The sequence below is a fragment of the Gambusia affinis genome, linkage group LG05 (genome assembly GCF_019740435.1).
Source record: "Gambusia affinis linkage group LG05, SWU_Gaff_1.0, whole genome shotgun sequence".
Lineage (NCBI taxonomy): Eukaryota > Metazoa > Chordata > Actinopteri > Cyprinodontiformes > Poeciliidae > Gambusia > Gambusia affinis.
Genome location: NC_057872.1, coordinates 20,578,312 through 21,155,027, shown reverse-complemented (window position 1 = coordinate 21,155,027; position 576,716 = coordinate 20,578,312). Strand labels below are relative to the sequence as shown.

Below are 576,716 nucleotides of genomic sequence, written 5' to 3'. Positions count from 1 at the left end.
CAGATGTGATGTGTATGTGCGGGTGCGTGTGTGTGTGTTATCTCCATGTTGCTGTTTCATTTGGTGACTCATTGCACGTTTCCGCTATTTACTGGAAGATAGCTGGAATGTGTTTATGTCCGTAGCTTTTTAATGGCTACCTGAGAGTGAGTGCGGGAAGCCTCAGAGTCCTATTTTCTCCTACTAAAGTGCTTTATAAAAACTTGATTTATTTTTGTTTCTTAGTGGCGTTCTTCAGATTATCTCAGGACTGAGGCTCATTGTTGACTGAAAGTGACGCATGATGTACCAAGACAGACGCACACAGCCAGACTGCTCTGTAATTAGCCTGTAATAAATAAACAAAACATAGTCAGCATCTCCACGTTTTGTGAACATTCTAAAGTTATGGCTCGGCTTTTCTATTTGTGCTTATCTTTATTTTTTATGTTATTGACAAGAACCAAAGATATTTCTTCCAGATGTTCATTGCCTGACTTTAAGGGAAGACTACTTCGGCAAGGCAAAGTGAAGAACAAAGGTTCATAAATTTAAAAGTAGCAGTTAATTACTCTAAAGGTTTGTAAAGTCACCAAGACATCTTTGATCCAGCTAGCTAATTTAAACAGCTGCCATGTCTAACACAGGTTACCCACAAACAATACAACGATCCATGTTTCAAGCTTTGTCAGAGCAGCTGGCACAAAGCTTACAGGAAAAGGGTATAATTTACATCCTCTTTGCAAGGATGAGATCATTTGCTCTACTATGACTGTTGGGGGATTATTTACAATGATGAGGTGATTAGCCCAGTTTACCAAAAACGACAAAAGCAGCAAAAATTACCCTCATAGTGACAACACTCTAAAAACTCACAGAATGATAAGTCAAAACAGGTACAAATAATGTGGTCTTGTCAACAGTGACTACTTATTTTTCCTGATATTGCAGTTCTACAATAGTAGAATGGAATGGGTAGAAGACTTAAGTAAATTGTGTGACTTAAGGAAACTAAGGCCAGTCCAAAACACAGGTGCTTTATAGGCATTAAATGTAAGCAAAAAAAAAAGTTTTATCATTGATGAATGTTATGATGTTTTTCTTAAAATAAGTCACACATTATTTCTTTACATTCCTATCCAGGCAAAATTACAAGTGTAATCCTTGATGGGATAATCTGAGATATTAAACTTCAGAAATACTACTTATTTACTGATGTGAATAAATTGCAATATCTTATGTGTGCATGTATAAATGTAATGTTGTGAGACTGTCCAATTTGCTTGAGATACTAGGTTGTATATTCCTGAATTAAGCAATTATTTCTGGTACACAGTAGGTCAGTGGTGTACAGTTATGCCAGTAAGGGTGGCTAATACTTCCAATTTCTCTTCTTCAGCCTACAGATTCATTTTATTGCACACAATGAAATGTGTAATACTCAAAGCATTGGGAAAGCCACAGGTATTCAATGAATACCTAAGAAGGCGAACTGTAGAGTTGCAAAAGTTGGAAAAATCTTTTGGAGCCATTTCTAAGCAATTGTTTATCACTTCGAAGAACTGTAGATGAGTACAAGTTATACACATGTGTCGCCACTTTGTCATGGTTTGAACATAAACTGTTACCTTCAGATGGAAGGGAATTGGTTAGTTATGCTCACGAACAATCCCAGATGCTTGATACACATCTTCAGCATATAGCTAAGTTCTTCAGAGTCCTAATAATGACATAATTATTTGATTCACGTGCACGTGTACATTGAAAATTTGATGAGTGCCAGACGTTTAGGACTATAGTTTGACACGTGCCTTCAAGCTTGACAGAATTTAGATTCTACCCAAATGGACAAGTCAAGTGCTTTAAAACTGGGGTATGTAACTTTTATTTAAAAAATGAGTTGTTGTTTTTTTTTTTTTACACATTTGTTAAAACTATCACCATGTTGTGACAGTATAATATCTGAATAAATCAAGCTCCCCAACCTCCTCTCAGTGCTAATATTGCTAGACTGCTCCTGGTCAAAAACAACTTACCGGAGCCAGGAGGAGTGTCTTACCGCTGTCAATCATGCATGTGTAGGCACTGCTTAATATGCTAATTTCAGAGAAACAACTTACATTTCCAGGAAAACTGTTTCTCCACCATCATCAGTGCCCATGCTATACAAAGCAACTTGTTTTATCAGCAAGACTTGTCAAATATTGAGCCAGGATATTAGGTAAAGGCCACATGACGTTTTGGGTTAAAATGCAACTGGCTAAAAGACAACTACCCCAAATATTATTCAGTGATTGTGTTTTAGACCTGAATGTCAAATGTGACCCAGTGTGAGTTGGAAAATCAACAATTTCATCGTGTGCATCCAATTTTTTTATTTAAAATTGGGTAGGTCAATCATTGGTTTATGATTTCACTAATGTCCTTCATATCAATAATGAGTATGAAAATATCCTACTTTAAAATGCCATACATTTGCAGAGTGTTTAATCACATGTCAATTGGCTCCATAAAAATAATTATAGAGATTGGTGTATGAACTGAAGTTGTAACTTAAGTCAAATACAGGGCAAGATTCCACACTAGTATAACATCTAAACATTGTTAACAAGGACGGACTACTTGCCACTTAATTAAGAGTCCTGCTTGCGTGCCAAGGACAAAGTGATTAGCTATAGACAAAGAGGAGGGGCTTTCATTTGGAGGGTGCTTGTCTGGTTTAGGCATTGCAAAAGTTTACCCCTGGCCTTTCTGCTACAGCCATCTGTTGAGAGTGTCAAGATGAGCCTATTTGTGTACGTGTGTGTGGGACACAGCACAAGCAGATTGGTAAGATTACGGGAACTGATGACCACATATGCTATCCCACGCCCACCTCTTACTTACCTGATGCTCCTCTACCCCTTCTTTTTAAAGGCCTTGACCTGACACATGCCATACGTAGATGCCGTTGCTCACACTGAAACCCACAGACACACGCACAGCAGAGGGGATCATGGCTATGTCTAAACTGCCTAATTCTCCCTAATGGCTTCTCTATTCAGGGATTAACTCCCTAAATCCACACACAGAGAGGGTCCAACATGCACAGGCTCATGGTGTAACCGTCACAGTAACACACAGTGACACACAGTGACACACACTAACACAAAGGAAATGGACAATGGCTGATCTCTTCACTGAGGCTTCAAATGGCCTGTGGGCTGCAATTAAAATGTTTGGGACTCAGGAGGAGACTGGAGGAAAGAGGACGGGGGAAGATGGGAAAGCTTGAAAGAAGAAAGAGAAAAAAAAAAAGAGAGGAAAGTGTTTACCAGTCAGGAGAGTTTCATCAAGATGTACTCTCTCTTTGAAAGTGTGGTTCTTCTGAGCATGCTCATTTAAATCAGAAGCATGTCAAGCTCTTTGGTAAATTGACCACACCTCTTTCACAAAACTTGCAATGGAGGCATGGAGTGTAGCTACCGAGTTCAGATGGTGCATTTTGCAGAAAATGTGTGTTGAGAAACTCTCATTCTAAAGGTTAGCATGTGATGCCCTATCAATTTTACTAGAAAAAACTCCTCATCTCTTGTTTGGAATCATTATTACCACAAAATAAACTTGTGTTAGCTGAAGTCCAGTGATTTGCTTTGTCTAAGCACACCTGAGCATTACCTGTGCTTCGTGTTAGTGGAATGAAAAGAGATTTGTGTGAATTCTTTCTGAAGTTCTGGTGTGTTTGCCTCAACATGTCCAGCTGGACAACAACTTCTCATCCACCATCATCATCATCCACCGGAGTGCCACAAGGGTGTGTGATGAGTCCCTTCCTCTACTCCCTCTTCACCTATGACTGCAGACCTGTCCATGGCTCTAACGCCATCATCAAGTTTGCAGACGACACCACGGTGATCGGCCTCATCAGAGATAATGATGAGGCCGCTTACAGGGAGGAGGTAGACCGTCTGGCTGAGTGGTGCAACAAAAACAACCTGCAGCTGAACACCGAGAAGACCAAGGAGCTTATCGTGGACTTCAGGAGGAATGCTGACCTACATCCATCCATCCACATTAAGGGGACAGTGGTGGAGCATCTGGACACCTTTAAGTTCCTGGGAGTCCACATCTCCGAGGACCTGACTTGGACAACCAGCTGCTCCAAACTCATCAAGAAGGCGCATCAGCGCCTCTTCTTCATGAGGACCCTGAGGAAGAACCACCTTTCCTCAGAGATCCTCACGAACTTCTACCGCTGCACCATTGAGAGCATCCTCACCAACTGTATTACAGCTTGGTACGGGAATTGCTCTGTCTCCAACCTGAAGGTGCTGCAGAGGATGGTGAAAACTGCCCAGTATATCACCGGGGCACCGCTCCCTGCCATCAAGGACATCTACAGGAAGCGGTGTTTGAAAAGGGCCGGGAAAATCTCAAAGGACTTCACTCACCCAGCACACACACTCTTTTCCCTCCTGCCCTCTGGGAGGCGTTACAGAAGCCTACGGACCAGAACCACCAGGCACCGGAACAGCTTCTTTCCCACAGCTGTCACGCTTTTGAACGCCTCCTGACATAAAACATAAACTATAAGGACTGTACTCCTCTATCCTCTCATACAACAATAACACATGGACTATCCTCACACACACACACACACACACACACACACACACACACCACGGACTGTTTTCCTCACACACATATGCAATCTATAAATCTTATCTGCCATTATTTATATTGTATTATAAACCCACTAATACATACATAATCAATTTCCTAACATTCTTGTATATTCTGTATAATCTGTATCATCCTATGTAAAATGGATGGCTTTTTGAAGTTCTGTATTCCTTACAGATGCAAAAACACACAAAAAATGTACTTTTTTTCTCCAAACCGAACAGTTTCATTTGTGGGATGTTGGCTTGGGTCCTCAAATGAACTCCTGCCATTCTATTTGTTCTTTACTTGACTGACATGTTTTTGTCTAATTTTGCGCTACAATTTCATTCAAAAACAGATATTTTTTTGCTTCCCTGCTTATTGGTATATTTTATATACTAATAAAATATACCAATATTGGTATATTTTATTATGTCTCCATCCTTAAAAGGGGGGTTAGATTTCTTTAGGGTTGTGATCAGTGATGGTCTTTTCCAGGATTTACTGAATTTTCTTACAAATATTCTAGTGAGTATATATATATATATATATATATATATATATATATATATATATATATATATATATATATATATATATATATATATATATATATATATATATATATATATATATATATATTTTATAAAGGAGAGATGTTTGTGACATCTATGTTTTTACTTACAGACTATGAAACAAAATTGTCACTGTTCTTAAATGTATAATGCAGTGTTAATACTACCAGCAGTAAGTCCCTTAACTTATCTGACTTTCAGCTCACCCTAAGAGTCTTCATTGTTTGTGTTTTAAGAGTCTTTACAAATTGAAAATTTCGAGGAACTCCTAAATTTTAACTTGCAAGTGGAGTTTATGTAAGATGAAGTTGTGTGTGGGTGTGTGTATGTGTGTGTATCCCCAAGTTGTTGTGTGTGTGATAGTGGCCCACTGTAAAACTAACAGAGACCCAGGAGGACTTTGCTTCCTTTTTGTCCCCTGATTCTGTCTCCTGAAGGCATGCAGGTAGGACCTCTGGGACACAAAAAGGGACATTTCACATTAACTTGAGTTGATTGTGTGCACTGAGGTGAAGCCCACCTTAAAGACACTCCACCTTTCTAAATGCAGTTACCCTGCAGCTATGCAGATTCTCACAAAGAAAGGGAAAAAGGAAATGACATGGGTAAGGTATAACAAATGCCAAGCACAATTATTATATCATCTAGCTCTTGTCAGTTCCGTTGCCAGTTCCCAACACAGAGGCAGCTGAGTATCACATCAGTGTGAGTTGATATGCTTTCCTGACAACAGCTTCATTGCTTTGATTGGCGAGGATGAGAAGTAAGGACAACCTCACATTTGACATCTCAAACTCAACTCTAACTACCTCATGCACCAGCACATGAACTTTGACCTACCGCTGTCGTTTCAATAAAGGCTTGTACACCAAAGGTGTGATGTACAAGTGCCATCAAAAGGTGTATTTTGTTTGAGAGGTGATGAGTAAAATTGACTCTGTTTTGGGATAAATCTCTGAAAACTGGATACTATCTCAGCAGTTCTGTTCAGTGATGAAAATGTTTAAGCCTCCCTGCACTTTTTTTTCCACATGCAGAATGGAGATTTACATTGGAAAAGCCAGATTCTACAGCAGCATGGTCTTCCCCAGACCATTCTGACCATGGCTAATACCAGAAACGGCCCCACCAGCTCCAGCAAACACCTCTCTCCAAAGGAAAGTTCTTGATCCAGGTGATGTTGCAGTTTTTCATACAATGATCAACTCTTCTGGTTTTCTGAGAATTTCTGTCACTTTTGGCTCTCATATCTGCCTTGATCTGGCCTCAGATTTCACCAACTTCTTGGCATCAACAAGTTCTGCTCTGGCAATGTTTCATCATCCAGATTACCTGAAGGTATTTCACTGGTCTTTTAGAGTGCAAGATAGGGCCATCTAGGAGTGTCTGCTTCTAAGGAAAGTGATGGTTGTTCAGTTTTAGTTAATGACTGTATAATGAGAAAGTGGGGCAACTGTTTTGTGGGCAATCTTCCCAGAAGTGGATAACTCAGTGGATACCCTAAAAATAGGCCACTGCATCAGAGAATTAATACAAATGTTTAGTTTAACTAGAGTGTAGTGTGTTTTTTTATGCACCACTGGAGTGTTCTTCAAAAATGTTAATTTTTAATAAACTCTTAGCTAATCCAGAAAGTTTTATGTTTGTTTGTTCTTTAGTCCAGTACACTTTTACTTCAGCACATATGCTCATAATAACTGATGTTGGAAGAAAAGATATAATGATGAAAAACGTTAAGTAGATTTCCAATCTCTGGACTCTGTAAAGCTGTTGAAGTTCTGCTAAATATATGTGTGTACCGCAAATATGTATATATACATATATACATATAATTTTCTTTTTCTTTTTTTGCATTGTTGAGAGAATGTAGACCATGAATTTATCTTTCCAAAGGATTTCCAAGATGTCCAGAATGTTTTGTGAAAGAGTCAATTTGGTTTACTCCATATATTCTTTTTGCTATCTGTTAAAAGTCTTTGAGGTAGCTTATGACATGTCTGTTTTCTTTTTTTTCCCCTCTCTTTTTAAATATCTCACAGACAGAAAATAGCTAACACTGAGCTTTCTTTTAAAGTAACAGTTTTCCCTTCAAATAAAGCACACAAACTGGTGATACTTAGTTTGGTGTATTCACAAGCCATATGGAGACAGAATTTTTGAATTCATCACTAATTACTGAAAATTAAGCTAAAAATCTTGAAATTCTCATAACCCTTATTACAGAGAGCATTGCTGTAAAATGTCATAAAGCTTCCAAGAACTTCATGGAAGTTTTGAGAAGCTGCACACATACGACTGCATGTTTTAATGTATTTCTCAGCTTTCTGGTCCTCTTCTGCATCTGGTTGTTTTGCACAAAGAGAGAACACTGAGCATCAACATGTCCGACAGCTGTGGGACAGATCTTCAGCTCTGTGTCTGTGTGTTTGCATGTGTTTATGCGCGCGCATGTGTGTGTGTAGGGGTCGTCCGTTGGCAGGAAGCAGTAGGCAGCGAGTGATGTGGTCAGACCCTCTGTCACCATTGAGAGGGAGTGAAAGAGTCCGGTGTCTCTTGTCTTTTTGTCGTCTTCCTGTTGGTTGTTTTCTTTTCCTGATAATCTTTCTTTTATATATAAAAGAAGAAAAAAAAAGGACTCAAAGAAACTAAGGCCCATTTCACTAACACTGATGATTGCTTGAATATACAATTAGGAAATTACACAGCAAAGTTGTGCCTAAGGTGTTTGTTTCAAACAAATGCAGCTTGACTTATTAGTTTAAATACAGAAAAAGAATTGACATTTTAAGATAATTGTATGCAAGAAAAGAAAGAAATGATATAAGTATAAATTCCCACTTAAATGAATGAAAACACCAAATAAATAAAAAAAAAATCAACAAATTCAAATTGGGTTTTTTTTTCCAGCATTTTCTTTCTCAGTGTTAGTGGAACATTATTTATGATCTTAATGTCACATTTCCCACAGATTTATTTTGTTGTTTCTGTCCAACAAACTGTGCTTGCCACAGCAGTTTCTTTTCTTTTATGGCTGCACGATTAAAATCCTTGCGAGCAAACATCAAAATCCTTAAAGACAAACAAATGACTTTTTCTGAAGTGATTTATTTTCTTCAAAAAGACAAAAAATAAAATGGTTGAGAGAAAAGTCATGGAAAAAAGCAGGGTGAGGGGTGAGTGTGGAAAATCATTTTTGTAAATACAATGTGCAAAATCAAAGGAAAGATGGAAAGAAAAGGGGGATGGAGGGAGTTGGGTGAGTGGGAGTTAAATTAAGGGAAACAGGGCGAACAATTAGATGGGAATTTCCAGTGTTAGTAAGAGACTGAGCTTTTGTTGTGAGTGAGTGAGTGAGTGAGTGAGTGAGTGAGTGAGTGAGTGAGTGAGTGAGTGAGTGAGTGAGTGAGTGAGTGAGTGAGTGAGTGAGTGAGTGAGTGAGTGAGACCGTGAACTGAAATAAAAAAGGAATAGATGTATATTAAAGCATAAAATGCATTTTGTTCAATATTACTTACTCCATAAGTAATATTGTAATTTACTCCATAAATTATGAAAAACTAAGTGAAGAAACACTATTTGAGAGAATTAATTATTTTAGAGCAAGTCTGAGCCGATTGGGATTGTACTAAAATCAGCAGCAGTTCATGATTACATGCGTTACAAACTGTAACAGAGTCAATACGACAAAACTAATTGTGGTTCTCTGCATCATCAGGAATTATTGCCTCCAAATCCGGCATCATTAATCACAATGATCACTCGAAAAAAACTAAAGTTTAGAGTTTCTTTTTCATTTCTTATTTCCAGAGTTGTAATAGTAAATAAATCTCTGTCAACACAACCATTTAATTGAAGATGAGGTTATGAAAGTATTTACGCTTGCAAAATGAAGCATATTAAGACTGACATCAACAGAGTCGTAAAGACAAATTTTCAAGAATGGATTTGACTTGAACTAAATAGCAGATGTTTATAATTTTAACCAGACTGTATTGTTTGTAACCTTGTATCTCGCAATGCATGCATTCAAGGCCAGAGTTTGCTAACAATAAAAAGCATCAGAAGTTGTGAAATATTCTGATTTCAAAGCACTTTGGCCCAGTATATATTTATGTGAGGGGACACTTGGAGGAATTTTAAAAGTCTGTGTTTTTCTTTTGCTTTTAAGTCCTGCTGAGGATTTTGCGTCAGTGCTTCCCTCTTTTTCTCTCCTGATGAGCCTCCATATTTATTTCACACATTCGGGTCAAATCAATTACATTTAAAAAAAAAAAAAAAAAAAAAGTATAATTTTATTGTGCAACACTTAAAAGTTAAATACTGTTATTTTCCTTCAAAGGACGCACAATGGACATTGTTAATGCAGCCCAGAGAGAGAAGCACAGTTGTTAAAAGCAAACGAAGCCTAAAAAAATATATCTGTTGCTCACATGTAGTAACCTGGTTTAGACGAAAGAGAAAAACCTAGTAAGGCGTGCAGAAATTCTTTAGATCATTGATTGCGATAACTGCTTACAGCAGCTAGTATTAGCTATGATTGTAGAGTAGAAGTGGAAGCAGAAGGCTGTTTATAGGATCAGGAGAAGGTATTTCTACCCCCATGCTCCCGTCCCAAAAGCTCTTTTAGTCAGTTTTAAAATAGCCACACACTAAAATCACAAGCATATGGAAATTGTTTGAATGACATTTTAATACGCTTGCGAAAATTTTAAGTGCTTTTCTTAAACATTTTCTTCAGAAAGTCTTTAACCTATGTGTTGTAACAGTCTTGGAGTAAGTCGGAGACACTTCCTTTACCAATTTTCTCAGTGGTCATACTTGTTTTCATTCTTATGTTTTAATACAATAAGACAAAAATAAGTTTGACTTTTCTCAGTCTTAATTAATTTACCCAAAAAGGACTTCATAATTTGAGGGGATGAAAGGAAGAATATTAATGTAAAAAAAAAATGCAAGAAAGAAAGAAAAAGACAAACTCAAAGGCAGAAAACGCTTTTTAAGGGAGTGACGGAGAAAGGGCAAAGAATCACACATGAGAGTGAGTGAGTGTACCTTAAATTTCATTTTGCAAAAGAAACCAAAGCAGATCAGTTCTGCCCCCTAGAGTGCAATTTTGTGTGTGTGTGTGTTATCTTGTGGAAGAGAGGGACATCCTGTGACGGTGACTCAACACTTCCCTTATACAAGCACAGAAACACGCCAACACACACACACACACACACTAGACACAATCATGCACAAGTATGCGCATACATGTTTACATTTTCCACACATGAATACAACCAATCACACAATAACTTTGTGATTATCATGTAGAAAAATCTTTATTTTAGTTACATTTTTAGCTATGTGTGTGCGTGTTTGCATGTGTATGGCTCATGGCCTCAGGTGAAAGCCGTGTGAGAAGTGCTTTGTGGGTGTGGCTTCAAGTGAGCGAGCAAGAGAGAGAGAGAGAAGGAGAGGGAGAGAGCTTAGTCTGAGAGATGTTGATGTTGTCAGGCATTTAATATCAGGTCTCCAAGTGGATCACACACACTCCTGCCCAAAGAAACTTGAGAGCTCGGTGTGGAGTATTAGCACTCGGAGTGGGAAGGCAGAAGGGGAGAACTACACCTGTCCCGCATAAACTCTCTATCCTCACAGGCAGACTTCCAGAGAGGATCCCAGTGCTCGTCCCTATGTGTGGATGGGACCAAAGTTACACGGTGAGTACAGAGCAGCTCTCAACACCCTCGGCTTCTCTGTCATTTTACTAACAACTGATTTAGAGTGCAACATAGAAAATTGTACAGGGTTTTATCTAACTTTTTGGACTTTTTTGACACTTTGTATACACTTCATGATTTGTACTAAAAGTTGTGAACTCCAAAAACAGACTGTCAATTAAATCTAATTTATTTATTTTTTTTTTAAACTTAACTTTTACTACTTTTAGAGTTACTACAAACTTTAAGATTTGTATTATTACATTAAAATGAGTATTTGGACAAATTTCTTAAACTTCTTTTGTTTTTTTAGCTGGTGCTTTTGGGGTATTTTATAAATCTATTCCTGGGATTATGTTAAAATTTAGGCACTTTTTGCTTACTGTAATACATTTTATTCACTAATTTATGTAAAAACAAGTTTTGTTTTTCCAGTAAAATTTCTAATTTTATAGGCATATTCATTGATAACAAAATAATTTAAGTATTTTCCATTTTTCTGATTAAAGATAATCCATCTCTGCTTGTCAACGTTTAAGTTTGAAATCCCTCTGACTTTGTGCAGGCTCAGCTTTTAAATGTTTTCAGTTGGTCTAAATACACGAGAGATGAATTGTTTCTTAGTTCTTAGTTTCACTATTAGTTTTCGATGCTGCAGCTGTTATGCAAAGGCAGGATTCGCAGTTTTGCTGAAAGCAAAGATATTAAGAGACATTTTAATATGTGATCACTGTTTTGATTTGATTCATTTCAATGGCAAATAAAGCGGACGCTTCTGGTTATGCAAGTTTTCAGCTGCTGTCTGGGAAAAAGAAGGACTTTTCACTGGGAATTTTGTTGTTTTACAAAGCAAATCATGGATACTGTGGCTTTTGCTGGTTTTTAATGTATTTTGGGTATTTGCTCTGTTTGTGTTTAATGTTTAGAGCAACTTAAATTAACTTTAACATGCTTTTTTATGTGACTCTTAAGCCAACAAAGAAAATTATCTGAATCCAGGATGCTTTTGCTTTTTTGTGGCTTTTAATTGAATCTTAATTAAAGCAAACTTAAGTTTTATAATCACTTTTCAATCAGAAACTTGTTTTACTCTTGGGGATCAAAACCCTATTTGCTTTAGCCGAAGTCACTTGGATGTGAAACAATTTTCTTTCTTGTGGCTTCAGATAATTTCACAGAGTGAAATGTGGTCAACAAAGATCTGCTGCTTTCCGCTCTTCAGCGTGGGACAAGCAGCATGTTGTCCCCTGTGTGGATTTCTGCTCCTGTGTGTGTGTGGGATTGTCTTGGGTGGGATCGTGTTTGAAGTTTTGTTTGTGCTGCCGTGGCCCCCCAAATGGAAAAGTTTTTTTGACGCTCCCTTCCTCATCACTTCCCCCTTGTCCATTACCAACAGACATACACACACCCAGACAAGAACACACACGCCGGGATTTGGGATGATTTGCCGGTTCCGCTGCTTTGCCACTCTGCTTCCAATTTTAGACATTCAGACACAGACAGTATTTCCTTCCTCTGTCTTCAATCCATGGGAGATGTGGGTGAACTGGGCGGGGGTGGGGGTGGGGGGGGTCGAAGAGTGCAGAAACATGGGAAATATTTCATTTGCAATATCTGAGTAAATTCAGCATGCTTTCAAGAAATATTCGTTATATAAAGAATAACTGATGAAAAAGAAATGTGACAATTTCTTTGTAAAGTCAGAAAAAGAATGAGTCATAATATAGAGAAGTGAAAAAACAGAAAAATTGCTGATAAAGAAATTTGTTTGAGCCATATTTTGACTGGTCTTGGAAACCGTTAGACAAAGCGACAGTGAAAGTGTTCAAAGTGGAAAATATCAAGCCTGATTTCCAAAATTTATTTTATTTTACTTAATGTGAATGTACAAAAACTAAATAGAACTTGAAAATTAACTAAAAAGTTGTGAGTTGTTTACTGATTTTTTTTTTTGGTTTTTTACTGCATTGTTATTTTATCTTGCTTGAGAGCAGTGGTCATCTAATCTGGTAGTTTTATGGCATAGAGGGATTTAAAAGTGGAATAAGTTTCCTAAAAAAAAATGTCAAACAATCATCAGATTCCAAAAGCAGAGAAAAAGACAAATCTAACAAATCAGGTTATGCAACTGAAACATGAATGAATCGTTTCCCAAATTAGTTACCATTTAGTCGAAACGGCAGACAACACATTTACCGCCTGATCCTTTGTGTGCTTTTGCGCTTGTGTGTGTGCGCGTGCACGTGTGTTTGTGTGTGACTGAGGCATTACTCAAACCCCCCTCTTCCCACTGAGTCACTACATATAATAATCACGGATCTTCCTCTCCCGTCTTTGTCTCTACTCATCACAGTGTTTTATCATCTTTTATTTTGATCTTTGTCTCCTTTTTATTCCTAATCAGTTCTTTCCTCCCACCTCCTTTCATATTCTTATCTTATTTTTTCAACCATTTGCTGTTTTTGTACTTGTCGTATTCTTAGGATTTTTGTTGTATGTTCGGTATTTTTCCGCTTGCCATGGTTGTCTTTCTTTTTCTTTGACTTTGCATTTAATCTCTCTCCTACCTCACTGTTCACTTCCAGATGGAAGTTTTAAGAACTTTTATGAAGAAGAGACGATGAAAGGTATTTTTCTCTCTTTCTCACCCCGTCCAGGCGACCTCTCATAGCTCGGCCATGTTGACCAGTGAGGGGGCGCACACTATGGAGCAGGACGGCACAAACCACAAGATGGCCTCCACAGCTACCAGCATGGGTTCGGACGGAGCAGAGACAATGACCGACACCGACGTGGACATGGACATGGAGATGGAGGAGGCAGACATGACACATTGGGCAGAGGCAGAGTTTGAGGAGAAGTGTACATACATCGTCAAAGACACACCATGGGAGGCGGGGCCAGATGCTGACTTTGCAATGACGACTACAAGAGCAGAGGCATCGCTGCCCAGAAACCTGGTCCTCAAACACCTGGCAGGCACAAAGGAGGTCAGACTCCCACACAGTCACTCACAAAGTCCTTTGCCAGCAGACAGGAAAACTTTCTCCCCCGTCTCAACTTTTCACATGCGTCCAAGCAGAGAAAGCCATCTGTACGTTAACAGGGGCGTGAGTCAGTTGTTGGTCATGAAACGGAAAGCAGGGGGTTGCCGTGTCTACCTTGTAAACACTCACATACACACACAAACACAAAGGAATGTGTGTGAGTTGGATAAAAACTGACGGAAGCAAATTTTACACAAAAACATATTTCTTCAGCTTGAATCTTTCGTTTGAAACTCATATGTCAGCTTAGAAGATTACAGTGATTTAGCCTTGAAGGTTGTGTGTCATACCATAAAGCTCTCACCGCACTGAAGTATTCATGCCAGCAGCCAGGGGGCACTGTACAGCACCTCAACGAACACCTTAGACTTTTAATATCACCTTTTAAGTTTAGTGACTAAGTTGCAGCAAATTAATTAAAACCTTTTGATCTGGAGTTGGAGTAGGACAAGTTACTAACATAATTCATCTTTTAATCTTCCTCAACTCCCAATCAGCCATCATGACCTCCTTCTAACACTCTTGTACTTTGTTAAAATAAAGCATACAAAAACTCACGGCGGCTGGCACCTGAAAATTCACGTTTTTCATTAAAATGTTCATTATATGTAGATTTAAGAAGCTGCATTCATTTTCATCTTAATTTTGCTTCAGAATTTGCGTCAGATTGAAATAAAAGTATATATTTTTTCTTTTCTTTTTAAAGCATCTTTGATGCATTTTGTGTTTTTTTCCAGGGCGTTTACACCAATAAAATGTGTATGACTGCAGGTCAAAAGTTTCCAGCTTTGTCAATTTTGTTACTGTGAGTTTATCAGTGAAACGGTGTGATCGCATAGATTTTCTCATCAGTGGCTTATCAAAAGGGAACTGAGGTAAGAAGGGGAAGGAGAGCAGTGAAGAGGAGTGTATTTTGCTTACGAGTTGATACTCTATCAGCTAATATTTAGTTTGACCAGGAGAGGAAGAAGGAAGCAGGGCTGATGAAAGAAAACTGCGTTTTGCTCTAAGGACATCAGGAAAGACCTACAATGGTTTAACAAGTAAGAAAAGAAAGCTTGTATGCAAACAGCACAAGCTTGAATCTGGTCCTGCGAAGGGAAAAGAGGAAAAGGGGATTTCCCACGTCACCAGGAGAACAAGGGGTTTGGGAAAGACTCATGTTTGCGTGGGTTTAGCTAGAGAGAAAAAAATGTGAGCGCGTGTTTCTCGTCCATCCATAGCTGGAGTCTAGGCAGAACATTTCTTGCAATCCTCCTCTTTCTCTTCTTTATCTCAATTTCTTCTGTGATTCAATCAGCCCATAAAGCCAAAAAAAGGATTTTTTTCGTTTGAGTATCATAGTGTTTGATGTGGCGATTATTGGAGGTGTGACAAGAAAAAGAGATTTGAAAGAGAAAGAGATTTTTTTTTGTTATTCTTCAACCAAACACTCAAGCTCGAAGTCACACGAAGCGTGCTCATATTTCATTAATCACCGCCTCTACTGACAGCTGGTTGATTGGGTGTTTTTGGATCTAAAATAAAGCCTAATGAGCCTTGTCACTGATGGATGTGCACAACAGTTTCCAAAAGCAGACGCAAACTTTGCTGTATCTTGCATACAACATTTTTTTTTACCTGCTTGTGTCTGTGTATGTCACCATGCAGGTGGTCGGAGTGTGTAGCCGGGAGTACATCCCCAAAGGAACCCGGTTCGGTCCCCTGGTGGGCGAGATCTACACGGCCGACAGTGTACCGAAAGACGCAAACCGGAAGTACTTCTGGAGGGTGAGCATGCCGGTTGAAAACACACACATTTCCTCAGAAGCCCGAGAGACCCCTTCCTGTGACGTCTCTCACTTCAAAAGGCAGTCAGTTGAACAGGAAACAGGGGTTTCTGTTTGGTGTGTGTGGGGATGTGATGTCACCTTCACACAAATAACATGCCACACTAAGGTTCCTGTAAATCCACACATACTGGTACATGGTTAAAACACGCTCCATCACTACCGGTAACTGACAATGAGACAACACACGCTCACGAACCACCTACATGGTTGTTCTACCTACACACTCCAAGAATGTGAGTGCGTGCGTGTGCGTGCGTGTGTACGTGTGTGTGTAGTGGGTTTGACTCGCTTGAAAAGAAAAAGTGTAACCACAAGCAGAAACTTAACTCATTAAGGTTCCATTCATGCTCATATCTCACTTTCTCACACACAGCGAGACGCAGAGATAGGGAGAGAATGAAAAAGAAACACAACGGTATGGGGGAGGGCTGTAGGTTAAAAATGACTTGATCCTTCCTTTCCCTTTTCAATATAAAAGAGGATCTCCTCCTCCGTGATAGACTTTCTGTCTGTCTTTTTTTGCCTCGCAGAAGGTGATGAAGACAGAGAGAGATGGTAAGAGGTGATAGATAAAGAGAAAGGGTTAAGAAATGTGGGTTAGATGACATTTATTGCAGATGGACTAATTATGTTTGATTTGTTAATTTGATGCTTTGAACTGAGATAAAACATGTCTTTCTAGACATTTACAATTGTCTCATTTAACGATTTACAGTAGGTTACTTGTTCTTTTGATGACATAATCAATTTCTTGCCTTTGTGCTCCATTTTCTTTTGTTGTTGTTTGATGCAGGGAAATGGTGGTAAATTTTGCAAGTTTAAAAGTAAAACCTTTACTTTATAAAAGAAAGATAAAACTCTTGTTCTTGTGAAATTGATCAAAGCAAATGTTATTTTCTGTCATTCCAGATCTTTGCGGATGGTGAGTTTCACCACTTTGTGGACGGTCTGGATGAGACCCGCTCCAACTGGATGCGGTACGTCAACCCGGCCAAATCGGTGGCAGAGCAGAACCTGGCAGCATGCCAGAACGGCATGGAGATTTACTTCTACACTGTGAAGCCCGTCCCAGCCGGCGCCGAGCTGCTCGTCTGGTACTGTCATGACTTCGCCCGCCGCCTGAGATACCCTCCATCAGGGGAGCTGATGATGCAAAAACTCAGTAAGTTCAACAACTCTTTGTTTGCCATCCTTTCATGAGACATGAGGCTGATGAGAAGTGCTGTGGAAATTTCTTTCAGATTCTTTTGCGCAATAAAATCAGTGGTTTTATTAGAAGCCTAAAGGAGTGACCGGCTTGCATTACAAACATTAAATCAATCGGCGGTGCATGTCCATGTGTCTTGAATGTGTCCTGTCGCCGCTATTAAAGCCTGTTTTTGAGTGTAGCAATGTCTCCTTCCTCTCTTAGCGTTAGTCTGTCATTATCTCTCTCTCTCTCTCTCTGTCTCTCTCTCTCTTAAACACACACACTTACAAAAGTACAAGACCAACATCCTTTCATCTCTGTCAGTGCCATCGCTAAACTCTTGTGTGTGTGCGCGCGTGTGCGTGTGTGTGCCAGTGACAGTGTAATTACACGCAGGGCTGTATGGCCCCTAATGCCATAGTCTTACACACTTAAAGACCCACTTTAATGTAAAAGTTCTCAAACACACACACACACACACGCAGCCTTCCTCGACCTCAATAAACACAGCAGAGACAGAGTGTGTTTGCATTACTCAGTCTACATTGGCAATTTTTATTAGAAAGTGAGCTAAAAGTTTGTTTGTATTCACAAAATGATAAAAATATGATGTACAACAGCTACTTTTAGTCATTATTCTAAGATTTTACCTGACATATCAACAGAAAAATTCACCTCTCACAACCAGATTTGTACCACGGCAGACTCACTGCAGTCATCTACTTTGGCTGAGCTGATCAAAGAGTGAGGGGGCTCAGAGGGAAACAAAGCCTGAGAGCTGGAGTTGAGTGGTTTCCAGGTGTGACTGCAAGCTAATAGCAGTCTTAAGGTGGCAGAGGAACCAGCACACCCAGCCAGAGTGGCTCCACTACCAAGGGAAAAATGCGCATGACCTGGGGACAGAAACAGAAGGGATCCCCTGATCCCCCTCCTCCTTTATCTCAACACATTGTGAACTTACTATATGAGTCGTCTTTAATTAGCCTCATCTGTCATTTGAGCCCCCGCAGGCCTATGCTGACCTGCAGCTGACTTTAAAACGGATTTGTACCTGGATTTTTGTTGACTGCACTTGTCTCAGGGCTTGAGCTTTAAGTTTCAAGGGCTTTCGTTCGTTTTTTTTTCTCTCAACTATCTGAATTTACATTCCTCAAATGAGTAAAGCAATTGTCTGTTACGGTGGCTCATAAGAGGTTAGCTCTACAAGCGAAGTAAGAAATAATGTTACTGACTGACTGAGTAAAACCAAGAAAACCACAGTCTTTCTGACTAAGTAACGTTAGACCGAAACTAAGTTAAAGGGCAAAAGGTAAAAGAGGAGGAAGTTGGCAAGACCTTGTCATTGCAAATACTAAATATGTATAATGTGCAAACCAATAATTAATGCTGGAAGCCTACTGCAATGAATCTTTCATGTTCAAATATCAGCAGCAGGAGGGATTGAAAGTAATTTCAAACAGCATGCATACATTAAGATTATAACCCGCACATGAACATTAGGGTTACAATTTGGGATAGCCACAAACTCAAATATATTCCAGAGGGATTGTTTGTGAAATCCCGACATAATTTTGCAAAGTGGCTGAAAATGACACATTTTTGAAAATGATTTATTTGCTCTGTAAATAAAATCAAGTGCCACAAAAATGCTGTGAGAAGTCACCAAAAAGAAAAATAAATCCTACTAGCATTTAAATTATAAATAAGTTGTACTGAGGTTCAAAGTAGGATTTGGTGATAAAACAATATTCTCAACATATCCTTCATCAGAAGACCAAGAAAAATCCACAACACAAATACAAATCTATCAAGGCAACTTTAACTTTTTGACTGAAAATTCATGGTGGAGAAAGAATCCTGCTATATTATTGACAGATGGATAGAGTTAAATTCAAAGCAATCCTGGAAGAAACTTTTGACAAGGCCACTGGTTACATTTTCAGTAGAACAGCTTAGTAAAAACTTGGACACAAATCCAATTGAGAATCTGTTGCAATACTACAAACACTTGACCTAATTTGAGTAACCTTTTGCAAAGACGAATGGACAACAATGTAAATCTTTACATGTGCAAAACTGGTAGAAACATTCCCCATCTGATTCGTAACTGTTCTGCAAAAATATTGGCTTAGTGGGGAATATCACAAATGTGTTATTCAGCCATAAAAATCTGTATAAAACACATTCAACATCTCCATTCAGATGTTGAATGGAGATTAATACATTTCTATAGTTCATAGTTCTAGTCTTTTCCAGTCTGCAATAGTGCCTTTGCACATATCGATCACGTAGCTCCTCACAAGATGACATTATTATTTGCACAAATTGGGCCTATGGAGGGCACCAGAGAGGGGCACCAGAGTTTCTGGCCAAAATTATTTGACATCCTGTATCACATTCCTAAATGGTGGGAGGAGACAACTGTTGCCTGTATCATTTCTCTTTGCATCGCCTCTTTCCAGTACAGTCATTACAAAACCAGACGTGTGTGTATGTGTGAGCAAAATGACTGAGCATGCATCGCTGTCTCACTCCCTCACTTTCTCTTCTCCCTACTTCTCTTGCTCTTATTGCTGCCGTCATCTTGCATTCTTCAAGTTTTAGCACTCGAGAGCACCTGTCATCCATGTGTGTGTGTGTGTGTCTTCAAAGATACTCAAAGAACAGCCTCTCTTCCCACACTCATGCTGATATAAGGGCGCCATGCCGACACATTTACACCCTGCTTTTCATCTCGAACACATGCAAACTCACACATAGTAGCCTTGTGTGTGCGTTGGCCAATAACCCTGATATATACGTCACTTAAAGAGACCAGAGAGGAGACAGAGGAGGGTTTGGTTGAGCCGCACCTCCGACCCACTCGGCTGACTACTTGAACTTCCTGGCAGAAGGGCCGTGTTGACAGATTGATATCTCCAAGATGGCCGACCTGTTTGTTTTCTGAAAGAGGGATGGAGGAGGAGGAAAAAGAGGAGGAGGAAGGCTAACTGATAACCCCAATGTTTACACACTGCCGTTATTACTGGTGAAAGGGTCACTGGTTGTGTGGTTGGGCGTGTGTGTGACTGGGAAGGTGAATCGTATGGGGAAAGAGAGGTAAATTTCACCAGTGCTGCATTTGGGATTTTCTTTGACAGCCTCCATTACTCTCACACATTTTCTGACAGCCACACACACACACACAGAGTCCCCTCTGGGTGACCTCAAGGTAAAGAGTTACTTGGGCTGTAAAGGAGCTTTAAGATAATGGGTTGCTGTTTTTTAAGGCTCGTCTGTGGCAATTTAGCAGCCGAGATGTGCCACTAACTGACATCCCAGAGCTTTTAGGATGTGTGTTAGGGAGCTCCCCTCCCTAATCCACTCTTTCATCATTGGGAGGCGACTGTAGGTGTGAGTGACTAAAGGGAGGAAGCTCTCTAATTTACCCTTCGACCTCGAAACAATAGCAAATGGCCAGAAAAAGCTGGGGAGTAAGCGCTTGATCAGAAGTGTGTGCAAGTTGTTCAGAAGAGGAAGAGTCAACAAATCAGACAGAGGCCTTTGTCCACAGGCGCCTCCGTGTGTGTGTGTACCTTGTCACATGGGGTGGGGCGTGTTTGTGTGTGCTCTGAGGAGGGCAGGTGGAGGCCAAGCTTTTTCTGAGGATATCTTCAGCAGGAAACCCTCCATCAGTCCTGTCTGTCTGTCTGCCACCATTCTGATTTTATCTTGATTTTATAGGCAAACACACATCGCATGCCCCACACACACACACACACACACACACAAGCCCTGGAGGCAGATGTCATGCCTCACTTCCTGTGGATTGGTCCTTACCTTGCCCCTCACCCTCATTCATCATTTCTGTCAACCTAATTAGTCTACTGAGTTAGTTATGGTGTTTCTTCATTCAATTCAGTTCATCTATATAACTCCAAATCATATCAAATGTCATCTTGAGACACTTTAAAACCTGGTCCAATTCATGTCAGGTTACATAGAATCCAAATAGATTTAGATCAAATCAAAATCAATTTCATTCAGTCATTCAGTCAGATACGTTTTGGAATTTATTCTATGTATTTAGACCTTCTCACTTTAACATTGATGTGTTCAATAATCTCAATGATCCCAGCAAAACATTTTACCATGTGAATGTAAACAGCGAGTTGGGGGCGTGGCCAGCAGCAGCTTATTTAGACTTAAAGTGACAAAAAGCCGTAAAGCAGCTGCTTCTGAAAGGAGCTCAAAATAGGCAGAACTGACCAGACAAAAATCTCAATATCAAAGAATAATTTTGTGTAAAAAAATATAAGGAACATGTTTTGTCTAGCCCATAAATCCATCCTAATCTTTTCAAGGAAATATAACAGATTGCTTTTAAAACACCCTGTTAGATTTAACATATCTTAAATGTGGGCTGCCATGTGGATCTATTTGATGACTAATATTGTCTTGGTTTGTCTTTACAGAGGAGTCGCTCATGGAGGTTAAGCAGCAGCATGTGGACAGAGACGACAGCACAGTTGAAATGTCCAGTATGTCTCCAGTGTCAATGACTCCCAGTCCTCCCAAGAGGGAGCACAGTGTCCTGTCCATTCTCCGTGGCACCAACAGCACCTCGTCCTCCTCAGCTCCCAAGAGGGAGCCCACCCGCCCTCTTCCCACCCGCCCACATTGTGCTGACTACCCCTTTCTCAGACCACGTTTCCCCCTCTCTGAAGACTTGCTCAAACCCAGCCACCCTGGTTACCCCTTAACTCATTCCCCTGGCAAACAGTTATCTGCCACACCAAGCCCTTCTGCAAGAAGCAGCCCAGAAACCAGCCCTCACAGTAGCCCTTCTGGTCCAGCATTATCACCAGCTTCTGTTTACCCTTACCCTGTTTACTCCCCTCCATCTGCCCCACTCCCCACATTCTACCAGGGTCACCAGTACCCCCGTTACCTCCTACCACAATATCCTCTCCCTGGCGGTGGTGTCCCAACTGTAGGAGGGATAATCCCTAGGATCTATTCAGTGTATGGCAGCCTAATGCCCCCTCACCTGCCCCTCCTGCCTTCTGACCCTGCTGCAAGGCGCCTTGTAATACCTGAACCTGTGCACCCCTCCTCAATCTCTGCCCACAGAGACTATTTCCTGCCCGGGCCAAGAAGTGCCTTCTCAACTGCTACTTTGAGAGACAAAGCAGGAGTTCACAGCTCTTATCCAGGGCACCCTAACCCACATGGACCAGCTCACGCTCCCTCCAGCGGCTCCCCAACCGCCGCCACAGCACCTCCCAGCGAGCAGGTGCCAACCAAGCCTACCTCAGCCCATATGGGAAACACTAGTGAACGTCACTTAGATGAAGAGGCTATAAATCTGACCAAAGTGAAGCGTGGTGCAGGGTCAGCAGGATACAAGGCGTTGCCTTACCCTCTGAAGAAGCAGAATGGCAAAATCAAGTATGAGTGCAACGTGTGCAGTAAGACCTTTGGGCAGCTGTCAAACCTGAAGGTAAGACTTGGGATTTGCTCTGTTATTGCTTTTTAACATCATGCCTGCTGATCTGATTTGCTACCTTGTAATCATTCCTGCACTCTGAAAGGCGTGCAGTGTAATCAGCTGGGAGTACAACAGGCTATGGCACTTAAATGAACAAAGAGATGTTTCTACTTTATGATAATCAAAGTTATGACCTGAAGTGACCTAAGCGAAAATGTTTTTTTTTCCCCTCATAGGTTCATCTTCGGGTGCACAGCGGAGAAAGGCCATTCAAATGTCAAACCTGTAGCAAAGGCTTCACTCAACTCGCTCATCTGCAAAAACACTACCTGGTTCACACTGGGGAGAAACCACATGAATGTCAGGTGAGACAAATTGTTCAAGAAGAGCTGATTCCCTAGAAAGTTTATTTGTAATAACTCACAAGCTGCTTCAATTATGTTTTAATGTGATCTCCTGTTTCAGGTTTGTCACAAGCGCTTCAGCAGCACCAGCAACCTGAAGACTCACCTACGCCTACACTCAGGGGAGAAGCCTTATCACTGCAAGCTCTGCCCTGCTAAGTTCACCCAGTTTGTCCACCTCAAGCTGCACAAGCGCTTACACTCCCGCGAACGTCCACATAAATGCCCCCACTGCCACCGCCACTATATCCACCTGGTTAGCCTGCGGCTACACCTAAAGGGCTACTGCCTGGCTGCAACCTCTGGTCCTGCCAGTCCTAATGTCTCAAGTCAAGCTGCCTTGGAAGAGGTGCACCGCGCCAACGAAGAGATTGAGCGCTTTGATGTCAGTGAGCATGCTGAGCGACTGGAGCAGCTGCAGGGGTCAGTGGAGATGGACGCCATGTTGGAGAAACAAGTGTTGGGGATGCTGTGGAGGGAGTCTGACCTTAAGTCCCCCAACTTCCATCCCACTTACAATGGCACTGCCACCGAGCTTCTGTCTGCAGGTTATGGTGCATTCGAGTCCCCGAAAGAGACGTCGGTTATCAAGATCCGCCGCAGCACCCCCATCTCACCAGTTGCTGCTAGCATTACCGTCAAGCAGGAGTCAGAGGATCATGCTTAATAGACTTTTTTATGTGCAAGTCACATGAAAAATTGATTTTGAACTGCATGGTGGACTTGTTGCCAGGAGCAACAGCTGTAAATAAATAATTATCTATTGTCATCCCCATGAACACGCCATGCTTTCAACCTATCAGGGACTCACACACTCAGGGCTGCAAGAGACAATGTCCCATGACTACTTAGTGGTTTTAGCATTTATTACTCCTAGACAATCACCTAAAAAGGATTTTTTTTTTCTTTAATGTAATTAATATAATTCTGTTATCATTTTTCGATGATTTTTTCTTTTTTCGAACATTCTTGTTTTTGATAAATTACTTGTTATATAATCTAACTTATTATGCATTTTATTTTGTGTCTTCAAAAGCAATAAGTGAATGGATTGCTGACTAATAGGGTGAAAACAATTATTTCTGTTGATGTTAATTTGCTTTACCTTGTGTCAATTTCTCTGTAAATAGCCACTCTGTTGTTGCCCTTATTAGTCTCCTCTGTGTCCATTCTTCAGGGCTTATCTATTTAAATACCAAAAATGAAAGTAGCCAGAGGAAAAGTAGAAAACCTTGCCTACTTATGGCACATACAGTAAATTAGTTCATTTCCAAAGAAAAGCGTAATTTCAACCTGTCTGAATCGCTTTCCTGAAGTGTCTATGTCCTTTTCTGATGCATCCTTAATTTAAATGAAACAAAAAAGGGCATTCAGTTTTTGTATATTTTTTCACAACAGTTACCTCAGTGTGGATGTGATGATGTGTGTGTTTGTGTGTTCAAAGAGACAGCTGAAGGTGGGAGTTTTTTATTTATTCCTTTTTTTTTCTACTTGAAGAAGAATAAACCAAACTGAACTGGAGAGCAGATCTTCATGCGGTCCAAAGGAGTGGCATAGCCTGCTTAAAATGTAGCACATAACGGACTCAGGAGGCTGATTAGCCATCATTTCCCGTTCTTACCTTTTGTTTTCTATCTTTATGTTTTTTATTAAATCATGTTAGTACCCAGCAGGGATTTTAAATGTTTTCGGGGAGCTACACTAGATGCTAAAACCCAAAGTTCGTTTGGCTTCAGTTTCCAAAATAATCTAAACAGGGGAAGAAGGACTAAAAGAATGAAAATGCTGAAGAAGGGAAGATGTACGTTGTGTTGATGATGAAGTGTTTGCTCCTTTTTTTTTGTATATATTTTTCATGTTTTTGTTGCTGTTATTTGTTGTTTTATTTTTGAAAAACAGCCCCATCCATCTGCTGCCTTGTTAAGAACACCTAAGCACCTCGGCCCTCTTTTATGCACTGGCCCCCCCCTCCTCCTACTTTACTCCTTCAGTGCCGATGCTTATATAATTTACACTGTGTACAGTATCTGTAAACCTGGTCAAAACTGCATTAAGAACCAGCTTAATGTTACTACAGCAGCTGTGATTTTCTGTAGCAGGTGCACTTCAATAACCTGAAGTTATTTTTACTTTTTCTGTTTCATTATGTTTCAAATGTTCGACCAAAGCTTTCCTCTTTCTCTGGTCAGAGTTAGGAGAATCCCCTAAAATACCTGTCTCTGTTTACATGCTGGTTTACAAAATTATTTATGTGCAAAATGTCAAAAAATGTAAATTATGATATAAATGTCACTGCTCTAATCTAAACTCAAAAGACTCTATGACTCTATTTCTTCTTTTGTTGTTGTTTTTATTTAATTTTTTTATCATGAAAATTAAACACGCAAACAGAAAAAAAACGAAAGTTTATCCTTGGTTTGATATATTCTGCTGTAAAAACTAAACAAAATTTTCACAATATTTACCCTCTAACTTCAAGAACTTATAACCTGATCAATTACTTTTATTTTGAACAGATAAGCAATAAATATTTCCACTGATCCCTAGCATAATGTAATATTTTAATTATTATGACTGAAGTAGACATAACATTATTTTTATTTATTTATTTTTACTTTAATTCATAGACCTACAACTGGACAATAAATTAAAAACTATATATCGCAACAGATGTGACTACTGTCAATAGATATGTCTGATAGAATATTCAATATATAAAATACATAGTTCCAATTTGACGTCACACTTTCAGGAGCTTTCTAGCTGACAGCCATCTTGGCAGGCATCTGTAACTAACTGTAATGACAGTTACTATGGAGTTGCCATGACAACAATAAACAAGCCACATGTTTAGAAATAGCTTGCTTCTTTTTTCCTGTCTGACTTATAAACAATATAAGTACATTCCAAGTATTAAGTCTTAAACTCTTTTTTCCATGCTTTCTTTTTGTTGTTCTCAAAGCCATGTTTCATTTGTACTTTGCTCTTCGGTTGCCAACCAAGATGGCAGTAAATTGAGCAGATCACTTCTGGCTCACACTTGTGGGAATTATGCATAATCACTGAAATCTGATCAAGAGCTGCACAGCATTTTGGGGAATGTAGACAGAGGAAAGTTGCTCAATCTCTTACGACCCAGCTAAGCAAGGTGAGTAGAATCAACTAACTCACTCACATTGTGGTTACCTAGCAATTTGCTGCGCGAGTTACCAGAGTAACCTGCAGTTTGAGGTTTCAGCAACATGCCTCGTAACTGCTTAAAAATAGCAGTGTGGGGGGGAAAACTGGAAGGGCCACCAATTTGGTAGTATTTCTGATATTTACAAGAACTAATAAATAATTATTGATATTGATTGATAAATGTTTATATAATGACATATTTTTCCGTCATATCATCCAGGGAAAGACTTTTCCTTTACATGTCATCCATAGCCGCGCTGAGGTAGCACAATTCCGTTCACTCAATGAAACTTGAAAATGAAGGTATTAATTTCGTGATATGCTCCACAGTCAAGAGAAAAACCGAAATACAACTGGAAAACACTTCTTTCTCGCCCTCTGCATCGATCACGCTACGCATCCTCGTTGCCATAGCAACTGGCAACAATTTTGCACAAGAGCAGAACATTCAGTCTGTTGCAGTAGTATGTTTTTAGTTCTAATGTTTTATTAATAAGAGATCGCTGTTTTTTAAATGTATTCCTGTCTTACCTTTACTTATGAAAGAAGTCCATGCACTGCACAAAAATGTCAGTTCATCTGAAGCCAAGTTTATCTTCAACGTCCCAAACGTTTTTAGTGCGACCTGGTTTTGAATATGAGGTTGATCGCTCACGTTTGGTTTAAAAAAACCATCCGAGTCCACACAGTGCAACAAGTGGAGAATAGAAAGCCAGGAAAGCAGAAAAGGCAGTTTCTAGCAGGACATTCACAAAGCCTGTCTTTATACCACTTCGTTTGAGAAGAGCGGGTATCCTTCTGTTTCGAAACAAACGTTTTAGCTCCGGTGTTGGTCTTTAGTATGTAGTATTACGTCCTGCTTCAATTGAAAATCCACTTTAGAAATCTATTTAAGTGTAGAAATGCAATCATCCATGTTGACGTCGGCAGAGATGACAAAACAATAAATATATTGCTGCACTTCACTTATTTACTGTACTGCTAGCGCTCTGTCACTTATTCTGCAGTTGTGGAGTCACAATGTCTGGGATCATGAGCGCCCCCTGCCATGAGGCAAGAGAACTGCCTGCCTCACCTCGAATCTGTTCTCTGCTGTTTCTTATCGCTCCTCGGCGCACGAAACATGTTACTCGCACAGTTGGTGACAAAAAACACTGTACATCTCATGAATAAGCTAAATTATGGAAAATCAGTTCATATATTAAATGTTTTTTAACCATTTTATTAGCGACGTACAGACAGGAGGAGCATGCTCCCATAGAATGACAGCCAGTGAGGTTCAACTCACTGCTGAGCATTTGAATGAGAAATTGTGAAAATTTAGCTACTTTGAAGATAAAAATAATCAAAATTAGTTAAGCTAAATGAAAAATAAATACTTGATAGTACAAACCACAGGGTAAAATAGCAATATAAATTATTTCATCATTATGTATTATTCTCTGCCTCACCTGCCTCCCCTGACCTCACCACTGGTGAATGAGTTAACTTTCTTGTTGCCTCTCCGGAGGACAAACAAGTTAAAAACAAGGTTTTGTTTTTAATTCAAAATAAGGCTCCTCACTCGTTGCTAACTGGGTAATCAGACAAAAAAAGGCAGTCAAGATCACAAAGTGGGATGAATGGAATTATCAAGACACTGAAGGTGTAGATTTGACAAAATAGAAAGGAAGGATGCCTTCATCTGCTCTTATTGTTTCATATTACATTATTTTACCATTTTGTTAGTGCCATATTTCGTAAAGGAAGAATGGTTTATTGTCTAAAGATTTATGCATAATCATAAATCTTTATAATTTGTTCTTGATCAGTCGTATTGATTATTGTAACGGCGTCTTCACAGGTCTGTCCAACAAATCAATCAAACAGCTACAGCTGATCCAGAATGCTGCTGCTCGTGTTCTCACTAAAACCAGGAAGATAGAACACATAACACCAGTTTTAAAGTCTCTCCACTGGCTCCCTGTAGCTCAAAGAATAGACTTTAAAATACTGTTGTTAGTTTATAAATCACTGAATGGTTTAGCACCACAATACATTAAAGATCTGCTGCTGTTGTATCAACCTTCCAGAACTCTCAGGTCTTCTGGTTCTGGTCTGCTCTGCATCCCCAGAACTAGAACCAAACGAGGAGAAGCGGCATTTAGCATCTATGCACCAAAAATCTGGAACAAATTTCCAGAAAACTGTAAAACAGCTGAAACACTGACTTCCTTTAAATCTCAACTAAAAACCCACTTGTTTAGAGTTGTATTTGAAACGTAATCAATTGCAAATTTATTGATGTTGTTTTTATTGTTGATCCTATGTTGCATTGTATTTCGTGTTTGATTTGATGTAAAGCACTTTGAAATGCCTTGCTGCTGAAAAGTTTGATTTGATTTTGATTTGATCCCAGGGCTACAAGAACAAAATGACTTTATTCTGGTCTTGCAGCCCTGGTTTGGGAGTTATGACTGCTTGTCCTTGACAACATCTGAGCAGGAATCAGATGATGTCTGGTTTAAATGCTTGTGTGGTTTAAATGCTTTAGTAGGAGGGACCTTTGAGGAATTCCCAGCAGTTCTTTATCTGAGTTCTTGTGAAGAATAAATGTCCTGGCAAAAAAGAACTGGTTCTGCATGCCTGAAGCAATAAGGCATGTTTCTTTGCAATACATACATTTTACAGCGGAGAGCTGCTTGTCTACTTTCAAAACTGAAACAGCTTGAAGGCAATGTCAAAGTCACATGCACATAAATTAGACGGTGTCACTTTTATTGTCTTAGGCAGCCTGGGACATGTTCAATCTATGCTCACTGCAGTGTAGTTTTCAGAATTTTAGGTTTTCAGATTAAAAACTTCTAGCCCGAGGTGTCTTCCAACAGTCTAATGGTTGCATAAAGGTGATAACTGGAATATTTCTTACCCCACAGTTGATGATTAGATGTCAACGGTGGGCTTCAGTCAAAAGGAAGGAGTTCTCCGCATTAACGTTTTGGTGGTCTAAACCCTCATGATTCTGACTCTGGCATCTGTTATGGGTATAATTTATCGATTAAATGTCAATTTTTCTTTCAAATCAACCTGCTTTTCTTTAACAAGCAGGAGTAATCTTTAACATCATGGCTATACATCATGTTTCAAGTTCAACATTTCTTTCCAAAATATGTTTTTCCAACAGGAAATTAAATGTTTTAACTCTTAACATCCAAGTATTTTCATAGAGTCGTTGTGAAAAGAGGGGCGGATGTCAGAAAGGATCTCCAGTAGCAGCCGTCCAGTGATTTAAAAAATACTTCTGACTGAAAACTGTTTGACAGTCTCAGTGCAGTCATGACCAGTTAACAGTTCAATTTCCAGACAGCAGAGATAAAATTCAATAGTAAACGAATAACATCATCAGTCATTAATAAGCACAGCAAATCCACCACCTTTGCTTTTGCCACTCCGCTTTAAATGTTTCCCTGACTGAAGGGAATTGAGATGTAGGTGTTGGGGATATGATTCTTTTTCTTCTGGTTTCTCAAAAGTCAGTATAAGCTAATCCTTTACTGGCACACAACTTTCCAAACCAGTGCTGCTGGCATACAGATACTCAGCTTCTGGCCCTCCCTCGCCTAACAGTGACGACTTACAGTCAAATTGTGAGAGAGCAAAAGTGTTGTTAATCTGTATTTTGCCTGGAAGGCAGGGAACAGGAAAAGCAAAGGACAAGACCTTTTGCAAGCCTAAAGGCTCTGGTGCTTCATCTGAAGTGTTGAAATCAGTTCTCGTTGACATAGTCCACTGGAAAAAAATTATGTCATCTTGTTCGCAGGGAGGCGTCCTCCTCCCCTTCTCGACATCAGGCCTGGTCAAGTAATATTGCTGAGACAGCAATGATGATATTTAACTTTAACTAGTTGACTTCCAATATGTTTTTGGTTTTTTTTATCCACAGGCAACATGAATACTTTTGAGGAACTTTTACAACACATCTTGAAGACGTGCATTTGTCAAAATTTTCACAAAATAGTAAAGATTTTGCACTTCTTAAAACATTAAACATGAAACTTTTATTGATTATGTTGTTTTTATGTCAGTTCAAAGGTAGAAGAGAGTGAGGACACTTGAGTAATTTTTTTATTTATGCTATCCTCTATGTAAGCACAAATGATACAGAAGTCAGAACAATTTTCAACCTTTATTTCAGGATGTTTCCTTTCACTTGCAACGGTAAGAATACATCTGTGACTTACAAAAAAAGAAAATTCTTTTTTTTTTTTTATTGTCAAGTTGGCAAAGTTGAGCAAAGCCAGGGAGTAAATTACCCGAGTAGTATTTGGAATTATCCTGAAGGGAATATTAAGCTACAAGGGTGTTATTCATACTATATAAATAAAAATCATGACACAACACTTGAAAAGTATCAAACAGAGTGACAACTGTAACAAACTCCCATGGTTTTCTCAACACCTACATTACATCCCCTCCAGGTTGCAGGGAAAAGTGAAGTGCTGCTCTTTCCCTGCAGTTCCTCCAACCTTTTGAATTTGAGGCAGCTTCTTCAGAACATTTCTTTGTGGGAAATGTCGCATCGTCTTACATAAAAGCAGAAGTTGGTATCTCTTTGGCAGGGCTCGTGTTGATTTTTCTGAGAAATCTCTGGCACACTTTATCACCACAAATGTTACAACCAAGCCAGCGTTGCTCTTAGTTTGCGTATTCCGTTGTGTGTTACATTTTGATCGAGCTACAGTATGCTACTCCTTTATTTTCTCCTTTGATCCATCAACTGTGAGACCTTCCATGGACAAGGGTGCAATTCAAAGTATTTAATTTCCTGTCAAGTTGTAAAAACATCTCAAAGAGGATCAATAGAAATCTAATGCACTTATTTGTGTAACATATTTAAGTGTTTTAATACTTACAAAAATTAATGAAAATATATTTTCACTTTTAGGTTATGGAGATTTTAGAGCAGAATGTCTTTGACATATAAACTCTGTAGGTGTCACTTCATTATTTTGTACACTTAATCTCACATTTACATGTCAACAGAAAGGTTGTTGAATGCAATCTTGATTAAAAAATAGCCCAAAAGGAATCTTTCATCACTCATTTGTGGTATTCTAGTCTATTTGAACATGTAATAGACCCACTGTAGCACCTGCAAAACAGGCCACATAAACATGCAACAAATCCTATTTTAACCCCCAGTATAGAGTAACAAATGTGAAAGCAGCCAGAGAGGAGAAGAGCTAACGTCCTGCGGGATTCTCATTTTACATCGTAACTCTGCCTGGCTTCAACCCGAGAAGAGGTCTAATCACTCAGAATAACTAAGAACACCTGGGTGTGAAAGATGTATTCAATTCAAGCAAAGTTATCAGAGGATTAGAAATGTTAAGTAAAAAAAAAAAAAAAAAGCATTCAAAGATTTAGAGACTTATCAAAACAATATGACAATGATTTTCAAATAAGCTATTCTTTTCTTTGTTGTTACATTCAAACCTTGCAGCTAACAATTTTCTTGCTTTTATCACTGGGCCTGAAGTTAAGCAGTCTCTTTGGTGGAAAGTCGTGAATGTTTATGTCTGTTTCCTTCAAATACTAAGCTTTAAGACTAGAGCAGGAAATGGGAACACAGCTCCTGCTGCCTTTGGGCTGCAGTAACTGTCGTCTGTCTTTTATCCTACCGTACAGGAGATGGAAAACATGGCTTATTTCAGAGCTTCAGCTCATGTTAAATGTAGACATTTACGAACTGGAAGAGAAATGGTTATCCAATTACACGCTTCAACCCTGTCATTTAAAAAAAAATTAACTCTTTGTCACAAATATTTGTTTTGTTCCAATTTGGGTGTTGGGCTTTTAGGAATCTCTTTGTAGATGCATAGTTCACACCCGGTTTAAACGGTTTATCATTAACACAGGCTGTGCTCAAAACAATGCTTTAGCATACAATTAAAATTATAGATCTTTGCTACATTGGTTCTTTTGTCAAGATAAAAGTAAATGTATCATTTATTGCTGTACTGTAGCATTATTTAAAACTATTTTTCCTTTTTAAAAATCCATGTTATGATTTCATACATTAAGGAACAAATTACATATATTTAACAAAATTAGATTTTAGAAAAGACTTTCTACAAAATGAATGTAAAGTACCTGAAGTTTTACTTTTTTTAATTTACACTTTTTTGTATTTCTCAGAGTACGCAGGAAATTTTAACTTGTAAAAAAATGACTCTATTGAATATATATGATGTAACACAAAGGCCCAGTTCTTCAAACACAGAATTCAAAACATCTGATCATCACTCAGGAAATGACCACAAGGACACACAGTGTGACGTACAGTCACAAAAAGTACGAACATGTGGAAAATTCCTGTTAAGTATGGAGGAGGATTTGGGATTCTGTGGGCCTCTCCCCCACAAAGGCAATAGTGTACACATTTTTGAAGTGTATCACATTATAAATACTAAAAATCTCATGACAACGGTTAGCCAATGAAAAATGGGTAATGTTTAACTTTTTCTAACAGAATAGCTAGCCAAAATATCCAGCAAAACTAACACAGAAATATCTCAATGGACTCACATTTAACTTTCTTTCATAGTCTTCTCAGTACAAAGACCTAAATTGCTTGGACAAACCTAAGTAGTGATCTGAAGAGAGGGCCAGCAGTGATGTCCAATGTGTTTTTGTTTACATGGTTAAAACAATCTATATAAAACACACATTTCACTGCCAGGCCTCTGCAGAAACTGATGACAGACCGAGGATCTAACAGTTTTTCACAAAGCATCAGTGAAAATATGGATTTATGTTGAGTATGTAATAAAGAAATAAAATCTGCCTCCAGACTCTAGAAATGATTATGATACAGCTATAAATGCTGCGTTGTTGCAGTTAAAACTACAAAAATGGTCTCAGAATGATGAGTTGATGTTCCACATTCATGCAAATTCCAAGAAGTCGAATTGGCAGCATATTTTGACAGATGAGTTTTTCCTTTGAAACTAATCTGTGTATCAGTCAGCTGTTCAAGATAACTTTTCATCGAGAAGTGATGAAACATATTCCACCTTCACATGGTCCAGGATACCGAGGAGAGTAAAAAATGACTCTGAAAAAGCAGCACGAATCCATTACCTCATCACCCAACTAAAAACACCCGGCGCGCCCCCACCCTTTGACTCAGCATCTTTCACTTTTGCACACTACATCGCTCTTTCCTGTTTGTTCGATCTTATTATTACTATCAGGGAAACTTCTCAACTCACTCGTTGACACGGCGAGTTCCACTACCTCAGCAAGATGGCGTCGGGGTTTCACGGCACTTTTCTGACCGGGGGAGGACATCACCTTCCAGCTCTGGAGGAGGGGGGATATCCCACAGGCCGAGATGCATGTACCGAAACGACAAGTTTGCCTTCCACTTGCCTGAGTCGAGACGAGGTTTGTTTGTACGCTATCCGTTTTTAGAAGATGGTTTGATAAAGTTTCAAATCTAATCTCATCTTGCACAGCCCCCCTTTCAGACAAACAGCTCCATTCCAAAGTGAAACACCCGCAGTTTTGAAGAAAAGAGACGCCCACAATTTATAATTAAAAGGTTACATGAGTACAAAAAGGTCCTGAGAATACTGGTGACATTTAGAGTTAATATAACTCCAGCTGCAGGCATCAAAACATAATGCAATTGTTTCACAAGTGACCCTTTACAGACCCCCAGATTTCGCTTTTACTAAGATGGTAGTGATAGTGAAAATTATACTGCACCATTTCTATCTTTTAAAGACTCTGTGGAAATCTGCTCTGCACAACATGCCTATTTAAAAAATAAATAAATAAACAAAAAATTAAAGAAACCTTGGCTCTCATTTGCAGGGAAAAAAACATTTCTTCTTCCATGAAGCTAATATTCACTTCACCCAACTGTGTGGTTATCTGTTGCCCAGCACCTGCAGAGTACAGGTGGGAGGGGAAGCATATATGAGTGGGAGGTTCACTGAAACGAAACGCTGCATAGCCAGTTGTTGGTATTTGTTGGAAAACGGTGCTGAACAGAAGCTAAACAAGTTCTGATTTTACAAGACTGTTTGATAAAGTTTCAAATCTTATCTCGTTTTACCCGACACTCCATTTCCAAGTAAAACGCCCACTGTGTTGAAGAAAAAGGACGCCCACGACCGAAAGTGGGCCAAGTCCCTCTAATTTCTAACAGACGAGTTTGCTACTGTGAACTGAACTCTGCCTGAAAATGTGAAGCTGTAATGTGACGACTGCCGTTCAATAATTCTTTAAAATAGAGCTTTACTCGGATTCATTTCTTCAATCTTTGTATTTTGTTAAAAATGTTGATGTTCATTTCAAAGTGTGGGAAAACTGGTCCAGATTTGCATTATAGTTGACCATTGAAAATAACTTCATGACAACTGCAGAACACTGATTTTATTGTTCTTTAATCACTCTGTAGCTAATTTGGGGGTATGCTTAGAATCACTTTGTATTTTGAAGATCAATTTGCACCCAAGCTTTAGCTTCCTGTCTGATGCTTTAATATTTCAACACAATGTTGTTTTCTCATAATGCCATGTATTTTGTGAAGCACACCACTCTCTCTTGGAACATAACACCCCGCAACATGATGCTGCCTCCACTCTACTTTAGGTGATCTCAGGCTTCAAGCATCCAACATGGAAAAAGTGTGTATAACTAAGCCAAACAATTTTAGTTTCTTTGGGTCGCAGTATATTTGTTCTAACATGAGGCTCTCTGGAGAAATTTTATGTAATTTTAGTTATTATGTTGCTTTTCGAGCAATGGCTTCTTCATTGCAGCATGACAGTACCTTCTTAAGCTTTTTTTTTTTTTTTTTTTTTTAGTTCTGGGGTTGATATGCAAATGTCATTCAAAAACACATCCATCTCTACTGCACAGAACCAGTGTGCTTCTAGGACAGTATGATGATGCTTCACTTCCCTTCACTTTATTTTTGTCCATAAGGTAATATGAGTTATTTGCTCTAAATCTGTGGTAATATTTGCCTTGCCTTGATTTTTCACGATAGATTAGTGTCTTTCTGAACACATCCAAGTAATTTATAATAACATACAATTTAAGAAAATATTGCAAACAAATTTCTAAAACTTTACCAAAATGTCATATGACATATTCTGCTAGTGGCCACAATCTCAGGAGTATTTTTGCTGAGTCTGCTCTGCTGACTTTTCTACACTGAGTAGTTCCTGTTGAAAGCTATTAATCACTGAGTTTAAAAAAACCCCCAAACCTAACAGGTTGGGTAAAAATATGCATTTTGGTGAAGGAAAAACAAGTGTCCACTGAAAGACTTCTAAAACATAAAACCTGATATTTATTTTGACCTGAATGATGTATTATGGGTTTGTAAAGTTACACAGTCAGTTGGGTTGTTTAGTCTGTCATACTGGAAGCATTTTTCATAGTTATATTTTCACCAAGTTATTCATTCCAAACTAATTATTTAATTACCAGACAAAATATTTAGTTAAGCTAAATATTTTGTCCCAAATTAATTATTTAGTTACCAAATTAAATATTTAACTCCAAACTAAGTATTTAGTTGGAAAGCTAATAAGCTAAGAATTTAGTTTATGAAATGAATATTTAGCTCCAAACTATATCTTTAGTTAACAAGCTAAATATGTACCTTCAGATTAAATATTTACTTAGCAAGCTGCTATCTAAATAGCACACTAAATAACAAATATTTGCTAAGCATGCTAACTAAATATTTAGTTGATCTGTGAACTAAATATTACATTGGTAATTAATTATTCAGTTTGAAACGGTGACATTTTGGTTTGTGATCACGTAGCTGTTCTATTTTCTTTTCCTGTTCTTATTGAGATCTATATTCAGATATTTCCTGCCTGTGATGGAACATTGACAATTTTTTTTTCTATCTTCAGAAATAAATAGCATCCTGTGTCAATTGAACATTTTGTATCCTCTTTCATTTTGAAGTATTAAAGTGCATGCCGTATTGAGAGGCAAATGGTTAGCCAGGGTGGAATCTAAACGATCCTCATAGTCGGGCGCAAATAAACATACCACTGATATTTTTACAGGAAAACGGACACTGGTTTGAATTTCTAAAACAATAAAACGTCCTGAAGTATTCAGGAGTTTTTATTTTGTCAGTTGTGGCCACAAAATATAAACTACTTCCGAAAACTTCATGTCACATATTGTAGGACACAGCATTTTTGACACCTGCATTTTCGTCCTGAGGATACACAATATTGTTGTGTTTTTAGTCACTGGGAGTAGAAGTGAATGTGATCATTTATGATGATATGACAAACCGATGACTGATAATCCCATGACACAATTAGCAAATGCTGCCAAAATAATGAACACTGATAATGTTGATGATACTTGACTGCACATGAAACCTGCAAATCAAAAGTGACATAAAGCTGAATCTTTTTTGATTGAGATCCAAACCATCATGTACTAAGCGTACCTTGAATTTTATTTTCTTCCCAGTAGACCCAGTGTTCCCTTTATACAATGGATTGGGATTGTAAAATGGATACAAGAATAACAAAAAAAAAAAACATATTTCCCCAGTAGCAGCTGTAATGCCAAGCTACTGGACAGGTATTGAGGGACCAAGTTGAAGTGACCTCATCACAACAACCTGTGGATCTATTTTGTTTTATAAAAACTTTTACTTTTCTTCCAACTTTGGGCCTGAAGAAAAGAAGAAAAGTGACTGCTTTTCTGGTGTTGTATTCATGATTCATGTACACACACGCACACACGCACACACACACAAATATTTTCACTCATTCAAACAAACAGTCATGCCTTTAAGAAACACATAAACACACTTGAACCTGTTCCACAAATAAATGAAATTACAACGGAAAACATGTAATGTTTTTCCAATCCCCCCCCAAAAAAACTTGCACTTCAACAGCTAACACAAGAAGAAAAACATTTGTCCTTTTTCATGTCTTGATTTACTGATTAATCATTTGTCTCTCGAGAGATCTAGTCAGTTTTTCTTGACATGTTGCGATTAGCTTCTATCAAAGCAAAACCACAAGCCAAACAAGCCCTTCAGCACCCACGCAGACATATATACAGAGACGCACACACAAAAACATATCCTCCATCTCGCCTAATCGGCGCTCCAGCATGACACTACGAAAGAAACTGAGCGGTATCCCCTGCGGCTGTTTTCCTGTAAGTGCTTTGTATCATGTCATGAAGTCGCTGAGACACAGAAGTGGAAGGTCACTGGTCTGAATGGGTGACTAACCTCGCTTACTTCTCTATCCCTCTAATTTGCTTCCCAGAAATATGTTTTTTTGTCTCCAAATCTTTCTGACAGGAAGTCAAAGACTCCGTTGGTGTTGCTGCCTAACGATATGCAGTAAATATTTCTTCTGGATGTGTTCTGTTAAAGTTACAATTATGGAAGGTGTCACCCTCTGTACTTCATTAAAAGCATTCACCATAAATGAGATCCAGATGATTGAAAGCAGACATGAAAGAATTAGGTCCATATTTCTTATAAATACATTAATCTTGTTCTTTTTTGGTGTTTTTCTCTCTTTTGTCTTTAGTTAAAATGGAAAAAGCTGTTGGACAATAATTTATTTTATTTGATCTTTTGCCTATTTTCCAAAAGCAACACAATGTTTTTGTGAGCATATTAAATGCATAGCTCCATCAGTCCTAATTTTCGGCATAAGGTGAGTACAACACTATAATTAAATCAGCAATATCATCAGATCAAAAATCACCACATCCTTAGAGGATATATTAGTAACTTTTCTTGAAAGTTAAAGTCTCAAATTGACATCAGCCTGTTGCTGATTATTATCATATAATTCCACTTTTAGATGTTATTGATAAAGTAACAGGACATAACATAACATAAGAAAAAATACCAAATAGTAGGTAAATGTGTACAGTAGATGCTGAGGACTGGATGGGGTTAGAGACTACAACTGAATACATAAGACCGCTCAAGAGAATGCTTGTAGCTGCCTTTTTAAAATACCAAACATCAAATATACCTTAATATGCATCAAAACATAATGAAAGATGCAAACAATGGATATTCCGTCTGGTTATGATGCTTCTCCAGTCAGAGATCATCTCTCTTGTGTGTCAGAGGTTGACACACATGTTGTATGTCAACATCTTGTTATGAAATCAGTTTCTTCAAGAAATTTGAAAACTCAAAGCTGCGCTTGAAGCTACGTCTACTAGCACCCAGTTGATCTGAAAGATCAAGTCTGAAAGTCTGAAAGATCTTCATGACAGTTAAAATGTGCCTGGATTACATCAAAATTATTTCAAATGTGACGGTCAACATGTGATGCTCTGTTATTGTGAAGTAGGACTTTCCCTGCTGCTTTGCACAATTGGTATCACATCTGCACCAGGATGTTTTCTGACATTTTTGGGAATTTCCCAATATAAAAGAGAGATTTACGAACCTCTACCATCAGTGTCAACCTTGCTGCAGAGGAGGGAAGCCCAAAACCATTTTTAAATGGTGGTCTCTCTGCTCGTATATATATTTCAAAAATATTTATTTAAACAGAAATAAAATCAAGATCTCTCTCAGTAAGGTGACCTGTGAAAGAGGTCACCCTGGTGAAAATAAGAAATTTGACAAATGCCCAAATTAATTTCTTCTTTGATCTTTGTGAGTTGATTGCACCAAGGCTCAGAAGGCTAAAGTTTTTTGAGATGTAAATATGAAGCCAGAACTTTATATTAAGTGCACCATAAAAAGTATTCAATTGGGACCCTTGCACGTACTTGTGTGCATAGTTTTGATCATCACTCTGTATTTACTGGAGCAGATTATGAATTACTAATCTCAAGATCGTAGAAGGACATTGAACGGACAACAATTTCTTGCATCACATTACATTATTGGAGTGTGGCAGCTCAGTGTAGATATGTTGAGGCTATAATCTTGTTATGAGGTTAGCATAGCCAGTCCTACTTCAAATTCTCCAATAATCAATCCAAGCCAGTGATTCATGTGATTCATACATCATGGATAACCTGTCATTGTTGCTCTCAGACTCCTCTACACCACAACTCATTGACTCAGCAGTCAACTAGAGAGCAACAAAACCTAAAGTCATGCAAGAGTATCTGTAATCCTTGAACTTTTCAAATGTTTCCTTGTTTCAGCTACAAATTAATGGTATTTTATTGGGATTTGACATGACAGACAAACACAAAGTGGTACATAATTATGAAATGGAAGGAAAAGGATACAGTTTTCAACGCTTTTACCAGTAAAACCGAAAAAGTGTTGTGAACATTTGCATTCATAAGAGTATCTAAATAATAAACTGAATTTATTTGTGTGCAATATAATTTTATAACAAATACAGTTGTTTTTTGGAGTACACTAGAGAACTAAAAGCATAATGGATAAAGTTGTGGAAAAATTTAAAGAAGGGTTAGATTACAAAACAATTAATCTGATGTTAAAATTAAATTCATTATCTGAAAATAAAAAGAATAGGCAGTAAACCTATGATAATAGTACAGTAGCTGCAGAAGAAAATGCATGGAGCCAAAGATTTCTTCTTATCATTTAAAATAATAAAAGGTTTAAACATCAATTAATGTATAATACTTTTCACTTAGTGAACCAAGTTACTTAAAATACGGAAGGTTTTCAGTAATATTCAAATTTATTGGATATGGCTGCAGTTCAAGGGGTATAAACCCATTCACTAATTAAACAATATGTGCTTTTCTAGTGTATATAAGGGAACATGAAAGAACTCACTCATTTGCCTATTTATAGTACACATAATCATATATACTATGATTATATTGATCATTTTGAATGAGTTTCATGTTTGTCTTTGAAATGGGAAGGTTTCCACATAACTTTAATAAAATTGGTCTGTATGATGATGTAATATTTAAATTACAAATGCTTTGATCAGTTTCTACTCGAGTAGCCTTTTTACCAAATTTACTTTTGCACTCCGAGTCTCAAACAGACTCAGGTTGCAACTAATAAAATCTTGAGGTTTAGAAAAGGCTGTAATACCTTCCACGTGGCTTTTTATGAACCACTGTGATTGACAGCTGGAGCTCTGATAACTCTCCCACCTATTCACCTCACTGTTGACTTTTACAGCATGTGTTTAAACTATAAGATTTGACTTTCTCCAGACACCCAGTTCTACTGCAGCGGTCTGAAAGTTACACTAGCAAGACACTGCATGCTGTGATGCAATGCTTTGGTGGGCTTAAATGTTTCTACAATACTGCCATGTTAGCAGAATTTACCTTGGCTGGTTTATACATAGTAGGATTAAGTCTGATTGTTGTGTTTGTTGTTACTGTAGAGAGTAATCCACTGTGAGAACAAAATATGGTTCTTTAGTATGGAAGGTTTTGAGCCTGAATGGAAAATAGATGAATAACAACACTCTCATTACATAAGTTTCTTTTTCACAGCAACATGTATCATTATTAAAAACAGAGTTGAGTACTAAGTTAAATTTATTTGAGTAACTTTGTAAATGAAATGTTTACTACACTGTCCTTTTAACTTGTATGTTTATTATGAAATATTGCTACTATGATTATATTGATAATTTTGAAAGAGTTTCATTTTTGTCTTTGAAATGGGAAGGCTTCCACATCACTTCATATTTTGGTCTGTATGATGATGTAACATGTAAATAAATGTTTTGATCAGTTTCTACTCAAGTAGCCTTTTTACCAAATACTTTTACACTCTGGTAATTTCTTGGACAGTCACATTTTGCTTTTGGAGGAGTAGAAATAAGTTGAAATAAGCTACTCTTACTTGATTACAGTTTTTGGATACTCGGCACACCTCTGCTTGAAATGGGAGCTTTGTGAAAAGGTAAAACGCTGTCATCAGCTCCCAAGCTGGAAATGAGTTGGAGGCTGACAGGCTCTTAATTTTGCCACATCACAGAAGCCCCTGTATGCCGCAGGAAGTGAGTGAATGATAGCTGATGTGGTTCTTCCAAACCACAAGTTATTAAGTCAATACACATTGCAGCAGCCTTTCAACATATACACTCTGTATACATGTATATTAAACACACAATGCCCACACAGTCTAATTAAATGCAAAACGTTTCTGCGTGGTCTCAAGTTTTACTTGTGTCATCTCAGTTTAATTTTATATACATTTAAAGCCATGCATTTAGGACTAGGTTTTAAGTTTTTCCTGTCTGGAAGATATTTAAATGTTTTTGAGAGCTCTCAGCCAGGATTCTGACTTGAATTTAACTTATTTTAAGTGGGAAGCTAGGCATCATTCACATATTTGAAAAAAAAATAATAAGGCTACAAAAAATGGTAATCTGAAGAGAATTTTTGGTATGCCATTTTATGTATTTTATACAAAATGTATTCTAAAAAAAAGTGGCTCCTACCTTCCTATCAGAATCAGACTTCTTACTTTAATCACACCTTTAGTTTTTATAACATAATTCTGATGTGTCTTAATTATCAGAAAAAGTTTTAATGAACAACCATGCAGACAAGATTAGATGCACATGCAACTAACTGCGTAGTTTTTTTTTATATACATATATAAAATGCCTGGGAGATGGATGTGAATCAAGCACCACACCAAAACAATAAACAGGAAAACTAAGATCCTATGGCTTCAAATTATTTTCTGCTTTTAAATTCATTTATCCCATTTTTATGCGAACACAAAGAAGAACATGATTCAGCTCTTTTATTTTTCTCAGCTGAAATCATGGCAGCTTCAATAATCCGACTTGTTTCTCGCTCTGGACCATTTCGGATTCCACACTGCAGTTTGGCTTTATGTTTTCCATCTTTGTCTGTCTGTAGCAGGCCAGACATCTCATTAAAGATCAGCGTCTCAGGCTGTCGAACATGTGCAGAGGGTTGACGAAGTGACTCAGCAGAAAGGAGCCCGCCGACTCTTCCTGAATCTCCCACATGTGGAGCCTCTGTCTTCTTCAATTCTTCTTGAAACCGCAAACAGCCAGATTCTCTTCCTGTACACCATCCACACATTCAGATCCACTCACACGCATCTGAGCCGCTCAGCGATGAAGTGTTTTATAAGGTTACCGGAAAGCTATGGATACCCTGGAGGGTTTGATGGGATTTGAAGATGATCGCTTGCCCACAAATCCACATTTTAATGATGACGGACAACTCACTGAAAACTGAATTAACGGTTAGTGTAACATCATCACTGACTGTTGAAGCCAGACAGCTCACTACTGAACATATCCAGGTTTATGCTACGTATATTAATATGGACAAATAGCTGGACTCTATATATTTATATATATATTTCCGTTTTCAACATCAGTGGATAAGCCCTCAGAATCCAATAATCATGAAACTTCCCCTTAAAGTGTTTCCATTTTCTTAACACTAAGTTCCAATCTTTTTTCTATTACACCGGTGAACACCTTGACAAACCTAGTGGCAAAGATCTTGTCATGGTGACTGCAGATCATTTTAAACACTACAACTTAAAATGATACAGAGTCGATTCTAAACAAGTACAGCCAAAAAATAGAAGTGAGATTTTCTCTGTTGTCCTCGTCAAACCATGAATGTTTGCTTCAGAGGTCGTTACTACCAAGTCCACTTCTCAGAAAGTCCTTACTCGGCCTGTCTCGCAACACAAAATCCCATGCAACACAAAATCCCATGCAACATCAAAATAGCCTCCTTGACCAGGAAATGGATGAAGAAACCACACAAAATTACCCATAACAAAAATAAATAAATAAAAAGTAGATATAAAACAAAAAAGGGACACCATGACATTACCATGAAATTTCAAAATTGCATAATTTTATTATGTATATTTTCCCCCCCAACTTTCTCAGAGTAGGAAAAATAAGAGATAAACTATTTGTTATAACAGAATTAATGAACTACATCTAATACAAAACAGACCCCTATCATCTGGAGAAATACCGAGAAAACTATGCAGTCATATCAAAGATGGTCAAGAAGCTTTGTGGCATGGTGTGGGAACAATCATTTCATCTTGAATGGTAAAAAACAAAAGGAGAATCTTGTAGATTTGAGAAGGAACAGGTCAAGCAATATTTCTAGCATGAAGAAGTAGAAGAGAGGGTGGAGTATAAATGGGGGGGAGAACATTTCAGAAAGAAAAGACAGCCAAGAGTTATGCTTGTTTGCAAAATTGATCTGTATCAGACAGATCAAGTTTTATTTGTTTTTTGCAACACTTGCTTTTATTAATTGTCCCTGGGAGAGTTGCATTTTACAGTGGGAAAGTTTGAGTCTCATAGAGACAGGGAAATATTAATTTGAACACAGCTTTAACGCTTGTCCAGTTTGTGACAAACTATACCAGACATTCAGGAGCCACACATCAACACACAAACACACGCATGCTTGGGTAGCAAACCTGATGTCCCGACCCGAAGGCTATGAGCGGAAAGCGACACACACTGCTTATTAATGGTGTCTGAGAGTGTGTGTGTGTTGGTATCGGAAAGGCAGAGATCAAAGTGTAATGGCTTGGCTGCCCCCATCAGCCACATCCTCCTGTCATATTCTCTGTGGGTCTGTCCGTCTCCGTCTCTTCACCACCTGCCTATTAGAGGGCGACAGGGTTAATAACAGGTTGGTGTGTGTGTGTGTGTGTGTGTGTGTGTGTGTGTGTGTGTGTGTGTGTGCGTGTGTGTGTGTGTGTGTGCGTGTACGTAGGCGTGCATGCGTGTGTGTGTGTGTAAACAAATGACTGCTGAAAGGAGACAGCATTTCCAGGGAAAAGTTTTTTGGTTGTTTTCTCAGACTACTTTGACCTCATGGCAGTGAGTGTTTTTTTTCTCAACAGAAATGCAGCAACAGACATGTGAAAGTTTTAGAACTCAGATTCCAGTGTCTGCTGTTTTGCATATTTTTGAGGTTGTTAATTGTTTTGCATGCAACCATGCAACCTTGGAATCAAGGAAATTGAAAACTGCACTTCTGTAGTCGTCAGTAAAACTCAACGCACATCACAACACAAAAGGTTTGTGTTGCAAGCTTTTTGTAAGAAACAAAAACAAGACACTGAAGGTTTTGTCATATGGGATCCTAATAGGAATAGAATGTATTGTATTTTAAAATTCCAGGATAATTTAAATAAGACCAATGAAAATAAGTTATTTGTTATTTTGTTTTAGGATGATGAGCAAATCAAAACAAAAATGCTTGATCTTTTTCCATCCAGAAGCCCACAGACCAAGCGTGGTTAAACACTATTTGGGTCTGGGCTCTCGACTGCTGAGAAACAATTTCTTCCTGGAGGCGTGGACTGTGTTGAAATTTTACCCAGTTGCTAACGTTTGCCTGTGATGAATGTAATGCATCAGTTCTACGTTATAAATGTTAACATTGTCTGTGCCGTAAACAACAATTTTCCAAAGAGAGCAGTGCCAAGCTAAACGAGGGGACTATTAATGTCAATTTAATATTTGGAAGCATGGTCAACACGGACTGAATCCCTTCCTTTGCTCCCTCTGCTGTTGTTGCTAAAACTAATAATACGGAGAGGAATGTTTTGTGAAAAGACTAAAAGCTGCTGTCACAGTTGAGTAAAAAGTACTCAACTGTGACAGATTTGACTTGTGGGAAAAAAAAAAAAAACAATGGTTTATAGGAATATAAAACAGATTCATTTTAAATAACTAAAGATGAATAGTTGTTTTTCTCTGGACATAATGGCTCTGCAAAATAAAAATAACTAGCAACTAATTTGTAGTTCTTGCTGTTTTTGTTAAGCTGTAAATGAGGTAGAAATTTATACTGGAAGAACATGGAGAAAGAAAATGTAATATTTTTATGTGAAGGTGTAGAAATATCTCGTTTGTTTTAAGAGTAATTAAAAACTTACTACAGAGTTAAACATAAAAAAAAATCTACCAGTACATTGAACTCTAAAATAAAATCTAAATATTGATATAAGAGGACTTCTTAAATCACTGTCATCAGTTTATCCTTCAACACTTCCTTAACTGTTGCATTCATAGGATGTTACAGGTTGTCACGCAAATGCTGGTAACTTGGAAGTCACCATTACTGGTTGGGTTGGATTGAATACCATTAAATGAAAACAAAAATGATAAGGAATAGTTCCTCTTAAGAGAGTCAAGAGGAAATGAATTGAAAACAAAAGTGGAGGAGCAATTATGTGATTTGCATAAAAAAAAGAATATTACAACTGTCTAAAAGATAAAAGGCCCAACAAACAAGACAACAAGCTTTCAGTGCGTCATCTGAGCGCACTCTCAAGTGTGTGTTTGTGGGGGCGGGGTAAATCGTGTCCTTTGAATCATTCCGAACTTCAAAGGCCGTCGCTCTCGTTAAAAAATGGACATCCAGTCCTCTGTCTTCAGAGACACAACTGAGAGAGAGAGAACCACAGAAAGGAGGAGATGTGTGTGGGCGTGTGTGTGTGTGTGTGTGTGTGTGCGGGTGTGCATGTGTGTGTCACGCTGCCAGGAATACAGAGACAAAGAAACACACGCGTACACTTTTGGTTGTCGGCGTGTTTACCGCTTAAACTTGAGGAAACTCAATTCTTTCTTAACAGAAACCTCGTTCATCGGCTGTTGCACTGTCAGCTTAAATTACCACCACATAACAGGATTTTGTTACTTTTGATTTATGGGTGTACTGTTAAACTATATTTGACATATATCTTGGAAGACATGCATTTCAAGTTAGATCTCATTTTTAATTTACTAATCTATGCTTTCCAGTCATTTGGATCCAAATGTCTGTTCACATGCCTAAAAACTTATTGATAATGATTGATTTATTGATGTTTTCCAGCAGTGTGCGTAAAGGGACTACACACAAAAATAAAACCATGCAGACAGAAAAACAACAACTATAGGTCAATCAGAAATTGACACATAAGGGCAACTGATCTGGTTCAATTTGTTTAGGACTTGGTGATGTTCCCCATTTCCAACTAACTCTTACAGCAGCTTACAGAGTTAACGTTTTGAAATGTAAGGTTTGCTGCGACATTCTGATCTGTCACATGTCCCAGTGTGCGCTGTAACGTGTTTGTGTGGCTCAGGATGAGAAAAACACTCATGACTTCCCCTTTATCACTAATCACTCTCATCTGTTGATCTTCTTGATCTCCGTCTGATATACAGCAGAGCACAGCAGCCCCCTGAGACTCCTAAAAAAAGCAGAACAGTGTGTGTGCATGCGCGGGTGCACGTGTGTGTTATACAGTTTGTCTTTGTTTGTGGGGACCGGTTAGATTTTGGACATTAATGGAGTCATTTCAGAGCTGAGATGTCATTGTATAGTTAATATTAAGACAAACGGAGGAAAAGAAAAAACATAACTTCATCCTATTCTGCGTTGTAAGCAAGAGATTAAGATCTAAGACAGTTTGACGGTTTTAACAGTGTCTTAATGAAGGTCCTCACAAGTAAGGTATGATGTTGCACAGGAGACTGTGGTTTCACCAAATTATGCAGGACAGTAGGGGACTGAGGGGAAGTAGATGACATAGTTTGTGGTCTGAGCTGATGGTAAAACTGTGTGTATGAGAAAGACTAGTTTCACGGAATCTGGTGGAAATCAGCCATACAGTAAACTTGTTTTGGATTTTATTGGATATTCATTGGAACAGAGAGGGAAGGATTTCCAGTTTGGCTTAATAAAGACACTGGTTATTAAACACCAGCAAAACAAATTTTTGGTTGGTTTCTTAACTGTTAGCTTGTAGAGCTCAGTACAAAAGTAAATAAGAAAATAGTGGTACGTATATATATTCATATATTCTCAAATTTGTTACATAACTTTTTTTCCTACATAGTTAGGCAATTATGTTTTAAAGGATGGTCAGCATATTCTAAGAGGGTGGAGTCAGCCATTAGTCCCAGTTAAGCTGGGCTGGGTTAAAATAATTATACAGTAATTAATTAATGAAGCAGTGTATCTTTGCCAGGTTTTTTTTTTTTTGTTTCTTTTGGGGTGTTTTTTACTTAAGTTTATTTTCATTTTGCTTAAGTGTCACCTATTTAGAGTGGTTTATAACAAATCTGACAATTTTTTTAATTAACTTAGTTTCTTAACTACCTATCAATGTGTCTTCCCTGATTGAAAGTAAAATCAACATTTTGTAGAGGATGAAAGTCCTGAATGTCTTGATAATCTGTGAATGGAGCTAAAGATTAGGGTGATGGTAAAGAGGCCTTCCAAACTCAAACTCTTGAAACTCATCAAGTACCAGTGAAAATGTGCAAACAGCTGGTAAGAGTGATAAGAGTTTCTGTAATACAAATATTTTTCCAGTCTTTATTAAGTTATACATTTTTGATACATTACAATGAAAATGAAATATATATATATATTTTTAAACTCTCTTAATATAATCTTTTTTTTTTAAGAGCTCCATCTAATTTTCTATAGAATAACACTTGCAGGTTGAATAAAAAGATCATTTAAAGTATAAATCTTAAATGTATGGACTAACTATGCTAATTTAGCTAAAAGTAGAAAAAAAAAGGTCTAGTGAAAAGCTATGCTGAGCTGTGTCAAGTTACATTTATTCATTTTTATAAGCAAGGAATTGTTATGGTATGACCGATAAATGTCATTTATAATCTTTTTTTTTTGTTTAATCAGTGGTCCACATCTGTCACATGAAAGATGGCTCAAATGATACAAAAACCAGTATCAGAGGAAATTAGGTGTACGACTAAATAGAATGAAACTAAACTGTTTAAGAACTTAGTATTTCCTTATGGTTTATTTCCGTATTCCATCGAAAAACTGCTTAACCATTGATAGAGGAAAATTAAAATACATACTTTGTTTATAAGGTATAAATCAGAAGGAGGACAGGACAAAATGAGAGCATGGATATAAAATGTGGCTACGATTTAAATCTAAATAGACTGGTTGTTAATTACAACAAAAGTTTTGTAAACCTGCCTGTTTTTTGTATTTCTAAACTGCTGGAGATGGTATAATAAACTAAAGACAATAAAATGTTAAATATTATTGTTAGTTGGAAGTGTGTACGACCCATGGAATCAATCACATTTTATTCAACTTCAGAGATTGAGGCTGAATATGTTCAATTCACATTGTGTCGACTTTTAAATGGACTCAATTTATTTTGCACTTTTCTAGTCAAACCAACCAATCAAAGAACTTTACATCAGATCCACATTTACCCTATCACACTGACAAACACGTGCATTCACACAGTGATGCATAGATTGGTAGACAATTCAGGATTACGTGTTTTGCCCAAGGGGACAAAGCACATAACTCCAGGAAGGCGGAAGATAATAAAAAAACAACAAAAAAACAACACACAACTTCTGGATTCCAAGAAGCACAGCTTTATCACCCCACCATCTCAACAATGATGAAATTAAATTCTGTCAGAATTAATTAACATAATTAATTAAAATAAGCTTGATGATTTTAATTTTTATGATGAATATAGAGACTTTACCAATTTATTTTTGGTTTTGGTTGCGTGTGGTTTTTATTTCTGTTTTACCATTTCTGGTTGTAATTTACTTTGAATATTTAAAATATGTTTGAGTTCTTGTGTTAAGTGTTCTTTACAAAGTTATAGTTTACTGGTCTTACAGAGGCCAAACTTAAATAACTTAAATAATTATAAATATATTACTTGAAAACGGTCTTAAAACAGTATTACTATTGTTTACCGGAATAGTTACTGGATCAATTTATCATCCAGCAACATTTTTTATTGTGACCGGCCAAATGACGTTGAAATTAAGGTAATTTTTTCCCCAAAATAGCTATGGCATTAGTGACAGTACGAGTATCACTTTCTTGTGGGAAGTACAAACCAACTGGATCAAATATTCACAATTAAACAAAAACCATGAACCTTAGTTAAGACTTTCAGGTGTGCAATGGCTCTCAGACATTTGAAACCACCATGATGGGGGATCGTAACCCAGGTGTTGACTTACAAGGAACGTGAAACTGTGTTTTGGCTCTAATAAACTTCTACAACTGCTTCAGGTAAAGCCTTTGAGCTCTTTTTAAAAATATTTTCAACAAAACTTGGTCAAAACTTGTCTAGACGATCTGGACAGAATGAGGAGGAATGATGGCATCAGTTCTGATTCAGGTCTAAAGCATCTCAAATTGAGATGGAAATAAATTTCTGCAAGCAATTTAACTCATTCCATCTCCGCCCCTCACGAAGCAACACACTCCTGCTCGGCTTTTATTTTCAGAGCCTCTCCTGCCTCGGTGTGCCGTACAGTGTGGGGGTTGGATGACGGGCCGGGAAATCCCATTAAAGTGTGTCAGACCGTTCATCACTACGTCTCCGGCACCAGATTGCATAGTACACAAAACACATTTTCACACACAAAAACAGACACGTTACCCCACGCCGAGTGGCGGCTTTTTGACTCAACACCATAAAAACCACGGTCCAATCATTCTTGGCGGCAGAAACAGCAGTGAGGAAGCCTGAAGTGATGACATGATGTGTGACATCACTCACACAACATACACTTTAAATTAGCAGATTGGCATTGTGACAATAGACGAGCGTCTATGTGTGTGTAGACATCTGAAACTGCACTCACACACCTGCAGGGGGCTATAAATGATGTCTGTAATTATGTACACATACTCACGCTGCAGAGTTTGACTCCCTGAAAGCGCACACAGTGACAGAGCAGCCCCAGGCCTGTCTGGACAGTTTAGCGGTCTCATTAGCAGCGAGTGAATGCCAGCAGACAATTAACCAGGAGAGATGAAGAGCGAGAGGGAGGGTGAGTATCAGCAGTAAAACACATGAGAAGGGGGAGATGTGTTTTAAAAGATGAATAAAGCAAAAAGAGAAAGCAGGGGGAAAGTTTCTCTAAAATCATAATAAAAGTTCATGTTTCACTAATCATTAAGCCTCAATGTCACAGATATTTCTCTTCAAGATGTACCAGAAGGTTTTTTTTTTATGTAAATAGATTAAAAAAAATAAATCTCCACAAATAAGATTAGAACCTGAAACATAAGTGTGCAACTTTTTTAGAAAAAACAAAAACACTTAGAAAGAAGCTTGACATTTTCACATTGTATTATATTAAATGAGTCAGCAGGTAATTGAACTTTTCTTTTTAAAGGTGCAGGTTGTTTCACAGAAATAATTTAACATTATGACATTCTCAGAATAATAACTTTCCATGTTAGTGTTTATATTTAAAACAAAAATGCTTTACAAGATCTAATTGCTCTTATTTGAGAAAAGTTTGTCTACCTTCATAAAGAACTGAAAACATTGCTTGATGCAGCTCTCCAATTAATGCTCAGTAGGCTTTTTTTAAGAATAATTTCTTACCTACATCTAGGTTTTAATTTAGCTTTTGTGTAGTTTTATGTCGCTCTAAGTGATGTTTAAACGTTACAATTATTCCTTTAGCGTATTTATTGCAGTTAATGTAATTTTCTTCACCTTTGTTTATGTTTTTGTAAAGCACTTGTGAAAAAAATGGGACCAAGTAAACTGTTACAACGTTAATTAAATTTATTAGATATGTTAGAACATTTACTTTAAGCAATTTTAGATGATTTAAGATAAAATATAGAATTAATGCATGTATAATAATATAGTTTTAAAGTGCTTATTGTGCACAACAATAATTCTTTTTGATATTTTGTTTCAGGGGCCAGCTGCTTCACTAGTGTCCTCACTATTAGCTTAACAATTTTAGGATGAATGTTCTCTTGTTTTCATCTCATAGGTATATATATTCTTTGCATCAATAACATGCCCAAAAAGCCAAATTTGTCTTTCTTGTAATGAAGAAGAACATGCAGTGGCCACCTTGTTTTAAATAATTTGGCAGCCGTGTAAAGCAACAGGACTAGTGCACTGCTCTATGCTTGAATTGCAACTTTGTTTTTCATTTTCTTGTATTTGAACATTTTAGATAGGCAAGAAAAAAACCTGCAAATTTCACAGAAACAAAAACAAATCCTGAACTACAAATAAGATCCTCAAGAGCAAGATGTACGTAGTTGAAAAGGCAGAAACAAAATCAAATTGCTTTCTGTCTACACAATATGTAAAGCTAAATGCTACATTTAATACATAAAGGTATCCATGTTTGTGTCTCTATAAATGTCTGAGATTGAAAAGCTGTTCAGCAATCCAAGCCTGAAGTATTTAGGTAAAACTTGTATGAGCAATAAAAACTGTTTGATTTTCATCATGTTTTTCTAGGATGCAAAGTGTTTGGTGGACTAAACCACTGGCTTGAGCATCTTGTTTGATATTGATATAGTTGTGTGTCTACAACCTAAATATGTTAAATAAAACATGTGCATTAAATGGTCCCAGAAAGTTGTCCACCTAAAGCTAACAGTCTCATCATTCACACTCAGCTCTTTAAGTTTTAACAAAACCAGATGCCCATTTAAGCTTGGCTGTGGATCGAAGAGGTTTGGGCCAAGTCTCACGAAACAGACTATAAAACCAAGCTGAACGTTGTACTGATGGCGAGAAATCACCACCTGCAATTTAAGATGTGAGGATTGTTTTCCCAGAGACCTCCAAACATAATCATTGAAGCTCATTAACCACTTGACGACTGATGACACCATGTGAAAATGTTCCATCTCCTTGCATCTTTGTAGACATGGTAAAACACAAATCAGATTTAGCTTAACCTTTTGGTTTAATAATGAATAAATTGTATAAATTTCAAATTTGCAGCTGAACATGAAGTAAAAATTAATATATTTTTAAAAGTTAAATCAACATCTTAATGTTAAGTTAGGAACAATGCTATAGCATTAGCATAACCGTAACAATAACAATTTAGATGTTTTTTTTGTTATTTTGTTGCATCTTCACATAGCTCAGAATTAGATGTTGAACTCAGCAGTTGCAGGAAGAGTTTGGTGCAACCAAATTCCTGTGAATGCTGTTAAACTTCCAGATCCAATCACTGGTCAAGGTTATATTTTTATTTTGGTGAAATATTACAGTGTTATTAGTATTCTTAAAAAGGTGACTTTCAGACTGTGATGTAAACTCATCAACACCATCCAAGTCATGATGCATGACGGTAAATAACTAAGGCAACTTCAGCAGAACCTGACACCACATCCTCCCCCTCAATGCCCAGAACAGCATCCCTGTCTTGAAGACAGTCTTTTAAATAAGAAGGGAAATGGAAATTTAAAAAATGTTCACCTCCAGTGTATATATTTGATTATTTGGAGACTATATGAAACAGAAAAACAGGAAGAAAAAAAAAAAGAAGCAATCTCTTCTCTTAAATCAGGGCTGTCAAACTCCAGTCCTCAAGGGCCGCTGTCCTGCAGCGCCACAAGTATAAAACACTGGAATGGAAAGGCTTAATTACCTCCTTATTGTGCAGATAAGTTCTCCAGGGCCCTGCCAATGACCTAATTATTCTTCTCAGGTGTGGTGCAGCAGAGGCACATCTAAAAGTTGCAGGTCAGTGGCCCTCCAGGACTGGAGTTTGACACCTGTGTCTTAAAGAGATGCTCCTCGAACAAGAAAAGTTCCTTTCATCCTTTGTGAAATTTCTGAGAGAGGAGTAGTAGTAGCAGTGACCAGATAGAAATGTAACCAAATAAAGGAGATCTTGTTCATATCCGTGATTAATAATATGATCCTTCTCCTTTAATGTCTGTTTGCTCCAAGTTTCCACAATGAAGTTCTACCATGTCTGAGGTTATCCAGCTGGCAGGTGATTGGCTGATGAGTCTTGGGATGACAAGGTGCAGAGGCACGGCCTCAATCAGTGGGCACAGGGACGACACAGATGTGCAGGAAGTTGTCAGGATGGCTCAGGTGTTCGCTGAGCCACTGCAGAGGAGTTTCCAGTAGCGGCTCAATGCCGTGGATCAAAACTTGATAGCGCTTCCGTTCACCTGGAAGGAGAAAGGAAAGGTATTCACATTGTAGACACTCAGGCTCATTGATAGCTCCAGGGAGAAGTTCACATATTTGCAAATATTTGCATCATCCACCAAGGAACAGCATATTAATTTTCAAAAGGAAATTAAATAATTTTGAATATGAATTGAATTAAATGGTGTGGATTGACTGCAGGTGGTAGTTAATTTTTGTCAGCATAAAACATATTTGTTAGACCAAGAGAGAATAGAATATTTCTTTATTTGGACAGAAGAAAAAATTAAGATGGTTAATGGGTGTCCCATCCAACATTGACACAACTGTCAAGCATGGTTGTGGTACCATCATGCTATATGACATACTATTGACAGAATCTCCAAGAAGCATTGCTCTTAGATATTTCAGCTTTTCTCTTAAAGGTGCAGTTTCTTAGATACGTTATATATATATAAAAAAATCTGCAAAGAAGTACATTTTATGGGAATAATTTGGAGTTGGGTTCCACACAATTAGGTGAATCATAAATACTAAACTGCTAATAGACAACAGTCTGCTGGATACAGAAAGGAGAAAATGACTAAACTGAAAACACTACAAAACTGGAAGTAAGAAGAGGCAGAAAACAAATGTAAAAACTGAGGAAAAGAGGTGGAGAGAAAAAAATAAGAACGTAAAAATTAATAGTCATGGACAGCAGAGAAAATCAGTAAGTTAAGAAAATGTGAGGGAAAGAAGAGTGCAAGTCATGGAAGAAGGGAGGATTTGTAAAGGGAAAAAAATAAAAGATGATCTGATTAAAAGAAGATAAAGACAAAACTTGAGAAAAGAACTGTGCAGAGAAAAGAAATGGTGAGGTGAGAGACCACATCAGACATGACAGTAATGCCACTTCTGTGGTGGATGAGACAGAGGAAGAAGAGAGAAAGTACCAAAGTGACTATGACTGTGCTTTCAGTTATGAAGAATAGTAGAGTGACAGTTGATTGTTTTTGAATGCACTGGCAGCAGGATTTGAATTTTTACCTTTCATTCTGACAATGTGGTATTATGCAAGCACAGGTTTGTGTCAGGATGCGCTAGCCTCTTGTAACTGATACCACCCGCTGCTGGAAGGCCGCGACCGAAAACGTTTGTTGCGAGAAACGATTTTACTGAACCCACTGAAGATGTGTAATTTGCAGACACAATATTTGACTTTGTAGGGACATTTAGGTATCTGAAAACCTTTAATTGGCAACTGTTGGAAAAAAATAAAAAAATAAAAAAATCTCAAGCTTTTTTTTTTCCCCCACAGGAATTTGACCAAATCTAAGAAGATAAACCAAATGCCCTATGCTTTAACATGTTGCACTTTTACTGTGCAAGTAACAATAAGCAAATGTGAGAGGAAGAGTAAAAAACAAACAAAAAAACAAAAAATGTCCTAGGAGCAATGTTGTACGAATACTTTGAGCTTTTCCTGTGAAGCCCAATGATCTCTCACAACCTTTCAACAAATTTTATTGTTTTAGTGGCTAAAATGATGTCATTCATTGCTTGCATGTACTTTGCTTTAAAATTAAAAATGCTAAATTATTGTTACTTCCCAACAATAATTTACCTCTAGAACTGTTTGTGATTAAGACCAAATATTTTTGCAGCAAATGGGCTCACAAAAAACAGGCAAAAAATTGTTTTACACAGCTGTCAAGCAAGAAAGTTTCTCAAAATGCAAAAATACTTTTTACCTTTATGTGAGATTTTAATTTGAAAGTAATACTTTAAAGTAAGTAAGTAATTGAATGTGGAAAGTGGTGTGGCAGCATCTGGATCTCATCTCTGCACTATAGGTGAAACACTGCATGTGCGTGACAAGGACAAATAATAAAGGGCCCTTTCCCGTCAACGACGTCTGAACACTCTCACAGATGCACACACACACCAATAAATATAATAACCTATATATACATAAGCACCAGCGGTACAACCCACCAGGTACATGACATTTCAGTTCCACGTAATATCAAGAGGACGGTTGAGGCTGTGTGTTAACTGACGGTCTGAGAAATGGCTCCACCCAACACCTGCTGGGAAACTGACAAGATGAAATCTGCACAAACCTTGCATCAAATGTCCAATACAACCTCTTAGTAGATTTTCCTCTCAGAAAATGAGCTAATAAAATACATATTCTGAATAAAACTGCAATAAAAAAGCAAAAGATCCTAATAGTGTTTGCACTATTTTGGATTTTCTTTTAATTTATTACTTCTCAGTAGACACTGTAATACAAAATAGCGCTGCATTTGTAAGTTTTTCATGCAATATTATGCAATCATACTGCACAGAAAATATGGTAAATGTATTAAGGTTGCATATGCAATGGAAAGAGGGTAAATTAAGAAATACTAAACTTATGCTAATGAAATGAAACACTATGTCTTATGCAGAATTTGCTATGTTAATAACATAACATAATAAAGGTAGCTGATTTTCCCATCCTTTATCAATTTTGATAAATCAGAGGCTTAGCAGTACAAGTAAAAAAGGATTTGCTGAAAGCAGGATATGCATGAAGAAAATAATTCAATTCTTTAAATTAAAGAAATTATTTCTGCAGCATGCCTAAACAAAAAAAAAAAAAAAATCATGCAGACAAGAGTTGAGCAGTTGGTGGCAGTGGCAAGACGCTAACCACCCAGCTGCAACCATAAAGATGTTGCAAAACAAAAAGGTGGTACAGTGTGGATGGAGGAATGTGCCAACAGTAAAACTCATTGAGAACTGTAAAATCTTATTTGGAACAAATATTTTCAGCAAAATTGTAAATTACAACTAGTATGGTATAGCAAAATTATGGATTTGATTTTGTGTCTGCATGATGACAATCCTAGTGAAAACAATGGCTGCAGTAATTTCTTTCAACGACAGTCAAGTTAAAATTTTTCCCTGTCAGAACTGCTCGCTTTTTGCTCTATGAAACCCTTTGTAGCAGCAACACATAAAACTTGGATACTTGAAAATATAAAGCACTTGTGAAATCAGAATACAAGCATGAAAAATAATAAAGGATCTATTGAGTTATATTAGCTCATTTTAGGCTGCAAGGTGCCACAGCTGGTAGATTCTTTGCCTCGCAGCAAAAGGTGAATCCAAAAGGCTTTTGGGTTCAAATCTCAGCCAGAAGTCTTTCTGTATGAAGTTCTAATGTTCTCTCCATGAATGTGTACTCTGACCTCTTCCCACAGTAAATAGAAAACAAACAAAAAAAATATGACTGTTACATTAACTGAGCTATTTAATCTACCATTATGAGTGTGAGTATGGGTGTTTGTGCGCATGGTTGTTTGTACTGTGTGTTTCTGCGTTACCCTGTGATCTGACTAAAAGTGACTCGGATGAAAATACTGTTCAAATTTGATCTAAATTACAAGTGTAATTTAGATCAATTGTGTTAATAAGTATTCTACTTATTCACATATACGAGTAAAATACAGTTTTTAAGTGGGCTAATGTTACTGAAAAACTTTGTCGACTTGAAAAGAACAGGAAATAAATAAAAATTAGCTCATTAAGGGAAAGGAAAGCTTGTAAAATGAGCAAAATCCTGAGACACTGTGGAGTGAAGGAGGACAGAAAGCACAGAAAGTAAAAGGTGTGATCTGCTTCACCGATAAAAGGTGAGAAGACACTTTCTCTGGTTCACACACACACACACACCGCCTTTCTGGCAGGCGTTTCATACTCTTCACTTACATTCAGGCTTTGACTAGATGTAGGTGGGGCAGGTGTATTACAGTCTCACTATGAGAAACGGGGGGAAATCTACAGTGTGCAACACCCACAACATCTCACACAACATTTTCAGTCAAATATGTATTCCCACAGGTCATCCCAATAACCACCTCCATACTCACTCACAGTAAAACCAGTTCAGACTGTTCTTGAAACATGAGAAAAATGCCGGAAAAAAAAAAAAAAAGATTCATCTAAGTTCCAGATTGCAAAATTAATGCCTGCGCCATCAGAACAGTTGAGACGTGTTCAGTCATGAATCTAAATATTTGTAACTTTGCAACTGAAGAATGTTTTCAGTCAAGCAGCCAAGAAGGTCGCACCATTACCACTATCAAATCAAATCAAATTTTATTTGTATTGAACCTTTCAACAACAATGCATTTCAAAGTGCTTTACATAATAAAAACACAAAAATGAAGTCATAGAACACAAAGTCAACATTACATTTTGTCATCATTACACATCAGATTAATGATTGATTAATGTTTCATGATGATGTTCCAAAAGCTACTTAAACAGGTAGGTTTTTAGTCTAAATTAATGTTTTGGCTGTTTGTCAGTTTTCTGGTAGTTTGTTACAGATTTCTGGTGCATAGAAGCTGAATGCTGCTTCTCCATGTTTGGTTCTGGGGATGCAGACCAGAAGACCTAAGAGGTTTGGAAGGTTTCTATGACAGCAAACGCTTAATATATTGTGGTGCTAAGTCATTTGGTGACCTCTAAACTAGCAACAGTATTTTAGAGTTTATTCTCTGAGCTACCGGGAGCCAGTGTGGTGACTTTAAAACTGGTGTTATGTGCTCCAACTTCCTGGTTTTGGTGAAAACACAAGCAGTAGCGTTCTGGATCAGCTGCAGCTGTCTTTTTTTAGGCAGACCTGTGAAGCCGCTGTTGCAGTAATTGATGCATGGATGAGTTTCTCTTGATCTTGAGACATCAGTCCCCTAATCCTAGAAACGTTCTTCAGGTGATAGTAGGCCAACTTTGAAATTGTCTTCATGTGGCTCTGAAGGTTCAGGTCAAGTAAAAAATCTGGGCCTATGAGTTTAACTCAGCATAAAATGTGAATATTTAAATAACTGATCAACTAAATCTAAAGGAAATTTGCAAACAGCAACTTTCTCAACCCAAAAACATATTGATCTTTGCAAAAATATTTGCACCAGTTGAAAAATTTAACTTCTTATCCAACTTTTGATCCTGTAATTGTCCCAAACTCTGCAAAATCCCATTAGATCAACCTTTCAAATATGTTTAAAACAAATTACTATCAAAAGTTTTGGTGTTGCAGATGTCTTCAAAAGTGATTTTGTTGAAGCATTCAGTACAATGTCTGTCAGAAATGTACATTTCCAAAAAAACAAACAAATAAAAAAAAAGAACCTATGTCTTTCTGCATGCCTCAGGTCAATTTGTTTGATTTGAACAGTGACTGAACAGGCTATTGTGAAGACAGATACATTTTTTAATTCTTTTTGCAAGTACAAAAAACATCCTGAATGCCATTTGCTATAATTTAGTTGTTTAAGAGACACCAAGAGCAGCTAAAATGTTAGATTTTTGAAATTTAAAATCAGTCTCAAAAATCGCTGATAGTGCATTTCAAAATCTTTTATATATTGCCTGAGTTAAATATTGAGGAAATAAACACAAAACTTAGTGAAAGGATTGCATTGAATGTTGAGTATTTTTGACAAGCTTGTCAAAAATACACATTACTGCATGTTACTGTTGATGCGCAGTAAATTTCAGACTTCTGTTGTCACATTTACACAACAGTGACAAGTGACTGTAAGGAATACGATGGTCAAATTGCTTGTAATTAGTATATTTGAAACACTTCAGGAGCTACTAGTCGAATATCACCTCAGACTGTAAACAAAACATGTTGGAAAAAAAGTTGAAATTCCTTCAGAGTGACAGCTAATAACTCATGTGTAGAACTGAGATCATAACGTAAACAGGAAAACAAGTCTTACTTTGTGTTACATTAAAGGGCAGAAAAAAATTGCCTGTGATTACAGTAAATACAGAGGCTTTAATTTCCCCTCATGCTGTCAAAAAGTGCAGATGTAACCATGAGGTTAACATGACACAATACAATAGTGAGGAATGTTAAAAATCTGGTGTTTTCCCAGTTTGATAACCGTTTTCTGGGAATCTCTGAAGGGGGCATTAACAATGAGAAAAACTTTGTTTGAATCCATTTAAAAAAGTATTTCTATACTAAATATACATTTAAGTCCATATTTAAACCATTCTGCATTGTTTTGGATTATAAACCTATTTACTTGTTTTGTTTATTACAAATATCCTTACTCTTTTGAGAACAACTTTTTTTAAAAATAAGTTTTCATTATGCTATAGATAATGTATCTTCTATTACAAATAAACCAAACAGTTTACCAGGCTTATGAAACCTTGTTAAAAAAGAACACATAAGAGGAACCAATGATACACAAGGTTTCCTATTGTTTTGTGAACTACAATACACTCTTTCAAAGGTACCGTCAATTGGTTATCATCACTTGCATCACTTGCCAGGAATAAACTCTGAAAAGAAATCTTGAAAAACTTAAAACTCTGATTCTGCATGTTCAGTATTTGGACAAACAAGAAGTCCTACAAGTAAATATTACTTTCAGTCAGTCAAGTCCACCAGAACTTCAGTAAGGCAGAGCAAAATAGGCCAAAAATTAGCACAAGGTTTTAATAAAGCTGAAAAAGAAGGCTACAGCAGTTGTAATGTAATTAGTGGGCTTCCTCCAAGCCACAACATTATTGATAACAGTATTTCAATGGAAAGATGCCTATGTATAAGAAAATGGCTTTTAGCTGACACATACACACACCCTGTGGTTAAGTGGTACTCTACTGTTGGCCAAGACGACATGTTCTTTCAGCTAAGCACAGCCAAATGTCATTTACAAAGACCGCAAGTTTTCACCAAACTTTGTCTGACCGTATAACTGGCAGCAGTTCGGACTCACAGGCTGACATAAGAATCCACTAACAAATGGGTTTATAAACACACATTTATGATGCTGCAAGAAGCAAGAGCATGCTATTTTTTCCCCTTCAACGACTGAATAAGTAAACATACTATTGATGGAGTGCAATATATGAAAATGTATTTCCTCCCCAAAAGACTTTTACTGTTCTTTGCTTTGTTTTGACACACATTTTCTATATACCACAGAGTGATAATCAGAGTAACTACAAAAGCAATTTAAAATATAAGATTGCATTTATTATGTCAAAAAAAAAAAGCATAGACTTCTGACTAGGTAACTCTAAAATTTAATCTTGTGGGTTTTTTTTTCCTTTGGAGGGTGGAAAGGCAATTACAGCAAACCCTCCAGTTCTTGAAGAGCATTGCAGCCCAAGACCATCAAAGCTCCACCACCATGCTCCAGTGCAGCATGTCTTGTTCTGACATGCTGTACTAGTTTTATACCTGATGTAATATACACATTCCAAAAAGCTCCACTTTTGTCTCATCGGTCCACAGAATATCTTGACAAAAGTCATGGGAATCATAAAGACATTTCTTTGGAAGACATGAAATAGACTTTTGTGCGCCTTTTGGTCAGCAGTGGTTTTCTATTCGGGACTCACCCATAGATGGCATTTTGCTCAGTGCCTTTTTTTTGTTGAGTTATGAACCAACATCAAGTGAGGCAATGAGGCATGCAGTGCTTTAGATCCTTTTGTAACCTTATGTACAAGTCACTACTTCTCTTTCCAAGCAATTGATAAACAATTCCTGGTAAGGCTCACACTTTGGTCCCAAAGTCTCAGAAATGGTTGTGCAACCTTTTACAGACTGATGTATGTCAACGACTTTACTTCTTATCTGTTCTGGAATATTTTTAGCTCTAGGCCTAATGTTTTGCTTTACAAGATCTTTAAGACCAGTATTTTATATGTTTCCCTGCTTTAAAAACCTATGATTCAGGTTATTGCAGTTCAAAAAAAGCTTGTTAATCAGCTATCAAATGACATAAGGTAGCCTACAGCAGGGAATTACCTAAAACACACAGGGCAGTGTGCCTTAAGGGCCAGGAATGGGAAACACTGGAACTCTGGTTTAGACTACTTTACATAATTGGATCTATTTAGGTCATTACTTCTTTCTGAAGTAATGACAATAAACAGGTCTGGCAGTAAGTTGTAAAATTGAACCAAAAAAAGTAAGGTAAATTTAAAAAGGGGGGCAAATATATTTTCACATCTGGCTAAATCATTTCAAACAAATCTTTAAAAGGCAAAAAAATTCAAATTTGGCTGGCAGTGACAATAAAAACAAATCTGCAAATAATGGAGAAAATAGAGGATTCAGATCCATAACATTTTCACACGAACTTGCCACAAAAGAATATTTCTAAAAATTTCACTAAACTAATAAGTACCGGTATAGGCTATGTTCTCTCTTATACATATAGGTTATGTTTTTATGAAGGGTTTCTCAGTCTTGAAGGTATTTTGATGTCTTTCCAATAGTCTAATCGTTTTATTTTTTTAGCCACTCTGTTGTGACTAGAGTTAGAAAGCAGAAAGATTAAAGCAGAGTTCATCTCAGTCAACAATAGATAGCGTCATCGAGCAGGCTTTCGAGCCATTCTGAATTCCCCTGTCGCACATCTCAAACGCCTCCACCTACGAACCATAACCCACTATCATCTGTATCAAAACAGCCACTGAAACCTGCACTTCCCCCTGCAGCCTCTGAATTGAGACAGTGTTTGATAAGCACAGCTGTATTGGCTGCTAAGGCAGGCTCTGTGAAGGGGCATGAGATTCATGTGTGGGCAGTGCCACACATGGGAATGAGGTGGAGGAACGTGGGTGGGAAACGGTGTGGATTTGTCACCCAGCTGAAAGGGAGGGGTCAGGGTGGAGTTTTGGGGGGATTATGATAATGTGGGGGTTTCCTTTGCTTATTCACGGACAGATATCAATACAGGGTTTTTCAAGACTAGGCACAACTCAAAAAAAAAAAAAAAAAAAAAAAAAAAAAAAAACCTTTAAAGTAAACAGACACCTTGCTTACGAGAATTACCTGTCAGACATTTAACATGTGGGAAGTACTGCCCTGTAGACTGATTTTTGCAGGAAACACAAAATGTTCTGCCAAAATCTTGCTCAATAACACACCTGCATTCAGAAAAACAAAATACATGAGACAGTATGAACATACGTCAGAGCTGACCACTGCTTACAGGAACGCAATGTTTTGAGTTTGGTTCAAGCGGCGCGGGGGTAGCCTCATGGCAACACAGACTTTTGTCCATGGCTTTCAAAAGATTTGGGAATCCCCTGTCGTTTCAGCTCTTAATGCAAGCCACCCCTATTTGTTTGCTGCAACTGGTTTCTGGGTACCAGAGGGGTCAATAGAAATCCTCTCTCAGACATAACAGGGAGGGAGCATGTTTGAAAGAAAGGGTTGTTATTTCATGTTTGAAAGATCACAGAGATGGAGAGCACCCCAGATTGTTATACGTTAGGGTCACGGAGATAAAAAAAAAAAAAAAAAAAAAGTTCTCTGAACTTGTGAACAATACCTGCTAACCACTCCCTCAAAACGCCACCGCTCTACAAAGTCTCTGAACACACTTCTCTGGGTTCTCTAATCTAAACACGCCACCATAATCCTTGGCTATCATCCAACCTATCTACCACCCGAGGAAGAGGAGGAAACCAAACAAACGTCTTTAGACAAAAGGGCCACTTTCACCTTGATCAACCAGGTAGGCTGGCAGACTCCTCTGAAGGGAGGAGAGAAAAGAAAAGCTGAGATTTAAACTCAAAGACATAAAAGGCATCCACAGCAGACAGAAGATGTTGAAGACTACACCTGAGACAGAGGTGTGGGATCAAAGAAGAAAAACAAGTTAGATCGAGGTTAAAAAAAAAAAAAAACAAGTAGAAAAAAAATAGTAAGATGCTATTTTTCTTTCCAGGAAATATTCACGCTAGATAAACATTTAGCAATTCAGTACCAATTAAATGTATAAAGAGTAACAGGACTGAAACAAATCAGGGGCTGTAAAACTATCCATCACATGGTTAAAAATATCCTTCAAGAAGATCATAGTGTTCAGCAGATGTTACTGTTTAGAGACCATCTCAAGCATTGGCTGAATGGTTTGTTGCCTAAAGCCTAAACTAAACAGCTTTTACTACAGACCGGAATTTAAGCCTAAGCAATGTACAATAAAAACACTTTAGTTGCAGAAAAAAAAAACAACAACAAAAACACTTGTTTCTATGAAACCATTCAAATATGTTATGAGGAGATAAATTCTAGTGTTGTATCTGTTTCACAAAGGATCTTGAAGTAAATACTAAAAAAAACAAAACAAATTAGGATCTTTACACAACAACCTGTGTAATTTAGTCTTTTATCTAAAAATGCAAGCATCCACACTGTTCCCACAGAGCCAAACAATGACATCCATGGAAACAAATACATTAATATTGGTTGTATAATATTTAGTTTCGTCCTTAACTTAGTTTCTGTGTTTATAAACAGTGTTGCAAACAGAAATCCCCATTTGTAAATCCTTTTCGCAATGGAAACTGGGGGCTGTTAATCCGGCCTGAATTTACAAATGCCAGTGCAAGTACGGTCTATGAAACCGTCAATCAAGGCTAGGCACAGCATGCCTACCTTTCAGCATGCCACTCTGCAGATGAGTTGGTAGATAACTTCCATTTTAAAATGTCAGATTTTATTGATTCCACTGCTCCCAATAAAGTGAATGTTGTGTCTGTTAGGATGATGCCTCCGTGGAAAAGTGGTTCAATAGTAAGAAGTGAAAGTAGCAATTATCCAAATGGTGGAACACTCGACTACAGGTTTACTACAAAATCTACAAGGAAAAACTGTGAACAAATCACTTAACACAAAAACCTGCAACTGATATATTCTTCTGTGACGTCAATAACAAAATCATCAATAATCCTGATTACCAAACTCTCCGGTGACTCTAGGATCTGAACTCCACTCTAGCATGGCAAAGGATGTAACTTGATTACAAAGAAAATTGAAAAGATTATAGAGGGTTTCATCTGTACACCAATAACTTTGGGGTATTCAAAGGCTCAAGGTGCTTGGTGTCAAGCACTATGATACAACAATTGCAACATTATGCGTTCATTAATAGGTGCTGTCCCATTTAATTACAAAAATAACTAAATAAATAAAAATCAATCAAACGTAAGTGAGCAATGAACCATGAAGGTGACCATTAGATATGTAGCAACATAGGACACAATGTTTTTAGTGACACAAGCTCAAAACACATTTTCTTGCCGTTTTTAAGGAGTGCTTTTGGAACTGGTGGCCTTTCATTCAACAGTAATCTCACATGTAATCTGAGAACTGACAACAAGACGGCTTCATTGATAAGTCCAACTGCTCTACCAACTGAGCCACACACCTCTTACTTCTACAAAATCTACTGTGTAGGTATTATTGCCATATTTAACTAAATAAAATATTTTCTGGTGATGAAAAGCTGATATAACCGAGTAAAATATTTTCAATCCGGCCAAGTTTTTTAGTTCTGGATATGAAAGTGAGTGTGAAAAATGAGCAAAGAGATGCTGGATGGAGACACAAAGACAGTGGCTATTAGACAGACAGGTAGGCAGACAGACAAGAGAAGGCGGTGTTAATGGTTGTCGCCTCTGTGCAGGTGAGTCTCCTGCGGGTCTGTACTCCCAACATACTATTGTCTCTTTATCTACTTCCCCTCTCTTCTTTTGCAGACACTCTCTGTTTTGACTGCTGTTTGGCCTTTCTCTATCCCTTTCCTCTCATCTCTTCTTTCATCATTAGCTCTCCTCCCTTACAGCTGCAACTCCAAGGTACACCACAAACCCACAGAACTTAAAAGCTCCATCTGCTGTCCGAATATAATTAGAAACCAGGAAACAACAGGTACGGTTCAATTACTACCATTTGTGTGTTTTACGCAGGTCAATAAAATTACAGTAAAAACAAATGTATTCTAATCACTCAGGGTAACTGTCTACTGTTTTAATAACTAGATTTAAAACTTTTTATTTTATTTTAAAACCTGGATAGTTTATTTGGGAAAAACAAGTTGAACCAAAATTGGAAAAAAAAAGAGGGAACTTGCATTACTATTATCATAGTATTATATTTCAAAATTATTTCTCAAACAGTTAATCTTTCAGCAAAACATGTTATCATGACAAGCCTACGTGTTAGAACTTAATTTTTTTATGCTACATATTAAAAGGGTTTCATGAGATTACAAAGCATGCGACATTAATACACCACCATATTTCTTTTACAGGTTACGTCTCTCTCAGAGCAGTATCTACCCTCTGTTGTGTGACCTCATCTGGCAAAATAAATGTAAGATTGAGGTGGAAAGGAAAGTAGTTTTAGTATGACTCCCTATATTTAATGTGCTATGCAGTCGAACTCTGGTTTCCAACAACGTATTACAGCAGTTGGATGGTCTGCTTTATGTTTGCACCTGAAATAAATTGTATAAACCAGTGTGCTAAAGCTCAAAGAGAATGAGATAACGGTGAGGAAAATGTGATGCATTCATATTTGCTCAGATTATTCAATAACAATATCATGGTATCATGAAACTTGACTCTTGAACTCGTTATTGACATGCAAATTTAATATATTGGTGCACCCCAGCAGCATATCGGACAAAACAAAGCAGTCATTATGAACCAACTGAAAAGATACACACAATTCTAAAAAAAATTTCAGTTTTAGGTGGCGATAAAGAGGAATGTGTTGTACTTGACTCCACATTGCTTTCATATTTTCAGGGAAGTTATTGTCAGATTTTCATCCACATCAAACTTAACACTCTGACTCTGAATGTTGAGTGAGTTGTTTATGCATATCTAAGCTTTCCTCTCATTCCCTCCTTTCACTTTTATTACGTTTGCCCACATCTTTATTCAATCCAAACGCTATAACCCTCATCTTTGTACTCTAGCAGTTTTATCAGAAAATTTAGATCTCAAAAATTAAGTAACCTTGAGGAGAGTCCTTTCCTTTTTCTTTTCTTTAACACCGCTTATATTTATAAAAAAAAAATCAAACAAAAATTTGTCTGTACATAGCGGTTAGCTGGTAATGCTTGAAATCGCTGCTTGATTGCTTACCATCATTTGTCAAAGCATCTGGATACATCTCCTTCAGCAGGTCGCCAAGTGTGTGTGCATTGCAGTCGGGCGAAACGGGGCGAAACAGTTTCTGGATGAATGGCCTGTCGCTCAGCGTCTGCAATTAAAGCACAGCAAATTAATTTGATTTGATTGATTTTTTATGGACATGCAAAATTATTCAGATTTTTTCTTTTAAATTAGCCCACTAAGTTGCACAGTTCTTTTTAACATAATATACCATTTTTAATAACTGCGTATTTTTCTTATGTTGTAAATTTGCCATTTCTCAGTTTCTTATTCTTATTTTACATACCGGTATATCTTCTTTGTCTTTGAATATGCATACCGGTACTTTTATTTACCTTCAACTTCCGGCACACCAGAATTTCTTAGGTGTGGGATAATAAAGGATTATCTATTCTAACTTCACAATTCTGTCTGCCTCTAGTTATGTGCAAAAAAAATTAAAAAAAATAAAAAAAATATATTAATATAATATATTTAATTGTACACTATGTATGCTTTCAAAAAAATTTTTTTTGATACTTATGTGTTCACCAGTGTTTTCTCTGGTCTCTGTTGTCATCAGTTGATGAATGTTCTATTTCATCCCTACTGACCTCCAGAGGCGGTGCTACAAGCACCGCCTCTGGAGGTCATCCGGGATTCATAGAACCGTAGTTACGGTAGTAACTTTCGTTCTCTAAAAACATCTAGTCTTCAAAGAATACTAGATGTATGTGTTAGCTTGTATTGGTGTAACAATTTCAAATAAAATACAAAAAGGTTTTAGTTTGTGATTCAAGGGGCATAATTACTATGATTATGTAGCATTTAATTTCACATATTGATGCTAAAGGTCCATGTAAAAAAACTACATCTAACTAAAGCATTTTCCCCTCAGCCAACATATAAATTTGATTTAGGCAACTTTGGGGCAAAAACTAAATATCCAGTAAAAGCACTGGCTTTCTGTAAAACACTGTGGGAAATTTCTGATGTGATTAATAGAGGTTAGAAGGGCAGGGAGTGAAAGAATCCACAACAGGATGCACGCAAGATGTCGTGAATGAGAACCTGGTGAAATGGTGGTTTGATGAGCCTCAATGTTTAGAATGTAATATGAAGCAATCTACGTTGATTTCACAGATGTTACAAGTGACGCCAATATGTTTTATTTTTCAGAATCAGTCTGGATCACATTATCTGGTACTTTAGCTTGTAGGAAGAAGATAAATAGATTCCTACTGAGACTAAAAGCTCGTCTGGCACTCAAAGCTTTTTAGAAGGAAAGAACAGTATAGTGAATGTGACATTCTTAATCAGTCCATAAAAGACAAAGCCACAAATTCTCTTAAGGTTTAAACACATCTATTTACTGTCATTCACAATGTGACCTACAGGTCTAAATTCCTTGAAATCATCCGTACAGTTTAGCTCCTCTTCGATGAGTGACATAAGGAACTATTAGAAATAATTTTCTAACTGAAATATTATAAAAAGCTAAATCTTGGATCACATCTGTTCTGTCAGTGTAATCTTTCCTTCTCTGACATTGTATATACTTACAGAATGATATATGTTCTCACTATGACGACTCTTTAAACTGTGGCCATAGCCTCCCTAAGTTACTTGTCAAGTGATCCAGGAAGTAAAGCCTTTCCTACTTCTGACAACAAAACACAATGCTCTGGGAAGCAGCAACGGCTAAATGTACACAGAGTAAATCATGACAGAAAACATAAACAGCTTTGAAATATTCTCAGGAATACAGCGTTCCACTGTTTTTGACTCAACCGAGTCACCACAACATTCCATGACTTGGATGTGAAAGAAACCCTGTAAAATTACCAACAGACGCCAGATAAGCATGTCCACAGTTGTGAGAGCTTGACTCAAGAACTTATGCTTTGATAATTCTTCAAGTAAAAACTGGTATGATCTCTGAATTGAACTGGGGGAAAAAATCGTTACTACGTAAAGTCCTACTTTTATAGAGTGGAGCCTAAAAGGCTTTGGTGGAAAACTAAAAAAAACAAAATAAATTGGAAGTGGTTAATTTGTTTAGTCAACCATTTCAGAGAAGTTTAAGATCTTAAATAAATGTGTAGTAGTGAAAGTCTTCAGAACACTGGTGGTCTGTGAGATCTTTTTTTATTCTTTACTAACCAGAACTTAATTCATATTACATAGGGTTCCATAATATCCCAAAAAATATTTATTTGGAAATACTATTGTGTAAAACAATATTTAGCATTTTTGACCCACATTTTCCAGACACATTTCTTTGCCATTATACTGAGACTTCCCATCACTCCCAGAAAACTTTCGCATCTCAACTACTGAAGATGTAAAACAGATCCGATCATCACGAGAACTGGGGCCAAATATAGTATTGATATTCAGACCAAGAAAGCCTGATACCAAAGAAGACTACAAATAATGCATCCAAACAGTGCTGTGCAATTGTAACACTGCAATAAAGATTGTGATTTGGTACATTGTGCATCTCTAAAACACATTAGTAATAAAAGATCAAGATTATTGTTCAATTTGTAGAGTAAACTACAATTTCTTACAAATAATTATGCAATACATTGCCAAATAACCCCTGGTGTAATTACTTCAGAAATGATCACTGGTATCCAGTGATGCATCAGTTGTTTTTTCTGTCTCTTTCCTGGATTTCTGCTCTTAGCTGCCCCCTTACCGCAACTCGTTGTGACCCTCCAAAGACCAGGATAGCTGGTTGGCTGGCCACTTGACTGGATGGACTTGACTGGGAACAGGTTTATTTCACAAAATGGCTCCAATGGCTCAATGGCTCCAACGATAACTTTTAAGCTCTCATCTTTTTCTTTAAGCCACATTTCTGCTTTAAAAATGTGTTTTTTTTATTGATCTGTTCTGATGCTCATCTTAAATGTCATGTTTTTATTATTATTAAATGGGTTTTTAAATATATTCTAATATATTGAATGGGTCTGTAAATTTACACTTGGCGAGTTTAAATTTCTCAAAATAATCTCAGATATGTGAAATTTTTGTAAACATACTAGAAGCAAACATCACAGCAAGACAATCCGGTGAAAAGTCTTCCAGGTATGTCCTTTTTAGGCATCCTTTGAGATTTACGTCTTTCTTTAAATCGATTCCAGCACGTCAGCAGCAGAGCACTTTGTCAATGTCAGTTACTTAAAGCGCAGGTGAATGATTTAGTGGTTGTTACCGAGTGACCCACGTTCTGACATCATTAAAAAAGTGCTCATGGGCTGGAGACCATCCAAGAGCTTGTGACAGGTGGCAGGTGTGTTGATGCAAGATCAATTAGAAAGATTTTATCTCTAAACCAGATGTTACAAATTAGTCAAAACTAACATTCTAATTATTTAAAATAAAATGTTATGTTCAACCATGCCATTTTTGTACGGTGTAATACAGTTGAAGTTAAGAATTCAACATAAATAATTTATTCTTCTAAAAGGTAAAAAGTAAACATTTTAATAAATGAACCTAAAGAGATCTAGGTTTCATAAAATATTTTAAGTTAAATAAAATTTGATTGTTCAGGTTGACAATGTTTTAATATGTTCGTCATTTTAAAACGCTTTAAAACACTCTTGATCAAGGCCTTAGATTTGATTAATTCATACCTAAAGTAAGGAGCTACAGTCTTCATATAAATAAGAGTTAACAGTACATATAGATGTACTTGAATGTTTTGTCAATTACAAAACATTCTCAATCTGATCACAACTTTTGAATTTTATTATTACAAGAACTCCTGCCTCACTTTACCTACAAAGAACTACAGCAGAATAAAAGAACGGTTTTCTCCGAAACAGTCATGATGCAGACCGATACCCAACCTCAGGTGTCAAACAGGGAGTTTGACACACTATAGGGTCTAATCATGGAGCTGAGAAAAGGAAACCAGCAAAGCCTAAGATCAAATATCCAAATGGTAACCACACACCCCAGGGCCAGGCGAGAACCAGCAAGAGGAAGGTGGCAGGGGAGGCGTGAAGTCCTTGCTCAGGTTACGCAGAAAGACTGAGTCACTGACAGGAAGCAAGGCCTTTCGTGCGGGATAACAATCCAGAGGCAGAGCAGAGAGAGTGTGCTAAGTGACAGCTACTTCATTGCATTTTTAAATAGGTGGTCATGAATTATTGAGCTGGCCAACATACAAAGAAGATCTATTGATCCCCAAGGAGAGAAGCCCGATACTGTTTGGATGAAGACACTTTCTTTTCAGCTGGCCTGACACCTTAGCTGGCACAGCAGCACATGGCAATACAAAGAGAGTGAGGTGTCATTAGGATTTAGCTGAAAAGATATCACCTGCTCTCGCTGATGGAAAAGACCAGCGGAACTCAAGATGTGCCCTAATTGATGCGGGAGACATCAATCTACCTAATTGAAGGTAAAATAATGGACAGGAATAAAGCACTGTCAACCCATGTGCCATTCCAGGCAGAAAGGGGTGAGCGAAAGCATATCCACTGGAGTATGAGGTCAGCTGTTGGTAAATTAAAACCCCAGCTTAAAATACTTCTTAGAGTTTTCCAGACAACAGTGGACCACACAAATTACTCACATTTTTCTTTTTTTTTTTGTACTGTTATAACCATTAAAAAATCTCATCTTCAGTTCAACCTTATAAGTGGAGACACATTGTTGATGTTACCATTATAAAATAGCTTACAATTAAGTATTGGCAAAGCTCAATGTGATTTTCACAGCTGCTGAAAGTAACTAAAAAAGTTACTTTTAATGTAACTTAGTTACTTTCCAAATCATGTAGTCAGTAATCCGATTAAAGTTACTTTTTCAAAGTAACTATGCCATTACTGTCTGCGAATAGGTGTATTCACAGATTCACCTATTTGTGGATTTATCTGAGGAACACAAGTCACAACTATTCAAAAAAATATGTCTGTTCATGGATTTGTAGAGCATATGTAAAATATTCAAAAGAAAATGGAACTTGGAAAGCTGAATGCATTACAGAAATAGTAAGCATTTCAGCTGCTTTGCAGCCAATCCAGTAGCACTATTTATTTTCCTTATTATTGACTGGCTGTACGTCCCCTTAAATGTTCTTCAGGTGATAGAAGACCAACTTTGTAATTATCTTTATACGTCTTTGGGAGTTCAGGACTGGGCCAATTACTACATTTAGATATGTTGTGAACTTTCATAAATAAAGCTGAAAAATCAAAATAGACATCGAGAAGAACTCAGCAGGTTAGAAATGAAGTGTGACAAAGTCAGAAAGATAAACAATAATTGCTCCCCAAACACTATTCCCTTACTGACACATCTAAAAAGTCTACAAATTGTAATAACACATTTACTATATTTCCAAAATATAGCCAACTGTGTTTCTCAGCCTTCGTCCTTAGGTCCACCGTCCTACACGTTTCCTTCTGGCTTACAACCGACTTCTATATTTGACTTCTGCAGAACTTGATGGAATTGATCAGAAGCCTGTGTGCTACATATCAACCACTATTCTGATATTTCTATTTTTTAGTCATATTTATAGCTACCCAGAACAGCTGTATGCATCAGCAGTTTCCTGACAACACAGCTTAGAGTATGCGTGGTCGTTCAGCTGCTTGCCAGAGGAAACTAAATACAAAAATATTTTCCACTGACAGTCATGTTTCAACCAAAGCCATTACTGTAAACGCAGCAAAGCGCCACTTACCCAACAAAACAAGCTTATCACCTGTTGCCTTTGGCAAGTCTTCTCACAACTGTTTCCACTATTCCCATATTTTGTGCCGTCACCACAGCCCCCTCATCTGATTAAGTCATTACAAGATACCTGGGAGGCATCTTGTTGAAGTTGGCACCTTCCCGAAGAAATGGTAGCTGGAGGCTATTTGCCAACTCTTGCATTGGGGTTTGGTGAGTAACACTGAGTCAAGAAGTGGCAACTACTACACTGCAAACACAATGCAAAGCTGTCTCCTTAAAAAAAACATCTATTTTCTCACAGTAAGGGGGTTTGGACCTGCTGCTTTTTTACTGTAAATCGCAGAGTGGCATCATTGTTAGAGCAGGAAGAGAGACTGGAAAAACAAAGTAAATGCATGCATGTAAACAAGCAACAACAGGAATGAGACCAACATAATACTACTACGGTAATAGAATGAAAGTGGCAACAAATTGTGGCAATGTGTAGACCTATAGAAATGTGGGAAAGTGTTTAGGCAAAAGTAATGGAAAGGGCATGGCAATGATTTATTGAATAATTGAATTTTCTGTTTCTGAATATGTAATTCCTAGAAAATCTGGATGTTTTTCTTAAACCAATGAACTCCTTGTGTTTCCATATTTCAGAGTGATGTCTGCCTCCCCAATCCCTACCATCTTATTTTACAGTTTGTATTTATTTGAACTTTGAATTCAGGTCAAGTTCCAGAGTGGATGACTGAAATAAAAGCAGGTTCAGTAAAATAATTTGTCATTTTTAATTTTTAGTAAGTCTGAAAAAACAAAAAGATTAAGATTAATATTGATTTTTTTTTATGAAAATAATCTGATTTTATTTGTAAGCCAACGTGAGAAGTCCCAATTGTAAAAATCATATGTAAAATGTATTCAGACATTACAATAATTATCAAGAAAGAAACAATAGGTTTAAGAGTATCCATATAAAAAATTTACTGCCTGTTTTGCAATGTTAATTTTGTTCACATTGCTCTTTTTAAATTATTGTAACACACACAAAAAAAACAACACATATTTGCACACACGTTAATTGCCATCCCTGCCAGATGAGGTGCCTTCCACCCCACAGACAACAGGCCAGACGGAAATGAGCCCCTCTGTTATTTAGACTGAATGTTGTCATTAATTCTCCGAGCATCAAACGTGTCATGTTATTTACACTAAATACTACACTTAGAGTTTAAAAGAGTCCAGGTGTGTGCGAGTGTGTGTGTATTTGAGAGTAGACTTAATTTTGCTCAAGATATTTTGTCATTCTATTAATTTTTCTTTGTCTTTCATTATATTTTATGCTTTGCTGTTGAGGGACAGTGGTTGTAGGCATCCAGGTATGCTTACAATTGCAATAAATTAACTTTCTTACATAACTTTTCATACATTAACTTTCAAGTGTCAGAGTTTTATTCTCCTTTAAAAAAAAAAAAAACAACAAAAAAAAACAGACCTTGAACATCAAATTCAGTTTTAATTTGCCAGAAAATGCTCTACAGAGTTGCATCTCCATATATTTGACTAATAATAAAAAGTTAATTTATTTTAGCAATTGAACTGAAAAAGTAAAGTAATGGCTAAAGAAGCTGCTTTGTCACAGCAAGTTGTTTTCAAATGACACCTGACCCAACAATGCAGAAGAGTTAAAGACCACTATTAGAGCAAATGTGGCTTCCTTAAGCAGAACTACAGGATAATCAGCTCCATGTCACATTCAGTAATTCATGCAAAAGGAGCTCCAACTCAGTATCGAGTGCATATACCATGGACATACTTTTCAGGAGGACCAGATATCTGTATTAAAGATCCTATCCTAATTTTCAGAGACAGCAAATACTGGATATTTATTAGCATATGCAATGAAATTTATTGATAAAAATGCTTGAGATATATCATTCTGTATGTATAAATCTATTTACACAAGCTTCACTCTGAAAGGAAATGGTAAAATAAACTACTTGTTGATATTTTACTTTATTAAGATCCCTCATTTGTACCACCTCACTATGCTGCCTTTGCTGATTCATACTAACTGACGCCAACACTGATATTTTGGTCGTTAATCTAGACCAAAACAGAAGCAAAGAATTGTCATGCCACACTTTATTCTTAAGCCTCCATTAAGAAGTCATCTTCATAATGACAAGAGCAGCATGTTTCAGCATGCAAGGTCATTATTACACATGAACACACCAATTTGGTGTTGTCACTTCCTACACTTAGAACTTGTGCAAAGATGCATCAGCGATGTCAGCAATGGAGCACAATCTAAATTGCACCTTTGTACCTAAAAACAGGATGCCATTAAAGGCCCATCAGGCACATCTTGAGTTACAAGGATTTTTTTTGTGACTTTATGAAAGTGTGAATAAATGGCGGTGAGTAGAAACTGGCACGTCAACCCAAGTCTAACAGCCAAAGCTAGCAAAGCAGGACAAACCACATTGGATGTAGAAATTATCAGCAGCACCTCTGTAATGTTGCAATGTACAGATAGATGATATCCCACCAACTTTTTCAATCGAAAATCATACATGTGTGATGGCAGGTACGTTACTGTTAAGAGCTTTACAAAAATGTCCAAGTAAATCACAACAAATTTAAATAGATTTTTGATAGAATTGTTCAAATTAAAACCTATTAACCATGTGGTTAGATACTTATTGTTGGATGAAAGGGTGTGTTTACTTTGCATAATTCTGGAAAATAAAAGTGGAAAAAAAATTACTTGTGAAATACAACAATAGTACTTTATCTAGAAATCAGATTTGAACCATTGAACCACATGGTTTCTAGTGAAATATATATAATCCGTAAAAAGGTTCTGTGACTTTTTGATCTTTTAGCGGTTCTATTACTTTAAAAAGGCAAATGGTTTGGTTTTTCATTTTAAATCTCTCTCAGAAATTTAAGTAAAGGTGTTCACGAACCAATTCAAACACTGAACAGTTGCTTCGAACAAGCCAATGCAAGGATGTGTCATAACTGAAGTTATGTATTAGGCCTGAAAACTGGTTGTAGTGACGAACTCAGACCTGAACCTTCCGAGACATATAAAGACAATTGCAAAATCAGAACATTTCCAGGATTGAATGACTACTGTACCAGCAAGATCTTGAGAAACTCATCCATCATCTTTAGTCTCATTGATTACTGCAATAGTGTCTTTATAGGTCTGCCTAAAAAAAAAATTCAGACAGCTTCAGTTGAACCAGCACCTTGCCCCAAATCCTTAAACTGGCACCCTGTAGCTCAAACAACAGACCGTTTATAGATCCCTGAATGGCTTAGCACTGGGATACATTATAGACCTGGTGTCGTGTCAACCTTTTAGAACCCTCTGGTCTTCTGATTCTAGTCTACTTTGCATCCCCAGTACCAAAAATGGAGAAGCAGAATTCAGTTTTTATGCTCCACCCATCTGGAATAAACTTCCAGAAAACAACAAAACAGTCAAAACATTGAGTTCATTTGAATCAAAGCTAAAAACCTACCTTTAACCTTTGATTGATTAATAACTGGAACATTGATCAATCCATTATATGTATATCTTCTTGATTTTGATGGCATTTGGCACAATGTAATATTTATTGCTGTTTCATAATTGGCTACTGAATAAGGTTTTTATGGTGTAAAGAACTTTCAGCTGCCCTGGATGCTGACATGTACTTTGCAAATAAACTTGACGTAAATTTTAATAGCTTAAGTAGAATACAAATGTCTAAACTGGGAGCATGTGTAAACAAAGTCCAACTCCTTGTTTGTGTGAAAAGACCTGGCCAATAAAGCTGATTCCTTGTCGGAAATAGTGAATTGTGGTTTCACAATTCACCATTTCAGTGAAGTGTTCACTATTCACTGTTCAACCCATTTCCTCAGACATTATGAGTATCAAAACAGAATAAAAAGCATAATAATGTTTCTAATATAAAAATTATTAAATGTTATTTTATTATGTGACATTATAGTAGTATTATAATAGCTGTGGTCCTGTTTTTAAACAAACTGAGTAAAGAAGAACATTTTCTTTTTAAAGTTTTGTTTTAAACAATAAAAATCATGGTATTATGGTATCATTGCTCTACAAGAGCATTTATAGAGGCCTATTCTGAACCAACCAGTATTTCTTCTGATCATAATTAACTGATTTTGTTTACATTTTACTCCAGACTTTCCAGACTCTTTGCAGTTGTAAACATTTATCAGTTTGTCAGATTCAAACCACACTCTTTTCTACAACAAGCCAGACTTTTCAAGAATTATGCTTATTTTCTCCAGCGTATATGGAAATCGCATAGTGAGGCTATAAAAAGGCTTTGATGTTGCAATTGTCATGAAACCATGGCAGCTCATAAATGACCACAGAAACTTTCAATTAAGCCTGAAGCTGGGATGGTCTGGCCTCATTCTCCCCGCCAGCAGTTAGATGGCTTCACAGCAACAACAAGTGCATGCCTAAGAGGGCGTGTTGCGTTGGTTTGACTGCATGTTTCAGTCGGCCACTTTAAAGAGCTCGTTTTATGACTGAAAGCAAGAATGCTTTTCTCGTAGTGTTAAACAGTTTATGGATATTTCAAAGATGTGAAAGTTAAAAAGAAAACGCTTAATTTTTTGCAAAAAAAAAAAAAAAAAAAGTGTGAGTGACCTACAGCTGTGCATCCTTAACCCCTTCAATTGTTGTTGTGAAAAATGTAAATATAGCCATATGTAGAAGTTTTATTAAAACTTGCGCTTTAAATTAACACTTGCAAATTACCAGCTGTCAAAGTAGATATGGTGATGGAAAGACATGCTTGGTGGGAAAGTTAACACAAGTGTCTTATTACTTGGAAGTCCTGTTTTCTTCACACTCTATTTCTGTTCCATTACATGAAAACTTAGTCATTTAAGGCCAGATCTATTTTTTGATTGGTTAATTCTCCCTCTTTATTTTAGTTTAATTTAAATGGACCCTTTCGTACAGATTGCAAAAGGAGATTCCTTTGGTTTTACTTTAACCAATTTTCTGTAATCCTTTAAACATTTTTTTCATATAAGAATTCCAAACTTTTTCAGATTCAGCTTATCAGAATTTTCAATCTGATAAGAATTCTGGTACCAAAACTATCCAGAAATTTATAAGATATTTATGATTAGAAACAGAAGCGGGAAATAAGAGAAGTATAGACAAAATGAAGGACAAGAAAAAAAGGACACGAGGAAAAAAAAGAGAGGCAGGACATAAGGAAGGGATGAGCAAACAGCAAAAGAAAGAAAGAACAAAGGATACGAGACATAACAGAGGAAAGAAATAACATGAAGAAGGAAAAACAAAAATACAAAAAGAAGGGAAAGCAAAAAACAATTCAGAAAATAAAAAAAAATTAAGTGAGGAAAGGAAGGAAGGATACAAGGATGGAAAAAAAGAAGGAAACATTTAGACTACGGGGCATGAACAGTCTGAAAAAACTAAATTTTCTCCAATCTTTTTTTCCCCTCCCTTCCATGTACTTAGAGGCGTGGAAAATACTGAAATCAAATTCCAGATTAATTAAGGCTTTTCAGGAGTGCCTGGGAACCCCTTTTAATGTTACAAAAACCTGGAGTTGCACCATAACTTTCCACACTTTTCTTACCATTCCTGCTCTGCTTCACACTTGACTCAAAAAGCTTTTCTCCCTGGTGTCTGGCCTGCAGCATGCTAATGTTTTCCATCCGAGAATCAGCCTCTTATTCATGCCGCCGTCTTTTTTCTTGTCCTCTAAGGGGACTTTTTACCTGAGTCAGGATAAAGCTAATGCTTGGTGGAAACACCCGACCTTAGGCTGCCTGTCTGCTTCTGCTTTTTCTTCCCAGACTCAACCCCGAAGCTCGCCTACTGCCTCGACTCAGGGCAATAGAAGTGCAGCCAACAATGGTTGACACAGGTATCAAATATACGGAAGCAAATACATTCTTTCAAAAAAATAAAACAATAAAATACATATATACCAGTAAATGCATCCGGCCAGCAGGCTTTCCCTATTTAGATGTTGAAAATATCAAAGGTCACAAGGATAAGTAAGGACATGTAAAAACATGTTTGATTCTGTTCCCAGAAAGGGTAAAAAAAAGAGCTTTTATAATACGTAGAGCATTGTGAATCATGTCATAATTTAAAAAGAAAAGGTTAGTAAGTATTCAGAGTTACTCATAGTTATGGATTAGAAAACTGATGAAACAAAACTATTCCCATTTATTGGAAGTAAGAATCCAAGAGCGGATTTGCACCCAGTGCAAATCTTAAGACTCAGAGCTTAAGATCTATCAGTCACTATTCACTATCACTATTCAGTGACTGACAAATGGGGTCAGTTACCAAGTAATTTTGATTTTGAAACAAAAACAGATTCTAGACAACCCTCTGGCTCCATCTACAGGCACAAATGGGTACTCCTAATGTAAATCTAAATTACTCAAACTAGGTTGAAAGGTTGTTTTAGAATACATGAACAGTTCGTTTGTGAGAGTGTGCGTTACCTGATATACATACCTGGTATATCCTGAAGGGGATGTACCTAAAGCCTCCATCCTCTGTGGGATATTCCATCAGCTTCCTGTTCATTGCCCAAAACTGGTCAAACTTATCTGGAGTAACATAAATACACACAAACTGATCATCTATAAAATGACCATAACATTCAGCAATGCACAGCTACCAATGTCTGACGGAAACAACAAACCTAAAGCTGCCCAGAAGCTTATAAACTGCCTCAACTCGGGGTAAACATGTAGCAAAAGAAAAAAAGAAAAACATGTCCTATTTAATTTATTTCTTTGATTTATTAATTTAATTTATTACGAAAAGTCATCTGTTAATTTCTTTTTCTTTTTTTTTTTTTTTTTTTATAAATGAAGCTTTCATAGATCACAAAATTATCCAGCTCAGAAATTTTAGATCGCAGATGGTCAAATTCAGTCTGAAGTTCAGCAAGGGTTTCTGGCAGCAGTCAGACTTGCAAATCTAAAGAAACCTCTGACTGAAGAATGTTGCTGGATGACAGTCTTATGGCTATCATGACAGCTCGAGTTTCCATGGAGTTGAGATATTTCACAGCAACATGTCCAGTCAGTTGTTGGTAAGCACTGCTAATCCACCTCCTTTGCTTTTGCTGCTCCACTTCAAATCTCTGTAGTCATGTCTAGTTACAAATGCAGGTAGAGAGATTATTTGAACTTCCTCCTTCTCGTAGTTCAGGTATTGAGTTTTTGAGATGTTAATCAGCAGCTCCTAGTTGTAAAAATAATACCTTGTTGCCACAGATATGCATCAGAACAACTGTTCAAACGCTGAAATCTAAGAACAAAAATCCGTCCAGCTCCGCAGCATCCGAAACCAACTAGGCGGGGACTTCTCTAGTGGTAACTTAGTCAAGCAAAATCATGCTGACTCTATACATTTATTTATTAGAGAAAAGTTAAGAACTGTCCAGTTCCAATGTTTACATCTGTGCTTATGTGAAATATTGATGGTGCATTCTGAGGAAAGAACAAAACATTTTGCGGATTAAACTTTCTGTTGGAGTCATGATTTAAAACAAGAAGATACATTAAAACAAAAAGGAAAAAAAGTCTTCACAAAGCATATGCTAGTTTCAAACCGTCCATATAAACGTTCTTGGATGAAAGTTAAAGATCTCTGTTTCAATTCTCTTATAGACATGAGAGTTTTAGCTTAGATGTAGTTTCATCTCTCACTTTCTTTTGCAAGTTGACGTTTTCTTTTAGGATCATTTAAAACCTTTTGCATCTCTCAGTTTAAATAAGTTACAAAAAAAAAAATCTGAACGGTACACTGAACACCTCAGAACACAGTGGTATTAGTCAGCATTTCCTCAATATAACATTTTCTTGGACCTTCCTTGCTTTATTGAGATATGTGGCTTACTTCTTGCTCATGGTTTTAGTTTCAGGGAAAGTGGAAGAGAGAAGAGCAGCTGAAGGGTTGTCGGTTTGAGGCCCTTGGGTTTTTCACAAACACTTTTCACAACGGTTACGGGCTAAAAACACCACAATGAGAAACTTCAGAAGTTGTTTGCATAATAAAGAGCTGCTTCGGTGATGATGCAACTCATCTCTGCTCTTGCTAAACCCCTTGAATTATTTCAAGCATATGTTTGTTTCTGGATGTTCTTGCCAAATTATAGCAGGTTCCAATAAATTCTACTAGTTGGTAACAAGTTAGACAAATACGACCATTCTTGAATCCACCTCTTGTTAAATGTTGACTGAGTGAATAGAACTAGCAGGTGGAGGCCAGGGACATAAACTGTTCTTTGTGTTTGTAGTGTAGACAGAAGAACATTCATGTCTTTGAATGGGAAACAATGTGAAATGTCACCTGCACAAACATCTTCAGATCCATTTGGATGTATCCTTCAGATACATGACTGAATCTTTCTCAAACAAACTAGGTGCGTCTCCAAGATGATTTTACACAGATGTGCAAGTGTGCATGTAGGTGGATGACTTGCAGAATTACAACGTGTCGATCTGGGTGCTCGTCAGTAAATGTGTGACTGCAGGATTGAATGTCATTTCCCTTGCAGCTGTTTGTGATGTGGATCTACATGCACATCTTACCGTTCTGCAGCCCCATCCACAACTGTTTGTGGTCTTTCTTCTGCATGTCATTGACTACTTGGCTCTTGTGCTTGAGGGCGTCCGCCTCCTTGATGCTGGACATGAAGTGAGCCTCAACTATGGAATTTGATGGGCAGTGCAGCAGATCCTGGTCTGGAAAATTCTGCCAAACATTCACATACAGACTGAATTAGAACAGTATAAAAAGAAGAAACCCACACAAAAGTGGAAAGTATATTGCTAAGTAACGGTTCCCACATACTACATTGTGTTCCAAATTATTATGCAAATGATAATTTCTCAGATTTTCTTAAATGGTTAATGCAAATTATGGTCAGTATAATTTTCAAGTCATGAACTATTCCAGTATAAATCAAATTTCGCTGAACAAAGCTCCTCATCAAAACAGTATTTTTTTCAAAAATAAAAACCTCAAAATGCACTGTTCAGAATTATTATGCACAGCAGATTTTCTAAACATTTTATGGGTTAGAAAGAACTGCAAATGGCCATTCTTTGAATGTGCAGCCTTAAGTGGTCACATGTACTAAATTCAAAAGCTATTTCAATCAAAAACATCTGAATAGAGTTACATGTTAACATAGAACCCCTTCTTTGATATCACCTGCACAATTCTAGCATTCATTGAACTTGTGAGTTTGTGGAGTTTCTGCTTGAATTTCTTTGCAGGATGTCAGAATACCTTCCCAGAGCTGCTGTTTGGTATGAACTGCATTCCACCCATAGATCTTCTGCTTGAGGAAACTCCAAAGGTTCTCAATAGGGTTGAGGTCAGAGGAGGATGGTGACCACACCATGAGTTTCTCCCCTTTTATGCCCATACCAGCCAATGACACAGTGGTATTCCTTGCAGCATGAGATGGTGCATTGTCATGCATGAAGATGATTTTGCTACTGAAGGTACGGCTCTCCTTTTTGAACCATGAAAGAAAGCGATCAGTCAGAAAGTCCATATACTTTGCCGAGGTCATTTTCACACCTTTGGGGACTCTGAAGGGGCCGACCAATGATTCTCCCCCATGATTTCAGTCCAAAAAATGACTCCACCACCTCCTTGCTGACGTCAGAGCCATGTTGGGATGTGGTGGCCATCCACCACCAATCCACTACTGCGTCCATCTGGACCATCCAGGGTTGTACAGCAGTCAGCAGTGAACAAGTCTGTTTGAAAATTAATCTTCATGTACGGCTGGGCCCACTGCGACCGTTTCTGCTTGTGAGCTCTGGTTAGGGGCGGCCCAATAGTAGGTTCATACACCACAACCCTGTGGAGGATCCTCCACCTTGAGGTTCCAGAGGCACCAGCAGCTTCAAATAACTGTTTGCTACTTTGTAAGGGCATGTTAACAACTGCTCTCTAAATCTGATGAATTTGTCTAACAGAAACCTTCCTCATTATGCCTTTTTCTGTACAAACCCATCTTTGTTCTGAATAAGTCATATCTTGCCATACGGCACTAAATTATCTGATGATTTTCATCAGCAGAGAGATCCTTTTTCTTTCCAATATTGCTTGAAAGCTGTGGCCTGCTTAATAATGTGGAACATCCTTCTTATGTAGATTTACTTGAATTGAGCTCACCAGACAAACTAATCAACCCAGCTCTCTGAAGTTAATTATAGTGATTCAAAGAGTCCTGACACAATACCGTCTATAAATTTAATAGCACAACAAAAATGTAATCTTTATAACACTTAAATCCAATTTGCATAATTTGGAACACGGTGTATAAAAATAAAATACTCGAGTATATCCCAGAAAAATTCTTTATTTGTTGGTTGTTTTTTTTTTTACAGATTTACTTGTAATCTGTACTTATATATATATCCATTACCTTGATAATATTTTTGACCAATATGAGCTGTCTCAGTAGTCACAGTATACTATGAGTAATTGGTTAACTGTCTTGCAATGATGAACTTCTCATTTTCTAATAGGAAATGAAATATCAGACATTTCCTGTGTTCCGTATATGTGCTGACATTCTGATTGGCTCTTACCTTAAAGTGCACAGTGATGTTCCAGGGTAAGACTGTATTAGAGGCATGAAGGTCAAACAGAACTCCAATAGGATAGTGCCTGGAATGCAAAATATAAGTAAATAAAACCAGGATACTTTTTTTCCGGACTCTATAATCAGCTCAAAAATACAATAACTAGTTACTAGTTAGTCAAAACCAAATTTAATTTCATTATCAAACTAAAAATATTTTAACTAACCCACTGTTTATACTCGTTATATCTGTAACTCGAAATACTTTATCAAAAGTTCATTTTGGCAAAAAAATCAAAAATCAAAAATCTGTAATTTAAAAACACTAGTTTAAAAAATAACACTATTTGAATAACCTTTAGTTTGTTATGAGTTGTTGCCAAAGATTTTAGAGTTTAGAAAATCTTTAGAGTTTTTATTTTTTTTACATTAAATCTAAGAAGTAATTTGTTTCTTCACATTGGAGACTGAATCAAATTGACTTTTTGTTGTAAAGTGTCTTAATATGATAGTTGTTGTGAACTGGTGCATAAATACATAAATAAACTGAATGGAATTTCAAGTTTCAAATTTAAGGAAAAAATAGAAGATCCCCATAATAAAATTTTCAATGACCAGAGATCTTGACATTTTAACAGTACAACTGATTGTTTTACAACAGTGCCACTTTGTGGCTAAAACTGTCCTTACATTCTGTTATTCTACAGCAGGGGTGTCTTGGTCCATATCAAGATTACAAATGACTTCAAAGTGTCAATTCTGCCAGAATGCAATAATAAAACTCAAGAAACTGTCTGCATTCAGTGAGTCTAAAGAGCTACATAAAAACTGAAACTGAAAGTCCTTCTCTAACTCCATGTTTGGGAGAGCAGAATCATCAAAATATCATCAAAACTGATTCAAGAAGGTCTTTCATTAGCAATTATATGTATCATTAATAATAAAGATTATTAATTAACACCAGCTAGTGCTATATGCACTGATATGCAGAACATTTAACCCATGAGAATCTGCGCCAAAACCATTTTTCAGGAAGAGTTAGAATAAAAGTATAATATTATTTCCAGTTGCAGAACACTAGAATCAATTCATACCATTTGAGCGGTGTTCCTTCATACTCGAACCACATCTCCTCCACATCCTCTGCCCTCATCACTTTGAGGAAGTGTTTCTTCACTTTGTCTGTGACAACAGGCAGGTAGCTCACCCTGGGTAGCAGCAGCTGACAAAGTTAACACAAAAGAGGCATAAACACATTAATAACAGTCAGCATGTCAGTATATCACTTTATTATTATTAAGTGATATACTTGCAGCAAGTTGGGAGGAAAAGAAACTAAACAAAAATAAGCACACAACACTGGCGAAACAGTAACAAGTCTATGTAGAAGTATCAACAAAAAAAAAAGGCTGAACAAAATCAAACCAGATAACATTTAGAGTTTATCTGAATAACAGCCTAGCTAATACTGGTTCAGCCTAGCTAATAACTGATTCAGGCCACCCTGAATCAGTTATTATTTTGAATAACATTCATAATGCACATCCAAGACTTGAGATCCAACAATTAAACATTTTGTGGCCAAAATCAGATGGCAAGGGTTTTTGTTGTTTGTTTGTTTTGAGGACAAGGACACACAAAAACACAGAATATATTACAGGTTCCTTAATATAAATAGTATAAAAAATTGAGGGAATCATGAGATTACTCACATTCAGACATCAAAGCATGTATTAATAATTTAAATAAATAAAAACAATAAGACAAAGCACTGTTTTATGAATTTATTTTCAAAATAAACTTTTGAATATATTGCATCCTGTGAAACAAAGTGTTAGTAATGATTTGCACTTTAAAGCATGAAATATATAATAAAGGTGCTACATCCGTTGTGATGAAAGTAAATAAATTGAAGCCCTTATTGTTTGTGTATTTACAAATAAAAAGCTATCATATTCAGAATGACAAATATGTGGGCTTCAATCATGAGTGCAACTCTAAAAGATAAAGAATGCATTGCTAAAATGTAATGGGGGAAAGACTTATTTCCAAATGACATATACTGCAACTGTATGTATTATTTATGTGTCAGGTTTAATTCAATTCATTTAGACATGATCTGTATTTTTATAATCTAATTTAGATTAAACATGTTTAAGTACAATTAATTTCGTGACTTAAAAAATCTCCATACTATCACACAAGCACAGCATTGATCAGTCAAACATGCATCTAAATATTTTCACACGTTTCCCAGGAATCAAGTCTTGTATCATAAAGCGTATTAATACACATAAAAAACGTAATGATGACTTTATCAATATATACAGTTTAAGTAACAGAGAGTAACAGTTGTGCTTACATAGTATGCTTCTGCCTCTCTCTCAGTCACTTCATCCGGGTTCAGAGTGAAGCATGTGGGTATCCGACCGAACCAAACATCTCTCAATACGTCCTTGTCATCTGCCATTGTGCTGCAGCTGGTCCTCCCAGTAGGACATAAAGAATAAGCCCCCCCAAAGCAGAGATGTAGCCCTAAAACTGAACAGCTTCCTGCTGGCATAAACAGAACAGAAAACATTCTACAAATTAAACTTTCAAAACCACATAACCGTGTGATCATTGTTCCAAATCATAACTCCGCACATGGGTTCTAAGACATTGAAGTCTTAGGAGTGTTTGCCAATTCGTAGATGATTAAACTTACCTGCTGGACTTCCAAACTAACTCCACGCCTGTAAAACTACAACCGTGGTCCACCTTATTAACGTTGGCTTCAATGCTAGCTTAGCTAATTTAGCTTGAGGAAACTCAACAAAGAACGAGTTAGTGAACTAGCGCGATTGCTGTCAGGTCATTATTTTTATTTCCCCGAAACGGGTAGTCAATGTGCTCAAGAAAATACAATGTTATGTGGAAAAAAACCTTACTTTTTGGTCGATGTTTGACAGACAATCTGAATGGAAAAACGGGCCCTACAGTTTTGTCATCCCCCTGCTGTCACCCGGAAGACATCAGTTACAGCAAAACTGCGACACCTAGCGAAAGGTCTAATATACATTTTATGTATTCTTATATATTTTATGTATTTATATATTTTAATTAATTAAATTAATAATTTGCTGGTTAAATTTATTTAATATTTAACAGTCAATTCATTTTCTTAAAAAAACAACAACATAAAAACAAATTATAACTGTAGCGTTACATCATCAACATGTGACGCTACTTGTAACGTAGCTAAAGAGGTTCGGTTTCTGTTGTTTGTTATCATCTGTAGCTCAGAGATGGACAAGAAATTGGACACGGACAGCCTGGAAATGCGTCTTCAGGCGTTGGAGAACCGACTATACGGGGAGAGAAGAACCAAAAGTGGAAAACCTGTCAAGGTCTCCTCATAATATATAGAAATATACAGTAGTTAGCTATTAGCTTAGCACAGCAAGCGATGCTTCGGACTCTGAGTCCGAGGATACGCCCTTGTAGAAAATGCTAACTTTATGTTATTCGGTAACAGAAATTTCACACACATTAAGATATGTAACATGACAAAGACGATTTACGTGTGTTTTTTTTGGAATACTAACCAAATGTTATTTTCAGTTTTTATTGATAGTTAATATTAAAGTCAAACTAACGGTTGACCAATTATGAGAACGTCAGTAATAGTAACATTTAATTTATTAATTGAATAAGAATTTCTCTTTTACATATTTGCACTAAATGTGATCATCATTAAACACGTGTTGGTTATGTGGCCAGCAGTAATGGTTTTTGCCATAGGGGTTGTCTTGTAAGAGCATCTTGTGATGTGAAGAAAGAAAGAAAAAACTAACAAAGACTTACTGAATCTATCCTTGTTTTGCTGAAATGTGTAACAAAGAATGAAACGCCAAATATGCACTGATTGGAAAAACACTGTATATTATGTCTAATATATATATATATATATATATATATATATATATATATATATATATATATATATATATATATATATATATATATATATATTTTCCAGTAGAATTTGAACTTTGCTTATGTTTTCTTTTTATCCTGATGATAACACAAAGATCACAAGAAGGTCTGCGTTCTATTGTATTTTTTCTAGGTGATTTTTTTTCATTTTTTTCTTTCATTCATTTTGCTTTATTTAACCAGGTAAACCCCGTTGAGATCTAGATCTCATTTTCAAGAGGGACCTGGGCAAAAAATTTGCAATACATAACAACCTGGTTACAAAAAAAAAGAAGTAATACATATACACAAGTATAAAAACAATTTAAAAACAGTGACACTGTTTCATAGAATCTTGTTGCCTATCTTTGAGCACTGCTCAAAATAAGTCCAGTGAGATCATTTCCGACATCTTTAGTTCTGACTGCAACTGATTTCACGCTGTGGGGGCCAACACACTGATTGCCTGCTTCCCTGATATTTTAAGATGATATTGTTTGTCTTGTTTTTTCCGCAGTGTGCAGAAGCTTTGGTCAGAATTCAAGGAGGTTTGATCAACACGGCCAACAAGAGAGAGAGAGTAAAGATCCTCCACAAGAAGAGTGAGTCTCGCTTTAGTTTGACTCATCAATGAATTCAGTTAGGCTTTTTGAAACTTCTTGTGCTGTTTTATATGGAAACAGGAGGGAAACAGTGTTGTTAAATATTTATTGACTGTTATTCATCAGCAAAGTTTTTGTTTCCATGTATCAGTTTGTCCATTCTTCCAGTCATTGCATTTAAGTTTGGGAATCCTGTAAATGTAAACAATATTTCAGTGATATCCATTAAACACAAAAGCAATATTTCAGTTTGAAGACATTTCATTTTTGTAATGTTATTTCTGTAAATACATTTGGATTTTTAAATCTTACTTATGTTTGTATTATGCAGTTGAGGACCTGATGAAGTATCTGGACCCCCAGTTCACTGACCACATCACTCTCCCTGATGCCATGAAACTAGAGTTCATCCTTGCAGGTAAGAGCAAAGAGGACATTGTAGAAATGGGATTTTTAGTGTCTCGTGCCTTTTGCTTTTTGTGCCTAATGCTTTGCATGATTTGTAGTACAGTTTACTGAGTACTTCCAAAAATACTTATATAAATGTGGATGTCGCAAGGTTGTTTATGAATGTAAGGAGGAAAACGGATGTATTTTTGGTATCTTGATCTTGATAAAATTTTATGTATTAATGTTTTCTATTAAATTAATTTGAAGGTTGCAAGATTGTTTATATGAATTCAGAAAAACATATGTATTCTCACTGTATTTTGATTCATAAATCGCATGTACTTTAATGCACAGAAATGCCAAACCAGGAACTGGAGTTGCATTAGTTGTGGTTATATACTTCATTTACTCCCAGTCGAATAAACTAATAAATGAAATGTATTCCGTGTTATTCCACAGAGGAAGACTCTTTGCTCTCTGAAGCTGCTTTGTTGGAGCAAGTTAACAATTTACAGCCACTGTTGGACAGCACTCATATTAGAGGTTTGAAACATGGGAATTGTATGCAACTGTGTCAGCACTGTTATGGAATTTAATTAGGTTTTATTGTTGTTTATTATCAATTTTTTACTAACAGTTAAAGTAGACAGAAAAAAATGCATTGTATATTGACTTGATATGTGAATTTCAAGTTCATTAGCTCTGCAGTACAATCTTCATCAGTGTGTGTTGTATAAACTGAGGGGAATGCTTATTTTGATTTGACGTGATTTGTGTTCTATTTAAAGCCTGGGTCAACTGCCTGTTTTGCACTTTCCACAGATGTACCTGAGCATGCAACCAAGCTGCAGCGTCTTTCACAGATTCACATCAAGCAACAGGTAGCTATACTGCTCTGAATCATACTACCATGTGTGTTGTTAAAAACTCAGTCACAAATATGTTGCTTTCTAATGCATACTTAATTTTAACCATAATTGTACATTAAACATCATTGTTGTATATTTTAATGTGTTTTTTTTTTATTGCTTTATTTATCTGTCATTTTTTACTTTCCCTTTTCTTTTTCTCTTTTTTTGGTCATTTTTCGGTCTCTCCTTTGCCCTGTTTGTTGTGTATGATGAAATTTTACATGTATTACCATAATGAAGTTGAAAAAAAGCAACAACCCTCCCCCCCCCCCCTAAAAAAAATATGGTGATTTCTTTCTTCAGGACCAAACTGAAGCTCAGTCACTGGAAGTCAAGAAGCTTTTTGAGGAATACAACAAAATGGTACACAACACAGAATAAACTTTTAGTTTAATTACAATAAATCACAGCGCAAAACAGCCACAAAAATAAATATTTTGACACTCAAGTTCATTTCCTACTATGCCGTAAATGGAAGAATTACAGTTAAGAATTGCACAAATACAGTAACTTGGATTTTAGCAATCTTTCTCTGTTGTATAACTGATTCATATAGGAGATTGTTGTCTCTTTGTTAGATGTTCCTGCTCTCCAAGCAGTTCACCCAATGGGATGAGACCCTGAGGAAAATGGAGGAGGCCAAAGGAATCAGACCTGCAGAGTAGTTGCTCTGAGAAAAGCTGGAAAGAGAACGACCTTGAAGAACACTGCACTACAATAGGAGTTCCCGAATAGACGCGTTACATTATGTAGCTCATGCTACCCCAGTAAGTCAGAGGAAAACATAAAAACATTTCAACACATTTTCTTGTTTACTTTTCTTTTATCTCATTGAAGTATTGCTGTTGCCTAAACACTGTCAGTGACTTTTAATGCAAAGTTACAGAGTGAAATAATAAAATAATTGAACTCAGGCTTGTGGATCTTTATGCATTGTGAAGAAGAGCATGCTCCTTTTATATTACCTGCAACAACAATAAATTTAAGAGGCTACTCTTATTTATTGACAGTAGTGCTTTTTAGCGTTTCATTTTAACTTCAACTTTGTTCCCTCCTTCCAAATTAATTGTATTTTGCTTTTTCTTGTATAGAAGCACATAAACACTCCCTCAGTCACATCTGTAGGACTTTAATTTTTCCTCTTGATAGCTAAAAAATTTAAAATATTGTTTCTGAAATGTTTTTTTTTCTTTGTATGAAAGGAGATAAAGCTTGAAAATAATTAAAGTAGCTATAAGTATTATTTTCCTATTTGTCTGTTTGAAACTGCAGACCTTGTGTTCTTCAATGCAGATGGTCTCCAAGCTGCTACAGATTACCCTTCCACAGGTGCAGTGTCCGTGTTGACATCTCTGAAGCTCTGTCTCCTTAACGCAAGCGCATTCACAACAACCTTCTTAATTTTTGTGATGCGAGGACCATTGTGACTTTTTCCTCAAGTGCGCCAGCAAATGCTTCTTGTCAAACTTATCATTGCCTAATATGAGACCCTCACCAGTCATGTTGTACTGTAAATAAAACACAAGGAATTATACACATCATGGTCAGGTCATTACAAAAAAAATTGACATTAACAGAGTAGAAATAATTTAATTGGTTTGTATATATATTTTTTATATTGCTTATGGTCACTTTTGTATCTGCTAATACTTTACACTTTGGATGGAGTAGGTTGTCAACAAATAAGCAATTTCCCCTCAATTAAGTATATTCTGATCACAGGGAGAACCTCAATTGAATTAAGGTTTAACTCAACCAAAGCTTAGCAAATTAATTAAAATATCTAGCAATTAGTCCAGATAAATGATGTATGATCATTCTCAATCAGTAATGTACAGATAAACATCAAATTGCTGAATTTAAGTTTCCTAGAGGGATTATTATACAGTATATTGTGAAGACTTTATTCCATTTATCTAATCACTTAAATTCAATGGGTATGGACATATACAGTTTTCACACTAGAAATATATAGATCTGTAAGACAACCGACAGATAGCACTAGAAATACATGTTAATATTAATCCCTGTACTGTTGATAAGTGAGAAAATAGGATGCCTTTGCTGTTTGTTGATGTATTAAGCCTTTAGGAGGTAGGTATTTTGTTAGACAATCTGTTTTGATGACTGCAAGAAAATTTGTCATTTTCTTAATCTGAGTCATAGTTCCTTCTTCCTTGTTTGCGCTTCTAAACATAAGATGCTCGAAAAATGAGTGTAACCTGTTACGTACCTGCACTGCCACCCTGACTCCGTATCGGACGTAGGTAGCAATGTGTTCACAGTTGTTGTGAAGGAAGCCGTATATTGTGCTGCTCTGATACGTCTCAGTGATGCGTTTAATTATGTCCTTGTCGTCTCCTTTACCATACGTCACTCCTGTTAAAGGGTCTGTATAGTCATCAAGGAAATTGTTCACCTCCGGCTCTTCATTCATTTTCAGTTTAGCAAATTTACACGATTTACCATGATATTTCTCTGTAAACAAATAACAGATGAGAAATAAGCAGTTTATCAATATAATTTATTACTATTGGATTGTTGCTTACTAATATTTACTTGCTTGTTCATAAACGTTGTGCTCTGCATTTTTCCCACAAATATTTACATCTCCCACATAGACGGCAAAATGTTTGTATCTAATTCCAGCTTTACACTTTGTTTTGTAAGAAATTATGTCTCCAAATTGGAACTGTGGATTGAAGAGAATGCACAGTCACATTTAGAGTAAACAGAAAATGATTAAACTAACTGAAACCAAAATATTTGGACGTAATTTTTAAAAAAGTAGCAGTGATAAAGGAAATTAACTTACTCCACTCATTTCCAGAGTTGTGATTATTAGCTAAAGGATCACATCCACCAGGGTAGCTTCCTCATTTTTTAAGCAGTCAAGATCTGAGATGGACATGTGAAACAATTTTTTAAACTAAAGTCATACAACTTCAGAAAGCCATTTTTTATCATTTTAAAAAGAAAAATGTATTTCAGACAGATTGTGAAATACATTAAACCAGCAAAAGTTGTTTCAAAGGTCTTACCTTCATCTAAAAAACATGGAGTTTACTGAATCAAAGGAAACAGCCGTCTTACACTTTTGAACAATACTTCTGACTTGTTCTGCACATGTCCAGTTCTGTCCTTCAACAAACCATAAAAAGACATCTCTTATCTGCTTCTATGTTTGCAGAGTGTTTGCTTGGCTCTCATAAGACTTTCCCATGAGCAATACAAATTTCCCTCCTCAAATTTTTTTATTTTGTTCTCAACTGGCATTTGTTGCCCCTTGCAAGATAAGCAACATTTATAGCAGTTAATTCAGGAAAAGAGATTAAAGTACTTATGTTAAATGTCTCTCTTAGCTAGAACACAGTAAACCTCAAAAGCTAATTCAAACTTTTAATATAGGGAATCAGTCTTAACATAAAAAATTACTTTATGTTAAGAGCCAGTTGAGCACTTTATTATACTTCATGTATGCACACAGTGACTTTAAATGTAAATTATGTAAATTCTTACTGCTGTCTGCTGCAGTGTGTCTTATGCAGTGCCTTATGAAAGTATCAATGTCCATTAAACACACATTCTGTCGCATTGTAGCCACAAAGTCAATGTGTCTTATCAAAGTTTAATGAGACAGAAGTACGAGTAGAAAGAAAGGGATACATGATTTGTAAAAAAAAAATACTGAAAAGTGTTGTTTTCTGTCACTCCCAAATAGACTTGAATTCTTGTTCATGAATGCATCAGAAAGGTTAGTGATCAAGCTATGAAAAGGTTTGAAGCAGGGCTAAGTTATAAAGCAATATAATTAAAAACAAAAGAGATCCATTGAAACTAGAAGAGAAAAATTGCCAACAAGTAAAGAAAAAATTGTTGCGAACTTCATTAATTGTGAAGTAATGTCAAGAAAAACGGCTTTATTGAAATCAAATAAGAAGAGGTAAAGTTTCAGAAGTTGTGAGGAATGCATAGGAAACTGGGCAAGGATGCTGTGGTCAGATGAGACCAGAATTTATTTATTTGGTTTGTCTGCAATGTGCTTTGTGTTGAGAAAAACTGACAACCTGAATATCCTTGGCAATTTATTCAAGGTTTTGCTGCTGTTTTTGTAGTGAAAGGTGGCTCTACAAAGTATTGGCTCTGGGGATTTTAATGCAAACACACTGCAATGTAAATAATTTAAAAAGTTAAAGACCTGTCAATACTGCTGCAAGCCACTGTACATCCTGCTGCTGATTTTCATTAAAAAAAATTAACTGTTTAGTTTGACAGTTCAGCATTTCTAGTAAGTTTATACTTCTACCCCCAGGCCTACCTAGCAACCAGTCATGTTCATTGCTTTTTTAATTATTTATTCTTTCGAAGCTAATGTCTTAAATGAAAGAATTCCCAGAAAATAAACAGAAAAGCTTGAATTGATAAAGACATCAGCACATTTTAAATTTGACAAAAAAATTATATACTGATTCATTGTGTACCACCCTGTTCTCAGTTACTATTTAACACATTCATTTTTAATCCAATAAAGTTCTGAAGAATCTTACCTCCAGTAAAATAGTGGACATCTGCTGAGGAAGTGAGGGAGCTATAATCCACCTGAATAGTCCTGACACTGTTTCCCAGACTCATTTGAATGAGCCAGCTCTTAGAATGAGATTAACACTCATTGGTTTTTCACTTGAGAACATCGGTGGAAGATAGAAAGCGTTCATATGAGTTCCACCCTCAAGATGAGTTATTTTTCAGGTTCTACTTTTATTTAATACATTTAATTTTCAGTTTATTTTCTAGCTGTACGGAGGTGGTTCTCATTTCTGCTGCTGTGAGAATTTTATTTTGTACTGATGGTTAGAATAAAATAATACATTGGTTATATATTAACTACTCTATAATTTATTGGTGATATGGTCAAACTTCATGTATGTATAATATTTGCATGTAGTTTGTCATACTTATCTGTCTGAGGATAACCAGTGTGAGACAGCAAAGAGGGATGGATGTAATTCCCTGGCTGTTATGCAAAAACTCACTTTATTACAGGTTAATTGAAATATAGGCTTCCATACAAACTGCTTATAACTAAACTTCCCATTGCACTTTGTTTTAAAAGATACTATATCTCTAAACTGAAACTGTAAATTGAATAATAGAACACATGAGATGTGTCCAATAAACACTTTTCAGCAGCAAATGTTTTAACTAATTGTAAAATGAAATCAAAGTCAGTACTTGAAGACTTAAAAGAAAGATACTCTGTTTGCTTCTAGTGGTGTGACCACCCCCATATCACGACTACCAAGATCTCACTCCTCATTTTTCCAGCAGTTAAGAACTTTAAACAACGCTGTGATGGGCTGATGTAAATGTAAAAATTGGAGGAGTCACAGAATATATTAGAAAAATAGTTTTTTAAAAATTATTTTAACCCAAAGATTATAAAGGACAAAAGATAACGCTCATAAGCCACAATAGGGGTAACTAAACAGAATACAATTACAAATAACATAAAAACAATTAACAGTACAGCTAGGTTTGGCTAAACTAAAGACTCAAAAATGAAAATCAAATATATTAAACTTTAAATATTAATATTTACTTAAATACAAAACTTATCTAAACAAAGAAACTACATATTCCCCCAGCCAGCAGGAACTTGTGGTTCAGTCCAATCAGTATTTAAGCCTGCTGAGCCCTGGCCCTCATCTTTTGCCTGGCAACTCCAAGGCAGGTAAGTACCGGCAGGAAAACAAAGAATCAATCTTAAGCAAACAAAATTAACTTTAAGTTGATATAAATACATATGTTAACTTAATGTGTGCGCTTACAAGTAGAACAAATGTATCCAAATCAACTAATAAATGTTTTTATTGTGAGTTCATATTAAATGTAAGTGAAGAAACAATCACCCTTTTTTAACAGCTGAAAACAGTGCATGTGGACTGATTGCTACGTGATACACTGGCTGAACTGCATAAAAATCCAAGGAAGGCAACATCCTAAACATTCACCTTGGTTCAGCGCCTCCCTTCTTGTTCTCTGTTGCAGCAACAATACTGCTTACAATACTTTTATACTATTCTTCTACCAACAACAAATGATTCAAATGAAAAGTCTAACTGAGGAAAAAATTATGCCATAAAATACACTTGCAGTTTAGGGAGGCCTTAACTGCAAGTGTTGTTTAAAATTCCAAAAGATTGATGTATGACAAAAGAATTGGGCCCAACAAAACAAAATAAGCAACGGGTAGCACAATCAAGAACCTTCTTTTCTATATGTACACATACAGATGAATGGATATTTATTTTAAAACCTAAATTACTTTTAAAAAGTTTAAAGGTAAATTCATAAGGTCAAACTGTACACTTGAGCTTTTAAGAGATAGGAACATTTGCCTAATTCCATCTTCCAATTATATCTTTCCAAGCTTGAATCTGCAGCTGCTCCTTAGTCATTTTCGTATCGAAAGGAGATATTTTAGTTTCCCTTTGCATCTACTGTTTAAGCTCTTGCTGTTACTGTCCTTTCTTTAAAAGAACTTGCAGCAGGTTCGGCAGGCCTACTTATAGCAATTTTTTTTAATTAGAGAAAGACCATGACTAATGCAGTTAGTAAACATGCTATTTACTAACTGCATTAAAAATGATAACATTTCCTCCATAAAACATGGTGGATCTTCCTCATACAAGGTGTTAAGTGTTCATAAATAAATTTGCATTTTATTATAAAAGCAGGCTGTACACTTTAATACATCTTTTAGATGGGAAATTTCTTTTGCATTTCTGCACATTTAATAAAATAAAAAAAAGAATACTAGAGGGGAGAATAGCTATTTGCCTAGCTGTTATGCAAAATATGTCGTAAAACTTAGCTCAGACGATGAGTGTGCGCTCACTGGGCTAATTCATTTTCACAAACCTGTCCAGGGTGTACCCCGCCTCTCGCCCGGAACGTAGCTAGAGATAGGCACCATCAACCCTCCCGACCCCATTAGGAACAATGGTAAACAGAAAATGGATGGATGGACATAAGTGAGAGCAACCAGTCTCTTTCTGCATAGACGATCTTTGGTTCAGTGTGTGATCAGCACCAGTAGGAAGGCGCCTGTTGTTAAATCGGAGGACGGGACTTTTCGTGCGGCGGGCTGGTGAGCGGCAGCGCAGCGGACCGTCATGGACAGGACGGCCGTGGTGAAGGTCGGAGCCGCAGCCAGCGCTAGTGTCTGTGTCGTGTTCGGCGGTGTGGCGCTGGCCCAGTATATCGTAGCAAAGAAGAAGCGAGCTGGGAAGAAAACGAAGATCATAGAAATGGTGAGTTAAAGTACTCTCTAACTGCGCTGTTAAATAGCCAAACGTTGATAAGAAACAGGAAGTGGGATGTGTGGGCTTCAAAATAAAGCTCTACTACATTTAGATTGGAATATTACCCAAGCTAGATGGCGACATTTATTATAAAAATTATGAACGGAAAGAAGACCTCAAGCTTATTTTTATCTTCGCGCATTTTAACTTGGTTGATGCACTGCGCCTGCGCAGCTGGTCCCCTAAAACGGAATTTGATATTTAGAGGTCACCAGCCAGTTTTTACCGAACAGAAGGACATGCACACTTTATTACTTTTACCTCAAAGTCTCAGCAACTGAGCTCTTGGTCAGTTCCGCGCTCTACGAACCTCTCATTGGCCTGAAAACAGCTTTGTGCCGCTGTGTTCGCTTGACCAGGCTTCTTTTAGGTTATGCAAGCTTCTGCAACACAAACTTGCAATGCATTCACACGGAAACTGCATAAACTAATCCTGAAATTATTTCAAGTTCAGTTAAGCACTATTTAACTGCATACAAATATTATTCAACAGAGCCAGACTTTTTTCTGGGTCCGCACATGTGCAATAATATTAAATTAAATAAGCTCAAATAGTCACAATATAAAATAAGAGCAATAACATACACTTAGCAGTGTAGCATTTTAACTTAACAAGGCACAAAACAAACAAACAAAAAAAGAAAAAACAAACAAAAAACAGTAGCAGCAGCATCCTGTCTTATTTTGCATAAAGAGTACCAACACTTTATCAGTTAAGGTGAAGTGAAAATAAACCATAACACAATACTATGTCACAATGCTTTTTCCAGCTTTGTCAAATTTCCATTGAGAATCAAACTGGATTTCTCACATAACACTCTCTTACCTTTTCTATTCTAATAAGATTCACTTTTATTCAGAAAGCTGGAAGGTTAAAATGGACACAGAATACAAGCCAAATTACAGGCCAACAAGCTTTTCTCTGTTGGCTCTCCTCTTCTAATTGGGTCTTCTGCTAAAGAAATGGGACGTAGTAGCAACTAGCTGCCTTTCGGAGACAGTTTCCCACTGTGATCCACTGCATGGAAACTTGTAACCATCTGTTTTTAATGTTTCTGTCAGTAAGCAAAAACATCCAGACTGAAACAACACACACAAAGACCTGTCAAAGAGGATATGTTTTATGTCCGTGAATATTTTTCTTATGTTTGTCTGTTTACCCACAGATTCCACCTCTATAGCTCAAATTTACCGAAACAAATGTGCTGTAGAATTGTTTATAAAAAAGGATGTAAAAGTTATGTTTAAAAATTTATTTAAATCATAACTTTTCTCTGTTGGCTCTCCTCTTCTAATCGAGTCTTCTGGTAAGGAAATGGATTGGAGAGAAATCGTTGATAATACTGGACCTAAAGACAATTTAATAGCACCTGTTCAATGAAAGTTATTTGTAAATCTAACCTTCAGATAGATCCAAAATCTGAGTGGTTTCTGCATAAACGTTTTCCTGATAGTTTTCTTGAGATAAGTTAGTCTTGTAAAATTTGGTTTCTGCTTTTGGGTTTCTCATTATCTCAAGAAAAAGTAACTCTTTGTCTTGAGAAAACTGTATGGAAAAAGTAAATGTGGAAAAAGTCTGCTATTGGTTTCCATAGATAGATATATTATTAAACTTTTGAATATATTTACATTAATTGAGTTGGAACATTTGTACCAAGAGACTGATCTTTTTTTTTAATTGTTCATAAACCAATTTATTTATCTGAAGGAACATTATGTACTATAAACACTTTTAACTTATTTGTAATATTTTAAGGTTTATTGTACTTTTCCTGATTTTTCAGCAGTTATGATCTCCTCCAGATGAACAAAATAGATTGAAAAATGATTTATTTTGTTTAAATGGACTTACGTTTCCTCCCTTGAATTTTGGTCTGACTCACACTGTAAACTTTTTATTTGGTACAAAGATGAAAACATACAGTTTTTAAAATAAATGTTCTGTCCATTTACTAAATCCTGATCCTTGCTGGTTGATTTTATTATAAGTGACAGATAGCCATCATTATCACAAACATAGCAGCCACCAATGCAGTTACAGTGAAAGGAAGCTGTACTCAGCTTCCTTTCTTAGGAAGGAAGCTGAGTATTATGTCTTATATTAAGACATAATATAATGTCTTAATATTATCTCAACCAGGAATACAATTTTTTAATAGCTTTTAATACTTGTAACCTGGATGCAGATTCATTTAGGTTGTATCCTAAGTGTGTTTTGCTCTGTTGACCACTGGAGGGCAGAACACAGTAAAATTCCCTTCTTTACATCTTCAAGATCTTTCTGCTTGGCGCTGTTGTTCTTTAGAGATGGACAGAAACTTTCCCCTACAGTCTTACTGATTGCACTGTTGTGAATAATAGCATTATGTTTTTCACCCATACTATGTAGAGGTTATAAGAAGAAACATGCTGTTCTGGCAATAAATACTGATAAAACAGTAGCTGCAAAACTGAATGTTCTGTAGTTGTCAAAAACAGTGAAGGCTGATTTAAAGATTGGTTTGGAAAATGTTTTAAATCAGGAAACATTAAAAGAATATTTAAAAATTCAAAATCTCTTTGCTATTTTTTCTCCTATTGTAAAAATAGAAAGGTTTCAATGTTAGAAACCTTTCTAATATCGACACGCGCACAAAAGTCAGATCTAACAGAGAGAATTTGAAAAATACTTCTTGTCACTTTTGGCAAGCATGATTTAGTTTTCTATGAGTTAATAAGGATTTGAGTAATGCTGCTTGTTTTTATAATTTGAAGCTTCAAAGGGGTGGGTATAGTTTCCCTGCAGTTTCACCAACATATTTTCTCCAGAATGCTTTATCATTAGAAACATATGGGTTTCATTATCACAAACGTTGCAGCTACCAATGTGGGCACAGCTAAGCATATTTCATCTTAATTATATATTTACTGGACTACTGACATCACACATGCTTGACTGATCAGTTCTGTGGAATATTTATTTAATGTTCATTTTATAACTTAAGCAAGAGACAGAATGGGGCCAAACATCTAGTTTAGAGTGTTATGGGAACATAACTTGACTGGAGGTGGAATGCTATAGCAACTTTAGAAAGCTCCTATAGCATTACAAATAATAGCATTACATATTATTTACATTACATTAAAAAATAATACAGAATTGTGGGCTTAATAAAAAAGGTTGTTTAATACCTACATAAAAGTTTTTTATTTTCAAAACTTATCTTTAATCTGACAAACCTTATCTCATCTGAATGCATATTCAAATTTATTAAATATGACTATGTAACTGGTACGCAATGTGTGAATGCAAGTCATTTAAAATATGTTGCTATCACAAGTGTCGCTGGCCAAAATCTTTACAGACCCCACACATTCTGCACACAAACTGTTTAGACTTTTACCTTTGCAAAAAACGGCTGCCGCAGTCAGTTTCTTCACTCAGGTCATGTCTCCGAACAAGAGACTTTGTCTTCCTATTTTGTAAAAACATTGCATATATATGTTTAAAAGAAAGAAAAAAAAATGCATCTTTAATCTTAGGGTATCAATAGAATCCATTTTTAGAGTTTTAAGGTTTTTAGTGAGATCACCACTTGATACTGTGAATAGTAGTAAAATGCAGATGCTGCAGCAGCATTATTCGATGATGTAGCGCTTTTCTGAAAAAAAGTGTGAACAGCAAAATTTGCAGCCCTATCAGCAAACGGCCAGCTGTATGTCAAAGGTGGATCTGATTAAAGCCACAGTCCTGAGGTTAGTCATCCCTCAGGTTGTGTCCACAGCAGTCTGACACTGTAACCTTTGGTCCAACAGCCATTTATCAGATTTTTTTTCCACGACTGGGGTGCCAAGTTTTTTGTTTTTCACAAGAACTGATTAGTCGCCTTCAGTGCTTTCAAAGTCATTTTGATTTATTAGCACCATCCATTTTTAGGTTTCTTTCTGTGACAGCCAGATTAGTTTTCGAACAAGTTTGGAAAATCCTTTGCTCAATTAAGCATTAAACCAATACATCCATCTCCCATGGCACACAATGTTCGAACCTCATTCTATAGGCATCCTTGTCTTTTTTTATAATGATCTTGAAGTCACGTGGTTATTGACACAGTACTTCTTGATTGCCAGTGTAACCTTTAGTAATGTTTGTGATGTTGTCTTTGCCAATATTTGAAGGTATGTTTTTGCTTTAAAAGCCAAGCAGATTGAACAGAAATAATCATACAAAACACAACTAAATGATTCTTATGAATTCACTAAATTAGTTTTGCAAAGACGATAATTGGAATATTTTCTTATAGACAACTCAACTTTTTGTTAATCTCACTCTTGATTATTGATAATTCTTCAACCAGCTGACTGGCAATGTGCAGTTGGCAAGACTCCCTGATCGAGGGGTTTACCGGCCCTGCAGGCCCCTCCTTTAGTGAGAGGAAACCCTGTATGTGCTCCTTCTGGACCAGTGTATGGTCAGACCCAGTAACTTAACCCTTATGACCTCTTATGTGGCTTCAGGCTATTTATTGTGTGTGTGTGTGTGTGTGTGTGTGTGTGTGTGTGTTTAGTAGATTGTGTGTTCAAAATATGAGTATTCAGCAGGCATACTTCTGAAAGCAAGGCTTCCCCCTCTAATTGAATTTAAAGGTTAGAGGTCAAACTACTGGAAAAAGTCTGGATTACAAACAGCACCCTAACACTGCTGGCCCGTTACCACATCTGTTTGCCGTCCTCTGCATTTGTGGATTTTGTATGTGTGTGAACTAGAAGTGTTTGTGTGTTTGAGCCTGTGGGGTGGGGAGGGGTTACATTGTCTAATCAGTTTTGGTCAACATTCCCCGCCCCTCTTTTCTCCCCGCCTGTTTCTGTGGGTATATAAACCCTGTGCAGACACATAATCTTTTCTTCACTCTTGTTCCTGCGACAACAACAGACCAGAGGTAAGCTTGTGTGTGCCTGTATGCAGCTGGATTGCTTACTGAAATACCTGTGCTTGTTTCTTAGAGAACTGAGAAACAGTACTCTAGAAAGCAAAGGAGCAGCAAGAAAATTAAAGGGAGTCATTATTTTGGTAATCTACATTGCTAAAATCTGATGTTGCATAGGAGATGATATATACAAAAATGTGTATAATATCACAAACATTTTGCAAAGTCGTGGCAATTTGTCTGTAATTACTGTTGTCATGTATCTACAAGTGATGCTTTGAACTCTATCCAACAGCAAAGCCTGCCCTCTAAAGAAGTTTTTAAACGACAGTTTTTATAAGGCTGTAAACTAACATGAAATTAGACGAGTTATATTACAAATGCATTTGACTCTCAGCAAAAAATAACTATTTATAGTTGTTTTACTTCTCTATGTGATGTCTTAGTTAAAAAAAAAAAAAACAAACAAAAAAAAACTTCATGGTTATTTATAGCTTATGTTCTGAGTATCATGTGTCTGAAGGATCAGAGTGAAATATGAGGTGTTAACAAATCTAGTTCTGATTGCATAAGTTGAAGCTGTGATCAGCTCTGTGAAGCTGGTTTGGTTGTTTTGGGTGTATCTGCAGTCTTAACTAAATAATTAAGAGTTATATTGCAACTAAATGTAAGTTTGCCAACAAGCATTTATTCTTTTGAGAAATAAATTAGCTTGCAGTGGACATCTGGTCTAAACTGAGACCAGCAGGATTTCTTTTGCTCATTTCTGCATCCACAGTCACAAGATTTCTGTTAGAAAGCAAAGAACCCCATTGAACTTATTCTGGTGTCATGTCTGAAATGAGGAACATGATGTTCATTTCCTGCAGCCTATATAGAAGAATTAAAAAATTGGTATACAAAATGACAAGAGACAACATGTAGTCTTTATGCCGTCTGCCGCTTCTCTTAAAGCAAATGTAGGTCACAGTTAATGTTGGTGCAAGTCAGTCCAAGTACATTATTCCTCTGATTTCTCATCTGCATCTTAATTTTAGGTTTTCTTGTTAAAGGAATGGGTTTTTGTCCTGGTCCCAATATATTTAAATCACTACATTAATTATTTCATTTGTTTATTTTTTGTATTTTTCTCCTGTCAGGCATATTACATATAGTAGAATGTGGTTGCCTATGGATTTTATTTTACTCAATTTTTATTGTTTTTTTATTTATTTTATTTTTGGTGATTTTTTTCAACTGCTCTTTTATTTGACAAAAGTCTTTGCTCTGTTAAATTTTATTCCCATTTCTGTCTTTTTTTCTCTGTGTTTAACTCCAGATGCCTCAGTTTGAGAAACCCACGGTGCACATGAGAGACCCTGAGAAGGTGGAGCAGATAATCTGTGGCCTCATTAAAGGAGGAGCTTCCAAACTCCAGGTACATTGTCAAATCCTGACATTTGCTCCAACTTATCTACTCCTTCTTCGTCTGAAACATTGCTGAATTGTTCCTTGAGTCTTTGGATAGACTCTAGGAACTATTCTCTTCTGATGCCTGTTTTATCAAACTCCTCTCCAAACATCTAATAAGTAAAATGATTTTTGAACATTTTAGGTCATCACAGACTTCGACATGACAATAAGCAAATTTGCAGTCAATGGAAAACGCTGTCCGACTTTGCACAGTAAGTATTACATTTTGAGGTAATGCATAGAAATGCTACACCTTCATTGGAATCAGGCTGGAAACAAATATTATATTATTGATATTATCTTTTCTCTGCATAGATGTTATTGATAACTGCAAACTAGTGACAGAGGAGTGCAGGCAGAACCTGCTGCAGCTGAAGCATAAATATTATCCCATTGAGATTGACCCTCACCTGAGTATGGAAGAGAAATACCCTTTTATGGTGGAATGGTAATTCAGGCGTCTGCAAATCATGTGACCTGTGACCTTCAAAGCTCCTAGAGTTGGGCTTTCCTAAAGATGTGTTTGTTTCCAGGTATTTTAAGTCCCACTCGCTGCTTGTTGAGCAGCGGTTAGAGAAGCACAAACTGCCGGAGGTGGTGAGGGAGTCTGACCTCGTCCTCAGGTAACTTCAGAGGATCAGATGAAGTGAATGTGTGAGACCTTTATGTGGATTTGTTTACTTAGTCAGACAGCAGGATAAACTGATTGCTTGTTTTGTTGCAGAGAAGGATATGAGCAGTTCTTTGATCGCCTGCATCAGCACAACGTGCCTGTCTTCATTTTCTCTGCGGGTCTGGGGGATGTGCTGGAGGAAGTCATCAGCCAGGCTGGCGTTTACCACCCTAATATCAAGGTCGTCTCTAACTTCATGGACTTTGATGACAAAGTAAGTCATCTTTTTTCTATGTTACTGGCACATAAAATAGCTAAATATAAGAAGAAATAGACCAATCCCAGATTTATTGTCATTCCACATTTGGTAACAAAAAGTTGTTGATTGGCTGCCAAAGTATACAGAAATATCTATATGTATATCTACATATACATACACACAAGTGTTACTGGTGCAGGTAAAATAAGTATTCTGCACAAAATATATATATTGGGGTTGAGGGGAAAGCAGGCCAAGAATGGACACCCATACTTCCCTCTCCCCAGCCACCTGGATCAGCTCCTCCAGGGAAAGTGTTCCAAAGTGTTCCTGACCAGTCAAGAAACATAGTCCCTCCAATGTGTCCTGGGTCTTCCCTGTACCTCCTCCTTGTGGGATGTGCCTGGAACACCTCCTCAGGGAGACGTCCAGGAGGCATCCTAATCTGATGCTTGAGCCACCTCAACTGGCTCCTCTTAGTGTGAAGGAGCCAGTTTTGAATTCCTTTTAAAAACGGTAATTGATGTGTGAAAAATATTTCCTTTTAGGCTACTGTACACGCTCAGCAATTATTCATAGTGAGGACATAAATGATGTTTGTGATAGCAGTCGCTGTAAAACAGGGTTTCACTATTAAAAAATGAGTGATTAGTTCAATTAGCACTGTTAGCGTCACTAACAGACATCAGTCTCTGTGTGTATATCCAAGAAAATATAGACTTTTTCAGTAATGCTGGGCTTTACAAAATGCTGCCAACATTTCCAATTTCATCAATTTCCAAATTGAGAGAAGTTGAAAGTTCAAAAGGATGAAAAACAGAAACTCTACTGTCATATATTCTTTCTGGTGGTACTGACATATACTCAGAATGAGTTCATGTCCTATTATTTCAAGAAAATGTCTCCGATGTGGGGGTGAATTGATGTTTTGTGAAAGGCCTCTCCTCATTAAATACAAAACTGATTTGAGAGAAAAGGTGAAATATGCGGCACCTGCCAAAGTCTACCTCTCTGTTGCAGTCTGAATGAACAGCTGATGTACTGAAACAGCTTGGTGCATTCACCATTTAGAAATCATCTGATTTCTGTCACCTCTGAATACAAGTGATGGGTCTTTTTGTCCTGCAGGGAGTACTTAAGGGATTCAAAGGTGAGCTGATCCATGTGTACAACAAACACGACAGTGCACTGCGGAACACTGACTACTTCAAACAGCTGAGGGATTACAGTAACATCATCCTGCTGGGAGACTCGATGGGAGACCTCACCATGGCCGATGGTGTTCCCAATGTGGAGAACATGCTCAAGGTTGGCTTCCTCAATGACAAGGTAAAGCCATTAATCTTTCAAATATTCAGGTCTCCTGTTTTTTTTTTTTTTTTTTTTAAAAAGAAATTCTATTTTCCTATAATCCTGGACATGTTTTATGTGGCAAAAAGCTTGTGCTGAAACAGTATATGTCTTTCCTAGACCAGTAAATAGTTCCTGTGCACTCTTGAAAAGTGTGAAAGTCCAATATTTTACTTTTAAATTTTACAAGTCTTGTGTTGTGTAGAAAAACTGGTTGAAAAACATATGCCAGGAATTTATTCTTTTCTCCATTTTGTCAGAATAAAAAAAAAAAAAAATAAAATAGCTTTATTTCCTCCAATGCTTTACATTGAAATGACCTTATTTGTCTTTGATTGTTCACATTACAGCTTCTGTTAACCATTTTAAAATTGACACTTTGTTTTTCACCTTCTGTATGGTTTTAAATCAGGATTTTAAGTCTTATTGTTCTTATTGTTGTATTTTTGCCATTTTTTATAATGGAAGAAAGAAATCAAAGATGTACATATTTATCCCACATTACATCTGTATTTAATGTGGGATAATCCCATCCTGATCTGACAAGATTTGCTTTTGAAATAGAGCTGTCTTAAATTTACCAGAAAAGCTTTGAAATGGTTGTTTGTGCTTTGTGTTGATCAAGCAATGTGACTTATTTGCTATTTTTCTGCTATTTCTGCAGGTAGAAGAGCACCTTGACAAATACATGGACTCTTATGACATTGTCCTTGTGAAGGACGAGACACTGGAAGTGCCCAATGCTATTCTGCAGAAGGTTCTATAATTCCATTATCCAATTCTTCCCTAAATCCACAGCCCCTTTCTCTGCTTTCTCATGCCTACTGCAGCCAGACTCCTGACCTCTGTCTAGTTCCTCCACTACTCTAATTTCCGGCCCTCTTTCTTCAAACAGATCTCCTACAGCATTTAAAAAAGACGTTCCACATCATCTGATATTTATAAAATCTTCACAGCTGCAACAATTGGCCTCTGGATTTTCTTTAGCTAAAATAACTTTTCATGTTGATTCCCCAATATTTTTTCTGATAAAAAGAGATATGAGGAAAAAATACAGTTACGCCATCCTCATGGCTTACACATTATGGCTGTTATTACTATTTTTTTTTTTTTTGTATTTTTGATGTTGTAAGATTTGTCAATGATAAAGCAGTTTCAAGCAGAGGCATAATGTTACTAGGCTTTGTCATATTGACCTGTTTGTGTCCACTCATGTCTGCCAAAGTTAGTATTTTAAAAGTACAAGAAATTATTTAGTATCTAAAAGGACCTTGAAAACTATTTCCGGTTAAGCAAGTTGAAGGTCTTGCTCTCTGGCAGTAGCAACATAATGACAACAGTAGTTCTAAAGAAAAATGAAGAATTTAGGTCATACAAATGAAACTGACAGGATCACGACAACTGGGAAATGCACTTTAAATTCCTTTACAATATACAGAAAAAAATGGCTAAAGCTTTGATTTGTTGACGTTGGAAACAGTCTTGTAAAAAAAGTATGTTTACATATTTATTTAATTCTAATGTACTAATTTGATATACTTTTAATCCACAAAGGAGGAATAAAATAAAGATTTTCATTCTACAAATGAAATTTTCATGATGTTCTCAGCATAGCTCATTCACCCAAACACACTGTTGTTGAATGTTAGAGATGATGTTCAAACCTTGAAGCTGACCTCTTGTGGCTGCTACAATGAATTACAACAGCATAAACAGGTTGATGCCTTTCAGATTTGCTTGTAAATAAAGATTCTTATGCTGATTATATCTAATGTGTTTCAGGAAAAAGGGGTAAAAATAATGTTCCTTGTTCTGTAAAATCCAGTATAACACCTGTTCAAGTGTTTGTTTGGGTTTTTTAAATAATTTTTTTTAATTCAGTGGTTAAAATCGAGCACTGCCTCTGACATTTTTTGTTTTGGAGTTTCAAAGCTAAATGATCTCCGTTTGTTTCAGCAGGATGTTCCCCTATGATTTGTTTGTGTTTTAAATGTGCTGCTATCACCTGCATGTTGCCTTTTCTTATCATAGTGTTTATGTCTAAGAAATGGGAGATTAAAAACATATTTATCATTTAAATGGGGAATACTGTTACATTGTGTATGTGGGAAATTATATGGAAATGTATATTGCTTTACTGCTTATAATATATTTTCTGACTGGTGTGTTTTATTTTTATAAGCTGATGGTTTTCTTTGATGGTGTGAATAAAACATGCAATAAATTTTCTGAAGCCATGACTGGGTCACAGAACGGAACAGCAAGAGTTTATCTGTCTTATTTCAATCTACATCTATTGAATCTTTATTTATCGAATGTATTTGCGGGCAATCTGCCTTCTATTTCAAGATCTTAAAATGTATCAATACAATATAAAAAGTATAAAAATATATAAAATGCAGCATATTTTTCTGGAGTTTTGGTACAGGGGCTTTGCTACCAGTAATTTTTAATATTTATTTTAAAGAAATTTCATGCATGAGATTATTACTATGACAATAGGCAAATTTAATTAAGGACTTTTTACACATCTGTAACAATAAGTAGCATTGTGGTCGGGGGGTTTAACTTCTAAAATTTTCTTTTACATCTATTGAAAGGTTTAATAGAAAATCTTTTTTTTTAGTTTTAATAGATTTTCTTTTCTGTATAAAAACTACATATAAGCCTACAACAATAGTGTTTTACTGTTTACACAATGCATCAAGCTTTTATTCCTACCTAAATAAATGAGTTGAACACAGAATAGGGGAAAAAATGAAATAAAAAGCAAGGCTTTTGATTCAAGCCAAGAACATGGATATGGAAATCTCACAAGTCTTCAAATGTTTTAATCTAATGAAACTACCTACATTTTGTCTGTACTGCTTCCATTTAAAAATAAATAAATAAATGATCTAAAACCACTCACTAATAGTTACATAAATCTAAAGTGTTTTTTTTTATTATTATTACTTTAGAAGAACAAATGTGTCCTTTATCGACAAGCCATGTAATATGACGTCTCAAGTGGCATTTACATTCGGATATTATGCTATGTTAAAGACATGGAATAAAATATATATATTATAATATACTGTGCTGAATGTATAATTTATAAAAACGCCAAAAATCTAATTCAAATCAAAACTTACTTTCCCATGGACCCTTTGGTTTCCGTTCTTGCGCACTAAACTGTTCTCCGTTTAGCGTCACTGTCATGACAACAAGACGATGGCTCCAAGCGAGAAGATGAGAAATGTGTTGTTTGCGTGAAGCAGGAGTAACAAACGAGGAGTAACTCTTCTGTAAAGGTTAGAAAATTGCGAAACATCCCCGAATGCTTGTTTTCCATGACGGTAAATGCCGGTTATATTGAGATACTCCTCCTGACCTACGAGCTTATAGGCAGGGAACTTGGATAGAGAGCTAATTAGCAGTGGCTAAGCTAAAGTTAAATCAGTCGGCTTGACGATAGCTCTCGTTCAGTTGTTCTGTCTCATGCTTCGTATTAAAGCGAACCCTGGATGTGTGTCGTTAATTATTTTTATTGTCACAACACAAATATTATGTTTCCCAAGCAAAAAAATGTGAATGAAACCAGATACCCTCAGGTGCGTTGGGCTTCCCCAGAGAGTATTCCAGGGTTGTTCTGAATTGTTTGAAGTTGACCTTTTAACAATATTGTGCTGTTAATTTTTGTAATTTTTGCCATTAACTACACATGAAATAGTGTTGTCATGGTTCCTTGCAGTTTATTGAGACCCATATAAACAAAAGCTGATTGTTTAGGGTTATAACATTCACGACATGATATGATGTTAATGTTGCGTATATATTGTTTCCTTGGATAATAAAAATTTAGTTTTTATATCTGAAGTGCTAAATAAATAGTCTGCAGAACTAGATTTTTGTTTTCAAATACACTATAGAAAAACAAGCATTGTTATACTCCATGTAAATGGTCCTAACTTCCAGTCATTATAAAACAAATGCTCACTCATTTACTGTTTGTCTTTAAGTTGCAAGCAGTTGAAATTAAGTGTAGTTGTTAGAATTGAAATAAAAGAAAAAGGTATTTGTAGCTAATTTGCTTTAAAAGCCATTCAGGCTTTAAGGTCAGTGTGCTGAAGATAGGAGGGATTCTCTCTCTGGATTAACCGCCTGTTCCACCTGCTCAGCACTTATCAAGTAGAAAAGCTGCTTGCTCCCACCTAGTCTTCATTCTCCTCCATGCTCAATGTTTGGGTCATGTGACTAACTGCTGTTGTTACCTTAGTAGTGAGCAAAGATCCAAAGCTAAATCCTCTTCTGGGCAAAAGGGCTGACTCTGCATTACCGATTCAAAATATTCCATTTCATTTGCTTAATCCTAAATGTCATATGTCCTTGTTAATTGTGTGATTTTTTTTTTTTAAACTAGAGACATTTCTATCTGCAGTGTAAAGACAAATGTTTGTTTCTTATATGCATTGATCAAGATTGCCCCCTCTGCTTTTCCCTCTGTCCAGTTGGAGGCGCCATGTCTCTTTTCAAAGCCCGTGACTGGTGGTCAGCTGCTCTCGGTGAGGGAGAGGAATTTGACCAGGGATGCCTGTGTGTTGGAGATGTGGACAACAGTGGTACAGGACACGGTCAGTTTGTCATGATGATCTTATCTTTACAATATGCTGACCTGAATGTATACTCCTGTTGAGCTCACAAACAGTAAAATGTCTCTGGATTTTCCCCTCTCAACAAATTTTAAAAGTTACATCAGTGTACATCTTTGTATCTACAAAAGTATCTTGCAAAAGTATTCATAGCCCCTGAATTTTTTACATTTTGTAACTTTACATCCATTGACTTCTATGAATTTCATTGGAGTTTTGTGTGATGGATGTATGTGCAGATTAATGTATAATAATAAAATTTAAAAATGATACATGGTTTGTAAAATCTTTTAAAATAAAACTTTTATAAACCCTATGCTGAGTCAAGACTTGTAGAACTATGTTTTGCTCCAATAACATCTGCAAGTGGTCTGGGTTACAGCTCGACCAGCTTCACATTGTCAGAGACTGAAACTTTAAAAAAGGACAGAGACAGAGAGCATCTTTAAAAAGCAAATTATCTCATTTGTTTTTCAACTGGATTTTGGCCTGGACTCTGTCATTCTAAACCATGAATATAATTTGATGATAATCTTTCTAATGTAGCTCTGGCTTAATGTGGCCAGAGCCACATTCATGCAAGTCTTTTGCATGTTTTCTTCCAGTATTGTCATCCATTAAGCTGTCGCTGTTAAAGAAAAGTGTTTTCAAATTATGGTTCTGCCGTGTTTCAGAGTCAGAGTGGTGTGTTCAGGGGGATATTTCTGCAGTTCCTCCTCCTGCCTAAATATAGTGAATAGTAATTTATGTTTCCCTTCTGTCTTATTAACTGTCTTACAGACAAGATTGTTGTGGGCAGCTACATGGGGATGCTGCGGATTTTCTCTCCAAATGCCAATAAGCTGAGCGATGGTGGCACGGCCGATGCACAGCTCCTTGAAGTTCAACTTCAAAATGCCATTATTCAGGTGGAAGTTGGGAAGTTTGTCTCGTAAGTATTTACCTTGAACCCAGATCAAGTAGTAAAAAAAGAACATGGGGTGATGCATTGTGTAGAATGTTTGCCTCATTTGTAGTATTTTCTGGGTCATTTGAGGGCAAACTTGAGGTTTCAAGACATTTATTTCGTAACTTGCATATCCAACTTTCATACATTGTTGTGCCTAATTTGAGTGAATCACAGTGATTAACATATGCATTTGCTAACTGAATAAGTGAGAGCATTGCATCACTGAATGCTGGTCTTCTCATTCATTTCTCTCTGCAGCCCCCATTGAATCAAGTCACAGGCATGGTTGAAAAATTTTGAAACTGTCAGAAATGTTGTTTTTCACAAACTTTACTACTACAGAGTTGCTTTTGTCAAATACTTTGCTCTCTGGGGCTTTATATGTCATTGGTGTTTTAATATTAATATTTTAAATATAGTTATTTTTTGTTTTCTCTGCGTGCTTACTTTGATCATTGTGTGTCACATGTTAATGTCTGCAAAACACTTTGTGTTACACTTACCTGTATGTAAAGTGCTCAGATAAAGTTTGATTTACTGAATGATACGTATAAGTGGGCATGAGATGCATTTCCATATTTTTGTACTTTTCATACAAAAATCTCCATCGTATTTTCATCTGACTCATATATGGTCATTTCTATGCAAAATGTCTTTTATCTCCCTTGCAGTCTTGCTCAATGTGCGTAGTGGCAATATAAACTTTATCCACCCCTTTTATCAGAGTTCCAGAAGTTGTAAACTCTGACTAATATAAAAACTATTTTCTTGTTGCGGTTATGAAAATCGACTTGCATATGCTTAACAGCTTGTTGTCATGTCTTGGTAAAAATGGGCCTTTATGTCACATTGATTGTTATTTGATTCAGATACTGTGGTGCTCCTGGAATGTAAGCAGACACTTTCTAACAATATGTTTTGGCTAAAAGTAAAAATAGTTGCTGCTTGTTACACTTCAGAGTTGCATGGTGTTGTAAATACTTTGGATTTTTACAAGAAATTTATCAATATGTTGGCCTCAGACATAACTGTCAGATTTGCTTCCTTGTTTTGGCATTATTTCTGGCACTACTACCTCACACGGTGTTTTTGTGGCCTTGCATGAACAGACATTTCTTGGAAAAGCCGTAGTTTATATCGAAGGCTTCCCACATCGTCACATTGGGGGCAAAATCCAACTAAATCAGTCTGTTTGGAACATGTTATTGTTTTTCAGCATGTGGGTTTTTTTTGAGACAACACTCTTCAGAGGCTGCAGGGCGTTTTGGAGGTTGTTGTTGAGGAATGCTGTGGAAGTCAGGCCGAGGTGGGCAGATGGTAAAATGTTTTGTTTCAGCACTGACAAGGTCAATTTTCAAGGGTTGGGATCCAATTTTTACTTTCTTGTTGCCCCACATGCAAAACAAATAAAGAAAAATAAAGAGTTATTGAAAGTTAGAAAAGCTGCTCTTGCTTTGCTGAGTTCAAAAAGAGGACTTCTTTGTGGTTTTGTGGTGAACTATATAAAAAACTAGGATTAACTTCACTGGAATATCACCTACCACACAACTGTAAGCAGTGTTTAAAACAAAATGGACCAGCTGTTAGAGTAATTATTTTACAAGTGAATGTTAAAATAAGTCTGGATTCCATCCTGAGGCTGAAAACATGAGTTTTACCACAGTGGCAGGAAGCATCTGCCTTTCTGGAATATCTGAGGACAGAACTGCTGGGCCTGCATGTCTGTGCCTATTGTTAGAGACCTCTTATCCAACTTACAACTAACTGGAACTGTTTTGTTTGAATCTATCCTCTTAGACTCATGTCTTTTAAGATTTGAGCTTCTAAAGATCAACACATTGATCAATAACCACATATTTCAGTTTTTATTTTTTATTCAAAAGTCAGTATTTATGGAATTGCAATGATCTTTTTCAATAAAATTCCTTTTAGGTGTTCAGACCTCCTTCATCTGGCTGTTCTTCACCCAAGAAAGCTGTCAGTTTACTCTGTGACAGGTAACAGACACCTATACATAGCTACTGATCATATAATTTTTGCCATCCATGCTTAGTAACCATATATTATTTTGTTTTCTTTGTTGCTCAGGTACTTCAGGGAATGTAGAACATGGAGATCAGTACCAGCTGAAGTTGGTGTATGAGCATAACCTGCAAAGAACAGCCTTCAACATGACATATGGCATGTTTGGAGGAGTCACAGGTAGTCACATGATCTGCTTTGTATTCTGGGTTGTAGTTGCCTGCTGATGAAATGTCAGCACGACTTTTTTCTGTATGTGTATCCAGATTTTAACTCAAACTTTTTTCAGGTAGATGGTAACAGGGCATGTCTTTATATTTACTGAGTACTTTCTCTTAAAATTTGCACTCTTACTTTTATCAAAACCAATTTAAATTTCAAACAATTAGAGAAGGATACAGATTTTTTTTCCCCCCCCACAAATTATTATCTGCTTCCATGATTTTGAATAAAATCAGATTTAAAAATTAATCCTAGAATTTGATCTGGGTTCATAACAGGTAGTTGGATATGTTACCAGTGTTTGAATGCATTATGCAAGTTAACGTCCTTGCAAACACGGTGTCCTGTAAAAGGGTTCATACAACTTGAGTTCTTACATTTTGTTATGCCACAACCACAAACTTCAAGGTATTTTAGTGGGATTTCCTGTGAAAGACGATGCAAAGTGGTGCATAATTGTAAAGTTGAAGAGATCTTGCGTGAGAATGATTTGAGCCTTATTTAGTCAGATTCCTCTGGGTAAACTCTAGCACTGCAACCAGTTGTCTTCAGAAGTCACCTAATTAGTAAATAAAGTTGATCAGTAAGAAAAGCCGAGACAAAGTAGGGATAGAGTTGTGGAAAGCAGGACAAGATGATAAAACTAATACCAATCTTTAACATCTAACAGAACACTGTTCAGTCAATCCAAAAATGGAAAGATTATGACACAAAATGCAAATTTAGCAAGACTTAGCCTTTCTCCCAGAGAATCAACAGAGAGGCTCTTGATATTTCTGGAGAAGCTACAGCTCAGGTCAGAGAATCTGTAGACCAAACAACTGTAAGTCATACCTTCCAAAAATCCTGCCTTAGTGGAAGACTGGCAAAAGAAAACCAATGTAAATAAAAAAAAAGTAATAAGACATTCTTTTTGCAGTTTGCCAGAAGTCATATATAGGAGACATTTCAAATATAGGGGGACATTTGAAAGAAGGCACTTTGCTAAGATAAGACCAAAATTGAGTTTTTGCCTTACATGCTAAATGCTCTGTGTGTTGTAAAAGTAAGACTATAAATCACCCCCAGGATAGCACATCGTGTTGTAGGTAACATGCTGTGGAAATGCTTTTCCTCAGCCAAAACGAGGAAGCTGTTCGGAGTTGATTGGGACATGGAGGAAAATAAACACAAGGTGATATGCAGAAAACGGGAAGGGCTCAGTCAAAGTCCAGAGTAAATGCATAAAAAAAGAAAAAAGATGCAGAAAGACTGAGGGTCTCAATCCAATTTGACTGTGTTTGAGACATTTTGTCTCAAAGGGGCAAAAATTTTAGGCTATAGCTGTGCAAACTAAAGAGTCATGCTCTAATGTTTAATGTCCTGTGTACTCTCCTTTATTGGAAGGCATGTGCATGAATGTGTGATGTGTGGGTTTCTGTAAATGGGGTGGCAGCACCTGACAAATGCATGAAAGTTTGAAGCTGTGTGCAAGGAGCAAAGGAGAGTGAGAGGGCACATACAACTGCTCCATCTTTAGTTCACTGAACTCTCGGAAAAACCAAGTAGGGGAAAGCCCTCAGTTAGTCAGCGCCCAAGGAAAACACACACACAGACACACACGTGCACACAGACGCACAGGGAACCCCCTTTAAAGTACAGAAAATGACCTTTTTAAATAAAGGCTTTATTGTCGAGGTGTGTGTGTGTGTGTGTGTGAAGAGAGCTGTTGCCAGACACTGTGGCCTGGCATGATGAGCCCGTATTCACTTTGTGTTTAGTGAGCCTGGGTGTGTGCGTGTGCATGTGTGGAAGTGTGTATTTGATTGATAGAAAGAGCAGCCTGGGCTCATTAAAACCAATACCTCAGCATTTACTCAGATCACGTGCGGCCTGCATGCCACAAACCAATGAATGTGACTTTGTCTGTACAGACTTTCTGGTATTACAGCACTGTGGAACAGGTCTTGGATATGTCAACTGAGGCCTAGCACAAAATCAAGCTTTTATATGTATGGTGTGCATTTTCCTGTCCAGGCATGAAGCCCAGATCTCAAGCACTTTAAACCCAAGTAAATTCATCTAAATGGTATTTTCAGATAAACCCCATTAAAGTAATAACTTTGAGTCTGAAATTCAGGCATAAGCTCACAAACTATAAATATATTTTGATAATTATTTAAAGCAAAATCGATCAACAAAAAATACATTGCCCCTTTCAAAACTAAAACCCTCCTCTACTTTCCTGTTGTGTGTTATTTCTCCACTAGATGGCAGTGAAACGTCAAAAGTTCAGTCTAATGAACGTTGTATGACTTGAATGAATGGGATGTTGTATTGCTTCTTGAAGGGGGATTCCCTTTTTTCTCTCCACCACTGCACAGAGCTCATAGTTGAGCTGGAGAATAATCTTACATTAGCAGAAGTTTAACTTCTGTCATTTAAAATTCAAAACTCCACAAACATAATTTTACATGTCTTCTTAGCATTATTATTATTTTTTCTTCTGCTGATCATAGTAGTTTGCAAAATTCTTAGCAGAAATTCAGAAAGTGTGCGAAGACATTATATTACTATACAAGAACTGGTTGAATAACTATTTGTTGTTTCTAACATTGGTTAAATTAGGCTGCACAGTGGTACAGTTGGCAGCACTGTTGCCTTGGTTTATTTTCAACATTCATGAGTTCTCTCCGGGTACTGCAGATTCCTCCTGCTGTCCAAATTAGGTTAATATCTCTCTGATTGCAATTTTAAAGGGGAATAGGCAATGGATGGTAAAATTACAAACACACTCAGTCATTAACAGACACTGTTGGGTTTCCTTTGATAGGTTACTGAACAGGAAAAGGTGCACAGAGCAACCAGAGAAACCTGGTGCCTATAAATGTAATTTGTGTGACAGTGTGTTCTAACTGTATGCCTTAATATGTAGAAGTTGGTGTGCGTGGGAATGTTTTTACAAGACGTGTCTGCTGTTACACGTGAGTGTGTCAGTGTGTGTGTGGTAGTCTATAGTAGCAGCCATTTAGCGGTGCTGTAGGCGCTGTAATAGCAGCTCTGCACTAATACAGCTCTAATGACTGAGCTGCCTCTGGGTTTGGGTCACATTCAGGCCACACGCACACAAGCCCCAAAGTATGGACCGGTCTTTACAAGCTTAGGTGAACACACACACACATATATACACGTGCACAAACATTCATGCACAAAAATAAGAAAGCATGGGCACACACTCTGACATATAGAGACAGTGTGTTTCTCACACACTCTCATGTTCTCACACAGAGGTGAGGCACTGCCCTCTGCAGCGTGCAGCCAGCCTCTGTTCTTTGTTGGCGGCTCATTTTAACATTTCTTTTCAATCACACTAATAATACAGGCCTGTTTCCTCTACTGTGTCTGAGTTGTGGTGCCCTCATGCTAGGTACATAAGCACACTTGATATTATGGCAATGGGTTCTACCATTTCTCTTATTGATAAATAGGGCTGTGTCAAGTGGAGTACATGTTGTTCTTTCGCTGTTTTCTGTTTTTTAGTAGCAGACACCTTATAAATCAGTAAAGTTCTTGTCTTGAAGGAAGATCTAATTCTCTTCCAGCTCAAGTCCTTGTGACCCTTTCTGGTTTGTTGCTTCACATCTGGTGTTTTTTAAAAAGACCCTGATGTAATGTGGATTTTTTTTTTTTTTTAAACCCTAGTAACATTTAATTTTAAGCTTTTGGTATTTCCTCTTTTGGATATCATATTCAGCATTATATCATTATGCTCTTAGTTTATATTTAAACAAGAGCAATTAAATAAAATGTATCAGAATTAAAGCATGTACATTATCAGTCGCTAACTGTTAGGTGTACTATTTAGTAGGGTAATATATTCCAGACAGCATGAATTCAAACTCTGTTTGCCAGTAAGATATCTAGTTCGTTAGATAATTAGTCTTTTATTGTGATTTATAGACACACCTGAAATACGTGTTCGCTACCAAGATGCTAAAGCTTGTTTAATAAGCTTTGTGCTGATTGAAAAGTAAGAACAAAGCAGAAAAATATGTGGGTTAATTGTTATAGATATGATCAATATTGTTGAGTCCTAATTTAAAGAGAATATTTGATGAGAATGTACATCATGTGTCACACAATATTCTGTATTTGAGTTTGATTATTAATTTGCAAGCTTTAAAGTTTGTGTATATTGTTTGTCCTCTGCAACTAAAAAATCTATCTTAATACACATCAAACACCAAGTTTATTTTATGAAATGTTTTATTTAAATGCTTTTCTCTAGACATTCCAAAATATTAATAACTTTCAATACCCATTTAATACATTTCCAAACAAATTATACTGTACATTTTTTAATGTGCACAGTTTCATTAGACACTAAGAACGAAATAGTATAAACTGAAAATTAGCAATGCCACATAATGGAGCTTAAATATGTAATTTAGAGGTTTTATTTATGCTGTTTCTTGGTAGTAAGTGTTTTTTTATTTATTTTTTTTTCACATTTTCAATTCCAAGAATGGAATGCATAAAAACTGCAATGCTGCTATGAAAAATAGCTTTTACTGATATAAGAGGTGGGTGGCTTTTGCTTTTATTCAATTAAATCTGATTTTATGTAAGAGGCTACAATTACAGTCAGAATACGATTAGAAATAATCCAAAACCTCAGTGATGACAGACACTGTCAGCGCTACAGTTGGCTCAGGCCTGTGTGTTTTCAATATTTTTACACATTTGGAGTAGTCACCCAGCAGTTATGTGAGACAGACATTTCATGCTCTTTTCTTCATGTATTTATTTTGTAAATATTTCAAATATGCACACAGTACACCCTCTAATACACGAATATTCAAGCATGCATGCCTTCCTCCTATATCTGCTGTTGTGCTCATGTGGTGCGGTTTCAAGGCCATGTCCTTGTGTGTGTGTGTGTTAACGGCCACCCTGAAAGACAACTCATCACTAACACACTCTCACTTGTTTACATGGGATAGATGTGTAAGTGTGTGAAACTTTTTCTGTCTAAATCCTTGGTGATGGATATCAAGTGTGCATGTGTGTAGGTGTTGCGCTGTAGGAGGTTGTCTTCCTGACCTGTAGTTGATGGCAGTATGACTTTTAATAGCGCATTGAGGCCTAATTATAGTTCTGTGGCTCATGTAGCTCCACTGCTTTATGGCCATGCACATGTCGGTGTGTTTTGTGAGTTAGGGCTTTGTAAATTCAACATCCTGCCATTCCTATTGAACACACACACACACACACGCACGCACACACACACACACACATACGTGTGCACGCCTACACTTAAACTCAGGCGTGTTTGTGTGTGTGTGGGTGTGGAGGTGTTAATCGAGATATCAGATTCAGCCAAGAGGGGAAAGCACACCTTACAGAACAAAATTATAACAGGGCTGAAATAAAACAGAACAATGCCAGCCATCCAGGGTTTGTCAGCTGCTTTAATGCAGAATATAAATCTAAACATTATTGTCTCCCACCTTACAATTGTTTTTCCTGCAAAGTTGACGCCTGAAGGCAGTTGTTAGCACTGGATTTTACTGTGGTATCAGAATAAGGGAAGATAAATACTCGGGATCCACCGATTGGAGTTTTCTGACCGGTCACCAATTGCCAATCTTTTAAAAGCTTAACTTGCTGATTCCAATTTATTTATTTTTTGTCTGAAATGTTACTGTTTATTGCAAAAAAGTTGTTGAGTTAGCGACAGTGAGGGGACTATTATTAACTGCAAATGTGTAGACCTTGGCCATGTAAGTATCAGCCAAATACCGACCTCCCAAAATTAATCAGGCCCAAATGCAGATGCACCCCATATTTTTCAGACTTTCATTTGTAAAAAAAAAAAAAAAAAGAAAAATCAAGTATTGTTTCTTACAATTTATCATAACAAATATTTTGTGTTGGTCTATCTTAGTACAGTGGGATAGACTGTACTGGGATAGATCAGTACAGTCTATCCCAGTACTGGGATAGTACAGTCTGACTGTGTTACACAGTGTGAAAAGTTTAATGTTTATGAATCCTGTATCCATGATTGAAAATGCTCTCGCATTGATACATATATTTGAGATGAATTTGACAAGTTAGACTTTTTAAATTTGAAATAGGAAGTAAAAAAACAACATCTTAATTTTGTAAATCAATAAGAATCTGAATAATTCCTTTCAATGATAATGTTGGCAGTGAACGCAGAATGTTCCTTCGAGTTTAAGTGCAGGATAGAGAAAAGTGTTACTTTTGATATGTAGAAGTTATTTTCAATGAAAGCTTTGGACTAAATAGGCTTTTTGACACTTTTCAAAAGTCAGTCTTTGAATGATATGTTTCTTTTTTTCCTATAGTAGGAGTTTGAACTGTCTTCTATGTGTTGTTGCCTCCTTTCTCCATCAGGTCACCATTCCTTGTGCATCCAGTCTATGGATGGGATGCTGATGTTCTTTGAGCAGGACAGCTACTCTTTTGGCAGGTTCCTTCCTGGCTTTCTACTGCCTGGTCCGCTGGCCTACAATCCCAGAACCGACAGCTTCCTCACTGTGTCTTCTGCACGCCAGCTTGAAGGCTACAAGTAGGCTTATTTTAAGAAGCAACTGTGATGCATTTGCTGGCAACAGGTTTTTCTGGAAATCTAATTAGTGAATAAATCCACCTCTTTATATACAGGAATGACCTGTAACTGACAAATATTTGCCATCTTAAACATTGAGGTTAAACAATTTCATAACTTTTCAAATATTCTTGTAATAGAGAAAGTCGTGGCTAATATTATAAGCTTTGCCTTTCGTGAAGTCATTTATTTTTACTGTAAAACATCACTGAGCGGATCAGAGCAGAAACATACACAAACCTGTATTTGTAAGCACACAAGCTTAGTTTGTCTGCTGGTTTAAGACATAAAATTCCAAATGAAACCTGATCCCACTGAATAAAAATGCATACTGCTATAGATGAACACAGTTTTTTCTCACCACTGCATTTCAAAACTGCTTTAAAAGACTTAAACGATAAGTGAAACACTGACCAACATTTTGATATATAATGATGGCACTTTGCAAAATATGAAGTTTACTGATTTTCTAAATTGTTGAATAGGTAGTGTCTAACATGACTTTGTTATTTTGTATTTTTATGATGTAAAGCACTTTGAACTGCCTTGTTGCATATGTGCTATACAAATAAACTTGACTGATTGATTATGAAAAATAATGCCACTGTAGCGGAATAAAGCTAATTCCTATTAGATTGCAAATAAATTTGTTGAGAAATTAAATTTTCTGCTTTTTAAAGTGCATTACTTTGATTTTGAAGTCAAATTATCATTTAATAAAATCAAAGTGAACTGAGCTGAGGAAACATTACCATTACCAGTCTCCATATGTATCAAACAAATATACATGTGTAGTGTTATGCGGAATATAAATCAGCCTCTCATACAGTGGTATGCCTGTGAATTCACTAAATCTTTTTGTAAACATCTAGAACCCCTGCCCTGATACATTTTATACATTTTAGATTATTTTTTTCTCCAAGTAGTGCTCACAGCATGATGAAAATTGTTCTTTACTGGCAGTCATCCATAAATCTCATTAGTTTCCTGCTGGTCTTTGTAGAGGCTAAGCAGAAGCTGCTACTGAATGGATGAGTAGAAACAATAAATCATGTGTTTTACTTCAAAAATCTAACTTTAGGATTTCTTCTTTTATTACATTTGACCCTGGTGAAAAAGGAAGAAAGTTTTATACATGTTTCTCAATGTGTTTTTCTAAAATCCGTTCAGAAAATTTGATTATCAAGGAACTTGTGGATACTGCTGAAACGTTGATCCAATTTGGTTCGAGAGAAATACAGGTTCCTCCTGACCAGAAATACTGGTCATAAATTCAGAGTGAACCTTTGTATTTATGCTTTCAAGAGAAAACTGTGAGCATTGGAGACATACAGAATTTTGTTGTCATTTTTGTTGTATGGAAGAACCCTCAATGCTATCTTGTAATATTATAATAAAATCCTTATGATAATATTATGATATGCTCATAATAATAATGAGAATATCAGGTGTCGATGAAGAAAGATAGATTCCTCATAATAATAATGAGCATATCACTATAATAAAAAAATATATATATATCAATAAATAAAACTTGCAGAGCCCATGAGGTGATGCACCGGATGCCTTTATAGATCAAGACTGCTGTTATTCAAGATGGGTTTTAAACCTGTCTGCTTCGATTAATACTGGATTTATGGTCCAAAGACATTTTTCAGCATGATAATATAGAGTGGCTAGGTCAGCAGGTATTTAGTGTTTGGTCTGTGGTTCGGAGTCATACTGGGTTACGTTTAGAGCGCTGTTCATTCAGGTGTCGATGAAGAAAGATAGATTCCTGCCAAGCTGTTTCGTCTGCCAGCCTCTTACTGGAAAACGGCTAACACTACAAATGCCAAAGTCAACTGACCACAGATCAGCTTGACCACATACTTTTTTGCCAGGTGTATACTGTTCACTGAATAAAACTGATTGACTGTCATTTCCTGAAAAAGGTGGGTCATTACAGTGTTGACTGATTTAAGAGAGACTGTGAATAAGGGGAAAATGTTTTTAACATGCTTTATGATATTTGACTTTAACATTTGAATATTAACCAACAATGGAAAGAGAATGTTAGCTGGAATTAAAATCCAAGTTAAAAGTAGGAAAGCAAAGCTACAATTAAAGATAAAACTGAAAATTTAAATGCCGTGCTGGATAACCTGCGTTAATTTTATCATATTATGATTAAAGTTATATATTATTTTGATACAAAAGAGCACCTGAGAAAAACAAAAAATCACTCTGATACCGGTACTTGAACAGGATTTTAGAAATAGTATCACTGTTTGTGTCAGTAACTGTTTGTTTTATTTTGACTCTCAGATATGAGACTCTGGCCATTGCTACAGATGCAGAGAGTCGACAGGATTCAAATTTACTCCCTAAAACTGGGGGCAAGAGGCTGACGGTGAGTCTTAAATTCAGATACAGATTTTTTGCTATATATATATAGATTAATCTTAAATGTATTTTCTGCACATTTCATATCCAAAAAGAAAGTTTTATACACTTTACTTAACGGAGTTGTTAATTGTAATAGTCTGCATCTTACCAATGTAGAGTAAAAAGGTATTTATATCTTCTCTTATATGTCCACTGAACACGATATGTTTAGGATAAATATACCCAAGTACAATTGATCTGCTATTAAAAGTGTATGTAGTGCAGAAGTATGTGAAATTATGCTTCAGTCATATACATCCTGTATAAGTTATCTTGTTTGTGCCTTACAGTTGCAATATGTAACAAAATTGTTGCAAGTCTTTCAAGCTTTTTGAAGGCTTGTTCAAATAGTGATTATGCATAATTTACATTAATTTAAAGTTGAAGAATAGTACAATAATATTAATTACAATGGTCTGCTTTAATTTTGTGTGTCTCTCTGCAGCCTGACTGGACATTTGTCCTGGGAGAACAGGCCCTGGACATATCAGTACCCTCATTCTCCCATTCTTCTTCCTCCATCATGGTGCTGGGCGAGAGGAACCTCTTCTGTCTTCGTGATAACGCACAGATACGCTTCATGAAGAAACTGGAATTTAATCCCAGCTGTTTCCTACCCTATATCTCAGGTAAAGTGGAGAAAAATTGGCACAGAATCTACAGCTTTTCTCTTCTGACAGAAGAGACTCTTTGTTTGCTTCTACCACGCAAGATGCTCTAAACTGTTGGAAAGATTTTCACATGGCTGGAGTTTGCGTTGTCAACAATAACTCGATTTCAATATTTTCAGCAGGTGCATATTAACAGTGTGACAATTTGAGCTGCCACCAAATATTCAGTAGCAAATCCAACAGTCACACTTTCTTAAAACATTTGCTCATAGTTTTTGTGTTGTGTAACGAGTGTAGACAACACCGATCTGTTGCAGATGTTTTTTTTAATGCTTTCCTTCTCTGGCCTTACATCTGCCTCAACAGGATCAAATCTCTTACCCTTATCGACAGTCCCCCTCCATCCATCTTTCTTTATGTCTATTTGTTTCTTTTTTCCTTTCTTTCTTTTATTTTGTAATTGCTTTGGCCTCAGTTCCAATATGAGATTTCATCACCTCTATGATAAATAATGATGACTTCTAACTGTAAGAATGCAATAAACAGATGACAGATCTATTCAAATACACAGATTATTATTTGGTCATTTTATTGTTATGAAATGATGTAAGTCATATGCAGCGGCCTTCAGTTTTCATTTAAACTAAATCACTTTGGGGAAATTTGTAACTGATGTGTTTGACAAACCTTGACAGCATCAAAAATTATTTTGGAGTAATGGGTGGAGTTCCAGAGGGATTAGCTTTAATTTGTCACTAAACACTATGCGCATGCAAATATAAAAATCCCTCAAGAGCCTGTAGTCATGCCAAGGAATGTAGTGAGATCATATTTCTATCATTCAAAAAAAAAAAAAAATGTATTAGACAGAGCATTTTTATAAATCTGTTCATTCCCCTTTCTACAGCTGAACATTGTGTTTTAATGGCTTGAGCATTCTACCCTTTTCCTTATCCTTTCCTTAAATCTTTATTCTACATCAGGTTTATTGGGGTGGGGGAAAGTCTTAAAATGTCAAATAGGACTGCAACAATGAATCAGATTAATCATAATAAATCTATTATTAAAAATTTAACTAATTTAGTCATTTATTAATTGTTAACTGGAGCATATAGACCTTTTTCTAAAGAAGGACAAGTAGAAAGGGCTTCGCTTTTCACATGTTGATGTTACAAGTATTATTTGCAGATGCATCAAATAACCGAGAATGTACACTACAGGCATGCTACATTTGTACATTTCAGGCAATACAATGTTTATTTTCTTATTCAAAAAAGAAAGTGAATTTCTTATTTGCATCTTATAGTGTCTAATTGTATAAAAAAGATTTAAATGAAACATCTGCCAAATGTGCCTTTTTTTTATCTGACTGATCTTCAAACTAATTGAAAGAATAACCAAATACTAAAGAAACTGTTAGTTCCACCTCTGATGTCAAGCAGCTAATTTTCTTCTCATACAGAGTTTGAGAAGAAAATTAGCTCAGAAACATGTTGCAACAATGATAATCAAGCAGCAACAAAGGAAATCAACTGGCTTTACTATGGAGACGAAGGAGAAGACAGGAATGAACAAAAGGTTAAAAACACCATAATTCACACTCCTCCTTCTAAAATTAAACTGTCATTTTTAGGAGTCTGCTGCGATATAAGGTGTGTTTGCTTTGATGTGGCATCAACATACACTCTATCATTTTGACCCCAGCACTGTAATACCCTGCTGACCGCTGTTACTATATTATAACTTCTGTGAGCTTTGTTTTGCGTGTGGCCGTCACCTCAGATCTCACTAGGTGGTAACTCCACCATCGAGGGGTTGACTGGATGGTGCGAGTTGATGTACAGGCAGTATTTATATTTCATGTTTCTAACCTTGGTTCACAAGAGAAAGTGCCTAAGCTTTATTTACAGTACACCTATAAGAGCAGAGTTTGTGTCTGAATGAAAGATCTTGATGACAGCATCTCTTATTCAAACCATATGTGAAGCGTAAAGGGATGATTTCCCTGTTACGGAGAGTTCAAGCTGCACTCATCCTGAAGGGCAGTGCCACCCACCACAGGAATTTGTTATTTTTGTCCATGGTTGTTAGATTTGTGAATATGTGCCACTGTTTCATGTAACTAAAAATGGGAGACAAAAACCTCAAATTTGTGCTCCTATGAAACTTATGATGACTTTCTAACCACAAGACACCAATGTGAATAAATGCATCAAAGAAATATTTTTTCTTTTTTCTTTAACTTACAGAAAAATACCTACTTATCTGACTCGAGAATTTGTGTTCAAAATGTCTCTGACTTGTATATTTTCTTATTGCTCCATAATCTACAAGCCTGCTTCAAAAATGTTTAAAAGTGACAGATTTTCAGCCTAATCTGCTTTGTCTGTTATTATTGTTTAGTGAAAGATGGCACCATAAACCTGCTGCTTGGTAACCACAACAACATGCTGCTGGTTTACCAGGACATCACGCTGAAGTGGGCAGCCCAGCTTCCCTATGTCCCCGTGGCTGTTCGTGTCGCCAATCTCCTGTGAGTTCCTCCTCCAGTAAAACAGCACATCTAGGGCTGATGTGTGATGCACAAAGCAATATTCATCCATGTAGAGCGTATCTTGTATTCTAGAATTGTGCCGCTCATGGTGGCAGGATGTTGGAGTTGCTGTATGTTTGCTTAGATTTGTTCTTTTAGTAGAGTTTTGTTCATAATATTTTTGGCAAGGTATCGTGGATGCTGTGCAGGTGGTATAATTTTTGCTCTATTTTTTTTTTGGCAATTGTTATGATGTGACTGTGGCAATAAGGTATTGTTTTTTACATCTCAGAGAAGCTGATTAGGATCTCAAGAACTCAAATAATATGACCCCAAATCTCAGAACAGTTTAAAACGAAGCCAAAAAGAAGTTTAAAGAGTAGTAGCCAAAGTAAATTAGGTCAATTAGCAGTTTTTGCCAATAACTGATGGAGTCATTCAGGACTTGTTTATGGGGAATATCTTTCCTGCTAATTGGAAATTGAACTGTTAGCATGTGTTCATGAGATTGCCATACATCAACAGTCTTTAGTCAGAGAGATGTTCAGATTTGTTGCAAGACTGACTGCTACCATAGATCCTTCCTGCCCACAGCGTTGCCATCCACAACGTCTCTTTGAAGCTGTTTGGATGATATGAGTTATGACTGCATTTAATTTTACCTTGGGGATAAATTAAGTATTTTTGAATTTTAATTTGATTTAAACCTTATTGTTATCTAGTAAATAATACTGTCACATGCAGGTAAAAATCCTTGAAATGAAAGAAAAATTGGTAAAAGTTACAAGTAACTATATCATATTTTGAATTAAAGTTTAGTTCTTTAGCTGAATGTTTAGGAATTTTGAATCAACACACTACAGGAATGATACATTTTTGCATTTTAGGCAATAAAATGTTTTTTTTAAATTGTTTGAATGACAAAGGAACCCATTCCTCTGAGCCACTATTCAAAATTGGAAAGACAAGACAACCTGTCATCAAATTGCGTTTTGGGTTTTGATTTTGTGAGTCTAAAAATGGTTAATGGAAACAACTCTTTGACTAAACATTTCCACACATTTCCATTTCTACTGTCAGATAAATACAAAGAAAAAGTTGCTGTTATTTTCAGATTTACAAGACTGAATGTATAAGTTTATCTTGTCACCGTATGTAACAAAGTAGATGTCAAGGGAGGTAAAAATCAGTTTAGTTTTAAATACATGAGTGAAAAGTGGAATCTAAGGTCTACCAAATCTCCTTAAAATTGAAAGACTCAGTACAAAGTGTATGCATTTTTCTGAATATAAATTTCGTAAATATTCACATGAGCACTAATAAACATGCAACAGGTATTCTGACTCAGTTATCAACTTGTAAAATCCAGAGTTTTGGCAGGAAGTAACCCTGCAATGTGTTCCAGCTGGCCAATAATAGCATAGTGAGGAGGGACCAGTCAGAGCCAATCCTTTGTCTTTTTCCAAACAACTACAATCAAGCTGCAATTTGATACAATTACAACGTAAAGCGCAAACACAGTTGAAAAATGATGAGGTCTCTGATCCAGTGTTTGCGCATGTGTTGTTTAGATGTAGGAGATAGTGTGTGTCTGGGTAGCTGTTTGGTTTAGTTTGAGGCTGTGTTGTTTTTAAGCTTTTGATAGTCATCGGGTTGTTCGGTGTGTCTGTGGGACACGGAGGAGTGTGGGAGAGTTAGACAAATACACAGCAAACCATGCAAAACAAACATACACCCCAGCAGCTCACCGTAGATTTACTGTAGGGTTCCAAATTTTTTTCTTGCTTTGCTTCAGGGACACACTGGGTCTCACTATTAGTCTCATTTTTCCCATTCTAAACTGTCCACAGACATTTATTTTAACAAATCTAACAACATACCTAACAATTCATACATTGTCCCACAGAGAATAACAACTTATCATGATCATTAATTTCTTTGACCCTATACCTCTGGGTTAGGGTTGTTTAACTAGGAAAAGGTGACCAAACATACTATTAGGCAGGTGGTCATAATATTATGCCTGATATTTCATTTTCCATAAAGTCAAATTGCAATAGCATACAACTTTTACATCTCTGTTCTGCAAAAACCTAAAACAAAAATAAAACAGGGTCCTTTAAAAATGACAAAAAATTTTCTGAAGAGGAAATTTATCAAAGATTTCAGGTTGTCTTTTTTGTTGTGTGCATGTTTTTTAAAGGTCATGTAACATTTGTGACTCGTAAAGTTTTATTTAGCTGGGCTGAACACAAATATGGCTATTAGGATTAGAAAGGTTTCAGACCCCTGCTAGCTTATAAGAACCAATAACTATGAAACTCCTAAGAAATATGTCAAATAGGTTTTTCTCATGTTAACATTTTAATGTCCAGATTCAGGATCAGAGCAGTGAGGGTGACCACAGAGCTGGATCAATCTAGAATATTAGTGAATAGGAATTTTGGGTCGTACTAAATGCTGAGACTGTTTAATTTGCAGATAATAGTGCTGATTCTGCAAGTCTGGCACACAGTGGCTTGGCACCATGCCACCAGTCATCATGAACCATCAACATAATGAGGGCGACTTCTTTATGCCATAATCTGTAAAAATTCTCTTAATCTTTTCAGTATGAAAAATGTTCTGTAGACAGATGGCCTGTATTCTGGCAGTTGTCTTGTTTTCTTGTTCATTTGTCTGTTTATTCAGAATCCACAATTATTTTCAAACAAGTAGCAAAAACAGTGTTTTAATAAATTGTCGCGTCTACTACATTTTTCCTATTTTAGTAAAAAGGACAGCTCTTAGAGAAGTGTGTTTTTGCAAATCTATGTCCGGCCTCTGTAAACATCGATTCCTTCCCGCAGCAGTTAAAGTGAAAGCTTAGTGCTCCCTCAGACACTTTCCTGTGCAGGTGTGGAGCCGGCTGTCTCGCGTGTGTTTGTGTGTATTTGTGTGCGGATGAATGTGTTACTTCCTCACTGAACTGCAACAGAAATCACACAAACACATCTGCAACAAGTTACTTCACAGTTTAAACATTATTGGATCACTCAGCATTTCTTCATACTCTCCATCTTATCATGTATTTCCACATTAAAAGCCGGCACTGAGCTTCACCTTCTGTTATCCTTAAGGAATAGAGTTGAACTACAAAGAAAATGTAAACCACAGGTTCTCAGCAGATGTTACAGAGTTAACCCTGTCCTCTTTTTGTTTTTTTTCCTCAGGGAGCTGAAGGGTGTTGTGGTCAGTCTGAGCTCAGACGGACATCTTTTGTGCTCTTACATGGGTACAGACCCCTCCTTTTTCTCAACTCCAAAAGTAGATGCTAGAGAGGCTGATTATGAGCAGATTGATGCTGAGATGAAGAAACTGCAGAGGTTCATCAGAGAGGCTACAAGAACTCAAGGTGAGAGGATACTAGAGAAAGAGCTCTGAAATGCTCTGAATTTGAAGCTACTTCCTGACAAAACGGGACTCTCAATTTCCTGAATTGTACTGTACAATAAACAGGATTAAACTGCTTTAAAGTTTGGCCCACATAACAGTTTCATTCATTTTTGTCTTCATTCAGCTGTCTTCAATTTCATGTCTTCAGAAGTTTACTTTACTATGGCAGTGGTTTTTAAACTTTTCATGCAAAGTACCACTGGAGTAAATATAAAGATTTCCAGGTACTGCCATTCTGAAAGACATTTTTAGATCCCTACTACCTCAGGATTTGGACTTCATATATTTCTTGTGTTACGTCATAAAAGCAAAGAACAGAAAAAAAAAAAAAATTAAGCATGCTAGTTGTGCACACAGAGGTGACAATAGAATGGTTAGGTTTATTTGTGGAAACAATTAACAGAAAGTGGGATTTTAATGTGGAAATTTAAGGCTTTTCACCAATCGCAAAAGCCAACCTGCATAGTCTTGAGGCTGTCCATAATTTGTGAAAGTACTGAATAAGAGTTGCTCAGCATTTCTCTTAAGACTCCAGGTAGTCCTGTTGCTTCTGTACTACTTTCCTTACATGCGTTTGTCACTCAACATTTCTTTTGTATGCTTATTACACTCTGAACAACCAACTTTTACATTTTGTGTTTATTTTTAAACATTGTATGTATTTATCTAATTTCACCCGAAACTGCCAAAGTTTTCTCTCAAAAGTATTACTTTCTTAATTTAATACCTTGTATTTGTGAAAATGCAAAGTATTTAGTGTTTAAATAAACACTAAAACAAGTGTTTATTTACAGCACTTGATCCAGTGTTTTAAATGCATGCCTTTTTTTCATAGATATACTTCCCAAATCTGATGCTGTGGATGACCTGTCTGTCAAGGCGACTGTGTCTTCATGCCTCGACACACCATCGGTAAACACACAAGCTCAGATGTTCTTCGTGAACTGATTGGCAGATATTGGAAACATAAGGATATACATGCAGAAGCTTAAATGTTTTAATTGTTTCTTTTACAGCAAGCTCTAATCCAAGATATTGATGGTCTGCCTGTACCCTCAGTTACTGTACAGGTAAATTATTTTATTATTTCTTTGTCTACATACTGTCATAAAGACAAAGTGTCCAATTAGTCTCTGCACATATCTCCTAAGGTCCCATCACAGTGTTTTAAATTGGGCTCAGGACTTCGACTTTGACTATGCCATTGCGAAACTTTGTCAGATGATGTTTTTCTTTATCAGGTGTCCCATGGTAGATTTGCTGCTGTGTTTTGGATCATTGTATTGTTGAATATCTGAATTTCAGCCCAGCTTTAGGTGTCTGGTGATGTCAGACAAGTATACCTTAAGTAAGGAAGAGTTTATGGTTGACTCATCAACTATTTAAGGTGCACAGGCCCTGTTTCTACAGATCAAACCCTAATAATTATCCCCTTATCCCTCTGCCAACAAGTAATCTGAAATATGTATGCTGATTTGTTGTATTTGGTTTGTTGCAGCAAATAAAATACAATAAAGGAGTAGCTGCAGAGTTATTTAAGACCAGCCTTTAAAAAATCCAAACACAAAAGGAGAAAGAAAAAAGATTTTGCATACTGATTTATTTTTGTCTGGGCTTTAAGACACCGCCAGCCTGCTGGCATCAGAAAAAATAAAACATGTATTTCTAGGTTAACCTTGTGTTATTGTTTTACTGCAGGTGAAGGTGAAGACCAACTCTGTTCTACAGTCTGCTAAGCTGTCCATTTGTGTCCAGCCCCCCCTGGCTGTCACTCAAGACCAGTTTGTTTTGGAGCCAATGGGTTAGTAAACTGCTCCTCTGATTTTTGCTTGTGTGCGTATGCAGGTGTGTGTTTGTGTGTGTGTGCAGGATTTATGGCTGCCTTTGCTAGGGCTACTTGCTCAAGCAGATGTGATGAATGGTTGATTTCTGATTTATTTTCATTAATTTTCTGTGTATTTGGTCTGGCTGTTCCTTATTTCCTCAGATTTAGCTGGAGTTACAGGGTGTGATAAATAATACATGAATATTGCAGAAAAAAAGAAACTTTTAACAGATGAATGATTTTAAATAAAAGCAACACACATTTCAGCTGTTTGGATGTTTCTTGTTAATGCTGCTTGTGGAGTTCTTTGAACTGAAGAAACTTCAAATAATACTCTGTTTGGATTTAAGGATCTATATAATACAGTACTGTGTCCTTTTTTTTTTAGGGAAATAATCCACAGCTTTGTGCATCTGGTTTTGTGAAAGATCTTTCTTCATCTGTCATCAATCACTTATGCTCTTCCATGTGTCCTCTCAGGTTCTGCTTCACGTGTTTTATGTATTGAACACTTCATCCTACTTCACATTTTGCTCCACACACACACGCCTGTGTGAGTGAGAGGAGTGTGCTAACCTTTATTTGTCTGGCTCTTATCAGTGTTTACACCATGTCTTCTACTGCTGGTGTCTTCCAGGCAGCACTAATGTTGAACTGAATCACCCAGACTATTTATGCATTCAACCTTTTAACCCTAAACAACAGTACTGTCAGCTCATTAAAACATTAGGCATGTCATAACACACTGATTGGAGTCTGCTTTAACTGCGTTTCATTGCCATTTTTTTTTACTTAGTTTTTATATGTGTAATTGCTGAAGCTATCCTTTTTGTACAGTAGTCCTTATAAGAAAATCTAATTCTAAATCTTTTTGACCTTAGAAGCTACAAACATGTCCCACATCATGAAAGTCTAGGGGAGCTTTTTCTGCTCCATTGAGGTACTTAAATATGGATACAGCATACACTGGGCGCAGCTTCAGATGATGCACACATTTTAAAATTGTTGGTTTCTTTGTTGTTGCTGGTGTTTTCACATGATGTATGCTGTTATGCAAAATATTCAACACTTTTCAGAAGTCTTAATTAGCAAATTCAACATGTTCATGCAAACAGTTAATACTTACAGTGTTAATCTTTTCCTGAACCTTTATACTCTGGTCTACCATTTTATTTTATACTTAAGTTTCTGGACAAATCATGACTGATAGTAACTCATTTACATTTTATTGTACCTTGGAGCTGATCAGTTTTCTTGGTTCTCAATGAACCCTATGGATATGTTTTGGGTCAAACACGTGTTCTGATTTTTTTTTTTTTATCCACCTATTACTTTTGCCTTAAAACACACATGTTATCCATGCATGCTACCTGGATTACTGGAAGATGTTGCTCTTGGAGAATGTTTAAATATTTATTCAGTGCACAATCCTTGTCAGAATTGGTCGTAAGCCCACTCCCTTGGAAGAGACTCACACCTAACACATGGATTGCATCACAATGCTTCACTGTGTCCACAAACTTTTTTTAATGCTCACCTTTTCTTCACCAAGTGATTTTCCAGATCTCCCAAACAATCAAAAAAAAAAAAAAAAAAAAAAGATTAATAGGACAATCTTCTGCAGTTAAAACTTGGACTTCCTGCAAAATTTCTGTCTGTTCTTGATTTTTTTTTTTTTTTTTTTTTTTTTTTTTTTTTTTTTTTGTGGTCAGAAGTGAACATTATACAAAAGCATTTTCATCAATGTTAATACAAATGCACAGACACCCACCTGCTGCAAACTTTGAGCTACAATCCTGGAAAGTCCTGGTGGATTCTAACCTGTATTTCCATTGATCATATAAATGCACAAATTGGAATTGCAAAAATTAATTAGCTTGTTGAAAACACTGGAACTTTGAAAATCTTGTGGTGTTTTGATTGTATCAAAATGAGTGAAGTTAGCAAAACTGCATTGGAAATATTTTTATTACATCACATAAGTCATGTGGTCAACAACCAGATGTTACTGTTGGTGAAAAACACAGAGAAGATGACAGGAAGTGGTAGGAGCATTATGGATGTTTCTTAACATCCATAATCCTGGACGTGAAACGTGTCACGTATTCACGTTTGTTCACGTGAATACATGCCTATTTGCACAGAAGGAAACCACTTTAATTCATTTTCTGGTAGAAGATCAAAGTAGCAGCACTGATGTTAGGACTGAAATGATACGAAATAAACTGCAATTTTAGTTGCAATTCTTATTTAATGGAAACTCTGCAATTACGAAGTTGGGTTTTTTGACATTAGCAGAATATTGACAAAGTTTTGCGCACATTTGTAATGAAAACATAGCTCTAGACACTGTTGGACATCCTGAACCATTATTTGCTACAATTAAACCATTGTGTAAAGTATGTGATTATTTGGAGTACTTGGTTCAAACAATTAACTTTGATGTCTCGCCTTCATTAAAATTAACTGTTACTTTCATTTTAGTATAACAACTAACAAATGACCATTTCTTCAACTATTGTTCTAATTTAATTCATAGAGTAATGTAATTTGACTCCTTCTCGACTCATTTGTGCATTTGACTATTCTGAAATAAACTTTGTACCTGATTTCATGGTTTCACAAAAATGGTGCAGTTTCAGTAATACTTTAAACTTCTGATTGTCTTTGCACTAAATGATTATGAAGCTGGAGCTGATTGCATTTTGATGAGTCATACCCAAGCCTCGCTGCTACTAATAAACACCTCTACAAACTATAGAAAAACGCTGTAATTTGTCTACAGTCATATTCTTCAATCTTGAATTGAGTAAAACATTGTTTTCATGGCAGCACAACACCAAACCTAAATAAGAAGAATCATCTTTCCATGGAGAGAAAGATGTATCATAAGTGATGACTTACTGGTGCTCTGTGTGTCAGGAGGTTTTGTTGTCTGTTAAAACAAATTTGCACCAGTGACTCCTCCTAAGAAATAATAAACCAAATGTAGCAACTCCCTAAAGTAGGAAAAAAAGCAGCCAAGCATGAATAATCTGCTCCTTGCTTATTTGGTTTGTAGAAACGCATCCCAGCCACAGTAGATTTATCTGGACTGAAGCTTTGAATAAAATGGTGTTACCTTATCAATCTTTGCTTATTCTCTTTTAATCTGCACACTTGTCATAATGAAAGAGTAAATCCCACTCAAGATTATGAGGTCACATGTCAAGTGAACGTCCACAGGTTATACTAACACAGTGAACCAGCTATTTTCTGAAGCCATGTACTCAGGCATAAAAGCTGGATTACTAACAGAAAATTCCCCCTTTATTGTAATTCCAAAACTGCTCCTGATGTGCGCTGAAACCCTCATCCATCACAGAGGAGTAGACACCAAGCGCTTTGAGAAGGACCAGAGTGGGTTGAGAATTTATGATTTCAAGATGTGAGAAGCTTTCGCAGCCGGTTGGAGGACCATCCATTTATTCTAAGTCCTGACTCAAAGTGACCACTGCTTACCTATGATTCATGATCCATACATGCAGAAATGAAAAGCATCTTACCACAGTGGATTCTTATCTGTGCATATGCTGTACATGAGTTCTCCAGCTGTTAATGCAAGCATGATGCTCCAGCTGCCCAGCATGGTACATTCCCCATAAATGTTAGTTTTTTCTTTTTTTTTTCCATTTACATGTATTCCTTTAATAGACTTAATTTGTCATGTATTGTTTTATTTTTTAGGATTTTATTCCCATATTCTCTTTTTTACAATAGCCATATGAGAAATTAAGAATTTTAAGAGTTTTGACAATAATATTCCTTAGTACAAGGAAACTTACAGCGAAATATAGAAACGGTTACAATGTATAGAGCAAGTGGAAGATATGTTAGTAATTTATAACATCCAGCTCCCACAAAAATATAATCCGCAACAAAAAGTAAGACTTGGTTTCTTTGTTAGAATAAACAATTAAAGATCTGCCAGGAAAACTCAAAGTAAGTCAAAAATAAATTCCCCCAAAAAACATCCCATGAAGGGAAAACTGGTGGATATTTCTGGTGGGTATAGTTGCTCTAAGCTTTTCTGTTTTGGCACCAGCTCTTCAAGTTTCACTGTTTATGTGGAAGATCAGAGGGTACGAGTCATTATCCCGTCACATTTACACCACTAAAGAGATGCTTTGTTTATATGAGTTTAGGTAGCATTCAAGCTGGTCAAACCCAGAAGTCTCTGAAAGGCATACATTCAAGGAAGAACAATTACACACACAAGCACTCACAGGGATATCAAATTTTTTGCACATGCTTATCCATGGCTGCTTAAATGCATTCACATGACACGTGTCATTATAGCAAGCTAAGAATATGTCGAATATCTACAGTAAAACAGTGTTACCTGTTTTTTGTCGTTCTTTTTTATTTCTACTTACAGAAATCAACCATTGAAATGCTTCTGGCCATAGAACTTAATACACAAGCACACATTCAGGTATAACATTGAAGAACGTTTTCCATCGACTTTTATCCACTTTGGAGACTTTGTTCATCCCTAAGCAATAATTCTGCTTGTCCAACATTAATACCATCAGACAAATGAAATACGGCCCTGTTTTAATCCAGTGGTAGTCCAAATCTATCAGTGCATTAAGAATTAGTGCACCCATTTATCACATGCCTATTTGCACAGAAGGAAACCACTTTAATTCATTTTCTGGTAGAAGATCAAAGCAGCAGCACTGATGTTAGGACTGAAACACGAAATAAAATCCCAATTTCTAGTGAGTATTAACAGTTTCCAATGTTTTAGACTGTTTGTTCTTTAAAAAAGAATATCGGGATTCATAGATAATCTTTTTCGTTTAGATCTCTGACATAAAAATATTTTCCATTTCAGTGTCTTTTTTTTGTTCAGAACCAGATAGTCAAGCCCAAAATTATTCATACCCCTGACAGATTTACTTTAAAAGTAATCTTTAATTTCACCAACTTTCAATTTCAATTGGTCCACTCAGAGTCCAGGCATAAATCTAATTGAGGAAGGAGCTACATGCTAGGGTGATTGCAAGGAGGTCTTCCAACCTCAAAAATCTGCTCAGTATTACATTAGTTGTTGTTATCCCAAAGGAGATTATTATTGAGTTATGAGAACTCTGTTAAAAATGTAAATGATAAAATATCTATTTTTAAAATACAACACTGCTTACATTATTTTATATAAATGACTACCAAATTTCTCATCAGATTAAATTAAAATAATTTTTAATCTGCCAGGGATATGAATAATAGTTGTGGTTTTATTTATATAGTTTTTGTTTTTGTTAGAACCTTAGTGTATAGTATAAAACATCAGTGTGCCAATAATCGAACTAAAGGGCAACAATGATAAAAATGTTTGTCAGGGTCTTAGTGGCTCAGCTCAAAACATATGTGACAATGGCTAAAAACTATGCATAGGGTTTTTTTGTGTTTTATTGGCTGCTGGTTGCAAAATGTACAATGCAACATTGAGAACAGATTATTCATTTATTTTTTATGGTAATGTTTTTCGAGCTATAAAATACCAGTTTGTCTTTGCAAACAGACACTTTACCTTTGACTTCAGTAAATAAATCCTTAAGACTAGGGCTGCACCCGTGGGCTGTTAAGTGTCCCGGTCTACTATAGAATAATCAAATTTCTATTTACTGTTGAATCTAAAAGTGCTAGTGAAATATTATACAACAATAACTTATTCATTTTTCTCGTAATCTTTTACTTTTTTAATTCCACGTTGGATACTGTCAAACTGAATCTGTTCCAGGAGGTAAAACTGTTTCTAAGTTTTGATTCTCATTCCTCATTGGACAGCTTTTGCTGGTCACTAGTTCTCGAAGAAGTAGTTGTGACAAAGTAATGGATGTTATGTGAAAATCTGTTGGCAATTGGAAACACCAGCTAGCAACAAGCAATATTATGAGTGCTGCTGTGACACCTTCTCAGTCTGGTTTTCATTAGGTTTTTTTTCCTTTTACAGTCTCTCTTTCTCTCAGTTGACCGTTTTCCTGTTTAAAGGAATACAGTTTTTTGACAAAGATTTCCTCCAAACATATAAACACACAAGCTACATGAGTAAAATCAAGGGTCAGTGTAACTCTGTTTCTGTTCTTTTTGTAGAACTGTTGGCTGTGTGAACATACTTTGTGTTTGATTCCTCTGCTTAGAATGTGTCCACATATCTGCAAACGTTCATTATAGGTGTGAATTTGAGTTACCAAAATGAATAAAACGTAACAAAAAAAGGTAAAACCTCACTGATAAGCACAAACTTACATGCAGTGAACGATGTGTGTAAAGAGTAGGGGAAGTAGCGCCCTCTGACTTTTATTGTTATTCCAGTTTTTATTCGTCTCAGATGGCGGCTCAATCCCCTGTTCAACACACTACCTCCTTTGTTCTGCCCCCCGTTCCCACTCGTAAGAACTGCTCCCTCCTTCTCTTCACTTATTTTCTTGCCATTTCATTTTATCTTTTCCTTTTGCAGATTATTTCTTTCACTCATTCCTTCTAAAATGTCTTTAATATTTTCCTGCTCTAATGACCCTTTTGTGGTTTCTCTCATCATCTTCCTGTATTTCCATTAACAACACTGGAATTACACATACTTTAATTGTCTGAGGAAGAAAAGGTTAATTGAAACAATGAAGATAGAAGAGCATAATAAAGTTTCATTAAAGATATGTCTACAACAACCACAGCAGTTGTCAAATGTCTGAAAAGCTTCAAATAAATAAATGTTTTGTCACAGCAATGTTTTTATACAATAATTATTTTTAAAAATCCAATCTTTAGTTTAGCTTAATTTGTTCAGAAATAAGTGTTTTCAACAAAATCATTTATAATAAAGATATTTACACCATTATATTAGACAAATATATATTGTGCTTTAGCATTTTTAGTTTGATAGCAATATCTAGGTACTTTTAATTAGTAATCCATGACTTGAGTTATACATATGAATTGACAAAAAGCTATGTTTCTCCTGGCTATTGTTGAAAATAGGACTAACTAAATAACATGCTGAGTTACTTCTTGATCTTTATTAAGTTTCAGGAATATATAGCTACTCTCCTGTGATCAGTAAGGTTTAAATAGGACGTATGTGTATGTTGTTACAACACAAACCAAGAAGGATATGTGGCTCACAACCATTTCTGTAGCAACCTGTTATTTTACAGACTTTGTCCACATCTTTCCTCAAGATGCCAATAATTTTGAAGGCAACCATATTTCTCCAGTCATCCAGAACATTTCCTTGCAGTTAATTGTCACTACAAATAAAGGAATTCTGCTCTGTTATCCGGTTTAGTTTGGTACCTACATGTCAGCATGCTTGCATGATAGCAATACTAACGTTTTTATGATTTTGAACAGGCATATTTTATGTGATCTGGCCTAATCCTCGCCAACAAAGACCATGAGGTCATTGTTTAACACCTCACACATAGATCATACACACACTGTAATTCCACCGTAAGAGCCAAAATATTATCATCAATATTTGTTTTCCTGTTATTTGTTTTGGTTTTGATATTATCTGCATATGGGAAGAACTGGAAAGAGAAACACACTTATGGCTCTTGCTCCTTGTGTGGTATTGATCCCCATCTTCACCCCTCATTACCTTTAACCTGTTCATCAAAGTCAGTCATCAGTTTAACCTGAGCCGTCAAGTACTTTAACCTGAACCCTGACAGAGAGAGTGAGCTGCCCCTGGCATGTACACACAGTATGACTCTCTGAATAGTGTCAAGATCAGTCTCAGCAGTAGTGAGGCACCTTCTGTGATAAGATTTTGTCCGGATTACAAACCGCGACAGTGAACACAAATTTAGCAGAAATGCCAGGAAGTGAAGTAGACGTTCTCCGTTCCTTTATTTACTTTTATTACAAACAAACATGGTTAGAATGATTCATGTAATATTTATTTGTGTAGAAAGATTGTTGAAAGCTCCTTCGGCTTATCTTTAAGTATGACGCTTTGTATGAGATGTTAGAGGGCAATGCACAAAAAAGATAGATACAAATAATTTGACAATGGATTTCTTATATTTCAGATATAAGAAATCAGTTGTCTGATATCTTATATCAGATAACTTTCTTTTGGTATGCATATTTATATTAAGTTTTTAAATATATTAGCCTTCATTCCCTTAAGAATACATGAAGAGACAAGTATACGGTCAAATAAGACAATATAAAGGGATGAGGTGGCATAAAGCTAAGATCCCCAAGCAAACTAGTGAATAAGGAAAACGTTATAGCGGTAAAGAAATGGAAAAAGCAAATAGTTTATGAAGGTGGAAAAAAGGTGAAAGTTAGGGATTGGAAAAGGAAGAGAAAGGTACAGTAGTAAAGCAGGGGATTTCAGTCTCCTTTAGGGAGTTTGTTTTTCTTGGATGGGGTGCTAATGGCTTAATGTGCTTGAGAACACTGGGACCAGTCTGAACAGTCTCACCGGGTTAGACACAGAGGTCAATCAGACGCATTACCTGGTGCTCACAGATTTGATGCCCACAGCTCTTGTTCTGGCCTGTCTGAATGTGCTTCAATGTATAATGGAGAGCTAAAGAGAAATGAAAGAAAAGAGAAGAAGAGGGATTACTTTGTGTCTCCTTTGGTGGTGTTTGTTGGTCTTAACGGGACTGAAAACACTTAAAGCACTTAAGCCAGTCTGACCAGGGTGACCTTCAGGGCACAGAGGTTAAAAGCCTTCAGTTGACAGACTGACTGACAAGCAGGGAGGAAACTAACCTTATGCTTAAACAAGACATAAAAATAAGCTACTGGAATAAAAAAAGCAGTGTTACTGGTTTATGATACAAGATTGTATTTTCCTTTTAGGCTTATTTTTTTATTGGTTTTTCAGTTTTAGAAATAGTTTTGCATAATTACTTAAAAAGTGAAAAATCAGGTCTTTATGTTTCAATTTAGTTATTTATTATCTATCTTTTTCCCATCTGTTTAGCTTCAGGTTGATCTGTCTGTTCTCCCCAGGAGGGCCTTGCATCACTACCAGCTCGGCGTGTTTGTGTGCATGCATAATTAAACACATCAAGGTTTTTTACAGTTCCATCTTAAACCTACTAACCTCAGTGATATACAGATTCAGAAACTTTCACACACTCTTTACTCAACTTTGAGAAATTACACAGACTTTTATGCTTTTCCATTTGGACACATGCACATACACTCGGGATTCAGTCACCTGTAACAGACTGGGCCCAAAAACATTACGCCCCATTTCACCAACATACTGCCCTGTATGTGTGTGTGGGTGTGCATGTGTGTGTCTGACTGCATGGAGCCATTAGTTGTAATATATCCTTTCCTCTCCAGCCGTATTTGATCCCTGCTCTTTCTCCCCAGCTCTCTTTTTCCCTCTACTTTCTGTTGGTTTTCAGGCGTTTTAAAGGAAGCTACAAGTCATCACCCATCTCTCATGGTACATATAATTTCAGTCTTGGGTTCGCCCCCACATATACTTACACACACACACAGGGTAGAGTTCCAGTTGAAGCTTTTATTTTATGTCTTCACCTCACATAGTGATGTTGAATGTAAGCAGTGCTTAAGCAGTTCTATGTATATGTGTGTGTGTGTGGGTGCGGGCGTGTGTGTGTGTGTGTGTATACACATTAAAGGATCTGGCTAGTATTGAGCACACAGTGTCCAGTTCTGTCACCAACTTTAAAATACTGACTGCGTGTTTGTGTTTGCATGTCTGGTTGACACACCAACTTCCATTTTTATCATACAGTTTCCTTTTAGTTAAAAAGCTGAACTGATATCAGTTAAGAATATCTACTCTAACCTTATTTTCACATCCAAATGAATGTAGCATTGAGTTTTTCAAATTGACACATTGTAGATTTTAAAATAAATCCAACATCAAGGCAATACTTACTCTCACTTGATCTGGTTTCTGTAGAAGAGCCCTTACTTTAAGGAGATCATTGATTAAACTGCTTCTTCTTACTACAGGCCATTTTGTCCTTGAGTTTAGGTTTTAGTCCATGCCTAAACTCAAGTCCAGTCCAATGGAACTGGATCTGCCCCTTTACAGATATTGTGTGTTTGTTTTTGTCACATACAAGGGGGGGCAAAAATTCATTCACAGCAATGAAAATGACTTTACCTATTTTTGATACAGGGCGTTGCTGCCAAGGTTTGTAAAATCAGCTGTTTTGGGGAAATTATTTTCCGTATACTGTGAGGGCAAAGTGATTGGAATAGCTTTTTTAAATTTTGCTTATTAAATGAAATCATTTCAAAATGCGTTTTATTTTTATTCCGGTTATATTTGTCTGAGTCTGTTTTTTACTCTTTATTACTAGCCATCTCATTTCTATAAAATTTAGGGATGAAATTCAAGATAATAGTGTTTGTTGAAAAACCCACTTTTACACTGTAGTGGCAACAATGTGCAAGGAGGGATGATATACTGTCATAGATTACCTTGTTTAAGTTGCAACTCTAATAAATTTATTTTTTAGGAGCCGTAATATTTTATAGTTGTTATTCTTCCCAATAACAATTCTTATGAGCATATTAAAAGTAACTGTTTGATTATTTTGATATTTTTTGTTAGCTGGCTTATTTTTTTTATATTTCAAAATCCAGAGAAATACACTGGTGGAGCTACATAAAAATAAAGCTACTCCTTATCTGGATGTTAAAAAAATCTGTTTTTCTTTTTTCAGGTGTTGGTTCAACCAAAGAAGTGGCTTTTTCAGCTTTCCTCAATGCCCAATACCTACCTGCTGACCTGACCGGAGATATTGTCGTGTCCTATAGTTCGCCAACAGGTAAAAGGACCGTTGTGACATGTGTTTGGTTTCTATTAACACCTTCAGACGTTTACCTTAGATAGAATAAAATGTAGACATTTTGTTGTCATTCTTTTTTCTCAAATGAAGCTTCTTTGGCCAAATCAAGGAATTTGACTTTGGTTTTACTAGCATAAAAATATAATAAAAACAATAGGATGAAAAAATAAACTACAAAAAAAGGAAAGCAAGGTTTGACTGCAAATATGATTACTTTATATCACTGTAGAGTAGCTGAGGCTGTACAATGTTTTCATCAGAGAGACAGCCTGGGGGGAGAAACCGTCTCTGTGGCAGCTGGTTTTTGCACATAGCCTGCTGACCTGAAGGCAAAAGCTTAAACAGTTTGTGTCCAGGATGTGTGAGGTCTGCAGAGATGTTAGTTGCCCTTTTCCTGACCCTTGACTTGTACAAGGGGGGAAGACAAGCCCTGATGATCCTCTCTGTGGATCTAATTGTTTCATACAGTCTAGTCCTGTTTTATGGATGAGCCAAACCACACAGAGATGAATAAAAATAGCGTTGTAGTAGTAATTGTGGAAGATTTTACTTCTTGAGTTGCCGTAGGAATCACAGTTTCTGCTGGACCTTCATGCAAACAGTGTCTACGTCTGAGGACCATCTTTGATCTCGAGAAAAGGTGGCTCCTAGGAGCCATACGTGTTGCACAGCAGGCACAATGTTGTTGAGGATGGTTACTGGAGGCATTAAACCTCTTTGTAAGGCAATTACTTTTACATTGCATTAGTTTTTATTGAAGTAAAAACTCATGTGCTGAAGCTCCGTTGTGATGTTTTTATGAAAAGTTGCAGTGGCACATATGTTGTTTGAACCATCAGGCTCATCTCTGCAGCTTTTATAAAATTGTCAGTTTGGCTATCGATATGCAGTGAATGGAAGCTCCATTCTCAAAATGTTATTTCTAACTGTGCACATATTTATGAAATGTTTAATTTTGTTTATGTGTAAAGTTGTAAGGATCTAATATCAGTTACAATAGTCCTTGTGGTAAATGCACATTTGATTTTACTGCAGGATAGTTTTTATATAGTTTCATTGGAAAAAACGATATGTATAAAACTTATCTTTATAGTAGATGTAAAATGTTCCTCAATACCTGGAGCATTAGCACCAAAAACCTTGTGAAGTTAGCAGGTGTCTGGTCTGTAACATCAAAACTAGGCTTGTGTGACAGGGCTGAGCACCATCCTCCTAACAGAGAACTGGAATGGTGTAATGACATTTGGGCTCTTTCCAGATGAGCCCAGTTCATCCCCTTGCTGCCTCCAGCCATCTGTTTCCAGGTTTTGCAATATATCTGGAAGATATAACTTTCCAAAGCAACACAACCACTCTTTATTTTTAAATGTCACAGACCTCATTTAAAAGGAAAAAAAAAAAAAAAAAGATCTGCATTTGTTCGGAAATCAGGTCATGAAAAAAGGCTTATGTTTTGTGCTATTGTTTCCCTTGGATTACATTTGCTTTGGCAGACCTCTGTTGGTGGAACAGATTTTCCTCCCCAGAAGCACACTTAATGTGAAATGTCTGGAAATATTGGGAAGTGTTTCTTTCTTGTTAAGGGTTATTGTGTTGCTATAAATAGTTGAAAATAAGAAGTCTGGAGTATTTCAATGGGCCTTAAAGGCAAAGCAGCTTGACGAGAGCATGTTGGAAAGTGATTTTGAGTTTTGGAAAGCACTTGTTGGGCGTTAGGCATTAGAAAAGTCTGATTTAAGATGGAAAGCAAAGAGTCGTAGGTTAGTTTCCCAACACAACATAAGCTATACTCATGTGAAAAGATGGCTGAGTAAACAGAAAAAATAAGGGTAGAATAAGACAGCGTAATAGTCAGAAGAAGAGTTGGGGAAAGCAGAATATCACCCTAACCCTAACCCAGAATACTGGGAATGTAAAGAAACAAAACAATGGCAGTATGTTATGAGTGGAGAAAGGAAAGAATTAACAATGGGTTATAAGAGATTAAAGTTTCTTGCAGCTAATTTCTCAACTGCCTACTAAGCCTTAAAATTGGCTATGGAGCCTTTTATTACTTTAAGAAATCAGTTCAGCTGGGGCGAAGATGCCGCAACATTTGTTGTCAAAGTAAAAGCTGTCCTAGCTGCTGTATCAGCATGACTTCTGAATAATTAAAATAAATCTAAACAATTTTAAAAGCTCTGGAGAAGGTCCTGAGTGCTTTAAGCTTGGCACCCTGGACAATAGAGAAACTAATTATTGAACATATCAGTGTTTTTTTTTTTCTGTTATTTTTCTGTTTATTTTTTTTCCAGGAAATATATTTATAATTCTGCTGACATGAAATTTACAGCAGATATTTACCCAAGTGACTCACACATAGAAAGAAATCTAACCAAATTAGTTCACTTATGAAGTTGTGGAAAATAATTTGAATTATGAAGAAAATAAGTTTCGATGTTTGTGGCCATTGAAGTTATGTGGATTTCTTCGGGTTTTAGAAATGTATGATGTAAATTTACCCACTCGTTTACCCACTCTAGCTTATGAATGGTGATAAATTGAAAGGTGGCACTCTTTTAGTTTCTATGCCAGGATAATCAGTGTCTTTTGCCTCTGAAAATATTTCCACAAATCCAAATTTGCCTCAGAGAAAATGCATACATTGTAAGCTTGCAAAAAAAGCCGTAGCATAGATGCTAACAATTGCAGATAGGCAAAGTGGTATTTTATTACTTTTTTCTCACTTTATGTGCTGTGCTGTTTTTATCCTGACAATTCAACACAATTCATAATCTTTTCCCAAACCGACATGTTTTATAACCTAAACCTAATTAAACCTTTATCACATCCCTGTCGCATCATGCCACTGCTTTTTGTTTTTACTTTTTTTAACACTTGACACTAGTGTGGGTTAGCATGCCAATAGAATATTGTTTCCAGGACTAACACTGTTTTAATAAAGGGTTGGTTTTGCTCTGAAACTCTGTGTCCACTGCAGTGAATCATCTTGTGGTGAGATGCCAAGTGGTTCTCTCCAGGAGCATTCCTGTAGCAATGTGGTAGAGTTTGATTGTAATTTTCTGTTTCTTCAGTGTTAATCTGCAGTAGTGCCTCATCACTTCTTATCCCCACAATGCTGTTCTGGCTTGGAAGGAATGCAACACTTTGTATTCACTGCCATCCAGGGCTGATGATTACGCCTCCACACCACCCTACCCTGCATAACACAATCCCACCCTGAGGCTACTGTGTCCGTCTTTAAGCTCTACAAAGGCTTTGACATTTAAGAAGACTGTTGACTTCTTAAAACCTTCAAAGGAGGCTTGATGATGGCAGGAGCTGTTACAATCTAGAAAGAATTTCATTAGTGCCCCTCTGTGATTTTTCTAAAACCCTGAGAGTGGGCTTTCCACAAACGCACTTGAATGGGATCAAGTGGTCAGGCTGGCATTTACAGTGCATTGTTAGCTTGCGTACATACTGATTATTTTCATGTGAGTGACGGATAGTCTCATGCAGATGATACTTTCCATAAAACATGGCCAGCCATGATTCATTGGTTACTACAGCAACTGAAAACCAAAGATTCAAGCTAACTGTTTTTGTTTTCTCCTGTTTTACCGGGTTTTGGAGGATGACCAGCATCTCCACATATCCGTGTCTCCAGGAGCTGCATCAGTTTGTTGGAACACCATGTTTGAAACCCATTTGCAATGATTTTTTGTTGGCATATCTCATCCCCTGTGCCAAGCAGTTTATGTTTTTAGCTGTCTTTGTTAGTGAGTATGACACAAAAGCTTAGTAGCAGATTTTAGAGGTAGCATGTAACTCAGTATTGCTTCTTCATCCTTATCTTTCATTCTCTTACATTTTATATTAGAAACTTATTTGTAGCTTTTGATTTCTTTGAGAGGCTTAGCTTTCACCAAAATTAGCTTGGAAATGTTCATTATCAAAAACGTAATTCTTTGTTGCACTGACAGCCTCAAAAAGGTTGCTAAGTATGCAATACCTTTACATTATGAAGAGTAGTTGAAGTAATTCAGTCTCCTTGGATGCCTGAAGGGTTTCTAACTTTTTAACTCCACCCAGCTGATGTTTTAAATTTATTTATTTTTGTGATGCCAAAGCCTCCGTTTCCCTGCAATGACAAAACTGTAATCCATCCTTCTTTGTCCAATAAAATCATCTGATAAAACAAATGGATTAAAAAGATCAAACTATACAAATTTATCTAGCTTGTATGTGAGTCACCTAACATTTCCAAAATGTTATATTGGTAGAAATTCAATATAAATGCTATGCTGTGTATCATTCTGTAAAGCAACAGTTAAAATATTGCAGCAAAAAAATTAAGACAAATATCACAGGAATATGTAAGTTTGATATGTAAGTTTTAAATTACAATAGTTAACAGCTAGGTCTCCTCCTTATAGGTGCGGATAAACTAAATATGCAACAATAAAACTGCTTCCTGATTGTATCCAAAACTGAAGTTATAACCAGGACACTTGAATTTTGTGTTAGTGTTGTGTCATCTTCTGCCCGGCAACAGCAGAAAACAGGACATGTCCATGAGGAATCTTGGACGTAGTCACACTTAATGATTTCCTCGGCTGTGTAAAGTAGACAGATATTAATTGTTTTTTAGAGTACGATAAAGGAGGCAGTTTACCGATTTTCACTGCTAGTAACTTGGTGAAAGCCGAAGATCTTTCTGAACCAGTTAAGAAAAAAAAAAGATTTTTTTTTTCCCCATTAAGTTTAAATGAGGCTATGACACGAGAGACGGTGAGAAAGCCAGAGGTTTTACAGTAAACAGACACCCATAAGAAAGCGTGACTTTCATCAATTTTGCCAGGGGAAATTTTTCACTCTGCACCCCTTCCCATTTCTATTGGCTTACAACTCATCCATCTGCTTCCCATTCACCTTCCAAGGAAATCCTCTTTAACCAATCAAATCAGATCTTAATCTTCCTGGCTTTTATTGCTGTGGCTTAAAGGTTAGAGAAGCAGCAGACAGACTTTTCAAATCCCAGAGCAGCTGGTAAAACATAGCCCTGAGGAGCAGGGATAGAGATGCTCAGTCTTATGTGTTTTCCTTTTAAACATCTCATATGTTGTTTGGCAGGTGTCCTCATTGTGAGATGTCATACAAGGGTTTATATTTACACTCCATAGTTTGCGCTGTATACATACTTACTCATACATATTTTATTTGGCTATTTCTCTCAGTCAAGCTTGTAATACACTTCTAATTTTTGAGGATGTCTCTTCATATTCAGTGTCAGCTTGGCTCACTTGCAACATCCTCCTCTAGCCCCACTGATTGATTTTGACTTGGCAGAAAAAAAACATTTCATAAGATATCTTAAATTTTTCTATATTCACATATTGATGGGATAGGTTTGATTCAATTCCATTTATTTGCATACCATCAATTGACAACATGTCAATCCAATCATACATACATTTCGGATGATCCTAGTTATCAAACAATAAAGTTCATTATTCAGATTGCTTGAAAATTTTTTCCAAGAAAATCCAGTGAGTACCTGGCTTGCAGCATTCACTCTTCCTGGACAAACATAGAGACAGTAGACAATTTCCTGCTTTGTTGACTTTAGAGCGATTCCTCATACTGAGCATGCATGGAGCGACAGTGCAGAGGAGAACTCCCTTTTAACAGAAAGAAACATCCAGCAGAACCTGGCTGCCATGACTAACTGGGGTTTGAGGAGACAGATAAAAATAAAAACAAAAAAGTAAACTAATGCAGGAGTATTTTTATGTTAGGAAAATACTCCTGCATTAGATCCTGTATAGCTGTTGGTAGCATTATCTGGCATTGGTAGCATTATTATAAATGTGAACTATTAACTATAATCTATAATCAACAAAGGCAATCATTTTAAGGCTAGATTAAAACTAGGAGCTGGTTCCACAAGCATAGAGAGGGTCCTGAAAACAAAAAGATCTGCTTCCCATTCAACTTTTAGAGATTAGAGGAAGCACCAGTAAACTGAGAGCCGAGGAGTCTGTTAGGAACATATGGATACGTGCTGATGTATTCTTTATCATTATAGTCGTCTTCTTCTTTTATGTATTACTGGATTGCAATTGTGCAGTTTCATTTATCTGAGCTCACAGAATGTACTTTTTTATTTTTACTTCTTCTCTTCCTACTTTCTGCAGAGCTTAATCCAAAAGGTAAGTGTTTTGCTTGCAGTACTAGATAGACTAGAACAAGTAGTAGTTAAAAAAAACAAACAGATATGTCTGCTCGTTGCATACTTAGCTGCATTTTTTAATAGATTTTTTTTCTGTTAAAAATGTACTAATCATCAATGGTGCTCTAAATACTTTCCAAACATGCACACTACTATACATACAGGAAAAGACGGCTCTCGAGTGTTTATGTTCCTGTTATGTGATACTTAGAAAAAGTCTCTTATCCGAACACATATTTCCTCACTCAGGAAAATGTAAATATGCTTTTTTAATCATTTTTTTCTTTCGTACTCTTTGGAGTTTACACAGTAATATATTTCTTGCATGCATCACTTGACAGAGACTCACACGCTTTTATTTTTAAGCACACACTTTGTCAGCATCATGGCTGTGTTAGTTGTGTAAGAGAAAATGGTTTCCCTGAAATTTTGTTCTAATATTATCCTAAAAAGTAACTGACCCAAATCCATGCCTACCTTAACTCCCTTCACTACAGTAGTTTTCCCTGGACATCCCAGCTCTAGTTTTCCTGGATACTCATTAGTGTTTGTTTTAGTCATTTTTAGTTTGATGGAAACAAGTTATCTGTCATAACCTTTTGAGGTTTTGCATTATCACACTCCCACAAACGCTGATTGAACATTACATTTTTTTATAGATTATTTATATAGCATAAATTTACAATGAATATCATCCTGAGGCACATTCCATTTTGTGTGACACGCTATTCTTATTCAGTTTAGTTAAATTCCATTCAAAAATACTGTATTTGTCCAAAAGACAAATGTTGTCATAGCTCATATCATCCATGTATCTTCAAAGAGTCATTGTGGTGATGCTGTAGGGAGGAAGGAACTCTGATAGCAGTCAGTCTTACAACAAATCTGAGGAGGCCTCTGACTGAATATTGTTGCTGTATGATGGTTTCATAACTGTCATAAAATGCTAACAGCTCACTATTGAGGCAACAGAGATAATATTCCACATTAACATGTCATGCATGACACTATCAGTTGATGGCTTACATTGATAATCCACCTCATTTGCTTTTGCCACTCCTCTTTAGATCTGAGCTGGTTTGTAATTCAGGAATTATTTGAGCTTTTGAGATGAAACTCAGCTGCTCCTAGTTGTAAAAACAAGTTATTGTTGTCGTAAAAACTCTCTAAAATTAAAAACACAAGAGCAAAAATCATTCCAGTTGCATATCATCCAAAACTAGAGGGAATAATTGTCCCAAGGAGGAACAAAGGGTGACAAATCAGGTGTAATGTAACTGAGCTACTCCAACATGCAGCCAACATGAGCTGCATGTTGGCTGCATGTTGTGATTTGTCATATTTTAGTCTAGTTTAAATTATAATCCAGTGCAGTCAACTTTATGAGTTCCTTGAATACTGATCAATTTTAATCACAGAAGAAAAAGTCTGGGAGGCAAATTCTATGGAAACAAAAACGGAGAACTAATGGCAGCATGACTTGCAAATTATACATATAAGGATAGTCGTTGAATAAAATCTGAATAAATATTTAAAATTCTGTCTTATTACTATTCCTTATGGGTTTGTTTTTACAGGTATTAGGTGGAGTGAAGTATACATTGTCATTGATTAAATGACAATAGTAGTTTTACCTGGACATTCCAGCTCACAGATTAAAAGATGTGAGGCTTTACATTTTCTTATTTTAGGTCATTTAAAGAAATGACTGAATGTGGTTTTAATTGTGTCTACATCAAACTAAAACATGCAGAACTTATGGAAGTGAAGTAGGTAATGCATAACAGCTGCACGTGAACAAAGCTTTTGAGGAGAGGAATGTGAAGGGTTTGTTTCTTTTTATTGTTTTCCCTGTGGCCCACACAAAAACCCAAAGAGCATGTGCAGATTACATCCAGTTTCCACACGTATCTTTTATACCCACACGGATACATTGGAGGTGACATCACTGCAGCTGTGGATCAAACCTGATCTGGCACACGGGGTCATCTTCTCAGATTTTATTCTTGCTCTTGCTCTATTCCTCTAAGACTTGTCAGTCCCTTACCTGATGCAGAGACATGCAAATATAAGCATATTTAAGATAAATTCAATAACAAAACCTTTATTTATTGCAAAGAGAAATTAAATGTTGTAACTCATACACCCCAGTACCTTAAAAGATGTAACAAATCTGAAGACTTTTGCTGTATGACAATCTCATGACTATCATGACATGCTAATAATGCAATTTCTTGCATGTTTTTAACTTCAGTGTGCAGAAGATGTAATTTTTTTAAAAGCTAAAGCAAAAAAGAAATACTAATTTCTTTTATTAATTGAGTGGATTTTAATTAATGTCTGTCAGACATGCTAGCAAATTTTGGTCCATCATTTAGTCGGGTATTATTTAAAAGGATTTGAAGCAACTTGTGCCTCAATTAATTTTTATTATACTGATTGTTTTATCTTTCTCTTATAATAATGTAACTTTCTTTAAGTTTGAAGAAAAGTTTGAACTTTTCTCCAAACTTCTAGAAGAAAAGTTTAAACTAGTCCTGAATGCAAACCTCTATAGAGATCTGTCTCCACGTTTTCACACTCCACACACAGAAAAGTCTGTAGTTTGTCCCAATATCAACCACTTTCTCTAGCACGGAGCAGTTTATTTATACTATAAAACTGGTTTTTGAGTGTGTAGTGAAAGAAAATTGTAAACTGTTGAAAAGATGGTTCCTCTAAGACTTGTCAGTCCCCAGACAGTATGATTTATGAAGGATATATAGAAATAAATTTTAGCAAGACTTTGTAAGATGGTTGTAGTGCTCATGCTGAAATAAAGTCTCCATGCTGGTAAATTTCAGTGTTCAGAGTACATTCTGTAATGACAACTTGGGGAGTACTTTGGAGGTAGGATGGAAAAAGGACATTTTAGACTTTCCTCCAGTTACAGACATGTGAAGAGCAGTCTCTTCTTCTCTATCCAGGTGTGAACTAATTTAAAATGTAAAAGCATCCCAGTATAAATGTAAATTAGAAACTTGTAACAGTTGATTCATTTGTACAACCCTGGTGCTAAAAAGTTGCTTTGCAAGTGTTGCTCTTTCACCTCACATCTAACAGAGTTTCTCCATAATCACAGGGACTACATGTTTATGTGACCCTCCTTTGTGTTTGTCGAATGTAATTTGTTGTTTAACTATTCAGCCATCCATAACGAAGGTCAACGATTAAATGAAGCATGCAAAAACTGAGGAAACTGGACCGCAGTTCGTCTTTCTATTTTAAAATATTTTTTTTCAAGATTTGTTATTTTTGGCTTTACCACTTTCCTTTTTCTTGATGCTGTTCAGTTCTTGCATTTAAATCAAATTGAATTATTAAAATAATTACATAATAATTTCTTTTCTGGAATGAAAAGGTGCACAGTAGTTGCAGGTAATTGTTACTATTTGAAATAAGCAGGGACTTTCCACTATTAAACCTCTGTCCAAACCCAGCTGTCAATTCCAGTTATTTCTGCTTCAGTTGCCCTGATGCTGTTTTATTTCTAGTTTTTTTTTCTCAGTTCAGGTTTTCTCCTCTTGCCTGGTTACTTTACTTCATCTCTTCTTAAAACCTCTTTTCCTCCACCTTTCTTCTACTTGTTCGCTCTGTTATTTTTACTAAGTCTTGATTTCTGCCAAACTCAGCACTGCTTAAGATCACAACATAGTTGTCATTGGACATACTTATCCTTCTCTGTTTTTTTTTCTGCTGAAAACAAAACTTCTGTTTCGGATCTTCGGCAGACACACCTTCACAGTTGGTGTTGATATTAAGTCTCTGAGCACTCAGGTAATCTGAACACCAATAGTGCTTACTGTGTTAGCAGATGTTGACCTCTTGGCGGTTTGGAGAGAAAGGCTCAGAGGTGATGTAGTGACCTTGTTTAATATCACAACAATCTGCCTGAAGAGGAAGTCGGCTTCAAATTAGAGGATGTTTATAAAGAATAGAGCATCAAGGGACAAAGCCTGCAGATTAACCCAAAATTATTACAAGATAATATGTTTGTAGTAGCTGCAGTGGTAATTATAGCTTAATGGAAAATATATTTTAACTTCGAAGTATTTACTTTTCATTAGGGGTTCCCAGGGTTCTCCAGTCCAGGTTCAGTCTTCCTCTGGCTCTGGTGTGTCTACCTTCATCTCCAGCCAAAAACACCACGTTTAAGATCACTGTGGACACCAACCAGCCACCAGTTGACCTCAGCGCTATCTTCAGAGGTAATTATTAATACTTTGCATTAAAATGTTATGGTAATTTCTCTCTAAAACTGAAAGCGCTATCAGTTTTTCTTAGAAATAAAAAGAAAATTCTGCAGTAAATGTCTTTGTAGTGTTGATTGAAATTAGATTGAAACTAAGATCCCTAAAATGAAAGTTTACAGGTTCCTGTTGAAAAACAAAATATCTGAAACAAAATAAATTATATTCTTAAATTTGAGATCTATCTTTTTACCCCTTAAAAGAAATCAATCTTATTTTGTTATTAGGTAATCTGACATTGGCAGATACATTATTTAATTTGAATTAGTGCTGGGAAATAAATCAATAACAATGTATAAAGACATGATCAATATCAGTAGGTAATACCCTGTAATTTCTCTGAACTCCGATCCAGAATGCACAGCATTTTGGGAGATGTAGGCTTTAGCTGCTCAACCCCTCACACACAGCTAAGCAAATTTGATGGCATCAACTAACACACAACCTATTGAGTAAATTGCGCAGCAGCAGTTTACCATTTTATAGCTGTTTAAAAATAAAATATCAACGTGGTGTAATTAAGGGAGAAAATGAGAACAACAGCTCTTGAGGAAACTGTGAATGAAATAAGTCAGCGTGGCACTATTTCAGTGATTTTAAAACAAAACAACAAATCAGTAATTGTTGACATGGACTGCTATAAATCCCCCTGTATTGTGATATGTTTTTCAGTCATATCATCCAGCCTTAATTTTCAGTGAGGAAGTAGGAATAATTAAGAATTCCAATAATTATGCTTAGCAAATAATTATTTATTTTCCCTGCTTAATAAATATACTCATGTTGAAGGCTAAGTTTTTAAAAGATTTTAATGTGACATTTTTTGCAAAACTATTTGGGAAGAACACAAAATACTTACAATAAATCTGAAACAAAATGTTAATTTTTAAACACATGAAGGAACTTTTCTTCTTGAAAATCACATTCAATATTACAAACCATTTTACTGTCATCCATTCAGGGAGTTTGCTGTCCAAATGGACAGCAAACTGTCCAGGGTAAAAACAACAACAATCCCTGCAATCACTGGAGAGAAATTAAAGACATTTGTAGATGTCAGATTGTTTTTGCATTCATACACGTAGCCTAATGTTTGCGTGTAGTTGTGTGTTTATATGAATGTGCTATACATGAGTATTTACTACTTCACCACTGGGAACATCTAGTAGTAGGCTACATTCAGCGGTTTGCTGTCTAAACACAAACTCAGTAGTGCTACTGATTGTGTTTTTCTTTCACGAGGGATTTGTGTAAGCTTTCATTGTGTTTGGGAAGAGTGTGACTGTGTTTTGTTCACCTTTGTTGGCGTCTTGTATCATGATTAGACTGTCATATCTGTCTCAGCACGTTGTTTTCTTTCTCTCTGTTTTCCTTTGCAGAGTTTTCAACAAAAACAGAAGATAAGGATGGGAACAGTTTGGCTTTTCAGTTTCTATCAGGAGCCAAAGTCACTGTGCTGGCCTCTAAGACTTCCCGTGAGTCTTAGTCTGAAACCACATACAGGAGGTGGTGCAGGTTAACCACCATTAATGCAAGTTAGAACATGGGATTAAACTTTTCAAAAGAGTTCCCTTTCTAAATTATATCCACAGCTATTGATGCTGTTTTTAGTGTCTTTTGTAGCATTTTGCACCAAAATTAGCAAGAAGAAAATACTGATTGGCTCTTTTCTATTATTACAACCAGAAGCATTTGCAGTTCACTTTCTTCCAGGATGTGATTCAATTTATTTGTGATGAACATAATGTTGAGAAAAAACAAAAAATTGCTCATCTCCCTTCTTCATAGAGCGTTACCGCATTCAGAGCGACAGTTTTGAGGACATGTGGCTGGTGGTGAAGGAACTCGTTCAAAGGTTTGATCAACATTTCTCCAAATTGGGAACCAAAGACTTCAAGAAAAGCTTTAGTGGTCCGATGCCACTTCAAGAATACTTCCTGTCTGTAGACAATCACTTTCAGGTAGATATAACCCACATGTCATGTTTAGGAGTTATTAAAAAAAATTAAGAAGTGAATTGTTTGGTATTTTGTTTTCTTTTATCTTAGCTGCGTGTCAGTGCTCAGCAGTATCAGGATCTGCTGTCAGAGCGAGCTGTCCAGTTCAGAGCTATCCAAAGGCGACTGCTGACCCGATTCAAAGACAAGACCCCGGCACCTCTCCAGAACCTGGACAAACTCCTGGACGCCACTTACAACCAGGTCAGAGACATAAACAGGACACATGCCCACATTAATATGTAATTTCATTTTTAATTCAGGAACTGAAAGTTATGACAACAATTAGATTGGCTGACCACTGGCTACCAAACCTCAGATAAAAATAAAAAAATAAAATCATCACATGAAGGATTAAAATTCACATGGCAAATAACCCAGAGCTTACAGAGGTTTGCACACTCAACATCATAATGAGTGCCATATTACATTTTGGCTTATACTGATGCATATAAACTTTATATTTGGGAGACATGGATATACTAAAAACAACTTGAATACATTTATAAAGCAAGACTTGTGGATTCTCTGTAATCCAAACAGGTTCGAAAAGAGACACACAGGTTTAAATATAGCCATAAACACCCACTAATTTGTTGCTTAAGGCTCATAAGGAAAATGCATCATGATCGGACATGATTTACTCTGGATATCTGACCACTGTTTTTACTTTGAGAAATTATAGACCTCATTTAAGCTGTTTATTTCTTGGCATAAACTCGATGTAAAATAATTTAATATGGAAATTAAGGCAAGGCCAAGGCACAAGGAAAATAAATCTGAGTTATTCATTCTAAACCAGTTTTAATGTGTGCTTCAGTCAACAGTCTCATTGAAATATCAAATTATGTCAGACATTTCAGCCATCTAAAAACTGAATTCAGAGGAATTATAGGAACATGGAGATAATTCCTCTTCTTCATGCACCTTGTCCAATTTACCTCTAATAACCCCTTAACATGATACACCTCCATGCTTTACAGTTGGTTGATGCTCGACTCTTCCTATCACTGTTCTTGTGATTTTGCCCAAAAATTCTCAATCTTTGTCTCCTCTGCGCATAGAATGTTTTCCAGAATGCAGTCAACTTGTCAATCAACATGTGAGCAGCTGCAAATGTCAGTTTGCCTGGAGATTTTTTTTATTGGTTGAATCCGTCTCAATCCAATAGTGAATCTTAAGATATCAAAGATCCCAAACACAAATCAAAGTGGTTGGGAATAAATGGAGCTTAACATTAGAGCTTACAGCGACCCTGTTGAAAACATATGTCTAAAAGCTGGAGCCATACAGTGAAAGCAAGTAATTTAAATTTGCTAAAAAAGAAGGCGAAGAAAAATTAGCTTTTTCTGCAGATTTATATAGGTCAAGTTTTTGTGTTTTTTTGCTAATTTTGTCACCACAATTACACACAAACCATTAATAAACCATTAACAACATAGAGTGCGAAAGAGAGAGGTGTGGTAAAATTGTATCAGTAGTAAGCAGCACCTCTTTAAGCTTCTCTCTCTGCGTTTGCATGCATGTGTGTATGCATGTGGGCGTGCACGTGTGTGTGAAAGTGGGTGTGATCTCACAGCTAATCGCCTAAACAGAGGAAGTCCATAAACCACCAGACCACAAACTTCACGCTGTAAATTCACACTAACACATCATCACTTTGTGCCTTCGTGTACATCTATGATTCAAAAGACCAATTTCAGTTTCTAGGTCTTCTGAGGGCGGACGTTAGTGGAGCCCATGAGGATATCTTGGACAGTCCATACATTGTGACACCTTAAAGCCATGTCTGAGGGTCAGAAACTGAAGTAATGATGTAAATATGGGTTTGGAGTTGAATATGCCTTCTATTTATTTCAGTTTATTTATATGGCACCAAATCACAACTTTTCATTATTTGAAAAACAATTTATTCAGGCCAATCACACATATCTACACAGAGAATGGTGTATACTTTACCCAAACAATGTATGGACAGGTTGAGTTTATTATTTAGATTGTTAAAAAGTTTTCCATCTAAAGAAACCCATCAGGTCACTGACTTGCAGCATTCCCTCCTCCTGCATGATGAAGAGAAAATAAAATAACATCAAGAGCTGGAATAACAGAAGATGATGCAAAATTGGAGAGTAGTAGGAGAATTTAACAGAGTGAGGAAAGTCTTCATTATTTCTCTAGCAACCTAAGCCTATAGCAGTATAACTACAGTGACCGATATGGATAACCAAGGTCGCTCTGATTATAAGTACATTTGGGATCTGGTGTCTAATGTGATGGTTAAAGTTAGTGCAATACGCCCACTGACTGTACTGAAAAAAAAAAGAAGCAGGCATAGATCCATGTGTGTGGACAGTGAAAGTGAGGTCAATGCAAAAGAGATTTTAAATCAAAGCATCTGTCCACCTTTGTTCGCTCTCCCTGAAAAGAGGGAGACCCAGGATTGCCGAGTCTTAGAGCAGGGCGGGACCGAAAGTTTCTGAGTGAGATAAAGTGATGGTTGCTTGCCTGTGCTGTTTACTCTAGAGGATGAATTGGCGGTCATCTTTTCCACTTTTCATTAGCTTCTTGTTAACTGAGCAGGGCAGGGTGACATCATCTCTTCATTAGCTGCTGAAGTTGTCAGCATTTTGCTATTTAGCAGAGCTGTGCTGCATCCAACCCTGTTGTTCAATACCTCAGTCATTTCAGTGATTCCTGGGATTCTCAGGCTTTAGTTGGAGCCTAATGAGAGAAAATAAATGAGGTTGTTGAATTACTACTGCCATTTAAGCTAAAATAAACAGAGTTCACATTAAGTTGGCTACTTACCCCCATCTAAATAAATCCACTTTTAAGTGTTCTTATACCAACTCTGTTTGATGTCTTTGCCCTAAACACGTTAGTCAATTGTAATTGCATTTGTGGTGTTAAAATGAACAGTAAACAGGTATTTTATGTTGAAAGTCTGAATATTAGGTTTGGAAGCTGAGCTTCTGTTTTTTTTTCCCCCTTTATTTGCTATGATCCACAGTTGTAACTTTGCTTTAGCTGTTTATATGGACAATAAGCTGACTTAGCATTCCAAAAACTAAATAATCGCTAAAATAAGACTAAATCTATATAGGTGTCAAAAACAGAAAAGGGAAGTATGTCATTTTAAACCAGTGATATTATGAGTTAAACATGTGGTTGCATATTACAGACTCCAGCTTTTCTTTACACAAAGCTCAGACAAGGAAAAGCTAAGCCAAGGGCTGGACGATAGAGTTGAAAATATATCACAATATAAACGTTTCATATCAGTCAAACGTCAGTAACCTAATATTTACTGATTAGGTTTTTGTTTCAAATATCCAAAATAGTGCCAAACTGGTGACTTGAACTTTCCTCTTTTGCCCACAATATTCTCCCCAGCTGTTGTGCTCATTTTCTCTTTTCACTCTTTGTTTTTTTTATTTTTTTTTATTTTATTTTATTTTTTTTAAGCAGTTATGAGGCATGGTGGTAAAACATGCTGCACAACTTACTCAACAGGTTTGTGTTAGGTAACCTACATGCCTCAAAACGTTGTATAGTTGGGTAATTGGAGTTCAGTGAAATAATCAATATTCTACATATTTTCTGTTAGTATTGATCACGTGTCTGTTGCTAGACAGATGATTGTTGTTTTATTCTTCAGCCCTACTTATGATAACTTCTTATTAAGAATGAATGGATAACACAGAAACAGAGAAAAAGTCATCCTGAGTTGCAAGAATAAGTTATGCAACACATTTAACAACAAATTATGTAATCACAGACATTTTGCTGCAAAGATGTAGATTTCTACACAAAAACTACTATTAAAAATAAGCTGTCATTGTGTCCATTATTTCATAGTAGCCCCTGTAGTGAAATGTCCAGGTTCGTTACAAAATTTGCATCACTTGTAAAGTCTGAGCGACCTTGTAACTCACACTCCTGACCTTTTAAATCCATAAGTGTCTAACCTTTCAAAATGCCACTGTCTCACGTCGTTCAGGTTGATTTCTAGCTGCGAAATCTTGACTCTCATCCTCAAAGTACTGCTTTCTGCTGTCGCTCCTGTCCATCATTCTTACTTTCTCTCAGTCTTCCTCTCTCTGTTTCCTTCTCTTCCCGCCATCCAGCGGCTCGCATGCGGGAAGTTTCTGACACATTATACACTCTGTAATGTATACACATCGCCATAATGGAGGCTATTGATGGCTGGTCGGAAGAGTGATGAATGCGTCAAATTAATAATTCATGTCAGGATAAAGAGTCATGCTTCCGAGGACAACCTCAGCAGTTTGACTCCAGATTTTGTAAAGATATCTGAAACACAGCTTTATGGTGTTTCACTGTGGTTTAATAAGTGAAAATTAAATATGTCCTTCTTCAAGCTATTCTATTGAATGTTTTTACATTTTGATAATTATCTTTGGAGTAATTTTGTTTTAGTTCAGTGTTATTTCTGTTTTTCTCACAATCGCTTTTTTATTTATATATAACTTGAGTTGCAAGTTATATACAAATCATTTTACAATCATCAGCTAGTCTTTTTATTATTATTATTTTGAGGATTAACAATTCAAACGTCACCTCACACATTTGATTTAAAGTGAGAAGTTGATATTTTTTTTAATCTTTAGCAGAGGGGTTAAAATCTGAGTTTTTGTAGCATAAATCCTTCACCAGGTAAAACCTGGTTTGACTACTTTGAAAATGGAACTTTTATGAAAGTTTACCTCATGAAGCCGTGGCTCCATGCCTGCAATCACACCGTCGTCAGACTCGTAAAGGAATGTGTGGCCAATCAGGAATGTTGGTGAACCAGGCACCTCTTTCATTTGGATTCAGAGGAATGTCTGCCGGGTAAATTTTCTGCATCAATCTTGAATGATTGTGGGGGGAAGAATTTCCCCCACCTCGTTAGCAGTGTGTGTCTCCACATGCAGTGGCCAGTCATCACTGACGAACCATCAGAGATAAGAGGAATATGCCCCCTGTGAGAATACTCTGTGGCCGAGTATACATTTATGCAGTGGAGGATAATATTTCCATTGTTCATGCTGCCTTTGTAGGTCTATATTTTATTCATGAACCCCTGAGATCTAGCAGGCCACATCTTACTTTAAATGTGTGTATGTTTGAATGCAAAAACTTTCATCTGCCGCCTAAAGTGGCTGAAATCCAAAATATACCCAATCTGTCAAACAGCCGCTTTTGATTTATGAGTTTCAGGATAAAGAAAGACTTATGAGTGATGGCTTGTTATGTGTAGCTAACTTTCAGAAGACAAAGTAGGTATGAGTCCTAATCACCAGCTTGTTTGGAGGCTATTTCTGAATTTTCTCAATGTTGGGGGTCATTTCTCCTTTAGCTTCTATGTCACTGCTTAAAATCCACCAGTCTCAATGGCCTTTATATTGTCCACTTCAGCTGTTTTGTAAGTACTCTTCAGATGGTGCATACCATTAGTGTTCTTCTTTCTAAATACAGTGCTAACCTTTTTAACTCCAAACTAACGCAGAGCTGTCACTCAACAAAATAAAAACTAAAAGCCCTGAATGAGTCTGTGCAAGATGAATGAAGAAAAGCCCAAAGGGGGATGAAGAGGGAGAGAGTCTTTTCAGTTCCCATAAATATTTTTCTCAGCGCCGTTTCCTCTTGAGGCGAAACGCTCGTTGTTTGTTAGTATTAGCATTAGCGCAGGGCTAGCAGGAGCTGCTCTCTGGGAGGTGGTGGGGGACCTCGGGTGCCATTCCGGGCCAAACCAAGCGGAGTCTCTCTGTAATTATGAGTTCAAACGCTGGAAGAGGGTGGCTTGCTGACTGACGGGGTGACTGACAGGCCATCCAGGGGCCTCGCTGGGCCCCTAATGGAGGCTTCTGGTAGACAGCCACTTGATTTATCTGGCCCCAAATGGTGCTCTAAACACGGTTAAACACAGATCCCACTGTGGAGAGCAGGGCCACCACTTTTAACTGTCAGTTCTCTCAACTCTGAGATCTTTTTATAGAGAAAAAAATTAAATAAAATGCTTATTTGAAGCTTGTATAGGCTATAGTTTTATTTTTATCTAATCGGAGGGGATGTGAAACAGCTGGAGGGAGGGAGATTAATTAACTCAAAAGAAGCTGAGCTAAGACTCAAAGGAAACCATAAGCAAAATTGGAAATGGTCAGTAACTAACATATGAAAACAAACCCAAACATACAGAGGAAGAAACACAAGCAATAATAGAGAAAAATCTTAACAAAGGGACAATAACTGATATGGCAAGCCCTATTAGCAAAGGTAAAGAACTTAATATGGTAAAACCTTTTCTGATAATAATAAACCCAGATATAATTGCTACACTCATTTTATGTAGGAATAGCAAGGAGTCCGAACCGATGTAGCACATTTACAAAGAGAAAGACATGCACTGGTTGTACACAATTTGTTGATATATCTGAATATGATAAGAAAGCTTGAAACAGTCCACTCAGAAAAGGATAAATGTACAAGAACCTGGTCCACATACGTAGACGTAATATGAGTGTAAACCACCCAGCTCATGTTCCCATTTCACACACAAGCCATTAAGTTACAATGTTACATCAACGTTACATTACTGTTCGAACATGAGTATTAAAAGTTGTAAATAACTACATGGCATTTGTGGTTTTTGAACACAGAGTTATTACAATGACATATGTAAGATGTATATTCATCTCATCTGTTCTCTTGAGTGTATTTTATTCTCTGTGGACCGTTGAATTGTTATCACATTATCAAGTGTGCGTTTATTAAAACAGGCGGAACGTGAGGGTTTATCTGTGGTGAATGGCAGTCCCTCAGGAGCCACGTGTGTTTGATATTTGGATTAAAGGACTTATGGGAGCACAGAAACTTTCTCTCAGTCTTTTCCGCCCCAGGGGACATTTTACCCTGAGAACAAACACATTTACATTTGAGTTTTCACTGTCTCGCCATCACACACACTGAGACCCTTCTTGAGATTGAATGAAGCACAGAAAAGCGGTGGTGGTCCGGTTTGTTTCCTTTAGATGGTCTGTTTATATGACTGTCTTATCAATGAATGGCTGTCTTTCATTCAAATGGTTGACAGTCAGCATTCTTTTCATGGGGCTGTATGGAGAGTGTCCACTGTGGTTAGCTGTCTCCATGATGATAGATTTTCTCTCTTTATCTTTTAATGAGGAACCCCTGCTAAATCAAATATACTCCACTGACTGAGTCTTTCTTTATACACACACACACACACACACACACACGCACACCAACTCACATCCACACACGCATACATGCAATATCTTGCTTATGTATTCATAGAACCAGGTATCTAGATGCATGCAAATGCTTCTCTGATGATCTTTTGAAATTAGATCATCTGCTTGTAACAACCATTTTTGGTTTGGTTTGGTTTGGTTTGGTTAGGTTTGGTTTGGAAGCAGTATTTCCAAACCAATACTGGTTGGTTTGGAAATACTGTTGCAGTTTACCAAATGTAACAGCATTTGGTAAACTGTTGCATTCCAAATGACATGCTTTACGGTTTCCATACAAATAATGGATTTGGTTGTTTTGGGAGGACTTTCACTGCTTTAATAGCAACACCTGATATAGAATTTAGATGCTGAAACGCTTAAGCTGAGGGAGAACTTTGAGGACATTTTATGATGTAGCCCTGTTATCCATTGAATCACCATGCAATTAGCAGGGCAGTCTGAAAGCATGATGTGTTTTCATGTATTTTTTGATCCGCATCAAATTTTTTTTTCTATTCAGCCACGAACAAGCAAATTAGATCATGCCCGCCCTTTTAAATTGTTGTGGACTTTAATTGGTCTCCTATTTCCTTCCAAGTTGCATCAGGTCATTAATTTGCTAGAATTAAAATGTATCAAGTTTGACACTGCACTACTTTGTCATATCAGCAAGATCAGGTTCATTTATCTGCATTAGCTTTGCTTTTCAGCATAAATAAAAATCTGTATTTTTCTTTGACCACCAGATAAATTTGAGCCAAGTCTGGCTCTGATTTCTTTTAATTTTCTCAGGCTTGATCATATCAAGTGCCATCTTTTTTTCTTTTTTCCCCAGATTATAATCAGGTTGAAGAATATTGAGTGCTGGTGCAGCTGTGGGTGGAATACTTCACAATCCATACCGGTCTCTTACAGGGGCCAAGCCACATCTTCAGGGCTCAGAATGTACTTCAGTATGAACACCTTGTTAAAAAAATCTAGAGGGATGAGGAGAGAAGTGAGGATGAAGCATCTGTGCTGCTCTTTATCAGACAGGCATAGATGACCTGCCAGAGCATTTCTTTATAGATGTGGTGGAGCTGGAGGAGACTTTATTATTAACATGTGGATGTGGTCAGCAGTGGGAGGGGTTGGGAAATGTTAAGGAAGGGATCAGAGGGTAACATTCTGAGAAAGATAGAAGAGATGGAGGGATGAAAAGACAGAGACTAGAAAGACAGACATACAAAGGGTGAGCATTGTGTGTATACACTGAATGTGAGGACATGTGAAAGAAGAAAGATGAGGAGGTGGATTGAGGGAGTTTAAAGGAACTTGAAAGAGTGAAATTTGGAAAAGAAAAGATTAAAGCAATTTTTGCACATGCACTGCAGGCCTTAAATTAAAAAAAAATCTTCCAGAGGGGCTTCATACAGGAACGCAGATGTCCTCAGCATTCAATCCAGACATTCAAAGCTTATTCACCCAGGTACCAAAACATTAGCTCTTATTCATCGGCTCCTTTCCAAAGAGGTTGAATTAAGAGGAGATGTCACCTCGGAGTTCTTTCTGTTTTGCATTTCCAATTTTTTTTTTTTTCTTGTCATTTTTATGAACACGGTTAGGTACATGTGTTATAGATGCCAACATAAAAACAGTTATTAGTCAACATCATCAGCCATTCTTGACATGCACAGAATAAAGCAACGTATTTTTCACATTAGGCCCTTTGCTCTTTACCCAGATGCCACACTGTAGTATTTCCAGCTGGAATGTTTAAGTTTAAACACACATAGAGACTTAAAATCTTATTGTAAGTATATTCTTCAACATGCAAGTTTGAAAACAGTTAAACTGAACTGTTTGATGAAACAACAAACAAAAAGAGACTCATTTGCCGATATGGGGAACAATGTAATGCAGATTAGGGTATCACATGTTAACAGAAGTAGCAGAAAAAAATGCATAAAACGATACAGAAGAAAATTAATTCATGTCCATTTATCTATGGTAACTCTTCCTATTTCATCTGCTTTTATTTATTTGCTGTCTGCGCTGCATGTAACATATCTTCATTCAAACCAAAGGGACAGTAAAGGCATAAGGAAAATAACAGAAAACAGAGGAAGCTTATTGCTTGTGAAGAGAAGATAATACGCAAAGAACAAGATAGCTTAACTAAAGTCACTACAGACTGGTTTTAAAGGAGATGACCTTTTGCAAATAAAAAATAATGAAGTAATTTTTTTCAAAAGTTTCAACGGTCCATCTACAAATTGTGTAATTTAAAGCAACAATCCTTTAGACAAAGGTTTCAATAATACAATTAGTTACATTTTGTAGAGACTCATTATTAGATTACTCTGTAGAATTATTAAATTTTTACCAATTTGGATTACAATAAGAAAAAGTATCCCACCCTGCTAATGACATCATTGTTTGCTGTTGTTGCTGAGCACCAAGCAAAAGATTTAAGAAATCCTCTGTTTTGGAAAGCAATTACGCTGGAAGGAGATTAGAGGAGGAGAGATTTCAAATCCTTTTATTCTTCAGCTTTAATTAAACGTTCGAATAGATTAGTGCCAGCAGACCCGATTTGACTTTACACTTACTTTGGCTTATTAGGACGGGCAAACTTTGACTTATTAGGGCTGGCAGCAACAACTGAATGACGCTTGACTGTGTTCGGAGTCAGAGGTCAGTTTTGACTCTGTCACCGTTTAAAACCTTCCACCTCCCTGTTTTTCTGGCACACAAGTTTTAACTGAAGCACTGAAAACCACAGCAGGGTACTGTTTATATTCTGTGCTGGTTGTGGGAAGCTTTTGTTTAGCCTTGGTGTAAATGAAACCAACTTTGCAACTTACAAGATGATATGTGTAGTTTCATGCTGTTGACCAAAAACTGTAAACATATATGATTTCTTTGACGTTGTATGTCAGAGGACCACATTGAAGTGGTGATTGAAAAGCTCCTTTTCTGGTCTGGGCTTTTCCATAAAGGCTGTGAATTTCCAATACAATGAGATTATACATGAGAGTTGCCTTATTTATATATGAAAGTCAGAAATACCACAATATTTGACAAATGAAAACTAATAATCGAAAAGTAGTATAACATAACAAAAATAAAGAAAATGCAAGATGTGTCTTTATTTAGACAAATGTATCTTGAAGTCTGTGTTAAATGCACAGAGTCTAAAACAACAAACATACCCTGTAACAAAAATACACAAATACACCACAAATTAACAATGTCAAAGAAATAAGCAATACAAGTTTGTTGCAAAGAATGTTTCTGAGCAATATTGTTAAAAATGATATAAATTCACAACAATTTACAAAGTGGAATAAAAAGTAAAATACTAAAACAGAAGATTTGTATTTAAAACATCATGCTTGATGTGGTGGATGTTTATAATATTTTAGGATATTATAGCCTGACCTTTTGTCTAGTTATGTTAACACTTTCAATACATGAAAGTTAATTTTAAAGAAGATTAAAATGATTATTTTTAAATCATTCAGCTAAATTCAAACATTTTAAACCAAATAAACTGCTAATATGAGCTAATAGTGTTGTGTTTAATGTTTGATTTTGCTTAAGCTCATTTTATTCCAGTCAGGAAGTCTTTGTCTGCTGCTCTGTATATGACTCCCCCATTAAAAGAATTTACACACTCCAGTGAATATGAGCCAACTTTAATATACACCATCCCCTCATAAAAGAAATCCCACCATATGCCTGTGATTTTTGATTAAATACATTCATGTTTGTTAGAGAAGTACTGCTGCAACAATGATCCCTGTGTGTTGGGTTATTCCATTATTTAATTAGCTCTAAATATAACTGTACAAAGTATGTCATGTGGTCGGAGTGTATGGAAATCATACACATAATGATTTCCAGTATGTTGAACTATATTACACTGAAATAATGTACACATCTGCATTCCAAAATGGAGCTAATGGATGCTGAAAAGTTTCTGGAAAACATTTGCCTTCATTGTAGGTACCAAATGCTGTAACATCTATTACATAAAATTACGTTTGACATGTTTGGTATTAGTTTAGAAGTCTTGCGACATAAAAAAAAAAAGAATAAAAAAACATAAATGGACACATACATATACAAAGTTTGGTTTATTTAATGCAATTAGTTTGTACTTTTTTAGTTATTCTTCTTATGAAGCTCATCTTACAGTAGAAACTGGATTCAGCTGGATGATTAGTCAGTGTAATCAACAAATGATTTACTGATTATCTGGGGTTTATATGTGTTATTAACTTTTCCACACTTTTAGATTTCTAACTGATGTATCTTTGCATCATGCATCATGCTTAAGTAAATTAATTCAACTAAAGACTACAATTCCTCTTAAAAAAAAAATCCATTTTATTTTTTTCTTTCGGTTTGTGTGAAATTTGAACTTGGAAATAGATATTTGTAAATCTGGCTTTGTACCTTTGTTTTATTACCCTGCTCACCTTATTGTTTAGTTACGGTAGTTTTTGTGCTGTAAATGAGTTGCATTGTGCCCTGTATCTTCTTTTCTCAAGCAGGCTGTTTCTTATCAAAGCTTGGATCAGGACATGAATTGTAAAGCCAGAGATCTTCATAAGGATTTCTTTCCAAGTCCAATCCCTAAGGCTTGAAGGAAACATTCCAACTTTGGACCCTGTCTATTCTATCATTTACCTCTTTATGTTTTTATCTCTTAACAGCTTTATCTTCATTTTTATATTCCTGGACGTAGAAAAATATGGAGAAACTATAATTTTTATTATCAGTTAGTAAATTCTTAAGAATACCGTATTTCCAAAAATAAAATGAAAATGTTTATATTTTTATTGTTAACAGCTTAAAACACTTAACGACATGAGTATAGAGCATAATATTTAACTCATTGTATTTTAAACATAAAGAGGCTGTTATAAACCATTAATAGCCTAAATTCTGTTAATCTAACTGGTTTATGAATCAAGTTCACCCTTCAGCAGGAGAATATGGCCATCTTCTGATGGAGGTGTAGCTTTCGGACTAAAATATTTGCTTGATGACAGAAATAAATAAAAATAAAGCAACTTGGACTGCTGTTAACCTTGTAATTCTGGCATGTACTGTCAAGCCCATAAATACTGTATGTAAGGTTATACAACCAGGTGCCAATGTTAATATTTGGTTCATTGAGCTAATCTTTAAGAGATTTTGTTCACATCTTTAACTAAAGACTTAACATGAGACTTGCGTCCAAGTCATGTTTTGAATCTTTAGAGTGGAAATCAAGTCTGAAGTCTTAATTTTAACAGCTTTTATAATCTACTTATTAGGATAAAATACAGAATTTCTCTGAAACAACAAATTCTGCTCCTACTCATATGCCGGACAGTTTTGTAAAAACACTTTATGACCATAATTTCCAGGCTTTTAATTAGTCTGCAGTAAGCAAAAAATTTTCAGCTCTAAATTTTATACACATTTTCCAGTTCTTATGCAGTTTCATTAAAGTTTCCCCAAACTGCTTGTATAAGTGTGATAAATAGAAGTTTATTTGTGGGGATTAACGCTTGGTTAAACTACGAGTTTGTTGCTTCAGTACTCAGAATTTGAAACACAGATACATGGTTGAAGGTTTATGGTAATAAATTGTCAAAAACATTTGCGTCTTTAATCTGTATTGACACTGAAACATATGTGTATGAACCTGTATGAAGGATCACCTCCATCAGTTCACTTTCTGCAGTGTCATCGTCTCTGTCTCTGGTTGATGTCTGGCTGTTTCTTCATCTCAAAAACAATGGCTGATTCATGAGATTACGCATATTTATTCTGTAATCAGTGTCTGTGTCGGTGTGTGCATTTGTGTGTAACCGAGAGTGTGGCGGCCATGCGACGCCAAGCCAAGGATATTTATCTTGTTTTAGTGAATTCCCAGAGTTCCCCTCATTTTTTTCCTTCTCTCCCTTTTTTTCTCACTCACTAACTCACATCTCCCTCTTTTTTCCCTCTCCTGGCTCCTTCAAAGGAGACTATTGAGAGAAATGCAAACACATATGGTGGGGGCATACTTTCACACAATCATACACACACATACAGAAACACGTGTCCTGCCACAGGTATGTTTGTGGGGAAAATGTATTTAGTGTGGTCTTAAAGTTTGAGCAGTCTGCGTATGGGTGTATGTCTTTTTATGATTACTGATATTGTGTGTGCAGGTATCTATGTGTTCTTCACATATATGGAGGTCAGGTTATAAAGCTAACTGTGTGTTTGATCCCATTAGAAATGTAAGTAAACATAGAAGATTGTATCTGTGCTAGCATCAAAGTAGCTTCCACAGTGACCTCTTGTTCTTAAAATTATCATTGCTGGCATTTAGCACTCTGTTGTAAGATGATGGAATTTCGTCTCAGCTTGCCAAAGCTCCTTAGCTCTAAATTAGTGTCGTTTTCACTGGGACCACAACCAAAACCATCACCTCAGACCTGGCGGAGTGTATGCATGTGGGTGTGTGTTTGTTGGCTTCTCAGGTCTCTTTCGTCTGGACTGTGTCAAGTGTGTGGTTCAGCTTGCACCATGGAACTCTGTGTGTTTGTATAAAGAAGATCTGTGTGATTATGTGTGTCAGTCTGTAAGTACAGAAGATTTTTGACTCTTTTTTTTTTTCTGTCAGAAGGAAACAGTTATCCTTATATCAAGCTGCCTTTTATGATCAAGATAAACAACTACAAACAACTACCTGGTTACTGAGGCAGCAGTAGCTCCTCTAAAGGTCTTCATTAGGATCCTCAGATCCTCATTAGGATGTGTCAATTGCTTAATTTCATTGACAAAACACTTGTTCAAGAAGTGTGTTTTTAATAATCTTCAAACAACTGCTATTTTGTTCCTGTTCCTGTAAATATATATATATATATATATCTATATATATATATATATATATATATATATATATATATATATATATATATATATATTTATATATATAGATAGATATCTATATATATATAGATATATATATATCTATATATATAGATATATATATATATAGAGATTTAATCTACTTTAAATAGCCAGTTTATCAACTGATTATTTAAAGTAGATTTCTATTTCTACAAAACCACATATGAAGAAAATTTAGTTATGACACTCAAATTTCTTTAGATTTGAGTTTTGATTGGAAGTTCTTAAAAAAAAATTGCTGACTCAGAAATGACTCCTATTTCTGAGTCAGCAATGTAAAGCTATGTACATTTATTTGGGGGGAGAAAGAGGACTCTAAACCGGGAAGACATCATCATGATGGTGGAATGAAGAAGCACTCTGAGGAGCTGCTCAGTCCAGAAGATTAAAATCTAATTACACCATTGGGCATAGGATACTGAAGTGGTAAAAAAATCTCTGCAGCTGCAGGGCTTCAAGTGTGGACCAGGTATTTACCCTCATAAAATTGCCGACACTCATAGGAATAAGTATCTTTGGTTTGCTACATGTGTGCTTGTTTTCCCATGAGATATTTTGTGGTGGGCTCCAGGTGGCTATTAAGGAGTTTCTGATCCTTCTCTACCCAAAGTAACAGTTGTTTCCGCTTTCATGAATCCAGCTTGTTCATCTTGGACTTTGCTAGGGCTTCTCCTTGTGACTGACCAATTTTGTTTAAGGAGTTCATAGACAGGACTTCTATGCATAGTCAGGATGATGACTGGTTTGGGAACCTCTAGATCTTTTTTATTGTTGCAGATGATGTGGTTGTGTTGGCTTCTTCAGGCCATGACTTCCAGTGTGCCCTGAAACTGTTTGTGGCTGAGTTTGAAGTGGGAGAGATGTGTTTGCTTCTCTGGTCTGTTGTAGTGACAAAAGATCTAAACCACAAAGCAAAACTCTTTAATTTCTCATGCCATATCTACTGGCATGAGATATGGATCAATAGAACAGGATCTCAGACACAAGAAGCGGAAATTAGCTTCATCTATAAGGTGGCTGTACTCCGATTTAAAGATTGAGAGAGGAGCTCATGATGCCTCTGGGCACCTGACTTTGTAATATTGAGGGAAGACTCTCAGGCTGACTCAAAACTTACTGAAGGGAATATATATCTCATCTTCCCTGGGAACTCCTTGGGATCTCCTAGAATTAGCTGAAGGATGTCACCTCAAAGGCATCCTTCATGTGGCATCCTGGATTTACCACAATTATTCAGAATGAGCAAACAAAGAATTGATTGTGGACTAAAATTTAATAATTTGATGGTAAAGTGAATTCCCAGAGTTTATTTTTATTAAGTGTTTATGATATGGTCTTACACTGTAAGACTTACAGCAATGTCTGAGGATATTGAATCAAGTTTTTCTGAGTTTACATATTTATTATCTCCTCAGCACTGCCTGCAATAAAATAGCAGGACAAAAGAAAATACAAACCAGAGATGACAGGCTAACGTTCAGTGGGAAAAAGAACAAAGGGTGAAGGGAAATGACAGGTGAAAAGGAGAAAGGGACTGGGCGTGTGTGGTGTCTCTGTGTGTGGTAGTAATTTGTAGTCTCTGTCTGTTTTGTCTGCTAAGATTAGACTGCCTTGTTTTGGTCTCTGACCACAAACAGACAAAGAATAATCTACAGTCACACAGAGTTCTGTTACACTCATTTTGAAGTATGCTAAGTCCAGTATCATATGATGAACTCAAACTCTAACCCCATCTCAAGTTGACACTAATTTACTTAAATCTTAGGAATTTGCTTGTCAAATGTCATTTTTAATCTTTGACTCTAAAACATACATGTTACTGAAGTAAATACAAAGACACATTGTTCAAAACCAACATCAATAACACTGTTGATGTCCAGCCACCAGCGGTCATAATTTGTTGCTTTAGAAAGGATAGTTATATTAGAGGCTGAAACTGCATGTTTGAACAGAGAGGTATTCCCCTGTGGTATGCTAACCAATTCAGGAAAATTATCTTTAATGTTCCATCATTTACAGTCCTGTAACTGAGCCTTTTCAGGGATTCTTAGTGGGAGTCTATAAATCACAGCCTTAACAAGCAACCAAAACAACCATGTGGTTACTCCCTGTTGTGTCTCTGTTGGAGGCAGATGGTTTGGTATGTCGGCCTTAGAGTCATGGTTACATAATACATTTGTCAATGAATTCTGTGTTCTGAAAAAATGTTAAATGTATTAATGACTTTGGATTAGAGTCAGAAATCCTTCACACTCTATGGGCTGTGTGAGTTTATTTTACGACAATCTGATCTAGGATTGCTTGTGTCATTAGGCACCGCATCATAAACAGCCAAAACTGAAAACTCATATTTTATCTGGTATATAACTACATCAACAACCAGCACATAGTATTTCTGACTTCAGGAAAATTAAATAGAAACTAAATACAAAATTATTGGATTTATAGATTGGGGATAATCTTAAGAGTTTTTATATTTATAAGCAAGACAAATATCAACTATAACTATTAGGTTTTAGTATGATTATTAGGACTAGCATGACAAAGCATCAGTTTCTGTGTATTTCTCAAATAATTCAGACTGCAAACAAATATCTCAATCCAACATATGCCATAAGAGACAGTGGATAAACTCTCTGCTAAAAGTCTTGCTCTCTCTCCCTCTTTTGCAGGCTAAATGAAATGCAGATATTCCTCAACATGTAGAATATACACTTAACTTTTAAAATGTCTTCTTTCACCTCTGTGCCTTCTTTGATTTTGTGTTAAAATTATTCTTTCAGCAACACTAACACACTGAAGAGTTCTGTTGTATCCTCAACCAAGTGCTTGCTACATTGTGTGTATTGATCAGAAAATAATCAAATGTGTGAGTTTCTGGTTTGATCAAGATAACAAAAACCTGTTTCAATCCCCAACTAATTTCTCAGTGATCATAATGCTATCTTCTGTAACTTTCTTTATGAAGCTTTTTTGTGCAATATTTCTGCTGTTATTCAATGTTTAGACATGATTATTTATTATTTTTTCTTGTTTTATTCCATGTCTTGTAATGAGTCAAATAATATCAGAGACATGCTCATACATGTTCACTTCACTGCTGGACAAACAAGCTGAGTCTCACTGTTTTCTGTTGACTGTATGAATATTCTGTATCGTGTTTGCATGTGCGCACTGCATTTTTGTTCGTCCTAACAAATGCGTTTGTCCATTTTCATGCTTCCCAAATTATGTGTGTTTGCATCCAAACAACCCACCATATTTAGTTTTCAGCTATAACATTTGCACATGCACAGCTTGGGAGGTTGGTGTGAACTGTTAATGACAGGCCATGAAATGTGCGTGTGTATGCATGTGTGGGGGTGCGTGCGTGCGTATGTGTGTGTGTGTATAATGAGTAGAGAAAAAGGCCCTGTGTGATTATAGGCCTCTTCGAAGGACCAGAGAGACTAAATATGGGTTCAGACTAAACACTGTCCCCCCCACAAACACACATGCTCACACAGCACACCGCAGACCGCATACACATTGGCAACATACAGTACATATGAGAAGACTGAAAATAACTTGAAGATATTTTTATGAATAGACAAACTGAATTTATCTTCAGTTTGTCTATCACACAGTTTGTATGTGTGATAAATAAATAAAACTAAGAAGATCACAATTGAGTGTGATGAAATCAAGTCATTTAATATAGACTTGTCATCTAATCTTTCATTTCTATACAGTACAGACCAAAGGTTTGGGCACACAATTGTGTCCAAACCTTTGGTCTGTATTGTATGTATAAAAATCTATAGAACTGCATAGTCTAAGTTAGAATTGAACCCTTAGGTGAGCTTTGAGTCACACTCTGCATGTGAAAAAAAGAAGAAATGTCGGACTAATGGCAAAAATAAAACTTCACCTTTCTTATGCAAACCAAACAAAATTAATCTTAAATGTAGTGCTTTCAAATTGTCAGAAAAAAAAAAATCTATAAAAATATTTTAAAGTTCCTTTGACATGAACAAAGAGAACACTGAATAGAGATTAACCTTTTCAAGAGTGGCCAGCCTCACACAATTATTCCAAGAGTGCTTTGACTCATCCAGGAGGGCACAACTGAACCTTGCTTCACAAAAGGTCAGAACATAAAAAATGCATTTGTGTAAACTTTGCTTCAAGTAAACAAATAAATGAAACAAATATTAATAGTTTTCTGTTTGGATACATTTAATAAACTAGAAAAAAAAGAATTTTCATAATTTAATGTGCAGATCACTGCTTTAAGGCATTAAGAGGAAAATTGGCACATTTAGTTTCCCCCAAAACCCTTGAGAACAATTGCATAAGAAGATATATGTTGCAGGTGTGTCAGTGAGTTTTCTTACACCTATGAACTCTCAAGCATGCCAAAAATGTTCATGTATATTTTGACCATTAATGAAGGCATAACCCAAAACACACACATGGACACGCAGTGAACTTGCAGCTGTTGCTGTGAAAAAGGCCCTTGGGTTAAAATACATCACATGGTATTAATACTCACTTGCTAACTGTGTGAGTCGTATGTGTTCGTGCAGAGTCTCTTTGGGAGGTTGTCCGAGGGTGTTTGTGTCAAAATCATGTGTGTTTCAGCCTGATTTGATTTAAATGCCTTGCCTTGGGGCATAAGTGTGTCAGTGAATCTATTTGACCTTTGACCTGAACCACACTTCTAAACGTGTCTGTCTCTTAATGATGTGTTTATGTGTGTATTTACTTGTGTTTGTGTATATGTTTAAGACTCATACCTTCCATTTCCTCCCTTTAGTTTCCTTAGACCTCCAGATGTTTTATCTTTCCCTACGTGAGATTTTCTAATGTTAAGAATTCAAGACTTTATTTCATTAGTCAGCATTTCTTACGTATTTTGTTCTTTATCTTCTTTACTCAAACTCATAACACTGAAGCAAAATGCAGCCGGTCCCAGGCAGTTTTTTGAAAGTAGATAATTGATCAAACTATTTACTCCACTGTTTGTTACATGTAAATCTTTAGCACTCTAATCAGGAACGTTTTTGAAAACTTTGGGGAATATTTTATGAATACACCTGAACAAACTTCTGTCCTTCTAGTTCAACTGGAGTGCAAAACTTGCAAAGTCAAATGATTTCTATTTCACACATATGGTTTTCATTTCTAAACGTTTCTTAGACATGAGAACTGGTAAATTTGATATGTATTTTTGTAACAACACCCTTCTTATGTCTGGTAGGGATTTGCACTGTGTAACACATGCATACATTTCAACACATCCTTCTTTGTGCTTTTGTTTAATGAAAAATCATTTTGACACCTGTGATAATTCAAGAGCTACAGGAGCAGAAGTCAGGATGTAGGATCTTACAAAATACTGTTGCACTGTATAAGTAAATTTTAGGTAAAAAGGGAAATGCTCATGCCCTTGTAGTTCAAGTCTGCTGCCAGGTGTGAACAATAACCTATCTCAGATTTATGTTTTGAGAAAATCTGGATATTTCAGAAAACCAGATAAGTAATCTAATCATAGCTGAAATCTCCAGTTCAACCACGGTCCAGCTGGATCAGCCAAACACCCTTATTATTTCAGTCCTGGGTGGGCCCTAACTAGCACATGTACTTATGTGTTCAAGGTCACCTCTGAACCTGCTGAGGTCAGCTCACACAGCTCGGGGCTACTGGCGGCCTGGGACTCAGCCCGAGTGTTAATCCCAGGTTTGGGTGACACTGCGGTGGGTCATGCTCTGTAATTTGGTCCCCTGGTCCTTCTAGGGCCTCTGGGCCCTTGGGACCACCCAGCACATTGATGAAACTGTGCATTTGAGTTTTTGGTAGTAACTATGCATTTGTTTTCATATGTGGTGTTGAACTGTTGTGTTCATTCTATTAACCCAGGATTTCATTGAGTTTTTCTAAGGATACAAGATAATCAAGCTTTGAATAGAAAATGTCTATGGCAACTTCTTCTTGTAAGACTCTTTGATATTGTACTCAATAAATAAACTGAACTGAATTAAATTGAAACTAAAATTATGGATTACGAACCAAAAAAATAATTTAAAAAATCTTTATGTTCTTTACTGTCTTAAATAATATTTGAAATATTAAGAGGTTGACATTTCATAAAATCATTCATCTAATTTAATTAGCATTATATTGTCATATTTAGTTAAAAATAATTAAAGAAAGCCAAACATCATATTTTATATTGATATTTGTCAATTTAATTATAAAGGAATTAAATTAAATGGTAAGTGTTTTTAAAATAATTGCCAACTTATAATTGACAAGAATAAGGTAAGAGTTTAGCAAGTATTCACCTTTTTCTCAGTGATAGAAGTATCAATCGCAAACTGTTTTAAAGATTCTTTAGTCTCTCCTGTCATTCTAAGGTGAAAAAAGTATTTAATTCTTTTGTCTTTTGTTTGTTTGCAAATAGAAAAAAAGGGTCCAGAAATTTCAACCTGTGTATTAAATAATATGTTCAATATAAAATAGTCTAGATCTAGTTTAATCAAATAAGACTAAGGTTTTAACTAATGAAGATCACATGCAGTCCAGATGTATTTAAAAATTAGGAAGTAGTTATCTGTATTGTCAAAGTATGATCTGAAAAACACATTTGAATCTCAGGAAATAAAGTGGATTTTGTTCAACATTAAGAATTTACAGTATTATGCTTTATTATGACTATTGACATAACACTTCCTGTGATGTCAATGTTTTGGTTTTTAATTTTTTTTTATAAACTAAGTCACAAATAATTGATGCTGATCAATTAACTGTGACACCTTCCATCGTCTGGTTTATCACTTGTGTATTTTACTGTCTGGGAGTCTGTCATGATTACCGCTTGGTTTTCCTTAAACAAAAAGCTTTTTTACCAGTTGGCATAATAAACAAAATGTGGTTGTGTTGTTTGTACTAAAATTTAATATGTGCAATTAACTTTGAAAATAAATTAGCTAAACTGAACTGAGTAAATATGGTTTTGTATGGCGTGATGCCTTCCAGTGTCATTGCAATGAATCACTGACATGCAGACGTTTGAGCCGTCCTTATTAGGCAATTAAAGATTTACTTTTTAATATGAAAAAAATAATCTTTATATCCGGGCCTTATAATAAGTTTCAGTCCCACTTCCCCAAATGAAGCCAGTCTCTTTGAAGCACTTCCTGAGGCAGACTTTGCTTTTCCAAGAACTATTGTGGCAATCTTGTGAGATCCCTCACCACTCTTGTTTTTTTCTCAATGAAATAATATTTTCTTCAGTTACTTAGAATCCAGCTAATTGTTTCGCTACTTTCCTTCGATCTAGTGTTGTACTGGTTTGCCTGTGTGTTTTGGGGGATTTCACCCAAGCAGTGAACTAGTGTTTATGTCTGCCTATATTTTAAACTGACTGGTGAAAAAAACAACCTTTTTCATAACTGACAGAGGAAGAGGATGATGAGTGATGGCAGATTTGCACAGCCAATCTTTTACTTCAGAATAAAGCTCTTTGTGACTAAAGAAAAGCAGAGAGCCTCTGTCTCTCTTTTACTCTCCACCTTGCTGTTCAAGAAAACACAAGAGGCCTTTCGGCTCTTTGACGGAGAAGGACAGCCTCATAAATCAAACCCCAATGTTTCAGCAGCCAAAAGAAACTCATTTATTATTTCAGTTTCTTCACATTGAGATATCATTTCTGTTACAGCCATGCAGATCACCTTGAAACAAGTGGAACACTTAAAAAGTAATGGTCACTTGATCTGCAGCACTTACTCTGCTCAGGAAGTCTTTGCAGTGTGATGTAATTTAATAGCAATGTTCAATAGGCAAAATCATATTTTCTCTCTTTCTTTCTTTTTTTGACTGCTTTTGCTATAAATTATTGGAAGTGGACAGTTAGTTGCCTGATCTATGGTATTCTTTTTATAGCCTGTTCTTATTGAATCATCTCGGCTTACATCTGTACATACCATTGACCTGTTTGATGACAAATCTTTGGTGGTCACATCTAACGCCTTTCGTAACACACCTGAAATGTTCGACAGTCAGTGGTTGAGGTGCCAGATTTAATCACACGAGCCCTTTTTTTTTTCTTTACTCCAAAACAAGACAAATATTTTTTAGACAGATTCTCTGTCTTTCACTCTTTTCCTACTAATCTTTATTTGTTTTTCTCTCTCACCCTATTTCTTTTTCTTATCTCATGACATGTTATCAGTGGGAGTGTAGACAGACAGCATTGTATGCCTATCTTTGTTTTGATCTCAGACAATAGTGACTGTCTGCTCATCTGGCATAGAGACAAAAGAGATGCTGATCAGTCACCTAATTGCCTGTAAGATAGCTCTGTCTCCTTCATGTGTCTTTCTTTTTTTGTTATTCTTCTTTACTGTTTCCATTTACATTTTTAGGTCATGTCACGGTTTATTTTTACAAGAAAAAAAAATTATATAATATTTTTTAGGTTTTTGTTCAAACTGATAATAAAACTAAAAAGTTAGCTTAGCTAATGTTTCTATCCGTTTATGCTAATCATTAACCAGTAATAAAAGGAAAAGAGAATTTACTTTTCAATTTGGACATATACTGAATAAACATTTAGGACTTCCCGATATTAGCAGAAAACATGGGTAGCAAGACTAATGCTGAACATTGTAATAAGATCAGTGATGATTAACTCAAATTCTTGTGATCATTTTCCATCATCACTCCTTGAGCACCATTTTCGGTAAACATTAGCAACTTAGCCACTAAAATTATCGACATGCAAAGTTTAAAGAAATGACACTAGAAATATCAATGTTGTAGATTTTGATTTAACCTTTGTGATTCAGTGTATTGTTTAGCTCTAAAATGCAGTATTGATTTTTTTCCAACTGTGGGAAATGGCACAATTGGACTTTTTACCTTCAATAAACAATCCAATAGTTGCCACAGACTTGATAGCTGTATTGAGTTTTCTGCCCTCTGAACTCGGGATCAACGAGGGTTTGTTTAAATTTCTCCTTGTAGTTCTTGTTTTTGTACACTTTGTGTCTCCACAATGATTTCCTGCATGTCTATACAGGTGCTTAGCAGCACACATAAAACTTTAAAATAATAAATAGGCTCATATTGAACAAATTCAGATATTTGGCCCTGTGACTTCAACATTTGATTAAGTGCAACCATGAATCTGTAACTTGGCCTACATTACAAAGGGAATGTGGTCTTATGTATGTAAAAGCACTTCTGTCACTATGGGAGTTGAGCACATGTTAATGAGAGAGTGTTGGTAAGTGTCTTTAATTCCTCCAGTTTCTGTGCTTATGCCTGCATATGTAACTATATCCGTATGAGAGTGTGCATTACTCATGGTGCACAAGGAAATGGATTGTGTGTTTCCATCTGTCGTTAAACCAAGATACTAATTGGCTCTTTAATTAAGACACGGAAACAGAGCCTCAATGCACAGATGTTTACATCCAGCCATCTCTGGTACTGTCATTTGACCCTGATGTGAATTTCTCCCAATGTTTACGGTTCTTTTCTTTCTTTCTAGCAAATAAAATTAGAATCATCCTAGGTATCAGTTGATAAGTCATATTAAATGTTTTAGTATAAATAAATGATCAGTAGTGTCACCAGTAGTAGCCTGTAAAATAACAGAATACTAAACATTAATTTCAAACATTCATACATTTAAGGTAGATGAAGAACCACATAGAACTTATTGTTGATGTAATCAAGAACACAGTGGACCCCTGAAATTCTTGGTAGTTAAGGTCAGCAGCTAGCTCTCTCTGAAAACACTTATAATTACCTATTTTAATTGTTCAAATTGCAAATATATTTAAATATCTTCACTCCTTGGTGCTCTTTTGTCACAGCATTTTTTGCAAATCAAAAGAAAGGTTCCACTCAGAGTGTGAATTACTTTGACCAGCCTATCTGGCATTCGCAATCATTCCACAATAAAAGTTACTTTAATCCTCTTTTTTCCTTACTCTGATCTGCTGTTTGTGCTTCAGTAAGTCATCTTTACCACATCTACATAAATAAATGCATTGATTTGCCATGTGATTGGCTGACTTGCTATCTATGTGAACAAGCAATTGAGCAACTCTCTCTAGTAAAGTGGCCAACAAATCTTAATCTGTATATGTGTGGAGTTCATGCTGTTTGCTGCGGCTGACTGAGCAGGAAACAGTATTCAACAATATTCCAGCTCAGTGGGGGACGCACTCAAACAGGATTGTGCACTGAAAAACACTCTGCGTTGTTTTCCCTGTCATTCTGCATGTAGATAAAACTCTGGCAACAAGCAGATGTTTTATGTTCTTCCTCTTGCAGTCATGTTGACTTTTACTAACTGGCAATGATGTTTTACAGGAGCACATTTATGTTGCTGGCCTATTATTTAGAGTTGCTGATATCATGATATGCTGTGTAAGTGTTTTAGGCCTGTTATTCCTTCTCACTAAAACGTCTCTACCATCATCCTTTTATGTTTATTGAAAGAAACTAAGAAAGGATTCAGGATCCATTCTTCCAAACAATATATGCAAGACCTTAAAAGAGAAGACAATTGGTTTAAGAATTTTTTTATTATTATTTTTTTTCCCCCAATATGTTTAACTGCACTGTTGATGTGCTGAATTCTGCGAGGTATATGTTTACAAGTGTCATGGTTTCTGATCTTGCAATTGGGTAGGGCTCAGTAAAAAAATAATAACATTATATATTGAGATAGACACTTGATCAATATAAATAGAAAATGTCTATGAGAGAATGCTCTGTAATGTTACTGATCTTTGATCTAGAACCACAACGCATTCTGGTGCATGTAGGCAAAGGAAAGTCTTTTTCTGTTTAAACTCTCACAGCCAGGTATTCAAGGTCGGTGGCATCAATTAACTCATTCACTTTTTGTTTAAAATCTGAAACCTGAAATCGCTGCTGGTTACCTAGCAACAGATTGTTGCTAGGTAACCAGCAGCGTTCCTCACATTCACTTAAAAGCAAAAAACAAGGTAGAAAATGAGTTCGACAGTTTGAGAGGAAACGGTGGATAAAAGAGGAAAATTTACATTTCCAGTTTGGTAATATTTCAGATACTAAAAACAACAAAAAAACAACAACTAATCAATAATTGTTTATATTGATTAATGTGAACCCTTTAAATCAGTGGTGCATTTTTTTCTTCCGTATTGTCCAGCACTGTAAACCAGGACCATTTGCTGTGAGGCAACAGTGCACCAACTGTGCCACTGTACAGCCTTCATCTCATAGAGTCTCCCTTTTTTGGTGTTTTTTTTAACCTAGCCACATCGTTTGTATATGTTTACTTATGTTTGTGCTCTAAATCATGCATTCCCATAGATAAGGGGTACCCATGATTTTCTGTTTGTGTTTTTCACTACATTTCTTGTGGCTACAGTTACATGCGTGCGCATATCTTAGTGCAATGATGTGTGAATATACAAACATGGCTGCTTGTGTGACTTTCTGTATGTGGTTTGTTGCTCCTTAGCGTGGGAGGTTAAACAAAATGCAAGGATAGATCAAATCTGAAAGATTGAATTTTTCCATTCCCTCCTTTTTTGAGATTGCATTTAAAATTTCAGGGTTGTGTTGGTTCTGGTCCTAAAGAAAACACTCCCAAAAGTTGCACCATGTCACTGAGATTTTAACCAGGTTTAAGCACCTAAGATGAAGCAGAATGTCCCTTTTATGTGTGTTGAATAGACTCCAGACTTTTTCACAAACACATTAGAAGGTCTTGACCTCAGCAGCTTCAACTGCAGGTTGTTTAAGGTCACCAGTAGTTCAGCTGTTAACATACGTCTACTGTGTACTACTGTCTGTCCCTTTGCCTCGAAGAAAAGTGTTGAAAACATCTTGGGTGTCAGTGTTTTGTTTATATCTATGCTGTGTGTATTTAAGCAAGTATATATGTATTTGTGCCAAATCATATATAGGTTTTAGGCTCACATGTGTATTCTTTAATCTCTAGTTGTGTGTGCATGAGTGTGTTCAGGCTAAATGTACCTTTGTGTTCTCTCAGCTGGCATCAATCAGTGTGTGTGGAGCCCAGTAGCTACCAACAATGAAGTCCTTCAGCGAACCAGGAGCCTTTTATCAATACACCCACACTTTCAGAAACCCCCCTGAGCAGGGTGGTTTGGGACATATTTGTGCATGTCTTCAGATTGATGAAGATGTGTTTTTGGATGTTGAATAGAAGGAATGCAAAAAAATTTAAATAATCTTTTTGGCTCTGAATAGTAGGATTTTATAACTCTAAAGAATATTGAATGGTTACAAAAACAAGAGCATTGCCACGAAGTGATGTAAAAATAGCACGTTTAAAAAGGTGGGCTTTTGGATGTTTTCTTGTTTTGAAAAGTTGAGGTTTAACCTCAGTAGCGATTTGAGTTTAACTCCCTCACAGACTAACAAATGAAGGAATTTGTGGTGAAACCATGAAGCTGTGAAGGTATTCTGCTCCTGAGGCTGGCAGCTTTGCTAAGCTTAAACGTGGTAGTCAAAATAGTCTTATTTTATCCACTAAAAGCTCCTTCATAATGGGAGAGCTATTTGTCAAGATTTGGCTCGAGAATTTAATATTTAAAAAAATCTGCTAAAAACAAACCATTAATAACTCTTATGAGACTTACTATACTTTGTTTGAAGATGCAGAAATTTTATTTTTAAGCTGTTAAAGTAATGAACCTGCATACCAGAGTTGTATTGGTTATTAAGTAAGTAATTAGACTGTTGGTAAGTTAACTCATTGAGATTGTTTTTCATAATGCATGTATATATTAAATGTTCATAATATCCTAGATGCTCTTAGATTTTATAGCTTTAACTCTCTAAAACTTGCGGAAACTCGTTTTTGTAGCCAGTCAGTGATCCTGCTACCAGGTTCAGAAGTTTAAAGGTTTGGCTCTGACCGTTCCCAGATAGTGTCCATTGCACTGTAAAACAGACAGATTTTTAGTGAACTTATGATTCCAACTTTTTCAGTTAGGTTATATATTTTGACATCTTTTTCTGTGTTCTGTTTTGTGACTAATAGGAGGGCCTTGTTGGCCATATCTTTGCTCTGTCTGATGGTATTTTATTTTAAAAAGTTCTTTAAGGATAAAGGTAAAACCGTGTATTTGAAAGATCTTGAAGGTTTGCCTTAATAGCTCGTGACTATATACAAATTCCATTAAATACATTTCAGCCTTCTTTAGGCTTTTATATTCTTTGTTGGGTGTATTGTTATGGGTTATGTGGAAGGTGTGAGTGACACAGCACCTACAGATGACCCCGGCCACAGGTACTTTTTGAGGTTACCACAAGAATCAAGGGGAAGTGAACTGGTGTTTTAACCTGTGTTTGTAGCTTAGTATTACGTAAATAGAAAAGGCTTACTTTGGCAATTACTTCTCCATCCTGGTATACAGACACATGCATACCCACACACACATTCACACACAAGCATTACCTCTTTAAGTCTTTGCTTTCTGTTTTCCTAGGATCAAATGCCAGGTTCTGAATCCATTTGTCAAACAAACGGCTGGTGTACGTTGGCACTTTGGCCTGCACATCACTAATTTCTCTAAACACACAGTCGTCCATTAGTCCCAGATCTGCTTTCACCTCTTCTTTTTCACTCTCTGTCTGTTCATCTCTCTCATCCTCCTCCCTCATCTCCCGTTTCCCTCTTTCTCTTTGTCCAACTTGTCCTTTCTTGTTGTCTTGGTTTTCATACATCTTGCTCTGTCATCACTTGTCCTTTCCACTCCACTCATCTCCACCTCTTTGTTGTTGCAGTGATGGAGGGAAAGAGGGATTGACCCCGAGCTATAGGTCAGATTCAGCTGCTCCCACCACGCCTAATTAATGCATTCATTTGTTCACAGTTATTTACCACAGTGTTCTGTAATTTAATCAAGTCTAGAAGCTTTAGTTTTTTTTTCTGCCTTTACATCTACGGTATCTTAATCTTGCTTCTCTCCTCACTATGCAGTAGCTTCATAGAAATGTGTTTTTTCATAGCCAACTTAATGCAAACACAAATCACCATGTTTGAAAAGGTGGAAACATATTTGTGCATCTGAAAAATGAATTTACCAACATTGGAATTGGATTCTCAGTTCTGAAAAGATTGAGAGTAAAAATTGGATAGTTACATTTCTTTCAATAGATAAATCTTTTGTCATTAACCAGATGGCAACATATGCCATTATATCACTATAATGAAATTAATCATCTACCGACATCTCTAATCACATTATTATTATTATTATTATTATTATTAGTATTATTATTTATTTGAATTTCACAATTCAAATCACATTTTCAGTCAAAAACATTTCAGTAACCAGCATAAATATCTTTCAGCTAAGTATATTATTAGAATTAAGTTTGCTGATTAAGTTTTTCAGATTTCCAAAATACCCAGGTTCTTTATTCCACAAGCATACTTCAATCTATTGGTTTAGGGAAAACATTCTTCTCTGTGTAATTTACATGTATAATCAAGTGGAAACTACTAGCAGCTGTATCTAAGATTTTATATTAATCCCTACTTTGTGTTTTGATATTTATTCCAGCTTGTGAACCTCCAGAACACCCAATTTTATAGTTTTGGATTTTGAAGAGAAAAATAATTTATGAGGTTTGAAAGTTTTACCATTGAATATACTGTGTTTAATTTGGGCATGTGGTGAGTGCCTGTAAAGAAATGGAATACTGTGATGAAGTTATTTAGGATGAATTTAAGCAAACATCAACAGGAGTAAATCAGCCACCTGAGGGAGCAACCGGTGACAGTAATGAAGGAGCTGCAGCTTGATGCTCATAAATCTCTGCACAGACTGCGCAGTCAACACTTTGAGCGTTTTTGGGTAAATGTAAATGTTTTACAGAAAGTCACCTTGACTTGATTTATAGTTGTTGAGGAGAAAAAGTTGGAATTTATTTATTTATGCATTTCTCAAATTTTGGGATGATAGTTTGAAAAAAAGTTAGTGTCCATTTATCCTCCTACCTGGTGAAGAAAATCTGTAAATAAAAGTGCTAAACATTATGTTTTTTGGCATAAAAAAAACAATGTGGTCTACAAGGTTGTGTATTTTGGTAGTACACCTTAAGAAATTCAAAAAAGAAACAAATATCTAATGACCATTATTTTTAACAGCAAGTAAAATGGGCGGTAGAAGAAAATGGTTATCACAGGACAAACTGATCCGACACAACTGGATGGATATAACATTTGATGCATGGAAAATGAAGAAAACAAATAACAGCCTTTCTCAATCACAGGATCGCAAAATTTAGTTTCTGGTTGCAAAATTGGTTAGCATAAGTCAAACTCAGTAGACCCAATTTTATTTTTACAAGTTAATTGGTAAATCCACCCTGATAATCCAATCTATTTTAGTAGATACACTTTATCATTATTCAGTATTATTGATATTATGCTTTTATTTTATTTTTTTCTTATTTATTTGTATTCCTTGCAGTTTATTTAATTTTATTTTATATTAGCAAAAGTAAAAGTTTTGTTTTATAAAAATTTTGTTTTAATTATCATGACGCACAGGTCTACTTTTCTTTATGAAAATTGGCATTATGATATTGTGAGTAGGGGTCGCAAATGGGGAATAAATTTTCCCCATTTATTGGGAAAAGATTGTATTATGGTGAGAATTTTGATTTTTCATAGAAAGCCGAAATTCATAAGTAATTTCAGCCATTGAATTTCATCAATGGCTGGTTAGCCTGAGAAATAAAAAAATCAAAACTGGCAGTATGATCAGAATTTTTATTTTTTTGCTATTTTCTCCACTGTCCCACAAGAGCATCAATAAATATCAGTAAATTTAAAAACATTAATATATGCAGTTACTGTGTGCAGTTAAGCAATTTAAATCAAACTTTGTTAAGTAACAGGCCTCCTGAAGTTCCCTATTTCAAAGTACAACGTTTTTCAAGAACATTTGTGTTTGTGGCACTATAAATGCTGTGCCATACTGTTATTATGCAGTTACCTATAATATAAGTGATAGTTTATTTTCTATCATAACCTTTACCGTTCTCATAATATTACCACAAAATTTCACTATAAAATTCTGTTTCTGTATTGCCCACCCCTGATTGTATGTGATTTGTACAATTTGCTTCCTTAAGAATCAATAAAGATAAAATAAAGCTAAAAAAACCCGAAATATTTCAGGTCTTTACATGTCTTCGTCTACTCCAGGTCATTGCCTTGGCCGAGGCTGCAGAGGAGAACCGGGCGCTACTGGAACAGGCTTTTGTCCGTCTGCGGAGCGCCACTCACCTGCTGGTGCTGCTCCTGTCCCTGTGGCAGGGCCTGACCCCTGACCAGACCGCCATTCTGGAGGCCACCTTGCTGCCGCTGCTGCAGGACACACCGCAGCTGGTACACACACATACACACACACCTACAGGAGGCAATTAACATGTCAGTGTCCTTCCATCCATCTGTATCCTGCTCGGTAAACACACCCCCAGCTTAAACACACACTCAAAACTTTTAAAATATATTAAGTACCTCTGGTCTCTGAGGATTTCACACACACTCAATCACACACTAACTCGAGTTCTCTCAACACTCATCTGTCAGCTCCATACTGTGAGTGTTTTCTGCACTACCTTTTTCTGAGTTCAGCATTAAATCTGTTTGAGTGTGGTTTCAAGGCAAATATGATGGAGTTTAGCTTTTTAATAAGAGTCAGAGTCTGAGTTTTGCTGTGGTAGCTTATAGCTGCGAAGAGTGTGTATTACAGGAGACATCTTTGTTGACAGAGCTCCAGCATTTATTACAACCACACTGCAAAGGACCTGCTTTCCAATAGAAACTGTGTATGTTTTTATTTTTATTAGAATAATTTCCATTAAAATAACAGCTTTTTCAGTCCAGTAGCACTAATTGGTGCAGGGATCATTGGAATCAAAATTTTCATCCTAATGAAACGTAATATCAGGTTAAAGGTCTTGGTTTGTGTTATCGTTAAATTGTGGTTGGTTTAGAAATTAGATTAAAGGAGTTAGGGGTAGGGCTTTTTTTGTGATGTTGTGAAGTAAAGTCTGAGAAACTAAGATTTCTGTAATTGTAGAAATGATTTATATTTGTCTTTCATTTTAGTGTTCCATGTGAACATTTGAATACTCATACAAAAATAACTATATAGGCAAAACTTACAGTAACTGACTATTGACACAACATTTATGCCTCAGTATGACTCAATATTGACTAATAAAACTAGGCAGATGAGAGATTTCGTGGCTTTTTTAATCCACAGGAAATAAGGGCTCTCCTATGTGTTCTCCTGTTTAGCCTTACTTTGAGATCCATCCATCCATAAGGCCAAATTTAGATGCAGTGCGTTTTTACTTCTGTTTTCAAATTAAAAAAGGCAACTGATGGAGATAATTAAACTTATTTAGTTTGAACCTTTAACTATTTCTTTGCAGTTCAACACCACAGGAAGTATGTACTTTAGAAATTAAATGTTGTTTGTTTGTGTAACTTAAGAATTCCAATGGCTACAAACAACCGTCTGCCCTAGAATGATGTCATCAATCTGTACCTGAATTTGCTCTAAAATAATAATAATAATAATAATAATAATAATAATAATAATAATAATAATAATAATAATAATAATAATAATAATAATAATAATGATGAATAAATAATAATACATGTTGAGTTTTATTATGTTTTTTTTTTTTTTTTCGGGTACTCCAAATGCAACAACATGTTTTTTGTGTTTTCCCAGTTTAAATGGTGATTGTAAATGGTGATTGTCCAATCACCTCGCGCAGTAAAAATTATGTCATAACTTGTTAAATTAGACCTGTAATTCAAAATGTTTGTGTAGAGAGCAGCTGAGTTTCCCATGTAGTCTGCCTTCTGTAATTGGTTGTTCACAAAGTGTACAAAATTGCATAACTTAAAAATAATATTAACTATATTATATATAATATATATATTTTTGTGCCGTGTTCTAATTTTTATAACTGTCCATCTTTGGTTCGTGTCAGTGTGTTAAATTTTCCATGACTCTGATCAGATCCCTGGAGCTTTCATTACCAGTAAGTCTATTTCCAGAACTGTCTGTCTGTCCCAACATTACACAGTCACATGTGCAGCTGCATGTAAAGCATCTTACAAAACTTACAAAGGATGAAAGAGAGCGATAAACTGTAGACAAAAATAGCTTAAGAAGGACAACAGATAAGCCTTGATGGACTTTGAAAGTATGTTTGTTTTCTTAACTTGGATTATTGGCATTAAGTGAATTAACAATAATTAGGGTCATGTCAAGAACATTAAAGCAAACAGGTGGACTGATGAGCTATTTTCAGACAACACGGCACTGTCACATCACACTGTAATGTGACTGTGCATAAAAATGTGATGATGTAATCATCTGCATATATTTTAGCTTAAAATAGCTTTGAACTTTTAGCACTTTGGTTTATAACAACACGGGAAGCACCAAAATAAAAATACATCAAGTTATACACTGGAGTTAAACTAAAGGTTTCAAAACATTGAACAATGACTTTATCAATTAAGGTATTAAAATGTATCAAATGCATGTACACAAACTGTAAATGACAGGACTTTGTAGTGGAAATGTGTATTATCTAAAATTGGATGACTAAATGATTCATCTGTTATTAATACAACTATAAAAAAAATGCAGTTAATCCTTTCTTGTTAGTTTTATTAAGGAATAAAGAATCTTCTGATTTTTTAGGAAATTATTTTGGTGCCAGTTTGAATCCACCTCAAACCACTCTTGACTTTTGACCTTTTCTGTGACCCTGCAGGTGAGGTCATTGCAACTGAGTGCAAGTACGGATTTCTTTAAGAGGGATAAATCCCTGGAATGTCACAAACATGAATAAAGTCAGAGAAGAGGATAGACGGCTGTAGTGCTGGATTAACAGAAAACAAAGAGGCGTGGGAGAGATAATGAGGAGGAGGAGAGAGACAAAACATAGGAGAGTTGAAGGAAAAGAAAAGATTGAGTTTGCTTCTAGATTCCCAGATTTAAGAGCATCATTTCTTTAGTCTTAGAGCTGCACGCAGACTTTAGCATATGCTTTTTTTTTTAGAATGTTATTTATTTACTTATTTTTATGATGAATGTCCTTTCATTATACCATCTTGGACACTTTGGCATCTAAAATCCATTCAGACTGACATTGGCAAACCTTGTGGTTAGCCTTTTGTTATGCATGTTTCCATTGTTTAATTTTCAATCTCTATGATTTTAGACAAATATTGGCTGCAATGATGACTTTCCAAAGTTGTAAATTTCTTTCTGAGTGTTTAAAACTGCTATACAATGTTTTGGCATCTGTAAAGCTTTTAAATCCCTTAATCTCTCACACCGGTTTTCTGTGAATTCTTCCTTGCTGGATCAGAATGACTGTAAATTATAACAAGAATACAGCACTAAGACATATACTATAACAATAAAAACAGTTTTTAGATATCCAGTATATGATCCATAAGTGACACTTTCTCTAATTTTGTTCTACTTAATATTGGTAAGTTAGACATGTAATTCAGAACAAAGCTTATTTCTAAGCTTGTAATGTCACAATCACCTTTGCTCAAAGTCCTAATTTTCCTTGCAGCTGCCTTCAGTCCCTCGTCATTTTTTGTCCCTTGAGAGCTCCCATCACTCACTTTCTCCAGTTTCTCCTAAATTTCTACATTTATTTGTTTGGTGCAGGTTTCCCCGCCCAGTTGAAGCTATGAACTCTTCTGCTATAATTTGTAAAGAGGTTTGGATCTCAAGGTTTGACCATGCATTTATTGTTTTGCAACTCGCCATCTTGCCAGCTATGATGTTCTCACTGTAGATTGAAAATGGTGATCGAGATGTCCTTGTAAGTAAATCCACAGGGCAGTCAAACAATGCATTCTGCTGCCAATCAATTCGCTTGAAAAATACCTGGCTATGTCAGGCTTGTACTACCACATCAGGTGGTTCCAAAAAACAGGAACCACCTCCATACGCAAGATCTGCGTATGGAGGTGAATCTGACCGGGACTTACTGGGGAAAAGTTGATTAAAACCACAGTTGTGGAGAAAAGGCTTTGGTTTTAGATATTTTTCTGTAAAGCACTTTGAGCTACCTTTCTTATGAATACTGCTACATATATATAATCTTGCCTCATCCTAAAATTTTCTTTTGTTGATAATCAGTGAATCAGCTACCTAATATCAAATCCTGTTTTGGTATTACATACATAGTCAGGCTATTTGATTGTCGATAAAATTTTCTCTTATCGACAATGAATGAAGCAGTTATGCAATACCAAATCCTGTTTTTAAATATTCTTTCAGATAAAGGATTCCCCTCATTTAGTTAAAGTGAATTATGTTTCCCCCGGAAACAGACTGGATACATGGTTGTCATAGAAGCGTAACTCCGGTCTCCAAAATGACTTTCCCAGTCTTGACGGGGATGTCAGAACTGTGATATCGCTTTCTCTGAACCTTTACCTGTCACTTTGGGAGCATTTCACGGATGTTGCTATCCATGCCAGTTCAGTAACATTGCTGTCCCACCTGGGATTTTTCTCTGTGAGACGTGATGTTCTGAATGTTTTTGGAATGCTTCTAGGTTTAGCAAATGTTTTAAAAGTAGGAAGTGTCATGATCAGATGGGCAATTATTGTTTTTTGGTGCATGAAACCATTATGTCAATATTTTTGGCTTTTTTTCCTTGGTAACACAATCAATGTCTCCATTGGGCATTTCAGAGGAAAATCTGCACAAACACTGACTCCTAAAGTACAGTTTTGGTCGTAGAAAGTTACTGAACCTAACTTCAAACTTCAAATTTTATTTGTATAGCACATTTCAGCAGAAAGGCATTTCAAAGTGCTTTACATCAAATCAAACACAAAAACACAATGCAACATAGAATCAGCATCAAAAACACAACATCAAGTCAGATTCCGTCAATAAATTTGTAATTGATTACGTTTCAAATACAACTCTAAACAAGTGGGTTTTTAGTTGAGATTTAAAGGAAGTCAGTGTTTCAGCTGTTTTACAGTTTTCTGTAAAACAGGCTTAAGTATATTCAAAGCTCCCAGTAAAGTGTGCTTGCTGTGATTCAGTAACAGGAAAAAATTAAATCACAATTTTGCAGAAGTAATTAAAAATAAAATAAAATATAATGAAGAATTAGTCACAAAGTCCAACTATTTCAAATGAAATCTCAGAAGAAGTTGTTTTTGTAGCTGCTTTTATTTATAGTTTGCTCATAAAATGGTGATTTCCTATAAACATTTGATCCAATACTTGTTAAAATGAATGTGCATTACCTTTAAATCATCCTCATTAAAATACGTACTGTTGTCCACAAATATTATTTATCTTAAAAGACATTCTGTATAGTCTCCAAGTTAAGACAATTTGTCTTAATTTCTTGTCCTATCCCTCAGTCCAAACCTGTTCTGCTTTGTTTGCTTCCCCTCTCTCTCAGTGATGAATCTCAGCACTTCAGGCTTAAATATATTAAATATTGTTCAACAGTATGTGAGATGTTTGAGTCAGTGGGTGAGTGCTTCAGCCTGCCAAGTTTCCACAGAAACCTGCAGTTATTTTGTTTTAAGTATTTGATAATCTGGTGAGGTATTGTGATGCGAACAGGTCACCCAACTCCCATCTGTCCTCCTCCGCCCCTTCCTCCCCTCTCATTTCTCTCTCTCAAGATTTTTCCCCTGTCTACTGTCCTCGTTATTATCTCTGATCGTTCTTCACCTTTCCGCTCATCTTGTGCTCAGTCTCTAATATATCTTGCCATATCATCTCCTAGACCTTTTACAACCATCTCTTTATGTCTGCTGCCCTTCATTTCTTTTTTTTTCTTTCTTTCTCTCTGTCAGTATCATTCTGTCACCATTATTATGGAGCTGATTACCTGTCATTATGGCTCATTACAGGTCAATCATTGTGGCGGCAGGCAGGGGAAGGAAGGAATGGCGGGTTTAGAGGGGGGAAGGGTACCTGTCAACACACTCTTACGCCTCTAATACCTACACGCAACAAACACACATTTGCCTCTTACTTAAGTTGAAAGTGAAGTTTTGAAAGTTTTTTTCTGTTTGACTCATAATGAGTTTTTTCTAATGTTTGACAATTCAAGACTTTCCTTGAGGTCAATGGGTGCAAGGCATAGTATATAGTCAAACTTGTTTAATTTCAACTTGTTCTTCTATTGTTCTTTGCCCATCCAAATTTGTGTTGTTAAGGTAACAGCCTCATAAATTTAAACTGAGTAGTCTGTTTTCACAAAGACACTTCCAAGCTAGTTGGAGGATCCCAAGGCATTCACAAGTGAAAAGGGAATATTTAGACCTTGGAGGGAATATTGAGTGTTCATGTGCAAGGAGACCTTTAAAGGAATGTGTCCAGAGTTGAGCCTGATCAGATATCCAAACCACTTCCACTTTTTATTTTTATTTTTTATCATATCCATATCTCATGACCATAAGTGAGAGTTGGAATGTACACCAACCAATAAATTTCTTATTTTGGCTCTGCTTTTTGTTCACCAAAACAGATTGGAGCAGCACTCCCTTTACTACAGACAAAACCTCAATCCTTCTGTCCATCTCCCCTTTCCATCCTACCAACACTCATGAAAGCAACACCTGTTCCAGTGCATACTGTCTAAGGAAGCAACAGAGGCATATAATCTGCAAAAAGCAAATATTAAATCTTGATGTTTCCTAACGAGATGGAATCCTCTTCAACAAAATCTGCAGACTTTCTTCACAGAGGACATGATAACCAAATCATCCTCAAAGTTCTCCTTTTCACCAGTCTGACTTCCTTCATCACTGGAGTTTGGAAATTTATTTTACTTTATTGTGTATTTTTCTTTTATTATAATTTTTAAAACATAAACATCATAAAATCTAAGTAAAGATTACATTAGTCGCAGATAGTCATTTAGACCATCATGTTACTCTTATATTTGTTATAGTGCTAACTAGAGATCTTATCTCTCTCTGTGATCCATGTTCAATTTTTCTCTTGTTTCATCAGGGCTGGGAGGAGAGCTGTGATGCGGCAGTCTCCCACCTTCTCCGGAGCTGCTTGTCGCGAAGCCCCAAGGACCAGGCCACTTCTCTGGCGCAGGCAGGCGGTCCCGTGCTGGGCCTTCCCCAAGACACCACCCGCCTCAAGAAACACATAGCCCTGCTCTGTGATCGCATTGGGAAGGGAGGGCGGCTCACCCTGGCTTCTGAAGCTAATGTCCAGATCCCTGCACACATTCAGAATCTCGCTGCTCCAGGTGAGTAAGAAGGGGAAAAAAAAGAGGAAGATAAAAGGAAATTAGATGGGCAGCTAAAGCAGATGTAGTGACTGAAAACCTTGGTGTTGACGATAGTTAATCATGCAAGATTTTATATTGTAAAAAGTTGAATTTGTGGACTTTTTTCTTGATAGTGAAATATATTGTGGAAATTTAGGTGTACCAGCAGCAAAGTGGATGACATGCACGATTACACAATGTTAATTATGACAAGAAAGACAAAAGAGACTTTACAGTAACTGCAAATTTACAACATTAGAAAAACATTATTAGAGTTGGTATATCCAGATTCAAGAAATGCGCAACTGGGTTGGCCAGTTTTCTAGATTTTAAGTGATATAAATCCTAATTTTTTGCAACCTTAAAGCACCCTGTAATTTATTATTTAGTGGATTTATTTATGAGACATAAATCATAAATAATTAAGTTGTAATAAGAGTGCACTGTACTCTTATTACAACTCTAGCATAAATCCCTGTTTTTTCTTTTTCTTTTTTCTTTTTTTTCCCCAAAAATATTGTTAAATAATAGTTTAAAAATTACAATATTTGCATGTATGAAAGGAATGACTTGAGTGTTTGTGTTTATTTATTTTTTTAGTCATGGAGTCTCGGTCTTCATGTTGGGCTTCTACCAAAATTCACACACATGGAGGGCAGCACTAAACAGGCTTCTCAGATCTTGCCTTCTCACCCGCCCGTAAACATACACACTTGTTTGCTTTTCCAACAACACTTACGGAAATCGTTTCCCCCCTCCCAAACCACAACCACACAAAAAGAGACATGCACATGCTGGGGATACAACACATGAAGTTGCACTTCACTGGCAGGAAGTGTGTGTGTCGGTGTTAATGTGTTTTTGGTAGTTTCCTGGAAATAAAAACCGCCTGAACAGAACCGCCTCATGGAACAAAATCATCAGCAGTATGCTTAAAATGAGCTAGAAGCAGCTGGAAGCTTTAGTTCTTAAGTGCTGTAATTAACACAGATGAACAGAATTAATTCATCCAAGAAACATTCTCACTATCACAATTGTATGTTATAAATCATCTATTTATCAGTGGATTAGTACAAATCAACTTGCACAAGTTGGTTTAACTTTTTATTTACTAATGTTAAAGGAATAGGTCTTTTTTTTTATTAGTTTGACTCTATAATAGAATATGGTTAGCAAATTTGGCCAAGGTAATTATTGTTAAAAATATAATTCTTTACAGAAAACAAACTTGGTATATCATTTTAGCTGAATTGTAGATTAACTTATTTTTTTTTTGTTCTCCCTGAGCCACTAAAACTTATGCAATAGATTAGGTGTCTTATTCAGCTGTAGGGAAAAGTTCAAACTTTTAATTTCCAGAAGAGGTAGTGATGAATAAATCCCTTCAGAATTGGTTGTAAATTACACCCCAAAAATGCCACTTTATGCCTCTAATTACTTGTTACTAAGGGGCTCAAATATTTAAAAATAAAGATGGAATACATATAGCTATAATACATATTTCTCTCCTTAAATTGTTGGACAGGTAGATGTTTTCTGGGGTGATAGAATAAAGTTAGATTGATTGCTCCTTGTTTTGATGTGACTTTTTAGTCACTCAGTTTGTAACATATTTTCTTTGAGGCTCCAATTATTTGTGTGTGGACAAAAACTTGTTTTCCTGATTCACCAGGGTGTAACGAGATGCTGAAGGAGGCAGAAGGAATTGCTATAACAACCAGTGGCTGTTAGTCTAGCGGTTTGTTGAGCTACATCACAATCGCAGCGCATGCTGAGAAATCTTCTACTGTAGACCATACATACCATTCATAGTGAACCACTGTTCCTATGATGAAGAGATAAAAGGAATCAATAAAAATTGCAGGAATAAGGTAGGGCTTTTTACAGCATAAACTTGATTTAGTAACATTAAAATCCCATCTCATTCTCGTTAACTCGGTGTCGTATTTCAACTCGTCTTGTGAGTTTTAGGTATTGTCACACCCCTTACTGCTGCATACTGCTAAACAAGGCACTTTTCTTTAAAATACTATAATTATTATTGCCTGGTGTTATAGCAGCATATCGTGCTGTGATTGGTTCTTTCCCACACAACTCATGGTCCGTCTTGTGTTGACAGCATCAAAAAAAAAAAAAAAGGTAGACTGGGAGCAGCTTCACTTGCCATTCGATTCTCATTTGAATTGGAATCTGGACTTTCAGACTCTATGCTCCAGAGTGTCTTTTGCTTGAGTATTAATAACTAATATTTTCTGAAAAGCAGTAAAATAGCTCATTTATGGAGATAATCACAAAGCAACGAGCACGTAAAAAACATACTCTTTACTTCTGTGGTGCAGTAAATGCAGTTGGGAGGAGATAAAGATAGGGTGGCTTTTTATCTTTTTTTTTCTACCCGAAGCCAGAGAAGTCACACACTTTCCCCTGTCAGCCTGAATCACTGACTGAATTAAGATATTTTCCATCTCTAGGGGGCCAAAAGCAAAATGACAGGGTTGTGTTTTTTTGTCTGAGTTTTTCAGTTATTTCAGGCAGTTCTCATTTTCTTTTTCTGTCACATTTGCCCTCAAACCAAAAGCATAAAGCTTAATAATGGAATTTAAAAAATTATTAGTCAACTTATTGTCAGTATTAATTATAGCGAGCATTTTTATTCCAGCTCGATGACACATTGGCGTCCTCTGATCTTTTAAGTGTATTTTCTCATGTTGCGCCTTTTGTATGTAATACTTTTTTAACTTTATTTCGAGGGTTTTTCCCCCAGTTAATAAAGCCACAGTCCATCTGAAGCAAGCACACACATTTTCTCCTATCCACACAGGCTATTTTCACTCTGTACCACTGGTAGCTGTGGTTTGGGTCCAGCATCTATTCCAGAATTACAGAGAGGGGAGAAGATGGGCAACGCTTATACATCCTTCAGTATTTGCATACACATACATGTATCTGTCCATGGATACGCGAGGGTCAGCACAGAAAACTACATGCAATGTATTTAAGTGTAGGTCATGTTATGTGTGTAATTCTGAGCAGCTGTCTGTGTTCTGTCTGTGTGGGGTTTCCAAATTGAAGAGTTCTCCTCCACAATGCTATATATAAATCAGCAGGGTGCTATTTTAGGGGAGAATTCACCACTACCTGAGGTTCATCATTCAGAAAATCTGACCAATGTCACCGTAATGTCAGTAACCTGCTTACACAATATTCAACCCATGATATATCCATATCCTGGGTGTGAAATACAATTTTCAGCTACACACTTCCTAAATGTTGATCTTTGTCTTCAAAAGCAGGTTAGAGCGGGTGCGATACATGAGTCGAAGTAGATTCAGTGGGTGTATGAACATGTGTGCCTTGAGGGGGGACTGAAAAAGCGTAAAGCCCACAGCCAAATTGCCGGTAACCACAGCAGCACAGTGTCACCCCCATCTTCAAACCACAGCCCAGAATAAGGCTGGAATGCTCTGGTGTGTCCGCATTTCAGACCAAAACAGACCCGTCGTTTGGAAGCAGCTTAACCCCTGAAACAGCCTGTCCAGAGTTGCTCTAAAACTGTCTCAAAATGGCCCCAAGTTGTCACGCATTGGTTTATGCAGCTTGTAATGTTCCGACCGATCAAACACGGATCACAGCTTTTGATGCGACTGTAACTGTGCCACTGTGCTTTTTAAATATCATTTGAAGCAATTAAAATCTATTGGGATTGATATTATGATGGAAATAGCTACTCATAAAACATCTAATAATGTCTGATTTTCTTTTACTACCTCTCTTGCAACTTATTCAAATGTGGGAGACTTTGTGTTTTAATCAGCATTTTAATGTCACAAAGAATAAACATAAACAATTTGAATGAATTTTGGACAGCAGAACTGAATACAGACTTGAATATATCATAGGTTTACTTTGATCTATATGTTAAGTAGGGTGGAAGTCTCCAGGGAAGACATTTACATTTTACAACCCACAGGCCACATCAAGTCTTTAGAAGTTATAAGTCGTTCCACATGAAAACTGGATAGTAAATTTTGTAGTGTTAAATTTACATTCAAATATTCTACATGTAGTACTTTTAATTTAAAAATTAACAGTTTTTTCTTTTTAAGTCTTTCATTTCCTGGATTCCATATTTGTAATATATCTGTGTAAAACTGCTAATAACCTGCCTAGAGTTGAATATAGACCTTAGACCTGCCAAAAGAAATATATAAATACACTAAACTCTAACCAGATGACAAAATACCAGCTATTTACAGGAAGCAAAAGAGTCAGAGGAATGTATGTGAGGTTAGCCGTAGGATAAGGCTTGTATGCGATGTGATTTTACTTCTTTTTTTTTTCTTTTTAGCATAAGCTGCTCCAGAGGTGGCCAATTTCCTTACCTGATGTTGATGTTAAACCTTGGTTAAAACAGACACCTACATATGTACCATTGAACTGTATGACAGTGTTAAAAAAAACAACTTGCCCTGGAAAAACACCTGCCCAATTAGAAGTGAGGCCTATCCCGTTTCAAACAACTGACATTGAGTGTGTGGCTGTGTGTGTGAAGCCACAGGCTGTGGTCTGACCAAAGGGAACAAGATTGGCTTTAAAAAAGGCCAGGATAAATATTAGAGAGGGCTTACTATAATCTGAACACACACAAATGTAGACGCAGAGGGGGAGATGGAGACACACACACATTCTCAGACACCTTAAGGTAGACTTGATGGCAGACACACATGCACGCTCTGTCTCATAAAAGCACACACACAATGGCACAGTGTGTGCTGTGCACGTGAACTGAAAATACCCTGAAACTGGACACAATCCTAAGGGATCAGAGGAAATCAGGGGAAGGGTGGAATAAGATGAGAGAATGGAGGGACTGGAGAAAATGTGAGAAAAAGCACAAGAGGCAGGTTAAAAGAATAAAAGAGGATAGATGACGAGGTAGTAAGAGAGAGTTGAGGTATATATTGAGAAGTAGGTAGAGAAAAGTCTCAACGTGATGGAAGACACAAGCAGAAGAAGCAAGGATGGGACGCAGCAGGAGACAGAGAGATGAGGGGAGGAGGAGACTGTAAGATGGGGTTGAGAGAGCGAGACAAGGCGTCCAATTCATCGGCCTCAGGAGCTCCTTAAATCCAGACTGATCCAGGGGATTCTGCTGGGGATTTTTATCTCTCACATACACAAAATCACACTATCACAACGTCACACATCCTAGTTCACGCACACACACACACACACACACACACACCACATATCCAAACTCTTGTTCAGAGCTATGCTTATATTCTTCTGAAATTGAATCTAATCTTTATGTTATCTTTATGTATTCTTTTAGAAATACACAAACAGTGCAGAGAAAACATATAAGTGTTTAAAATCAGTTTTAAGGAAAAAAAAGATTCACAAAAAAGGAAGATGTCAAGTTCTGAATGAAGCTCTTCTAGGAACTTAATAAAAAATATGAAGCTTTTTTTTATGTTTCAATCGTTTGTATGTTTATTTATTTATTAAATAATCAAACTAATTTGTTATTACATGTTGTTCCCGTCATATAACCATTGCTGCTTATATGACATTGAATAAACCCAAACTTTTACAACTACTAGTTAAGACACATTGTAGAACATCAAAACAAAATAGACTATATAAAAACAAAGGGTAAATAGCAACTTGAATCATACCAATTACAGTTTAGCTCTGAACCACGGAGAAAAGAAAGATGTTGTCAGAAATTTATCTCAGGACAAAACTTTCTCCGTTGTCTCTGTAATCAGAAAGCAAACAGTCTGAATTTTACAATGTAATTGTTCTTGTCTGGAACATAAATTACTTATTTTGATAAATGACGTGTTTTGTCTGATTAGGCTATGTAAATCTTAAAGCAGGCGTTGAAAAGTTTAAAAAGGCCTTTAAAAACCTTTGGGTTTTTTTTTTTTGTATGTACCCACAATTAAAATAACTGTTTTAAGATTGCTTCTTACTTTGAGGCCGCTTTTTTCTACCAACCTAATTATTTTAGCAGCTTAGGGGATAACATTTACAGTCTAAGTGTAATTTTAGTTTTACAATATACCCACTTGAAAAGATTTTCTAAATGTTTTGCATTTTGCAATGTCAGCTTGTTGGTAGAAGGTTGATGAGCTGCTGAAAACCTGGTAAAATAAGAAAACAAAGACCCTGTGGTGCCTATCTTCTGTGAAGATGCTCGACTTCTTTCAGCTATGTCATGTACCTATTATAAATGTAGGATATAAGTATTATTGTTTATGTTTTACTCACAGGAGGTGTTGAACCAATAGCGGAGGTTTCTGGTGATGGGGAGGAGCTGGAACCTCCCCAAGAAATGACCAAATTCATCAAGAAGAAACCATCAAAGAAAGTCAAGAAAGGTAGGAACATGTAGTCCTCTGTAAGTAGATTTTCTACTTTTCTTTGCAGTTACTTAACATTTTTATCCAATTATGGGTCATCCTGTCAAACCAAGTAATATTACAATTCATCAGAACTTCATACCTAATAGATGACAATAAATCCTGACCAGAGCCTTAACGCTACCTGTTCATTGTCTGTTACTATTGTAACAGACAGTGTCATATCATGTTGCTTATTGTAACAGACAGTGTCATATCATGTTGCTTATTGTAACAGACAGTGTCATATCATGTTGCTTACTTGCACAGATTGCTTTAACTCCTAATGGCTCATAAGCTTTAGAATGGGCACAGTTGAGTTTTCAGACACAGAATGGGTTCTTGGCACATGTTACAAGAGAGATTGCCAAGAACAGCAACTAGTCAAGGGCACCCCCTTGACTAGTTGCTAAATAAATTAGCTTGTGTTGAGTGTCTGAGATTGATTACTAACATCTTCCTTAACTTTCCACCTTTTCATTTAAGCCGTTTTGGACGCTTGAGTTAAAATTTCATTATCGAGAGCACCTTGCACTGTAAAACAAATGAAAAAAGTTGCATATTTAAAATATTTAAAATCATATTTATATGGAACCATTCTTCCATATAAAGAAGAATGGAGCATGCATTTTAGACACTGTAACATTTGAAATAGTTTCAAAGAAAGGAAGGCACAAGTTTAATTTAGGTACCCTCATGTGGACATAAAGCAGAGATAACTGCTTGGATTTTTATTATTCTCTTGGGGGTTTTTTTCTCCAGTGGAACAGTTGTGTCTGCCAAAAACAAACCTGCAAATGACCACATTAGGTCAACTGTGTTTCCATGACAATAAACATCATAAAGCTGGAGAGATGCATCTGGAACATTCATTATGAAATATTACAAGTGTTGTGCCTAACACAGAGCTTTGGGGGATGCATTTTCAATAAGAGTGATTTATTTATTTTTTTCCATATGAACACGTTACTTGCCACCTGTAAGATTCTCTGCAGTTCTTGACAACGAGCCTATTTTTTTTTGTTTGTTTGTTTTTCATCATGGTCAAAGTCTGTAGATACAGAGAGGTCTTTGAAGGTATTTGTTACGCTTTTATGACAGAATTATGATACATCTGATTAAACATTAATTTACACTACTTTTTACACAAAATTTAAGAAGGCAAATATTATTATAGAATTGGTTATTAGTTAGCATCTATTGTTTGCAGTTGTACAAACCTTTTGAGTAAAATGTTAAAAAAAAAGTTTCAAAAGCACAGTTTTATGGACAGGACATTTCTGAAATCATTTGGGGAGAAGAAAAACTGTCTTCACTTTTACAGGCATACACTAAGCAGGTCTGTTCCCTCTGCCGTTTGTTTAAATTGGATCACACTCACATCCTCAGTTGGATTTCTGTGGCCTGTGATTGCCACTTGTATATTTTTATCCATACTCTTCTTTCAGTCTGCTCTTCCATCTGTAAAATTGATTGAATCACGTTAGATCAGAAAGGCAGATATCTTGGTCTGTGTTCAATTCTGAAGTGAGTTTTCTTCTCATATTTATTTCCATTTCTGTCTCTGATTTTTGTCTTCTTTTGTAAGGTTTAATCTCTTTTAGTATATTACTAGTTTATATAATCCTGAAAACAATAACCAGATGTCGTAGAAATACACATGATTCGAAAAGCATGAACAAACATAAAACAAAGTACATCTTATTTGCTGGCTTCTGCTTCTAAGACACACACACAGAAACACACTTCTACCACAAAGGGGCTTTTGGTGGGCACACATCCTTGTTTTATGATGGTTTGTCTAGCCTTAACACGAGCACAGATTCTCTTTGATGGGCTCTACTTTCATTAGTGCCTGATTTGTCTGTGTGTGCTAGATGTGCACATGTGTGTGGTTAATCCACTCAGGCGTCACCACTAATGAGAAGGGGAGGAGGGGAGGTGTGAGAGACACCGAGAAGGCGACGGGGGGATCCTTAGATACACACAAATATACAAAGTGTACGTCTAGGCAGCACATCAGTGTGCGGAGTAAGTTCTCAGATTTCACATGTATATCTTTTACTGTGCTTCCATTTGCCATGCTATTACCTTTTTAATATGTCAGCAACCACACATATGGATTTAACATTAATAATCTTAATTAATTGACTGTTTTTAGGACATAATGTATAAAAAATGCTCAAAGTTGATTTGATGTCAGTCAACATTAGCAGGGATCACTTTTGTATATTAATAAATTTATTTCTGTATCACAACCAAAATACATATACAAAAACAGCAAGACAAACATCACTTGGTTAAGATGCAACCACGGGATAAAAGCCGTCTAGAATAAACTGTGTTTTTGCTTCATCAAACGGAATCCCTCCAAATATTCAACCATCTTTTACCTTCTGTCCTTACCAGCATATTTAATACTTTTACTCATTTATTCATGCCATAGTCAATTCTAGAACAACTGATTCTGACCAAATCGGAATCAGTTGTTAGAACCGAAGCAAACATGAAATTAAGATATAGCAAAAAGAACAAAAACAAAATAACACTGTGCTGCTTTATTTGTAGATTTCTCTAAGGCATTTGTCTCAGTCAGCTATCATCAGTCTCATTTTTCCCTTCTTCATTTGAAGAAAACGACAATCAAATGTTGGACCACATACATTCTTATTAGATAGTATGATCTAATAAAAAATGGTGTTAAGCAAAGTTTAAAATGTTTACATAGTGCATCAATGAAAGATGGTCTATTCCACAGATTTAGGACAGCTGCTGAAGCAGACTGTTTTTTATTTGAGTTGTGAAACAACCATGAAAAAACCTGCTGTTGAACTGCTGTTCTCCTGCAGAGTTTTACCTAAATATTACAGAAGTACATCTCTTAAAGCCTTAAATCCGCAGCATTTGAAATAAATTCAGAAGCTAAGGGGAAGCCAGTTGTTAGATTACAAGTCTGGAGTCATTTCTTCATGGTGTTTTGGTGCCAGTTAAAAGATATATCGCTGCATTTTCAACATAGTTTAAACAATTCAGAGAGAATTGATTTCGACAGACTTAAAGAGCATTAGAGAAGTCTTGACAATACATTAGGAAAGCATGGAGAAGTTTTTCCAGGCCTTTAAGGAGGAGACATGGCTTCAACTTCACAAGGGCTTCTTCCTGGTAAAACAAACTGATTTCACAAAAGCATTTAACTGCTCTTCTAATTTATCAACTTTATGTTGTGACAGTTACCTAGAAGTAAATGAATGTATTTATTTCTGGGGGGAAAACTCATGATTGCAGTTTATTATTATGGGAAGAAATCCGAATGAAGAACACTTTAAAAAATGTTGCTACATCTAGTGGCTCAGCCTCAATCAGTAGCTACAGTAACTCACTCTGGTAATAAGGAAGTTGTGGCTTGTTTCAAGTTGAGTCAGGAGAAATAGTTATGAAATGGAAACGTAGCAGAAGAAGATTTATCAAGATTACTTTAGTTGTCACTGGAATTGGTGGGCAGGTATTTGCAGGAGATGCAAATTAAACTAGGTTTGGATTCATACAAGATTTCTACAACAAAAAATACTGGAGATTCTTACCTTTACAGTATGTCCTTAAGCACAACATTGTGTTTTCCATTGAGTGTGTCTTTTTGCAAAATGTTGTAGAAAGTACAACATTTTTTATTTTTTTCCACATAGTGTAGATACTGATGGATATTTAGCTTCTAGATTTACCTGGCTACAATAAATACTTGACATTATGCACAAGGTTTGATTTATTAATTAAGATAATGTTTCATAGAGATTGATGATGCTCTTCGGTTAAGAGCAGAACTGTCCTTGTATCGTATATTGACAATATTAAAATCAATAAATTTACACTGTACATGTTTTATTTCCTGTCACAGTGGCATTAGTCTCATAAGAATTACAGTAACTACAATGACAAAAAGAAAACACTGATAAATTATTTTAACTTCATTATGCAGTTTATCATCAGAATTGCATTGTAAAAAATTGTTTTATTGGGCCAATGTAAACTTTAAAACCTATGTCCATACATTGATACAATCTCCTCCATTACCTGCTGTAGCCATTGAACTTTGCTGTGTCCTCAGAACAGGAAAACATCAGGTAGCTCACGGGGGCATTGCATATTACAGCTGCTAGTCTGCATCTGGCTTTGAAAACACCACAAGACTGGTGATATTACTTTTTCATCTGCTCTAAGCTCAGTACAAAGACACTGCATAAGAACAGTGCTTCAGACCTAAGTTTATTCACAATGATTTGGGCTTTATGTCTGTGTTTGTGTATGGTGAACTAAGGCTTAATATCAAAACAGAGACTTAACACGTTTTTCCTTTTGTAACTGTTTTCTCTCGTTTGCTGTCCGTCTCTCTCTCTCTCTCTCTCTTTCTCACACACCTGCCTTCCCCCACCCACACCCCCCTGCCACACACACACACCAATAGATGCCACTATTACAGGGCAGAACTACAAATAAAAATCTGTAATTAGTATTGTTTGCCAGGGAAAGCTCCTGATCATGTCTGTGGTTTGTGTTTAAAAGAAAACCAGGAAGGAGTGATGAAGGTTACTGGGGAAATGATTCGGGAAGTAGCGGAATGAATGAGGATAACATCATTTCCAGACTTGTTGTGATAGAAAGACAGAAAGAAATTGAGCGTACTTGCACACACAGTTGTATGTTTATTAAGCAGATTTAAAAACAACAATTGCAGCTGACCAAAGTACTGTACAATAAAGCAACATGCAAATAAAGTTAGATAAAGCAACAAAAGAAAGTGTTGCGATAAAGGAAATCACAAGCAACTGCAATGGTGTAATAGTTAAAGAGGGTTAAATGAGAATTTAAAACACTAAGACGTGGAGCCTGCCTAACGCTCATCGGGAGCTCTTGCCACAACTTTGAACAACAACTGATAAGACTGCCCCCTCTGGTTTTGGAGGAGATTTTGGGGAGAATCAGAAATATTTGGTCTGCTGGCTTAGAGCATGATGGAATATGGCAGGCATCTGTTTGGATGATTCCCAAACATGGCAAATTGAATCAAAAGAATGCTTAGTGGCCTTTTTAAAACCCACTGACAAGCCAAGAAGGTAACTTAACCTTTGAATCAGGTGTTGCAGGAGGGATGCATAACTTTGAAGTCTGTACTTCCAGACAGACTTTATTTTGGCCAGTTGCCTCAGGTAAATAGCTGAATTGACATAAATCATGTTTGAGGCAATTTTTTGATCCTAGATAGGTGATGAGAGATCAACAGTAGTAGAGCCGAGATCATGAAGATTAAAATATATCACATCAATTTTCCTTTCGTTAACCTTTCAGCTAACTGCTGTTTAAGGTCATTTCAGCATGAATAATGAAGTTGACTGAGTTAGAACTCTGTTATTTACTATAAATCTCATCACAGTTTAACAAAAATAACTACATATTATGCAAACATTGTTGTGTTCTCTAAGCAGGGTTTAGACTCAACTCTTCTGTAGAGTACTCCTATGTTCTATTCTACCCCATCTGATGATGGAAAAGTGCCAGAAAATCTTTCAGATCCACTGGCCCGCTTACAGTTCCCATAAAAACAAGGAACAAGGTGACAGACAACAAATCAGTTCAAAGCTCATATTTTCTTACACAAAGAAATACTCACATACACCTTCCGCCTACCTGTCTAAGACTTTAAAGTAATTAGGCCCCATGCCAAATCCTGCGGACACAGATCTCTCTGTTTGGGTACATGGCAACTGGAAAGCTCATCTGGTCGACTTGAAAGGCATCAAACGATGTCTGAGAATTGGACACAGGGAGAGAGGATTGTAGAACACACTCCTTGATTTTCATTCTCTTGAAGCAGAATGCTAAAAGAAAGATGAAAGGGAGAAGGGAGAGTGTCTTCTTTCTATTTCCTGCTGCTGCATCTCTTTTTGTTGCTGTGCTCCTCCCCTGCAGCCCACCTGGGATCACAGACATGATCCAGACCACAGATTCACACATGGAAACATGTGCAGTCATAAATGCAAAAACAGGAAAGAACAGGTCCATGTCTTGGTTTTTTTTTCCCCTAGCACATTGGGATTAGACATCAATATAAATACATTTTAACAGTTTACTGTAAATTTTAAGATTATTTTTGCCTTATTTTCTTTGACGTTAATTTGAACTTGGACCTAACTTTGGTGTATTACCTTAATCTTATATTTGACTCTGTAGAGGTCATATCAAAGGCAATGTCAGATCCCTGCTTGTGGTCTCCTTTGGTTGCTTAGAAATCCTATTATAGCTATTATCCTTCAGGCCAGAGCTTTGTCCAGCTCCTGGTCAATTTACCTCTTCACTATTTCTTATCTTTGCCATTTCATCACAACTTTGTTCCATTTTACACCTAAATTAACTACAAGTACATTATTGAAAATTATAATAAATCATATATTGCAATGCTGGTACAAAGCATCTTCAAGGTGGAAATTAGTTGATTAATAGTCATTATGCAGATGACTCATTTTATCACCGAAAGAAATTGGGTATAAACGACCAAATCACAAAAAATTAGAAACAGCTAAGACTTCATATTATCGCCACACTCCGCCTCGTACATACTGTACATTTAAACATTACTCTGACAGTTTCTCTTGCTAATTTACAACAGCCTTTCAAGCACATTAGTGTTGCCCCTCAATGTTTACCATTAGCTGCTGTGCTATTCTTCACCCATTAGCAATGTTCTTCATGCATTAGCATGTTGTTAAGATCTATCCATTAAGCAATGAATCCAGATAAAAGCTGTTGCTCAATATTATCCTCTTGGAAAGCTTCTCAAAATACAGATAAGGAGAAGGACATGAGTCAGATTCTGAAAAAATAGACTGTGACACAACAGCAATTTTTTAAATATTATTTCAGAAAAATGAAACGCTCACACTCACAATCTGTTTCCACGCATTTATGATTTGATTGTGTATTTTGTAGAGTTTCTTGATGATATGCCAAGTTGTCTCCACAGCAAAAGGGACATTCAGTAGAAAAATTTGGAAATCTTCTGCCTTATCTGTAATTTAAGATTGGGTATTCTTGGTACAAACATGCACAAGTACTTGATTAATCTTTTTTAACATGATACATTTTCCTTCTGAACAGTAACTTAACTACATTAAATAGCTTGTTAGTCCTTTTGATGTCCTGTAGACATCTAAAGTAATTGGTAATTAATTCATTGCTTTTTAATCACTGCAACAAGAATCTGGAAGAATATTATACTGTGCTGTGGACACTTAAATTTATGAACTGGTACTCAGTCAACTGAGTAGGTTGATACACATCAGGTGAACCATCCATTCTTAAAGGGAATCCAGCCACATCTTCAAAAAAAAAAAAAAAGATTGAAGAAAAAGCTGGAAAAGCCTGTGCTTCATGATGATTTCAGAGGATGCTCTGCTACCCTGGAAATAATTGCATTGTGACCCTAAATCATAGTAATAATTACACAAATTTGACATCAAAATACTTATAAATTATGGGATAATACTAAATTACAGTGTGCCTACTGCCAGATTTGTGTCTTCAGTATATGCTTTTAGGAAGTTTATTATAATAACTGCTTGCTAATCATCAGTCTTGAATTTGTCTAATATGAAGCTTTTAATGTGCAGAAGGAAAACTGTGTAAATTATGCCTATTTACTGCAGCCAAATCCTCTCATGATTTGGCTGCTGACCTTATAACTAACTTGTTATAAAGCAGAGAAGCAGAGAGAAGCTTCATAGGTGAAGATACTTCTAGTAACTCATTGAGAAGCCAGTGGCGACTTGTATCAGCATGGATGAATCACATAGTCCTGCTGTGTCTTTCTGTCGAAACGGTAACACAGTGAACAGAGCTACTGATTTTACTGTTGCACACTGTGGCTGGTGGTCACATCCAACTTCTGCACTCGCACATGAACACGTCGTGCCCAGCAGGCAGGTTTTCTCATCCCTAACAGGATCATCTGGGGCTAAGGCCTTGAGTTTCTGACCCATGCGTCTCTCTTCTTTGTGTGTGTTTGTGGTTTTTGATGGGTGTGACAGATAGAGGTCTCTATTCAAGGCTCACCCCCCATGAATAAAAACACAGACAGAGAATGAGCTCTTGTTTTGCCATCCACAAACCCTCACCCACATATACACACAGACATTCTGAGGTTAAGTGTCCTTGCAGATGGAGAGTAAAATGTGGCTTATTAAACTAAGCCTGAACGCTAGATTTGTGTGCACATAATAGTGAGTGCGTAAATGTTTAATGATGTTTTGAGTCTATAAAAGTGGGTGTGAACATTACACAACTTGTAGAGTAGTCTAGCATAATAAGGTGAAGGTGTCAGCATGTTTATTTTAATATAAATGTACGAGGCTTTCTTGAAAATAAAAATAAATAAAAAATAAGGAGATATTTTCTCAATTTTCAAAATCCTAATTTGTGAATAAATTTGGAAACTTATTCAGTGCATTTAAAGAAGAAATGCTCATTTTTTTTTTTTTTGTAATTACTAGCCCAGTAGTTTGTCTTTATATATTCTCTCTACAATGTCTGTGTCTTAACAGACAGACAGATTTCTATAACAGCTATGAACATTTCCAAATCCAGTATGCTCAATGATGGGGATTAAAAGCTCAAAATGAGTTAAGGAGCAACTTTACTGTATTCTGTCAGCCTTCCTGTTATCTGCTGAATGTTTTGCTCTTTCCAGCTTTCTTAAAGGCCAACTTATCTCCACATGTAGATAAAAAGGCCTCCTTTTTAAAAGCATTTTCTTTGGCTTTATATTTTAAACACATTGTTGATATGGAAAATGGTGCACTTCGTGCCCCTTAAAATTTATTTCTCAAAAATTTAGAACATAAAAATGCAAACACAACAATACACAACCCTGCTGTGGAAATAGAAGGATTCTCAGTCAACATACAGCCCAACAAGAAGAGAACAAGTTTAGAAATAAGAGGGATAAAAAAGTGAATACTGGCCTTTCTTTAAAAAGCAGACTTAAAAATAAATTTAAGATCGTCATCATTTTAATTACCTGTCAAAGTTCAAACTCTGAGGTCTCAGCTTATCAACATCAGCAGTAGCACTTTCCTTTGTTCTTAAACTGCAAAGCTTGTGAACACCAACTGAATCCCAAGTAAATGGCTATCGCTTCATCTCACAAGCAGTCTTTTTTGGCTCTGGTTGTGTTGTCGGAGCAATGATGGGATGCTTAATGTGTGTGTAATGTTCCACTAATGTCTTTGCAGTAGTATTATCTGATCAGCTATTCTTAGTTGGAGGCTAATGCTCGCTGTGATTACAGATAGAGAAGAGAATGGCGCTCCAAATATTTGTCGACCAATCTGGTACCAAGGTAGACCACTGCATTATATAGACTTGTGAACCGCACAATGGAAAATGTAAGATTTTTAACCTTTGCAACAGCTACTCAGTCATGCCATTTTGGTATTGCTCATTTATGTAGCATTTGTCTTTGATGGATCAATTATTTGAGAATGTCTTGCAGTCTAACAGAGAAGGATTTACATAAATGACCATGTTGCTCTTATCTATTATAGGACTCAATAGTCTGGATGAGTTTATCTTGTTCCAGGATCCATGAAGAGCCACAAGGTTTCACCATCACAAATCATGTCATCACTTCTAATTTGTTTGACAAGTGATCAGTTGAAATTTCAGCCTATTACATAGGCATAAATAGAAGCAGAATAATGCAGGTGGGGTGAGCCAAGATGGGAGTAATAAAACATCTATTTTTATAAAAGGTACAATTGTGTTGACACAGAGAGATAAAAAAAAATTACAGTGTGTTGGAACATCAGGAGTGTTGTGGATTACATAGTGAACAATGCTCACATCTTCACTGAACCAGTAAGTATCCATTGTTAATCCCAGGGCTTCACAATATATATTCTGCAACATGTCCTCACTGACCTGGTCTATCCTTCTCTGGACCTCAAAAGCCACTGATGAGGTGTGTCAGGCAAATACTGTGCTTGATTCAACTGTAAGAGTTGTATAGTTTGGGAAATATGGGTATTTTTTATGATGTGCCCTCTCCTCAAAATATCATCTTTGACAGTTATCTAAAAAACAGCTCCTGAAGTGACTTTCACTGTATTTTTTCAATGTTAAAAACCTACTAAGATCAAACCATCCTCTTTAGTAGTACACAACTTAGAGGGAAAAGGAGCAAAAGAAGAGCTGTTGGTCCTCTGCATCAAAAGGAGACATTTAAGGCAGTACAGATCTGTGTAATTCCTGGATGCCTCCATTTGTAATTTTAAAGGGGATCTGTTATACCTTCTTGAACAAGTTAGGGTAGGTCTATCCTCTACAAAACCTTACATTTTTTGCACAAAATCATTCTGAGATAATGGGATTTTAGTCTGTTCAGTTCTTCTTATTTTGAACTCCTTTTGGAATGAGCTATTTTAGGGTCTCTTGACAATTAAAATCCAAATATGTTGCTGCTGTCAAATGATAACTCCCTCCCGAACTAAACTTTTACACTCACATGAAAGTGGCTGGAAACTTTTGTGCAATTATTCAAACTTATATCTTTGACCTTGAATCTGACACAAACACAGAAGTATAACCTCCTACACAACCAGCAATGATGTTGTTGGTTGTGGTTGTGTTGTTGGTTCCTGGATGTTAAGTATTCAATAAAAGACTTGTCTTTTCCAGCAGCTATTGCACAGTGGTAAAACCAGCTGACCACCGCTTGGATTGCAATGTAATGGTGCAGTGTCCGTTGATTGTGAGTTAACAATCAGGAGGTTATTGGAGTGTCTTGCTTTCGAGACACCGTAAAACATTAGCGTATTACCTGAAAAAATCTGAGTGGTTTTCTTAAGCACTTGGGCTGGCCTAATTGGAAGTATAAAAATGTGCAAAATATGAATTTTGCATAATAGGTTCCCCTTAACATGCATACCACATTTCACTTGAGAGAGGCCCTGATGAAGACTTAGAACCATTAGGAATGACTGTATATCCCTTCTGGTCTGGGAACCACTTGGGTTCCTCCAGTTTGGAGATATGGAGTGGAGCACAATTCCTAGATTGAGAAAAACTGAATTGCTACTATATAGGGCATGGTCTGTGCTATAGATTTAACTTGAAGTAAGCAGAGCAAACAAACAAAAAAATTTGAATACATGCAAAAGGGACTTTAGCTCAATTTAAAACATGAAAAACGATGGAAAACTAAACATCCATCCCTGCATCAGGAATAGGAAACAATAGATTTGCCTTGACTGGTTGACCTTAGTGACCTTAAAAAAAAGCATAAGATTTTTTATTATTTTTTTAAAGAACCCATTTTTTTTTATTCAATTTTAGTCAGATTTGTTACAACATGTACCTTTTGGATGATGTTGTTTAAATTATAAAACATGAACTGTCTACAGTCGTGAAAACTGAAAGTAACATACAGAACAGATGTTGAGACAGGAAATCTGTACTGATGTATTTACACAAACTCACTCTGTGTTTCCCTCATCTTTTCACATATGCCTCAGTGTGTTCAAACTTCAAAGATATAATTTACACAATCTTTGCACAATCAAGAATGTTGAGATCCTCTTTTTTTATCACAAAGGCTAAACAAAATATTTGAATTGAACAACGGCAACTACTTTGGGAAAAATGTATATGTTTATGTAGCCAGGATGATGCAACAGGGAGTTTCGTCCATGTAGTTTGATTTATCAAAGGCGTGTTGATAAGTTCTGTAAATTATGGATAAGAGGGAGTACGAGACAGAAGAGGGAGGGGAAAAGAAACAGATTTAGGGATGGTGAGGGGAGGTATAAAGAGGCAAAAAAGGGAGCGGCAGGAACCGTTCTCACTACGATAACCATCAACAAACCAGACAGTCTTTGAGAGCTGGAAACCCAGATGTGTATTTGTGTGTTCCCCTCAGGTCATGTAACATGTGGTAGTGAGCCAGTGTTTATGCAGTAGTGTCCATTCAGACCATGGCTCCTGAGGGAACCTTACAGAAGGAATGAAAGCTCTTCCTCTGGGAGGCCCATGTAGGAAATGCAGCTTCCATCTTGGTGAAACCAGCCTTTACACCTCCTGCTGCTTTTCACATTAGGCCCACACCAACTATTTTCAGCTGTATAGCCATTGCTCTAATGCATTTTATGGGTGCTAATAGTTCACTTTGTACATTTCATGGGTCATTTAAACCATACATGGTATGACTCCTGTAAATTTCAATAATGGAGTTAGCTTAATTTTTTTAATTTTTAAACAAGCACATAGCAAAACATGATATTTGTTGCGTTTTTATACTTTGATACACATTTTATGAAAGCAAATAACTCACTAATTACTCCTAAACACATGTTGATATGCAGTCTTTTTAACATGCTTTTGAAATGTGACTTGCACTTTTCTTTTACATGGTTATTTGCTTATTATAAAGAGTGCTTGTAATCAAAATATTGTATGTATTCTGCTAAAGGGACCCCTTTACAAATTTAGTGATCTTGAAAAATTCTGAAAATGTATTTATTTATTTATTTGGGCTGCATTTTTCTGAAAATCTCTTCTTAATCCAAATTTAACATACAGTAGAAAATAGAACAAATTTATTTGACAGTTACAATATTATTGATGATATGACGAATGATGGTAACATTTTTCTGTCACTATTATCATAGAGCTGGTGGAATTTTCTTAGCAATGTATAGGGTTGTTTACTGTTGTCTGGAAATGTATACACATTATAATTTGTAGAAATCTAATTTGGAAATTATGTTAATATTGATAGATTTAGAATTGTTTCCTATACAGCTCAGTATAGGTATAGCTAAGAATATATCAATATAGAGACCCATTATCCACTCTAGCAAACATAAAGTGATATGATTATGTTATTGGATAACCTGACTCTGATGAAATAATGTACGAATAGTAAGTAAAATATGCAACACCACATTAGAAAACACCAGAAATAAAAAAGCAGTTGCATCTTGTTTTTTTTTAATACAACAATCATTATTTTAATTTAAAAATGTGGCGTTTATTGTATGAAGGAGAAAATGTGCATAGGCGTCAAAGTTTCTAGGGTTTGACTGAACTGCGTTAAAATAGTTTTGTACATTTAAGCGAGATTACCTCAATGGATTTTATAGAAAATAGTTGAAATCCGCCACCATGTAAACTTGTGCAAATTGTGCAATCTGTTCTACATTCTTAAGCTTTTTAAGTATATCAAAAAATGTTGCATAATGTAATTTATTCTTTCTGAATTTATTCTTTCTGACTAAATTACATAATACAAAATTTTGCATAATGTAAAAATGTACATTATGCAAAATTTATTATATGATTACACACTTAAATATGTACCAAAGTCAGTAAGCTAAAAACTACTGAAAACCTCTTTAACAATGTTAAAATTATGCTCTGAGTATAAATTTGCTCCTACAGACAGAAGCATAGCAGTTTTTGTGGTGATCATAGAATGTTTTTCTTTGTAATAAAAGCTCTTTTTTGTTGCTCCTCCCCCCTTGAATTCCCTCAACCTTGCCCCTACCCCCATTTTTTTAAACAAGGGACCTTTAATTTGGCGTGAAGGAAGCAATGAATTGTAGAGTGTACTTTTCCACCGGCTGCCTGGGAAGTGTAGGCCTCTTTCTCTATCCTCTGTCCAGCGCAAAACCCAATAGGTAACATGTGTTTTATTAGAGCCCCTAGTGAACTCCTCGTCCTGTCACGTCCGCTGTATGCCTTTACCTGTTTGATTTTTCTACTTTTATTCACTTTTGTTAAATGTGTTGCTTTGCAATTTAGGCACCACATAATTTAGCACTATTTTCTTTTAACATTGATCGCTCTTGAATAACAGATTGCAGTAATGCATTGTGTTATTTCAAGGAGAGCTTCTGTGTGTGTTTTTAGAGGATGTGCGGATAGGAGGACACGTCTTCTCTCATCTTTCTCCAGAGTAGACGTGTCAATTAGCTGGGAGGTACAGGCGGTAGAGCAAGAGTTTAAGGGTCAAAGCGGGGGGGGGGGAGGATTCATCAGCTGCCACTATTTATAAAAACGTACTGTGCCCTTGTGTATATGCGTGTGTGTGCTATGCTCAGGGCTTCATTGTGGATGAGTACACACTGAGCAGACTGAGAGCAGACACATCTTTCTGTGTGTGGCGACACTTACCTCTTCAACAAGGCTAACAACACAAAATTCTAATTATTGTCGCAGAAATGTGTTGTGTTTCTTTTAATGTGTATTCTCACTTGACTTAAATTCAAAGCAAACAGACTTGCAATCTTGCATAAAGTTAACAGATATACCACACGTATATTATTACTATACACCAGGGTTTCCTCTTCTTTTTTTGAAGATTACGACCCAAAAATGCATTTTAAGGATTCCTTACTGAGGATTAAGTTGAACTCTTTATACATGTATAAAGTAAAAAGGTAAACTAGACATGGTGACAAGAGACAATGCAGCTTTGTGCAGCAAATAAGCTAAGCAATGTATGTCCTTATAAATTTGCAAACATTTTATACTTTGAAAGGTTTGAATTCATCTTTAATATACTCTATGAAGAGTAAAGATAAAATTACTGGGAATGTGTCACAACTAGCCGACAGTATCAACAAGGAGTTCTATCACAGCCATGTCGTAAATTTGATCCTAAATTATAGACAGCTATTTGATATATCTGAGAAAGTGAGTGTAATCTTCTGGAAAAACTGTTGGCTTGTTTGTATTTCCTCTAATTATAATTTTCCCGTCATCTTCCTGATGTTGATTGCACTCATTATTTTGGGGATGTTTGGTGTAATCAGTGTAAATAATGACTGAACACAAGACCCAGATTTCATTAATCTTTCATGATCCTTAAAAAAACTATATATTAGAGATGAATAAACTAAAAAAGGAAAAGTTCATTCTGACTTTGATGACTCTAAAGTAATTATGTTGTTTTCCAATTTCCCTAGAACTTCTTAAGAATCTTGAAGTCACATTTTTCTTTGAGAGTGCTAATGTTTTCCCTAGCAGAGTGAGAAGTGATCAATGTCAGTAAAAAGAGTCGGTTTGGTCCTCCTGGTCTTGGCTTTGACTCAAAACAAAATACAGGCTTTAGACCGCAGACAGAAGTATTACGGGTACATAATGGGTTCTTTCCTTTCCATTCCCTTTGGTCTAGCTCACACCCATTTGTTCTTGCCCCATCTTCTTCCTTTCCTTCACTCACACTGCAGTCACACTGCTAGTGTGTGCTCAGTCATAAAAAGTGTGTACTTGTGTGATTACAGTGGACATGATTAGTTTCCTTCATTAGGCTAAAGGCCGAGATTTTCTCCATGGCAAATATTGAGCCATGGAAATGAGACATTTGCTCGCACACTCCGAAACAACATACCTCTAAAAGCAATCTAATGCGTGCTCAGAGTCAGACAGGACATTCCTCATTTATTCAGCAAATGTTCATTTACCCACATGTTCCCACAAATACACATGCATACATTCTGCCTAAACTCTCATCTATCTCCATGAAAATGGACCCAAAATCACACACATGTGCAAGCTGGTGCAGAGTTTGGCTCTGCCCTGTTTTGGGGTTCTTAATTAATCCCAGTTATTAATAAGACATGATCAATCCCAGACTGTGCTGAGCTCACAGTCGCCACATGTGTGTGCTAATCATCTCTCAGCAACACCTACCAAAGTTTAGCTAACAGTTAGGAAATGGTGCAAAAAGAATGAATTAAGCTGTCAAAAGCAGATTTTTGGTTAAACATGATCAGCAATGGATTGATGTTCTGAAACGTGTAGGTAGATGAGCCAATTCACTGAAGAATAAAGATGGGCGAGGCACCTTACCCCTAAAGATCTGTGCATCGGTGTATGAATGTTTACAATGTGTGAACTGAGTCATACTAAGGTATATTTGTGTTTTGAACCATTACAACAAGTATTTATATATTTTCCAAGAGGCTGTCAGGCATCCGCAGATTTTAGCTATTTGTGGGCAGCTGCGGTCTTTCTATGCCATATTTCATATTTATAGATGAAAACCCTTCTTTATATCTGATGTCATTTAAATGCATTGTTAGTTTATTAACTGCAGGTAATCCACTACTAATGTTTTCAAGAGAAAACTCCAGAAAGATGCAGCTATGGAGAAGCCTGTATGTTGTGGAGTAACTATCCAGTTCAAAGTTTGGAATATTGATTGTTTTGTGTTAGTGTGCTAAACGCCGCGTGTTTGGTTTAGATGTTGCTGCGCTGCAAGTTGTTCTTTAAAGATCAGAACTTATAAAATCTAAATCTGGATCTAAATCAGGTACACATGGAGATGTATATTTATCAGACCAACAATGTCAAAATCCCAGCCTCTGTTCAAACACCTATATGATCACATTTAAAAACATACATCCACTGACAAGTGCGTAATCCAAAACCACTGATTGGCCATGGAGTCACTATCTGATTTCCCAGCACAAACAGAGGGGCAGCTATGTGCTGAGCTGGTGCTGCGCTGGCTGCTGGGTGAGGAAGAGGATTTATCTCAAACAAAAGCAGCAGAGCCCCGACCAGAGCAAGAGGTTGTTGAGTTTGATGACCTTTTCACCACATGTGTGTGTATGAAAAGAGTGTCAAGGTGATATGTGTGCATGAGGTCATTTCAACACTTAACTGTCTCCTACACTCTGCTGCATAGTGAGTGTGAAATTTTAGGGGAACTCCCTTAGATAGAGGTACTGATTAACTCTGCCTTTATACATGCTAAGAACATTTTTTTTTGTCTTTTGCGGTGTATGGAGTTATGGCCCTGTGTTTATGGCACAGTACATCTCTGCAAAGATACTGAGCGGTGTTTATGTGTATTTGTCATATTATGTGTATGGGCGTGGAAGTGTGTGAGGAGGAATGAACAGTTTTCTTGGAAGCACTGGGCTTTGACATTTGTCTGAGCTTGTGGTATATGTGTTTATATCTAGCTCAGTTTATGTGTTAGGCTGTTTATCGTTGTATCTTTTAGAGAAATGTGCAGTCAAACTGGTCTACTCTTTAAAAACACGGATTCAGATGTAGTTACTTAGAGGATCTGGCTCTGATACTCTGTTTGTCTTTTTGTTTTCCATCACCCAGCATCAATTCAAATCAGTGGATATTTACATTAAAGCAGTGCTTGGCCCTTATTTTCCCATGTTGTCTATTTCTGTCTTGGTCTTCTGTTCCGGGTTTTATTTAATTGCTTAATCTGCTTCTGATTAGACTGGTGCTGCTTCTAAAAACCATCCGTTACTCCCAAATTACCCCTTTACTCTGTCTTGTAATCATCGTAAAGGTTTCTTGGGGTAAACTGAGAATTTAAGCATAACAATCAGAATCGTTTTGCATTATTTAAGACTAGTTCATTAAAAAGAACTCAAACGTAAATCACAGGATTTGGCTTGATTTGGTGAGCAGTGTTTGTATTTGATGTTCACAGAATGTCAGAAAGTGGATCTAATTTGCACAAGAACATCTGTTTTATTTGATACCAGTTTATGTCAAAATACAGTTAAATCTGCCTTCAACTTATATTTTAATAGTGAATATACTCAGTTTTTCCTTATGTTACCTCTTGTCCCTACTCCACTTGTTGCTGTCCGCTGTTGGTCAGCTGGCTACACTTTTACCTACCTTACAAGAAAATCAAATTCAAAACTTTTTTCTTAAAGCTACAGTGGACAAATTCAGAGGAAAGTGTTTTTAGAAGATAACAGGCTGGCTGAATGAGCAGATAGCCAAACTAACAATGAGATACAAATGCTTAAAATCTGACACTAAATGTTAATTTAGACTGAATACAGTGTTTATTTGGTAAGTAAAGTAATATAAGAGTAATTAATGTTATTGTAGCTGCACTAAGAATAGTTGTAGCTGTTTTGTTTTAAGTTAGGCTACAATCAAATAGAAAGTTATTTTTTAACTGGCAGCAACTGGTTCTGTTATGCCAGAGTGTCAAGAGCAAAGTTTATGAATTGTTCTTGGAGGTTTAATATGCATATGGGTTGCCAGTTTATTGAGTCAAATGAGTAAATTAGTCTGTTTTTATGTACAGTTTGTCATTCCTAGTCTTTAGTAATACTGTTACTCTCTGTCCTCCACACATTAAAGCTGCAGTCTGTTTGAGTGGTGTCAGTATTATGTGGTCTCGGGTGTGGTTTTTCTTCACAGATTCTTCAAAGGATAAAAAACGTAATTGTTTGTGGATTTCTATAATGGCTAGATGGATTTATTTTGCAGCTGCTAAACCTCATACCAAACAACATTAGGGGAGTTTACAGAGTATCTGTTTGACTCAACTAAATGTGGAAGGATAGCCTCACTGGCCAGAAAACACAACAAAATGAAACCTACGAAAGATGTTCAAACACCCAAACCAGAGACGTTTTGCTCGCGGTGGTTCCATTTCACAGTTTCCATGTCGGTTCATGCTGCTTTGGAAGTGGCTCAGACAAATTTTTGGAATCCTTGAGGTTAAGATAGCTGAGGTATAATTATGTGTGTGGTTCTTTGTCAAATCACCAAACTGAGCCTTTCTGCACAGTATTTTGTAAGGTCAGACACTCACACAGATTTATATTCTTTGGAAAATTTTGTCACTTTTTTAGCATAATTTATGTTGGCTTGTTTTCCATCAAGAATGGACACCTCAAAGCATTTAGAGTCTCCGAGTACAAAGAAAATATAACATTTTCTTTAGTTAAACCAAATTACTGATGCAGTTTACATTTGAGACCCGGTTTAATGTGTCCATTAGGTATTCTGTCACTTAGATTTGCATAGCAAATTAGACATTGCATCTTATACCCACACTCTAACACGAATGCCAAATCACCTTACCAAATTTGTGAAGTGGTCCTATTTGAGGGCAGCATTTCTTGTAATCTGATTAATTCAGTGAATAACATTTTAACCACTAATAAATGTGTGTGTAACAATTAGCAATCATTCTCAGATGGTCAGGCGATCATTAAATATTTAAAACAAAGAAAAACTAATAAACAAATGGAGGAGATATTATATTATAGACCCTTTGTACTTCTTTTTCTCATATTTAGATTCACATTTAGTAGATGTGGCCTTTTAAATGCACCAAAACACTTGACAATTTAAAAGAACAGTGTGACAGTAGCTTGTAAGAGTATAGAGACAGACCACAAATAACTGGGTCCATCCCAGTGAGACCAGTACTGACAGAGTCGTGCAGTGAAATGCTTTTTTTCCCAACCAATTAAAGTTCCAGTTTTTTGGGCTGCTTTATGTTTTCCTATGTAATTTACTAAACTAAACTGCATACAAATCAAATTGTGAAAAACCAAGTGATTCATTCAAACTGTTTTCCATTAAAATGTTTATTTTTTGTATGTTCATGTAAAAATTACTTTATGCACACACATGTTTGTGTGAGAGAAAGAAATGGGGACAGAGGATATGAAGGAGTTAAGCAGGGAAGTGCTGGAGCCAGAGAGATTGACCCAGACATGACCTGCATATGAGAACATGGTTTAACCCTGCTCTCCCATTTGCACTCACACATGCACACACTGAGCAGCTCATCCTGAAATGAAGAGATAAAAGTGTGATTGCTTAGCTTGTTTTTATTGCTGGATTTGTAATATAATGTGCAGTAATCCCTTGTTATGTTATTTTACGGCATGAACACCCCCAACCTATTTTTGTACCCTGGAATGTTTTGGAGACAAGTGGACAAAAACAAGTAAAGAAAAAAGCTTTAAAAAACTTTTTTCAATTTTAACAATATGTATTTTTAAACCAGTTAAATTCTTTAAATCTGCGTAGGAATATAACTTCAAACTTTTTTAACCTCTCTGAAGTAATAATTATAATTTTGGCCTTTGCAACCCGTTTCTAGTCCAGTGCTGCTTTTCTCTTGACCTCTATCTCACTTCCTGGCAGTTAACCAATCAGATACAAACTCTCTGCTGGTTTAGGAGCACATTGGCCGTGAACAGGGCTTATTCATCATCATTATCATCACCAACCATTACTTGTGATTGTGTTTAAGATTGTGAGCTAGTAGCAGGGTGGGTGGCTGAGTAAAAACATGCTAGTGATTATAGACATTTGTGTTGTTATTAAATCCATTTTAATAAATTATTTCAGTAATACAGCCTTTATTTTTTGTGAAAATCATAGCGATTTGTTGGGGTTAAATAATTTTCTGCTATTTATCCTTTTAGGTTTATTTGTAGTTGTAACATTTTAACAATGCTGTGAAGTATGTTTAATAGGAGGTTTTACACCCCTTGAACTTTTAGTAATTCAGTGGAGGTAGTGCTCTACAAAAAATCTACAAATAGGCAAATTTACTGTGAATATTTTGGAGTCATGTTCCAAAGATCATCATTAATTTTTCTGATGTTCAGTAAAATACATTGTTGCTAAAAGTCATGTGCTACTCACAAACTAGTTGTTAACTTGCATCTCCTATCTCTTTGTCTTTCTGTCCACAGATTCTGTATTCTTGCTGATTTTCTGCACATTTTTTTCTTGTCTGTTTTTCACTCTAATTGCTTTTTCCATCATACAGCTGACACTAAGCAGAGAACATTTTACTGCATGCAGAACGTAAACCTGTCATCATGCAGTGTCATTACTTTGTATTCCTGAGCAGCGGCAGTCTCTCTCAAGCATGTTGTCTTTTTCTTGTCATCCATCTGTTTTCACTTCACTTCCTTCCTCTCCTTTTTTCCTCTCTTTTCCTGCATCCATTGATCTTTTTCTGGGATCTCCCTTGCCTCATTTTTTTTCTGTCTTGTTTTATAACATCATTTATTTCTAAAGGTCGATGTTCTCTTTCTCTCACGCACATACACTATCTTCTTTCTTTCACTCTCCTCCTGTTGAGTCCTTGGCCAACATTCCCAAACTGCCTTGCACATGTTAAACTTGGCGCTGAGCTCAGGAAGCTGGAACAAACCTGCTCAGTGCATGCGTGCTTGTATGAGTCCAAAAATTGATTTACATAAATAAGCACTACCGTATTTAAGGAGTTGTTCCGCGCTGTGTAAGATGTAATACTTTTATTTGGTTTTATTGGCATAAATCTAAATAAACCTTCTCATTACTTCAGAGAGAAGTCATGTTTTCTTATGTTTTTTCCTTCTCCTCTAAATTTTAGTTGATTATTTTTCCATTTTCTTTGACATATTGATTCTCTTTCACCTTTTTCACAGTGCCTTGCAAAAGGTATCAATACCCCTTTTACATTTTGCCACAGTATAACAAACTTCATTGTATCCATCAATTTGAAGAAAATAATCAATATTTTCACCCAGTTACAAGTGAAAACTCTTAATGCAGGGGTCTTCAAATCCAGGCCTCGGGGACTGGAGTCATGAAATACATTTAAATGTTTTCCTGGTTCATAAAAACATAAGCAATTTTTTCCACTTCTAATTCCAATACAGATATCTGAGGTTTAGATCAGCCAATAAATAACAAAGCGAATAAATAATAAAGAAACTGAAACTGACAAAAACAAGAGGCTGACTATCTTGGTCAAACATGTAAAAAATAAATTGCAACAAACTTTCCTTCATATGGTTCAGAAAATGCTATTATGAATTGTAAGTTTTAATGGAAAATAAACAATCATCATGAAGTCGCTAAGGGCACAAAGCATAGAATTAGACTAAATAGATGTGCCCATATGGATTGAGCACACTGTCACCGATACTCAATCTAGAATTTAATTTTCAAAATTGGGACTGATACAGTTTAATATTGGATCTTTACATCAACATACCTGTAGTTCTGTAGTTCAACATTTGCCAGCTTAACAACATTTCACTACAACTTTCAAACAAAATAAATCAGTATTCAGTCAAAATCGGAATCGGCAGTTTGGCATTCAGCCAGAAAAATCCAATCAGTGCACCACTAATGAATAACTTAGCAAGACACCATTTTTACCCCCTTCGTCTTATCTCTTCCTTTATCCAGCTCTTTGTCCAGCAGTGTGTGACCTTTGTGAATTTGGTGTCCACAGTAACTTCCTCAACAATGTGTCCTCATGACACTTTTGCCTCCACAGAAAACTTTTAATTATCCAGACAGCAGGTAGTTGTCCATCTCTCCATCCCTCTTACATCCCTCAATCTCTCCCACACAAATCATCCCTCCTTTCTGATTTTCTGGAAACACACAGAGCCCTGCTGATGTTCCCACTCCGACAGCCAAGTGTCCCGCCGTTAGAAACACTAAAACATTCACTCCACTCCAAGATTTTTAAGAGATCAGAATAACAAAGCCATCATAAGATAGTCACCCCTTTTTTATTCTTATTGAAGAAACACAGGTGATAGTTGATGTCTCTGAGAGTTTTAACCAGTAGATGAGGTCATCTAGCCTTTGTTCCTCCTCTTTTTCTCCGCTCCCTTTCCTCCATAAATAACCACAGACGTGAGCGAGTGTCCACAGAGTCGAAACAGCTGAAATGATTGTAGAGAGAAGTGGAAGACTAGAGAGCTGATAAGAGAGGGTGCGTCACTCATCTCAGCCCACATTAAACGAGTGAGGAAGAGGAGATGTGGAAAGTGGCTGAGGTCATTTTCTTGTAATTCATTTCAGGTCATCATCAGTTCTAGCCTCATTTTACGGGAGCCCAAAACTCGCTCTGCTTCTGTCGTGTTTAAAGCCCGTATTGTACTGCAAATTTCACATGAAGCCAAACTGATTATTCTTTCTTTTCTGTGAAAAGTTTTTTCCATGACAGGTCAAGAGTCAGACTCACCCACAGAACAGCACCTCTGTTCAAAGCCAATTCAGCTGGGTTCTAGGGTTAAGCCAAGGTCTCCTGAAAAACAGTCTTCATTGTCTGCCCCAGCACGGCATTTCCTTTGTTAGAAGACAGAGAGCTTTTATATTCATTTACTATCCACTTATACCGTGCTTTTCTTCACATTTAATTTTGCTCCTGTGAATGAGATTTCCAGCAGATTCTTTCCTTTTTGACCCTGAATAACATAAGAACATTGACCCTTAAAATGTAACAATAAAGTTACTTTCCCCTTGGAATAAAAACACCAGCAGTAAATAGAGTGACACTGATTCAACAGATCCAGATTTTTTTTTAGCTAGTTTTCATATTTTGCCATAATAACCATGCAAAATGATACTATGATGCCTAAACTAATATGACAGATTTTCAACACAATGAAAAGAAAACAGTTCATACAATAAAAAATAGATTTAAAAAAAGATCTACAAATACACACATGCATGTTGATGTAATAATGTGAGAAAATTGTCAATAATTATCAAATGTGTATTTATAACTAATATTTGTTACAGATGAATAAATCATCAATATTTATGCTTAACTACCTTCATTTTGTTTAGATTATTATTAATGAACAATTAAGTCTGCGGAAAAGGTGACAGTCTCTTTAGGATTTGAACAATTCTAGGGCAGCTAATATTTCTGCAGACCCCACTCATATTGGGCACAAACTGTTGAAACTTTACTTTCAGTGCTACAAAGTGCTGTTTAGAAAAAAAACTGATTTCTCTAGTATGTCTTTGGGGAACACAATAAACCTGCTGTTTTGTCTTCCTTTGTAGATGATGGCTGCAAATTCATGCACACATTGCTCTTTTATCCTTTTTTATCCCTGCTAAAGTTTGTGTATTTATGCTTATGTCTCTATGCTGTAAGCAATTAAAAACTAAGACAAATTCCTTGTTTGTGCTCAAAATATTGACCAGTAAAGTTGGTAATAATTCTGGTTTACCCACTAATATCAAATTACAGATTTATTGGCAGCATGCTTTAAATTTTTAAGAGTAGCTTACCGCTGTTTCATGTAATGAAATCCACAAATTTTTTTATGCAAATACAGTACTGCAGTGCTTTGCAAATTGGACTTCTTAGAAAAATCAGTTAATATCCCTGTTATTATTTCAGCAGTTTAAGATACCTTTATTACTGTGGGTTTTTTTATTTTATTTTTTTTAATTACACAATTAAAGTGTGATTAGTAAAACTGTTGATGTTTATTCTTGCCATCTTTTTGAGGTGGTTTGGGTTGCTTTGGTACTGGATTTTCTTAATCTGGTTATTGTGTACTAACCGTTTTAGGAAAATAAGAAATCCCAGCTTTGGAGAACTCATACACTGCCAGACGTGTGTTTGTTTGGCTCAGGTCACCGGATTAATAGTACTGGTGTACTCTAACAAATTTATGGGACGTGAGATTAAAAAAATGTCATTCGTTTTCTTGGAACATGTTTATTTTTTCTGTCTTTGAGGTTTTGTGCAAATACACTTTACCGTACTAGTCATCACCACAAAAGATAAAGCACAGTCAATAGCAAACACTCCTTTTCTTTCACATGTAAAAGATTCACCGGCATATACTGATATTCAAACAAAAATGTGTGAAGTTTGCTCACACATAAACATACCAACATCCGTTCACACAAGCCTTTAACAAACAGCGTCAAACCACAAGCACATAAATAACAAGCACTGCCTAGGTGTGTGTGGCTGCTCTGGTATTACTCATGTTGTATGGTTTTTAATCCAACTCCTTTCAACTCATGTTTATTGAAACTTGATTTAGAAGAAGACTTTTAACATCATGGCCAGGGAAAGGTTTAGTATGACTGAAGTTCCCTGTGTCTGACTTTATGGGTGTGTTTCTGCTGCATCAACATGATATGTAGTGGTAGTTGTGTTCTGGCTGGAAAACCAGTGGGTTTGTCCTATCAGGATTAGCCTGGAATGTACACACTTCCTCCCGCAATCTGTCTCCTTCTTTCTGTCTCCCTTCTCTGCTCTGCAGATGCATTCAGTAAAATATTCTCGAGAATTAGTTCACTTCTTGTTGCAATTCAATTAAGATGATTTATGCAGCACCAATTGGCAGCAAACATCATCTCAAGGCTCTATACATGAAAAACTTGTCTAATTTATATTGTACAACCACAGATATATGGTTGTACAATATCCAGGCATCCAAGCAATCCAGGCATATAAAGTTTTACATTTAATCATGTACAGACCAGCTCAGTTTGTAATAATATTGCTGTCAAATTCACTCCACATTGCTACTTTATATAAAGTAATCGGCCTAAGGAAGCCCCACAATTTACATTGTGTCCTACTGAGCAACCATGTGACAACAGTAGAGTTACAAAATAAGCCAGATATTTCTGAATCTGTTTTTGTTTTAGTTGATAAATACTCTGCATGCCCAAATATTCTTTATTTTATTTATCCAAACTCTTGAGTTGTTTTACTTTCTCAGGTGCCTGAATAAACATAAGTCTGTAACCGTTTCTGCATACTGGTTGTTGTTGGGGTTTTTTGGGGGGGACAAGGGGGGTTCAGCAAAAATAAAACAAACCTCTGACTGACGATGTGACCACAGGGAACATAACCTCTTCCTCTCAGTGTGATTTAGTTTATGTAAAGGTATGTGTCTCATGGAGAGCTCCATAAAGACTGCAGGGATGATTTCCCTTCCTCTATAAGCACAGCTTCTCTTCCCATGACCACCTATGGTAACTGAACAACTCTGCCTTTTTACTTGTTTGCAGCTCACAATTTGTTTTTCCACTTTAAAAACAAATCTTTTCTCCCTTTTCCTCTGCCATCTACCATCTGGAAATTATCTTGTCAGATACAGAGCCCATCTGTGACAAACCAATCAGTTGTCATGTCCTCTTCTCATAATGCAAGTAGAGGTCAGTAAAAATGTCATCAGAAATTATGGAGAAGACTTTTGGTTACAAATTAACACACACCCTCTACACAATGTTTAGGCATTTTAGTGTGCTTGGCTCTACCTCATGCACATGATCATGGCCATTCGTCACATTCATGAATGGAGCATTTAGAGATGGCGCTGAGAGACAGATGGACTGAGAGAGCCGGGCAAAGTGAGTGTGTAATGAAACCAACAAAAATCCTGCATGATACACACACAGAAACTGAAAGTTCTGAATAAATTTGAAAATGTAGATTCAGAATATTTTGCTGCAATCACTGAGGTAATCATGACTTTGTGCTCTGTTGATGTGATGGCTATGCATCAGCACGTTCTGTAAACCCCTGCAGCTGTATTAGTCATGTTTGAACAGTTGATAATGTACTTTTATACACACATTCCAGACAGCTATCAAGGGGAAACACATTGCTCTCATTGTCTGTAAATGCTGGGTAGTTTGATTCCTTCATAGTGGTTCTGTCCAAAAAACCTTCTGAATGTGCATAAATGACATCATCAGAAGAGAGTGAGGAAGTAAACAAAGTTTTTTGATGTTTGAGTGTTTGGCACAGCAATGGCGGAACCTAAACCTTGAAGGAAATATTTAACCTGGACAAATGTTTATTTGGGTTTTCTTTCCCCTCATTAAGAGGCTGAAAACTTTGGCTGGGCTTTCACTTTTTGCAGATTAGCAAGTTAGATTTCACATTAACAGCCTGTCAATGGTTTGCATCAGCTGTCCTGAACACATGAAAGAAACCAATCATGAAATACATCAGAAAAACATGGAAAAATACTTCTAAACCAACTGAAAATGATAGACATTTGCTACAAATATAATTTAAGGTTTTTAAGAACAAATACTCCTGCTCTGTGTTGATACAGTTTGGATGTTGATTAGTTTTTAACTCCTTAAAATCTTCCTTTATGAAGGTGCTTTAAGGCTGAGCTATAGTCATGCTTTTCGAGGCTCATATTGAGCAACTGGGATAAAGGCAATTTAGAGAGAACAGTTAACGTAACAGTCATGTTTTTGGACTGTGGGAGGAAGCCAGAGTAGATTCACTTGGTGGATCTGTGCATCTGCTGAGCTCATCATACCAACTTTCTCTCAGTGCACTGCTCCTATGAACACTGTTAAAGGCTTAATGGAGGAAAATTGTTGTTATAAAGTGCTTAAGATGGAATGTCAGATAGAGGAGCAACTTCTTAAAGAGAAACAGGCCCAATTCCAAGGCGTTAAATAGCCAAATCAAATTTCTTTGATATATATACAGCATTTTTTATAACTGAAAGTAACACAGTTACTTGGCTGTGCTAAAAAATGGCACCATGTGCCTTGAAAATACAAAAGTATTTGTATGTAAAAAGTTGTTTAACTGGGCAGCAAAGAGGAAATCACTTTTATATAAACTGACCCTTGTTCACATAAACTAAAGAGTAGTATACTGGGTGGATTAAAAGGGGGATCAGCTTCAAAGCCAAGTCAGAGCGCAAAATATATTCAGCTCAGTCTCTGAATTAGATGTTTTTATAAATACTCGGGACACCACATTCATCTGCCTGCATTTATCTGCAAATGTGATCAAACCAAACAGGAGCTTGGCCACAATCCCCTTTAAATTAAGGTGGATGATTTTATTTGATTTTGTTTTTCAGTTTTCACACATTATTACAGGAGATAAGAAAATGTCTGAGTTTTTTTTATCGGTTTTGTTGTTAATGTTACATAGTTTATAAAAGTGCTGCCAGTAAAGTACAAGAATTTGATGGAAGTGATGTTCTGTTTACATTTTGGAGTGGAGTTTCACAAACAGTGGCTCATTGCAGCAACTCTAATCATAAAATGTTTATCTTCGAGAATTTTCCTTTTCAGATTTTTTTCTTTGTTTTTAAACATTTAGAGATTTTTTTTAAGTAGGTTGGAAACTTTGCTTGACTGAGTTTTGCTGATAATACACTTTGTAACCATGCCGCTGATGGTGTGTCTAACCAGAGAAGTTGATTATGTTCATAGAAGCAAAATAAGAACCCAAATATAAACAGTTATTGTTAAATTCTCTGATTTTTAAATGTGATTTGTATATATCTATTTTGTCAGTCCCAAGTCAGATCCTGGCGCATTAGTAATCTTGCAGTCAGGGTGGCAATACTGTTTGAATAGAAATTTAAATTGATATTTCTTTGGACTAAACACAAGCAAAAATAATTAGTATTTTAAAAAAATTTTGTATTTTTCTTTTACACAGCAGTTAGAAATTTATTTCCTAATTGCTGCACAAGCTACCACTTAATGTAGATAAGTAAAAATTTGTTTTTTCTCCTGTATTTGGAGACAAGTTGTGTCTCATTTTCTCTTCCTTTTTTGATGAGCTAATGCTGTAGCATTGTGTGACTTGTGTGATAATGAGAGGAAAGGACATAAAAATAGCACCTGTCTTTATCACACACACACTTAACTGGTCCCACTGTTCCTTTGTTAATGGAAGAACAGAAAGTAACTGATGAAAAGGGTGACCTATAGATTTCTGTTCATGCAATACAGGCATCAACCATTAAGTTGCTAACACTATTATGCAGCATAATGTTTTGCAGGTGGGTTAAAATCAGTTTATTTGCTAAAGTTACTTGTATGTTGTTTTTATCTTCTTTTTTTTTTTTTTTTTATTCTACCAAATAACATAACTTTTTTTTCCCACTGGAGTAAAATATCTCTGCTTATTGTTTCAGATGCCTGTTCACTTTTTATTTTCACTGTTTCACACAGAGGCAGTGGCAGGCCTCTAAATTGATAGAGCAAGAACAAACAGAGAGCTGTTTGCTTTAGAAAAGTGTCACAACCTTCATTCATCTTAACAACCCACAATACACGCTCAGTTCATTTTTACCTCTGTTGAGCCCCTGCTTGTTTTCTTAAAGTTCCCACACAGACAAACATTCACTCCAACAACCCATAAGTCTTATTCTCTGCACACGCACACACACATGCACACCCATGCACGTATGCACACACAAAGAGTAGCATTATCTCTCTCATTCACACACAGCCATAACTTAAAATCTCCTCACACGTGTGGACATGACGGTGAACGTTTTGCTGGCGACAGTCTCATATTGGCACACATTCTCAACTCAGCACATGTGCAATAAGCTGAGTCTGTTTTATGCTTTATTACAATACCTTTAACTTCTCAGTATTCAGTAGTTTCCCTTTTTTCTTATACTCCTACAAAAATCTAGTTAATAGAGTCCATGGATGTGTAATTTATTCTCTGTATAAATGCAGCTGTTCTTTAAAGGCCTCAGAGTTTTATTTGTGAGAGAAAATGAGTGAGCAAACAGCATCATGACAAGTAAAATCAGAAATAAAGTTTTGCAAAATTTTAAAGGAGGGCATCTCGCGTAGCACTGTTCTGTCCATCTGAAAATGGGAACGGATGACTGCAAACCTGCCAAGATGTGAGGTGCACCTAAAGGATTGGCAAAAAGAGAAATAATCATAGAAGCAGCCAAAAGGCTAATGGGAGTTCTGGTGGAGTGATCCAGGTGACATAGCAACAGTGTGGAGAAATGTGCACTGATCCAAACACACCATCTACGCAAGAGTTAATCGGAGGATGAATGAGACTAAATGCAGCATAATCCCGAAAAATATTGTTAGACGGTGCAAAAGGTTTGAAACTGTTGTGGATGTTTACTTTCCAGCAGGACAATGACTCTAAACGTATAGACGTTTATCGGTCTATACAAGATCAATGCAAGATCAAAGCATTTTCATGTGTCATAATGGACCTAATCCTAGACCTTTCTTGCTAAAAAGAAATATTACCTACCTCTTCCTAAATTCAGATGCACACCACACTCTTCAGATTTTGAGAAAAAGAAAAAGAAAATCCATGTGTCCTTTTCATTTAATTATTTTGCTCTACTTTGCATATCGGTGTATTGGTCTTAAAATTAAATACAGCTTGTACCCTTACAAAAAAAGGGTATTTTACAAAAATACCCTTTTTTTGTAAGGGTAGTCATAAAGGAGAAGTTTTTTGGTTATACGTAACTTTATGAGGCACAATGCGAGTCTTTTTAAGTATAAAGTATAAAGAAAAACTATTTGATAGCAAACAGGTATGCATGTCCTATAATCAGGTGACGTAATAAAGCCTTTGCAATACAACTATCCAAATAGGTGAAATGTGAAAGTCATTGTTGTATTCTTCGCACTAAGGTAAATGATGGAGTGTTTCATCTCCAGCTTGTGTTTTACGTTGGATATAGAAAATCTCCCAGCTTTGCAGTAATTGACATAGAGGCAAGCCTGATTTACTTGCATCGTGTGGCCACGTTTGAGCTTGTCATGGATTTTTTTTTTTTTTTTCACTGCTGGTTCCACTTGTCTCAGAGCTCTGTTAGATGTACACTGGGACAATACATTTACTGGTAAACACAAGGGAAAGTTCTGGTATGGTAGCAATTTTAATCCATTCAGAAATTACTCTGAGGTTGTAGTCAACGTGCTACCAACAGAAAAGACAAACATTAGAGCTGGATTTGCTGTACATGCTACCAAAGTGGTTTTGAAAATCAATGTACTGTTTTATCCATGAAAGGTTGGGGTAAAACTGTATGTGTTAGTTCCCACAGGCCCACACATTTCCTGTTTACTGTTTAGCTCCTTGTCTTATCTCAAGCTATAAATTTAGGTTGTTTGATTGTGTGTATTTTTGGGTTTTCCTTGCCTGATTAGATAAGGTATGGCATAATAAATTAGACAGCCAAAACATCCCGAGCAATGAGGTCATTTTGGTTCTGGGTTGTTGTCTTAAAGAAATTTCTTTCCTACTTATCTTTGGTTGTGTGTGTTCATATACGTCTAAGAAAATTTTAGGGTAAAATTATAGGATGCACCACTCTTGATGATTATGATGCATATGGTCTGCCCAATAAGACACTTCCCCCTACAATTAGGCTATACTTACCACAACATGCACATACACACACACTCTAAACATACACACCCGACATATGGGATGTTGATATTTGGAAAAAAATCAAATAGCAATAGCAAAGAATCTTTTGATTCTTTGCAATCAAAAGAATAGAGGCATATCTACAGTAAGATTACTCAGAAAATAAAAGGGATTTTTATTTATTGTCAGTTTCATTTAAGGGTGAAAGTCATGAAATGACTCTTGATTTGTAGTTGGCCATAGCATACCGTATCTTACTTCCGTAATTAGAGCATTTTTTTTTTAAGATCAAAGGAAGAAAATGGGGTCAGGATTTTTAAACTTTAAACTGTCGGTTAAATAAAATAGGACTTCCTGATGTGGAACTGACAGTGTTTAGAGGAAATGGGTGTCTGCAGTGAATGGCATAATCACGTGCTGGGTAAGATTTAAGATGTGTAGGATTCCCATGAGAAGACAGAAAGGTTAGCTGGAACAGAAATGTTGCTGATGATACTCATGAGAGAGCTAGGTAATAATATTCTCGTAGTGTTTGTGTGTAAAAGGAGGTTTCATCTCTAAACATGAGTGGAGTTTGCTGTCCATGGAAAATGTGGGTTTTATGAAAATTATGTATGAGATCTTTTAAAGGTAATTTTTAAGATTGCAAATGAGCCTCATCGGAACGCATAGTCTAATTTATCGAATATGAATGTATTTAGAAATATGAGATTGCTGAAAGAATTTGGGAACAATTTAGAAAATACAAAGAGCGTTACTGTTCTAGTAAGCAATGCTAACAACACTAGTTTCTAATAAAAGTTGCTAAAAAGAAATATTACCTACCTCTTCCGACTAGGTTTTGTCATTTTCATTTGTTGCATTACAAAACAGTTGCAATGGAACTTGCAAATAAAAACTCATTTGAATACTTTTTTTTTTTTTATCTGTATTGTTCATGTTCATTTTGTCAATGTGCAGGATTGTGTTGGTGATGAGCCTGAGCCAAATTGAGACATTCATCTCTGTACTCTGCTTTATCTGTATTCTCCCCATTTTTCTGGCAGGAGACCCAACATGTTTGTCATTATGCTCTGCAACAGAGCAGGAAGTAACTATGGAACTAACGCATTTTGTTTATCTTGGTTGATGTCATTCAAATGTATGTCTCTAAGATCTGAATGTTAGAAAATTGCCTTTTCCAGTCTGGGACTGGCCCTTGCTTGAATCTGCAGAGAGGAATCAGCTGACGCACGTCTCCGTAGTCAGAAAGGAACACAACATTTTTAATACTTTAACACTATATACACTTACTCAGTTTTTGATGAGCCTGCAATATCAGCAAAATGGCTAATGGAATTGGAGAGACACTCTCTTCCAGAGCCATCAAAGAGGTATTTTTGAAGCGCAGGCAGAAACTGCAGCCTGGGGACAATGACATGAGTCCTGTTAGCATATTTAAAGGCAGAGACATGTCAGATGTCAGTTCTATTAAAAATCTGGGTGTTTGGTGATCGGGCCCATGCAAAATACGTGCATGTCTTACAGAAAGTGTGTTCTATACTTTTACTATTTCTTTCTATGGTACAATTTTACCATACAGTGCCTCCAGCAATGGTATTATATTTAATTATTTCCTCTAATATTCTCAAAATATTTTTCATGTAAAAAATAGTTTTTCCCCATACAAAATATCAGAGGTTGTATTTTATTGATTTTCCGTGTTACCTTTTTTTACTGTAGTAACCTTAGCGCATCTCTGATTAACACGTAAATCAGGTGGATGTTTGTACTTGCATTCACAGTTGCATACTTTTTATGTGCATGCATTTTTCTGTAGCTGGATGCATGTGTGGATCTGACTGTGTGAACTGTGTTAAAGATTGTCTGATTAGTGTGTACAAAGTGAGTGTATGTGTGTGTGGAATGCAGGCTGCCACCAGTCTGGATTTACTGGCGGAAACTCACTGCCAAAGAACAGGAGTGGTCAGATTAATCACTTTTTTGTGAATGTGTGTGTGTGTGTGTGTGTGCAGGGTACAGGGGTGTGTGTGTGTGTGGGTGTGTTTAAGGTTGTAAAATATAGAGGGTGTGCATAGATTGATAACTTCAATTTGATCTAAACAGTTTCTACATATCAAAAATGTTTCTTATAAATGTCCAAAGGTCAAATTAGAATCAGCTTGACTTTACCAACATGTCAAAAGAATATGTATAATGCTGACTTATGTAGAATTAGAACCTCTGTCTAAAGTTAATCTTCTATCCAGATGGTTTGGTGGTAACTTGCATGTAACATGGCTGCATGTAAACAAATAAATTGTGAATTAGGCCAAACCTTTTTTAGTCTTGGCATATCAAGACTAAAAAGTGAGATTTTTTATTTCCTTCCAATTGAAGTTTGTTGTTGTGATGTTTAGATCTGCATAATAAAAACACAGTACAGAACCCTGTCGTGAGTGTGAAATTGTTTCAGTCAAATAAAATCAATTTCTGCAGATGTTTCTAGATGTACAGTAGATGGAGGAAACACGGGACAGCAGCTCAAGAAGCCAGAGATCCAAAACTCAAAGTGTATGTCTGTGGTATGTGGGTGTGGTTCACTTGCTCTGAATGTGTAAGTAAACTCAAAGTGAGCAGTTATCCATTCAACCCAGTCCTGCCTGTATGTGTGCTGCACTCGTGAGTGTGCATGTGCGCTGATGAGCGGTATAATTTGCCAGATCTCTTAAATTTCAAATGCATGTTTATTCCGCCCGCATTCACACCTGTGTTAACATGAAATGTGATGATTCTGCTAAAGATGACCCACCCTCTCACACATGTTCAGTATTTCTCATGTGTTTTCATCTGATGTCTGTTTCCTTTTGGATTTTTTCCCTCTTCACCTCTCTGCATGAAGCTGCTGTCCATACAAAGCCTGGTGTTTGAGAGCTGAGTTTCTTGAAATCTAAACTTTTAGCAGCTGTGAACATTTCTTTTTTTTTAATGAAAAACAGACCTATGCTGGAGTTAATATCCAAGTACCAAGCACAGTTTTCAGTAAAAACTTTATTTGTACTACATCTATTTTAAGTGCAAATCAAAGTAAACCTGATAATTATCTCACATTTTAAAGTGGGTGCAGGCAAATTAAGCTTAGCATTGCTTTAAAGGGATTTTGATGTACACTTAAATGATGTGCAACTTATTTAAAACAAACCTGCTTACTACTCCATCTTGGCTCTTTGTGAGAAAGCAATCCTAACTCTCCCAAGAAAGTATATAATTACCTTCTAAAGTTCTTCATTAAAATGTTAGGTTTGTGCATGTGTTTACAGCCTGGCTTAGGCTCACAGCAGTAAGAATCTTGACGGCTTTTTGGAGCTGTGATTAAAGAACTGCAGCAATAACTTACTTGCAATTGAGACTTTACTGGTGTGTGTGTGTGTGAGGGAATGCTAGAGAAACAGAGACAGAAGAAGAAGACTGAAAATGAAGAATCTGAAGTGAAAGTATTTTTTGCAAATTATTAATTAGCACTGTTAGCACAGTTAGTAGAGATAGCTGTAAAAAAAAATCAGAATATATATAGATCTTATATGTTCCATGGCATATGAAGGTTAAACGCTTTATAACTAACTTATTCTTTGTAATGTAGATAGCTTTCCTGTTGATCCTTAGCAGCAAAACTTGATTAACGGTGCAGAATTTTGCTGCTCCTGAATTCCATCCTCAAGCATTATTTTATGTCAAACAAAAATCAAACAAAATTTCCACTGTTTTGGAATATTTGCATCAAAAATGAAACAGCTATCCCCCCGACAGCACTAAAATTTCTTCAGATATTTGTCTGGTTGGAATGGTTGATGGATTGGTGGCCTTAACCTGATCTAATATCAATATTGGATCAAATGTAGTCTATTCCTCAAGTTAGTACAGGCACGGAAGTTAGTGACGTTGTAAATTGACTTTCATACTTAATCAAATTGAGATCAGTACAGAAATATTAAATTGTGAAGAACTTGTCGACAGTCTGCCAAATCAAAGAAATCATGGAATTGTTTATGAAGCAGATTCTGTCCAGTGTTGATATTTTCTCGCTAAATTCATCAGTTTCCTGCTTTTCTTTCCACTTTATTAATTACCTACTATGTGGGAGGAATGAAACTTTTTCAGATTTTTTGATTACCAGGGAAATCCGATACCATTTAGTTGGTACAGCTGTTTTAAAATTAAATCACTTTTAAAGTACTATAATTGAAACATTTTTTTTTGTCTTCTATCAATTCCAACATCTGAGATGCCTTGCCATAGGCGCAAGCAGGAAGCAATGAAAGTAAAATGTGAATATTTGAAACAGTAAAAAGTCTCAAGAGTTAAATTGGCCTTGCTATGGACTCTGTGACGATAATATATATATTTTTCTTTTCTTTTCTCAATTGAAGCAGAAGGAAATAAGACGAGTATTTTAGTGTCTCCAGTAGCTAGTTGCTCCCTCGCCATTCTGAAGACAGCATTAATCCAACTCTCAGCAAAATGAATGCCGCTAACATCAGCATTCATTGCTTAAGTCCACTATTAGCAGAATTAATTCAGAATGGTTATGTTTTGCCTATTAACTTATCATCAGCTAAATAGATATATTTATCAAATTAATCAGATCAACATTCTATCAAAAGCTCTGCTTTACTTTGTGACTAAAAGTATAATATTCCAGTTTTTGCTTGAAGCAATTAGAAGAGCAGTCAAGGCAGTATAAAACAATAGAAACTTTCACAGTAAAAGCTTTTATAGTTCTATGAACTTTGAACAATACATTTTCTATCTATTCAAGATATCTTATAGTATCCCCAGCTTGTAAAACCACAATAGTCTGAAGTCTGTTTTCCGCCTGCAAATTGTAATTTAACAGAAGTAATATAGAAAACATCTTTGATATGTTTTTGTGAGAAAGTGACAAAATTATCAATGTTTTTCATTATTACTACTTGTTCTGAGTTGAACTTATAACTGGGCGGAATTAGCATTTGTAAATCGTGGTAAATTTTTCAATTATGTCCTTAAAATGTTTATTTATTAACTGCAAGTTAGACAAATTGCACTGATTAAAATCTATTCAGAAAGCTTCCCTTAGCTACAATGCTTTAATTTTACTGTTAACAAAATCATGAGATGAAGATGATTTTTCCATCCTTCGGACAGGAGTAGGTCTACTGTTGCAGTCTGTAAAATGTGAAAGTTTACATATTTAACATCTGTGAGAGAAGCAACTCAATATGTCTGTTAGTTGTTATTAATTCCTCAAATGCCTGCCATTAAAAAAAGAGTTTACCGTGAAGCCACTGACAGAACTGTTCTGTGAAACCACAAATAGTACTTAAGGGATTATCTTGCTGCAGAGGAAGAAAGGAGGCTAAGGAACTGTCAGTCAGTTCTAGGAAAGAAGCTGAGTTGTGTTACTGCAGCTTGCTGAAAATGTTAGATTAACGAGGAAGCTTTTCCCCCCAGGCGAACACATGTGTGTGTGTGTGTGTGCGTGCGCGTGTGTGTGTGTGTGTGTCTTAGGTAAAATCTCATTAACATAACTGAGTCATTCCAAAATCATATTAAGCATTACTTAAAGACTGTTTGTTGAATCAATTTGGTATGTTTGTGTTTGTCAAAAGGCTCCATGTGTTCCTGCTCACAGCAGTTCTGCCTGTTAATTTGGTGGAATAAAGTGTGTTTGCTGTAAATTTGCAATTTGTAAATGTGTCTCTGTGCGTGTAGGTGTGCGTGCGCGTGTGTGTGTGTGGGGTGTGGGGGGTGCGTGCGTGTGTGGCTTATTAATTGCAGGCACAGTTGATGGATTTGAATCTGGCAACCGTAGCACCACGAACAGGCGGTGTGAAGGATGGTCAGACAACCTGCACTAATATTATGTCACCATGCTGTCAGCTTGTCATTAATGGTGTTTTGATTTGTTTTAGAAACATAAAAAAGTAAAGTGAAAAGGGAAAAAAATATTTTTTTGAACTCATAGCTCTTTAATTACCTTTTTAAAATAATTCTACAAACACAGTGTCTTTTATCGTGCCAGTTGTACAAAAAATACATTGTATGCCTTATATTTTCAACACTTTGTGTTTATAGCTCCAATAAGCAATTCCAGAAGCTAAAGCCCAATTCGCCTATTTATCAATCAGTAACTTGATTTTGTATCCTCATGTTGTCATTTTGTCTCTTTTTCTGTATCTTTTGTCATATCTGTAAAACAAGTATGTTGTATCATTTTACTTAACTAATTGCACATTGTTTTATTTTTCTTTATAAATACCGGTACACTAATTTAAAAAGTGATGAAAACATCTAATTTAATTTATTCCAGTATGTACATTACAGCCTATATCAGGTTGTATTTCTTTTGATCTCCTTTTGAGCCAGCTGACTGATTTAATAATATAATACAACTCCTCAAAAAATCAGAATATTTCAAAATGACCTCCTGCTGGGAGACATAATTCATTAGAGAAGGCTAAGCATATTCTGTTAGACTATGAGTAAATTTGAAAAATAATGTTGAACTCAAACCAGGGGTGAAATATGCCCCTGGTAGGTATGAACCTACAGATATAGTTGGTATCAAACTTATATGGGTACAAAATAATCAAAGCTACATGTATATGCAAATGAGTAATACCCATTTCCAACCCCTTATTTGCATTTTGTATTATTGTCTAATTGTAACTTCTCATAATAATAAAAACATTGAAAAATACATCCTTTATCTTTTTTCAGAAATCAGATAAAGTTTTCAGAAATCTTTGTTTGTGTAATTATACAGTTCTAGATTGATGAATCTAGGTATTTATAAGTGGAGATGATCCAGTGCTGTCTAAACTCAATAAAAAGTGTGAAAAACAAATCAGAAGCTACGTAGCAAAGACGAACTTCAGCTTTATTAACAGCTAACAGTTAGCTAGTAACAACATTTTCAGTATGTAGAAGTAATTTCTGTCTTCTCTGTCACTGTTTTTAGCTTGCTGCCATACATGCACTTTAAAGTGGCGAAAACCTCTTCAATACTTTTATAACAAAGTCTTGTCTGCCAGTCTGACAACAAGCCAACTTCATAAATGCAAAGGCCATCTCATAATGTACCATGTTTCCGGCTGTAAAATAAGACTCTCAAACAACAGGGTGTCATTTTCTGTCATTTCCTTCATCTGCTGAAGTCCCATTTTGATGGTTTCTGGATTTACTTAGCATTTCATTTTCACTTGAAATATTGTTGAATTTTTATATGACATAGATCTTGTTACACTGCTAGCATTTTTGTGACACTGAATACAACTTAAACATTCCTTTTCCTGGACCAGACAGATTTAAAGAGGAGCAACGAAAGCAAATGAGGTGAACCAGTGATGCTTTTCAACAATTGGTGGTGTTATCCAGGACAGGTTACTGTGAAATACCATCTCTACTTTCCAGATATTGAGCTGTTAGCATGTCATGACAGTCTAATCATTATCAGTCTTCACTTTCATGGCTGACTGCTACTACCAGAAATTCTTCCTGCCCACAGCATCATCATTCACAAAAAAACTTCTTGAATATATTTGGAAGATATGAGTTTCCACATTTAATTTTCCTTTGGGATAAAGTATGTCCAGAATTGCGAAGTCAGGTTTCAGATTTACAACTGAAAGTTATTTTGCAAATTGAGTGATTAAAAATTATTTTTGAGAAAATTAAATCCAAATAATAGATGAGAGATTTTATTCACAGATTATATGGAATCCATGGATGTGGGAAATACAGAAAATTGAAATGACTCCTTCATGCAAGTACAATGTCTCCTCTGTTTTCACCCTGCAGGGGTCAGAAGGCTTACTTTCTGGTTTCTTCTCTCCTTTCGCCCCTTATTCCTTCCTGGCATTGGGAAGTGTATCTTTGGCAGAGGCAGTGGCGTGGAGGAGACGGAGGAAGAATGGTGGCTTACCACAGTACAATTAAAAGACACATGCAGAGCCACAGCTGCTGTTTCCTACAATGAACTTGAACAGGTGCCCATTTAGAAATATAAGAAGAGATAGAATAAATGTACATATAGACAGGAAAAGTGTGGGAATATTGTAAAAGAGGTAAATCGATATGAAGTCGAAGGGTGTAAACTTGGTTTATAAGAAGAGAGAAAAGAGGAAAAAAGCAAAGTGAATGGAAACTGGGACAGGGAACAGGTACACGAGTGAAAGAAAACAGATGAAAGGAGCAGGTGAAAAGGAACATTTGTTGTTAATTTTTTGGGAGAAACAAAATTGCATTTTTACCATTCAAATATCCTACTTTGGTGTTTTCTACCTATTTACCGGGTTAAAGATTTCTCAATTTACCTCCTTTAACCTTTAGGGATATTAACTCTGTAACTGTATTATGATTTACTTCTTGAAGGGTGTGTGATTTGGTTCTTTTATTGTGCATTTAGAAAATTTTATAAATCCTTTGGTGTCCCTCAGGTCCTCTGGGGTCTTTCAGACTGGTTTTAAGTTTGGGGAGAAGGGAAGTCTGTGTGCAGGATATTTCCCCATCAGGGTGCTTCTTTTGTGGCAGCCTGGGTGTTTCCCCTTCCTCTCTTTGCTACAAGAAAAACACAAAGTACAGTGAAATATAAGAAGATCTGAAAATATCTGGAAATATTTTTATAATTAGCTTCATAAAGAGCAAAAGCCACAAGCCTGCTGGTTATGCCTTGTCCATTTATATTTCACATGGTGGGAGTGTTATTGATGCTGTCATTCAGGAAGTGTTTGGCCGGTAGCAGGGTGGATTGAAAATTCAAAACTCTGGAGCTTATATTAGATAAATAATTCAAACTGATCCAGATACGTAAACGTAAATCCAGATAACTTACCTCTGCTACTTCACATAGGAAAAAGTCAGTTGATGTGGTTTACATATCTGATCAGCAAGCCTCCCTTTGAAGGTAATTTGGGTTTCTGCCACTGGGAAAAGACTCTGGGGCAGATCAAGAAATCATTGGGGCACAATATCTTCTTCTTCTTCGTCAGGGGACACCAAAATGTCCTGCCTTAAGGTTTGGCACTGAGGAGGGGGATATGTGAGACTTCTGTACTACTTCCACAAGTTCACAAGTGGCACGATTGCAGTTTTACTAAAATCTTCCTTCCTCAAACACACACCTGAAAGTGATGGATAGAGCTTTTGTTTTTAGTTAGTCACACCTCTAAAAGGTTTCATCTTCTGAGAGCAGAAGAGGAAAACTGTTATACAGCAGTTTTGACATTTTAATTTAACATCCATATTAATCTCGAAACTGATAATCTCCAAACCATTGAATTGCCAAAAGAGTCACACCTGCTGATGATCTATTATACAAGAAATGGATTAGCAAAACTTGGCTGGTACATATACTATTAGATTTTATGGGGAACAATAGGATTTAAGTACTCCATCAGGGACTACTTCTACATTTTTAGCCACGTTTTTATCTCAATACTTACTCATTGCAATATATTATGATTTTTTTTTTTTTGATTGAAAAAGATTTTTTTTTTTTTTTAATCAGGCCTAGCTCAGCATAATTGCTGTTTTGTAGCATGTCCCTGTCCTTCATAACATAATAAAAAACATACAGAGATATCCAACATGATATTACATTAATAGATTGGAAGTTAATTGGGAACTTTAGAACTGTAGCAGGATGTACAAAAACAAATGATCTGTCCTAAAATGAAATCATTAAATCTGAATATGTCAGAGGTATGAATAACTCTGGGCTTAGTTAAATGTTTTGTCTGTTTATGATGTCAGATAGCACACACAATCAGGACACAATAATCTACTCTGAATCGCTTTTCCTTAAGCTTAGAGACTGTGTCTGTGTCTGTTTAAAACTGTGCCTTGGTGTTTCTATGGTGGAGGAGTGTTAAAACAATTTCTAGGGATGGACTGTTGTCTCAGACAAGTACAACAGGCCAACCACAACAGAAGACAAGTGAACAAACACACATACCCAAACTAGATTTAGCATCCTACATTTAAGCTACAATATGTAAGTATCTGTTCACATGTGTAAATCATCATCCAGTTTTTATTGCATGGTGTGTGTTTTCATTTTAGAGTTATGTATATGCTATACGTATTGAGTAAAATTTACAGTTTATGTGTGTGTATGTATGCGAGTGTGTAAGTCACCCCGCGTTGTAAACGTTGTCTCTGATGTGGTTGGCTGTATTTAGACAGAGCAGAGAGTGCAGAGGAAGTAGACAGAGGCATGTATGAATGCATTTGTGCATGTTTTTGTGCATCGCTGTGTGATTGTGAGAGACAAACACAGGAGTTTTATGTCACTACCAGACCTGGAAAGCTTTGTGTTCTTTTCTATCGTTGGTTCTTTGGACTAGCCACCATATATTTTTCTGTACATTATGTGTGTGCTGGTATGTGTGTGTCTGCATGTTGGTTAGTTGCAGGGCGTAGCTGAGCAGAGAAAAAATATCTTGGCCGACCACGGGAATGAACACACCCACTATACCACACCCATACAGAGAGAGTAAGAGAAAGAGAGAGAGAGAGAGAACCTAAGCAATGGTCTCAGCCTCTCTCTCTTTAAGTTTTTGCATTTCTCAACTTTATTGCCTCATCTGAAAAAATAAATCAGTATTTTTCACTTTTTCTTTGTTCAATTTATCCAAATGTAAATGTTGATTGCATTTTGTTTTTATTACAAAGTCCTTAAATCTTATCAGACCTATTTCTTTTGTATTTTCAAATGTCCAAAATAAAGGATGAGGAAGCGTTCTGCTGTATACAAGCCAGTTATTCTACTGCCACTATTTGTACAAACATGTTGTTTTAGAGTAAGAGTTAAAGTTCAGGAATCAAGTTCCTACAGCAAGGGAGTTTAGTTACTAAAATAACTTGCCAGTTTTGGTTTTTTTAATCTACTTGAAAAGCATGTTTTAAAGTTTCTTTTAATTCTTGGATCACTAACATTGTGCAATAAGCTGAAATAACAAATGTTTTACACTTTCATCTCAACGTCAGATACGCTCACGCAAACATGCTTATCAAGTTCAGAAAACGCAAGCAGTTACCACTCCATTTGCCAAATTGATCTGCCTTCACAATCTATTCATGATTTTCTGACAAAAACACTTGATTTTATTGCACAACAAAATATTCTAAATAATAATGAAATTATTTACTAGGTTGACCCTAAAGTAAAAGGCACTGGGAGAAGTGATTCAGCCTGTCAACTTTCTCCTTGTTTAAATAGTGTGTGTTGTAGGGCTTTCTGTTTTCGCTCTCTTGTCGTTTCCCATCGACTACACAGATTCAGTTTTGTGACTCCACATAATTCTATCTAAGATTTGCAGCACAAAAGCAGAAGGGATCTCAACATAAACACTCACAAATTTCACAATCTCCAAACATACACTTTGGTACAGATCCAATCAGTCAGTTCTTAACAGATTCTGTCTTTCTGTCACAACATGGTGGATTCTGTAAATCAGTCAGTCTTCAGCTTCAGTATCCGGCATGCTGACGGCACTGGGATGCGGGCGATCTGTGCAACCTCCTCTATTTTGACTATGCCTCCCTGCAGATGAATGCAATGCTATGATCCACTGCTAACACATGAATCAAGGCAGAACATGTGGGCTTTGAACAAACCACAGATAGCATTGTTCTCTTTATCTTTTGGACACGCTGACCTTTGTTGCTGTGGTTTTTGTTTCTGTGTCACTAGGAACAAACAAGTGTTTACAACTAAACTCTTTTAGAGAGTAAGGAAACCAGATACCTGTCATTCAAAGGATCACACAGGCCAGTGGTGGAAATTGCTGCACCACTCATCTATTTGGTATTAGCAAGGTTTTCCTATTCACCTTTTCATGGACACATGATGAGATGCACATGTGTAGTTGTATTTGAACACAACTAGTAAGTTCATTGAGTTCCAATGGACCCAAGAGCACCAGTGGAATCTGGTGGAATAGAAGAGTTATATCTTTTACAAATATGAACCAAATGTGTGGTGCTGCCATGGCAATATGGACCAAAATCTCTGTGAAAGGATTCTGACACCTTGTTGAGTCTGTGCCACAAAGAATTAATGGAGTTATAAGGGGGAAAGTAGTCAATGAAATACATTTTTTTGTGAAGCACTTTCAATCAGTTTTATGGATGGAAAATAAAGACCTTTTGTAAAACTGCACAGAAAATTGAAAATAACAGAGGAACACTCAAATCTAAAAATTATATCAATGAAAATAACACAATACTATTGTAATTATTAGTCAGTGCAGAGTAACCACCTGTTTTGAAAGCATCTCCAGTAAGTTATACCCAGACTTTGTGTAGAAAATGGTCAGTGATGTCAGCCGAACTCATTCTGAAAAAAATTCTCAACTATTTGAATTAGTTATATGATGGATAATAAGAATAAAATAAGTTCTTAGATATTTCATGGAGATGTTTTGTATTTCTAATAACTACACTTAACTCCTAAAATCTGTAAGAAAATTATCTCATGAACCTTTTCTGTCTTTCTGAATTTACGATTGTGCTATTTTGTCGCCAGACGAGAAAATAATCTCCTTTAAATTGGTTCCTAAAGTGACATAATTTATTTTTTCCATTCAAAGTTTGTACCGGGAGTACGATTGCTAACCATAAAGTCAAAGGGAAGTAATATCTACAAATTTTAAACCCCTGATCAAGAACTAAGACACTATCTTTGTTTAAACTTGATTTTTTTTTTTTTTTAGAAACCCAAACTAAGGTGAGAGAAGACATGCAACAATATCAGAAACACAGAATCTACGTGCAAGCCACTAAGTGCCCAAGGCCAGTAATGTTATTAAAGCCAGTCAGTACATAAACAATGTGACAACCCTTTTTCTTATCCGTTATGCCGACAAACATGCCTCTTAAAATGAAACACCTCCTCACTCATTCCAGAGAACAATATCATAATGGGTTTACTTTCCTAAGAAGCATTCCCTATAACTAATAACATGCTGTTTGATGACATAAATTATCCATAGTTTAGTTTCCTGTTGAACAGACCTACATTGGACCCAGCTGGGCCAGTTTCATATTGGATTAAAACAACTCTAGGCTGTTTTAACTTTTCCAGCTAGCTGCTGTCCCACGTGAAAAGAGGTTAAAGTGATGTTGATCCCTTCATATCAGAATGACGTGGCACACACAGCTCTGCACTGTTTGGTCTACACACTTCAACTTTGTTAGTTTGTTGAAGTAACACACTGACATGACTTGACCTGACCCCTTTAGGCTTCCATACAAGAGGGAAGCTACCATCTTGTCTTACAACATCAATGTTTATCGACTCATTGCTACCACTCCCTCAAGGACCTAACCCTCGCACACAGTTTTATTTCATACCTTGGAAGTAAAAGCAAAACGTTCAACACTTTGGTCTCCCTGGGTGATTGTGAATGTTCCTGACCTACAAACACGTGGAAAGTTTTCACAGATCTGCTCATTTGACTTTTATAATGTTACGCTACAGGATTTAAGGCCAAGCATGAGAGTGCTCTCTGTCCTTACTGTCAGACTTCAGATTAGCCGTGACTTCTTTTTCATCAACATTTTAGGAAGGGGTACCGCCTGGCGATTGCAAAAACACTGGCAGATTTAATCACATACCTTTTACAAGGAAAATCCTTCAGGTTCGACATGGAAAATATTCAACAGTGAAAGACAGAAACAGGGAAAAGCTAGTAAAAGATTGCTGACAATCGTTTGATCATAATTATTCTAACAAACTAGATAATTTACACACATATCTTTTAAGGAACTGTCCTTTCAGCACCACAAAATTAAGATGCATTCTAACAACTAACTATTTTTATCATCAGCCTTGTCATTGATGTTTTATATTGCTCAAACAGCATGTAATGAACATAATTAGTGGAATTTGAAAAGTGTTTATGTGAGATTCAGTTTTGTGCACATAATTGGGGTTGACAGGGTTCATTAACAGTCTGGACAAGACTGGATATGTATGGAAAAAGAAAGTATTTGTATTTCAAGACTGTCTCAATTTCTAAACATTGCATCTATTCCTCGATTTATCCATTCACCCATTTTCCCACTTCTCTTTCATCCTTCTATCATTTCATTCTTCTGTCCTTCTCTAGCTTTTCCAGGTTTCAAAGTTAGGCTATTTTCATAACCTGATTATCAACTTCTGCTTTTATATCTCTAAAATGCACTAAAAGAATTAAAAGTCTTAAAAACTGAGTTTGGAAAAAGTTTTGAATTGTGACATAAAAATATGTAGCAACCCAATGTTCCAAAGCTCAGCAAACCATTTATATAAAATGTTTGCCCTCTGGATGTTAAGATACATAGTTAGTTGTGTTTGTACTGAAAAAATATGGACATAAAAAGTAAAATATTTATCTCAGAAAGATATTGATCATTTTTCTGAAGCAGATTAGCTGTCATTTGACTGTTGTTCTTTAAATCATCTAACTTGAGTTTTGTTAGCTCACATTTGTATTGGTGCTGAAAAAACAAGCCAAAGAGGTGAGGGCCATTGACCTTTGACACACAGCCGATGAGGGGTTGACCCCTGCCTACAATGATGATTATTGACCTCCCATCAGTGCAGAGTTCCTCCAACGCCACAGATTTATCATCAACATTCACCTGAATGGATAGTTTTAGATGGAACTATTGACTTCAAAAGATAAATTTAACTATCAGGATTATTTTTAGATTACCTGGAAGTTTATATTGAAAGTCAAATTTGACATTCAGATTATTTTTCACTTGTTTCATTTGTTTAATCCTTTATTAGACAATATAATACCAAAACAAAATGTTCTGCAATGTTTATTTTTGTTTCTTTGCACTGAAACCTTCTGATGAACTTTTTACCTCAGATATAAAAAATTGTATTAAGCCAATATTACACATATGACCTTTGTGAAACAAAGCCATCAAACAACAGAGCACAGCAAGCCATCATAATGATTAGATTAAACTGAACCTCACTGCCTGGCTGACATCTTTAAACCAATAAAACGCCAAAGTACGATCAGATCAATCTCTCAGCATCTGTGGATACATAACCAGGCTGCTGTTGTTAATCAGTTCATAACCCATTAAATGCATCAATTAGGCTCGTGCTGAATGTTCGACTGTTGAATTAAGATATTAAATTAAACAGCTGTATTTCTCTAATCTGATATGACTTTTATGTCACTTTTATCTTTCATGCCAACCAAAGAAAAATAAGCACTGTAATATTTTTGAAAAGCATGCACTGTTCCACTCTTTTACTGTTTTTTTTTATTAGTGTGAATGTAAAAGCAATAAATAAAATACTTTAAAGTTTAATGTCTTAACGTTGCATCTTAGAAACTTTTTAACCTGTGTGAAGCAAGAGAAGACATAAAGTGTTGGTGTTGACGTGTTGCTGCGATGCCTTTGAGCCAACAAGGAAGGTAGACACAGAACCATTTTGGTGAGTAAGTGTGAAGTGGAGTGCAACAGAAATAACACCTTATTATAACCAATTTGACTCCTGTTGATGGCTCATTTCAACATCACACAGAAGTGCTTACAGTTCCGCTTTAACTATTCATCCTTCTGGAAAATTTACTGTAGGTTTAAAATGAATACTTTAATTTGACCAACATATTTCTTCAGTTCTGGGGATGCCAATCTAAATCTGTAGAGAATCTGTGAAGGGAGCTATTCTAAAATTAGGGTTACCGTAAGGAGGCCTTCCAACCTATCTTATCACCAAATATAAATTTAAATATCAGTGAAAACATGCAAAACTATCAGTGAAAACTAGACTAAAACATTGCTTTAATACCACAAGTGGTATTAAAGCATTTAGTAAATAGCATTTAATAAAAGCAATTTAATAATTGCATTTATTAAAATGCAATTTATAAAATTGCATTTTTAATAAACTAAATAAACATTGATGCATGTTGGTTTTATTCAAAACTTATCATCCTTTGACATTTTGTTGTGAGAGATATCAGTATCCTTCTCTGTACCATACAAACCTTTTGGTTAAGTAAAAACAATTCTAATTCTAAATTTGCCAAGGATTTGAATTACTCTAGACCCATGTATAAAAGTGTTCTTGTAAATAGTTGGATCATATAAATAGTTGAATCAGATATTTATACCATTTTAGTGGTTGATGTTGTATAAAAGGTTAAGAACAAACAAGCACCCATCTACTAATCATTTCACAGAACAAAACGAATATAAAACATGTAAAAATACATATTTTGGAAAATCATACACATTTTATTTAATCAACTGAATATTTTAGAAAAGAAAAGGAAGAAAAAATCAATGCTACATCTTTCTCTTACTTTGCAGTTGAGGAGAATTTCAGCACTAAATCGTATCTTTTCCAATGGGCCCAGTGGGTGACCTGGTCATTATTAAGGAGCCAGTCTGAGTTCAGATTAGTTCCATTTAACTGTTTATTTTGGTTTGACAGCTTTATATAGATTTTTTTTTTTAGGAGAGCAGAGGTCCAGCACTTAGTAACTTTGTTTCAAAGCAGAAGAGACATTAAAACATTTAACCTCTAGGAACCTATTGGGTCTGCTTCAAATGTTTCTCATTGGTGTTGTTTCGAGTCAGTGTGGACTGGCTGATATGAACTCACACAGACTTATGGTGTTTGTTGGCTCAGCTGCTCAGGAGTGATGTGTCTTCGGAGGGATTTTGTGTGAAGTTGTAACCAGACAGTTAGCATCAAGTCTGGATTAGCCTGTCGCTATGGGATTAACCCACTCAGAGCCACTGATGAAATGCTCTTGATTCTCATAAAATACTGATTTTCTTTTGGGGGGGAGGACGGTTAGCTGCACTTGTAAAAAAAAAACAGGAGTGTTTGCAGACACTTTCACCATGACAATTTGTTTCTTTACAACTTCACTTTCCTGACAGAGACACCCACATTCAGAGTGTCTTTTAGTCTGATTGTAAAAGATGTGAGGGAGTGGTGCAATAATTTGCATGTTGCTATTATTGTATTCTTTAAAAGTTTCAATTATAGCTTCATTTGGTGGATTAGGTGTAAATTTGTATATAAACGTGTGTTTTCTTGTCTATACATGTATGCCTCTCTTGTCTTTGTAGTTTTGTGGTTTTATGGTCGGGTGGGGAGAAAAGTGGCTTTCGGCAGTCGAACACAGGCAGTTTAATGAGCCGTCGCAATTAAGCTGTTACACTATGAGTCGGTACATTTTGTCACTGCAGACTGATTTTATCATCTTTCATTTTTCTTTTTATGTGAGCAGAATTTTTTTTTAAAAATAGTCATACAAGAAATCAGCTTTAGTTTCTTCAAATTCAAATTGTTTTGAGGATAGAATGAATGTTCAGCAGCGGTGGGTAGAGTACTCCAAAAGTGTTGAGAAGAATTTAATAAAGTATTTGGTAAAAAGGCTACTCAAGTGCCAAGTAGCTGATCAAAACATCAGTCATTTAATATTTAAAAATGACATCATTAGACAGAACAAAGTATAAAGTTGAGTGAAAATGTTTGTATTTTAAGGACCAAAATAACAAAAACAGACAAAAGAAGAATTTTTCCAAATCAAATTCTTTGAATGTAAAACATATGAAACTTGAACAAAATCTGCAGGTGTGTGTCTGGTGAATTTTTGGTTAAAACAAGATCTTCATTCAGTGAAGTTACCGTACTCACAGTGGGCACGCTGCAAAAAATCTAAATATTACCAAGAATTTTTGTCAAGGTTCCAGTACAACTAAGTTAGTACACATGGAATAAGACAAAACTAATTTAGCAAGATATATAGAAGCTTATTTTTAAGAAAATAATTTATAAATGTAGATTTAAAAACCACATTAGCTCCACAAAAAAAAAACACAGATGTGGTGTTTTTTTTCATTAAGAAGACCAGGGGAACTAGTATATTTTTTTTCTAATCTATCTTCAAGAATTATTGACTTAAAACAAGCTTCCACATGTCTTGCTGAAAAGCTACTTTTAAATAAGTAGGTCTAGGCTTATTTCAAATGCACTAAGATATTTGCACTAGAAACTGGACAAAAATACTTGTTAAGATTTTGTGTTTTGGCAGTGTAGAGTATCCACAAATGTTACTGAAGAGTAGTGATACTTCATAATAAAATTACTCAAGTAAAAGTACATAGTGCAAAGTGCATTGCAAGTAAAAGTAGTCCTAAAAGTAAATGTAACTGAATGAATATAACTCATTACTACCCAACTCTGCTGTTTTCACTGTAGTTTGTGTTTACGGCACCCTCCTGTCACACGGCACTCGAGTCTGTCTGTAAAGCCGTAGACGATGGGCCGTCTGATTAGCTTCTTTCTGGAATCTGCGAGCAGATTGAGAGGACAGCCTGTTGTCTCCATCGCGTACATCCGAGGAAAGATCTTTCCCCACACACAGACACATTCAGATACCTTTAGAGGCGGTTGTTGAAACGCAGTCTCCACTCACAGCGAGATACCAGGCTGTCGTCTGCGGTCTCTAAACCCTCTCTGTTCTCATGGAGATAAGAAGTGCGTCTCATTGTTGGCAGACAACAGTCCTGTTATCATCTTATCAGAGTGCCAGTTCAAGCTGGAGGAGTCGGAGCTGAAGACTGCATGTATTCATGTGTATGTCTTTACAAAGGATGGGGGAAGCTCGATTAAGAGGAGTTTCTTTGTCATGCAGCAGGTGCTGTTGTCACTCAATTTGTTCTCACATTAAAAGTGTGTTTACATCAGTCTGCTACAAATCCTCGTTTTAGGGCAATTACATAACAACAGAGCCAAATCTGTTCTTTGTTGCATCAATCAATTCTCTGCCCAGAAATGCTTCTTGACACACAAAATTTGTCATGAAAAAAGAGAAAGAATTTAGGTGAAATAATTTACCAATGGAACTAGTAGATCTCCATCAACATTAAACAATTATTGACGTCAAACAAGCTCCTACATCTTGCTGAAAAGTTACTTGTAAGTTTGATCTTATTTCAGAAACTAGACAAAAAATACTTGGTAGGTTTTAGTGCTTTTGCAATCTAATTTCCCTCCTTCCTTTTCAAGCTAGACCTGTATTTTCCTCGTAATCAAAAAATAATTGCCTTTTTTGTATGTCTTTGTTTTCCCTGATTTAGAAAAAGAGAAGAAAGAAGTTTCCAGAGAGCCATCTGAGGCAGATGTGAAAGAGGAAGCAGGAGTTGCAGGAGCAGAGGAGACCCTCAAGGAGGCGAAAAGGGAGAAAAAGGAGTCATCAAAAGACAAAAAAGAGTCAAAGAAGGATGCCAGCAAGGAGCCCAAAGAGCCCAAGGATGACACGAAGAAGAAAGAGTCATCTTCTTCCAAGGAAAAAAAAGAGAAGAAGGAGAAGGACAAAGACAAAGAAGGAAAGGAGTCTGGGGACAAAAAAGTGTCCAGGAAGTCCTCCTTAAAAGTAAAAGAGAAGAAGAAAGACCCGGAAGCCGGAGAGGGCTGATGGACGCAATGCAATATGTTATCTTTATATGCATTTACAAATATAAAGTTCATCTTCCACACTTATACTGTTAACATGTCAACATAAACAGGGCAATGTAACAGAAAAATGTCCACTTATACGGTTTACATATGTATTTAGTTGTAAATATTCTGTTAGGGTTACATTTCTCAGTGGCAAAACCATTTCCTCCCAGATGTTTTTACGCAACCGCGCTGATCCGCTGCTCTTCTGCTGAATCCACAACATATAGCCGTTCAGCGACTGTGTTTTCCAACTGTGGTGAACTCGGAGTCGACGAGGAGTGAGGATGAATGCGAACTCCTCCTCCTGCTCGTCGTTGTCTTCGTCTTGCCTCAGCAGCATTTGAACCCACAGCACTAATTTCAGCAAGGGCCCCAAACCAGCTCACACCCACACACACTTTGAGGGTTCACCGGAGTAAAAACCAGGAATAAAAATCGCCTGGCTCGTCCGGCCGCCCTGCTGCTTCCGGGTAAATCAAGGCTACATCCCACAGCCTCCGCTGCTGCAGCCACCCCCATCTGACCTTCACCGCTTTTTTAAGTTTGGTTCACTCAAGATGAACGCGTGGTGGCGTAGGGACACGTACTTGTCCAATTGGAGTTCCAACCTTTGCTCATCTGTGATTTAAGCAGCTTCATTAATGTCAGTTTAAAGAGAGTAAATTAGAGTAATAGGAGTGAAACGAGAAAACTAGACATTTTTTAGAAGCAAAAATTCCTATGTTGTAAAAGAAAAAATCTCAGATTAGTACAATATAACATAAACACTTTTTCTGATATTATTTCCTTTCAGAGCCAATTAGACAGGCATGGCTTGAAAGTTTCCTTAAAGGATTCAAACACTACATTTAAGAAGCATCTTTCACAAAAGACAATTGTGTCTTGTCTTTTTGGTAAGGATTTTCACATTTTTAGTATGAAATTAAGACACATTCTAATTATGTCTGCAGGTCCGCACATCCTTTGATGCAAGTTTTAGAAAAACTGCTTTTTTTCCATTTTGAACCCACAGCACATGTACATTTGTACATGTTTTGTCATCCACAGACAGTAGATCTTAAGAATTTTAGGTCTGTTTCTGCCAGAATTAACGTTTGTAGACTCCTGCCAAAGTTGCTATTCCAGCAGCTCTGCGTTACTCTCTAAGTCCACATGAAGCCTGTCTGTTGGTCCAATTTAGGCTGTTTTCTTGTCCGGGACACTTAATTTTATTTTTAGCTTGTATTGTGAAACAGATGACTGTTTGAAATGTTGGTCTCAGCCTCTGTTGTCTGAGCAAAAAACCCATGGAGGGAATATAGTTTCCCTCCATTTAAAAAAAAAAAAGAAAAAATAGATATTTGATTATTTCACACATGTTTAAGTGTAAAAGTTGAAAGAGCGCCATCTCATCTTTGCCAAGAAAGACTGTTAGAAATCTTGGTGATTTTGTAAAACTATCCACAGGATACCATGCACTATAAGTTTCATATCATATGTTGACATGTTTGAAATGTAGAGCAGGTTTTGGTTCACGTCCATCAGGCTCCTCCTTTGAGTCTGCTTTTATAGCCATTGTTTTTCCCAGAAGACATTTCTGTAAAAACCTTGCTAACTGTGAAGCCTGTAGTTAAAATCCCCAAACATGAGAATAAAGTAAACTTATTTATGATTATTTAGTATTAAAAGTGTCTTACTTTAGGCAATTACTGCCCTCTAATTGTGGTTGGGATTGTGCAATATTCCTCCTTTTGTTCTGTTGGTGGGGAGTAAATTACTTTTATTGAATGTGCTAAGTTTTCATCTTTTGCCAGTTAAAACGTCATCCGCATTGAAGTACATCTTAAATATATATTAACTCTGAGCAGTCATTTCCCCTTGGTCTCCTAATGCACTGGTTCAAGAGCTGTAAGTAATTTTTTTGTCTGAATTTTCCAAATCCTTAAATGTGGATCAGTTTGCTTTATAATATAACTGTTTATATCCCATTATAGGCACTTGTAATGTGCAGTGCAGTTAATCCCATAATAATTAGACACAGTGTGGTCTGAATACTTTTGATTATGAGCTGATAGATATTTAGATATCGATTGAAGTCTGAGGATGATTATCTGCTGTTTTATGCCTGCTACTGTATTTGGTGTTGAATACAACTGAAACCGATAGTAGAGAACAATAGTGACATTTTTATTTTGTATGCTGGCGAAACAAGACGGGGTTACTTTATTAACTTGATAAATGATAGTTATCTTTTTAGCCTTCAACCTCATCTTGTGTCATGTTTCATGATTCATTAAAGAAAAATTTAGCATTTAAATTTACGTCAAAAGTTCATTTTGGATCTGACCTTTTTACTGAAGGAAAAGTTTGATTTCCCAGTTTTCCGTCTTCTCTCATAGGCAGCGGGAACTTTTTATTCAAGCAGCTCTCCTGAGAATTTTTTTAGCCATTTCAACCATCATCAACCTGATGAACACGGCTGTCTGCAGGTTTTTAATGTTACTTTTTTTTTCTTTTTGACTATAAAAGCAGGATCAGGTACCGGTCGGGTAAGGATGCTAAGCAGTCATTTCTGTTTAATTTGGCAGCCGCCAACAGTGGGTGCGCTTTGAAGAGCCCTGCAGATGAAGTTACACTCCCCTAATTTTTGTTTTTCTTTCTCTTTTTTGGTAAATGTTTTTTATTTCAGTCTCAGACCATATTATCTCACTATCAAACAAAACCCTTTCTTCACTGTGTTTAATGCTGCTAGATTTCTTCCATTTACATCCATCTCATACCCTGAAGTTCTGTTGTTTTTCCTTGTCTTTTTGTTCCTTTTGGATTTTCTGCTTTCTTTTCATCTTTCATTCTCACTCCACTTCATGTTTTGACAGTTTTTTAAACTTTAGATTTTCATTTCCTCTCTGCGACCTTAAAAATTACTTTCTGATGACTTCTGTTATCTTCTTTCATCTTCTTTGTTAACTTTATACGTTTGCTTCCTTTCTTTCTGCACCACTCCATCCATCAACCTTCACAAAACTGCCATCTTTGTTTTGTTTTTTTTTTATACATATTTCAGCTCTCTTTAGATCTTTCTTCACTGACAGAAACTTATTCTTGGATGTGGAACTTTTTTAAAGGTCTGTCTAGTAAGACAAATCCATACAAATCTTTCATCCTTCAAGCAATTCCTCGCAAATCTTAGTTCATCGGCTGAACTGAATAACTTTTAACACCTGAAAGTTATTCATGCTTAAAATTATTCAAAGACATCTAGTTGGCCTCTGAAATCTAGCTTAATAAAAGTGTGGACAGTCACTTAAAGAACTCAAATGCATCAATTCCAATTTTGTGTAAATAATTTAATCAATTAAATTTATCTTAAAATCCCCACATTTCTCTCAGACTGTCTCTTGAATGTCTTTTGTAGTTTGTGGATTTCATGCAAAAAAATAAAAAATTAATGCTGGTTTGAGTAAAACATCCTAAAATAGATTTTTTTTTATAAAATAAGTATGGCTCCTTCAACCCTGAATCAATCAGAGGCATTCAAGTGTCTTGGTGTTAAGTGTGACAGACAAATATAAAGATGGATGGATGGACTGGCTCTTCAGTCATTTGTTACAGTTCTGGTCTGTTGAGGTACATAAAGAGTAGAGCAACAAAACCAACTTTCTATTTGTTTGGTTCAATTGCAGTAAGAACCAAAAAACTAACTCTTGTATGTTCATAAAATAAGGATCAAGGCCAAAAAAATAAGACACAGGGTGTGCCTTTCCAGGTCGATTTCTGCTGAAGGGAGGCTGGACTTAGTCCTCGGGTGTTTTCACAACTGATTGTCTGGTAAACTTGGTTCAGTTGCTGGAGTGATTCACTTTCACACTATACTGCATCAAACAATATAATACTGCCTTTTCGCAACTTGTTGCACCCTCGCCTGTGGTAGCACTGCCCTAAAACCTATTGAAGGAAGCATCACAAAAACCTCTGTGAAAATGTACTCAGTGAAGAAAACACTGAGCACATTGTCCTTCATCACAAAATGTACACAAAAATGGGGTTAAATCAGGTTTAATTAGTTGTAGGATTTTTTTTATGTCTTTGGAAGAAAAAAAACACTAGCCATTTCTCCCACTAGCGATAGACTCGCATGTTTGATTTGGTTGTATTTACCCAGAATGCCCTGTGCTGTTGTCCACTCCCTCCTTTTAGAGCAGTCTCCAGTTCTCTTGGCATTCACATGCATTCGAATCGCACCAGAATTCACTTCAACCAAACCAAGACCGGGGTCTGTAGGAGGAGCAGCGTTCGCTTTTTGGTTTGCATCAGAGTTCAGTTACGTATTCACACCTCGTTAAAAGAACTGAACTTTCTTGTCAAACAAACAAAAGTTCAATTGAAGTGGGCTAAACAGGGCTGGAGTGTATTTCTGGTAGGAGGACATCATGACTCCTTCCCTGGAAATGTTACAGAATCTTTTTTCTAAAACCAACTTTTTCTGCTCTGCCCACTGACTGAGGATATTCTCAGTGAAGTCTTGTTTGCTGCAAAAATATTGAAGTAGCTTAAGAGATTAAACATTCAGGGTGGATTTTTTTATTTTTTTTTTACTCCATTTACTTCTTTATAATTTTTGGTTGCTTCAGTTTCTTCCTCTTGTTTTGTCTTTGATGTCTGTTTTGAATGTTTGTCTTTTAGATTCACCAACTTCTCCCAGGTTTCACACTTGTGTCCAGTAAATCACCTCAACTTTGAGACCAGGCTGCACACACCCAGCTGTTACGAGAACATCAAACAAGGTGTCAACAATCAGAAAGCTGCAGATCCTCAGCAGCGGTCTGGATAAGCAGCGGCTGGATTTAGAGGCGCGCATGTCATTCTCTGGGTTTTATTTCGCAGCTTATGCTCGTCTCACCGGGTTTAAGGTGTAAACATGATGGATTAGATAATTGTGGCACTGTACTTCTCTTACTCCAGACTTGATGCGGGTTCAGGAGTTTTTAATTTTCAAAGATGAATAGATTCTTCTTCCTTTTTTTGTTTGTTTGCATGATGCTGATCCCTTGTTTTGAGAAAATTACATAGTTTTCTCAGTAGCATTACAAAGTTATGTTTTTATTCCATCAAACAGCACCAACTTTTTTGTCTTTCTGCAATATAATTTTTTGCCTATGATGTTATCATTCCTACCTAATGTTTCATTTGATGAGGGTGATCTGTTAAATATTGGTTTATGTATTTACTATAAAATCCCTTTTATCTAAGTATTTATCAAGTTAGATTTACCAAATTAGGACATTTAGAGGGCAGCTTCTGTAGAATGGAGTGATACACATTTTGTCCAGGATTTCTGCTCAAGGGTAAATTCATATTTACATAAATACACTTTTTTGTTTTCTTTTTAAGGTTATTTGCTCTTTTTGAAAAGACTTGTATGACATCATCTGCTGTTCATCGCCCTTCTTATTGATGGATTTTATAGAAATATTTAAGTTCTTTTCTTTGCACCTTGGGAAAATTTGGAACTGCAACTTATTTTTCAAAAATATTATCAAAATGGAATATTTTTATTTTGACTCTTTATTCTCTACCACATCCTTTAAAAATTTATTCTGTCCTCAGTCTATGTCCATCCATCCATCCATACATCCATGCAACCATCCATCCTCTCTTCCTTTCTCTCTCTCTTTTTACAAAGTGTTTTGTTCCACATTTCTGTAAATTTTATTGCAACATCTTATTGCTTTGTGTGTCTCTCCTTATCACTTCCAAAGCTATAAAAGCTGAAGTCTCATACTTTAACTGTGGGAAGTATGAATGCAGATTATCTCTGGACGTAAATTTCAAATATAGAGCCGGTCGATAAAAAAAAACAAAACAATAAAAGAATACAACGTCAGATGAAGCAGAGTCTTTAGATCGGACTGGTTGAAACCGGCTGGGTGGATGTTCGTGCTACTGCTTCTCAGACATTTATCCTGACTTCCTGTTCCTTGTAGGACAAACTGCCCATAAGGTTTTAGCACATGTGAGGATAAATTTCTTCCTACACTACTTTCTGACCTTCCAACTGTTGTGAATCACTGCTGGGCCCTGTCAGGGACAGTATAAATGTTTGGGTGGTTCTTTAAACTTGAGCATGTTAATTGCCTGATTGGATGCAGCTGTGAAGGCGTTAAAGGAAGCTGAAGTTCACAGTTCAATCTGTTGCTGCCTCAAATACAGCCTAAGGTAAGGGTGTGCCTTTCCAGGTCGATTTATTCAATATTTTACATGTCGTCGACTCAGTTCTTTCTTTACTGCTTTGCGGTTATATTCCTGAGAGATTTGCAACACTGAGGTTATCATCCGAAGTAGTTTTTCAGCTTATCAAATCACTAGTTATTAAATTATTATTATGGCCCTGAATGGATCAATAGTCTGAACGTGTTTTCCATGTTCATTCAATGGAAGGAGGGCATTGCTTGTGAGACACTTTGCCCACTTTCCAGTCTCGGTCCAGAGCTGGAGGTAACGATCTGAAAACTGAGCTTTCTCAAAATCACAGAGGGAAACCCCCTCTCCCTTCCCCTCTGCAGCAATTTAACTGTTTTTCTTTTTCTTACTTGAGCTGAGGTTTTAAAAAGTCAGTTATGTGCTGTATGACTTTCATGACCTCTGGGCCCATGAAACCTGAAAGAAAAGCATTCCTGGCTTCCTTCCTGTGAACCGTCCTTTCCTGCAAATACGTGGCTTCTGTCCGACTGCAGGGAGACGGGCCAAAAGATTAAGTCTGGGGCCGTGCTGCTGCAAAGCCCGCAATATGATAGATCCCACAGGTTCTAGGTTAATTTGAAAACATCTTGATGTGCCCTCTGATTGAAGCAGAAAAATCAGCACTGTTACACGCTCAACACACCTAAGCTTCTGCAAAGCTCATTTACACTTTATATCCAGTTTCCAGGGTGGTGGTGTGTGTTGTGAAAATAAGAGGTCATTCATAAAAAGCTCCATAAACATCTTGAATATCTACGGTTTTCTCACTTACAGGGATGTAAACTGTGAACAGTTAAATGATGCAATTTGTTTTTATTGCGTAGCTCCACCCAGCTCTGTCTGACTGAGGCTGTTCACTCAGTCAGACATATTACTCAACTACCGTAATTGAGATAACTAACATTTGTCCTGAAATGGAATTAGTTCACAATGTGGAAACTGGCCAAAAACACGAATATAATACATGAGAAAGCTACAAATACATTTTTGGTTTGTTTGCAGAATTTCCATAGAAATAGCAACATGAAGTCAGGTGATCAAACGCAAACACGTTTCTTTCTGTGTTAAATAGATATATGCAGTTACATATTTAATAGACAGGAAGGTGCATGTCTATTAAATATGAATGTACAGCACAGAGAGAGTTGTTGCTTTATAGCAAATCTTTATGCATTTTGTGCATTTTTATTGTTCTCTGGCAAATATTTGTTTTTAAATGCATTGATGTCATCCTTTCACAGTCATACTTTCCATCTCCACCTAAAGAAACTAATTTTAAAGCTACATTTTGTTTAGTTTTAAAATCTTATTTAAGAGCCTTCCATTTATTCTTTACTCTAATATAAAATGACAAATGATGCCTTAGTGGCAGCTGTCTGCATACTGTGAGTTCACATGAAGCTTAATTTTTAAAATGTAGCAGCCAAGTTTGTGTTGGATGAGTCAACTCTGAACTTTATGTTCACTCTTTGTGGGAAAGTGCTTCCCTTACACTGTGGGCTTTTCTGATGCCAGAACCCATGACTAGAAATTCAATTTAAACTCGGGTTCTAATGTTTAAAGAGCCAGTCCAATGTTTCCCCCCTACAGCGTCCCACCGGCTGCAAGGGGCTTTAACCTCAGAGCTGCTGGGAGCTCCAGCTCCCGTCTGCAGGCAGTAGAAACATTGCAAAGTGTCATGACCTCCGGTAATTCCCACATGGTTAAGGCAACCCAAAAACGAACATTCCCTACGTATCTATAGTCTTAAAATCTCCACTTCTCAAATGTAATTTTCTTTAAATGTGCTTCCTTGAAAAGGTTAGGAAAGGTCTATGAGCTACAGAACACACGTTTATCAGATTTTTTTGCACAAAATCATTCTTAGATCATGAGATTTGAGTCTACTCATTTCTGCCTATTTTGAACTCTTTTCAAAATGAGCTGAAGTGCAGTTATACAACTGTACATCTTTGGAAAGCAGAAGAATGCAGCAAGTGGTTGCTGAATAAGTCAATAACAAAACACTTGTCTTTCCCATTATACAGCAGCCACTGTACAGCACCTGCAGTGGTAAAACCAGCTGACCAATTGTCCTGGAGTTCAGCTGGGGTTGCTAGGTAATCCCACCGCGCTCGTCAAATGTGGCTTAACAAACGAAAGGTTTTTGAAATGGCTCATTTTCCAGGCACAAAAAAAATTAATGTATTACTAAAATGGCTGGGTGTGTTGTTTAAGCACTTTGTTTGTTTTAGAAGTAGTTGGTACCAAATGGAAGTAAAAAAAAACACGTGGAACTCCATTTTATATTATAGTTTTTCTTCTCTTTATGGATAATTTATCTCGGAAAGTTTAGTCATTTAGTAATTGTGAAATTTCCCTTTCAACCAGATAACTGTTTGACTTTCTGTAAAGAGACAACAAGAGGTTTTCTACCACACATATTTACACATTTATGTCACTGATCCTAGAATCCACAGGCATGGATTTAGTGTCCCTCTTGTTTCATCCTTCCACGTTTATGTGATCATCTGTGAAAGTTTTCTTGCTACATAGCATGTGAGAAGCTTGTGGTCAGCTCAGGTCAAATCCCCCAACCTTTCTCTGTTGCCATCTAGTGGTTAATATTCCTATAACCAAACCTTTCCCATTTACCATAAGGCCTTTCTTATGTTTTCTTTCTTCACATTGTCTCTTTCTTCTTAAAACATAAGCTTTCATTTTCTTCTCTCTACATCACAGAGCCAGTTTCCTTTGAGCCTCCCTGTAGCCGTCTCTTCTTCACACACTCGCACCTCCGCCAGCCCTGTGGTGCTTCCAGCACGCAGCATCTGACACTCAGTTAAAAGCTGCTGGGTGGGTCCTAATTATTTCTTTGAAGATTCGCTTTTCCTCCCCGTCTGAGCTTCTGATGGGCTTCACTTTAAAGAGGCCAGACGCACACAAACACGGCGGCAGAGTCAGGCAACCTGCCTCGTCTGTCAGAAACAACTAAAATGTTGTCTCCAGCCTGCTGATTTATAAGAACACGGTGCTTAAATTTGCATTGTGAAACAGCATGTTGAGTTTGGAGAAGCCTCTTGCTTTGTCAACCAATCACTGGCCCTCTATCTCCTCTCATTGCCATGTTTTTACCTTTATAACATTGCCTGTCTCAAAATTTGCTGTGACATGTCCACTGAGAATGATCAATTTTCTAACAATAATATACTGAACTTTTCCAAAAATAGTATTAGTAACAGGAGCTTCTCATTCCTAAAAAACAACCACAGCAGAATAGTATGGATTTTTATTGCGTAGCAAAAACGCAACTCAGTTCCAGAAACGCTAAATTTATTTGTATCTAAGGAAGAAAAGCAACTAAGATGACTGAAACAAGCAGACGTTTTGTTAAAAATTATTCAACCAATTGTTAAAATCACTGTTTTAGCAAAGAAAAATAATAAAACATTGGAATCAATTATTTCCTTGGGGGGACAGAGATTGGATCAGTACAACAGTGTACGACCATAGAGAGAAATGGGGAGTAAATTTCCACCAAACAAGATTAAACGAAGAAATTTTCTAGAAAAAAAAGAGGAAATGTCTGAGCTCCAACAGTTAAAAAAATTGCAAGAACAAAATTCTGAGACTTGGAATTTCAATAGCCAAACATGTCTGACTTTTGAAACTCAGAAATTTCAAGCATTTTCTTGAAAATTTCTGAGACTAATTTCAAACGTTCCGAGTTTCTGGCAAAAATTGACTCCTGTTCTTCTATCTACCACTGCCCTAGTATGTGCTGTAGATCAGTAATACTAAAAACACTGTCTAGTTAGAAAAAAAGGAGCATTGTTTACTGTCTGTGATTGAATAAAAAAGATTAAATGTGTCAATTAGGCTAAAAATGAGACTTTGTTTTCTTGGGAAATCTAAAATCGGCACTAATAAATTACTAAACTTATGGCTGAGCTTCCTCCACAGGATGGCTTGGCTCAGCTGTAGAAAAAGGGTGAGGAGCTCCGTCATTTGGAGGGAAACCAAAGTAAAGCCTCCGCATCAAAAGGAGTCAATTAGCTGAACTAGCTAAATCAAATCCACAGAAATTGAAACATGTCCATAGTTCAGATTGGATGATCCAGGGTGATTGGGGAAACATCTGTCCATTCATTCTTCTACCATTCAATGACACAAAATCTCTGACTTCACTTTCTGACACTCTGTAGCTCAGGAGGGGAAAATAGTCCCAGCAACAGTTTCTGTGAGTGGGATCAGATTCTTGGACCACTTTGGTGGCTTGCTGTTGGAAAGGAGAAGCAGCAGCTTTACTTCAGCTTCTTCATCACACCAGGCCTCAATAGTCACAAGATGTCAATCATGAGCAACGAAACAGGATGTTGGATGCAAACTAAAACATAAAATTGGTGCAACACGTTGAGTCAAGGTGATAATCTTTTCAATGGCTACCCATAAGAAAGATGCATGAATCTGTTTTGGTTGGTCAGGTCTTGATTTTCTGATATACATTTTCATGACACCCATTATTAAGCTAATGTATATATTTTTTTCATGTCAAATGCTGAAATAACACAAGAACATGTAGAGCTTAGTGCATTTTATTTTATGTTGACTGAAAATATAAACTCTACAGAAATCTTCCTAAAAGCTGTTTTGTTTTCAAATTACCACATTTATTCTTTATTTCACATCTATAACAAAAATCTAGCCCCTCCACTCTCTCTCCCTGTTATTGATGAGATTCTTATTATCTTTAAACTCTTAGAAACTTTAAACACAAATTAGATCATTTTAAAGAAAGTTGAAATAAAATTTCTAAATTATAAGGCTCTAGAAGCATAAACACGACTTTGAAAACACATGGAGGTCTAAGAACAGGTGGCCAAACCAAATGGGAGTAAATCAAACTTTTTTAAACTGGAACAGCAGCCAGTGTGTGAAGGATAAAACCGTGAAATGAGACAGGAGAGTTGTTGCTAAGGTTAAAAGCATATTATTATCAAGTCATATGATTATTTCTACCTTATCATTAAAATTCTTTGAACAAAGCAACAGCCTGTTTATGAATATTTGAAATCAAGTCAGAAATACATTCCCTTTGTAAATAGCTTGCTGGAAATGTGCTTGTAAACATAAAGTTTTGGAAAGGATGGCCAGCTGGAGCCACAAAAAAATTTGTGGTGGTACAAAAATCATTTTAGAGTTTCAGGAGTTTTAATAAGTATGTTGCTATTAGAGTTGATCCAAAAATAATTCTAATGTGGAAAAAGGCTTTAAAAGGGAAAAAAAACAACCTTTGTGTTAATATTTTTACAAGAATATAGGTAAAGCACACATTTTTTATCCTTACTAACTTCAAGCCATACTAAGCTTTAGCTGTCCTCAGCCAGCTATAAAAATGATTTCTATTTTCTAAATGCCAGAATGAGTCAGACTAATTTTAGTATCATTAGATCACATGACTTGCCCCCATCACTGAAGCTCTTCCTTCATGTCACATTTCCAAACTGTGTCCCAGCTTTCGCTGTTGTTTTTTGGCATACTGACTTCTTCCTCAGTGAGCGGCCTTTCAGTCCATGCAAGAACAGGACTTGTTTTCAAGTTGCTCCAACCATCATTTTCCTGAGGTCTTTTGCATTTGTTTGTGGGACAGATTACCAGTTTTCTTCCTGAAGATTATTCTGATTTGCAGCAGAAAATTGCTTGAATAAATAACTGTAGCTCTTTCAGAAATCTGAAGGTAAATTTGACTTGTCAGCATTTCTCTTCCTGATATCTTGGCTTATTTCGTTATTTTTTTCCCCATGATGTCACACAAGGAAGTGGTGAATTGATTCCTTTACTTAACTGAAAATTTGTAAACTAACCTATCAGAAGCTTACAAAACCATGACGGCATTATCAGAGCACATTGATGTAAGTGTATCTAAGATTCTGACTTTAAATAAAGTAATACAAAAATCAAATTCTTATTCTGGCATCAAGCTGAGGAAATAATTGGGGTAATCATAATTTACATAAAAATTCTCAAATTAATATATTTCTATTATCCTGAAATAGCTACTCTCCCTTTTTTTTGCAAAAATGACCAACTTATCAAGTTTTACTTTGCTGTTGTATAGCTCTTTAAATAAATATTGCAAGTCAAAATATGTAAATGTATATTAATCAAAACACTAAATATTTATAGGGGGGACTTTGTTTATTTCTCAAAGACATAAGCTCTTTCTTTCTTTCCTTCTTTCTTTCTTTCTTTCTTTCTTTCTTTCTTTCTTTCTTTCTTTCTTTCTTTCTTTCTTTCTTTCTTTCTTTCTTTCTTTCTTTCTTTCTTTCTTTCTTTCTTTCTTTCTTTCTTTCTTTCTTTCTTTTTAGCGCAGAGGTTCAGTAGCTGGCAAACGGAAGCAGGTCCGCTGTCATTATTAAAAACTCGGCGGCAGTAACAAACGGAGGCGTGGAGCTGCAGATCTGAAGCAGCGGACCAGACTGCGTCTGACAGAGGTTCGCAGAGGTCTGGAAGCCAGAGGGAAGGAGGGAGGTCCCGGGCTGCGCAGAGGAGGCAGGACTTTCTGGCTCCGTGGTGCGCTCCGACACCAGAGGTCCGCTTTAATATCAGAGGAGGAGTGGAAGCAGATCAGCTTTTAACACCGCGCAGACACGGAGGCTGCGTGCAGTCCTGAACAGACTAACATCGAGCATCAGTGCGTTAAACGGAATTTTTGGATTGACGCCTCAGATTTAAGATTTTTTTTCCCCCACACTATTACTATTTTTAAAGCTCACTGCGCTCCACGGCTTCTCTATGGGCACTCATAAACTGGATTTGTGACTGTTCTTTTCCTCATAAATGACTTTAAGCTCACAATGGACTCAGTTTCCCCTGCAGAACCTGTGCAGACGCGCTGTCTCCTGCCTGCAGGCGCGTCTTTGTCATTTTAATGTCGCTGTCATTACCGCGCGTCTGTCTGATTGTCGCTCCGCATTTCAGAGCAAGCTAACAAATTGGGGAGTCTCTCTGCTAGTTGCAAGGCAGACTCTTGTTGTGGACTTCTGATCTTTAATTTTTCTTAACTGGAATATTTTTGTGTATCCAAACTTGTTGGTCCTGTCTTCCTGGAGCAAACCGATGATGTCGCCCGGCTGCTTGAACCCTTCCTCCCGGTCCACCTGTAGGTTTTTCCTCTGCTTTTTGTGGCTTCTACAAACGCCCCGCTCTTCCTCTCCGCTAATTACAGGTAAGATTAAAGGGATCAAATGGCTTCATAATAACACATCACAACACCCACTGTGCGTAAGAAAATCTCCTGCAAACCGTTGTTATTTAGTCTGCTGCCGCGTCTCTGCGCTCCTGCAGCCTTTAGCGCACCAGCCCTGGAGCCGCGCTGCAGCCTCTCTGTGTTTTTCATCAGCGGTAATTTAGCGGTGAAGTTCTGGGTACGATCCCTCGGCATTCGCCTGCAGGTCGGTGCATGATCACTATGGGAATCAACAAATAAACAAGATCCTGGTTAAACCCATTTATTTATAACAAAGAGTCGCATGCGTTTTGATTCAGTAAGACAGCCAATTTGTTGTCTTAATCTGTAAGTATGAATCAAAATTATACACTAAGATGATTGAAATCTTAGAACTTCACAGAGAATCAGTAACGATGACACCGGTTTATGAAGTCTCAAAATCATCCCCTCTGCATCCTGGGGAAGGAATGAAGTTTGTTTTATTTCACTCTTCCATCGCGCGTACATTAACATTTCTGTACGATTTACTTAATAACTTTTAAAAAACGACTCAATAATTTGAATCTTCAGGATAAAAGCTCCCTGTTAACTTGTGATCTTTGCTGAAATTATAGTTTGTGCCACTTGGAGAGTTATAATTACATCGTTTTTAGTTAAAAACAGGCTGTGAAGTTTGAACCGCTTTTCTGTCCTTCATCCTCAAAACTTTCCTGGGTCTGTCTGTTGAACGCCTCTGACATCCACTTTTTGCAGCACTGCAGAGGTTTTAGAGAATGAGATGCAGAGTGGATGAAAAACTGATGAAGTGTTGCGGGACTCTTGACAACTTCACAACTGATAGGACTTGAACGACTCTGGTTCTTAATGATCTGAAAATGCAGCAGATTCATTTAGTTATTTTCCTTCTGATTTCCAGGACTCGATTTAACTTAGTTGATGGTTTTTAATTGCAAGAACATAAAGACCAGAAGCTGTCAGGACCAACTTAGAGCTTCCGAGATCCAAACTCGATAATAGTTTTTTTGTGTCCTCCATATTTTGGCAGTTATCCCTCTGTCTGACTCCAACACATGAAGATGAGAGTAAAATATGTATCAGATGGGCCTCCCTTGGCAAACCTGGCAGTCAATCTGAATCAGATGAACAGATTCCTTCTTATTCCATCTCAAACATGTTTGTATTATCAGCAGAAATCCTCTGGGAAGGCAGGGTAAGAAGTTTTTGTTTAGCACCATTCATACAGAGATCATTACAAGTCAAGGAATGGAAAGAGGAAAAAAGGAATTATGAAACATATAAGCAAAACCAAACAGTTAAACAGACAGAGTAATTGTCATTCTGGTCCTGAGAACCCTGAATGAATATCACTCAGATGACCTGAAGGATTAAAATTTATCACATTTAACCAACATCTCTGAATTATATTTTCAATCATTTTGAAATCTGTTGTTTTATTAACAGGAAATCAGTTCATTAGGATCCATTTTCCTGGTGTTGGCCAGGGATTCACAAGCTGCACCTGCCTCATTAACTGCTTATACTATTTATACTGTTTCTTATATTATTTGTTTTTACAATTATTTGTTAGAGATACCTTTACAAAAATATAACTTGCCAAACACAGAATTATGCACCAGTTTTTTTGCATCCTGTGCTGACAGAAAAATTTAGAGATTTTATGGGATTGTTAGAATTCAAGTTTGAGTCGACACCAAGGTTGTTGTTTTTTATATAAATATATATTTATCATCACTGATACCTGTGTTACTTATGTTTTTGGGCTGAAAAACGATACCTTCCGTGTTTTCATAAAGCTGGTGGCATTCCTTGCCCATTCACCCATTGATTATGTAGACAGACTAGTTCAGAGACTGTAAGGTACTGTGGTCATGCCCAGTCTCAAAATTATCAATTTGTGTCTCATTAGCATAGAAATACAACAAGAGAAACATAATCTGAGCAACAGACGCTAAGTAAAAGTAGTCTAAGAATAGAGCCCTGGGGAACCTCAGAGTTCTCTGTTGTTTGCTGAGACTTACAGTTACCAAATGACAAAAAGTAGACCCAACCTCGGCCCAATAAGACCTGAAGCAGTTTATCATAGTAAACTTAAACAGTATGGCAGTGCAGCAGGTGGAAATGAAGGTCCTTTTGTTCTCTGCAGGATTCTGTTAGTCATCAAAAGTACAACATTTGTGGTCTAAATGTACTTCACAACAAAACACCTGAATTAATAATTTAAATCAAACTGTTTGCACAACTAAATAGGTGAAATTTACCCCAAAGCCTCAAATAAAGTTTAAGAGATTATTTGTGCATTAGTCTGTTATAAATCAACAACTTTGAGTTATTTGTAGCTCAACAGTGTTGTGTGAAAGCACCCTGCAACCCCAGACTGACTAGAAAATGTAACATTTGGCATTAAAATGCTGGAGGTTCTAAATAGAACTGTACAAATTTTAATCCTTTATTTATAATGATCAAAAGCAACAATCCAAAGTTTAGTCACAAAGCTGTTTTTGTTCAAATGTGTTGGAAAAGCAGTGCATATCTTTATTTTAATTGAGGTGATGGACTCCTGTTCTAATTAATTTTTTCCTTCCGTCTGAATTCTTCCCCTTCAAAAATATGTTTTTATGTGGTTTTCTTTACCCTCCAGAATTGAACTGTAGGGTTAAATTCTTCCACCTGTAGTTCATTTAGTTGGCTCACTCAATTCCTTTTTCAGATTCCCTTCTTTAACAAGTTCAAGCTCTTCAGTGGGACTTAGAAAAAGGGAACAGTTGAAGTAAGATCAACACCTCCTGTTAGAGCAGCCAGTGAAGAAAGGCTGTATTTTTAAGTAATTAGCATTATCCCACTTTTTTCTGCCATCTTTGGTTCTTTTTTTCTGTTCTGCTCGAGGTAGTTTCAGTTTAATGTAGGAAGGAGATTTTAATCTTTATTGATGTCCTGGTTAAATAAAGGTCAGAGAATGTAAATAATTTGCTCAGCTTGATGAGTGTATAGGTCTGAGGTAAAATCAGCGTAACCTTTATACAAATTTGTGAGAAAAAAGACAAACACAACAGCTGAATAACAAGACACTAAGATTTTTCAAGTCCCAGACGGATCCCCAGTGCCTCTCCGCCCTCGTTTACCCCCCTAACACTTCCAACCCTGTGATTTTAATTACGCTCGAAGGTTGTAAATTTTACAGTGGTGGTGGAGTCGGCAGGGTTTGTCTGCTCTGCCTGAATCCACAGGCTGGTTTTTACTGCCGAAGTCAGACAACACGACCTGTTACTACAGGAATCCCTCCACTACAGATGACAGAAAACACGTATAACTGTTATTTAAGGTCCAGATTTTAATCAATATTGTTAATGTGAACAGACCACATCGTTTGATTGGCATACATTTTGTTTATTGCAGTCACAGATCAGTGAATGACCTGAAAATCTCCCCTTTAAATGCTGAATGTCGGTCCGACTCAAACTGTGTACACATTGCTTTAGTTTGGGATGTGGGTTCAGGAAATGGTTAACTCCTGATCTATCATAATTTCCTCAAACTGAAGAGACATCAGGTCACAAAGATAAAAAGAATTGACCTGGTGTTGCTCAAAATGTTTTAACCTTTTCAGTGTCTATGTAGCAGCATGACTTCCTGGAAAATATTGTAATTTTCATCAATAAGTAGATCTGAGATTAATTGTAAGTTTTCTTGATGGAAACGCTGTTAATCTACAAAAGAGTCAGTGATGCAAACTGAAGTCTTTTATTGAGAACTGGGAATGAAGGTTTTACTTCAGGGACTCAAAGTGATGAAAGCCTCTCAAAAACACGACAGTTTGATTGCATTGGCTGCGGGATTCAGAATCAGATGTTTACATGAGTCATAATGGGAATTATTGGGTTTTATTCTACATAGGTTCCCCAGAGAAGACAATTTGGTCAGAACTGCCACTAAAGTTAAACACTGTTTACAGCAACTTCCACTCTTATTGGTCCCATGGCTAAAAGGTGTGTAAAAATCTTTAAAATACTAACTGTTTTATTGCAGAAGCATGATTTCACACTGGAAAAGTAGGAAACATCAACTTTTATTTTGAGAGAATATGTTTAGTAGGGGGAGGGGGTGGGGATCGAATTTAGGAAAATAATTGTTTTCACCAGAATTAGTGGTGCCACACTCATTGGCACCCCTGCTGTTAAAACTTTGAACAGCTCTCTCTTTCCTCGTTTCGAGAGGACTTTGTGTTCTCCTATAACATTTCACAAGGCTTTGGCTACTTCTGTTGAGACAATCTGATCGTGGGTGTCCAACTCCAATTTTCAAGAACTACTGTCCTGCAATTTTTGGATGTATTCCTTCTCCAACAAACTTTTATTGAATGACTGAATTACCTCATCTGCCATTCAATTCTGCAGAGGACTGGTAATGAGTCATTCATTTGATTCAGTTGCGTTGGAGCAGGGATGCATCTAAAAGTTGCAGGATGATAGCTGGACATTCCTGTTTTAAATTTTTCAATTGGGAAGCCAGGTGACTATAGAAAATTGTACATTTTGTGTCTGGTGAACCATTTGCGTTTATTTGGCCACATGTTTTAGATTATTTTCCTGCTTAAAGTTCCAGTGGTAATCCATTTTTAATTTTTATTTATTTTTTTTTTTTACTGTAAATACCTCCAGATTTTTATTTTAAAATGTATTTAAAGAAAAAAGAAACAATGTTTGTGGAAAAGAAAGAAGGGTTCATAATTGAAAGCTACTAAGCACTCTGATTAACTAAATAAAGTTACATTTATAAAATGCTTTAGATATATGCATTTTATGGGATTAATAGGAGTACCCGTAAAAAGGCACAGGTGATTTTTTTATTTTTGTTTTACATAGATCATTGTCTACACGTCTGGGCAGAACATAAAAACACTTTTTTTTCCCCAACATATTTTTCACAAAGCGTGCCAATAAATGTGTGAAGTGTTGTAAGCTATGTCATCCATGCCAATGTCAAACGTGAAATTGATTGTTTTAAGATTTAAATATGAGCTTTGAGCAAATGTGTTGCATTTTCTAGTTGCTGCATTTGTTGCATGTAATTGTCCAACTTTATAAACTACCTCCTTCCGGTTGCAGTTTTATGAAGTAGATAACTTTTAATTATCAGGAAGTTGTGATTTAGCAGTCAACCAAATCTGTTCACAGGAACATCAAAATTGATTTCTTTGAGTAGTCTCTGCAACAAATTGGCTTCTCATTGTTCGGTTCAGACGCTGTATAATCTTTCCCTGGAAACCTTGGCTTAACAAGAACAAAGTTGCAACCACTTCTTTATATGACTTCCACGTCTGTGGCTATGCATCATCTCGTTTCCATCCAATAATATTTTCCCCATCTCTGTCCCCAATGGGGGAGGGGGCTCCTCTGAATAAAGCAGATCAGACGCATGGGTAAACATCAGAGCAGTGAGTCTGGAGCAGATTTCTTCCTGCATGAACCGCTGCACTCTGAGACGTTGACATCTGTATGCTTCAACCCATAAACCCATGTGTTTGGAGTCGTTTCCCCTTGTTGGTTCAGGTTACATTTCCACTCGTAACAAAATGACTGACTTGTGCTTTTAAGACCTGGGTTCGAATGTCACTCCATTTACCTGGACAGATGAATGACTACAATGGAGGAAAGTTGAACAAATGTACACAGAGTTTTTAAAACAGTTCTGGGATGATCATGTCACATTCTCTTGGCATTAGAGATAGATTTGTATCTGGATAAGTGAAGCTATAGAAATTGCAGAACAATTTCTATATTGTTCTGTAGTGAGGAGCATTTCCAACACTTGAATTAGGAATCCTCCTCACTCTTCTGTCCTTCACAGGCACTGAAGCCAGCTGTGACAATGAAGGAGAAGTCCTGCACATCCCCAACATCACCGACAACCCCTGCATCACCTGCGTCTGCCTGGTAGGAACCCGTTTTCTTCTCTGCTCTGCTCATATTAATGAATGCCAAGTTATCAATCCTCCTCTGTTTGTTCTGGTCTCTTTAATATATAACTTGGTGTTTCCGTTCCGGCCGAGTGAATGACATGAACTCCTTTTGCACTGATAGGGATATTTGCAGAGTCGATCATTTTATCGGAAGATTGCAACAGTAGCAGGACGATTTCAGCTGGTCTTTCATGACAGATCAGTGCTTGCTTTGAGTGATTTGATTAGATGGTAAACTTTGGCATCAAATTGCATCGGAAAGCAGTTTGTAACTTAAAACAAAATCAAATGTCATGATGCAGCTTTTCCTTGCAGTGAAATACAAAGTGGGTATTGTTTTTTTTTTTTTTTCCAGGCGTACCCATTGTCCTGCCTTGGTGCAGTTGTTAAAACAGACCAACAAAATGTTGGGAGACAACGCTTTCCCGGAACATGTGCTCTTTGACCCCACATCCCCCATTACTGCTGTAGAGCTCTTTGTTTCCGAGGACCAGAGGGGCTTTTCTGGTCACCGCTTTATTTTTGGCTGAATGAAAAGTTTTGGCTTTTAAATCCCGTTACCTGACCTGAGTTTATCCTGCAGGAAGCAAGGAGGTGTGATGCTGAGGGGTGTGTTTAATGAATCGCAGATCCATTTCCAGATCTGAGCTCTGACTTCCTCAACAAGTTAAGATGTTTTCACACTTGATAATCTGATAGACTCGGTTCAATTGGTGCTGTTTGCTTTCTCAGTGCACTGTGTCAAATGAACTAAACATTTTGAAAAAGCTGTTCAGCCCCTCGAATGTGGTGGCACTGCACTTATAACTGCTGAAGGAAACAACATGAAGGAGACACAGAGTGCAACTTCCTCTTCATAAACAAAAATGGAGTGGTGTCAGATTTTAGCAGTTGTAGGATTTCTTTTTTTGCAAAAGACCACAAGCAATTTCTCCCACTATCATTAGACTCTTGCGTTTGTTTTGGTTGTATTTACCCAGAATGCTCTGCTCTATGATCTGCTTCTTGATTTTGGAGCCACTGGAATTGGGGGATATCACTGTAACAAGAGTGACGGTGAGATGATTGTAGCCTTGTGACATGGTGTATTATCCTGCTGGAAGTAACCCTCAGAAGAAGAATGTACATCAGAAACAACAACCAAGTAGCTGTGGCGTTTAAATACAACTTACTTTATCTAAAAGATCCAAAGGATGCCAAGAAAATGCACCTGATTTGGTTTTCTGCTACTGTAGCTCATCTGCTTTCAGGTTCAACATCTTATTCATTCAGAGATGGGATTTCTCAGTTGTAAGGGTCATTTCAGCTCTTATTGCCTTTGTTACCTCTGACATTAGTTCAGTCAGTCATCCACTGAACCTCAGCTCGCCAGATATTTTGTCTTTTAGCCAGAGAGATCTCACTAGATCAGAACAATCCATCTGGTAACTAAATGTCTGGTTTTTGTCTATTCAGATATTCAGTTTGAGCTTCAGCAGGTTGTTTTCTCCACAGATGGAGACCTAAATGAATTGGGTTGCTGCCATGTAGTTGGCCAATTGAACAAGTGTATCTAATTAGTTGCGTGGGGAGGTTGAGTGGACATATGACTTTGTTACCTCATAGCTGCCAAAATAAAGACCGTCAGTTTTGGCTAGCTTGTTTAATTTGCTCACAATGAACAAAGCCAAAAACTTTTGTCCAGATTCAGACACCAGTAAAGGAGAAGGAAACATTTTGTTTCCTTCTGTCTAAGTATTAGAGATAGAGTATTGGAGATTTGGAAGCCATCAGAAGGTGTTACTAATTTATAGACATCAGAGCCGTTAAGTGTATAAGTTGTTTTAATCAAAAAGATTTGTTTATTGATCCTGAAACTTGAAAAACAATATTTCCATTGACTTAGATCAGCAGTTTTCTTCTGACACACAGCAGCAGAAATATTCATCCACTGCTGTCTTGTGTCAAAATGTGCAGATATTTACTTATGTGCTAATAAACAAACTCAACAGAGACAAACAACCTCAATGATCTTTAAGGAAACATGCTTTAGACAACAATTTTTAATTTGTGATTATTTCTCCCATCCATCTCTAGCACATTGTGTCCGACAAGCAACAGCTGGGTCCGGACCTAAAGTTCGGGAACCGCTAAATTAACAGTTTGAGCTGCATTTTTCTCAGCTGACAGTGGAAATGTTACCACAGCTTTGTTTGACAGCTTCCATACAAATCAGGAGGAGAAAGTTGCTGTTTACTTTGAGAATCTGCATGTTTAGTTATCATCTAAGTGCATTCAGCTGATGGAGTCACACGTCAGCCAAGCCAACAGATTGTCCAGAAGACGTGTGAGAAACTGAGTTCTGCACAGATTGTGTCAGATGTAAAACAGTCCTTGGCATCTTGATTGTTGTATTTGAAGGTTACTTTACGGTTGTGACAGTCGCATTGGAAACATGACACTTCTGTTATTTTAAGTCACAGCATCATATATTTATGATGCTGTGATCCAGACTATCTGTAGACAAATCCTGGTTATCTTTTATAAGGTGCCATTGTAAAGTTTCAGAACCCTGATTTTTTTTTGCATGCACTTGTCTTCAGTTCAACTGAGCGAATATTTTTGGAAAACCACCTTTCCCTGCATTTACACAGTTTGAGGAATATTTCTACTACCTTTACTCAAACTGAAATATTTGTCCATTCCTCTTTGTAAAATTGCTGAGGCCTTTGGATTTAACTCTGGACTTTGACTAGACCTTTTTACCAGATGGATATGATTCCTAGTGGAAGGTGAATCTGTACAACAGATTCAAGCATTCTGCAGCCTGAAACTGGTTTTGAGTGTTAACCTCCATTAACGTTTGTTCACCAGGTTCACTGACTCCGCTGAAGAAAAGTATTTCCCTACATGTCTTATCTTACTTCTGCTAGCTTTCATTCAGTGGTGGCTTTGATATGTATCCATAAAGTCAATGATTAATAGTTGTCCTGTAAAAAGATTCTCCCGCTTGATTTGTGGAGTTCTACCATTTTTCCAATTACCATGGACTTCTTGGCTGCTTCTCTGATCAATACTCTTTTTGCCTGACCGTTATTTTAAGTGGAGGTCCATATCTTTGTTAGTTCGCTGCTGTTGTTGATTAGTTTTATAACCTAACCCTGCTTTAAACCTCTCTGCAGCTTTATTTCTGCTGTGTTCCTTAGTCTTTATGATGTTGTTTGTTCACTATTCTTCATTAGTAAATCTCCAGAGCCTTCAAAGAACAGCTGCATAGATGCTAAAATGAATCCATTCACAGATAAACTCTATTAATTTAGTGACTACTCAAGGAAACTGGTTGCATAAGATTTTATTTAAAAGCTAGAGGTGTGGGTTGCTGCATGTTTTGGTATCAATCTGATGCCAAGGAGCCTTTAGGTGAGTTTTTTTTTTTAAATTCTTTTAATCATTTGTCCGGACATATGACAGAATTTGGACAGAGTTTATGTGCTTTACTAAGATATTAACATGATATCCATGCATTTTTCGTACATAGACAAAGCACAAAAAATTATAATTTGAAAGCAAATCAAAACAAAATCTTTTTTGAGGTAGAGCTGAAAAACTACAATACAAAATGTAAACAACATTTCAAGCTGTAGAACTAAAGCATCAATCCAATACTGATGCTGACATGGTGTCAATATTATTGATATTTTGGATCAATTTGCCCATATCTACTAAATGCAGTTGAATTATTTTGAGAGAAGACAAATGCACATGACTCTTCAGATTTTGATTTTTAAAAAATTTTTTACAAACATGAATTTTCCACTTGATAATTCTGTTATCCATACTTTTTCAAGGTAACATCCATCTTTACATTTAGAAAGCTCACAGAATAACAACCCAAATTCACCGTTTTTCCTCCAACCTCTGATACTTCACATGTATCGTAAACCTCAGCTACTGTTTGGCTCCTGGTTGGTTGCAGGAGGTTCTCCTGTCCTCTGTGTTATCAGGCAGACATCAGCAAAGTCCTGCTGAATGATATCAGTCATCAGCAGGCAATGGCTGCCCTTTCATCTCTACTTTAACCCCTCCGCTCCACACACTTACATATCAGCCCCCCGCTCCCTTTTTTTTCCCTCTACACACTCATAGCCACTCTATTCCTTAATAGCCTTACACACACCTTGGTCAGGCTTTTTTAAGTTTAACCTATTTTCATCCTCTAGATTTTGTTTTTCTCCTTTAGCTCTGCTTTCTCAGGTAAATTGTTTTAGTTTTTATTTTGGCTCCTTTTTCTGCATGACTGACTTGCTGGCTGTTTGTCATCCCTCATCTTCACTTTCTGTTCACTACCCCAAACATTTGGATCCTTTTTGTTCCAATTTTTTTCTGAATAATTGCGACTTGATGGAAGATTAAGTCCACTTTTCCAAATTTTGCAGAAGAAAAAGTTAAATTCAGTGTTGCATGATCGACACAATCATTTCTGCACTTCGTTAAAAAGGGTCCCATGTCACCACAAATTCCCTTTGGGGGGTAACGAGCCACTGGGTCTCCAGTGTCACTTATACATGGGTCAGAGGAGGAGGAGATGGGGGGTCTGCTCACCAAGTCCAGAGTATGGACACACACATGTATGGACACACAGAGGGTCCATTGTGTGTGTCCAGGCTGAGGCAGAGCAGAAAGTGGATGTGGCTGACAGACTGATTGACAGACAGGTCGCCATGGCGATCTGTTATCTTGGAAGGAGTCAGTCCATCTCTGTCACTCTCTTCATCATCCTGGTCTATCTGTCTGTCCATCTGCATGTCTTTTTCCACTCTCTCATCGGTTCTTCCTCTCCTCCTTCACCCCCAGATCTGCTCTTTTTTCCCCTTCACATCCCGTCATGCAGACGCAGTTCTTTCAGAACGTCTTGGACCTACACGGGCGCCTTTTGTGTCCCTCCATTGAATCAGAACAGTTAGACCTAGCTTTCAGGTCAGGAAATGTTATTTCTGGTGAACGATTTAGCAATGACATAAACAATTCAAAATGGTGGATGAGCATCAGATTTAAAGTTTGCAGAACCTTTGTCACATAAGAAAGCTCGACTTATACATGCCTGTTAGGAAAAGTAATGACTAAAGTTCAGGTTTATGTTCAACAAATGCTTTTGTAAGTAATTATATTTGTGTTGCACTTGTTTGACATTTAGTGTGTGTAAAATAAATATGAATAAAAATGTGAAACAGAGTCTCTGCAGTTTTCACCAACTCAAATTTAAGACATTTTAATCTCTTTTTAAGACCAGGATGAATGACATTTAAGATTTAAGTAATACATCTTACATTTTTGCATGGAATGACTGTAGCATGATTTGGATTGGCAACAGAAATGAGCCAGAGACAAAGATGAACACTGTTCAGCAAACTGACGAAAAATTTACGCTTACTAGTGATCAGCTAGTTGGAGGTAGACACAGCATGCAATGAAGATGCTCTCATGTGACTGAAAAATAAACTATATAGAATATACAAGATGAAAAAGTCCTTCCTCCACAAAACACAAGGCCTGTGATTAACATGAAAGGCCAACTGGCATTTTTTCTAATGGATTTAAGACATTTCAAGGCCTTTCGGTTTTGTATAGATGAACTTCAGACTCTTTAAGGATGTGTGGACACCCTGTATAAGAAGGCCGTTTAAATCTAAAGTCACTCTTCATCTGCTCTGGTGAAGTAATGATGCACCCAACAGGAGGTGAGAGATTAACTTTGCAGATACCCATTGTGACTTGACTCACCAGTTGATTTCATGCCTAAACAGCACAAGGCCAAGGTAAATTTCCTACTTGCAGGTGCAACATATTTGTTGCTGTTCCTGCTCATAGCTCAGTTTTCAGTAGGACGTCCCTCTGTTTCCCTTTCCCACTTAGTTCCTGCAGGGTGGTTTGACAGATGGGTGGCCAGGAGTCAACAAGTGAAAGGTGGGATACCCATACAATCACACATTCACACTTGTTCACAAACACTCGCACTGGGGACGATTTATGTAAAAAAAAAAAAAAAAGTGAACATTTTGGGGTGGTAGGAGGACGCTTTCTTTTCTGAGTGTGACAAGATGGAAATAAAACCGTCCCTAAGTGTAGCCAGGACAACTACTTCTATATGTTTACATACAATATTACCTATTCTGTCTTCTAGACACTGTGCAACACGGCTTATTAGCCTCAAAATATTAATGAAAAGGTCTGATTGAGGTTGTTTTATTTTATTCTAACTTATTCCATTATTTATTTATTCATTTATTTGATTATTAAAGGATATAAAATAGTGGAACATTGAAACAGTTGGTAGCACCCTTACTTTACAGTAAGAAAATCCTGGGTTCAAATCCTAGAATGGATCATGGCATTTGGATCTCATCTCTAAAAGTGCTTGTATGTAATTCATTTTACAAATTAAAAGAAAAACAAGACTCTAAAGTGAAAATCCACTTCTGTTTCTGTTGATGACAGAAAAAAAGGTTGAAAAACTTCAAACAAAACAAAGAAGACATTCAAGGAGATGAGCAAATAAGGAGTAAAAGAAATACATTTGTGCCATTTGCAGTTTGATGATGAAAATCATCGACAGCTGAGCAAACAAGCTGCTCTGACAAAAACTACAATTAGAAACAAAATAGCTTCTAAAACTTTACCTCGCAGCAGCCGAGCGCATTTTTCCTCTTGAATCCTCCAAGTGGACGGATAAATCAGCCAAACAAATCTTTGGTTGATTTATGTTTGCAGTTTGTTGTTATTGTAATTTCAATTATCTTTGTTCTATTTATAAAAATGTTTTATGTGTGCTGTTTTGCTGTCAAGAAATAATGTTGAACATTGAAACGTTTAAATAAAATGATCTTTCCAGGTTAAATAAAGTATTTAAAAAATAAAGTAAATAATTTGAGAATAAAAAGAATCGGTATTTTTCAATGTTTAAAACAATTCTCAACTTTAAAACAAACATTTTGTCATTTGTTAACTAATACCTCTGCACAGTGTAATTAATGTATACATTTCACCAACTTATTTTGCATGTTTGACATAAATATCAAAGTAAACAATGTTACCAAATACAGGTCTACATTTGCAAAACAACTCATTCTAGATTTATTTGAGCAGAGTTTTTAAATCACTCCGTGCCCCATCTCTTCACATGGCAGCATTTATGAAACTGACTAAAATAAATATCCGAATAACCCAAATCAGAGCCGGAATATGAGACTCTGTATATTTGTGCTGTAAATGCTGATTAGAGGTTGTTTTGTGAGAAAGAGAAAAGAAATCTCAAATGAAACCTCAGTGTAAATACTGGATTATTTAATAGACAGATGTTGACGGGAAACACAACATAATGAAACGTGAAAAGCAGGGAGCTTTGATCAGTCGAGTTGTTTTTCACTTGGAAGTGACGCTCAATCAAACAAACTTTTTCCCAGCTCATCTTATGAGCATTTTTGATGTATAGCAGAACAAGTCTGCATTATTTCATCCTTGGTAAAAACAAGAGCCGAAGCTGAAGGGGTCAAAACCCCTGCTGGCCGTTAATTAATCAAACAAACATTCCAGTAGAGCTCTGTGAGGAAGTTTTTACGCCCGGTAGCAGGGATTGATCTCTGAGGAAGGTCAAAGGTTGTTCAACCTAAAGAGTAGATGATCAGTACAGGAGGGAGGTTTACTTGATAGACAGCTGATAAGAAAACAGCAGCTCTGATATCCATGTCCTTCTTTTACCATAATGTTAATGCTGATAAATGTGCATAAATGCCATGTTTAGCTTTTGCTACAAAACAGGAACACATTCTAACCTGTTGTCTTCTGCTCATAATAAGTGTGTTTTATTTGCTTTAATGAAATATCTGATGGAAAAACTGTTGGAATTCAGTTATTTACATGACCTTATGGCTTCAGTGTGGAAACAAGGTTGACTCCCTGTGGCTCAATAAAATTATTTTAAAAGTCAATCAACAGAAATTATGAGGGCATCCATCCAGAAATAAGGTGTTTGTGATGTGCTACCCTTTTTATATTTTGTTTTGTTGTCATAAAAGTTAAATATTACAATAAAAATGATAAAATTCTGCAGAAATTCCAAATTCCAAAATGGAAAATTATTATTATTTATTTAAGCTTTTGCGTAATGCACCAATGGCTTGCGGAAGAAGCAAAGTATTTCACTTTTCAATTGTGTGTAAGAAAAATGTGTGATTTAATTTTAATTGGAGCCACCTGTTTAGAGTTGACCTTGATCAGCAGTAACTGGAACACAGATCAACATGTTCTATGTGTTTTTGCTTGATTTTGATGACAGCATGTGACAAAATGTAATGTTTATTGCGTTTTTCAGAATCGATGACTGTATGATGTTTTAATGATGTAAACCACTTTGAAATGCCTTGTTGCTGAAATGTGCTAAGCAAATAAACCTGACTTGACAAGTAGACAATGTCATAACTAATGAGATTTTTCTGACATATTCCAGTGAAACATTGAGTGAAATTTGGCTTCTTTGTATTTTCCTTTTGATTGTGAAGTGATAATGGTGTGGAGATTTAAAGTTAGAACTTCTTAAACTATTTCATTGTTGATTTATGCTGAACAACAGATGTGTATTTTTTTACCCTTATGTTACTACTTTAAAAAAAGTTAATAGAAGATCTGTCTTCTCTCTCCCAGTGGAAAATAATAACATGTAAATACAATTTAGCTGAAGGAGCTATTGAAGTGGTCTTGGAGTACATTTAGAAGTGAATCTTAGAAATGGCTTTGTAACTATTTCAGGACTGATATCAGAAAGTTTGTTTCACATCTGTTCTTCTTAAATGAGCTTTCTTAAAACAGGTCTTTTTTCATGTATTATCACCTTTTTTTTATCCAACTCATACTACTTATATTCATTTTAAGACAAATGAATTATCTTACTTGTTGAAAAACAAAGTAAGAGACACAGCAACATTTGTCTGCTTGGAGTGCTGCTTTTGCCTTTTATGTTTTGGACGTGAGGTGAAAGGTCACATTTAGAAAAGGCCGTTAGGGTTTGAGAGGTTGGGAGGTGTTGTGGTCCGTGGACGTAAATGGGGTTTTAATTTAAGGGCTGATGGTGATGAGGTGACACCGCCTTATCTCTCCATCCCTTTACCAGACCTGAACACATAAAAAGGAAAAGGATGCTTGCAAGATGAAAGCTTTAGATCGTTCTTTCTTCTGTGCAGCAACTTTCTTTGTAGTACATTTAAGTAGGAAAAGTGTGTCTTGAATTAAACAGTAGTCTGTATAAAAAAATAATTTGTTTTGATGAATTAATAATAGAGGACATTTCATTTAGTTTAAGGCCGCTTTAGGTAGAAAACTATACCCAGGAATTAATGTAAAAAGAAACCAGGATAAAATGGGTGGACAGTTTTATGGATGTGGATAAAACAGGAAAAAGGAAAATAAAGATGAAAAAAATATTAAGAAACACAATGAGGTGAAGCAATGAACACTGTCGCCTCCGAGTGGCAGAGCTACCCTAATTTTAACGTTCAAGAAATTTTGTTGCTAAAATATTGTTTAGTAACTCAGATGTACAGCATTTTATGTTTTAGTGTTTTTATAAGAACTTTTGTCCCAAATGGCATTATGACGCATTTTGTTTTTCAATAGTAAACAACATTAAGACAGATTACAGGATTAGCTACATCATGTAAACCATAGATAGAATCACTTGACCAAATCTTGTCAATTAAAGTTTTTGTGTAAATTTGACCCATTGCATCAAATGTTTACACTTGATGTTTTGTGGAAATGCAGTGTCTTAAAAAAATACCCAGCTACCCAGCATAATGTAACCTTTATTGGCCTCTTCTTTCTTTTTTAAAATAATTTTATAATACCCACCCTGAGTTTAATATTTTCATCTTTCCCAGTTTTCCTGGAACCAGTCTGAATATGTGGAGTTGGAGGAGAGCAGTTAACAGCAAAAGGCTTTTGCTCAGCTAGGTTATAGACGTTGACCTTTTACATTCAATAAACGCATTAGTGAATTATTAAATTTCACTGATTGAGTTTAAACAATCTGATTACTTGTGTAGTTTCTTGTTCTTGGTTAAATCCGGCGTCTTAGCAGCTCAAATTGTTTGCGATTGATTGTTTTAACCAATTGACTAAAGTTCAGCCATGAGTTTGGGTTACAGTTTGTCTGATTCAGTGAAGAAAGACAAAAGTTGCAAATTTCAGGCCGTCGAACAAAACCACGTCTGCATTTGTAGAACCACAGACCATCCCACTGGCATCACTTTCCCTTTGACACAAACCCACTTATAAGCATACCAGTGCCTTATCCCTCGTAATGTTTGTGTGTGTTGTGGGGGTGGGGTCTCAGTCTCCGCCACAGACAGTCAAGCAGCCTTGGTGCCGTGGTGGTATTTCAAGTGTTTATAAGGCGAGGTGACCCGGTGTGACCGCTGACCCCGGCGCAACAAGGGTAGCAGCAAAGTGGGTCACATGTACCACCAATACTCTGCTAATGGATAATAGTGCAGGGACGAAGAAGGACATGACCTTCCAGATGCTGATTTTCAGAACTTAAAGGCACATTCACAAGTTTTTTCTACATAAAAAATTGTTTTAAATGCAAAACAAACATTTATTATCCCTAAATCTACTCTACACTGCAAAATTAGTCATGTTCTTTCCACTTTTGTCACATCCACAAACTGAAATTTTTTTATTTAATTTTTTTGCTGATTTTACCCAGAATAAGTAAGCAGTGCATGACTGTGCACTAGATAGAAAAGTAACCTGAGCTGAAATTTTAACAAAAATAGCAGTGAAATGTGGTGTTGCTTTTTATTCAACATTGCCACTATTCTGAGGAGCTTTCAACTGATTCTGTCTTAATTAAAGGAACTAAAACATTTAAATTACAGTTAAATACAAGGTTGGTGTTTGGTCGACTTCAAATTTAGATACATTTATTTACAATTTCAAAATGTAGAGTTGGTCGTGCTGTTTTACTGCCCATATATTTGAGCATTCACCACAGTTTTGTGTGGAAGTTGCATGTTCCTGTGAATGAAGTTATGAAAACAAGCAAATTAACTGATTAGCTAATTGGCTATCTAGTTTTCCTTAGGTTTTAGTGTGTCATTCTTTGCCGGGTATAATAAAGGATATTTAGAAAACAGATAAGTAAATAAAAAAAAAAAAAAAAAAAAAAAAAAGTTAAATGAGAACAGATCTCAGGACTGGTTCTGTCACTATAACAAATATTGCTGGACAAAATATTATCCCAGAAATCTTGTGGTAAATGATAATATTGTTGTTTTGAGACCTTTTTCAAGTAATATATCATTAAAGACTTAATAATACAAGAACACATTCTCAGAGACCAATAAACTTTAAATTCTAATGAACATTTAACACTGGAACTGGAAGACCTTTTTATTTACATTTGGATGTAAATATCCAAAATAAATCAGCAAAATAACAGAAACAATAAATAAAATGAATTATGAAGTGTCTTAAAAAAAAAAAAGTTCTTCAAAAACTGGGCCAGTTGAGACCAAAGCACCAGAATGAGGACTTCTGTCATCCAGTTTTTGGTAGAAAGAGAGAGAGAAAAGAGAAAAACGATAAATTGTGCAAATGGGAATTATTGGGCTTGTTTTAATTCATTTTGAAATTAATTGATTTATTGCTTATTGCGACAGGCATACTCAGGACCAAGACTTGGAAGCTTCCTGTTGCTTTACTTATAGCAGCAAGTTGGCCGCATGTTTACAGTCGGCTTTAACAGTCTATGGGAAAGTTTCACAAACTCAACTACAGCTGTCTTTCATGATAGATGATTACGGTTTAAATATATATAGAAATATTTTGCCTTGCAGTTCCTTGAATACCCACTGTGTAGCTTACTTAATTTATCCATGGCTTCTCTTTAAAATTACAGGCTGAGCCCGGGGCTACGCTTATAAAACAGCAGTGGTCTGAGGAACCACCTCATCATCAATTGATAATATGCTGTTCTAGTTGTTTTGCACTTTGACTTGTCACATTTCCACCATTTAGTGGGTCTACCTCCATGGCCAATCTTTCTTTCCAGTAGTACATTTATTCTAAAGTACTGCAGTGAACAGAAATTTAGAAGAAAAAAAAATCTCTTGGTTTGAAGAAAATTACAGCATGTCTAAGATCTACAACATGTAGATATCATGTTGTATTGGTAACACTTTGCCCTAAGATGCATTAAAATGTTACAGATTCTGTTAGTTACTTGGAAAACGGTGTCTATTAAAAATGTCTAAGAGTGCAGCAAAAGATAGAAAGTGACATAAGTCTTGTTCTTTTGTAAGAAAATGTTTAAATTAGCAGCAATTGACACTAAATGAGAATCCTGTTTGATTGTCTTCTAGGTTTTGCATAGTTACCTTCTCTTGTTAAAAGACTGTATTGACAACTAAGCACAATTTTTTAAATTTAGGTATTTATTATATTTTCTTTGTTTTATTCATTACACTGTGTTTTGGCTATATTCTCAAAGTTAGACCTTGATGAGTACTTTCACCTGTGACATCAATTATAGTGAAACTGATTACCCAGATGAATAAACACATTAATAGTTTATCATTCTCCTAAAAGGAGGACATTAGATATAACTGGATGTAAAGCTCAGCTGTCTTTGTGGTATTGCTATTTATATTTACTAAATGTTCTGCTAACTTTTATTGGTAATATCTTTTGCTACTATGCCATGATTAATATTAGCATTTTGGAAATTAAAAATATCTTTGCCAGTTTAAATTCTTCAATCCCTTTGCTTCAGGACAGGAACTGACATTAATTAAGTCATTTAATTCTTCTCCTTCTTCATGAATATTGTAACTCATTAACATATAGCTGACTTTTATTTTTGACATAATTTATCCCTCTTGTCTGGGGTAAAATGAGATTTAGAATTTGATGACCAGGTATTAAAAAGTGTAAGATTTGCAGAGTAACTTTCAACAAAGCAGAATCTCATCCTGAGTTTGTCATTTTCCTCTAGTTGTCATCTTCCCTCTAACCTGTTATACTTCATTATTTGCTTCTTTCCATCTCGGCTCCTCTCCTCCCTCCTCTTGTGTCATGACATCATCTGACCTCGGTGTGGTTGGGGTTTATTCGGAGAGCTGCAGCTATATAAAACTGGCCGGGTTTATTTTCGCACTCGTTTGATCCGTCTTTGTTGGAGCCTCCTGCCGCAGGACCTGCCAGCCTCCTCTTTTACAAACCCTCATAGTTTGTGAAGTAAAACACACTCGGAGTGGGCACGAAAACGGCAGTAAAGACTGGGTGTGAAACTTGAGAGAATTAAGCGACGCCAGTTCTGACTGGTCCCACCGTGCGTGTAGCAGCGCTGACGGACTCAGTGCGTAGTGTTTCTGGAGGCGACCGGAGGTTTGTTGTGCTGGTGTGAAAATTCACAGTTGAAGCGTCAAGGCTGAGCCATATTTTATTTCTCAGATTGCAAAAGTCAAGCCAAGTTGCAAATTTGAAAAACAAAAAACAAAAAAATACGTAGTAGTAGTAGTAGTAGTAATCCTGTTTAATTTGATCTTCTTTCATACCTGCACATTTGGTGGTGCTGATGTGTCTGCTCAGACACAGCTAAATGTCACACTGCAAAAACACAAATTCTTAAGTATTTTTGATCCGGTTTCTAGTGCAAATATCCCAGTATACATGAAATAAGTTGAAAATAATCTACAAGTACATTTTTAGAAGCTTAATTTAAGTCAATAATTCCTTGACTAAAATATAAAAGTTCCACTGGCAGATTATTTCACTTGAAACACGGGAAAATGTCTTGTAATAGGTTAAATAGTTTGCCAATAGTTTAATCAGTGGTAAGGAATTATTGACTTAAAACAATCATTAATAAATCTTGCTGAAGACACAGATCTTCAGCAAGATAAATTGAGCTGAAGAATCTAACTATGTTTTCAGTTTTTCCATCCCTGATTTTAAGATTAACTTTATTTTGGTAAATTTACAGCATTACTAATGGGGCTATTTTATGAACCAATAATTGACCACAAAAAGAATAGACTGAAGCCAATGTTTATTCTTGCTTAGCCTATTCATAGCTTCACAGCAAGACTCTTTGGTTGTGACAAAACACAACAAAACAACCCCAACACACATAAGAAACATTTCTATAATTCATTAACTAGTTGATGAGAGGAAAAAAAGTGTTCATTTTGGGTGTTCCAGCAGGAACAAGGGTGGCAACCTTCTTCCATCTGTGGTTGGAAATGAGAAACACATTCAGTGGCAGTCTGAGTGAAGATTCTTGTGTTTCTGTGCTATTACACAGAAAATGTTATTTATATTTCTCCTGTTAAATATGCCCCAAATAAACTCAAATGCGTCTTTTTTTTTTTTTTTTTTTGATAAGCATGCAATTCATCCTCTACTGTATTTTGAGTTATTGACTGTTTTTCCTTTTAAATAAATTTAAACAGAGAAACATTTCAGTCCTTTCACTCCTTGCTCCCACAGCTGTGAAGGTATATTTTAAAATTTGGGATAAAGATTTTCATAATTTAGCAATCCCTTTTAAATAGGTTGCCTTTTCTAGAACATTCTTTAGCACTGTGTCACTTTCTTTAATCATATCACTGAGTATTTTTTCTTAGCTCCTATTTAAACAATAGCAGTGTTCATTCTAAAGCATCTTAATAATATATAGAGAATTTTTATCTGGTCTTTGGACAGTAAGACAAGATTTGATGAAAAGGATTTGCACCACATCTGGCTATAAACTTAGAAAAAGTGTAACTGGGTCACAAATATTGATTCTTAAAGGGCGTTTTGTTAAATATGAAGAAAAAATATAAATAATTGAAGGCTTATGTTGTGCTCGTGCTTCAAATCAAAACCCCAAGGTTGGTCATGTCAGAGTAATAAAAACTGAATATTAAATAATTACATTTGGATGATTACCATGAACAATGCACCTCATGAGGCCTGAATGTGTCCTTTACCAGACAATTTTAAAGCATCTTTATTATGTGGTATTTTGGTCATGATGGCTGTTTTGAAACATTTAGAAGTAAAAGAAAAAAAAAATAAAACATGATGGAAATAATGGAAGAGATAAAATGAGAATGTGATATAATAGTTAGACTAAAGTCAGAGTTTTGACAGTTGAGCAGTGCTCTCTTCCTGTCTCTCTCCTGCAGGATGGGAAAGCAGACTGTAAACAGGAGAAATGTCCGCCCGTCTCTGATGACTGTGCTCTGGTGGTGAAACAGACTGGCGCCTGCTGTGAACGGTGCAAAGGTAAGACAGATTAACAGATCCAGGGTAAGACGAGCATGTATTACTCTGTCTTCAGACCCTGATTTGATGGTGAATAAACAGCGATGATGATAATAATGAACTTGGGAGCTTTTATTGTCTTGCTGTGGTATCTGCAGCTGCGGGACTTTAATAGGAAGAACTTCTATAACGCAGAAACATAAAGCTCATGCAGATTTACCAAGCCTTCAGAGACCACTTTACTGCAGTGTATGCAAACAGCCAGGCCTCAATGCAACCTGTGGGAGTAAATCTGGATGTTTATTCACCTCATGTGAAGCCACATACACACAGCCATAGCATGTGGAGACAGTTTGGCTGCTGAATGGGTTCACTGTCAGGTTTACAAGCAACAGAAATATAGTTACTTTTATGAGTCTGAAATCATTCAAGATGATTTATTTGTTTATTCATCCACATGGGCAGCATCATTGCGATCTTTGTCTTAATGATCAGGATCATTCAAACATCTCTGAGGACGATCATCTGTGTATCTTCTTCTGAATTTTCTTATAATTTACAGCATAATAGCTTAACATCTAGTTAATAAATAATGGAATCTGTAAATGTTAGTTTTGGATTCTAAATATACATAGCATGTGTGTGGAAATGTATACCTCATTTAAATTTCTCTTGAGAGCCCCTTAAAATACAACAACTTCAAGGGCAGCAATGTGATATGTGGGCAAAATGTAAAGAAACCCAACACAGCATGACGCGCTAATAAAATCTATCAACAGGTAAGGACAATGCCCAAATAATCAAATAAAAAAAGGGTATATCATACTCCACCAAAATCTTGTGTAAAGAGAAGATTTTTTTATATGATATAGTTTTGGGGAGATCTCACTTGAGATGGGAGGCTGTTCCAGAATTTTTACACTGTATTTTATCAATTTTTATATAAGTATTGAACCAGAGTCTGCAGTGCAGCAAGATGATAAAAATACTCGGTGATTTTTCCAGAATGTTTTTCTTTTATGTATTTTCACATTAATGTCTAAGGTAATTTTTGTTTATCACTGAAATAAATCGGAGTCAATCGGATGGGAATTCAATTCAGACAAAGAAAAAATGAATAAAGTTGCCTACAGTAAACTAAGACAGCCATGTTTAAAAACAATGCCAACAAAATAACCAAATATTTATTCTGATTCTTTCAGAAGAAATATGTTTTTAAGGAACTAACCTGGAACCAATCTTTACCTTTAAATAATAAACAAACTTCCAAAATGACCTTATTGCTTGAAAATGTGTTTGATGAAGAAGCCATGTGGCTCCATGGAAATATAAAAACACTCACACTTACCTCTGGCTCTCTGCGGGGCCGCAACCTTTTTGTTTGCAGCTTTCTGTTTTACGACTCAGCACTTCATTAATAGAAGTGGAGAAAATCGCTGCATCGACACTGCGGCCAGCTTCCCTTCTTATTGGGACTGACTGATGAACTCTGTTTTGTCTTTGCTACTGGAAACACACCAGTAGGTTGTGTTGCTGTGTTTTCACTTATTAATAAAGTCATTCTCACAATTGATGAGAATCCCAGCCAGGATGCGTCACTTTATTACAAGACTGCGGTCTAAAGTTCCTTTTGAAAACAAGTTTATACATGCCGCAGTGGAGAAATAATGAATAAAGCAATTACTTCAGCTCTGTTAGTTAAGCAGATCCTCTGAATGAGGGTACAGAATCTTATTGTTAGCTGTTTAAGTACATTTACTGTTTAAGCCATCAGCAAGACATGCATTTGGAAGTCAAAAAGTCTTGCAGAAGTTTATTTATTCATTTACTTTTACTTTATTAAAGAGAATAAGATTTATTGGAAATGTTATAGTGGATTTTCACAAATAAATTTGAAATAGTTTGAGTCAAAATGGTTACTTTTAATTACAGTAACTTGATTAAAAGTTGGTCTCTTGATTCTGAGAAAACACCTGAGAAAGTGTTCACAATTTACTGATTGATGCCCTGATGGTTGTGACTCTGCCTTTTTGCACTACAAGTCAAACTGTTGTAGTATAGCACTACCTGGTGCAACATAAAGTGCTCTAGATGATCACTTACACTCTCAAAGAAGTGCAGAAAAGACACATTTTCTCTCATGAGGACAACATGTGGGCAAAGTTCATAATGCATGAATGCTTTTTCAAGCCACTATGTTCTTTAACAGTGGGATTTTGTTACCTGAACTCAACCTTTTTTCTAAATTACTACAATTCTTCCTGCAGCAGTGATATTGCATCACCGGATTCATTTTACAAAGCAGAAAGTAGATCAATGGCTCTGATTAGGTTTCAGTGTATGAAAAGTTAAACATTGATCTGAGACCGCTTACTGTAAAAGGGATGAAATGAATAGGCTTCTACTCAGCGCTGAAAGGAAAGTGGGTGACAGTGGAGCAGCCGTTATGTAAAGAGTAGCTGTTGCATCTAAATGCTTTGCTCTGAGGCTGGATTTGTGGAGGAGTGGCAGAGGATTCGAGTTTCATTTATACATTTTTCTGTTTTCAGAGTTATAGAGCCTGGTTAAGCAGGTTGTTTGGTAAACTAACTCTGAGTTAAACTTCTCCACAACCACATCCCTGATCCATGTGGTGTATTCCTTGGTCTTCAGGATGCTAGTCTTTATTATTATTATTATTATTTATTATTAACCAATGTCCTCCGATAAACAAATCACACACACACAGATTGTTTTACTAATATGTGGTCTTTTATATAATTATCTGCTCTAAATTTGTGAGGTAAGATGGGACTGAATACAATAATGCTAAATGTTTCAGATTTGTATTAAGAAGTAGAAATGAAAGAAGCTAAAATCCTTATAAAACACAGATTCAATGAATGTGTGGCTGCAACATGACAAAATGTGGGAAAATTGAAACGGTATGAATACTTCTTCCAAGGCCTGTATATTCTCATCACAAAATATTTTTATTAGGACCTCCCAAACTAAAGATTTATTACCAAGAAATGTGAATTTATTACAAGAAAAAGTTGAAGCAGCCCTGTAGCTAATACTTCAGAGTTGTTAAAATCCAGATTTCATAAAGGTTGGGACCATTTTTTATGAGACATAAAAAGTGGTGATAAACAGATAAACTTTTTTTTTTTTTTTTTTTTTACAACATATTGTATGTAGCTTTGAGAAATTGTATTAACTTTAACATGAGGAAAAAGCATTAGATTTTTTTTTATGAAGGGATTTTAAATAGTTAAATTAGAAAAGAAAGTTGGGTTAGAAAATGATATAGTTTGGAAAAATTCTAAGAATCAAACATCAATTTGTGTTTTTGCAACACATCTTCTAATGAGACAACATACACTGATGCTGGTTTTCACTTTAAAGCCAGTAAGCCGACAGTTGCATATCATATGTAGTGCCTGTCATAAGAGAAGTAAAAATAAAAACATCTTGAGAAATAATAGGTTATCTGATCATCTGTTTTGTCTAATAGAAGACATTTCCAGAACAGAAAAGAAGTGTTTTCCAACCAAAACCTCTAAAAGATATCTGCATAGTTACAATTGCATCTTCTCAATATGCCATGCATGCCACAGCTGGTTAATTTCTAAATCTTGAGAATGTAAAGAGAATTTAATAGAATAAATCTAACCATTAACTCTCTGTGTCTGATTAAGGCTGCTTGTTAGATGGACGGTCTTATAACAGCTCCGTATCCTGGGTGACCTCTACCAAACCCTGCATAACAAGAAGCTGTCAGGTGAGTCTCTGAGATATATGTTACTGGTAGCAAATAGAAGGGGGAATTATGAAGTGGGAAGACTGGAAAAAGTCCAGAGGACAGATAAACACACGCCTGGATAAAAATAACATAAATGTCATGCAATAATCAATGATGTGGATTGAAATAAGAGAGAAGATACAAACTGTGTCATAGCCGTTAAAGATTGGAAAATAAAAAAAAGGTGCAACGATATATTTTAGATGTGAAGCTGAAGGAATTATTTTTGCTTCTTGTTCAGGAAGGAGTGATCACAGAGTCTGAAGTTCAGTGTGTCATTCACTGCAAGAACCCAAAAATCCACCCAAAAAAGTGCTGTCCGACCTGCCCGAGTGAGTATTGGTTTGGATGTAAAAACAGATAAAACTTTTCATATTTATTTATTCTACTCATATTCATTTAGAGGGAACTCAAGAAGTGTATTTAAAAACATATCAACATCAGCGTTTTTAATCATTTTAATTGCTTTGTACTCAAAATAATTTGCCATTTGTTTTTTTTAACCTAATTTACACATTTTTAGACTTTTAAGCATCTATTTATTGTTGTATTTTCAAAACAAATATCTTTAATGAGCTTAACAAAATATGTTTTAATAAACTAAATTTAAAGGACATCTAATAAAATATGGTTACCATCTTTTGCTGCAGGTTGCATCTTTGAGGGTCTCCTTTATAAAGAGAAGGAAGAATTCAGTCCTGAAGGCAAACCATGCATCAAGTGCATGTGCACTGTGAGTACACATTCAGCGTAAATTCACCTTTCCAACAGCATTTCTCTCCTGCAAATGAGTTCGTTTTGGAGTCTCTCAGGAGTCACAAATTTCTGGTTGGGACAACATCCGCCTCTGCTTTCCCCGTTTTAATTCCTCCCATGTTCCTGCTTCCCTCCAGCATCTCCCCTTAGACAAACAAACCCTTCAGGCAGGTCCATAAACAGATGGAAGTATTAATGTGTTGATGCCCAATAAGGACACGGTCCAGGATTTTTAAACAAATGCTCAAGCAAACTTGTTATCATACTTTCCCTTGTTTATTTACAAGGTTAACAGAGTTCCTTATGATGCTGAATGATTTTACTGTCGGACATTTAAAATGCTGTGTCAATCTGTATCTATGGAAACTTGTTATGGAAAAATATTGTTTTTGCTTTATTTATCTTTTGTTTTAAGTGGCAGTTGAGCAATAAAATTGGCCAGAGGTGCACAGACTGTGGCAGGGGAGTCGTTTTTGGCTTTTCAGATGATTGTGTATGGCCCCTATCTCCAGTTAAAAAGTAATGCTGATTGGGGTGTTGGGGTGGCGCAGAGGCAAAGCACGACCCATGTATTGAGGCCTTAGTCTCATGGCAGTGGTTGCAGGTTTGATTCCCGGCTGGCGACATTTTCCGCATGTCTTCCCCCTCTCTGATTATCCTGTTTTCTGTCAAAGTACTTTCAAATGAAGGCCACTTGAGCCAACAAAAACCTTTAAAAAGTAATGCTAATTTAATCTGTCAGCAAATGTTGATTCTTCTTAAAGTTTTAACAAAAGAAATGGATTACTTTAAAAAAGGGACACAAGAAAAACTTTTTTAAATTCTCCTGGAACAACATGATTCAGGGATCCAATTTCTTCAACAATTGTGCCTTGTTGTGTATTTCATTAAAATATTGCAAAATTTAAGAAAAAATAATCAATGAATTTGCATTTGCACTTTTATATTTGCACTTTTATTTAAAAAACCCCCCAGAAGTTTGTGATGCTTGATTACTTTCAGCTTGACAATTTTGGCCTACATGGCAAAACATTTAGGTTATGTGCAAATCACATTTACACTGACATCAGATGCTAATGTGATATACAAACATTGAACCATAATAATGTATGTTGGTAATTGTGATTTATCTTTTTGTTATTATTGTAGGGAGGACGGACTCTATGCATGAAGGAAGTGTGTCCTGTGCTGTCATGCCCCGCTCACCTGAGCCACACCCTTCCTGGACAGTGCTGTCCCAGGTGTATTGGTATGTCTGAGCTTCAGCTCCCTTGTAACGCTCTTTCTGTTTATGTGATTTTCTTCATACATGATTCTCTTTCACCTCCAGGTCAGCGGAAGGTGTTTGATCTCTCTTTAGGAAGTTGTCTTTTCCACAGCGATGTGTATGAGAATGGCACTTCCTTTATGCTCAACAACTGTACCACCTGCACATGCAAGGTACTTTCTCAGAGATTCATTTTTATTACAACAGATTTAACTGTTTAACTTATTTTACTACTCTTTTCTCGACACTATGAAATGTGGATATTCTTCGTTTAGAGCTTATAACTGATTGTACAATTTTTTTTCCACTTTCTGACTTAAACTCAAACCAAAAAATGCCTTCAACTTCAGAAACATACATATATTTTCTAAGTATTTGGGTACAATTACCTTTTATGTTGTAAGATTTTGATCAAACAATTGTGGTGTCCTTAGCAAATTTCTTTGTTGATTTCAAGAAATTTTAGAAGAAATTCTTTAGATTAATATTGTATTACTTGCTTCAAAGTCTCAATTTCAGAAAGCCCAGATAATAATTTTTTGGCTTTCTAAGCCTCTGATTGGTAAATAAATGCTATTATGGAAACCACAAAGAAACAAATGAATGACCCGACATACTTTATCTGATTTACTGTCAGATAGTGCAGAAAAATTCTTCTATATCTTTTTAAGCAGTGTATGTCAATATCTAGGATCAAGAGTGATTAACTCTCTGTTTCTTGTCCTTAAGGATTCAACTGTGCTGTGCAAAAAGCGGTGCTCACGTCCAGGCAGCTGCCAGGGCAGTCAGTGCTGTGATGAGTGTTTGTCTTATGTGAAGGTGGAGGAGGTGAAGTACTGCAGAGTGCGAAACAAAATCTACAGGGTGAGGACAAGAATGAATGGAGTATTGATGGTATTGATAGATTAGTCACCACTGCCTTAATATTGGTGCTTCAAACATTAGTAAATTAGCAAGCAGCAAAAGAAATGCAGATGTTGGGTTTATGACATGCTGCCTGAATTCAATGTGCCAATTCATTCTGTATGTGCTCTAATTCTGTGACCCTGCTGTGTCTGTAGGAAGGAGACATGTGGTCGTCAGTGAACTGCACTCTTTGTGCCTGTGTTAAAGGCAATGTCGAGTGTCGGCCCAAACAGTGTGTGCCCATCACCAGCTGCCCCTCGGTGAGTGACAGAGATTCACTTCAACTTGTAGAAGTACATCTGGATTTTCCGCTTATTAGATTTGCAACTCGTATGTTTTTTTGCCTTTTCCCAAACAACCTGCATATCTTACAGGTCCATGGTATGGCTCAAGACTTTCTGTCGTTTCTAAAGTTATAAATGCCCCAAAATGTTGACAGAAACTATTAGCCTGATCTAAAAAGTACCAAAAATTATTTTCCCTTATCTTTTCATAAAAATAAAATATTCTTACATTGTTATTTCACTGTCTGTTGATTTATGTGTAGCAATTGCCACCATTTACTGGTGAATACAATAAAATAATATTTACTTAAATAAGAGCTTAATATTTTAGACTTTCTGAGCTTGCGCAATTTCCTTCTGGTCAATATTCATCATTGATTAATATAAAAAAAACATAGGTAGTTGGTTTTAGGTATCTTTCTACAACTGTTAAATGGCAGCAGCATGCTGAGTTTAAAAGAAGTTTGTGCTGCGTTCACCTGTCGCAGAGGTCACTCTGAAGTCATCTGTCGGTCTGCGGGTGATGGAGTGGATTCCTGACATACCGCCGACCGGTGCTGGTCATGCAGTCAGAGCTGGTGTCAGTGTTAGTCCAAGTTCACACGCTTCCAGTGGTTACAAGAAGCCCTCACCTGTTGTTCGTGGTCAAAGCTGGAGACTACAGAATGATGTTGGTGGTCTGTGTTGTAATTTCTCTCCAAAGAACATAATTTGTCATGACGGATTGAATTTCATCATTGTTATTCTTTTTCAGGTGGGAATTGTTCATGTTTTTCTTTATGACAACTTGATTTTTTTTTTTTTATGTAATTAGTTCTTGCTATTATTTATAGATATTCTTGTTGTTTTATTTGGATTGGGAGAACACCATGTCAAGGGTTGTCATTTATACACAGAAATTATAATTTGGGAAATAAAAACATCAAATTATAACTCACCTACTCTCATGTCACCAGTGTTTGTGAAGATTCAGAGTGAAAAGGACTGCAAGTAGTGAAAAAAGTTTTATAAATTGAACAAAATCTATGATAATTTTCTTACTGCTTCACATTATGTTCTGAACCTCTATTAAACTGTTGAAGACCTCTGCAGTGCTTCACAAGGCCCAAAATGGAAGCATTTTATTAAAGAAGTGCACCAAATGATGTAGTTTATTTGTTAAAGGTTCGCAATAGTGAAGGGGCAATATGGCCAATATTGAAATGTAACCTTATAGTGCTTATGCATGGTGCATTGTTCATTAATTGGAAAAATTGTTTAACTTTCCAGTGGGTTGAGCAACCCACTGGCAACCCAAAACAAACATGAAAACAGGAAGAAAATAACAGCTGCTATGAAAGTGACATCACTTATTGAACAACAATGAAATATTAAAAAGAATTTGGTTGATAAAATGTTGTCTAGGAGCAGCTGATGTTAAGAGATGCACTACTTCTGAAGGAAGATATCGCATCTACTATGAATCCAAGCTTTGAAAACATGTTCCAAAAACTTCTTTCTAAAACTGAGCTGGATGTTGGTACTAAGGAGAACTGAGAGAACCACATCTTGGCTGAGTTTTGGATTAATTTGTGATGATAATCTGGTTGTATACAGCACACAAACTACTCCACCTGTCCTTAGTGGTCACAAATGTGACTCTTCACTGACAACACACTCTCTAAGCTCTCATGGACACACTCAATCTCTCCCAGGCCATCCTCCTGCGGTCAGCAGCAGGTCACCAGAGTGTCTGGGTCCCCTTTGGAGACAGCGTGTCTCCGTACAGCCTTTTGTCTGTATTACATTTGAGTGACAGCAGAGAAGAGGTTCCCTATATTTAGGCCCTTGAAAACTAATCTGTCACTGTGTGTGCATTTTGAAAGGAAGTGTGTATTCCTCTGTGTGTGTGCAGGCGTGTGTGTGTGTGTGTGTGTGTGCACTCTTCAAAGACTGAGAGTGGCCTTTGTGTGGAGGATAGAACTGAAGTGTATGCTGGGAGTACAGAGAACGTGTACGAGCGATGACAGATGAGTGGCGTGTGCATGAAAAAGACAGGGGAGGAAAACTCTACTTTAGAGTTGGCCTGTCCAGGCTTTCAAAGGATAGTTAGAGTTAAAATGGGGGTTGCTGTTCGAGCTTCAAAATTAAGGCTTAAAGTTTAGAAAAACATTACATCAGTGAGGGTCCTCATTTAGAAGGAGGTGCAAATGAAGAGCGTCCCTCAGGCAACAGAAACTCTGCGTGTAAAAGAGTTCTCTGATCTGCTCTTCTGATGGCGGTTGAAACACACACACACACACACACACACACACACACACACACACACACACACGCACCCTCATGCACTCACACATAGACAGAGGTTCCTGTTACACAAAGTCCATTACTTGCAGTTGGAGCACTGATATTTTTGTGGTATCTCTGTTTTGACAATAAACTCATTAAAACACAAACCATTTCTTTTGAGCTTTGGTGGGTACCACTAACTAAAATGTTAGTTACTTTAATTCCAAAACAATAATCATAGACATTAGCTCTGCTAACACTAACGTGCAGTTCTTAGTGGAAGCTATGCTAAAGCACTGACTTAAATTCAAATTATATTTACCATTGAAAGACTACAAAGATTATATTTTGTATTATATCTTGTTCTCTAATATTTATATTTTATTATGTTCCTGTATATTTCTTGTTTGAAATAGAAATATTGGGGAGAAAAAAGAGAATATGAGAAAATTAGAATAGAGAAACATCAACACTAACACTCTTAACAACCAATAGAATAAAATTCAACTTTATTGTCATTGCACTGTCAAAGTACAAGCAACGAGATGTAGTTTGCATCTATCCAGAAGTGCTATACAGGATATAAATATTTATTTACAGGTGTACAAGACTAAATATAAATATAAATATGGGAGCTATAAGCACAGATTATACAGAATATACAAGAATGTTAGGAAATGGATTATATATGTATTAGTGGGTTTATAATACAATATAAATAATGGCAGATAAGATTTATAGATTGCATATGTGTGTGAGGAAAACAGTCCGTGGTGTGTGTGTGTGTGTGTGTGTGAGGATAGTCCATGTGTTATTGTTGTATGAGAGGATAGGGCAGTACAGTCCTTATAGTTTATGTTTTATGTCAGGAGGCGTTCAAAAGCGTGACAGCTGTGGGAAAGAAGCTGTTCCGGTGCCTGGTGGTTCTGGTCCGTAGGCTTCTGTAACGCCTCCCAGAGGGCAGGAGGGAAAAGAGTGTGTGTGCTGGGTGAGTGAAGTCCTTTGAGATTTTCCCGGCCCTTTTCAAACACCGCTTCCTGTAGATGTCCTTGATGGCAGGGAGCGGTGCCCCGCCGATATACTGGGCAGTTTTCACCATCCTCTGCAGCGCCTTCAGGTCGGAGACAGAGCAATTCCCGTACCAAGCTGTAATACAGTTGGTGAGGATGCTCTCAATGGTGCAGCGGTAGAAGTTCGTGAGGATCTCTGAGGACAGGTGGTTCTTCCTCAGGGTCCTCATGAAGAAGAGGCGCTGATTCTTGATGAGTTTGGAGCAGCTGGTTGTCCAAGTCAGGTCCTCGGAGATGTGGACTCCCAGGAACTTAAAGGTGTCCAGACGCTCCACCACTGTCCCCTTAATGTGGATGGATGAATGTAGGTCAGCGTTCCTCCTGAAGTCCACGATAAGCTCCTTGGTCTTCTCGGTGTTCAGCTGCAGGTTGTTTTTGTTGCACCACTCAGCCAGACGGTCTACCTCCTCCCTGTAAGCGGCCTCATCATTATCTCTGATGAGGCCGATCACCGTGGTGTCGTCTGCAAACTTGATGATGGCGTTAGAGCCAAGGACAGGTCTGCAGTCATAGGTGAAGAGGGAGTAGAGGAAGGGACTCATCACACAGCCTTGTGGCACTCCGGTGTTTATGATGGTTGTGGATGAGAAGCGGTTGTCCAGTTGGACATGTTGAGGTCGACTGGTCAGGAAGTCGAGCAATCAATTGCATCAATTGCACGAGTGAATTGATGCCGAGGTCTGTGAGTTTGGTAATGAGTTGTGAACCAAAACTTCATTCCAGATGTTTAACTTTGATCAACTGAAAGTTTGTAAAGCAGCCAAGTAATTTACAACTTTAGAATTTACCTAAAAAAAAATAATTTAGGGAAGTTAGCAAAAGCGCAATACAAAAAATTAGCTCTGCTAATTAGCAGAAGTGTGTCCACACTGCTCATCCATCTATCCATCCGTTTTCTGTTCACCCTTGTCCCTAATGGGGTCGGGAGGGTTGCTGGTGCCTATCCCCAGCTAACGTTCCGGGCGAGAGGCAGGGTTCACCCTGGACAGGTCGCCAGTCTGTCGCCAGGGCAACACAGAAATAGACAGGACAAACAACCATTCACACACAGTCACACCTAGGCAGAATTTAGAGAGACCAATTAACCTGACAGTCATGTTTTTGGACTGTGGGAGCAAGCCGGAGAACCCAGAGAGAACCCACGCATGCACAGGGAGAACATGAAAACTCCATGCAGAAAGACCCCGGGCCGGGAATCGAACCCAGGACCTTCTTGCTGAAAGGCAACAGTGCTCACACTGCTCATGAGCCATGCATTTTAGAAGTAATGAAAAACTCCAAAAATTTAGAAAAACACAATCCATTCAGTCCAAAGTTTTATGATCTTGTGAATGTCAATTAGCTTTTCACATGCAACTTTGTCAGCTTTTCTGAACGGAATCAAGGTTTAAAGAAGCTTGAACTTTTAATTTCACTCAATATGTTGTGTACTGATAATAATGACTCAGTCTTTTTGATTCAATGCATTATGATTATGTGATTATGAAGGGATATGAACCAATTCAACAACTGGACAATTTTTCCTTGAATGATTCTGATTGGTATTTTGAAGGCCAATAACTGAAAAAACTGTTTATTCCAGTCCTACCATTTATGAAGTGGATCGGTTATAAATTTGATCACTTTTAGCATTCTTCAGTCTTTTTTTTTATTTATTTTTGATAAGTACAGTATGAATAATGCCTCCACCTTGTTCCTTACAGAACAAGATCCTGAACAGAACTGGCTGCTGTCCAGTTTGCACTGAAAGTGAGTAAGTCCAACTAATTGGAGTATTAAATAATCTCTTACTTATCTTGAATTTTTTCTACACACACACGCACATATATACATGTATGTATATATATATAAGTGCTGCATGAACATATAAATGATCCTGAGAGTAAATCTTTACTTCTGAGAGCAAACGTCTGCTGCTTTGGTAAAGTAGTCCTCACAGTACTTTGGTCCAGACTGTGGTTTTGTCCTCAGGTCATTTTTCCTCAGCAGAAATCCCCCACTATGGTCTATTTCAGTAATACAAATACCCTCTAAACCTCATTTGCACATAAAATAAAATGTAGTTTTATTTGGGTAAGGCAGACTTTTTACCACACCACATATACTGGTTTCACTTCTGAGCAAGGCAGATTAGAGCCACATATTGCTGTATTTCTCATAAATTCTGTTTCTGGAGTTGGACTTTAGGTTTTTCAGATACATTTGTTTTAAAGCTTGTGATGTTTTGTGGTCTGCTGCTCTTCCACTGCAGTTATTTACTCAGATTTAAACAGCACAAGCACCTTTTCCATGTTTTTCTTTTTCATCATTCCCTTTCTCTGTCTTTTTTCTGTACAGAACCTGGGGTATGCACAGTCTTTGGTGACCCTCACTACAACACCTTTGACGGCAGGACCTTTAACTTTCAGGGCACTTGTCAATATGTGCTGACACGTGAATGTGGCGGGACCCAATCTGGAATGCCTGGAAACGGCATCAACAGCTTCACGGTAGGTAAATAGGTAAACAGAGGTTGCGGGAATTTGCTTATCCCAAATTAGATGAAAAATAGAAGGAAAAAAACTCACCTCAGCTCAACATGGAGTGTTTTCTACTGTGGAAGGAAAATGAAACATAGTTTTCAAAAATTTTTATGATTAACAATCTGAAATGTGTGACTTGCATTTGTAATTTGCCACTTTTACTCTTTACCCCTATATAAAATCCAGTGTAGCCTTCATAAGTCACCTACATGATAAAATCCACCTCCTTTAATCTCAAATTGTCCTGAAACCACCAAATTTACAGCCAGAGATACAACGGGATGGACTGGACCAAAACATCTTCATGTGTTAGAATGGCCTAAACCTAAATTGGAGTCTGAGACAATAATTGAAAAAGATGTTCACAAACACTTTCCATCCTTTCCTACAAAGATTAAGCTATTCTGCATAGAAGAATGGACAGAAATAAACCCAGGCCACCTCAAAAGATTTTGAGTTATTTGCTGGGAATGAATACAAATGAGTGGTATACCTTTCTAAAAACAACCTTTCCACAACAGCTGGCTGTTTAAAAAACTGGAAATGGTTGATAGACTTATCTTCACATCAAGATCTTGAGCTTAAACATTAGCATAGTAAGTCAAATTTCTCTTACTTGCAGGTGTTTGTGAAGAACGATGCTCGACGAACTCGCTCGTTCTCCTGGACTCAGTTTGTTGAAGTTCGACTCGGCGCTTTGAGTCTCAGTCTGCATCAGCACCTCACAGTTCGAAGGAATGGGACTCGCATTGCACTGCCTTACCACGGCCCTGGGGTGCACATCGATTTGGATGGATACCTGCTTAAACTCACCACCATTGCAGGTTGGGACACATTAAAACTCATAGTATATTTGGATATTGTTGGGCAACTGAAAATTTAGCCCATATTAACTGTTTTTTTTTTTTAAATCCACAGTCCCTAAGCTTTACTTTTCACACTACAGGTCTAGAAATCACCTGGGATGGCGATAGTTTTGTAGAAGTTGTTGCTGCTCCCCACCTACGCGGCCGCCTTTGCGGCCTCTGTGGGAACTACAACGGTCAGAAGCGAGACGACACCATTGGGGGTGACGGCTTGTTGAAGTTCGACGTGGACGAATTTGCTGAGTCATGGCGAGTCGATGGAAATGATGTTTGCTCACAGCAGCATCCACCTCGCAGGTCGACGTCCCACCTGTGCCCCGGCACAGTCAAAGTCAAGCTCCGGGCCCACCGAGAATGCCAGAAGATAAAATCGTGGGATTTTCAGAAGTGCCACCGTGTGGTTGATTTTGGGCCGTTCTACAGGTAGAAACAAGATTTTAGTTTTTTTTGTGGAATTGACTGTTTTGTCCACAAGCCGTTTTGTCACTGATTTATCTTGTGATAAGAGTCTGTCCATTTTTGCTACTCTTTAATCAATCAATGAATCAATCAGTGTGTTTGAGGTGTGTCTTGATTTAACAAAAAGTGTAAATCAACCTATAAGAAGCTTACAAAGCAATGACAGTCATCTGGCCATTCCCAAATTCTTTGAAGATATAGAAATCTTGATTGCATTTAAAAATCTTACCTTAAAGAATATCTGACAAAATTCAGACTTAATGTTGCGAAAATAAAGCCGTTCTACACTAAATCATATTGTGCTCTTTGCAGGTCATGTGTGACAGACATGTGTGAGTGTCCGGTCCATAAAAACTGCTACTGTGAGTCTTTCATTGCCTACAGCAGAGCCTGTGAGAGAGAAGGAGTGCCTGTACAGTGGAAGCCTGACAACGTCTGCATGGGTTAGTGTTCATCACCAGTCCCGTAGACTAATACATAGAAGAAACACAATAGTTTTTAGAGATGACTTGAGATCTAAATACTGGCCTTTCTGATTTCTTTTCACCTGAAAGGTGTTGCATAGTTTATGTGTTTATGGTAGAGGTTTCCTTAAAGGGAGATAAAAATAGTAAGTTCGGGTTTGGTAAATTTGTGATTCTTGTCATAAAACTAGTGTAAAGAATTTGGCATTTAACTGAATGGATTTGCTAACCAAACAACTTTGTTTATGTTTTACTATTTACGTACTGAGTGTGTTTGTGCTTAAAAATAATGCATGAGGCTATGAGATGTTTCTTGCAACTAGTTTTCATGCTTTAAGTCCTGATTTTCTCTTTTTTCCACTTCTTTCTCCCAGCCACCCAGTGTAAACATGACGCAGTGTATGACACCTGCGGTCCTGGATGTATTAAAACCTGCGACAACTGGAATGAAATCGGACCCTGTCATAAACCCTGTGTGGCCGGCTGCCACTGCCCCGCCAATCTGGTGCTGTTCCAGGGACGCTGCATCAAACCCACGTCCTGCCCAGGACGGTGACCCTTGTTAACCTCTGACTGAGTGGGAGGGGCTAATTTAGGGAGACTCGCCTGTAGTGTCCAAACTAGAGGACCAAGCTAACAAAGAGCGGTAAGGACGCTAATGGGTTCAAGGCTACCAGTCAAATGCACCATGGTACTCAGGGTCCATAATGTTGCAGAGAAACGTGCTGCAGTGACTTCCAACATAAGAGAAACAAAAAACGGGGGACGGATGCATCTCAAATGTTCATGTGACTCTTCTGATGCCAAATACTGTGGCATTTTTAGAAGAAAAACTAAATATCAAGAAAAAACTCAGGGCACCATCTGAGGACCGCTCAGGTTTGGGCCTTTGAGAAGCTGCTTGGGCCAGAGGACTCATCTCAGAGCCAATCAGACACCTCCTTGCAGAGATTTAAGTTGGAGACACTGGGTATACGGATTTGTGCATTACTGAGAAACTTTCTGATGCATCATATCAAATTGCCCGAGATGATCTCTATTCTATCAGTGCATACTGTAAGCTTACCAGATTCATATAAAAGACAAAACAACTTTTATATTATTATTGCTCTAATTATTATTATTATTATTATTATTATTATTATTATTATTATTATTATTATTATTATTATTATGTGTTGTTGATGTTAATTTATATATCCTTCATTGACATGTTGTAGCAAGAGCCAGAACCAAGAAATCTAATTGTTTTGTTTGATTCAAAGGGAAACAAAAAGCTATTTATGTATTTGTTGTACTTTTGTGTTACTGTTTGAAGAAAAATGCCCAAATGTGACTCATTTATTGCACCATCGCAGGGAATAAGTACTGTATTGTTTTAAAGCTCCGTGTACAGTTTGTTGTGGATAGTATAAAACCTCAAGGTGTTCATGTAAACATATGTTTCACTTGACAATAATTATTTAAGACCAGCAATATATCATTTGTTTCGAAGTTCCTTTTTGACTACTGTGTCTGCTCTTTATAGTAAATGAATATTAGATTATATCACTATCTTTAAACAGAGAAGAATTGAACTGATAGTAAATTGTCTTTGAGAAATGTTTATACAACAGGAAGTAAAACTGGAATCAAATATATAAGAAAATTATCGTATTGGGAGCAACATTCTAAGAAGTGACAAGGGAGTCAAAAATAAAAAGTAAATCAGTTTGTTAAAACAAATATCACTGAATATAGATAAAGAAGTATAGGTAAAAATGAACAAATTAGAAGCATAAATAGTACAAAATGTTATTTTCAAATATTATGAGAATTTAATACAGAAATAGCAAAAAGCAATGGAGAAAGAACAAATATTAAATAAATAGTATTTTCGTACCTTTACATATAAACCTGCCTAAATTATTAATTATATACAAAATAAAATAACAAGTGGAAAGTTAGTTTTTATTTACAGAAATGTATCTAATTATTCATTGTATGGATTTTATTTTTAAGATATTTTTTATGCTGTCCAATCGATTCTGGATTACTGTGATATACACACAAAAAGGTGAAAAAGGTTTTGCCCCTTTAAAGATGTCTTTTGTTTTTTGCTTTAAATGATTCAGATTAAACATTTAAATATCAGAGCAAAGAAACAAATATTGGAATAAAAAAAATGTAATTTTAAAATGATTTTCTCTTTATTAAGCAGTAAAATACATACAATACCAACTTGGCCGTAAGTGTAAAATTAAGTGTGCCCTAAACTTAACTACTGACTTCAGGTATTAGTGATAACTGAAAATGAGTCGTTTCCCTTGTTATAGAGGAATTTTGGCCCACTCTTCTTTGAAGGATTGTTTTAATTCAGCCAGTGAAAATTTTTTTAAACATGGAACGCCTATTTAAAGTCACGCCACAGCATCTATTTTTTTTATTTTTTGGTGTTTCAGTTGTAGACTTGCTTTTGGGTTTGACTCACTTATTTTAATCCTAAACATCAGTCAATACCATTTTTTTCCCAAAACATTTAGCAGATCATCAAGATGTTTTTTGAACATGTGAACCTTTTATCTCAGCAGTGGTTTTTAATTTTGACTTCTCTGATTGATGCAGAGCTTCAGATGTTCTGGGTTCTTTTGAGACTTCCTAGATCAGACACTGAAGCTCTCTCGGAGTAGTTTGAGTTTGCTGGTCTCTTCTGGGAAGGTTCAACATTGTTCCATGTTTTTTTTTTGTTTTGTTTTTTCCATATATGTAAAATGATTTCCACCGTGGCTAACGGGAGTGCTAAATCCTTAGAAATTGCTTGGTAACTTTTTCCTGACTGATTTCATTAACTATTTGTCATCTACTTCTTTCTTTTAGCCTACTTCATGTTGTCAGACAGGTGCTGCTTAAGTGATTTCTTTGTTCTACACATCTGAGAGTAATCAGGCCTGGATGAGGCTAGTAAAATTACACTCAGCCTTCCAAATAATGTGGTTAATCAAAGTTAATTCATGATTTATTAGGGAGGACAATTACTTTTTTCCGCAGGGCCACACTGGTTTGAATAATATTTCCTGTAATAAATTATATCAAACTGATATAAAAATAGCTTTTTGCATTTGCTCAGGTTATGATTGTGTCTTAAAGTGTGTTTTATGATTTCAGTGTGACAAAAAAAAAGAAACAGAAGAAACTTGTAAGTGGGGGAAATACATCAGTACATGTACTGACACAAAGTACAAACTGAATTCTTCGCCGTCAATGTGGGAAACTATTTTACTGAAAATTGCAAACTTAATACAATCCAAATTTCACATAAACACATTTCTAAGACACACAAAGCTAAAATAACAAATACAACACAGTAAGTAAAACAACTGCACACTTTTGCAAGACTTTTACAGTTTCTATGGAAAACAAAATAAAAAAAATGTGTTAGTTTCTTTTTGGAGTTTATTAAATCAACAATTGAGCCTTATTCATTTATCAGATGCCTAAAAATAAACTAAGCAACACTAACATTTCCTTGGATATTAGAAAGTTGACAATCTAGTTTGTTTAGTTAATTTAGCCAGGTAGATTATTTGCATTCTTTTTTGCATCCAAAGTTGGATTTTTTAAGTCCGTGGTGGAAAACGGAAGAATGTCCGTTTAACCTGGAAGTCATTATTTCCAGTCTACATTCTGCATAGAGCTGTAAACATGTTCCTTTTGTGTTTTCATGCATAAAATGGAGAGAAACATATAGTTATAGGCTTGTATTGCGTATAGTACTGAGCACCAAAACAAATAGCTAAGCCTCTCATTTTCCAGCTCACAACTAGAATGAGCTCAACATATTTATGATTATGAAATTTATGATCACCTCTAGCAAGACACACTTTCCAGCTTCTTTTAAATAAAAAGGAAGATCCTAATTTATTATTTACTGCTACAGCATGCATTTGTAATGATTCTGCAACTGATGTAGATAAACTGTTTCATGAAACAGTAAAAAAAAAAAGAGAGTGATAAAATCTGACATTATGAACCTTAATTATGTAAAAGTATATTCACTCAAACTTCTGTTAGCTGTACTTCTCTAGTCTGCTGGTTACAGGCCGGGAGCGCATGTCTGGATGCTGTATTGCTCGCAATAATACAGGTCAGAACTGGAGCAATGGAGCATTCATTGTGTTCATCAAGAAAAGAATAAAATCAGTTTTTGACAAGAGTAAAATAGTCTATTTTGTATGCAAAGTAATTTTAAATGTGATCTAAAACTTTTTACAAATTCCCAAATGTAATTATGAGACACTCTGCAATAATAATAGTTATTTTCTCTAGGACATCTTTTACAAAAACTATTTTATGTTTAGGCCTAGTTATTTTAATACTGTGACTCTTCTTCATTAGTAACTCTAAATAATAATACCAAACAAAAATGTTTGCAGTTTTTGCAAAAAAAACCCTGCAAAAATTAGGAGTAACTAGGAGGTTACTTTGTTGGTTAAACCCCCCCCAAACTAACCAATTATGCTGTTTGCACAGAAAGACTGTAAAACTATAAACTGAACACAATCAACAATCCTGAATGTCTTTCTCTAGGCGAGTTCTATTCTTTGGCATTTTCGGAGTATAACACATTTACTTTTTATACTAAACTAAAATTCTGTAAAGCATCTAAAGGTCCTGTGGCCTGGTATATTTCTAGGTCAAACCAACAACACGTGTCTGAAACAAATAAAAGTTGTCTTATAAACTTTTTTTGGTTCCAAGTCTCCTATAATGTAGAGCCTTTATTTAGTTTTAAATAACTGCCTCAATAATTGGCTCGGGAGGGCTGAATAATAATGTCAAATCTCTGAAACACAGAGATGATGCTTCAAGTTCCTGACATTAAGAGCAAAAATAACATAAAAATCAAACATTAATGAGAACATGGACATGTGTCTAAGCTGTAGGGTAGACACAGTACACACACACACACACACACACACATGGCTCAGTAACACTCTGCAATCAATAAAAGAGCTGCAACAAAACTGAAAACTGTAACCTTTTTCTCTTTGATTTTTTTTTGGGTTATCCAGTTTCAAATACACAATGGTTGACTTTATTCATTTTCTAATCTACATCTGTTGCTATTTCAGAGAAAGATGAACACAATGAGTAACAGTTAGGGTAAACGAAGGTCCAACACAAACAAATCACAACATTATCTTCCAGAGAAACCAAACCAAGTCTGGAAGAACCCGTTTTTTGGTGTTACAAATAAACCCACTCAATGCACGTCTTTCATTGACTAGGTTTCTGTTTTACTATTGAATCTCATCTGCCATCTAGTGGCGGGGGAAAAGAACATCATCCAAGATGTTGTTCCTCTATTATAATAAGGAACTTGTTTTTACTTTTATACCAACTGTAAACATCCTCGCTTTCTATATTATTAATGAAAAGTCATTAGAATCTCTTTTTAAAAAATAGGGCAGGTAAAATTCATTTTCTCTTGTTTTCTGTAGAGCCAAATAGCCACCAAAGAATCAAATGTGAAATAACTAAAAGGTTATTTATACACTTTTTGCAGATAATCTTTTAGTATTTAAAGAAAGAAAATGCATATGAATGTAAGTTTGATTAGTGCCGAAAGAAGTGCTAATAACAATAACATAAAGAGAGGATGTCCACAGCTTTGTCTGACATACGGGGAGGAACATGAGGGTGGTTCCGACTGAAATCTTTATCTTGCTAATTTTAATATAAAAACAAAACTTAATAATAAAAATAGAAGTATTTGGGTGATAAAACTAGCTTCTTTTAGTACTTAAAATATGCATGAATGCTCTAGATATAATCTTCTGTCACTCTCAAGTAAAACTCTTCCAAAACAAAATATACATCTAATAAAAATAAACTCCTAATGTGTCTGGGTGGCCATCTAAGGAAATACTAAAATAAAACTTATAAACAGTTATACTACAACATAAGGATGGAGTCAGATATCACAGCAAAGAAACAAATGAATCAGGCAGAAAAGAGGAAGGTGAGGAGGAGTGTGAAGGAGTAGAGGCTGACCCAGAGAGTTCAGTCATCGTCGCTGTCGCTGCCCGACTCGCTGAGCTGAAGATCGTTTCCTGCAGAGAAAACAGATGAGAAACTGTTTCCTGGAGACACTTCAAAGCTAACGGTAATCAGAAACTCACGGAGTGTGTTCATGAGCTGGTTGTTGCCCTGCTGCCGGTCGACTCCTCCGTTGACCACAGGGAGGCGGCTGGGGGAGGTCTGGCTGAGCGGCCGCGGTGCGTCATTCTCGCCGTCACTGCTGCTGCTGTCGTCGCCGCTCCCCGAGGCGCTGGCTGAGTCCGAGGAGCTGCTGCTGCCGCTGCTGCTCATCTGCTCTATAACCTCCACCTCCGCTCTCAGCTCTGTCGGAATGGAATTGGCGTGCTCAGAGTTTCCTCCCTCTTCAAACTGATCCAAGTCAGACCTTCTAATGCTCATCTTTAGCCCCTTAAAGGAGCACTATTATGTAAATTTACCTTTTCTGAACTTCACATCACATCGAAAACCTACCTGGAGTGTTTAGTTGATTCTTTCATATATGTTGGAGAAATCATTTAATCTCCATGGCAACCAATCAGTTGTGTAAAACACCAGTATTAACCTAGCACTGCCTCTGAGCGGCAGTTTCCAAGCTGCCGCTCAATGTCAAATGTTAAATTACAAAGTCAAATTTCTTCTAAGTTATATTTAATATATATAGCATTTTTATAACAAATGAAGGTAACTTCGTTACTTGATTGTGCTATGACATGGCAATATTTAGCATTCTGGTAACTCGGATGTGCACAGCTGAACCTCACCTCTCTTGATGTCATCGAGCTGCGGCTCAGGAGACGGGTTGTCCTTAGTTTGGGAGGGCGAGGTTTTGATCCCAGTTCCGGGTTTGGTTGGGGCCCGGAACTGAGAGCTAGGCTGGCTGGAGCGAACTGACTGCTGCTCAATTCGGGCCTGGATCTTACTGCTCCCCTCTGCCCTATAGCATAAACAAAAAGCACATATACCTAATATTAGACCTTTTAGATTGTTTCGTGAAAAACTGTTCAGTTTGTCTTCAAGTCTAAAGCATTTTCCCCTCACCTTGTTTTCTTCACCTGGATGCTGCTGCTGAGCTTCTCCAGGACAAATTCACCCGTGTCATGGTTAATGATGAGAACACAGTCCTTCTGATATGGTCGCTTGTTTCCCTTAAATACTGTCATAGGAGGCGTGGAGCCCTGAAAGACAAGTTTCATTTTAACTTTCTGTTATTTTTTATTTTCCCTAGCTACATATTTATTAGTAAAAGTAATTTTAGAGATATGTTACAGACGGATGGATCTCAATGACTATTTTTCAACCAATAAGGAAACAACTGACCATTAGCTCCCATTTTAACCAAATCAGAAACACTTTACTTATTTATATAGTAAAGTTGCCACATAATTAACAGATAAACTGTAACCACTGACATATTACTCATCACTCAATATGTCAAATTGGAGTTTTAGGGATTGTCAAGTATGGCCTAACTGGCATTGTAAAAGTTACTTTGTGTCACCCTCCTCTGAGAGTCTTACTGGAATGTGAGGTAGTGTAATGGTAACTTCATCTCCTTTCCCAACTTGCAGCTCTCCTTCACAACTAGTGTCAATAGATGCTGGTTTGAAGTCATCTGAAAAAGAAATTGAGGGATTAATTACTGGATCTGGTGAGTTCTTAATATGTATGTTTATAATAATCTTTAGGTTGTGGTACTAATGTACTGGTGTCTCTTAAAGCTTTCATGCCAAATTCTGTCAGTTAAAAATATTGTGCTTATTTAGATGAGCTGGTTGTTTTCATGATGTGTAAGGCTGGTTAACAGAAACAGAAACAATATTTGCACTGACTGGAGTCACAAACAAAATTAAACATTATCCCATTAAATGTGGTATGTGTAGAACCAAACAAGCCAAACGGCATGGCGTTACTGTGTTTCAATTGCTCCACAATACTTTGGAGGTCTTTTTTTATGTTTAAATATATCTCAAATAAATTAATGAATTAATACTTTATTTTTCTGTGTATTTATTAACTGAAGTCTGCTAATAACGATTGATTGATTTGCTTCAAATACTGGGTTACAGACTGCTGAGGTAGCTTCTAGTTCATTCCACTTACAAGTTAATGCTACATAGGATTATAACATTCAGAAAATGGTTGAATAAATACATAATTACAACAAAAGAGGCAACAAAATGTTCTCAAAATTATTATTTTTTTTCTTAAGGGGAGCAAGAAATGTTTACTGTTACTTTAAAGTCTTTAAATTTTATTTCAAATTATAATTTAAGGGTGTAACAATACATAAAATGTTATTATAATGTATAAAACGTTTTTTCGCCTGCCTACTTTAGGAGCAGTAAATTATCAGCCTCCATTTCATCCTACCTCTGCATTGTAACCTTCTTGCAAAGCTGATCAAGTTCAAAACTTAATCAGCATCACAAAAGAGACTGCATCAAATCTTTTACTCCTATCTGAAAAAAGTCATAATCTCTGCATCCCTCCACTGTAACACCATCTTGGCATGTCAGCCATGCCTCTATAAATGATAAAAATCTAAATCCCTGAATGTTCTATTTAAAAAAAAAAAAAAAAAAACAAAAAAAAAACATTGAGGAATTTTTTTATTTCATAAATATTAAAATTTAGGTTTCCAGGTCTAAGTAATAGTGGCAACCCACACCTGATACAGGTGAGTGGGCCTAAGATTAAGTCACAGAGATTGCTGGAAGTACATTAAAGTGAGCAACTATGGGAACTGATATCATTATTGTAGTTTTTACCAATAATATTATCACGTCTGTGGCTTTGTTTGTGGTTCTTCAGACAAAATGTCCAAATCTGTGGGAGTAGATAAAGAAGTAAACATATCTACTACATGCCTAGTGTAAAAAAGTAGAATACAGAATAATAAAGTCTACAAATGTCTTATTGTTTAGTAATTGTGCTCTCTTTTTCTATTCTATCTATCCCTTTGCTAACATTTGACTGTCAATGACTAACTAAACCTCTGACTCATATAAAATTAAAAATGTTAAACTCTACATATATTTTAAAGTTCTATTTTGGAATGAATTTATAGTATATTCATATTGTCCCAATCGAATTTTAAGATACTTGCAACAAAAACAATGATATTGTTGTAATTATTTAGTAATAGTCTGCTCAGTCGTCTCTTCTGATCGTGACTGTAAACAAACACAGCGGCGCCTCTAACACTCACATCTGATGGTGTGAAAAGAAGATTTTGGCCTCTTCTCGAAGCTTTCTCCGAGCTTTAAAACATGCTCCTCTTTATCCAGCAGCGGATTCGTACTCCCATTCATGGTCGAGGCTTTCTTTGAAATTATTAAAAACTTACATTTGCGTCAAATGCTCTGAAAGGCCGAGTTAAATCTGGCTACTTCAATTGGGTTAAACAGAGAATCCAAATAAAGAAAAAGTTAGCCTGCGGATTGGGAGCTATTGTTAGCAAAACAACAACGCACTTCCGCTTTTGGTTCGACTATAAAATACTTCCGAAAATTGGTTGTAAGTAAGATTTTAATGAACAAACATGAATCTCAACGTAATAATTTAGTAAAGTCATCTCATATTTTATTTAATGTTTACTGAGAATTTGTATCTATGTCCAGACTGTGGTGCCACTGAAATGGACAAGGAATTATTATTTTTGACTCCACACGGTAGAGTTAAAATAGCGAACAAGATGGCGTCGAACGGTGGAAAAGTTTAGCAAATTATATTCTAGTTTTAAATGTATAGATGTTAGCTGTTGACAAGGCATCCAATCAGTTTTAATGTATCATGTCACTTACAGCAATTGAAAAGTGCGAAGTTGACCTCACACAAACCGTAAAATTGGAATCCAAAGATGAAACGTTTCCATGCGGACAAACAACAACCTCCACAGCCAGACATTTAACCCAGGAGGAGCTGGACAGACTGAGAAGCGAACGGACTCTGGTGTCCGACTTCAAACAGATGAAACTTGAAAAAGAAGCTAAAAAAAACTGGGACTTGTTTTACAAAAGAAATACGACGAATTTCTTCAAAGACAGACACTGGACCACCAGAGAGTTTGAGGAGCTCCAAGCATGTAGAGAGGTTAGCAGACCGAGATCATTCTCAAAAAGTACTCAAATGAACTTGATCAACTGATTAAAAGCAAATGTGACTTACTGTAAAACCAGGAATTTGGCAGCTTGATAGCATTCAGTAATGTAGTATAACACAATGCCAGGGTAAGCAGCAGCATGTTAAGTGATAGGTTTCTTATGTTTGAAAGGCTTTTTGAAGGAAATCTTTATATCTAGGAAAACCTGATGGGACCAAAAGTTGTGTGGCTCGTTTAAGTGAGCCACATAAGTTTTTCTGTCCCTGTAATGTTTTTCTGGATATTTATTAGTTACTTACATTTATATAATAACATTCCCCACTTCTATAAATACATTTTTGAAGAAACAGTAGAAACAACTGGCTCCACAGCAATGTCAAAGTTAGATTTTTGGAGTTATCTCAAAGTTTTTGTATTGAGCATAATTTGAACTTACTTCAGCACATGCATGTACTAAATGAATTGTTATTTAACAGTATTCTGTATTTTTTCAAACCTTTTTTCAGTTTGAGTCCCAGAAGCTGGTTCTGCTGGAGGCTGGCTGTGGAGTAGGAAACTGCATCTTCCCTCTGCTAGAGGAAGACCTCAACATCTTTGTTTATGCGTGTGATTTCTCACCCCGGGCTGTTGAATTTGTCAAAGTAAGATTTCAACCTGTGAATCTTTGAATTACTTTTGATTAAGTATAGAAGCCCAATTCTACATTAAACAGTTTAGCTGCTTTTTTAAATGCACAGCAACTAAAAAGTGACAAAAAGGATTCAAGATTTAGTGAAATCAGACTTATTGATGTCAAAAAAATTTAATTAATTACAATCAGCAGCTCTGATCAGTAGAGTGCAGTTTAGTTTTGAAAGCTTGTGCTTGAGAGTACTTAAAACCATCTAGCAAGGTTGTATATGTGTCTTTTTTTGTGTTGTTGAAACAGAAAAATCCTCTGTACCGCCCCGAGCGCTGCTGTGCATTCCAGTGTGATTTAACAAAAGACCATTTGACGGAAAATGTTCCAGAGACCAGCGTTGACGTTGTTACTCTCATCTTTGTCCTGTCGGCCATTCATCCTGATAAGATGAAGGTGGCTTTAGAGAACATTGGCAAGGTAAAAACAGAGATGGACAAGCAAAACGTGCTGAGGGTTTCATAGTGACACAAATAGGTTTTCTAGTTTAAGATGTTGCGTTTGTACTGTTGGTGGGGCATGATGAGAAATTAATTGAATATTGGATTTGTAAGTAATTAATAATGATTAATAGCATTGTTATCAAGGGCAATATTTGAAGCAGTTAGCAAAGTTTTTCAATTCTGAATCTTTGACTTTTTTAAACACCGGGTTAGAAGGCACATCTGTTTACATTCCACTGTGTGATTAATTGCGTTCAATATTTTTCCTGTATTTTTTTCTGTTATTAATCCATTCAGATGAACAAGTTAAAGTCCCAGGCATAGTTTGTACAACATTCATTTAAGTGCACATTTTTGATACTTTGCATACAGCATGCCAACATTTTTGGAAACATCATTTGACTTTCTGGTGGAATTCTCTCTGTGTGCTTTTGGTAACTTTCATGCAGTCAACATGGACCTGCCTAATATAGTCTGAATCTTACTTTCAGGTCCTGAAGCCTGGCGGTGTCGTCCTGTTCAGGGATTACGGCCTCTATGATCACGCTATGCTCCGGTTTAAATCTGGCAGCAAGCTGGGGGACAACTTTTACGTCCGTCAAGATGGAACAAGATCCTACTTCTTCTCTAAAGGTCAGTAAAGTTCAATGTAGGTATTTTGTTCAACACAGACTATTAAGAGACATAAAATGTGCTTATTTTTCTTATTTGTAAATTTAATAAATACACAGCTGTTTCTTTTGATGTCTACTTTGCCTGTATTATTGTGATTATGGTAACTAACAGTTTCTTACTTCTTTTTTTCTCCATTACCCATATGTGAATATGTAGTGTTTGAATGCATATCCATTAAACTATGGTAGTTTCTCAAATATGGCGTATTACAAGCAGTCCTCTGTGATCGATTTCTTTTACAGTCCCAATCTGTTTTCCTTAACTCTTTTCAGAGTTCCTGGCTAAGCTGTTTGAAGACGCGGGCTTCCAGTTTGTGGTTAATGAATATGTCCTCAGAGAGACAGTCAATAAGAAAGAGGGGCTTTGTGTTCCCAGAGTTTTCCTTCAGAGCAAGTTTATCAAACCAGCACATTCCCAACAAGGTTCTGGACTGTTATCTCACAATTCTTCCAAAGAGAGCAAACAAGAAGATTGAAATGTGGACAGTAAAACAATTTATGTCTACTGGATGAAATTGGAAACTGCAATAAGGGACTTGGGTTTCCTACCATGTTTGCTCTTTGAACGAGGAGGTATTTAATTTTTTTGTACAACAAAAATTCTCTGTTCATTAGCATCCCAATATAGAACCAAGTGAGGATTTTTTTTTAAATACTTTTTTTGTTTGTACCCTTTTAAAAATATTTTTAACCATCTTTGTCTTCTTATCCATTGAAGATGACCTGTAAAACTTAATTGGGTCGTTTCAGTTTGGTCCTTTCAAATAGTCATTAATTCTTTAAAATAACAATGATGTCACAAACTCAAAGATATATTGAGTTTATTTGATGTCCAGGCTACATCAAATAAACTCAAGACAGTCAGCTGAATTTCATGTTCCTTGACATTCATCAGAGCTTGATGTATTTTTTTGATAAACCAAAAATATAGATGTCACAATAATTTTTTTTTTGAGTGAGAATAAAAAGTGACAGAAGACTATGAAACATTTGTTTATGTATTGATAGTACATACTGTATGTTTACCAGATGAGTGTGCTAATGTTAATCAGCCTCCACGGCAAAGTAAAGCTAAGAAAAGACTATTGGCCAAAATACCTTGGTCGAAAATATCCACAAACTGTTTTCTATGTTGAGACATTTTCAAGAATGTCTTACTGTATTTCTTTTAATTTAATTTATTATCCAAAAAGATAAAAAATAGTTAAACTGCTTATAAATGTTTTTAATGATAAGAGAGCACCCAGCAGAAGCAGTGTGGGGTCCCTGTGAAACAGTTTTTCAACCGGATTATAATGTGGTTTCCTGTCCAGGGTGAGAAAAGCAACTGCAAAGTTTCCAGAAGCACCAAACGCATGTATGCTCTTTTTTTCTGTGACCAGCTATTTGAAAAACAAAAAAGACACCAAGCTACAGTATAACAAAAGAGATATTTAAAATGCAGAGATTACATCCACGCATTAAAAATAAAATGTTACATCCTTAAACTTAGATTTTGAAACTACTATAAAATCTGATTTCTGTAAAAATCATTGCAGGGAATTCTTTCAGACATGTTTCTTATCAGTTTTAATCAGCTAAATCTATAATTATCTTCACACCAAAAAACATATGCTGCTTTTTTGGTCTCTGTGATGAAAATGAGAAAACATACTCACAAGTACAATGTGCATCCACATCCTGAAATGCTTGACTCAAACCACAGAACCTTTTGTGGAGATGACCCACCACAGTTTTTGCAAACATATTTTGTCTGAAATATTAATTTCTGAAAGTTCCTTAACACTTTGAAAATAGCTTTTAAAAACAGTTTGCATGCTCAGTGCAAGGACACATAGCATAATCTCTGTGGATTACACTTTCAAAAGGACTCAACAGCAATACCCAGCAGGCAAGGCAGTTTCCTGTTAGTGGTTTGCCTCACAGGCCTTCCACAATCGCATTGCTCAATAAACGAGAGAACAATGTGTGAATACCAAATGCGCAGGTATGTTCTTGGAAGAAGTGCAGAATTACAGTAAATGCACTTTAAATGTGCTGAAAGGGAAGACAGTTTAAAACGTATTTCTGTTTTGAAAAAGATTTTCTCTACTGTCAAAGACAAACAGCATAGATTGACTCATAAAAATGTTTTTAAAATGTTGCAGCGTTTTTAAAATTTTTTTTGAGTAACAGTGGTCCATTTTAGGCTCTCTTATTCACAATTATGTTGGATTCTCATCCAGTACTGTTTGTCACAGTTTCAGTTTCCTGACTGTATTTCCCTGTAGCCATTTTCTGACTTACAAAGATTATCAAACCTCCGCTCACTTAAATAATATTTAATTGAGCAGAATGGCTTAGAGAAATCATTTTCTTTATTGAATCATGTATTTATATCATGGAGACAGGATGTTATGACCTACTTTTGTCCACTTTCCTTTAAAATCTTATTCAACACATTCAGCATCCTCATGACCGTGCCTTTTGTTATGGACAAAAAAAAAAAAACTTGACACTATCCCTGCTGATACATTTCCAAGTAATCATTTGATCTTATTTTGCTCATTTTGGAAATTCTTTAAAACTTTAAATATTGATGATTGATGGAGTTATTCAGTGGAATAATTAGATCTATTTTTTAATGAAAACATCTCAAGTGTTTCTATGGGGATAAGTTGACTTTTTAAAATTTTAATTAGTGAGATGTTTTTCAGTCTACAGAAACCTGACAATCCCACCCAGAAGGATTTTCCCAACCAGGTCGGACAGGACTGAGATTTGGTTATAAGATATATTATTGCATGTTACTGTTTTCGTTTAAAATTCCTAAAAAAAAAAAAAATTGCTTGATTTTTCTTCCACTCCACAGACTTGTGCTCAGTCTGTAAGTACTTACTTTCCTTATATACCGGCAACCAGGAGTGAGTCAAAGACTGTAACCACGCAACTGTCAAAAAATCTCAGAAAACTGACCAACAAGCATATTTTATTTGCTTTGCAATAGAAAACAATCACAAATACTTAAGCATAAATTTCACATAAATGACTGGAGCTCTTCAATAAAACACAATGTATCTTTCTTTAGTTCAACATGATTGTTTTGACCAAATGTTTTTAATGACTTCTGGTTTCACGTACACACAAAAGCATGTTAAAGGTTGGGAAGATTCATAAAATAACACTGACAGAAACAGTCATGGAGTACAACAGAAAAAAGGTTAATCTGCACAGAAACATAGTTTGATCTAATTGGATAACTTAAGACAAAAGATTATGTTTCGGAGGAGTATACTTTGACTCATGATCATTTTATCTTGTCATTTTGGAAAAGAAGCAGCTCAGGAATATGGTCTACCTGCAAGAAAATATAACGGAGAGCAAAACAAGGCGTTAGACTGGATAGAAAGTGTAGTGTCTTATTTCAGATCAACAGTAATGATTTAAACTCTTTTAGCCAGTTATCTTGATCTAATTAAGAACAATGATTTTCTGATACACCTACTTTTGACCTTGATGGTAATGAAATGTCCCATTGCTTGCTCTCCAGTCTCACATGAAGCTTTGCACTGATATCGACCACTATCGCTTTTGGCCACACTCATAATCTCTGTCACAACTTGTCTGCGCCTACTTTTGTCATCACTGATCGTCTCGTTGACTGTGGTTAGGTACTGGTCAGGATCAGTCAGCTCACTGCTTGTTTCAGTATTCTCTTGAAACCTATGCCACACCACATGTACCACTCCACACTTTTCAAAGTCATAATTTGCCTCACAAGATAGTTTGGCTGAGGATCCTCTTGGAGGTTCGATGGTCATTTGAGGGTAACGGACCGTCAAGTAATCTGCAACATGAGAAAAGAAAGCACAAATTATAAGGTTTGCACTTGACTCATATTGAGTTCTGTTTATTGCCTTTGGAAAAGTAAAGTACGGGGGTTAGTGTCTATCTGTAAGCTTACCACAATAAGCTTACAGATAGACAAAAGCTTACAGATAGACATCTGTAAGCTTGGTCTACCTGCATAGACATCTGTAAGCTTATGTCTATCTGACAATAAGCTTGTCAGAGCTTATTGTCAGCAGATTGTCTGCTCTGCCAGACAATCTGCAGAGCAGAGTTTACGTAGGAACTAAGTGACCGTTCCCTCAGGACTCAGCTTTACCAGAACAATAAGACTTGTTCTGGCAAAACTGCTGATCTAATAGCGACAACTACAAAAACAAGAGTTGAAGCTCATTATTCTAAACCTGAAGATGTGGAATGAGATTCCTGTACCGACACAATGGCCAAAGCCCTACGGTGTGCTCCATCTTCAGCCTCACTATGACACCATGACTACGAATCCATTTTTTATTAAAATTTTATTTTAATAAAAAGCAGAAATATCAGAAGTTTCATGAGGCATTACCTACTTTGTGTGCTCTCAGTTTATAAAAGCTCTTAAAGAACAAGTTTTAAAAAACATTTTCACAGTGTTGGAAAATTTATGTGATGCCGAAAACATTTCAAAACCCGATAAACCGATAATCAGCTTACAAACAAAATAATCAAGCACTTATATTGAAAATTTATGTTTAAACTTCACTTAAAAATATAGGGTTATAAATTAAACGGATGATGAAATGTTTATTGCACCCAATTATTTTGTTCAAATTGGGTCACAAGTTTTTGGTCTAATTTAGTTAAAACTTCACAACTCCTCCAACCAAAAACAAGATTTTGGTTAAAGATAAAGAAAACAGCAGTTTTATTTGTATAGAACATGCTGTTGATTAGGCAAATTCATTTTTATTAAGGAAATAAATGTTTTTACCACGCTGAAACCAACTAATTCTGATTTTTTTTTAAATTCCTAACTTCACAGCACATAAGGTTGGTAATTTATAGAGAATATGAAAAGCTGAAAACACAACAAATAGGGTCTAGAAAGTGTTGAGCAAGAAAAATCTTTGTTAAAAGTTTAAGTGGATCAAACATGAAAAATGGATTAAACTCATCAGTCTTATGACTGCAAATTCACAAAATGTTCAAAGCAGGAAATGCAAACTGCTCATGGTGTGCTACTAAAATATAAAGAATGATTATTATACTTAACGGTTTAAATAATTTAGGTATGATTGCTTTTGGTTTTGTCTGAACCAAATTGAGAGTGGGGTTATAGATTCACCTTTTAATTCACCTTGCAGCTTACCATCAAAAAGCTTATTTGTCTTATTTGTTTAGTGACGTTCTTTTTTTGTAGAGCAAAATTTTTGACTTACTTGGTTTATGCTTCACTTTATTCCTACCTGTTAGTTTTGCAGTGACATTTGGACACAGATTAATTAAACTTGTATGCAAAATCAAGAAAGTCCTTATAAAAATGATTAAGATTTAAAAAGTTATGGAGTGAGTATATTTTGTCAAATACAATTAACAGTTTTACCTCTTTTTAATATGTTGTTAATCTCATTTCATTGTGCTACAATTTCTATACTCTTCCTAAAGCATGTGATCCAAGCTATTTTGTTATTTAATGTGATCTATAAATGTATGAATCGATGATTTTCTCAATATTTATTTGCAACAAAGTTTCCTGATAATTTTTAGGCAAGATATTTAAAACGTGACTTTTTCCCTGAAATTTTTATTTGAAAAACTCTGTATATTCTTTTTTCAACATAGCTACATTTAGATTATTTGCCTTATAATTTGGACACTAATTGTCTTGAATAGCAATACAGTGTGAGAGATATATTAAGTAAACAAAACTGTTTACTGACCTGTTTCTTCAGCAGACAACAGACTCAAAGTCACCAACACCAGCAGTGTAGGAGCAGTAAAGACAACCATTTTCTGCACAGGGAGGATGCACAAAAGATCAAATGAGCATCAGGTTGAAAAGCACAGGTTAAAAATAGATTTCACATCTGTGAGGTGTTTGAGTAGAACTGGGTCTTTCTGCTTGTGGGTGGAGGTTGAGCAACTCTGCTGTCTCAGAGCGAAGCTCCTGCATTCATCCTGACCATCAAAGAGAGTCTGCTCTATCTTCACATCGCTACTGTTTCCATTTTGCTGCTCTATTTGAAAGTCGCCTTCGCTGAAATACATTTGCTGTCTACTGGGTTTTTATTTAATGTAATTCTTAACAGATTAAATTATAATAGCATATTTTAGTTAGCTGCTCCATAAATAACTAAAATGAGAGAATAAAGTATATAAATATGTTTTTTAATGAATTTCCTCAGATGTTTGTTTTGTGATTGCTTGCAATCATGGGAAGAAACACTTGAAGTGAAACTTGATATAGAAAATGATCATCAAATAAGAACACTTCAAACTAGTCATCCACACATACTTAAGCAATTTTCTGTCTCCCATTTTATATATTCAGTCTTATTATAATAAGAATTAAATTGCCTGAGTTCAATTTGCATTTTTGTTTCCTTGAAACCCATCTTCAACCAACCTAAATATTTATATATCTATGCTAATCAAATTTCAGTTACATATTTATTTAGTTAAATGTCTCATTGAAAATAAAATATTTTTATTATGAACAACCATGGCACAGAGGCAGACACATATACAACAATAAAACCCATAATAATTGGTATGAAGCTAATGCAGCTGAGCTTTAGAAATAGCAAGCTAACAATAAAACAGAATAGCAGGAATAACCTAAATCAAGCAAACTTTTCTCTTGATGCAGTAGACTTTTATAGAAATTTTGTCAATGATTCCATTAAACAGTAAGTACTATTCTGACTGAAGAATACAGAGAAGAGGCCTTACTGGGTGTGGTACACATTTAAGCACGCAGGGAAAGGTGGCGACAGCACAGTTAGAGAATTTTGTTTTAAAAAATACAACAGGAAAATCTTCATAATATCAGAGCAGCATGTGGAGGACAGTTCTGATTGCCAAATGGGCCTTCATGAAGCTCTGAGGCTTTCAATGCTTCATGTGAGCACCAGTCCCCCAGCTGGTCAGAGATGGTTTAACAGGTATAGATCATTTCATTGATTAGTGAAACACATGGAAATGACCTTCAAATCAATTCAACTCAACAATAACAACTTACTTGTAACTGATTAAATAAATGAACAATACATTATTATTATTTTTGCATTTTGTGTATTGTTCATCTGTTCGTTTCTGTATAATTTACATAAAATTGCAGTAAATTTAATGTAACATGTAATAAAATGAAATCTGATACTGTCAAATAAATAATTTGTTTAAGTTTTAGATTTTATTAACAGTTCCTATTACAAACAAAACACATTATAGAAAGGGTGATTAACTTAATGTGAGAAATCACAAGTTTTTAGCAAATTTAGTTTAACTTCCCATGTCTAAAATGAGGTATGATAGGAATCTGATTCCCTCCTACTATTAAATCTCACTTAAATTGTTGATATCCTCATTTTAAGCCATCTTCTAGCTTGATTGTCTCAGATTTGTGCATGGAAGTCATAGTTTCAGTCAATGAAATTAACAATAGTGTAGAATCAGCAGAGAAAATCACTATCCCTGAATTTGTGTTGTGAGATAGAAGAGACAATACCTCATTCTGAAATTTACCAAAAGCTTTTTTCACCTTCCTGGTACACAAAACTAATCTTCACAAGACAGGACCTGGCTCCCAGAGGCCAGGCTTTTGTCCATTCCATGTCCCCAGCATAATGACAAAAGAGGAAGACTGCAGCTTTCATGTGTAATCAGACCATTTTGGGATTTAGAAACTGAAATCATAAAGTTTATTGTGTTAAACAAAGGAGAGCAACGTTATAAAACGAGGGGTGAAAAATTACTACATGCTCTGTATGATGACATGCCAGCACTTATTTCATTTCACTATCTGACACCAACATGTCCAAATGGCTTGCCTCTACCACAGAGTTTTATTAGATCTACAAAAACCAGTTGGTGTATCCCCAACTCCACCAAGCCTTGACAACTCAACAATATCATACAGCAATAATATTTTACATGACGAAGGGCAGATACAGTTATAATTTTACAAATACTACCTTCTATATAAGATTTAATGTATTTAAAGCTTATGCATATTTGTTTTTTTGTCTCCTAATGAAGTACATTTGGCTGTCGGCTATATTTTTAGTGTTTTTACTTAATGTACTTTTGATGCACTGAATTGTAATAGATTGAGAGTTTAAGACTGCTAAGACTTTTACACCACTAATAATAGGAAATAAAGCAACCCATAATAACAGCAGTACAGGACATGAAGTCATAGGGGACATCCTGTACCACACACATGTGTGGTACAGGATGTTGAATATATTGAATATACTTTATATCTCTACATTGCCATGAAACAGTACACTCACCACTAACGTTGTTTGCAGTAAAGTTGTGGAAAATTCTCCTAATTAAGATTATACCCAGGTTCCTTTTGAGAATAGCCTGCAACTTATCATCAAAAAGGTGTTTTTAATCAAAAGCTAAAGGTTAAACATGTAGTATTTTTCTGCTTATTCAATCATCCTCAACCTAAAAAAGTTACTTGTATAGAAAACACAGCCTACCTCCATGTTTCTAAAGAAAGGTTAAGGTGTTTGGTGAATTCCCTGTCACCACATTTTATTTCCGTTATATATTTTTAAGATCGGCCATATATAACCTAGTATATAACCCACTGTATTGTAATCAGCTGGCTTAAAAAAGGGTGAGTGATAGTGGCATCACTAGACCTCTCAGGCAGAACTTCTTCTAACCACTGAGCCAAGACCATCAGACGATGGAGGCAAATGAATACATGAATTCACTATCCAACAGAACAATGGAGAGACGGAGATGTTCTTTAGGTGAGAATTTCTTAAATATTTTTTATTAAAATTTCTAATTCTGAGGTGATGCAGGATACAGCAGAATTTGACATTTGACTTGCAATCATATAACAAGCTACACAGGATTCATCACACCATATGTTAATCATTGTGTATTTGTTTCTTTGAATTTTTTCTGCATAACATATACACAATGTCAGATTCTGAAGGAATGCTTTCTTTAACTCAAATCAGTATTTGAGTTTTACTCAATATTTTTTTTTCTTTAGTTTAATATGGCTCCAGTTCCAAACACAGCTAAGAGAAAATTATTGAATTGAGCCCACAGCTAATCTATGGCTGCTCAGTCTGTCAACTCTACTATCCAAAACTTAACATGTAGAAACAACTAAAGGTACAACTGTAGTTCTCATCAAATGTATGAATCTAATACATGTTTTGCTTCTTGTTTTTCTTATAGGAAGAGCAAAAGTCTACCAGCTGATTGGAGTCTGCTTTGTCCTGTTGTGCATCACACAATCAGCTTTCAACGTTTACCTTTGGCATGAGTCTGGTAAGAAGCAGAACACACTCTAACCTGACACCTGACATCATACATTGATATTTTTCATAGCAGCGACCTCTAATCAGTGGTGCCCAAAGTTGGTCCTGGAGGGCCGGCATCCTGCATGTTTTAGTTCTCTCCCTGGTTTAACACACCTGGATCCAACGATGGCTCATTAGAGGCCTAAGAAGAACATTGACGTGCTGAAAAGGTTGTTACCACCACCAGGGAGAGAATTAAAACACGCAGGATGCCGGCCCTCCAGGACCGACTTTGGGCACCCCAGTTGCTGTTAGGATCTGTTGTTCTTTTCCACATCTCTGTTTTCCACCAGTTTTATTGTCTTCAGTGTTGTATGTGAGGGTGGATCCTCTATGTATCTCTGCAGCTGTGTCTCCATTACTAATTTGAGCAAAACTTGACTATTCTGTTAATGTTGAAAAAAAAAAACAATTATGTGTAACAATGATATTAACAATAGTATATTAATAGTATAATAATAAAAAGGTTAACGACTGTAGAACAACTGAGATGACTGCAAAGATGAAAAGCCAATAAGAATAACAATAATAATAAAACAAGAAATTTGGTTTTGTTAGGCAGAATGTGAAAAGGTTAAAGTGTCTTAACCTTTTGAAGCATAATGCACACAATAGAGTTGTGTTCAGTTAATTTCAAAATTATCTTAGCATTTCTTCAGTTGTACCAGATACAGTCCAATAAATCTATTCTCTTTACATTTCTAGTTGGAATTTCAAAAAGTATGAATGCCTCAGCATGCAATGTCACCTTGCTGGAAGAAGTCCCAGCTCTTCATTCAGAGACAGAGCAATATCTTAAACAAATAGACAAACTATTTCAGGAGAAAAGTGAGCTGCTTGAGAAGAACAAACAACTACATCGGTATCAAGCCAGTCTGAATGAGACAAACAAGCTACTGGAACAAGAAAAAGATCAGCTTTTCAATGAGAAAAGAGAACTGCTTCAAAATAAAGACAAACTGGAAAACGAAACAAAAAAATATCTGCAGGAGAAGAAGCTACTAAGTGAAGAAAAAAACAAACTGAAACTAGAGAAGAATCTACTTTTCCAATGGTGTAAGCAACTAAAACAACAAAAAGATGAGATGGCTAAAAGTAAAAATGAACTGGTTCAAAACAAACTTGAACTGGAAAAGGAGAAAAATGAGCTACTCCAGGAGAACAAGCAACTAAAACAGCAAAACTGCAATCTGTATCAAGAGAAATGGAAATTACAAGAAGAGAAGGATTTACTAGAAAGGAGAAACAAAGAACTGGAAGATAAAATAGTGGAAAAAGAAAAACTGATATCAGAACTTCCGGCAATAATAAATACAGGTGAATGATCCTTTATTGAACATTTTTAAAACAGACATGCATTTTTTTTTCTCAAAAAAAATACACATTTTCTACCATCTTAAATTAGAACCTGTTTTAAAAATATTTATCTGTAAACTACAAAAAAAAAAACAACATTTACTTGATTTGTTTCCCACAGTTTTTCATGTTGTACTTTTACTACATATTAATGCATGAAAATGTTAAAGCACTTTAGTACCTTATTTTGTCTTAATTTTGTCATTGATTTCATAGTGGAGGCCAATAAGCTAAGGTGTCCGCCAGGATGGCAGAGGTTTATGTCAAGTTGCTACCAGCTTTCTGCTGAGGCAAACACCTGGATGTATGCCAAACAAAACTGTGAGAGCAAAGGAGCTCAACTCATGATGCTGAATGATGAAACAGAACAGGTACTTCTTTACCTTTTAAAATATGCAGAAGTTAAAACTAATTTTGTTTTCTTACTTGGTTCGGTTGATCTGTATTTTTTAGAATACAGTTGTTCATTTTGAAGAAAATTTCCCCACAATAAATTGAACAGTGACTCTGAGTATTTATGGTTGATATTTCTGTGTTACATAAACATCATAACTTGATTTTCTATCTATGATTCTTCCCAACAGAGACCTTTCCTTGGAGGAGTGTTAAAAATCTGGATCGGCCTGTATGGAAAAATACAGAATAATACCTTAATTTGGTATCTGATGGGGGTAGATGGAAGACTGTTGAGATCAGGGTAAAATCTTCCTCTGTGTGCGCCCTTCATAATATTTCTCTCCATTTTGTGCTTTAAAACTCTGTATATGACTGATTTAATGAGACAGATTTAATGCATTTAAAGCTAACACAAGTTAGATGGATTTTGAGATTTGGATTAATGGAAAAAACTCAATAAATAAGTAAAATTAACAGATTGACTCTTTCATGTTTATGACTTGAACGCTGAACACCTTCATCATGACACATTCAATAATTCACATCAAGTCACTCATTTAAAATATGTCAATTCGTTGGTTTTCTTATGAAAACTCATTCCACTTATTTGTGTTTTCTCTGTTTCCAGTGGACCAAATACCCGAAAGCCACAATTTTGGACTAGCTTCTCCCAAAGTTGTGTCTACATCGATCACAGTCTTCCATGCATGAAGTCTTGGTCGATGGGAACCTGTATGGAAAAATTCTATTGGATCTGTGAAACAGATCCAATAGGAACATGAAATTCTAAACAACCCTGCCAAACTTTTGTTTTAAACATATTGTATTTACTTCCTGTCATTGTTGGCTGAACAGACCAAACTCTGCCCAAATCCTCATTATTACAAAAACTTATTTTTCCTTTCTATTGCCCCAGTTACTATGTTTTTGACCTTGTGTCATTTTGGACACAAGCCACCTGACACCCTCCTTTAAGGTTTGTTATATAAAATTCACAATTTAAATGGTTTAAAAAAAAAAAAGTACTCTTACTGGTTAATTTTCCAAGAGCAAATGTGTCACCATTTGAGGTGTTTGGTAAATTTCCTGTCAGTCAACTTATTACTTATTTCCTGTCTATATATTTCTATGTCTTTTTTTTTTATTTTCCTGTTTCTGGTGACAAAAATGTTATTTTTGTGCAGCACCAAATAAGACATGATGACTTTTACGACCCCACACTAATGTCAGGGAGACTTCAACTGCTAGAGCAGTCAAAGACAGAACCTTTCCTAGGCTGTAAGAGTGTCAATGCAGTAAGAATGGAAGTAAGAAACTATGTGAATGTACCAGTCAACAGAAGGATGGACGAGGTTAGAGGTCAGAATATTTTGTTTTCTTTATATGTTGTAATTATTTACATTCTTGTCGCTTTTATAAAATAAATAGAGAGTTTTTCAAGTATGGCTCTTGATCTAAGAAGTAATATATATATATATATATATATATATATATATATATATATATATATATATATATATATATATATATATATGTGTGTGTGTGTGTTTGTGATGATTAATCATACAGTTGTCAATGTTTTTTTATTTGCTCGTTATTGTGTTTTATCAATCCTGTCATTAATCCAAGCAGAATTGTGTGAGAATATGTGACATTATGTATTTGACAAATGTACTTCATTTCTTAAATGCTTCCAGTAAAACAAGTTTTCTGGTAATAATTCAAATGAGAAAAATAATATTTCTTAGCATTTAGCATTCTGCTGAACTACATTATTTTGTCCTTTGTTTTCCTCTTTTTGAACCTGTCATTATAATCCATAGCTCAGATGTTAACAAAAACAGAAATGTTGATATGAACCATGTGATGTCTCCTTGGATCTACAATAGTCAAATATCACACATTTATTCAAGAAAAATAAGTTTTATATATAAACTTGGTGAGCTGAGTTCGTCTTGTTTAACACCCGAGTCTACAAAAAGCCTTCAGAACTCTTTCTGAAAATTATTAATCTTCCATTGCTTTTGAGAATATATATACACCATGTTGAAATATGCAAGATTTATATTCCATTTTTCATGTATTGGTAAGTATACAAAATTCTGTTATTTTTTAATCTTTACAAAACAAGTGTTTTAAATTAGATTTTTTAATCAGCTCAGACTTAGACATCACATCTTATTCTATCTACACTGATGAGAATGTCACTGGAAATATCAATAAATGACTATACGTAATGATATTTAGCTGGCTGAGCTACAACTAGCTATTTGTTCTATGGATACTAACAACGGAAAGAAATTAAGAAAATGAAATAAAATTTTTATCTTGAATGAACATAGTTGGTTCTTGATTTTTCTTTTTCTTGCAGGAAGTAATAAAATTCTTCAGATTTTCGGAGTCAGCTTTGTCCTGTTGTGTATCATACGATCAGCTCTCAACATTTATTTTTGGCAGCAACAAGGTGTGTGTCAGCCCACATTTCCCGCTTTATAATCACATTACATACATTTTAAAAGGGTTCTTGTGAAGGATAACTCAATTCTCTCTTTTTCTTTTAATTAAATATGATTGTCATAGAAATTGGCAGCTTTTAAAGATTTATTTAAATGGTTCTTTTTCTAAGAGTAAAATGATAACACTTTACTCTAAGTATTATTGATCCAAAAACATTCAAGTTGTATGTTTTTGGATAAATAAGAATTGCCTTGCCAAGCTACAATTTCACTAATATTTGATCAATATTAGTGCTTGTTTGTAGCCACCAACAAGCAGCAATACAGATATTTTCCACTGATTTACACAATGTTTTAAAAAGTACCATAACCAATGAATGTTTCTTTGTTCCTCTAGTTGGGCTTTCTAAAGTCTTTAATGTCTCGGAATGCAATGCCACCTTACTATCAGAAAATGACATCAGAGAACATGCTGTAAAAGAAAACTATGTTGCAGAAATAAACCAACTGACGCAAGAAAAAGCCAAGCTGAGTAAAGAAAACAATCAACTGAAGCAAGAAAAAGTCAAGCTGAGTAAAGAAAACAATCAACTGAAGCAAGAAAAAGTCAAGCTGAGTAAAGAAAACAATCAACTGAAGCAAGAAAAAAACAGTCTGGTTAAAGAGAAAAATAAACAACTTGAAAATGAACAGAATTTCAAAAATGAAAAGAATCAACTCTTCCAAGAGAAAAAATTACTACAGGACGACAATAACAAACTGAATGAAATACTCCAAGCGATGCTTCAAGAAAATGAAGAGAGAATGAAGTGCCTGACGGAGGAAAACAGAAAGCAACAGGATCAGATAACAGGTAATGGTTTGACATACAGAATGACTCATCCATGTTTAAAAAAAACTAAGTGGTACAGGTTTCTTAGTTATTATTATTATGTTTTGTTTTTTGTGGGTTTTTTTTTTTTCCAAAAATGAAAGTCTGAACAGTCTAACACCTCTGCTTGAGTAATAGTAGTGAAGGTTTTTTTTATATATATTGAGATTCTGGCTCAGATATATAATCATAAAAAGGAAAACTCTTGAACTTTTTCAGTTTTTTTGTGTTGCTGCTGTGATGTTATTCCTCACCTAATTAGAAAAAAGAAAGAACCTGTTCACTTTGAGTCTTTTCTTGAACTTTCTATATTTTAAAATTGACTTCTGTCCCTAGTCTTCAGCTTGTATTCTTGTTCTGATTTACTCATTCCTATTTCCTATGCTGTGCTATGTGTCCTAGCTGCATTGCCTCACCTGCCGTCCACCCGGGAATGTCCCCCAGTGACTCCCCCAGTATGTCCCCCAGTGACTCCCCCAATATGTCCCCCAGTGACTCCCCCAGAATGTCCCCCAATAACTCCCACAGTATGTTCCCAAGTAATTTCCCCAGTATGCCCCCCTGGATGGCACACATTGAAGGGGAGCTGCTACTGGGTTTCTTGTGTGCAAGGCACCTGGTTTGATGCCAGGACCATGTGTGGGTCGAACGGCGCGGATCTCGTGATTGTCAATGATGAAGCAGAACTGGTATAAAAATCTCCTTATTTTTCTAAACAGATAAAAGTAAACCTGCTTATAAGATTGCAGTGGTTTTGAATTATTCAAAATCATCAGCAAGAATTAAAAATTCATTGGTCACTTTATTGTGTACATCTTTCTATTTCTGGTGCTCAAAATGACTTAAAAACCCCTTTCACAACATTGTAATGCTTTTTGAAATTCCAATGAGTTGTTCTCATTGTCTGTAACAAACTGCCGACCTGTCCAGGGTGACTCCGCCTCTCGCCCAAAACATTTGCTGGAGAAAGGCACCAGCAGCCCTCCCAACCCCACTAGGGACAAGGGTGTTCAGAAAATGGAAGGATGGATGTTTTCATTGTGACTAGAAGCCTAAATCCATCTCGTTGAACCAACTTAATTGAACTGCTTCAATTGGTAACATGTAATTCAATTAAGTTTATCCAAATTAATTTATTAAGTTTAACCAACTCGTTATATCTACCCAACTAAATTTACTAAGTTTATCAAACTCAATGTATTATGACCATCTAACTCAATTATATAAGTTCATCCAATTAATTTATAATTCTTTTGACAGCATTCATTAAGTGTAGTTAAAAATACAAATTTATGTCAGTCTTAATCAAATCATTTAGTTTATTTCAAATGAAAAAGGAAACTAATCAATGATCTTTTTTTTGGCTCAGATGGTCTTTATTTGAGAGTAGTTAGACAGGAAAGTGGGTAATGTCAGAGAGGGAAGACATGCAACAAAGGTCATCAGGTTAGAATCGAACTTACGATGGCTGCGTTGAGGACTAAGGTCTCTTTATGTGAGTTGTGCTCTGCCCCTGTTGATACAGGATCTGTCCCTGGTGAAGCTTGAGTCATGACATGAGACGTAGGATACGAATGCGACATTGAACTTAATTGTTTCAAAAACACTTTTGAGAGTGCACGCTAAGAAAATACACTTTTTAGAAAGTACTCTAAGTCGCAGTTTGATTTCCAGCCTGATTACCTTTGCTGCATATCTCCCCCCTCTTATTTATTAAGTTAAATAAACATAATAAATTAAAATGGATCATCTATTTTCTTTTTTCAGTTTACAGGATCTTTGAAAAACTAAAATAACATGTTAAAACATACATTTAAAATTCTAGCTGTATTTTAAGTGCAATGTCAGTGATAATGTATACCTCCACCTTTAATTATAATGCTCTGAATATTTTTGCTTTGGAAAACTTAAAAGTTTGAGATGTCTCTCTGTAGAATTTAGTTAGAGATTTGAATAATATATCAGAAAAAAATTTATGATTTGAGGAAGAATTGCTTAATTTGTCATGTAAAACATACCTACTGAATTAAGTTATAAAACTTAGAAAAGCTAAGTTGGATAAACTTAGTGAATTGAGTTGGATGATCATAATATATCGAGTTGGTCAGACAGGATGCAAAACTGCCATTGAACTCAACTGCTTCAAGTAAAGTCAAATTAAAAAGTTAAGTGAATTTAAGTTAAGTGAACACAAAAAAGTTAGTTGTCATCACATAACCAAATGAATTAAGTGAGATTAATGTAAATAAGTCCATAAAATGAACTGCAGCCAAAAACAATTTTTAGAGTGTGCATGTGTGCTGGCTAATATTAATGGCTAACATTTTTATCAACTTATAAATGCAATTAACAGGGTGTACCTAATACAGTGGCCAGTGAGTGGACGCAACATCTCTGTCTGATTTCTGTCAGATATGACTCATTTAATGAATTTATTAGATTTGAGCATTTCAGCTGTGCATCTGTCCAAACAGAGTTTCTTGTCCGGTCTTGTGGGAACAAGCAGCACATGGGTCGGCTTGTATGTCCATCCCATCTACTCTCAGACTCAGGTGTGGGTGGATGGAAGCATGATGACCTATAGGTAAAATTGACTCACAATGGATGGTCACTCTAAAAATTACTTTGACAGTGAGTGTTGGAAATTATGCTGAAGTATTTTGGATTAGCTTTATTTTTCAGAATTAAATGAGCAAATTTAGAAAATGATCCATTTCTGTAAAGGTGGGCATTGAAGAAATAGTTAGGGTACAGGAATTGTTCAAAAGGTATTAAGCATAACTTTTCATATCTTGAACAAACTATCTTCCATGCAGCTCAGGATGTCAGTTTTGTCAATGTATGTCCATTTTTAATCCACACATCTGAAAATCCAAATATGCCAAATAATTAATAAGTACTGAATGATAATATTTGAGCATAAGATTTCTTACTGTTTTTTCTTCTCTTTTGGTTGCAGACTCAATAATCGTAATTACTATTGGACCCGTCAGGAGAGTTGCGTGTACATGGAGTCAAGTCTGTACTACTCAAGCATTTGCAACCAAAACTATGGTTGGATCTGTGAGAAGAAGTTGGAAAAAATGTCCTACTTGCGTGCATAAGTAAAAGTGTTTTTGCTAAGAAATCTTCCACTTATTTTAGAGACTTATTCCAACCCTAACATTAGCAATAATCATTAATCGTTGGGTGTTTAATGTCTGTTTTAACAATGCTTTTTATCATTGCAGAAAGTAACTGTAGACCTTTTATAAATGTTTTTGTCTGTTATAATTTTTTCTGAATTATAAGCTGTTTTGAAAATAGGTAATTGCTGGCCCATGTCTAGTCAAAAATATTTGGTAAAAAATACGCAAAAGTTTATCACATAATATTCTTTTTGATAACATTTAGAACAAATATGAAATTAGATGTTCCTGAAGATTCTACTCTCAAGCCACTTTTATTTATTAGGTTATTCTCAATTTCAGTTTGTATTTTAGTGAAACATAAAAATGGCTACTTACAATCACTGAGTTGGTGTATTTATCCATGACATGAGTAAGTAGACGGACCAAAATGTCCTCCAGCTTTATTCAAAATAGACACAAATTTGGTTGCCTTCAACCTAAGCCTATTGTAGAAGACATAACTCAGATGACTGAAAATAAATGCAGGCAAAGAAACAAAAAACAATGAAACAAACAGAACCCAGAAGTAATTATTTTTGGTTCTTAAAATAAAGCACGCTCCTGTCCAGGAAACCTAGTCCTGAAGAGGTTCTTCTGTCTGTTACTAGTTCAGACTATCAGACTATAACCATTTATTTTTTTAATGCTTTGCTTAAATTTAACAATTGTTCTTGTTCTTTTTTTGTTGTTGTTTTTATAATCTTGTTTTAAATACATTTTAAACACTGTTCAATCATTTGTCTGTTCAGAACTTTAAATCACCTTGTGTCTTTGATAGATTCCAACTGCAATTACCACTATTACGTGAATATATGAGACTTTGGTTGTCAAACTCTTTTAATGAACAAATTCCTGCACAAAATATGCACCAGAAAGAAAATCTTAAATGCAGTCGAATAGTGTCAAGTTATTGTGTTATTGGTTGCTGTCCACTAGAGGGTGCTGTTGTTTAGTTTTACTTAATACTTCGGGGATTCTCACAAAGAAAGCAAAATCCGTGCACCTTTTTGGTAAAAAAATCAGTCAATGCTTGTATTTTAATTGGCTGTATCACAAACTCAAACTGTTTTCGTCTGTTCTTTCAGTCTTCACAACAACATGCCTTAATTCAACAGTATTGACTCTTCTCTTGCCTATATAATCACAACACTGTCAATACATTTTCCTACTGAAATATATGAGATAATAAACACTTTGAATGCAAATTAATTGAATTAAAAGATGTTGATTTTTTATTTTATTTTATTTTTTGTTTTTTCACAAATAGACTGAACAATAGAGCATGCATTTGTACTATGTCCCGTTTAATTCTATACTACTCATTAAAATGCTGTGTTACCACTTAGATTAAGAAGTGACCTAATAATTTTCAATTTGTAATCCTTTAAATAATATCAAAAACCATCATTTTCCCCTTTCCATTCAATATTTTTTTAAATTTGTGAACCATCCAATATATACTTAAAACGTTGATGTTTTTATATGAGAAAATGTGAAATAATTAAAGGTGTAGATATATTTTTGCCAATCAACATAATTAAATATTATGTTGCTTATAAAAGCAATTGCTTTAATCTATAGATTTGATATATCTACCAAAGATGTACTTCACAATAACAGTTGTTTTTTCATCTTAAGCAGTTATTTGTAGAGAGAACCACGTGTCCCTGTTTGTCATTCTCTCATCAGAAAGCAGATAGCAAAGAGATGAGGGGGTTAAGGATTTTATGCCTTGCAACAAGGTTAATGAAACAGCACAACAGTTCAAGAGGATATATCTCTACAGAGTTATGTAACGTTCTCAATTGTTACTTTTTTCATTTATTCACAGCTGCAGCAGCAAAACTAACGTTTTTAGTCTTAATAATTATGTCCATATGAAAAGTTAATTATAAACAATGTCAATGTAAACAAGAAAGTAGTAGGTCTATCACAGAACAGAAAAGGATCTGAATGCTTTAAATGCTTTATTCACTCATTGCTACTCTTATTGTTTTCAGGATTTATTAGAGATCTGGTTCTGCAAACTTTGCACAAGACCAGGAGCTGCGTGAAAGACATTTGTGTTTACATTTTTAACATGTTATAAGTGAAATAATCTGCTTGTGGAATTAGTACTTTTTCATCAATATTAAGAAAGTATTGACCTAAGACAAACTCATATCTTGCTTCAAGGTTCCTTGTAAGTTAGCTTTTTCTTAATTTTGGTCTAACTTGTTTTATAAATTACACCAAAAAAACTTAGTGAGATTTTGTGTTTTTGCAGTGCGGAAAACCTTTTTCTTGCCAACAGTGGCTGATGTTGGTAGTACAATGAGTCATTTTACACACTAACTAAATCCTTAGTAATTGATGCTTTTGTAAAACTTTGTCCTGGTTAACTAACTTGGAGAAAAAGAAGGAAAAGTCCTTTTTTTTTCTTCTTTACTCTTAATAATTATGTCCATATGAAAAGTTAATTATAAACAATGTCAATGTAAACAAGAAAGTAGTAGGTCTATCACAGAACAGAAAGGGATCTGAATGCTTTAAATGCTTTATTCACTCATTGCTACTCTTATTGTTTTCAGGATTTATTAGAGATCTGGTTCTGCAAACTTTGCACAAGACCAGGAGCTGCGTGAAAGACATTTGTGTTTATAAAATAAACATCCTGTGACCAAAACATTAGGATTGTAATGCATTTGTGAAAAAGATAGATGGTAAATGACATCGATTTTTAACAAAACAACCTAAATGAACTTTAAGTAAAAACACAACTAGTTCCACTGGCAGATGATTTCACTTATAACAAGACATTTTTAACATGTTATAAGTGAAATAATCTGCTTGTGGAATTAGTACTTTTTCATCAATATTAAGAAAGTATTAACCTAAGACAAACTCATATCTTGCTTAAAGGTTCCTTGTAAGTTAGCTTTTTCTTAATTTTGGTCTAACTTGTTTTATAAATTACACCAAAATAAATTTTGTGAGATTTTGTGTTTTTGCAGTGCGGAAAACCTTTTTCTTGCCAACAGTGGCTGATGTTGGTTGTACAATGATTCATTTTACACACTAACTAAATCCTTAGTAATTGCTGCTTTTATAAAACTTTGTCCTGGTTATCTAACTTGGAGAAAACAAAGGAAAAGTCCTTTTTTTTCTTCTTCTTTACTCTCACATTATTTTTTTTTTCTTTCCAAACAACTGAGACATTTAGTTGGTGATCATATCAGAACCACTTTTACAGCTGTCTCAGGGGAGTGAGAGCTTATTAAGTTAAAGAGAATACAATCTGGTTTTCTTCGGCTGTGAAAGCCACCACTGTCTGATTGGTATGTACAACTCGCAAAACTCTTCATTTCTCGGTTTAACCATTTAGTTGACACCATCTTCATCCTCATACCTTACGTTGACAGAGGACATGAGGTATGAGGGTTTCACTTCTAAGAATGAAATTATTACAAATTGAAGAAATGAACCACACAAGCTACATTTTACTAGAGTTTTGCTCCATGTTTTACACCAATCAAAAATAATCTCCATGTTTTCAGTGTGCAGAAACCACATGAGAGCTCGAGGTTTTTATGATATATGAAAAACATAAAAACAACAGAATTTGTGTTGACTTAAATGTTCATATAGTTACTGTGTGTTTGAGTTTCCAAATTGCTTGCAAGTTATTGTTATATGCCAATTATTTTGCTCTTTAGTTTTCATATTGTATGCATACATTTACTTAAATTATGAAGATGGAAAACTGAAAATAATGATTTTACAGCACAAATGCAGAATTACACCTCTGTGAAGCTGTTTTGGATTCAATGTATTTGAGTTTTCTGCTCAGAGATCAGTAGGTTCTCAGTTTGGTGAAAGTATGAGCAAAGAAGGGACACTGCAGACTGTTTTGTCCTCTCTAAAATCCTTTGACATATCCTGTTATTCAGAAAAATCACTATAATCCCAAAGAGCCTAAAACATGCTGATATTTTTAGGCTGCAGAGGTATGTTGTTCTCTCACCCTGCTTTGTGTATGACAGGGTGAAGTGAGTCACTGCACACAAATTCTAAAGTTTAGTCAGTTTACATATCCAAGCTCTTCTTTAACAATAATGGTATCTTAGCCACTCATAAATAAACTACAGGTGAACCCCCTTCCTAATCAACAGAAAGCCCAATGATGTAATGACAGCATTATTATATCTCATGCTCTGCTGCACTGTCTGAACTGATAAAGATTTACTAACCTGGTAAGTTGGTTCTTAAAACTGGAAGTGAAAATCACTACCTACCTTTCAGATCATTTTGTCAAATTCTTATCTCATCACTTCTAACATTGAAATTACATTATAGGACAGTCAGTTTGCTCTTAAATATAAAACACAAGAGAGGGTAATATCTGGTTAAATGTAACATTTCATATCACGACCCAACAGAAGGTACAAATTCCACACCATTGATCCCAATACACACACTATTCAGAACATTAGTACATTAACAATGACACACATATGCTAAAGACATGAGAGGTTGTGATATATTTACAAAATGTACATCATGTTGTCATTTTTATCAATGCTTCCAAAATGATAGGGTAGTCTGAATGTCTTGCTTGGCTTAAAATATTTAAAATATGAAATATGAAAAGTGCAGTAACCTGAATCAAAATTAATACCTTCATATCAAGTGTTTTATGTATCAGACTGTTAAATTATGAATTACACATTAAAATCAGTCTCTAAGCCTTTCCATTAGATTTTAATCTTATTTGTGTTTGTACAATATGTAAACCCAACAGAGTTGCATAAGTTATTTTTTATTAGGCTAGATTTTGTATGAAATATGTTGTCTAAAATATCCAAGTCAATGTCTGTTTCAACACATCAAAAGTACCTTCTGTTTTTGCCACCTAAAAAAAATAAAAACAAAAAAAAAACATTTATGTCAATATTATTTGATATAAATTAGGAAGTAATTTGTCCTTGCATTACAAACATTACCTTTGGGCTTTCAATAGAATCCAAAAAGACACATTAAGGTGCAGTATCACAAACTGCTATTTTTGATGGGTGAAATCCAACTTAAGAAGTATATAAGGAAGTGAGAAGCCTTTGCCTCATGAGACTCATAGTTATAAACCGACACGAGTTTCTCGTTGAATATCATGCTCCAGTTTTCAGTAGAAACCTAAAGTCTGCCATTGCACGTGTTTACCCAGAGAAGGTAGTGGACTATCCTGATAGCAGTGCTGAGGCCTTTTGTGAGAGAAGGGCTTCCAGACATCTGAATTGTTTGAGCAGCTCCATTAGCATCAGCCCTTGAGGTGTGCAGGCACATGATGTTGTATCGCTTATGCAACCTGTAAAAAGTCACCTCTGGCTCCTGTCTTTCAGTCTCTGAGCACTCAGCGCCATCTCCTCTGATGTGCAAACCTGAACAGAAATGTGCCGTGCCAATAAAAATAAGAGGCCCACCTTTGTTGAAAGCCTTTTGTATATTTGGAATATTTGCAGTTGTTAAGATTCTGTGTGGGGTTTTTGTTAGTTTGTCCTACCCCTCGGTATATCAAGTCTGTTATTATGTTAGCATAATTAGATGAAGACAGTGTCAAATGTTTTCACTATAAAACCCTAGGCAGCTGAATTTTAATCAGAACAAATAAAAGACAAAAATCACAATCATTGCTTTAAATTTCAGATTCCTTAGGTTTAAAAATCAAAGAATAATCAGCATATTTATGCTCAATTCAGAAGGGTCATTCATATGAAGAGTTCTGTCCTGATACACTAACAGGCAGCCATATTTACAGAAATACCTTCCAGCTGCAATTAGTGCAGCAGATACTCACCTCTGGACTTTATCATCTGAATATATTTAGAGTGTCTGAGATGGGCAACCACCCAGGCTGGCATCTTGTCTCCCATTCTGCACGTGAAGTTGTTGCAAAACTGGAGAGCTCTTTCAGTAAGAGATTGCTTCAACGTATATACAATACAATACAAATAAACCTGATTGATTGATAAATGAACAAATCATCTAGAATAGATACCTGAAAAATCTAGGAAATAATTTCACTAATTTTTGAGAACAGAGGTTTGAAAGAACTCGGTAAAATATGTGGTTGTTTCAAATGGCAGAGGCACTGCTCACCCCTCATACGGTCCGCTGCCTCGCAGTAAGGGGGCGGTCCCGGGCTGAAGCCGAGCTCTCCGGTCAGCTCAGTTTGTTTCATTAGCTCGGTGCGGAGGGAGAGCAGAGCAGAGCGGAAAGAAGTGAGACGCTGCTGCGCGATCTGACGGACAGAAACAAACATGTTCCTCCAGGAATATCATTTATTTTAGGCTGATGATTCCCATCTGAGGCGGTGATTGCAGCTGGCGACCTGCGGAGACAGATGAGTCTGCGGTGTCTCTGGTGGTTCTAACGAGTCTTTGTTCGGCTGTGGCATCTCTCCTTCACCTCCAACATGGATCGTTCAGAGAAGCAGCACAGGTCAGACGACGAGGCTGACTATGAAGGCGAGGAGGTGGACCCCAGAATACAGGTATCATCTTCCCTTCCTTTGCTTTTTGCTGGTTTTATTCTATAGACTAATTGTTGCCCAGCCATCTGTGTCCCCTGGAGCTGCCTGCAAAGTCCAAGCTTAAATCAGCCTCTAAGTCAGAGAAATGATTGATTTCAGCTTGTTAAATATTTGTAATCTTTCGGTTTTCATCTCCAAATGAGTGACCATTAAACATATAGGATGTAAATCGTGTTCTAAGATAGGGCAGCTGGTTTACAAGCAACGCTTAATTAAATGTAACAATAAACAAGATGATGAAATCAATCAATCACTTAATCAAGTTTTGCATAGAACAAGCAACAAGGCAGTTAAGAACATCATATCATCACCACATCATTAAAAAAACATTTAAGAAGTGTCAACAATTGAAGCATTACATTTTGTCAAGTGCCGTAACTTCCCTCGAAGCAGGATTAGCTATATGGAAATAAAACAACCTGAATAGTTTTAGAATAACTAACTTTAACATAAACAGAGTCTGACGTTTTTGGATATTTAATAAATAGATTTGATGGAAAATTTGATATAACAGAAAACCCAATAATACAGCCCAAAGGTTCTGGGTTTTTAATCCAGATCTGGTGTTTGTTATGTATGCATGATTTCTCTCTGGGTACTCCAGCTTCCTCCCACAATGTGTGGTTTTTTGGGGTTTTTTTAATCCTGTGTAATGAACTGGTGACCTGTTCTGCATCTCCCCCAATAAACACTAGAAATTTGCATCATACATCTATCCAGGATCGATCAATTTGTCCATGTTTAAAGTCTGGTTCTTTGTCATAGATTCATAGTGAACTTTGGTCCTTTTATGATTTAAAATAAAACTGACTGGAAAATCTTCAGAACTGTGGAAGATACAAAATGTGTTGGACTTACACAAACAGCTGCTGCTAACTGGGAGGAAGGAATAAATGGAGACATGAAATATTCTTCTGGCTATTTTCATGTTTCATGTTTCTATTTTTGAGGGTTACGGCCATTGACATCATCACCAATTAACTGACTGGACTCAAAAGTGGCAGCTGTAGATTCACTGATATTAATATGACCGACTGGAATATTGGCACTCCTATTGAAATAGATTAATCTTTTTATTTCATAGTACATGTTGTTTATTATTGTGCTGTGAAGCTGCACAATATATGAAATTGCAATAGTCAGACCAAAATATATATTCCTACAATACCCAACTTTGTGTATATGATTCTTTGTCAGTGCATTCAACTGATCTTTCTACCTTTAGTTACTCTTTGTATTTACATCGGCAACTTATTTTCTAGTGTTTTATGATAGAAGTTGCCATCTGTCTTTTTTTCTCTATTTCTTGGTATTTAAACCAGAATGCTCTTATCTCTTCTAGGGGGAGCTGGAGAAACTAAACCAATCCAGCGACGACATCAACAGATGTGAGATCGAGCTTGAGGTCAGTTCAATGACGTGCAGAGTGCCAGAAGTGCTGCAGGTTGTGTGTGCGTCATGTTTTGACTGATAGTGGATGTGACTGTGGGGATCTCCACCTCTCATCAGCTAAGGCTTTGTTTCTGCAGCTCAAGGCCAGAGGTTTAGAGGAACTGTCTCTTCCCCCTTTAGAGATGTTTTGTCCCCACAAGTCCAACTGCTGGTCAACACGACAGAGTCTCTTTTTAGATTGAATCATAGCTTGAGCTTTGCCCTGTCATCAAAGCAAGCCGTAAAGTTAGTTGGATTTTGTCAGCAGGTGTAGAAAACTGCAACTTGTTGCGAAACTAGGGTATACTGTTGTGGGCTATGGTAATACACTAGCTTCTGTGGAACCTAATAGAAGTGTTCAGTAATGGCTTTTAACTGAATTGGAAGTTAAAGAAGAAAATAAACCTGAACTGCAGAGAGAGTGTAATTATAATGTAGAAATTAAATTTATGGATCAAAACCTTTGAATCCTGTCTGTGGTGTACATTTCCATCAGACATTTAAAATCCAAGTAAACCAATTAAGATTCATCCAGTCACAACTGGGGGACATCAATCCAAGAATATATTAGAGATGGATGTAAAAGCAACCTTTATTAGTGTTAGGAGTACGCTGTGTGGTTAAATTTGATCAGTATAGATTAGTTTGGCTCATATGGAGTTGTTTTGCTTTAATGAACAAAGACAGCCACCAATGAGCTCAGAGGTGTGAATGTGATGATATTAGGGTGCAGAACGTGTGAAGGGTGACCTTTACTGTATTGTCAGGGGATATTTTGCATGGGTTGTTGCAGTTTTGCTGTGAATTGTATTTTGAGCAGTCTTCTGTATTTTTTCCATTTTTAAATATTAAACTGGCAAATTCTAACTTGTGCAAGTTTTGTAGGAAAAGTGTGATTGCTTTTAAAATTTAACCAAAATCTGCAGCTATTGGAGAGTAGACACAGACTCTTTACAAAATGCATTACTGATCTGTGAGTAACATTAAAACTTCCTAAAAGCTTGTGACATTATTTTGTTTTAGGTCAGTAACACTGTGCACCGAGATACAAGTTATAAGTTAGATCAGTGTATGACTGAATTTGTGTCTTTGAGTGACATTACTGCAAACATTAAAGAATGAAAAGTTACCCGGTGAACCTTTGAAAAATGTTTAAAAATAATTAGCATTTCTTTTATGACACTTCTTCAGCTGCTGGCTCACTGGTGAGGTGTTGTATTTCTGTCAGTATCAGCATCTAGTTAACCTGGAGAAGATTTACAGCTATGGAATTGCAACCATAAGTGGTTACAGTGTTTCGCTGATGATGCCGTTTTCTTAAGCAATTCAAGTGCAATGTGCAAGCACCATCAGACTCAAACTCTATAAATGACAAATTCTATAAATAGTTTTGTGAATTAAGGTTGTAATTTCTTCCCAAATGTAAATACCATTTCTTGGAAAATGATCTCCCTTGTTTTTTTCCTAAAACATGATGTATATATAAGAATATTTTAATGGTTTTCTTCTAACCACTTTTTCACCATAACACAAATATAAGTGAACAGGAAGATTAATTAATACATATAATTTTTTTTTATGAGTCTGGGTAAGGATATGTATGTCAGACACATTTTTCAATAGAATTTTGACCCAGATGGTGAAAATGCTTAACCCTGTCATTTCGGTGTTTTGTGACAAAGTTTACTTTCTGACCAAATTCTTTTTTTTTTTTTTTTTTTTTAGCTGTATAGTGGAGAAACTGTTTCTGTCAGTTTTTTTCCTCTTCAAATTTCCTGTGGACCCCTGCAGAGGGTTGGGATCATGGACACTTTGACATATCAGGACATTTTAAATAAAAATTTGATGGAATCTGGCAGAAAACTGAAAATGGGTTATCACTGGATCTTTCAACAACATGATGACCCACATCTAAAATAATCACAGAAACAGTTCACATGACCAAAAATCAACTTTTTTTCCACAGCTATCTCAGTTCCTGGCCCTAAAACACAGAATACATTTGGAGTGAGAAGATTAATATAAGAAAGGACTCAGGACGTTGACAAGTAGCATCAACAAACATGTCTGCCTCAATGTCTTGATATTCAGTAAATTCAAGACAGATTTTTGTTTGCTGATGTTTTTGCCAATTGATTGGAGTATCACTACAACTGAACAACTAAAAGAAACTCAGATTGAATGTTTGGAAGCTGAAATGCGTCACAGTTCCAGTATCTGAGTGGAGGGAGATGTACTCCTCTGTCGGCTACTTCTCTCTGTCGGCTACATCAGTCTCGGATGCGTCACACAGTTTGTGAATTACAACAAAGATCCCAGAATTTAAAATCTATCCATCTATCAAATCAGTCATTTTAAAACATCTTGAATTTTTTTCTAAAATGGCACATTGCTTCAAATCCATTTTACAGTGCCATGTTTTTATGACTGTAGTGCAGCTCTTTTAGCATTGATCCCTCAAAGGTTGAAGTGCTGGCTCCTAACTTTTAATGAAGTTGTAACATTTCACTTTTGACACAGATATTGTTGAAATTGTGTTCCTTTTTTTGACATATGACCAAGGTTAAAAAAGGTCACAATTCCTCATGTTTTTTACTGTTAGGTCAGCACTTTGTGCTCTCTTAGTCACTGTTTCTCTAGAAATCCGGTCAAGTAGATTACAAAACCAAAACCGATGCACCGTAAATAGTGTTCCCAAGAGTACAGATTTCAGGCTAGTTGTAGTTATGAACTTTGTATTTCATTAAGATGGCAAATAGTTCTTCCAACATTACTTTGGTCTTTATTTCTTTTGTATTCCAGTTGGTTGTTAACACATTAGTACACAGGTATCTAAACGTGGTCATGACAAGCATCAGAATAGAAAGAGGATTTAGATGTATCATGTTGTTGGAACCAGATGGACTTTGCTTGTTTGTAATCTTTATTTAACCAGGAATAGAAACTCATTCAGATTTTTAAAAGTTTTTGAGCATCCTGGTGTATACAGCAAAACAAGATCATTTCAACCTTTAAATGTTTTGCATACAACTGGTCTGAGTTTTTCACACACCGGTGATCAACTGGGATTTTTTTGAACAATCATCTCTTGGTTTTACAGACAATGAACTGAAAAACATAAAATACAGTGAGTAGCTGTTGTCTGGGCCAAAATGCCTTTATGATGTAAGAGAAAGGGAGGTGGATTTGAGATGAGTGTTCCAGATTTTTGTCTTCAAAATATTGCAATAGATGTCTGAAAAATGATTGATCAGGTATACACTGGACTACAAGTTAAAGGCTTGCTGTTCATACGAGGAACCATAATGGTGATGAAAACTAAAATGTTTTAATAACATTTATTTAGGGTTCCTATATCCTCTCTTACTATAATTCTTGGGTGAAGCATTGAAAAGGACATATCTAGAAAATGGCTGTAAAACAGTTAAAGCTAATTAAAATTTTATGATTTAAAAAAAAAAAAAGCTGAGGGGAAACAATATTAAATTGAAATTCTTCTAAATGTTTCTTCTTTTTATTGCCCTTCTGTTGTTTGCTCATAATGTTTATTTCAGTCAGACAAGCGTAATGACATTTAAAAGATGAAAGCCTGAGTCATTTCCCATAATAGATCATTTTGAACAAAGTAATTTTACATAGAATACATTTCTTTCTTGCTTAAGTAGGTTGAATCAGAAATGGATTTATTTTTAGAAGCTGCTCACAACAAATTAGCATTGCTCTGATGTTTCCAAATTGTTTTCATAAAAACTGTGTCAGCTTGGCACATGGTGTGATCATTTAGCCCAAAGTAAATACAAATTCTGTCTGGAAACAAATGTTTCCATTCCATTACTTGGACTCAGTTTTTCACAGCTTATTTTTTAAAATTTGGTTTTGGGTGGTACTTTGGTTTTTACTTGACATGACTGAGAAAAGGCAGAAATAAGGTCAGGTTTCATTTCCTCCTCTAATACATTTACAATCGGAACAGAAAGGGAATTAGAGGTCAGTGATGACATTCACAGATGTATCAGGAGCCATATCTTCTGTTAAACGAAAAACAAAAACCACATTAGTGCTAAAAAAAACCAAAACGGGTTTTTTACTTTTATGATTGCGACAGAATGGCACAGAATAATGTTTAAGGAAATTGATCCACTTGGTCAGAGGTCATGAGAAGACCTTCTGACTCATTGATGGAAAGTTTATTGTCTTATACAAAAATTCACAAGAAATACTTTTTATTAGCTAAGCTATGACAAACCTGTCTGACCTCAAAATCTTGTCAGCTGAAAGCACTAAATGTTGTATTTCTTTGTTTTTCTCAGGATGCGAGGCAGAAGTTCCGTTCAGTGCTGGTGGAGGCCACGGTGAAGCTGGATGAACTGGTGAAGAAGATCGGGAAACCAGTGGAGGAATCGAAGCCTTACTGGGAGGCCCGCAGATTGGCCAGACAGGTTAGTCATCTCCAAATGGCAATGAACACATGTAACACTTCATATTAAGAAAACATGTTTAATCTAGATTTTGTATGTCCTACACTCTTCTGTATTTTATGACTATAACTTGATATGCTTTATAATTAAAGGATAAACATGTTGGAACTGAAATGTCGTAAATGGCTGTTAGTGTCCAAACATAGTTATCTTCTCAGGCATTTTCTGGTTCTTTTGAAGTTTTTTATTCCAATTGTGCTCTTCCTTTGTGCTTGTGTAATGAAGGTATTCATTACTTGTATAAAAACACTTAAAAGGGGTTGAATGAGGAGACAAATACAAATTGAAGTATTTTATTGTTTGTGTTTTGTCCAGTGGCACCTCAGCTGGAACTGATGGTGTCCTGTTAAAATAAAACAAACAAATGGATGGGTTTTGTAACTGTCTGAAATAAACTGAAATGTTTGTAGAAATGGCTTACCTCTGTCTCTTCCTCTGCAGGGTGTTCAGGCTAAAAGATTCCCCGGGGGCCTGAACACCTTATAAAGGTTCCGGAAGAGACCAAATGCAGATGGAAGAGGGGGAGCGATGAAACTATGTATTTTAGAAGTGTAATGATTGAATTTATATTTATAGAAAGGTATTTTAGAAATGAAAGGGCAGCTTAAAAATGAAGAGTGTTGTTATGATTATGTTGAAGATTTAGTTGTTTTGTTAAGATTGTCTGTATATAGGTATTTTGTCCTACCCTGTTTCTTGGTGGGGTTGTTAATGGGAGCAGCCAGGGACTATAAAAACCTGTATGTTGGCCACATTGCAAGTTAGTTGGTGTGGCTGCTGCTAAGACCCAGGGCCATTGTAAGCAGGATTGTCTCTATGTTAAATGTTGGAAAATAAACACCTGGTTGGTCTGCACTATTTCTCTGCCTCAAGACTCCTCTGTAAACCAGCCGCTAAGGGCCATCCTAACAGCTTGCAAACCTGAAAATTAGCATAAAAAATGTTTTCATGTGCATAGCCGGCAAAACTTTACTGTATGCTATGCACTGTTTCATTGTGTAAAAATCTGCCCTCAGCCTTGACCTACTGTCTCCACTTGTTCTGTCTGCTGCTAATGCTGGGCAACTTAATTTTGCCATTTATAATGATCCAGTTTGTCTGTTTACCTTATGAGCTTATAAGATTTATTTGACATATTTGCAGTTGAAGGTTTACTAGCTTTTAACAAAAGTGACATACTACTACTACTACTACTACTACTACTACTACTACTACTACTACTACTACTACTAATAATAATAATAATAATAATAATAATAATGCATTCTATGTTAAGCTGTCTAGAAAAAGTTTGTGTTTGTCAAAAGCATCAGTATAGCAGAGGAACTGAAACATTTTAGTCAAACCTTCCCAATAGGAACCTGAGATGTGCATTCTGAACTACAAATGTCATATTTTAAAGTTTATTTAATTAACTAACAGCATTCTCTCTGTTTGTAAGGAAAACTCTGTGTGGAGTAGGTTGTGTGTTCTTGCTATAGATGAGTTAGATACTAACTTATTAACCTAGCAAATGTAATGGAAGGTAGATATATAATGTGATGGTGTTATAAAACAGTTTTTAGAAAAATACAAAAGAAAAAAAAAACGAATTGGGAGAAAAAAATAGTCAGGGTCCACATGTTCTTCAACTAGACTGGCTGTACATTTTTAAAGATCCTTTGGAAATTTTTCCAAGTTACCAGTTACATGTATAAAAAAAATCAAATGATGGTGCAAAGGGGGATTTCACATAAAATCAAGAAAACTATGGACAAGCCTGACCATCCTCTTAATGACACTGTCTTCAGTCAGAGGCTTCTTCAAGTTTGTTATAATCCAGACTGCTAGAGGAGATCTTTCCTGCCTACAGCCAAAACCATCTGCAATAACTCCTTAATTAAATGAGTTACATTTAATTTCCATTTGGGATCCATTAAGCTTTTTTTGAATATAATTAAATAAAGTTGTTTTTGTCCCCAAACAGACACAGAAGATATGATTCAGACATTCATGTTGCAGCATTTAGCTACATTTTCCTTCAGATAATTCTTTGGGGAGTGTTTCCTTTAGTTGAGTTGAAGAAGCCACACCATGTTTTCCAATTTCTGGCAAACACTCCACCCTAAGGCCAGTCTGGGCTCATTCATCTCTCCTCTAGCCTCTGTCCTTCAGCTGTTTTTTGTTGTACTGAAAACTTGTCCTTCATTGCAATGGTTTAAAACAATACTCCACACTCACACTGTGATGCGGCTGAACTGATAATTTTAAACAAAGTCTCACTTCCCTTTTCAGTGTGTATAGATAAAAGGGAAGAAGCATCCTGCATTTCTCGATAAGCCGCCATGCAGCTGCAGCAGCTCATTCAGACAGACACCATAGGAGCTTCTAAAGGTGTTTGTGTGCAGTTTAGTTCTCCTCTCCTATAACATTTTCTTTTGATCTTTTATCAGGAGTACCCATGGTCTCACATGGATGCTCCTTGTGAGTGCTTACTCCTCATAAGTAGTCTGATTATGAAGGGTCGTTTTCAGCGGTGTGCTGAAATGCAGGCAGTGGTGAAAGAGTTTCTGTGAAGTGATGAGGCAAATGAACTTCCCTCTTTTTTGCCTTCACACCTTTTTTTAACCCTTGAAAACAAAGTTCTCTGACTTTATGGTTGCCATTGTTAGGATTAAAATACACAGTGTTCATTTTTCAAGTTTCTGCACGGCAGCAATATTATTTGAGGGATACTACTATTTCTAAATACTTATTTTTCAGAAAGTTGCCTAATTTGCTTCCCAAATGCTTCCAAAATAAATGTGTTAAACTTACAAATTAGCTTAATATTTTTACATAACTGAAAGAATGTGATTTAAACGTTTAGTTCAGATTCATCCCTGTTTTCCAGCAGGACACACGTGTGATTGCATTTTTCCCTCTTACCTGTTGGGTCACCTGCTGCCCCAGTTTTATCTAGGTCTTCTCTCCGTATTTATTTATTTTCACTCTCCAGACATTTATATGGAGCAGCAACTTCTGAAGGAGGGGGATTTCTGCATGAATGAAGCTCAGTATGGAGTTGAGTCGAATGAACTGGAACCTGAATGCAGCTCATTCAGATTCCAGCCTGAAATCAGTTTTTTTGTTGTTGTTGAAGAAATAAACAGATTTTTTGCTACGCTTATTTTGTATTTTGTTTTTCTTTCTGACTAAAAAATTCATGTCGACCTTTTGAGGCTGTGTTCAAACCACAGAAGGGGGTTGGCCATTTACTATTGGCTTAATTGTTATGGTTGGCAAAAAATTTAATTAGGCACTTCTGTGTTTCTATGCAAACATGTTTGAGGGGACGAAACTTCTTCAGAAACACTTGAAACACTTGTCTATTTTGACTTTTGTATACATAACCTTTTAAACCCAGAAGTATATCAATCCACAGTCTTCTGAATATTAAACATCCCATAAGATTAATTCTAACCATATTAAGCTGTATGTTTGCATAAAATCACATGAAATATTTGTTCCTGTAATCCGGCTTTGTTCTCATGCATCTTTTCATCCAGGCGTTCCTATTGTGACTTCTATTGCATTTGTCTTCTTCTCTCTAATGGCCACCATCTGAAGAGCAGCTTTTATCTTTTTCTGAGATCTCTACTCTGCACCCAACCTTGGTTTGCTTTATAACCATATAAAGCAAAGTTCCTATTTGCAGTGAGCCATCAAAGGAAACTCACTGACTAATAGCTGTATGTATTGTTGTAGAACCAGGTAGTTCAGTGATGATGCAAACGCGTTTCATTTTGTCATATAATTCAATGTTTTTTCACCAAGCGTCGAATTTCTTTCCTAAAACTACTTCCTAGAAATGGGTCAGGTCACAGTTTGTCAAAACTAGACCCATTTCTGTACTTTGATGATTGTAGAACTATAAATAGAATAAGCCACACACACTCTGCTTTGCTTTAGCCCTTTATCTTTCACACTTTACTCATTTCACAGCTAAGCTGAATGTGATGTTTTGGTTCTGTTTATCAGCTTTGTTTTTAGCCTCAGAGGTTCAGTGATAGAAGCTGCTGTTTTATGAACATTTTGTTGTGTTGTTGATCACAAATTGGGTTGGAACCAAAGGTTTGACTAACCTGATTTGTTTAAATTGTGCTATTTTTATATCTCTCTTAACCTCTTGCTGTTTCTCTTTTTTTCTATCAGCCTGTTCTTCCTGCTTTTTTGAGGACGAGATAAATTTTTTCTTCATGTATTACTGCTCTTTATCATTCATTTCCTTTTTTTCTTGTTTGTTTTGTCTTTTGTCCATGTGTTGTCTCAATTTGCATTTCTTCCTTTTTAATGTCATTTCAACTTTGCCCCATCTCCATCTTTGGCTAATGCACAGATACTTGGTGTTATAATGTCTCCTCCACTTTAGTTAACAAGCTAAATAACTGACAGTCTCCACCCCCATAATGGCGGTGGTGGTGCCAGCCGACCTTGGTTTTAGATAAAAGATAAAAATGATGTGAGAGGGCTGAATATTATCAGATTTCTGGGCCATGTGACAGTTGCATCTTTTACAAATCATCATGTAAAAACTTTTCCTTCCGAATACCCACAGAGGTTTTGTCGTTATATGTTTAATTCAAAGCAAAAAAGCACCTTTGTTCATTTAGACAATTATATGAAATAAGAACTTGTCACTGAGGATTTTTTGCTCTTTCATTTAAGTACAAGTTTATGTATAGAGCAAGTTTTCAGACTTTACAAGGACCCAGTAAAACAGGCGGCACTGCACAATACGGTTGCCGATCAATCAATAATTGAAATTTATTCAAAACAGTTTGAAAGAAGAAAAAAAATGTATTTTTTTTGGTTACTTGTTTTTTGTTACTGTGACATTTTCAGTAGGGGTGCACCGATTACAGTCTTCTGGCCGATTGCCGATTACCGATCTTTTAAAAAGCCTAACTTAAAGATTCCGATTTTAGCCAATACCAGTTTTTTTTTTTCTGAAACGGTGATTAATATATCAAGAAAGGTACTGAATTGGCAACAATGGGGTGACTATTGTTAACTGTAAATGTGCAGACATGACCCGGTTGGCCGGTTTGTCAGTCAAACCTCTCTCACGGCAGAAAAGAAAAGCACAGGGGTTGCCGAGGTTGATAACATCAGTGGATAAGATACCAGCTTTTTACATGTTACGCTCAAAATTAAGATCTCCCAAAATGAAGGATTCAGCACCGATAAATCGGTGCACCCCTAATTTTCAGTGACATCCCAATGCATTCTGGACTGGGATAGGAGTCCCAATCCAAAATGGGGTTTGGATTCTGGATTGGGATTCTCCTTTTTCTCCTTTTCAGTTTCTTAATTGCTGTAAGACTTTCTGCCATGTTGAGCTCTTGAGGCTGTGTTCAAACCACAGGAGGGGGTTGGCCATGTGCTTTGTGTTCGGTAAAAAGCACAGTGTGACAGTGATGCAGGGCATTATGGGCATTATGGGTGTTTCACTGAAATAGCGAAGTAAAATAAGTGGTGTGGTTGTGTTTACTCAGTGTCGGAAGTAACACGCATAAATAAATACTGTCGTAACAGGAGTATTAATGTTGGCTAGCTATCAAATTTTCATTTCTATGCACCCTTAGTTTTGTTTACAGCTGTGATGAATCCATATGCACCTTTCCTTATGATGTAGCAGTAGGTTGTGTTAATGGTATCAAGTGGCTGGAGTACTGACATTAATAAAAGTTTGTGTAGTTCATTTCTGTCCTTGTATATTAATCAATAAAAATTCATAATATAACAGAAGGAAATCAAATACAAACAATGTTTTCATTGATGTACTAATGAGGCTCTAAAGTGACCTGAAGGAAACCAAGCAGAACCCATTAGAGGCAAAACACTGGAACTTCTTTGTTAGGAAAACCCCCATTTTTTATTTATTTATTTATTTATTTATTTATTTATTTATTTATTTATTTATTTATTTATTTATTTATTTATTTATTTATTTATTTATTTATTTTTTAATTTGAGAAAGTCACAGTAACTGTTTATAGTCAGAAATTTGGCTGCCATGCAGAGTTCTGTGCTCTCTACTTTATCAATGACAACTTTTCTTGTTTTTTGACAATTTGGGCTGAGCTAATAAATTTTCCATAAATCAATTTTATGACCTTTTTAGAGAAATGCAATGTCCCTTCATATTAAGATAAACTGCTTTGAGTTCAATCTCTTCCACTTGATTACGTTGATGGTTACTGAGATTGTCGAAAGGGGAGGATTGTGTGTGCACTTATAGGTAACCTGATTAATCATCATGAAACTGGGTCAGGGAGGCAGAACTTAGGTTTGGTGAGTAGATGTGTATGTTGCTGAGTCTGCTCAGTCTCAGTTTAAACATTCAGTAGAGTTGGACTTTTTTTTTTTAATGTACTGAAATATGTATGGGATTCAGTATTCCACTTCACTTCTTAGAAGTCACTTTAGGACAAATATTAGCTAAACATAAACTTCTTGCTGCAAATTATAAGATGTAAAGTTTCAAATTTAAGCACGCTGATTCTGAACATCCAGGAAAATGTAAAATGTGTAACATTCTCTCTGATTTTGTTTTCCCTTCTATTGTTTTAGTGTCACATTTTAACATCAAACCTCCTTGCCTTGCTGTTTATCTTCCTGCTTTAAAATTGAACAGAGATGCAGTGGATCTGCTGATACTCGCTATTTTAAAGGATCAAATTTTCTGGCAGAGAATGACTCAACCAGGCTTCATGAATCTTACCAACTGAAATCAGCCACCCACTCAGTCGTGCTGCCTCACACTGTGACTGTGAGTCTGCAGGTTTTGTTGATATCTTGCCGGAGAAACTTGGCCTAGAATGGCAAAGTGCTAAACTGGGATTGTAGAATCATTTGGAAGACATCGGTCAGTGTCTGGTGCTCAAAGTGGCAAAATAAAAGTGTCGACAGACATGCAAATCTAATGAAAACCCATCCATATCAAATTTGATAAATAAGTTTTTAATTTACATTATGTCGTCTGCATCTTGGCTTGTCAGTTTTAGAGGCTGGGGATCCACAGATCTGAGAAGATCTCAGCAGATATTCAATTTAAAGTTGTGGAAGTGAAGCTTGAAAAGACATACTAGGATTGAAGTGTTAAGGAAATTACATGGACTGGTGAGTTTCAATGGTATGGATTTCATTTTACAGTAATATAATGAGGGCTGTAAGTTAGAAACATCTCATCCATTGTTATGTGAGACTTCTAAAACCTTGTCATTCGGAATTGGTCTAATGTATGAAGTCCTTGAAGTTATGATGATAAATGGATGTTGAATGGATGTTGACTGGACACACAGTGGACCTTTGGTATTCACAGGGATTAGGGACCACAACTGCAATATCAGAAATGCACAAACACCTGAGAGCCCCTCTAGTTTATTTTAATAATAATAATAACACTAAATACACCACAGTATACTTTAATATGCACAATGGAAACCATCCCATCTTGGTGTGACCAGAGAAGCTGTTTTTCATTCCTTACCTCCGTTCTTGAGACTGCTACCAATTAGCTCTAAGAAAAATGGCGCTAATTGAAGACGCGTCTTAGATAGGGCTTCAAAAAAAAACTTGAATGGGTGAATTTTTCGCAAATGATTTGGAGTTATGGTACTTTTCACAGAAAAATCTTCAAATAAGAGAATTTGTAAATATTGGACCGCAAAGAAATGGAGGTTCACTGTGTTTTTAACTGAAAAATTGCTAGGAATATTCTCCAATATTACAATTTTAAATTTTTTTTGTTTGCAGATGGACTCATGGCTGAACTTTTGTTTGTTTCCAGTCCACTCTCATGTTCAGGATTTTTTGGGTTTGTAAATAAACTCTTCATTTTCATTTTGTCATTTACCAATGTGCAAATGTTTGTATTTTGCATTTTATTCTCCGGTATGTAATAAAAACCAAGGTGCCTTGTAAAATGAAAATTGGGGAGTGGAAATATTGAAGCAGCAGAAAGGATGTGAATGGGTCAGTGGCTCTAAGCATAACACCTAAATACTTGCAAAGAAGCTGAGGGCAATAGTTTTGAAGTTGCCTACAATGAACCCTGATCTTTGCTCTTAGATAATTTATAGGTAAAGCTGGTGAAATGCGTTTGCGCGTGTGCATGTGTGTGTGTGTGTGAGAGAGCAACCTGACCCAGTTACACCGGTTCTGTCTGAAGGAATGGGCCAAAATTCTAGCCAACTATTGAGAGAAGCTTATGGATGTAAACTCAAAATATCTTATGAGTTTAAAAAGCAATTTGAACAAATACTGTAGCATTTGTTCAATATATGTAAAACTCCTGAATCTGAAGGATAACGAAAAGGTTTTTTGTTATTCCGGCCTCTAGCAAATTGACAGGGTTGTTGTAATCCTAAATTAGCTTAAAGTAAAGATTTAATTTCAGAGAGGAAAATTAGTTCTCTTAATAATTTATAAAAAAAAAAAAACAACATTTCTATATATACCACAAATACAAATATTGGAGCACATAAAGTACAGTTAGTTTTATGGTCAGAGAATAATAAATAATGTGATTCTTATTCATTTAAATGTAAACACATTTATGGTGTCACATTTCTAAACGCACATTGTGTTTAGAGCTTGAAGGTTTAACCATCTCGAATTTAATATTGTTTTAGGAAAACTGTCCATTTTATGACTGAAGAATAAAAGACTTCATGGGTGTTGCTTGATGGACGTATGCATTAGTGTTTTTTTTTGTTTTGTTTTGTTTTTTAAATCAATTTCTTACATAATAGAGACAGTAAAACTTAATAACCTTCTGCATGGTAACCACATTTTTTTATCCATATATCATCATCCTTTGTCTCATTTCATTTCTTATCCTTCATTCCTCCTCCCCCTGTTTATCATCATCCCTCCTCTGCTGGAGTTGAGCACTTCCTGGCAGTGCCAATGCACAGGAGGGTAATGATGGATGGAGTTGAACAAAGGAAGTGATGGAAAGATGGATGAAATGATTGAGAGACTTAGGAGTTGGTGGGAAGGAGGCAGACAAGGCTGAAGGTCACAGCCATCTGCTCCTCCATTGACCTCCTGGGATGGTGCATTAACATGGTGGGTGTGTAGTAGAGCATCAGTGTTTGTACAGTTGCAGCATCCCTAAAGCTGTCAGACTGTGGGGGGAATTAATTATATTATCACCAAACTCTCTGCCGCTGTTCGTTGTTTAGTTGGAGCCCTTTAGGTCTCATCATTAGAGTGATTCTGTGGCTTTCTGCTGTGTTTTACTACAGTCACTTTAATGTTTTCCTTTGAACTTTTCCCACCTCTGAGCTCCAACATATATCAGTGTTAATTTGCATTTTTAAGAGCGTGAAGTGGACATCAAAAGAAGAGGCGGCGCTCCCTGCTGCTGAATCGAGTAGTGGTTTCCTACCCAGAGTCTCCTCAGACCATCTAGGCCAGTGGTGGCTGTATCGGGTTTTGTTTGTTGGTATAAACACACAAGTTGAAATGATTTTGTGAGAATTTTGAAGGCAGAATGACAGTATTTTTAACCCTGGATCTCAGCTGATGTATTGGGCACAATCTTCTCTTGTTGTGCTGCTGCTTCGATATAAATAAATTCCCACATTCACTTGAGGACACAGATAAGGATAATCAAATTTACCATGAAATAGGCCAATTTAGGTCACTTTGGAAACTAGTGTCATCTTCTGCCCTCCAGTACTCTCCCAGCGTTCATTGTCCTGATTATTTAGGACAAATATGTTTATTTGTTCTGATCTATTTACTCTGTTTACTTGGTTTAGCAACTCTGAATTCAGCTGTGCAAAGTGGTGCATCAAGATGTCTGCTCTAGTATTGGTTCTCTTTTTATGAAAATCATGTTGCGGTCTAATCAAAAATATGTTATGATCAGAAAACTCAGTTCCCTGAACACTATTTTTTTTTTATCGACAGCCATTATGGATGATTATCTCCTTCTGTCCTCCTAGATTTTTAGGCCAACAAAAAAAATTTACAACGTGGCAGATATTATGTCTAGTGTCAATCAGCCTCATGGGAGTCTGCACAACAGCTGGGGAAAGTAGAAAGAAGAAAGAATACTGTAATACACAGTGAATTAATGGAAGAAGTAAAATATGTTGAATTTCAGACATGGGTGAAAAAAACTCAAACATAAAGTACAATCACCATTAGAATAAGCTCCAGCACTGAAAAAAATGTCACAAAGGTTCACAGAGTACCACAGTATTAAACGGCAATGCCCTGTTTTAAAAGGAGAACCCAGCCGCTCTGGTAACAACACATTTGTAGACTAAATGGAGCTTAAAAGGAAGTAGCAATGTTTGTTTTAAATTTAAAGCCACACTAAGATAAAGGAACATGACAAATGTTTGAGAATGTCATTCTTTGTATGAATTTCATGTACATTTGGTCAACTTATGTATGTTTAGACACGTTTTACTCATCCATGTTAGCACAGTAAAACAGAAGGGATACAGAGTTTGCCTGCTCATCACATTGGGTTGGTTTAAGATTAATATATGGAAAAATTGGGTCATATTCTTAGTTGTGCCTGTGCAAAGCTTTACCCTTCTTTTTGTTATCTCCCATTTACTGCTTCCTCTTTCATTTCCTTATTCTTCACTGTCCCACTTAGTGAGTGGGGTCTTTGAACACTTGCTGCATGGTGACAGCATTGATGTTTCTCTTGCCTGTGGCTGCCTTGTTGATGCTGCTGAGAGAAGAAGGGCGAAGACGATGAGGTGGAACAAAAAAGTAAATGGTTTTATTTGTTACAGAGAGTGTATGAAAATAACGGTGCAAATCGAATGGGCTTGAAATGCAATCAACAAAAAGTGGGAACAAAGTTTCATTGGGTTACTGCACAAAGGGTCAATAACAAGTTGAAAAAAATATGTTTTTTTCATGGATAATTTGTTTATTTGGAGCATGTTTACTGGTATAAAATCAGCTGTTTTTTGTTTTTTTTCCTGAAGCGAAAGCAGCTGTCTTTCATGTTTGTGCTGACAGAAAGAGGGAGCCTGAGGGTGGGATGGGTGTCATCACATGAAAGATGTGTTTATTGTGGGCAACGTGACAACATAGGAGGAGATAGAGAGGGAAAAGAAGACTGTTTCTTTTAGCTTTATTATTGATGAACAAAGGACTTCAGTTCTCAGATTTTTCCAACATTGCTTTGACACCGTTCATATAAACTTTGGCAGGAAGGTGAATGAGAATAAACAAACATTACAGCTGCAGAACTAAAAAAAAAATTAGCGTGCTAATTATGCAATTTGAAGCCAACTAAAAACTTCAAAGCTGTAATTTAATGTTTTAAAAATCAATGGAATTGAGGTCAACAAAATACAACAAAAAGTATTGATGAAATTTAAGAGCTCTCAGTTCAATCTAATTAACTGAAACTATTCATTCTTGTTACAAGTCATTCAGGGTTAATTCAGTGTAAGACAAGTTTTGACAATCGTATTCAGAAAATCATGAAATGCCAGTAATTGAAACCTTAACAAAGAAAACCAGCAGATCAGATTGGCTAGTCTTGGTGTTCCACATGGTTCTGTTCTTTTTCCTATTGCCTTAAAGCTGCCAGAACACAAGAGGCTAATAATTATGTGCTTCAGTGGAGACATATGTGACCGATGAAAGAAGAGATGAAAATATAGGTTTTGTTTAAGTGTGCACAAAGTTATTATTGTTTGCAGACCTTGTTTCTTTATGCGACATATTTTCTTAAGTTAAACTAAATCATTTTCTAAAAGAATAACTTTATTTTCCAAAATATGTGAAATTCTTTTTTTTTTACACATGAATGTTTATTATTGCTAAAAATGATGGGGAAATTCTTTTAAATGGCTTCCAAAAGCATTCAGTTTTCTGATATTTGTGAATGTTGAAAAACAGAAAATGTGGAACTATTTTGGCTGCTGATTTGTTGAATTCTTCATTATTCACCCCATTATGAGACTTTTTGGTTGAATGAAAATGGTTAGAATGGGGGAAAAAGTAGAAAGTAAACCAGAATTTGGAAAATAATAAAACATATTTTACAGAACCCTACATATTTTGTCTGCAAATAAAAGCTAAAAACCTACTCCTTACCTTCTCATTTGTTTTTGTTTTTTTGTGGACTTGAATATGAAAATCTTTATTATGCAGGTAGTGACTCATCTTTCAGGTTCTGTTGGTTGGGTATTTTAGCTTATTATATTAGCTATCCATCTTGCTTTTTATACCCAGTTGTCTCTCTTGAGGTTCTTGTTGCTTGCAGTTGTAGATGCATTACAGTCAAATATGTGATGCAAAGTTTTCATATTAAAGGAAACAGTGGTGCTGAAACAAGAGACTATTACTTTTTATGCAAAACTTTATTATCTCAGACAGCTTTATATCAGCATCTTCCCCTAACACTCTTTAAATCTATCTGCAGTCAGGCATTACTAACCACAACGCAGCAGTGGATATACACTTAAACTTTTCAGAATGAGAACAGTGGCCCAGTCTCATGGAGTTGTGTAACTTGCAGTTCTGGGTGGAAAACAAACTTGGTCCATGACTGCAACAAGGCGGGAGTTGTTTGGATCTTGCTGTGCTGGCGTGATGATGTCTGTAGATAATGAAGTTACAGTGAGCATGTGGTGATGTCAACCTGTTTGCAGAATTCAGCTGCGCTGATGGGAGGCTTAAACTGTTGGCAAAGGAAATATTCTTGGAAATCAGTTTTCATGTGACCACATCACATTCAACTAAACAGAACAATAAAAACATAAAGTATGGGTTTGGAATAATTTGATTTGGAGAGATTTCTATAAGATTGCTGCAAGATTGTAGAGTTCAGTTATTGTTTTCTGCTTTTCAGACCAAAGCAGCTAAATATCTGCATGACCTACTGGTCTTATTTTGTTTACAAGTCTTCAGATACAGCAGAGTTCACATACAGGGTCAGTGGAGTCACTATACTCTTTTGCATGTAATGCAATAAAAATGTCCTTGCAGAGTAAACTCAACTTAGACATTTTTTTTCTAAGACAGATAAACTGGCAGCACAGTGATGATTCAGCACATTAACATCATGTACTTTCTTTATATCTGCAGACACATCATGTTGAGCTTGTTCTTGTTTTCTTGCATACAGTCATAATTCAAAGACTTCTTATGCTGAGTTAAAGGCAAAGTTATCATCGTTATTCAACATATTAACCAGAAGTAAATATCTTTACTTTTACGTACATGTTTTAAAGTTTAAAATGTTTGTGGGGTTTTTTTTCTTTCAAAAAGTTGCAGCATAGTGTTAGTTTATTTTCACGACTGCTTTTTTTTGTTCTTCACAGTTTAGTGAAGAACAAAAAAGATAAAACATAGTTTAGTGCTAATTTGTGTGCCTGCATTTAAAAAAAGCTCTTTTCTATAAAGTGACAATTTATGAACATTATACTTATTATCTGTGCACTTTCACCAGTGACATGAATTGATTCTTACACATCCACATGAAACCTTCTCCACCCGTGTGATGCAACTGATGGGGCTGGGAGTGTGACAGACATCTAGTTTTGTGCAAACATGTGTTGTATTTGTTGCTGCTGCTGATAAACTTTGGCATTAAAGCTTCACATGAAACACAAAGCGAAGTCAGTGATGTGTTTTGCAACAAAACATTTGAGCAATGCAACAAATAGCTTTGTGATTGAGCAATTTTTGCTTGTTGTATTTAATATCACGTGCCTCTTTCTGAGCATTTAATGTCGCTAGCCTCAATAATGTCTACAGAATGCTTTAAAATTTGTTTTGTTAAGATCTCTAAGTAAACTGCATGATTAGACTGCAGACCTTTATGATTGAGGAAGTTATTCAGTGGGTGGTTACAGTGTTGTGTGTATAGTCACTGTGTGTTCATACAGATGGTGTAAACCTGATGTCGCCACAAGCTGCAAAGTCTGACTTGATCCTATCTGCTAACCTTTTACCAATTAACATGAAGAACTGACTGTAACTGCATTATAACCAGAATCAAATTGAAATGTATGCAGTTGAATTTGAATCTGTATGTTGGATTGATTAGATTAATTTGGTTTCACATTTCTGGATTTGAATTGGAACTGCTTTGTTGGCTATTTATAAACAAGCTAAATCAAACTGAATTTTGTAGTAACGATATGAAATAAAGCTTGTTGCTGAATGACTCTGGACTCTCTGTAGCTGTCTTAAAGGAAACCTACTGTGCAAAATTCACATTTTTGTACTTTCATTTGGGTCTCTAAGGCACTCATTTTCGGCAATAAGTTCATGTTTTTGGTGTCTGGAAATTGAACCATTTCAAAAACCTTCTGAATGTAAGGTCACAAATCACCAAGCACTGGCCCTCACCTAGCAACTCCAGGAAAGTCCAACCAATTACTTAGCAACCCCGGTGGAAGCCAACTTGTCAACTAACAACCCAAGCTGAGTTTCAGTGTGTTTGGTCAGCTGGTTTTCCTGCTCTACAGTCTTGCTTGGAATAACATGTTTTGTTTTACTTACCATTCTAAAACCAGTTGCTGTATTCGTCTGGGTTGTGTAGGAGGCTTCACTTCTGCTTTTCAAAGATGTAAGGTTGTTAATTGTGCATTTGTTTGCAGCCATTTTTATGTGTACGTGTAAATATTGTGTTGAGGGGTGTTACCAGCAGCAGCTTATCTGGATTTAAAGTGACAAGAGGCCCTAAAGAAACTCATTTTGAAAAGAGCTCAAAAAAGTCAAAAATGTGCAGACTATAATCTTATTATATGAAGTTGATTTTTGTGCAAAAAATTTAGCGAACATATTTTGTAGAGCTCATAAACCTACTCTAACCTTTTCAAAGATGCATAATATGTTACTTTTAAAAGTTTACTATCTAAGATGTGTTGACGCTATAAACTGTACAGTGTGCTTTTGAGTCAAAAATTGCTTTGAAAAAGGATTTAAAAAGGCAGAAATATATCAGATTTCTTCTCATTTGTCCAAAAGGCCCAGCTGGAGGCCCAGAAAGCCACTCAGGACTTCCACCGAGCCACCGAAGTTCTGCGAGCAGCGAAGGAAACCATCTCCCTGGCTGAGCAGAGGCTCCTGGAGGAAGACAACCGGCAGTTCGACTCCGCTTGGCAGGAGATGTTGAACCACGCCACACAGCGGGTGAGCAGAGGCTTTTATTCTGAAAGAAATTTGTTTTGTTTAATGGGCAACCAAAATCTAAAACCAAGACTTCCATAAATTCATTCATTTGGGGACACTTATGGTTCTTCCAGGTGATGGAGGCGGAGCACACCAAGACGAGAAGTGAGCTTTTGCACAAGGAGACAGCAGCAAAATACACGGCAGCCATCGGCCGCATGAAGCAACTGGAGAAGAAACTGAAACGAACCATCAGCAAGTCCAAGTAAGAGCATTGATCTGCAGCTTTGGCACATTAAATTAGATCAGTCATAATGTTGTTGCTGCAACTTTTAACAAGACCTGCGCTTCAAGCTTTTTAGATTCAAGAGGTGCCCAGATGTTCTTTTTTTTTCTATATTTTTTATTTTGGAAATCACGCAGAATTAAATTATTGAATTATTAAACCTAGAATCCTGTAACCAAGTACACACCATGACTTAAATACTGTCAGAAATGTAATCATAAAAATTGTGTTGTCTGATTTCATCCATCCATTGTTTGTACCTGCTCAGTTTTATTCATTAGAAGTGAAAGCAGGAACAAAACTGTAATTATTGCCATTGTTGTTATGATAAATAGTCTCTTTTAGTTATATGCTGTACCAACCTCTTGGGTTTTTACAAGAGAAAAAGTCCATAAAGATGTCATGATTTATGTTAGTTGGATTGAATATGTATTTTTGCTTTATGTTAGAGAGCTAGTAAATTTATGTTCAAAGCTTTTATTGTGAAGGCTTGCTGGAACTCCTGTCGTCATCTGCTGTACTGATGTTTTCGAGAAAGTAGAACATGCCAAACAGTTCCAGGAATAAATCCATGTAGTTTTTAGAAATTTTGCAGAGTACAAACAGATACTTGGTCACAGTTCTAGAAGTTCAAGAATTTAGACACGATAAAACAGACAAACCAGGACATTCTGAAGATAAAATTTCACATCAACCAACCAAGCAGATAGTAGCGGCAGGCAGCATGTGATAAAAACAGATGAACATCTGTTATAATACCTAAAATACAACAGTACATACTTGTTACCCTTTGATGTTGATTTATCTCCATTTTACTGAACACTGTTTCAGAAGTGTGGTTATTTCTTGTCTTCTTAAATGGTCATTTTATTTTAAATGTTAATATAAAAATGCAGAATTTCATCAAAATTAATCATTAAAACCACTAATCATTTCAACCACATTCTTCTTCTCCCTTATGTCCCATTTTGCCACTGTTGCAATCCTAAAACAATACATTCATACATTGTCATAAGCTGATGAATTTTTGATGCTAAAATTGCTACTCGTAATGATAATATGTTGAAAAGCTAGATCAAGCACTTGTAAGAATGGATGTTTCATGTACTTCATGGTTTTGTGTGCGCTCTGGTTTTTCACAGTGGTATTTTCAGCTGCGTCTCGCCTGGATGTGCTCTGACAGCTTGTCCTTTGCTGGTCCAGCATGTGGACACAACATGGCGGCGAGCTGCAGGGCCTCCAAGCAGACTGTCACTGCATGGCTGACTGCTTGAGGTTGATTTCAGCCAAATATTCAGCTGAAAACCCAAGAACTGTATTTCAACATAGCAGCATCAGTTTAGAATGTTATTTCTTCTGTCCATCTGTCCCTATAAAATAGCATAATGACAAGTCGTGTGACAAAACCAAACCAGGTGCAAGATGTTTCAGTTTTCTATTTTTGCAACGAGGCGATGTTGTTCTTCTCTTTTTAGAGGAAAGTGGTTAATCTAAAAACGGTAAAACCTTGTTGTACTGAACCCCACAGAAAGCAGTCAGGTGATTTTAAACAGGTGTCTAAAATGGGGAAGTCGGGCTAAATGTGGCACAGTCACAAGTTGCAGCAGAACTGCAGAAGCACATGATAGAAAATGTGAAAGCATAAAAAATCTCATTACTGTGTGAAGTTTCATGGAAAAGTCTGAGAGACCAGTCACATAAGAACAAATGTTATTGCTCACTGGACAACAGGGACAAACCAGAACACATTTCTACAGATTTTTGAGTGATACGGTTTAATGTTGAACTTAAATTTTACATTTTATTCAAAATTTAAAAATATTAAAATGTAAAATTACCAGTCTTGTTCCAGCACACCCTGTTTTTGCCTGCTAAAAATTTGCTTTTCATGCTGCAGCTCTTCCACATTATAGGCTTTAAGGCCTTAAACTCTTTCAGCATCTTCAAAACTGATCCTGATTCAACCTGAAATGTTATGTAAGGACATGTCTGTCATGTCCTCTATCTTCATCTCACAGCTCAGAGTGAGGAGGGCTTATGAGCCGAGGCATGCAGGGCATGTCTGGACAAGCAGACGAAATGTGAAGATCTCTTTTGGACAATGACAAAAATATGTTTGTTTGAAAATGAGCGTTTTGAGAGAGTTTAGCAGCAGTGCATAAAATTCCAGACTTGAAGCAACCAAATCCAATACCTGATGAATATAAATTTTGGGACCTTATTGATGCAAGTTGTCAAAAACTCACCAGTATCCCACTTTGCAGTTAGCTTTTAATGCATCAGAGCACAGTGCAGTAACTCATAAAGCATGCTGTTGGATTCTTGGTTTCAAAAACTCTGAAGCGTATGATGCTAAACGTAGCTGCCCATTTTTGATATACATTTAGTGCTGATCAATGTATTCCAAAATTCAGACTTAATATTTAAACAAATAAAATATTAATATTCTCTGAGAAGAAAAAAAAAATGTTTTACTGCTGAATTGTGGCTAAATAAGGTAGACAATGTAGAAACTCAACAAATTTTCTTTAAAATAAAAGCATTTTTGATTTTTTGATATTTAGCTTATTCTACTCATATTTTCTGATAGGTAAAGCATAATTTGGATGTTTTTTCTTCTTGGATCCAGTCTATCTGCATCAGAAGCTGCCGCCTTGCTGTGCGTTGCCTTGGCAGGGTGTTAATTTGTTTTGCATTGCCTGCTCATTCAACATCACAATGCCTTTATCTCCTTCTCTTCCAGCAGGTTGCTATGGTGATGATGTGGGTACTGCTCTGTACTGTGTTTTTTTCACCCCCTTCTAATCTCCTCTACTTTGACCTCTCCTCCACAGGCCCTACTTTGAGATGAAGGCGAAGTACTACCTGCAGCTGGAGGTACGTCAGGACTGTTAAACTCTTACTGCTTCAACTTTGGATGGTGATTTTACTGGTTTAAATTTTTTTGTTTTTGCTGGGGATGTAAAATCAACACTTAAAACCAAAGATGCTACAATCAGACTTTTGTTGTTGATTTGTAAGTTTTGTTAAGCTCTGACTTGCAGATACAAAGTTTAGGTAGTTTAATTTTTCTTTAATAGCTAAATGTTTTTAAGATTTAAATAAATAAAATATATATATATTGACAACTTCAACAAGTTGTTAAAATATTTAAGTAGCCTTCTGGCCTTGAGAGGTAATTACTAATTTAAATCAGTTGATATTGCAATTAAAGTATGTACATTAAGACTGTTTTAAAACAGACAAAACAATTATGGATGGATATTTTTAACATTTTGGAGTCTCACTTAGCCTGGCTAGCATTAGTACTAATCTTTATCCTAACTCTGAAATTTATTTTTAAAAAAACAAAAAAAGGGGGCTGCCAATATTTCCATATCAAATATTTTCTATGATCAATTGAGGCTAAGAACTCAAACTGATAAATCAGATCAACTTTGCTGTGCTTTGTTCAACTTTCCTGTTATTTACTTAAAACAATAACTGACATGCTTTTTGTCAAAGCATGCCTTATAACATGCACCAAATATTTTCCTGTCAAATTGTTTCTTCCATTGATGTTCTTCCTCTGATTCCAGTTTTAAACACCTTGCTTAAAGCAAGCATCTTTGAGTCATCTTACTGTAACAACCTTCACACTGAAGAGCGTGGATGTCAGTGCCTGATGGACTTGTTGTTTGGCTATCAGGCTAAAAATGATCACATTGTGGTCACATGACATTTTTTGCATATCTGATTTTGTGTACATTTTTTCAGATTTTACCCTAAAACAAATTTGATTAAAGATTGAATTTTGAGTTTCCAGTCAGCCAGTTACCATTTAGGATTATTCCACCTGAAAAATCAGCCAATTCTGGTTAATGGCCAATTCCTGTGTGCATAAATCATTTGATTTAGGTCTACAAAAGAGAAGCATGAAGAATTGTTTTCAGCAAAATTCAAATAAATGCTATGGCATCATGAAATGTTGACTAGTTTAAATGTGTCCAACATTGAACTTTCATAAAGCACTTCTGTAATATTTAACTTCTTCCAAACACAACATTTTCTCCCCAAACTTCTTACTCAAAACCTTTTAATTCTGCTCTCAGCACAGTTCATGCTAAACCAAAATGAACCTTTCTAGCTTGTAGCATCATTTATCAGTTTGCTCCTCTTTTCTCCTCTAGAACTTGAAGAAAAACGTGGATGAGCGACAAGCCAAACTATCTCAGGCCAAAGGAGAGTACAGGACAGCACTGAAGAACCTGGAGATGATCTCTGATGAAATCCACGAGCGCCGCCGGAGCTCCACCATTGGGCCGCGCAGACCGGGAGTCGGTGCCGAGGGGGACAGCAGTTCGGGGGACGACGTCTCCAGCTTCAAGATGGAGTCGGATGGAATATCCAGTGAGTTCAGAGTCAGGTTTCTCTAGTTCGTTCAGCTTCAGAGAAAAGTTTGATGAACTTTTAGGTTATTAAGGCTTCCCTGTCCTGTGAGTACTTGTTGTCTTATGTCAAACCTAACTGTTTTCAGTTGAACAATGACAAAAACAGTGCGTCCTACAGAAATTTGATTTGTAGAGATGTTTTACTGTGAGAGATAAAAAGCCTAAATCTGTTTCGTGAGTGGACATGAGGCATGTTCTTATTACAGCCAGCGGTTCTGCTTTTTTAAAGACTTTGTTGTCTTTCCTTTAACAATTGATAAGGGTCTAAAGCAAAAATATGAGAGATTAACGAAGAAAAGCAGCTTAAAGAACACACAGAACATGTTTTCTGACCCAAAACATCAGAACAACATGGAAAAACAAAGCTAAACATTTTCTAACAAACCAGGCATTTATTACTACAATGGCAGTAAAAATGAATTTAGAATTAAAAGTAAAATCTCCTCCATAATAACAATAAAATTCAAATAAAACAGGCTTCCTCAGTTGATGCATTACAATATATTCCCCAAGGACTCCACTGAAATTTCTATTGATGCTATAGATTTGTTGGTAGATTGTTAATTTATGTCTCTAGAGAAATTACAGGACATGAGAAAAGCCAATGAGACGGTAGTAATTTATACGTCTACCAAGTGATTAGCAGTTGATGGTAAACACACTGTAAAATGAGTTCTGGCATTAAACTTTCACCACTTTAATTTAAACAGTGTTGGTCAGAATCCCACTTTACCATAAAAAAATAACTTCATTTTTTAAAAGAATTCATGTTTTTCTATTTTTCCTCTTCATTTTCTTTAGAATATTTCAGCTAAAGTTCATCCAAGCGGCCTCTGAGCTTTATTTGAGATGGGGTTTTTTTATTATCTGAAGTAAAAAATGAGCAGCAGAGGAAAGGCCTCCAAAACGCTTCCTCCTCTTTCAGATCACATGGTTTGGAAACTAGCCCACAGAATCTGAATATCTGTCTTGCATACCCATCAGTGTGGCCTATAGATTAACTTTGAGTGTGTTACTATGGTAACAGCAGCCTAGTTTAAGGAGACTCTGAGCAGAGGCGCTTGAGGCTTAAAATAAGCCAGGACACTGACTGAGCATTCACGTGCTTTTGATTGCTGAAAATGAGATGCACCCCCTCACAAAGAGACGTGACGTCTCTCATGTCTATTTATATCACCACTCTTTCTTTATTTTGAAATCTTTTTCTGTCTCTTTTGCTCCATCACCCTTTTGACCTCTTCCTCACTGTGTATTAAAACCAGCCATGTCTTTCCTCCAGTGGCCTCCGAGTGCTTCGATGACGACCCGTGCGGCGGGAGCAGCTTCATGTCTGAGGAGGACTCGGAGACCCGCTCCACCAGCAGCCTCGGGTCGACCCCCAGCAGCCCTCAGGAGCTCCTGTCATCTTGCCCCTTCGCCGGCTCCTCTTCTTCCTCCTCTGGAACGTCGTCATCCGACTGTCCATCTCCCACTCTCTCCTCGTCTTCCTCCACGACGTCTCCAGCTCTTGTTTCCCGGCCCTGCAGCCTCGACCTCCCCAGCACCGTCTCGCTGTCGGACTTCGGCCTCATCTCGCCCGTGCTGGGACCTCGCAGCGAGTGCAGCGGCGCTTCGTCACCTGAATGTGACCTGGAAAGAGGTGATGGCGGGGAAGCCCTGTAGCCCTACTTATATTACAAGTCAAATTCTGTTTTAAAGAAACGCAACTGATTGCTTCTATTGCAAGGATTGTAACATAAAAGTAAGCTTCAAAGAAGGGTGCATATATTTTTAAAAAGAAAATTTCCACTTCAGGGTTTATTTGCAATGCACAATAATTCATTTTTGGGTCCTCAATGAAAGTTTTTGTAGAACAATCGTCATCAAAAATGGTGGAGGCTTAACAAGGCTCTGTGCACATTGTACACACAGAAAGGAAAATAGACAAATGCAGGGAAAAATAAGTAAATAAAGTAAAGTGAGATGGATGGAATTTCTGTATCTATTTTAGTTCTGGTCCTCCATCTCCTGCTACCGGCTTGGCTCACACCTGCTCCCCTAAAGCGTAAAATTTGTCAAAGTGACAGTTGGACCCAGTGGCTCGTGTGCAGAGAAGAAACCCATCTGCAGATCCGTATCTAGAGAGAAAATTGTTTCCATCCCTTCAGTTCAGCTGAATGAAGAGATTTGAGCTCTGGTGCCATCATTCAAGTTCTCGCATTTTGTATTTAAAATCAAGAAACTGTTTTCTTATTTCATTTGAGTTAGCATTATCATATGAACCTGGGCTCATATGAGCATCTCATCGTATGAAAATCTTGAGTAATAATACCATAATTTCTTATAGGATTTACATCAGAATGTTACATCAGAACAGCCAGATATGTTTTTCTTGTAGCCACCAAAAATGTTGTAGGAGCAACTGCAGAAACCATTTTGGAATTCAAAAAAAAGAGGTTAAATCAAGTTTGTTGGTATAAGTAAACTTTTAGGATGCCTGATGGCAGGATTGTAAATTTCTATAACTGATAAGCCTTTACTAAACTTTCCTTTTCTCCATCATTAATCCTAACCCTCTTCCTATCTGCAGGTGACCGAGCTGAAGGTGCAGAGGGAGATCTGGACAACACTCCGACTGGAAACGTCATCTCGACTTCCAACACCAAGAGGAGCTTCAGCCTCGAGGCTCGCTTCAGTTTCCTCAACCTGCGACGGCCGCAAGTTGGCAACACCAAAAACAAGGAGAGCTGTCCCCAGAAGACTGAATCGGGACAAACGGTTGTTCCCGTCAAAGGAGTCTGAGGAGCAAACGGGAAATATTTCAGAGGGACTGTGTTTCTGCAGAGACTTGAATTCTGAACCAAAAACTCCTGGAACTCTTATGGATTGTTAATAAGCTACTTTCCACTTCTGTAGTCCAACTCCATTCTCCACGGTTAAGCAGAAAACTTTGAATGTTATATTTGGTGTAATTTAAGCTTCTTTTACAACCTTCACACACCCATGAACTCTCCCACCAGACATAACAAGCTCTGGTAAATGATAAAAATAATTAAAGTTACATTTTTCTCCAGTAAAAGAATTATTATATGACGAAGCAACAAACCAGCTGCCTGCAAATAACCTTTGACCTGGGTTTGAATTATATATAACAGTTAAATGGCTCATAGAATGCTGTAAGGGATTGTTCTCAGCTTAGTTCAACATTTAAAGAAAGCTGGAACACAGCGGAGGACAACTAACTAGCCTTCAGCCTTATACTCTATAATACTGATAAGACAATGTTGTGTTGTATGATATGTGTTTAATATTTAGGACTTAAGTGTTAAAAATTGTTTATGGGACACAAACTGCAGTTCAGGAAAATTACAGCTCCAGCTTCTTATTTCTGTTTTACCCCATAGTGTGTTTTAGATTCCTCAGTGCACAACAAGAAACTGTTGAACATGTCTACTTTCATCACAAGTGGTGCAATTTTTAGCTTGAATAAAGAGAGACGTTGACAAAATTGCAAAGCCTTAGTCCTCAATTTAATTTTAAGGAACATTTTGCCCAAAGAGAAAAGAGGATTTTTTTGTTTTTAAATACTACATATTTTTAAGGGAAAATTTGCCAGTTAATCTGATCAGCCAGAAAGAAACCCCTACATTGAGAACAGAGGAAGGGAGGGGAGGTAAAGATGTCCCCAAAATGCTACCCTGCTTCCTGGAAGTGTCCTGAAGTGAAAAGAAAACCATTATCTTGTAATGGCCACACATTGCCTCAAGCTCAGAGTGGGGAGTCTGGACCTAATCTCAAGTAATTGAACAAAAAGACAACATGTTTCTAGGAAAATGGCTTTCTCTTAGTTCAAAGTAAGGCACAAACAGTTTAGTTTGCTGTTTACAATTGAAGTGAATTACTTCGAGTAACTCAATTTAAAAAATAAAGTTTATTATATAAATGTATTAGTTACATCAATATATTTCATGAATTTATTTCTGCTAAAGGTCAGCATCTTAAAAATGTTATGTCTCAACCAATCCTTCCCGTAGACAGTTGTCCTGGAGAAATTTGACACTTTTCACAAGGAGTGTCTTTCCAATCACCTGAATCCAAGCAACTGATTAGAAAGTTGAGTGGAAGGACAACAGTGTCCAGCAGTGGCTCAGTGATGTGTGAAGTGCAATTTTGAGCTTGCTCTTAAATCAGTTTCATCTTCAGGACCTTTCTTGTGATTCTTTCCTCAGAACTTCTCTGGAGGGAGAACTTTCCAAGAAATCTTTTACTTTAAAAGAAGACATTATGTTTAATTTAAACGTTAATGGACAATCAGACGTCACTCGGCCAAAACATGGTGTTGCTTTAGAGAAGCTCCGACCTAATCTAGTTGGAACACTTTCAAGTTCAGCTGTCCAACACAAAGAACGTCTTGTCCTGTAACTGTGCTTTCAGCGGGTGAAGGTCTTGAGAATGTGTTTTATAAAATCACAAAGAGGATGTGTCTGACGTAGACGTAGCCTTGTAAAAATGCAGGGTAGTTTTTGTTAGAATAGCAGAGATCTTAATTCAAGATTTTTTTCAGGGTCACTTTGTTTTTTTTTAATTAACTGGATGTAAAACTATCAGAATTTTTTTCATTTTGCAATCGACACAAACATTGCAAAAAATTGTGAAAGGATCTCGCTGTACATTCAGCCTTTATTTCATTACTATGACAGACTTTGAAAGCTTTGAAAGAAATTCAGTTGAAATGTGAACCAAAACTGTCAATCGTCTAGTTTTATTCTATCTGCCCCAATTAACATAACACTTTTATTAAATTTATCCTCACGTCAGAGGATCAAAATCTTGTTTCTTCTTCCTAGAACTGTCTCCAAGTACAATCAGCCCTTACATAAATGACCCCTCGCTTCCTGTTGACCTTTAGGCGTTTTGTTTTTCCTCTTGTTTCTCTTGTTGACTTTAAAGGCCACCAAAATTGAATTACTCCTGTCTTTGCACTGGGCTTTCATCAGCCCAGCAGCTGTAACTTGATTTAACTTAAAAAGAAATGCATTGATATAAATTGATATAAAACACAGGGTGTACCCCGCCTCCCGCCCGAAATGTCTTCCTGGAGATAGGCACCAGCACCCCTCCCGACACCACGAGGGACAAAGTGTGTGAAAATGGATGGATGAATGAACTTTTTATAAACAATGTAGGTAAATGCATCCTGTATTTAGTAACTTGGAGGCAGAAATTGATATAATCATTTCCCTGTATTTAAACTTTGAGTAAATCACATCAGTCTACTCAACATTTAGTGCAAGTTCTGCAAACATTACATCAACATTCATACAACAGGATGGTCCAAGATTGTCCTGCTGCATTTATAGACCACTTCACTGGTAAACAAATCAAAGAAATAAAATACAATGACAGAGAAAAAATGGCTTTTATGACAATAAATTAATGTATCAACCAGTATACAGATGTTCTGGATAATGGACAATTCAAAGAAACACATAAAAAATATAATTTTACCCTTTAAAAGCCCAGCCAACATTTCATTTACAGCCAGTCATACCACTGCACATGGTGAGTCAAAAAAATGGATTTAAACCTTCAAAACAACTTGAGTGTAAAGCAGCAGAACATTGTGGTCAACAAATGTCAACAAAAGTCAGTTTCATGCTGTATGGTACATATTATAGTCAACATTTGGCACACAGCATTCTGGGAAATCTAATGAATCTGAATGGAAAATTCACGATAACTGAAAGCATGGAATATGTGAGAATCATCTGTGCGGATGTAAAACTAATGAAGAGTCATGTAATATGACTTGTCATTCTTTGAAAATGTTTTCAAAACATTTTGAGTAACCAATAATCCCTAGTGTTATGATATCCAGCTTTTTAAATTAAAAATAAAATTAAACCCATTTCATCCACTTAGAAGTATTTCTAGAGTTTAGCATTACCACAGTATGCTTTGCTGTGATGGAGCTGCTGATTCCACAAAATTTTTAGCAAATTCAATTCATCAAAGTGGAGAAGTTGTCCTAAATCCACCTTTTCAGTTTCAAAAGTCAGAAATAATCTCATCTGCACTAAACTCCAGTGAGTCTAATAACATTCACTCATTAATGAAGCCCTAATTGAGTGAAATCTAGCAGACATTTATCAGACGGGGTTGGTTGAGATAAAATCACATTTTAATTTCCTCCACTGATGTAGTTTGATGATAAGCATGAAAAAAGTGCAGCACAGCAAAGATAAACAGAGCATGGATACTTGGCAATATAGAGTCAGGTAGAACACATACAGTACAGTGACACCTGCCAGAAGCAGGTGCTGCAGTGAAGACTCACTCAGCACCACACTGAGACACAAAGAGCAGACATCATTCAGATGCCGCCATGCTGGATTCCCTGTGCTGCTCCTGAGTTTAAAAACCACAACAAGGTTCAGAAGAACATTTCCTGTCATGTGATATTGTTAGCAGCCAACTGGTGGAAACACTTTACAAGATGTTACCATCTCAGCAGGTTTTTCTCTATCATATTAAGTAATGGTCGACTGATTTGATAACTAAGTCAAGGAACCATTTTTTGTTTTGCTTCTTTTTCCCTGTAGAAGCAGAAGTAAAGCGACCTCACGAGCTTTAGGAACTTTAGAACCAAACTGTTATGTTGGGACACATTCAGTAACTTGGCAACCATTTTACAAATCTACTTAAAGCACACATGCATGTGTGAATCCTTCATCGTTTATTGTTGTAGATTGATCTCTCATTGAAAAATCCCCCCATACTAAATAAATATAACTGACACTTTCATTCATAATTTTAATCGACCACCTCCTGTTTTCCTTGGGTCTAAAATAAGGCATAAGTCCCATTTTTCTTAGCCACTCTTAAAAAAAGCAGGAAAGACAGAAAAAAAACATGAAAGATGTGGGTTGATGTTTTTAAGTCTCCAAATGGCAACAAGAAACCAGGGAAGGGAGGTCAAAAAAATCTTCATCAATTACTGTTAAATTCGTGCATTTAATTGTCCAGTGTGTGATTAAGATATTAAAATAAATAACACATTTATCTTAAAGCTGCAGTATTAAATTTTGTGAACAATGTTTTCTCTTACATATTTGTTTGGAACATGTGACATAATTTGTGAAAGCTAATGCCAGTGCTTCTCATCTGCAAAAATAAACCATTCCCAGTCAGAAACAACCAATCAGAGCCAGGAGGAAGGTCCTCAATGTAAGTGTTGCTTAATGTGCAACTGGTGGAGAAGCAACTTAATGTTACAGAAAATCTGCATCATCCATCACCAGCGACCATGCTAACTAGCTCCTTGTGGTGAGCTAGAGGGAGAGTGCGAGCAGAGTGTACACAAGGCTGATTAAGAGCACTAAGACACACCTCCCGGCTTTGATTGGTTGTTTCTGAATGAGAGCGGTGTAATTCAGCAGATGATAAGAAGAGGATCAATATTCACCCACAATTATTTCAAGATCTTGTTGGTTTTTCTGAAACTTATCCAAATATTAGAGCAGTGTACATAAATATTTTAATTTCAGTGGATTAAAAAAAAAAAGTAAAAAATAAATTGTGGACCTGATTCACAAAAAATATAAATAAATAAAAGTGACTGTAAAGTATGTTTTGTAATTATTCCAAAAAAGTAAAAAAAAAGTTCAAATGTCTCATGAAAAGACCAAGTGTTTTGACATCCATGCCAATGATGAGTGAACATAAACTGACCAGGGCAGCAACTACCTTGCATTTGTGTTTTCATGCCAATGTCTTGTGTCCTGTGATTATATTATTACTAATAATAGTTTATCAAACCTTGTTTTTCATAGAACTATGCATTGTTCTTGGTTCATTTAACAGAGACCTTCATACCCACCATCTGCAGATTTAAACTTGGAGAGCCTGCACTGTCTGAAGACAGGGGAAGTAAAGCAGCAGTCACTTTCTGAACTCCTGGAGCTGCAGGAAGCGCTAATTATTTCATTCATTTTTAAACTGCAGGCCTACGAAGATCCCATAATGCCTTCCTCTCTTCGTTACTTTCCTCCCCCTTTCTTTTGAGTTTTTTGTCCTGCGCTCTGTCTTCACTGGAGCTGGGAGACTTTGAGAGGGGAAGTGCTGGCAAAGTCCAAGAAGAAAGGTCCTTCCTGTTTAGGCAAGAAGGTGGTGGGGGTGACGTTGTAGATGCCTGCGGGGACGTGGTCCAACTCCATGTAGCAGAAACCGCATCTTTAAAAGCACAAAGAGAAAATCTTATTAAACAAAAAGTTAGATTTTTGGTGATACACATGAACTGAAGCTGCTGTCTGAAGTTTTTTATAATTTCCTAGACGTAAAATATTAGAGCCATTATGTAAACTCATCATGCCTGTTTGTAGTTAATGTCTTGTGGAAAAGGTTATCAGACGTTAATTTCTCCACTTGATGATAAACTTTGCTGATTCATCTCCACAGTTCTTATATATATATATATATATATATATATATATATATATATATATATATATATATATATATATATATATATATATATAAAATCAATTTTCAGGTAGATTTTATAAATTAGTACTTTATCAAACCTAATTTTTGTACAAAAATGTATAAATCCAGCTGATATTAAAAAGGAATTTTTTTCATGGTAAAAGCAATTCCACTTCTGACAATATAACATTTTCTGACAGATCTGGCTTTAAAAGGTTAAGAAGAACCCACTGGTGTGTAGTTTAAATAAATTTAAGTATAAATGTTGTTAGAGACATTAGAGAACAAACCTGTAATCTCCACTGTTCTTCTTCTGGAAGGAAGCTGTTCCAGGATCACCCACCGTTGACACGGTTACCATCTCAAACCCAACACTGTACTGCCTGCAGGCAGAGTGCAAAACGCAGGGAGAGGAAGAGATCACTAACTTCAACACATACTGGAAATACATATGGAGTAAAAAAAAAAAACAAAAACAAATGGCAACTATTCATTTTTAATGTTTTTTTTTTTTCCAAAGAACAATATTTGATACATAAATAATTAAACTGCAATTAAGTTTGGAACAAAGACAAAACATAGTTTTTATTTTAGAAGAGAGTTTATCAGCTCCACCTGAACAGCTAATAAGGTTCATGGTTATTCAGACAATAGTTTAGCTGATTAAAACATTCGCTAGTGTTTCTTGTAAACCATAAACTACTAACTGTCCCACTGCAACTCCATGTCTGGTGGTCACGATACCTTTCTGTTACATCGTTTATCCCTGTTTGCTTCTCACCACTACAGAATCTGTATCACAATCTCTAAGCTAATAAAAAACACTTTGAAACCCAGAATAAGAGGTTAGAAAAAGAACAAAACTTTCTGTCTGTAGCAGCATGGGTCAAATCTTGTCGAGTAAACGATTGTGAGAAAAAGAAAGCACTTAAACCAAACCAGGAGAATTCAAAACATCTCCTATATTATTTATATTGCCATTATTTATTAAAGAAAGATGCGTATTGTAAGAAAAACTCCACTACTTCCTTATGATTTCAGGGGGTACTGCCAGACAGATGTTGCAAATTTAAAGTAGTTGATTTCTGACCATTAACAATGTCGGCACGAGCCGGTACCAATCAAATGAAGCAAAAGGTCAGACACACACTGACAAACTCTAAAAAAAAACACACACACACAAAAAAAAAAAAAACCTTCATGATCTGACCATAAACTCTGTTTTACACCTTCTCTAGAGTCAAATGTGAAATCAGAAATCTGAAGGTTGATCAAAACTGGGTCTTACAATCAAGGAAGTAAAGCCGTAAAAATGAGTTATTCAAAATATCTCCACTCTGATGTGATTTGACTGCTTAAAAAAATTGAAATACAAGAATTTGCTGCTAAAACTATATCTACAAGCTACTGAACAATTTTTTCTTCAAAAAAAAATTTGTTGAATCAAGTTTGGTTTCTTTACAGCTACAGTTTAAATTTCAATCATAAATCTAGTAAATACCAGATCACATATATCTAAATATAAAACTGAAGACATGGTGCACTTTGTTTTTGCCATGAATAACTACTGCAATACAGAAACATAAAAGGTCAAAGGGAAGTCTTGTTCTAATAGATTTTCTGGTGTGAATCTGACCTGGAACCGCGCAGCTCCACCAGCAGGGGGGCGGGCCGCTCCAGGTTTATTTGGTAGATGGGGTTGTTTTTGTACGAGTCCTTGTAGTTCCCACAACCGCCGGCGCTGACTCCTTTCCACTGGCCATTGATCTGAGGACAGAGTTACAAATATAATTTGTTTTGATTAGAATGTTGACTAGGAATTGGTAAAATGTTCAATTTGCAAGACTGCACAACAAATCACAAACTGCATAAGTAACGTACTCTTTTAGTGTGGGTGAAGGGATTTGGGATTTTGGCGAAGGTGAATTTGCATCCAGTGTACACCTGCATAGAGACAGAAAATCAATTATTGCAGTAAGAACAACAAACTTTTTATTTCTGCAAAAATAATATGAGGCATGCTTTCTTTATCTCTGCATTCTTAAAGTTCCTGAGGTTCTAAGTTTGTTCATAGTTTATTCATGAACATGTTCTCTAAAAAATGTTAGCTCCCTGCTTTGATCTTTGCTGAAAACTCTTTGCAAGAAGAAGTTCAATCAGTTTTCCTCTCAGAAAACGATCAAAGCTGAAGGGAGATTGAAATTTCTTTTCCTCGGATGATTTTAAGGTAAAGTCTAAAGTGATTACAGCAAATGCAACAGTGTTAAAGATAAAGAGAAATGTGCCATCATTAAGGGTGAACAGATCTTATATCCAACTCATCATCTCCTCCCAAGAGCATTTTGCAGTGAGGGAGGAAAGTATATTAATTATAAAGTACTGAACAGATCTATCTGGGTCACACGTGCACACCCAGCAGAACACTTTAAAGACCTCGGCTCACTCATCCAGCCTCAGGCTTTTTTCACAGGCACGAGTTTGGCTGAATAATAGAAAAGGAGGACTTTAAATCCCAGTGAGAAGATGGAAGTGTGAAAAAGTCACTGCTACTAAATGTTTATGATACCTTTACAAAGTAAAAAAGAAAAATTTTCCTCAATGCAGAATGAATGCATTTAGATTTTTGTAGGTTTCTTTCCCTCGTACAGTAAGACTTTTATCGTACGGCGCTTTGTGATTTTTATGTTTGCTAAAAGCACTTTATAAATAAACTTTACTTACTTATCAATGGGTGTATCACTGAACATGGGTTATTATTTATGGTTGCAAGTCTCCTGGTGTGAGAACTACTACTGTAAGAGTCCATAATATGACTTCATTTAACATTTAAGTGCAACAAAATAATTTTCTTAAAGTTAGTTTTAATTCTCCTATATTGACTCAAATTCATACAAAAGAATCTTTATTGTTTAAACCACTGAACCAACTTTAAATTCAATCATATTCATCCAAATAATTTGCCAAATAAAAAGTATGTTCTAAAACCATCCAGGATTGCTGAATGTACACGCATTTTTAAATATGCGTGTACAGAAAGACTACAAGCCTCTAAATAGCAGCTCGGACAGAAAGTTCTCACCCGCAGAGTGTAGTTGATGGTATTCTGCTTCTCATACTGAGAAACCACGAGTGTGAAGGTGTGTGTTCCTGCAGAGGTCAGCCGTATCTTGGTCAGATAGTGAGGACTGTTGATGCGGATCCCATCGATATAAGGAGGAGGGTCAGCTGCAGAAAGTGATCAATGTGGAAAATCGCAACACCACTGTTTGAATTATTTTACTTAAATGTCAATGAAATTGGATTTGTGCCAATCAATTGTGTTATTCCTGGAATTAAATATTTATTTAGAAAGATATGTTTGGTCTTTACAGCTGAATGCATTGGTTGAAAACAATTGGTTTCCTACAATATACTGTTTCTAAAGATCCCTGACTTTGTGGTTTAACTTTAGGTCAACGGTGAGCCAGATCTGCACATTATCACACATCAGCAATGTAGGAACGAAAACCTCACCTGGGTAGTAAACCTTCTTGCCTTCTGTCTTGTAAACAACCAGTGTGATAAACTCCCTGTTTTGAGCAAAATCATCCTGTAGAAACAAACGAACTCAATTGATCAGCAAAATAGGTTTAAATTAGAAAACAAATATGACATAATGATGGTTTTTCAGGAATTGACCTTGTCTGTGATGTGTCTAGTGAGCAGCACCCACACAGCGGCTCCCCCTGCTGGACACTGGACCTCCAGCTTGTACTGAGGATTATTTGCGAGGCTGTAGACGTCCTTCACAGGTCCCTGCTTTCCATCCCAGCTACTGCAGGCAGTTAAAAAAAGAGATTTCTTTGGTCAAAGTAACAGATTGCAAATTGAAACGTATGTTAGTCTAGACACAAAACATCCTACAACCCAATGAAACAAACTTATTGTCTTTTTGAACCTTTATTTTGATGTAAAAATATAATAAATAAGGCACAACCTATTTTAATGAAAATGTGAAAAAGCAACCTAAATAAGTAAAAAAATTAATATAAAAAAGTAATGAATACACTGTTATTTCTGAAGATTTTCTTTCAACAACATCAAATGCTAGATTATTGACTTTTTAGTTTGTAATAAATATAAGGAGAAGGCACATAAAAGTCCTAGTTTAACATGGCTTTGTAAAATGTTTGTACAAACACATAAGCATTATTTGTTCAGTAAACAAAGAAATACCTGTGAATACAGGAGGAGCCCTTAAACAGTGCAGGGTTCCAGCTTAGATAAATGACATCATAGTACTGACAAAGATCCTCCCATGAAATCCAGAAAACCCCTAAAAACAAAACAGAAAATTATTCATCAAAGATTTATAGTTTGTAAATTTGACAGTGACTACAGGGAAAGTAATTTTTAGAACTGCATCTTTTCTCATATTTATATTTCTGCCCATACAATAGATTGCCAAAAATATTGAGTCACTTGTTTTTATGAATGCATTAAATTGAGTGACATTCAGTTTTTTACCTATAGAGCTGAGTGATGTCAGCCCAATGTTAACATCAAAATTGTTTTAGAAGGTTTAGGAGGGATTTATGGACAGTTCAAACTAATCGTCTAGAAGTACTTTTATGAGATCAGACGTTGCTGTTGACGTGAGAGCTTAGCTTACACTCTTTGCTCTACTTCATTCCAAAAGGTGCAAAAGGTAAATGTAATCTTTCTGTGCTAACAAATAAAGTGGCTTTATTATTTATAAAGTAATACATCTTCTAACACATCTCTAAAGCACACAATCCTCTCTTTTGTGTTCTTTATGTATTTAATATGTTATTTTTTTTGTTTAGCTATTAACATATTTGATTTGCTTTTTTGAGGGTTTGGGGGTTCATGGATCTCTAGTGGTTTAATGTCTGTACTGTTTTCAACCTCTCTAAAGCTCTTTGCCCTACATTTGGTTATATTAAATTTCTTTATAAATAAATTCTCTCTGAAGGTGATAAAAGATGCTTCACTTCCTTGATCTCTTTAAGAAGGGAAATTACAACAATGACTTTAGCCTAAAGCCTGGTGAGAAGGTGCTTTTATGTGTGCAGTAGCATTAGCATACCGTTATCAAACTTCTGTGCTGTCTTGGGGTCAAAGTTGAGGTATTTAAGGAGCTCTGGAGTCCAGTTTTTCTCATCTCGCTCACTGTAGCGCCCCTTCCACCGCAGATGACTCCACGGATTTTTCAGCTGCAGGAAACGCATTCCCTGCAAGCGCAACACACACAACAAAGCAAATCCTCTTGGGTACCAAATTAATTTGTAGCAACTGCGATGTGAAATAAAATGTTCATAAATGTCCTAAAACTCAATGTTCTGCATGGGAAGGTAATAAATACTAACCTTGTATTCCCTGATGTCAAGAACTGCATAGGCATGTGTTGGCACTAAGCCCCATCTCTCCCCTTCCTCCTCAGTCATCACTCCCGTTGCCGTGGTGATGAGAACATCACCCCTATGAAATCTGGATGCATAGAGAGTCAAGCAAAATTAGAGAGAGGTTAGATTAGAAAAGAAGAAGTGTTGCAGACGTAACAGTGTGAGGTGGTGTGCTGTCACCTCTGGAAGAGCATGCGGAAGGTGTCTTCCCTGTTGAATGACTGATTGTCAGAGTGCATAGCAATGCGTTCAGGAATCCAGCCGGTGAGTGCATGCAGATCAATATTCTAGAAAAACAAAAAATTTGAATTTCAATCTTTAAAAACATCCAATTTTGGTTCAAATCTGGTCATATGTGGACAGACTATAGACACATGTAAGAAAAGATCCAAATAGTACACATGAAACTACTATTTCCACTTTAACAACACTCTGTTGAGAAGTGTAAGCAGTTCCTATGAGCTATTTGTGAGGTTTTTTTTATCCCTTTAAGTAAATGAATTTGAGGAGTTTAACAACAGCAGGTACTGCACCAAACTGAAAAACAGCTTGATGCCCTAGGCCTCACCGAGTTGGAGCCAGGGAAATCATAGCCACCCATCACCTTCATGTAGGCCTTCTCTATCAGGGAAACCCATAACTCATTCCGGTTACTAGAGTAGGAGCAGAGCAGCTCTCCATTACGATCCACCGGCAGGTAGTCATCAATAATCACCTGAACCAAAGATCAAGATCAGTGGACAAAAAAAAAACTATGGAAAAATTCAAGGCATTTTATCTTTATATCAGCAAATGCTGTGTCAGTTGAGGCCACTTACGGAAAAAGAAAACAATTTCAGTTTCTGTTTTAACACTGACTAAAGCCTCTTCTCAAGCCAGGATTTAGCCTATTTTCATGGCTCCTCAAACAATCTCTGTATACAGTAGATGAAAAATTGCAGTACAAGCAGCACTTTTCTTCCTTAATAATGTTGTTAGTGGATAGTGGATGGTTGAAGTCAAACCTTTCTGGGCACTCCGTTGATGTGAAGTTTGACCATGTACTTTCCACAAGGATTATACTCTGGCTCTCCTCGCCTGTTCTGAGGGTAGATTATGCTGCAGCGGAAAACAAAACTGATGATTTCTGATTTTATATTCTACAATAAATATAACCGGCTACAAAAAAACAAAAACATTCACAGAGATTCCAGAAGCTACATTTGTACCTGGTGATGAGTTTCTTGTTGTAACGCCTCTCATAAGCTGCACTGATGGCCAGTGAAGCCACAAATGAACAGTCAGAGACCACCGTCTAGATAAACAAGGAATTAAAGGCAAGGTGAGAGTCTTTGAAATAAATGTTGCTATAATATCTACATTTTTATAAGACACTTTGACAGTTTTGCATCAATACTATAAAATATATATCATTATTTCTGTTCAGCATATTAAGATGTTTCTGTTCTGCTATAAAGTTGTAAACTTGATGATATTGCACCACCTACTGGGTGAATTTTAAATTTGCATATAAATATACATTTAATGATGCAATAATAATGAATTACAACAAATTGAAGTGACTACACCTCTAGACTAAGAATGTAATAAATAAAAAAATAAAAACATCAGTTAAAGTCTGACCTGTTTGATGCTGAAGCTGGACACAGACATGATCATGGTGGGATTATTGCAGATCTCGTCTGGTCGAACCCAGCGGGAGAAAATGGCTTTCTGTTTGGGTGACAGGGCGAGTTTCCCGGTTTTGTCCCTGTGGAAAACATTCAGTTGATTTGAAGAAGTCAGATGCAAAAACCTTTGTTCAACAATTTGATTAAATCCAAATTTCTCTCTAGTTAAACTAGACCAAAGCTTTTGATTCTCCATAATTTTTATCCATAGTTGGTATGCTTTACTAATCAGTTTTGTACTTTATGGAAAAACCAGGTAAGTCAGAGGTTTGGCCTTTTATGCTCAACACATGGATAATCAAATTTAGTTTACTGATATATATTTTTAGACCATGGACCTAATGACAAAACATCTATGAAAGCTGATATTAAATTTAAACGGGTGAAAAAAATTATTAGGACTTACGAGAAGGGCACAGGGAAGGCAAATCGTTCCTTTAAGTCCACACTCATAAAGGGCACATAGGCGATGCCGTTGATTGTAGATGTACTCCTGCAAAAGAATCCAGAAAACTGATTACAGAATCTTCATACCTAAACAGAGGATTCAGATCATTACTAATCAGAGTTTTAAAGTTCAGACAGAACTCAATAAAAATGTACTAACACATAATATATAGTTACTTTACCTCTTTATACTTGGATACTTTTCTAATGCAGTCCATTAACATTCTCACCTGAGGACCTCGATCTCCTCCGATGTGTACCGCTGACCCTGGGGTTCACTTGACTGGACTGCTCTGATTGGTTGAGGCTGCTGTCGGTCATGGAGGGAGAAGTCTGGCCCAAGGGGGAAAAACTGACGCACCGGTCCACCAGAACCAGAGCCGCTGCTGGGCTTCGTTCTGTCCTGAGACTGTGCCGAGTTCGATTTGGACTGCGACTCTTTAAGACCTTCCGCTCTGCAAAAAAAGGCATGCTCACTGTCGGTCAAAGCAACCCTTGCTGTTTTTTGTTTCTTGTTAACTAATTCAACTTATTTAATCCTTATTTTTAGCTACATTTATTTTCTGCTATGATTCATATGCAAATAGGTTAAAGGTGATTGACAATGGTTTTAGCACAAAAAAGGCAAAAATTTATGTTATCCTTTATCTTACTTTTTGTTGAATTTTTGAAAGACTTCTGACTAATTTAAAACAACAGCTCTGGATGGTCCAAAACAAAAGCTTAAAATTGTTTTGTGCAAACATTTTAGTTTAGGAAATATGGGCACCAGAACTGACCTGTCCAAAGCTTGACGAGCCAGCTGTTTCAGCTTCGTCTGAAGACTTTGGTCAGATGACTCGTTTGACTAACGGAAGGAAAAACAGAATAAAGGAATATACAAGGTAAGATAAGTTTACCACCTCTGACTGGGAGGAGGACAAACATTTATAAAGAAGAAGAAATACCGTTTTGATGCACAGCTCCACTGCCTGAGTGTACAGCTCTATAGCTTCATCATCATTCCCCTTCTCATCTTCCTCAAAGGCCTGGGTAACCAGGAAGTGCGCACGCTCCAGATCCAACTGATGGCGGGATTTCAGAGGGTCGCTCTTCTGGGACTGGACTGGGGTCAAAGTTGAACATAAGTAAGATTTATTGAGCTAGACTGGTTTGCAATTTGTAAACAGCGCCGTAGCAGAAACTGCAAGCATTAATAAAGGTGGTCTGATACAAACAGATATTTTGGCCAACTTGTAAATCTTTAACTGGGGTGGAAAACTAAACACATTTCAATCAAAACACCTTGTTCACAATGGATCATTTTTCTTCCACAGGAATGAGGAAGACAATGAGAATTCATTGTAAGAAAGCTTGCTACAGGCAGCAAAATATTTGAGACTAGTGCAGATTTTCCAGATGGACGATAAACCTACTGCATTTTGCAGGGGCTACAGAAGAAGAGTTCGGATTAGACTAACTCCAGTTGAGAAACTGTGGCCAGGACATTGATGTTTCTATGCATCCAATCTGAGTTTGAGTGGCTTTTCAAATTATTTGTAAAGAATTTTAAATATTTTTTCTTCTTCCAATTCACAAATAATGTGAATGTGTGTTACTTTGTGTTGGTCTATCACATAAAATACACTGAGATTTGTAGTTGTAATGTGTGAAAACATGAATAATACAAAGGTCTTTATATGGACACCATACCAATTAGAGGTTTGGTGAACAAGGGGAAATAACAGAAGAGCATCATGTTTGACATTTGTCAGGTGAATTTACCTGCATTGTGGAGAGCCTGAACACGGTCCAAGTATTCACTCACTTTGTCCTGGAGCCCCTCCAGTTTGGACCCTGCCATGCCTGCATATATCAGAGCCTGGGCTGCCTCCTTTAACACACGAATCCCAATTAAAATAAAATAATAATAATAATAATAACAATAATAATAATAATAAAACACAACCAATGAGTACTGTCAGGACTATTTATATGATGTTATCAAAACATACAAAAATAAAAAATGAAACTATACAGATTCATAAATGTACCGTAATTAAGAATCCAGCGAATAAGTGAAAGTGGACTTAACTACAGGAAGCATACAGCTAAATGCTAACCATGACAAGTAACAGCTGTTTACCTACCTTATAATAAAACACAGCCTCATTATATTTGGCATTCTGGTCATAGGTTACAGCAGTTTTCGCGAATTTGAAAGCGTCGACTTCCAGCGCTGTACAATCCATGATGAACCCAACTTTTATGACAGAGTAACGAGCTCTCTGCTAGCCAGTGAACAGGACAGCTAATCGCTGTTTTAAGTAAATGTTTACCTTCATTCACCGCACAGTTTCCTTAATCAACTTCGACTGCCCATTTTAAAGGTTATTCTGCGTGTTCTTTCCAGTAAAACATAACTAAACAGACTAGGCAAAAGTTCTGCTTCTCCTTATGATAAATGACAACAAAACCATCCGACATCAAAACAACCGAGGAGTTTCCGGGGGAGAACAATTTGCGCAGCCGCAATAGAGGTCTCAATCTCGGCTGTCTCATGCTGCCTTTAAGTAAAATAGGAAAAATAATATTTGAATGTTGTTATAAAACTAATTTTAACGTTTTTCTGATTAATAGTAGTAAAATTCGAAGTTTTTTTTGTTATTAAAACGATGATTTAGTGACTGCAACGAGTCAAATCCATTAAATATATGAACAAAGAAAAATTAGATCAAGCCTGAGTTTGGGGAAAATGTGTTCAGGAACACGACGAAAAAAATATTTCAACCTTTTAAAACTTGGTATAGCAAATCTTCATCAGAGAATTTAGAGTTTGAAAAATCTGAGAGTTATTTGTTTCCAAGCAAAACTAAAGAAAACTGAAGCGATGTTTATTTAAATATATTAGTTTTATTCTAATTAATACATCAGTCTTAAGAGATCATGGGTGTAGTTTTCTGCCCGATCACCGATTTTTAATTAAAAAGCTTGACTTTCCAATACCGATTTTGGCCAACACCATTTTATTTGTCTCAAAAGTTGCTAAGTTGGCAAAGAATATTTCTGCAACATTTCCCTTGTCAATTTTTTTTTTTTTCAGTTTTCAAGCCATTGATAAAGCTGGCACATAAATATGTATTAATGTTTTACCGACATTAAAGTATACATAGTTGAATGCAGAAGTTATGCAAAATCTGGAATTTTACAAGTAATTGATTGCTTCCGGTTTTATTGAGCTACAATTGGGGCCTGGACATATATATATATATATATATATATATATATATATATATATATATATATATATATATATATATATATATATATAATGCACACTTTTCAGATATATTAAGAATGTTGAAATGAATGTCTGACATAAATTTATGCTGACCTATGACATAAAATCAAATTTAAATGTATTCAATTTCGTGATTGTAACATAACAGATGTGAGTAGAAGCATCAATACTTTTTGGGAATATTGTCAAAAAACAAAAATCACCAAATGTAAAGTTTTTATTTACAAAATAAATTTCTTCATAAAGAACTAAACAGCATTTTATTCATGTAATTTATTTTGTCCATCCAAAAAAATATATCTTTAAGAAAATAATCAATAACTTACAAGTAACAGAAATATGGCACCGTCTAGTGGCCAAACTGTCATAGTTTCTAGAAACCCTGTTTCTTTCAAAATTATTCACTATTTTGTATTAGTATATCATAACAAATCCTAATTAAATATATTTAAGATTGTGATAGCAACAAGACAAAATGTCAGACAAGTAACTGTACATTTCAAAGAACTCTTCTGTAAAGAGGTAAACAGGATCTCTTAAAAATGGCAAAGATGACAATAATTTCATGAAGTTGCAGTTCTGATTGAATTGTGTAACTTTAGTTGTTTTTTTTTACTGGGAAATGCTTAAGAAATACATGTCATTACTCATCCTCTGGTTTTAAGATATGGCAGTTATATTATGAGTAATTTCAAGAAAGACTAACATTTTAGAAATTTCATTACTTAAACATTTACAAATCAACCCCATCAAAAATGTTTCATTAGAGTTAATATTCATCCAGGCTTTATAACCTTTTACTATTGAACTACCAGCTGGCATTAACAACAAAATTAAAAAGCATTTATATGAAACAAATAATGCTTTTCTAATCAGTTATAGTTTCAAACCTTAAAGTAAAACTCTTAATTTCACAAAATATCAATTGTCTGGTTTTAAATTTATATTAAAATAGCAGAAATAAGCATTATATCTGTGGAGATAAAGAAATATACAGACTATCTCAGGTCTTACAAATAATTTATTACATCTAGGGTGTGTAAAAAAAGGTAACTTACCCCTTGGCTGTAATGTATTTTTAGCTTTGAATACAACAGACGTGTAGGTAACGTCCTCCTCTTCCGCCATCACTACAAACTTCTTAGAAATATCAGAGTTTTTATGACCTGTACACAGATTCTCCACTGCAGCCAGAGGTCATTTTGCAGAAGCAGTTCTATCTCACAGCTCTTACGTGTTCAACTTCTGCTTTTCCTATGGGATGTCATTTGCATTTATGTCACAGCTAAAAATTAGCTCAGACATTGAATGGGATGTTTATGTGGTATGAAAAGGATAAATAAATAAAACATGGTTACACAAATATTGTGTGTGACAGACAAAACGTGTTATAACGGTATGGAATAATCAAATTAGATCCTCTATCACTTCCATTTCTGTCTTTATGAATGACAGTGAGACAGTAAATTTACCATAAATCCACACAGACATTATAATTACCTTCTTAATTAGCAATTGTATTTGCCTCTTTATTAAGAATTTAGTTAATTATTAAATGTCATATTAAATGTTAATATGTACAAAAAACCAAAAGTTATAGTTTGGATATTTTGCCTCCAGAGTAAAAGACAAAGTTATTCAAGAACTAAAACTTCTGATATTCACGATATTCTGATGTTCGCTTTATTTTGGTGCTGTTCATATAATATGAGAATGAAACTGTACTAATACCAGAATAAAGACCTAATGATGCAAGATAGAGTGGGAACATAATCGCAATAAAATTAAGATAATGTCGTAGACTCCACAGTGTGTTAGCAACTTCTGCACAAGCTTCTGCACTTCTATCTATCTGTAACTTGTTAAAGCTTAGCGAATACACAAAAACATTGATCTACAGCAGAAACCTGAATCAACTCAGGAGAACATGATAAAGAGAAAGTGTTCCTTCCAAAGGAATGTCCTGTAATATAGACACATTATGATCATCTTTGTGCAGCTTAAGAATAAATTAAAACTTCACAGATTTTAATGAGCAAAGTGACATAAAAAATGTCAAGAGGCAAGTGACATTGTATTCTGTAAGATCTCTTTGAACAAGCAACTGCATCTAAATACATAGATCCAAGAAAGTTAATCACAAAATAGGCTGCCCTTAGAGTAACATAAAATCCCTTGAAAAACTATAATTAATGAAAATTTAAGGAAACATAAAACTGAGTCATGCTGTCTGTTATATTTTTGTCATGCATCTGTTAATAATCTGTAAAAGCTGAACGTGAAACAACTCAAACTCCAAACTTTTCCATAATTACAATTAATGTGTTCCACTTAAACCTTCTGGTTAGGCTATGATTTTAAATTTCTACATATGTAAATAATAAATATGAGAAGCAGAAAAAAATCTAACTTTAAATCTTAAGTTTTGATTTTGTTGCAAAAACACCAGAGCTTTCAATTACAAACTTTTTACACTTTTAACTTATTTGAATGTAGGGCTTTCCAGATAACTTCTCTCAATCTGAATCCTTGATGTTTTAAACAGATAATGCCTTCTTCTCACAGATCCATGCGTTCTTGTCACTACATCTCACTGTATTCCAACCTCGGCCTTTAAGAGAAGTTACACAGTAGCCATCAGTGGCTATTTGCTGCTGTATCCAGATTCTAAGAAAAAAAAATCTGTTAGATTAAGGCTGATGGATTTGATTTATACAAAGTTTAAGAAACAATGTGTGTCTCACTGATTGGTCAGATCACTTCCATCGGTCCATTTCCATTTCCCCTCTACAGCTTTGAGACCAATCCAGTATCCATTAATGCCACTTGAATCATGACTGATTGTATTAACATAATCCTGAGAACAACATAAAATCAGACAAAAGTTAACCTTTACATGACTCTCTGCTTTTATGTTCACTGAATATTAAGCATCCAGAATTATTAGAGGTAAGTTTTCTTTTTTTTTTCTTTTTTTTTTTTAAATCATTGTACATTTTAATCTACTAAAGCTGTTCCACAGTTCTTCAATTACCTTTTCAGCCTGATCATACACAACCGTGAGATCTGATTTTTTGCTTCTGCACTCTTCTAGTGCACCTTCCCAGGTTTTCTGATTAGGGGGGTCAACATATGCATAACAGCTGGAAAGGTTGTAATTCCAGCCATTCTGGCAAGAAGTGCAACTTCTCCCTTAAATAAAAATATTCCATTAATAAATCTTTACATAATATCATTATTATTTTTAAAACATGATAATGTAGTTCAGCACAAACTGTTTGTCTAAAATATAGCTTACCATTATTTGTTTTAGGACAGTATTCATCAATGCTCCACTGAGCTCGACTGACATTGAGCTCATTCCGGTTTTCCTCATTGTTTTTTATTATTTCTGTGAGGTTTTTACTTTGTTCCTTCAGCTCCTCATTAAGTGACGTCAGGTTGTGGTTCTCTGCTGTCAGTGTGGTGATGTTGTTTTGTAAGACCATGGAAACCGAAGTCAGGTTGGCATTGACTGAACTGAGATTGTTGTTGAGGTCAGTCAGGTTTTGGATTTTTTCCTTTTGGGTTGATATCAGCTGGATCAGCTCATTTGGAGTGCTCTCATAAACTGTTGTAACTAAAAAATGAAAATTGCTTCATTAAAAAAAAACTATTTTAGAGTTGAATCTTGCTTTCTACTCAGTTTAAATATAAACAACCTTTTAAAAAAGATAAATATGACATATCTATCATAAAGGTGAGACTCTTTAGAGGTAAGACCCTCATCTTTAAATTATTCGCCAATAAGAACCAATAATCCAGCTAAATGAAATAGACGATTCAGCACCATTAAATTATTTTTGTTCAAGAGCGAACTCTTATAAACTAACAAAGTTATAAGAAAGACCATATCAAATATACAGAAGTTATATTCATGGCCTTTTAGTTTTGTATACTTACAATAAACACAGATTCCAATGACACTCAGCACCAAAATGACACACAGAGTCCCAAAGCAGCAACACAGCTGCTGATAGCGACGAAATCTTTCTGCCGCTTTGTCTGGCAGAAATCCTACAGAGATTAAAACAACAAAGATGAACTTAAATCCTTTCTGCGTCTTTCTGTAGCTGGAGATAAAGTATTTTTACTTTATTACCAAAAAGAAAAACTCCACTCTCTAATACTAATAAATAGCCTGTACTTGCAATTGCACTTTATCCAGCCAAGAGAGCTCTAAAGCGGGGCTATACATTCACCATTATGCCACAGCTGCCCTGGGGCTAAATGACAGGAGCAAGGCTGCCATAAAATCTGAAGGCAAAGCAGGTGAAGTGTCTTGTCCAAGAAAACAATGACTGACATGGATTTGAAGCAACAGCGAAAAAACCATAGTGTTGGATCATGATTGCTTTTAAACTTTGAATGCAAAAAAGCATTAACAACTTGGATTATTAAAGCTTAAAATTATTTTCATTAAGATTTTTTTTTGATTTCAGAGAAATCTCTCAAAGTCAGTGTAAAAGAACACATTGTCCTCTCTTTTATCTTCAAACAATGGAAACATCAAAAAAGAATTCAAATATTAGCTAACCAGCATTTTACATGTTTCCACGTGGTATTAATTTGTCCTTAATTGGGGCAAATAATGAGAACTTTAATATTATATATCTTTCTTTTTTGTAAACTTACCCTTTGTGTCAAGAGTTTGCTGAACACTTTCATTCTGGTTCTCCACTTCAGCATCGCCAACTGCTTCAGCTGAAAAGGTTGAAATTTTAAGTTGCTTTACAAGAACTTTCTAAGGCTCGTTATGGTTCAACTTAAAAATCTTTACTGTTTCATACTTACCCTCTTTATTCACCTTTACTTCGTCATATACAGTCTCTTCCTCATTTTTACCTGAAAGAGCAGTGAGTTTAAAAACATTTAATCAAACATATGTAATGTACAGAAATATTTCATTCTCTGCTATTTTGTCTTTTAATAAAATAACCTGTCAAAATATACATTGCAACACAATTTAGGAAATGTATGTCATAGTTTCCCCAATCACACAAATGCAGAACTGGGTCATGTACTGAAAGCAACACATTAAAAATAATCAGCACAACTAAAACACTAAATAATCAATATTTCTAATATGCTAATCAATTTATTTTAAGGTCAAAAACATTTTGGATAAGTGCTCAAGAAATTCACATTGAAGTGGAACTTTGATTATATTGATAATTTTCTGATTGTGGATGAGGGGATATCTGATATCTTGACCAAGATCAACATTTTGAAAAAAGAAAGGCTTTTTTGTTTGATAAAAAATATTGTATACTTAATTTACTGCTTAACTGATAAAATAGAATGGAATAGATACAGTAGAATGACCTTTTTTTGCCACAATGGGAAAATTCAGGACTACCACCAGCAGAATGTCATAATAAACAGAAAAAATAGGAATAACAGACTCTACAGTTAGCACAAACCTAAACCATAGAAGAAAACTGTACAGGTATTAAATATATTCAGATCAAAATAAATGTGCAATAGAACATTGCCATTTAAAAAAAAAGTACAACATGTGACTGTGTGCATAGATCTGAGTTTGTCGGGAGCTGTGATGCTCAGAAAGTCTAACAACTGCTCTCCAGTTCAGGAACAGATTTATTTTAGCACAAGTTCTTCTGTCTCTCATTTAAACCGGGTAAGGAGATCATGCTCAGACAGAGCTAGTCTTCCTGATGAACATAACTGCTACCGCTTAGCTGTAAGTAAACATACCTCCACCATAGGCGATGGATGATGTCACCACAGAGTTAAAAAAGTTCTCTATATAATTTTGGGAGATGTTACATTTTCAAAAATAATTTCCTTGACCTGTGAGTACTTTGGACTCATGTGGCAAAAGGTCTGAACACCCCTGGCATACGGAAAGATGCAGACTGAGATAAACTGTTGGAGAATTATGCTTAATTTATGCAGAATCAGACGAACTTACCTTGTGATTGGGGCTTCTTCTTAGTTTTGACGACCACTGAAACATAGCTCACCTCTTCCTCTGCCATATTTACAGCCTTAATGTTGATCTCGATTTGACTCGTAGACTCAAATGAGAAGAGGAAGCTGTTTCCTCTCTTGGTGTTTCATTTTATTGCTCTTGATTTGCGTACTTCTGCTTTTTTATTTGGATCAATGCCTAAATCAACTAAACTTTGGCCAGCGTTTATTTGTTTTAATGGCGCTTTGCTTTTCTTCTTTGTTGTAAAGAACAAATCTAATGTAGCATGAAAAAATGAAGGAACACTGAAATATTAACTTATTTATAAAAGGTATTACAGTTCAAAATGGTGGCAGTTGGAAGTTACAGAGCTTTAAGGTTTATGCTGGATCAATCAATCCATCAGTGTTTCTTACTCAGTTGGTCACAGTTTTTAGCTTTTAGGTAAATTACAAAAAGAATAAGGGTAATGTCCAGTTTTTAGTGACTTTCTCATAAACATTTAGGGCCACGTTTAGATGTTGGAGTGCTGCAACTGCTTTTGTTAGGTGCTGCATTGTTTTGAATATGTAAATTTAAATGAATGAATTAGTCCAACAATCATGGATGTTGGACTAATTACTGTCCAACTGTCCAACATGATCCATGATCATCTTATATGATCATGGATCATATAAGATGACACTGCAACGCACCATTCGTCCTTTTCCTCCGCTCATCTTAACCAGCCACATTTCTTGAATATTTCACTTTGGTTGGTACTTTAGATTACTTTTGTTTATTGTTTTAGGCATAAAGTTCCCCCAAAAGTTACACATAGCTCATTTTCTGTAAACTAAATCCAATGTAAACTAAAATCTGGTAAATAAATCACTGTAAAATCATACAACCGAGTCTTATGGCTGCTTGAGGTTTGACAAAGAGGCATAATCTTCATGTTGTGTTCTAGACAGACCATAATACCACTGTGCTAGTGAACTTCGTCTCAGGCTTGTGTACTTCTTTTATTTTCTTTCTGTAACGTTTTAAAGCTACAGTAATATGAAAAGGCAATAATATGATCTACACCAGAAACCTGCATCTATTCAAGGGAACATGATAACTTAAAGATTCACTTCCAAATTCAGATTGTTTGCTTTAATATGAAGAGATTTATTGGAGTTCTTAATCAAAATCAGGCATCACAAATGTTTGATAAGCTATTTGATAGAAAAAAATGGAAGATATTTTTTTATTTTCATATTTAAAAATAACAATTGTGTTGTTCTGTGTAATAGATTGCATAAAATAACTTCTGTAATAGATATTTACATAAATTATCTTAACTATTGAAGAAAGATTCACAGGCAGCGGGAATCATAAGTCATGCTGAAGTCATGACTTTAGGAAGTTCCTTCAAAAACCATCAGTAAAAACTTCAGCCATCGTAAAACTCATTTTGTCTGGCTTTTGAATCTGTTGAAAAACTTTAAATTTACAACTTGACAAATCATCAGAAAAACATTTGAAACTTGTAAAGCCTTTTAAAAGGGGCTTTTAAAAAGGCTAAACCAGAAAATTGCTTATGTCTTAAATAAGGTTTTCCAAACCGCTTCTCAAAAACCTCAACATTTCATGTTTAAACAGATAAAGCCTTCTTCTCACAGATCCAGCCGTTTCTTTCGGTACAGTTCACTGATTTCCATTCTCGTTTCTGGAGAGAAGTTACACATTGACCGTCAGTGTCAGGCTGTTGTATCCAGGCTCTAAGGAAAAACATCAGTTAAATCAAGACTGATTGATATATTTTATACGAAGCTTAATAAACAATGTGTTTCTCACTGATTGGTCAGATCATTTCCATCCATCCATTTCCATTTCCCTCCTTCAACACTGAGACCAATCCAGAACCCTTTCATTTTACCCTCGTTATCCTTCCAGCTAGAGTCATCAACAAACGTCTGTGGAGAATGAGATAAAAAGGATAATATATTTCCTTAATTTCCATGACTAACAGTTGGTGTTGAAAATATATTTGTAATTCATATAAACAGTTTCTGAATCTGCTTTTACCTTTTCTTCTTGATTTCCAATAACAGTCAGATCTGAACTCTTTCCTTTGCAGTCTTCTCGTGCTTCTTCCCAGGTTTTCTGTTTCTTAGGTTCAGGATTATTAACTGCATAGCAGCTGGACTGAGAGTGAATCCAGCCTTTTGGACAAGAACTACACCGTCTCACTGAAACAACAGAAATCAACCAATAAATATTTGGACTGATCAGTATCATTATAATTAGGTATAATCTTTTACCATAAGGAAATCTGAACATACCACTCCCATTTTCTTTGGGACAGTATTCATCAATGATATGCAGAGTTTGATTGAGTTTCTGCTTTTTACAAGTTTTTATTTCTTCTCCGAGAGTTTTCATTTTTGTCTGCAAGTCGTGGTTCTTTTGAACTTGACTAATTTCTGCTGTCAGGTTGTGTTGTTGTTGTGTCAGGTTTTGAACCTGGATGTTGAATTTGTTGTTGAGGTTTGTCATGTTGTAAATTTCATCTGGCAGGAAAATTTGTTTGTCTTTTGGTTGTTTCAGCTCAGGTTTATCTCTCTTGTCAAGAGATACAACTGCAAAACATCAACATATTCCAGGTAGTGATAATATAGAATAAATACATAGACAAGATATAAAGATATTTAAGGAACAAAATCCTATATAACAAAAACAACAGAAACTTTTTCAGTTTTAGTTGGTTTTTGAAACATTCCAATTTCTATTTTCCATGACTTTAATTTTGAAGGTTCTTCCATAATCTCCATGGAAGTAAACATCAAAAGTTTCTAATATCTTCCTGTCTCAGTCTTAAAAATGATTTTTACATACTTACAGTAGACACTGACTCCAATAATGGCCACCACCAAAATCACACATAGACTCCCAAAACAATAAACCAACTTCTGATACAAGCAACATCTTTTTGCTTCTTTGTCTGACGAAGGTCCTGCAGAGACCAAACGGAAAATATGGGACATTTTCATTTGGACCAAACTACAGCAAGTTAAACCTTGTTTGTTTGCATTGTTTTATATTGATACCGATACCTTTTCATCTTAAAATGTTACAAAAATATTGTCATCGTTTAGCAAAGAAAGATGGTGGAGAGAAGAGTTTTAGTTTTTTAGATAGTGAGTCTTAAAGCCTGTGAAACAAACATAGTAAACAAGTTACTGAGAGGGACGGTGGGCTTGAGATGGGTTGCTACTAGTATTATAGGCAAAGTTACCAAACTAAATTTAAACTTTTCATTCAAATAAGATGATGTCTACACAGCAACAGAATATGCTAAAAATATAAGAAATATATCTACAACTGAGGGCAACTTTATGTTTCTGAAAACAAAACACAATGCTCTAAAAATGTAGACATAGTGTAAACAATTCTTTGGCTATGAAATAAGTAAAAAAAAACGAAAAAAAAAACCTTACAAATGAAATTACCAGAAGTCTTGGAGATCTGTTTATTAAAATAAAGGATGTGTAAGAATGATGGCTTGAAAACTAAAAATTAAGGCATAAGGCATGCTTTTTTTTGGTATTTATTTTACAATAATTGTCTTATGCAAACATATAAAGACAAGTACATCCTTGTCCCAGATCACATTTTACAACTAATTAACATCTTATTTTTGCAGTTCTTCATTTGAAACATTTGACCTACTATAAATATACATGCTATTTGATCCTGACTCTGGTTTAAAACGTTTTTTGCAATAATGTTTGCTTGCATGGACTCATTCCTTTGTCCAGAGTTGGTTTTAATATTTTGTTACTGATTCATATATTTGGTCAATCAAATCCTTGTAATACAAATGAACACATTAGGTGAAAGAGTGAGCTTTCGGCTGAGTAGTAAAGAGCACATCAACTGGTTTACTCATTTTTCTAAAACATTTCAGATATTTTCAGTCATTTGAACTACATTATTATTCAACATGTCTGAGATTCAACAGTGTCATAATTATGTGAATTTTCTTGGGAGGAAACTATTTGATGAGCTTAGTTATGTTTCAATATATACAATATAGAAGAAAAATAACTGAATACATGATCTTTAAATTGTTCAGTATCAGAGAAGGGATCCGAAAAATGTTATTCCATGAACAGGTACAGCAGTCAAACACCTGAAGTCATGCTGGGAGACGTTTTGGATTCGTTGAGTCACATTATGTCGCAGTGACCAGTCAGTATCATGCAGTGATCTACATAAACTAGAGAGCTTTTTCACTCAGAAAATTTCCAAGTTGTTTGAAGACTTTAATTGAGGATTATAACAAGTCTGTTAAAACATGTGACCAAAGAATCCTATGTTTAGAGTACTCCTGATTACTGCAGACTGCACTTCATCACAATTTGGTAACACTGCTTACAGAACAGTCCTGCTTAGATATCTGCAAAGGCTGCTTTTGGACAGCCAAATGAATGCAGAAACAGTAACTATGACCATCTTTGAATAGTTTTTGAGCTAAGCCATCTTCAGTAAATCTTTTCAGCATTCAAATCTGTATTTAGAGTCTTTGAGACATAATCAGAGCTCTTAGGACAAATGTTAATGTCATATTCATTGAAATTTAGCAACAGTCCTACAGTGCTGCTTTTGGAATTGGATCATTTAAACATTAGATCCAAATGTATATGTAACCAAAACTTACACCTTTTACTGGTGTTGTTAAAGTTAACTGTGCCTGTCAGAGAGGAGTTTACACATGCAATGATTATTTTAGCATTTAATAAGTTTTTTTCAATTGCTTACCATTTGTGTCAGATGTTTGTAGAGACGATTTGTTTGGTTTCTTCATTTCACTATACAATACTTCTTCCATTTCTTTAGCTAGGAGAATACAGAGCAAATGTCTATTTGTTTCACAATACATTCTTGAAAGCATTTAAATTCATTGTTTAATGATCATATTTGCTTGAAACTGAAAGTATCTGTCAGCGTCTTTTCTTCTGCCAGTCTACTGTAACTGTAACAGACTGAGTAAAGTTAAAATACCAGCAAACTGACAAAGAGCTGATCGTTAGTGAAAAAAGGAAAGTGTCTTTCACAGGAAATAAAGCAAGACATTTCTGATGTTGCACTTTATCACAATTTAAGACAATTCAAGGCCTGGTGAACTACGCTGTGTTGATTTAATCTCTTGAAACCTACAGAGATGGCAAAAGTTGTAAGAATGAATAATTTTACATTCATGTTTACAATAAAATAAATAAGAAGATACTTTGATATATGTATCTTTTGGCTGATAATAAAGTATTCACACCCATCACATCACAAACCCCAGAGCATTGCAACACCTACTCACATCTCTAGAAGTGAGTGGATACACACTGCGGTTATGGCAGTCAGATGTAACACATTTAATGCATTTAATGGATGAAGTAGTGTTTAGACTAGACCTAAAAACTTGGTAAATAATCATTGTAAATTGGATTTCCAAGGACTTGGAGGAGCTTTAAAGCCTGTAAAGCTCAAACTGTTGTAATTTCTTTAACAGAATTTCATTAAACACCAAACATAATTCTCACTTTTTAGTTACTAGTTTAGTGTTTAGGTTTGGGTTGTTATGAGATATACAAATGTACTGCACTTGTAATATTAGACCATAAAGTAAAAGTACAAGCGAAACTAAGTCGTCATAAGAACTAATGAAAACAGGACACATCAGTGATCAGAGATATGAAGTGATTATTGACTGTTTGAATATGTAATCTTTATTGTTTAGAAATGATGTTATTGTAATGGCCGCCACTGCAAGGCTGAAGATACACCTTTATTTATTATCTGTGCATGTTTTGTAAAATCTATTCTCTAAAAACAATTTCAAGGATAATCTGATCAGTCACTCTTTGAAACTTAGCACCAGTTCTACAGGCTGCTTTCGGAATTGGACCACATAAGCATCAAATCCAAATGTCAAACTTTCTTTTGTTTCAATGAATGAAGTTTATTCTGAAATCTAAGTGTTTTCAATTTCTTTCTTTAAATACCATAAGACTATGATGTCTGCTGAAAACACTTATCTGACCTTGAACTTCCTTCCATATTTCATTTGTTCGAGTGTTCATGCTATGAACTAATGTTTTAGGTTAACCTCAGATGAGCTTCTAAATGTTACATAATGTCATGTTGGTTTGCTGTTTGAGAAAAAATTAAAAACGGGTTGGTCAAGGGTGTCAGTTTCCATGGCAACAATAATTACTTCCTTTCTGATGAGAGTTTATCTGAACTGAAACTTGCAACCTTTGTGGAATGTTAGAGCTAACTGAGTCTGTTGTAGCTGAGTAGATGCATACAAGATTTTATTGATGCATTTACTTATTTTTCATTTACTTACCCTCTGTGACAGTCGTTTTCCGAGCTGCTTGGGTTGGCTTCACATCATCATACACAACTTCTTCTTCTTTTTTAGCTGAAAAGGTTCAAATGTTTGTGACATGATTAATTTTCTAAATTAAATCAATTGTGAAATATTTTAGCTTGAACTTGAAAGCATATCTTTAGACTGGGAGACAAATTAAAATATCAGCAAATTGACACAGAGCTGATCTTTCATAAAAAAGGAAAAGTGTCTCAGTAAATAAAGAAAAAAATAATCTGATGCTGCACTTTATCATCTGCAGCACACAGAGTAGAAGTCTTTGACCTTTCTTTTTGCCCAACCTCACATCAGACATTTCCAGTTTACAGTTACACTGATACACTTACATCCAGGGGGTGAGACAGTTTTTTGTATCTGTATGGCTTGTTACGCTCCGCAAGTGAAGCATTCAGACCCATCACACCACAAACTCCACAGAGTGCTGCAAGAGCTACCCACAGCTCCAGAAATGGGTGGATACACACTGAGGGTTTAGGGAGAGTCTGAGTCAGATCTTGAGTTTTCTGTGTTGCCAGGAAATTGATCATTTCCTGGCAACAGAAATGCCAAGAATTGGCATTTCTGTTACCATGTGCACATTTTTTAATAAACATCCTGTGCGATGAGTTTATTGGACATGCCACTGTATCTGGAAAGCAAAATAAATAAATAAATAAATAAATAAATAAATAAATAAATAAATAAATAAATAAATAAATAAATAAATAAATAAATAAATAAATAAATAAATAAATAAAACAGACAAAAAAACTGTTCTATGACCCAATTGAATACATGACTGATGCATTTCTTTCAAATAAACATCAGCCCTGCTCCGTGTTTGAGATTTTGGTCACCTCTTTGGATATGTTTGACACCCCGGGGGGTCTTGGCTGCTCTCTTTTGCTCTCCTCTTTTGCACCTCTCAGGTTTTCTGTTGGAATTCGGCCTGAAAATTAAGATGATCATGGAAGAAAGCTGACTGCAGGCCTGGTGAACTAGGCTGTGTTGGTTTAATAACTTGATTTTGATCATTTTTTAAAAACATTCTCATTTAAAATATCTTGATATTCCAAATACCTCATTTTGCTGAGATTTTTGTTGTTATCAATTTGTTTTTCAGAGACGAAACAAGCTGATAACAAATCCTCCACCTACCTTTATTGGGTATTAGGTGCTTTCCTATGTATTCACCCTTTTTTTGCACCAGACTTGCCTAAACAGTTTGGCTTCTCTTATTCAACTAAAGCAGTTCTAGTTAAAGCCCTGGCAGTGTTAAACTATTTTCATCCATTTACATTTGACATGACACAACAGAAAACATGCCTTCAATGCAATGCTGACATGCAGATAGTTGCGAATGTTTGCTGTGTAGACACTTAAGATGCCCCACTTTGACTCAGTCATCATCCAGTTTTATTTGTCAGTTTCTCTTACTTTACACTATTTTACAAAAGTTGTAAATATAGATAAGCTTAGGAGGAAAGTTATGTTTTTAATATTTCCTTACTTTTAAGGATTAACACATGAATGGCACATTCATTTATCTTTCCCACTTTATGAGAAATTAGTCCCTGTGTCTTGTTATATCTATACACTAAGGAGCTTGTGCTGCAGTATGGAGTTAATATTCTCAGGTCCAGTTTTGATTCACATATTGCTATTTTTGTCCTTAAATCTTATTAGTTACAAAGCATTTTTGTTAGATGAGGATAAATTTTCATTCTCTTGCAGCATATATTACTTTATGTACAAAAAAAGAAAAAAGAACCCAGTTACCTGTTTCATAAAAAAAGAAAAAAAGAAAAAGAAATTCCTAGTAGACAAACCAACAAGAAAAGCAGACATTTAATTACACTTTTTCAACCATAATCAGCGTCTAATAAGATTTCCTGGTCAGTTAAACTTCTTGTTTTACACATTGTGTTAAAACATTATATAGAATCTTAATTAAATGTTAGAAACAATTAAAATCTATTAAGTGGTTTTATCTACAAAGTTCCTAGAGGAACCAAATTTTTACTTGAGACTTTCTCAGTCAGCAGCATTAATCGTAAGATGTTAGTCAAAGGATTATTAAAAAACGTAAACATAAAACTCACCTCTTGCTGGTCTCTTGTTTTTGAAAACAACAGAAGCGTACTGGACATTGTTGTCTGCCATCTCTAAGGTCTTGCTGTTAAAGTTCGTTGTCTGCAAGAGGAGAGTAAATCATGAGGAAAAGAGCAGTGTTCATGAGAAGTGGACGTTTGCTTTCACTCACAAGTCTATTTAAAGCTCCTACAATTTTGAACTTCTGCTTTTTTAAGTAATCGGTATTAATCACTCATGTAGAAAAAATATTCACACCACAAAGAGCTTTAGTATCATGTAAAACATTCAGAATTCGGTGAATGCATTCCCTACACAATTCACTATATTAAATTGCGATACTGTTTAAATACATTTTATCTTTTCCAATTTCAAGGGAGGAAGAGATTAATTACACTGTTCTCCATTTTTAGAAAGCTTCACACATAAAAGTCACACCATCCTACAGTTGGTTAAACCCTAGGAGTGGCTGTTCTTTGTTGACCAAATCTTGATCTTTAACTCTAACTTACTGAGATCCATCCAGCATCTTTTACTTTCCTTCTCAACCCAAATAGTGCCAATAATATACTTCTAAAATGATACATTTACTTCACATACACCATCAACAGTTTGTTGAAAATATATGTGTAATTGATATAAAAAGTTTTCTATTTCTGTCCTTACCTTGTGTCCTTAGCAACAGCAAGATCTCCTCCATCTTCTTTGCAGAATTCTTGTGCTTTTTCTTAGGATCTTAAATTTCCAGACTCAGTATTATAAATTAGATATCATTTGTTGTCTAAGGAAAACTATTAACTCTGATAAGGACCATAGTGTCTCTCTGAAACAACAGAGATAAACTAAAGCTACTTTCACACTGCAGCCTGAAGTGACCCAATTCCAATTTTTCATCAAATCGGATTTTTTGGTCGTTCACATTTCTAATTATATCCGACTTGTTTGTGACCTCCAGTGTGAACTGCAAATGCACTGAAAGTGTTCGGCAAGTGCAGTAGAGGGCGCAATAACGTCACAGATAGAAAGCATGCTCAGTTTTTTGCCAACCGCCATAAAAAAAAAAAAAAAAAAAAAAAAAAAAAAAAAGTACTGCTCAGTGTTTGCGGAAGTAAACGTGGATGATAATGGAGCATATCTTGAAATTGTTAATCGACCAGATCCAGCATATTAACAACTTAATGTTCACAACATGGTTGTTGTATTTCTTTGTCGGGGAGTTGTTGTAAATTTCCTTCAGCAGTAATGTTTGGTTTACTTTCAGTTTTTTCGGCTCCTGTTCATCTCTCTTGTGAAGAAAATAAACTGCAAAACATCAATATGTTATGTTTTATATAGTGGTAAAACAAGAAAAACAAGTCTAAATGTTTGATGTGACATTTTAAAAGGAACTCACAGTGGAACTGAAGTGGGACAACGATGGACAGAATTATCCAATAAGGTGCTAGTAGTGGTAAATGTTTTGAGACAGAAGGAAGCTGGTAACCTGATTAGAAAAGTTGAAATATATTTTTAAAAAGTTCACTTTATCAAAAGCAAAAACACCATCAGTACTTCAGAATGTGTTTATTAAATGAAATAAAAATCTGTCATTATTGGACCTTGTTTAAAATGCTGCTTCAGACATTGCAGTTGCAGAAGCCTTTTGTTTTTCAGTAAGCAATTTATTTAAATCATCATCATTTTATACATGGAACAGCTCTGATGTTCTCCTCTGCTCTCACTGATTCATCATAGTCTGTTTCTGCAGTTTCCTGAAAGACTCAAAAACCAAAAACTAATGCTCCTCTAAACTGAAGGATGCTTCCAACATAGCAACATTAGTTATTTTCAGTTTAACTTATTCTGAAATGTACTCTGTTTATTTATGTCTCTATTCTAACTAGATAAATATATTGTTATTTCTCAGGGCCAAATGACTTGTTTAATACATCAGAAATGTTCTCATTCGTTCATCACAAACACAAACTTGGTTTCGCTTCCAGTAATTCTACTACTTCACCCTCATGTTGAACATTTCTGCATATCTAGTTTACACACTACAAGTGTCAAGTAAGATAAAAATATACTCACAATATACTTTAACTGGATAAAAAACCCTCTGATAATACATCTTTCTAGCAAATAAAGAAACATTCGGGTTCTAATGTCTGTGTTTTTCTCTCCATTTTGTAAAAGCTTCAGCATCAGATGAAGGTTGAAGGGGAACTGTTAATGAGAACAGAGAGCTGTTCTTCTACCTTTACATGCACTATATCTGCTTTTACGATGTGTTCAAAGTCTTTGGTTCTTAACATTTTCTTATTGATCTGCTCCTCAAAAACTTCTTAGCAGTTTCTTTTTCTCAGCAGTTTCTTCTCTGATGAAACTGCTGAGGAGCAGAAACTGCTGAAAAGTTTCTGCTCCTCAGCAGGAACCTCTCGAAATTAATCACGTTATGTTGACACCACACAAAAGGACAAACAAGGTGAGCTTAAAAGAGTGAGATTATAGATAATATCCAACTCATGATATGGGTTCCTAAAGGACCCATATCATGAGTCCATTAAGACTCATGATATGAGTCTTAAAAAAGTTTTTTCTTTTTAAAAAACAGGAAGTTGATGATTTCTGCTTTTAACATCATCAGGTGTGTCGACCATAGAGCTGCAGCTCACCGTTTCGATTGGTTGGACATATATTTTTGTAATTCACTATATTTTTGTAAGTCTTTCAAAACAGTGCTTTAACCTACAATAGATCCAGACCCACATTTGTGGGTCCTTTTTCTGGCATTATATGCCTTTCAAACAGCTCAATAAACCATAAAAGCATCTGGACAGCATGTAAAGACCAGGTATGCACAGACTATGCGTGCTTATACTAGCAAACCAGCTTCAGGCACTCTGGAGAAGAATCGGTACAAATGTTGTGCTTGACATGGCAAATGATCTCATTATGTAAAACATAACCTGTGATAATTTCCTCACATTGCCCAAAAAAGGGAAAAATGTTGTCCTTCTGAGCACTTCGCAAAAAAGTACAGGAATCATAATGGACTCCAGACATCCTTTACTGGGTTGTTTTCATGTTAGTAAATGGAGGGACTTATTCTTTTTAACTAATACTTTACATCTTAAAAGAAGGCATCTGGAACATCTTTCCATATTGCAACTAAGAATCACCTAATAAAAAAACCTGATAAAATAAGCCAATAATAATAATAAGTTCCGTTTTCTTCTCTAATGTGTGAGTAAAATATAACTTCGTTTTTGATTGTGGTCTTCATCTGCCATTTCTTGTCTTATTTTTAAAACTGAGAGCATTATGCAAAAGAGCATTGTGTAAAAGAAGTGCTTATTTTGTCTGAGACAAGCCTGTCACACACGGCTATTGCAAAACCCTTCTGCGTTTCGCTGAAAACCATGTGCATGAATTAAAGATTCTAAAATACCTTGAATATTATTAATCCCTGGGAAACGTAGTGAAAGTATTGGGTCTTCTGAACAATAACCCTCCTGTTATGTTGCGGGTCAAATTGACTCATTTTAAAGTATAATAAAAAAATTTAAAATAGTTGGAAGTATTTTTTTTTGCATGAAACGTTTTCTTATTGTCTCAATAGGTGTACTCTGCATACAAATTAAAAATTTATTCATTTTACACATTTGCAGCACCACCTCCTCCCCCCTGCGTTTACTTATTACATAGACAATGTTCGGGTCATTTTGACCTGGCAGTCAAGTTGAAGGGAAAAAAAGATCAAAACATTTCCAATTCTATATGTTTTCATGCAGCTTTGAACCATATTTCACCACTCCACACACATACATGTGCACCCCCACAAGCCCACTTTCTCACTGTTCTCTTTACTTCACTAGGAAATTGCGAGAAAGCAGGTGTTCATACAACTTTTGATGGGAACCTTTTCTGTTCTCCGGGGACAAACTCCACCCACACTGAGAGCTTTTGTAAGACAGACGTGCTGCAGTTTCTCTCTGAAAATAAAAACAGAAATGTATAGTTTATGAAGTGAAATTTATTTTCAGCCTTTCAACACTTTGTTTTGAGAGCTTGGGGTGTTTCAGTATGTAAAGTCAGATTCATGCATGTGTTTTATTACAATGCACTGATTTCCATGGTTTGTCTTTAAGATAAATTACTCATTGATCATCATCTGCAAGCTGTTGCATCCAGGAGCTGAGAGGAAACTTTGATTAGATTTGGTCAATGATGTTGTTTTCCACACATGGAGGATATTATGCAAAATCAACTTTGAGCTTTACATCATGTTATGTCATTCCTAAATCAAAAACATACCTGAAGTGTTGCCTTGATTCATTCATCCATGACTGTGAAACCCTTGAATATATTGTTGCAGCCATCCGAGGGTGCCTTAATGCCTGTTCCAGCAACACACCACATATTTACTCAAAGCTCCACCCAGGAGCTTCAGTTTCCAAGCCGAGCTCCAGCCCCATCAAGCACCACTTTCTCATGTCTCCCCCAGACTGGTAGCAGCAGCAATAAGCAAACACCTGGTGGGAGGGCTATACATGAACAGTAAGAAAAAGCATTGCTGTCATGATGTGCTGAAGGGGGAATGAACAATTTCAAAGTGTCTGATATGGCTATGGTGCGAAGTCAAATTTCCTTTAAGTAGTTTTTTATATAAACAGCATATTCATAGCAACTGAAGGTAACATTACTTGATTGTGCCATAAAATGGCACCATATGCCTTATATTTCACCCACCACCACCCTTTAAGAAACACTCATCTCCACACTGGTCAAGCTTTTTCTTTTTCTTTTATTTAAAGCTGCTTTTTAAAGTTCTGTTTTTCTTTCAGTGGGCTTGGGTTTTACTTTAAGCATTATTTTATATAGTTTAACAGGCACAAAGATTAAGACCTGTTTAAGAGCTAAACATTTAGCTCTTAATTTACCAGTTAAAGAAGGTGAAACGTGAATACCAAAGACTACAATGTGTGGCTTTGGGCATCATCATGCATAGCACAACAAAGCACTGAGTTAGGAAGGAGTTAATATTGTAAATTACATCATGGCCTCTGTCTGCCCTTTCCTGTCTAAGCCACTCTTCTTATTACAATCCTCCATCCCATCTCCGATATCCTGCTTCACTTCCCTCTCTCCCTCTGTATCCTTCCCCTTGTTAGCTCTCCTTTCTCTCCACAGCTTCCAGTCTCCTCCCTCCCTTTTTACTCCTCCCCTGGTGTCCATGTGCCCGGCCCCTTCATTAAACCCAGTATGAAAGAGACATCTTTTTTTGCTGGCAGTCACTCCACTAGACCTCACGGGAGGCTCCCTCAGAAACAAGAAAACCCCACATGCTGACTGAGGCTTGGAACGATGAGATAGAGCTGACTGCCAAATCACAACCCCTTTACTTCTGAGAAACCTCAATTTCCAAAATATATTTCTTCTAAACTAACATGGAGCTCCACGGAATGCATAAAATCTTTCATCCAAGCCACCTTGGTGAGGAGAAGCAACAGATGCTGAACCTGAACCGGCGCCTTGAAACCTACCTTTGTCGGGTCAAATGTCTAGAGGAGGAAAATGAAATGCTTGCAAATGAGATCAAAGTTTTGAGGCACAACAACCAGGGGACCCTGACACGCAGGAGGGGCTTAGAGGAAGAGCTGAGACAGGCGAGATTGGAAGTGGATGCCGCCTGGAGGGAGAGGGTCTGCACAGAGGTGGAAGTTCAGAAACTAACTGAGGAGATACAAGGCCTAGAGATGCAGAGACAGATGGAAGCTGAGGCCAAAATGCTGGCCAAGACAAAGATGGAGCAAAGCAGGAAGGAGCTGGAAGATGAGCAGAGAGCACAGATCTGGCTCAGGGAGAAGGTCAATCAGCTGGAACATGAAATGAAATTCCTAATTCAAACCCACGAAGAAGATGTGGCCCACCTGGAGGCCACTCTGTCCCAATCCAGAGCCGAAATGCTTCCAAACCAAATACACAGGAGCAAACAGACGCCAGACCTCCTCAACATGGGGCATGAGTTTTCCCAGAGGGCGACCAGAGTGTGGCAGGAGGCCTCAGAGGCCTACCAGGGCCAGTTAGCTGAGCTGGAGGAGTCGCTTGATCAGGCCAGGAGTCGTTTGAGTCAAGTTTGCCTAGAGAAACGTGAGAGCCAGCTAAAACTTCAGACTCTGGAGAAGGAGATTGCCTCAGCTCAGGATGTCAAGCTACATCTGGAGAAGACCGTAGCCCAGCGCAGTGAGGAACACCGTCAGGAGATCCAGCAGCTCGGGGTGAGTAGTCTGCTCTAGTTTGGATGTAAAATTTTCACATTATATCTTGCATCTTTAATAATTTCTTTTCAAACCTAAAACTCAGTTTAGCATCCACAGTTAGGATTGTTTAGTTATTAAGCAATGCAGTCAAGGTATTTCAAGCAACAATCCCTCCTCCTGGACAAAGCAGGTAGCAATACTGGAAAGTAAAATGACCCTTCAACAAAAAAAAAAAAAAAAAAAAAAACTCCAGCAGCACTAGAACCTGGGTCAGTATAAGCAATCATTTAGCACTGCTTGAAAAAGACAAAAATTACTGAGCATAGACACAAAAACACAGAAGTACTGATCCAGGGGTAACTTTTATGTAAAGGAAAAAAGTATTTCAGGATACACCAGTTAAATGTTGATAGAAATGAACTTATTTATAAGATTCCTCAAAATGTACTTAAGTTTTCTCACATCTGTTACTGTTTGCATTTAAAAATAATCACGACAAATAATTTTACCATTTTATCACTCCCATGATGAAATTAATATGACTAGTCATTCAGCCTTAATAAATAGTCTTAATCCTAGATATTTAGATACATTGATTATTGATTAAGGATAGAATGAGTGCTTCTTTGAGTTTTTGCATTCAGCAAATTGTGGAACTGGGTTGTTTCTATCTGAGAAGGCCTCTAGACAGATGTACAATGAGTCATTCCTGGCTGAGAAAATAAAGTGACAAACAACAGCCTTATGTGAATTCTTCTTAATTAGCAGCCTGTGATATGAAGTCACAGAAGATGGAGTTTAGACATGTCTGCTGCTGCGTGTTAATGTCTTCTGACTTGACAAAGTCTGAAGAGAATTGCTTATTAATTAAACACTTGTTAGTGATACAATTATTAATATAAAACATTTTTAATGCATATATTTTATGCAAAGGTTTTAGGTCTACTAAAGAATTTACTTTATTTTCAAATTCTACTCTTAGTGAATTCACTCTGTATGCTCCTTTTACATTTCAGTAGAATGAAAAGATTTAGTTTGAAAGCAACTGGGAGCCTCATGTTTATGGATTGTGGTTGTAAGGATTTGCTCTGGGTCACTTATGAGGTCTCCACACACAAAGATGAGGTCTTTCTAGGTTTTCTCCCCACTCTGCTCCAGAATGACTATCATCAAATGTCAGCTTACCATGGTGCCTGTTTGCAAGAAAAACAGATCAGCCTATTAATCTTCACAATGATTTTACCTGGATAAATAAAGGTCATAGTTATATATAAGTTATAAGATCATCTAAGTGTTGTCTTTTTTTAAGTAACCTCTATTATCTTTTAGCAAGAGTTGAGCAAAGTGTAAAAATAGAAGAACAAAGAGGTCATTGTGCTTACTCTGACTGCTTCCCTTTCCTGTTTGACTCCCTGTTTTGGCAGATGCACTTAGAGGAGCTGGAGGTGGAAAAAGTGGAGTTGGGCCAGCAGATAGACCACCTCCTTCAGGAGAACCACAGCCTGATGCAGTTGAAGATGTCTCTGGGTCTGGAAGTTGCAACATACAAGTATGCAGCACTAAAAGCAGAGGACTGTGTTGTCCTAAAGCATTCATGGCTTAAAACATTAAAAGCCTCTGCAAGTTGAGAGCACTGGATGTCTATATAAAGCATGAAAATAGGACAGTAAAGTACGTATATCAAATTTTATACCTTCAGTTTACACTATTAGTTAAACACATGTAGGCTGCTGCTCAGAATAAATCAATAACCATCCATCACTATGAGAACAGACAAACAAAAAGCTGTCTGAGGCGAGGGTGGCCGTCTGAACCTAAGGTCTTTTCATTGTTACTGAAGCCTCTGCTGCTTTGAACAGAGTAACGTATCCTTTATGAAGCGGAGCCTCCTCACTCATTCTCCCCCTCCTCAAAGTATTGACCCTCACCCTCTTCTTGAGAGATGCGGCCAATCTATGAGCTTTGGGAGTCTAGAATATCAGCACCGGGGAGGGAGAGGAGAGGTCATTACTGAAGGACAAACCTCTGTATCATTTATTGCTTTTGGATCTGTTGTTATCCCGAGCTGCAGGTTAACAGCGATGCTCAACATTTTGATCAAATTAGATAAATGCAGCTAATTTTAAGGGAATGTGCTGGAATCCACATGTGTAAATGGAAACATGGGTATTAGTGCTGCATGAGCTGCTTGCAATATCAGCTGTCAGTTGTGTGCTCCCAAGTGCCCCTTATTCTGTGGGCGTGTGTGTGCGTGTGTGTGTGTGTATGAAAAAGGAATTGATGGCAGAGGCTTGTGCAGATGGCTCCTTAGTGGCGGGGCCTTTCCTCATTACCATAACAACAGACCTCAGTGTGGAGCTCCTGCTGGAAAGCAGCTAAAGTCTCTTTGCACTTTTCCTCTTCCCACCCACTGTTCAGTTTGTAGCATTATGCTGCCTTTCACTCTTTTAATGCAGAAACATTGTGTTATTTGTGTATGACTGTAATATTTTCTCATGCTGTTACCTCCACAGAGCTTTGCTGGATGGTGAGGGCCTTGGAAGAGATGCAGTTTTGTTGAATAAGCCAAGAAGCATTTCAATTAGAGGTAATTAATGAAAACATTAGGCGTACATAAGGAAAATAAAGTCATTTTGTTGCCGCAGTAAACTATGTCAGATAAGAAAAGAAAAGAAGAATACTTCCTGTTTTAAGAGATAATAATTTTATTTAGTCTAAGTAGAAGCTCATACTGGGGTACATGACACAGTTTGTAATCTCATTAGTGGTGCAGGAGCTTTGGAATGGAGGGGCTTGGTGAAAGGGGCTGATGTAGGCACTTTGGGCCCTGCAACACAAGCTGACCAGACCCCAATGGTTATTGAGCCATATGGGTTCCCTTCCCGTAGCCTGGACATCAATGAAGGAAATGACGATCAATATCTCCCCATTAGTGTCCAGACCCACTTGAAAGCATAGATTTTAATAACGGTTTGGTGAGGCAGACTGTAACTAACTCATTAGACAGTGTTCTGTGGTGGCATTAGATATGATACCATATTTGACAGGATTTTCCAATTAATTAGCTTTGTTTAATTTAATTTTTTTTTTCTAAAAGCATTTGTACAAGCCATTTTTATCCCAGCTGCTTGGTTCATTGTTTATTCATGACTTCTGTCTGCCACAGATGCGGTTCTGAGTCCCTATGGGGTTAAAAAGAATTACCCAATCCAGCTGTCTGCTAGCCTCAAGAACACTTACCCCTCATCCGGCCAAGGCAGAACAGGATCCATAATAACTCCAACACAATTCTTGAGCAGAAGACCTGCAGCTTTAAGAGAACCCCCAAAGACTTCAAGCAAACCTGCAGAAACAGCTGCAGTAAAGTCTGCAACTCTAGAAAGCCCCTATCCAAAAATAGTTCAGAATGGAGCAGCAGAAAACTTTAGGCCAGAGGAAGTTCATGAAAAAGTCACTTATGCTGAGCCTTTATCACCTCCTAATGAGGAAGAGGTATCCAACAGAATGTCTGAAGATGAAGATAAAACAATGGTAGAAAGAGTCATTGAGTCAGTTGTCAGCCATACAGCAGTGTTAGGTCTCAGCAGGGAGGAACCTTTAAATGAGAAAACTGGCAACAAGCAGTCCACAGCACTCAGCCCTACATCATGTGATGTCAGAATAACAGAGCTACCATGTAACTTCTCAGATGAGCTATTGAAGGATCTGGCCTTTGAAGGAGAAACTGAAGAAGAAAAAGTAGAATACCTAAGGGCTCAAGCTGACGGGTCGACAAAAGCAGAGCATGTTCAAGATGAGACTTCAGATTCAGAAACCGAAGCGATGCTTGAACCGACCTTTGAATCCAGACCAAGTAGTCCTGAATCTGAAATTGAGCCCCTTGAAAGTATTTTTAACAGAAATGATGAAAGCATTTCAAATGTTGATGCAGTGATTATGAGACAAGAAAGCAGCACTTCCACTGTGGAAGTTCATGAAAGGGATGATGAGGACAAATTATATCCTGATGGGGAAGAGATGGATACATGGGACAGTGTAATAGAAAGAAAGGTCAGTGAAAGGGTAGATGATGGTGTAGAAAATGAAGGGAACAAGCAACATGCTGAGCCAGAGGAGGACTTATCAACAAAAGATCCAGAGGAGAACAGAAAGGTTGGTCAAGAAGTCAACATGGGCTTTGTACTGCCACAGGTAGATGAAGGACACCATGCTATATGGGAGCTGGAGCATTTTCCACCTCCTGACAAAGAAGAGGGAGGGGATGAAGAGGACTCGCAGAATGTCTCTGTGTCATGGAGGACAGAGCTGGAGAGTGACAGCTATGCTCAGGATAATACTCTTGCTGACACTCGTCCGCTGATCCGATACAAAAGTGATGACACTGACGCCAACACCCAAGCGTCGCACTTTGACGAAAGTGAGTCCAGTGAAGGAGAACAGGAAAAGAAAGCTGGAGAGGCAGGAAGCGGAACATGGACTGACGGCAAGCCAAAGACATTTGGAACCATGGAAGATCTGTGTGAGGAAGTGGAAGAGGAGACAGTGGATGATGACTATAATATGGGATACACTCATGTTGAAGATAGGGATGCTGATCAAGGTAAAAAAGTAAGTGAGTATGATATACTTTTGAAAGGTGCTGAAAAGGTTGAAGAAATGGTGATGAGTGGTGTTGAGGGATATTCAGAAGAGGAAACAGAAGAACTTACTGGAGCCACTGTACACACTAATACAGATTATGATGAGGAACTGGAGACAGACAGACTAGTGGAACAAGAGTTAGAAAATTTGTCAACAGATAGCTACAGTGCTCATTTTGGACATGAGAAGGTCAGAGAAGATATCTTAGAAATGAATCAAAAATCCATCACGGAAATGAAAGAACAAGAAACTACAGGTAACACATCTACCTGTGAGAGTGAAAACTATGAGTCTGCTTTGACCACTGCAGTTATAAGCAAGAGTTTAGAAAGGGAATTTTTCAGTGATTCATCTCCTGATATACAGTTGGCAAGCACTCTGACTGAGGAGGATGTGAAAGAACAAAAAGAGACTGAAAAAGCAGCAGGAGGTTCTTCCAGTGAGTTTGTCAAATCTGAATTTGAACCAGCTACTACAATTACAAGAGATACTTCAGAGAGGCAACTGTTCAGTGATCCATCTGTTGAACTACCTTCAACAAACGCTCAGCTTGTGAATCATCAAAAAGGAATTGAAAAGTTAATAGAGGACACAGAATCCTCTGAGCCTGAAATGATTGTAAACTATGAACAACTTGTATCCCAAGAACATCCCACTGAGGATGCCGAAGACTTTCACAAGTTTCTTGAGGATGGAGAAACAACTGAGTGGGAAATCCCAGAAAACACAACAAAGGAATCTGAAACAAGGGACCAGATCAAACACGATCTAAAGAATGATAACCTACACAAAAAGTCAGACGAAATAATCACACATCAGGAAGAGGCTGCTGAAGTTTCCCTTGACAGTGCCCTGGATGAAAACAATATTTTCAAAGTAAAGGATGTAAAAGACAGCAGTTTCCATAGTCTCTTCACCTCTGATGGAAAGAATGACTTCTGGGTGTCCTCTTTGGAGACTGGTGCCACTTACACACCAAACGATGCCTGTAATGATTCTGCTGAGCAAACAAAACATAATCAAGGATTTGCTGACAACAGGGATTGGGGGTACTTGGAGAACCCAAAGGTAATTAATGGGAACTCCAAGGTGGATATTGAGCTGTCTGGCCTGGATCGAACAGAAGAACAGGAGCAGGGAAATGCCGAAGTGAAGAAGGTGTTTTTTAAAAATGTAGTTGAGGGTGAGATGGTCCATTCTGAGGAATCAGATGTTGAGGCGGAATCTTGGTCATCTGGAGAGGAAACAGCCTAAAGAAGTGAATGTTATAGTCTAATCAACTCATAGATCCAAAAAGAAATTCTCAAGGGATATATTGTGGTTTTATTTGATGCATCTGAAACCGAAAGTTGCCTTTGTGGATTTCTTAGAGAATAAACAACCACTGTGCCCTCTCTTGCTACCTTAATTGAAGACAGTTGTCTAACATTTTCTTTTATTCTGACATTTAAATTGTTCTACCTTTGTCATATGCACGTTGAGAAGATTAGAAGTCTTTGCATGTGAGAAGAGCATGAAAATAGAACAAAGTATCATTTGAAAGTCAAAACAGTTATTGATCACTGCCTATTCTGATTGTGCTGTTTAATAGAAATCAATAAGACCAGCAGGCTAGGATTCCTTGTAGAGCTGCCATTGCATTGTGACAACAATTTCAAATTCATTAGCTTGCAAATGAGTTGTCTTTGCATGTGCTCCTCATGTAGAAAGAATGAGCGATTGGTTTTCCTTCTCATTGTAAAAGTTTATTAAAGCTGTGGTAATCTCAAAGTAGAAAATAAAGCGTAGACTCATATTCCCTGGTTTCTTGTGTTATTTGTCTGCATAAAGCATCCAGGCTTTTAAATCAGTGTTTCAATCAGATTTTTATCAAACATGTTACAGTTCTAACTGATACAGCTTTTGGCATTGTTATACCTAAATATATATTGTATCTTTAAAATGGAACTACTGGAATATGACAACTTTTTAAATAAATAATTATCAAGTATTTAACATATAAAACCTCAAGCTTTTAAAAATCTGAGAACTTTCTTGTTTACGCAGTCTACCTTGGAACAACCTCCAAACACTAATGGTATATCTTTGTACTTCCTTTTGTACAAATAAATACAAAACTGCAAGAGGTTGTCAATAATAACATTAACATTTGCATATTTTTAGAAATATAAAATGTATATTTATAAAATAAATTGTTCAGTAATTACTGGGGCAGACTTCCACAACTTTGAACTTTTATCTTAGACAACAGTTGCATCGTTAACAGAAGGTCAAGAACCAAACTGTTCACATGCTTCCAGCATCCATCTAGCCTCCCTTTTTGGTTTGCACTCTGGAAAGCTGTGAAGCTCTGTGGGTGTTTTTCTGTGTTTTTTAGACTTAGCAATTTACCAGGTTAACTGACCTTACAGCAGGAGAGTCAACAAAGCTGCACCAGGCTCTTCCACAAGTATTCAGGCTCCCCAGGAGATGGCTGTGCAAAAAGAACTAAAGCGAGAACAATATGTGACCTCATCTTGTTCACGGCTCACCCCACTCCCTCACGCCCCCACGTCTTTAATTTGTCAGTTTGCCAACAATGCCGGCTATTTTAGTAGAAGCTCGCCTCTTTGCCGACCAAATCTTCCTGGTGAGGGATTCAGTGAGGAAGGAAACCACAGATGGTTGTATTCACGGACAATGCTGAAGTGCTGGAATCTTGTTACAACAGCTGTGTGGCTTGCTAGGCGGTGTTGAACACTAATCAACAATTCTATCTAACCCCCAAAACATGACAGAACAAAGTTGTGAAAGTTAAATTCTAATGAGAATCAGATACCTAATTTCCACAGAAAACAAAAACAATAACCAACTTGGCATCCTATTAACTTAGAGCCCGCCAAGGGAGAAATTATTTTTTTTCAATATGGAAGTGTTTATTATCTGGTTGAGGCATTACAACATTTGGCACACTGTATAAATCTTCATGGGTGTTTGATTTCATAGCTACGGTAATCATATTTCTTGGCAGCGTAACGTAAAACTTTGTTTCCGAGTGTTTATCTGATCGTCAATAACACGTATTTGCCACATGCCAAGATTTCACTAACAAGCTCCCAAGTTACAGCGAAACCTGGCGTAGCTGCTAATTACGGATTACTGTGTTTGAGACATATACACAATCAGGACATGTTCTGGGGGAATTTTACCCACGTCTATGAACATCTAAAACAAATAGTTTTTTTTTTTTATATTATTGGTCTTTACATGGATTCCAGTCGTGTTGTATCGATTGATCCTATATTATAACTTCTGGCCTCGTAATCATCTCCCCAGGCCCTTTGTAACAATATATCAATTCTATTCTAAAAGCATCTGAACTACTGAAATATAAAAGGTCAGCAAATAAAGAAAACATTTGGTCTCCAAGGCCAGCATCCATTAGTTGAGCCATGACCAATGGATGTTGGTCTGTGGAGAACATAGGGGGAGGGTGTCTATTAAGAAAGACCTGAGCCTGTTTAATCTCATTGTTGTAGGCTGTGCTCTGAAGGCCATCTGCCATCCATCATCCATCCCCATTGATTTATTTCTGATGACATTGCTGATTGATGGAACAGCCAGAGAGGTAGACTTTCCCATCTGTATAGCTGGTCAGCTCTGAAAATTTAAGGGGAACATATAGGAGAACATAAAACAGAATAAATAATAAATAAATATTCATCTCATGTTTTCATTCAATTGCTCTTAGATTTTTATGACAAGAGGAAAATTCTTACAGGAAGGGATAATGTGAAGGTGGCTTTGCAGTGTGCACCTACACCTAGTTCTCACACACTGCCAGTTTTGCAAATGTTTTCCCAAAGGGAAATGAAAGGCCCAGGCTCTCTACATTAGACAGTGTCTTTATTAATGAGCAGTGAATCTCAATCATGCATGTTGCAGCAACAAACTAAAGTGAATTTTGTTTACTTTTTATGTAATAGACATATTATGTCAATGTAGAACAATTCACAAACTTTAATTGGGCCATTCTACTAAAACTACTTTCCCATAAGGTATTGAATAATAGTATCATTGGTTAAGATTTATTCTAATGTAGATGTTAAAACTTGGATGGCACAAAAGTAAAAAACAGAAAGTTTCACAAAACAGGTGAAGAAGTCAACTAATAAATAGGCTCTCTGTATGAACTTTGTTAATTCATAATTAGGATGAATGATTAAGGTTACATGCCTTAAAGGAGGCCAAAGGCATGTCTGGAATCTTTTCAGACTGCTTCAAAAAAATCTACAGCTGCTCCAGTTGGGAGATGAAATCCCCCCAGTTCGTCAGGCGGTGACCTTTGACCAGCTGACTGTGCAATACAGAATTTAACACACAGGTCATCAGGACATTTTCTTTCTGTCACTAAAGATGCTCTATTAACAGACTGATTTCAGTGCAGTGGAGAATCATCTCTGTCCTTTTCTTGGTTCTTTTTTCAGTCTCTAGTTTTGCTAACCTTTTTGGTCAGTTGTGAACGGAAGTTTACAGCCATAGATGATGCATAAGATGAGCAAAAGTTCTTTAGCAAAACAAGTTCTTTACCAGAAAAAACCTTTGTCTCCAAGATAACAATGAGTAAAAATAATAAAATCAAAAACATCCTGATTGATCTTGTCTATCGATTCCTGCCATTGGTAAACTTGTCTGTCCCATGTGAGGATTGAAGCGTCTGACTTTAATTCAACACAATGAAGTTATCAGACACAAAGTTGTATTAAAATAGAACAGGAGTTGCACTGCAGCGTGCAATCAGCTAATGACAGCTGCAAGTTGTTTTTAGAAATCGGGGATGAGTGAGACTGAAGTAATGATCCACGGGTAGGAAATATTGACTGATTCTTCATGAGGACACTTGTGACCTGAATATTTGTGTCCATACTAAAAGGTTATACACTTGTTAGTGAGACATAAAATTGTCCATGCAGAAAATTTTCATGTAAATCTAAAATTTCACATTCAATTACAGTTACGAATATTGGACTGATCTTACACTTAGAGAAATGAACTGTAGGTCAGTCAGAGATTTTATATTTTTTTTTCTGGGATTAATTTTAGGCTACCTTTTCCCAAGTTGAGGTTTCCCGGAATTGTCTCCACTATTAACTCTAGCGATAATTGTTGCCCTGTTCAGAGCATTTCCCTGCAGCTTCGTGGTTTTTAAACAAAATGTTCCTCAGTATCATAGTCCTCTAAGGCAGCAGCAACAATAGCATACTTTCCAGGACTGGCATCACAAATGCCAGAGTCTAAATTACCACTATTTTCTACATCTCCAGAGCATCTCTTAATCCTATGCTTTATTGTATTATATCCTCCTAAATCATCTTCAGCAGCCCCATCATCACCACAAACAGCAACAGCTTTGTTTTCCCCAGAGTCAACAGCAGGAACAATGTCATTTTCAGTGTTAGGATCATTATCAGCCTCTAGTTTGCACATTGCTTTGTCAGATCTTGCTGTTGGCTCACAGGTTAGTTCCTTTTTGCGTGTCTCTCTTGTAAATGTAACCCTAAATGTTCCCTCCAACATAATGTTCCTAGCTTCCTGGTGGTAATTACCTCCAACACAACAGCAACATTTGAGATATGGTCCCACAAAAAAAACATCTAAATTGCACGTTGGTTAATGCTTTACCATGTGCCGTTTCATTTCATATAATGTTTTTATGTTATCTTCAAACTTTAGAGATCAGCAAGGCCTGGTTCCTCCACCGGTTGGTATCTGTGTGCGTCTGTCAGCAGATGCCTTCTCAGTAATTCAATCATGGCCCAGAGAATCTAATTTGATGCAGACATGCCACGCCCAGACAGCAGCATGGTGCTGGGAAAGACATTTGGTCACATCCAACTCTCCACTGCTTTGTCTCATAGCAACCACAGAGGATCACAACAGAAACACACCTGATAAGGCTGATCTCACTGATGTCAAAGCAATTACTTTTGGACCTGAAAAGTGTATTGCCCCTGACAAGTTCGCTATCCACACCCAGCAGCAGGAAATAGAGTCAACTGTCCATCTGACAATGGCCAACTTGTCCAGTGTGACTTTTGACTCAGCTGTCAGTGTGTGTGTTTTGCTATTAGTAGCCTGCTGTGTCACAAGAGTGTGTGTGTTTCTCTAAAACAAGAGTTGAACAAATGTTGCAAAACCATCTGATTATGTCAGCATTTGGTCAGGACAAGCGGTTCTACAGAGGTGGTCACGTTTGCATCCTCCAACAAGCATGCATCTGTCTCTGTGAAACAACATGACAAACATGTCTTACTCCCAGCATGTTGAACAGAAAATTTAAATACATCTCTTAAATTTATTTTTTAAATGTTGTATACAAAGTACTCAGTAACCACAACTATTAAGGTAACAGTAAATCAAAGGGTCACATACTATCAATATCAGTACAAATTAAAGATACATTTTTTATTTTAATTTCAAAATGTGTTCCTGTGAACTTTTTCCTTTGCTTCCACATGTGAAAGAAAAACTTGACAGCAGATTTCATTCTAATTTATAACATTTTATCATTTAATAGACTACTTGCTATTTTATCACTATCAAAAGAATAGTTATTTTTTGACAAATTCAAATAATCACATGTAAATAATCCATTTAAGGATTTTTTTTCTCCTCTAAATTTAACACAATCAGTCACGTTTTTAAAAAGTAGTTGTCACATTTTTTTAGCCTATGAAAAGCCTGCAATATAAAAACTGATGTTTCAGAGACAAATTAGCAATCATCTACATTTAATACAATAAAATCTGCAGGTTTTATGTGTAATATTGAAAACTTAAGTCACCTTTTAAATGTCAAAATGTCAGTTAAAGTACCAGAACTGACATATGAAATGTCACCATAATTGTCTTCTGAAACCATCTTTCACTCCAAAACCTTCCCAAAAACATGGATTTAAAATGATCTGTGTGTTGTAGAGAACATTTCTGTCAATTTTAACACTGCATTAATTAATATTTTATCCCTTTGTTATTTCATTTAACTGAGGTTAGCACTTTTCTTTCAATATATGATCCCCGAAACCAAACACTTTAGGGCCCTCTAGTGGTCAAATTATGGAAATGTCTCCTGACTCTCAAAACAAATGACAAACTCAGACTTTAGGTCAACTTGTCTATTTAATATATAAAATACGGTAAAACATACGCAAAAAGGGGAGGAGGGTAAGCTGGGACCAATGGATACTTTGGTACAATAACAAACACTTTTTTTTGTAAAAGCAGTATAGAATTTGTAATAACATATCAGTGCATACTTTATTTATGAAAATATACACAAATTGTATATCATTCTCCAAAAAAACAACAAAAAATATTTTTACAACAAAAAAGCCGACTAGCCAAACACAATATATTAGCTATAATTTACTTAAACTTTTACTTTAATTTCTTTTTTTTTCTTTTCTTAAATGTCATCTTGTGTGACGTGTGTTTGTGTCAATATTACACTTTGTTTCCTACGACATGATTCACTTTCTCTTGTTTTTAAAATGGCCATGCATTGACATCATCGTGTCTGGTCAGAAATAAATTAGACGTGTCACGCTGCCCCACATAAAGCCCCCCCACCCCACCACCACCACCTCTGTGTGGACCGACAAGTTCGTATCTTGAACTCAAAAGCTGCAGCATAGAAGCGGTTTGTCGCAGTTCACTCGCTTTTGTACTAATGAAAAAAACTAAACAAAAAAAAAAAAAGAAGTCATCACCACGCTTGTGTTGTGTCAGGTCATAAAAATCGTGCAACATTAGTAACACCCTTTTTAAACAAACAAAATTAAAATAAACCCAAGAAGAGAAAACAGAAATACATATTTATAAGATATTTTCATAGAATAAAATCAAATTTCAAAAATAAAACAAAATATCTAACCTACACAAAGAAACTCAAGAGTTCCATATCATCATGACATCTACCAGCAGTGAATTCTGCGGTAATGATGATAATAGTAATAATAATATCGATCTGTAGAGAACAAGAAAACAGACTGTCACCAGCACAAGTTAACACTGGAAAGTCAGTGAGACTTCTAGACATCATTATACAGAGGCGTGTAACGCTTTGTCAGGGGCAAGGGAAGGGAGAAAGAACCATTTATTAGCACGATTGTCTTTCTACAATAACAGCGACCCCTAGTGTTGGTCTATGGGTCTGTCACAAAGCTGCCTCTTTGTTACCTTTTCAGAAAAAACCTGGTACTTTCAGACTTAAATTGCCTTTTCTTTTCATTTTGTTCGAAGCTCTGGGCACAACAGTCTTAACAGTCAAAGTGTTTACACTCTGGGGATTTACTGCATGTTCACTCTGCCACGCACTCTGACAAGCATTATTGACACTGACACTTGTCAAACAGAGGATCAGCGACTGCAAGAGAGTGACGGACAGAGATAAGAAAATGAGAACCTACTTCTGAACTGAGCAGAATGTGATGAGGCCGAGGCATCGAGCTGACCCCGAAAATGATTCAACTTCATCTGAGCGCCATGTCCTGCTATCTGGATGAAGCCAACTAGAGGATGAGCATGTGTGTGTGCAATGGACCACTGATGTGTTTGTGTGTGTTTGTGCAATTTTGAGATTAAGCCTCCAGAGAGGACATAAACCCCAATTGGGTGAGTGAGTGACAGGGGTGAAAGGGAGGTGACGAGGGCCTGGATGTGGTAAAGCCCAAAGTCGACAAGTCTGCGTAGGATTTGGGAGGTAGTCATTAAAAAATCAGGAGCTGCTCTGAAACCTCCGGCTTAATATCAAATGATACCCAAATTCCGCTCCCAGGGCTTTTCACAAGCAAATGGATGCTTTTTAGGAAAAATAAATATGCAAACTTCCACTTTTGACAATCACGGCTTTAAAAATCTACCCACTAAACCCGAATATCACCATTTGACGTTTTTATAGAATACAAAAATGACCTCCTTCACATTCTTTTTCCTTCAAAGTGACTTTTAAAAAAACTCTCCAGAGTATAAAACTACAGCTAACCAGTGAAAAGCGAAGGAGTGGTCCTCTAAATGTAGATACATGGCTTTTAGTAAGAAAGAAAGACAAACCTCAAACTTAAAGATCTAAGGGACTTCCTCTGCATCCTTATCTTTTTAGTCTGTATGCCTCCGTGTGTGTGTGTGTGTGTTTTTCTTGAAAGTTGGGTAATAATTGCATAACCAACACTACATAATGATCAATTTTGTTCATAACCAACTGTAAAACATTCCAGCTGATACAGAGAAATAATAAATGCTGAGATTGCAACTTTGATATGTATTCAGTAAAATTTTCAGTTGAAAGAAAAGGATGAAATATTTCATTTAAATGAATACGTTCTGATGGTAATGTGTAGGCATGGGTCAGTTTCCATTTGATGGTTTATCGTTGTTTGAAGAGGAGAGGTTTTATAACAACAATTTCTGCAGTTTGAATTTATAAGGTTGTTTCTGATAGCTGCCAGTCAGCAGTGTACACTTACCGAGTGCACCTGAAATAAGATGGAACCTCATAAAAAAAGATTTAGTCAACTGTAGAGTGCACATTCAGACCTGGATAGGAAAGCAGAAGACTCCCATTTATCAGGCTGTAGAAGGTAGCGAGACTTTAAAGCAAATGTTTGTAACAAGCTACTTATTACCAGTAGCTTGAATTAGCATGTCTATCTGAAAAATAAAATGCTCGGTGAAGACCCAGAAAGCCTGCTATTCTATTACACTGGAAAGAAACATTTATATTTATTTTGTTTTTATATATTTATATTAGATTTCCTTTGTCAATCCTGCAGAATGAAATATGCTGTTAAAATTATTACTAAAAGTATCAATAAATACACAGATTTTAAATCAGGTGCTTTCAAATCTTTTATCTCCTTTGTCACTATTATTTATCTGTGGATTAAAATTAAAGCTACAGAAATAAATGTGAAAATAATCATCATATATTAATATATTTGCATGTCTAATGCATCATATATGGGTGGGATTTTGATTTCTAAATAAAATGAATTAAACCACATTTTCATCCATTCTGTTAGGAAACTGGGACATTTTTGTTAAGCATTCTTAAGTCATATTGTTCCATGCCTACTGATGTGTGAAAAAGAGGAATTGTATTATTTCACTTTTGCTCTTTTAACAAATTTTTAAAGAGAGATGCAACTTTTCCCAGTAATGTTATTTTTGTTTTAAAAATTGATGAAATCTTTTAATTAACTCATTTTAAATAGAATACGTTCACAAATTGGAAGCAATCTAAAAATCCTAAGAAAAAAAACAAAGCAAAAAAAACAACCTAAAAACATCATTAAATCAAAATGTTCTAAACTAAAATGTATTATCTATGTCTGATGCGACATACCCAGGTATCAGCCCTGTGTGATCAGTGTGTGCTCTTAGGTCAGGTGTGTGAAGGAGTCGGAGGTGGGAGTTAATGTAAAGTGCACTCCATCAGCGACAGAGTCCATTGCTCACTCAAACAGTCCGAGTCGCCACTGCTTGCTTCTTCCTCTACAGCGCCCTCTCTTGGCTAATCCACATTTTACACTTTATATACACACAAATAATTTTTAAAAAAGACTGACCAATCCACTGAGAATCAACATTTGTTTTTTTTTTTCTTTTAAATCTTACGTTAAGGGATATCCTGCCGAATATATAATATTTATATATATACCTATATATAAATATACACAATCCCTGTCGTTTGCTGCAGTCTATAGCCTCAGATGCAGAGTTGCCCATGCAACTGTCTGAAGGTGTTTAAATATATACTTGTAAATGATTTATTTATTTCAACCTTCATAACACCTAATCCCTGCCACACAAAAGCCACAAAGGTTACAGATTTCTTATATACACGATGCCACACATCCCTCCCCGACTTTAAACATCAGCTACCACAAAAATAATTTCAGCTGTGTGCATTGCAGTTGTGTTCAAGGATAAAACTCAGAGTGAACATTTGTCCAAATCACTTCCTAAAAAGAAAGAAACAACAATCAGTTGAGGTAACAAACCTGTATACACAAACACACACACACACACACACGCACGCCAAACACATGTAACTTTCTCAGCATCTGTAGTCGACACGATGTTTGCCGAACGATGAGACTGTCACTGAGCTGTTGCAGCTCATCCCTGATTCAAAGAAAAGCAGTCTTTTACCTCGGCGACAAATAATGCTCCTTGTTTTATAGCTGGCCTGCATGGTTTTGATTCAGCAAAGGCCCGAGGGTCCACTTTCATGTACAGGGCCAGGGTGCCAAATTGTTGACAGAGCTGCCAGCGTGGCTGTGGAGAAGCAAGTTTTTTTGTTTTTTTTTCTTTTTAGTGTCTTCAAATCCAAAACCGAAATTAATCTAAACTCTGGTCAGTCAAGGACAGAAGGACGAGACTCTGTTCAAAACCGCCCAAAGAAACAAGAATCTAAGTAGATGGCAATGCAGCTGTGAATGGCCGGATGTGTAGAAAAGACATTTGTGGATGTTTTCAGTGGCACTTTCAGAGCACAAATCTGTCATGTTTGACCAACATCTGTGGAAAAAGAGTGAGGATGCAAGAGTGGGTTCATTCATAAACAGAATGCGGGGCATTCTGGGAAACCAAGTCCGGTTTGTTTGTCTGGTCTGCCAACAACTGTCAAGTAGTTCAAAAGTCCAATTTTATGCCTGATTCAAAATGTACTTGCTCACTCCTACTAAAAATGCAGCTGGATCAAGTCCAACATGGTAATTCGTTTGATGAGTAATCCCTGGATCGTTGGCTCAACCCACTGGGAGGTTTTCACGTTTTGAGTACATCAAAGTACAAACATGAACGCACATCACCATACAACTGAGCATCAGTGTTCATATGTGCAACATGAGTGTGTTTGCATGCTTGTGTTGTGCATGAATGACTTTCCTGCATGAAGAGTAAGTTACTGGGTCAATGGTGGTTTTAGTCTGTATGGGTTTTCAGAGAGGGAAACTGGGGGGTGTCAAGAACTGGTGGGGGGCATGTACACAAGCCACAAGTACACATCTCCTCCTTCCATGTGTCCATCCCTTTGTTCTCCTTTATGTCACCCAGGCATCCAATCTCACTCTCTTGACGTTTGTCCCATCCTGTTCCTGAGGCTCAGCTGACGAGGGCCGCAGCAGGACCATGGTGGACGGCTGTGCTCCGGCTGCCGCCTGGTGGTGGAAGTCTTGCCCCCCGCCTCGACCCTGGGCACCATCGTCCCTGTCGCTGCCCTCATAGGAGGAGCCGTTGCTGCTGAGGCTGTCGACGGGCGAGCGGCCCTGGGTGCCAGGGAAGGCGATGGACACCAGACCCTGTCCCTGGATCTGAGGCCCTGCGCCCACCGCTGGACCGCCGGTGGAACTGGGGGTGCTGCGGTCACGGTTTGGGGAGACGGGTTCTGATTTGATGTTGACATTGGGGTTTGTGTTGACTGTGAGTGCGGCGCTCTGAGGTACGGGGCCAACTGACCTGGAGGGAGAAACAAAAACAAGAGAAAGTGGAGATGCCACAGTAAGTAACTGCATGCTAGGGTGAAGGTCAGGCTTTAAAACTGGAGTATATAACTTTAATAAAAAACAAAAACAAAAAAAAAAAAAAAACTTTTTTTTTTAACATACTTGTTAAAATGATCATTATTTTATGACAGTATAAGACAGATAATCTGAGGGGAAAAATAATAAAAAATAATGAGATCCTCTGCTTTCTCCCAGTACTAACCGATTACTTTTGCCAATCAGTCAGAAACAACCAGTCAGAGTCAGGAGGAGGGTTTTAGTGCCGTCAGTCACTCTCATGCTCACCCCCTTCCATTTGATCTTTGCTAAGCTAAAACTGACTCACCACAACATAGCCTACCATTAATGCTAATGCTAGTTAGCATAGCCATAGATGGGAGCAGAATAAGGTTTTCCTGGAAAGGTGAGTAGTTTTTTTCCCCCCATTAGCACATTGAGTAATGTACAGGAGGTTGACTGACAGCAATAAGATCCTCCTTCTGGCTCTGATTGGTTGTTTCTGACCAGGAGTGGTGCATTGATTTTCTTTATTCACAGATTATCTGTAACATGCCATACTGTCACGACTTGGTAACAGTTTTAACAAATATGGAAAAAAACATATTTTTGTTAAAGTTACATACTGGAGCTTTAACACTAAACAAATCACATGTAAGAAACACACAGCCCAGCCAACATCTTTAAAAATCCACAGAGTGACTGAATGAATTTACATCAACGGTCAGATAGACATACACCGAAGTGTGCAGCTAGCAAAAGCTGAGCATTTTGTCAAAGACGAAACACCCCAGACACCCGAGCAAAGCTGTGAACCTGGCCAACGAAGCTTGGGCAAACCGTGGCACATGGAGAGCAAAGACGCACAAGACACAGGAGACCAACATAAAAGCAGAGTCATTACACCATGCAGCATGATCATTCTTGCATATTGGATTTGCTGTCAGGTTCCACAGCTAAAGATGAGCATCGGTGCTGAATGCATTTATATTCTGTTCAATCAGCGCAGCAACACAAACTGCTGACGATCACATGTTTTCCCCTCATTTCTCTACTTGCTTTACTTGCTGCAAACTGAACACTTGCATTTTGGGGTTCATTTGTCAAGTTTACTTTCTCCTTTGTATAAAGGTAGGTAGTAAAACTCTTAAAAGTTTTCACTGCAGTAATAAACAAATTGCATACTCTCTAATCTTTGCTTCTTAATCTGTATACAAGATCAAGAGTTTCTTCTAGAATACAGTTTGTGCATATCATTTACATGTTAAGCTTCAATTTACTTTAGATTTTAAAGATTTTAGAAGTTGTTCTAAAACGTTCAGATTTTTTTTACTGAACTTCTTGTCTATTCTTTCTTGTAGAAGTTTTTATACTGCTTGAACGTATTTTACTGCTGCTCTACAAACACAATCCTTGATGCATTTTACAAGGATTCGATATAGAAGACAACACAGAGCAATGCATTACTGTGAATTAATATCAAACAGACAGATGGTTTTCAAAATGTTTCAGAAATACAAGTTACAAAAGTAATACATACAAATGTATTCACATCTTCTGAACACAACTGCAAGGGAAAAATGTCTGTACCAGCTTTGAGCATCTAGAGGTAAATGTTTGCCGATTCAACTCAAGCTCAGTCAGATAGGTTGAAAATGGCCTCAATTAATCAATTTTGATATCTACTTCACAAATATACAAAGTTTCTTGCGATAGTCTATCACACCAAATTCCAATAACCTATATTAAAGTTTGACAAAAGGTGAAAAAGTTCAGTCTTCCAGCTGATGGATTGTTAAGCTGAACACAGAAACTTAAATTAAGGAGCCAAAAAGTTTTCCCACATAAAACAGCACTTCTTGTGCCCATCAGCAGTGTCAAGCCTTCAGAGTTTCACTTCCATCTCTGACCTTTGGACCTTCTGTAAACTTAAGAAAGTAGCTTTAAATTAACAGAAGCTAAAACCAGCAGCATCAGTCAGAAGTTAGACTTTTCCCCACCAGTGTTTCTGGACAAAGAAAAGAGTCGCACTAACATCGTGCCTGACGTCTGACAGTTGGGAACGGTTTGATCGCAGCCTGAAGAGGAACCATTCTGCTTTTGATTAAACTGCTCTAATGATAATTTCAGCGCACGTTTTGCTAAGATGCTCAGGATAAAAACGGCGTGCCAAAAAGCTTTCCAAGGTGTCACCCACCTCCTGTCTATCTGCCACAGCTCTTTGATCAGCCCCTCCACTTTCACACTCAGCCTTCACCTCCTCCACTGGCTGGAGGCTAAGTCAAAGCTGTCACAGAGTCTGACACCGGCTGTTGACGCTGCACTGGGGTTCGCTGCCTTTGACGGTGAAAACAGGATTTTTTATATATTTTTTTGGGATTGGGCTCATTCTATCTCCTCCTTTCCCACAGCTTGACACAGTAGATCTCAATTCGAAGCTCCCAATTACCGCATTTCGCCCCTTCGGGTGTGTTCTAATATGTCATATCAGGAGCCATCTGCAGCAATATATCTTGCACAATTACTGGCACACTGAGAGGGGACTTTAAGACAGCACTCCTCCAGGCAATCTGGGTCTGCGCTCACCCTCTTCCTCTAACTGACACACACAGACACACACACCCTGAAAGTTGTGCACTCTTGCTGTCCTACATATAAACGCTCCTGCTTTCCTGAGCACACAAACACACACACAGCTGTGTGGCAGCGACGCTCACTCTGTCTCTTCCTGTGCCCACTTCATCAACCTGTGCACCGCGGCTCAGGCGTGTGCAGGTAGATAGATGGGGGTGCCACTGGGGTTCCGATGCTGAGGCGAGTGAAAATGGCCGAGTCAGCAGGCCAGTGACAGTGATGAAGGTGAGAGCGGCAGGCTACCCCCTCCCCCCCTCCACGAACATTAACAACACAGTGAGCACAGCCAGAAGCAGACATTTAGTTATAGTGAGGCGTGTTGAGTTGCACTTGCAGCCGTGGTTTCCCAAAATACTCTGCTTTGCTGAGAAATTATTTTTCTTTGAAGAAATTTAGCTATAATCAGATTCGTCTACAGCTACATTCTTGTATAAAATCAATGTGTCTTTAATTAGTGTAACAATAAGAAAACCTTAATTTATTCAGTAAGGAAATAAAAAAGTAGCATATGAGAAGAAATCATTGATTTTTGCTAAATTAATTAATGGCTTTATAAATAATTTCTTTCAATCATTTCACTTTTTATATTTTAAAAGTTTAAGAACTTGAAAAAGAAATGAAAATATGTTTTAAATAATCAGGACTTTGAGTAGCTTTATTGGTAAATTATGATTTTCTGTGTCATTTCTTTTGGATATTCTTCAAAATGTGAATAGAGTAAATTTAGTAATTTCTCAATAAGAGAAACTTGATGTTTGTAAATGTTCTTTACTCACAAAATCGCTACAAAGATATGCATTTGCCACCACTTGCCCATATCTATTGTTAGAACAGTTATTAAAGTTAAGAACCAGAATTATGATGAGCAACTTTATGCATTGAACGGCATTTATGACAGATAGGAGAATGTAATATAAGAAACAATTAATTTTTAAATCCCACGGTTAGGAGATCTGAAGTAAAGAACGGCACCTTGGCAACACAAAGACAGCATAACTACCATTTAACAATTTCATATCTAAGATGTTTTGCTTATATTTACCATAAGTGCCATTTCTTTAGCTCTTTTCCGTACTTTTAGACAATTAAAGAAATCTATTCTACACATCGACATCACTTTACTAATCATGAGAAGTTCCTTTCATTCTATTAAAACAAGCAAATCACTTTAATTTTGGCCTCAGCAGACTAATATAAATTTTGATACACTTTTCTATTACAGAAACAGAATGTACTTTCTGCATTTGACACATAAAAGATTCAATCTAAAAAGAATGTAAGGGATGAAAACAGACATTTCATAATAAAAGGAAAAGAAAAACTACTTTTGTGGATTGCATCAAATTGTTATGTGTTCAAGCATTGAGCATCATTTGTATGTTTTCAATGCTTAAGGGCAACTGCATACTTTCGCCGACACAGAGGCACTGTGGACTCTTAAGATTTGACAAAATGATTACATTTCTGCCAGTGTTGACCATCTCACAAAAACAGTTTCTACCAGAGAGATGTTGTTGCCCTGAATTCATCTAAACGCTGAACAATCATAATTTCCTTAGTGCAATATCAATATGCGTCTTGAAAATAACGTTTTATTTGTTTTTACTACATTTTTAAATACTTGTTTCCTTTTTCTTGCTGTACTTATGAGAGTTGCTATTTTGTTTTTACATATTGTTATGGTTTCTTGTACAATAACTAATTTTAAAAGACAATCAAAGTACAAAATACTGAGATCAATCAATATTTGCCATATTAACTTAGCTACTAAACTATCAGTTGGATGAACAAAAAGACCATCAGAAGAATGATGGAAATATTTGTTTAGCACTAATCAGATTTTTGCCAAATCATCTAATTTTTAATGCAGTTTTACCATTAAATATGTCAAATCTTTAGCAAAGGATCCATCATGCAGCAGATATTTTAGGAAAGAGACATGCTGTAAGCTGTATGTCTTGAGAGTAGAGAGTACAGTACCAGCAGAGGCCGTCCTCTCTGCCCAAGAGAAAGTTGGACTGAGAAGCCAAGCTGTGGAGGGAGGTGGGAAAAAAAACACAGAAGACAAGCAGTTTTCAGAAAGCTGTAACAGCAGGGAAACAGTGAAACGGATCAGAGGCCGCTCCTGGTCAGTCCTCACACAGAAACTAGACAACAAAAATGCTTAAACAGCTGCTTTAGTCAAGCTGAGATGTTAGAGGCAGAGCGGTGTACAGTAGGAAGTGTGAAAGCTGGATAGTTATTCACATGCAGTGCCTGTTTGCTTCCTCTTCCAGTAACAAAACACCGCTGTTTTTTCCTGAAGTGTGATGAGTCTTAAAGGATCACTGAATGAAGTTTGGGCCTGAAGTAAGGACCAAACTTGTTGTTGGTCCTTACTTCCGATGATATGATTTTATGGTTGAACTCTTCTTGATCCAGCAGTTTGCTTAGCCTTTAAAAACGTAAATGCTCTATGAAAAAAAAAAATCATTAATCTATGGACAAAGACTTTCTCAGCTCTGGCAAGCAGAGGTTTCTAAGAGCTTTCTGCCCATCAGCTTTGGATAGTCGACAGCTATTACAACTCTGCAAACGCTCTTCATTTAGGTCACTTAGAGAAGAAACAGAAAGAGAAAGGAGAAATATAAAGGGAGAAAAAAAGATGTATATAGAACGCATCTCTTCAGTTACAGGGAATAGTGAGATACAAATTAATACACATTTCCTTTCTAGTAAAACATTTTTTCAACCCCCTCCCCAACAAGCTACACTTGCACAAAACAGCTATAATACATCCACACAAGTATTCACACCCTTCAAAAGTTTCACACCATGTCAGGATTACAACCAATGGACTTTTTGGGGATTTTGTGTGATAAACCATACAGAGCAGTTTATAACTGTGAAGTTGAAGAATTTAATGAATAATATGTTTTTCTTTTTTATTCTGATAGAAGTCCAAAAAGTCTGGTTTGACTTTTTATTTTAGTACACGTAAGTCAATTCTGGATCAAGAACAAACGCAGCCCTTTTATGTGTAAATTAATCTGAGTATAAATGCAGCTGTTCTGTTTTTGGCCTCAGAGGTTTGTTAAAAAAAACTGCGAACAAAAACCCATCATGAAGAACATAGCAGTTCAGTCAGGGAGGAAGTTTAAAGCAGAATGAGATTAGAAAGTTGTATTCGAAGCTTGGAGCTAAAATGAAATGCTTTGGCTTAAAACACATCCAGAGCTGGTAAAAGTTTTGACCAAAGTCTCTTTGAGACTCTGTGGCAGGATGTGAAAATATGCTGTTCACAGAACCTCTCTGTAATACCTGACTGAACTATTTTTCAAACAAAAATGGACAAATATTTAATTAGAAAAGACATGTCCAAAAAGATTTACAGCTGTATCTGCAATAAAAACTAAATGAATGTTTAATTTTTATGATACTTCCCAAATATGTACTAATTTGTGTCGATTCACCACATATAATCCAAATGAAACACATATTTATGATTTTGTATGACAGAATGTAATAAATGTTCACCCCTGTACCTTGATATAATACAGCCAAGTGAAAGAAATAAGACGCCATATGACAGCCTGTTTGTTATAACATCATCAGTTATAAGAAACTACAAAAACAAATATTATAAAAAACATTACAATAAAAATGGATGAAAAAATCTAACTGTAATAAAAATGCTAGTAGGGAATAAATATGACACCCGCACATTTATCCCAACTTAAAATGGATACCATTACTGTGGACATTATCTAATGAAAAAGCTGCCTATAAAATGAAAGAGACAGCACAACTGCAACTTTTATGAGAATTTTGCAAACATTAAATTTTTGTTCTCCAAAAAAAAAGTCCACAAATGTTTGCCACATGGATGACATTCATTTGACATAATATTCTGTCAAAAGAATGTTAATAATTTGGACAGAAGAACAGAGAACATGGCACAAACTGAATACATTATTTCAGCAAAAGTAAACTACCGTAGTATTTATTGTGAAGTATAAGTATTATGCTTCCACAAATAATGATGTTATTTGTGGAAGGTTTAAGTATAATTAAACAACATGCTTTACAAATCAATATGTAAATATTTCTTATTAAAAGCTGACTATTTAATGGGCTGTCCTGGTCTTTTTCACCCGAGGGAGGACTTAAGCTGAGCTGGAACAACTAGTAACCAGCAGGCATTTCTACATAAATGTACAAACTGGCTGCGAATGCTGCTCTGCAGGGCAGCAGTTCATCCATTAACATTTAGATTGAGGAGTCAAGAGGAAGCTGAGAGTCAACAGGTGTACATTGAATTAACTAAGCCTGGATAAAGGGGACGGAAATGAGAGGGGAAAAAAACGGAAGTGGTGGATGATTTAAAGGGGGGATGATGGGAGAAAATAAGATGACAGAAATAATTTTCTTGTGGCGCCTGCAGCGAGGAGAAGTGTAGACGACAGCAAACGCAAGGAATGGCAGCCAAGCCGTCAATCACCATTTGATAGGGAGGGTTTGTTTGCTCGCTGCGAGGCCACACTGTGAGGAAATCAGAAGCAAAGCAGAAGCAGTCTGGGCTGTACTGGTGCCCACATTTGCCCATGCTGTCCTAGGACAGCACGATTTTCCGTGGTGCTGTGAGAACAGTTTGGTGTGCTGGGAAACATTCCCACATTTCAGTGGTGCTCCCTTGTTTTCAGTGACAGCAATTCACACACACACCAACACACACACATGGCTCAGTGGTCCTGCCTGGTGCTGATTCTAGAGTCAAACCTGCAGGAGCTGAAACGCTGCCACAATCAGCATCTGGGCTTCATGATCATGGCTAAAATTTAAATCCTGTTTGCTCAGTGAAACTGTGGCTGTTTTCATTGCTCACATGTTTCAGTTAGATTTCCAGAAAAAAATCTTTTAAAGAACAGAAGATCCTACGTTGTCTTCAATTACAATACATATACACATTTATTTTTTCTTCATTTGCACAGGAAAGTATGAGCTAATGTGGTAAACATTCCAAAATATAAAGTCAGATGCAAATCATTCCTTGAATTTCAGTGCAATCAGAACTTTGTTGAAGGTTTGCAGATTAACTCCTTAAAAATTGTATTTTATATCAACTTGTATTTTTGTGCAAATACAATCCAAAAGATTAACATTGACACTCTTTTGAAAAGTGACATGCCATAAATGTGCATAATGGTGAGTTGGATTTGATGCGTTGGAAGTCAGAGCTGGGAATGACATCATTCCTATCTAAAGTGCATTCTGAAAGAAAATCAGAAAAGCAAATCGGATTATTGAGGCACTAAATACCATTAGTGATGAAATAAAAAAAAACATTCTGTTACATTTTGTGTTAAAGACAAAAAGATTGTAATCTCCTTGCACCAACTGTTTAACGTTTAATGAGAAACATGATTATAAACAGTTTATGTCTGAAACTTTCTGAGTGCTTTTATGCGCAGCAGCCATATTGGATGCTGAACTTGTTTTTTGCTTCCGGGGCAGTCTTGTATGTCCATCTGCAAAGGCAGATATTAGACTTCTCAAAAGACTTAAAACAAATAATATCTATTAGCCAACAGGGGGGCAACATCACTGCAAACAGGAACCAGTTTGCATTAAAATGCTAAAAATAAAATATCCCCATAAGTTCTTGACCTCAGTCAATATTTATTTTTTAGCTCTTACTCTAAGCTTCTTTAATATTTAATGAAGAATGATTCTGTGGATTAACTTCTAAGAAATAAATGTCATTTTAAAACTAGTAATTATTGCCCTGACTGTAGATGACGGTAAGTTCAAACCAGCAGCTATTTACTTGTAACCTTTCCCTGAATGACAAACTAATCTAACATTTTATCTTTTCTATGTAATTTTGAAAAGTGGATGAGAGAAATTCCCAAAACATTCCCAGACAATTGAATCAATCTAATAAAGAAACAAACATTTGAAAGTGTTCCAGATCAAACTACTGTTAGGAATTGTTAAGCGAGCCACTAACTATGGAAGAATTGATTAACAAAATAGCATTTATCTATATTAGACTTTTCCCATTACCTCATAAACGTATGGACATGAAAGGTTGGCTCTTGATGGATTTCAATGTAATATATGTTTGTGCAATATCAGACTTTTTCAGAAGTTTCTTTTTTTAACAAATATTTATGAAACCATTAAGTGGGGAGGGAATGGTAATGGTTCAAGCTGAAATAAAAATTTTTACACAGTTTGCTTTGAGTCTGGCAGTTGTTGGATGATCAAGTGAGGATGCTGAAATGACTGGGCTGATCTGATTGCAGAGGGATTTTGTTAAGTCTGGCTGGTCATTTGTTAACATTCACATGGCAATATAACATGTGAATGAGCTGGGGGAGATTGTTAACTATAATCTTTCTTTATAAGATGCAACCCCCATGAAGTCACATCTGTAGACTATAACAAACAACAATTAGCATATATTCATGGACTACTTTTGTTTGCAGTCAGACAGAACAATACATTAATCTTCCAGCTGACAGCTTTGTGTCTTTTTTAAACACATTTTTCTCACAGTTTTTTTATCCGTATTGTTGCCTGGATGCTGTCTTTAAAGTGAACAAAAAGCTGGAATATTTCTCCAAAAAGACTTGAAACGCGCCTAAATCTCTTCACATGAAAGTGTCTTTTTATGTGAACACCAGTGCTGAGACCATCCTGAAATATCAAACCTCAAATTCTATACAGCAGATCAAATCCTCATTTTATCTCCTTAACTGACTTTGACAGCTAAGCTACATCTACAGCCTTCACGTAGTTGTGCCGCCGTAGGAATGTGAGGCCCACATGTATCCCAGCAGTTGGATCTCATGTCTGTCAGCTGAGAGTGGCAGCTAAATGGCATAAAAATAAAAAATTGATGCGGCGCGCATGTCGCTGGTGCACAGCTGCGCCCAGGTTCAGTTTTGAGGACTGAAAGCAGCACAGAGAGACGCCTTTCATTGAACTGCCGAGCGAGGTGCTGTTTCTGTCATAATGAAGCAGCTCCCTCTTTCTTGGTGACACTTCCAAAGAGCTTCAGATCTAAGCTTTAGGTGGCAGAAAAAGTAAAAAAAAACTAAACAAAAAAAACTCTTGGAACAAATCTAATTATCCCATAATCTCTGAGGGGGGAAACAAGCTTTCGCTTTCAACTGAACTAAAAGAGAACAGACACAGTGGAGCAACAGGCATCGCATCCAACACACAAATGCAAGGAAAAGACACTTTGATACTGGGTTTGTGATGTATTTGCATCTGTTTTGGAAATTTTTTAGGTTATTTTTGTCTGTCAGGCTGCTATACACTCCATGTGTGTGAGGAGTGTATTAATTTGTGAGATAAACAGCAACACTGAGCTGCTTTGCTCTATTTGATCGTAAGTCATTCACCTGACTTTGGTTGTATAACTAGAGAAGCATTCAACTGTCACTGTTCCCAACATGAGGAGGAAGAAATCAAGGGAGGACAAACAGGAAGAGGTAAAATGTAAACCACTGGCTGCAAGTGATGTGACAGAGTGGACGCTATATCAATCAATATAAATCTAACCTATAAACTTTTTTTTTTTTTTTTTGCTGTTTAGATGTGAAAATAATTTTTTATGGTCTAAAAGTGTAGTTGTCCTTGAGCTTCTTCTACTTTTATAATGCAATGTTTAAAATGTCAGTAAAACCTTTTATTACTTTTACTTTTATCTGAAATAACTGTAACGAGTCATCAAATAATTCAATAGCATCGCCAGCTGGATGATTATTTGTGTTGCACAATTCTCTCACTTCCATCATTGAGTTGTTTATAAATCCTAAGTGCTATTAGCAGCTATAGAGGGAGAGAGGGAGAGAGAGAAAGAAATGTTGCCAAGAAAGAAAAAGACAAAAAGTATCCCAAGTGTGTAATCACTTTGTACTAAATGGACCTGGAACAGATCAGTGCATCCTCAAACACCTCCACAGAAAACATCCAAACTTTACCGGTATTTTCTCTCATATTTCTTAAACTAACTGAAGAAGCTCCTACAGAACTGGACATTTTTTTTATGTGATCACTCAATTAATCACCAATAATCAATAGTTTACTTAATTACTAAAATAATTGTTCACAACAGTCCAAGTAGATTCGGTGATTCATGATCACAAGACTCAGACGGAGTATGCATGTTTGTAGCAATTTAAAAACAGGTAAATTGCTACAAACAATTTACCTGTGATTATGATGAACTGAGGTCATCATTATCACATCATCCTCGACATCAGACTCCCTTAGTTACAACACGCTGCCTAAGCAGGAGTGTAGTCCATTCTTTGGACTGTGAAATCTTGTGCTGGGCAGCGCAGCTTGTAGGATCTGTACCAGGAGCTAAATCAGACCAGGACCGCAGAGGGAGATGGCTCATGGAGAAAGGAGGTGGGGTATCTAGGTCACCGCAAGATAAATGAACTGCAGCTGGGGTGATGCCACAGCTTTTCTATGTATGGCGTAATTCAATTGCTTTACTGAATCAGCTGGAGCGTTTTCTTCAGTAAGAGGTTTGTGGATAAGTTGTTTCAGGAGGGAAAGGTTAATCACCAGGACATTACCAAATCATTCTAACAAGTACGTCACAGGAATAAAAACGGGACTTACACCAAGTTATTGAGTGACGCCAGTGTCAGCTGCTGTTGCTGCTGTTGATGCTGTTGTTGTTGCTGGGAGACGACTGGTTGCTGCTGCCAGGCGGCCATGTTGCCAGGCACCAGCCCTGGTGGTGTGAAAGTCTGAAGGGCTGTGAGATCCGCGCTCGTCAGCTGGTACTCTGCGATTAAAGGATGCAAGAAAAGACATTTAGAGAAAGAAAGAGAAGAAATGAAGAGGAGGGGGATTGTTTTACATCATACAACTTTCTGCTGCATCAATATTAATCATGGCTAATCCATATTAATGTGAACCTTTGAAGTGGAATCATTCCAGAAGCTCTCACACAATGAACAAAGTGAATATTCATAGTGGTTTGTGGCAGCACACTGCAAGATTTTCCATCATGGCACTTAATAGATTTTTATGAAATAATGGAGTGTATTGTTTTTTTTCTTAAATCTGCATCTTTTCCATGACTTTAAAATCAACCCTGTTGGCAGGAAAGTCTTCCCCACTCTGATGCAAACCGACAGCTTCAGCCCAGGCTTGCTGTGTGGCGGGGCCGCGCTGCGTTCAGGGACTCACCGGTGTTGTAGGCTGTCTGCATGCCAGGGAAGGGAGCAAGGAGACTGGGTGTTGCCACAGAAACCACTGGAGTTGTGAGTGGCTGAGTCACATGCGAGCTACCTAGCCGCTGAGCATTCTGGGAAAACAGAAAAAGTGGACATCAGTTAATAAAGACTGCAGGAAAAGTTTACAGCTTTTATAAAGAGCCTCACTGCTCTAACTAGCTTCGATGAGAATTTCTGTGTGTCCTCTATGTGCAGAGCAGCTAATTTATGCTAAGTTATTATTTCCTGTGGCAGTTTTGCTCTGATGTAACTTCATCTGAGGGAGAATCCAACATACAAAGAATCTAAAAACCCCCCGACTGAGATTATCAACAACTTTCTTCCTGTGGATCTATTCTGCCTTGCAAATGTATTCAATACCCCTTGAACTTTTTTATATTTTGTCAAACTTTAATAGGTTTATGTGGATTTTATGTGACAAACCAGTAAAAAGTGGTCTAATTGTGATGTGGAACTAAATTAAATATGTTTTTTATATTTTTCTAATGCAAATGAGTAAAGTTTGGCATATATATGCAAATGTATGCCTGATGTTTTTGCCCAATGTTTGTTGCTTTATAACTCAAACTCAATCAGATTGTGTGAAGTGTCAGAAAATATGTTTTCTTTGTAAATCTGGTTGTATGTTTAGGGTTTTTACCCTTTTGGAATATAAACTTCAGCCTCAGTCTTAATATGTTTGTATCCTCTAAGAGGTTACTGAGACCTTTTCTTGCACATCACATTTTTAAATCTTTCAAATTTCAAGTTATATCTTCAATTTTATAACTATTCTCTACTTTGTGTTAGTCTATCCCACAAAATCCCAACACATGCACTGAAAGTTTGTGAAAAAGTTCTAGCTGTGTGCATGCATTGCAAGGCTCTGCAGACTTAAAGCTCTGGCTCTGTGTTGTGAGACAATCTGATCTGTTTCCACAAGAAATCAGGCCTTTTGTCCTTATATGGCCGGACTACAGAAGTTCAGAGCACATGACTTCATCCATTTTCAACAACAATAATGGTGATGGTTAGCATGTGGCTTCCACAGTGCGGCGCAGGCGATGCAGAAACTTTGCAATGTGACAGAGAACAATTTAGTTACCACTGAAATATTTCACTGTAAAAACAGCCTGCTTTATTTTGAGCTGAAATAATAAAGACATTACACCCTCTGCTTTGACAAAAAGAAGTGCAGAAACTCTGTTATACACTTGCTTTTCTTTACATTTTTCAAAGTTTTCTTTAGCAGACTAAGAAAAATCCTGATATCCGAGTTATTCTAATTAACAAATCATTTCATGCGTCTGCTGGGCAGATGTGCTCAACATCACGCCACATCCTGAGACATCTCACTCTGTAAGAGAATCCTGCCACCTCCGTTCTCCCTGAGGTGTTCAACTTTCCAGCGACAATTTAACATCGTGGTGCGAGATGAGAAAATTCTCGCATCTTGAGGTGGCGTAGGCACGGCTACGCCTGTCGCCAGGACCCGGCGCTCGCATTATGTAGAGCCAGGGTGGAAGGTGTTATGAGAGGTAGGGGCGTGCAGGAGCGTCATGCTGTTCGGAAAGCATGCACTGCCAAGGCTGACAGGAGTAGGACATGAGTGGGGATGAGTGTGTGTGTGTAGATGTGTGTGAGAAGATGAGAGTTTTCTATAATAAAATGTGAGCCGGCAGGTACGGCAGGAATAAATGCACAATGTGAAGTGAGTTTTTGTCCTGAGGTGTGTATATTTATGCAGAGAAATGGCATGCATGCGCGCACGCGTGTGTGTGCGTAGGACTGAATGGGGTCAGAGAATCTGAGGCTAACATGTCCATCTGCGCTCCAGGTTGGAGACTTTGGGAGCTTTCCTCTCTCTGATCCTCAGAGCGGAGACGCTCAGATGAAACCAAACATGCACATGCTGAGCAGCTTTCACACACAGCACAGAGTCAGCTGGTTGCTCCACTTCCCCCAACGTTTCCTCCCGTATAGTGGTGCACAAATGTGCTGGAAGCTTTGTCGCAACCTAAGTATTCATTTGGGATTTCTGATCAAATTTGCTGGAAAATATAAATGAGTTATCATTTCTAAAACAGAAGAATCAATAAAATGGAGGATTGTTTTCAAATTAAGGATACTGCCTGAAGAGACCATTTGTTCATCCAAACAATTTTTTTTTTTCACAGCAGTTGTTTGGAGCCAAATTTGGTATTAGGTTTTGTTTTAGCAGTTTTAGCAGATACTCTTTCCTGTTTTCACATAGTAACATTATTTTGGCCTTTGGAACTTTATTAGACAGCTAGGGATCATATTTTTAAGTAAACATCAGGTGGTGTGTCAGAAAACGGGTCTCTAGACTACAAAAACATAAATCTTACCAAGTATTTTGTCTAGTTTCTAGGGCAAACACCTTAGTGTACTTGAAGTAAGAAAAAAAGTAACTTAATAATTCTTGAATATCCTTTTCACTTCTTGTTTCAAGTGAAGAACGTCTGCCAGCAGAACTGATCATTTTTATCAATACTCAGGAATTATTGACTTAAATCAGCCTCCTATATCTTGCAGAAAAGTTACTTTTCTATTTTTTTCAAGTGTACTATGATCTATTACCTATTAAGATTTGGTGTTTTTGCAGCGTATTAAATATTTTAGTAGAAACATTTTCCAAATTATTTGGTCAAATCAAGATAGATGTAACTTCCCAGTCATTGGATCCAGTTTTTTGCTTGACTATCAGAGTCCCAAGACCTAATAAAACTCAGAAAATTTTTGGCAATAGCTAAAAAGAACAAAGGCTATGGGGGGACCCAGAAATCTAGAGAATATCTTCCAGCAGGATGAACCTGCAGAAGCTTTTGGCCCCCTAAAATTTCAGAAATGAACTGAAGCAACCAGGTGATTGTCTCTCTGTTTGGGTGTTGCTCTGATGCTCCAGTGCCTTTCCTTCATCCGCCTTCTGGCCAACCCTGATGGGATGCATCTGCTGACAGTGTCACACTCATGCTCAGTGAGATCACACAGAGTTTGACACCACATCCACGAGGCTGAAACTCTTGAAGTCTATTCACCTCACTCACCAACTCCAGCTCTTCCTCTGTCTGTGCGGCAGGTGGAAGACGAGGGGCGGGGAGGGAGGAGTAAAAGAAACAGAGGACGTTAAGTTCCTGTGAACTATTCGTGATATAAACAACCCTACATGAGAACAGGGCCTCTGTTTTTCCAAGCTCTGCAAAACGATGCCGGAAATCTGAGGAGGAATGATGAGATCCGTATTCTGAACTGCAGAAACATTAAATATTTTTAAACATCCTAAACCATCAGCATACGTTAGTCTGTAAACACCGAGTTTCACTTCTCATGCCAGGTTGACTTGTACACTCTGTACTTTCAGGAAATCCAATAAAAATTCATTCTGTGTTCAGAAGAGTCTGTGTGAAGAAATCTCTAACGTACAACATCCTGTAAACTAAAAGAAATCTACAGAAACTGATAAGAAGCTTTGAGTCTTTAAACACAAGCTAATCATAAACATTTTTATTTTACTTTAATGTATTAAAAATAATTTTCACTGCATGAAATAATTCCTATAATCAGGAAAAATTGTTTTCAAATGCAAGCTCTAAAATCTGCTCCACCTATTTTAGCCATATGAATGTAAACTGACTGATAGTAGGTGCACACATTATCTGCACAAAAATGCTCAAACACTGCCACAAAAGCATGTGTACAACTTATTAAATTGGAATAGCAACAAAATGTATTCTAGCTGGGCTGAAAAGCTGAGCTTTTTGGCCTTCTGCACATAAAAAAATACAAAAGCTGCACACAATAATAATTAAACAGAGATGATACAAGGTCTGATTCAAATATCCGAATTTAAATACCTACAATTCCTCTGGAGCCATAAAGCTTTTTAATAACCAATATTTGGTTTTGGTCCAAGAGTTGTATAAGTTAATTGCTTCCATTTTTTTCTGTATCTTAAGCTGAAAATATTGATAACAATTAAACCCTATTTTCCTGAGTCTTTTCTTGTGCTACCATGACGCACTAAAATCATACATCAGGTGTATCCTTTAGGAATGCTATGTCACTGATTTTTAATTGACTAAATGAAAAATCTGCAGAATATGCACTTTTTTCTCAGATTAATTAATTAATCATCAGAAAAATTTAAAGTATAGTACGTTGATAAATAATTATTAACTGCAACTCTAATATATTTTCTGAACAAACACACTATCCCTATGTTAACATGTTGTGAACCCTGAGCTGAAGAGGTTGAGGGCAGGGATTAGTATGTACTTCAGAATGTAATGATAATTTTAAAAAGCATTCTGCTGTTTGGGATGTAAAACATTTGCAAAGTGTTTTACAAAGCCACAACATTCAGCAGATAAGTCATCAACTCTGAAATTAAACAAGCATTTCAACAGTGAATGCTCATTAATTATTCATGAGCTAAGACGGCCTGACTACTTTGAGCAAAGACACAAACATATGACATTAGTATTATCTAAAATGATTTTTAGCATTACCAATCACACACTTAGCATTGATCTTTATTCTCTACTAACAGATTTCCAAAAATTCCAAATCTAAAATGCTGGATGGCAAAGGAGATGTTGAAAGCTTAAAAGGATAAAAATATATATAGAAATGTTCTGTAATCTAAGTAGTCTTCCTGTTCCTGCTGACTCTCCTGTAAAGCACAGAGCGTTACAGCACAGAGTCTTCTCCACAGTTATTGTAACTAGAACAGTCCAATATGACTTTTTAACTCTTCTCCAGATGTTTTCAGAAAGGACATAAATAGATACATTTTACTTTTTCTGTCTGTTTTGGGCAGCAGAGTGGTTCCTCCTCACCAGCCATTGACTAGGAAACATTTACTTCCATAGAATTAGAATATTGCTGTGCATCTTGCATGACTAAGAATGCACCTGCTTTTTGGCTCTAATCCTCAACACAAATCTGCGAGAACACAGCTTGAGCAAGGCATGACTTTATTGAGGAGCATAGCTGTATGAGTCAAATCACATGCACTCTTAGACGCAAATAAGCATTACAGCTTTCTTAGCAGTAAAACACACTTTAAAAAATAGGAAAGACTGCATCATACATCACTGGCGAGTTTGTCAAGAGTGGGGCTGAAACAATTAATCGGATTAATCATGAAGAATTGAGTAATCAAATAATAGTTAACTGGAATATGCTGCACTTTAAAATATTCCATTTGTTGTAAGAACAACAGTCAGAGCAGTAATTAGCCAAAAACTATACAAAAATGTATGTATTTTAAATTTAAATTGAAAACGTCTTTTTTTCTGTATGTTCTATACATAGGAACCTTTTAGTGGGATATTTTTAGCATTACCTGGTTTAAACTATGTTTAAAAAATCTCCTACTGAGCACATGATTCTGTCTAATTATTAATTGCTTAATCAAAAACAAAAAGTAAACACTTTAGCCGTACACTCTATTGATGCATTGACTCAACTTTTTCACATATTGATCTTAGAAGCATTTTCTATATGCAGATGAGTCCTTTGGTACTAATGAAGTTAACGCAAAAAAAATGCTAAGTTATTAAATTTCAAAAAACAAAATGCTTATTTTAAAAATAGCATTTTTATAGTATTTTTATATTGTCTTAGATAAGCATAAATGATACAATAATAAACCTGCAAAATGTGTAAATTTTTAAAAAAACTAATTATTTAATAAAACTGCTGAATATTCGACAGAATACTCAATTGTTAAAATAATTGTTAGCTGCTGCCCTAGTTAAGAGTAATACAAGTTAAAGTCATTATTTTGATGTACTGAGAAGCAAAAATCTTCTCACTCACACATGACTGATATTTTTTGGTCTTCAATCATCTATCAAACTGTTCTTTAATAAAGTAATTTCTATCACAATAAACAATCCCAACCTGGACATCTGGTCAACGTCCACATGAAACGATTAAAACTAGCAGTTTAGATTTAAATGGTCAGTCTGAGTCTTTTTCTCCTCACCAGCTGCAGGAGGCTCTTTCCACTCTGTGAAGTGATGACCCTGAGGTCCGGCTTCCGGCTGTTGACCAACTGAGGGCTGGGTGGAGGTGGGGACTTTGCCGGGACTACTTTTCCCAGGCTGTTGCCATTGGATACGGACAGGAGGCCCGGGGAGGCTCTGGCGCTGATGTAGCCATTAGCTGCAGAGACACAGACACACAGAGGAATATAACAGTGAGGTTTAGTGAAGAGAAAGGGTGGGAGGAAGTTTTGTTTTGGTCTGCTCTGATGTTTTCAGTGTCTGTCTCTACCTGTGAAGTGTGTCTTGTCTGGTGTGTTTGCTTGTCTCATTAACATGTTGGAACCCTTTTGTCGCACCACATGCTTCTCATCATTTCTGCAGCTCAAACATTGTTTATTTCTGGTGGCTCTCTTGATTTTCTACAGCTCCTTCACAAAATAATGCCATGCTCTCTCCAGAACCATTTTATTTCTGCTCTCAGGATTTGTCTCGCTCTCTTGTCTTGTTCCACTCGTCTCGGCTTGGCATAAACAAAAACACATACTTGTCTCTGGGCTCTTGCATGGTAAAAAAAATATCTTTTCTAACAAGTCAGTTTCATGGTCATTAAACCCTCAAATAAATACTGTCTCTGAAAAAGCAGAACACAATAATTTATTAAAGTTTATTGTTTATCTGGATATTTATGAACTAGAATTGCAGTGTGCAGATTAAAATCGGTGATTTGAAATGTTAAATTTCTTAATAATTCAGCAAATGATTGAATAATCTAGAGCAATTTATGCTCAAATTTCATGGTTTTGGTAAGATAATACAGTTTTAAACAAACATTTTTAATAAAAGCCACATTTTATGTAATGACTTTTAGCTAAGCGTAGGCCAGTAGAGATCCTCACTGTATGCTAACCTTGAAAATAACAGACACTATGTCATGGTACTTGGATAACAATTTACAAACATATTTACAACATAAGTAGATATATAACATACAATTACTTGTAACAGAAAGGGAAGATGTTGCTGTGTGCAGCTGACAATAACCTACTAATCAGCAGAAGCCCATTTGATTAAAAAAAATCCAAATAGTTGGTTATTTATACAACTAAGAGCCACAACATTTCTTCTCCACAGAGAGGCACACAAGGGCAGTCTTGAGGTGAACAGTTATTGGTAACGTTTGCCTCTCTGGTTGAATTAATTTGATTGTAAGGATCTTTTCTTTGTTTTAATCTGAATACAGAAAAACCCTTAAAACCAATAAATGAAATTGATAGTTTAGGTGTTTAGCAAACCAGCTGTTTTGTTTTGTAAATGTAGTTGACATTTGGGTGCAGAAGTTTGGGAGACAACATAATTATGATATGTAACCTCAATACAAAATATAGAATAATGTTGTATAACTTTTCTTAAAATGCAGAAATGTTGAGGGCTTAATAGTTCCTTAACAATAACAATAGCAAGGACACTGGTTTTGGTTGGAGCCAGCAGCTGACTACTTTATAGAAGTATAGTTTTTTTTTTTCTTTATTTCAAAACACAAATGGGTTATTATTAAAACAATGTTAACTTCTGAATATTGATGGCTGGAACTCCTTCAATGTGTTACAATGAGTATACTGCAATAGGAAAAGAAGCAAGTGGATTGGCAGTGCACAGTAACAGGTGAGGGTCAGACATCTATGTTCCAGAGAAAACTTTCTTTGATAAACTACAGCTTCGAAACTGAAACTTTTAAAACCCTGGTATACCTAGATCCTGGAAACCAGCACAAGTTTGCTGACAATGTTCCACAGCTGGAAAATTAAACATTTTCCACATTACCAGGTTAGCACACTTTCATTTATACGACCTTTCCTTAGTTTTGAAGTTATGATTTTCCAGCAGATATGATGTATCCAGAATCTGGACACTGGAAAGTCCAGCCTCTGAATTTTGCCATTTGGTCAGATATATATAAAAACCTTATTCAAGTGTCAAATTAACACAAGTTTGGCATTCATAACAGAGCACAATGTGCAGCTGAGATAATTTGCCTCCCTGTTGTTGAAGAAATATCTAATTAGTATTATTATTAGTATTAATATAAATTAGCTTACCGTACATTTCTGTAAGCACAGCATCTCATTGCATTCTTTTTAAAAGGGGCATCCCAGCAACATGACAGGCCAAACTGCAGATTATACCGGTGAACACACCTGCCTTTGAAATGGCACAACTGTCACATTCCTCTCCCTTTCACAGCAACACAACCATTGCTCTTAGGATAAATAATACCTGACATGCCATGCTAAAGCTGCAGCAAAACAACTCTGTTTGTACGCCTTTTCTGCTTACTTTGTTTTGACTCCGTTTCCACATTTCTGAATATTCTCCACCAAACACACATTTTTATTACGGTGCATGTCATTATGTGCTGGTTTAGAATGCTACTACAAGTAACTTGTTAAATGTAAAATAAGATATTTGGAAGGGAAGGCTGAAGGAAGAGAGGTTGGCTGAGTGTCATGACAACAAGCCTCCAGCAGTCTCCAGCCTGTCTTTGGTGCTGAGGTTAAAAGACAAGTCTATTGAAATGGAGACTGAATCACAGTGTATAAGAGGGACAGCAGGGACTTTCCCACACCGTGACAAACACACCCACATACACGCCAACAGATGCAGTACTCTTGTCTGATGGGTGGAGAGAGGGTGTGTGTGTGATAGCAGATAGCACTTCTCCATAATGCTGGCTCCAGACGACAGTGGCATGTGACTCTGCTTCATCTCACTTACACACAGAGAGTCCCTAAACACAACCTGACAACAACAAGTCAATGCTATCTCTGATATCAACTTAGAGAGAGGAAAGCATGGCAGAGGAGGAGGGGAGGCGAGTGAGGGGGGGAAAGACACAAAAGGAGAGAAAGAATGAGGAAAAGAGGAAGAAGCTTAAACATGTGGCGATATGAACCATGAAGGCTTTAATGGTTAAGTAGTTACAGAGAAAAAAAATACATAAAATAATGAAAAAGTACAGGTGTTTAACATAAAAGTAGAGTGTATTCAAGTATCAGTTTAACAAATTTGTGATCAATTGTTTATGTCTGCAACATTTTAAGGATATCATCGTAATTTCATCAAATTAATCAAAATATATCTAGTAAGAGAGAATAAGTCACGTTTGGTGTCCCAGTCCCGTTTATGGCTTTCAAAACCATTAAGAACAGAGGCAGTTCAGAGGGTAAAAGGGAGTTCAGCCCAGGACTAACCAGGTGTACCTAAAAATGTGGCCAGAATTGCTTTGAAATATGTCATATATCCTGTCATATGAGTAAGTGGAGTTTAAAAATCAATAACCTTTCTCCAAATTTATTTTTGAGGGGACATTATGCAAACTTGTCCCCCAAAAGATTTTAGAGGTGGATGGAGGATGCAGAAGATTGGATCAGTATTTTAGTCTCAAATTATTTAATTTATGGGGTTAAAAAAAGAAGTAAAAGAACAACAACTCAACAGAGAAATTAACTACACCACACAATGAACAAAAAGTAAGATAGTAGAGAGAATGACCAGATTGGACTGAGAGAAACATTGTGGAAGAAAAGACTGAAACAGAGGGAATAAGTGAAGTAGGATATGGCAGAGCAGGAGTTAAATGATGGGCAACCAGACGGTAAGATAAGCACAAAGAAAGACTGGGAAAAAGAATAAGTCTACATATTTGAGGGAGGAGGAAGGAAAAAAATGGCCTATGAATGGAAAACATGCACAGAATGTGGATGATTAAAAAAGTATGAGAATACAGGAAAATCAGATCAGGGGGTTTTAATGATGAGAAATTGGGGGAAAAAGAGAGATGGAGAAAGAAAAGGAATGAGAGAGGAGTGTGGGAAACTGGAGCAGACATGATGTGCTAAACAAAAAAAATGCAGGGAATCAAAGAAAGAAATGGAGGATGCTGCAAACGTATGGAATCACTGAATGTGGCAAGATGAGAACTGCATATCCCAGCAGCCACCTGGGCAAACTATTCACCTGTGTCCCATTAGTGCATAGACATGCATGTCCATGTCATTAACTGATTGAAATCTGCAGTTGGCTTATATTCATGTCTGTGGGAGAAGCGGTGGCTTGGTTGTCACCCAAGAGTTATGAGTTCAACTAACATGCGAGTTTTCATCTGTGAATGTGAAGTTAACATATGTCTTACAGCTAAACCCAGGCTCAAACAGAGTTTCCTCAGAGTTCCTGTAGAACTATCTTTGTGTGTTTATACTGTGTACAGCTGGAGTTCAGTTCTAAAGAGTTTTGATGCGCTTTCTATAACCACAAAGACAACATTGACTATTCGTTAGGGTTTCTGAATCACACAATTTAAGTCAGGTCTGAATTTTGATCTCCATTTTTTTCCCTTTAGAATTATGGGACTTAAATAATTTGAAAAAATATCTCAAGTTCTTGCAGATTGATGGCTTTCAACAGAGTCTTTTTTTAAAGTCATTTGCAAATTTCTTCTTTTCATTAACCTTTTTTATCATGATAGTAAGATAGACATAATTACTCACAAAGTGCCATAATTGCTGCTCATAAACAGCTATGAATGCTAAGAAAACACTATTTTTATAATATTTACACATTTTAGCAACAAAATAAAACAAGAGTAAAATTCAGAGACAGGTAAAGAAAATGTCCACCTTTACCTTAATTAAGAGTGTACTGACTAACAGAAGCTGTGTAAGTGAAGATGGCACCCAGCTTTTGATGGGCTCATTTTAATTCTGCACCCTTCCACAATAAGCCTGAACACAGATGCAAAGAGAAAACAACTGAGACTCAGCCTTGCATGTTTTTAAAATGTGTCAAACGTTTATGAAAAATGGGTTGCACAACAAACGGTACCTAACCAGTTATTTTCAAAGAGTAGGTTTGTAGGTTTTATACAAAAAGACATTTACAAATTCTGCATGGTGGCACAGTTTGAACTGTCATTTATGCATTGCCACCATGCATAAATGACATAAATGTCCTCCATTTTTTCTCTTTTGTGGTTCAAATCCCTTGCTAGAATCTTTCTGCATGGAGTTTGCATGATCTCCCAGCATGTGTGGGCTCTCTCTGAGTACTTTTGCCAATCCAGACAATTAGGTTGACTGGCCTCTAAATGGTCCTAAAGTATAAGTGTGTAAGCATGGTTTTTTGTCCCGTGTGTCTCTGTGTTGCCCTCTCATCCGCTTCTCATCCTAAGCGGATACAGACAATGGATGGATGGAAAGAGAAATGTGCAGAAAAAATAAGTGTAAATATGTGGTTATTTTCTGTACAGAAATGTTCACTGCAAATATGAAGTCATTTCATAGCAAAAGCTGACTGTTTGGTTTTGCTTCTGGATCCCATAACAATAAATGCGGATGAGCTGTAGATGTGGCCAAAGCCTGATTATAATCAATCTGTTAGCAGTTTGCATACTATACATGTTCAATGCAGTTTCATTTATTTGTTTTAAGAACCTTGCTGCTGCAATTTAATTGACTTTATTTCAATACGGACTTAAAGCAGAACTCTGAGGACCAATGGAACAATATAGACGAGCATCTGCACTAACAGATGGCACTAGTGGTGCCTGTGGTACCCAATGGTTATATTACATGCCACATTACTGCAATACTCCTGATTTAAACTGAACTAATGACCCATGTTGTATGTCTCCTCCTTTTTTTAATTTTCTTGCAGAAAACCAAAATCATCATACTTTAAATCTTTTATTTAAAATGAGAACAGACTCTGTTGAAAAAAAAAGAAGATAATTGCAGTTTCTTGCTTGATTATATATGGTGGTCCATGCTGCATTATGAGCTGATTTATGCTGTGTGTGTCTTTATGCGTGCAGCTGCGTCCTGCTGAGTGAGTCGCTGAAAGACTTTAAAATGTTTGTGGCTTTTATTCATCTAAATTGCTCGTGTTGATGCATTTCCTTGTAGCCCTAACATGTGTTCTTGGAATATGAGTGTACATGTGTTGGTACCCTCTGTGTGTGCGAGCATGTGTGTCACGTCTCCTATTACACGAGGCCGGGCGTGGGAATGTGTGGAATGCTGCATGACGTCAATGGTGACATTCCCTAAGCTCTTACTCCCCGGACAACAGCTGAGACCGGCACATCCAAGAGAACAGGAGAAAGAGGAGGTAAGAAGGATGACAGGAGGAGGGTGAAGACAGGATTAAGAATAGTAAAAAAAGGCAAAAGTAAAACTAAAAGGGGTGAGAATAAGACATAGGGCATAGAGACATAAATAATGAAGGAAAAAGCATCAGAGAGGACAGAAATACATTGTGCAAAAAGGCTAAAAAGAAGGAATCGAAAAGGGGAGGAAAAAGTTACGATGCAAGAAGAGGTTGATGAAAACTGCGATAAAAATGGAGAGTGGATGAGTGCAAAAGGAGAGTGGCTGGCCATCTGGGAGGATCAGGTTACCTCAGATAACTTCTGAGATGTTGATACACAACAATGCTATGACATGATTATAGCAACCGGGGGAGATCACAGGAAGAACATTTAGACTAAAACAGCCATCAGCAGCAGACTGTTAAATTATCCCAAATATCAAATAAATAATTAAATTCCTGAGTCTATTTTTGGGACTTGGTTCAAGATAGGCTGGAACAGTCTGCAGTGATGATTTGCAATAACAAGGTCCTGGGTTCAAATCCAGAGTCTTTTTAAATGGAGTTTGAATCTTCTCCCTTTGCATGCAAGATTCTCTCTGGGTACTTCGGTTTTCTCCAACAGTCTGAAAACATCACGTTTTGATTAATTGGTCTATCTAAATCATGGGTGGGCACTCCTGGTCCTCGAGGGCCAGTTTCCTGCAACCCATAGACGTCTCCCTGGTCCAACACACTTGAATCCAACAGCTTAATCACCTCCCAAGTGCAGTCAAGTTTTCCAGAGTCCTGCTAATGACCTCATGATTTGACTCAGGTGTGTTGAAGTAGAGATACATCTAAAGGTTGCAGGAGACCGGCCCTCGAGGCCTGGAGTTGCCCACCCCTGATCTAAATTGTCCTTAAGTGTAAGTGTGTGTGGTTGGCTGTGTGTCTCTGATGGACTGGTGGCCTCCACTGGGGGGCACCCCAACTCTCACCCAATTCAACAGCTCCCTGCAACCCTGCAAGGACAAGCAGGGATGGATGAACATTCATCTATCCAACAGACAGCAATAAAAACCGATAGCTGTTAGCTGCTTCAATATCAAAGTATACTTCTGCCTCCTAATGTCACCAAATTATGGGCTATTTCACAAATTTCAATTTGATTTTCAAAATCTTAAATAGTTCAAGATCAAAAACTGAAATGGATAATTTTACAGAAAAAAAAAAAAATTTTCAAAACACTTTTTGAGATTTAAGAAACTTTTAACTCAAATGTCACCAAAAAGTGTTTTCAAGACTTCTTTTATACAATATCATTTGACAAACATAGAAAACATAGTATGTGGCTGGACCATTTGAAACCGATTACAGATTTTTTAAGGCTCTAGCCACAAAAAAGATGGGTGTTATGCAAAATAAAGACTTCCTGAATATTTGACAAGACTGAAAATGTTTGATAAAACCATGTTTTGCTGCAATCATGGATCGTCTCATCCTGATGAAGCATTGTTACCCCAAAGGAAAGATAAGTGACGTTAATTTGAATGTATTGATTTATTTTTGGCTCACTGTAACATGAGAGAAATAATGCTGTCAAGTGAATCCAGAAAAAAAGAGCACCCTCGCCCCATATCTATTACTGTGGGATGTAGCTGGCAGTATCTGTCCAAACTAATGGGATTTAAGGGGAGAGCTCTGGCCAGTGTCAAAGTCACCTCTGAGGAGAGTCCTGTGCCAAGACAAGGGACTGCTAGTTGGTGGGGGGGCGGGGAGTGGGGCGGGGACGGGTGGGAGATTATTCCAGAATGAAGACGAGGGGGAACAGCTGAGAGAGACAGGATGAAAGGGGGAGGTGTAGTGAGAGGGCGGAGAAGAGCAGATAAATCAAGAGGGAAAGCAGCGGACGTGTAAATGGTTACGCAGATTGTTAACTCTGAGTGTCAAAAAAGTAAACATTAGAAAGTTTATTCATCAGTCACAGGAAACTTTGAGCCAAGCATGGCCAACGCAGCTGGTAGTTCATGAATTAGCCAGCATTCTCATTTAAAACTGCTTCTTTTTTTCCAAGTTGATTTGTTAGACCAGTTTATTCTGACCGACTCTTCTTAGCGGTCTGTTTTAATTCCACCAAACTGCTGTTTATACAAGCATGACAGGACTTTCAGACTTTAAGTAGGCCACTTTTTTCAGTCATTCAGTTGTGTACAATGTTTTGAGATCTAGTTGAATCATCAATATTCACCTGGAAATATTTCGAAAGTCTTCCCACTTGAAGTGACTATGCATTTCAGGGCTTATGTATGTTTATTGACTTTCTTTTTCATCTGGTTTTGAATTTCTCTTGGTCAAACTGTCATGCTGCTTTTTGAGATCCTTCTTCTATGTAAGTGATATCCTGCAGGTTTGGCAGCAATCAAACCTTGTTATGTTGAGAGAAACTGAAGTCAGCTTTGTCAACAATATGGTTAACTCCCAATTAACAATATGGGGTGTTTGGTTTTTCAATGAATATTTTTGTTTTACAATAAAAGGAAAACACAAAAAAACAAAATCTGTGTGGAGCAAATCATTTTTACAGAACTGTTGGTGAATATTTTAGATGCTTTCATTCACTCAAAAAAATTATTTCATTTCTCAGTCTTTCCCTAATGGGTGGAAAATTTAAATTATATGAGGAACTATTTCACTTCTGCATTTCCATTTATTTTTTTAATGGTAAGTTCCACTAACTTTACATACAGGGAAAAACCCAGACTCACTGCTCAGTGTTTAAGAGTACTCTAAAAGGAACTAAAAGTAGAAAAAGAAATATATGAAAAAAATAAATAAATAAAAAAAATTATATGGCTGCTTAAGATAATATAAAGTCACATATCAAATGTACAAGTAAAGTGAAAGGAACCAGTTTATGTTGATTTCAGCTCACAGATCAATTTTACTCTCCAAAAGCCTAAAATCACAATTCAAATGCATTTTTAGCTTTTGTAACAAATCTAAATTGCAAAAATATTTCCACTAATTAGCAACACTTGATTTATCTGGGCGGAGCTGTCTAAAGGAGGCTGACATGTTTGACATAAAACCACTGCCAGGAATGAAATGCTGATCTCACATTCATGGTGGATTAGATCTGCAGCAGGTGTCCGCCTTCCGACTAGTTCAGTGATTTAAACACTTTCAGAATATACAAAAAAATGTTGAGGCTTCCAACTGTGAATAGAGGAACAACAGAAGGCCAGACCTAAACTAGCTTCGCTGGAATTTTATTGGTTTCTTTTCCTCTTTTTTCCTCTTAGTCATGGACTGTCTTATAACCTGAAACCCTCTCTGTTCTTTGGACTGTTTACAAGCAGCTTGTGCTGTGACCCCCAGCTGTCGCCAGTCAACAGGTGCTTACATGCCTGTGCAGAAGCCTGTGAAGGCGACTGTGAGGCTGTTGCCACACAGAAACAATCTTCACTGGTCCCCTCACAAACCCAACTAAAAAATAGATATTTTTAAAAGTTCAAAAGATAAAGAGAAACAATAGTGACTGGTGTTCAGCTGTGTGTTTGTTGCAGTGTGAAATAGTCATTTGTATGATTTTTGAGAAAGGAATAGATTTACTTACGAACTGGACTTGGGCATGCTCCATTTGAGTTCCCCAAATCTCCTCCCAACATCGCACCTAGCAAAGGAAAAAAAACAAAAACATGAAAATGATCTCACATGAAGCAGCATATCTGAACAGCGCTAATCTAAAAACTCATGAACATCCACTTTAAAAAATATCATTAAATCAAGTATGCCATTAAAAACGTGCTTGTGCTGGCGACGACCATTTCCTCTCTAAAGCACCTTCATTGGCCTCAATGCTGCATTTCTAGTTAAAGTGCTGGTTTCATCAGTTCTCAATGATACTTATGTTATACTTTCAGTGGCAAAACTGTCATTGGTTTATACAATAAAAGATCTTCAAAAGACCCTTTTCATTACTACAATCAATTAGTGTGAAAGGTTACTGCATGACATATACCCTTAAAATCACACAGTAACTAAAGTCATAAAAATTAAACTTTTCTATTTGAACAACATATTTAAAATTACACTCCTTAATTCCAACTTGCACAGATACCAGAACAATACATTTCTATAGAAATAGCCTTGAAACTCCAATGACATGTTTAACCTGCAGGAAAAAAAGACTTTAAGTTTTAAAAAAAGACCTATATGTCAGTCTGAAATATTGAATGCATCAAATGTTCTTGTAAAATTCAAAATAGAAAGTTCTCATGAGTTTTATGTTATTTTTTTGACAAGGACAGATTTATTCTCTTCATGAATCATAACTCAAACGCTAAAGAGATAACATTTTAACTATAGCTGGATGATATGCATCTGCTCTGTCCATTAATACTGTGCCAGGTATTGGTTCTGCTCCAGCTTTCTTCCTGTTAAAGGGGAGTTTTCTTTCATTTTTTCACTACATCCATGCTCAGTATGAAGAAATTCAATGACTTAAAGCAATCCACTGTCTACAGTATCAATGAATGCTGCAAGTGAATGACTTGAGTTCAATCTGCTGGGTTTCTTTAGTTTGAAAATGTTTTAGCCAATTTAAAGAATAAACTGAACTTAATGGATTGTTTGATTACTAGGATCAACTGCAATGTATGTAGTTTATGTGGTTGTGTGATTTGTTCAGACTGACTTTTGATTCATGTATTTCAATCCCAACAACGTGGCTTCAATAAAACATTGCACCTGGTTAAATCTGCTTCAACAACTTTCAATTTCATAATCACCTAAAACATTTTTATAATACAATAAACAAAAATCAGCAAAAACATTACTGCTACATAAATTCATTAAGAGGTATTTCATCATGTTCTGTTTACTATCACATCACTTTTACTATTATTCAGATAATCTGATTATTCTGAACAGCTCTTCATTCCCAGAGAATTTTAAATTTTAGACTCAAATTATTTCTATCACGATATAAAATACCAGTCTGCAGGTTATATTGATCTGCACAAAATATATTAAATTTCATTTGATACTGTAATGTAAATATGTGTAAAACTGTAGTCTCAAAGGACAGTTTGGATGCAGAAATTACCTACCAAAGTTATCAGGCAGGTAATTTCTGCTCTCTATGTCAGAAATACATTCAGCCAGTTGAATGGGATCATGATAACAGGAAAAAAGAAGAAACATGCCTTCACTGCAACTGAGATTGTCTTTGCAATATTCAAAGATGTCATAAAAAAATTATTTTCTCATTTTTAAAAAAAGAGACAGTAAGTCTTTAGAAGTGTTTGGAGTCTTTTCAGCCTCTGAAATTTAAAGAAATGGGGGAGCGGGTGTGCAGCAGGGCATCCAGGAGTATTACATGAAACTCATTCTCTTCACAGAATGCCATATTATGAAAGATGCTGTAATGCATTTGTTGCACGTTACATCACCTAATTCTGACTTACAATGAGATTACGCCGGTCGGAACAAAGCTTGGTAGGTAACCCTGTCTGAGACGCAAAAATGGGGCACAAATCCTTTTAGTCAGACGGGTTGAAGGATTGGTTCGCTCCACAGACGAAGTGCGTGCATGCAGCGGTGCACCGACGTCAGTCAAAGAAATTCTGGATTTATGCTGTTATGAGAAGCGTGTTCTTGTTTGAGAGAAAAATACACAGACAGCTGAACGCAACATCTGCACGCAGACATGATTCCTGTCTACTCTGAAAATTCACCGGTTGCTGCATAAACTGTGGGTCCACAGAAAGTCTGCTAAATGAAAAAGACACAAAATCTCCATGACAACTGCATCTGCTTGAGGTGGATCAAATCACTTCAATTAACAGAGTCATTAAGGAATCAGGACTTTGACGTGTTGAAGACCGATCTGCAAACTGATTGCGTTGGGCAAAATTTTAAAGGGAAGAAAAATGAAAATCATGACAACCAACAGAGAGAAAGTGTAGCTTGAACAAAATATATGCATACTTATGAATTAGGGAATCAGCAAAAAGTTTAATTATTTCATGAAAAAAAAATCCTATATTATTGAAATTCATGACATACAAAGTGAGGTATCTGATGCATTAATTTCCATTAAGTTTGAGGATCTTGGCTTACAGCCAATGAAAGGTCACGTAACTTTTTTGCTTTATTTGTTAGGTTCAGGCTGATTAACACACTGTCACCTTAAACAAGACACCAGAGGCAACCAGCCTTGAAGGATTGGTTTCCTCCACAGGAGGGAATGTAGAAATGCGTAATAATGTAGAAATGTGTAATAATTCAAAATGATCAGACAGTGGCTTGTAAACATGGAGAAACTCTAATAAAACTAAATGTGTCTCCATTTATGGGCATTGTCCTCTTATGTTGAAACCAGCTTTGCTGCTTTCTTCTCTTCTCATTTAGAGGAAGTTTTACAATCTCTTCCTGTGTCTCATAAGCTAATGTTACATACGATTCCTGAGAAATCGTGCTCCAAGAAAGAAAAATAGTCTCCCTGGAAGAGGAACTGTAAATGAAGAGCGACTAATCCTCAAGCTGATCAATCAACAGCTGTTATTGAAACAGGAAGTCTCCCCATCTGAAAAGGCCACAGGTTATTGATCGATACAACCACAGAGGAACCAAAGCTTTCCAGCTGTGTCCCACATGTTTTCTTACCTGCGCTGGCCGGTCGTTGCGGTAACCCTGGCGACACGGTGTTCCTCTGCAGTGGCTGTTGCTGTGGTGACAAGAGGCGGGGATCTGTGAGGGTGGAGGTGACGAAGGAAGTGGTGGTGACCAGCGCGCCGCCGGGATTGTTGCTGAACTGGAGGGCCGCCGCTGCATTCTGATTGGTCACTGGCACGGTGACTGGCATCGGGAAGGTGGGCTGTGGGACAGTGGACTGGTGGAGAGACGGGAAGAAAGTGGAGTTTAAAGGCGGCCAAGATTAACCCCACATCACATACAGAAACCGAGTGGTGATCAGTTAGTGATCAGCAGCAGTGTCAACGAGCCTGCAGGTGACATCCACACAACACACCAACCAATCACAGCAAGAAGAGCTTTGTGTAAACTGAAATGAAGTAAATGTAAACTATTGCCGTCAAGTCAAACTTGATCTTCAAAAATACAACATTCTGTTAGCTAATGCTATTACATAAATAAGAGAAGCATATTCCCATGGAGATTGGGATCTTTTATCTATTATTATATTCTGGTTTATTTTAAGAGTCAAGGTTGACTAGAGATTTAGTATTTCTAGAAATATGTAAATAACCAAAACACGGAACTTTTTTTAACCTAAATGAATAATAAAACCCTGAATATTTCACACTAATGGTTCTTTTTACTCAAATGATAAAACTTTACAATTGTAGAATGTCTTTGGATTCAAGATATTAAAGGCTTAAGAGTTGTGTGGTGTAAAAGTAACTTTTAAATAATTTACTGTTTAAAATACAGTTTTTTAAACTGCAAAATTGAAAGTTAACCAGTAAAAACGAACATTTTTAATATTTATTTTCAAAATGCAGACCACCAAATTTAATTGCGATTGCTAAATATTCTGATATAGACATTAAAAAAAGAAATCTAAAAACTGGCATCAAAAATCTTACTAAACAGGTTTAAGGGTTTTATATTGTTGGAAAGCTAAAAACATCTCATGCAAGAATCTTTGTTCGGCCAGGATCCAAATAGTCAAAATCTCTGAACTGTCTCTTTAAGTAAATGGTTTTAAAAATTAACTCTTCAAATACTTTCCACACCCACTCCCACTGACACACACATTTGCTGAGTTGTAGCATGCAATGTGACTTGGTGAAAAGGCCGAGAAGCTGTGTTGCCTTTCAAGTCTCATGCCAAGTTAAAACTCTTGTTGCAGCAGCAAGTTGTTGCTTCTAGTTCTCATCGCATGCGTGTCAAAGCCCTGCAATGCCACTCCCCGCCCTCCCCAACACAGTTGATGTGTCCTTCCCTAGAGAAGGTCAGAAATGATCCTGCAGGAGCTCACTTCTTAAAATATACCCCAAATTTACGGGATTTCATGTCAAATGGCACAACTTCAGAGATATGATCAACTTACTGAAACTTGTCTGTTTTTAAACTCTACACTGTAAATTGAGTTGATGAAACCTGATAACTAGACTGTGCAGGGTGTTAATAAATAAATAAATAAAAAATAAAATAAGGCCAAGGACCTGAGGTTGTCCAGCCACACAAGCCATTTCACTCGGTTTCAACTCAATCTGAAAGAAGGACTTCTATATTTGGAATATGGGCCACTGCTGCTCTGTACTGTACTCATATTGCCTGAGACCCAGTTTAATGGAAAGAAGGGCAGGGGGACCTTCCTGCCCTTGATCTCCACCTCTGTTCTGGCTGCAAGTTTAAAAAAATGGATTGAAATTGAAAAAAAAAAAACTATTGGTTTTTCTCTTTTCTTCCTAAAACTACAATCCAATAAAGGTCATTTCCACTAACATTATTGGAACATTTTAGGCCTGTAAAACCAAGAATCACTCTTTTTCCTACGTCTAAGCCTTGGGGCTGCAGGTCTAATCCAAAGGTTTCCATATACCAGAAAATCCCCAATAGATAGCTTTGAATGTAACAATTAGGGTGCAAAGTGGAGATCTGCAAAGGGAATGTGCAAACAGAACCGTAGGTGGTGACCTGGGATGGTGAAGAAAGCAGCTGAGAGCACTGCAGCACTGCACACTGGCCAAGCGGAAGGTGAAGGGAAAGGATGGATTAATGGAGTGGGTGGGTGGGTGGGGGATGTGAGGTCAATGCAAAGAGGGTGGAGATGAGTAAACACAGAGGCAGGACTGGAAGTGATTTATCCTCAGGAGTAGTGGGCGAGGGGGTGTTTTTCTTTTATTTCTATTATTTTTTAAACACATGATGGAATCAGTAATAAGCATTTAAATTTAAAATGTTTTCTGATTTTTAATAGACAATCACAATGAAATATATTATTTACCTCACAATTCAGCTGGATTTGCAAGAATTTATTTTATTCATCAAGTAAGAGATGCAACATCATGTTAAAAAAATACACAGAAGAAGAGTCATTTCTGAATGCAAATTGAATTGACTAGTAAAGATTAAAACTTATTTTATCTATAAAATTCCTTCTGTTTTTTAAACTTATTTGGAAACTTTAATACTGGCTGGTAACCTTTTTGTGCCTGATTTGAGCTTAGAAAATTAAAAATAATTAAATGCATGAGAAAAATGCCCCATTTTCATCAAATCCCAACTATTCCCATCAGGTGATGTTTCCTTTCAACCACATGCTGAATGATCTTACTGATAACATTACTTCAACATCTCTGTACACGTCTTGTAAATGTTTATTTTAACTTGTCTTCTGACTTTTTAAGCACTTTGTTACATGGAAACCAACAAAGCCAAACCAATTAATTCACCTTTTCCCACTCCAACACGTTTACAATCAATGCCCCCGAACGCAGACAGGAGGTTTTAGCAGGAATGACGTCCATCCTCTTACAGATTTAGAGTGAAGGATGGGAACTGAGGAGGAAAAAATAAACCTGCTGGGTAAATAATTGACCAGGAGATTTTCTGGAGGCTCATGTGAAAAAGCTCAAGGCCTCGTTTGTGAGAAATGAACAAAATCAAGGGAGAAAAATCTAACCTCCTCTGACTCTCTCAACAAGGGTGTGTTTACAGGATGCAAGGTTAAATCAGAATGAATTAAACTCATGGCCTAATTCTGCTGCTTCCCTTTTGTCCTCAAAGCTTTTTGAGATTTTATTATGAAAATGCATGATTGCATTTGTTCTTTTCTTTTTGCAATTTAATGTCTGAAAGAGAGGTCAGCTTTGATTTTACTCACTGATATTTAGTAAGCTTTAACAAAACTTAAAGGTTTTATCTGGCTCATTCAAAATTAATCACTCATAGAAGATTTTGACTTTTGTTGAGAGAAAAAAAAAATATCATAAATTTACATTGAATAATTAAAATATAATCTCTTAAATGTACCACTGCTACTCCATATAAAAGATTATGTTCTGTTAAATATATGAATATGAAATTTCATGTGATTTAATATGCAGGAGTGTCAGTTTTATTGTGTTTCATACAGAGCCTGTAGTGAGTCAAGATATTCAGCTTCTTGCTCAAGGGCACTATGGAGGCGGTTGTAAAAAGGAACAAATCTATTTCTTATTCAATTTAGAAACTCTGAATCACAGAACCAGAAAAAGGCTCAAATCAGAGAGCCGCCGGACGTAAAAAGCCTCCCTTTATTTATTTTTTTATTTTTTATTTTGCCTACCACAATGCCAAACTAACGGGAACAGATACGTGAGCTCCGGGCTCCTGGAGCCAAGTGTCCTGCCTGTTCTGCCTCACCACTCTCTCGCTGCCTCGGGAGGCATTTTAGTACAAGTGGGATTAAGCATGTATATCCCGGCCCCTAGCTGTCATGCAAGGGATTATGTTGAAGAGGGGAGGAATGGCGGGTGAGGCTGAATTCTCCAGTTTGCTTGCCGCCACTAAAAGGTGAGCTGGGTAAAACAGGTATGCAGAAAGGCTGGTGGTGGCCAGTCTGATGGTGGCCAGTCTGGCGACGCTTGACGAGAAGTCAATCAATGCTCATGGAGAGCTGCACATCTCTAAGGGTGGTAGATTGAATGCTATTCTTCTCCTGCCATGCCTCTCTCTTCAGAGAAAAGCCTTTAAGAGCCGTTTCGGCTCAGGCAGCACAGAGAGGCTGAGTCAAAGTCAGGAGGACAAAAATTCATTGAACTGATTAAACTGAGAGGTGCTCTAATCAGGGATGAGCTCAACCAATGAGAAGTCTTCTTAACAGGATTTTCTTACTTTTTAAAAAAAATTGCCCTCAACATTGAGACATAATTGTAAATGCATGGCTCATATGGTGCCTTTCAAAATGATTAATGTTCTCTGATACTATTCTTACATTTTTTGATGTTAAAGAAAATGTGTAATTGACAACTGTATGATGTTTTTATTATGTAAAGCACTTTGAACTGCCTTAGTGTGCCATAAAAATAAACTTGAATTGACTTAAAGAAAAAAATATAGTAAATGTTAAAGATTTCCAAAGGTTGTGCAGATGATTTGAGTTTATATTTCTTACCTTAATACAATCTAACAAGTGTGTTGTGCATCTATATTTGATATCCTTTTCTTCAGGGTTCAGTATTGGTGGAACCTACTGGAACTCCAAACAACTTGCACAAAATTTGCCTAGTCACAGATTTTTTGTAGCATGCATTTCTAAAATATTTGGAAGAAAATGCAGCTTGATAAGATGAAATGTCTAAACACAATCCTACTAGAAATGCTAGTGACTGGCATTTGCAAAGCAGCCAATCAAGAAGCACCATTCATTGTCCTTAGCACTAATTGGCTGTACTCCAAAGAAAAGAGATAAGGGAGATTGTGAATGTTAGCTTCTGGGTAGTGCCACCTTGGTTTCCAATGTGTGTATTAATGCATAGATTTGACATCTGAACTATTAAAAATAGGCAGTTATAAGTGTTTTTAGAAGGGATATCAAAAGCAGATTAACGTAGAGCTTGGATGCAGACAATATTCCAAGTTGTTGGAGCTCCATGTTGGAAACACATCAAACATGTGGAACAAAGTAATCTGGTCAGATGATACCAAATTGAACTCTTTGACAAAACTAAAATGGCCTATCGCCCTTAACATATCCTTACAGGTAACAACATGGTGGTGGCAGTATCATGTTGTGGGGATATCTTTTTCCTACTGACTAGAGTTGATGAAAAAATGGGTGGAGCAGTTGAAGAAAACTTGTTGGAGGTCAAAAATACTAACTGAAGGTTAGTATACTAACTAGGTTGGAGGTTAACCTCCCCGCAGGACAATTCCCCCCAAAATACAGTCGTTCTACAGAGTTACATGGACATGGTTACAAATGGTCCAGTCAAAGTTCAGAATTAAAGCAAATTAAGAATATGTGACAAGGCTTGTAAACTGCTCTTCACAAATGCTCTACATCCAACCTGGCTGAGCTGGAATTATGTTTGCAAAGGAGTACAGGCAAACATGTCAGTTTCCAGATACAGAGGTGGGAGACAGATTCCACCAAAAAACCCTGGTTCTATAAAGTTCTAATTCTGGGGTATTAGAACCGAATCAAAATTCAATCCAATATATCTACTTCCACTTCAAAATTATGCATTAGTTTTGTCTTGGTCTTCACATAACATGAAGCATACGGATGTGTTTGACTTAAGAGAATTTTCAATGTACATAAATACTTTTGAAGGCCATTGTTCAAGAATTCAGCAAACAACTGTTACTTGCTAATAGCAACTTTGTTATTCCGATATAAATGTATAATTAACACTCTGCATTATTTACAGAGCTGAGAAAGTAAAACTGGTCCAACTCTTCTGCAACACCTAAACGTGACTGAGTCTCCTCCCAAGTGACCAATCAGACAGGCAGGCAGACAGTAAGAGGGGTTGTAAATTAAATGCTCCTCATTAAAATGACATTAATTGCATTATTGAGCACAGGGGGAAAAAATGAATCACAGGGAAGTTGGCAGAGGAGCGAAGCGGTAAAAGGGGTTTGGCGGTATGCCAGTCAGGAGGCAGAACCTGGATAATGTCAGGAGCACATCCAGGCAGAGAAGCAAAACTACACAGTCTTAACTGACCTCACTAATACTGTTAACATCCGGCAGATAATAACTGCAACCTCTCTGGCTTTTTAAACTGTGGTGTGTGCTTTGTGTCTGAAGTCACACAATTCTTTCTTTAATATTGCGGATTATTACACAAGTCCCATTTTCAGGCGAGAAATCGGACTGCTTAAAGGCATGCTCTCAACATGTTGATTATTCCCATAAAAGATTATTTCCCCCCTGCAATTTCCAGTTGCTATGCCAGCTTTTATGAAAACCAGAGACCTAGTTAACGCTTCTCGCCCTTTGTTGCAGTTTCTCATAGTTAAGTAAACTTGCAAAGACATTAAAACAGTTTTACAGCAATAATTCTTCTACGGAAGCTTTTCACGGTGGTGACTAGAGAAGAATAATCCCATTTCAGCATTTGGTGTTCAGATTGCTTGTTTTACAACCTTTTTATGCCTTATTGTCACATGTACAGCACTACAAATGGGCTGCATTTTATTACCACGGAAAAAATTGGTTTGTAAAAGATTATATGTTCAATCTAAACCATCTTTTTTTTTTTTTTTTTTTTATTGGAAATGGTCTTGAGGTAACACAAGGTGTGTTCAAGGGGTCAACAAGTCAAATGTAAGACTTTCTTAATGCCACCTCGAATGAAATTTAAGACAAAAAAAATGATTGAAACAAAAACAAAAAACAAAAAAAACCTCCTGGCATCCATTTGTGGTTCTTCCCAGCAGCTTTGCATTTTTCATATGCCTCTTTATAACCAATCTTAAAATTATTTTTGTACAGAATGTATCTAGTTTCATATGAGTTGGCAACAGAAGTAAGTCAGTGGCAAAGACAAAACATGATGGGCACAGAAACAGTAGTTATCAAGCTAATTATGTAGCCATCTATAAAGCTACCTAGCAAGGGTGCATTAGCAGCGAGTTACTGGTAGCATCATCCGTCTCGAGTCACATAAAGATATCTGCGAGCAACTCAAATCTTTTGCCTGATAGAAATGCATCATGAGAGAAGAAAAACAACATAGAATATATGAGATTAAATAATCTTGCAATGACAAAATTTAAGATCTGTCATTATGTATTTAAGCCCTGCATTGTTTTTATTCCAATTAATTTAAGACATTATAAAACATTTTTAGGGATCACAGACACCCTGTAACAGTAATATTAGTAGAGGAGGCACACTAAAAAAGCTTGAACCTAAAGAAAAAAATATTTAAATTAACACTTCTCAGCTAAAAACAACAGTTGTTGGTTAGATTTGACCTCTCTGCCTTGGGTTTCCTTTATAAAAATGCAATGATGGATAATGTCTTAAGGGCGTATTTTTAGGGGAGGTGAGAGGTGATTGTTGGTAAGAAGTGAGGTGGAGAGGGTAAAAGGAGTTGAGGGAAAATAGGAAAGGCAAGTGCTCTGTGAGTATTCAGACCGGCTTTAGCACCCGGAGACTTTATTTCCGGTCAGCAGCAGCAGCAACATGAGGAGGGGGGCTGGGTTGCACAGAATGGTGGGAGGGTACTCACTGACAGCCTATAGTTCTGCATCATTTTATCAAACTCCTCGTCAATTTTTTTGTATTTCTCCTCAGTGCGGGGGGTGAGGGAGAAGGGCTCCTCGGGGTCTGGGCTCTCAGAGTCCCGGTGCTCTTTCTTGTTCAGAGCCTTCGTTCCCCGTACAACAGAAGTAGAGGCCACAAAAACACAGAGAGAGAAAAATAGAGACAGAGGAGATGGTAGATAGAGAAAGAGAAGGAGAACAGAAAGAGTAGATTAGAAAAGGTGACAAAGGTGTGACGGTACTCACGCCATAGCGTTTGAAGAGGCTGTCCAGGTCTTCGGTCTTGCGATCGTTTAGCGGACTTTGGTCGATGGAGTCGTCGCCGTCGGGCTCGGGGCTGTTGCAGCCATTAAAGCCTTTCTTTCGCAACGTCTGAAGCGGTCAGAAAAGGGTAGAGGTGGAGAAGGAGGAGGCACATTTACATTTCATTATCATGCACATTTCTCATCACCGCTTTTTTACTTTCCAACACCACTTTACAGGCCATTTTCAGTGATCAAACACAAATGAACATCTTGACTGCACCATATGTGCAGACTCCTACACTGTTCATTGAATTAAAAAGGAAGCCGTTAAGGTTAGATGAACAATTTGACCCAAATGATGACATCAAACAGATTTTTCTGGAGGCATTTTCTACGAGTGGAAAAAAAACTGACCTCTGATAACCCTTAATTGATTTCTCAGGTCAACATTTGTAACATCAGCCTCCCACGTGAAAGCAAGTTATTACCAGCCAAACTGCCCTTGCTCACCCTGGCAGTCCTCCGTGGAGGTCTTGGCTTAAAAAGGTGAAGAAATTAAAGATTCCGCTTGTAAACTATGACGGCTTTGAAATCAAAGACATCAAAATTAATCACCCATCCTTAATAATGTGAACATAATGTGGTGGGTACACAGGAAAATTGCTTGTTTTCAAACGTGCTCTCCAAATCAGTGGAAGGCATGGGCTAGTATACAGGTATTAGCTCATAAAGAGTTCCAACATGTTCTCATTTAAAATTCCACACTTTTCCGAAGTCAAATTGCCTGAGTTCCTCAGTTGTTTAAGATCATTTTGATGCACAAAATATATAAACGTTTATTTCAAATTCCTGGCAGATTGGCAAATTTGTACAATTTAGCTGTGGTACCATGCTGTGGTAAAATACTGTGTTTAGCTAAGTGCTAAACACAGCATTTAGCATTTTCAAGCTAAATGCTGTGTTTTTCAAGCATTTAGCTTGAAAAACACAGACTGTAAAGAAAGGAGAAAAGGAATGGAAGTAAAGACAAGGAAAGACAGGGCAAGTGAATGAAGTAATATAGGAAGAAAACTAGAAAAGAGGGGAAAGTATGAAATAAAAAAAATTAAGATAAAAAAGGACACAGGGAGAAAATAAATAGGACATGAGAGGAAGGAAAGGAAGCACAGTGGTAAAAATTAATGAGATTAATTTTAAACAGATGTCAGAAATTATTCCCAAAAAGATTTTTTTTTTTATACTTATTGACATTTTGCACTAATGGAATGGGTAAGCCAGCTAAAGCTATAAGGTGGTGTTAGCATCTCAGCTAGCATGGCAGGTAAATGGCAGGAAAAGAGGAGGAGGGGAGAGGAGATAACCAGATAGAGAAGATCTTATTTTGAGAGGATTCTGCTAAACAAGATTTACTGTTTAGCTTTACTTGGTGGGCCCTTGACCAGAGAGCCAAGCAGATAAATCCTCACAACAATCTGGATTGTTAACTGGACAGAGAACATCTACTGTGGTCCCAGTAAAAGTGTTGCACCATAAGAGCAGACTACAATGGTGATTCAAAACAAAAAATAAAATAAAATTTGGAAAATGGTAAAAACAATATCCTGTTACTATTAATGAATAAGACTAAACATTTCAGAGTGGATGTTCTCAAGTCAAGAAGTAAATTTACTCTTTGGGAAAGTTCGGTGTCAAGTTCCAAGCTATGTGAAAATCCCATCTTGATATTGGGATTAGATGACTGCTGAGTCAGAAATGTTTCACTAATTTCCTCAAGGAGCTGGATAAATAAATCCACCACTACAGACAGACCAGTTCATAGTCAGGAACCAGGGGTGTGTTAAAAAAACGCATAAAATGAGGAACAAAAAAACTCAGAACTGCAAAATGTTTGAGGTCTGCAAGATTCCATTTTATTAAATTCTGGTTTGTTTTATTTTAGGTTTTGTCAAATAAACTAAAAATAGTGTTGATCTAATAACGTCCTCTTTCAGTATTTCTGTTTGTACAAAGAGAAAGTCTCTTCTGTTATACACTTCTTCATTGTGCTTTTCTGCACATCTGTGTCCTCTATGAAAAAACTAATAATCGCAGATGAAAAAACTCAGACATGTTTTTTCTTCAGTTAGTTGAAATTATATGGTGCAAAATCGAGCAAATGAGTTCATGCAAACCACTCACATAATCTAAAACCTATATTTGTAACATGACTTGCTACATGGATCATTATGTCAACATCTTAGATGCAATACAGTTGGAAAACTATTATATTCAGTAACAAAATTAAAGCAAAGAACTTTGCAAAGTCTTCTTCAAAGTTTGGATTTTGGTGATCAGGTAGTCTGATTATGACAGCTGTTTCCAGTGTGGGATAAGTATCTGTCTAAAAGAGGAACTATTAGAAAAACAAATGTTTTAAAAATTAAGCTTGGTTTAGACAAAAATTACCTGCATGCTTTTTGGAATAAATTAAACATAGTTCACCAGTATTGAAAAGGACTTATGATAGTTCTACCTTCAATTTTTTTTAACCTTGAGAGTAAACAAAGAAAACCTTAGTAGTTATGAGAACCTTAGAGCTGAATCACAGTTCAGGTTATTCTACCATTCAGTTCTACATATCTGTTGGAAACAACCTTCACCGGAATATAAGAGCCTATTAAAAACATAGTCTCTAAATAAGTATTAAGGAACCTATTTTATAAAAGTTAAAAGAAAATCTTATGACAGGGCTTGAGGTTGTTCGGGACAAATAATTGATATGTATAGTGAGAAACCAGGACATGTACTTAACCGTGAGGAAGAAATGTTTTTACTCATTTTTAGAGAAAAGTTTAAAAAATATGAAACCACTAAATTGTCCTTAGACTCAATTACAAATTATACATTCATCAAATAACGAGTTGTTAAAAACAAACCATTTTAACATTTCATTAAAACAATTTATTTTTCAGTTTAGAAACAGCTGCATGTCAAGTGTGGTTGACGTCAAGTGGCATCTGATTAAAATAAAAGCATATGTTCAACATGCACAATCAGTGCTAAACGAGAATGACTCAACCGGATGAAATTCTGCCTCAAAAGCAGAGCTGAGAGAAATTTGCGCCTTTAAGAGCTGCAGACTAAAACCCCTCCGGCAGTAAAGATTTGTTTCATTTTGGATGAATTAGCTTCAAAACTCTCAAACAGGTAGGGGCAAGAGGGTAATGATGCCATTTGGATGTAAGGGTAAGGAGACTTTCGGTGTTAATAACAATGGTGCTCTTTGATACGAGTCTCATCAAAACTCAAAGCCATTATTATCATCACAGTGCCAAGGCTCTGTTTTATCTACCCACTGAAACAGGTTATTAGAAAGATTTGTTCCAACACAGAGACAGTCTCCTGAGTCAGCTGTTGAGTCTCAGCGGCATGAGTGAGCGCTCTCATCTACTGCTTAATGCAAATTTAGCTAAGCAGACTTTGTTGTCCGTAGCTTGTTAAAAGCATACTCGGTGGTTTCTGCACAGATGTGTGTGAGTGTGTCTGATCTGACCTAGAAATTGAGGGAACAAATAAGCCATTGAAAGAATACAGTAAATGGAACAGCTTCTGAAATGTCGATAAGGACATGTGATGGAGATAGTGCAGGGAACATGATCGAGGTGTGGACCAGCCGCTTTGACTGTGGCAACACAAAAAGGTGAATAATGTTCACAAAACTAGAAGGAATAATATTAGCCATGTTGGCGGATGCTTGGTGTTTCTAATGCTGGTCAAACAACACTGATTTCCAAAACGTTTAAGTCTTAACTTTACAAAATAAGTTAAAGAAAGCAATTCAATAAGAGAAACAATGAATCAAGACGGTTCCAATGCTACACTAGAGGTGGTACTAGATCCGTTTTCTGTTTAATAATAGATTGCTACGTTTAAAACGGCCTAAAAGAACCAACATATTTACTAAAAATATTTCTTATAAAATGTTTAATCTTCCCTTTGGTACATTAGGAATTTTTGCACAAGGTCAAAGTGCAGAAAGACAATTTGTCATGACATTTCTATATTACTCTCTTGTGAGTAATATATTGTGATATTCTGTAGTACTATTGTGTCAACAATAAAAGAAGAAGAAAATAACCATTTATTCCTTCTTTTTTAGATAGCTCTATGGCAGTGACTGCATGTCAGAACTAACATAGCTCCACAAACGGCCACAGTGCTCTTAGAAAATCTAAAGAAATCAGCCAAGATATAAGGAAGAGAGTTGTGGACCTCCACAAGTCTGGTTCATCCCTGGGTACAATTTCCAATCACCAGTAGAGTCCACTTTCCTCTATTCAAAATCTATAGGAATATCTAGTCATTGTACCATTCAGGAAGAAGAGGGGCCCCTTGTCTCAGACACCAATATATTCTGACCACTCAGTAAAGAAGAAGCCAGTAACTTTCAGCTTTGAGATGCATTTTTGAAGACATGTTCTAAGGTGTAATGAAACCAAAGTTGGCATGTTTGGTCAGACTATAACTATTATTACATTGTCGTGAAAAAGCCTGAGAACAACCTCTTAATAGTTCAGTACAGAGCTGGCAACATTAGGTAGTGTGGGTGTTTTGCCACAGGAGGGACTGGTGAACTTCAGAAAACAGATGGCCTTCTGATGAAAGAACGTTTATGTGAAAAAAATATATATATAACAAAGCAACATTTCAAGCCATCAACCAGGAATTCGGATCCTGGCCATAAATGTGTTTTCCAAACGGACAATGACCTTTCCCATACAGGCAAATTAGTTTCAAAGTGTATAAATGGGAAGGGTTAATGTCTTTTAGTGGCCATCAGTGTGTAAGCAAAGGGTCCTGAAGCTGAGTTCTGCAGATCACAGATAATGTGTTTTATTGGTGGAAATTGTATTTCAGGATAAATTATGCCAGGAAAAAGTGATTACTGTGAGAAATTGTGGAAGGATAAGACATAAGTGTGAGAGAAATCATTCAGTTTGGACAAATATTATGTAAATACATGGTAGCATTACTATTGTATTGTCTATGCTTAATCATGATTTAAATTTGTGTAAAATCCTGAATATTTATAACATAAATTTTAAATTAATTGGTTGTCATGCACTTATGCTGGCACCCAGATTCATAGTGTGTTTCCCTCCCATTATGTCATGGTACTTGCTCACTCAGTAGATTTTTTTTTCTTCCTGAACATAAAATGCTCGTCTGTCCTAGTTTATTGCAAACTCAACTGATATTTTGTGAAAATTACAGTGCAAACATGGGCAACTTTCCCTTTCTCAGTTTCTGTGTTTTTCTTCCCACTCTTTCTCACAGTTAGCAGTATGTGTGTTTGTGCACTACATTACAGTACAAGCGTATCTTCTGGCTCACACACATGCAAGCACACTCCCTCATGCACTGATCAGCTTGTCTCTCAGTCAGTCAGCCATCTGTTCACCTGTCCCCCGTTTCCCCTTCTGCCCTTCTCTATTGTGTTGCCAGGGTAAGACTCGGCCTGCAGGGCACCAAGCCACTCTCTGAATGGCTGCGGCTGCACACAAGCCCCGCCCCCATCTCCCGCACTGTCGCACTCCCTTCCCGTCTTCCTTTTCCTTTGGTTCGCTGTCTCGCCCACCCATGCGTCCACCCGCCCGCCTGCCCACCCTCTGTTGCTTGCTTTCTATGAAACATTGTTGCTAATGTCTTCCTTTTTTGTGTTTCTCCTTTTCATGGCTCTCTCACAACCTTTAATGCAACTCTCAGAAAAAAAGTGCAAAATCTCCCATTTGTGCTTCTAAATTTTCTGTCTATAACATATTTCTGCAAAGGGTTTCCGCTCAGTTTCTGATGGTCATCGTGAGAGCGTTCAAGTCTTCAGATGTGGACTTTTTTTTTTTTCCACAAAGGATAACCTTGCAGTGTTTTAGGATAACTTCTTTAAGGTTAGAGAAAATTAATAATTAAACTTACAATATTTTTAAAAAAGCTGCTGAATTACAGCAGAAGTGGATCCACTGGATTGAATTTAACACTTGGCAGGAGTTGGCACCCTGAACTGAAAATTATATTGCTTCATCTTCTCTTCTTTTGCTTCGTCTACTAAATGCTCTTTGGCATACAATCAAGGACTGCACACTTACTCAGATTCAAAAGGTGCCATCAGCTTTTTGCATGCTTTAGAGAGGCATACAATAGAAATGCTAAAAATAAAGATTTTCTTTGAGTTTTAAGCAATGATTACTGCTGAATCTGAGATTTACCGTTCTGTGTTTCTGCAGATTTTAGCAATCTAGAGCAGGATAGCAAGTAAAGTTCCTGCTGTCTTTTTCAGGTCAGGGATGTCACATAATGACAGAAACAAGTCACCCACACTCTCACAGAGTTCCCTCCAGCCACTCATTTGGGACATCATGTCCAAAGTCTCAGCAATGGAATGCGTGCTAGGATATTTAGATGTTATGTTATGTTATGTTATGTACCTCAGCTGCTATTATTTTTCAAGGCACTAACCTGCCAAGCTTAGACAAGAAAATAAATCCTACTAACATTTAAAGAAGGAAAAGCACAAAGTTATTTCTTCACAAAACACACAAGTTCATAAAAAAAGGAAGTTGTTTGATTTGCTTGTTTTGATTTGTGATGAGCACATAAAATACTTTCACCAAATAAGTGGTGACCGAACACACAGCCTATATGTTATCGTAGCGTTCTTTCTGCTGCATGAAATAGTAAAATAAATTAGCAAAGTGGAGTCTTTTGTTGTTTTTTACTTCAGTCATCAAATAAGCATTTAGAATAGATAAAACTGATGGTTCATCTAAAGAGACACCAAGGCTTCCTATCCAGAGAAAAATAGTTGAAAACACATTAAAGGCAATATTGCATTCCATATGAAACATAGTGACTGATTATGAACAATATCAATGACAACTTTATTGGTGAATATAGTGGGAAAATTAGTTTCAATTTATCCTCACTTTTCTCAAACCTGTCTTAAATTTGTCAAATATTACAACAATTCCTTTGAAGTTTCACTAATACACACATTTCTACTGCAGTGATTTGCAATATATTATGTGAGATTTGAGCATCTAATGGCTCTTTATCTATATAATTGATGACATTTTTTTTTTTTCTGAAATGAAAACAAGAAGGCACAACTTGGTACAAATTAGCTTGTAGCTGAATAAAAGAATTCAGAGGTTTTCTGAAGTAATTGTATATAATTGAACACAACAATCATAGGGCATATAATAGGATTTATTAGTATTGATTTTTTTCAACAGCTCCATACCTCACCTCTTCTGTAACAACCTCTACCTTATCCGTGCTAAATGGAATAATTTAGGTGGGACATATTTGTGAGTCTGCTTTCACTGACCCTCAGGAGGCCTCAGACAACTCGCTTGGTAACAGAGGAAGTAGACCATGCGTGACGTCCTGCTCAGCAACAAAAGGTCACTCAACCAAAGCCCTAAATATCTCTGGGCTGATTGGTTTATGCTGGCCTATAACAGTGAAGGTAGAACAAAAAGGGAGAGAGGGAGTGATTTTGGAAGACAAAATGGTGTGAAACATTAATTTCCTTTAGAGAGAGTGTTTTAGTCAGAAACTTTTCATTAAGCTCCACAATATGGAGTCTTAGTTCATTATAGTTCTGCTAGTTACTCTTCAGAAATACTCCATCTCTTACACTTTTCTGCATATTGAGTAAAAGGGCATAGACACCGTTAGCAATCTCTGTGTCTTCCTCAAACGTCACATAAAACTGAAAAACAGAATAGCAACAACAGAAAATATATTCTAATGATCTCATTTTGGTCCATATTATATCACAAAGCTGCTGCAGATTTGTGCTCTTTACATTAATGATGTGAATCCCTTTCACCACAAGTCAAAGGTGCATTACTCTATTGAGATCAGGTCACTGTGGAAATAAAGGAACTGATTTTTGGGTTTGATCAATAAGAGTTAATGTACTAAAAGGAGATGGAAACACTTTTGCTGAATAAGTTCTCAGGTAGCGAACATGTACCTCACATGACCAATCAGTGGTTTCCATTATCGACGTGCATTAGAATTTCAGTTCTTTCTCTACGTGTCCTGACAGCATGTAACATCTCCAATAGTAGTTGACAGAAAATAACTATTATAACTTGCTTGATAGCAACATATTCCTGAAAACGTCTCCAGTTTTATAAGATGTGTGGCCATGCATAAAGTCAACATTTGATGAAATTACACTTTGTGTAGACTGATTGACTCCTGAACAGAAGATGCAAACACAATATTTGAGTTCCTTTTTCTTTTTTCCCCTGACACTTTTAAAAGCTTGCCCAAAATTTGCATAGCATAGCTGCTCATGCCACACTCCAAGTCAGATACATTTATGTTCCCATCTATTCTGATGCTCTGTTTAGACTTCAGAAAATCTCATTCACCTCATCTAAATACTTAAATACATTAAGTTGCGGCCATTTAACATACTGATTTGATATTTAAGTCAAATGCAATTGGATACACTTTATAGTATTCCTAATAAAATGGCTAGTAAGTGTACAGCATAACATTTATTTTTATTAAATGATTTATTTTTATTCATAATTAAATGATTTAGAAGATTGATTATGAAAGGAATTGATTCAATGTGCCAGTTGGAAGCGACCCCTAACTTGTGAGGGCCTTCAAGTTATTCAATGAGCTCAACTTTTTCTGAATAGAAACTCAGGATATGACGGTAGCTGGAAGACCTCCAAGACTGAGTGACAAAGGAGGATAATCTGAGGAGCACTTTCCGGTCAACAAAGTCTTAACCTGTGATCTGTTGAGGAGAAAAGTGATAACATGGTCCAAAACTAAAAACCCATTTACTAGGTTTGAGGTGCTACATTTATTGGGGCACAAAGAAGAATATACTGATACTTAGGGAAGTGAGAAATGTGGTATTTTGATCTAACTTAGGCTAACCAAAGTCTTTAGGTCCTGCAGCAAATCTCATTGGTGAGATATGCCTCGCTTGAGCTGCTTAAAGGAGAGAAAAAAAGGGCATCCATCCTCCTTCTCCGACGCACATCTTTGCTTTCTCTACTCGGCTATTCATCGCCACTCTTTCAGCCATTCGTCCGCTCGTGTTCCCTCTGTCTCGAGCTCTTTTCCTTTCTTTGCCCTGATTGGGATCTGCAGTCAGACGGATTAATACATTCTGACAGTAGAGGCAGGCTGCCCACACACATACACCCCTACACACACACACACACAGTACAAGCAGCACGTGCGTTTTAGAGAGGCTCTGTGTGCATATGTATTGCCTCTTAAGCTTGCATCATAGTGAAGGGATATCTACCGATACGATGCATACTGAGACCATACTTGCACACGCACACACACACACAAAACATCAATGTAAAATAAAGTGCTCCTAATAATTCAGGGACAAGCACCATGACGTGCAGCCAGTGCCCACAAGTGTGTAACTGTGTGCACGTAAGAGTGAGTGCCTGTTCCTGCATGACTACATCCACACTTCATAATTTATACTCAAAAGCACTTGCTCAAAGAGATTCACAGAGGCAGAGCAGCAAATGGGCACACTTTGTGACTACCCAATTATCCCCTCTCTCTTCTCCTTCTTCCTCTTCCTCTTTTCTCTGTCACTTGGTATGTCTCAGCTTGCTCTTCGACCATCGATGTTAAACCAAGTGCAAGTGGAGATAATCTTTAATGATTATTGTATAATTCAGCCATTCTTTCACATTGGCAGTTCTGGTCTAATAAGTTTCCCTGACAGCTCTAAAACTGAATAAATGCAATTATGGTCACAGCACCCTCATGCAAAATAGGCTTCCTTAAGAGAATAATGATCATCATCAATATTCACAGCTGTAGGAAGGAAGACAAAGTTCTGGAATTGCTTGTTGACTCTGTACTACTTTAGTACACAGAGGATTTCATGGATGACTGCAGGGTCCCTGGTCCCCTGGTAGCTAAACAAGCTCAGCTCAGCTCACCAACCCTCCACCATCATACTTGGAAGCTGGAATGAGACCTTTGTTCTAACATCCAGTATTCTTTTTTTTTCCCATTATGACTGAACTCCTCTACTTTGACCTAGTCAGTATGAAGGTAATTGTGCTAAAGTTAAGGTTAATTGAATATTCAATCTTCCCAACCTGGCATAGTTGATTAATTTCTTTACAGGAGTGCTGTAAAGGTAAACTTACTTTTTTTCCAATGTTTTTTTCCACCATTACTAAGAATGTCTGGTCAAGATAATGAAAATCAAATGTAAGTAAACTCTTCAGTTATTATATGTGATGTAAATGTTAAAAGTACTCATCAATACTTTTGGTAAGTTTTTTTAATGCAACATAGTTTTCTGTTTGGAAAAAAATAAACAAATGAAAAAAAGAAAAACAGAGCTATCCTTTGTCAAGACCCAACATATGCTACTAACATTATTATTACGTAGGCATCAAAAAATTAATATATCTTCTTCCTTTGCGCCTTAGAGCGCTGTTGTTGTTTCAAAAATATTAATAACACGTCAGTGAACCAGTGGGTGAAATGTTTGCTCCTTACAATGAACTGACTGACTGCAGGGTTTTCTAACTCTCATTTGAAAAACATCCCTCCATCGGTATAACGCTGAAATAATTTGTCATAAAACATTTTTATATATATTTTATTTATTTTAAGTAGTATTTCTTAAATCTTCACAACTTTTTAAATCTTCAGCTGGTGGTATTGAAGCAGAAACCCAATAATTAATAATAAAAGTTATTTACTCCTTTATAAAAAAAAATAATAAAAATCAAAGACTAGGTGGAAAGAAAAAAAAGCAGAGGGGGAAAAAGGGACACCTGAATGGAAAAAAAAGGTAGAAGCCAGCACACATCTGGTGAAGGAGACAATTGAGGACAAATACTGAGGAATGATTTTAAATGCCTCCTGGGCTACAGAGAGAAGGGGTGAGGTAGCGGGGCAGGGGAGAATAAAAGCCAGGACGGTAGAGAAACATCCATGAGGGACGCACACGCGTACACAACAGAGAGCCTCACCACGACTGAATATTGTATGAGGCGTTCTCATGGGCCACTGCAGAACATGTGAGCAGAGATGGAGAGGTGGACGTATTTGTGGTCACACACACATTAATGAAAACACACACGTAAAGAAAGAGACGGGACGACACACTTGGAAACACCAACACATATACGCACACAAACAGAACCAGTGGAGCTTGAGCTGATGTGGCCCAGAGCTGCCCAACGCCCTGCCACGGCACCAACACACACATACACACACGTGCATGCATACACTTAAGAGCCATCTGCAGTTGGAGATACTGCCTACAGAAAGGCTTTACTGCTGACACTCTGAGACAGGCAGAAAGAGAAGGACAGGAAAAAGGAAGAAATTGTCGTGACCGAGTGAATCTGGAGATTAGGGAGGGAGGAGGAAAGGGGGAAAGAAGAAGGGAGAAAGAAAGACAGGAAGTGACAGACAGAGATTTAGAAGGAAAAAATGTTGCCCCAAACTATGGCACCTAAGTTTTACCTTCAACCCACTCAAAGGTAAAAGTGCTTCGCTAACACTTTACATGAGGTTTCAGCAGTTTTTGCAGGGAAGCTCTCATTGGATGACTTTCCCCTTGGATGCATTTAGTTTTGAAACTGTCCAACAACACGTCCGTTTTAGCAATGGGAAAAAAAAATAAACTGTTTAGATAAGCAGATGAAGAGCTGATCATTTCTCAACATGAATCAAAGAATCCAAAATATTTCAGGTATTTGTCTTCGAACAAGAAAAAAAGTCTTTAAAAAAATAAGGACAGTTTTTTTAGATCTTATAGTCTGAATCACATCACGATGTGCACAAAAGAGATTTGTTGGTCAATCTCTCCAGCAGTAAATGGATGATGGATGTGTAGCCTTCATATCTGATTGGCAGATGCCAGCCCACCCAAAAAACGCTCTCATTCCTGACAACAACACAAACTTTCTCACACCAAGCCATCAGATGACAGATTCACTGCTTTTCACTTTATCAATTTTACGCTTTGGTACTTCATGTGGTCTGAAATGATGTAATCTGTAAAGAAAGTTTAGAACTGGTACATAGTACTAAACAGTAGTTAAAACAAAAAGTACTTCATAAAGCCAGAGAAAACTGGTGTTTCTCTGTTTTATTTCTTTTTAATAAAGTGTCAGAGAAATTCTCAAATGGTTTCACACCCTCGATATACCTTAATACTGGTAATGGACCAATGTCTACTTGGATTTCCAAACTTTAGTCAATAAATGAAGAAATAACATGCTGAGAAATCCATTTCAAAGCTGGAGGAGTTCCATTAAAAGTTGTAACATCTTAAGGGGTAGTAACTACTTTAAAACATTATAATCAGTAGAACCTGGCTATCAGCGGTTAATAAAACACTTTCATCACATAACTACACAAAATGCCTTTAAACAGCAGTAAGATAATTGGCTAAGTTTAACACCTAAATGGACTCTATTGATACAGGAAATTAAACTTTTGTGGCCAGTAAAAGGTTAAAACTGAATTTACTTTATGCTAGATTATCTGGAATGTTTGTGCAGACTGTAATTTGGCAGGTTACAGTGGATGAAAGCAGCAGGGAACCATTCCTACTCCAATATTCCTGTTCTCACTTTCCATCATTGCCAGCACAAGCTTTCATTCCAAAACTGTGAGACCAGTTTGAATAAATTAAAGACTGGAAATGTGAAGCCGAACCATCTCAGGTCATGTTACCACACCACTAAAAAAGCCAAATAAAATCTGTTTATGAGCGGGTAAGCTTGCTGGTCTACTTGTGTGGATTTTTTTGCGTAATGTGACTTTAACTGGAGCAGCCTTTGTTACTTGCTGCTGATACTGTTTGCGGATGACTGAAAGTCCTGCGGCAATGTGCGTAAAAAGCAAGTGAGAAAATATTCAAAGGCGAGCCGGATGCAGCTTTAAGTCAGGGCTCCATAGGAAGCATGAGTGCAGCACAGCAATGCACACGGCCCGCTGAATCATACCTAACCGTCTCGTGTTGAATTCATGAGAGGGTCATTATGTATGAAAAGGGTCAGCTAAGCATGTGAATGTGCTCCGTGTTCCCTCGATGAGCTCCAGCAAAGCACAGCGAAAAAATTATGAAAAAAAATATTTAGTTCAGTGATTGACCTCAACACCGTCTGCCTTGACCTAATCTATCATCTCTCTTCTGTAAATGAAAAGCTATTTTTCAGCCATCACTGACAGATTCTTGTTTATGTGGTGGCCATTTTGTGCTGAGGTGGTTTTCAATTGCTTCCAGATATTTTCCTTCTTTGGCGTTTTGCCCAAGTTGATCCCTGAGAGATCGCAGGCTAGCAATGCAGCTAAAACCACAGAAAGTGATGAGAACCAAAAAAGCCTTTAACCTCACTATGAAAGATTGAGGTCAACAAGTCAGACATAAATTTAACTAAAGAATCAGGAAAAGCATCAGATGAACACTAACATTTATTCTAGAATTGTGCCAGTCATGGTAGCTGGATGATGGAGTAGATCTGTTATATTAGTTCTGATTTGTTCTTTTTGTAGACTTTTGTTCATAGTTATCTTGGTTGAGCTATCACCTTTTTGAACAATTATTCCCTCTGGTTTTGGATGTTGTGCAACTGGAAGATGTTTGCTGTTACTTTTTTACTGTTGGAATAAGGTATGGCATCAAGGTATTGTTTTTTTTTCAACCAGGAATAGCTGATTATCATTTTAAAAGCTCAAACAATACTTGAACCATGACCTTAAATCCCAGAGAAGTGTAAAATAAGGCTCAATGGATGCATAGATGAATCAAAGATCAGAGAGAGAATGAGGAAGTACAAACCATCTCTTCCATTGGTTACAATGACAAAGGACTATTTCCCCGACTCCAACGTCTCTCTGACCATGCGGCCAGACAAAGATTTAAGACTCCCACATACTTCATCTGAAGCTGAACAGTTCCCTGTCCCTCCAGCGAACTAGTTGAAGAGAAATATCGACACTGCACTCCAAGCGCATTTCTGTATAAAACTCAGCAGCAAACCTCTGACCAATCACATGATGCAAATGTTTTCACACCCTCTATATACCTCGACACTGGTGAAGGTATATCTAATTGTGTCAAAAAAGACACAATTTTCATAGCTGGTCAACATAAATGGGGGCCGATTTTGGCATGAAGCATGCGAGAACCTTTAAACAAATGCTGCAAAAGCAAGTGAGGCTGATCAGCAATGCTTGCCAACAACTGATGGTGCCATCAAGGACAAGTAATATTGTCTCTGCTGCACAATGTTTGAGCAATTGTATCTTCTGTCAGAGGCCTATTCAAATTCGTTGCAAGCCTGACTGCTACCAGAGACCTTTTCTGTCCACAGAACAACTCTTTGAAAACACTCGGATGTTATGAGTTACAGCAACACTTAAAATCCCTTTGGGACAAATAAAGTATTTTCAATTGGATAAAAGTAGTAGTAATAAAACAAAAACGGAAATCTAGTTGTTTTACATGTTGGCTTTAGATGGGTTTCTCAGTGGGGTTGCTGAACTTTGAGCAGAGTAAGTCTAACAATTCCCCCTGCTTGTTGATGTTGAGATAGTGTTTGTACCCTCTGGCTCCAGCCCAAAGAGTGATTCAAATATTCCAAAGGAGCTCTTGGCTTAAATATAAGTTTCTGTCAAAAAAAAAGAGAAGCCGTCATCTATCCATTTTCTTTTTTTTTTTGTTTGTTTGTTTTAAAGCTGTGGATTGAAAGGTGAGCTTAATACTATCCTGGTCCAAAGGCAATAATAATAATAATAATAATAATAATAATAATAATAATAATAATAATAATAATGACAAAAAAAAACAGGTAAACATGAACTCACCCGGCCTTAATGAACTGTTCACAGCTCAATTATGTCTAAATGTCGGCCTGGAGAGGGCTGAATTAGATCAGTAAAGATTAAATCTTAATGAGCCCACTTGAGAGTAAACACAGAGGAAAATACTGGTAAAACACATAAGCAAAAAATTATTTTCCAGCATTCGTATACAAATAAGACTGTGCATCAGTAAATAAGAGCCTCGATTCAAACATAATCAAGGAGCAAGTCATTCAGGCTGCAAGTCGGGCCTTTTGACATTACAAATATTTGTGATGGAAAAGCTGCTTCTCAGCGGCTCGATGACTTGGTAAAAAGGTCTTAAAAGTTTTAAAAGTATAAAGTTAGTTTATAACAAATAAGTAAAACAAAAAATTAAAACAAGGGTGAAAATTCCTCCTCATACGACCAACAAAATTGAAACAAAGCTCAATTCCAGGCATTTTAAAACATGAATGAGGACAGAAAGCTGAATAAGCATGATGAGAGACTGTTATGTTTGAACAGAGGATTTAACAACTATCTGAAGAAAAATCAGGAAACCAGCAGGATAAAACAATAAAACTAATTTCTCTCCAGGAAAATAAACAGTAAATCATGTGGATACATTGCACAGAAATCTGTTTGGTTCAAGGGAAAACATGAGTAGTAAATGTGAAAGTGGTCTTGTAAAAGGAAGCGTCAGATAAAAGCAATTCAGAGACAAAGCGTGTACAGTTATTAAACCCACTACCCGTTCCCTTGTGTTCCCACGTTTTACCTCGATAATGTCGGCATTGGTCCGGCTCTCGTGTGGCTCGTTGTACTCTGTGTACTTGAGCAGGACCTTGTCCATGTCGGTGCTGGCGTACTGAAACAGCTTGTTCGAGTGGTTGAAGATAATGAGAGCGATCTCGCAGTCACACAGGACACTCAGCTCGTACGCCTTCTTCATCAAACCGAACTTCCGTTTGGTGAATGTCACCTAGCGGAGGTAAAAAAAAAACAAAAGGAAGTGAAAATTAAACTATTTAATGCAACATAAAGTTTCATGTTCATGAAAGGAGATTTTAGTTGCAGCCATTTTCTTTTTAAAACCAAATAAAATATAACAACTCTAAATCAAACATTTCATCTCTTTCTTGTTTTCTTTAAAAGGCCCACTTGGCCCAATTAATCAGTGAAATCACTGAATTATACCTAAAAGCTCTTTTAGGTATAATTACAGGAGAACAGTCAGTGCAGTAAGATCTTAAACTGTTCCCATACCGGCTCATTGTTGCAAAGGCAAATTAGGCTCTAGCTCAGAACTTTCTGGTTCAGTTGCTTGTTGCTGTTGGCCGGTAACTGCCAGAACTCTCCACATTAACTATTTTCACTACCTCTGAGGACTGAGGAGATACTGGAAGAAAGCTAAGTCTGTCTTCTGTGGAGCCATCTCTGAGTTGATTTAATCATATGTTCATGGGTCAGTACCTCATTAAGACCTAATAATAAAACTTGTTTTAATTGTCAGGAAGAAGCTACCAGATTGTTATTTTTAATTGTATTTTAAAGACTTGATGGTACACTCCACAAAGTGTTTAGGGTTTTATGAAAAAAACCCACAACTGTCCCATAAAATCAGAGATTCTCCACTATACCCAATAATCAGCGTAAGATGTTCCTTTTTGCTGCAGATCTCCAGCAGTGAGCTTGAGGAATATTTATTATTTTACCTCCCCCACCATCATCTTCACTCTGCAGGGTGGCAAAATAAACACCGACCCTTGTCCAGTCTGCCTTTTACAGTTTCAGATGTTTAAAAATAAATAAATAAATTACTACTCTTACTAAGGATGTTTCAGTGAGACACATTTTTATGCATTTCCTTACTTACCGTTTTAATATCAACCCACACAACTGCTCTACTTGCATGTCAAGCACCCTTTTTATGTCTTTCCCATTTTGAAAAGTTGTCAAGATCTCATATTCTTTAAAAAAAAAATTCTTAACACAAGATTATTTTCATTGTAAAATAAATGTTACCAAATAATGTTGAATTTTCTTAAAAATATTTAGTCTTTAAATATGTGACAAATTTTTTAAGGAGAGGTAAGTGTGGCAATAAGTGTGAAGGTTCTGAAATATTTGAACCCTTAACCAGCTAAGTTTTCTTTGCAGTAAAATAAAAAAAATGTTTTTTTCAGAAAAGATGCTAAATTAGCTAGAATTTGTTAATGTGAATATAACACATGGAATAGACAGATTTTGGTATTTAGTTTCCAAATGAGGGGAATTAAGCATAATTGAGTTATATAATGGTAAAATGTTTTCTCTGTATGTGCAGAATCAACATTAACCCTCTTTGGTGGGATACAGATACCACGTTGGCTGCATTTTGAACAGTTTGAGGAAAACTCACAACAATAGTCTAAAAAGGATTAAAACTGAATGTGTGGGGAAAATATTTTAAAGGATCCAAATGTGACATTTAAATAAGTCATCCTAGTGGTTTATTGGTCTTCTCCAGGGGGAAAGTTTTAGGTGCAAGGGCATTGTTTACATTGTCCTTGCACACATTGTTATTCATTGTTATTGTTTACACTAAAACAATAAGGGACTTATTAAAATACAATTACGTCATCTTATCACATCATGTAATGAGAAAAACTGAAAACCTGACGCCAAAACAGTCAAACAAGTAGCAGACAGACAGAATACCAGCAATGGCTACTATCCATTTAAGGCACTTTTAAGCCTCATCACAGATCTCAGTGTATGACCTCAAAGCATCCCTCTGTTTTGGCCAAAATACAAAAATTAAAAAAAATGTTAAAAATTACTTTTTACCCAAAATGCAGAGTTTTTACCTTGAGGCTGATACTCATATCTTAAACCAAAGCTGCACAAAAGAGTTCCATCTTCACTAAACCAATAATCAAGACTCCAATCGTTTCATCACCATGCAGGCAAACGGTGTCGGAAATGTACAAGATTGAGACATTTAATTAATGGAAAAGACAGGCTTTTTTTCTCTTGTCCTCAGTTTTTACTTGCACCCACAGTGGCTTTCACTTCCCGTCACATTCGCCCCCCCTGTCATTTTCACACTCTGTTATGCTCTTTTCCATGCTCTCTTTCTATGTCACACATGCTCTCATGCCTTCTTTTCCACACTCTCCTTCTGTCACACATTATTCCTCTCTTTCAAGCAGACACACACACACGCACACACACACACACACAGACTGACTTTCTCTTCCACAAGCCCCCTCAGTTGTGAACATGCTGAACAGAACTGGAAGTGTTGCTGAAGCACAGGGTCCCTTGTTGTCTGCTGATTGGCTTTGGAAGTGCTTCTCTGCTTTAACCAACTGGTATTTACAATCCGGGGAGATTTGGCTTTGTTTGGATTAAACACGCAGGATTGCACAAAAACAAACACACTGAGTAAAAAGATTAGCAAGAGGGAAAAAGGCTTCAGGTACGGCTACAGTTTTATGCTGTTTGATGTGAGGAAAATCAGAGTGAAAGTAAAATCTGTCCACAGAGAGTAAAACAGGACAGGGAAGTTTTTAAAGACGCAGCATGTTCAGGCCACACCCACAGGTGACATAATATTTTCCGTCAGACATAAAAGTCAAAAACAAGTTGTGACGTCTCTGTCTGAGTTTACAACCTGAAAAGCAGGAGGTTAGCAAGTTGAACTTGAAACATTTGTTTTCTGGAAACCAAATTTAACATAGATCTCTAGTTTTTGTACCAGGAAAGCTATTTCCTGAAATTCTTTTTAGAAACCCAAGATTTTAGATTAATTCTTCAACAATCTAGCCATGACACGGTGGCCGTTTCATTTTGAATAATTTTGGGTAAAAATATAGTTATTAGTATTTTTTAACGATGAAACATCAAATGGTTCACTTGTTTATCAGTACGTAACGAGTATGTACCTGTAAAGTTGGATACTGCTTGAAAGAGAAGATTATAATAACTATATTCCTCTCCACTCTTTGGGTTCATTATCTGCATCACAGAAAAGAATGGTGCTCCTGGATTGGCTACTTTACAAAAGGCCAGCCAATAGCATACCTGTATTTTCTTTCAAATATTTTATAAGTTGCTCTAAAAAAAAAAAACTGAACATGTGTCAATTTTTCAGAATTTCTTTAGTGTCATATTCAACAGAAAAATCTGCAATTTACAAGGGTTCATCTAATTATTTCCTTGTGAACATATGACGAAAACATAATTTCACAATTAAATAGCATTTTGGATATTAGTAAAGGCTTAGTTGGTTCATGTTAGGCTAACTATTAATTACTTATGAGTAAATAAACCTTGTTAGGAAATCCTTTTCATCATCAGTTAATTCCTATCTCTTGATATTCTTGACCTTTTCTGTTTAAAAGCCTCATTATTAATGATTAATAATGATTCCTTCATTTGTAGTAAGTTAATTATTAAGTACAAAAACATGGGAGGAGATGGTTAATAAATAAATGGCTCTAGATAAACTAAGAACAGGTTTTCAGTTAGGTAACATTATCATTAGATTTATTATGAAAATGCATATTTCCGTGGAGCACTGTTGTATTACAACAAGAAGGTTGTGGTTTGAATCTTGGCCTTGGATGGATGTTTCTGTGGCCTTTAGTAGAAAGTGTTCTCATGTTTTTTGCAATAGTTTAACAAGATAAAACTATTGCACTACCAATTTGCAATTATTTTAGTTTCCTACAGTGAAGGTTCCTCCTACTCTTAAAGAAGAACAACAGATCTTTAAGTGTCTGAAGCCAAAGTACTTATTGAAGAAGCATCCTTGCATGACGTATCACTGTTTGTGTAGCAGTTTTAACAATGTGAGGAACATCTATTAAATAGTTATCATTCTGACATTTGCAATCACTAATAGACTCCAAGGCCAGTGAGGTCCTTTCTTCCATTGCACCACAGTTACAGCACTAACTGAACACATTATGGTGATATCAGTCTACCTGCACTGACACACACTCCACACTGCTATCCTGGAACAATAATTCTGAACTGAAATTGTAATTGAAATTAATTGAGTATGGAGAAAAAGAAGAAAAGTGCAAACAAGATATGATCACTGAGGATGAGAGAAGAAGCCATGCGAGACCTTCAGTCTCTCCATCTTCCTCCCCCTGTGATCCCTCCATCCCTTCCGTCTCGTGCTCCTTCCTGCCTCGGCACCTGACATGTTTAAGCTGCTCGTCTCTTTTGCTCCTCTTATTTCCTCGCCCTCGTTTTCTCTTCCTCTCCTCTGTCAGTATTTTCCACATCCTCTGCACCCCCCCACACACCCACCTTTTTGTGTTAGCTCACTCATTGCTTCCTGCTGCCACAAATCAAATTATATCGGGGTCGTATCCACGGGCAACCGACTCCCTCCTCCCGTCTGCCCCACTCATTTCCCACCTCATCACACATTGCTACCATCATCTTACCTCTCTCGCCCCCCCACTGTGTCATCTTTATCTTTCTACCCATCTACATATGCCCCCCCTTTCCTCTTCCTTTCTCTCTCTCTCGCTCGCACACAGAAGGAGTAGATAAATTATGTGGCGAGGCTGGAAACGAAGGAAATTACGGCTCTGCAGGATGACAAGAATGGTTGGTGATGAAGAGACAAGCCGCCGCAAACAACAACTGCTCCCCTAACAAATTATAAGGTCACCCACCAGCATGGAAAACAAACAAAATTAGTCACAACATCCCAACAAAAGTCCTTGTTTCTCTGTTCACTTCTTCTTCTAGAGAAAAGTGGGCAGAATGGCAGAACTTTGGCTCTAATCTTCAGTCCTGATGTTCACCACAAAGACTAAACAAGCTGGAGGTAATAGACATTAAGAGCAAAATAGCAAGGTAACCAATAGCAACTGAAGAATAAGACATCAATAGGGAGAAAAGAAAGGAGAGAAAGGGAGCTAGAGGTTTGATTTGTGTGTGTGTGTGTGTGTGCATGTGCGCACGCACGTCAGAGTTTGTGTGTCTTGGCGAGGTTTGTGGCTGTGTGGCAGATGGATGAGGAAACCACCACAGACAACCGCAACCTCTCCTCGCTCTTTTAGGCAGCCAAAACCCTGTTTTTTTTGTTTGCTCACTCACAGTTCACACAGTACACATTTGGTCTTAACAGTTTAAATAACCTGATGCGTTTGACCACAGATTGTTTCATTTTCCTAATAAATTTCACTAGAGGTTCACAAAATGCTAAGATATTGACCTTTTCACGGTAAAGTTCTAGTAAGTCATTTTCTTTTTGTATTTTAGATTACATTTTAAGATTGTCTTAAATGATTGCCTGAAAGTACAATAACTTGTATATGAATTCATATACTTAAACATTTACTTTTTACAAATATGTACAAATATACATTTTATCATAATTGAAGCAAAACCTTGGACTTTATTTGATGGACAACACCAAATCAGGACAAGTGGAAAGATAATGGAAAACATAAAATGGAGTGTATTTGAATCAATAATTTGGGGTTTGTTGTTATCTTTGGACATATAAGGATTAGCAACTTTGTCCATTGCTCTTTGCAAAATAACTTCAATTCAGATAGACAGGAAGGAGAACGTCTGTGTTGGATTTAGGTCTAGACTTTGACTGAACCACTCCAACACCTGGGTATCCTTTAAACAAAACTATTCTAATATAGCCTAGGGTTCTTGTCATCCTGGGAAGTGAATGTCAGTTCCAGTCAGATCCCCTGCAATTCTTCCAGGCTACATGGATCACAACCAGATCACCTATATTGTGTGAAGGAATGAGTCAAACCATTTACTTCTCCCATTTCACTTTAAACTTATGCAATACTTACACCCTTACATTAAGGCTTGTGGTTTCTAAGATGACAAATGGTAAGAAGGCTTAAGGAGTATAAATACTTTTGGAAAGTCCTAACACAGCAGACATGTTAGGACTGTCTTGTTTTTTGTTTTTTTGCTTTTTCTGACTATTAGGCTTCTAAAATGAAATCCGCCATCTTATTTACGAGCTAGAAAGGTTAGACGGTCAAATAAACTTATCTGTCATCAAGACAGAGAACAAGCAAACATTCAAGTCCACACCATTTTCAAACAACTTAATAAGTAGAATACACGGTGCCCTTTGGACCTACAGCCTATTACAGTTGTCATATTACAACAAATAAGCATCTCTTATCCTTAAATTACCCACACATGATTACCATGAGGTCTGGCTGTTCTGCAACCCCATACTAATTGGCTCTGTTCTTGCAAGATTGCTTCGGTTGTTACCGAGATGATCTTGCTACATTTGTGTATAGATTCACACGGTATTAAGTTGGTGCCAGAGCTAATCAATCCCATTTCTCTGGATTGAAGATGCATTCTAATTTGTTCTCTTCAGTAAATCGGTCCTAATTTATCCAAAAGATCGTCTGTTTTTTTTTTCCACGTTAAATATCTCATTGCACACAGATTTAATGTACATTTTTATGTTCTTTATCAGCCCCATGAATAAACATTGTAGCAGATTTTTTCTCTTAGGTTTTCTTGTTAAAATGTGTCACAATGGAAACTAAAAGTCCAATTTTTGATCCGAAATTACATCCAAAAATCTGAAAAATAAAAATCCATCAGGGGATTTGAACATTACCAGTTCTGTTCTCTGTTCTCGCTTCTGTCTTTGTCATAATAAGAAACGTGGTATTTGAGATGCTGTCATGTTTCCAGCTGGGGCCCACACTCTGAATGCTGTTTATTTTGTGGAGCTTATGGCAGCATCTCCGAATCAACATGTAGGAGGGTGACGGGCTGCATGTTCTCCAAAAAATTCATTTGATTTCCTTTCAGAAGCTGCGCTGTTCATTAGATGAAGCAACACGGAGACAGGATATAAAAATACTCCTTTCTTTAGCAGCTCTACACTATGTTTCACTTCACTAACTAAATGTCAACGACAGAATAAAATCGTGTTCAGCTGCTTAGGTCACTGTGGGTGAAAAACATCAGATAAACAGAAATAAAACTGTGAAATGCAAGTATGGTTTTGGCTCAGTTCAGCCTTATTTCCTGCTCTTTATTGCCATGATCATACATTACCACACAGGGCACGCAATTACTGACAAACAAGTCACTATGTAATACAAATGCAAACTTTATTACCCATCTCTTTCATAGACGAGAAACAAACCAACATCCTTCAAGAGACATTAGTTACAGAAGCTCTTTTCCCTCTTTTATAGAAATATTAACTTGATTCATATTCTAAACCTTACATTGACTTTAAAATCTAAATGTTTCTACTCTCTTTCTTTCTCCATTTTGTATTCATTTCCTTCCCCTCTCTCTCTGGTTTAGAAGGTGGGCACGTCAAATCCATTACTCAATCTGTTCAATGGAGCAAAGCCCATTTAACAGTTGACTCATTTTAGATGGATCATTTACCCTTTCATCTTCTCTGACAAAGCCACTGATGTAACGAGGCACTGGGGCAATTTTATGCTTTTTGATAATTTCTGTTGTTTTTGGTGGGTACAAGATGAGGTGAAGAGGTAGGCTGCTGCATCAAAAGGTGTATTCAAAGAGTCCTACAAAACATGTCTGCAGTGTCATATGACCCACCGTCATCTGTGATGCTACAGTGTAGCTGAGAAAGCTGATGTTCAGAGGAGATAATGTGATCTGCTCTGTGTTAGATTTATCTGAAAGTGATCCATTGGTTACTGGATGCAGCCAATCAATATGAACACCAACCAGTTTCCTGGCATCAGCCTGTAGATTACAACATCTATAGTAAATCATGCTATACGCAGTGAAACCACTGCAATTACAGTTCTGTCATTTCTGGACTAGAAGTCTGTTTTTCTCACAGTTTGGCTGGTCCAGCGACGTATGACTTCATGATGTATTTTTTTTAACCGACACGTTAAATATTAATTCATACTGACACGCATGAATAAAGGATGCAAAAATTACTGTCTGCAGATGCGAGAAAAGGTGAGTGCAACCTAGTTGATTAATAATGTGCTGCAAGGCTTGTGTGTGATGCAGGTAGGTTTCCACATCCTGGTTGTTGCCAAAGAGGCGAACATACGACTTTACATGGGGGCTTTTTAGGCATAATCGCTTCTCTATTACCCTGCTGTGCACTTCACTGTCTGCAGTATTAAAATCAGCTGAGATAGCACAGATTGTCAGAACACTGGTGGAGCCGAGCCGTTCCTGACACCCCCTGATTTTGTGCATGGACATAAGTGCGTCAGAAACTGCTACCAGACTTCCAAGCCAAAGTAAATAGTTTCCATCAGAAAAAAAAAAAAAAAAAACTAAACTAAAAAAAACAGGCAACTGAACACAAAGTGTCAACAGAACCTTTCACTAATATGGAGTAAATCCCCCTCACAGCAATTTCTAAATAAATCCAACTTATACTCTGGAGTGACTTTTAGTCCGGGAACTACAGTACTTTGTGTGTTTTTATGCCCTACATTGGGTAGGGTTTGTATGTAGTCTTGAAAAGCATTGAAACATATTATTACACACCGACTTCCAGAAATGTAGCCACAATTAAACCTCAGACTATTCATAATCCTGGTAGATTTGGGCTCAACCTTTATGTTTTACCAATTTATTTCTTCTGAATCTAAGTACAGTGGAGCCCAACAAATTTCCGGTTCAGGATTTGCAGATTTTCCATCTACTTTACAGCTAGGGACTACTTTGTGTTGTTCTGACATGTGAAATGTCAGTAAATGTTTCTGGCCATATCAAATGACTAAAAAAATTAAAGGGTATAAATAAATTTACAAGGTACGTGTTAATTTAGGAGTGGTTTCAAACTTTTTAAATTGCAAACAGATTAACGGGAATAAGATTCAAGGGAGCATAATAAGTACATCAACTACATTTTCTTAAATAAAGAAAATGAACTTCAGTTGTGTGTGTTTAGCTGCAGTGAGCAGTACATGCATCCATCTGCCAGATAACCGTTCTCCAGCAAGGCTTGATTCCCCCCTGTCCATAAACAACCATGAAGAGCAATTTGGTGTTTCTCTAAAGGCTGGATTACAGGACTGAAGGACAAACTGCATTGCATCTTGTCTTGACTGCATCAGTTTAAGATATTAGCAAGCAGTTTGGTTAGAATTTGAACACTGGCTCATTCCATCGTCACTAACCTGTCTGTTGCGTTCATCAGTGATCCTCTGAATCTGGATCTTTTTCCTCCCCATGGTTCTGGCGTTGTGATGGGAGGAGGAGGGAAGATATGGAAATGAGTGAGGTCACAGATGGCTGTAGATGTAGTTTCTCCTCTGTAGATGCTTACTTGCTTTGAGTTTGACCTTTTTGTTAACCCTGACTCTGTCTAAAGCACCTGAGCAGAGAGGCTATTCAGTTCAGACTGAATAAAAAAACCAGAAAAACAAAAAAAAGAGGGACAAGGAGGAGAGGAAGATGGGGTTCTATGCATCCAGCACCATCCTCAGATCATGGTCCTGTTTTTGCGGGCAGGTCATGAACACTCCGCTGGGATCCTCTGCCCTCCCCTTCACCTCAGCTGGGCAGCTCCTGGAAAACAACATAAAGGCATTCATCAGACTGAGGGAGAGAGATGCAAAAGGGCAGATAGAGGCTGTGTTTGTATATAGTGACCTAATTCAGCTACTACAAGTCCTCACTTTGCCTTAACGCAACATATAATAAATGACGTAACAACACCTTTTAGAAAACATCAGATCAGAGGAAGATTTGGTTGAATTGGAGGGTAGACTGGGGTGGATCTGTTGTGGTGCTTCATGCAGAGCACAAAGCGCTTGGGGTTCTGCGAGGAGGGAGGCTGTGCTGTGTCAGCTTCATTAGAGGCATCACCGCCACATCACTGATCTGCTGGTCGCCCACGGCTACCGGCTGCCCAGCCTGGGTAGCCTGACATGCCAAATGTGATTCCCCGATCAGAGCCACAACAAAAGAGTCTGTGGATGCTGCACATTTGCAGTTTTCTAAACACAGTCTTGTTGGATCATAATTTCTCTACAGAAAACTGTCTAACACTCTGCATCAGGATGGCTGCAAATCCTGAATGGATGGAGGTTCTTCTCTCCGATACAGACTTTTTTTCTGAAAAATCACCCTGACACATAGCCAAATATTTGAGAAAACTAAAACATTTTTATATGTTTTGGCCTTTAATCCACACAAAACTAATTTTGAATCACTAAAAATGATTATTTCTAAAAACTGCAACCAAAGTGGAAATAAAAAAAAAAAATTAAAAACCCCTCAGTATTTGTGTGTGTACATTGGAAAACAAAGATTTTAAGTCCCTCGCATTACAGTCTACGACAAATAATACTCCAATCTATCCAAATACTTGCTTTGACATGATTCCCAATGGAAAATGTCTTGTTTTAATAATTTTATGCTATTTAAAAGTAGTTCAAACTACCAGTATATCTGTCCACTCAAATCAACCTTCTGTTCCCATGTTTAATTCCTAATAAGAAGTCTTGGTTGTTTTGAAGCAATGTGATTGGTTTTAACTTTGCGCTAGGCTGCCCCCTATGGTTTTGGCATGTTTAAAATAAATGTCAGGAGCATTTTTCAGCGGGTTCATGTGAAAGAAAACTTTTCTAAAAACTGATCCAGTGTGTTCGATATACAACCATCTCAGCGACATTGTTTTAAAAATAAATAAGACTTCAGAGAGGAGAAATTGTAAGTCTGCAAAGTAAAATGAAAGGGCATTTCTCCAACCATGCGTTTGACAATTTATAAATATGTCAACCAATGAAACAGCATTATGCTTTATTAACTAAAATGAACACTGACCTAATTCCAGAAAAAAAACAACAGAGAAAAATATCTGTCTAATCTATGCAACCATCTAAATAACCATGAAATATGGTTGTTCTGAGATGTACCATGATGGCAGATTGAAAACGGAGCGCATTATAAATTCTAATTATCAGAAGCATAAAGCAATGAAAAAGCCCAAAGTGTTCGTGAGAATTCATGCCCACACTTGAATGAATGAGACAGCAGAGACCCACAAATGGGAACAGAGGCATAGAATGTTTCAGGCCCTGTTACTACTATTTGTAGTTAAGATTTAAATATAGCAATCTATATATGCATACAAACTCTCTCTCTCACACACACAAACACACGCACGCCTGCACACACACACACCCACATACACACAGCCAAGCGGCAGCATGGCACAGCTGAAGCCTCTGGAAAGCAGTGAGCACAGACACAACAGCGGCTCCTCGGCGTTGTTTGCTCTGCCTCTACCTGGGGGAGCTGCAGCAGAAGAACGCCCTCTATTTACATCCATTCTCCTGAAACAAAGAACTCGAAACTGTCTGTCATGAGACTGACATTCCTTTTGTGAAGCTGTGGGTGCCGCGCTGCGTGCTCATTTAGAGAGAAGGCAATCGGCTAGGCTTAGATAAGATGTTTATGAATTATGCACTGATGGTAAAAAGTGGAGGGAGGCAGGAAGAAGGTGTTATGAGTGTTATGATTGCTGTATCAAACAAACTTCGAAGAAGAACTGAAGGAACATATACAGTGAGCTGCAGGAGATTAATATTTTACCTTTCTGTTCATCTTGTGCCTTTTCACTGGCTCAGACTCGGAAGAGTTCAGCTAAGGTTAATGAATTCTATCTGGATCTCCTCGTTAGTGTCCCTCCAGAAAGAACAAACGTTTTTAACATGTGGGTCATCCATTTTATTTCATTCAGCATCAAATGAAAGAGGGGTAAAAATGGACACATATTTGAGCAAAATAATAACAAGGTGAGTTCAGAGTATCTCGCGGCGCTTGTTAACGGCCGCGCGGGTGAGGGACTCGCTCCGTTTGCCGTGAAGTTCAAAGGCAGCGAGCTGAAGGATTTGTCTTCAGGCGGCGGTCCGATCACACATGAAAAGGCTGCTTTATCTGCCTGGGGTGGTCAAGTTTCGACCTTTTACCCTTCACGCTGCTGCTGCTTTTCGCTTCCCATGTCTGATGTCAGGCAGAGTCTTTGCTCTCGCATGGGAAGCAGAGAGCCTGGAGTGTGTCTGCTGCCTCGCTGCAGGAACAGCAGAAAGGCTTTGGACAGGGAAAAGATAAATGCTGATAATTAGGAGCCTACAATGGGCCTAGATTAGAACCCTGGGGAACACCCAAATGTGTTACAGCTTTGGTTCTGGAGGCACTGGAGGTATTTAACTTAATTCTCGCATGATGTTTTGGTATCAGCTACTTACGAGGTAAATATAAAGTAGATTAGATATTCTGTAAAGGTAATCAGTCTACGTAGTCAAACAATGAGAAGTTACAGAAAACTGTTCACTTTTCATTGCCACTGAAAAGGGAAATGAAGTAGGGAAAAAATTCAAGAAACAAGCATTTGTTGGAGATAGAAAATCAAGATGTGACTCGAACAATTTACGGTCTTCCATTTAATTCTGAAAATAAAAATTTGATGTGGGCAAAATGTCAAACACAACTTGCGCTTATTGCAATTTCATAAATAATATTAAATTGTAATTCAATTAAAAATAAAAAATATTTGGGCGTGCTGTGGTGGCATAGGGGATAGCGCAACCCACATTTGGAGGCCTTGAGTCCTCGACGCAGCCGTCGCGGGTTCAATTCCCGGACCCGACCGACATTTGCTGCATGTCTTCCCCCCTCTCCTTCCCCTTTCCTGTCAGCCCACTGTCATATAAGGAACACTAGAGCCCATAAAAGACCCCCTAGTGGGAAAAAAAAAAATTTAAATTTAAAAAAATAAATATTAATCCCAGAGGGGCATTAACTGTAATTTAAATGTTTTCAAACAGTGTCTGTACAGTCATATTGATAAAATTGGACTATGTGTTCCGATTAAGCTCATTTGTCAGATTAAAAGTACTTTTTGAAATTTGACAACCTCTAAGTAGATATTAAACATACTTTTAATTAAAGCTATATTTTTGCATTAGAAATGTTTTCTATTGATTTCATGAGCTTTAAGTGGAAAATCATCATAATTAACAGAAATAGAGGCTTTCAAACATACATGTATGTATTTAATCTATATAATATGTTTTATTTACTGACAAAGTTCCTGAAATAAATAGACTTTTCACTAATATTCTAATTCATTGAATGGGTCTGTAGATGATGATGGCTTTGTGGACAAAGAATCTCCTGTAGCGGACTGTATTACAGCGGCTCTACAGAAGCCTCTGAGGTAAGACAATGTTGTTATATAACATTCTATCAAAAAGTGCAATAAAGGGAAATAATCAAATTTTTAAAGTTTATATATGATGCAACAATGTGCTTCAATCCATGCAGTTCTGCATCTGAAAGGTTCCAACTTCAACCAGTCTTCTCCAACTGATAAAGAAAATCTGTTGTGGCGATAGGCCGATCAGGGGTCAAGTGATTTGCCAAAGGGCACGTCAGCCAGATTTTTCCCAACCAGTCACAGTTTGTGAACTAGTCACCTTCCCTTTGACAACCTGCCTGGATGTCCTGCAGGCTGAAGCTGCCCTCAATATTACCGATACATCGCCTCAGATGTTTCTGCTGAGGGCTGAATGTGTCAGGAGCTGCAGAGATTGAGTCATGACGCACACACAAACACACGCATAAACTAAACCACTAAATACAGCAGGGGAGAACAGGGTGTTTGGGCTAGACGCGCTCTGTGTCAGTGCAGCATTCTGTTGGCCTGCACAGAAGGGCAAGATGTGATGTAATCAGTTGACGATGAAGCTCTGAACGTAAGCCCTCAAGGACATGAAATGGTAACATACTGAAGAACGTAATGAGGGATAACTAGAGAAGAGTAACATTTTTAACTAAAAATGTTTTTAACTCACTTTGGTTTTGCTTTGTGAAGGATTTTCTCAGTCTGCCACTAGAAACCTCATAGTTACTTTGTATTTTTATAAGTATATCAAAGTAGCTTTACCAAAACTGTTGGCATTTAACGTCATCATGTGTGATGCACCTACCACACCTATCACGACCCTTTTGAATAGTGATTGGTAATAAATACATCAATAACTAAAAGAACTCTCTTTTTTGGCAAAAAGTGCATCGACATATCAAATTTTTTTAAACCACTTTGATGCACAAGTTTAGGAAAGCTCTAATAATCTTGTAATCTCTTAATTTTCTGGTGGATTTAAAACTACCAGCTCTATCAAGAAACCACAACACATCGTCTTCTTTTATGTTCAGTGCTTCTTCAACTCAACTCCTGAATCAAAAAAAGTTTATCCAAAGTAGTTTGAATGCACCAAACTCCTTAAGAGCTACATTTAGAATTGGCCTTCCTTGAGAAAAAACTGAAATTGTTAGCGCCTGATAAAAGTCATACTACTCTATTAAAAAGTTTTGCTATTGGTGGTTCCATTTAATAACTGGTTAAAATTGGATTGCTCAGTAATGTGGTTAATCCTGACCCTGCTATCTGTCCTGTTATGTGTGTATTTAGGTGTATGTGGTGCTTCCTGGATGACCATCCTTGGCTACCCAGACTGTGTTAAGTGTTATTGGAGCAGCCTGGAGCACAGAGATAACAGCGGCCTGGTATTTGAAGGGAAGAAAGGTGCTGGTGAAAGCAGCGCTGCCACAACAGGGGACCAGTGAGAAGGAAATTTCATGTTTTTTTTTAAGCTCAGCAGTGATAACTAACATCTGCCCAGGCAAACCACAACTGGCACCACCTTTAATGCACACTGTATGGTACCCGATCTCAGTTTCTAACCACACTTATAAATCTGGTTCTTTACTGCTTAATGGAAACAATCTGAAAACCATTCCTCGTGCGTTTGTGTTCTACCAATTGAGCTGAGTAACAAGGTTTCAAAAAATAATCAAATAAAATCAATCTAGAGATCAAAAGATAAATAAAGAGCTAATTTAGGCTTAAAAAACTTAAAGTTAAACTCTCAGTTAATATGTTTATAGACTGAAATGAGTGGGATATTCACATTTAATGAATTTAATGCACTGCAAAATTAACCAGTCCAGGACAATTAAGAGTAAAATGGCCACTTGACTGGTGCATCACTCTTATGTTGATCCAAAATCAAATTGCTTAAATTTCACTTATCATAAAATGTAACAACTTTAGTGTCTTGAAACCTCTTATGTAGACATCACACAGAATGTAAACTGAGACACAGCTGCCATATGTCTGAAATTAGTTAAGAACGCCCTTTTCCACAAAGCTGCTTATTGTGTCACCTGAAATTGTTTATTGAAGTGGACATGTTTCTTGAGAATATTTTGAAGCCTCATTTCAAGTCAAAGTAATAAAATGTTCCCAATTTATCGAATTTATTGAAAAGTACCAGTTATGTCCAAGATAATGTTCAATCAACTTTCAAAACTTAATGTATTTTATTTTCCTAAAGATAAACTGTTTCTGTAAGAGAAACAACATAAATCTAAAGTGCAATACACTTCATATAGCATTTAAACCTAGCTTAGAAAAGTGTCCAATTAATGAACGTTGGGATAATTGACTGCATTGCACAGAATTAGCTATAAAGAAATTATGTAAGCTAAATGTCCATATCAAATGTCAGGCCTTGCTGGAAAAATATTACAGAAGCAATCTGCAACTAGAGTTCAGGGATTCATATTTCAAGAAGAGGGCAGATCGTCTGGATGAAGCAGCTGAAGCCAGGACCTCTGCAGCAGAGAGTGAAAATGACTGATCTCTACCTCAGACTAGTCGGGGGTTGGGAGAATCAATACTTCACCAATAATAATTCATAACTCAGTCTTCAATCAAACAGGTCTGACAAATGGAGAAAACGAAAGACAAATAATGCTACCACAAGCTCCCAGCGACTTCACATGAAATGAAATGAACAGGTTTTATTTGGTATAATGAATAGATAATTTTTCTTTAAAAACCTGCAAAAAGCAAACTGAGTAATTATCTTTCCAAAAGATGAAGAAACAAAAGGACAAGTGAATGGATTTGTTGGTGACTGAGTTACAGTCCATGAGGTTGAGCTTAAAGTGCAGGGCTATACTATGTAGCAGGCATGCTGAAAACCCTCATTTGACCCACTGAGGCTCAGTTTGTGGCCCAACCTTGAGGGTGTTCTGCCAGCGCCAGCTGTATGATATTTACAGCCTGTTGCCTCATGTTCCTGGGCGGCCGTTGTACACAGTTCACACCACGCTTGAGCTTCAGGTCACCAAGTAGGCATGTTTGCAATAACAACAAAACCCTATGGTTGAGTCGGTGGTAGGAGCTTCAGCAGGTGGAGTGAAGGCAAGGCATTGTGGAAAAAACACGGAGGGAGAGAAGCTGCTGGCCTGACATCTGAGGCCTGGCTAAGGATTGTGATTATGCTCGTACATTTATGCTGCCAACCCTGGCAGTGGAATATGATCTCCCATTCCCTCTCTTCCTTCTAACCAATCATGGGTAGGACTTTGGAGAGGTGGGCTGGTGCACTGCAAGGGCAGCACTTCAGAGGTGGCGGTGATGGTGGTTTGTGTGAAGGGTTGAGATGAGATGGGATGGGAGGGGCAGTAAAGAAATCTGGGCCTCTCGGCTGGTGAATTACACCCGTGCTGCTGGGTCCAATATCAATACTTCAGTGCCCCCCACCCCAGGACATACACAAACATCAGCAAGTAAATGCAAGAAAACCCTACAAACCTACCCTCACAATGAAAGCACAGGGTGCGCTTACTGTCACCGATCTGCTGTTTGTTTTCACCGCCTCTGGCAAGAATGCAAGAGAAACACCTGATAATACCTCATGCATTTGAGTGCACACAAAGGTTTATTTTGTCCACAAGCTGAAAAAAAAAACATGAAAGACACTGGTTCACAGGCCAGATCATACTTCCTCAGTCATGACCTGTGATTATTATTATTATTTTTTTTTTTGTCACTTCTCCAGTCGTGGTGTAACCTGACAGGTCAAACCGCATAGTCAACGCAGTTCAAGGTGAACACAACAAAACATACTCAACCTCACACCTTTCCCTGAAACGTGTGCTGATTTGAGGAGAAAGTGGAACAATAGAGGGGGACAACGAAGAGCAACACAAGCAAACATGCTGTAATTTGGAGTAAACAGAGGTAAAGTATGTAGATTTATTGCTTAAAATGACCTCATTTGAAGCCAAAGATATTTAAGTACTGGCAATACAAAATTCTAAAAACAATACAAATGCCTGAAGTACCTCCTTAATGAAATGTTTGAATTGCACCCGTAGTTGATTGCATTTGGGAAATTCATTAGTTGGTCAGTTTTGGTCGTAAGCACCAGCAGAATAATATAAAGATGTGTAAACTGAGAATTAGGGTTAATTTTTTAAATATTATTTAGGAGGAAGTTCTCACATTTTTATGGACTGTCTCCATCAAAATGAGCAGGATTACTATTGCAACAACACATTATCAGTAGGGTAAAACTGACCTGTCTCATGACGGTCAAAACCCAGCTCAAGTTCCAAGGCCAAATGTCTGGGACAAGTCCAGTTTAAATCCATTTTCTTAAATTTGCGAAGAACTTTCAAGCAATAGAAATATGACTTTATACCTACAGTTTGTATTTTAACTTCCTTTTTTCAACAGCCCAGATCATATTTTAACGACACAAACATTTCCTAACTAATGCTTCAAAGCCATATGTTCTGGATGCACATCATACATGCACGTGTCTGAGAATCCTCACTAAATGCATAATAAATCAAAGGTTAAAAAAAAAAAAAAACTTTTATATTTACTTTGAACTATAAATCAAAAATTGCTTCTGACATGAAAATAAAATGGAAGTTATATTTCAAACTTAATATTTGGGTCATTATTGCTCCCTGTGATCTGTATCTTAAGGACAAACACCTTCTCAGTTTTTCTCAACTACAACTTTTTCCATTACCTATGAATCTCAAGTAGCACAAAAGCAGTCTAGTGACAAACAGAAATGCAGTCAATACAAAAGATCAATGACATCAATAGTGACGCTTTATGACAAAAGGGAACACCCGCTCAAAGGTATGCCATTACCGGCTGAACATGCTCTCATGTTGGACGCCTTCTACAAAAGCCAGACAGGCAAGACAAGGACTACCCAATGACGCCTTTAGAAATAGCTTTTTATCTAGAGTACTATCGGGTTTATTTTCATGTATGCAGGTGAGTGGGAGGAGGAATGTTAACATTTTGGCCAGAACAGCAGTACCTGCATATTTGCCGTGTTTACCACAAATGCTTCCTGAACTTTATTTGTCATTAGTTGTGAAATGCAGGCTGTGCAAGTATGTTGGGAGCCGCTCTGGTGCACACACAAACATCTTCTGACATACTAACGTTCTCTGGTGAGAATATTTTCTGTTTTTTTTTTTTTGTTCTTTCTTTTCGGGGGCAAGGGGTTAAGATGGAAACAAAAAACAAAAAAAAGATCTTAATCATGATATGTACTTTTTTTTTATTTTAAGGTATGACATCTTTCAGCAAAGAGGAATCCTTTAATCTGGCCACAAGAGAACCATCCAGGGTGGCTTTGTTGTCAAGACATGCTTCAAAACAACTGTCTAGCAGCTGCTTGGAGACCCATAAGTCTGTCCACACAGAGTAGTTTGAAAAACACACAGGAAATAAGGCAGCTCAAGAATACATGATAGAAAAGAAAAGCTATTTTCTTATATTATGTCAGCATTAATTAAAATTTTACCTTTCAACACATAAATGGAGAACACAATCATGTGATTTCTTCAGCTTTTGCTTCTTTTTCACACTTAAATATTTCAGATCTTCAAACTAACTTTAATAAAGAAAAATCAGTAAAATATTATATTTGCAAGGGGTGATTTTATTTAAGCATCCCTGCCCACACCCCCACCCCTTCATGTTAAATATTTTATTAAAGATTAACAAGATTGAAAAGTTGAGTTCAATTTCACCAACATTTCCCAATAGTGATTACTAAAACAGAAAGTATGGCAAAAGACCTAGAAAAGGAACACATCCTAGCCTGATCTGAATAGAATTTGGAAGAGAAACAGTCTGGAAAGCTCCATAAACCCATGTCTGTGTCTTCAAAACTCCATGGATCCACAGTGAGAGGACTGCCAAGATTGATCCAAGAGCACATTGATTACTCATCCTGCAGGTCACCAAAGAATCCAGAACATCTAAGAAACTGCAAGTCTCACTTGCTGCAGTTAAGGTCAAAGCTTCTAGTGATCCATAAGAACCCAAAGGCTTCCCTCACATTCCCAAAAATAATGTGATCTACCTTCCAAGTAGAATATTTGGACGGTGTGGCCTGTCACACATAGTGTAAAACCACCTCAGCATTTCCATTTGTCAAACCTGGAGAAGAACATTTGTGACCTTAAGCACTAGCTCACTTGGGCTATTTGGCACCACGATTGGAAAACACCAACAAGTCCAATCTCTAAATGGCTCCAGGAAAAACACAAACTAAGGTTTCAAACTTGCCTTAAATCAAACTGAGATGCTATCATGATCTTAAACAGGCAGTTCATGCTTGAAAAGACTCAAATGTGCTCAAGTAAAACAATTCCAGAAGAAAAGGTTGGCTAAAATCCTTCCACAGCCAAAGGAAAGACTCCTTGCCAGTTATTCTAAATGCTTAATGACAACTGTTGCCACCAAGGGTGGCACAACCAGTTATTATGTGTAGGGTGTGACTACTCCTTTATTTAGGCCAGGTTGGTTTAGCCTATTGATCCTTGTAAATGGAATAATATTTTAAAAACAGCATTTTGTATTTAGTCAGGTCATCTTTGTCTAATTTTTAAATTAATATAATAAAGTGAAACATTTTATGGAAATATTTAATAGCCCCGTACAGTTTAATAAATTTTTAACCTTGCATGCAAAGATAAATAACAACCAACAGAGTTCTGAAGACATATTTCTTTGATAGTGTCAAAGTATAAACAGCTTCATCTATTCAAGTGGCATTAGCATTCAACCCCAGAAAACACATATGTCTATTTATTTCAGCTGTCTTATTTGTGCAAACATTCAAAGAACAGTCAAAGCTAAACAAGTACCAAAGACATTGCTGGTACATAACAATATTGGTCAAAAAAGGAACATGTGAGACATTACAAGCCACACAGAAACTCAACCATTCACCAATAAATCACACCAAGAGGTTGTGATCTCTGCTCCCGATTCTCCCTCAGTGGATTTGAGGCCAGGGTTGGTGTCAGCTCGGTGGCTGACGATGTTCAACAGGCCACACAGTTAGTCACCTCGAACTCCATACTATCTGCCTCATAAAGTCCTCAAGGGCGCCAGCAGCCCACCACACCACTGACGCCCCCAAGGGACTGATAAGCAAAGGCAGGACTTAACATATTTCTAAGAATCCCTAAGAACTTCACAACAACTGAAAGAGAGCAGAGAGTGTATCAACCCTTCCGTGGACTGTAAACTTTTATTTTAGAGAACAGTTTTGTTTACATGGATTTAGGTGAGGCACGGTTTATCTCAGTTCAAAACAATGAGGTGACACTCACATGCTGAGAGTCTGTCTTACCGTAAAAGAATGGACTAGCTGGGACAAAACAAAATACGGGTCGTCCAGTTCCAGGATACAGGATAGTTTTTTTTCTAATGGTCCAAATATAAAATATCAAAAATCAAAGATCACTTAAACACCGTCCCAAATAGAAAAAGATAAAGAAAAAACAGTCCAAGTCAGAGCAGCACATGCGCTCCTCTCCCACCAACTGCTGAGGTGACGACTGCTGGTGAAACGCCTCCCTCTGGACGGCCCAAATTACTCCTCTTACCGGACACCCCACGCCACCAGCAAAACCCCATCTTCTGCCGTTCCTGCTTCTTGTTAGCCCCCCTCTTCTTGGCCACCACCCATCACAGTCACACAGTACATTAATCTTCACCCGTCTCACCGGTAAACCCCTCCCAGGCCGCCCTCTGTCCTAATATGCCTTCAGCAACTGCCACCAATTCATCAGTGTCCATGAAGGCAAACAGGGAACCAGTTGATATGCTCTTTAAAAAATGATTAAGTCAATTTACTTAGAAACTTGTATTTGTTAGTTCTGCATTTAACAATCGGTCAAAATATATTAAATATCATTAAGACACTTAAGTCATATTTCATTTCAGAAGTCTCAAATTAGTAGAACTATGACATAGTAACTTGCTTAAATAGTTTATGTATTCTTAAGTTCTACAGCAAAATCATTTTACAATTTTTTCCATTTCTTTGTGCTTTTGGAAGATGACTGGACAGCAACAGGAACTTTCTGTGTACACATGAGCATGTGTGTGGCCTGAGAGTGACGGCAGCAACTACAGGCACACAGCTCAGTGTGTCAGATCCTCATCTGCACGCCAATCTATCCCTTACGCACATGTGTGAGAATACATCTTCCATTTGGATCATGAGCTGCTGGCAGCAGGATGGCAGCTGCCTACATAACTTTTGTTCCACTGGACCTTTAAAGGCCAGCCCCCCTCCGCTTTAACCTGACCCCTTAAAATTTACACACAAACAACCACATACACACACACAAGGCTTGCATGCTCAGCTGTTGGAGATTCAACATGCTGGTAAGGTCTTGTGCTGCTCAGCCAGAACTTTCAACATCCGAATTTCAAAACGAGTCCACTTACTTAATCGACTGGAGGCATTTGTCATCTGATGAACAGTCCAAAGCTGCGGAAATCAAGAGTCCCCGTGATGGATCGGAACTCGAATCGATACTGGCAGATGACTACAAGCAGGACTGTAAAAGGAGAGAGTGGCTCTCTGCAACCACTTGCGACAGAGAAGAAACTTCCCAAGCAATGAATCTCAGCCTGAGCCCTTTCCTGACCTTGAAGTCTCTAAGGGGGCCTGAAGGGTGTGGGAAATGGAAGGCCAGGAGTCTGCTAAACAGTTGTGCCTCAGAGTTTCCACTCAACACAGCAAATGAACGTAGGGATGCAGACACGTAATTGCCAAGCTTAATGCAGGGGATGAAAATTCCAGAGACAAACATCATCTGAAAGCAGAAACTAATATGGAGAAATGCAAGCAAAAGATGCGGGTGTTTAAAACCTGCTGACAAATGGGGAAAAAAATATACAATTCGTCAAAACTCATCAATCAGAATGTCAGAACTCTCAAGACAAAATTGCTCCCACAATAAACAAAAGCTCTCACATGGCCTTATCTCTCTGCCCGTTCTCAAGGTTTTCCCCCCTGCTTGCCATCCACATTTGTCATCAGTGTGCACGACTGCCGGGGGCCCACCGTGTTCAACACCCGGTCTTGGCCCAAAGCCCGAAATGCGGATCTATGAGGCTACCTCCGCTCATCTTGGCAGAAATAAAAGCATTCGCCAAGACTGTGTGGTGCTGGCTACGTGTGGTGGGGATCCGGTTCAGAGGAGAGGTGGGGGAGGCACAAACACTGAGCAAGGAATATCTTTTCTTCTACAGAGCAGTGAGGAAAAACTGCTCCTTTGCCCACAGGCAAGTGTATTTATGTTGAAAGGAAACAGAAGAGTGCATAAGCTTCAGCTGTTGCAATGATAAACATCCATTCGTGTTGGTGTAAATCCTTGACAACAGTTGTGGAAAAAAGGCAATGAGATTATATTTTTCCAACAGTTTTACATTGAAGGTGTTCCACCTAAGTGATGAGCCATGCCAAGCAAACTCAAGAGTGCTTGTTAAAGACAAGCTTATTTGGTAGTTTGTCTTTGTGCATAATGACTAATAGGTTAGAGAATAAACATGATATGCTTTCAAAAGTCTGACAGTGAATACCCTGATTATGCAAATCAGTTTCCCTCCAGAGGATGGGGTAAATTAAAAAAAATGACAAAGCTTTTCTCTGGTGTGGCACCACAGAGAGTGTTCCTCTTGTGTGTGACCTACATTGTTGAGGAATTCTCCACGTTTTAGTCACCCTCTTGACAAATCTCACAGCATAACAAAGCTAAATAGATGAATATTTCAAAGAAAAAATACACTTCTAACATGGCAGGAGTGCTTAGCTATCAACAGCAGCTTAAAAACATTTCATTGATTTACTTGGTGTTCATAAAGTCTTAGAAAATCAACAGATTTGGCAGCCCATTTTTATCCAGTTTATTTAACTGAACAGCACTGTGGCAGACAGTAAATACACAGCATCACAACTGTTTAATTCCTTTTAAAAAGATGTGAATTTTTTTATTGTAATAAATTTGAGACAAAAACATGAAGGAAAGCATGTTTCCTAATTGAGAAATCTTTGACTTCACTGAAAGCCATGAAGAAAAAATAATAGATGGTCTAAGTCACTGGCAGTTTTTAAAAAGGTCAACATCTTTAAAAGATCTGATGTATGGAAGGAACAAACTTGACAAGACCACAGTTGGTTCCACCCGGCCGTTTGGGTCATGCTTTGAGTTTCCTTTCATCATCATGTCCTCGGGGCCCATTAGTGAAGACGGGGTCCTTTTGTTTGCTGCAGCCACAGATTTGAGATTTAGCTGATAACAAACATGGTCTTGAACTTAACTCCCAGAATGTTCGCATTGTAGTCTAAATATACAGCTGTGAGTCGGTCATAGCAAATCATTAGCTGTAAACCCTTTTCTCAAAACAATTCTTCTTTTGTTTCCGAAAAGTCTGTACACAAAAAACATTGTGTGTATAGGTTCAACAAGTTGCTGGAAACATTTCACAGACATTTTGGTTCATTTCAGCAAGATGGCATTCATGGAGTTACTGCAGATTTTTAGCTAGAAATGCATGATGCGAAACTCCCATTCAGTCCCATCTCAAATGATGCCCAATGAAAATTCGATTTGGTGACTATCGAGGACACTGGAGTACAGTAAAATTATCGTCATGCTCAAGAAAACAGCTTGGTAAAATTTGAGCTTTGTGACATGGCGCATTGGACAATGAATAAACGGATGGACATGGCCAGCAATAACACTCAGGTAGGCTGTGTTGTTAAATGATGTTCACCTACTAATGGACCTGTGGTGTGGGGAATAATGTACCCCACACCATTATTCAATTGTAGCCTCAGTTTGCTTTTTTTGAGTGATACACAGTGTTATCATCTAATGCTCATCTTCTCAAAGATTGGACATGTTGTGTGATGAGAGGTGTAATTCTGCATCCTTTGGGTGTAATGAGTTTTTGTTAGAATTGCTGTTTCTGTTTTTACATCTCAAACAGTCTGACCATTCTCCTCTGTCCAATGGGTATTTTGTTATTTTCTGGAGAACTCAGAGAAGGTGCAATGGAAGAATCCCACATCAAATCCCTTTAATACATTAGAAATCAATTAAATCCCTACTTTTACCCTCTTTTGAAGCTCATTTAGAACCAAGCAAGTGATCTTTACCACCAGGTAAATGCACTGAGTTTCTGTTTTGTGATTAACTGATTCACTATTTGTATCATTAAGCATTTGAAGATATGGGTTTCGTAACTTGGCCAGTGGGTGTGTATTGTGAACATGATTTGAGTATAATTACTTGTATTTTTACATCGGCCTCTCTTGCCCTAGAATGTAAATTTAGTTTTGGTTTCATCCACCACAATGCAATATTTTTTGGGGTTCAAGATTGAGATAATCATGAACTTTAATGAAATAAGGTAATAGAATAAGGGGGGTGGGGGGAAGCTATATGATTGGCTGCTAAGGCTGCAGCAAGTTTACTGAGCTACCTGAGAAAGGATGCACATAATGTAGTGTGTTTGGAGATGGAGGTTTAGCAGTAAAGCTATTAGCAAGATCCAGCTTAAAAAAAAAGATCTGTTGAAAACGAGACCACTTCTTTTTTTCTGCCAAGGTTTGCAAATTAAACAAGAGGATTGATTATTTATAGATTCAAGTATATTTAAAGACTTCTGAGAATTTGTTTTTGACTGGAAGTGTCTCTGAATCCAGGTTGGCATACTAGCAATGCTGATAAAGGAGTCATATTCACTTTTTAGACTGACAGCCCCTGCTGGTTGGACATGACAGGTGGGCTTCCCTCCCAAATACTGTTTGATCTCCAAATATGTGAAAAGGTCGCTAACTATCAACATCCTCCATACAAGAGAGAAACAGTTTTGCGTTATTGTGTATTTTTGATAGATGGAAAATGAAAATAAATCCCTTGTTAATTAAATGCACAAGCTCTGGCTCCACATGTAACAGAATATATTTCCTGTCATAAATTGTTAAACCATTTGAAAACAAAAATCAAGTACAGGCAAGTTTCAATTGTAACATTTGACAAAGTCAAAGTCTTTAGAAAGGTCAATATCAAACTTGTTTCTAACTGCATGAAATAAGTCCTCACTCTGAGTCAGTGGAGGTTTGGATCTTCCAATCCCTGGAGCTGTCACAGCTAAAGGTTAAAGGTCAAGAGCAGCAAGACGAGCCACAACAGACGCAGCAACCTGTTCCCTTCAACTGTCTCCTTCAATCAGACGCCGCCACAAAGGCTACAGCCGTGGCCTGCAACACTTAATTCCATCTGTCCCTTCTTTAATTTATCACAAACATCTAATAACAGTAAGATCAATAAACAACTTCTGATGTCAGACAAAAACACTGTTTCTTCAAACACAATATATACATTCTTGTACACTCTATACTTTTCAGTGTGTTAATGTAGTTGTAAGCCCTTCTGTCTTCCTGCCAAGCGAGTTCAAGTAAAACAGAAGCTTGCTGTGTTCTGCTAATTAAAGCACTGCGCTAGTTTCTTTGCAATATTTTAATCTATCAACTAAATTAAAGCTATAAATCACTCAACACCTGTGACTCCCACGCCAACCTGACCGTCTGGGGTGTAGAAAGATGGGCTTACACCAGGGAAAATAAGAGCCGACGTGTGAAATCAAGTTTGCATCAATGTCAGTTTCAAAGAGCTGTCGAGGTGGAAAGATTTGGAGGAGGAACATCGTCTCTTAAACGACCAATTTATTCAACGAGACATCTTTATTATTAACTCTGTTCTCAGAGCTACCTTACTCAAACCTCTAGTGATGAATCTTATTGGTTGCTTGTAATGCTGATTTGGGAATTTCATTATAGTAAAGCAATCAGTGTAAATTAATGCATAAATTAATATCTAACCACCAGCTGAGTGAACTGGTTTGTTTTAATCAGTTTAGGAAAACCTATTTCATGGACTCAATATTGGTTTATTGGGAATGGTTTTGCTATTTCGACATGAGTCACCAGACTCGGTTATTAAAAGAATCCCTGAGGTAAAAATCTCTGATTTGACATTTTATTTAATTCACAAGACTGCATACTAAGGGATGATATTAGGAAGCAATGCAATATGATAATAATGCTGCAATGATTAGAATGAATCAAGATATAGGCTCCTGACAAACACACAGTCATTTTCAATAAATTAGAATATGTATTCTGATGAGGCTTATTTGTCAGATTAAAATAACCTTTTGAAAATTGACAAACTAAGCAGGTGTTAAACATAAGGCTATATTTCTTTATTTTATTTTGTTGCTCTGATGTAATATTCTAATTTTAAATGTCATGTTTTCAGAAATCATCATAATTAACAGAATCAAACATCTATCTGCGAGTAGTTAATTTATGTGTCTCGCTTAGTCAAAGTTCCTGAAATAAAGCGAATTTTTAATATTCTAATTTACTGAATGGGTCTGTCTGTCAATGTATTGGAAAGAAAAATCTATCTAAAAACTTTATACCTGCCTATTTTATCAGCTCAAGCACCAAATACCTTGATATGTATTAAATGCACAGTGGAAACTGTCTTGGCAACACCACAGGAGCAAACATCAACATTTTTCATTTTATATTATTTCCACTCTTGAGGGTACAGCCAGTCAGCAACAAGAAAATGAACAGTGCTCCTGGTCTGGCTGCTTTTCAAATGCCAGGCAACATTATGTCAAGTCAAATTTTCAGTAAATAATTTAGTTACATTCCATAGAAAAATTGGCTAATAGATGAATCCATGAATACTGACTGAACCACGAAGGAGGTCCCAACAGTTGGGATGGATAGTGAAAGCAGTTCCAGCAATAGCATGTGTTACTGTTTACAGTAAGGATGATGGAGACAGCAAATAATGAGAGAAAGACACAAAAGGGCAAAGATTTGGGACTACATTAAACAAAGCATACTCTAAGGTGCAATAAACAATAACTTTGCACATCGCTGGATTTCGTGTCTTAAAACGCAGCTCAAAACAGAGCCACTGTTGTTTTTGTGTTGTTTTTTTGTTTTGTTTTGTTTTGGTTTTTTGTGGTGCATTATCAGGTCAGTTTTGTTTCAAGGGACAACTAATCCAATGATAATAAACTGTGCAACATACTGTGACCAAGCATTCTGTACGGAGGATAAAAGCCAGATTTTGAAAATCATTTAAAATTAAACGTTTCCAGTTTAATTCAAGCCAAAAAGATTTCTAGGAAGTCTGTTGAGAAATGCTGTAATGTGGGGAAGTTAACAGCATCCCTTATCTCCGTTCTTATTTTTATACCTCTTAGTTTCCTGCTTTCTGCTTCGCATGACCAAGTTGTTGACTTGGGCCACGATGAGCAGGAAAGAGGCAAAGCAAAACCAGGCTGTGACAAAACTCTGCACAGGCAAGAGGAGCTCAAATCCCCCAGAGGCAACAAGGCGTTTGATGTGCAACTGGGTGGCGAGGGCTACGATGAGCCAGCCCTCCCCACCTAATTTCTGCAAACTCCCCGACTTTGACTAACAGACACGCACAGACACTTCTCCTCAGAAACAGCTGACGTTTTAACGGGCTTACAGCAGCTGACAGGCTACAGGTGGGGCAGAGGGGACCCTTCATAAGCCCTCCAGCCCAGCTCATAATACCTCTCTGCAATTCACACACACACACACGCACACCTGTTGTGACTCCAGAGGAATTGTCCTCTGTGAAAAGCCTTCCTTTATACTGAGTCACCCACCTACTCGCACATACACTCTTGTCTTCCCCCTCAGTGCATTAAAACATGGCTTCATGATCCTCTTGCATGTGTTTTGAGTGGTCGGAATGTGTGTATGCTGGGTCCAACTATAACAGATGCTACTATGGACCAGAACTACCAGCTAAAAGCACTAAGCTCCTTTGCTTAATTTCAGTGGTGCTGGTGGAGGCATTGAGCAGGAAACCATTCCGTCTTTTTAATCCATAATCATTTTAACCTATAATACGCAGGTTTTCAATTCAATCACCACTGTGTAGAATCATAATCACAGCTTGACCAGATCCAGATCTTCTAATCCTAAAGGTCACAGTTGAGTCAACCCACCTCTGAATCGACTTCTTTTCACTCTTACAGTCTCATTGTTTGGAGAGGAAACATTTTTCCTTCCACTGAGACACCAGCAGCTAATCTCAGGCGTTATTAGATTCCTGCTTTGATGCAAGCAAAGTATCACAGAAGTCTTATTCAGGAATTTGGAGATACCAGCAGCCCTCATGAACATTCTCCAAATGCTTTTGTCAGATGAAGTTCTGTGCAAAGTGAATTGTGGTGAAACTCAGGATATTTAGGACGAGCAGTATCTGTTTGTAGAAAGAGAGCAGAGCTGAGAAGAAGAGAGGGGATTTGAAAGCACAGCACTTCTTTTGACAAAACCATGGGGTGAAAAGGAGGGGGGAAAAAAATCATCTCAGGATTATGTTTTATGCTGGGTGTGCAAAACAGCAAGAAGTTTTCTGAAGTTCTAGTGAAGAGTTTAAAACCACCAAACCTTTTTTTTTCCATTTCCTTTTGTGATTGAAGCAAAAGAAACCATTATTCTGCTACTTAATGTCGCAGGAATAATTCATTCCCAATTCATGCCTCACAGCATAAAACACAATAAATGCAATTGGGTGCGATATTTTTAGTTTGTTTTTTTTTTTGTTTGTTTGTTTTACTTTCATGGGGGCTGTGTTTGTCTGGATTCTACCAGGGACAACTGCAATTTCTACCAACTACAACACTGCTGCAGATGGTTGGAGAAGTCCATTTATTGCAATGTTTTCCACTCTTTGTCCTGAAATAGAATTTTTTAGCTCAATAAATTATAAAAGTATGAGCTATAATTGTCCTCAGCCATCCTCCAGATCTTCTTTTAAAATTTCATGTTGTTAAAGTCAACATTGTCACCACTCACTGGTGCTGTCCCTGGTATAAGGAAAGCACTTTTCAATGAAAACCCATACACTGTTGTAAATGCTGTTTTTGTTTTGTTTTTTTTTGTAAACATAGAGTGTTGATTAAAAAATATCTGTAGTAGAGTACACTGTGTCTAAGAAGTAAATATTTGTTTCCCAAAACAAAATTTAGAAGCCTGGTCTGACGATCTGAATGTAGAGCTGTAACATTTCAGCATATGCTTGTCTTATCTTCCCTCTGCTCTTGCCTCTCCTTTGCACTTTTGCTGCTTTCTCTTCCTTTCTTGAGAAAGCAGCAGGAGTCTTTCTCTCCAAGCCTGGTGATGTTCCAGCTGTAATGTGATAACCAGTTCAATAACATAAACAACTGCCAGAATTCTCCAGAGGAAGGATGCAGAGAGCGGGGAGTGTGTGCTTCTGAGAGAGTCAGTGGGTGGATGTCTGTACGGTTCGGTTTTTACATGGGAGCGCATGTGGGCTGAAGAGCAGGAGAGGCCTGGGCGAGAGGTGAGGACGAGTCAGCCATTGAACACCATCAAATAAAACGTTATCTAATGCCTGCACTGACATGGCCCGCCAGAAAATAAGTACACTCACTATCGACTGAAAGCTCTGCTGTGTTTTTGCTCGCTAAAGAAACACTTCTTGCTGATGCCGTGAGCCGAGTTTCTACATCAGAGCAGCGAAATGCTTTTCAGATGCACTTTAAAGAGGCATAAGGGCATCTGAATGCTCTCTGAGCTCAAATTTAGTCTGTCTGAAGACCTTTTCATAATTCCAAAAGAAAAGAAATAGGCCTTTAAAGTTTTTTAGACTAAAGGCTTTTCATCACAGATAAAGTAAACACTAAAATTTAAGCCCACTTACAGCCAAGCTTTAACTAGTCACTCATCTTGTCCTACTTCTTCCTAAAGCAAGTAACTGAAACAAGCCTGGTAATGTGTCATTTGTTTTCATCAACTAAACCACAGATAGAAATCAACCGGAACTATGAAAACACCTAGCAAGTGATTGTGAAAGCCTTTCAAACATCACCAACTCCACCGACTGGCAGACAAATCTGAATCTTAGCCATTTGCTAAACTAAAGATGTTTAGCTTGGAGAGGATTTCAGATCTCAGATCTATAGTCTGTTTGGCTTCTGGAGTGATTTTTCCTGATTTAAACCACCAAAGACAAACTTGATGTTGAACTTATTATTTGGAAACTCTGCAGCTGCAATGTTGTTAAATATTAATAAGAGTAACCCACAATTCTTTCATGTCCATCATCATAATGTCACAACCAGTCGCCCAGAGTGATAGACTCAGTCATTATCAGGCATGGGCATCAGTGGTTGTGAAACTCCATCCAACTAGTCAGACATGCTAACAGCACAGCGAGCCTGAAGTTATGGCACTTAAAAATACAACACTGCATCCTGCCACTATCAGTTTCTACAGAGAAAAACATGTCGTACGCATTTGCAAACTGTTGCGGGAACAAATTTGTTACATTTCCAACAAGGTTTGTATTTAATTTTTTGTTCCCAAAGTGGACGTACTTACTCTGAGAACTGAAACTGACCAATCAGAGCAGGAGATTTTGGTCTGTATTTTAAAGGAATGTGTAAGCAAGTAGAGGGACCATCATTAGAACATTAACAGACCTCTCACACTTTTGCCTTTGTGCAATGCGTTTCTATGACCCAAGAAGATAAGGATCTAAATTCTCCAAACCATCACCTTTCTACACATTTGAAACTCTGGCATATGTAACTGGATCTCCAGCTAAGCCAGACTGTCAAACTGGACATGTTGAAACATTTAATAGCTTCATGTCACAAAGGACTAGACTACAACAGTTGTTGGCTAAAATGTTCCAAGTGTTATAAACTTACTTAGCCAGTAGGACAGAGTCTCTCAGCAGCAGATCATCACACTGTACACAAATTACGTTGCTGGAAATTCTGAAGGTGATGGTAGCACAGACAGAAAGAAAAGAAAAAAAGAGAAGAAAACAAGAAAATCAGCATTTAATGAAACCCATCTTGCCATTGAAAATGTTATCGATATTATTGCCATTGTAAGATTTTCCTATATTGTGCAGCTCTGGCCTGAAAATCTGACACGTAATTTATTCTGCACGTATGAACCATTGCTATCATCTAATTTTACATTATAGAGACACTTAATCAGAACTAATGAAGATTTACTAACCACAACATGTCAACTGGTTTGAGTCACCAATATCAGACAATGTCTACCTTTAGCTTCTGATGAATAAAGTCTCTAATTACTTGACCACATGGTGGCAACAGTTAACTGCCAGGCATTGAACTGTCAGCCCAAGATGGTCAGATGTTCATGACTTGCAGAAAATAAAAAAGTAACTTCTTAGTCCTCACACTGTATATCTACACTCCTGATCCCAAAACACACACAACTATGCCTAAAATTACTCATACCACTGGCAGATTTAGCTTTAAATGTATTTTCTAATGAAGAAGTTTGTCTCTAATTGGAAAGAGAGACATCTCCAGAAGCAAACTAAGGCAAACGGGTGCCATTTTAGAAAAAAAAACATATCTGGTATTCTGATGATGCATCAGCGGTGATGAATTCCAAGTCTTTGAGGTTGGAGAGCCTCTCTGCCATCACGCTAATCTTTACTACCTTCTCAATGCTCTCAATTACATTCAAGTTGAGACTTGACTGAATCACTCCAAAATGTTATTCTTACTTCCAGTCAGAAGAAACAATTTGGTAAAATTCAAAGATTAAACTTAAATCGGCTAGGGGTATGAATAATTTTTGGCCTAGTTTTCTATGGTATGAATGTTCACAGAGCTAACACCATTTCCTCATGCTTAGACCCACATCAACGTTTTGATACGCCAACACAAATGGAAAGGTAAGAAACAGCATGAGAACCAATTACAGAAAATTTTCTTCCAAATTATTGGAAAAAATGAAAGCTAATCAATAGTAGGAAAATATGAATGCTAAAATTCTGTGCCTGAATAATACTCTAATGCAAGAACAGATGAAGTGTGAGTTGTTCTATTAATTTCCAAACACACATACATGGAGTCAGAGCTGCATAACACCTCAATATGAAAGCATAAGACATTGTGCAACTTCCAAGAGGTTGAAAAGGATTGAGATTCTTCCACCTCCTCCTACCAGTTCTTCTCTTCCTGGAAGCTTTACCAACTCTGAGTAATTGCTATTGTACAACAGAAGAGGAACGAGTACGAATAAGCAGCCTCCCTCTTATGGCCCTGTCCCTTCATTTCCAAATAGTCTTTCTTCACATTAGCTTGTGGCTATCTTAATGAGCCCTGCAGCAGATGGTCCCATAACAACACCACAGCTGTGCAACTGTAAAATGATGCCACGCCCCAGTAGGAAGAGGTTCATGTGCATCAAAATATTCAAATGAGGCTGTAACCTCTGAGATTTACTAAATGTTGATAAAAGGTGTAGGAGGAATTTTATGGGGGAAGGTCAGAATGATGAGTAGAGATAAGGACAAATGTAGGGATTTCAGATCAGAGAAAAGCAGGGAAGAGTTGGAGTGTAGAAAAGTAAGGAGAAGAAGAAGTTAGTGAGATGTAAGAGTCTCAGGTACAGCGTTTCAGCTCCTGGCTCTGCTGTTTGCTCTGTCAGCTGTGCCAAAACACCGGCCAGAAGCCCCAGAAGCCTGGTGGCTATGACACATGTTCTGACCATAAAAGTGACAACTGAAAATCACCCAATTTTGATCACACACACACACCCTCAAAATGTGCACAAATATACCAAACAATGTGATTGGCAAAAAATAAAAAATAAATCACGGTTTCTGTCCATATCTAATCTACACCACATGGCTAATTTACGAGACTTTTGTTTTCAAAAAAATCACTGTGGTCACCGAGTCAATCCCGCGTCATTTATCAGTGATGATCATTATACATTTTGGCACCACAGTGATGTAGCTGAGCCAGCATTACAATGGGAGAAACAAGGCAAGCATGGAAGCCAAAAAAAGTAAGTCAGTAATTACTGAGCTGCGTCAAGGACGACGACATCTGAAGGAATGTGGTGCCGCTGCTGCTGAAATGTGTTGGAATTCCAACAAGGGAAAAGGTTCCAGCAGTGACGTTCATTACTTATGCATGCTTCTTGATGTCTTTCAGCATGCAAGAAGATATAAAGAGTTACAATGTATAATAAATCAAGCCATTATAACCACAGACATCAAAGCCAGCAGTGAGCGTGTGCGCAAGTTCTCTTTTTTTCTATTCTTTCTTTCTGGATAATAACAAGAATTTAACAATCCAGTATTTGCTGTGACATGGCATAAGTGAGACATAGTGAAAGCTTAAGTACAGGTATACTATAAGTCAGCAAAAGACGTTCCACTTATTGAGGTGGTGTTTTATGAATAACAATAAATGTTAGAGGTGGAGTACTCCCAAATTTTAAAGTAAGAAAACTTTCTCTTGAAGATTTTATTTTTTTTTTTGGTGTGTTGTAAGTGAGCAACATTTCTTGATCCAGCTCCTAACTGCTATATTCTTCTCACTTCTTTGCCGTTACAGGGCAGTGTTTTCAGAGCTCTCTGGAAACACCACAAGGCAGACCTCTTATGAAACCTACAGAGTGGAGAGTGTAGACTGGAGTTTGAGTCATTGAACACTAGAACCTTAATCTAAGCTGAATATAATGCTGTCATTTCAGATTCTCAGTAATCCTCCTGGTATCTGCAGCTCTTACTGGATTTCCGGTGATGTCCAGCTGGGTTACAAAATACAGAATTTGTGGTTATGAAAGGTTTCACATACATGTGATGCAGTGTCCATTGCTATTACACATATCGAAAGTAGGCCAGGTTATGCATTTCTAAAAAACCTCAAGAGGAAACAGCGGTGTGGAAGGTCTTAACCATTAGATTCTGCAATCAGTTGCTAAGATGAAAAGTAGTGTTTCTATGTATTGCTCATCAGGAAAACAATAATATAAGATGTTATTCCCACACAGTTATATCAAGACTGACAGAAGAAGATGATACTACAGTGATAATTCATTGGCATCCCTGGTAAAAATGTAGAAAAAAAATCATAAATTGAGAAAGATTAGTCCTCCAAAATGTTTTGGGTGTAAGTTGCATTTTCCCTAGATGGATGCAATGGGTCTTGATCTAGGAGCAAAGGTCTTTGATCCCACTCCACTGCAATGTCTATTTAGTTGGCTTTTTCTAAGGTGATCTTTGGTTGGTAAAGATTATTCTAAAAAAATTTAATCTGGATAGACTGTAGCAGTAAAAGACACAATAATAACACAAACGAAGTAAGATCCATCTGGGAAACAACACCATAAAAACTCTGAGATGAATGTATTAGGAACTGCAGATTCAAGAAGATTTTAGAATCTATCATCAACATACATTTTACATGCCATCTGTGTTTTATTTGCTCATCTCTTCTGATATTGCAGAGAAAACGGGGTCAGATTTCCATCTGAGCTCCAAAGCTGGTCTTTCCACTAAATTCTTCTTAGGCAACTGGATATATTTAGTACTGAATAAGATATTTTTAGGATAAAACAAATCAACAGAGGGATTTACCACTCTGATTCGTTTGACTTTATTTAGTTCTGATTTTATGTATCACATTTTTGGCGTATGCTAGACACAGACAAAGAGGAAAATCCTGGGTATAGCTAAACTTTTTTTAGCAGCTAATATTTATTACACATTTAAGTCATCACTAAAATCTGTAATGTTTTGTTCAGTCTAGATGGTAAGGTGAGCATTCACAATGGCCTGCCACAGAGTCCTGTGACCTTTCAAAGTACAGCAGAGTCTCTTTAATGTTCAGGCCACCCTGCCCAGAATCCATCATTAAAGAACACAAAGGAGGACTTTTCTGCAGCTGTCTGTTTATGTGCCACGTGAATGGAAAGTCTGTGGTAAACCACAGAGGGATGGATTCAAATTGAAGCTGGACTGACAGTCAGCAGAAGGAGCAAATTTTGGCAAACAAGAATTTGGGATCAAACGTTCTGCTTGAACTTGCTGGCTGTGAGCTGCTTTTGTGGTGTAAACGGAGACCAACAGTTGCCACTCAACCAGGCAGCCACAACAAAACAAGCATTTTTTTTGCAACATAACGTTCCAAGGTTTCAAATCACATTTAATTAGAAACATCAAACAAAAAAAGTCTACAATCTAAAAGCACAACTTGAAATTAAACTGAGATATGAAATATGGGTCTTTTAAATCCCAACAAGGCACCTGATTCATAAGTTATCTAGATAAAATATTTGAAAACAAATGACAATCTTTCCATAAAATTTTCCTCTCAGCTATGAGATTTGCATTCTGTAGTTGATACAGACTGCATGCGAGTCTATAGTAGCAGATTATCAAAGCAGATCTGGCACAGAATGTATAAGTGCATTCATAAAGTTCCTTATTTTACATAGTTTTATTTTTTGGCCATTTGTGCGCCACTTAATGAAATAAAACTTTGAGGTTAATTACGTACAGACAATATTCCATCCAAAGCCTGGTTTAAGGTTCTTCAGCAGATCGACACAGAGCTTATGGTGTTGCCCACGCCAGTGACCCATGTCTGGAAGGTGTTAGAGGAGATGCGTCTGACCAATGAACCGACTGAATCTGAATGTTTCAGCACAGCTTTGCAAATGAGAAAAGGGCATGTAGCTGCAGGCAGAGTACTGGTTATTTAGCATTAAAAGCAGAGTTAATACACTGACGGCCTGCTTGTTTCAAACGAAATTCACGTTTAGCTAAAGTAGCTACTGTCTTCAGAGCTGGTTGGTCACAGGTTTCACTGTCTGTCTTATTTAAGGAGGTTCTTGAAAGCTTTATATTTCTGATATCTTTGCGGCATTATGAGTAACAAAATTATTCCCATCAACAACTGAATCTATTATATGAATATTTGCTGTCGTTTTAAGCCCAATATTTTAGTGTTCTAAAAGAAAATGACCATCACAAGACTTTTGGTACTAAACTGATAGTTTTGTACAAGCTACCAGGTTATTTTGTATTCACTTCAAATGAATAAGATGTTTAATTAGAGCATAGTTTTAGCTCAATGCATGCCCCCAGAAAAGGTGTATTTGTTTTTGTCTTAAGCATAATTGTGGGTCCTATTTGACTAACTCGGGCTACTTTATGTGGTAATCATGAATCTAGATGATCAAAAATTCATTGTGAGGTTTCTCAAGGCTCTGTTGTCGGGCCACTTATTTTGCACACACACACACACACACACATATATATATATATATATAATCCCCATAGGTCAGATTTCAACACAGCTTTATTTTTCTGTGTTGCCACTTTCCTACAGCCGACTACATTCTATATTAGTGAGTAATTAAGTGAGGTTTTTTTTTTATATATATTTAATTTCAAATACGCAAATTTTCTTTGGGGAACAATAAAGCATATTCTATCCTATTCTATTTTATTTTCTCTTGGTTAACACAGGTAAGACAGAAATTATTGGTTTTGGTTGCAGAAATGCAATAGAGATCAGAACTCCTCTAGACTCAACCGGGCCACAGAGAATGTAGGAAACCTTGGTGCCATGTTGGACTCAAGCATACATTTTAACAACCTTGACGTCTGTTACAGAATATTCCCAGAATAAAGAGCTTCTTGCCAAAACCTACCTTTATTTTGAGTATGTTTAGTTACTGCAATGCTGTTTTAAAATTTTCTGTAAAAAAATTATTTTGAGTCACTGAATCAGCCTAAAAGCTCTAATAGTTAAGTGTAATTACTGAGTCATATCTTTGTTTAATATTTATAATTTCTGAATTAACACTTGCTGACGTTTCACTTATTGTTGACCCTCCACCAAAACCTTAGAAGTCAGTCAAATTAAGAGAAGAAAAAAAGACAAGTTGGGGTTTATTGCACCATCAATACCCAGAGAGGCTCTTACGAGGTTTAGGTTTGTCAGATGGTAATTTCTGCCATATTAACAAAGGCATAATGGAAGCTTTTTGATGGCTCCCTTTCTAATGATTGCGGCTTATTTAAAGAAACAAACTTAGTGACTCTCTCCAGAGACAGACATTACTCTTAAACACATTCTTTCATATAGAAGAAAGCATTTTATGCAAATAAAGCAACACAATGTCTTAATCAGTTCCCCTGAAGGCTTTTGGTTAAAGGAAGATATTTTCAAATGACATTCTAAGAAGTAGTTTGTGGCATTTCTTCTTAATTTTGTCACCAGTTTTATTTCTGAGCCCCCGATGTGACTGACTCTGCACATCAACAGATCACCTGTCAGACAAGCAGAGTGGGTGGAAAGAAAAGTTGCTGCAGTCTGGATTTTCCATTTAATTAAACTAAAAATTCTGCAATCTGGTGAACAATTCTCATTTTAGGAGCCTGGTACAATGACAGAAAGGTAAACAGGCAAAGTTTGCCTGGTGGTTAAAATGAGATGGCACTACATACCAAGGTTGTTCTGTGTGAGGCATCATGCATTTTACATGACCTACACACATGAATAAAGAAGGAAGAGTTTTTTTCTTAATTTAGAACTTTTAGATTTGATAAATATATCCAGGTCTCATGTTAATTTTGAATATTAGCTCACCAGCCATAAAAGCATCCATAAAGCAGTTAAGGTTCTCTTCTCAATTTGTATTTGCAGAAAAACACAACGATAGATGCATACACATTTCCAAAGTAAGACAATTTACCTTTATATCAACATGTCACAAAAGGGACATATTTGCATATCTATGAAATGAATACCTGTTGAATACTTCAAAAACTAGTTACTGCAGAATTTCTTTAAATGCCCCAAAATACTTTCTCAAACCAATTTAGTTCAAAAACCTATCAGAATTAGATGCATAGAATATTTATTAAAAGTCGAGCATATTTTACACAAAAGAATAGCAGAAATATTAAAGTTGGGTCCAAACGAATGATTTGGTTGCAAAATTAAGGAAACAAAAATACAAAGAAGGTATTGATGGAGAAATTATACAATAAACTAAAAATATTTGCACTTACAATTGTCCTGTTTTTCCGATTTAATAAAATTTGAATGTTAGGAAACTTTAATTATTTACTACACCACTCAAAATGAGAAACAAATTGCAAATTATGAAAAGGTAATTTGGTAGTGTAATAATACTTTCCGTGTCTCACAATAATGCCACTATATTCATATACTACCAATCCAGACATAAGACATCATTTGATTTGGATGACATTCAGGTCTTGATTTGCATTTGTTACAGAAGCTCTAATTCAAGAGATTAAGCAAATGACCAGGCTAACTTCAATAACGGACAATGTTGACCAGCAACGGGAAACACTGTCTCATTTCCAAGTAAACATGGGTGTTGAAGGCTACAGTAAAGTTCTCATGATGTTCTGTGTGGTCAGTTTCACAGATCCCGATGTTGGTTGCCAAGCTGTTGACAACAAACATACATAATCTGCCTCCGATACTTAAAAAACACAACCTTTTTACAACGTTTTGTATTTTCAACTACTGTACATTTCATACTGAGATGCACGTGTTGGACCGATTACAGAAAAGCATCTGGTTTCGTGTTTATCTTTATTTTTTCTAATATTCTTTATTTTGGATTCTTTTTGCATATGTGGGACTTTGTTGTGTAGTGCAGTGACTATCTGGTCATAAATTATATTATACAGATAAAAAAATGCAGTTGACACCAATGTAAACAATTACTCCAATTTCTACAGTTGAAAGGAATAAAAATGCACATCAATTTTAACTATAGGTCAGCTTTATTATTATATTTTATTTATTTTATTTATTTTTTTTACAAATTGGCTAACTGTCCTCCTGACTGCAAAGCAGAAGCTGATGAGCTCATCTAAACCACAGGATGTCCAACACAAACACAGATAAACCAAGACAAAAAAACACCATCAAGCTGTTGGAGGCAGTCTTCACTCTGCACAAACATAATCAACATCCCTCTTCATAGTAGCAAAAAAAAACACTCAAGCTACCACTTCACAAAAACACACACAAGCCCCTGTCTTCCTAAAAGTGGGAGTACATCACCTCCTCAAGCTTTGAACAGAAGATCCCCTCCATATCTTCTTCTCATCATTTGCTCATTAGCCTAATTGATGTTTAACCTGTTGATCAGCACCTCATGATTGCTGAATTTGGAGCGTCTTGAAAGCATTTCTGGGTAAGAGAATAGGTTTTGTTTGTTTGTTGTTGTTTTTTTTTTGTTTTTTTTTTGCTTTACAGCCATGAACTCTCTAAGCACCATTTCTGTCTTCAAGTTACTAAACAGCAAAGCTGGACTGCCAAATCCTGTAGACTGACCCAGCTAGGTGAGCACAAAAAAATAAATCGCATTTACAGCTGGCTACACAGCTGGGTATGACTGATAACTGTTTCCATTATCAATAGTTTACTGTTTTCCTAGTCAGCATTAAAAGGTCAGTAAAATGCTATTAATCAGGAAAATGCTCAGGATTTGCTCCAACAGGTGGATGAAAACATCTGGTAGTGTTGTCTGTGATGATGTGGAAGCCAAGAAAAAGAAAATGGATTAAAGGCCTGTCCAACTGCATGTCTGGATCCATTTTCAGCATAGTTGTAGTGAAGGTACATTAAAGGCTGATGCGAGATCGGTTCACGCTCAAACTAAAGAGAAACTCTGACAGATGCTCTGGCCTGAAGAGGGAATTTGTTAACAAAAGATAAAATAAAGATGGTTTTTACATTGAAGTAGGAAGTTCTGATTTCTAATTTGGAAAATGAGATAGTAGGAATTTTGACTTAGAAATACAGAAGTTTAACATCCAATATGACTGTTCATTAAACCAGAGGAACATGTAGTGCTTTACACTCCATTTGTGAGCTGGCTCAGTCTGAATGAATACAATAGAAAGAGGTATGTAATAACTAGCTTACGTTGCTAATAGTACATGGAGTTAGAGTTAGGGAACAGCAAAAGGCTAAAATCTGTGAATATCTAATACGGCCTCCAAAAACTGTCTATTGTACGGTACAGTTTTTCTCCATCACTTTGGTGCATTTCTCATAACAGGATTAAAAAATTAAAAAACACACCACAAGACTTGAGTATTTTGGGAGGGTTTTTGTCATTATGTGTAACCATGGCAACAAGGTTATTTTAGAACAAAGAGAAGCTGATTAACATCTCAAAATATCAAGTCATATGTGAGCAATGGCCTCAAATTTCAGACAAGTTGAAAAGGAAGCTTCATGGATGTAGAGCAGGACCACCAAGACAAGGAGGAAGTTCAGTCCATCTCTCCCATTGATCATAATGGTAAAGGATCATTAACACAACTCCAAAGTCTCTCTGCCCAGTTTTCCCAGTGATTTAAATGGTTGTAACAAAAGCCAATGAGGTGGATTAGCAGTGCTGCTACCAGATATCCTTCCTGCCCACAAAATCAACATCAACATACTGAAGATCCATTCATCCATCCATTTTCTGTTCACCCTTGTCCCTAATAGGGTCAGGAGGGTTGCTGGTGCCTCTCCAGCTACGTTCCGGGTGAGAGACGGGTTCACCCTGGACAGGTCGCCAGTCTGTCACAGGGCAACATAGAGACATACAGGACACACAACCATTCACACACACACACATACTAATAATAATATTCAATTTCCCTTTCGGATAAAAAAACTTGTTTTTTTTTTTCCATCATCTGTTTTTGTTAGATGCTAGTGCCCTTTTTCCATTTTTCTGACACCAGGTAGAAAGGAAGAAGAAGAGGGAACAGTAAAAGACATGCAGCAAAGATACAGAGGTTGGGAATCAAACCATGGAAAACCACGATCAGGACTCTAGTGTCTGCATACAGGCGGACCGCTCTACTCACTTCACCACACAATGCCCCAGAACAAATAACTTTTTGAATTGCAGTGATATGGTATGAATTTACAATGTTTACTGGTGGGATCATTTCCAAGAAGCTGGTCACTGGTCAGGGACAATAAAACTGAAGTTGGTCAAATCTGGTAATTAAATTTAAACACTAGTTAAAAAGAGTCACTTGCCAGAAATTCTGTATTTTTTTCTTTTTACTCTAGCAGGAACGTTTTCCAGTTAAGCTACTACTGCTGGTACTACTCCTACCCACGTTATGTCTGACTGCGTTTTGGAGTTTTCACCACTGATGACAGCAAACAGTGAGTCATGTGTCTTTAGTCAACAAGCTTTGCTTTGTTTGCTTCTAATTTGGGCCAATAAAAGTAAAGAAAAAGCCAAATCTAGGAATGTAAAACAGTGAACTTTTCACCAGTAGAGGTGAAAGTCTTGCCAGGTGCAGCTCCCAGCACGCTGCATGGAGCTGGTCTGGCCACAAATACAGAAGGGAGGCCATTTGGAAATCACAGCAGGGGCAGTGAGGACTGTGAGGTGAGGCCTTCTGCAGCTACTTCTCGCATTAAAACTGATGTCCCCCTCTTTGTACAGAAACACCTTTAGCTTTGAGTTCCATTAGCAGAGAAGGAGCGAGGACATTTCTTCCCTGTTTCACTGTGTCAGGGTAAAGCGTTACCCTGCAATGATTGAATCATAGCCATAATAGCAGAAGGTAGAGGCCTGCTGTGTTGCTGAGTTCTTCCTGTTCTCCTCGCTCAGCGTGGGAACAGCCACGGACAAAATCTGCCCTGGAATCAGCACACAAAAAGAGGCCATGAAAGCAGCACAAGCAGAGCAGGTAGTAATTGATCCTTTCTGCTGCTTCTCCTTTCCATTCATTTAAGCATGGCTTGTGGTGCGAGACTTTCAGTTTGACGGCAGACAAGGGGGCATGCTTGTCTAACCTGACATACAAGAAAGGTTTCTGCGCCGTTGTGAAATGAGTGCACGGTTCAGATGCAAGGGAACGCGCAGAGAAACACATCTCCGACACTGATGCTGTGGTATTGGACATGGCTAAGGTTGAACTGAAAAGGTAAACAGATAAATCAATGAGGTGCCAGGTGACTCACCCTCTGCAACATGGTTGCTGTATTAACAACTCACCTCTATTCAGAGCAGACACTCTCCACCTTCCCTTTTAATTTTCGTCTTGTTTTTATTTGGGGGTACAGAAACATAAAACGCTTCACATGCACAGATCGCTGCAATTATAAAACCCCTTCAACATCCAGAATGACCAACAAACACATTAATTAGTATATATGAGACCTCAATTAGTGCTCTGAGCTCCACATTATATTAGCTTAACAGTCTTTATGACTAATGGAGAGCTCTGGAATATGTGCCAAGGAGCAAATTTATGAAGCTCTTTTTGCTCATGAGTTCAGCTTTGATTAATGGCGGACTGTCTGAACACTGACGACATTACCAAATGGTGGGATATATGTTTTAAGCAACAACTATCCTCATTCCAACTCTACTTTTGAGATTTAAATGACCTTTCCCCTTTGAGATATCGGGTCATTTTTTCAGACCCTCCTGGGAAATTATGGACCAGAGTTTCTGATGAGGATTACATCTGCCAGTTCTGAGGGAACTCTGCTTTAAGAAGGCAATAATCGACTCATTTCAGCTTAAAGTGCAAAAGCTGAAAAAGATTGTACAGTCAGGAATTGTGTAGATTTTAGGTTGTAGTTTCCTTGTAACCAAACATTTGGAGGAAACACTAACCAGTGGAGTTTTAAAATGAAATTGTAACACTTGAATGAAACGACATGAAAACCTCTGAAGAATTTACTGAGTGCAACTTACTGTGTCACAAAGTGTAAAAATGGGGTGGTGTCAGATTTTACCGGTTGTAGGATTTCTCTTTGGAAAAAGACACTTCTCCATATAGCACCAGACTTCATGTTTGTTTTGGTTGTATTTACCCAAAATACCCTGCACTATAGCCCGCTACCTTCTTTTGAAGTGGTCTCCAGAGCGCTTGCATCCACATATGCATTCAAACCGCACCATAGTTCACTTCTACCAATCTAAAACCTTGCTCTTAGGCAGACCATAGTTCGCTTTTTTTCATCCGCATCAGAGTTTGATTTCACATTCATACCTCATCAAATGAACCAGACTTCCTAGTCAAACAAACTACAGCTTGATTAAAGCAGATCAAACAGGGTTGGTGTGAATGACCCAAAATGTCTAAGTAGCTCCATTTTACTGTTATAAGTTAAAATATGTTAAAGATTTGAAGTAAAAAAAAAAAAAAAAAGAAAGAAAGAATGGGCCTTTGCTCTCCACTAACACAAACTGATGTTGATCAGAATATCCTGAGATTTTACCGGAAATGACAGCAATTAAATAAGAATTAATCAGCAGAACAATAATCTATCTTTATCTGCAGTCTCAAACACCTGATTCCAACTGCACTACACCAAGATTGCTGGGGACCACACAGGTGTGTGTTCAGTTACGCTCTCTCACTTGTACTTGCCCATGACAGACCCTGACCATTTCTAATGCGTTCAGAGCGCAACGGCTGACAGCCTGTCTTTGAAATTTAGCAGGAAACAGCGCCGGAAGGGAGTGATAACACTTATTTAAATTTGTGTTTTGACTGAAGTCACCTGGCAGCTACAAACCCAGCTTGATTTCTCCATAAAACCTTGATTTTCAGAATTTAATTTCAAGATTATTTTCAAGAGAAAACAATCTCCTTATGAGTTGCCCTCCATGGAGCTTTACTCCATCAAAAAAAGAAAGTGGAGTACAGCTTTCCTTCAGTCACGCTTCTCAGAAACACAAAAGTTCATTACTCAAGCTGAGCCTATAAGTTATCTTTAGCGTAAGCCCTCTTTCACTGAACAAGTCCAGCTACAGTATTTAGTTCAATATGTGGTTGGTGACACTGTGTGAGTAAATGTTTAAGGGGAAGAGCCCTACAGAGATTTTGATCCTCGCTACTGCAGGAACACAATGTAAAGAGAGGTATCAGACTGCACACCTAAGTGCACAATCAGCTTTCCGTCCATTTCTCCAAGATTCACAAGATCTTCCCGGTTTAATCCGAAGGAGAACATGACGGTTGTGTAGGATTTCTAAAACTTGAGAAGTGGGTCAGAATAAATGAGCATCAGAGAGGACTCTTCGCTCAGTTTCACATGGAAAGAAAAGAGGAGATAAAAGAGCAGCAGGGGGTCAGCACTCCCATTAGCTTTGGCATCTTGTCAGAAACAGCAGAGAGAACACTGGTTTATCAGACTAAATCCAGATTGTGCTCATACCTCTGACAAAAGGGGTCCATGGGTGGGTGTTGTAATCATCCTACTCCAGACTTTCTTAGTTAATTATTTGTCATTTTATGCCTTTGCTGATGCAATTACTGTAGAAGGTGTTGAGGATTTACTTGTGCAACTATTGTGTGGAACTAGGTGCTACACTCAATGGGACTCGTGCAGGTTGTTTGGATGTTTATGAGGAGGAGTGTTAAAATGCTGACAGCTTCAAAAATGGGTCAAAGGGCCCAGCAGGTTTCAGTTTGTTTTATTTTGAATCCAAAATGAAAGGAAAACACAAGAGACGACAGATGATTTGACATCAGCAAGTTCAGATAAATGGATTACGTTCTGACACCGTCTTGAAGATCTCACTACAGAAGCTCTGATCTGGTACTCCCCGGACTGAAGCTCTCTCTTTGCTTCCAACTGTTTGGATAGAACGGGTTTATCTTCATATGAAAGTCTGAATCTGTAATTCTTGTGTAAATATTAAACAGATCTACCTTATTTGCCTTTCTGGAGTGCAGTGATTTAACGCGAGAAAGTTATGACCCATCTCTCATTCAGTATTTGTACTAGCCGTCACTTCAACTGTGTTTTTTGTGGAGAACGTTTTGTGGAAAATTAAACAATGCTGGAGCTTTTTTTTACATGACAAACTGGAACTTCACATTCTTTAGCAGTAAAAACGTTGTAAATTCAGAGGGTTTTAGGGAAAACTTCAACTTCTTTGTGCAGAAATTTTTCTTCTGTAGCAACCCATTATTGAATGTAAACCTACTGATTTGCATCCCTGTATCCCAACCATCAAAACTTATACATTTTGAAAAGTTGTATCAGGTATGGGTTGTGGGTTTGTATCTCAGGTCAGCACAGACAAAAAACAGCACATACTTCTTTATTGTATGACTCAATTTATGATTTAGTCAGCTGACATGTTTAAAAATAATAAAAGTTCTATCTAAGAAGATTACAGTCTTAATTTTAAGTCTTAGTGTCCATATTTATACCAGAAATTCTAATTTATTTTTGCTTAAGTTCAACTGAAGCAGGAAACTATGTAAAAGAGAGGAGCTTTATGGAATATTTGGCCAAATTCAGACACTGTTTGTGTGTGCAAATAAGACGTGAGAAATAAACAGATGTACATAAGCTACCAAATTCCAGGTTATACTATGCATGATGTAACCAATATGCTAGAAACCGCTCCAAAAGCAGGAAGCAGACAATAGCTTAGGGTATTCTGGGTAAATAAAACCAAACCAAACACTTGAGTCAAGTCTAGTGCAAGAAAGAGAAGTGGCTTATCGTCTTTCTGTTGTGAAAAGGAAGTTGAGTGCAGTGTCTTCTTCAGAGGTTTTTATGTTGTTCCCTCCAGTGTTTACTGGTGCAGTGCCATCACAGCCAAAGCAGAGTGCAGGTTTTTCTAAGGGTTTGATTTGTTTGAAACAGTGCAGTGAGAAAGTGCACCACACCAACTGAGAATGCAACAATTTTGGACCCCAATCGAACTGAGTCACCAGAGAATCAAATATGAAAAGACCCTAAATATGTGGTTGAGCTCTTATGAACAAGCAACGTCAGACATTTCCTGGAAAAATCCTGCACTATCTGCTCTGAATTTAGTCAATTTTGGTCAGCCATGAGCAATTCCACAGCTGCCTCCTTTTGCTCATTGCTCACTACATCTTCTCAACCGCCAATTCTAATAATAAGTACATGAGTACTTTAAGTTTTGAAGGACCAAAACTTAAAGTACATTTATACTTATCCGTTGGATCTGTCTGACGTGATTCTGTTTCAACATTGAGTCATCCATTCATGCAACTTCTACTGTACAGTGTAACATGAGTTCCTAGAAGAACGTTATCACATTGAGCTTGTGATATATTCAAAACCAGTATGATTTTTGAACTCCTACGATGTGTGTCGGGTTTGTAGAACAAGGAAAAATTGTATTGTTTATTTAAGGAACTCGCAGCAAACATGAACCCATAGTTTATACGTTTCAATGTAAAGCTTAACCACAGCAAAATAATCAAAAACTCTTCTGGTCAAATACATTTCACCATTTGGAAATACCAATCTGAAATGTAGGTCAGACAAAAAATTGAGCTCATCAGAAATTGGGTATTACCTTGTGAACAGCTTTTTAATTCTGGAGACATTTGTTGTTTTCTATTATGCATAAACACTTTCTAGCAGCCTGAACTTCACCTGCAGGTGTAGATTAAAAACTCATCTCATTCTTGTGCTGAACCAGATAGTGATGTAATAGATAACTGCCCCTCCATCCTGCCTGCCTGCCTGCTGACATGCAAGACTCTAAAGGCATTTTCCTCATTGTCTCTCTCCCTCTAATCCAAGTCACCTGTCTCTCAGAGATGCTGGAGGAAGGAAAAACGGACAGGATGTGCTTTTCTCACAGAGAAAAAAACTCGATGCTGACTTGATGGGGGTGGAGGGAGGCGTTGGACTTAGGTGGCGAGAGGGTTTGGTTTTATTTGGAGTTATTGATGCCATCAATACAAGCAAATTCCACAAGTAAAATGGTTTCCGGGTCTAAGAAGGAAATTGGAAGTTTGATGGCACTCTCTCCCGGGAGTGAAGCAATTACGCAAAGCAAAGAAAGCACAATTATCGGAAATGGGCTGTTGAAAGAGACACAAAATAGTTCAGCAGTTTAAACTATGACAAAGGGCATTTCTTGTGGGGTTTGACAGTAAATAAACACAATTTCAACAGTTACTATGTTTCCCCCCTCAAGGTAAAAAATGCTTTCTTCGCGTTTTGTCTGCTCACTTTCTCCAGAGAGTAAACCTGTCATTTAACGAGTAAACGGAATTCATGGCGCGATAAAACAAACAAAGAAAAAAAAGTTCCCAATAAGGTAGTCTGAATGTGATTTTCTGCGAGATGAAATCCATTTGTAGAAATGAAGAAGAATCGCGTCAGAACCAGGTTGACACTCGTCGTAAATCGTTTCTGACAGCTCCTAATGGAGTGTTATTGCTGTCACGCACTGAGCGCAACCCCACCGGCTGTAGCAGGAGACACGGCGCTTTACGAGCGGTCTGCAGAAGTGAAAGGTTCGGGGGAAGCAGTGGGGAGAAATCTGGCGTTAACTCAAAGCAACAGTGAGGATTGAGGCGTAAAGAGGATCTACAACCTCAGTTCCGGATGGTTTACAAACTCCGGGACAAACATGCAAATAGCTCCACAGAAACAACACCAGAACCAGCTCAGCGACTGGGTACGCAGTTGTCAGAACTGACCGAGCAAAGCACAGGAAGAGGCAAATGTGAAATGCAGACACAAGCTGTTAAGAAGAGACTTACCCTAGCAGTGTATCCACATCTGTTTGATGAGCCTCGATGTTCGGAGCTCACACTTTGCTGCATTCAAAGCCTGGAGATGATTTTTAATGAAGACGAACAGTAACTGTCCGCCGACTGCGGTGGCCACCAATCAAAATATTTCTTCCTACTTGATGTACAATGTAACTATTTAGTTATGGCAAATGGTGCCTAATCTGCCCTGAGTGGCATTGCTCGCATGAATGACAGGGAGGCCCAGCCAATGAGCGCCAGCTGGCTGCGCTGCTTCGACCAATCGCGATATAAGCGTGGAGTCAGTAGAAGGTGAGCCGAGAAGTAGGAAGAGCTGCTGGCGACATCATGTGTTCGCAGTTTATATCCATCCGCTTGTCATGTTTTGAGAGCAAGGACTTCACTTTCGCTACTTCTTCAGAAATTCGCAGGAAGCCAGAATCAATAAAGCCCACTTTATTTATACAAACCACTGTGGGTTGCAGATATTTAGTTTTCCCACTGTATATAGGTCGCTTTACTGGTACGTTTGCCAAATAAAGCAGCTTGAGTGATAAAAATCACTGACACTGGATTCTGTTTCGAAAATTTATGCCATTATTATGTGCCTTCGCCATTGTTACTTTTATATCCCACATGTTGTAAATAAGTGATACAATGCTAACGTCTAATTTCCAAAGTGGCCACTGTTATCCGAAGTGAGAACGGGCGAGAGCCTGCTGTCCTATTTTCGCTGCTCGCGGCGGAAGAACACTGTGTTTACAGTGAGAGGTAAGAGGGACGTCATTGTGACAGGCGCGTGTGGCATCTTGAGAGTGGCAACACCTGGACAAAAGTGTCTGTTACTGGAGACCCAGAGTTTTCAGAAAACCTCAGCTAATATCTCCTTTTAACCGGCTTAGTATCTATACTTTAAACGGGATGTGCGTTATTTATCTGCGTCACGTTACGTCAGCGTAGTAATGTTTTGGCTTTGAAAGTTAAAGTAATAAGGATTGATATAGATCAGCTTTAAAAATGACAAAGTGTAAAAACAGTGCTTAAGAAGTTAAAGCATCAAAATAAATCACTCAGTGTTTTTTTAATAGGGAAGATAAATGTAGGAATAAGGGGAAAAATGAAAATCTAGTTTTAAAAGTAATCTTAACATATACCTAAAGTTCCTCACAGAGCTAGATAGCATTTAAGTAGTTTTGTTTTTTATTCATGAAAACCAATAAATAAAACAACATACAAAGGTACTATCATAATTAAAAGTTAAAAATAAAATAAATACTCTGTGGAAAACAATGTTTTTAACCCTCTGGTGCGTGAGTGGCTGACTATACAGTCTTCACTTTTTTAAGCATTTTTAAAACAATTTGTACAACATTTGTGACAATTTGTAGAACAGACACCAGACCCAGACACCCTATAGGGACAGCCCATTTTGGCCGCTTGTATCTGTGATGTCGTTCTTTCAGTCATGACCCAAAGCTCATGACCATAGATGAGGTTAGGTTATAACACAATACGTCAAGCTTTGAACCCGTCAGAGCTGTTCAATCCATCACCTGAAAGTTCAGTCTTCAATCTACCACTCAGATTGAAGAATCTGTCCAAAGGAAAACTATTGATGCTCCACAAATCTGACCTTTTTGGAAGAGTAGCAAACAAACAGCTATTGCTGAAAGAAAGCCATATGAGTTTGTTTTGACTCACTCAGGTAGGGAACACAGCCAGCAAGTGGAAGAATACCAACAAATTAGGCCAAAACAGGATTCTTCATGTTGTACTGATACTTAATAAGGATCAATACTTTAAGAAAACTACCTTCACCTTCCAAGAGGACAATGACCCTAAACATGCAGTTATGATACAATGAAATGGTTTAGGCGAAAGCATATTTATGAGTTTAAATGGCAGTCAAAATCCAGAGAATCTGTGACAAGCCTTGAAAATTGCCATTCAAAGATGCTTTCTAACTAATCTAATTTTTAACTATTATGCAAGAATTCCTGGCTTTCACTTTCTAAATGTGCAACAATATGTAGAAATACACCAAAAGGCCCAAGGTAGTAACTACAATAAAAGTTGTTCCTAAAGAAGGTGGTGGGGGCACAATACATTTGTCCACTACACTTTTCAGATTTTTATTTGAAACCGTCAATCACTTTCCTTCCACTTCACAATTATACACTACATTGCATGGATTCTTCACATAAAATCTAATTTAAATAAATTCAAGTAAGTGATTTTAACGTGACATTAAAAATAGAACTCATGGGGTGTGAATACCTTTGCAGGAGTTTGTTATAGAAGACTAAACCAGAAGGTTCAAAATAAAATAAAAAATAAAAAAAAACTGTCATGTTCTCCAGAATTAAAACATGAGATAACAGCAGGACACAGCAGGGAGCAGACAGCTAACTCCATTCACAGTCTATAATGTTAAGTTTTTTCTGTTCAGAGGGTCTGTGGGGGTTTGACAGTAAATAAACACAATTTCAAAATCAGCCCTCATTTGTTATCATCTCAGTAACTGTGTCTGCTATAAAAACTGAGAAGAGAACAGATATGCTTCCTAGGTTTGAGAATCAACTCTACTTTTGATCTGATTATTGTGTCTGCGAACACAACTGAGTTTGTCTTATCTGATTTGCTGATCAAGCAGCAGCCAAACCAAAGCAGTGAATTAACTGGTAGTACTAGTAATAATGGTGACAAAAGCTCAGACACAGGGGGGAGTGGCGGCGAGAGATTACACCGTGTTTTCTGCTTTACATAAGGAGCTTATACCGTTGGGTTTTTCTGTGGAGAATTGCAGCAGTCAGATGGGCGCCCTGCTGTTCTCCTCTCCTACAGCTGGGTTGTCAGGGGGTCAGCCGCTCAGCCAGGGGTCAGGGAAATGCCATGGGAAAAATGACAGCAAACAATCTCAGACACATCACAAACTAGAGGGAAGATGGAGAATGCAGCGGTAACACAAACTCACGGGAGCAAACGTAAGGAAATCCTAATTGCAATTAATTAAAAGGAAATTATATAGTCTACCTTTATTATTGTAAGGAAATAAGTTGATTCACCTTTACCCTCAAAATAACACACACCGCAGAGGTTTCACTCACTACAATCAATAACAGTTTGCTGCCCCCTGTTGAAACTAAAGCCTTATATGGCTCACTGAACAGCAGTTAATGATATATATTATTACTTCAGGTCTTAATTAAATCTCCAAGCTGATTAAGCAGAAACAAGCCTACTTAATTGCATTGCTGAGAAAATATATTTTTTTATCATGTGTTATGTGTTTTGATACAATAAAGTGTAAAGTCAGAGCTGGACCCAAAGGGTTGATTAATTTGGCCCTTCAGAAAGATTGGATGTTGGGGGATTAATAAAGAGCATGCTGCTTCAGCATTACCTGTCATAATGTTCACACTGATATCTCTCCATACTCTCCTTTGGTCAGGGTCTATAGATAAAGCTGATGCAAAGCAGTTTATATAGGAAGTACAGCATTTAGCTTTCAGACTTTTCATGTAATAGAGTTTCTGTTGCATCCATTAAAGAAAAGTATGCATTAATATACTGCTCAGATATTAAAGTTGTATCACTAATGCATATTTTTACATACAGGTCTGTATTCACATCAATAAAACAATAAATTTATACGAAGAAAGAAAAACTGTCAAACAGCATAAAAATGAAAAATAAAGTACTCTCAAAAGGTATTCATACTGTTTAAACTTACTTATGTGGCAGATCGACAGAAAGTTTATTTGTATACCACATTTCAGCAACAGAACAGTTCAAGATGCTTCATAAAAACAACTTACAGTCATCAATCACATTGTTACAAATAAAATCTGAAAAGTATGGATTTGCATTTGTAGAACCATCTTTTGCAGCTGTCAGTCATTTTAGGGGTTTTTGTCAGCAACCAGCCAATCAGTGGTCGTTATTTGTCCCGAAGTACACACCCCCTATCTGAAGGAACTGAACCTCTTGGATTCATCATCTCTAACACAATGTGGTCATAAAGAATTGGAGGAAAATAATAGGAAATCATGGTCCAGCATTGCCAATGGGGAACATGCAATTCAGACAGCTGCTACTCAGAGGGCGATATGCAATTTATTATATTTCCAAAACCCAAACAGAGTCTGGAATAATGCAAGAAATTAATCAAGGCCTGCAGCCGACCTCATGTCCAGCTCAAAGAAATTGTGATCATTGGCAACTACCACAAAGAAAACAGGTAGTAAACATCCCTTTTCTATTGTTGTTGTTATTTTGTCATAAGGACACCTATTGATAGTCAAATCAAAGATCAATAAGTTTTGATAATTGCAAAGGTAGGCCTATGGCAGGATTAAAACATATTATGTAGTAACTGTGGTATTTACATTTAAGGATCTTTTAATTCTAATTTTTATTTTTAAGCATTTTCTTGAAGACAATTTTTCACAAGACGGTATTATTTAAGTAATTTCTCACCCATTTTGTACGTGCAAAATGCGTCCGACAGCTTTCATACTCACATTCAATGAGACATTGTGCCCCTCATTCTTCCTCTGGCTGCGAAAGACGTGGGCTTTAGTTGATTCCTCGGTTGTTTCCAACAAATAATAAAAATAACCTCTCAGATCTGATATACGACTCATTGCAAGATTTTCTTGCCTTTTGTCTTTGCTGATAAGGCAAAAATGACTCAAAAAAATGTCACGGGCAACGCATTGAGTTCCACTGCCTCTGTCATTATAGCATTTTTTATTTGTCAGAAGTTTGCTCTACTTCCGCATGGGGGCGGAGCCGATGATTGGTTACATCGGTGTGCACGGTATTTTGGGGTTTCAGAATAAAGGAGGCTCAATACGCGCATTTGTGAAACATAAGCTCTGAAATCTGAAAATTGTGTATCACTTTCTTCCTACCTTACAATTATCCCTTTTTGTTCATCTATCATATAAAATTCCAATTAAATATGTTGTTGTCTTTGGTTTTAACATTGCAAAATGTGAATTAGATTATGGGCCATGAATACATTCCCAGCTCTTCTTGGATGAAGAAATATGAAAACTGCCCAGGTAGATCATATCTATCTAGTATTTCAACATACTGTAAGAAATGTAAGAAGTTCAAATTGTGCCATAAATTACCATACATCTTGCAGCAAAAGTGCAAAACCAGAAACTCAGAGACCAGTTGAATAATCATTCTGATTATTCAACATACAAACAACTCACTGTTAATGGTCTAAAAGTGTAAAAAAATTACTCATTCATATTACATCAGTTACTACTGTGAATATTTCTGAGAGCTGCTGCACATTGGGCCCACAGTTCCAAATATTACACCACAGCAAAATGATAATGCAGATGAAAGTAAATTGTAAACTAGCAGGTCAATTAAGCCACAGTGAGTGATAGTCAGTGTGGCAAGAACCGTTGTGTATGTGACTCTGTTGGCTTCGTGAGGCCATGACCTCCATAATGCACTGGAGCAGGATTCTCAACCAGAAAAGACGGATTGCCTCCTCTGGGTTTGGTGTTAGTTTCTTCACATGAAAACACAGAGCAAACTGGTCTCTGAAAGCGTACTGACTGAGTGTTCAGGTTGCAGAGTGCATCATGCTGTTAATTTTGTTAATGAGAACTCATTTAACATTGTGGCTTTCCTAACTGCCTCTATTAATGAACTTCAGTTCCATTTTTCTGTTCGTTCTATTTTTGCACTGAGGTTGTGTACCACAGCTAATGCTTTTCTTACTATTTTATTGCTTTTTGTTTTAACTTTTTATACAAAGTGAGAAGAACAATAAAATGAGTTTACAGTCTTAAAAAAAGGTCAACATGTTAGTGGCACAGAAAGAAACTTCCCAAAAAAAAAGAAAAAAAAAACAAAACTTTGTATTTGATCCCAATTAATTAGCTAAGGCATTTTGTTCTGATAACGGTATCATAACGTAATTTTTGATTAGTTTGAAGGGATTCAGTTAAATAATTTCTATTTCTATTTCTATTGCATTTTAAACTCCACAGAGCTGATGTCTAACTCTGAAGACCCCTGAACTGAAGCTGTTGTTTATTCACAGTTTCATCTCCGCTGCTGTCACAGCAAACCAAAGACTGTTTTGTTTTGAAAGATTTTGCAAATGGAGAAGAATAAACTTAGCGTAGATGTAAAAACAACAACAGAGGCGCCTGTCTTATTTGTGTAACCTGCTCTCAGACTGAAGCTCCACCTTCACATCCCTTCTGCCTGTTTTTAGCTCTTATCTTATTTCCTCGCTTTGTCATTCCTGTCTTTATCTTTAACTAGTTTCACCTCTCACATTCTTTCTGTTTCCTGTTCTGGTCTTCCTCCCATTTGTCTGCACCTAATCTTCTACCTTTGTTTATTTTCCTCCTTACTCTCTCCCTTTTGTCTTGTTTGCCAGATGATCAGGTTTTTTATTTGCAGTATTTGGGTCTTTTTCAGATCATAAAGTTTGACATATTTTAATATTTCTTATCTTTACAGTGCTTTGCATAAATATTAACTTTTAGCTTTTTTTATTTTCCTATGTTCCACATTACACAGTTAAAAACCTCAATGTGTTTTATGAAGTTTTTGTGACGGACCAACATAGCATATTGCAGAAGTGTGAGCGTGAGGAAAACTTAGTGTTTAATGTTGATTTACAACTAAAAATCTGAAAATTGTGGCATTCATTTACACTGAGCCCTATTTATTTTGATGCCTCTCAAGAAATTCCAGCATCTTCAGAAGTTTCTTACTTACCAAATTATCGCCTATTCTTTCTGCATTAAGTATTTTCCAAATGACCTTATCAGGGACTGCAAGAACAGCCAAACTTCATATCACTTTTAGACAACTGAAAAAATGTCATCTACTAAAAAGATGTCCAAATACACAATGCAACCCAATGAGGACTGCTGACCAAGTCACTGATCTCTGTCCACTGCTGAAAGCACCAACGATAGGCCCAATAGCCTTCTTCCCTCTTGATCCACTGAGGGAAGAAGGCTGATTTGCATTGGAAGTGTGATGCTTTTTTGCAATGTTCCTCTGGAAAACCTTGTGTCTAATTGGTCTGGCGACATATCACCATGAACAGGCAAATGCCACATAGAATAAATAAAAACTTTGCAAGGATTCACACATAGGACTTTATTTCCACGAAGCTATGCAGTCTTATCAATTGTGCCAGCATGACACCTTAAGCAAAGAATAAATTGTACAAAAACTTTCTGAGGAGGGTTCATCTGAGAGAGCTGTTGCCTTGCAGCAAGAAGGTCCTGGGTTTGATACCCGGCCCGGGGTCTGTCTGCATGGAGTTTGCATGTTCTCCCTGTGCATGCGTGGGTTCTTTCCGGGTTCTCCGGTCCAAAAACATGACTGTCAGGTTAATTGGTCTCTCTAATTTCTCCTTAGGTGTGAGTGTGTGTGTGAGTGGTTGTGTGTCCTGTATGTCTCTGTGTTGCCCTGCGACAGACTGGCGACCTGTCCAGGGTGAATCCACCTCTCACCCAGAACGTTAGCTCGAGATCGGCACCATCAACCCTCCCGACCCCATTTAGGGACAAAGGTGAACAGAAAATGGATGGATGGATGGGTTCATCTGAGGACATGGATTTATTTCTATGAACAGAATAGGTAGTTTAGTCATAAGGCTTTCTCAGCATTTCTGGATTTTTCATTGGCTCCAGTTTAAGTTGAGGAGTTCATATCAATTACAACATTAATGACAGCTTCATTTTGGTTAGCAGCTGGGTGCAACTATTTTATGCATGCCTCTAAAGTATCCCTTCCAGCTTAGCCTTTATTTAATTTATTGAGGTCTTGCTTAGCGATGATTCAAATTCACAGCAGGCACTCGTTCTGTTTTAAGACAGTGTTTGTGCAGCTTATCTCATCCCTTCTGATTTGTCCTTTCTTGCAGATTGTTTCCCTTCTCTTTTGTGTGTGGGTGAACATCACTCTCTCCACAGTGACCCATTGCTCCACTTCCTCAGCATCCCACTGGCTGCTTAGCAACACTCAGTGTCCATGGCAACAGATCCAACAAACACCCCCGCACCTCCTCTGCCTGCGACCCTTAATTAGGGCTAAAGTGTACAAATCAGGAGGGAAGAGTCATGTAGTCAGGGAAGCCCAGGGGGAGCCTGAGCGCGGAGGTTCGAACCCAACAGGTTTTGGCTACTGCTCACTGAGATTTGTTTTGAGATGTGGCAGTTTGTATCTGAGGGAGCTCAGACACAGTGAGGAGGTCAAATATCAAAACAGAAACAGGAGGACAGGAACAGCTGCGAAGCAACATGCAGCAGCTGATTGTGTTCGTTGGCTTTGTCTCTGGAACAGATTGTTTCAGGTTTTATAACGAAGTGAGAAAAATAAATGACCACATTTCCACATGATGGATAGAAAAATCTTAATCAAAGGGGAGAAAAAGTGAAACAGTTTCATGATGCTCACAACTTGTACTCCAATTAGTTTCACATTTTTGCATCTAGTCTGCCGAGGTTGTCTCATTACTACATTTAACACAGCTTCAGAAACTTCTCAGAGTAGACTCTTGGGAACTAGTAACCCTGGTATCTTTGTTCTTAAAGAACAGATGGACATATGACAGAGTCTCTGTGCAGAATCAGAGTCTTTTAGATATTCAACTGGGTCCACAAACACTTTATTTCAAAGATCATAACCAAGACTTTTAAATCCAGCTTCTAAAATTATCTCCAGTGATTAACAGCAGGTCTTTTTATTCTTAAAGGATTTGTTATATGCCATGACACATAGACGATTGTAAAACATTACATACATTCAAACTTTATCATGTTTTGTCACAATAGAATCACTAAATTCAATACATCCTAATGGGATTTTGTTTGATAGACAAACCCAGAACCCTGTAGTTTCTTGTTTAAATGCAAATAAAAAAAAATAAAACTGAAATGTTTATTCCTTTTCCTGAGTCAATGTGAAACTACTTTTTGCTGACATTACAGCAAAAAATCTTTTGGGGTGTGTTTTTTACCAGTTAGATTGGATAGAAAGAAAATGTGAACATCAATGTTCAAGCCCTGCCACAAATTCTCATTTGGATGCGTATGTGGACTTTGACTGGGCCATTTCAACATGTGAATATGCTATATGTTGAAACCTTCTTTTCTGGCTTAGGCTGCAGGGTGGAAGGTAAACCTGCATCACAGTCTCAAACATTTTACAGCCACTAACGACATTTCTTCCAGATTCTTCTTGTTTTACGTCCACTCACCTTCCAGTTGCCTCTGACCAACTTTAAAGAGCCAGATGAAGGAAAACATCCACACAGCACGTTGCTGCCACTCTTGTCTTATTGTAGGGTATTAGTATCCCCGCCCCCACTTGTGAAAGTTTAAGTTTATTGGTGCAAGTGGGACAATACATATTGAACAAGATATTCAAACTTTAAGAGTTTCACAGAACGGTCCGCAGGGGGGCAGTCATTGTGACCAGGGAAAAGAGAAGAAGGGCGAGAACACATCCCTGCAATACGCTGGTCCTCAATGTACTTAACTGCATTAGTTCACGTCAACTGAAAGACAAGTGAAACATTTAGTAAAAAATGAGACAGGATTATCTAACTAAAGAACTGAACTCACAAGTGGTAGAAAGAAAAACTCATAATCATAAATATTAGATGGAAAGTGTAATTTCAGCTGTCATACTGTCTATTTGTGTCAAAACAAATATTTCATACAAAGCAATAAGCTGCACTACACTGCAGTCTGTTTGTTCTTTGTAAGCAAACTGATCTGATATTAAAGGTCGTGCGTTCAGGTTTGGTGATCTCATGCTGCCTACCTTCACAATCGCTGCACATCATCAAAGAGACCTCTAGCTGGGATGATAGACACCTGAAGGGGTTTTAATATGGACTAAATATGTAGATATTGGTATAGGCCTACTTTATGTTTTGGAATGGAGTTATGTTGTTACTGTGACTGAAGAAGAAATAAACTCGGTTAAAAAGGAAAAATTATACTCGAGAAATATATGGTGTACAAACGTAGTAGTAAGGTATTAATGATATTAAAAAGAGTGCTTGTATTTATGTATTAGCACATTAACTGCAGCATATTCATGTCGATGAATCTGTCTTGGAAGATGTTGTGTAGTAAGACAACAGAGCCACTAGAGGGCAACATGCAATTAAAAATATGATGAACTGGAAGAAAAATCTAATATTCAGCAGGGGGCAGTATATGTCTGTTGTAAATTCTCTCTTCTTGACCAAACTAACTGGAGAAACCCATCACTATTCTTCTGAAATGATTTCTATCAGTAAATCATTACACTTTAGGTCAACAAAATATATAAAAAGGAATATATACACACACACACATATATATAAGAGAGAGAACTAAATAGCCCAGACTCCTGGTTATTTGATGGCCATGAAAATATTTATTTTACTGCTGTGTTTGCATTAAAAAATGATCACTGAGAACACAAGGAATTAGTCAGTGGATTTCAGTGATCTTTTATTGGAAGAGGATCTATTTTTATTTTCTCAGAAGGCTCCCCTCAGCTCTGCCAACCCTGTTTTAAGTGATTTTGTTCAAGAACATGACTGAGAAAGGATTGTGGAGGATGAGTTGGTTTGTGAAGACACCAAACAGAAAAGGGAGCCTTGAGAGAATATTTTCTTTCTAAACTTCAAGTACTTATTTGTACAAACATATCACATCAATAAATTTTGTTTAAATCTCATTTTCAGACTGATGACCTGTATTTTTCTCAGATGGATGGATGGATGGATGGATGGATGGATGGATGGATGGATGGATGGATGGATGGTAACTATGTATGGTGGACTGCTGAATAGCACCTTCAACACATAATTCACACAAAAACAAACAAACATACATACTGTTTGTATGTTTGGAAAAAGAAAAGTTTGAAAATACAGAAAAAAGACAACTACAACAACCTTAGAAAAGTTTCAGAGAAGACTTTGTTATGTTACTGTTTTTCAAAGAAAAGAAGTTAATTTTAGATGCTCCTGAATAAATTTCATGTCCCCTGTTTATACACAGTAACAGTTTGCAGTGACCATTATTGTGATGTGTGTAATTAGCGGCCTTCACTCTGAGAGACGTGAAATTGCGATGACAGACTGATGCAGAAGATGACAGGGGTCCCCGGTGAGTTATCTTTAGTTGAACTGCATCACCCGATCCCTCTCTTCATAACTAAATGTTGAGATGCAATCTGCCAGTGAGCAGCTAGCCAAATTATTTAACATGCTTCGTTTAATATTTCTTCCGTTTTGTACAAATTGAGAAATCCCCTCTTTATTTTCCCTCCAGTTTTCCTTCTATCCATCCGTCTTCCATTTTCTCGTTCATCTTGCTCTTCCTCCATTTCTCTCTCCCATCCATCCTCAATTTCCCTCTCTCCCTCCATCTCGTCACCTTCCCGCTCCTCTTTTTTTCCCACCTCCTCTTCCTCATCCTGCTGCTGTCCCGTGTGAACAGAGGCTCCTTTCTCTCCTCTCCTCTCCGCTTTGGATGACCGCCTGTTCCTGGAATTCAGAAGCCCCTCTCACTTTTAATTTATGCGCATATTAATTGCTCTCCATTGTAATTTCCACCGTGGGATACGACATGCAAATGCGCCGTGCATTTGCGCGTGCGTTCGTGGGTGCGTGCATGTCGAATCTCGTCTCTCTGTGTACGCGCGCGATGCTCCCCTCCTCCAGCTATATACACATACATTTCTTCCTTCAGCGGGTTTTCACAGTTAATTTAAACATCAAATGTATATGTTAAAGATTGTAAAGTAAAAATTAAACGAACCATTTTTTTTATTTTGTCTTTTATTTTTAGGTTTTAATTTAAGAAATGATATTAAAATGATCAAAGATTCAATCTTTTTGTGCAATAGATGTAAAAATTAAAGGAGCTAAATCATTTTTTCAGGTTTTAGCATCGAGAAGCAGACTAGTAAAGAAGAAAATTGACACTTTTTTCTTTTCGGATTTTCAAAATAATTCAATTTTTAATTTAGAAATCAATACTCTGAAGAATAAATATATTTCTCTATAAAATTCTTTTCCCCCCCTTTCCCTCTATAAGGCATTTAAAGACTAGAAAAATGCCTTGTAAAGAAAGACGTCAGACTTTGTGTAAATGAGCTGAAATCTTGCAATAATGTTTGATTTCTGAGAATTAACTGTAGACTTTTCATCTGCTGTAAGTCTAAAACTGACGGAAGCATTTCAGTTTAATGTGGTTTTTTTGTGTGTGTGTCTTAGCCCGGTGTTCCCTGAAGAGTGTTTTAGTTATCCAAGAGTGTCACACACGCATATTTCAGACTGATTGTTAAGATTTTTCTTGGTTTTGTTATTAGTGGCGATTCCTTAAGTGTTCTGCCTTAATTTACTCCTGAAATATGACAGTATGAAGATGTTTTATCGAAATGAAATCTATTTTAGTTATCAAAAAAATCTAACGCTGTTTATCTGTTTAGTATTGATGAACTGATTATAATTTAATGCAGATTGCATAAAATCTTACCGTTTATTCTAGCACACCGTTTAATCTCCTTCCACCTTCCTGCTGCTTTTTCTTCCTACATATTTCTTCTGTTCCTATAGCTGCTTCACTTCAGTCCCTTTAAACAGTTTTGCCAACAAGGTTTTTATTTTTGATTAAGAAAGGCATTTCAAGCTTTGACTATATTACAGATCTTACCAAAACTGATCAACAACAGGTTGGGTAGTTACAGGTCTGCGGGTAAAAACATGACAAGCAAGAGACTGAAGTTATGCAACTTTAGGATTAATATTTATACAACTGAGACAGAGGCATATTTAATGTTGTACAACAGGTGAAAAAACTGTTTATTTTACCGTGTTTGTTAAATTAATTAATTATTCTTTTTAAATTTTGGACTTGTGTTTGAAGCTGGCCATTAAAACGAAAATCATTGTATTTATTTTCTCTCTAAATTTAATACTGGATCAAAAAGAAAGAAAGGAAGGAAGGAAAGAATGAAGAAAGAAAGAAAGAGAGAAAGGATATAACTCATATTTATTCAGCATAATTCCACAAACTACACTTACTCAGATTTCAATGGTAAAAAAAAGAAAATAAAATAAAAACAATACACAAAGTAAACTAAGATATTAAAAATGCAATTTAAGTGTGTCATCTTCTCCCAGTGAACATAAAACATTCCTAAAACCCCACAAATCTATAAACATCTTTAAATTAGAGGTAACCCCATATAAAGCATGCTCCACGTTTAGTCTCGACGCCACCAACCCTTTAAAGCTTAGGACCACAGTGAGAGACCGCTGATCATTCCTTCACATTTTTACTTCTTAGCTTTACTGCGCATGTCCGCATTGCAACGGCGCAATTAATTTGTCATTAAGACTCATCTCAGCAGCATCGCAGAAGAAGAAGAAAAACAGCACAGAAACATCAGACCTTGAATTGCAACCTGCGTGTAGACCCTGCTGACTGTCGGTGCAACTGAGCCTCCAAACTGCAGAACGTATTCTGATCCGCACCGATTCGGTATGCAGAATAAATGACAACACAGATGAGAGAAAAGAAAAATATGTGTAAACTCCCATGCTGAGTACAACTTATTCAGATTTTGGAAAGTTATGTTAAATTGTGGCTTACAAAGCCACACACATCCGAACATTAGCAATTTATTTTATCTTAAATAGCGATAAATAATTGAAATAGTATCCATAACCAGATCATCCAGGTCAGCATATTAGGTCAGAACTGATATGCTGCTGCCACATCAGTTCAAAAAATACACATACAGCACATTTTAATTTCCTCCCATGAACAAATTTAAGGGGAGAAGCAGTCAGCGGTGAATAACTTCACAGAAGAAGATTGATTGATCCAACTGTCAGCAAATAAAGTGGATGATCACAACTCAGAAGACCTCTTAACCGACAACTTACAAATGACAGTAAAAAGACTTACAAATGGTTTTTTAAACCCCGACCAGAGTCAGGGGTCACTAAATAAATGCAAAGAGAGGATGACTCAGAGTGAAGTGGTGCCAAAAGGTTAAACAAATGCAAACAACCAATCACAATATGGGAAATATATTGCGATTAAAATGCCGTCAAAACCAATAGCAGACCACAATATCCTTAGTGTTGTTGTTGAAGCAATAATAATAATAATAATAATAATAATAATAATAATAACAAAATAATAATAATAATAATAATAATAATAATAATAATAATAATAATAATAATAATAATAATAATAATAATAATAATAATAATAATAATAATAATAATAAATGCAGTATTATTATGTAAAAAGGATTATTACACCAGATTTAATGATCTTCTACAATAATTATTATTTTTATAGATTATCATGCACTTTGCATTAATATTCATCATGCATTTTAAAACTATGCAAGAGTGCACGTTAGACATGTTGGATTTATGTTAAAACGATTTTTCTAAACTACATGAGTCTAACAGAATTGCTGCGATTTACAGAAATTATTATTATTTTTTTTTTAATCATCTCTGTAAACACGTGGTTTGTGTCCCTGTAACACCACAAGTCGAAAATTAGGCTAAATACTCCTCCAAGCACGCAAATCTGCGGCGCGACCATCACGCAAATCAACATGTCTGCGGATGTTTTCAGGCGCAAACATAAAACACTTATGAACAAATAAAAGCCTTCTCAGGCCTTCTCCATCCGTGTGAAAAGTCAGTCCTCTGCAGAGACACCGCGTGAAGGAATATATAAAAAAACAAACAGAAAAAAACGGGGGGATAAAACCCCAGCTCGTTTCCCTCGAGTGCAGACACGAATTTCTGACTCATTTGCATTTATGCAAATGGCTGTCTAATTGCAGGCGTAATGACTGTGGCGTGGGAGATTTTTCAACCCGCCATGTTTTTTTTCTTTTTCTTTTTTTGTTTCTGGATGCAGGATGCATCTTTTTGTCTCTGCGTTTCAGCAAAAAAAACAAAAGAGGACGTTTCTTTTATTACAAGCTCCTTGTCTGACAGGAATCCAGATGGAGCTTTGAGGAAAATCCGGAAGACTTGTTTTGTTTGTTTTCATCAGGCCGCGTTTTCTGCATGACTTCGATGGCAGACCTTTTTAATTTTAGAAATATTTCTGAATAGAAGTGGAGCCCTGTGAGTTGACTGAGGGTTTGTGGTTTTCTGCTTCGTAAGACTGAAAGGAACTTGAATGAGAAGCCAACTTGAAGGTGAGTCTGATGATCTGCATCTCAGTGATGCCTGTCAGAGGCTGCAGCCTCTCTGTGCATTCACAACGGAGATGCAAAATGGCAGCACATGATAGAGGCAGCATGCGCGAGGATTTCAGCTTTTCATCAGAATTCAAAGATAACTGCACGCTTTTAATTCAGTGGGGAAAAAAAATCTTTATATTCTAAAACAATATGAAAATATAACTTGGGATTACATAATTTTTAGTAAAAATGTTTTCAAAAATAAAACCAAAAGGACTTGTTGCTGTTACATTTGGACCTCGGATTATTCTTTCAAATTAAAACCACACCACTGCTCATTGAGCTGTGGTGTGGCGTGCATGTGTGTCTGTACCGGTGTCTGAGTGTGTGTGGCGGTGGTAGGTCTGTCTGGTTTGGCACAGCGAGGTTGTTTGGCCCCCACAGAGCTGCAACAATATGGGCAGATTTGGTTGGACAAAAGATCTGGAGCTTTGAGTTGCTGAGCACGTCTCTGGCACCGGGACACTTGTGTACTGGGGATGCTGGGATGTTAAACTGGGAGATGCTGAAGCAGAGCTGCAACAGTTTAAATGTGGGACATGTACAACAGGTAGCAAATACCTTAAAATGAAAGCCCAGACACAGGACAGTGAGGAAAGATTCATGGTAAAAAAAAACAAAAACAAAAAAACCCTAATACTAAAATGGAGGAAAAGTTTGAAATAAAATGTGGAAAAGGCAAGTTTTAAAGATGATATCATGCTTCTTTGTTTGAATAAAGGCATCAAAACTCTGGTATATTTTTGCAGAGGAATTTCTGAAAACAATAAGAGCCACTTCCTTTCCTGCTTCTCTGTATTCAAGCAATGCATTCCATGACAACAAAGCAAAGAAAATGAATGAACTCAGGCAGAATTTGCTGTGTTCAGAATGCTTTCGACCTCTGAGAGCTCGTCCATGTTGTGATGCATCACCTGCAGAAAGTTCTGATGCTTTATGATGTGATTTATGCTGCAATTTTAAAACTCTACTGTTTAATTAAACAATGCTCAGTGAAGCTGATTCATTAGAAGCAAGCATGTGAATGAGGATCAGTTCTGAGCACGCTGAAAAGCATTTATTCAGAAGACGAAGGATGAATGTTTGCAGATGGGTACATTGTGAATTTAAAATATCTGATGATTGCATCAGAAGACATGAACGAGAGAAAGACTCCTAAATGGTTCTCCATGGCGATTTTTAAGGATTAATGTTGGCCTTTTTGTAATTATTCACAACAATTAAAATGGGGATGACTACGAATACAAATATTACTGCAATAAAAGTAAAACTGTGAATTATTTTTATTGCTTTTGTTATTTCTCGCTAGAAAATAACTCAATGCTACTTATGATCTATGTCCTATTTTATAAAATTTTAAAATATATGTACAGATCTCTTGTGTTTCCTACGGAAAAAACGTCCTTCATTCATGAGTTCAGGTTGCAATCATAGAGAAAAAAAAAAACTATAAAACCAACACATCAACAATATTGTCATGGTCTTGAATCAGAAAGGTTTTGGACCATGAAATATTGTTTTTATTGTCTGAGTTTCATTCTCTCCTCTTTTTGGTGTGTTTTTTCTACTCTCATTCATGCTGCTTCCTTTACATACTGGTCAGCAGCTGAGCTGGCTCACTCAGGAGGTTTTTAAGCTCGTTGTAGACTGTGTCTGGATGTAATGCTTTCTGCGCACACACATAATCTGAGCTCCAGATTTAAACAAAACAAACACCTGTAGAAAAAGGAAAAAAAAAAAGGCACATTGGATAAAGGAAGATGCAGTCATGTCAACATACAGTTTGACTATATAAGTCTTGTCCAACTGAATACATAATACATAATAAAGGATTCAGTTTCCCATGAAAGCATTTTCTTTATTACACATATTTTGAATTAAAATTGCCAGATAATGTGAATATTGTTCTTTCTGCTTCTTCGGTTTAATGCATTTGTATTTTACCAGGTCCACTTTTTCAACCCACCTGTTATCAGCTGCCAGTAATTCACATTTGTGTATGAAATACTCTGCATGAATAAAATTCCATCATTGATTTTTGCACATCTGCTGCAGACAGGATTGTTCATCCTAAACATAATCTGCTGAATATATTCTGAACTTCTTATGTGTTTTTTATGTATTCTGAACAGAAAACACAGCAGCCAGTCATTCTCAATAAATGTCTTTCTATACCTGTAAATCAAAACAATTTTGACAGGTGAGAGACTATCTTGTTTCTGTTGTGAACAGAACCAGAGACTTATATTTGAACATCTGAATTCTTAAAATAAATATTTTTTGCATCATAATGGGTTACTAGATTGTTGTCACACACAGAATTTCTGAAGCTCTGGTTTGGAAATATATCTAACTGTAACAGAATAATAGAAAGCAATTTATTCAGTGTCTTTGCAAGTATCTTCAAACTATTTGAAATATTCTTGGACGGCATCAGTGATCCAACAGATAAGAAAAGTCGTCTGAAAAACAAACACTTACCTTAAGAAAGCAAAACGGGGTCATTACTCACAGAACTAACAGAATTTTTGGTAACTGAGTAAATGTGTTAGACTTCAAAATTAACTTCTGCTAACATGACGATGCATTAGCAATATTTACATTTAATGCACTGCTGCCGATAATGAGAGTTTGTTAATGTCAAACAGAGGAAGTCTGACATTATATGGAGCCCTGAACAGAAATTGCTTTGGGACCCCAACTACGGTTTAAATTGTTTATTAATTAAACAGCAGTAAATAAATTGTCGAGAAAAAGTTATTTCTGTGACTTATTGATTCGGTCTGGCAGTTGTTTCAATAACATTTCAATGTGGGGTTATAAAGAAGAGCCGCTTGGGAATTCTTTATTGATTAGATTTAAGTTATGCATGAAATGGGATTCCAGCTCAGACAAAAAAAAAACCCCAAAAAAAACAAACATGGCTAAACTAGCAGAAATAAAGTATTTCTGATCACTGTTCTTCCTCTGTAAAATTGTCTAGCAGTAACAGCATTCATAAATTCTTAAGAATTTCTTCATTATTTTACTTTGCTCATGCTCTACTCATAATCATTGGAAGTGAATTTTAGAGATCTTGACAAATGTGTCTACAAGTGTAAAGTCTTGATATCTGTATATTCTGGGAGAAGTCATGTGCCCCCACCCCGCTGGGGGACGTGGGGGGAGGTGGGGTGCAGCATAAAGCTTTTAATCCTGCAGAGTAATTCAGTTAAAATACAAGAAATTTTCAACCTAGAAACACATAACAACTGCATCAGGAACACGGGCCTTTGTAGGGTTAACAGCATGGAAGAGAGGGTGGTGGTCTTGTTGCAGGGGGGGCTTGCCGCCATGCCCTGCAGGAACGGCCTGATGGGTGCTAATGAACTTGGGATGTGCCACCACAATGGGGAGCGGACCCTGGTGCACCTCGGTGCCCGGGTTCCCATGCAGCCCGTGGATAGAAGAGAGAGGGTTGATGACGGGAGGAGAAGTGATGAGGGCTGAGAAGAGGTAGGGGGGTCACATGGTTGGTGTACAGCCCATTGTGCCCGCTCCTTAGCCCATTAGCCAGCGCTACCCCGCTTTCCCAAGGGGAGCTCAGAACCTGCCTGCTTGCTCAGGCTCTGTAACCAGGCATCGGCGAGGGGCAAGAGGAGGGGAGCGCAGAAACAGTAGCCGTATTTAGAGTTTGATCTCCAGGAAAGCGTCCAAAATTTGGAGAGAAAGAAAGGCGGAGAGAGAGCGAGAGAGACCCCCGACAACAAACCGAGGGGCTGACAAAGTTGTCTCTTTGGCAGTCGAGCCTTCTATTGAAGCAGTAATTTATTCAAAGGAGATTTTTATCCCCGCGATCTGATTATTATGATAATCAAGTGACCCAGACCCCCTTTCTTGGCTCTTGTCTGCGGACCCGGGGCCCGGCGGTGACAGTAAAAGCTGATTTGCACGGTCTTCACCCCCTTGGTCACATTCCTGGACTCCTACGTATTAAAGACGCGGACAATGAGGACGGTGGATGTGCGCACTTATCCAGGCGCAGGAAGCCGCAGGCCGCAGCCTCTGCCGGGGGCTTTGTGTCAAACGAATACTGGTAGCCACACAAGATTACACGAAACTTTTTTATAATCCCACATCGTCCAAAACGGGGCTCTAAATCACACACTTGCTGGGCTGCGAGAAAGTCCCAAATAGGCTCACAATAAGGGGACAGAGAAGTGCTAAACTGAGCGGCTTTGTGCGTAATTAGGGAATTAATTAAGATTCTAGTTCTTATGTTGTGCATATTTAGAGAAATTATTTCATCTTTATATTGCAATATGCCCCAATGATCTTGGTTTATTTTAAAAAAAAAGGCATCACGAGGAATGCAAGTTTAATTTGATTATTAGTCTCAGGGATTCTGATAACTTGAGATGCTTATTCATGCTTGCATTCATCTTTTTAGAGGGTGGAGACAAGGAAAAAAACAGACCTCCCGTGTCATAAAGGGGAGGGCCTTCTGTCTGTGGTGCTATATGTTTTTAGAGTCGGAATCTTTTAAGTTCATAACGCATCTGACAAACTGAGGAATGGCGATTTGCGCGGAGCGGCGCGGACAGAGAGAGGGAGGAAGAGGAGGAGGGGAAGGGGGCCGGGAGGTTAAGGCGAGATCCACCTCCTACATGAAATAATGGGGACAATAATAAAACAGGGGGAAAACCCGCTGGAGAGAAGCTGAATGGATGAAGCTGGAGAGACGTCACTGGCAGCCGCAGCCATGAAGACCGTGCGGTCCAGCCTCCGGCGAATCACTTCGCCTCCATCCTCCGAGACGCTCGCTGCTCGGTTTGGGAGAGGAGCAGATCCCGCAGCGGCTTGCGTTCAGCGGCGTGAGTATAACATATCAGCTTTGATTTCGTCAAGGTGGAAAGCTCTGCAGGATATCCGTTAAAATGATGGAGGAGAGCGGGTTTGCATCAGCGCCGCGTACATCGCCAGTCTGCACACATAACGGAGCAGCATGCGTCTTTAGACCGGATGTAACATCAGGCGAATACAAGCGCAGACCACCGGATTTAAATGCATCTATAAGTGCCAGTTTAATACTGCACTTGTTAAGCGTTGATCCGTTGCTGCTTTGTTATGACGCGCTGAGCGGCTAACGTTGTACCTGTTGACAGCGTGTAAAGTCAATCCGATTCTTGTTGTCCAAATTTGTTCCAATCAGATGAACCATTTGTGAACAAATTCCATTTATTCCACAATACACGAGAACAGTGTTAACAAAGACTCCGCCACAGCGGTCAAAAACTTGTATGCCCTTCCGGGTTCAACACCTGTCAACTACCTGTGATCTCTTGGTTCATATACTGGAGCCGACAGCGCCATCTAGTGACCAAAACCAAAATTACACATATTTGGCTCCAACACACCGGCCCCTAATTGGCACCATAAACAAATATGCCAATTCCCAAAACAATAATACAGGAGACAATATGTGACATTAACACATTAATTTAAACACCATACACCATGCAAAGTTTGGAAATCGGTCTCTCAATAATATTGGACTTAGTTTTCAATTTCACTGACCTCACAAAACCATGATTATCTGGAAACACTTCCAAAACCTTTCCAAGAGGCCAGGATCCTCGAGGTGCAGAAGGATCTATTATGACCACAATATCTCCTGCAGCGAGATTTTTCTTCTTCTCGTTCCATTTCTGCCTTTCTTGAAGCAAGGGTAAATATTCTCGAACCCATCTCTTCCAAAACAGGTCAGCCAGGTATTGTATCTGTTTCCATCGTCTTCTTCCATACTGATCCTCCGGCTTAAATGTTCCAGGTGGAAGTGAAGGCTTTCCTCTGAGCAAGAGCAGATGATTGGGGGTAAGTGGCTCCAAATCATTCGGATCGTCTGAGAGGGTCGTAATAGGGCGATCATTCAAGATGGCTTCTGCTTCACACATCACTGTACTCAACCCTTCATCATCAAGAATTTGCTGACGCAGCACTGAATTAAGTACTCTTCTCACTAGACGAATCATTCGCTCCCAAACACCACCGAAATGGGAAGCAGCAGGTGGATTAAAAATCCAATTAATTTCCGCTTGTGTTAAAAATGACTTTATTGTGTCCTGATCGAGATTAACAAGAGCTTCCTTCAATTCTCTCTCAGCACCAACAAAGTTTGTTCCATTATCAGACCATAACTGTTTTACTTGTCCTCTTCTGCTGATAAATCTCCTCAATGCATTGATGCAGGAATCTGTATCAAGTGTAGCAGCAACCTCCAAATGAATGGCTCGACTTGCCAAGCAGGTAAACAAAACGCCATATCTTTTGCAGCGTGTTCTTCCTCTTTTAACTTCAAATGGCCCGAAATAGTCAACCCCAGTATTAAAAAAAGGGGGGTGGTCTGGGAGAATTCTTGCAATGGGTAAGTCAGCCATTTTTTGCATTAAGGGTCGACTATTATACCGCATGCAGATGTTACACTCACCAATAACCTTTCTCACAGCAGAATTTGCCTTTGTAATCCAGAACCTTTTCCTTACAGCCGACAGTGTGTGTGCCCGTCCTGCATGTCCAAGAACTTGATGAAAATGCCTGAGGATTAACTTGGAGATGTGTTGTTCTTTGGCCAGAATTATTGGATGTTTTACTTCCTCTGGCATTGCACTTCTATGAAGCCGGCCTCCAACTCTTAAAATTTTATCTTCCAAAACAGGATCCAGTACATAGATAGAACTCGTACGGCTCACTTTAGAGTTGTGTGACAGAGCTTCAATCTCATGCTGGAATCTTTGCTGCTGACAGTACAAAATGATGAAGAACTCTGCACTTTGGAGCTCTGCCAATGACAAATTTCCACCCTTTGAGTGATTGGTGGTCCTTTGGCGCCCTCTTGTGTTCATCTGATGCACAACTGGGTTCTTGTCCATTAAAGGATCCAGCTGTTTTCTCCTAATACATTTCTCCTTTAAGACACACTTCAGCCTTAGGTACCAGGCCACTGCTCTTTTAAGTCTTCTCCAATCTGAAAAATATGCAATAAGCTGGTCTGTAGGTGCAGGAGTGTCAAGGCCAATGATGTTAACTGCAGCCTCCTTCTTAATCTCTTTGTCACCGACATCCAATGCTACATCAATCACCCCTTTAGGCCACCTTTCTTCATCTTTCCATAAGAATTCTGGTCCATCCAGCCATGTCCTGGTTTTCAGAAAGTCTGAAACTTTCAGTCCACGAGACACATAATCAGCTGGGTTTTCTTTTGTGCTGACATGATTCCACTGAGTAGGTTCCGACAAATTTCTGATGGTTGCAATTCTATTCGCCACAAACGTGTGAAAACGTCTGTCTTCATTATTGATGTATTTTAACACAGATGTGCTATCAGTCCAGAACACTGATTTTTCCAGATGTATATTCAGCTCTGCTTTGACCATGGCATCCACCTTCACAGCTAAGACAGCAGCTGAAAGTTCAAGCCTGGGAATGGTGATGACTTTCAATGGTGTTACTCTGGCCTTCCCCATAAGGAAAGCAACATGAATGATGTTTTCATCATTTACCATACGAATGTACACAACAGTTCCATATCCAGTTTCACTAGCATCTGAAAAATTGTGTAATTGTGCATGCTTTATGGCTCCAAACCCCACAGGTTTTATGCAGCGGTCAACACTAAATGTAGACAGTAGCGCAAGCTCCTCCAGCCATCTTCTCCATTTGTGCAAAATGTCTTGTGGCAGTGCATCATCCCAGCTACAGCCTCTTTTACACAGTTCTTGCTGCATCAATTTTGCTTGCAATGTCACTGGCGCCAGGAAACCCAAAGGGTCATACACAGAACTGTTCACAGATAACATTCCACGCCTGGTCAGGGCTTGCTGTTTCAACTTCATCTTAAACTGGAAGGCATCGGTCTCCACACACCACTGCAGACCCAAAGCTCTTTCCATTGGAAGTTTATCGATGGCCAGATCCAACATCTTCAAATCTTTAGCTCTCTGCTCCTCTGAGATGGCCTGCAGAACAACACGACTGTTGCTTATCCATTTTTCCAATGTGAAGCCTCCTTTTCCACACAGAGCAACAAGATTCTTTATCAAATGAATAGCTTCCTCCTCTGTAGCTGCACTTTTAAGACAATCATCGACATAAAAGTTTTGTCTTACAGTTTCTATGACCTCTGATGGAAATTCATTCAAATTGTCTTGGGCAGTTCTTTTTAAAGCATAGGCAGCACAGCTGGGGGATGAAACAGCTCCAAATAGATGGACCATCATTCTATAAGGTACTGGTTCGAGTGTCATATCCCCATTTGGCCACCAGAGAAAGCGGAGAAAGTCTCGATCTCCTTCTGGCACCTGCACTTGATGAAACATAGCTTTAATGTCTCCCATTATGGCTATTGACTCTTCTCTAAACTTCATAAGGACCCCCAGTAGAGTGTTGGTGAGGTTGGGGCCTGGCAGCAACTCACTATTCAAAGAAACTCCTTTAAATACTGCAGCACAGTCAAACACCACACGTAAAGCTCTCTTCTTTGGATGGTAAACCCCATGATGGGGAATGTACCAAATTCTTCCATTATCACAATGCAAAAGATGCTCTGGTACACGCTGCATATCTGCATGAAATGATGTTATACTCCACATACTCCTGGTGAAATGTCTGATTAAATCTGAATCTTTTCCTGAGACTTTGTATTCTCTGTTTGGCCACTGCAAAATTGTTTGGTAAACAAACATCCTTTCTTTTAAATGGCAGATTCAAGCAATACTTTCCGTCCTGTATTACTGCAGATGTTTCCATAATATTGAGAAACTTTTGATCTTCTCTGGACATTTCTTGTTTGTCAACTGATCCTTCACAGAAATCATAGTTGTACTGGCTCCTGAGCAGTTCCTCCAGCTTACTTACTGAGATTCTGTTCACTGTTACAGATGAGACTTCTTGAACACCACTGCTATCCAAGGGCCCATTGACAACCCAGCCAAGTACAGTTCTGACAGCATATGGACCATTATCTTGACTGTTAATGACTTCCCAAGGTTCTAATAACCTTGGAGCATTGGTACCAATTAACAGATCAACCTCAGCATTTATGGATGGCATGTGAACTCTTGACAAATATGGCCACTTTATTAAATCTTCAGATGTTATCATATCATCTTTAGTTACAGGCATTTGTCTCTGTGTAATAACTTCTGGCAAAGGATAAAATGTATTGCTCTCCAGCCCAGACAACTCAAGGTTACACAGAGAAAATGCTGAACTTATTTTAGTTTGGCCCATTGTTCGAAGAAGAACTTGTGTTCGCTTTCCAGTGAGGTTCAATTGATGCATCAGCCTTTCAGAGCAAAATGTTCCAGTACTGCCTGGATCCAAGAAAGCGTAAGTTTGGATGACACATTGTCCTTTCATGGCTTTAACCTTTACAGGGAGCACAGATAGTATTCCACGATCCTTACCGGCCCCTGTATGGCCACATGTTGCATTCACAATTGATGGGGGTTCTGATATTCCTGTTTCAGACTCAGCAGAAATTGACTCTCTTCTTATATGTAGCACAGTTGGATGACTTTCATTACAAATTTCACAAGTTAATCGTGCTTCACAATTCCTGCTGATGTGGCCCCACTGTAGACACCCAAAACATAATCCTTTTCTTCTCAACAGAAAGACTTTGTCCTTGTGAAGTTTTCTTTTAAATTGTTTACATTCTTCTAGTGGGTGAGCTTCTGAACAACAAGCACAACATCCATCACTTCTTTTAGCTGCAGCATGTTGCTGATCAACTTCTCCTGAAGCACTCCCAGATGTCACAGTGCTGGCCACTACATTCCCTTTGGTCTTAATCCCAGGTTGCCGTTGACTGATGGATGATGTACTGAAGTTAGAATCTTGTAATTCTCCGAAAAAAGGATCTGACAGAATCTTGACATGTCGTTCGATGAATGCAACCATATCACCAAATCCTGCCCGGTATCCAGTTGTCTCCATTATATCAAAAGCTTTACTTCTCCAACACTCTCGTAACTTGTATGGCATCTTAGCAAGTATTGCTCTCATATTTACAGGCATGTCCAACTCCTGCACGTGCTCCAGCTCTTCCATTACATTACAGCAGCCACGCAAAAATAAAGAATAACTCTGTAATGCTCTAATGTCCTCAGATCTTATTGTTGGCCAAGATAAAGCCTTGTTAATATATGCAGTTGCAACTTTATAAGGGTTTCCGAAATGTTCCTGTAATAAAGACTTTGCTACAGTGTAGCCATAATCTGGATTCAAATGCTGACAACTGCGCACCAGCTCCTGAGGTTGACCTTTGGTAAATTGTTCCAAGTAATACAAACAGTCCGCATTATTTGTTTTGATTTCAACCCCTTGTTCGAAGGCTTTAATAAAGGCTCTGTACTGAAGAGGATCACCATTAAAAACAGGAATGTCACGTGGCGGGAGAGTCATACTCTGTTGCTGCTTTACCAAGGCTGCTGTGATTTCACTTTGTCTGTTCATGATGGTAAGAAGTTCTCCAGGTAATTGTGCACTGTTTGATGATTGGATCATTTTCTCATTATGTTTGAAATGCTCTTCCGATTGTATTTGGGTTCCACCAGCTTTATGTTGACCACACACAGGGTGCTGGTTTGTTGCTATAGTTCTCTTTGGTCTCACATCCATAGATTTATTTTCCTTTGATGTCAACTTTAATTCATTTCTTTGTTTAGTATGGTCTATACCATCTTGTTGAGTTGTTGGATTATCAATTTCATTTCTAGGAAGAAACTCCTTCACAAAGGGGTCCAAACTTTGCTTTAATCCCTTTTCTTTTGTTTTCTTTTTATAGTGTGAGCTCACTGAGTTTGACGTTTGTGAGGAACACCCCAGCTTTAAATTATACATTTCCATCTGCAAGTCAGATTCAGCCAATTCAGTTTCCAGAGCAAGCATTTCTTTTCTTTTCCTCAGTTTCTCCTCCTCTTCTTCAATTGCGTGTCTTTCTTTTACAGCCTTCACACGGGCCAAAACTGAGGCCCTGTTTGCTGCTACCTTTAACTTTACAGATGAAGTGATACTGGAACTAACACTCCTTTGTGAATGTCCACTAACGTTTGACACACTGTCAGTGGGATTCACACCATCATCATCATTATTGTTGCCAACTGCAGTTTGAGAGAGCCACTTATTCACTCTAGAAATACATTCATTATTAGGAATCATTTTTGCTTTAAACCATACTTCATGATTTTCTTTTTCATCATGTGGCAAAAACCCCAGAAAAGATTCATGCAAACATTTGGCATCATCACACAACTTAGTCAACCTATCAAAAGCACTTAAAACCTTTGTTTTTTCACCTTTTGACATTAAATCATGAATTTCATATCTTATATTACCCGTTTTGTTTAATTTAGATTTGCGTTCCTTTTGTAATGTTTCAAGTTTTTCAGCCAAGGCCTTTTCTGTTAATTTAACAGTACGTTTTTGAGTTTCCCCACCAGTAGCCATTAGTTCAGTCTCAGAGTTTTTGTCCATTTCCATAGTCCAAAGGTTCAATTGGAAGACAAACGCGCAAAAAAGAGCTACTAAATGAGCCTCAACGCAAAGAGGTCCAATATTATTTAAAGCGACGCAGTTACCAATGCATTGGTTTTAATGTGTGCACACACAAAAAACAAAAATGAAATAAAATAAAATAATGGCCATCAAAGGTGTAGCGCTACACGTACCTCGTTGGGCGCCTGTTGACATTCCATGATTTAATCCACAACGATCTTCAAAGATCCAGGTAGTTCATCCGGCTGTCCGATCCTCCTCAATCACTGACTGCCACCGCGTCCATCAGATCCATTGCTGCCGCGGTCTAGTCCAATAAGTTACTTCCTTTCAATCACAAATTGTCTGCCACCGCGTTCATCCTTTTCTGCCACGGCCGCAGCCTGATGCTACTTTAGCTCTGTCCATTTAGCAAACACCAGCACATCGCATCCCAAACGGTCCCAGTCTGCTCCACATGGTCTCCATCGCTTTGTTCAAAGACATCGGAGTTCATCAAAGTCCAAAAAGGGCAAGTTTTTGACAGTATAAGTGCCAGTTTAATACTGCACTTGTTAAGCGTTGATCCGTTGCTGCTTTGTTATGACGCGCTGAGCGGCTAACGTTGTACCTGTTGACAGCGTGTAAAGTCAATCCGATTCTTGTTGTCCAAATTTGTTCCAATCAGATGAACCATTTGTGAACAAATTCCATTTATTCCACAATACACGAGAACAGTGTTAACAAAGACTCCGCCACAGCGGTCAAAAACTTGTATGCCCTTCCGGGTTCAACACCTGTCAACTACCTGTGATCTCTTGGTTCATATACTGGAGCCGACAGCGCCATCTAGTGACCAAAACCAAAATTACACATATTTGGCTCCAACAGCATCAGTTTGACTCTATGTCTTTGTTAGCTTCATGGTGATGGGCTGATGGATGCAATTTAAGAAGTGATGTAAGCAGCTGCAAGTTGGCAAGATATTGGCTTGTCCATGTGATGCTCTACGTTCAGTCTGAAAAGATATAGGGCGATAATTCAAATAATTCATACAAGCAATTTTTAATTTGCAAACTGAATATGGCACGTGCTCTGAGATGTCACAGTACAACGCTAAAAACTTCCTCTGGGTTAGGATGTAGAATGGAACGGTATAATAACTTCTAATTGGAAGTATTATTGGGATCCAATTTGAAATAAAACATATTTTTCTCAAAGTCTTATTTCAGAGACGTTTTATATACGCCTACATGCACTTCAGCCTGGATTTCATCAATAACACCTCCAAATGCTTAGCAGGGTCACTCCTTCAGCAAAAGCTGCATGTGCAAGTAACCAAAGCCCCATAATCGAGGCAGACTTACTAAATCTGGGTAAAAACGGTAAACAATATGGTGCCTTTTTTCCCCCACACTGAGCTCTGGACGGACCCTGTGCGCCCATGTGGCACAGATGTGAGGATTTATCAGCAGACAAACCTGCAGTGCATGCGTAATAAGACAAAGTCTTATCCACCAACCACCATAGTTGGTGGATAAAGAACTCACAAGGCCAGATATCCAGTGAACACGTGTTTTCCGTGGACAGGCCTGCGCCGTGGACACGATAATAACAGGGAGAAGAATATTAATGAAACGTTTTGCGTGATAAACATGAGAATATATGTGCAATCAAACAGACTGGAATCTGGAATCAGAATTCTACGTTTCATAAGAATATTGAATCTAATGTCTAGTTTGATTTAATAAGTAAGTAAAGAATTTCATAAAACCTTTTCATTCACAGCAAAACATAAATCCCAATAACCACACGAATAGAAGTGAATGATCCTGCGTGCGGCCGCGGATGTTAGAACTAATGTTGCACCGCCCACTGCCTGTTATATTATAGAAAAAAAAAACACAACAGCAGCATTAATGAGCTGCGCTAATAAACCAGCAGCTCAAGGCCCAGCTTTGTTAAAGAGCTTTACATCGACCGCTCTAATAGGATAAAGTCTGCAATAAAAACCTTTGTTTGTTTCAAAAACAAAATGTTAGCAGCTTTTCGTCAAAGGTCATTCTTTAGCGTTACATGAGTCACATTTTAGATGATCGGTACCAGAAAAATGTACTTGCTCCTGTTAGCAGGTGGAATATTCTGTGAAATCTGCTTGAAGGCGTTACAAAAAAAAAAAAAGATGGAAAATAAAACAATAGCTATGATGTGTACAATTTTAGATATAACGCATATTAGTACGCCTGTTCTCATGCTGTAGTTTTATATCTATTAGAACACGTTTTAGAGGCAAAATACGTGCTGTTACTTTAGAAAAAATATAAAAATGTTGCCTATGCAAAAAAAACAAAAGAATAATAATAAAAAAAAACAAAACAAAACAAAAAAAAAACACAACAACAACTAAGTTTATTGTATATTTTTTCCCACAAAATATATTTTCTAGATAATGAATCGGTCACCTCTTCTCTTTTAGACACACGGTGGGAATATTACACACTCGTATAGCTTGTACAGAGAAAACAAAAGTGTGTGTCAACAGATTTTACTTATCTCAGCGTCTACTCTGCGTCTAATTGCTGTATTTGTATTTAAATAATGATTAATAATGTGCATAAAATTATTTATTATGAGTGTAAAACTTCCACTGTAATTGGAGCATTTACTCTGAGAATTTAACTTTAAATTGATTCAGAATAAATCATGTGGCTCTAACCAGATGAGAACCTGTGAGGCTTCATAATAGGAACTCATTTCCCGCTAATCAGCTCTGCACTATTTGCATTTTTTTTCCAATTAGAGGTGCCGAAATTACTGACGTCATACATGTCTTGGCCAATGGCACTGCCTATTTAGGTTTGTTTAAATGATAGAAAGCAGGAAACCTCACTTCCATTGGTGCTTTGAATCTTCATTCAGTAAATAAACAATGAAATAATTTAATATGAATTTTAAGGGATTGCATTACAAGACTTTTGAATAAACAACCCATACTTCTCAAATTTCTGTTGAAAGTTGCATTTACTATTTAAAGAAAAACATTATCAGCAAAACCTTAAACATAAAGTGTTATTTAGTTTGGTATATGTATATACATATTTAAAGCAGGATTAACAAAAAAAATGTTTACATTTTTGCACAGCCTTTAACTATGTTCCTAAATAAATAAAATTTAATATAAAAATGAATTGTTTATTAATAATTAAAATGTTGAAATAATCACAATATTAAAAGGATTGTAATCAATCTACAAACAGAAGCTTTAAATTATATACAATATTGTCTATCAATATAATATTTTTAATTTTAATTGGACTTCATTCTAATTTTAAACTCAAAATGAATGTGTTCTTGCCGGAGAGTGTGTGTGTGTGTGTGTGTGTGTGTGTGTGTGTGTGTGTGGAGTATGAGTGCAGTTACTGTATTCATTTTAAGTGTAATTATGTGTTAAACATGTGAGGGTACTCATCATGTGTGTGCAGGCGTGTGCATGTGTATGCGTGTCAGTGGGTTCATGTGTGGTGTGTGCATCTGTCTGTCAAGCTGCATTCAGTGACTTGGGATATTATTTTACTTGTACAAAGGCCTTGCTTTGTCCTTGTGCGTGGACATAAATCAGCTTAAAAAAATATGCTCCACCAAATGGCATAAAAATTCATTTTTAAAAAGGCCACATGCTCTCAGAAAGCAGCAGAACAAAACTTGTTGTTTAATGTAACCTGGAGAAAGAACAATGTCTGGAAAATCGATCATTTGTGAGCAGGCATTTAAGTGTCTGGGATAATTTCTGCATATTGACAGTTGGGTCAAAAATCTTCAGGGTTGTTCTAATTGTTGGGAAGAATAATCTGTGCCTTATACTCTTCTCTCTTCTATCAGTCCGTCTCTTTCTTCACCACTAATCATAGAGCTTCAGTTGGAGCTGGTGCTTTGTGGGGAGGAGCCTGCAACAACAGAGATCTGGGCACACAGAGCAGCTTTAATTAGATGGGGCCTCGTGCCATGTGCCATCACGACATGTGTGAAAATGAATGTGCGCCTGTATGTTGTGCAGCTTTGTCTTTATGTGGGGATGCTTTTTTGTGTTTATGTCCGTTTAGCTTTTACCTTTTTTTTTGCATAAAAATTTTTATTATTTGCACACTGAATAGAAAGCAACTGCACATTTCTTAATTTTGGAAAAGACATTTTTGTTACGCTTTTGCCCATGGACCTTAAATCTTAATGTCCTCCCTGAGGCATCACCCTCGAGCCTCAGCCAACTGCTTTTGGCATCAGATAATGTAAATGAAGACAAACCAGTTTCTTTTGTAGTCAAACAGCCAGGATCTTCTTTTAATTTAAAAATGTATTTCGGTCATTGCGGGGGGTGCTGTTTGAAGCCATCACACTCCCATAAAGCCACTCAGTGGGCTTTGGAGATTGACCGTAAGGATGGGCGCCAGACTGGAGAAAGGAAGACTGGAGCCATTGCCAGTATGACCTGGATCGACAACTGGTGCAATTGTTTTTTTTAATTGGTGAATCTTGCTGATTGTTTGACATGAAGAGTTTTTGATATACCCCAAGCCAATCAACGAGTTTAGTGGACAAAGGGAGGTTTCCAATTCGTTGAGAGGATTTTAGGCGGGATACAGACAACCTGGTGACATCATAAAATGAAAGGTCAGAACATTTATAGGATGCTGAGAGCTGAAGGATAATTAAAAGAGCTCAGGCCAGAAGACTAACATTTTTGTTCCATGGAGTTAACAGTGGTTTGATTTGTATTACTTAGAATATGTTACGTGGCATAGATTTTTACTCAGTTTTGTTACTGGTGAAATAATCTAATTTTAAAAACTATACATATACGTTTGTTAACATTTTTCTTATCTGTCTTTAGGTGAGATATTGGCCCATGTTTCTTGGCCTGGGGTTTAACAGGATGGGTAGCCTTAGGGGTTGATTGTTATCTTTGGTTATCTAGCTGTATGAGTGATGTACATTCTTCATAAAGCTAGATAACCGAAAGTAACAAGAATCCCATTACACTCCTGGAAAGGCATCAAGACCCAAAGTGACTCCTTTCATCAACTTTTTTAAAAATACACAAGAAGAAGTTTAACTTGAGAAAAAATGGACTGCATTTTAAAGGAGAATGGATCGTTCATCAAATAAAGGTAAGAACTAAGGAGTTTTCCATTTACTCAATGTCATATTTAAAGAAAGTACAAAATTTTGACTGCAAATTAACCCAATTTCACATTTTCAGAGAGCTTTTCCTTTAGTAAATTGAAATAAGTGTGATATTGCACTGTATTTTTTGCATATTGTACTGCAGCTAGTGGCAGTGACCCATAGAAGTAAGGTTGGGGCAACAGAATCACTATTAATCTAATAAGCCCCATGATCCTTGTGTGCAGGACTGTATGCAGGGGCTTAGCCTTGGTATCACATGGCTTGGAAAAAAGACCCTTACAGATTTACCAAAGCCAGCAGACTCCAACAAGTCTTCTAAAAACTCTACACTGGGTTATTGAGTTTGTTTGTTAATTTGGTAAACAGTGTGTTCATTTGTGCCCATTAATTCTGCCTTTTTCATTTTTGGCATGAAGTGACCATGCAATGTGGAAAAAATGTGGCCCTTTAATATCATTGGAGCTGCATATGGTGCTATGAATTATACATATATTCCAGCATGGATGTGATTGTGAATGCTCCCTTGGAGGTAATCTGCTGTCCCAATGTCCTGCTGGAACCTAAGCGTAAAGACCAGAATTTATTTGAGGCCCGTTTTGTTGAGTTATCCAACATTGATTTCTTTCTCCTTTTTCACCTTCCCTTTTCAATGTTTTGCTTGAAAAGATGTTTAATTTAGGGTCCTGACAGTTGCTTGATTTGACGTGACAGTTGGCACAGTTTTGAATGTGCCTATATTTCACGAGGTGCTACCATGTGGAAAAGCTTGATAGGATGCTGATGTGTGTGCATGTAAAACTCACAAGGGGAGTGGTCCAGGGGCAATCAAGCAGAAAGAACCCCCAGTGACGAAATCTACGAGTGAGTGAAGGAGAACAATCTCAGCCTTAAGGTTCTGTGGTGGCGCTCGTGGTGAGGAGTAATTGGTCAATCAGATCTTCAACTTCAAGGCTACTGATGGCTGATTGAAGGTGTGATTTCTGTTCTGCCCATCAAAGCCAAAGGATCATCCCTGCTGAAAAAAGCTGCTGAGAACCATTTCCTAGGTCTCTTTGCCAGCTTTCTAAGTGAACTCAAAGTGTAATACACATTTAACTTGGTGGTTTGCTGTTACAACATGTTGTAGCTGAAAGATCCCCTTGGGTTTGGACATGTTTGGACATGTTCAGCTTGATATGATATTAATGTTAAACACTTGTGAACGACTGAAGTGAAATACCTGAAAGCTGACAGCCAAACCTTACCTTGCAACATCAATCAACTTAAGCTCCAGAGTTGCGTTTGCCATCGTGCTGCATTGCGGGTGCTGCATGTGACATTTGAGCTCTCTGGTTAGCTGCTTCTGTAGAGGAACAATGTTCTTGAGAGAAAGTGACAGCCAAAAACGTCCTATTATTAAACATCAAGGTTGTGCCTTGTTCTCTTCTTTGTTGTACTTATGAAGCCACCATGTCGAAGGTTTTCTCTAGACTTTTGAGCATTAGATGGCTTTGATCTGCACACACTGTAAATATTATTCCAGGTATCAAGTCTAAACTGGTGTACTTTACATTAATTAATCACATACCAGGTGCTATCCCCACTTATTCTTTAACATCACAGAGCTTTTTACTTTGCCTCTCTTTTTGGGTCAGTAGCAGTGTTAGACTAAACGGAGACCAAACTCTGACAGATTGTGGTTATACCCTAAGCAGTGCCCTGGGAGACACATGTCATGGTGCAAAAGCTTTGTTCTTCGCTTTGTGTGTGGCACAGTTATATCACTAATACTTCACACTGGGACCACAGAGAAGAGACTATCTTAGCTTCTGCTTCCCTGAAAATGGTGTGGAAAAGGGAGAGTTCCTGAAAAACCACCTTAGGGCCTTTGCTCTCTTTTTTCTGTGTCCCTTGGTATTGTCTAAAATAGAAAGAAGCAGCATAGAGAAATGATGAAGAGGAAAAAAAGGCAGGCAGAGGAAAAAGAGGGAGGTGGGTGATGGATTTGTCTTAGCCTTCATGCACTAGGCAAGCAGATTTAGACTAAGTGTCAACTAGAAAAACAGCCATTGTGATATAGTCCTGCTCACCCCCACGCCACTAGACTTTACAGTCAATAGAGCTAGTCCACTTGTCACCAAAGGACAATGCGCCCCCCTTCCTTCCTTTCAGGCCTGCCGGGTCCGAGCAGCCAGACAGTTTTCTGAATACAACCCAGTGATTCTTGCCCCCTTTTCTCTTCCTCCCTTTCTCTTGATGGAACACACCAACAGGGCTTGGAAAATGGCTTCACTGTTGGGCCAGAGGGCAAAGCCAGACTTTGTTGTTTTCTCCAACATTGGCAGTCCCTCCACCCCTCTGTGCTCACAGAGAAATGAATGTATCTAAGGCTGTTGCAAAGTCAATGGGCCTCATCAGACAAAGGAGATTAAGTTTGGCAACTTGGCAGTAACAGGTGTACTTTGACTGAGCTCAGACCACACGGAGGGTTTGTCTCCCCAATGGGTCACAGAGAAAGAGGAAAATTTTCACTGTCTTTTCAGATGGCACTAATAATCCAAACCTTCTTGAGTAAAAAAGTATTGCATAATGTGTATTTGATGTACCTGTCCACAGAGTAAGGCTTTGCTTTGCTTGTATATTTTGCTTTTGGTGTTTTATTTGCTGAATTTTCTCCAAAGGCATTCTTGTTATGTTATGACCCAAAGGAAGTGGGTATATAGAGAACAACAAATTATGAGAGGGTGGCATGGCACTGGTGAAGCTTCAGTTTCACTGTTTTCGGAACAGGAGTTAGTTCTTTCCTGTCCGCACTTTCAGTACATTCAATGAAAATAAATCAAACCATTCAGTAACACTACAAGTACGAGACGCTTTCAGAGCCAGAGGAAAACAGTGTGTGCATTTGTTTGTTTCAGTCATTAATAAAGCTTTTACTCAGAGCCTCTGTAAAGCCCATTCTGCTCAAATGACTTGGCAAAGCATCCGATAGAGGGTCTGTTCAGACTGAAGCTGCTCTGGTTGCCATTGTCTAGCTCTCTCTCACACACCTACGTGTCCAGAGTAAGCACACAATTTCATTGTTGTGTGAGCTGTTAATATCAGCGGCTTCACAATAGAGCCCATTCGCCATATTTGCATAAGGCACTTTTCCAACAAGGACCCAGAGAGGGCTTGAAAGCTGGCCCACTCCAGTGCCAATGGCAAAAAATGTCAAGTGCCAATTAGGAGAGGTTTGCCATCATTCAGCAGTACCCCACCCCTGTAGTCTTTTCCCTCCCAGCTTACCCACCTCAACTCTCTCACACTCCAAGTCACCCCGGGTTTCACCATTTCATTCTAGTTTCAGATGTAGCCTTCCTCCTCTGACACCTAGAAACAAAAGCATGCTCCCTCCTCTGTTGGCTAATGGAAGATCCTTTTTCTGCTAGGTTTAGAGTATTAGCAAAATGTCGGCTTTCTTTGTGGATTACCTTGAAAAAGTGTTCACAAACTGCTGCTAAACCTGTGAAGTACAGCCTACACCTGTGTTTGAATGTTGAACTTTGAAAGCCGACTTAATTATGCCAGCAGGGTTTTACATTCTCAAGCTTACATGTGCAGGTGTGGGTCATAGAAGTCTGTGGCAAAACAGATGCTGATTCAAAACAATTAAGAATGAAGTCCTTTCATCTGGTAGCCACATATGCTGGTGTGTGATGGTGCTAATAATGCTTCGAAGCTAATGGCTTGCTTTAAGCTTCTCATGCTTATTATTTTTACACCACGCAGACATAGACGCAGAGCATCTTATTATGAGAAAAGCTACTACCAGACTTTTCAAACTGAGAGTGCAATCTTCGAGTTCCCTAAGAAGGCTATCAAAACTACAGCTGTTATTTACAAGAACGGCATAAAATCCAGGTTAGCTGAACTATAGCGTGCATAAACTGAAAACTTGTATAATTATACAGTTCTTGAATATGCAGAAATACTTCCACATGTGCTTGACCAAAACTGTCACGAGAGTGTGTTGACAACAATCTAGAAAGCAGTCTGTGCTCTTGAATTTAAGTAAGGTAGTATCAAAGAAAGACATACTTCCTTCAGAATGATGATGATGGAGTAAAAATTGAACAATAATGCATCATAGACAAAATAAAAGAGACTAACTGTGCTCGCTGGCTGTTGTCCACAGATCGTTTACCTATCACGCAGCCTCCTGCCACTCGAATGGATTTTTCTCTCGTCCCTGTTTCTCTTTCATTCTTTCATTCAGTCTCTGTGTCGAGTTTTTTTTTTTCCCTTTCCCACCCTTGATTCTCAGATGGTTGGCTCTGATTTGCATGCATTTGCATAATGAAAGTCATTTGCATGCTCAGGGGCAGACTGTACCATGAGAACAGACATGAAAAGGTGTGTGTGTGCATTTGCAAGTGTGGGTGTGTATGGGTGCATTAGTGTGTATGTGTAACTTGGTTCATATGCTTCTGTAAAACTGTCCATAATTGTTTTGATGGCTTAACTACATTGTTAACATTTACCTGTAACACCCAGTGTCCCTGTTCTCTTTGCAGGGTACCATACCACATAGAGAAAAGATGGCAAAAGAAGACTGAAAACAGAAGAGGAGGAGGGGTTGCTGTTGATTGTGCCCTCCCTCTCTCATCGCCCTCTTCTGCATCGCCTCTTCCCACCTCCTCCTCTTCTCCTTCTCCTCCACACCATCCTCAGCAGACTGCCCCTTTTTCCTGTACAGCGAAATGCAGCCCACGCCACCATCTTAGAGCAACGCTGGCATAAAATGGAAGTGGAAAGACCAGTCACTGCAGGTAACAGACCAAGCCCACCGTGCCCGCTGTTGTGCTTTTCTTGCTGCCATCACCCTGACACTGCGTTCAAGCCTCCTCCATCACCCAGTACCGTCGGTCCCGTTTGCCATTAGAATACAGTCTCTGTTTTAATTCTCACCGATTTGTTCGTTAACAATTCTCATAGAGCACTGATTTGGGGGCAGGGAGGGTGAGTAGATGCACATAGAGCATGTTTTGTATGTGTGCTATATCACTCTGCTCTCAATGCTTCTCTCAGGAGGCTGTGGGCATCTGTCCTTGAAGAGGCAGGTGTTATTTCCCTGTTTGGGGATTGCCAGGCCATCCTCTCTTGCATACACTGACAAGAAAAAAGTTGCCATTTTGGAAATGCAATGCAAGCACAGTAAAGACTTCATACAGAGGAGCAGCTTGCGGTTTGTGAAGGTGCTATTTACAAGAACTGCATAAAATCTAGATTAGCTAAAATAGATTTCATATTCTTGATTTATAGATCAAGAATATATGTTCGATATATAATTGTTCATATTGGTCTATGATCCAGAATATACTTTGATCATAGACCTATATAATTAATATTGATTTTATTTATTATGCTTGCTGTTGGAACTTCTAACCTTTAGAGCAATTCTCCAACTCTTTATATGGGGCCAGAATACAGAAGATTGGATAGACTTTTAGAAGACGTAGATATGCATAAATGAATATTGACATTTAAATAAAAGGGCTCTGTACTGCAAAACAAAACTTACACAAAGTGGGAAAATGTTGAAGAATGAAACAACAAAGATGAGATGAGTAAGAACTGAAAGCTTTCTTGGCAGAGTGGAACACTGAAAAAACTCAAAACAAGTAACCAGCATTTGAGTCCTGTTAGTACTTAGACAAGTCGTATTGTCCTCAATGAGCAAACTTGTTACATTATTTCAACTAGGCAGCTCTCAACTTTGAAAACGGCTTTAACCAAAACACTAATTAGTGTCAGATGGGCTAATTGAGTTAGGTAGCCATTCATTTAACAATGTATACCATTGTCCTGGTTGCAAAGAAACCCTTCCTTGTTTGTCTCTGTAATGTGGAGGTCACTGCCAACTCATGCCAATCTTACAGTAGGATGCTTCAATTGCAGTAAGGGTTGCAATACATCAAAGTGAAGATGAAAAGACAGGAAAGCATCCATTCATCCACCCATCCATCCATCCACTGTCCTATTAGCCTATCCCTAGTGGGATTGCGATGGGTGCTGGTGCCTCCAGGAAAAAAAAAAAAAAAAAAAACTTTCTAGGAAAACCCTTAAGAATCAATTTACTGAAGTGTGTCAAAAAATCACTTCTGCGTTTTATAAACTTTTGTTCCACAATTTTCTAAATGTCAACAGATTAAATATTAGACATAAACAGTTCTCCAATTAGGTCATTCCAAGCGTTTTGTATCCAAAGTTTTGACAAGGCAGCTTCTTCAAGTGTTGCTTGGCTTGGGTGATAAGTTCTTTGGTAACTGTGTCAGACTGGATGCACTAATCACTGCCTCCATAAACAGGTGGTAGATTGAGCAAAAGGGACAGGGGCAGTTCTCAATTTACTGTGTAAATTATGCAGAGCCCAAAACAATGCAAACAGTAGACAGTGGAGTGGCTGGCGTTAGCTAATGAGATGATGAGAAGCCTGGGAGGCCCGTGAGTTGATTGAGGAGAGGGGGTGGGCACAGCCAGCAGCTTGTGTCTGGATCTCTGTTCCGGTGTGGGTGTGTGGGTGTGTGTGTGTGTGTGTGTGTGGGTGGGTGGGTGAAAGAGAGTGGGTCTAGAAGAGCTTTGGCAGGGTGCAGACAGTGTTCTGTCTGCATCAACCCCACCATCAACCCCTCCTGCCCAGACTGAGCGCTATAGAAGGAGGGGAGGATTCTGCAGGCAGCTGGGGCACCCAACCCCCATTGCTCCAGCAAGAGCGCCAGCGTTGGGAAACTCTGTGTCAGGGGTCTCCCCAACACTGGCACGTAGGGGCCCCCCAAAAAGTCTGGCTGTAACCCCCCATCACCACCATCCTCTCCTTCCTCTTGTCTCCTCAAACATCACCACCCCTTCCATCCTAATGTGAGGCTGGGGGCCTGGGAAGGACTTCAAGTTCATGGCCAGACCTCCTATTGAGCTGACAGCCCGACTGTTTGCTCAATTCGGCTCCCTATTCAGAGTCATGCTGGAGGGGGGACTGTGGAAAAAGGCAAGAGGATGCAGGGGGGTTGTTGCTAGATGGGACACCATGGCACTGCAGTAGCTATTCATTCAGTGAGGAGAGACAAGTAAAAAGCAAGCGAGAGTGAAGAGGGATGGGGGGTTCATAGAAAAAAAAGCGGGGAATCTAGGCGCAAAGTTTGCTTTGAAGGGTGTGTACCTCTCTCACACTCTTTTAGACTCTTAATTACTGGCGCCTTCCACTTTTCTCCCCTCTTTCTCTGACTGCACCCCACTTCCCATCCTCCTCATACAAACACTCCTGAAAACACACACAAAATAGCAATGACAATCATTCTCATCATCCTCTCTATCCCCTGATTTTATGAGGCCACATGCTGGGGCTGTAAATTTACCATTAACGAGCTTATTCACTGTAGTTCTCTCAACAAAGCAAGACCATGATGCCAATAACTCAAAGTGACACCAATACCCAAAACTGCTTTTTATTCCAGCAGACTCCACTATCAGCCACTCCTCCCCTCCTCACCTCGCTTTCCATCATGGCTGTGCTTAGAGCAGAACTGCAGGATAAAATGCCACAGCTAATGTGACGCATGCTAATAGCTCAGGTGATGTTGATTAGCACGGTGATTGTTGATCTCTGCACATAAGCTGAACAACTATGCTAGTTTCTTTATTTTGAACTTGCTCACCCTCTGTAAGATTTTAAGTTGCTTGTCTGAGCTGCATAAAAATGAAACAAAAAATGTGTGTTTCATAGCTTTCTGAAGTCCAAGTGAGCCTAGCTTAGGGACTATCACATGCTTCCTCTTTGCATTATCAGCTTGCAGCGTACCAGGCTCCTGCTAAGGCCTTTCAACTTCACCCTCAATCCTTTCAGCTGTATTTTTTTTTTACCTCAGCCTGATTCAGGTCACACAATAAATAACCCTGTATAAGTGATTTTTTTTTTGTTCTTGTTAAAAGAGAAGACAAGCCTTTGATTCTCCTAAACTGGAATTTATCGGAATTCACTTTTCATTGTCTCAAATAATTGTTCTGACATTCACATGATTGTCCTCAGTGTATGCTTTGATTCACGGAGATGAATGAAAGCCGCATCTTAATGTCATTTTCCCTTTCGCAGGTAAACATTGGCGGTCACGGGGTTCCAGAATGGACAGAACACACAATGGGGAGACAGCAGGACTCCTCTTTCATGGCTTGCTGCCATTCAGCTGCTGTAAAAACAAGGATGCTTCTGTCTGTGCACAACTTGATGGATCTTGTTTCCATGTCTGTGGAACACTTTGACCCACCTGGACGTTTTGTGAAGACCTTTTGGTGCTTTAGCTGCAAAAATTTCATTTTGAACTGTGGCTGTGGAATCCTGTGTGCTAAGAAAGATGATGCATAGCACTATAATGCTGCAGATTTTTTTAATTCTACAATATTATTATTTTTTTTGCATGTTGTATACGTCTGTACATAATATTATACAGACAAGCAGTGTATTTCTATGACTAACATATAGGCTCTCGCTTATCTAGGTTGCTTTCAATTTGAGTTTTAGTTTTGGTGTTCAGTTTGATGTTTTGTTTTAGTTGCTAGGACTCAAAAGACACGTGAATGTGAGACCCACGACAGCAGTGAATAATACTGCACTGCGATTGGACAGCTCCGTGTGTCGGCTGACACAATGGCGAAGGAGAGAGCTGTCGTCTTTATACTCTATGCAACTGTTCTGTCTGTTTTGGTTTCGTTTTGAGCAGAGCCTTTTTCGTCTATACTTTGGATTTTTCTTTATGGGCTAACAATTAATAGATATTCCTTCATACATTATCAAGACAAATTGTGCTTTATCTAGAAGCGTACGCTCCTAATTTTGATATGTAAAAACTGGAATTATAGGAGGTGTGTGTCATATTTGATTGGTAATTATATTTTAAAGCCTGGAAAAAAAATCTTTGTGAATAAATGTGGAATTAAATATATAATATTCCTGATAGCAGTAGTGTGTTTGATCAGGAGGAAGTGAAACATTGCTGCTGTGTGTATGTTTCCTCTGAGGCACATTAGTTTGCCTCATAACAGTTACCTGGGCTGTTGTAATGATACATCTTTGTCATGTCTTACCCATCTTTGGGTAAGACATGACAAATACATTGGCTTCAAACACTGCCTTAATTTCCTGTTCACACACAAATGCACACGCACACACAGATCCCAGTGCAATAACACAAGTACCATAGCAGCTTAATTCATTTTATATTAATTTTCGGAAAGTGGATTTATTTTTTATTATTATTATGATTGATAATCTATGCAAATCTTTTAAAGTATTATTTTAAGCAATCTATGCACTGCTCTTCTGCTCTTGTATTTGATTCAAGGGAGACTGTCTTGGCCTAATTTAGAAAATGTATTCTTTTGATAATCATGCACATCCCAGTGCTCGAGACAATTACTTATCTGCCTGGATAAGCTTGAAATTATGTTTTTAATCTTTTGCAAAAAAAAAGTCTCTCTTCTGATATCAGTTGAGAGGCATAAAAACCATGATTTCTGGTGTGAAATAATTAAATCACTATCACTTAATATCCTTGCTTTTTTTAAAAAAAATGCAAATGTAATTTATCTGTTTAGCTTTGTCTGCTTATTAGCTTATTTTTTTTTTAGAAGATGTATGTTTGTATTATGCAACTTGTGTATAAGTGCTCACCACATGTGCCTTTGTATGCAAATCTGTATTAAAATAGTAATAAAGGTTTACATTGAAAACAATGAAAAATTGCGTCTTGGTTGTTGTTTCCATTTGTCTTGCACTTTATTAGCAAGCAGACCATTCAGAGAAATAAAACGCTTGAGTGTTTAAGCAGCTGTGTGTCATCGTAAGGTCTCCTTGACTGGGCTTGGTCAGTGTGCTGCAGTGAATAGATAACTAGTAAAAGACAAATGTTATTAATTCACACATGTAAAATAATAATAAAACTAAATTTAGTGAGTTCCTGACAGCCTTCTTTAATTCATATGATTTTTGACTTGAAGCATTCACAAATTAACCTGTTTTAGTTTAAGCAATGTGTTACAATCTAACAAAAATATCGAAAATTCCTTCAAGACCAGCTCATTTTCCAAATGTTGTCAGGCTTTTAAATGTGTTGTTAGTGTGTGTGTGTGCATGCGCAGGAGTGTGGGAGTTTAGTTTTCAGCTACCAGCTTGAAGGAAAACAGCAGAAATGTGTCCTCCTTCAGTGCAAAATTAATCAGTGCAAAGATGCTCTCTGTAGTAGCCTGTGAGAATCCTGACCCCATTGTTGTTATGTAAATGAATAATGAGCTAATATGCATCTGCACACAGGCTATTAACTTAGAGAAGAAAAAGAAAGAACAGTAGCACTCATCCTTGATTGTAATGATGTGTGTGCAGCACGGCTGCCTTGCAGGCCTCCATGTGTCGTGCAGAACACTGCCCCTGCGTGGTTTGCTGTCTGACACCACATATGGTGAATGCGCCAGCATCAACATATGGTACCCTCACAATTCATTAACATTGTCATGTAAAAAAGGGTAATCCCACTGTAAAACAAATGAAATGAAGCCCTTTACAGTGCCTCTCCTTTTATTCATTTCCCACTCCTTTATGAAGTCTCGGCTAATTTAATCAACAATGCTTTTAACGGAGCTCTGACACACCCTCCTGGCTGTCTGAATCCCTGGCTTGTTGTAGGAAGAGCTTTACAAGGCGCTCTCTCTTGTTTACAGCCACGCTGCACGTTCAAATGAGCTGTTGTACATATAAACAGCATCCTCATGCAAATATTCCAGTGCCCTTATTAACCAGGGCATGATGCAATTACATTATGTTGGAGGCGTTAACATCCAGAGAGTCGGTGCCGGTCCTTGGTGACAACTCCACTCGCCCTCAGTGTTTCTTGGCCGCGTTATGGCTCTCATAATCTGATTCACAGTTTTTGTCATGCTGCCAAGATGGAAGTGGCATTAGCCAAGTGCAATAGGCCCTAATGAACTGAGTGCCAATGTTAAGCACACCAGAACAAGCTAGAGTGACGAGGTACAAGTGGGCTGTCATTTGCAGCCGTGTTATATCACAACGTAACTGTCTAAGACTCCGGCTAAATACCAAACCCTCCTTCAGCTTCCAGTTGGTGGCATCCTTCAATCTGTAGGTCCTGCTTTTAGGGAGCTGCTCTCAAAGAGTCATGGGGTGCGTCTTCTTTTTGACACGAACCATAAAACGGCCACCTGTGACATTAGATCATTATACTAAAGATCTGGCTTCCAAGATGAACGATATTAATAAATGCCGTACTTTGGTGAGAGAACTCACAAGGCTGGGTGGCAGAGGGGCGTCTGAAGTGGGAAATGGCAGGTTCTGGCGCATGTCCAAGGTCTAGGAACTCGAGTGCTGCTCTTTTCACAACATCCCAACAATCATCAATGGTATGCAGGAATGTGCCCTTAGGAGGCCATTCTGTGTGATTTAGGAGGGAAATGTGTTTGCTGCCAGTGGCTAAGACACGGAACATGTCTCCCACTCAATCAGACAACTGGACTGCTGGCGATTAACAAAAGTGGGCATCTCTACAGAGATGCATCTACCTCTGTGAACCGCCTGCTGGTGTCTCAGACTGGTCATTCTGCTCGTCTAGCAAAGACAAACTGTCTCAGATTATTTTAAAAGCATGTTGTACTGCCAAATGTTTCACGTATGATAAATAAAGAATACGTAACAGTTGAGTACATTTGGCAGCTCTTAACTCGTCTGTTGCAGTTGTACTGTCATATTTTTTCAGAAATGTTATTTTTGCAATAACACAGGGAAATGCAACTTAGCACAAAACCTGTTATTACTGTAATTACTAAATCTGTCATGAAATACTGTTATTTCATGACACTCTGTACTGGGATGATCATGCAGGATTTGATTCTACATGGACATGCAGCTGAAAGTATTTTTGTTCAGTATTTTCAAGGACTGGATAAAACAATCATTTTATAGAGAATAACACTCCTTTATTAATTTATATGTCAATAGTGTTGATTAGTTCTGATTAACTGTCTCTTTTTTTTTTCAACCAATTTTGTCCTTAAGATTATTTAATAAGAAAAGAACAGCTATATAAAATATGTAAATTATAGAAAAAAAGCAATGCTAAAAACATGGTTTAAATTTATTTGTAAATTATGCATCTAAATGGGTAAATACAATTTACAACAATTTGCCGTTGTTGAGAAACTTTCTTTAATGTGCTATTTTTTAAAAAGAAAAAGAATCGGTTATTTTATTTTAAACAGCAAAAAAAGCAAAAACAGAAACTGAAATAAAAGAGAAGATCAAATAGTATCAGTGGCCAGATGTTGGAACCTCTGTGTTTGAGGCGACAACCAACCTGGCCTTCTTATCTGCTGCTGCGCAGAAGGGAGCATGCTCCAAATACAGCAACAGGATCAGCTTCCTTCTCAACCCATATGTGACCCTATAAAACTCAAACAAGTGCTTGTAATGCCGTCTAATGTATGCAGGAGATATCCTTTGTGTCTCAAAGGATATCAATCCTCTGACTTACTGTGTGGCAACCTGAGCTGATTATAAACATTCCAGCTTCCTGCACATCAAAAAATTACACCTATGCTGAGTCACAAACAGAACTTTTTTATAGTTAATTGTAAGAAAATTCCCTATTAGCTCATTTAATGGAAGTAATTTTCTGGTTCTCTCACTTATTTCACTTCCACAATTTTTCACTGTCAAGATTTGTATTTTAAAATTGTAATATTCTTTTCTTGCAAATATTCCATTCTCTGTTACATATTACTCATCAGAAAAGTTCAACTTGATGCTGCTGGTTTTTTGTTTGTTTGTTTCTGGGGGTTTTTTGCACAGTGACGTATGTAGAGGTTTTACCAGTTTTTATAGTATCTCAAGAAAACATTTTCTTAATTGTTCACTTTTTGGTTGTGTTTATAATGTGCCAAAATGTTGCACTGAGATTTTTGGGAGTATTGAAGAGTAGGGTAAATACACACCATCCAGTCAGTATCCATCATATTTTCTGATGCCATAGCAACACCTTTGTGTATCCAGTTAAACAAATACAGTGAACATACCTGTCGTTGTAAACAAGCTGTCCTATAATCATTAAAACTAACATTAAATAGAAAGGGATATATGGGCAAGATAACACGGAGCCACAAAAGCATCCGTTGTGGCCAAATTCTCTCAAATGTTTGCTATGTAGCCTCACATAATGATGGCAGCATCATTCTAGGGGAACGGAAATGCATCTTTAAAATGTTTTAAATGAGGGAAATGTGGAACTGAAATCAAATTCCTTGTTTGTACGCACAAACTTGGCAAATAAGGCTGATTCTCACTCAGTAACATCATCTAATGTACTGAATAACCTCATTTATATTTAGATTAGCGCAAAAGAAACAAATTTAAAAAACTATACTTTCACCTCAGACAATTAGAAACACTTCTTTAAGTTTAGTCCTGACTGCAGGTAGTTTACTGCCTCACTTAAAACCCAGAGCTTTATATTTTCTCCAAGCCTAAAGCCCTGTCTTGGCTCTTATGTGTTCAGATAATGAAGGGGAACTGCTTGAGCAGGAGAGGTTAGTAAAACTTGCAGCTTAGGCGTGATGATTTGGACGTCTGGATCACCAAGGATGCTTTTCTTGGCGGCAGGAGAGCTCTGTTGTGGAATGTCAAGTAGTTTGGCTGAGGAGGGCGACTGAAGCGGGAAGTGATTTGACTAATGTTTTCTCTTTGACTAATGTTTTCTCTTTCACCTCCCCAGAAAACTTTACGGTGATGTCATTCATATGCAAAAAAGCCGTGCATTTAGTTCGAGAATGTGTGTGCAAGATTGTGTACTTGTGTGTGTGCATGTGTTGCTTGAGTGGCTGATTCCATTACTTGAAGGACCATTACACTTGCCTGTCAAAAGCCAAAAGACCTGAGAAAAATTAGCAGATTAAATCACTCTGCTGCCCTCCCCCCCACTCACATGTTCACGGATTGCTAATCATTGCACTGGTGTGTTTTGACAAAATCAAAAATATGTTGCATGTCCTTTGAAAGCAGCACCAGTATTTGATTTGTGACAGATCTTAATCCTGGTAACAAATATTTAAAAAATGTCAAAAAAGTAAAAAAAAAAAAAGACAAAAAACAGATTTGCAAGACACAATCAGAGCAGAGCTCCTGGTAGCAAGAGTTGCTAAATGGCAAAACCTTGTAAACAGTGGCAACCAAGGAAGTTAGATCTGGGAGCTGGTTTAATACTGCAGTAAAATCAAACAGACAGATGCAATAGCAGAATGCTATTCAGGGAGTTGGGTGAACATTTAAACATATTTCATAGTCAAAAGTGGGAAGATAAACATTCTCCTCGATTCTTGGAAAAACAAAAATCACATTACAAAAATGCAAAATACAGTAATTCACAAACAAGTAATTTTACCCCTCAGTTTTGCAAACAAGATAAACCCAGCAGAGTCCAAGCTCCTAAAAACAAAAAGATAAGCATGGATAAAGCATAAATTTCAGAATGTGGGAATGAAATCCCCTTGGGTCAGATTAGTATTCTGGGAAAACAAAATTCCCCACTGGGGCGTTCGCCACAGACCAGATGAGTGTACCCCAAAATTTAGGCACACAGACAGAGGAGAAAATGACGGAAAAGGGAGGAGGAGGTTGTGAGAGAGGCGCGAAGAGTTAATGCCGACAGCCAAACAAAGGCCACTACCACTGCTGGGGGCAGAGAAGAGCACGGGAAAAGAGCGAAGGTCAAGGGGATCTCTGGGGGGTTCAAGTTCAAGGTGACTGTCTGTGTCTGCATTTTAATAGTCAAACCCCACCTTCCAAGTCTTTCCATTTCCACTTATAACAACAACTACTGCACCCTTCCATGACTGTTTAGTCCCCAACATTAAATCTGAAGCTACACCATTGTCTCTGTGTTGCCACATCAGGGCCTCAGTGAGGCAAATGGTAAGAGCAAGGAGGCACATTGAGGTTCACTTGGGGACCCTTTGTGTGAGATGCTGGGCTCCCCAAGTAAGAGCTGGATGTTGGAGGACTGTGAGCGGCATAATAGTTACAGTGTCCTGCAAAAATATTAATAATGCAATACTTCCAGAACTTGAACCTCCTAAATGATAAATTAAAGTGTCATGATAGTCTTGGTTCTTTCTTGTAGTATTTGGATTACTTTGGGTTATTATTCCCATTAAAGTATTTCCATATTGTCTCATTCCTTTATGTTGATTTAGTTATTTTTTGTATTTTGCTCTTTGTACTTTTTGGTTTAACCCAGTGGTGTCCAAACTTTGCGCAATTTGAAAGTATTCAGGGTAAAATTATTTTAGAACGAATTATTTTCCTTTTACCTACTGGTGAATAATTTTCTAACTCCTCAGTTTGTACTGGGATTCTCCAGAGTCCTGGTAACGTCCTAATTATTTGGATCAGGTGTGTAGAAGCAGAGAGTCTTAAAGTTGTCCTGGAGTTGAAGACCCCTTGTCTGTTCCCTGCAACAAAAAGCAAAACCGTTTGCTGTGCTAATCCAAGTTTAATAAAAGGATGTGCTCTGTTACTGGGTGTTTAATGGTATTAAAATGAGAGCCAAAAACTTGCTAAAAATACTTGAGTTGTTACAAAGTTTTCCATCAAAAAAGATATTAATTTATCATTGAAAATACCATCTTAAAAATTACAAAAAGTTTCAATTTGCATCAGCTCCCTGTCCTGGATGACCAAATTTGCATCATTCTTGAACTGTAATCGGGCCACACAGAATTCTTCCAAGGGAAAAATGGCCCTAATGTCACACTTTGGACACCCCTGATTTTCATCTCTGGTTTTGTTAACGTCTTCTGCTGTCACTTTGTCATCCATGTTTCTCTTGTGTCGTTTTATTTTTTTCACTATTTTGGTTTTCCTGATGTCCTGCCTGTAGGAGGGTCTGACATAACAGTTTGATAACTTTTACATTCTGATTTCTCTATAATTGCATCTGTCAACCTAAGGAAATTTTTTTTTTAAAACCATGTTTTACCCCTTTCCATTTGGTAACATCTAGAGTAGCACCTTCAGCATGTTTCAACATGTTTAATATCCTGAGAGTTATATTTTAATTTGCAGCATTCACAGTTATTTCTACACCTCTCCGAATTGAGGTTATGTTGACTCAGATTGACCAAAATGAGGTAAACAGCTGTAATAAGAAATTAAAACATCACTTTTACATTTGAGCTCAAATTGCACATGAGTGTTTTTAGTTATCAGTTACCATGAAAGCAACTTATCCTAAAAATGGCAATATGAAAAATGTGTAACATTACTGAAACAATTGCAATGTTAGCAAAGATGTCAGCAACTTTCTCATCTGCTCTAAAATTTCTTGATTTGTGGCTTTTTGAGATCTCTTAGCTTATTTCATATGGTCAGGAAGATTTTATCTAAGTTATTGAACTAAGAAATTTAACTTATCTTTCAAAAATTAAACTTGGTCACTCACAATTTATTCAGAATTCAATAAGGACTAGGCAGGTTTTGGATGGATTAAATAAATGCAATTATTTGATGTGAGTACTCTATCATCATCTCATGTTAAAATTGGTTTGATCTGGAACATTTAAGTGTGAGAAAAATATAAATAAATATGAAGAGAATCACTCATTATGTACATTAAAAGAATCAGACACAATTGCTTAGGTAAATAAAATTTTGGCAGTATGCTGAAAAATATAATATTATGAGTTTGTCTGGTCACCTTGAATACAGGTAGAAAATATCACTGTAGAGCAGATTCTGGTGGATATGCAGAACAGCAGCATAATGAGATTTTTAAAGTTAATTATATTGATTATTTCTGCTTCTCTCACACATGTCAGAGGCTACATTAAAATGCCAAAACAATTTAGCATGGAAGAACAAGATGTAATCTGCAACACTGTTGGGAAACTTGTTTTATACAACATATTTTTTAGGTTTTGCATGAGAGAGCTAACTTTGGATTTAGTAATCACCTCCATCAGTGTCTCTTCTTAACTATAATTACTCTAATTCATGCTTAAAAAGTAATTCAATATTACAGTAATTTGTAAGAAAATCACTTTTACGGTTTAAAAAGACCCCACTCTATTCAAATTTTAGCATGATTTAACATGGAAAAGCATCTTTTTTATCATACAAAACACAAATTGCTGTACTATAAATTCTAAACAGGTATTGTAATAATTTCCCTGTCAGATTTTTCACATTAAATTTGGGCTTAAAAACACAGTTGCTATAGCATTTTCCACAGACATACAGAAAACAGGTTTGATTGAAAGGCTTGTCCAAGAGGAGTGTGACATTACATCGCTTCTGACTCATTTTGACCACAGTGTATTAAGTTCAAATCTTTTAAATGAGCTGGAAAGCTGTCCCTTGTGATTTCAAGGCCTTTAAAAAAAGGCATACGTTTGTTTTCCTGTCTGTGATGGGGCAGATGTCAAAGGTTAGGAATACCACCAGTGTCACCCCATAAAATGACACATCACCACTGATGACCCTCTGTCACCTCTACAACCTCTGCACAATAGCAGGTCAATTGGTTGGAAATCTGTTTTTGCTGCATCTTTTTGTTGCTGTCAAATTGACCGGATGAACCACAACATGTCCATGAGCTGACCTATGACCAAATCAATCTGCTGGTCACACATGCCAAGGCCTCTTGGATATCTCATCGAGTCAGTTTCTGAATGACTTCTTCTGTCTTTTTCACTGACAAAATGAGACCCTCATATGAACAATCTTTTATTATCTCATTTTTGCACTTTTCAAGAAATTACCAAGAATTTAGGCACTATATATTAAAGAAAATTAGGTTAAACAATACCATACTATAGTGTTGTTTTTTTGTGTAGTTAGTTGTAGGTTAACACTTATAAGTTTGCATAATTTATTCAAATATGTTGAACTGACCAATAGTCCTAAAACTGTAGAACTGTGTTTCCAACCACATTTTCAGTGAACTGTTAAATGATTCTCAATGACAAAGTAAATGATAATGGGCCAAGAACTGAACCTTGCACAACCCTTATGACATTCTAGTGGACCAGAGGTAAAATCTATCAGTTCATCCATCGGAACCAATCAGGGTTCTGGTTACAAAAGAAATTACAAATCAACTGCTGCTTAGAAAAAGAGACACAAGAAAGACATTCAGTTAACATCAAATGAAAAGCACTGTATACGACTACTTTTTCTGTTTCTCAGAACAGATGCAATTTTGTTACTGATACAATGATGATAATCCAATGATGATAAATCTTTCTCTCTCTCAAACTTTGTAAAAAACACAAAAACTAGAAGACAAACTGTATTGGAAATTGCTTTCAGTTACACTAAGATATCCAGCTCCGTCGCAGCCAACATTCTCTATATAACATTTATTTAAAAATATGTTGATATGCAGAGGTTTTCCAGCTTAGCGATAGGATTGATAATTTATTGGATTTTGTTGTAGATAAAGCAAAAAGTTTTAAGTGTTAAATTATGGATGAATTTTAGTCCTTTGACACTTCCAGTATCGTTCAGGTGACAGAAGCCTGACTTTGTAATTGTCTTCATGTGTCTCTGAAGATTCAAGTCTGAGTCCATCACTATGCCATGGTTTTGGGCTTGATCTGTAGTTTCTACCTGTGGTAACGGAAGTTGTGTGCTGACTCTAATTTGTGCTCTTGTTCCAAAGATAATTACATCAGTTATGTTTTGTTTTGTTTTTTCAACTGAAGATAGTTATTGCAAAGCCAGGCATTGATTTGTTCAAAGCATCTACTGGACACTAGAAGAGGTTGAATATCACCTGGTGACTTTGTGATGTAGATTGTGTAGCTTCTACATGACTATGGTAGCTTTTCTTGTCATTTGCTAATGTGAGCTAGCGAGATATTAAATAGGGTCCACAAGACAGAACCATGTGGTATTACTGAGGCAAGGTTTTAGCCAACTCCAATGTAAAGTTATCTTTTGACACCAAGAACTCCCTTATTAAGTAGGAATCAAACCAGTCAAGTACATCTTGAACCCTGAAGTTGTTTCTATGAGTTGCACTATGATGACTGTATATTTGAATTATATGTACCATGTTCTCTTTGCATCCCAGAAAACCCTTCAAAGACTCTGTGGAAACCACATTGTGGGAAAGTTTTAGTGCTGTGGCACATCTTAGTGAAATGTCCTATTCCAAGGTGAAAAGAACAGAAGGATAAACCATAATTTTCAGTAATTGACATTTTGTTCTTTTTGCAGAACCATAAACTAATGGCTCACTGAGTCTTTGCTCTAAATGCTTCTCCTATGGTTTTTGAGTTTTGTTAAAGGGTGAGAGGATGAAAATGTTATTCCATCTATATGCCGATATCTTATTATCCCATTTAAACACTGAAGTGTAACTGAAAAGCAGGCGACACTTAATGGACACATCATCTTTTGTTATTTACCAGTTCTGGCTGTTAATGTCGCCATTCCCAGCCTCCCCTGTCTCATTATGGGTTCACGCAGGAATGTGCACAAAAACGCACATTACTGCATCACCTTCACACGCACAAGCATGCTCGAACACACACAGACACGATGGCAGCTGCTTGTCAGGCTAGTGCCATGTTCTGCCTCTCCTCGCAGATTTTGTGCTAGCTCCCAGGTTGCCTTGGCAACTGGCTGTGCATGCGTGCGAGTGTGTGTGTGAACGTTGGCATTGTGTCGAGAACGTGAAGAGGGGAAGGGAGCATGGAGAGCACCCAACGCACACACGCATGCACGTAATACATGTGCGGCGGGAACACAAATGCACACACACAAATTAATTTATGGAGATGTGAGAAGTGCAGGATTAGCATTATGCCTGGTTTTACTACACATTCACTTTAGTGGCCTGATAGCAAAACAGACTCACGAAAACGGCATCCTTTCAGCAAGCCGAGACATGTCAGAGTCTTCACTGTTGAAATAAAAGGCATTGTTTGGGAGAATGTACAAAAATAAGGAAGGGGAACAATAAATATTTAAATGACAAATCAATGTAACTGAATACCTGTTATTTGTGTTGTATAAATTTTACAGACCATTTTTTGTCTTTTTTTTTAAATAAAAACATTATAACCAAAGTTCTGTTCACAACAAAGATGCGTGAGCATCTATAGACATGGGATGCTTTTTATTTATGCAGCCAAGATGTGTGACTGCAAAAGCCAGTCTAATTGTTTATACATACACATTTATGGAATACTCAATGACCAAGGTAACACTTCTAATTCCATCCAAATTTAACGAGATGTGTTTGCAAACTGGGGTTATTAAAACAGACTAAAGCTGATGGATAATCCTGGCGACACCACATTATGCTTCACTGCAAAGTGTAGCTCACACCCGGGAATCACCAACACTCATTTTTCAATTATTTGCTCCTATAACAATGAAAATACAATCATTCTATTTTTTTTATTAATTTAAAATAAAGTTATAGTATTTTATTCTAGTATATTTATAAATATTTTTAATCTTCTTTTTATTCTGGCAACCACTCAAACCTGTGAATGTGTCTTCATGTTACTCCAGATTGTTAGTTTCAACTGACAGTAACTTTAGCAACAATATAAAACTATATAAAATTACATATAGAGAATGTGGTGGCATTCATTTGCTTTGCTTTTCTTTTTTTCCTGTTATTATGACTGAAAGCAGGGAAGATATCATCTTCAAATGTCAAAACTGATGCAACATGCCCTTACAGGCGTTTTCATAATCTGTTGATGTTTTGTAAAGTAAAACTTTTTGAATACAGCAGATGTCCACGTTGATGTTTACCATTAGTAATTAGTAATAGTAATCGCAAAGGGACGCCACGCTAAGAGTTATATACTGGAAGATATTAAATATCTTGGGTATTACCTCTCAAAAGTGTGCATCATCAGTTAATTTTTCTAAAGTCCCACAACATCAATCTGAACCTGCTTGTTAAAAATTTATTTTATCTGAAATTATTTTTTTGATCTGCTGTGACATTCTTAGTCTTTTTTTTTTCTTTTACTGATTTTTTTAAAAGTGACTGATTGCACTCATGATTTAAGTCTTTTTGAGTGTTTTTCCAACCATAATGAGGGAAAGTGATTAGTTAATTACCAACAGATGTGAGGATAGGGGTGGGGTCTGCATTAGATACATTGCCTGTTTACCAAATGAACACTGATTTTTCTGAAAGGCTTAAAAGCTGTAACATAAATCTAGTAGATGTTTTCTAATTTAAAAGGAAACTGCCTTGCACCCTTGATACTTTCCAACGATGCTGATGCCAGTGATTTATATATACAATAGTGTTTTCTAATTGGCTTAGGAGCTGGTATATGCAACACTTTGAGGTTTTTCTGTTTATTTTATTTGACTGGTACCTCAGTGAAAAACATAATATAGGAATACTTAAGGTGTATTCATGGAGGGTGTTTTTTGTTGTATTTTTTCTACCAATAAAACTCGCATGATCCCACAAAACCTGCAAGGTTGCTTAAGTAAAATGACTCAAATAAATTTACTCATAAGAGTTATGGAAACCATTGTACTATCAACTTGACCATTACTACTTGAACATGTCAGGGTTATAGAAACACAAAGCAAAGAGGTATTCTGTTGGGTATTATGTGCATTTTCTTTTGCAGACTCTTTGAAAAATCCTGGGGAGGTCAAGGCAACCAAAACGTCCTGACCCATGGGAGCTGAAGGTTGCAATAGGATTGGCAACTGTCAATCAAACCATTCGGATTAGATCTTTGTGGCTGAGGATGGAAGGATGGAAATGAAGTTGGAACTCATCACTTGACCCCTGCATGTACTCCCGACTGTCCCCGTATAAAAAGAGGGGAAAGCAAGGGGGCCTCCAACAGCTATCTGCAGTCTTGTTCGGGACAATGAGCAATCAGGAATAAGTGTCGATGATTAGCGACCCACTCATAGCAAGGCTGACCTCCACTGACCCTGCTGAACCTGCACAACAACCTTCTTATCCACACTGAGCTGAAGAAATCTGACAAAAGTACTATATATTTCTTTTCAGGATCAAATCTGCCAGCAGATTGTTGACATCAAGTCACAACATGCAAAAACATGCAATGTAATAAAGTGACAGCAATTCCTCAGAACGTTTGCTTTCTATGAGGAGTTGCTGATGTGTAATATTGCTGAGAATTTTCTCTTTCTTTAGGAAGAAAGGGAAAATGACAGTCTTTCATGTCTAGATTTAATAATTGTTCATATTCAACAGTGGCACAGGTCATGACTCCAGTCAAGTGTAAATGTGCTCCGGCAATTCAGAGAAAAAAGTGGCTTTTCTCTGGAAATGTTGAAGCGAAAACTGAAGGTTGAAGTAATGGCTGGATGGAGATACTTACAAGTGCATTTCAGTTAATTACAATATCACTGAAAAGTTTATTTTACTAATTCCATTCTAAATGAAAATTGTATTTTACACAGATTAAATTCACTCTGTGCGATAGCCTTATTTCCTTTAATTGTAATAATTAAGGCTCATAGGTGATAAGGAGTCAAATTTCATTCAACCCCAGCCATCCTCCATACTTAGTTGCCCTTGCAAGGTTGTGGCAACTGTTTCCAGTCCTTCCACAGGAAACAGACAAACAACCAACCATGCACACAAGACCAATTAACCTAAATGTCAATTTTTTTTATTGTAAAAGGAAGTCAGAGTATCTGGTGAGAACCTATGCATGCAAAGGGAGAACATGCAAACTCCATCCAGAATGACCCGAGGCCAGGATTCTAACCCAGGACCTTCTTGCTTCAATACAAAAATGGCACCAACTACTTCACCATGCACAGTTGGTGGATGTTTTTCAGAAAATGTAGGTATTACAGAAACACCAATGAAGAATTACTCTTCACAGAGAATTTTTGCATTACTCCCTGAGCAGTCATGGCAAAAATATGGTTTACTAAACAGTTGCCCAGCTGAGTCACTACTAGCTATGTTTCCATCCAATGGTCATATGAATTTTGAGTGAGATTTTAATATGTTGCAAAAAAAGAAGAAAAAGAAAATGTGAGCAAACTGGTTCTGAGCAAATCAACCAGGATGCACAAAGTATAATTTCATCAAATGTTGAAACTACGCTTGGTTGTGAAACAGGATGGGATTGGAAATTAGCACCACACATCTCAAAAATGGCACAGACCCACGGAGCATTCCCTTTGTCAGACGTTCTTTGGTAAATGTGTTCCAATCTCTGCTTGAAAAGCAATGATAAACAGCTACAATGGAATGAAGATGTAGCTTTGATAATAAAAGTCTGTTTTACATTCATGGACGTCTACTTTCATATTGTTTTCTGAAAAGCCAAAAACCACCTCAAACAAGTGGACATTTTTTTTTACAAAACTGAGGAAGTTATTTTGAATTTTGCTAATTTACTAATGTGATGCTTCAAAATGCGTATAAAAACGTGTTGATAGAAACATGGTTACTGACACCTTCCATCAGAAGCATGAGTTACAAAACCTTACTGCTAAAGAAACTATCAACATTAACCAGAATAAATAAAATATTCCACTACGTGTTTCATGAATTATAAATGAATTTCACTAAAATATTTAAGGGGATTACAGAACTAAGTTTTCTTTTTGTTGATATTCTAATTCACTGAGATGCTCTGATATTTAAAGCGTCATACAGACTGAATGTAAAACCATTGCTTTGAAATGCACACCACTGAAGTTCTTTCAGGGTTGAAAAACAATGATAAACAGTTACAATCCACCACAAAACTTGGAAGGAAGATGTAGCTTTGATATTAAAAGTCTGTTTTATATTCATGGACGCCTACTTTCTTCAAACTGGATTCATATTTTCTCTACAAAATAACAGGCTATTAGCAAAATGCATCAGGGACGTCCCATCATAAACCCTCCGCTGATCAAATGTAAATATGAACGACCCAGTCCTGTTTGTCTGGACGATAATTAGGTCTTCTGTTAAAAATAAAATCTGAAAGCAACGTTGTTGCAATTAAAACTGCTTTAGTGTTGAAAGAAAAAGTAGCGATTACCATATGGTGACAGCAGGATGCCCAAAGACTTTCCCAGGCTTTGATGGTAAAACAGAGGAAGCCATTGATGCTTCTATAAATGTGATGCACCCGTAATACGCTGCATATGTTTCTCATCCTATTGAAACTCTGCAGGATTAAGCCTCTAAAGTGACACACATGTATATACACATGCAAAGTGTACTGCCTTGCAATCCCAGGAACCCCCTAATCACGTTCTTTGCATGTGTCCCTCTCTCTTCATTAAAAAAACAGACAAAAAGAGGGTGCAGACAGGAGCAGGGAGGCAATGAAAGGCTGCTGAGACGGAGTCCTCCTGCCTGTCTGGAGGGAACTGTGGGAGCGTGTATGACGGTGTGTGTTTTTGCGGAGGAGGGGGTGCATGGGAATTGACTTTTGCATTAAACAACTTGATTGAGAGACACCCACCCACTCTTATTCCTCCGGCGCGCGGGCAGAAGTGGCCGTCGAACTCTGAGGGGCTCGCCATTACCAATGCAGCAATTTGCTGTCTGAGGGGCACAAAGGGGAGGTCAGGGGTCAAATAAGTGCAGTTATATGGAGATTCGTTCTCATGTTAATGCATTCCCAAATGACTCTGCATCATTCCAAGGCCATTAAAGGAGAAAGCAACAGAACACAATGATAGCCTGTTGATGAATGCCATCTTTGAGGAATCTAAGAAATTCAACATCAGCATAGACTAAAGGTTTTCCAGACTGCAACACATGTCTAACCTTTACAAATCCCCTTTAAGACTCAAAAACATCTGACTACTGCAATCAAGAGTGTTCTGAAAACTTTTCAATCCTTGCCCTTGCCAAACCTAGCTCTGCATCTTCACCAGCTTCCAGTGATGGTGCCTCAGATGAGCTATGACTACAACAAATATATTTACTAATAAACTTTGCGTAAACCAGGGGTGTCAAACTCCAGTCCTCAAGGCCCGCTGTCCTGCAGTTTTTAGATGTGCCACAGGTACAAAACACTGGAATGAAATGGCTTAATTACCTCCTCCTTGTGTAGATCAGTTCTCCAGAGCCTTTCTCATGACCTAATTATTCTATTCAGGTATGGTGCAGCAAAGGTACGTCTAAAAGTTGCAAGACAGTGGCCCTTGAGGACTGGAGTTTGACACCTGTGGCGTAAACAAACAAAACAAACAAACTCATCAACAAGTCAGTGACAGTTTTGAATTCTTGTTTTTTTTCTCTAGCCACAAGTCAAGGCAAAAGTCAGTCAGATTTCAATGCTACCGCTGGTTATCCAAACCTGGGAAGTTTGAAGATGCATTCATCTGTTTACTTTACATTCCAAAGAGAATGAGATATTCTTTTAGAGCAAAGCGCCAACTTAAGCAATTTCTAAAGACAGTGGATATTTTGATAAGAAGTATCAATCTAAAGACTTTTGTGGCTCAAAAAACTCACATTAAACTTTACAAAGCTCTTTATGTTGCATAAATTTGTACAAATACCTGAAGCAGTGGAGTAAATATCAGTCAGTCAGTTTTACACTGGTCCAACCACACAAACAAGCCTGCTCAGGTGAATCACCCATATTTAATTATTTACGCATGTAAATGTCTTTATGACTGCCCCCTGGTGGCTTGGAGTATAAAGAAGCACAAATACCAAAATTAGAGTTTTCTTATGATTTAAGGAAAAGGATTTTTAAAAAATGATTAGACTCTATTTGTTAAAATAGGCATATGTGTATTATGAAATGTATAATAGTGTAGATCTCATGAGTGATAATTAAATAATCATGAGTGGCAGTTCTTTTTATTATTAAAAAAATATCAACAGTAAGTAACACAGAACCAGTCAGTGTTTCCCATTGTTTCTCCATAAGCCTGTCATCCTTTATACTTACACATAGGCTATTACTTTACCTTGCTCACTTGATAAAACCTGTAAACAAACAAATAAATGAACAAAATTATCCTCAAATCATTACTGTTGCCAAACTAAATATCTGAAGTCATCTTAATGTAAATTTTGAAAAAGTCTGGCATGAAAAAAAATTGAAAGTATAGATTCACTTTCTTTAGTGAGGCCGATATTGTATTCAGAAACAAATTAATCATGATTAAAGCTCCGACATCTATTTGTATGACATTGTAATGTTACAACTGGGTTAATTAACAGGCCAACAGTGCACAGACACCTGGACCCAAGAGGGAAAGTAAAGGGTTCCCTGACAGAAGTTTGGCTGGATTCACAGTTTAGAAGACAAGTCTTTTTGTGAGACTCGACAGGTCTCACAAGAAGAAAAACCATTAATACCAAAGGGAGTAAAATTTGCTTTTATTTCCATTTATTTCCATTTATTTATTTATTTTGCAGAATTGATTTTATCAGGATTTATTCATTATTCATTATAAGTATTTTTGTGGCTTTTCTCAAGATTACAGTATTTCTAAGATTTCAAAATGATGGTTTAATGAATAAATTACAATCAAACAGCAATAATATGAATACCAATTTTGCAATTTAGCACCAAATATCTCCATCCTCACGCAATGCTTACATAAACGTCGATTATAATTCATTTGATGCTGGATGTGGGAATCGTGTGTCATTTGAGTCACTTGTCTATAATTACTCTTAAAACCGTGAAGTAATCCAATAAGAAGCAGAACCGGGGACTCGTTCTGCTGCAGGACTCCTCGATGCGGCTCGTTAAAGGCGCAGAAAGTCGAGCCTTTTGTTTGGACTCAGCGCTCCGCCTTCCCCTCGGAGCTCTGACGGGTTTGGCTGCGCACAAAACAAAGAAACTCATCAACAAGTCAGTGACAGTTATTGTTCCTTTAGTTTCTCTCAGAGGAAGCTTTCATAAAATCTCTCTGCAGATTGAAATGAGCAAACCGCACATTGCGGAACCGTTACATAAACATAATTCATACCTGTTGACTGTTCCTAAAATGAAAAGAGTATTCCAATGAATTTTCTGAATGCAAAATGTGCTTTTAAATATAAATGCATGAACGCCGACTTATTGAACTTTGGTAAAAAAAAATCGGTTTTAAAAAGTTTGATGTTATATGCGTTGTGGCAAAATCTGTGCAATTTATTCATGCACATTATTTAAAAAATAATTAAATAACTTTCTAAACTTTTTAATAATTTACGTGAATTATTAAAACACAAACAGTTGTATTTATGGAGTAATTTATTTGTAATACTTTATTGATGGATAAATCTCTAGATATCTCAAAACATTTTAATGCACTCACTCTCCTCCTGACATGCATTTTTATTTCACTGTGAAAATATTTCCTCTTTGTGGATTGTGACGATACTT

The 576,716-nt window shown here is 36.9% G+C and overlaps 15 protein-coding genes and 1 long non-coding RNA gene across 54 annotated transcripts; 10 read left to right on the top strand and 6 right to left on the bottom strand.

The window, feature by feature from the left end:
- The first annotated feature begins 10,678 nt into the window (after positions 1 to 10,678).
- Positions 10,679 to 25,188, top strand: prdm1a (PR domain containing 1a, with ZNF domain). The gene is made up of 7 exons (XM_044117334.1): positions 10,679 to 10,903; positions 13,561 to 13,893; positions 15,601 to 15,720; positions 16,692 to 16,944; positions 21,426 to 22,453; positions 22,678 to 22,806; positions 22,907 to 25,188. The coding sequence occupies exons 1-7, from the start codon at positions 10,877 to 10,879 to the stop codon at positions 23,510 to 23,512; spliced, it is 2,496 nt and encodes an 831-aa protein (XP_043973269.1). The 5' UTR covers positions 10,679 to 10,876; the 3' UTR covers positions 23,513 to 25,188.
- Positions 25,189 to 48,169: 22,981 nt separating this feature from the next.
- atg5 (ATG5 autophagy related 5 homolog (S. cerevisiae)) lies at positions 48,170 to 85,312 on the bottom strand. Of its 5 annotated transcripts, XM_044116593.1 has the most exons (9): positions 85,203 to 85,288; positions 84,980 to 85,072; positions 84,635 to 84,828; positions 83,367 to 83,494; positions 82,280 to 82,358; positions 80,258 to 80,420; positions 78,168 to 78,262; positions 65,918 to 66,035; positions 48,170 to 52,983 (listed from the first exon to the last, which is right to left on the bottom strand). In XM_044116593.1, the coding sequence occupies exons 3-9, from the start codon at positions 84,740 to 84,742 to the stop codon at positions 52,847 to 52,849; spliced, it is 828 nt and encodes a 275-aa protein (XP_043972528.1). In that variant the 5' UTR covers positions 84,743 to 84,828; positions 84,980 to 85,072; positions 85,203 to 85,288; the 3' UTR covers positions 48,170 to 52,846. The 5 variants fall into 5 exon arrangements, with proteins under 5 accessions (XP_043972528.1, XP_043972529.1, XP_043972527.1 ...); XM_044116594.1 differs by lacking the exon at positions 84,980 to 85,072 and having other exon boundaries at positions 85,203 to 85,312; XM_044116592.1 differs by lacking the exon at positions 84,980 to 85,072 and having other exon boundaries at positions 84,635 to 84,825; positions 85,203 to 85,300.
- Positions 85,313 to 85,484: 172 nt separating this feature from the next.
- On the top strand, positions 85,485 to 89,045 carry dctn3 (dynactin 3 (p22)). The gene is made up of 7 exons (XM_044117228.1): positions 85,485 to 85,661; positions 86,747 to 86,831; positions 87,163 to 87,249; positions 87,681 to 87,764; positions 88,044 to 88,102; positions 88,436 to 88,495; positions 88,711 to 89,045. The coding sequence occupies exons 1-7, from the start codon at positions 85,560 to 85,562 to the stop codon at positions 88,795 to 88,797; spliced, it is 564 nt and encodes a 187-aa protein (XP_043973163.1). The 5' UTR covers positions 85,485 to 85,559; the 3' UTR covers positions 88,798 to 89,045.
- A 6,087-nt stretch (positions 89,046 to 95,132) lies between these two features.
- nt5c3a (5'-nucleotidase, cytosolic IIIA) lies at positions 95,133 to 106,332 on the top strand. 2 transcript variants are annotated; one of them, XM_044116523.1, is made up of 8 exons: positions 95,133 to 95,445; positions 101,719 to 101,817; positions 101,995 to 102,064; positions 102,168 to 102,300; positions 102,386 to 102,475; positions 102,577 to 102,739; positions 103,853 to 104,053; positions 104,739 to 106,332. In XM_044116523.1, the coding sequence occupies exons 1-8, from the start codon at positions 95,308 to 95,310 to the stop codon at positions 104,838 to 104,840; spliced, it is 996 nt and encodes a 331-aa protein (XP_043972458.1). In that variant the 5' UTR covers positions 95,133 to 95,307; the 3' UTR covers positions 104,841 to 106,332. The 2 variants fall into 2 exon arrangements, with proteins under 2 accessions (XP_043972458.1, XP_043972459.1); XM_044116524.1 differs by lacking the exon at positions 95,133 to 95,445 and adding an exon at positions 100,373 to 100,412.
- Positions 106,333 to 107,234: 902 nt separating this feature from the next.
- On the top strand, positions 107,235 to 248,591 carry bbs9 (Bardet-Biedl syndrome 9). 3 transcript variants are annotated; one of them, XR_006370562.1, is made up of 23 exons: positions 107,235 to 107,367; positions 108,565 to 108,687; positions 109,486 to 109,636; positions 111,587 to 111,651; positions 111,743 to 111,856; positions 118,301 to 118,475; positions 120,822 to 120,906; positions 121,387 to 121,570; positions 123,956 to 124,085; positions 127,298 to 127,479; positions 128,356 to 128,432; positions 128,537 to 128,590; positions 129,219 to 129,321; positions 140,070 to 140,174; positions 150,516 to 150,656; positions 152,078 to 152,173; positions 152,487 to 152,659; positions 152,747 to 152,899; positions 183,134 to 183,316; positions 189,990 to 190,239; positions 196,539 to 196,646; positions 242,803 to 242,908; positions 246,577 to 246,665. XR_006370562.1 is itself a non-coding variant. In XM_044116081.1 (23 exons), exons 2-22 carry the CDS (start codon positions 108,576 to 108,578, stop codon positions 235,436 to 235,438), a joined length of 2,751 nt encoding a protein of 916 aa, XP_043972016.1. In that variant the 5' UTR covers positions 107,235 to 107,367; positions 108,565 to 108,575; the 3' UTR covers positions 235,439 to 235,448; positions 246,577 to 246,665. The 3 variants fall into 3 exon arrangements, 2 of the variants coding, with proteins under 2 accessions (XP_043972016.1, XP_043972015.1); XM_044116081.1 differs by lacking the exon at positions 242,803 to 242,908 and adding an exon at positions 235,329 to 235,448; XM_044116080.1 differs by lacking the exon at positions 242,803 to 242,908 and having other exon boundaries at positions 246,577 to 248,591.
- Positions 248,592 to 253,053: 4,462 nt separating this feature from the next.
- bmper (BMP binding endothelial regulator) lies at positions 253,054 to 297,405 on the top strand. 7 transcript variants are annotated; one of them, XM_044116074.1, is made up of 18 exons: positions 253,054 to 253,135; positions 255,187 to 255,253; positions 260,250 to 260,366; positions 266,235 to 266,320; positions 281,553 to 281,652; positions 285,312 to 285,394; positions 285,657 to 285,747; positions 286,066 to 286,148; positions 287,321 to 287,420; positions 287,502 to 287,611; positions 288,168 to 288,302; positions 288,500 to 288,604; positions 293,670 to 293,715; positions 294,304 to 294,455; positions 295,111 to 295,312; positions 295,435 to 295,777; positions 296,126 to 296,256; positions 296,652 to 297,405. In XM_044116074.1, the coding sequence occupies exons 3-18, from the start codon at positions 260,258 to 260,260 to the stop codon at positions 296,831 to 296,833; spliced, it is 2,058 nt and encodes a 685-aa protein (XP_043972009.1). In that variant the 5' UTR covers positions 253,054 to 253,135; positions 255,187 to 255,253; positions 260,250 to 260,257; the 3' UTR covers positions 296,834 to 297,405. The 7 variants fall into 7 exon arrangements, with proteins under 7 accessions (XP_043972009.1, XP_043972006.1, XP_043972008.1 ...); XM_044116071.1 differs by lacking the exon at positions 255,187 to 255,253 and having other exon boundaries at positions 253,058 to 253,135; positions 259,507 to 260,366; XM_044116073.1 differs by lacking the exon at positions 255,187 to 255,253 and having other exon boundaries at positions 253,059 to 253,135; positions 259,512 to 260,366.
- A 2,109-nt stretch (positions 297,406 to 299,514) lies between these two features.
- eaf1 (ELL associated factor 1) lies at positions 299,515 to 314,135 on the bottom strand. 2 transcript variants are annotated; one of them, XM_044116079.1, is made up of 8 exons: positions 313,983 to 314,135; positions 311,720 to 312,061; positions 309,894 to 311,572; positions 303,855 to 303,949; positions 303,376 to 303,512; positions 303,099 to 303,271; positions 302,439 to 302,660; positions 299,515 to 302,369 (listed from the first exon to the last, which is right to left on the bottom strand). In XM_044116079.1, the coding sequence occupies exons 3-8, from the start codon at positions 309,979 to 309,981 to the stop codon at positions 302,320 to 302,322; spliced, it is 765 nt and encodes a 254-aa protein (XP_043972014.1). In that variant the 5' UTR covers positions 309,982 to 311,572; positions 311,720 to 312,061; positions 313,983 to 314,135; the 3' UTR covers positions 299,515 to 302,319. The 2 variants fall into 2 exon arrangements, with proteins under 2 accessions (XP_043972014.1, XP_043972013.1); XM_044116078.1 differs by lacking the exons at positions 309,894 to 311,572; positions 311,720 to 312,061; positions 313,983 to 314,135 and adding an exon at positions 305,546 to 305,809.
- Positions 305,977 to 309,318, top strand: mettl6 (methyltransferase 6, methylcytidine). The gene is made up of 5 exons (XM_044116077.1): positions 305,977 to 306,429; positions 306,946 to 307,080; positions 307,368 to 307,538; positions 308,053 to 308,194; positions 308,509 to 309,318. Exons 1-5 carry the CDS (start codon positions 306,130 to 306,132, stop codon positions 308,709 to 308,711), a joined length of 951 nt encoding a protein of 316 aa, XP_043972012.1. The 5' UTR covers positions 305,977 to 306,129; the 3' UTR covers positions 308,712 to 309,318.
- Positions 314,136 to 316,904: 2,769 nt separating the features above from the next.
- LOC122831119 (C-type lectin domain family 4 member G-like) lies at positions 316,905 to 320,134 on the top strand. The gene is made up of 6 exons (XM_044117071.1): positions 316,905 to 317,033; positions 317,476 to 317,568; positions 318,306 to 318,917; positions 319,173 to 319,327; positions 319,541 to 319,653; positions 319,981 to 320,134. The coding sequence occupies exons 1-6, from the start codon at positions 316,967 to 316,969 to the stop codon at positions 320,132 to 320,134; spliced, it is 1,194 nt and encodes a 397-aa protein (XP_043973006.1). The 5' UTR covers positions 316,905 to 316,966.
- An 11,882-nt stretch (positions 320,135 to 332,016) lies between these two features.
- sh3bp5b (SH3-domain binding protein 5b (BTK-associated)) lies at positions 332,017 to 361,664 on the top strand. Its single transcript, XM_044116069.1, has 9 exons — positions 332,017 to 332,375; positions 333,757 to 333,819; positions 338,156 to 338,284; positions 353,318 to 353,482; positions 353,596 to 353,726; positions 356,582 to 356,624; positions 357,917 to 358,136; positions 359,457 to 359,816; positions 360,747 to 361,664. Exons 1-9 carry the CDS (start codon positions 332,298 to 332,300, stop codon positions 360,956 to 360,958), a joined length of 1,401 nt encoding a protein of 466 aa, XP_043972004.1. The 5' UTR covers positions 332,017 to 332,297; the 3' UTR covers positions 360,959 to 361,664.
- Positions 361,665 to 365,136: 3,472 nt separating this feature from the next.
- On the bottom strand, positions 365,137 to 376,650 carry capn7 (calpain 7). Its single transcript, XM_044116068.1, has 21 exons — positions 376,292 to 376,650; positions 375,927 to 376,035; positions 375,110 to 375,267; positions 374,942 to 375,009; positions 374,393 to 374,617; positions 374,122 to 374,208; positions 373,669 to 373,795; positions 373,254 to 373,339; positions 373,050 to 373,143; positions 372,614 to 372,760; positions 372,226 to 372,332; positions 372,010 to 372,130; positions 371,730 to 371,874; positions 370,856 to 370,955; positions 370,319 to 370,454; positions 370,154 to 370,229; positions 369,720 to 369,865; positions 368,522 to 368,584; positions 368,277 to 368,407; positions 366,931 to 367,023; positions 365,137 to 366,388 (listed from the first exon to the last, which is right to left on the bottom strand). Exons 1-21 carry the CDS (start codon positions 376,391 to 376,393, stop codon positions 366,244 to 366,246), a joined length of 2,466 nt encoding a protein of 821 aa, XP_043972003.1. The 5' UTR covers positions 376,394 to 376,650; the 3' UTR covers positions 365,137 to 366,243.
- A 2,919-nt stretch (positions 376,651 to 379,569) lies between these two features.
- LOC122830598 (CD209 antigen-like protein B) lies at positions 379,570 to 383,483 on the bottom strand. Its single transcript, XM_044116067.1, has 8 exons — positions 383,417 to 383,483; positions 382,276 to 382,326; positions 382,117 to 382,185; positions 381,385 to 381,498; positions 380,741 to 381,061; positions 380,477 to 380,634; positions 380,187 to 380,299; positions 379,570 to 380,109 (listed from the first exon to the last, which is right to left on the bottom strand). Exons 1-8 carry the CDS (start codon positions 383,481 to 383,483, stop codon positions 379,980 to 379,982), a joined length of 1,023 nt encoding a protein of 340 aa, XP_043972002.1. The 3' UTR covers positions 379,570 to 379,979.
- A 1,064-nt stretch (positions 383,484 to 384,547) lies between these two features.
- On the bottom strand, positions 384,548 to 392,037 carry LOC122830597 (killer cell lectin-like receptor subfamily B member 1A). Of its 2 annotated transcripts, XM_044116065.1 has the most exons (8): positions 391,916 to 392,037; positions 389,790 to 389,864; positions 388,205 to 388,282; positions 386,283 to 386,396; positions 385,726 to 386,022; positions 385,469 to 385,632; positions 385,238 to 385,356; positions 384,548 to 385,161 (listed from the first exon to the last, which is right to left on the bottom strand). In XM_044116065.1, exons 1-8 carry the CDS (start codon positions 391,974 to 391,976, stop codon positions 385,035 to 385,037), a joined length of 1,035 nt encoding a protein of 344 aa, XP_043972000.1. In that variant the 5' UTR covers positions 391,977 to 392,037; the 3' UTR covers positions 384,548 to 385,034. The 2 variants fall into 2 exon arrangements, with proteins under 2 accessions (XP_043972000.1, XP_043972001.1); XM_044116066.1 differs by lacking the exon at positions 385,726 to 386,022 and having other exon boundaries at positions 384,558 to 385,161.
- Positions 392,038 to 397,156: 5,119 nt separating this feature from the next.
- Positions 397,157 to 404,582, top strand: nes (nestin). The gene is made up of 4 exons (XM_044116064.1): positions 397,157 to 398,164; positions 399,571 to 399,695; positions 400,660 to 400,733; positions 401,313 to 404,582. The coding sequence occupies exons 1-4, from the start codon at positions 397,334 to 397,336 to the stop codon at positions 404,039 to 404,041; spliced, it is 3,759 nt and encodes a 1,252-aa protein (XP_043971999.1). The 5' UTR covers positions 397,157 to 397,333; the 3' UTR covers positions 404,042 to 404,582.
- A 5,343-nt stretch (positions 404,583 to 409,925) lies between these two features.
- On the bottom strand, positions 409,926 to 521,977 carry mef2d (myocyte enhancer factor 2d). Of its 24 annotated transcripts, none has more exons than XM_044116042.1 (14): positions 517,335 to 517,662; positions 478,981 to 479,222; positions 478,832 to 478,889; positions 469,456 to 469,659; positions 453,808 to 453,933; positions 453,528 to 453,665; positions 445,999 to 446,224; positions 442,946 to 443,002; positions 433,206 to 433,384; positions 430,252 to 430,281; positions 427,167 to 427,284; positions 426,591 to 426,759; positions 419,943 to 419,993; positions 409,926 to 415,284 (listed from the first exon to the last, which is right to left on the bottom strand). In XM_044116042.1, exons 3-14 carry the CDS (start codon positions 478,883 to 478,885, stop codon positions 414,870 to 414,872), a joined length of 1,767 nt encoding a protein of 588 aa, XP_043971977.1. In that variant the 5' UTR covers positions 478,886 to 478,889; positions 478,981 to 479,222; positions 517,335 to 517,662; the 3' UTR covers positions 409,926 to 414,869. The 24 variants fall into 24 exon arrangements, with proteins under 24 accessions (XP_043971977.1, XP_043971973.1, XP_043971976.1 ...); XM_044116038.1 differs by adding an exon at positions 500,674 to 500,742 and having other exon boundaries at positions 478,832 to 479,222; positions 517,335 to 517,661; XM_044116041.1 differs by lacking the exon at positions 517,335 to 517,662 and adding an exon at positions 521,849 to 521,977 and having other exon boundaries at positions 478,832 to 479,222.
- Positions 521,978 to 534,364: 12,387 nt separating this feature from the next.
- On the top strand, positions 534,365 to 557,421 carry LOC122830593. The gene is made up of 3 exons (XR_006370559.1): positions 534,365 to 537,478; positions 549,025 to 549,301; positions 553,856 to 557,421. It is a non-coding gene; the product is annotated as an uncharacterized LOC122830593 (long non-coding RNA).
- The last annotated feature ends 19,295 nt before the right edge of the window (positions 557,422 to 576,716 follow it).

What these genes read in the sequence shown, in the direction of transcription:
- LOC122830597 (XM_044116065.1), bottom strand. Translation starts at nt 391,976, where the DNA reads ATGGCAGACAACAATGTCCAGTACGCTTCTGTTGTTTTCAAAAACAAG. An exon ending in AAACAAGAGACCAGCAAGAG is followed by an intron (nt 389,865 to 391,915) that starts GTGAGTTTTATG and finishes GAACCTTTTCAG; the next exon opens with CTAAAAAAGAAGAAGAAGTT. An exon ending in ACAAACATCTGACACAAATG is followed by an intron (nt 386,397 to 388,204) that starts GTAAGCAATTGA and finishes TGGTCTCTGCAG; the next exon opens with GACCTTCGTCAGACAAAGAA.
- atg5 (XM_044116594.1), bottom strand. Translation starts at nt 84,742, where the DNA reads ATGGCAGATGACAAGGACGTATTGAGAGATGTTTGGTTCGGTCGGATA. An exon ending in GAGAGGCAGAAGCATACTAT is followed by an intron (nt 83,495 to 84,634) that starts GTAAGCACAACT and finishes TAACTTTGTCAG; the next exon opens with CTGCTGCTACCCAGGGTGAG. An exon ending in GAAGGAACACCGCTCAAATG is followed by an intron (nt 82,359 to 83,366) that starts GTATGAATTGAT and finishes TTTGCATTCCAG; the next exon opens with GCACTATCCTATTGGAGTTC.
- capn7 (XM_044116068.1), bottom strand. Translation starts at nt 376,393, where the DNA reads ATGGATTGTACAGCGCTGGAAGTCGACGCTTTCAAATTCGCGAAAACT. An exon ending in TCAGGCTCTCCACAATGCAG is followed by an intron (nt 375,268 to 375,926) that starts GTAAATTCACCT and finishes CTTTGACCCCAG; the next exon opens with TCCAGTCCCAGAAGAGCGAC. An exon ending in GCCTTCCCTGTGCCCTTCTC is followed by an intron (nt 373,796 to 374,121) that starts GTAAGTCCTAAT and finishes TGTTTTCCACAG; the next exon opens with GGACAAAACCGGGAAACTCG.
- nt5c3a (XM_044116523.1), top strand. Translation starts at nt 95,308, where the DNA reads ATGGACAGGACGGCCGTGGTGAAGGTCGGAGCCGCAGCCAGCGCTAGT. An exon ending in TACCCTTTTATGGTGGAATG is followed by an intron (nt 102,301 to 102,385) that starts GTAATTCAGGCG and finishes GTTTGTTTCCAG; the next exon opens with GTATTTTAAGTCCCACTCGC. An exon ending in TCATGGACTTTGATGACAAA is followed by an intron (nt 102,740 to 103,852) that starts GTAAGTCATCTT and finishes TTTGTCCTGCAG; the next exon opens with GGAGTACTTAAGGGATTCAA.
- LOC122831119 (XM_044117071.1), top strand. Translation starts at nt 316,967, where the DNA reads ATGGAGGCAAATGAATACATGAATTCACTATCCAACAGAACAATGGAG. An exon ending in TTACCTTTGGCATGAGTCTG is followed by an intron (nt 317,569 to 318,305) that starts GTAAGAAGCAGA and finishes TTACATTTCTAG; the next exon opens with TTGGAATTTCAAAAAGTATG. An exon ending in GGAAGACTGTTGAGATCAGG is followed by an intron (nt 319,654 to 319,980) that starts GTAAAATCTTCC and finishes CTCTGTTTCCAG; the next exon opens with TGGACCAAATACCCGAAAGC.
- bmper (XM_044116074.1), top strand. Translation starts at nt 260,258, where the DNA reads ATGATGTCGCCCGGCTGCTTGAACCCTTCCTCCCGGTCCACCTGTAGG. An exon ending in GCATAACAAGAAGCTGTCAG is followed by an intron (nt 285,395 to 285,656) that starts GTGAGTCTCTGA and finishes CTTCTTGTTCAG; the next exon opens with GAAGGAGTGATCACAGAGTC. An exon ending in GCATCAAGTGCATGTGCACT is followed by an intron (nt 286,149 to 287,320) that starts GTGAGTACACAT and finishes TTATTATTGTAG; the next exon opens with GGAGGACGGACTCTATGCAT.
- eaf1 (XM_044116078.1), bottom strand. Translation starts at nt 305,648, where the DNA reads ATGAATGGGAGTACGAATCCGCTGCTGGATAAAGAGGAGCATGTTTTA. An exon ending in TTACACTACCTCACATTCCA is followed by an intron (nt 303,513 to 303,854) that starts GTAAGACTCTCA and finishes CTTGTCTTTCAG; the next exon opens with GGCTCCACGCCTCCTATGAC. An exon ending in ATCCAGGTGAAGAAAACAAG is followed by an intron (nt 303,272 to 303,375) that starts GTGAGGGGAAAA and finishes TTTATGCTATAG; the next exon opens with GGCAGAGGGGAGCAGTAAGA.
- dctn3 (XM_044117228.1), top strand. Translation starts at nt 85,560, where the DNA reads ATGGACAAGAAATTGGACACGGACAGCCTGGAAATGCGTCTTCAGGCG. An exon ending in AAAGATCCTCCACAAGAAGA is followed by an intron (nt 86,832 to 87,162) that starts GTGAGTCTCGCT and finishes TGTATTATGCAG; the next exon opens with TTGAGGACCTGATGAAGTAT. An exon ending in TTGAGGAATACAACAAAATG is followed by an intron (nt 88,496 to 88,710) that starts GTACACAACACA and finishes TCTCTTTGTTAG; the next exon opens with ATGTTCCTGCTCTCCAAGCA.
- LOC122830598 (XM_044116067.1), bottom strand. Translation starts at nt 383,483, where the DNA reads ATGGCAGAGGAAGAGGTGAGCTATGTTTCAGTGGTCGTCAAAACTAAG. An exon ending in GAAGAAGCCCCAATCACAAG is followed by an intron (nt 382,327 to 383,416) that starts GTAAGTTCGTCT and finishes CTGCTCTTTCAG; the next exon opens with GTAAAAATGAGGAAGAGACT. An exon ending in AGTAAAGGTGAATAAAGAGG is followed by an intron (nt 382,186 to 382,275) that starts GTAAGTATGAAA and finishes CAACCTTTTCAG; the next exon opens with CTGAAGCAGTTGGCGATGCT.
- bbs9 (XM_044116080.1), top strand. Translation starts at nt 108,576, where the DNA reads ATGTCTCTTTTCAAAGCCCGTGACTGGTGGTCAGCTGCTCTCGGTGAG. An exon ending in CTGGGGGCAAGAGGCTGACG is followed by an intron (nt 120,907 to 121,386) that starts GTGAGTCTTAAA and finishes GTCTCTCTGCAG; the next exon opens with CCTGACTGGACATTTGTCCT. An exon ending in CATGCCTCGACACACCATCG is followed by an intron (nt 128,433 to 128,536) that starts GTAAACACACAA and finishes TTTCTTTTACAG; the next exon opens with CAAGCTCTAATCCAAGATAT.
- nes (XM_044116064.1), top strand. Translation starts at nt 397,334, where the DNA reads ATGGAGCTCCACGGAATGCATAAAATCTTTCATCCAAGCCACCTTGGT. An exon ending in CTGGAAGTTGCAACATACAA is followed by an intron (nt 399,696 to 400,659) that starts GTATGCAGCACT and finishes TTACCTCCACAG; the next exon opens with AGCTTTGCTGGATGGTGAGG. An exon ending in AAGAAGCATTTCAATTAGAG is followed by an intron (nt 400,734 to 401,312) that starts GTAATTAATGAA and finishes TGTCTGCCACAG; the next exon opens with ATGCGGTTCTGAGTCCCTAT.
- mettl6 (XM_044116077.1), top strand. Translation starts at nt 306,130, where the DNA reads ATGTCACTTACAGCAATTGAAAAGTGCGAAGTTGACCTCACACAAACC. An exon ending in AGCTCCAAGCATGTAGAGAG is followed by an intron (nt 306,430 to 306,945) that starts GTTAGCAGACCG and finishes ACCTTTTTTCAG; the next exon opens with TTTGAGTCCCAGAAGCTGGT. An exon ending in CTTTAGAGAACATTGGCAAG is followed by an intron (nt 307,539 to 308,052) that starts GTAAAAACAGAG and finishes TCTTACTTTCAG; the next exon opens with GTCCTGAAGCCTGGCGGTGT.
- prdm1a (XM_044117334.1), top strand. Translation starts at nt 10,877, where the DNA reads ATGTGTGGATGGGACCAAAGTTACACG. An exon ending in ACCTGGCAGGCACAAAGGAG is followed by an intron (nt 13,894 to 15,600) that starts GTCAGACTCCCA and finishes GTCACCATGCAG; the next exon opens with GTGGTCGGAGTGTGTAGCCG. An exon ending in GGCAGCTGTCAAACCTGAAG is followed by an intron (nt 22,454 to 22,677) that starts GTAAGACTTGGG and finishes TTCCCCTCATAG; the next exon opens with GTTCATCTTCGGGTGCACAG.
- mef2d (XM_044116041.1), bottom strand. Translation starts at nt 478,885, where the DNA reads ATGGGGAGGAAAAAGATCCAGATTCAGAGGATCACTGATGAACGCAAC. An exon ending in GCCTCTTCAAACGCTATGGC is followed by an intron (nt 453,666 to 453,807) that starts GTGAGTACCGTC and finishes CGGGGAACGAAG; the next exon opens with GCTCTGAACAAGAAAGAGCA. An exon ending in GCAGACAGCCTACAACACCG is followed by an intron (nt 426,760 to 427,166) that starts GTGAGTCCCTGA and finishes CTTTAATCGCAG; the next exon opens with AGTACCAGCTGACGAGCGCG.
- sh3bp5b (XM_044116069.1), top strand. Translation starts at nt 332,298, where the DNA reads ATGGATCGTTCAGAGAAGCAGCACAGGTCAGACGACGAGGCTGACTAT. An exon ending in AGGTGGACCCCAGAATACAG is followed by an intron (nt 332,376 to 333,756) that starts GTATCATCTTCC and finishes TATCTCTTCTAG; the next exon opens with GGGGAGCTGGAGAAACTAAA. An exon ending in AGTACTACCTGCAGCTGGAG is followed by an intron (nt 356,625 to 357,916) that starts GTACGTCAGGAC and finishes TTTCTCCTCTAG; the next exon opens with AACTTGAAGAAAAACGTGGA.